Source organism: Gouania willdenowi, chromosome 13 (assembly GCF_900634775.1).
Source record: "Gouania willdenowi chromosome 13, fGouWil2.1, whole genome shotgun sequence".
NCBI lineage: Eukaryota > Metazoa > Chordata > Actinopteri > Blenniiformes > Gobiesocidae > Gouania > Gouania willdenowi.
The window spans coordinates 8,046,708-8,601,233 of NC_041056.1; the positions used below are offsets into that span (position 1 = coordinate 8,046,708).

General features: G+C 36.8%; 8 protein-coding genes across 20 annotated transcripts; 2 read left to right on the forward strand and 6 right to left on the reverse strand.

Annotated features, from left to right (window-relative positions):
- Positions 1–14,209: 14,209 nt before the first annotated feature.
- Positions 14,210–329,048, reverse strand: nbeab (neurobeachin b). The gene is made up of 56 exons (XM_028465652.1): positions 328,575–329,048; positions 259,897–260,128; positions 258,045–258,145; positions 257,716–257,811; positions 256,458–256,579; positions 252,284–252,410; positions 247,358–247,477; positions 245,492–245,638; positions 230,899–231,096; positions 230,644–230,777; positions 229,732–229,840; positions 227,316–227,468; positions 222,597–222,765; positions 215,966–216,045; positions 214,659–214,721; positions 214,229–214,326; positions 213,732–213,824; positions 210,490–210,598; positions 210,302–210,383; positions 208,186–208,309; positions 207,527–207,719; positions 205,292–206,188; positions 201,237–201,454; positions 198,429–198,582; positions 197,304–197,484; positions 194,900–195,027; positions 193,318–193,383; positions 193,029–193,188; positions 188,208–188,640; positions 180,363–180,523; positions 178,719–178,845; positions 174,677–174,804; positions 167,485–167,546; positions 156,530–156,594; positions 151,393–151,501; positions 146,450–146,616; positions 128,869–128,993; positions 115,069–115,215; positions 108,209–108,345; positions 72,829–72,946; positions 72,640–72,742; positions 71,636–71,751; positions 68,588–68,700; positions 57,311–57,451; positions 54,492–54,611; positions 46,336–46,488; positions 41,817–41,984; positions 30,895–30,984; positions 29,653–29,830; positions 24,321–24,392; positions 24,015–24,170; positions 23,063–23,233; positions 18,633–18,734; positions 18,367–18,563; positions 17,512–17,663; positions 14,210–14,665 (listed from the first exon to the last, which is right to left on the reverse strand). The coding sequence occupies exons 1-56, from the start codon at positions 328,791–328,793 to the stop codon at positions 14,575–14,577; spliced, it is 8,475 nt and encodes a 2,824-aa protein (XP_028321453.1). The 5' UTR covers positions 328,794–329,048; the 3' UTR covers positions 14,210–14,574.
- On the forward strand, positions 105,399–106,958 carry mab21l1 (mab-21-like 1). The gene has a single exon (XM_028465682.1). It carries the CDS (start codon positions 105,811–105,813, stop codon positions 106,888–106,890), a length of 1,080 nt encoding a protein of 359 aa, XP_028321483.1. The 5' UTR covers positions 105,399–105,810; the 3' UTR covers positions 106,891–106,958.
- A 1,927-nt stretch (positions 329,049–330,975) lies between the features above and the next one.
- On the reverse strand, positions 330,976–418,480 carry stard13b (StAR related lipid transfer domain containing 13b). Of its 7 annotated transcripts, XM_028465655.1 has the most exons (18): positions 418,306–418,480; positions 414,396–415,182; positions 406,609–406,752; positions 404,535–404,676; positions 397,752–397,785; positions 348,191–348,262; positions 346,133–346,214; positions 342,364–342,427; positions 340,094–341,460; positions 339,263–339,433; positions 337,454–337,613; positions 337,146–337,344; positions 335,953–336,166; positions 335,398–335,512; positions 333,664–333,885; positions 332,663–332,880; positions 332,404–332,580; positions 330,976–332,057 (listed from the first exon to the last, which is right to left on the reverse strand). In XM_028465655.1, exons 5-18 carry the CDS (start codon positions 397,783–397,785, stop codon positions 331,940–331,942), a joined length of 3,213 nt encoding a protein of 1,070 aa, XP_028321456.1. In that variant the 5' UTR covers positions 404,535–404,676; positions 406,609–406,752; positions 414,396–415,182; positions 418,306–418,480; the 3' UTR covers positions 330,976–331,939. The 7 variants fall into 7 exon arrangements, with proteins under 7 accessions (XP_028321456.1, XP_028321461.1, XP_028321455.1 ...); XM_028465660.1 differs by lacking the exons at positions 397,752–397,785; positions 404,535–404,676; positions 406,609–406,752; positions 414,396–415,182; positions 418,306–418,480 and adding an exon at positions 379,872–379,888; XM_028465654.1 differs by lacking the exons at positions 397,752–397,785; positions 404,535–404,676; positions 406,609–406,752; positions 414,396–415,182; positions 418,306–418,480 and adding an exon at positions 377,959–378,305.
- Positions 418,481–425,472: 6,992 nt separating this feature from the next.
- On the forward strand, positions 425,473–430,515 carry hdac12 (histone deacetylase 12). The gene is made up of 8 exons (XM_028465684.1): positions 425,473–425,631; positions 426,108–426,251; positions 427,747–427,906; positions 428,010–428,203; positions 428,648–428,798; positions 428,875–428,991; positions 429,571–429,713; positions 430,172–430,515. Exons 1-8 carry the CDS (start codon positions 425,539–425,541, stop codon positions 430,193–430,195), a joined length of 1,026 nt encoding a protein of 341 aa, XP_028321485.1. The 5' UTR covers positions 425,473–425,538; the 3' UTR covers positions 430,196–430,515.
- A 3,171-nt stretch (positions 430,516–433,686) lies between these two features.
- On the reverse strand, positions 433,687–445,494 carry trmt9b (tRNA methyltransferase 9B). Of its 2 annotated transcripts, XM_028465677.1 has the most exons (5): positions 445,290–445,494; positions 444,185–444,320; positions 437,986–438,185; positions 436,530–436,703; positions 433,687–435,035 (listed from the first exon to the last, which is right to left on the reverse strand). In XM_028465677.1, the coding sequence occupies exons 3-5, from the start codon at positions 438,137–438,139 to the stop codon at positions 434,128–434,130; spliced, it is 1,236 nt and encodes a 411-aa protein (XP_028321478.1). In that variant the 5' UTR covers positions 438,140–438,185; positions 444,185–444,320; positions 445,290–445,494; the 3' UTR covers positions 433,687–434,127. The 2 variants fall into 2 exon arrangements, with proteins under 2 accessions (XP_028321478.1, XP_028321477.1); XM_028465676.1 differs by lacking the exon at positions 444,185–444,320.
- An 8,125-nt stretch (positions 445,495–453,619) lies between these two features.
- n4bp2l2 (NEDD4 binding protein 2-like 2) lies at positions 453,620–459,856 on the reverse strand. Its single transcript, XM_028465675.1, has 6 exons — positions 459,737–459,856; positions 457,609–458,564; positions 457,403–457,527; positions 454,133–454,221; positions 453,974–454,050; positions 453,620–453,914 (listed from the first exon to the last, which is right to left on the reverse strand). Exons 1-6 carry the CDS (start codon positions 459,743–459,745, stop codon positions 453,731–453,733), a joined length of 1,440 nt encoding a protein of 479 aa, XP_028321476.1. The 5' UTR covers positions 459,746–459,856; the 3' UTR covers positions 453,620–453,730.
- A 592-nt stretch (positions 459,857–460,448) lies between these two features.
- brca2 (BRCA2 DNA repair associated) lies at positions 460,449–478,166 on the reverse strand. 3 transcript variants are annotated; one of them, XM_028465646.1, is made up of 27 exons: positions 478,031–478,166; positions 476,800–476,895; positions 476,466–476,696; positions 476,135–476,198; positions 475,997–476,049; positions 475,866–475,894; positions 475,670–475,781; positions 475,530–475,585; positions 474,731–474,821; positions 473,963–474,577; positions 469,177–473,301; positions 468,711–468,806; positions 468,568–468,637; positions 468,042–468,490; positions 467,768–467,949; positions 467,483–467,670; positions 467,208–467,378; positions 466,192–466,564; positions 465,949–466,104; positions 465,325–465,469; positions 465,142–465,254; positions 464,552–464,756; positions 464,301–464,467; positions 463,161–463,299; positions 462,814–463,070; positions 461,318–461,461; positions 460,449–461,153 (listed from the first exon to the last, which is right to left on the reverse strand). In XM_028465646.1, exons 2-27 carry the CDS (start codon positions 476,870–476,872, stop codon positions 460,809–460,811), a joined length of 8,649 nt encoding a protein of 2,882 aa, XP_028321447.1. In that variant the 5' UTR covers positions 476,873–476,895; positions 478,031–478,166; the 3' UTR covers positions 460,449–460,808. The 3 variants fall into 3 exon arrangements, with proteins under 3 accessions (XP_028321447.1, XP_028321449.1, XP_028321450.1); XM_028465648.1 differs by having other exon boundaries at positions 478,132–478,152; XM_028465649.1 differs by lacking the exons at positions 460,449–461,153; positions 461,318–461,461; positions 462,814–463,070; positions 463,161–463,299 and having other exon boundaries at positions 463,768–464,467.
- Positions 478,167–481,433: 3,267 nt separating this feature from the next.
- On the reverse strand, positions 481,434–539,698 carry frya (furry homolog a (Drosophila)). 4 transcript variants are annotated; one of them, XM_028465641.1, is made up of 62 exons: positions 539,321–539,698; positions 527,574–527,773; positions 523,658–523,711; positions 522,795–522,934; positions 521,455–521,545; positions 521,201–521,280; positions 521,041–521,121; positions 519,996–520,164; positions 519,354–519,446; positions 519,146–519,244; positions 517,414–517,515; positions 517,036–517,139; positions 516,309–516,417; positions 516,112–516,198; positions 515,842–516,013; positions 515,566–515,698; positions 515,250–515,357; positions 514,136–514,391; positions 513,860–514,042; positions 513,691–513,777; positions 512,631–512,890; positions 512,364–512,553; positions 512,003–512,127; positions 511,635–511,692; positions 511,159–511,250; positions 510,901–511,073; positions 509,807–509,967; positions 509,610–509,720; positions 507,843–507,997; positions 507,610–507,709; positions 507,354–507,525; positions 506,139–506,395; positions 505,916–506,062; positions 505,673–505,841; positions 505,013–505,103; positions 504,824–504,906; positions 504,524–504,674; positions 503,546–503,649; positions 503,271–503,456; positions 502,228–502,426; positions 501,094–501,215; positions 500,794–500,981; positions 499,991–500,085; positions 498,766–499,346; positions 497,209–497,306; positions 496,958–497,128; positions 496,740–496,880; positions 495,389–495,568; positions 494,459–494,623; positions 493,599–493,673; positions 493,356–493,526; positions 493,145–493,153; positions 491,586–491,786; positions 490,677–490,820; positions 489,709–489,857; positions 488,496–488,703; positions 487,050–487,199; positions 485,021–485,119; positions 484,869–484,943; positions 483,036–483,146; positions 481,877–482,082; positions 481,434–481,807 (listed from the first exon to the last, which is right to left on the reverse strand). In XM_028465641.1, exons 1-62 carry the CDS (start codon positions 539,544–539,546, stop codon positions 481,549–481,551), a joined length of 9,156 nt encoding a protein of 3,051 aa, XP_028321442.1. In that variant the 5' UTR covers positions 539,547–539,698; the 3' UTR covers positions 481,434–481,548. The 4 variants fall into 4 exon arrangements, with proteins under 4 accessions (XP_028321442.1, XP_028321444.1, XP_028321443.1 ...); XM_028465643.1 differs by lacking the exon at positions 539,321–539,698 and adding an exon at positions 534,366–534,435; XM_028465642.1 differs by lacking the exon at positions 493,145–493,153.
- Positions 539,699–554,526: the final 14,828 nt, after the last annotated feature.

Consider the following 554,526-nt stretch of genomic DNA (forward strand, 5'->3'; position numbering starts at 1 on the left):
TAAGGCTATAGTAAGATATAAAATGGAAACATTTTGAATATTTTTTTTTTTTTTTTTGTAGGTAAGGTTATAGCAAGGCATACAAATGACAATTTCCACAAATCGAACGTAAGGCAATAGTAAGGTATAAAAATGGAAACTTTTTGTTTTTTTTTTTTTTTGGAGGTCAGGCATGAAAATGACAAAAAAAGACAAATACCACAAATCAGAGGTTAGACTAAGGCATAAAAATAAAAAATTTTGGAAGATTTTTTTTTTTTGTAAGTAAGGTTATAGCAAGGCATACAAATGACAGTTGCCACGAATCGAAGGCTACAGTAAGGCAAAAAAGGAAAACTTTTTGAATTTTTTTTTTTTTTTTCATTTTTGAAGGTAAGGCCTGAAAATGACAAAAAAAGACAATTGCCACAAATCGAACGTAAGGCTATATAGTAAGGCACAAAATAAAAACTTTTTGAATTTTTTTTTTTTTTTTTTGGAGGTAAGGCTATAGCAAGGCATAAAAATGACAAAAAAGACACAAACAACACAAATCGAAGGTAAGGCTATAGTAAGATATAAAATGGAAACATTTTGAATTTTTTTTTTTTTTTTCTTCTGGAGGTAAGGCTATAGTAAGGCATGAAATGGAAACATTTTGAATTTTTTCATTTTTTTTTATTTTTGAAAGTAAGGCATGAAAATGACAAAAAAAAATGACAACACCAAAAATCGAAGGTAAGTATATAGTAAGGCATAAAAATGGAAAATTTTGGAATTTTTTTTTTTTTTTTTGGAGGTAAGGCTATAGTAAGGCATAAAAATGGAACATTTTGGAAATTTTTTTTTTTTTTTTTTTTGTAGGTAAGGTTATAGCAAGGCATACAAATGACAATTTCCACAAATCAAACGTAAGGCTATAGTAAGGCATAAAAATGGAAACTTTTTGAATTTTTTTTTTTTTTAGAGGTCAGGCATGAAAATGACAAAAAAAGACAAATACCACAAATCGAACGTAAGGCTATAGTAAGGCACGAAAATGGAAACTTTTTACATTTTTTTTTTTTTCTCTGGAGGTAAGGCTATAGTAAGGCATGAAATGGAAACATTTTGAATTTTTTCATTTTTTTTTATTTTTGAAGGTAAGGCATGAAAATGACAAAAAAAAATAACAAACACCACAAATCGAAGGTAAGACTATAGTAAGGCATAAAAATGGAAAATTTTGGAATTTTTTTTTTTTTTTTGTAGGTAAGGTTATAGCAAGGCATACAAATGACAATTTCCACAAATCGAACGTAAGGCTATAGTAAGGCATGAAAATGACAAAAAAAAAATGAAAATCACCACAATTCGAAGGTAAGGCTATAGTAAGGCAAAAAATTGAAAACTTTTTGAATTTTTTTTTTTTTTTTTTGGAGGTAAGGCTATAGTAAGGCATAAAAATGACAAAAAAATGACAAACACCACAAATCGAAGGTAAGGCTATAGTAAGATATAAAATGGAAACATTTTGAATTTTTTTATTTTTTTTTTTTTTTCTGGAGGTAAGGCTATAGTAAGGCATGAAATGGAAACATTTTGAATTTTTTCATTTTTTTTTATTTTTGAAAGTAAGGCATGAAAATGACAAAAAAAAATGACAAGCACCACAAATCGAAGGTAAGACTATAGTAAGGCATAAAAATGGAAAATTTTGGAATTTTTTTTTTTTTTTTGTAGGTAAGGCATACAAATGACAATTTCCACAAATCGAACGTAAGGCTATAGTAAGGCATAAAAATAAAAACTTTTTGAATTTTTTTTTTTTCTTTTTTGGAGGTAAGGCTATAGTAAGGCATAAAAATGGAACATTTTGGAATTTTTTTTTTTTTTTTTTTTTTTGTAGGTAAGGTTATAGCAAGGCATACAAATGACAATTGCCACAAATCGAACGTAAGGCTATAGTAAGACAAAAAAATGAAAACTTTTTGAATTTTTTTTTTTTTTTGGAGGTAAGGTTATAGCAAGGCATAAAAATGACAACAAAAAAAATGAAAAACACCACAAATCGAAGGTAAGGCTATAGTAAGATATAAAATGGAAACATTTTGAATATTTTTTTATTTTTTTTTTGTAGGTAAGGTTATAGCAAGGCATACAAATGACAATTTCCACAAATCGAACGTAAGGCAATAGTAAGGTATAAAAATGGAAACTTTTTGTTTTTTTTTTTTTTGGAGGTCAGGCATGAAAATGACAAAAAAAGACAAATACCACAAATCAGAGGTTAGACTAAGGCATAAAAATAAAAAATTTTGGAAGATTTTTTTTTTTTGTAAGTAAGGTTATAGCAAGGCATACAAATGACAGTTGCCACGAATCGAAGGCTACAGTAAGGCAAAAAAGGAAAACTTTTTGAATTTTTTTTTTTTTTTTCATTTTTGAAGGTAAGGCATGAAAATGACAAAAAAAGACAATTGCCACAAATCGAACGTAAGGCTATATAGTAAGGCACAAAAATAAAAACTTTTTGAATTTTTTTTTTTTTTTTTTGGAGGTAAGGCTATAGCAAGGCATAAAAATGACAAAAAAGACACAAACAACACAAATCGAAGGTAAGGCTATAGTAAGATATAAAATGGAAACATTTTGAATTTTTTTTTTTTTTTTCTTCTGGAGGTAAGGCTATAGTAAGGCATGAAATGGAAACATTTTGAATTTTTTCATTTTTTTTTATTTTTGAAAGTAAGGCATGAAAATGACAAAAAAAAAATGACAAACACCACAAATCGAAGGTAAGTATATAGTAAGGCATAAAAATGGAAAATTTTGGAATTTTTTTTTTTTTTTTTGGAGGTAAGGCTATAGTAAGGCATAAAAATGACAAAAAAATGACAAACACCACAAATCGAAGGTAAGGCTATAGTAAGATATAAAATGGAAACATTTAGATTTTTTTTTTTTTTTTTTTTTTTTCTGGAGGTAAGGCTATGGTAAGGCATGAAATGGAAACATTTTGAATTTTTTCATTTTTTTTTTATTTTTGAAAGTAAGGCATGAAAATGACAAAAAAAAATGACAAACACCACAAATCGAAGGTAAGACTATAGTAAGGCATAAAAATGACAAAAAAGACACAAACAACACAAATCGAAGGTAAGGCTATAGTAAGATATAAAATGGAAACATTTTGAATTTTTTTTTTTTTTTCTTCTGGAGGTAAGGCTATAGTAAGGCATGAAATGGAAACATTTTGAATTTTTTCATTTTTTTTTATTTTTGAAAGTAAGGCATGAAAATGACAAAAAAAAATGACAAACACCACAAATCGAAGGTAAGTATATAGTAAGGCATAAAAATGGAAAATTTTGGAATTTTTTTTTTTTTTTTGGAGGTAAGGCTATAGTAAGGCAAAAAAATGACAAAAAAATGACAAACACCACAAATCGAAGGTAAGGCTATAGTAAGATATAAAATGGAAACATTTTGATTTTTTTTTTTTTTTTTTTTTTTTCTGGAGGTAAGGCTATGGTAAGGCATGAAATGGAAACATTTTGAATTTTTTCATTTTTTTTTTATTTTTGAAAGTAAGGCATGAAAATGACAAAAAAAATGACAAACACCACAAATCGAAGGTAAGACTATAGTAAGGCATAAAAATGGAAAATTTTGGAATTTTTTTTTTTTTTTGTAGGTAAGGCATACAAATGACAATTTCCACAAATCGAACGTAAGGCATAAAAATAAAAACTTTTTGAATTTTTTTTCTTTTCTTTTTTGGAGGTAAGGCTATAGTAAGGCATAAAAATGGAACATTTTGGAATTTTTTTTTTTTTTTTTTTTTTTTTTTTGTAGGTAAGGTTATAGCAAGGCATACAAATGACAATTTCCACAAATCGAACGTAAGGCAATAGTAAGGTATAAAAATGGAAACTTTTTTTTTTTTTTTTTTTTGGAGGTCAGGCATGAAAATGACAAAAAAAGACAAATACCACAAATCGGAGGTTAGACTAAGGCATAAAAATAAAACATTTTGGAAGATTTTTTTTTTTTGTAAGTAAGGTTATAGCAAGGCATACAAATGACAGTTGCCACGAATCGAAGGCTACAGTAAGGCAAAAAAGGAAAACTTTTTGAATTTTTTTTTTTTTTTCTGGAGGTAAGGCATGAAATGGAAACATTTTGGAATTTTTTTTTTTTTTTTGTAGGTAAGGTTATATATAGCAAGGCATACAAATGACAATTGCCACAAATCGAACGTAAGGCTATAGTAAGACAAAAAAATGAAAACTTTTTGAATTTTTTTTTTTTCTTTTTTGGAGGTAAGGTTATAGCAAGGCATAAAAATGACAACAAAAAAAAAATGAAAAACACCACAAATCGAAGGTAAGGCTATAGTAAGATATAAAATGGAAACATTTTGAATATTTTTTTTTTTTTTTTGTAGGTAAGGTTATAGCAAGGCATACAAATGACAATTTCCACAAATCGAACGTAAGGCAATAGTAAGGTATAAAAATGGAAACTTTTTTTTTTTTTTTTTTTGGAGGTCAGGCATGAAAATGACAAAAAAAGACAAATACCACAAATCAGAGGTTAGACTAAGGCATAAAAATAAAACATTTTGGAAGATTTTTTTTTTTTGTAAGTAAGGTTATAGCAAGGCATACAAATGACAGTTGCCACGAATCGAAGGCTACAGTAAGGCAAAAAAGGAAAACTTTTTGAATTTTTTTTTTTTTTTTTCTGGAGGTAAGGCTATAGTAAGGCATGAAATGGAAACATTTTGAATTTTTTCATTTTTTTTTATTTTTGAAAGTAAGGCATGAAAATGACAAAAAAAAATGACAAACACCACAAATCGAAGGTAAGACTATAGTAAGGCATAAAAATGGAAAATTTTGGAATTTTTTTTTTTTTTGTAGGTAAGGCATACAAATGACAATTTCCACAAATCGAACGTAAGGCTATAGTAAGGCATAAAAATAAAAACTTTTTGAATTTTTTTTTTTTCTTTTTTGGAGGTAAGGCTATAGTAAGGCATAAAAATGGAACATTTTGGAATTTTTTTTTTTTTTTTTTTTTTTTTTGTAGGTAAGGTTATAGCAAGGCATACAAATGACAATTGCCACAAATCGAACGTAAGGCTATAGTAAGACAAAAAAATGAAAACTTTTTGAATTTTTTTTTTTTTTTGGAGGTAAGGTTATAGCAAGGCATAAAAATGACAACAACAAAAAAAATGAAAAACACCACAAATCGAAGGTAAGGCTATAGTAAGATATAAAATGGAAACATTTTGAATATTTTTTTTTTTTTTTTGTAGGTAAGGTTATAGCAAGGCATACAAATGACAATTTCCACAAATCGAACGTAAGGCAATAGTAAGGTATAAAAATGGAAACTTTTTTTTTTTTTTTTTTTGGAGGTCAGGCATGAAAATGACAAAAAAAGACAAATACCACAAATCAGAGGTTAGACTAAGGCATAAAAATAAAACCTTTTGGAAGATTTTTTTTTTTTGTAAGTAAGGTTATAGCAAGGCATACAAATGACAATTTCCACAAATCGAACGTAAGGCAATAGTAAGGTATAAAAATGGAAACTTTTTTTTTTTTTTTTTTTGGAGGTCAGGCATGAAAATGACAAAAAAAGACAAATACCACAAATCAGATGTTAGACTAAGGCATAAAAATAAAACATTTTGGAAGATTTTTTTTTTTGTAAGTAAGGTTATAGCAAGGCATACAAATGACAGTTGCCACGAATCGAAGGCTACAGTAAGGCAAAAAAGGAAAACTTTTTGAATTTTTTTTTTTTTTTTTCTGGAGGTAAGGCTATAGTAAGGCATGAAATGGAAACATTTTGAATTTTTTCATTTTTTTTTATTTTTGAAAGTAAGGCATGAAAATGACAAAAAAAAATGACAAACACCACAAATCGAAGGTAAGACTATAGTAAGGCATAAAAATGGAAAATTTTGGAATTTTTTTTTTTTTTGTAGGTAAGGCATACAAATGACAATTTCCACAAATCGAACGTAAGGCTATAGTAAGGCATAAAAATAAAAACTTTTTGAATTTTTCTTTTTTCTTTTTTGGAGGTAAGGCTATAGTAAGGCATAAAAATGGAACATTTTTGGAATTTTTTTTTTTTTTTTTTTTTTTTTTTTTGTAGGTAAGGTTATAGCAAGGCATAAAAATGACAACAAAAAAAAAATGAAAAACACCACAAATCGAAGGTAAGGCTATAGTAAGATATAAAATGGAAACATTTTGAATATTTTTTTTTTTTTTTTGTAGGTAAGGTTATAGCAAGGCATACAAATGACAATTTCCACAAATCGAACGTAAGGCAATAGTAAGGTATAAAAATGGAAACTTTTTGTTTTTTTTTTTTTGGAGGTCAGGCATGAAAATGACAAAAAAAGACAAATACCACAAATCGGAGGTTAGACTAAGGCATAAAAATAAAAAATTTTGGAAGATTTTTTTTTTTTTGTAAGTAAGGTTATAGCAAGGCATACAAATGACAGTTGCCACGAATCGAAGGCTACAGTAAGGCAAAAAAGGAAAACTTTTTGAATTTTTTTTTTTTTTTTCTGGAGGTAAGGCTATAGTAAGGCATGAAATGGAAACATTTTGAATTTTTTCATTTTTTTTTAATTTTGAAGGTAAGGCATGAAAATGACAAAAAAAGGCTATAGTAAGGCACAAAAATGAAAACTTTTTACATTTTTTTTTTTTTTTTTTTTTTTTTTTGGAGGTAAGGCTATAGTAAGGCATGAAAATGACAAAAAAAAAGACAAACAACACAAATCGGAGGTAAGACTATAGTAAGGCATGAAAATGGAAACTTTTTTTTTTTTTTGGAGGTCATGCATGAAAATGACAAAAAAAGACAATTGCCACAAATCGAACGTAAGGCTATATAGTAAGGCACAAAAATAAAAACTTTTTGAATTTTTTTTTTTTTTTTGGAGGTAAGGCTATAGCAAGGCATAAAAATGACAAAAAAGACACAAACAACACAAATCGAAGGTAAGGCTATAGTAAGATATAAAATGAAAACATTTTGAATTATTTTTTTTTTTTTCTTCTGGAGGTAAGGCTATAGTAAGGCATGAAATGGAAACATTTTGAATTTTTTCATTTTTTTTTATTTTTGAAAGTAAGGCATGAAAATGACAAAAAAAAATGACAAACACCACAAATCGAAGGTAAGTATATAGTAAGGCATAAAAATGGAAAATTTTGGAATTTTTTTTTTTTTTTTTGGAGGTAAGGCTATAGTAAGGCATAAAAATGACAAAAAAATGACAAACACCACAAATCGAAGGTAAGGCTATAGTAAGATATAAAATGGAAACATTTTGATTTTTTTTTTTTTTTTTTTTTTTTCTGGAGGTAAGGCTATGGTAAGGCATGAAATGGAAACATTTTGAATTTTTTCATTTTTTTTTTATTTTTGAAAGTAAGGCATGAAAATGACAAAAAAAAATGACAAACACCACAAATCGAAGGTAAGACTATAGTAAGGCATAAAAATGGAAAATTTTGGAATTTTTTTTTTTTTTTGTAGGTAAGGCATACAAATGACAATTTCCACAAATCGAACGTAAGGCATAAAAATAAAAACTTTTTGAATTTTTTTTCTTTTCTTTTTTGGAGGTAAGGCTATAGTAAGGCATAAAAATGGAACATTTTGGAATTTTTTTTTTTTTTTTGTAGGTAAGGTTATAGCAAGGCATACAAATAACAATTGCCACAAATCGAACGTAAGGCTATAGTAAGACAAAAAAATGAAAACTTTTTGAATTTTTTTTTTTTCTTTTTTGGAGGTAAGGTTATAGCAAGGCATAAAAATGACAACAAAAAAAAAATGAAAAACACCACAAATCGAAGGTAAGGCTATAGTAAGATATAAAATGGAAACATTTTGAATATTTTTTTTTTTTTTTTTGTAGGTAAGGTTATAGCAAGGCATACAAATGACAATTTCCACAAATCGAACGTAAGGCAATAGTAAGGTATAAAAATGGAAACTTTTTGTTTTTTTTTTTTTGGAGGTCAGGCATGAAAATGACAAAAAAAGACAAATACCACAAATCGGAGGTTAGACTAAGGCATAAAAATAAAACATTTTGGAAGATTTTTTTTTTTTGTAAGTAAGGTTATAGCAAGGCATACAAATGACAGTTGCCACGAATCGAAGGCTACAGTAAGGCAAAAAAGGAAAACTTTTTGAATTTTTTTTTTTTTTTTCTGGAGGTAAGGCATGAAATGGAAACATTTTGGAATTTTTTTTTTTTTTTTTTTGTAGGTAAGGTTATATATAGCAAGGCATACAAATGACAATTGCCACAAATCGAACGTAAGGCTATAGTAAGACAAAAAAATTAAAACTTTTTGAATTTTTTTTTTTTCTTTTTTGGAGGTAAGGTTATAGCAAGGCATAAAAATGACAACAAAAAAAAAATGAAAAACACCACAAATCGAAGGTAAGGCTATAGTAAGATATAAAATGGAAACATTTTGAATATTTTTTTTTTTTTTTTGTAGGTAAGGTTATAGCAAGGCATACAAATGACAATTGCCACAAATCGAACGTAAGGCAATAGTAAGGTATAAAAATGGAAACTTTTTGTTTTTTTTTTTTTTGGAGGTCAGGCATGAAAATGACAAAAAAAGACAAATACCACAAATCAGAGGTTAGACTAAGGCATAAAAATAAAACATTTTGGAAGATTTTTTTTTTTTGTAAGTAAGGTTATAGCAAGGCATACAAATGACAGTTGCCACGAATCGAAGGCTACAGTAAGGCAAAAAAGGAAAACTTTTTGAATTTTTTTTTTTTTTTTTCTGGAGGTAAGGCTATAGTAAGGCATGAAATGGAAACATTTTGAATTTTTTCATTTTTTTTTATTTTTGAAAGTAAGGCATGAAAATGACAAAAAAAAATGACAAACACCACAAATCGAAGGTAAGACTATAGTAAGGCATAAAAATGGAAAATTTTGGAATTTTTTTTTTTTTTGTAGGTAAGGCATACAAATGACAATTTCCACAAATCGAACGTAAGGCTATAGTAAGGCATAAAAATAAAAACTTTTTGAATTTTTTTTTTTTTTTTTTTGGAGGTAAGGCTATAGTAAGGCATAAAAATGGAACATTTTGGAATTTTTTTTTTTTTTTTTTTTTTTTTTTTTTGTAGGTAAGGTTATAGCAAGGCATAAAAATGACAACAAAAAAAAATGAAAAACACCACAAATCGAAGGTAAGGCTATAGTAAGATATAAAATGGAAACATTTTGAATATTTTTTTTTTTTTTTTGTAGGTAAGGTTATAGCAAGGCATACAAATGACAATTTCCACAAATCGAACGTAAGGCAATAGTAAGGTATAAAAATGGAAACTTTTTGTTTTTTTTTTTTTTGGAGGTCAGGCATGAAAATGACAAAAAAAGACAAATACCACAAATCGGAGGTTAGACTAAGGCATAAAAATAAAAAATTTTGGAAGATTTTTTTTTTTTGTAAGTAAGGTTATAGCAAGGCATACAAATGACAGTTGCCACGAATCGAAGGCTACAGTAAGGCAAAAAAGGAAAACTTTTTGAATTTTTTTTTTTTTTTTCTGGAGGTAAGGCTATAGTAAGGCATGAAATGGAAACATTTTGAATTTTTTCATTTTTTTTTATTTTTGAAGGTAAGGCATGAAAATGACAAAAAAAGGCTATAGTAAGGCACAAAAATGAAAACTTTTTACATTTTTTTTTTTTTTTTTTTTTTTTTTGGAGGTAAGGCTATAGTAAGGCATGAAAATGACAAAAAAAAGACAAACAACACAAATCGGAGGTAAGACTATAGTAAGGCATGAAAATGGAAACTTTTTTTTTTTTTTGGAGGTCATGCATGAAAATGACAAAAAAAGACAATTGCCACAAATCGAACGTAAGGCTATATAGTAAGGCACAAAAATAAAAACTTTTTGAATTTTTTTTTTTTTTTTGGAGGTAAGGCTATAGCAAGGCATAAAAATGACAAAAAAGACACAAACAACACAAATCGAAGGTAAGGCTATAGTAAGATATAAAATGAAAACATTTTGAATTTTTTTTTTTTTTTCTTCTGGAGGTAAGGCTATAGTAAGGCATGAAATGGAAACATTTTGAATTTTTTCATTTTTTTTTATTTTTGAAAGTAAGGCATGAAAATGACAAAAAAAATGACAAACACCACAAATCGAAGGTAAGTATATAGTAAGGCATAAAAATGGAACATTTTGGAATTTTTTTTTTTTTTTGTAGGTAAGGTTATAGCAAGGCATACAAATGACAATTTCCACAAATCGAACGTAAGGCTATAGTAAGGCATAAAAATAAAAACTTTTTGATTTATTTTTTTTTTTTTTTTGGAGGTAAGGCTATAGTAAGGCATAAAAATGGAACATTTTGGAATTTTTTTTTTTTTTTTTTTTTTTTTTTTTTGTAGGTAAGGTTATAGCAAGGCATACAAATGACAATTGCCACAAATCAAACGTAAGGCTATAGTAAGGCATAAAAATAAAAACTTTTTGATTTTTTTTTTTTTTTTTTCTGGAGGTAAGGCTATAGTAAGGCATGAAATGGAAACATTTTGAATTTTTTCATTTTTTTTATTTTTGAAAGTAAGGCATGAAAATGACAAAAAAAATAATGGAAACTTTTTTCATTTTTTTTTTTTTTTTTGGAGGTAAGGCTATAGTAAGGCATGAAAATGACAAAAAAAGAAAAACAACACAAATCGGATGTTTAGACTATAGTAAGGCATAAAAATAAAAAATTTTGGATGTTTTTTTTTTTTTTTTTTTTTTTTGTAAGTAAGGTTATAGCAAGGCATACAAATGACAAAAAAAAATGACAAACACCACAAATCGAAGGTAAGGCTGTAGTAAGATATAAAATGGAAACATTTTGGAATTTTTTTTTTTTTTTTTGGAGGTAAGGCATGAAAATGACAAAAAAAAGACAAATACCACAAATCGAACGTAAGGCTATAGTAAGGCATAAAATGGAAACATTTTGAATTGAATAATTTTTTTGTTTTTTGGAGGTTAGGCTATAGTAAGGCATAAAAATGGCAAACACCACAAATCAAATGTAAGGCTACATCAAGGCATAAAAATGGAACCATTTAAAAAAAAAAAACTTTATTTTTTTGGAGGTAAGGCTATAGCAAGGCATTAAAATGACAAAAAAAAAAAAAAAAAAAAAAAAAAAGGCAAACACCACAAATCGAAGGTAAGGCTGTAATAAGGCATAAAAATGGAACCATTTTGATTTTTTTTAATTTTTATTTTATTTTTGGAGGCAAGGCTATAGCAAGGCATTAAAATGATAAAAAAAAATGACAAACACTACAAATCGAAGGTAAGGCTATAGTAAGGCATAAAAATGACAAAAAAATGACAAACACCACAAATCGAAGGTAAGGCTTTAGTATGGCATAAAATGAAAACATTTTGAATTTTTTGAATTTAATATTTTTTTTGTTTTTTGGAGGTAAGGCTATAGTAAGGCATGAAAATGGAAACGTTTTTTTTTTTATTTTTGGAGGTAAGGCTTTAGCAAGGCATAAAAATGACAAGGCTACAGTAAGGCATAAAATGGAACATTTAAAAAAAAAAATTTTTTATTTTTTTATTTTTGCAGGTAAGGCTATAGCAAGGCATTAAAATGACAAAAAAAATGACAAACATCACAAATCGAAGGTAAGGCTATAGTCAGGCATAAAAATGGAAATATTGTAATTTTTTTCTCTTTTTTTCTTTTTTTTTTTTTTTGGTGATAAGGCTTTAGTAAGGCATAAAAATGGAAACATTTGATTTTTTTATTTTTTTGTTGGAGGTAAGTCTATTGCAAGGCATAAAAATGACAAACACCACAAATCGAACATAAGGCAATAGTCAGGCATAAAAATGGAAACATTTTGAATTTTTTGTTTTTGTTTTTAGGAGGTAAGGCTATAGCAATGCATAAAAATGACAATAAAAATGTAAAAAACCAGAAATCGAAGGCAACGCTATAGTAGGGTTAAAAATGACAAAAATATGACTTTCACGAGAAATCGGAGGTATGGCTATAGTAAGTCAAATAATAATAATAAAAAAAAACATATTCATTTTTTTTTTAAAGATGAGCCTTTCGTAAGGCAAACAATGTAAACTTTTTGAATTTTTTTTTTTTTTTTTTTTTTTGTGGTCAGGCTATATATAGTAAGGCAAATAAATGGCAAAATATGACTAACACCAGAATTCGGTGGTAAGCTTATAGTAAGGCATTAAAATATAAACTTTTTTATTATTTTTTTTTGAGGTAAGGCTATAATAAGGCATAAAAACAGAAACATTTTGAATCATTTTTTAATTAATTTCTTTGTGGTCAGGCTATAGTAAGGCAAAAATCTGACAAAGACCAAAAATCTGAGGTAAAGCTATAGTAAGGTAAAAAAAAATGGCAAAAATATGAGAAAGACCAGAAATTGAAGGTAAGGATTTGATATATATATATATATATTCATGCCTTACTAAAGCCTTACATCAGAATTTTGGTGCAGTCATATTTTTGCCATTTTCTTGCCTTACTATAGCTTTGGCTCTTGTTTTTGATGTTTGTCTTTTTTTTTTTTTTTTTGCCAATTTGTACTAATGACTGCTACCCCGCTGCGGCACCTGAAATGATCAGTGATTACTGTGGCTCTGTTTAGCTTCTAATGAGATCAGGCATTCACAAGCAGGTATGAACACATAAAGCCTTACCTCTGAAATCTGGTTGTTTTTCTATTTTTAATGCCATACTGTCTTATGATAGCCTAATCTCAGAAAAATGATAATTGACCCTAAACCTGCCCACATACATCACTCCAAATTAAGACTTTTTCAATGCTATTATTTGGCAAACGAATTTATAGTAGCATAATTTTTCCTATCAAAATATTAATCATTATCCTTAATGAATTTGGAGATAAACTGCTTATTAAAATTAGTAGCCTTTTCCAGTTTTTAGCTGCAGTTTCCTAGGTAGACAACAGAGGGCAGTGTAACCAAAGTTATATTTAAAATGACTTCATTTTGTGTCTGTCTGATGATGGCGCTAAAGTTACACTGTGCACTGATAACCCAATCACAAGAAATGTATGGAAAAACATTTTATTTCTTAAACAAATTAAATACACATCTTTATTCTAAGTTTTAATAACATTTGTTTTTCTCTTAAAAGAAACCAAAAAACATGATGCAATTTATTTTACAGAACAGCAAGATTATTATTATAATCACCTCCAAATTGTCTTAGCATGCAAAATATCAGCTTTGGGCTGGGTGATTTTTTTAACTTAAAGCACCCGTGGAAAATAAATAAATAAATAAATAATCCAACACAACTTCAGTTATTTGCATATTTTCAGTATTAATGATAATTGGTAGCTTATCATCGTCCTTGTGACAACTGTCCTTTTTTCATAAAGATCCATTGGTAGCTTTGATAAAATCATATTTCAAAGCTTGCATCTAAATTGTAAACAATTTATAATATTGCTCACCAATGCATGGAGACACAGCACACAACTACATGTTTCAAACAAGACAGCAAAAAATGAAAGAAGAATTTAAACGATAAACGCAACAGACATTTATCAAATATTGGCTGGAAATGTAGGGTTATTTAGATATAAAGTCAAGACGCCTCCATTTCCCAATAATTAAAAATGCATAATAGCGTCATAGCTCTTTCCTTTTGCTGGTATGATCAAACATGTTTCACATAGCTACACTGATTCACTTATCTTCAACTTCAGACACAACAAATACACAAACAGTTTCACATTTGCAACAGACGTTTACATAGGACGAGAAAACGGAGTCCATCAACTAACCTCTAAAGCGCAACATTCCTAACGACGCACACATGATTCAACTGGAATTTCACTTTTCGAACAAAAACTTTTCTGACAGTATTCAGACCATATTCAGTATTTACACTACAGAAACACATGTGGATGTTTTGTATTTAATTCAATTAACTTAAAGTCAATTGAACTTTATTTATATAGTGCCAATTACAACAAAAGTAATCTCAAAGCGCTTTCAAAATATAAAATTCAAAATAAAAGAAAAAAACCCAACAGATCCACATGAACAAGCATAAGCAACAGTGGGAAGAAAAAACTCCCTTCGAACAGTTTTTCGTTGAACAGGAAGAAATCTCCAGCAGAACCAGGGTCAGAGGTTGGGGTTAGTGGACAAAAGGATAGAGAGTTATTTACACGTTTGCTTTGTTCCTATAAAAGTTTCCCATGTGTACACCGTACAAATGTTATATAAATTAGATTTTTTCTTTGTAATTCACAGTTAAAAACAGGAGTTTGAGAAGCTCATTTGTGGACTTGAGCCACATGGAGCCTCTGTTTGGCCATTAAAACAAATGGTTTGATGTAAAAACCAACAGGATTTGTTCAGCTCAGAGCCTAAATGTACACATGCTGGTGACTGAAGAACAGCCCAGTGACTTCCTGGGAGATCATCTTCTTTAAATCTCCTTCCCAGCCTTAATCACGCAAGTGTCTCCGTCTCTTTTCAGTAGCGGCCTTGGTGCTCGTAGTGCCACCGATTAAAATCTATATTAAATGCCACGATGCTTCCAGACGACATGCCGGTGATCAAAGTCCTGAAGGAAAAGAAACAACAATTGTTGAAAGGATTAGAAAGTAAAGAAAACAGTAAAGTTAAACAACCCCAATTTGTATTGATTTTCCTTTGCGTGGCCCAAAATTGATTCATAAAATCCGAAACTTGATTCTTTAATACATCTTTTCTACTGTGTGTAATGCAGTACTGTGGACTCAATTCTTAATGTAAAGATTCATATTTTTAAAAATGCCTCAAGTTGTAGTTAGTTTATGCTCTTTACAGCATTAATTCTCTGCAAAGTTCTTTCACATTCAATCAAAATTGGTACTGTGACCCTACCGAATCAAAAATTGCAAAGAATTCAATTAAATCTCAAATCAAATTAATTTGGGAAATCTGAATCGATACCCAGCTCTAGAAAATGTAAATGAATGTTTGTATCATACCATGAAATGTAAGATTTAATCTCTTCATGGTGGAATTTAAGACAAATAGGAATTGAAATGAAAGATAAATCCAAAGTCTAGGCCTCATAGATCAACAAATCAAGGATTATTTGCATTAAAGTCCAGCCGCACAGACTCTTGGTGTCTTTAAGCCCTTCCTTATACACATCTGGGCTGGCATGTAGTAGCGAAGCAGCTGATTTCACAGGGTCGTCTCATACCGCTACACCCCGAGGGGCTGAATGCTCCAACACAATAAACAGAGCAGCAGTAGAATGTTCCTCTGTTAGACTTGCACTGAATGAAAGGGTTATTAAAATGGGGAACTTTGCAGAAACCCTTGGATTTGGTTAAATGGTCACTTCCGTCTACTTTAATCAAACTTTGGTTATTTTGATGGAGAATTGTGAAATTTGGCCCGTGGCTTCAAAGCGTAGCCCTCAACATTTTAACAACTCTTGACTGCTGTAGTCACATGATGGTGTCAGGTCCTCAACCCCAAAGCCAATCCCGTCGCCTTTGAGCCAGGCTCACATTATCATGACTGCGAGGAGAGTGAGCACCTGACCTGTAGATAAATTTGAGCAGAACTTGTCTGTGTAATCCCGCTTTCTATAAAAAACAAAACAAAAAGAAAAACACTTGTACTTGATATTCACATCCTTTCTGTCTCCATGGCAACGATCGCTGCAGTTCAAGTTCAAGGAAAGAAATGCTCATTATTCCACTTCACTTAAATACTTTCTGACAAACCACGAAACGCAGCCTGGAGTAACCTTTTTTTTCCCCTCCAATCTAAATCTTCATACAGACGACTGTGCCACGGAGCTAGAAAGATGTGCACGGATTATGTCTAATTCAAATTTGAGGTCTTGCATGAACAAAAAAGCCAAGCCACAAACACACTGAAAATCTCAATAAAAAGAAGCAAATGTACTTTCCTCAAATGGTAAACACAGAATCTCAACAACCCAAATAGCAGATCGTAGCTGCACTTGATTCCTAATTGTTTCTCTTTCAACCCTGATCTGGTGATAAAGATCAAGGGAGTGGAAAAAGTGCGGACATTTTCTCACTTTTAGTGATGTCAGAAACACATTCATTGGTCATGAGCGCTCATACTGAGTACACTTCATCAACCTGTGAACAAGATTGGTAAAAGACTCACCCCAGTCATTAGAACTGGCCGTATACAACATCTGTATAGCTGTTCCCTGTGAGCTTATTTATTTTGATTTGTCATTTTAAAATCTTAAAGGTGTGTCAAGGATTGACATCCAGATACACCCTGACCCAGAATATCTTTCCACATGGCGCATCTGCCACTTCCTTGTCAGTCTAAATCATGTGCCATATTTTCCTAGCCATTTAAACTGATATCTTACCAGCCCTTTGCTTTCTTATATTTTATTATTGAGTTTCAGTCTGCTTGAGTTTCACTAAACAGTCACTTTTATCCAAAGCGACGTGTATAACACGAGCAGTTAGGGTTGAGGGAAATACTCAACATCCCACAGTGATGATTCAGGTTGGATTTGAAGCACTGACCTTCCGATTACAATTTATAATTCTGCATTCAAGCAATGGTAACTGTGATCAATTGCAAAGAACTTGGGCCTACAAAATGGACATCTTTATTATACACATATATTATAGTGAGTTAAAGAGTAACTAAACCCCCAAAACAATTTGTTTTCTGCTGAGAACAAATGTATTTGGGTATGACGTAGTGTTAATGATTAATTATTGTTCAACTCTTGACATTTTAGTCAAAGTATTTCAATTTGGCATATTTTGTTGTGAAAATGTAAGAGTGACTGCCTCTATGGGTTGAAACGCAGCTATTACAATCAAATTTTACTAATGGCTGAGAATGGTTGGTTGTGACGTTTTGTAAGCAGCTTTCATCACAAACCACCACTGTTAGCCACGCCCCTCCTACTAAAGCTAGCACCTGTCGACTGACTGCTGTTAGAGACTGACTGGGTGTGTCTTAGAGTTTAGAGTCTTGGCCAGAGCCAGAGTTGCGGTGCATGTGTGGACGCCGCCCACTCGCCGCGCGAGGCACCTCGCTACTAATCTACTGGCAGCAATAAGTTCAATGAAATAATAATTTACGTTGGCTTTGCTTCGGGGTCGAGCCTATAATTTAAGTTAATAGCTCGGGCTCGGGTCGGGCTGGATTTTTTGGGCCCAATTTAACTTTAGTGTGTCTTAACTTCTCCAGGAGTCAGGCCTGGAAATTTCCAGTTTTGATGAACGTAAGCCAAAACCTCAGAGTTTAGTTAACGGTACTCTATAAGTTACTTGACGAGGTTTCCTTTGTCAACCAGGAAACTTATTCAGTTCTGAACGCTTGTATAGTCTCATGCTAACAATCGACCATAGTGGTGCTGGTGTATTCCTTTGACATTTCTGATGTGTAGCATACTCTTACCTTTGATCATGTGATAGGTCCAACGCTCGGATTCCTGCATCACAACCTGGGTAGACATAGAGCTGTTTAAAGTCGCATGCCTGCCACACCTCCACCACGCCGTTGTCCCCACCCGTCACCAGGTTGTGGCCATTGTTGCTTAGGAGAATAGTCTAGGATAGACAGGGTCCAATGTGTTACTTTTAACACAACATTTACAGTCATTTCAAGATAGTATGATTTTCTTGTTATTGCACCAAATTGGGGAACACAATGGGAAGATCATGGAGCTGTCCTCCTCAAAGGTTTCCAGAAGATTTTTGTTTGAGAGAAAGTTTCTATTTTTTTACCATAAGTTCTGAATGCATTTCAAAAAATGTGGTGCAAAAATAATGACCAAATTTTCAATAAAAAAATGTATGTTTACTTCCATTCACTGGCATGTATAAATGTTTGTTGGTCGGGTTGAAGGAAATAGCTTAATTCTCTAGATCCAAAAGACCCTTTTGTTACTAGAGGTCAGTGGGAAATGGCAATATCACATGCTTGTGACACAAATAACCATTTACTAATAAAAGGTGAGGCAAAGGACATTGCACAACAAACGGCCACAGAAGAAGAGGTGTTAATTTACTACTGTTAGCTAAACATAGGAAACTAAGGCTACGGTTCACACACTAAATTGGGTAGTCAAAGATAAGAAAACGCTTTCTTTTCCAGAGATGTAATATTATAGATTTGCTTGGGAAGCAAATGTTTTTCCAGTGAATCGTTGCATATGCACTTCTGGTTGGCTGCTAAATGCATTTTGTTGCTGCGTACTTGTATCGCGCAATGACAATAAAGTTGAATCTTAACATCTTAACGTGAGCTCACCCTGGTAGAATCGTTAATCTCCATGTGGGCCAGCGGTTTCCCATTAATACTGAAGTTGCAGAAGCATCCTCTTTCATAATAGATAATACAGTGACCCTCGCTGGACACCGTAATGAGCCGTGGAAACCGATAGTGGTCCGGGCCTTCCAGAGCTCGCAGCAGATCCCCTGTAATGGTGTGGACCAAACACGGACCCTCTGCAAACAAACGTTACATGTGTAATCACCTGTTCGTTTGTTTTATTAATGTTTACATGAAGTACTGACCTTTGGCCCCACTGATGACTAAACCCAGTTCTGCACAGACGGCCACACACACAACTTCTTGATCATGACCAGTCAGAACTGCTCGTGGTGCTGGATAATCGCCTGAAAAAATAAGACACACAAGGTCATTAAAATGACTTGTTTTATCAGTAAATCCAATCATTTCCCTCTGAAGTCACAGCCTAAATGAGACAAATAGCAAATGATCTTCACTGGGTTCAAGTGCAGTCAACAAAAACCCCAAAACACCAACACTGTGATGGGGACATGCATCTGCCTGCAGGGAGGTCCTTGTGAATTGTTATGTAAATGCGTGATGCCCAGTGATGGCAGCCACGCCACTTCATTTCATCCCACGAGTCACATGATTGATGGTGGCTGGGGGAGAGGTTAGTGACGGGGGTCACATGGCACCTGGAGCCGACCTCCAGTAGATCCACCACGCAAAAGTTAAAGTCTGTGATTTATTTAGCGAGACAAAGAAAACCTGTATTTGTTGCCATCAGATTTGGAAAAAATGGAGTTCAAAGAATTTAAAGGTTAATTTGATTGTGAAAATAATAACAAATTACTATGAATTAGATTAGTTTTTAATTGAAACTTTTAATTAGTGTTGTTGTACTCTAGACGCACACTATCCAAGACAAAGATTAGACCGAGACCAGAGAGACCAGACCAGAAAAGACCAAGACTTTTAGGAGTCAAGACCGCGTTAAGAACAATACAAGACCAAGACCAAGACCAAGACCAAGACCATGACCAAGACCAAGACCAAGACAAGAAAAGACAAGACCAAGACTTTTTAGAGTCAAGAACAAAACAAGACCAAGACAAGACAAGACCAATACTTTTGGGAGTCGAGACTGAGTGAAGAACAAGACAAGACCAAGACCTTAAATATCAATATTTGAAACAGTAACAAGGTTTAACACTTTAAAAGCATTCTCTATTTGATTTTAGTTTTCTTTTAAATACATTTGACAGACAAAAACTAGGTGAATGCACCTCTTTCGAAGCACAGCATTAAAAAATCTCAAATCTTGACAAATTTGTTCAACTAAATTCTTGTAAAAAATAAATCATTGTACCTGTATGTACCTAAAAGCAACTAATAAGTCCAGAATATTTTTTAAAATATCTGAAAATAAGATCGATGTTTGTCAGGTAAATGAGGCATAAAGTGAATGTTCAGAGGCGTTTGTGCAGAAGTGTTTGCAGGTGTTTGCCACATAAGGCAGAACAATCAGTGAGCGCTAAACATTTTAAGTCAAATTGAAGCATTACCGGTAAATAATCAGTAATAGTTCCAAGTGCTTCTCATTATTATCACATTAATAAAGTTGAAGAAAGGCAGATGAGTGGTGGTCTCCACTGGTATTTACCAAGACCAAGACAAGACCAACACCTACAAAATGTGCTCTCGAGTACTACAACATTACTTTTGTTTTTACAAGTTTGTATTCCTATTTGGACAATCTGGTTCATTTTGGGTTGTGAACCAGTTCAGAGAAACTTTTCCCATCCACTCAGATGACAGGAACATCCAGACAGATTATGTGAACAACACTTGTACTCATACCCCTCCACCATCATCATGATCACCATCATCTCCTCCTCCACCAGCTTGGCATATCACCTCTGTAGCTGCACCAGTCCACTCGGTGTAGCTGGACTGTGATCGATGCAATAAGGTCCCTTTGGAGACCAGAACCTGAGCGGCGCTGTCAGTTCAGCACGCTGCTCAGAGCGGCTGAATAGGACAAGTGTCAGAAAAATCCTCAGGGGGAGGAAAGGAAGCTCACCTTCACAACAAAAGATTCAATCACCCTGCACGGAACAGCCCAGTCAGCCTCAGCCCCAGGGACGAGTAGGACTCAGCAGCACAATTACCCACAGCAAATATCTCCTGCACCGGTGTGATGGGACAAGTGTGAAAAGGCAAGGTCCTGATTGAGGTGAAAGTTATTTTAATTATTACACACTCAAGGCACACGCAGCCTTTTGAGGGGATGAGGGTGAAATCAATTTCTCGCTGGCGTCACATCTGCAGGATGAAGGGGGTCGTGATCAGGCGAGCTGCTGTTGCCATTCTACTCAAGATTTAGTCACTAACATCGAATATATAACATGACATCACAAGAACCACAGTCCTGCTGAAGAAAAAAGACTAAAAACATCTTTTATTTAGATTTAGTCATAGTCTTTTGACTAAAATACAATGTAGTTTTAGTGAAAATGTAGTCATCAGGACTATTTATAGTCTAGTTTTAGTTGACTAAATGACATTAACATTTTAGTCGACTGAAGGACATTAAGATATCAGTCGACAAAATGACATTAAGATATCAGTCGACTAAATGTGATCAATGCATAAGGACACATGATGAGTTATGGTCGGATTTCGTGTGACAAAATTATAGTTTAGTTTTAGTTAGTTAATGAAAATATCAGAATTTGTTCATATATATATAATGAAACAAAGTCTCGTTATTGTCACTTGTAGTCAACAAGATTAAAAGGCCTGTCAACAAAGTTCTGGTTGTAATCTTCAGCTTTGTTTCTGGTTTTCTTTGTCCATTGAAGATGCATCGTAAGCACTTGCAGTGTGAATATCAGGGGAATTCAGTTTTTTTTCCTTCTTGCCCCCTTTGCTAATTGGAGGCATCCAAGCTGAAATTCTTAATTAACTGTCAGAGCCTCTGTAAAGTTAATTAGGGTTCATTCATGAGTCCACTAATCTGGACCAAACTGCAACAATCGCGAACACACAAAGCTTCAACAGCCAGACATTGTTTAGTCGTATTAGCATGATATAAAAACCCACTGCTGCTTTTATTTAGGTTTTTATTTTAGGGACTTATGAAGTCCCCGCCCCCTGGCCCTGATGGATTGTCTTGAATACAGTGAGAATGTGCGACTAAATTAAACTGAGCGTTAGGCGATCAAATCATACGCTAAGGTCCAACCGTTTGAATGCCACGACATCTGGAGTCCTCCACTTGAAAGCGGCAGAGCTCAACGCCATGAAATATACTAATATATCACAGCCACAGTAGAGATAAAGTACCCTCCCCCTGTCTCCACACATTACTTGATTTGTAAGAGAGTCTTTTATCCAGTGCAGATCAAAGACTCCAGCTTCCTACACGGGGCTTCTCCAACAACAAACGCAGTTTCATCCACTTCAATCACAAATTAATGAACTATTTTTCCATTATTTTCATTTTTCATGGGGTCATACATTGGGCACCACCTGCCAGAGGTGTAAAAAGTACAGATATATCTACTAAGTACTGTTACCTGATTGAAAATGTACTCAAGTACAAGTACAAGTAAGTCATACATACAATACTCAAGTACTCAACATGTAACTCAAAGTTACTAGTTACTTGCACCCCCACATTCAGTTTTGGTAAGAAATTGTTTTTTTTTTTTAGATAAATAAATGAACACCAATTAATTCAAGACAACATTTTAAAAGTTTCTCAGGCTTTAAGTTTCCCTACATTTGTTAACTCTAAAACAGAAAATAGCCAGCAGATTACGTTTAATCTGATTGGTCGGCTATGATGTGATGCATTTGTTTGTTGTCTGATCATTTCATTTTTTTGTAGTTTCACAAAGCTCGTTGATTATTTTATCGATATATCGAAATATTAATTTACTCAGTAACGGTTGGGACTAAATGACATTAACATTTTAGTTGACTGAATTAAATTAAAGGTATAGAGGAGGATTATCCCGAAGTTTAGAAAAGAAACACCCTCTCCACTTTTGAAAAAATGCACATGCGCAATACTTTACCTGCTCCCAAGAGGGAACGCTTATTAAACTTGTGCGAGAGCGCATGCACGAGCCCGGTGCGTGATTGTGCCAGGGCTCGCATCGCTAATCATAGCTTACATTAGGATAAACTTCTCTGCTAAGAACTACTAGGTCGATTATTGTCAAATCTGAATCAAAAACATACCACTACGATCCTCTTCTGAGTCCATTTCCAGTTAGTGATTCGCCCTCTTTTAAACACTTGAAAGTGCACATGCACAGCAAGTGAAAACTAGCGAGGGACGAGCACGTACAACGGCCTTACGTCAGAATGATTGACGTAAAGAGGACCAATAGTCTTGATGATCCACCTGGAACTAGAAGCCAAAAAAACATCCTCCACAACACCTTTAAGATTTTAGTGGAGTAAATTACATTAGCATTTGTTTAACCTAATATGGGATGGGAATAATGTTGGGTGCAGAAATGTAACAAATGACTTTACTTCATTTAAAACGTATGTAAGTACAAGTCAAATTACTGATTTAGAAATATATTTTAAAAAAGTACATTTACCCATAAAAGCAACTCAATTACAGTAACGTGATTACTTGTAATCTGTTACTTTCACATCTGCAGAGTGCATACACGGTACTTCTACTTACTGTTATTAGGGTTGTCTCCAATGATGTGGTGCCGCCCACTCCAGTACCACAGCAGCAGGGTGGCGTCCCTAGACCCGGATACGATGTAGCAGTCTCCTCCGATGTAGGACTCTGACCTGGCCAGACACGTCACCACATCCCAGTGTCCAAAAACGATCTGAGTCAGCTTACCTGAAAAAAAAAAGGAAAAGCCGTAATGTATGAGTAATGCAGTAAATTCTAAATTGTTAAAAGTAGCAATATTTTCTAGATGCCACAGGCCGCAGAAAGAGGAGGGATTTAGTAATCAGAGAGCAATAAATCAATGGGTTCAATCCCCCTTTTAGGTAGTTTCACCATAAATCCACAACAATGCCTGATGTTACACAAGTTTCATAGTTCAACTCATCAGTTTCTGGAGTTTAGATGATTAGAACCTTTAAACTAAACCAAGCTGATTCAAACCCAGAGGACCTAGGGACTTTTCTGTGGCCCCTTTCCCCCTAACCCGGGTCCTTTTGGTACCAAACTGTAAGAAAGACTAATTTTTCTTATTATTATTAATGCAAACCTAATTAATGCAAATGCTGCTGTGTGAAACCCCTGAATGTGAAACCCCTCTATTCTTTCAATCAAAGCTGAAATGAGTTTTCACTAAAGCGAACAATCAAAGATACAATATATTAAATACACATTAAAAATAGTGACATAAATTCAAATCTATGGTTTTTGATGTTTGAGATTTGAAAAGATTTTGTGTCCTTAAAACGTCTGAAGATGCTTTGTCATGCAAAGAGTAGGATGAGGTAAATTACACACTGTTCATGGAAAAGAAATATAGGATACAGTGGACATTTTACTACACATTTCTTCATGTTTATCATATATGAGAACAGCGCTGGTTTATCACCATCAGATCACCTGCGTTCTGCACACATCAGTGCGTATTGCTGTCGTTTACACTGTAACCTACCTGTCTCTGAGGAATATACACGGAAGCTCTTGTCCCAGAAGCCACACACCAGGATGTAGCGGTTGTCAGCTGTCACCACAAAACAGTGTGTGGTGATTTGGATGCTTTGGTCCACTAGGTCTGTGATCTGACGCTTGTTGCTTCCTGCATTGTTAGCTGGAGAGATGCAGAATAAAACAGCATGTCACTACCTCATTGGGTCTGAACAAACGCACATTTTGGGGAGTGACTAATAATGATAATTAAAAGAAAGGTGGCTGATTATCTATTGATTGATTCATTTATCGATTGCAGTGTTTCACTCACCAACCAGAGAATCCATCTCTATGGGTAAATGATGGGCCTGTTCCAGTGAGTAGCCTGGTGCTCCACGGAGACCTGGGAGTGGGAAAGAAGACAGGTAATCCAGGGTTGGGATCAATTATAATTGTAATCGCCAAAGTGATAATTAATTTTAAATTTTATTTTTGTGTAATATATTTTACACTGTTATATTTTGCACATTATATAACATATAATGTGTTATATAAAGGCCCTTTGAGTATCTATTTCCACGACTCTGCTAGGAATCTTGGGGTTGTTTTGGACAGTTCATTTAAGTTTGACAGACAGATAAGTTCAGTCGTCAAAAATAGCTTTTTTCAGCTGCGTTTGCTTAGCAAAATCAAATCCTATTTGCCTCACGCCGACCTGGAGCGTGTCATTCATGCTTTTATTACGTGTCGCTTAGATTATTGTAACTCTCTGTACTGTGGGCTCGATCAAACTTCCATCCGGCGTCTGCAGTTGGTTCAAAACGCAGCGGCGCGTTTGCTCACGGGAACGAGAAAACGTGAGCGCATAACTCCTGTGTTGGCCTCTCTGCACTGGCTTCCAGTCAGTTTTAGGATTCAGTTCAAGATGCTGTTGATGGTTTTTAAATGTCTGAATGGGTTGGCTCCATCCTACCTTTCGGAGCTTTTGTTTGACTCTGGTGGTGCCTCTGGTGGTGCCTATAGCTAAGCGCAAAACCAGAGGAGCCCGGGCTTTTGCCGTAGCGGCTCCGAGTCTCTGGAACAGCCTTCCTCTGAATGTCAAAATGGCCCAGTCCATTCATGTTTTTAAGTCATTGTTGAAAAATGAAAACCCATCTTTTTGCTTTGGCTTTCAACACAAGTTGAGCAGATCCCATGTATTTTATTATTATTGTTTTATGCTGTATATCTTGTGACTGCTTTTACATTGTATTTTATAATGTTTGCTGTACAGCACTTTGGGCAGTTGTAGCTGTTTTGAAATGTGCTATATAAATAAAGTTGACATTGACATTGACATAACTATTGTATTAGTATATTTATTACAAACATTATTATTTTATGTTTGTGTATTCTTGTTGTTTGCTTGTGTGTCATTGGAGTAATTTTGTGTGTTTTTTGTTTTCATATGTGCTAATATTTAAGTATTTAGATGATTAAATTATATAGTTAATCGTATTGAGAATAATTTAATAATTTGAGAATCATGAAATGAAATATATTGTACATTATTTGACTAATATATAGAATATCATTTATTTATAATACAACATGTGTTATTGAAGGAATTGTGTACACAGAGAAATATTTGTATTACATGGTCCTGTTCTCTGCACAGGCCAGATCATTGATGGTGAGTTATGGAAAGGCATTAAACCCACTGTATCCAGGAGAACCTGTAACTCACAAAGTCTTCCAGCACGAAACCCCACCTCCTGCTTAATCCGGGCGGTACGAGGCTTTTGTAGCACATGATTTCTTGCTCTCACACAGTCACACAACTCTGGACTCTAAATCCCTGCCTGGGTCAATGAACTGTTCATTTGTGTGAATGAAATGGACAATTGAACATCAGAATCCACAGATCCAAGAACTTATTATTGAATTTTTCTTTATTAGTATTATAATCTTGAATAATTTGTTTTTAGTGTTCTATTTTTTGATTTAGAACAGGGTTCTCAGGAACTTAATATTCTTAATAGTTATCATGCTTGACACTGTACATATGCACTGAATGGCCATTCAAAATACTGTTTGATGTGTTTAAATGTCTTTTGTATGTTTCACATAATACTGTACATAGTACCTTTAAAACCAATTTGCCTGTTTCTTCAGTTTCTGCTTCTCTCTCCTTGAGTTGTACTTAGTCTATTGATTTACTAGTCTAAAATTATACTTAAATACTTATTATTTCACCATTACTTTACTTTGCTTAATAATCTAAGTATCATATGTGTTACATAATCCTACATTTCCCATGAGACACCATATTGTGATGTGTCATACAACAATAGGCTACTTGTTTACGTTAGCGTGATTGTTATGGTTTGGTATCAGAAGACAAACAAAATGATGCAAAACACACAATAGGAGCTGAAATTAAGTTGTAAAATTAGTTGTTGAGAAACAAACAAACATGTAGAGATATTTATTGGGTGTTGAAAATTCTGAACTGCAAAAAAGGAAGTTCTGCTGCCAACACAGGAAAATGAAGATAAAAGAGGATCTGAAAAGCAGAAGAAATTGAGGAGTTTTAATACTAAATGGATGTCGGGGCGTGAGTGGCTGGTATTCCACCATTTGTTCACCTATAAAATGTGCACTCTACAGTTTGTTTACATTTGAAGAGCATGCATGTTAGTAAAACTAGTTTTCTCTACAGTACATGTAATTCTTAGAAATTATTACTTCTATTCTTTCTAACTTCAGTGTTCCAGGGATCCAATTTTCATCTGAGTTAAGTTTGTTTATCAAGTTATGAGAATATACTTTATAAAAGTTTCATTTCTCCGACACACCCAAAGTCCCATATTACACTTTTTAGGGATTATTACAACATTGTTTTTAAATTAAATGTTTATGGTTTTACAATTTGAATGTATTTCTGCAATCAACTAAAATAAAAACTATTAAAAAAAATCTATTCTATGGCTCATAATGTAGTTTATTTATGCTGGAAAAAATTTGGCTAGTGGAAAATCTGGTTGGCTGGCAGCTTTAAGTAGCTATGCTGGCTGCTGATCTAAAAAATTAATTTAAAGCCCTGGTTATGTTTTACTGTTTTAAGCAATAAGTAGAAGTAGCCAGGTTTATCTTACTGTATTTCTGTGAGTTTCTGCAAATTTACCGTTAGATGTTTCATGAGATTGGAGGTGGAATCCCTGGAGGATGACAACATTTTCATTGTACTGAGATAGAGTCTTTCCTTTTTTTTTCGGATTTAAACTAAAAATTACGCAGGAGTTTCCATACAGCAAAAGCTCCAGGTTCATGATGATAAACAGCCAGGCAGGCAGTGCTGGTTTCACGTGTTCATTTGTTATGGTCAACTGCCGTGAATTGCCGCAATGTGTGCGCGCACACTGTGTGTATTTGTTTCACGGTGTATATTCCACTTGCTTTTAAAATGTAATCCCACTAAGTAATCCCTTTTTTGATCAAAAATACCAGTAATCTGATTAGATGTTTTTAAATATACTGTAACAGATTACAGTTACATTACTTTTGTATCCAGATTACGTAACTCGGTTACTTGTAATCCGTTACTCCCCAAGCCTGGCTACTGATTCCAGGCTAAATTACTGATTCCATTTTTCAACAGGTAACTTGTAATTGTACCGGATTACTTTTTACAAGTGACCCTCCCAACCCTGCTTACACATACTTAGCTGTACTGTAAACTACCTGTCAGTTTTCTTCAGGATCATTTCACCATAAAAAAATATAATAATAATAATAATAATAATAATAATAATAATATTCATTATTTTAATAATATTTTTTGTGTATTTTACAGCTGATATATTTAAAACAATGGAACAAAATTGACCCGATATCATCAAGAGATGCTAACAGAAAGTTAACACAAGAGGAAGGTTACGTTTTATGAGGTCATTCATTAACGGTTCAGTAATTGTGATTAATTAAATTTGAACTTTAGTAATTGAGAACATAATTGTAACTAAATGAAAATTGGGAAAAACTGCTGATCACCGTAATCGTAATTGAGGTGTAATTGAACATGGATAATTGAAGATTGAATTGTAATTGAAAACTTGCTTAGAGCCAGGCTAATTCCTAAACTCTTCCAGGTAGTGGAAGTCCTGCAGGTCCATCTGTCTAAGTGGGTGTTTTTTTCCCCTGAATGTCAAACTGAATGAAGACATTTCGTCCCGGTACCTGAAGCCAGCTTTAGAAACATGCCTAAAAATATGGCCGCCCTATTATCGTTATTATAGTGAAAAAAAGCCAAACCACATTTCCCTTTCTCTCCAACAGGATGGCAGGAGCTGCAGCTGTGTTCATTAGTGCTGGAGCAGCACCGTGCACACTCTTTGGTCCTCATGCTCTATGTGTTCCTACCCTGACAGATGGGGATGTGTGAGGCAAATGCGGTGCAGTTGTGGCCTAATTTCTGAGTAACCATTTCTTTGGCCCCTTGACCCTGAGGTGAGGCTGATTCTCCAGGAGGGGCTCTGTGGGTAATGTTGTTCACACATGTCTGGAAAGTAACATGTGGAAACACTCATGGTCAGCTTACCTGGGAGGTGCTATAGCCTCGCACGAATAGCCTGCTGGATACAGCTCTATTAAGAGCACAGGGAAGGGTCTGTGTGACAGTGATGAAGTGAGTTTCTGGGGCCACTGCTGTGGTAGGTATCACATGTGGTGTGGCACACTTTTTTAAATAGTTTAACTTCTGATTTGGTCTTGTTGTGGTGGTTTGGATGAATGACACGGAGTCAAGCTTTACCCTGGATTTCCACTAGATGTGTATCTGCTCCACTGCGTAACTGCAGTCCGGCAATCCCCACCGCCTCCGGTTTTGCTGTGTATCTGCAGCAGCAAGGACTCAGAAGATCCCGCTAAATCACGTGTAATAATACAATATGCATATGTGATTCAACCATGGATAAATACAATATTTATATGTGAAATATGATTTTAAGTGCTTAGATTGGGAAATACGTGGTATCAACAAAAACGTCTAGTCAAGTTTTCGGAGGTAGAGTCTGAATTGGGCCCGCTAAACACAATTTTCGGGCCAAAAGATGCCTTTAAAGTGTGATTGATGATCATAGTAGCATGATCAGGATCAATGATTCAGATACAGTGACTGCCAATATCTGACAAAGGAGATTTGGTGCTTGGTGAAGGTTTGCGCTCTCCGAGTGCTCTTGTTTGTTTATTTTTATTATTTTGAGCTTTTTCTTGTTGGTTCTAGTAATTTTTTTTAAATGATTGTATTCAAAGTTGCAAGCAGTAACAGAAGAAGCTAGTAGTAGTTGTAGTGCTAGTTTTGATAAATGAGATGGAGTCATGCTTTAGGGTTGCTGGTCAGATGTGGATGAAGGGTTTACTTGGTGATAAGGTTTTGGGCGCCAAAGCAATCTGGGATCTCAGAGGCTAACCATCCTTCAGCGTGTTTGCTTCAGTGAATCTGCTGCTGTTCAATGCTCTCAGGGTTATGCATGTTGCTGATAGCCATAGTCAAAACATAGCAGAGCCTCCTCAGTCAGAGGCCTTGGTGTCTCCTATCAGTGTACCATGGTATCTGGCCTGCATAGGGCAGTCTGACCGGAACTGACCGGGAGAGAGTTCTGTAATTATATATCTAGTCTTACCGACAGTGTTGTGCCATCGGTTGACAGCAAACAGGCGGCTACAGGTGACGGTGACCACGGCGGGTACAGTGAGGTGGGGCAGCGTGTTGGCGGCCACGTGGGTCACAGGAGAGTTAGACGGAAACTTCAGCACCATGATGACATCCTGTTGCATCTGGTCCTTGAACATTAAAGGACTCTGTTGGAAGGAAACAATGGTGAGAAGAAGTGGAGGTGGCGTTCATGTAAAGAAGGAGCGAAATAGCAGAGATATGAGATAGAGATGATTTATTGGAGGCAATGAATGGAAGAACGCAGTTAACTGAGATCTACAGAGACACATGGACTGGTAGAAAAGAACGGGGAAGACATGGTTGAATATGAAACAGATTATGAACTGATTATGCCCCCAAAGTAAATGCACAAAAAACAAAAAACAAAACATTACTCAAAGGACCAAAAAATGCACATCTTTACACCAAAAACACATACATACACAAAAAAACATACACAAAAACAATGCGAAATTACAACAAAAATACACAAAATGACTCATAACATAAGAACAACAGCAACAATACACAATGGAAAATATTACACAAAATGACAAAAGAAATGCATAAAAGGATTCCAATAAAACAAAAACACACAAAATGAGAGAAAAAATATAGAAAATGACAACAAAAACACAAAAAAATATAGAAAATGACAACAAAAAACAAAACAAATATATAAAATGATGACAAAATGCTGACTAAAACTTGTTCTTTGTATTAATCTTCAGATTGGTCCTTGTAATTAATCATCAATTATGCAATCCATTTTTGCTTTGAACACCTCGGATAAATAGACGAATTACGTGATCCTAAATGGCAAAAAATAATTCTGGATAGTTTTGATTCAGATTACATCTTTTTTAAACAACTGGGTCATAGACTTAACTTGGAGGAGCAGGAAAATGGCTCATTAGACCAGTAGGGAGCACTCTTTCCTTAAACTACACAGCAGTAGAACATGAGTAGTAAAATAATGTGGTCAGATTGACAGTTTGTCATCATCAGGAGGCTAAAAAAAAAAAAAAAAAAAAAAAAAAGACTTGTTCTTCATTATGAAATACTAAACTAAATCAAAATTTTAGAAGTGTGAAGTCAAGGCATTATTTCCTCCAACTACAAATGTGGTTCCAGGTTTGAATGAGTATAGACACACACACTAGCCATCTGGAGCTACTGGGATTTTTCCCATCATAATGCCTGTTCTCACCAGGTGTATGGCAGAGCTGCGTGGAGGATGTGGCTCATAAGCAAACTGAGATGGCGTCTGTCCAAAGTTCTGGATCTGTGCCTCGGTGGCCTGCGAGAGAGAGAGAGGAGTAGAGAGGCACTGCAGCGGGCGAGATAGAGATGAGATCGACCGAGAGAGAGAGAGAGACGAGAGAGAGGGGAGAGAGAGAGAGAGGATGGAGAGAGAGAGGAGAGAAAGAGAGAGAAGGAGAGCGAGGGCGGCTGTCACAATCAATATGCATCAAAGTGATGGGTCAATGCGTTACTTGACAATGCAAGCAAATCCTAACTCAGCCGTGCCTCTGAGGAGGGAGGGTGAAGGGAAAGGGGTGCACTTCCAATCCACCTGGGTGCTCCCCCTCCCCCCCCACCCCCACCCTCAGCCTGCAGAGTCATCCAACTGTTAGTATGGAGAGACAAGCCTTTTCCTATTAACATGCTTCAGTTAACCATTCCCATTTCCAGAAGCACCCCGCCCCCACCCCACCCCAACTACACAACGTTAACCCAGAGTGACATCCAGCCAGGACTGCAGGAAAGGCCGCCATGCTTTTAGATGTTATTGTGTTGGAGACAAAGGGGGGAAAAGCATGTACGAATAAAACAGAGGCTCAAGCAGGTCACAGTGGTTTGATTGAGATACTTCAGTGGGGTGATTCACGAGGTTCAAAAGTGAGTTAGAAAACCTGTGGCTGAGAAAAAAACAGTCACTAAAGACACTGAAACATGACCGATGTGGGATTTTTTAGAGCCGATACCAATATTGGGATTTTAAAAAAACCAGAAATCTGCTGATAACCGATATATGATATACGAACATTGAAATACACATAGTATAGATACTCTACATCAACACCCTCTTTTGTTTGACTACAACATTTTGCTCAGAGTTCTATGAAAAAAGAACTATAGAGCATAATGATGACATTTTAAAGGATCTCATTTTGTAAATAAGTAGAAAGAAATAGTATTTAGTGCCTCCTGAATAGATTTATTTGTATAGTTATGATCTTTTTCCCATCCTCTCGCCTGCGGGAGCAAGATTGACCTTGTATTATCAGTTCATGTTCTAATCAAGATCATTTCCATCATCATTATTATGATTATCATTTTGAACTAGAAACAAACATTATAAAACCCCATATTTTTAATGCATTCGTTTGTTATTTTCCCACTTTCTCCTTCTCACATAGCCCCTACAATGCCCCATTTTAGAAACACTGCTCTACATGAACATAAATACCCAAATATTCAAGACAAAGTGGCAAATCACTACTGAATTAAAAATGAGGAACTTTAATAGGAACACTGTCAACACAAGAGCACTCGGAGAGCCAAGTTTAGATCAGCTCTCACCAAATTACATTTAAATACATTCATACCTTTTTGAAATATCCTGGGTCAAAAACTTCTTCTGGATACTGTATCTACAGTATCTTCTGGTTCATCTCAGAAATCGAACTCTTTCTTCCTTTCAACATTGTCTATTAGATCACCAAATTTCATTTAAATCCATTCAGAAATTTTGGATTTAACTCGTTAACAATCATCTACATTAACAGGCAGACAGAAGCTGGTGAAAATATCACCTCTTTGGTTGAAGTAATAAAGACTTTAAGACACTGATTAATATGTATAAATATTTCTATATCAGTAATTTTGCTTTTACTTAAGTACCTTTTAAAAGTAATGTGTTACATTTTTACACCCAGCCGTTTCCATATGTTCTTAGTGGTGCCATTTCTGATCAACGCCCAGCCACTTCAGGTTCAGGTTGAGGTTTCTACCCATTATGTTGTCGCCCACATGCAACATTAGGCTCATCACTGTTTCAGAGTTCATAAACTTAGCTATACTTCAAGCCTAATAATTTTTTTAATTTTGAAACTGAATTCATTGGTAATATTTTATTTAAAAAACAATTGTACATTTTGACAAACTTTTTATTTTATACAGATGCCTTTGTGGAAAATAAATTAAGTTCCAATTGTGCAAGATTTGGTCTCTTCCTTTTGAAGTTTCTACATGAAGATGTTTACTGTGCGCAAGGGAACGTAGCAAGATTTATTACCAAAAATAAACATGGGGGGAAAGTAACCGGTAACTTGTACTTTGAGTACTCTTTAATTGAGCTACTTTTTACTTGTACTTGAGTATTTTATGTAGGACTGTGTACATCAATTAAGTAACAGTACTTCTACTTGAGTAGGATATATCAGCACTCTTTACACCTCTGCTGGATTACAATGTATAAAAACTAATAAAATAAATTCAAAAAAAAAGTTGCTTTAATTGCAAACAGTAAACATGGATAAATCGGAAAAGGCAAAATGGAACGCTTAATCTGCTGGGATATTAAGCTAAAATCAGCCCATTAATCAGCTGCACCAATTAATGTGCCCGGTACTAAAACAAACCCTAATGAATAGAAAAAGAAGAACACCAGAAGAATGAAGCCCTTAATGTTAGAAAGGAGGTGATTGGTTTGCAGCGGCAGAGGGAAACAAGCTGTAAGAGATGCCGAGGTTTGACTGAAAGTGGGGCACTCCTCGCTGGTAGTGATTGATGTGACTGGAGCCACTTCCACCATCAGAGGGGAGCTTGTAGACGTCCGTCAATGCCACGGCGCACAATGGAACATACATCGCTCAGCCTCTCACCCGCCCTCCTGACTGCCTGTGCAACTAGCCCTCATTTTCCCCTGCCTGTACACACTGCTCAATATCAAAAGGACCCATTGGGTAGCACATGCCACAGCAGGGGAACTCAGCATGGGTACTTTAAAGGTAGTACTGAATCAAGACAGGCCACCTGCAAGGCAGGACTTTGCCCCCAACACCTCCGGGTCACTTTCTATCTTCCACAGCTCCAAAAAGTCTCTAACTCTCTCTGCTGAGTGCAGTGACATGAAGAGGAAAGTTTCCTCAGAGAGTGTCCAGAACATTTGGAAACTGTTACTCAGGTGTTACTCAGTGTTTTTACAACAAAAGAGGTAACAGGACAACAATAATAAAGTCATTAAGAGCTATTAGAGGTCAAGCTTAGGGTCACAAGTTCACAACATTTGTTAAATTAAAGAAATTGAGATCAATGGGTGTGATGTAAATTTTTTAAAAATATGTTTACTGTTATTTATATGGTTGTTTATGGTTTTCAGTCATTTTATGTATTTTTGCTGTGTTTTTGTAGGTAATGCTTTAACCTGCCGTCCGTCTGTTTATGTGGATGTTTGTTGGCAAGATATCTCAGAATGTTTCAAACTGGTTTAACTGAAATTTGGTGAGCTGATAGACAATGTCAAAAGGAAGAAAGAGTTTGATTTTGGCGGTGATCTGGCAGGTTAAGTAGATACAGTACCTACAGAAGTCCTTGAGCATGGATATTTCAAAAAGTTATGAACAGATTTAAATGAAATTTGGTGAACTTTTCTAAATTGGCGGAAGTTTTAGTAGTGCTTTGCCTCTTTGTCTTGTATCATATTTTGGATATTAATGTTCATGTAGAGTATATATCCTGTGTGTATATCAATGTTCTTAGTTCATGTATCAGTTAACAGCAGATTACTGACTTTTTAAAACCCCCAATAATGGCATCCACTCTAAAAATCTGTTTTAGTTACAGTTTTTCTCAGCCAGAGGTTTTCTAACTCACTTTTTGAACCTCATGAATCACCAGTCATCGAGATATATAATCAAACCACTGTGACCTGCTTGTGAGCCTCTGTTTAAATGAAATTTGGTGAGCTGATAGACAATTTCAAAAAGGAAGAACGACTTCGATTTTGAAAATGATCTGGCAGGTACTGTGGATACAGTATCCAGAACAAAGTTTGGTGCCAAATATGGATGTTTGTCTGGTTCTACAGCACCACCGGCTGGTGACTTTGTGCCTCTAAACCTGGCGGGGGTTTGCGCTCTCTGAGTTGTCATTTCATAATTTTTTTGCGCTTCCAGAATAAAAATTATGGTTTCCAGATTGACTAGATTAAGATCTCTGGACTGATGAGTGATGATATCTCTCAGTTCTTTTATATCCTGTCTGCTTCTGCACCACGGCGATTGGGCGTGGCACTGTGGGAGTAGGTCATATTAGTACGTGCGCTCACCTGGCGGTGTTTTTGTTTGGCTTGCGTCATGCTGGTGGGGTGAGCTTCGGAGAGCAACTTTCTGTTGACCGCATCCTCTTTCTCATCATCTACAATCTGCACTGTCATGAGGTATCTTAAGGCAACCAATTCATGCTACTAAAGAAAGTGCCAATGTCCCCAACGCGATCCGGAACAATAAACTTTTCAACTCTGTGCAGTGTTTGACATGCACGTCATCAGTGTTATATCCCTCTTGCTTAGCCTACCGTGGCGTGGAAAAGCTGGCTTTTAGTCCATATGCCACAATACTTGGGTGTGCACAGACAGACCTGGTGTGATATATACACTGAACAAAACTATAAATGCAACACTTTTGTTTTGCTCCATTTTGCATGAGCTGAACTCAAAGATCTAAAACATTTTTTATTGACACAAAAGACCTATTTTGCACAAGTATTGTTCACAAATCTGTCTAAATCTGTGTTAGTGAGCACTTCTCCTTTGCAGAGATAATCCATCCCACCTCACAGGTGTGGCATATCAGGATGCTAGTTTGACTGCATGATTATTGCACAGGTGTTGCTTAAGTTGGCCACAATAAAAGGCCACCATGAAATGTGCAGTTTTATTTTACTGGGGGGTCTGGGAGGGGGTTCAGAAAACCAGTCAGTATCTGGTGTGACCACCATTTGCATCAAGCAGTTCAACGCATCTCCTTCGCATAGAGTTGATCAGGTTGTTGACTGTGGCCAGCGGAATGTTGGTCCGCTCCTCTTCAATGGCTGTGTGAAGTTGCTGGATATTGGCAGGAACTGGAACACGCTGTCGTATATGCCGATCCAGAGCATCCCAAACATGGTCAATGGGTGACATGTCCGGTGAGTATGCTGGCCATTCAACAACTGGGATGTTTTCAGCTTTCAGGAATGGTGTACAGATCCTTGCAACATGGGGCCGTGCATTATCTTGCTGCAACATGAGGTGATGGTCGTGGATGAATGGCACAACAATGGGCAGGATCTCGTCACGGTATCTCTGTGCATTCAAAATGCACCTGTGTTCGTTGTCTATAACCTACGCCTGCCCATACCATAACCCCACCACCACCATGGGCCACTCCATCCACAATGTTGACATCAGCAAACCGCTAACCCACACAACGCCACACACACTGTCTGCCACCTGCCCTGAACAGTGAAAACCGGGATTCCTCCATGAAGTGAACACCTCTACAATGAGCCAGATGCCATCTAATGTGAGCATTTGCCCACTCAAGTCGGTTACAACGACAAACTGCTGTCAGATAAAGACCCCAACAAGGACAACGAGCTTGCAGATGACCTTTCCTGAGACGGTTTCTGAAAGTTTGTGCAGAAATTCTTTGTTTATGCAAAGTGATTGCTGTAGCAGCTGCCCGGGTGGCTGGTCTCAGACGATCATGGAGGTGAACATGCTGGATGTGATGGTCCTGGGCTGGTGTGGTTACACGTGGTCTGCGGTGTACTGCCAAATTCTATGAAACACCTTTGGAGACAGCTTATGGTAGAGAAATGGACATTCAATTAACGGGCAACAGCTCTGGTGGACATTCCTGCAGTCAGCATGCCAATTGCACACTCCCTCATAATTTGCGACATCTGTAGCATTGTGCTGTGATTAAACTGAACATTTTTAGAGTGGCCTTTTATTGTGGCTACCCTAAGGCACACCTGTGCAATAATCATGCTGTCTAATCAGCATCTTGATATGCCACAGCTGTGAGGTGGGATGGATTATCTCTACAAAGGAGAAGTGCTCACTAACACAGATTTAGACAGATTTGTGAACAATATTTGTGAGAAATAGGTTTTTTGTGTTTATAGAAAATGTTTTAGATCTTTGAGTTCAGCTCATGAAAAATGGGAGTAAAAACAAAAGTGTTGCGTTGTTCATAATGTTGAAGGTTAATCCAAGAACATGTTCCTCCACCCAATGATCAAAACATGCCAATATCTCTCAGGTGCACACCGCTAATCCTCTGTGATGTACGTCAAAAACTTATCTCTATCGCATCTCTGTCTGAGTGTGAGCTGGAGAGCACTTAACAGACAGTTCATTAGTTTAAGTCACTTCAGGCTCTGCTTTTTGGCTGATAAGTCACCCTCTTTCTTTTCTTTTTTTTCTTTCCCAAGAGCCATCTGGATGATCTCGCCTTCCAGCAAAAGTTGCCTTGCTTGGGTGAGCAGCGAAAATCTCACTTAACATTGTGTGTTTGCCTGTCAGTTCCTTTGACTTTTAGGCATTAGAGGTTTAGAGGTGAGCGATTGCAACTCTTGAACAGCTAGAACAGGTGACAGATACTGCAGCTGCATCCTGAGGCGAACTCATGCAGTACAGTGACACACAGCTTTATCACGTCCACTACGCAGCAGCGTGGGATCATGACTCAGCACCTGGCATTGCCAAACCAATATAAAACTAGCTTACTTTACATCTGATAAATACTTTAACCCTCCTATTGTCCTCAAATATTACTGATTTTATTACACATTTTACATTTGGGGTCAATTTTACCCCAGGGATACTTGCCTCCAGAAAATGATTTTCAGAAAATTGTTGACCAAGTTTTTGTCTCATATTTGTTTAGTTGTTCAATACATATGAATGTTGTGTTGTGGCATTCATCATTCTGTGTTGTGTTGTGAGCTTTGAGGGCCGTAGTTTTTTATTGAATGACAGCTTTGTATCTGGAAAATTGGGAGATTCCCTGCAAGTTTATGAGAAAACTATGTAAAATTGTTGTTTACAAGCATTATTATAGTTTCAAATCAATACTGTGATTAAAATCATGATAAAATCAAGTTGATTTTCACAGGCTGCTGATTGTCACCATATTTGCTAGTCTTGGTTGACCTAAAGGGGCAGGAGTGGAGGGATAGGGCTGGGAATGGACTCCCACTGAATAATTTGTCTGCGTACGTCTGAGCGACGCAGTGGGGTCTGAATCAAGAGCTTGCTGTCATGTTTTTCCAGGACAGAAGGCTGTCAGAGGAGGCATCGCTGTGTCGGACCGCTGTTTCGGCATCTTGCCCAGTAGAGCTGTCACCGTGCCCTCCACTGGGGGCCCGGCAGCATGTCAGGAGGTGTCATCATTTTCCTTCTGACACGCGGGGTGGAAATGATCTCTCATGACCTCTAATTTTGTGACATTTCAAACAGCCTGAATTTGTTGTGACTGAGTCCAATGTTGCAGCTGCACCTGTCAGACCCTCAATGAATCAATACAAGTCAACTGATCAATTTCATAAATAACACAGGAACCAGAAGTCAATACAAATTCAACCATCTTTGGTCCATCAATGAATAAATGAATGATTACTTTATGACGTCAATACTTAAATTAGTTTAAAAGATAGACTATTGTTAATTTTATTGGTTTTGTTGCGTAATTTTCTTTTTTCCTTTCTTTTTCTTTTATTCCTTTCTTTCTTTTCTAAGACAATATCCAATGCAATTTACGACTGAGTGGGAGATTTTAAATCACTTTATTTATTTTTACTGCTGATTTTAATGTTCTTAATGGTTTTTAAACTATTTAATGTTTTCTGTGGCACTTTTCAATAATTTTAATCAGCTATACAAATACATTTATCCTTGCCTATAATGTATGACAGTTGGTTTAGAATTTTAATTAAAATTATGATTTTTTTTATATAGAGCAAGGGTGTCAAACCTTAAGTGGGCAGCAGATTTTAGGTGGGAAAATGGGTGATTTTATCATTATAATGCATAAATATATAGTAGTAGAAAATATGTACAGCAGTGATAATATCAAAGCAATAAATGACAGATCTTTAGTTTCATTTGATTTTGTGACCCATTTTTACATCATTTCTGGAAATTTTGTTGAATAATTTTAGGAAAATTGCAGGATTTTGGAAAAATTGAGAGTTCTTTTAAAAATTTGAGACTGCCATCATGTGATATAAGCGTGGGAAGTGTGTGAGCCCTGCTGACATTGTGGTGTTTTTTCATTGAATTTTTGTATTAATTTTGAGAAATCTAACAACTGAATTTGTTGGTAATTTACACAGTGTTTCATGGCTTCTCTGACTTTTTTGTTTGCAGCCATGGGCCAAATTGGATGCTCTAAATAAGTGGTACTCTACCTTTTCAGGTCACGACCCCCAAAATACTGGTGCCAGAGATTGGGGCCCCCCCACTGTACCTGAAGGTGGTTGAACACAGACATGAACACTGAAAAACAGTCATGTGTAGACAGGGTCATCTATAAGGGGGGATAAAGGGGAGAGCTTTTTGGGGCCCATCCATAAAGTCAACAAAATTATGGTCCATTGTTCTATGAATCTGTGATAATGACATTTATTGATTTATCTGAATAATATCCACTGTAATCCAGGAAGTTTATTATTATTTGTCATAGTATACAGTCATCTTAGAGATGTAAATCCTTGTTTCAGCAATAAAATGGGTTAAAAGTGATCAAAAATAGTGGAAAAAGTGGTGAAACAAATTTTTTTAAAAAACAGAGATTGGTTAAAAGTTACAAATTAGAGTAGGCAAAAACAGAGAAAAAGTGGTAAAAAAAGGTTCAAAGTGACAATATTGGCTTAAAAGTGGCAGAAATGGGAAGAGGGGGAATTGGGTTAATTTTAAAAAAGTAGGAACAATTAGTTTAATCTGGCAGATAATGGGCATGACAAATCATGAATGTGGAATGTGGAAAAAATGTGCTCAAAAGGTATTGAAATTTGAGGGAGACATGGCAGAAATGGGAGTAATGAAGCAAAAATTCATTTAAAGGAGCAAAAATATGGCAAGAAAAAGTGATGAAAAAAGATGAAAATATATGAAAAGTTTGGTGAAGTTGCAGAAAAAGGGTAATAATAAGCCAAAATGGGCTCAAATTGTTAAGAAAATATTCTTAGTTTCTTGAAGGCATCTGGCGACCCCAAGCTTGAGAACCACTGCTCTAAAGGGACAGATTTGGCCCCCGGGCCTTGAGTTTGCCACGTGATGTAAAGAGAGACTTTTCTTAATTAGCACTCATCATAAGAGCATTACATCAGTTTCAAATAGGTGAGTTTCTTTTTTTCTACAGCACAAATATTAAATGTCATAATAGGCTACAGACTGAGTACAATTAAGCCGAGTGAGACGCAAGGCCTCCAACAACACTGTCATCTCTCTGTGTGGAACAGTCACGGTGGCAGTCGGATAAAAACCCAACAGTCATGATGCAAAATAAACAAGGGCCCATCTGAAAGTGCCTCTCAAACAGATGAAAAGCCACGCTTTCACAATATGCTTTGGTAATTAGATTGGGCAAATCTTCTTCAGGTGATTTGCATAGTGGTCACTTGATAAATAAAGGCTCCCCTGGAAGTGACAGTATATAAATGACTTGTTTTGCAGACAGCAGATGGTGGATATCGCAGGGAGAGACGAGCTCACACTGGAAAGAACCGCAATGTGTGCCAGCTGCTGCAGTCTCTGCTCCCCTTTGCTGTACAATTAGAGCGTTTGCAAGTATTACAGTCAAAGCTGCTAATTTTTCAATTATTACAGGGGCAGGTAAAGTATTTTGCTCTTCGTCTATTGCTGGGTTTGACCTACAGCGATTGATCAGGAAGCAGAGGAGGATTTATTAATCAGATTTCAGAGAACGGTCAGTTAAACCAATAAAAAAAACAAAAAAAAGTGAATTGTGAGGTTACAACTAGGGGTTTAACGTTTCGTTTAACCAAGGATTCGATTTGAATCACAATTCTTTGTTGCAGATTCGATTCAAGGACGAAATGAATGAATTAATTTAGAACGACTTGATCCAAAATGATTTAGTGACTTGAAATCAATTGATTAATGTAACCAGTGTGAGTGAAACAAACACCCGAATACTGTACAGTGCAGGTATGGTTTCATAGATTCCTGATGTTTCTTGTAAGGGAATCGGCAATAAATTAATTATAGACATGAACAAACAAATAAAGAAAATAACAACAAATGTATTCACATTTGATTTAAATAAAGTCCAACCAACACTTCAGTTTAAATTACCAGCATGTTAAACTTTCTGCTCTCATTTTCAATAATCAATAAAAATACATATTAGGTTTACCTGTCTCTTCTACTTGTTTAAACCTGATACTTTTCCTTTTATCTTGATGGTGAACATGAAGCTTGTCCTTTAGGATATATTCCGTCTGTGTTAAAGCCAAAGTGTTTCCACACACTGGACCCAAAGGTGGATTATTGATCCATTTCTCGCTCGCTGGCTTCTCCATTTTGTTTGTTGTCTGCTGGCGCGCCCAGCGTGACGTCACAGACAGCCAACACAGTCGGCTGTAATACGTCTTTAATGATGAAAGTGCTTTAAAAACACATTCATATAAAATCTGCTGTGCTTAAATCCAATGCATTTATGCCTTGTATCGATGCAATCGATTGATTACCTTTTATCAATATATGTCATTGCAGAGCGCAGATCGATGTATTTGGATCGTAGGAATATTAATCGATTCATTGATCAAATGAATAAAATGCTACATCCTTAATTACAAAAATAAATGGCATGACAGGATTTGAAGGAGTGGAAATTAATGACTCAGGTTTAACCTTTTTGTAAACTCGATGAGTCAGTCATGGTTTGATTCTCTCACGAGCTACATTTGCGTGACACAGTTTTTGATTGACAGATGCATGAAACACATGCCAGGATTTATGATGACGGGAAGGTGCGCCTATGGCACGAGAACAGAAACTCTAACAGGTACAAAGTGGGCTTCATTCTTTGAGGTAACATGGGTGTGCTTTACCTCTCTGAGCACAGTGTCTGTGATACTGTCCAGGTTGACGGAGCCCTCGTAAGTCAGGTAGTGGAAGACGTTGAGGGCGCGCACCGCCTCCGGGCCACGCTGCTTGTAGCCGAAAATAAGGTCAATCCACTGATGCAGCTGACATGACACAAACTCGCTTTCCAGAGCCTGTCAGAGGAGTACAGGGCAATTAGAGGTTAGAGGCAAACCGGCAGCAACACACGCTGCACACAGGGCTTAAAAACACAACACAAATACAGCTTTAGCACAACAGAACTCAAAAATACACAAAACAAACCCCAGCAAAAATACATAAAAGGACTCCAAAAACATATGAAATGACTAAAATATACACAAAAGGACAACAGAAATATGCTAAAGAATGAATAAAATACACAAAATGAAGAAAAAAGAATAACACAAAAAATTACTCCAAAACCACATAAAACTACTACAAAAATAAACAAAATGACAATAGAAAAACACAAAAATGACTCCAAAAGCACAAAATACCAACAAAAACACACAAAATAAAAAACATACATTAAAGAGAACAGTATGCAAAAAATACACCAAAATACAAGAATAACTCGAAAACATACTAAAAAAACTACGACAAACGAAACAAAACGAGAACACAAATACACAAAATGATTCCAAAAAATAAAAATTATACAAAAAAATATGCAAAAGGATGAAGAAAACACACAAAATGATGGAAAAATACACAAGACACAAATAACACAAAAATGTACTACAAAAATAAAAGAAACCAACAAAAAAATACAAAAAATAACTCTAAAAAACATGCATTATACAGACAAATATGCAAAAGGACGAGAAAAATAATGAAAAAATAGACACAAATAACACAAAAACTTAATCAAAAAACATAAAAACTACTCCAATAATAAACAAAACAACAACAAACACACAAAAGTGACTCTATAAACAAATCAAAAACACAAAATTACTCCAAAAAACATACATTATACATAAAAATACACAAAAGAACAACTGAGACGCACAACATTACTCCAAATACACAAAACAACAACAAACAAAAACACACAAAACTACTACTAAAAAGACACAAAACCCTTTGTTCTTTCCTGTAATAATGCTCAGATTGGTCGTTATTCTAAATGCTGACACGAATGTTAATAAAGTCTTGTGGCCCCTGCTGGGATACCAGTGGCCCATCTCTGAAATACACAGACAACTAAATCTCAACCAAATCCTAAAGCACCTGATCGTAAAATATCTAAAAGCTGAATTTATTCGTGTTAATTTTATGATCCTATTCATACAAACACACACTATTACTGTTCTTTGTTCACTTAGTGTAAACGGCGTCTGCAGGAGAAGCTGATAAACGACTTTAAAGAGTCAGGATGGAGACGACATTTCATGAGGGAGTGTTGGAGAGGGATTTAGCAGAAGATTTAGGATTGTAAATTATCATAAATATACCTATGGAGGCTGTGTAGGGAGGGGCAGCGTGATGTATTGACCCAGAATACAAAACAATATAATTCCCGTGCATGGGTAGGGTAAGGCTATGCCGAATAAAATGTACACTCCTCCCCTCGCATCAGGAATAACAGCCATTACCAACAAAGCCTGCTGGAGCTCACACAGGCACATTTTGCCACAGGGCATATCACGCCAATTGAAAGTGGCACATGCAAAGATGGAAAGTAGGAGGAAGCGAGAGCGAGGGAGGCAGGAAGGGGAAAAAAAAGAGGAAGAGAGCAGGAAAAATAGAGAGAGCAAGTGAAGGAGGGGGGGGATGAGAGAGATACACTGACAGAAAGGAAGTAATAGAAGAAGAGAGCGTGTAGGCTAGCATGGAGCAGAACAAAAGAAAGGCAAAAACACTAAGGCAGAGGTATGAGATTTACTGGTCCGTGTGAATACAGCAGCGTTCAGATCTGAAAGCGCAAGACAAAATCCCATGTGTGTCACATGTGAAGTCCTTATTTTTAATTTTTTCCTTTTGTTGTTCACGATGCAGACATGTTTAGTCCTTTCTGTCTCCATCTTCAGCACACACACTGCTGCTGCTGCTTCTACTACACGCCGTGGGAACTGAATCACAGGGAAAGGTCCACCTGCATAAGACCAGCCCAGCTCTGTCACGCCGACTGAAAAGGTCAGAATGTTTCCAGCCTCACTCTACTCTGGTTCCAACACGGCATCCAACTCCTTAACCTCAGGATGCTATACGATGCATCAAAGCACGGCTTGTTTAGAGACTCAGGAGCAAACTTCCACTGACGGTATCGGCTTTACTCGGCTCCAGCTCTACTCTCTTTTTGCGCGTTTCCACTGGGAAAAAAGTACCTCCTCCATGTATGACTTTTATTAAGACTTTTTAGTTCCTCCTTTAACTCATTCATTGCCATTGACGTCTATAGCCGTGAATTGCGTTTTTGAGCTGGGGTGCTAGGCGACAGTGTGACGAAGCTCTCCGGTGAATATCTAACTTGTACTGATGTTAGTGACCGACTGGTGACATGTAGGTGGCAGCAGCGCACCTATGGATGAGAGATCATTCGTGATGGGCAGAGCTCAGAGGGAGAGGAAAGGAGTCAGTCAGACAGAAAATGGCACTACAAGAGTTGATGCTGAAGTTCACAGCAGCGCACACTCGACCAGAGCATGTGTGGAACCTAAGTAGACTATTGAGAGTGTCGCGGATGGTGAGATATAAAACAATAAAAAAAAAATGGGACAAGCGGAGGAAGTTGAGTGGGAGAGACTGACGGGGGGGGGGGACCTGGAGGACAGCAACAGTAAGCAAACCATTCAATTCTGACGCAGATAACGAAATAATAATATTTCAAAAGCCCAGTCTCAGTGCTGCTTTTGTAGTTTTATAGAAGGAAACTAATGTTGAGGTGTCCCTAAAGCGTTTTTCTCAGCTTTTTGTCACAAACTGGAGATTTGTGTGAAACTTGCGATTTTGTGAGGATGGCAGCAAAAAACTGCAATCCATGGAGTCTGGAAACGCTCTGGAAAAACACTATCGGGTCCTGAAAGCCAGGAGTGCTGAGCTGTGTAGAGCCGATACCACCAATGAAAACGTGCCATTAATATACACTGTTGGAAAGTTCGAGCAAAACATGGTTTTTATGAATATTAAACGTTTAGTACAATTAAGTTCTCTCAGGTATTGATCAATTCAGGGGTGGATAGACTTGGGGTTTGTTCTAATGCATATTCATTGTATGAACCCTGAAATTTGTTAATCTGTAGAACAAATAATATGCACACAGAACAGCACAGCACTTACTGATTTCATATTTTAAATAATAGATAGATATTTATCCTGATAAAAAGTTATTCAGCTTTGTGTAGTACAGGTCATACAGAATAAATCCCGGACGTTAGCGAGATATTAGAACAGGCCCTAAGAGATCCAAGTTTTTTTGAAATATTATGTAACTTTTAGTGTATTATTCCATTTGCATTTTTTTTAATTTATCTGTTTATAAACCGTTAGGCAATGAAGAGAGTAAGAGGGTCAAGATAGATAGATAAAGTTAAAAAAAAGAATAAATAAATAAATATTGTCCTTTGAGACAATCCAAAAAAACTGTGATTCTTGGGACAGCACATATACTGAGAAAAACACTATGATAGCTACTAAAATAATCTCCTTTGGGCAGAATTATTTTGAAAACTGTGAAAATGTATTTTCAAACATTTTCAAAGATAATTTATTGCAGTGCATTTACATTTTAGTACTTTTCAAATAAACCATACAACAAACCATATTTAAATACACCGTACAACTTTAAAAACAACTATTTAGACCTAAACAATACAGTTTTTGACTGGACATTTTCATTCCTGTAATATTTTCTAAAGCCTCTCATTGGCCAAAATGTATCTAATTAAGGGCCGTACTTGGCCTGCAGGCCTTGTGTTTGACACATATGCTCTATCCATTGTTTGTCCTATTGCTGAGGTCAAAGTGTAAATAGTGTTAGTATTGATTGATGCATTTTATTGAGTGATTCGTGAATGGCAGAGAGACACAGGAAGGTTCCAGGAAAACAAAGGGAACATAGTTGCTATCGTGGCTGTGAGACACAACCGGAAAAAATGATAAAACATTGTTTTACCTCATACAGAGGCCTCTATGGCTACATTTCATAGGTAAATCCAAACTTTTACTTTATACTACATCAGAAAAAAGCACAAACTCCTCTTCTGAAATAAAGTTCCTATCTAAGTCTATAGTAACTCCTCTCTGGCCTTTTTCAATTACATTTTGACAGGATTCATACACTGTGTTTAAATACATGGCCAAACCAGAGAAATGCAAGCACTTGGTAAAGAAAAAAATTGTGGATTTATTTTTTTTATTATTTCTTTGTGTTTTCAGTACATGTAACCCAGTTAATGTGATTTCATAATTTTTTTTCCCACATAAAACTCATAAGAAGAAGTTTGACATTATACATTTGTGAATGAATATGGTAAGAAACGTATAAAATACACCTCTTACCATCCTGTTTATCCTGATAAAGTCTTCTGGTTTCTTGGCCCAGGCTGGTAAATCCACATCACAGACCATGGTCCTGTCCTCCCTCATCCCTAGATGGTAACCGTTGCTGTTCACAAACATCTCTGGCAGGTAGTAGAACTCAGGAATCAGCTCCTAAAAAAACACACATGTTAAAGTCATACTGAGGAATAGAACTGGGGTGCATAACAACACGGTTTACACTAAATAATCCCTCCCAACAATAGAGCAAAGTGCTGGAAAACCTGCATAAATGAACAGAGCTGCAGTAAAGTGAGAAGGAAAGAAAAGCTTTGTATCCCACTAGGGTATATATGGTGGGATTTCAACAAGGGGAAAGGTAACACAAACAGCTTAAACAGCAGCCTATGTATTCTTGGTGAAAGGTGTCAGTCTTGTTACACAGGCTAAGGTGTTGGGTGTGTTAATAAAACTGGAACCAAAGTGTTTTTTTGTTCTCCTGCTCCATGGGTTCTTGTGATGGGGTCACAGCCTTGTGGTGGATGGAGCGTAAGCCTCTAAGGTGTGATTCTTCTTTTTAAAAAAAAGGGTTGAAACACGACTATTAGAAAAGAATGTAGCTTATCAATGTGTCAGTTTCCTATGACTTTCATACTGTACAATAGCAGCTATTACTCAAATTTGAGCATTTTTATTTATTTTCTAGAAATGTCTTTGACGTCAAATATTATTCTTGCGATTTTTCATTTAAAAAAAACTCATTTGCCCTCATTTATCAACCTTGGTCGTATTAATTCAAACTCGTTATGCCCTCCTGCCCCGCCCACTGAGGTCAAACAAGAAAATAAACTTTTCCAAGATGAAAATTGGCATCTTCTCACCAGAGGTGGAGCAAAACAAAGATTTGCTTTTTGAACGTGTGAAAACAGGGAACTCATTTAAAGAGGACATATTATGAAAAATCCACTTTTGCAGTGTTTTTGAACACATATGAGGTAACTTGAGTGTCAAAACCGGCAACACACAATGTCAAATAAATCCATCCAGTCCTTGTTTGTGGTCTGTGTAAGTCTTACAACACAGAGAAAAGTGCATCGTTTCAAATGTTCTCAGTTTGACGTCACAGGCTGAATTTAGCTTTGTTATCTCCCGAGGAAGAGAGGGGCAGGGTGAGGGGGAAGAAAACGGAGTGCTCTGAAATAGCTGGTTTATACAGGGTGATGAACCTCCAACTTTTGCTTGATTCATGTTATGTTTTGACCAAACCCCAGCACAGATATGTAATTTTAGACCACAGGGAACTGTTTTTAAAGGTGGAAAAAATGGGTATATTATGTCTCTGTGGAAGAGCATCAGCTACTGTGCAGATGAAGTCTGCCCTCCTGTGCGCACTGGGAACAACTTCACAGCAAAGATCATGGAGAGATGCACGGATATGACGTTTACATCGACCTCAGTTGTCCACACGCTTGAAGCAATAAATATCACATTGAAATAAATTAACGATCAAAACCCTTAAAATAGGCTTAAATATTACAAATGTGTCCATTGACTGAGGTTTATTATGCCTTCAGCCAATTTTACTGATAATTCATCACTTTCTGGATTACTACGGCACATTTTTAAAAGTTTATGGAACTATTTACATTTAAAACGCATAAAAAGAGGTCCTATTTCCTCTGTTATAACCCCTAGTAATGTGCTGTATGAAGGAAATAGGACCATTCCAAGACAGAAGCATAGCAGTGCTGCGTCCAGTGGTGTGTGTGTGCATGCAGTGGTTAAACTTATGTGCTCCAGTAGTGGTACTAGTTGTACCAGCGGGGTTATTACAATATTCCATGAAAGGAAAACCAACAAAGTGGCATCAAGTCATATCCTGGCTTTCTTAAATTAATTTTATTTTCTTTGATTTGTTTTAATATTTTTTTAACTATTCTCAATGTGTGTCTGCTTATGCTCCAATGACAGCTGAGGCTTGTTTAATACTTTATTTTCAGTCTCAGTCAGATTTGGCTGTGCTGAACCACAAATCCACACACTCAAATTAGCGTACATGAGGTCAGATCGTAGCGTATGTTGACAATAAAAATGATAAATACCAAAACTTGCTTGAATATGGTCGAACGCACGTTGTACGGTCAGAACTGAGCGTATACCAACAGTTGATAAATAAGGCCACTGACGCAAAGTAAAAACAACGTACTACTTGTTTCTTTACTCCAGTGTGGTTTTTAACCTTTACGATTATACAACCAACCACACAAACAACGAGAACCAGGCCTGTGCACAATCAGGCATGTGCACACAAGGAATGTGGATCTTCTACTTTATCCTCATTAGAAAACACACACAAACAAGGCAGGTTAAATGTTAAAGGTCAGCGTCTGAACTCGTGTTTTATGAGCTTAACCCTAGAACACTATCGCTAAAATTAGTAACATCGTCATTATCAGCGGGTGATTTTTTACCAAATATATTATACATAATAAAAAGTAATTATAATCAAAATATATCAAAATCTGACAATGAATGACAAATTAGACTTGCTTTGTATTATTTTCAACAATGTCATGCCTAGCAAAATTAAAAAAAGAGCCCAAATTACTGAAAAATGAGGAATGTAAGAAGAAAAAATTCTTAGAAAACATTATGAAAGTAGAAACTTGGTTTGACATTTACATCCCTGTAATATTTACCAAAGCATCTCATTGGCCAAAATGTATCTAATCAGGGCCAGATTTAATGAAAATAACGTAAATACATTGGCCGATAGCGTTCTATAGGGCTTAATGTCTGTCTGATTCACTAGCACAGTTTTTATACAGCCTATGGGATATATATATATATATATGAGGCATTTACATTGACAGGTTTACAGACCAAAACACTTACTGGTCCTGCTGTTGGTCACATTTCACCCCTGTGCACACGACAGGAAGAAAGGGGAGTAAAGTACCGTCCCTCTCAGTTTCCCTTTCGTCTCTCTCTCCTCTCTCTCGTCTCACACACACACACACACACACACACACACACACACACACACACACACCACACACCACACACACACACACACACCCACACACACACACACCACACACACACACCACACACAACACACACACACACACACTTTCCCTCCACTTTTTTCCTTGGTAATAAACTTCCTGCCGTAACTCATCGACAAGTCGGTAAAGCTGCCCAGCTCCGTTTTTCAAGCCGCCCTCCCATGGCAGCCATTAATTCCTGCAACAGCATCGTAATAGGCTAACAAGTCAATCACACGAGCCTCCGTTGCTTTACACTGTGTCACCTTAATGACATCTTCGTCAAATTCTGTCACCGCCGGAGTGCTGCTGGATTCCCTCAGACAACTCTGTGGCAGGCTGTGTGCGCGTATGATGGAGTATCTGTGGATTCTGTGTGAGTGTGTGTGGTGTGTGTGTGTGCCCACTATGGCAAAAATAAATATCTCCTTTCTCTGCCACACAAGTTGCTGCACCACCAGCTTAACATGAGAGAAGGTGCACACACGCACACGCACACGCACACACACACACAGATAATGAAAAGGTATGGATGCACATTAACTTTAATGATGGGTTAGCTTGAGGAGGGTGAATGCTTGGTCAGTGCTGGGTTGTTTCCATTTGACTTGCTCTTTTAGGAGGTCATCACTATTGGGGGGTGGGGGGTGGCGGGGGTGTTCAGACTCCCTCGGTCTTGTCGTCATTACGGCTGGAGAAGGCTGAGGTTAATGAAGGAGAGACCCTGATAAAAACAAAACTCCTTTTAAATCAGAGGGCCCACTGCTCTGCTCGAAACTGACCTTAACCCTGGACTATGTGCTTCATCCCTCTGGCTTTGTGTGAATGCGAGTGTGTGTCCGTCTACGATGAAAAAAATGAATCAATAAAAAAAACAAAAAAAAACATCTGAAACATTTACAGTGAAGTTCTCGTCTAAAACTTTTCTTTTTTTTTTAAAAGAACAAACAAACCGCAAAGAGTCACACGAAAGGTTCACTTATTTAAAAAAAAAAAAAAAAAAAGACATCTCAATCCAATCGATCCCAATCAAAATGAACTTTCACACATTCAAGCAGTGGTCACCAACATGGACCACAAGTGGTGCCCTCAGGCCTGTTCAAACAGGAGCACTGGTAACCAATGAGCTCTGTCTAAAATCTGATTTACTTGCCAGGCTTCAAACTCACAAAGATTAAATACAGATGTCGTCAGAGCGTTAGTAGAGTTACTTACAGTCTTTGTATAAATGAACCATCTTTAAGTGTTTATTTTCACTGAAACATTGGTACAAATTGTTTTAAGTGCAGATAGGATTTTGTGTGTGTGTGGATTTTTGTAAAATATTGAAAAAATGGTTTAAAATGTGCAAATGTTACATGTTTTACGATTAGTTAAAAAGTTGTGGTGGCTCGTAAAATAGGAACATAAAGATTTCCTATGAAATGTAATGAAAATGAAACAATTTGCATGAATTAAGAAAAAAAAAGTGTTACACGTTGAAACGTTTCTATATCTTTTTAAGTAACTGTTAGTTTTCCTTAAATTCAGTATTTCAGAAATGTACCGGTATATAAAACCAGTAGCCCTTTGGATTATTCAGTAAGTTTAAAGTAGCTCACAGTTTAAGAAAAGATGGGGACCCCCTGTTTTAAAGGCTTGTAAGAATCCCCATTAATAACCATATTAGTTCCATTGCTGGGGCAATATGGACCAACATTCATATCTCAATTTTTTTTTGATATACAATATAAAGCTTGATATTTTTACTCAAAGTGTGACCAGAAAGACAATTGTAGATAATATTTTGCTGATGCAAAATGCCACACAAACGGCTGCAAAATATGCGCCACTTTTGGCGTTTTTTAAGGGACAGCATGTGTGAGTGAGTGCCCTAGTGTGGCTTGTTTAGGTGAAGGTCTGAGTTAGGACGCACTCATTAATCCTAACTGTGCTTTTCATGGTTCATGCTTAATACAAAATAATCAATACAATAGATGTATGTATTTGATGTATCCTGCAAACAACAAACAACAAATAAGTAAAGACCAGTGAAAATATTACTTCCTTGGTCAAATTGCTGCAAGATACAACCCAAACACACCCATTTTGATGCATTATGAAGTACACTGCTAGTGTTACAGTGTAGTGGAAGTGTAAGAATCCCAAACCCAATGATCAATTCATACTTCAAGCTTGTAAGAAATGTCCATCCTCATTAATAACCATACAGTAGGTCCAAATTGTATGGGTGCCCCAGTTTTTTTCAAAAGAAAAAAATTGCCGATGAAATACGCAATATAACGAATCCGATCCAGATGAAACCATGTGGGAATTAATTGAGAGACCAATATGAGATAAGTGAGTCAAATTTCATAAAGATCGGTCAATTATGAACTGAGATATGAATTTTTGAAATTTCACCAATAATGAGAGGGATTTAACGGTATTGGTTTAAATTTTGTCAAAATCCGTTAGTGAAGTGCTTTTGACGTAATCTTGCAAACAGAAAGACACACAAACAAATGATCATTCATACTTTTAAAGGCTTGTAAAAAATGTCCATCCCCATTAATAACCATACAGTAGGTCCAAATGTATGGGCGTCCCAATTTTTTTCAAGAAGTTGCGATGAAATGCGCAATCCTGATCCAATCTGGATGAAACTTGGTGGGGACAATTCAAAAACCCACCGAGATAAGTGAGTCAAATTTCATAAAGATTGGTCAATTATGAACCGAGATATGAATTTTGAAATTTGACAATAATGAGAGAGAGAGAGAGAGAGAGAGAGAGAGAGAGAGAGAGCGAGAGAGAGAGAGGAGAGATAGAGAGAGAGAGAGGAGAGAGAGAGAGAGAGAGAGAGAGAGAGAGAGAGAGATTTAATGGCATTAGTTTAAATTTGGTCAAAATCTGTTAAGCAATCCTACAAACAAACAAATAACCAAACAAATAAACGCATTTGAAAATATTACATCGTTGGTATTGCGCGACCCTAAAAAAAAATTGTCAAATTGCTGCACTACACAATCCAAACACACCCTTCTTTTGATGCATTATGAATTACTGCTACAGTGTAAGGATCCTCCTCCCTATCTATCCTATGAATCTAAAAACAAATGCACGCAGAGATACAAGTGCCTCAAAGTCACTGTTTTTGTTAACACGATGGCGTTTCACTATTCACTTGTTCACTTCCTTGCAGTTTTCCACCTCTGCCTCATTGGAGATTGTTAACCGCTCTCCCTCGGATTCAGGCACGTAAAAAGCACCGTCTCTACATACGAGACTACATTTTAAATAGCATCAGTCATTAATGCTTTATTAATTGCCTGGGGCAACACTATCCAATGCGAGGCGTGCTGGAAATATCTGACACTTTGAGGTCAGTGAGTTTCCCTGCTGCGTGTGGGTAAAATGGAGGCGAATCAGCAGGTTCAGCGTTTTAAGGGCGTGCGGCGCGCTGTGCATGTGCTGCGAGAGAGAGGAGAGAAGAGAGAGAGCTTTGTCTTTTCCTCAGATGCAGCCTTTTTGTTCAAACTCATGTCTGCCAGGGAGATAGTTTGCCTTTAGCTTGAGATAAATCCAATGAGTAATGAGTGTTCTAGTGCTCTGTGGATCTTTGTGCTTCACGACTTGGATGTCACATTTATAATTAATGGCGTGTTTTTTTGCAAAATGAGAGAAAGACACACAAAGGAAGATGCTTTTGTTTTCTTACAATCCAATTATAATGCATCTGCGATTATTCCTGCAAACCGCAAACTGTCACCAAAAACATAAAACCTACAGCAAAACCTGAAAGCTAATAAAACACAAAAAACAAAAAAAGTCCAACTGGCTACTGTTACATTAAGTTTTTAATTCGGAATTAAAGTATTCTGCTTCGTGTTTCCATGAAAATAGTTATTCCGAATTGAGGTTTTCATGGAAAACATGTTTAATCGCCTTTATTCAATTCCACTTTAGGTTTGGGGGTTGGGAAGGGCTCTGATTGGACAGAAGGCGAACATAACGTATCACGTCTATCAGAAAAAAACACAAAACAAACCCTTTCTTTTCGACTACAACATAGAAGACCACATTATATATTCAATTTTCAATTTTATTTTGATTGTAGTTTTGAAGCAGCAGCTCGACAATAACTGTTTCACTTTCGTCAGCTGAGCAGGAGAAGAGAGATAAAGTACCGTACTTTGGTCAATCAAAGCCAGCGGTTAGTGCATAGATGCTCTATTACCACTTTACAGGGTTTTGAGCGGAAGGAGAACTTTCGGACGACACGCGCAACATTTGTGAAGCTGTGTGTCCTGGTGCAGGGCTTCATGTCCCCCGATGAAGCCTGTGTCATCTGCTGATGTCTGTTTGTGTGTAATATGTCTGTGAATGTCCACATGTTTATTATATCCATGTGTTCTAAAGCTCTTATTAAATAAATGGTCTCGGCTCAAGTCCAACGCTTGCTTTGGTCGGCAATCTTGGATTATGTCGTCACCTGCACATCAGCGCGACAGGGACGAGCATGTGCAGAACGACCAGAAATTAAATTTATATACCGTCTCGGGATTTGCGCCAACCACAATGTGTGTACATATACAATAAGGCAAAAATGATTAGTAACATAATTAATTATGTTGACTACAAAAAATTGCATCGGTGTGAGATTTAATGTTGTAAATTCATGATAAAATCAGGCCGGCGGCCGCTTTCTGCTTCATTTTTGCTGCAGTACCATACATGAACTGCTGGGCGCAGTGTGCTTCACCATTTACATTGTGAAGAAGAATTGCGCAAAAGAAGAAGAACCAACCTAAAGACATAAAAATGATGGTCACATGATCCGAGCGCAAAAAATAACGTACATTTTTAAAAGAACAAAAAATGAACTAATATATACTTGTACAGTCACAATATTTTATAGCACAAAATATTGACTTTTGACCACTAGGGGGCAATGCTCCTTCCCCTCACAAATTCTGCGTATGATTACTACACATAGAAATAAAATCAGAATAAACCAAGTTCGGAATGGCCATTTTCAATTGATTCCGAATCAAAGCTTTCACTTAAACGTAGATATTGGTTTCTTTGTTTTTTTGTCTCCAAGGGAAAATTCATGAAAGGCGATGTTATTTTTGTTGTGGCGCTCACCTTTACGTCTGACGTATCCCTCTGACAGTTCCTCCAGGAGCGAGAAATGCCAGAGAACGTGCGGTCAGGATGGTCAAACCTGTTGTTATTGGCACTGAGTATAAATGTTGTAAAAGGTTCCTACAACAACAACAGAAAAAAAGAAACAGACATAAAAAAAATTATTATTTCAACAAACCTTTGCAAACACACTAAACTTTGTATAAAATACAAAACGCTACAATGGGCATTCGTAGGCTCATCAAATTTTCCTCTGCAGCGGACTAAAAGATCTCCATAATTATCAATCATTCATTGTATCTAAGCCTGAGGGGGAATTAATTAGTGCTTTTTCCTGGATACAGTAAGCCATAATGATAATTGGTTTAAATTTGGTCTTTCGAAGATGGAAATGGGAAGCGTGGCCAGGCTGTGGCGGATGGATCGCTCACCAGGGGAAGAATGGGATTGTGGGAACAAACCCACTGAGGCCAATCTAACTGCTGTCAGGAGAGCTCCCTGAGTTCATCAGAGCCCTCCTTCTAATGATGGGGGGAGGGGGGAGGTGAAGAAATGCAGTACAAACTCCTCATAAAGCGAAGCTGAAATTTGTAAAAAAAAAAAAAAAAAAAAACCTGCATGCATTCCAGCTAAAAGCAGCTGTTGGGTTATGAGGGCCCAGTTTGGTTCTGCTCGGAACCAAATTTTAGGAAGTGCATGACACGTGCTTCCTGCTCATCCTCCTCTCCTATACAGAGTAAATGAAGACAGTGCTCAGTAACCTTGATGGACATGTCTCCAGCGCTCACTGAAACACATAAACCTGTCACGGGCAGCCTCTGTAAATCATTACCCAGCCACTCTTTATTTAGTTCACATATGCTGGTTTACTGGCCTGTGAAATGTGTTTTCTGAGCGCCATTGGTCTAACTCAAGACCCAATCAAATTGAGATGTCGAGGAGCTTCCTGTGCAGAAGCCGAGAAACTTCAAAGTAACAGCATCATCAAGTCGGATAGGTAACATAGGTCTGTGGCCAGCACCAGAAAAAATTGAGATACCCACCCCATGGTAGAACAAAACACACTGTGTGATAGATAAGAAGTGAGAAAAATGGTTCTTGTGGTCTCTGGAATTGGTGGCAGGGGTGTTCTGAGCGCAATTTAGTGATATACAGTGGTGGCGATTTTTGTGATTTATCTAAAACACATTTTTTAAGGTCACGTTTGATATCTTAATACCGACAATGATGAGACATCTTCTATAAAACAATTTGAGCCGCTTCAAAATTTATTTTGGCCGTCAGATGGCAGAAAGTGACATCATCATCCCTGTGTCCAAATTTCGGTAAATTTTCATTTTTTTAGATTTTGTTCAAGAAAATTATGGAGTAATGTTGGTTTAGGGGGCAATACTCATGCAAATTATTGTTTCTTCTTCTTGCCGAAAGTATTATTTTATGAGTTTAGGGATGAACTGGGATGATTTTAACACCTTAAATAATACTCTGCTGTGTATATTGACAATGTTATGAACAATCTTGCGCAACATTATTCCATCCATCCATCCATCTTCATACCCGCTTTTTCCTGTTTGTCAGGGTCATGGGGGTCTGCCAGTGCCTATCTAGGGCTCACACTGGGCGTTAGGCGGGGGTACCACCCTGGACAGGGCCGCCCGACCATCGCATTTTGTCTATACCTGAAGGTGGTTTGTACACAGACATGAACATTGAAAAACAGTCATGGAGAGACAGGACCATCCAAAAGAGGGAATAAAGGGGAGAGATTTTTCACAGCAAAATGATGGTCCATTGTTCTATGAATCTGTGATAACCACGTTTATTTATCTGAATAATATCCACTGTTATCCAGGAAGTTTATTATTATTTGGGCTATTGTATATAGTCATCATAAAGATGTAAATTCTTGTTTTGATCAGATATAAATTGGTTTAAAAGTGACCAAAATGGTAGAAAAGATAGTGAAATGGGATTTTAAAAACCACATAAATTGGTTAAAAAGTTGCAAATTTGTGGGTAATGGAATTTTAAAAATGTAGGAAAATGTGTTCCAAGTGTCAATATTAGCTTAAAAGTGGCAGAATAATTAAAAAAGTAGGACCAATTAGTTTAAACTGGCAAATAATGGGCATGGCGAATTGTGAATGTGGTTAAATTGGCAAAAAATAAGCATAAAATATGGTGAAAAGAAGCTGAAAGTCACAAAAATGGGTCAACTTATGTGACATTAAGTGGAAGAGTGGTGGAAAGAGTTTTTAAGTTCTGAAAATGTCTTGAAAGTGGAAAAATGTGCAAAAAATGCATTGAAATTTGATGGAGAAGAGGCCGAAATGGGAGTATTGTAGCAAAAATGCATTAAAAGAGAAAAAGGGATGAAAATAGGTTACACTATAGGTTACAATATGGCAAGTTGCAGAAAATGGGTAAAAATAAGCAAAAATGGGCTCAAATTGTTTTCCCAGTGTCTCACGACCGCAAGGTTGAGAACCGCTGACATAAACAAATGTTTTTTTGAAGTAGATTTATTTGACAATTATATGTTTTCGATATATCGCAAAAATCCTCTTCCACAGGGTATATCACTATCATACTTTCAAAAAAATACACTTGTGTTTTGTTCTACCATGGGGAGGGGTATCTACCCATATCTTTTGAGATATGGCCGTTAACCTACAATCAAGTGATGCAGATGGAAAGGGAAAAAAAAGAAAGAAAAGTTTTTTTGGGTCAGATGTATATTTCTCAAACTGGGGCAATTTAAATATTTGCAGCACCAGAAGGAGGACTTTGATGTGCCGAGGTGTGGGATTTTAACTCACCATTCTGACGAGCCAGTGCAGGGTGTTGGCGGCGGTGGAGTAGTGGGAGTTGTAGTGACAAGGCGGCGTTTGGTCATCACTGTGCGCTTCGTAGCGTTCGGCATAGAAAGCCGCACGCTTTGGATTTAAAGCTCCAACAGGCTGCCAGAAACAGAGAAGGAGGCTGTGTTTACAGCTGGCTGAGATGTTCTCTTTCAAACTCAGAGGAAACTCTATAAATATCATCTGAAATAAATGCAGGGGAAGTGAATCAACTTCAAAAAGATATAAATTCAAAATATCAACATCACTTTTTGGACATTATATTATTTGTATAAGTGTTTTATGAACAAAATAAGGCATCCTTCCATCCATCCATCAATACAAAGGACCAGGACCATTGGTGAACCAATGACTTTGCATCTGCGAGGCTTGAATGAAACCAACTCCTTAATCAAGCAGCTGTAATGTTTGAAACTCACCTTTTGACTCAAACATGCAACAATTTTTCAATCATATGGAATAAAAAACACAAATGTAATAAAGACATACAGGGATAGAAAAAATAAACAATAACACAGATCAGTACAAATTTAAAGTCATAGTATATCAGTTTAAACAACAGAATTAACTATCTAATGTGAGGTTGACGGTTTGATTCCAAGACCTGAAACACTCAAAGTTACATCAATTATTAATATTTCTTATCATTTATTGTTATATTTTAACTGCTTCATTTCACTATTTTTTCGTGTCTTTAGGATATTCTGTGTGTTGCCTTCTGTTGTTGTTTTTTTTTTTCTTGCACTTTATCTGAGAAGTCATGACAATACATTTCCCTCCTGCGGGATCAACAAAGCTACTCTACTCTGATGATGTGTTCAGGAGCATCTAAGAGCTAAAATGGTAAAGAAATTGTAATCCTGAAATTATAAATCAGATAGAAAGCACTCATTTGCCACGGAATTATCTATTCCGAATTAAATAATTCGTAAGTGTTCTGCTTCATGTTTACATGGAAATAGTAATTCCTGAACGAGATTTACATGGAAAACAGGTTTGTTCTGCTTTAAATAATTCCACTTTAGGTCTGGGGGCTGGGAAGGTTCTGATTGGACAGTGGGAAAACGTGACGTATCATGTCTATCAGGAAAAACACACAACAAACCTTTTATTGTGGGCTGTAACCCAGAAGTCCACACATGAGAACTGTTTTCACCTTTATTTTGATTGTAGTTTTGAAGCAGCAGCTCGACAATAACACACGGCTTCAGTTTGGACCGCGGAGCGGAAGAGAGATAGGAACTAATCACCGGTAAAACCCCAGTAAACCTCTGGAAAACAATAACCAGGAATACATATTTGCTCCCTGGTAAAGATAGTAGCTCTAACACAACAGCCCTGCATATGCAGTACGGGGACGCATTACTCCGCCTCCCAGGTCCTAGTGGCAGTCGTCCGGGAAGCCAGTTCCGTTTCCTCCCGTGTTTACCGAGGTCCGTGGTGTGTTTATGAAGTCTGTGTGTGTCCGTGTGAAAGTCTGCATGTTTATGCCTCCGCCCATCCACTCTTTTCATTATATCCATGTCTTTTAAGGCTCATATTAAATAGTCTAGGCTGCAGACCGGGCCGCCGCCATCTTGGATTATGTTGTTACCCGCGCGTCATCGCCTCAAGTCGCGCAAGCGCAGAACGACAAGAATAAACTTAAAGCAGAATTAGGCAAGTGAAGTTTTTAAAAGAAAGAGGAATTATCTAATTCGGATTTAAAAACGGAATAAACCTGCCACTTAATTCGGAATCAACTTCAATTCGGAATTAAATTAGCATGAGGAATTATGTGTTTACAAGGTCAGGTTAAAGAGGAAATAACTTTTATTCTGCTTTAAAGAGGAATTAAAGCTCCCATGTAAACAAGGCCAATGTCACATAAATGTTACAAAAATATTGAGAAAAATCTGTTAACGGTGGTGTTCAACCAGTTCCAGATGAACCAACCAATTTCATGAAACTCGGTCAATTACGAAACGAGATATGAATCTTTGAAATTTCGCCAATGGTGAAAAATAAAGATTTTTTCACAAATCATCCCCAAAATTTCAGCAGTAATTGTTGCTTATCCCATTTTGGAGAATTCCTGTAAATGTCATCAAAATGTGTCCATTAGGTTTTGAGTTCGACTGTTCACAGGGAAAAAAATAAATTAATTAACGACGGTAAAAACATAACCTCCTTGGTGGAAGTTAAAAAAGATTTAAATTAGGACACTATAAAGAGCAAAAACGATGTGAAAATACGTCAAAATCATACCTACTATTTTTATTCTTTACTTTTTATTATTATATAAATATATATTATTCTTTACTAAATATAGTCTTTGAGGGCTTAACGGGAAAATTTGGGGACAGTATTCTATCATTTTCATGCACATAATGACAAATAAAAATTCTTAAATCCTTGTATACTGTATTTCTCAAATTAATAATTTAGTATTGTATAAAAAGTGACCAAATTGATGGTTTTGCTAGAAGTAGTTCTTCATTCATGTCAGGAATAAAAAAGAAACATTATTGTTATGTTAAATCCATCCAATGATTTCATTGTTTAAAAAAAAAAAAAAAAAACCTAAATCTGCAGTTGGTTATTTAAGCCGAGCCATGGTAATAACTTTATTATTATACTGACACCATTGTTGCATATTTGCCCTTTGGCGTCTGCTCCATTTTCACGTGTTCTTTAAGGCAACGGAATGACTCCCATTAAACATACATTTAGTGCTGAATAAATGGCTTTCTCTGCCTTTTCAATCACCCAATCCAATATAGGAGCCTCGTAGGCATATTGGCAGTCAATATTAATATACTCACAACCACTGAATCAGTTACACAGGGGGAAGGGAGAGGGTTTTCTACCACAGAACTGCAGCTAAGACAGAAAAATACAATACGACCATGAAAATTGATGCCTTCTCGAAAGCCACAAATTCTAACATGATTTAAATCACAATTTTTATCCTTTGTTTGAGAGTATTTTGTATGTATTACATTTTATATGGCATATAATCGTTGGGTGGCACAGGCACATTCCTGAAGGTCTAAGTCAAAACTAAGTGGACTCAAGCCATACCCCCCCACCCCCAGTCCATCCTTAAAATTTAATGGCAGCCCACATCAGTGTTAGCACACTGAATAGACTGAAGAGAAGTTTATTGAGATCTGCGTGGATTTATGGGGGTGATAATAGCCTTGCATGTGACGTCTCGGCCCAGCTGGACGAGGGTGCAAGCCACGAGACGTCTCACACGCTGTAAAAGCGGCGCTGGTGTGACTAATGCAGGGTCGATCTGTGTATAAGAACCATTTAATACATGTGACAGGGAAAGTAGTGCAGAAAATACAGCTGCAGGTAACACAGGTCGAGATAAATGAGCTTAAAACCAGCATTCTTTTAATATACCACGAACACATACACAAAATAAAAAAAATATCTAAAAATATCTCCTTTTGGTTGTAACTACCAGTATGAGTAAAGCTTCATAAAATATTAAAATCCAACTACCGGTAATTAGTTTCACATCATTCCATCATTTTTCCCCCTTCATTTGTGAATTAAAATAAAAACTGTGACTAAAACGGTTTAGTTCAACACATTCAGCTTGAAGGTAATATTTACTGCTGTATTTTGTAAGGAGTGTTACAGTATAAGATGACTCATTTAAATTGGCACTATATAAATAAAGTTGAATTCATGTGGAGATAATGATGCTGAAAAACAATCTGGCCTAATGACTTCTTCTTCTCTACTTAACAAAACTACAGTTTGCAGAAATTAACCTTCACAGTTTGCTGCTATTTTGGACATAATTCATATCTGTTTGTTCACTTTGATGCATGTTCATGTGGATATGTTTTTTTTTTTTTTTTTTAAGAATTGTATATTTTGAAAAGCGCTTCAAGACGACTATGTGTTGTAATTTGCATTATATAAATAAAGTTGAATTGAATTGGAGCTGCAAAAGCAATGATGATTATACTGCAAATAAATAAAACTGACAAAAAACACAACTAAAATGAGCAGCCAATCTTTCCAGAATCCTTTATATTTTTCAATATTTGTATACAGTCAGATGATGACGTTAGTTTTTAGTTTGGGTCATAGTCGTTTGACCATAGTCTTAGTTTTAGTAAAAATTTAGTCCTCAGGTCTATTTTAGTTGTAGTATAGTCTAGTTTTGGTCAACAAAATCACACTGTTACAGATATAGTCGACTAAAACATGAAGTTTATGCATTTTTTAAATAAAAATATTCAGTTACCATTGATCAATCAGATATGGGATGGTATTATAATGTTTGTAAATACACACAGACATATTTGATATGATCAACATGTAAGATCACATGATCACATTTAATTAGTAAATGAAAATAGATTACACCCCACAACAAAATATGCACAACTGTAGCATCAAGTTACACTCTCAGCACAACCAAAATAATTGACTCTTACCCACTCCTGCCTTTGTCCCACCCTAACTCCCTCTTCCCTGTTCCTCCCTCCCCCTCAAAATAAATGTATTTATTTCATTGCAATAATAAAACAGGCATAGCTGCACTCTATGTAGTGTTGACCTTTGACAGTATGTGCAGACAAGGTAAAAAAAAGTAAATAAAAATATCAATATGAATTGATAGTTTCCTGTTATATGTATTTTTATATATATAATATAAAGTAGTTGTAATCTTGTCATTGTCACTTGACTTCACTTTGGGGAAGGAGAAAGGAATCAAAAGCAGTAGTTTGTTGCATGTTCATTGACCTATAGAAACCAATGTGGACCAATCAAAGACTAGCACTTGAGACGTGTTGGTACAAAGTATTGCCTTGGAAACAGTAGTTTTAAATAAATACCTCAATGTGGACTATTGAAAGCTTTAATTCAGACCTGTAAATTCCCATGGAGCATCTAGCTTTATGTTAGTCAACAAGTTTGGCCCAGTTCTATTTATAAAATCTGTGATGTGTGAATGTTGAATAGAGGCCCATATCACATTCTCCATCTGTTGATGAGCCCAAATCAAGCTTCGCTGATCTCTGTTCAACAAACAATAATCACCTCACCTCTTTTCCACGCATTACTCATCGCACTGATCACAGACCTGAGACAATGAAAGTAAGTGCTTTAGACAGCTCCTTGCTTTCACCTATCTCAGTTCATTACCTGGAAAACACCTGACTTGGTGGAAAGCATCAACACGACCAAACAATGTATCATCAAACTAAGATTTGGCTTCACATTTAATCAGGATCATATCTACTGTTGCACTCCAAAGATGCAGGAAATGTATGCGGCTTCACTTTCTTTGGTTATATCCAAGTAAGCTACCGAAAACACGCATAAAGCAGTTTATGTTTCAAAAGAAATTACATTATAGCGTGGAGCAATAGCGCTTTGTCAGGAGGAGTCATACTCATTTTTTGCTCGCGCCGTCAGAAGCAAAAATGCATCCAGCTCCAGTCTAACAGAATCAAGCTGCTTTAAATTTAGATTAAGCAGATGTGCTCCCAAACAGCCTGACTGGAGAAGTAAAGAAAGGCTTTCATGATGGCACACACTGGTGCAGCTCTGTTTGTGTAACTAAACTGCAGGGGATTGCATTTGGATTAACATTTATATCCTTTCTCACTAAAACCTAATTTCACAAATAACACAAGTGAGCAAATGTTTGAAGAGGCTCCAATCTTTTTACTTTTGCTTTTTTCCCAGGTCAAGGTATCCAGTCAAGTTCAGGCTTGACTCAGGGAAGAGGACGCCCCCTGCCTTGCATCGTCCCGCGGGCCGCGTCAATGGCCACGTTTACATGGGAGCTTTAATTCCTCTTTAAAGCGGAATAAAAGTTATTTCCTCTTTAACCTGACCTTGTAAACACATAATTCCTAATGCTAATTTAATTCTGAATTAAAGTTAATTCTGAATTGAGTGGCTGGTTTATTTCGTTTTTAATTCCGAATTAGATAATTCCTCTTTCTTGTAAACACTTCACTTGCCTAATTCCACTTTAAGTTAGTTCTTGTCATTCTGCGCGACTTGCAGCGATGACACGCAGGTGACGACATAATCCAAGATGGCGGCGGCCCGGGCTTCAGCCGAGACTATTTAATAAGAAGCCTTAAAAGACATGGATATAATGAAAAGAGTGGATGGACGGAGGCATAAACATGCAGACTTTCACACGGACACACACGGACTTATTTAACACACAAGGACCTCGGTAAACATGGTAAATGAAACATGCTTTACCGAACGGCCGGCGCTACGACCCGGAAGCGGAGTAAAGGCTTCCCCGTACTGCATGTACAGGCTGTAATATCACCAAGTTTATCATTGTACCAGTTGTTAGAGCTACTATTTTTTTTACCATGGAGCAACTATTTATTCCTGGTGATTGTTTTCCAGAATTTTACTGGGGTTTTTACCGGTGATTAGTTCTTATCTCTCTTACGCTCCGCGGTCCAAACTGAAGCCGTGTGTTATTGTCGAGCTGCTGCTTCATAACTACAATGAACATAAAGGTGAAAACTGTTCTCATGTGTGGTCGTCTGTGTTACAGTCCACAATAAAAGGTTTGTTGTGTGTTTTTCCTGATAGACGTGATACGTCACGTTTTCCCCCTGTCCAAACAGAACCTTCCCAGCCCCCAGACCTAAAGTGGAATTATCTAAAGCAGAACAAACCTGTTTTCCATGTAAACCTCGTTCGGGAATTACCATTTTCATGTAAACACGACGCAGAACACTTTAATTCTGAAAGATTTAATTCGGAATAAATAATTCTGAATTAAAAAACATCATATAACGTGGCCAATGAAACAACCAGGCTTCTCATGATTGGGTATGGGACACGTGTGTTGAGGCCGTAACTTTTGACTAGAACGCTTTTGTCAAGAGAATTAAAGAAATGGACGTGGTGAGAATCCACCAAGGAAAGACAGGATGTTTCAGGGAGCAGACAAGGGATTTACGAAGTAACCAGTCAAACCACTCAATTGAAGAACAGCGACGAAAACAAAACCACATCCACGGGGCATCAGCACCCATGTCAGGTAAATGACTTCACCCAGCCACAGAGAACATCAAAGGAAGCGATCAAAATAGCAAGAGATCAAAGATCAGACACACCCTAGGGAGAATAAGATTAAAGGGCACAGACTGAGTGTGTAGTGGCCCAAAGTGGCAGATAGGAGAGATTTGGAAACAGTTATGGGACACAAGCTCTGGCTTGATCACCCTGTAGCTGGCCACCCTCAATGAGGGTTTTTAGTGTTAAAAAGGCCAAAACACCCCCTGATTCAATGGAACACCACTGATGATGTTTCCCAAAATTTACATCCGATTCCTTCCCATATCTTAGACACAGCTCCCACGCCACCCTCAAATGGTAAATCTTATGTTACTACTATCTTTCAGCACAAAAGACAATTTAACATTACGTCCCGTGTTTAATAATTCTTCAGCAATTAAACCGTTTCCATCACATCACTTAAAAGCTATGAGAGAGATAATCTTCTCTCTTTATGTATTCCACTTGTCACTCCACTGAGAAATAATCGTTAGAGTCTAATGAAACACTTCATTGCGTGAAGGTATCTGACACACAACTATGCAAGATTTTGGCCTGAAGGCAAAGCCGCACACTGCTCTAGAGCACAGTTTACAGCTGACTGGATGCCCAGCCAGCAGGTAATTGTAGGTGTGTATGACTTTGGAAAGATATTCTTTGGCAGATCAGCAGCATGGACCCAGAGCAGCAGAAACAATGCTGTCCATCAAGTAACGAGTGTGAGGAGCTACTCACTGATCTGTGTGAAAGGCAAGATTCTCACGTCATGCTCTACGTACTGGAGCATGAATTATTGGAGTATTAATGATGCTTCAGTGTGTAATTTTTCTATCCATTGCTGTGATCCACATGTCATGAAATGACAAAGTATTTGGATCATGTTGTAACTCAGCAAGCTTTGACAGAAAAGTCCCAGGTCTTCACCCAGGGCCTGTTCGCTGGAAGTTGAGTCAGTCTCAGGTCAAGAAACACACGGTAAAAATGTGTCTCACGAATAACATTTCAAAGACAAAATAAATTGCAATGACGATGTTGAACTTTAATTTTAAAGTGTAAGTCTACCCCAAAACCATTATTTTTCTGCTGAATACATATATGAAGTTTATTGACCCCAGTACCACTCTTCACAATTTAGGTCCAAGTATTTAAATTTAGCATTTTTAGTTGTAAAATGAATTGTTGAACGCCGGCTATTACGCCCATAATCAAGGCATTTTTTAAAATTCCAACCAACCCCCCCCCCCCCCCCCCCCCCCCCCCCCAGTGGCAGGTCAGAAAATAAACCTGGGGGTTTAGTTACACTTGAATATATCCTTTTATCAAAAAAATATTAAAGCAAAAAATTAGCCCAGGCTTACACGAGTGTCTGAATAAAAAATATAGAACTAAGTTTTAAAGAAACAATATTTTATTATTCCAACTATGAAATGTTCAGTGAATGCACAGATGTAAGTGATCTAACTCTGGTATAATGCATCAACTTGAAAAAAAAATGTTTTTTTTTTTTATTGTACATGACCCCTTTACAAATAAACAAATTATAAATAAAGCCTGCAGGGTTCAGTAGCTCCAATAAGGTTAAGACACTTACACAAGACACCAGATGATTTAGGAATACATCATGTCATTATTAGTTTAGTGCATTATGTCATTGTGGAAATACATGTTAGTATGTGGGTAACAAATAGTGAAGCTACACATTCTATTTTAACAGTTACCATTAAACAATGACAGTATGATTTCACATGATGATATGAGGCTTAAGAAAAAGGATCCACTCTATCGACCTATTGCAGAACAGAGGAGTGTTGGCTGTTGCCACTCCTCATTCAGTCAGAGCAAGGGATTATGGGGGCTGTAGTTTTAATGTGCACATTCAGATTCTGTACATGAGTCCGATATGCAGCATGTCCAAGCACTGAAGCTGTGCTACTAAGCTAGGCTAGGCTTTTACATTTCTTAGGGAATTACATTGTTTTAACATAGATTAATTGACCCACATTGCAAAAGATCACATTTGGAAGAACAAAATGCTAACAGGTGTACTTGTATAGATCTGGTTGTCCTTTGAGTGAATAAAGACTAAAATGTTTGTTTTTCTACCTAATTGAGTGCTTCAAATAGACCCAAAGAAAACCATCGCCTTGGCCTTGAAACACAAAGAACTTATCTCTCGAGACAACTGATCTATAATGGAACAAAAGTGCAGACCACGCAGAGCGGGGACGTGCAGGGGGCTATACTGTCCCTCCCTGCTGCACTAGCTGTGAACTTTGGAGGCAAAGAGCCCTGGGGCTCCAAGGACAACTGTCAGGAGACACGGGCTGTGAACTCATGCTAATGAAGGCAGCTCAGGCCTGTAAACAGCATGGGAGGATGTCACTGGAATACATTACAATACATAAGTGTCTCCCTGGGGCAGCAGGGCTGAGCGTGGCACAGCCCTGATCACTCTCCTCAACACACACGCATCCCCGTGGCTCTCTAAGCTCACTTGTAAACCCCAAAGGTAGCATGGGGATAATTTGGAATAATGGTAGCAGGATACACAGGACTTAAAGGTTTAAGGTTCAGTCAAATGTAGAGAAATTAATCAATAAAATAGTTTTTTTTGTTTTTATAACTTCATTATTTCTCTTTAAACATTTTCCCATCGAATAGAGCAGAAAATATCATTTTAAACGCATAAAGTGCAAGTGCAGAATGATGTGGGGATGACGCAGGAGAGAGAGAGAGAGAGAGAGAGAGAGAGAGAGAGAGAGAGAGAGAGAGAGAGAGAGAGAGAGAGAGAGAGAGAGAGGGAGGGAGGAGGAGTTTAGGCAGGAATGTGACCGTTTTCAGGTCAATGAGCTGCAGCATGCATAGGAGAGAGTGAGTGAGGTGTGTGTGTGTGTGTTTGGGGGGGAGGAGGCAAATAGTAATACTGGCACATTGTCTTAACTGTTATTATTGCACAGTGTCTGTTTATGTCTCATCCACTCATCCAATCTATGGAATAAATTATATTATGAATATTATGAATATATCATAATATAGAATTTCAGCAAAGTTTTAAATAGAAATTGAACTGTGAATTTAATTGTCTTAGGCCTATGAGCTCTGATAATACTATTTATTTTTTTTAGTTTCACTTATTTTAATCAAGTTTATAATCAAGATTAACAATCAAACAACAAAAGGTAATTTTATTGTTCGAGTCATTGTTTAATAAACCACCCTTACCTTATAAAAAGTGGGGATTTGGGATAAATGAATAAAAAAATAGTATAGTTAAAAAAAAAATAGCGACAAAACTGGCAAATTATTCAAAATTTTTCAAATACTTGTATTTAGTGGAAATATATATTTTTCATATGTTTTTCTATGAGGGCCAATTTTGATGGAGAAAACAATTTTGGGCAAATGATGAATAAAGTTGAAATTTCAAGAATAAAGTTGATGGTTAGCTAATAAAGTCAAATCTATGGAAGCGGACTAGGGCCAACTCTCCATATACGACAACAGTCTCCATCGAAACTGGCCCTAATCTGTTTCCGTAGTAGCCGCAGACGGGACTGACACTAGTAGCGTCTGTTGGTACCGGAGTCAAAACGACAACACCATGTTTATGAGCTAAAAAGAACAAGAATCTCTTTGTTATTAAACCCAACTTCAAAGTATAGTTTAATGCATTCATCGATACACAGCTTTTTGTAGATAGCCACGATCTGCTGTTTGCTGTATATGGTGAATTGGCCCTCGTCAGCTTCCGTACATTTGACTTCATTAGCAGGTCTTTGACTTTTAACCCAACATTCCATTTTGAGTTCATTCTCGAAATTTCGACTTTATTCTTGATTTGCCCAAAATTATTTTCCCTATCAAAATTGGCCCTAATCTCTTTCGGTAGTGAGTAGATGACATTACTGCGTACATTACTCCCCTTCAAAATAAAAGGTAAGATTTAAAATTGTCACTATTTCTCCTGTTGTGACCATTTGATTACTACTAAGATAATATTGACTTGTTTTTATTTTCCAAATTCAAAGTAATAAAAGCTGTTGGTGACAGAAAGTTGTGCTGACTTCCATGACTGAACATAGATGTAAAGTTTATTCCAAATGAGCATGTACAGTATAAGTGAAAATGACACGATGTTTCCTCTACCAGTGCTACATGACCAAGAAGCTTCCATCATACCTTGGAGAGATCTCTGAAGTTCCCTGGCAAGGTGAGGTCCAACTCCTCTGAGTCGTAGTTTGTGAGCACCCAGGGAAAGATGGGGTACTGGTTCAGGTCATTGTATGTCCTCCCTAGAAGTGCAGAGCAGACAAAAAATGTGTGAGTGATGAAAGGTTGAGAAGGAACATAGGGGTTGAAAGCAGGGCGGGATAACTTTGGTTACTTTGGGGATCAACATGCAGCATACCGACAAACCTTGAATCTCAGTGCCCCTCGTCACACAAACCTCCGTTCAAACACTCACGCTGAGTCCACCATGAATCATATACTTAAATGTCAGAGGATGTGAGAAAACTATGTTTCTTATTATTCTACCTGATGCTATTAATAGTATTACAGGAGGCCTGTCTTTAGATTTTTAGAGAGGAAACACTGCAACAGCGGTAGGAAGTTGGATTTCAATGACATAGTTCTTTCTCTACACGGTAAGGGGAGTGGGGGGTAGCTAAGTTGCTGAATTTTAACTTGAAGTATAGGAGCCACCGATTGGTCAGATGTGAACTTCCTGTCTGTTCTGTAAGTAGAAAAATGCTTTTCAGATGGACAAATCTGTCACGTGAAATCCATGGGAAAAGCCGAGCACATGTAGCATGTTGGTAATAATGTGTTGCGTCTCTTTGAAGATGACACTGATACCGCTGTGAGGTCAGCTATAATCCAGGACTGGGCTGCTCCTAATGGCTTTGTTGGTATTTTTACTGCTACTCATAAATCAATCCAAAAACACAGGCTGGGAAGAAAGTGACAGTTAAAATGTGGATTTTGTTTTTTTCCTTTTACAAAAACTAATCAGAAAACTGATCTACATTATACAGTGATGAACAACCACCAGAATACTCTTAAAGTGCTTTACATTTTAAATCACATTTATCCATTTACAGCTTTGCAGAGCACTGCACATTCAGTACATGGACAGGTATATCTTAGTAAGAATCTACTATTGCACACTCAACACCATCAGCAAATTACCATAACTGAGCTGAGCTAAAGTCAGTATCCAATGTGAACATTTTTAAATCCAAGTTAAAGGCACACTTTTTCTCTACTGCGTATGACTGAGAGGCTGATTTTTAAATATATTTTTGTTGACTGCTGATTTTAATGCTTTTTAAACTGTTAAATGTTTTCACATTGAATTGCCTTGCGTATAAAATGCGCTATATAAATACATTTGGCATGGGAGCTGTGTCTCAGATATGGGAAGGATGTAAATCCGTGTATCATTCGTTTTTCATTATGGAACAAAAACATGAAAAACAAAAAAAAACACTCATTATTTGATATTTGTTTCCAAAACCAAAATGAAAAAACATAAAATGCCTTGTTTTTCAAATTCAAGCTCTTTTGCTTCGGTACAGAAAACGAAAAACGGAAAACGAACATCTTTGTTCGTTTTCTCCATTACTGATTTGCCAAAGTACGTAATGTAGAAAACGAATAAAGGTGTCCGTTTTCCGTTTTAATAGGGCTTAAATGAATGGATTTTAACTTAGCTTTTTTCAAGTTTTTCCTTTTTTCATGCTTTATGTGTAATAACAATATTAATAATAATAATAATAATAATAATTATTATTATTATTATATACATAATTATTATCATTCTATTATATACATATTATAATTTTTATTTTTAACAATATTATTATTATTATCGATCGACGCCACTGCTGGTCAATTGTGATCGAGATATTGGGATCCCCTGCAATAAGCCACCTTTCTTCGATTGATTTATCTTCCGTACCCACTTTACGCATTACAACATCTCAAGGGTTTGCTAGTGGCTATCACACTTTATTCAAGCACAAGGTAGTGATGCACCCTGGAAAAGCTACAAACTCCAAGAACTACTCTTTCCCCTTTAGGCATGTTATCTCCAAACTAAAACGGAGAAAAAAAAGGGCAAGGTTCCAAAAATGGCTTGCGATTTGTTTTTCCTAAGTCCAAGAAAATAGTAGCAACTAAAACCTAAACAAAGAAAACAAGTCCAGCCTGTGTGCCTCTTCAGCAGCTCAGCAGAGGAAAATCTAAATCCAGCACAAGTGTCAGTGAGCAGGTTTCTGCGGAAATCTCAGGGTCGAGGGTAAAAGTTAGAGCATAATTATCCAGGTTAATGCCACACGCTCAGACTGTGGTGGGCTGGGAGCGGAGGATGAGGCATTCAGGCGTTGCTGTGGTAGAGCTGCTGCCGTTGAGGCCTGATTTGGGGGGTGGCAGGATGTTAATACCAGCAGAATAGTGTTTAATTAGAAGACCACTTCCCGTTCACACCTCTTTCCAGCACACATCCCCTCCCCCCCCCCCACCACCACCCCACACCCCCCTGCCTGTCTGCAGCTCCACACTATCCTGACAACTCTGGCAGCCCAGGTCATTACTGGGGATTTTTAATGAAATTTCGGCATGTTTTTCTGTCTGCCTTACATCTAATTAGCTGACAATAATGTATCGAACTCTAGAAATAAAGCTTGATATAAATATGCATGAATATGCAGCGAGTGAGAGGATGACACCTACTCCGAGCAGAGCGGCGTGCAGTTTGCTCGCGCCTTCCCTGTTAGTTGCAGTTCAGATCAGAGAGTCGACAACAGAACCTTTCAACTCTGCAGACACGTGCGTACACTCTCACAAAGATAGAGACTAATTATCCGGTAGAAAAAATGGCTGTGTCTGCTCTTTGCTTCAAACACTACACTCCCAGAAACAGCCAAGTATACGTGAGCCAAGGCTACCATCCATTCTAAAACAAATACGACACACTTCAGGCCACTTATATTATATTTCCGTTTCGCTGACTTTTAAAGATAAATAATCCTGACAGCTAACCTGGTAAGACTACAACTGAGAATAGATGAATTCTTATAGTAGATTTCACATGAAAAATGGATAAACCATGTCAAAATGTATCTTTTCTAATATAAAGTTAGAAAATACATTTTTTTCCATGAGTTAAACTTTCAAAAAGTTGCACACGGTGGTGAAAAAACAGTTGAGTAACCAATACTTTACCTGCAATGGTGTTGAGAAAGATGAGGTACTCAAAGTTGGAGATTTCTCTTCTCTGCCAGCGTTGGGTCATATTGGAAGATTTGAAAAGCTGTCGGGGGGTGGCCAGAGAAATCCGCCTGAATAAAAAAAAAAGAAGCTTTAAATCACTTCTACGTCTTGTTTTAGATACAAATGCTTCCATTCTTAAAAACTGCAGGGCAAATAATAGTTACTCATACAATGACATTTTCTGAGTTACAATTGTTCATTTAGGGTTTTTCACTTTGTATTTAGTCAATAAGACACTGCATGTTTTGCACATAGCTATATGGGAGTGATGGGCTGTGTTCAAAATGGCACACTCTGTACTATACACTACAAACTCAATGAGTACATACTGTATACTATATACTATGTTGAGAATGATGACCATTCCTACTGAAGTATACTTTCACGTTTCCCAAGATGCATTTCAAACCCACAACGACAAAAACCTGAATCACACTGAGGCTAAATATCTCCATTGATTCGCCTCCTTTAAAAGTTCTAAAAGCATTTTAAGTGAGAAAATGACCAAGTAGAATATCAACATGTGGCCATTTGATCAATAAAACTTGCGTAAACAAGATTTTCTGAGACCTGCCATTGTGGAAGACAAGAAGAGATGCTTTTGTTTTGAAAAGGGGATGTTTGATTTTTAGCTTGAAGCCGGTCCCAGGACGATTTTACATTCCAATTGCAATGCATCATGGTAAGGTTGAGTATAACTTGTGCATACTTCAAAAATGTCCCGATATAGTATTCATCTGGGAATTTCTCGCGTACTCAATCTTTTCATACTATCTAATCAGAAATTGAGCACAGTATAGTCAGGGTTAGTGCACATCCACCTCAATGAGTCGAGTAATAAGTCCTCCAATAACTTGACTGTGTTGCAGCTTTGTTGATTAAACGTTGGCCTTAAATAAGTCACAAAGTCGCTGATACCAATGAGTGTTTATACCTTGCAAAAAGCTTAATCTCACCTAGCTTGAGGAAGTCCGTAGCTCGTGCCGACTCCCACTCGAGGGAGACTGTTGATGACTTTCTTTACCGTGGCCTGGTCAGGAAAGTTGAACATAACTGATGCTGTAAACAGTGAAAGAAACCAAGTGATGGGTAAGGGAAGAAAACAAGTCTGAAGTGAAATGTTTTTTATTCGATGCATTGCATACTTCGGTTGGCCATAAAAACTTCCATCGCTGTGTTTTGCAGGAGGTATCGTCTGGAGAAAACTGCTCGTATCTCACTGAACATCCATTTCCCATGTAAACCCTCAGTGTACGCCAAGACCTGGACAGACAGACAAGGGAGAAAGAAACATCTGCTGCTTATATTAGTGAGAGAAAATCCAAAGTTTAACTTATCAAGCAGTCTGGATCAGGAAAGTCAAACTCAAGTAAGACTTAAATTAAAAATATCCATTCATCCATTTAAATTGCACTTATTTCCTTGGAAAAGTACTTCAGAATAGAAAGACTTTACCCGTGAATAGAATAATGTGTACTGAACTCAATGATGACAAATGAGAGAATTATAACTTGACAATAGTTTACAAAAACAAAACAACAACCAAAATAATTATCTTTAAAATAAACTTTCTGATTGACCCAGATTCTTCACCTCACATGGTTTTTGCGTGGTTTTGTTTCTATTATTTTTAATGAATTCATGATGGCAGTTAATGCCTTTGATTGCAAGTCTCTGTAAAGTGGGGTACACATAAATATAATCTTACTGTTTTTGTACCGATTTCCCCCCTTCTTGACCAAGAACGGCGAATGCCAGATTATTTTATGTCTTATAAAATGATCCTGTGGTCTGGGGTGTGCTAAGAGTGAATCTGTCCTGATTATCGGCTCTGAAATGGGTCGGGGGTTGACAATCGTAAAAATTAAAGTTATTCAATATTTACGACCATACGACCATGTGTGTGTGTTGGGAAAGACGATGACTTTCAAAGTGTGACTCCGTGATTTGTGAAGGAGAACAAAATCAAGAAATGAGCTGACTGAGAAACACGTAACGCAGCTCTCAATGCAACTCGCAACTTTGAATTTCCAACTTGAATATCCAGACTTCAAAATTCGGCTGCAGCAGCACGTCGAAATATCTCAAATATGGCTGACGCTATAATATTTGAATATTTTAACCAGCTTGGAGGAAGATTTGTGGTTGGACAGAATAGCTATGTACAATCAAAACTGTTCTATGCCTGATTTTTTTATCTTCATGTATGGGGTCTGTAACAGATAAAAAGAAATCTCTAGATTTAAAAAGTCCTTATATGTGTGTAAATTGGACAGGTGAACTGACCAGGAAATACATCACTGCCTATTTTCTTAAAGTGTAAGTACACCCCCAGGTTTTCGCTGACCTGCTACTAGGGGGACATCCATTGATTGTGGGCGTTCCTAGAGTACGGTAGTTAAGACACGCTGAGTCGCAGCAGCCCCGCCCCCACAGCACTGCATACTTCCACATGGAGCTGTCAATCAATGCTCACTAAGTGCAGTGAGAGAAGGAAACCAAGTCCCTCCTCCCATCTTTTATAGGAGGGGCGGGGCCAGCAGTGACAATTAGTGATGTCACTGATCCAAAAAGACGTCACTGACCTGATCTCAGCCAATAGCAAAATTCAATTGTAAAAGCCAGCGTTCAACCCATAAAGGGCAGTGAGTCACTCTGACATTTTAAAAATAAAAACGTTAAATTTAAATACTTAGAATAAAATGTGAAGAGTGGGATTATGATTGATAAATTACATGTATCTATATGTATTCAGCAGAAAAAGTGGTTTTAGGGTGTACTTACACTCTAAGTATTTTTTTATTTATTTGACAGGGACAATGCAGACAGAGATAGTTACAGCAAAAAGATGCAACTGATGCGATGCATACAGTGTATGGCTAATGCTAATTCTCAACTCCTGTCCCTGGTTGAGCTTTTCCCTTGAGACAAAATATATAAAAGCACAATCTTAAACATTGACTCATTTACAACATTACAACAATAAATAGGTCTCAATCCTCTGATCAAGACAAATTCCTTGTACTGTCCTAAAAACTGTACTTGGCCATTAAATCATTTCTGATTCTGATTCTGAAAGAGTTACAGAGGAGTTGCTTGAGAAGATGTTGGGTTCTATAGATAAGTACACAATAAATTAAGTCAAACAAAATTTTAGACATTTGTATTATGAAGCACATTTGATTTATTCCGAGCGAGAAATAAAAGCCTTCCTTTGAGTATTATATTACATTTTAAACAAAGAGAAGGATAGTATATTTTAAGCAGGGTTTACATTTTTGAAAAAAGTTAATTGAGTACAAATGTTAAAAGAAGATGCATTTCTCTTTAAGGTGTTAAAGTTTGGAATAATCTTGTGGATCACTTTAAGTTTTTGAGTTCACTGTCTATGTTCAAAAATCATTTAAAAAATAAAATGCTTTGCACCTATTAAAACATAAGTTGATAAGATGATGAATACACTGTTATTGAGTTGTTTCTATTGGTTTTTTTTTACATATAATGTTGTTTGGGGATGGGCTCCAATACGCAGTTACTGCTTCAGCCCATTCCATTTTTAGTTCTTAAAATGAATGCTAATTATTTGTATTGTATGGTATGTGTTTGAAGACAGCCAAGAACACATAAATATCATCATCATCATCATCATCTTCATCACATTTAAACTTTCTATAACTATCCACAAAAGTAGTCAAATAAACACGCTTCCAGGTCAGCTATTGCTGAGAAAATGAGAGAACAGGCGAAGAATAGTTAGTGAGGCTCCAGTGGGACTACAGGACAGGTCCACACTTAGAAAACCAAGACAGTTGTTCTGGCAGGTGAGAACCCACCCTCCTCCACCCCTTCCATCACCTTGCCCTGTGTCTGAACAATTTTGTCCAACAGCATGAACCGGTGAGAATCCTCATCAGCTCCCCAGGTTATAATCACACAGTTGAGTTGAGAGTGTGGGTGAGAAAGAATAAAGATATAAGAGTGCAGTGAGGGGTGAGGACTCAGCACATCATTGTCTGTGTGTTTTAAAGTGTCCGTGTAGGGTGGGTGGGTGTAGTGAGGAGTGAGGGGCGTGTGTGTGCGTGTGTGCGTGTGTGTGTGTGTGTGTGTGGGGTGGGGTGGGGGGGTGATTAGGGGTGAAGAAGGCTTGGATGGAGGCAGAGAGTGAGATGTTGAGCCGGGGCTAGGTCTGATGCTAATGCTCATTTAAAACAGTGACAGGTCTGGAAGAGTGCAGCACGAGCTGGGCTGCCTTTAATTTCTCCCTGGAATAGCTCAGGCCCGACCTCGGCGCCACATCCAAAATTCTCTGGAGCTCAATTAAAATTGGATTAGGTGGAGACGGTGGATGTGCAGAAGAGCAGCAGCAGCATCTCTGGTGCTCTCCCGGCTGCATTGCCCTTGCTTGACACCTTTGCAACCCCCAACTCAAACAGTTGTCATAGAGACAGCATGGCCCTGAGGAGGCACGGGATGACGAGGGAGGGAGGGGTGTGTGTGGGGGGGATGCAGAGGAGAGAAAGGAAGATGGAGGGATAGCTGTGGGCAGAAGGCTTGCTGTTGAGTGCCAGCCGTGGCTCTCTGTGGGGAAGGGGTAGCTTTTATCTCCTTTCTGCTCTGCTGCCAGATGTTCAGTAAAGCAGTCTTCTGAGTATGGAATGCAGATAGACTGTATACATCACATGAGGGCAATAACAACATGAACTACCAAATTGCTTATGGGCCTTTTCTGTCTGAAGTGTCTGAAATACAGCTTTAAATTAACTGTGCTTCCTTGATTAGCATTTTGGAATAAAGTACAATAAAAGTGCAAAAAACACTGAAGTTTACAGTCATAACGGGACACTTTAATAAATACCACAATGCCAACTATTCTTTACTGCACATTGTGGGTATTAAATATGTTAAACCTTTGATTAGAGGAGGATATAATCCAAAAGCTTAATAAAAGGGAAGCTGTTTGGATCCATCAGTTGGACGCTTTTTGGGTTGTCTCATTTGTATTGTTTTTCAGGTTTGTTCTCTATTTCATGTGTTGCTGATTACTTGAATTACATCACCTGTTTCTCTCTTTCATTGTTCAGTCTGAGTCTGTAGCTGTGTTTCTATTACACTTGGAAATGCGCAAAATGTAAATAGTGCAATAAAAACTGGTAATGGAATTTGGAAAAAAACACTCAAATATCGCTAAAAAGTTTTTACACTTTCCTGGGGAGGAATTTCAGACGTTTCGATATTGAAATGTGTCGCAAAAACGCTATGGAAACACTTTTTCCTGCGAATACTAATCACAGGACGTGGTTACCTGGTCACATGACCACTTCTCTCCAAGAAAACATGGCACGGTACGTGTAAACAGAAGAGGACACCGGGTCATTTCTTAGCATTATACTTAGAAATTATTACTGCCACATTAGACAGCAAACAACAAAGGAATGTGGAGTGTTATAAGGAGATTTGGAGCGTCCATCTTCCTGCAGTGAAGTGAAGCCTCGCGAGATGAGATCACACTGGAGTTGCAAGGCTCTTGCCCAAAACAACCTTCAATGGAAACACGTTCAAAGCACAATTATACTTTGTCGACATTTAGAAATATCACTTTTATTTTGCGAAAAAACTCTAAGGGAAACACAGTTATGGTACGTTCACGGCAAATGCGTTTTGGGCGTTAAAATCGTGCCTCTCGCTCGTAGTTGGACGCTTGTGCTCATTGAATACAGACACTTGTCACCAGGGTTGAAGATGCTCGGGACGCCCGTCCAAACAAGTTTGGAAGGGAGCGCGTCGAGGGGAGGGGCTTCTCTGTTGTTGTGGTGTTCATATAATAGATGATACTGTGGTGATCAGTTACATTCATAATTGACCCAGTGACTGTGAAGTGGTGGGGAACATTATTGTGTTGAGAAGCCGGTGTTTCTGGTCGGATGTATTTTTGTGTGACTCAGTGTGTGCACTGTGATGTTCGAGGGCTATAGAAAAGTGTGGTTGAATGGAGAATAATGTTTGGAGTTCCTCGCTGAACACGCCGTCTCCGACTCCCGTTCATCGGCTCTACATTATCAAGAGAGTAACTTGGCTCTATTTGCTCCTCGGCGCCGTTTCTGGATTCACCAGAGCTGCGCTCGGACTAGAGTCGCTTTCAACACTACTTCTGTCTCTCCTGTGCCCAGTTTGACGACCTGCTAACCCGCATCGGCGCTCGCATCTACTACCAGGACACCAACTAGGCACTCTGTTACAGCAGAGGAGTGCCTGTCCATCTGTCTCCACCTCCAAATAGTGTTTTTTTTCTCATTATTCTGAATACGTCACGGTTGGGGAACGCTCCTAATTGGTCGACGTGCTGTGATATGCCGCAAAAATTCAACAATCCCAACACCAGCGTCGGCTGCATTGGAGGCGCCCGAAGAACGACAAAAACTTTAAATTGCAAAACGCACAGCGTCTGCCGCGCAGGAGGCGCATATATTGTCAATGTAAACCTGATGCTGTTGATGCTTTGGACGCGTTTGGTGTGAACGTGCCAATACATGATACCAGTGAGTGAGCCTGGTGGGAGGAGTCTCACCTTGCTTTGTTCATATGACTACTCTTAATTGGCCGATATCTATATATAAAGGGTGTGACAACACACACAAATGTGTGTTAGCCCTGACGAAGACAATGCTTGATGGAAACATGTTGGCTTTTTAATGATTTGGCCATTATAATAAAGGCTTTCTAGTATATATCTATATCTAGGCTTCTATATATATCTAGTATAGCTTTCCTAATTTAGATTTTTTCCTGGTTTCCCCATTTTTTTTTGACACATCGCGGGAGGTTCTTCAAGTCCAAAATATAAGTGGAAACAGGTATGTTGGTGCAGCTAAATCAGGATATTTTAGTGCTGCCTGTTCCTTGTTACCCAGCAAACATGAACATGTTGCTGCCGTGACACAGCGCAGGCCAAAGGGCTATCCGTCAACAAAACAGAGGCTAAAGAGAATGAAAAAAAGAGCTGATTTTAAACCACCCAGATCAAAAAATTTGTCATAACAACAAAGCATTGGTCCTAAACTAACATGCAAGGGGGCCCCCTGTAGACTTGGGGATTTGACAGAGCCCAGTCCCTCATTTTTTGTGGAGGCCCAGCTGTAAAAAATGGCATTTAATGAACCTGTCTGCTGAAGCTGTCCCCTGCCTGTCAGAGGTGTCAGCCAGTGACAAGCGCTGGGGACGGCCGCCTCCAGTCACAGACAGGCCTGCCAGCTGGAGACTTCGGCCCCAATCTAATCACGCCACCAGGAAGCGACCGGCGCTCTGCTCTTGGTCTGTCATGCTCAGAGCTGAGAGGGGGGGGGGGTTGAGTATAAGTAAGAGGGGACTCTGGTATAGCCTTTTGTTTCCACACAGGTCTCTGGATGTGGGCTCATTAGGAGTCACAGGGCTCTGCCAGATGCAGGGAGATATACTGTATACCGCTACCTCTCTAGCATAAAAGCTATAATACACATTTACATCTCGGTTCTGCATTTTCTTTCTTCTTCTTTTTTCCCCATTGCTGATTTGACAGGGTTCACGCTACATTCTGCCTGTAGAACATCACGGGAGGAAAAAGTAAAACCACTGTGACAGATGAGACGAGGAAAGGCACAGGTGACACTGGTGTTTAGGCTGAAACTTGGAGATAATAACGGGCTGCGCGTCACACTTATAGGACGAGATTGTTATGCATTGAGATCAAATCTAATCATGTTTGACTTGCGAATAGCCTCACCCGCATATTGACGGAGACACAATGACAGAAGTTATTAATAAATCTAACGAACCATTTTCTCCAAAAACCTGATATGTTATTTTCTCACATGAAACAATGGCGTCCTCCTCCTCCACAGCCGTCTAACAAAGGTAGGAGAATAATATCATTTAGCCAAGCCTCCAAGCCAGCATGACTGATATATTTATATACCAGTCTGTGGGGCCCACAGGCAAACCGAGGTATCACAGCACCTCTCGTGCATTCTCCTCAGATTTGTCTAATAGGCTTCCACTATAAAGCTGCACCGCTGCACTGGTCCCAGACGGCCACGGAAAAGAGTAACTGGAAGAATATAAGGGGAGGATATGAGAGGCAGCTTGGTTTGGATATAATATGACTACTCCCCCAGGAGCGAGTGGGATGGATTTCACACATGACAATTTGGAGGATCAGCACACACACACACACACACACACACACACACACACACACACACACACACACACACACACACACACACACACACACACACACACACACACACACACACACACACACACACAGAGACTGTATTCAACGGCTGACCCCAGGCAATAAGGGCTAAATCTGTGCAGAGGTTGAGCAGTCAGAGAAGGTAAAGAAAGATCGTAAAGCTTTGGAACAGTGGAAGCAGAAAACCACTCTCAGTTAAAGTGGAAGGACATCCTTAGCCAAGGACAAGCCTGTATCCTGGGGGGTCAGTGGGAATGGATTTGGTTCTGTCTGGGTGAGACGAGCAGTAAAAAAGTCATTTGTCAGAAACTCAGAGCACATTTTTACTAAATTCAGAGTTTAGTTTTTTTCACACGTCAAACTCACGGCCCAGGGGCCAAATACCGGCCCTTTGGAGCATACAATTCGGCCCGAGAAAGAAAGTAAAAATGAGAGAGAAAACATGAATCATTGTGGAAATTAAACTCAACAATATTTGCAGGGGCTCACAGTTTTCCCGGTACTTATATCGCCCGATTCCAATCATTTTTAATGTTAAACAGTTGAAAAAAACCCTGACAAAATTCTTATAAAATCCTTCAATTTTGTTTACTTTTACCTTAATTAAAAAGAAATTGTTTACCAAATCTAAGAAATTTAAAGTGAAGATCCTGTTGGGACTGGTATCTATCATTTATTGCTTAAATATGTCAGTTTCTTACAGTAAAATTCAATTGTAATTGGTTTCAACCCATAGAGGGCAGTCACTCTTACATTTTACAACAAAATATATCAAATTGAAATATGGCACTTTGACTAAAATGTCAAGAGTAGGACCAGGATCAATCAACAGCACTACTCAATACCAAATACATTTGTTTTCAGCAGAAAAAAAGTGTTTTTTTTCCCACTACGTTGATTTTTATTATTTGCAGGCAAATATTATTATAACCGTTCAGATTGGTCGGTGATGGGTAGTGACATCATCGCACAAAGCCCGAGCAAGAGAAGTATGAGACGAACGTTGAATGTTGGACGATGGATGGTTGTGTGTACATTTTGTCCAGTGAACTCCAACCCAGGAGAATAAAATCTGCCAAACGTAGATCAAAAAAAGTAATCCCCTTCTTCTTCATTATTTACAAAAAGATTAAATGTTCTTGGTTAATGTTTTTATGGCAATATATATGCAGAAATAGAGACTTCAAGCTATTAGACCTTCTGTGTCCATATTATTGCAAGAACACCTCAACATTTCAGTTTTTCAGTAATTTTAAAAATGAATATGAAAATCGTGACTACAGTTTACATAGTTTAGGCCAGAGTAGTCGGAAAAAGTGAGACAAAATATTGTGTCTAAGACGGGTGTGAGTGGCACGAGAAAACTTCACAAAACCATGTTGACATAAATCCTACCACACAACCCAGACATGCGTAAATCCAGACTTTCCTCCTTAAAACTTTATTCCTTTTAACAGTAAATAGTATTATCTAAACATATGCCTGAACATCAAAGCATATTTCTACTGTGATCCATACTTATTTTGACAACTGTTAGAAAAGTACGGGAATATGAAAAAAGTAAAAGACCATTCCGGATTATTTATATGTGCTGTCTATTAGAAAAATCTGCACTCCTCTTGGCTCCTCTCAGCAAGACCCATATCTCAACTTCAATAAAGAAGCAGGCTCCTAATGCAGGTATTGGGGGGGAAACAAGATACAGATTTGCATAATCAGTGTCACTATACATTTGGGTAGTAGCTGCAGTGTAGCAAGATGACACAGCTCGGGTGCTCTGGCAAGACCAGTGGGATAAAGGAGATGAATATGCATTAAATATGCTGGCAGTTCACATCCCCAAATGTCCAGCCAAGTTTGTCAATAACATTCATGTCAGGGATGGTATTTCATGCACATTAGCGGACCGTGCAGTGCTGTCTTCACCATCGCCATGGTAGGACAGGTGGGAGGAGCTGGTTTTCCAAGTGAGCAAATGTTTCCTAAAGAGTGAGAATCATCATTTTTTAAATATGGAAGCCCTGAAGAAATGAAAGGAGAAGAAACCTAATATTCCAAACTCCAAACAAGCAGCAAGGAAGACCAAGTGTATGACAGAATGGTTGAATAAACCGTGCAAACATTTGGAGGCAAAAAGCCAAAATCAAATGATCTGGTGATAAATCAGAGTTCTACATTTGGTGGGATATAATGTACATTTGATAACGAAGCGCACATATTTTTACTGCTTGTCTCTAGCTTTGTCATCGCCCTTTGCCGGAGGATGTTGGAAGGCCCTAGTTTTCGTAACTACATGAAGAGATCCCTTATCCATTAAATGGTCCAAGAACTGCTGAATAACAGGTATTTTTCAATCATTCCCAAATCCCATCATACCTGTTGGCTGACGTCAGACACTGCATGGCTGTAGAGTCAACGATTTTGACGTAATTACGTCTAAAAAACACGAGCCACAGCTTATGAATGCAGTTAAATTTGAATCTTTTCTCCAATATGTTTTATTTTTTTTTATCAAACAAATGATAAAACTCAATTTCTGACGAGGCTGTTAACTTTGGGGCTCCCAGGAGTACCTATGCAATTGCATAGCGTGCCTATAGCCAGAAACACACATGCTCTTATTACCAGTTCATTTGATAGAAATGTGATTATAGGTAGTTAATAATACACACAAAAAGGTTTTTGGTAAAGTTAACACATGCCCTGACATTTGGTGGCCAAGTGTTTGTAGCAACAGCAATGTTTAATGATCAATCTAATGATCATTGTGAGGTCAAACTCAGTTTGTGGTTGATTGGTCGCCCACTAGCGAGTGCATGCTGGCTGTTATGAGAAAGGTTACAATGCATAATTAATCTTTTTACACTCCTAACCCAAACTCATTAAGATCACTAAAAATTTGCATGTAAACTGATTGCCCTGAATAATTTCATTTGAAATTAATCTAATATTCCTAATATTTAACTAATATTCTTAAGTTTAAATCAGCTGACAAAACAAACTTGAATTAGCATTAACTAAACCTAAATGTATTTTTCTGACAAATTCCTTGGAGTTCTTTTTTAACCCAAATCACCCAAACGTGTGCCTGGAGGAAAAAGTGGGATTTAGTGGAACATCCACACCTTCTAAAACATCAGAGAAGATGCTGAAGCTATCCCCAGAACCCAAGACACAACCTCATAAAAATAATGTAAATACATTTGCTCGAGTGAAAATCACCCACTGATAGTGTTCTAGGGTTACGGAGAATAATATTGAGTTAGGCCAATTACATTGAGTTTAATTGCTGTGGTTTTATTGTTGTATTTCAAATGTAGTCATTTGGCAGTTGGTTTTGAGGAAGGAAATTATGAGTTTGTACTTGGTAATGGCAGCCCTATAATTTTTTTAAATTTTGTTTTTGAATACTTTACTAATCCCAGGGGGAAATTTGGGTTTTTTACACTTTTTTAGGGACATGCTTCTCACACACATAGGCCTGAATCACACACATGCACAAAAAGGTACTGTGGACATGCATTAATGGAGAGATGTCAGAGTGGGGCTGCTTTTACTATGAAGGGAGCGCACCAGAGCAGTGTTGGGGTTCGGTGCCTTGCTCAAGGGCACCTCGGCAGTGCTCAAGAGGTGCCCTGGCACCTCCCCAACTATCAGAACAACTTCTGTAAACCGGCGACCCTCCGGTTCCCAACCCAAGTGAGTATGTGGAGTAAAAGACACAACCTCCACATTATATATATATATATATATATATATATATAAAGATTACTGAATAGTCTTAAAAGCAATTGATTCCTGTTTGTTCAACATCTGTATCTTCAATCAGTTACTGTACATGTTAAAATGAAAGAGGAGAAAAGTGTTGAAACAAGCACAGACATTGTTTGATGTAGAGCCACCCACGGCCAGATACAGATACATACACCAACATACTTAGTCAGCACATCATCCAGATAAACAGCTTGAGGATGCTTTCACTAAGGAGCTTGGGAGAAGGGGCTGCAGTCATTTGGTGTGGGGTCTTTTCACCAAGCTTTTCCTAATGGGACATTTTCAGGGACTTGTCAGACTTAAGATGACTGAAATCTCCCTGGCCTGGAATGCCAGCTTCCCCGGGCTGCGGCTGACACTGCCAAGCTGATCACTTTAAATCCCACTTTTCTTTATCTTTTTTTGGGGCCGTGCGTGGGAGGAACGGCTCACAGAAAGACAGGGAATAGACAGAATAAGACAAAGATGGAGAGGTTGGTGGGAGAGAGGAAAAAAAGAGGGACAGAGAAGAGAGCAAACGGTTTCTATGAAAGAGCCTGATGAGCAACGAGCGCCTCACTCGTTCTCAATTAATCTTGTCTCTCTACCTTTTGGCGCTTCCCTTGGCACTAAGGTAATAACGGCACCCTCATCCATTATCCTTTTATCCTTGTTATTCACAAGGAATTGCTTCATATTATGTTGCAGCATCGTCCTATTTTCATATAATTCTTTCTGTCATTTCTAGTGTATCATCTGGAAAACATGCAGCCGCCTTTTCTACGGACCACCCTTTGAAGATTATCGTGGGTGACACCTTCGGGATGCAGCTGGAATCTGGAGCATCATATAATAGTAGAATTACCGTGACTTATCTGTCATTGCCAAAAGCACAAGGATCTATTCAAAGGCACAAATGTAAAGGTGGAACAGGTTCTTATCAAAGCTTTTCTGAACAGGAGGGCTTGTAGATTTATACTAATGTGGTCCCTTTGTCATCCTGGCTCACCCCCCAGGGCTGAACGGTGTTAGCATCACACAATCAGGCTGTTGAGTCCACCAGATAATTTCCTCTGAATCCATGTGTAATTATATGTGCTTTCATTCATTTTACCAGTGATAATCCCACAACTGTGTTCACTACTAGTAAGAGTCTGACTTTAAAAATACAAAGAGGAGTTACTGTACTTTCTGCAGCCATGCTCACATTATCAGGCAGAACAGAATTCCAAGCTTGGTGTACAGTATGTTAGACCAGGGGTTCTCAACCTTGGGGTCGCGAGACACTGAGAGGGGGGTCCCCAGATGCCTTCAAGAAACTAAGAACATTTTTTGAACAATTTGAGCCCATTTTTGCTTATTTTTTTTACCCTTTCACTGCAACTACACCAAACTTGCCATATTTTTACCTTTTTTCATCACTTTTTCTTGCCATATTTTGTATTTTTGCTACATTACTCCCATTTCTGCCAATTCTCAATCAAATTTCAATGCATTTTCTGCACATTTTTCTTTCGAGACATTTTCAGCACTTATAAACCCTTTCCACCTCTTTTCTCATCAATGTTGCATATGTTGACCCAATAGTGTGACTTTTAACTTCTTTTTACCATATTTCATGCTCAATTTTACCATTTTAACCACATTAACAATTTGTCATGCCTATTATTTGCCACTTTAAACTAATTATTCCTAGGGTGTCTGTTTTTGGCCATTTGGAACCTTTAACCAATTTCTGTGGTTTTTTAAATCCCATTTCACCACCTTTTCCACTTTTTTTGGTCACTTTGAACCCATTTTATTTCTGATTAAAACAAGGATTTACATCTCTAGATGACTATATATTATGGCACAAATAACAATAAACTTCCTGTATAACAGTGGATATTATTCAGATAAATAAATAAATGTGTTTATCATAGATTCATAGAACAATGGACCATCATTTTGCTGACTTTATGAATGGACCCCAAAAATCTCTCCCCTTTACTCCCCCTTATAGATGACCCTGTCTCAACATGACTGTTCTCTGTGTTCAACCACCTTCAGGTACAGTGGGGGTCCCCGGTCTCTGAAAGCATTGTAGTGTCACCTAAAAAAACCTTTCCTGGTCTTTTTTATAATGCAGAAAACCCAAAATGCTTTAAAACACTGCGATAAAGTGCAGAAAGGTGTTTTACTGTGTTTTTAGGTCTCTTTGAGGACCCATAGGCCTCCAGGCCATCTTGTGTGCTTGCCAAAGCTGACAGCCCCAGACAAGCTGCTGGGCATGCTCTAATTTGACTAATTACACTGGATTAACCGTATTAATTCAAGCTGTCTTCTCCAGGGTCCTTGACCCACCCAATGTGTCCTTATGCCAGTTTGCTCTGTAATAAAAAACGTGTTCTATTGAATGTTGAGTGTTATCATTTTTAATCCAAAGAGAAAGAAAGCTTGAACAAAGTATACACACATGAGACTTTACTTTGCATCTTTCTGGAGCAATTGTCACTCTTTTTAATTTTTATTTTTTTTACAACAAACCCAATCTGTTACCCATCACCCTGTTTTTGATTCTCAAAGATGAACCCAATATTACTTAGGGCCTGGACGATTTTATCTCTTACTGATTAATCAACCTCGGTCACTAGTATAATATGTAACGTGTGGCTTTCAGCATTATTATTATTATTATTATTATTATTATTATTATTATTATTATTAATGCTGGGTGTACTAGTTCATTGTTTACAGTTATATTTAGCCTTTTTAAATTTATTTTATTTATTTATTTAAGTTTACTGTTTGGCATTTCAACAACTTTATTTTTGGTTTGTTTTGGTTTTTTCATTGTTCCCAGAAATACAGTTAGCTTGTAAATCAATGGCTTTACAGTCCTTATGTTGACAATGTTACTATTTAAAGCTCTTATTTAGAATTATTTTAATTATTTAGTATTACTTTGCTTTTTTTTGTCTTGAATCATATTTGGGTATTATAGGAATCTGTGTAAATGTACTTTAAATATCCTGTGGATATCAATGTCCTCATGTCATATATTGGCCTACTTATTGGCCATTTTTTTTCCTTTTTTAAAATTTTTTTTTATACAATCGGCAAACAAAGCAACATATCACATACAGTATAATACACTTTTAATAAAGCTTAAAGCTACAACAGTCTTTGATAAGTATCAGTCCCGGTGTCATATGTATATGCGAGGGCATGTAAAATACTGGAAAAAAAAAAAAATCATTTTTGTTTATTTTTGTTTTCAAAGTGAACGCACATGTGTTTTATTTGTTTATTGGATTGTGTTATGGGTATAACCTCAGCACGGAGGTAAACTCAGACCGTGACACCGGTTATGAGCTTTTATTGGCATCAACATCGGCCCAGCCCTCATAATCCCAGTCGTGCTCTAATTTTACTCCAATGTTTCCCTAGTTTTTCTATGAGGTTACCAGTGTCTACACGATGACAACAAAGCAACTTCCTGTTTTAGTTTTTATCTAATTAAAAGTCAAATATGACATTACTTGATATGCATTAATATGCCTTGCACACATACAAAAAAAATGAAAAAATAGGCAAAGTTGCCCTAATGTGCATTTGTTGAAATCCATTGTGATTGAAGGGAAATAAGCCATGGAACTAAATCTATTTGAATTTCAACAATGGATAGGCAGCTTCAATGTTTGTATGTGTTTCTCTGTCTTAAACATGGTGTAATAATAGTCTTAAACCAGACTTTAGAAATGACAGAATACCAAAGAGGCTTTACAGGCCTTGGTTTCAATAAACATTTAGGCAAAAGTTCCAAGGGCTGGGGATGATGAAAGAAGGTAAGCTAGAAAATGGGCTTCTGGGATCCACAGTGCTTATTGTACAGAAGTCACATCAAATTAATACTGAGGGCCATTTGCAGCCTTTCTTCTTCTGAGCTTTTCAGAACGGATTAAGCTATGAAAACTCAGAAATGACTAAAGCACCTATTAGGCATTATGCTCACCCTTTCTTCTCCATTCCTTTGAAAGTCACTGAATAAGCTCAACTTCACTTGTAATACAATTCACAAGTTTGCACTCTAAAGACAAAAAAAGGGGGTAATTTTGGTAAATCTGTCAAACAGAATGTATAATTGAACTAATCTACAATAGATCTCACAATTATCTGTTGTATACATTGCGTACCTCACGCAATGTGCTTATTTTCTTGTTTGATTAGTGGTTTGGAGCAGGAAGTTTGATAAGTTCTCTGCGTTTTTCACACCAGTGCACATCCACTGTTGCTGCTGTTCTTCTCAGGCTCTTTGCGCCCCTCTCGCTCTCTCTCAAAGGCTCTTCAAAGAAGCGCAGGGAGTGCATGAATTGTAATTATGGCTCCTAACAGGATTCAAGCGCGCCCAGACGATAGCACTTGAGAACCAGGTCGTGTGGAGTTAAACGGCTGTCAGACACTCAAAGCACACAGCATGTGAACAAATCAACAAAGGCTGAGCCACTTCTACAGCTCATCTACTATCCCTCCTCATAGGAGATTAAAGATCAACGCAGCCTGACATTTCACTTTTTTTCTCTCCAAAGTTTACATTTCAGGATAAAAAGCTGAAGTGAAATTAGAGCAGAGAAAGTTTCACACAAACAAAATCATAACTCAATGAGTATTAATTAAAGTTGGGGTCACGTGACACTGAAAGGTCGCCAAATATTATATTTTTTGAACAATTTGAGCCCATTTTTCCTTATTTTTACCCTTTTCCTGCAACTACACTAAACTTGCCATATTTTAAATTATTTTCATCACTTTTCTTGCCATATTTTTGCTCCATTTAATGCATTCTTGCTACATTACTCCATCACTGCCACTTCTCAATCAAATTTCAATGCATTTCCCCAACATTCCTTCCCACTTACAAGACACCACTGTTCCCACCTAATGTCACATAAATTGACCCATTATCACTATTAACCTCTGTTTACCATATTTCAAGCTTATTTTTTGAATATTTAACTACATTCACAAATTGTCATGCCCATTATTTGCCATTTTAAACAAATTTTTGCCACTTTTAAGCCAATATTTACACTTTGAATCCTTTTTTACAACTTTTTCCGCCCGTTTTTGCCCACTGTAATTTGAAACTTTTAACCAATTTCTGTGGTTTTTAAAATCCCATTTCACCAACTTTTCCAGCATTATTAGTCATTTTAAACCATTTTATTTCTGATTAAAACAAGGATTTACATCTTCAAGTTGACTATATACAATGGCGCAAATAATAATCAATAAATGTGGTTATCACAGATTCATAGAACAATGGACCATCCTTTTGCTGACTTTATGGATGGACCCCAAAAATCTCTCCCCTTTATTCCCACTTATAGATGACCCTGTCAACATGATTGTTCAATGTTCATGTCTGTGTTCAACTACCTTCAGGTACAGTGAGGGTCTCCGGTCTCTGGCACCTTTATTTTGGGGGTTGAGAACCACTGAATTGAGGTAAACATCATGGAACAATGCAATAGCATTGTTAGTCTGTCCCATGCAAGGCGCTAGTCTTGGATGGGACAGACTAGCGCCTTGCATGGCAGTCCTGTCCCACTGGTGTGTGAATGTGAGAGTGATTGGGTGAATGAGCTGATATGTAAAGCGCTTTGAGACTGCTTCAGTGTGGTGATAAAGCGCTATATAAAATCAAGTCCATTTACCATTCCAATAGAAATGGGACCCATCATAGAGCATATGATGGAAGTGAGAGTTCAGGTAATTGGAACCACCTGACGAACCAGTGTAAACACAGCCTCCGATTATCCTGGCCTTCGCTATTACGGAAAAGATCATCTCTGTTCTCCAAACAGTTTGAATGACTCCCCAGGGCCATAGGACCACTAACCACACATTAAAGGGACCAGCCTCTAGTCAGGGCCCCTTCAGGAACTTCAACCTTATCCTACTCTGAGAAAAATAGCCTTAAAGAACCCAACTTTCAGCGTGAAGCCACTATACACGACTCTTGTTGAACTCCTAATTGGATTGCGAGCCCTCAAAAGAAAGAAAATATTCCACACGGCTCATTGAGCAGCGGCTTTCTTTGCCATTTTATGCCTCCAACAAAAACACTCACACTAAAACCTTCTTCTATAAAAACAGAGCTAACTTTTCACAAACGCACAAGTACCGTATATAGGCAAAAGCTTTTCCACAGCTTTTTCTTTTTAAAATGCAAAGCACAATTTGATTTTCACAGAGGTGCAAGTGACGGGCTGAAGCAAAGCCCGGGACTCGCCATTGTAAAGCCTTTTCAGTGTAGTAATGGTTTTAAAATGGCTACAAGCGAGATCCCATTCAGTGGCGACCAGGCTTTCACTTTCATAGCCAAGACAAACTGAGCTCGAAGCGGGAACTCTGAGTGAATGAATGAATAAGCAATTCACCCATAACCACAGTGCCAACGTTAATTATGGAGAGTAAATAGTTCCATCACAACAACATTAATCATTTTCATTATGAGAAAAAAAAGGATAATGACAATAATTACAATAACATCTCATTAAGGAGAAGAATATGAGGCAGGGGAGAACTAATTGCAGACAGGTGTACAACACGTCGCAATTATGGAACCTGGAATTAGTTCATTGCTCTAAGGCAAACGGGAAAGAAAGAGAAGGTTTGTGACAGTTTTGTACGTGTTTGTATGCAGAGGCTCACTGACAAAAAAGGGAATTGCAAATAAGCAAACAAAAAATGTCTTAAATGTGTAAATTAGAAAGAAAAATAAGAGGCAAAGGCAGATTTCCCCTGCAGAGCGGAGCCTTAGATGAGAAGAAGGCAGCGAAACGTGATCAAGGGGAGCCATGGAGCGCTGCGGCAGGCGTCAAGATGAGCGCTCAGCCAGCGAGTGGCAGCTTCTCCCTTTCCAGTCAATCATTCATTACAGAGCCAAGTACTGTGGAGGAGTACCGCTCTCTTTGACCCATCACATTACTGCCTCTGTAAACTCCTAATCCTCCTTTTCCTTAGATGGTGTCAACAGCTAACATGCTCTCAGCCTCGCCTCAGTCACCAACCAGAACCCTAAAATACTCATTTAAAATTCAATAAACAATGGAGGACAAAACAACTTGATAATTTTCATTTGATGTTTTGCTTTTTGAACTAATATTCTGTATGGTTTTACAGAATTATTAATGAGTTTTTTGAAAGTTTGTCCCAGGCACGAGGATGTTTCTGTAAGCAATCAATGAGAAATACTTTTAAAAAGATGGGCCAATAATTCTGAATGTTTTACCAATTGTTCAATAATAATTTAATTAATTTTTTTAATCGTTGCACTCAGCTCCAGCTCAAACTGTGTGACTCATGTGCAGAGCCTGAATGTGAGCAGCTCACAATTCATGTTCTCACACTGTACGGACCGACACTCTGACACCATCTGACTGCTCACACTGTACGTTCATACACAACACTTCGAGGTATTGTTTTATGGAAATGCAGAAGAAGAAGAAGAAGAAGAAGAAGAAGAAGAAGAAGAAGAAGAAGAAGAAGAAGAAGAAGAAGAAGAAGAAGAAGAAGAAGAAGAAGAAGAAGAAGAAGAAGAAGAAGAAGAAGAAGAAGAAGAAGAAGAAGAAGAAGAAGGGTCGTGAGGTGTTAATCACTTCTCGTGACCCCATGTACAGTATACTACACGATGCACGAAAGACGATCTAGCAGAGACTCATCCCGATCCCAAAAATAGACGCACGAGTCAAAAATCAGCTCAAAAATCGCACAGTGTATGACAGCCTTTAGGGGTCTTTGAGGGTAGGGGTTATGGTTTTCAGAGCTTTTCATTCCCATTTCAGTCTTCTCCATGTTTTTTGCGACAGAGGACTGAATTAGTTCCTTAGCAGGTGACACAAAACTGCATATCAGCACTTTTGCCTACTTGAGAACTCCTACAGCGAGACATCTCATCTGATCTTCATAAACAACCCCAACTGAGATGATGACTGTAATAAGACCTGAAGAGGAAAACATGGCAGGACAAAAACAACACTGACATACACACTCACACAGTGGCTCATCTTGGACTTACACAGTGAATGTTGTTGTTTACGCAAACAAATAAACTCGATGAAAGGTGGATGATGAGAAACAAGATCATGTGTTGTGTTTATTTGCGTGAAGTAGTGTGTGACAAACGCATTTACATAATATCAAACTTCTGTCTGACTTTAAGCACACCTTACACCCCCACCAGTAGGGTATGGCTTTACCACACACCGTTACCCCTTTTTTACTTCTCCCGTTGTTTTGGACAAAGATAGTCAACCTATGACAACAAATGTAGACATGTTTGGAAAAAAAAAAAACCTTAAAGGGATCATCCACCGCTTTTACAAATGTGGCCTGAAATCTTTCAAACGTACTTATTAGAAGATCTGTACCTAACAAAACACACTATTATATGCACCATATTTTCTTGTCTAAACAAAAAGGAGATGTCTCATCTTCAGCAGGTACAAAACTCTGCGGCGAGGTTACTGACTCGCACAAAGAGAAGGACTCATATTACTCCCATTCTAAAAGCCCTTCATTGGCTCCCAGTCACTTTTCGTTTAAAATCCTGGTGCTAACCTGGGCTCCCTCCTACATTAGTGACTTGTTGTGTCCTTTGACCTCCACTCGGAGGCTGAGGTCTCTGGATCAGAACCTGCTCATGGTCCCTCGTACTCATTTCAGGACCAGAGGAGACGGCTCCTTCTAGGACGTCACGTTGACGCTCTGGAACGATCTTCCACCTTCCTTGCACTCACTTGATTCTGTTGATGTTTTTAAAGAGAAAACTGAAAACCTATTTGTTTCAGAAAGCATTTTAATTCTACTGGATTAAGGGTTGCTTTATGACCATCATGTTTTGTGACTGTAAATGTACTTTGTATTTCTATTATAATTCTGTGAAGCACCTTGTGACTTCTCTGTCTGTGAAAGGTGCTATACAAATAACCATTACTTACTTAGTTACCATATTCATTATATTACCTTTAAAAATGGGACTACTTTACTGGTTTAAGAGCCTGTGTTCTGCCATCTTGAAATCACGTGACTGATGACATCACATGGCCTCACTGCCTGTAAAAATCCCATTGTTTGCTATTAGAGTGAAGCGTTCATCCTGCTTTTTAGATCATTTAGCAGCTTTTTTGGTCAAAATGCCACCTTGTGCTGCTTTTGGTTGCTCTAAAAGACCAGGAAAATATAAAGATGCCGATGTAAACCTCTTCTGTTTACCAAGAGAGGATAAAAACAAAAAATCTATGACCGCAGGGGGCAACAGCTCCAACTCTGCGGTTTCATAGTGGACAATGGACCTTCTCCAATTAAACTGTAAAGAAGCAATAAAATTAATATGGTGCCTAATCGTGCATTTTTTTACGCATAAATCTAATAAGTACATTTCAAAGATTTTAGGTCAGATTTATAAAAACAGCGGAGGATCACTTTAATTCAGACTTTATTCAGTAGATAAACAAATGATGAACACCGATAGGAAAATAATCATATTTTTCATTTGTTTCTAATTAGTCAAAAAACAAACAAACAACATATTAGGTCAAAACTCAGTGTAACTTCAGTAACAGAAGTTACGTGATAATACAATGATGTCACAAACATGTGCCATCTACCTGCCTCACACTTCAAACACCTCTGTTTGCTTCTTAAACTGAGAATTACTGATCTAATGTAGAAGATACTGAAGGAAATTACAGATCTGCTTATGGATTGTTTTTATTTTGCCTTAATGTGACATTTGTGAAGTAAATCAACTGGAATTGTGTGAATTCCACTAAACCTAATACACTTCAACTGCCAGTGACATAAAGCATATACCACTAGTCAGGCAACATCTTCTCCTACTCCACTTTATTGGGAATAAATATGTAAATTTCTCTGATAAACTTTGTCACACTTAACACATAACACGGTTTGAGAGACATTAATTAGCATATAAAATCAGCTTTTGGCATCCTGCCCCCATATGTCCCACTTCTTTGAGTGACGATGATAGAAATGAGGTGGGGTGGATTTGATTGTGACATGCTCTCCGTCTGTGCTTCACATTGTGTGGCTTTGCCAGTAACAGGCTAATATTCTGCACAGCTCACTGCCACCAGAACTAATGAAAGTAGACAAAATGTCTCTGCTGCCATCTTTGTCTGAGCCCTGCCCCCCGCTCCCACCCCCCTCCCTTTAAAGGCAAGGCGACAGCAGCATAAAATGGTGGCGAGCAAATGTGCCTCCCATGTGGCACCAGCGGTGGGGCTGACAGGCCGGGCTGAGGTCTCTTCTATCTACACCGTGTTACTTTGAAAAAAGCTGGATGGTCGCCACAGAGAATCAAGGCTAAGCTCAAGAGACATTGGTTACTGTTGAGTGCAGAGGTGTTTAGATGATAAAAGCTGCTGGACACAAACATGTTTTTTATCAGATAAATCCATAATATAAACCAGGGGTTCTCAACCTTGGGGTCGTGAAACATTGAGATGGGGTCGCCAGATGCCTTCGAGAAACAAAGACTATATTTTTTTTAACAATTTAAGCCTATTTTAGCTTATTTTTTACCCTTTCTCTGCAACTACACCAAACTTGCCATATTTTAATCTATTTATAAGCATTTCTGCTCCATTACTCCCATTTCTGCCACTTCTCCATCAAATTTAAATGTCTTTTCTGCACATTTTATTTCCACTTTCAAGACATTTTTGACACTTATGAACCCATTCCACCACTTTTCCCACCTAATGTCGAATATGTTCACCCATTATTGTCATTTCTAACCTCTTTTCACTATATTTCAAACTTTTTATTTTTTGCCAATATAACCACATTCACGATTTGTCATGGCCATTATTTGCCAGGTTAAACTAATTGTTCCTACTTTTTTCGGACACTTTTCAGCCAATATTGACACTGAACCATTTTCACCACTTTTTCTGTCCTTGTTTTGGCCTCTCTAAATTGTCACTTTTAACACATTTCTGTGATTTTTAAAATCCAATTTCTACCATTTTTGTCACTTTGAACCCATTTTATTTCTGATTAAAACAAGGAATTACATCTTTAAGATGACTATATACTATGGCCCAAATAATAATACACTTCCTGGATAACAGTGGATATTATTCAGGAAAATAAATAAATACGGTTATTACAATTTCAAAACAATGGACCATCATTTTGCTGACTTTATGGATGGGCCCCAAAATCTCTCCCCTTTATTCCCCCTTATAGATGGCCCTGTCTCTGTAACTTTTTGTTTTGGGGGTCGCTGGCTGAAAAGGTTGAGAACCACTGGTATAGACCACATAGATCACATGTGTCAAACTCAAGGTCCAAGGACCAAATCCAGCCCTCTCGAGTATCAAATTCGGCCATGAGGATAAAGTCAAAAATTGCAGAAAACATGAATTATTGTGTAAAAATACCAAGTAATTCAGTTGTAGATAACTCAGCCATTCATAAATTCAATGAAAGCCCATACTTTTATCACACGATGGCTCGGTTTTAATCGCAAATTGTTGAAAGAAATCTTAATTTTATTATAAATATTCCACAAAATGTTGCCAAATGTAATTAAAAAAGGGGAAATTTAAAGATTGGATAATGTTTGTAACTATTACTTTACATATACTTATAGGGCAGAATAATGTTGAAATTGCCTCATTGGTCTGTATTTGGCCCTTCAACTAAAACATGTTTGACATTCCTCACCTAGATCAATAAATAAATGCAGCTCAAAAGTTTGTTTTGAGCTCAACCGTTTATTGCATTGTCGGAAAGGTTTTGCGCATTGCATTGTGGGAGTCAAATGCATCAATGGGTTTTTGCTTCATTCTTATAGCATGGGTAATACTGGAAAAAAACAAGAACAAACAAATGTCAAACAAATCCTTGTCCTCTTTGTTTGGCAAAGAAACACAAGAAATTACGTTAAGAATAAAGTACAAACAATTCGGGACTCTACATCCCACAATGCAATGCAAGAAAAACAAACTGTATTTGGAGATGAAAACAAAGTTTCGAGCAGCACTTTTACCCTTCTACTTCTTTTAATCAATCAAATTTCAATTTATTCGAACAAAAATCTTAAAAAAAATGTTTTTTAACCAAATTGGGCCCCATCAAAATAAATTTCAAAAACGAAACTATTTAGACTAGCCACATAACAAGTATAAACATTTTAATGTGTTTATTTTATAAGTCAGACTCGGATTTTTGACAAAAAACAATTGTTCTTTCAAAAAAAACAAACCCAACTTCTGCTCGTCTAGTAATTAGAGTCTTTGTGTGAGTGGTTCCGTGGGTTGTTAGTTAACCCCTTTGCTCCGAGGATGATGAAGTGCGAGAGGGCATAAATCATAGAGTGAAACAAGGCAGACTTCTCTCGATTCATTAATGGAAATGATCTGTCAATATGCTGGAGTCAATTCACACGTGTCAGCTGGGCTCAGCACACAATAGCTCAGCCAACTTATGAACTCCCCGCACCACTCCAGCGAGTCCATAAAACAACTGGCGACGCCGCTGGGGAGCACCCCGAGACACCAACCTCTTGCACAGACCACCAGATGACACAGATGGGGCGAAAGCAAACAAAGACGGGACTCCTTTTGTACAAAGAGGGACCCCCTTTCAAAAGCCATTCATGCAACAAATTGGGGAAATCTGGCCATGCTGCACTCTGGGTTTGCTCTTTTATTGGCATGAGGCTTACGTCACAGTAAGTGAAATCAGATTTATGACTCTGCGCTACAAAGAAAGGGTATAATCAAACACACTTTGAAACAATAAAGCAACTGACAACAGCTATGTGAAACAGAAACAAGAAAAACAAGGCAGCAGTAATCACACCCCTCACGGAAAAACTGAGAGGAAAAAACTCAATGTTTCAGCCATAGTTTGTTCTCTTTTTCGATTGGATAAAAAACTCACATGATCAAAATGGCTTTTATTTTTACTTTATTTTTATTTTTTACCTCGTCTGCACATGTTGTCGGAGGTGCAATCTTTTCACAACAGCCATGCATGTTTTCTTATTGCAATTAAATAAATATAGATGTTATATTTTATTGCATAATGGTGGCCATCACCAGCGCTCCCTAAGGAAGGGTAAGAAAAACTTTATTAAAGGGAAAATATAAAAAGAGAGGGCAGTGTTACACCTAAGTGAGGGGGGAAGGGAACAAGGAAGAGGAAGTCAGGGCAGGACAATGGAAGGGGTAGGGAAGAGTCGACTGTTTTAAGCTGAGAGTGCAATGTGATGTCACATAGTCCAGTGCAAAAAAAATTGCATTTCGTCCTGTTTTTATAACAATTTCATGAGAAAATATAAAGTTTCCTGTGGTCCTGTGTGTATCATCTACCCACGTGTGTGTGTGTGTGTGTGTGTGCGTGCGCAAATGATCCTGATTTTTCATAATTAAAAAGAGCCATTTCAGCAGGTTAATGCAGCAGTAAGTAGCAAACAGTTTCAAGGGTTTACTACTGCTTTCTTGTCTTTTTTTTTTTTTTTTTAACCTTGTCTGCACATGCTGACGAAGGTCAACACTACATGTAGTGCAATCTTTTTGTGACAGCACTGCATGTTTTATTATTGCAATTAAATGAATATATTTATTTCATTGCATAATTGTGACCATCACCAGCCCTCCCTCAGGAAGGGTAAGAAAAACTTTATTAAAGGGAGAATAGAAAAAGAGAGGGTAGTGTTACAACTTTGGTGAAGGTGAAAGGAACAGGGAAGAGGGAGTCAGGGTAGGACAATGAAAGGGGTGGGAAAGAGTCGATTAGCTACGTTCACAATGCAGGCAAATGCTATCCAAATCCAAACTTTTTGCCCATATGCTACCTGTATCCAATCTGTTAAAAACCGAACAGTGCAATTCTGATTTTTTCAAAACAAACCCATAGGAAACATTCATATGTGGTCCTAAATCTGATTTTTTCAAATGCGACTGCAGTCTGGATGGCCGAGGCGTTTTCTATCCGACTTCTCCGTCATCACCATCGAGACACTGTGTTTTAGAGACGCAGCAGCCATCACTGCAAACGGATGGAGCAATAAACCTTGTTCTCTTTTTTTCATTCTCCTTAAAGTTATGAAGTGCTGACTTCTGTTGGAAATAATGTCTCAGTGCGGCACACTACACTGGACGCCTCCATATTTACTTCCGTAAACACTGTACGTGCCTGCGGGGTCATGTGTCACCTTATGACCTCTTCTGCGCATGCAGGTTACTTCATGGTCGCATTCCGTTCATACTTCAAACTGATTGCAGATGCATTTAATATGTAATATGAACAATCACACAAAAATCTGAGTTGTGCATTAAGACCTGCAGTGTGAACGTAGCCTATTTTAAGCTGAGAGTGCAATGTGATGTTACAGTTGTGCATATTGTGCATAAAACATTGTATTTCACATGTTTTTATAACAACGTGAGAAGAAAAAATAAGTTTCCTTTAGTCCTGTGTGTGTGTCATCTACCCTCATGTGTGCACAGATGGTCTTGATTCTTCATAATGAAAAAGAGTCACTTCAGCACATTAGTGCAGCAGTAAGTAGCAAATAGTTTCAAGGGTTTACTACTGCTTTCAAAGGCAGTTCATCAGTTCAGCTTTATATCCATGTATAGGTCATTAAATATGCGCGCACAGGCTTTCTCTTGTTAGACCTTCAGCATTTTTCTCTTCTCCTGGTTCTTCCTCAGCTGTGCACTCGTGCTGCAGCAGCAGCAATCTGCATAGAGAGACATTTGTCATCATTAGCCCTGCTCTGACAGTTGGCACCCTGCACCTCAGATCTCCAAGACTGGCAATTATGAACCCTTCATCACTAATTTAGGCAGCATCAACTAATTCTATCCCAAGCCTTAACCAACGGATTTGGATTATCAACGACCCCCGAACTTGAACGCGCTTCCTAAGGCTTTGTTAGCTTTGCTTTAGCGTACTGGTTGTTCATCTGCCGTGTGGGAGTGAGTTTAAAGTGATTACCATGAGGACAGCTGAGAGGATGTTCTATGAGCATCATGAGGTCAGTAGGTAGATGATTACAGTGCCCACATTTGGATGGTGGACATCCTGACGTTACATTAAGATTGATCACAGTGTTGTTGGACAGACTAATGCTGCGTTCACACCGGATACGTCACGAAATGTCCGTACGTCCAGACTACATACAAAGTCAATGATAGATGTGTCCCAGATGCAAAATCTTTCCTGTGCGACGGTGCGGTCCGATCGTTGACACTCCTGATTTTACGCACATTCGCAAGAGTTGAAAATATTGAACTGCTGCGACTGTTTCGCATGACGAAAGCCAATCAGAGTCTTTGTTGACGATGACGTCAGGCCGTCAACATGGACACTGGTCTGTTCACACATTCACCCATGGTTCCCGATATTCTCTGTGATATCATTTCACTTTACGAGACATTGAATTTTGGCCAGATTTGGATCTTTTCGTGTTTGCTTCAAAATAAACATCCACCATTGTTTTGCAGCAGTTTTCAATCGGTGAAAAACACTAGAAATGTGGTGGGAAGTCAGTTTGGCAGTTTTTGGTGGCAAACAAGACATTTTCAAATACATAAAAAAGTAAAGTTTTTAGACATCTATGAGAAGATATAAGATTGAAAAATGTGGCCATATCCTCTTTGCACATGAAAACCATCTCAGAGTTCCACTCAACTGTAATGACTCCTAACAGAGTAAAATAAATACTTAGTACCTCCACAGCTAGATCTGCCACAGGACACAACATGCTGCACTGTACACCCAAACCTGTATTCTCCTTCTGTTGTGACCCAAACCAGATATTTTCTGGATTATAACTTTGGCAAACAAACCTGAATTGTCTTTATGCTAAATTCATGCAAATACATGCATGTAATTTATCACCAGGGCTGACAAGCGTACCATATTGCAGAAAGGAGGGGTGAAGGGCCAAATGAAGCTGAGACAATCAATTAAGTTTGATAATTTATACTTTTTCTCACCTTTTCTTCCTCAAAATGATCTGTCAAGCCCAAACATTTGGTCACTTGTGTGTGTTCTGTGGTTGGAAGTGACTGAAGGGTCTCTGAGCGCCTCTGGCCATGTGGTGCAGCTTGCTGGCTTATCCAAATGAGCTTGCTCGTACACAGTGGAGTTAGAAATAAATGAATGGATCCAATCCAAAGGGGGTCCGCGATAATGCTCCAGGCCCTAAAATTAACTGGGCCTCCTACAGAGACACCATATTGCCTGGAATAATAAAGTTTCATTAATAAAAAATCCTGATGACAATTTCATTTCGACAAAACCAAAATGAAAGGAAATGTGTCAAAGTGAGCTTGTATCCCATGAGCATTATATTTCTCACAGTATGGGAGCGAGTGATGTCACATCTCTGAAGAGTGCTTGAATTTAATCTGATCCATACAGACACATGTCATCCTATTAGGTCTACTTTGACTAATCTGCACATTAACTCGGGCGATAACTGGGAAATTGCCTTTGTAAGCGATATGACTTTGGCATACTGTTTACCAAACTAAATAACCCCCCAAAATTAAAGAAAAACCCAGAAGTTTAATCTCTTTTTTTGTTCTTGTGAAATAGGATTATTGTAATAATAAAACATCATCCATATTTAAGATGTCAGTCAGGAAATGAACAGCAAAAAGAGAAAAACTAATGTTTTAATCTGTCTTAGAAAATATCTAGTTGTTGTATGTTAAACTACCAGAATGTAGTTTACCATGTCTATTTCCCAAAGAAACACCTTTCAAAAAGGTAACCTGAAAATAAATTAATAACATATTTATAACCACACCCACAGAAAATATGTTTGTCACTAAATAATTCAACCTCATTCTGCATGTTTTTTCCACCCATTATTTACTTAATGCATGGCCCCTAAAAGAAGTCAAGACAAATGTTGAATACCAGTAATGTTAGTGGTTTAACTCATTTAAATGCACTACAATAATGCAATCCTGGTGGCATGATCATTCATACTTTAAAAGCTTGGAAGAAAATAATATTTTCATCAATAATCATAGGTCCAAATGTTAGGACACTCCTATTTATGAAGAAATCGCGATGAAATGTGCAATTCGGATCTTATCCAGATGAAACTCGTGGGGTTAATAGGGGAACCAACCCAATCTAACGTGGTTCAAAGTCAATATGTTGAAAATGTGTTTTTCTATTTTATTTAAATATTTATAAAAGGGCTTAACGGGGATATTTCTTTGATCTGTCACAATCCTATAATCCCTGAATAGCGATTGGTCAAGTACGAACCGAGATATGAATATTTGAAATTTCCCAAATGACGAAAGTCAGAATGTATATCCATCTTTTAAACTGATCCATAATCAGTATCTACAAAATTTTATGGAATTTTCCATTTGGTGTAAGGCAGTGTTTCCCAAACGTTATTGCCCCATGAACCCCATAGCCTTTATTTTTTTATAACCAGTACCCTTAGCTCATGTTACACATGATCTTTTTGTGTCTGCAGGGTCATATAAACTCTTCCCTGTATATCGTCCACCATTAACCATGAATTTAGGTCTTTTTATTTCTTTATTTCTCATGTTTTACTCCTATTAGATCTTAAACCCCACCTTTTGGAGTATTTTAAAGAGTTGTGTCACAAATTATAATTGATGGATGAGGAAAAAAGTCTGTGTCGCTTGAAGTCGCTATGAAATGCGTAAACCGGATCCAATCTGGATGAAACTCTGTGGTGTAATTTAGAAACCAACCCGACATAACAGTCAAATTTCATAAAGTTTGGTCAATTTTGAATTGCGATATGAATTACTGAAATTTCGCCAATGATGAGAAATAGGGGTTTGTTTTTTTTTTTTTTTTTGAAACTGATTTTAGTAACAGAATATTAATCTGGATCCCCTCCAAAATTGAATGGAATCTTCTATGGGAGGGGCATCAAACTAATTTTAGTTCAGGGGCCAAATACAGATAAGATTAATCTCAAGTGGGCCCCAGAGGTGGAGAATTGAACAATGTCAACATTAGTGCTTCTTTGCATTTCCATGTATAAATGACATTAAAGTATCTACGTACAGTATATAAGGTACGACACTATCCAAGCAATAGGTGCAGGTTGTAATTATATTTATTTAATTTGGGGAATTTTTGACAAATAATTTGAGGATTGTAAAAATGTGATTTCTTTCACAATCTGAGCGTAAAAATGACTTCCATCATGTTCTACGAGCATGGGAGAACTGCCAACCCCAGCAAATATTGTACAGTTGTGTATTATTTGGAATGCATGCCAATATTTGTTTGGATATGATACAGTGATTAAAAATAACTCCCAATTTCTGGTTAATTTCAATAAATAATTCGCATGAACAGCCCAGCGACTCTGAAATGGGATAAAGCGGGTCTGAAAATGGATGGAATTCCCATGAAAGGTTCCTATTTTTGGAATATTGCCAAAATTCCTGAGCTTAAGTTCCTGTGGAAATTTGTCCGATATTTTATACCTTTTTGTAACCCCACTGAGATATCTACAGCTAAATTATTTGGTCATTTACACTGTTTTCTCAGCCATTTTTACTTTCCCCTGCGGGCCGATTTGGATGTTTTAAAGTGCCGGATTTGGCCCACGCGCCTGGGGTTTGACACGAGTTCTATGGCATAAGAAACTATCTTCGGTTAAAATTTTGTTAAAAATTGTTAACGTAATCATGCTAAAAGACAAATAAATGCCAGTGAAAATATGGTTTGCTACACATGCCTTTTCAACTCCTATAAAGTACCAGTGAACTAATGCCCATCCCTGTTAACCAGACAATAAGTCGTAGAAGAAAAAGCGGGGGAAGCTGCAGAAGGAAGAAATTAATCTGTTAAAGCATGCTTTGGAAACAAAGAAGCCTTCAAAAAGGGGGGGAGGGGGGGGGTCACATGTTGCTCATGCAAAATTAGGGGAAGCAGAAGTCATTGTATTGATTTACACGATGAGACGTGCATTTCACTGGGTCAGAAATAGATCTGGGCCTGGAATCCCAGCCCCATACATCACATCGGCGGGACCATCAGTAGTCGCTGGATTGTGAATGAAGCAATGCTGTAACGGTGCAGATATGTGCAGGATGATTGGATTGTCTCAGGCTAGACCTGACAACATGCTGGAGTCATGGCATTGGTGAGCAGGTTGAGTTACCGTGAGATCTGTGCAGTGGCCACATGCTTTAGATTAGGAGGTGATAATCTCAACGAAAGTCCCCCCCCTCTTCCATCACGCATAGGGATGGACAAACTGGAGAGGTGCAACTAGATTCTAAGGTATCTGACTGTGCATGGAGCACGATATGGTTTGTCTGGTTCCAATAAAAGGAAAGGTACCTGCTGGGCGAGAGACAGTGGGAGAGGGAGAGAGAGACGACTATCAAAGCCCAACAGGAAGAGACTTTAGTTTCCTCTCAACACATGAAAGCCTGTAATAATCTACTCTATATACTGTATCTATTATATAAACAGAGGTGTAAAGAGTACTGATATATCAAGTGGAAGTACAGTTTGCGATGTGAAATTCTGAGTCACACATAAAATACTCAAGTACAAGCAAAAGGTAGTTCAATTAAATAGTACTCAAATTAAAAATAAATAGTAACTTTTACTTTGTGTACCCCCCCAAATCTTGCACAATTGGAACTAAATTTATTTTCTACAAAGGCATCTGTATAGAATAAAAAGGTTTGTCAAAATGTACAATTATTTCTTTTTAAATAAAATAACACAAAAGCATTCAATTAAAAAAAAAAAAAAAAATGAATTATCATGCATTCAATGCTGTTTTGGTGCGGTGCATTACGATGTGATGCTTTTGATTGTTGTCTGGTCATTCCAATTATTTGTAGTTTCACAATGTCCATTGATCATTTTAAATCAATAATAATAATAATAATAATAATAATAATAATAATAATAATAATAATAATAATAATAATTTACTCATGTAAGACATGTAATTAATTAATTTACTTATTTTAAAATGCACTTAAGTACAAGTAAAATTACTGATTTAGTACCCATAAAATAAACTCAATTACAGTAACGTGAGTACTTTCACCTCTGTACATAAATACATAAACACAAATAAAATAAGATGAATAAACATAAACACTAGGTTTAATTTCCCATAATTGTGTTAATACAGACCACGACTTAATAATGATATAGAAAGAATAATGGTCAAATCTTTGTTTTTCTGCCTGGTAACAGTATATATGGTTACTACTAAACTCATCACTAGGGCAGCAGCTACTGCCTCAGTGACAGGGTGGGATGATAGCACACACACACGAGCAGTGGTTTGGTCCCATAATGTCTGGTCATAAGCAGAACTGACTGACTGAAGCTGTGACGAGTGTAAACGCCCTTCTTTTTTTTTTTTTTTTTTTTTTGGTGCCTTATCTGATCCATGAGGCTTCATCTTTATTTTGAAATCCTCTTCAGTGCGTGTAGCTTCATAGATGGAGGGCCAGGGCAATGATGAGGGCCACAGAGGGTTAAACACATGCAGGATGTCTTGATTTTGAATTGTGGGACTGTTGAAAAGGGGCCAGTGCTAAACAATGGCTTGCTTTATTCAATATTAAAACATTATACACTTTAATTTTACTGTATTTGCTTACTTTAAAAACACATTTTACATTTTTTTTTTATATTAACAGACTTTTTTTAAAGCACGTTTTACTTAAAACTCTATTTAGGAGTATGGTTTGTTTTCGAGTCATTTTTTCTTCAATCTTTTTTGTTTTTGTTTTGTGTTTTACATTAATAACCTCATGTAAAATAGACTGTAATCTCACTGAGGCTTTTAACAAGTCAAATATGGTCATAATTAAGTTATATTCATATTAAATATTGATTTTAATTCATGTTAAATACAAAGGTTGAACACTAAAATAGACCTCTGGCAGATTCACGTTTGTAGATGAAACGTTAGATATTCTTAAAAGTTTACACATTTTAAGATTATTATTAAAGATGTTCTACATGTAAACATATTAAAGTTATAATTCAAATACATATTGAAATTAATAAATTACTGAATTGTGCAACCCACTACGGTAATTAAAAATGTAAAACCCGTTTTGAATTAAAACACACAATTGCAATCGAAGTGTAATAGGTTTTTTTTTTTTTTTTGTAAATTACTTGAAATTAATATGAAAAAAAAAAATAAGAAATACAAGTTTTTTAAAAAGAAGTACAGCACCTTGATGCGTTTTTTTTTTAATATATTTTTTAATCAAATTCAATATAGAAATTGCACCACGGGGTGAATATATTTATTTCTTTAAAGTGAAGAAAAAAGACCTGTGAAGATTAGAATATATTTTGTGTTTTATCAGTTATTTTTCAACATAGATAATAAATCAATCAAATTAGGTAGACTATATGTTTAAAAATAAATAAGAAAATGGAGAGAAAAAATAAAACATTTAAAAAATATTAAATCTATTTCTTCTGGTGTGTTCGAATGTCTAATCGCTCTGTAGGCTTTTATAGTTTTCTGTCCTGTTACACCCGCGGGGACGCGTTTGTTTTCGATAAGCGCGGTGACGCTTTGCGCACCGATTGGACATTCCTTTCTCTACCCCTCCCTTATAATAAAGTGTGTGTGTGTGTGTTTCAGTTTATGTGCGTGTGTGTATGTGTGTGTCCCCTGTTGTAAAAACGCAGCAACACTGTGCGTCAGGAGCGCACACTCCACTTTGTGCAATTACTGGGGACTCCAAACCCGACCCGGCACCGGGATCTGAGCACAGAGGAAAATAAACGAAAAGAAAAGACGTGAAGAAGAAGAAATGGACTTTTAATCCCGACATTCTGCATTTCTTGTATGTTTCCAGGACTTTGCTTTTGAGTGCTTCACGGATAAATGCGTAATGATATGCATTTGACGCATGTGCTTTGAGCACAATTTTTGAATCTTTTTTGGGGGTCTTTTCGATAAGACTTTTTTTTTTTCTTTTTAATTAGTGTCCGTTCTTCTCTAAAATTGGCTCCCGTACAAACAGCCGCGTTGGATCCCTCGGCTTACTGCGAGACTCCGGTGTACAACCCGGATCTCTGCCCGAACATGATAGCCGCCCAGGCCAAGTTGGTGTATCACCTCAACAAATACTACAACGAGAAATGCCATTCCCGAAAGGCTGCCATCTCCAAGACCATCCGGGAGGTGTGTAAGGTGGTGTCGGATGTCCTGAAGGAGGTGGAGGTGCAGGAGCCCCGCTTCATCAGCTCCCTCAGTGAGATGGATAACCGCTTCGAAGGGCTTGAGGTGATTTCTCCCACCGAGTTTGAAGTGGTCCTCTACCTCAATCAGATGGGGGTGTTTAACTTTGTGGACGACGGTTCTCTGCCGGGATGCGCCGTCCTCAAGCTGAGCGACGGCCGCAAACGAAGCATGTCCCTGTGGGTCGAGTTCATCACCGCCTCTGGGTACCTCTCCGCGCGCAAGATCCGCTCCCGGTTCCAGACTCTGGTGGCGCAGGCGGTGGACAAATGCAGCTACAGGGACGTGGTGAAAATGGTCGCGGACACGAGTGAGGTAAAGCTGCGCATCAGAGATAGATACGTGGTGCAGATCACGCCCGCGTTCAAATGCACCGGCATCTGGCCCCGGAGCGCTGCGCACTGGCCCCTGCCTCACATCCCCTGGCCCGGGCCGAACCGTGTGGCTGAAGTGAAAGCTGAGGGCTTCAACTTGTTATCCAAAGAGTGTTACTCCCTAAACGGGAAGCAGAGCTCCGCGGAGAGCGACGCATGGGTGCTGCAGTTCGCCGAGGCCGAGAACCGGCTCCTCCTGGGCGGGTGCAGGAAGAAGTGCCTCTCGGTGCTGAAGGCGCTCCGGGACCGACACCTGGAGCTGCCCGGACAGCCGCTCAACAACTACCACATGAAGACTTTAGTTTCCTACGAGTGCGAGAAGCACCCCAGGGAGTCGGACTGGGACGAGAACTGCCTGGGAGACCGACTCAACGGGATTCTATTGCAGCTCATTTCGTGTCTGCAGTGCAGAAGGTGTCCGCATTATTTTCTGCCCAATTTAGACATGTTCCAAGGAAAGCCCCACTCTGCCCTAGAGAATGCTGCCAAACAGACTTGGCGACTGGCAAGAGAAATACTGACCAACCCCAAAAGCTTGGAGAAACTCTGAGGTAACACAAAATGAAGGTTTGCAATGTATTAACGAGGCCTGACGCATCAAAACGGACCAAAAAAAAATTACAAATTAGTTGCTTGCAAGTTGCAAGAAAAGAAAAGAAAAAGAAAAAGTGACTTTCCTCCTCCTCTGTTGTGATTTTTACAACAATTTCATAACACTCAATCTTGTCACAATCCACTTTAAAATTCAGATTATTGGCAACAATTTATCTAATAATTAGATTTCTAATTTGAATTTTTTTTTAAAATAAAATAAAACAATCCCAGTGACACATTTTGGGATACAAACACATGTACATTTTATACTGTAAATACATTCATAGATTGTGATTCAAGTGGTCTGAAATTGTGAATGTTGTTCTGTGACACGTAAATAGGATCCACCTGTTTTTTTTTGTTTTTTTTAATTATTTTTTAAATATCTGCTATAGAAACGTCATTAATTTATACTGGCATCCGTGGTAGTCTGATTTACCTGTTTCCAATGGACATTTCTCATACGTTTACATTTTTGATGGTAACATTCCACCAGTTTACTTGAAAAAAAAAAAAAAAAAGAAGATGAAGAAGAAGAAGAAAAAAAAGAAATACATTATTTAAAGTATTCAGTTTTTTTTTAGTTGTTTCTTCACTACCGTGTTTTTTATTTTTGGTATAAGATTAAAAATAAATAACATATATATATAGTATATATATACATTTTAATTGGAAAGAAAATGCACTTGGAATACACTGGATTATGACATCTGTGATCTTGATTTTTTTCAATTTTTTTTTTATCTGTCTGACCTAATTTAAAGAGTAAATTAAACAAACTGTTTTGTAATTGTGTCTCAAAATCGTTTTATTATTAAGTGTGTATCTGACAGTGATGTAAGCTATATGCTATAATAATTAGAATAAAAATAATCCTGACATTTAAGTGTTGGGGGGTGGGGGGCTCTTATTTTGACGCTGAGAAGTATATTATGAGGATAACAACAGGGATTATCCTAAAATGGGAATTATCCTTAAATCTGCAAGGAAGGTGAATATGGAGAAGCAAATATTGGTGAAAGATATATAACTATTTAATTACAAAAGCAGGTCTTGTAAAAATCAATCAATTTAAAAATGGACAAAAAAAGAAATAAAGGTAAAACACAAATAAATAACAAAAAACGACAGAAATTTCACCAATTGAAAAAAACAATGATTTAAATAAATACATTTCGAACATCAAAGCGCAATGGAGGCAGTTCCTCAAATCCTCATTATTTACCCTTGCGTATGATCCTTTTAAAAATGCTAAAATGTTAAATGTTACTTACCTTTGGGTCCACCTTTTTGAAGGCAGGGTCCTCCTCGTCCACCTCGAAGTAGATTTCAGTGGTGGAGATGGAGAGCGTGCCCCGGGTCACCAGCACGGGGACGACGAGCTGCGCCGGGCTGCTTAGAACCACCGGGCCTGCACAGAGCCGCAAAGTCTGGGTCAGCAACACGGATCCACCGTGAATAGAACCTCAAATAACGCGACCATTTGCTTGTTTTTACAGAAAGCATTATGGCAACCATAATTAGTCTCAAAAAGACGCTTTAATGTGCATGTTTTATTATTATAAACACGGTTTTACTTGAGCTAATTACGCACAGGTCAGCTGCGTGTGCATCGTGCGTCGCGCTTGATTAAAGTCGTTACAACCGTTTTTCCCAACATTTAAAAAAAAAAAATAATATATAATTTTCGAATATAATGTAACTTTTTTTAATTTGTAAGCATATATATTTTTGATTATTATTATTATTATTTTTAAATATTTAAATGTAAAAATGCATCTGCACGTGTCGGCTATTAAAATGACTTAATATTTTTAGGATCTCATTATAAGGGTATGATAATATTTGTGTTTTAAGATGCTTAAATGTTTTGTTCAAATGTTCCTGCTCAGCTGATGGTGATCGGTGCCCTCCCTTCCCCTCCCCCTCCCCCACATGCATGTTCTGAGATCAGCATCGCATCGCCCTCCACTGCTCCACCAAAGATCGTTGATATTTATCGATCTCTTAAACTCCAAAGAGCCACTTTAATGTCTCATCAATCTTAATCTTCGTTCCTCGGCCAATTATGGCCGATAGGGTTACCGGGAACACGACTGGATTTGGGTCTGAACTCCCCAGAGCGCCCCCCCCCCCCTCCCCCTCCTCCTGTAGCAGGCTGCACACATGCACACTTCAGTCGGATCCCTTTACGGTGATCCTATCAACCCATCCTAAACATGCTACATACTGGGAACCAGAAAACTTTATTAAAATACGCTGTGAGAGACAAAAAAGGCCCAATATTCACATTTTGTGCCATTTCCCCCCAAACATATTCAAAACAAAAGAAACACATCGTTATTGATCAAACTCAAATTTTCACCTAGAAAATAAAAAAAAAACTACACTTTAGGTCAGGGTTTTTCAACCTTGGTGCCGTGACCCCATTTGGGGTTTCCTGGAATTTAAATGGGGTCCCCTGAAATGTCTAGTTACACAGTGGTTCCCAACCTTTTTCTGGTCGTGACTCTGCATTTTTATATCACAAGTTTCTGGAAAACATTTATTTTTCTAGATTTACTTTTTGATCATGTTTGTTATAAAGTGTTAGGAATTTTATGTCAACTTGGTTTATATATGAGAAAGTTTATTATCGAATACATACAGACGGTATATTGTGTGTGTGATATATGGTAAATTTGAAAAAGAACAATACTAAAAAATCTTAATTTGAATCAGTATTTTTAATTTTATGTTTCTTTAACAATAATAATTATTTTTTTTTACCAATTACTAGACATTTCAGGTGACCACAATATCAATCCAGGTGACCCCACATGGCGTCACGATCCCAAGGTTGAAAAACACTAATCGAGTAGTCATTGATTTAAAAAAAAATAATATTAATACTGATTAAAATAATTCTCATTATTAAATTCCTATTATTATTATTATATTTTTTCAATTAAAACAACTGTATTTTATACTTTCACTTTCTAACATGTAAATCTTGTTCAAATATAGGAGATGGTAACATTTGCCATCAATTTTGTATTTGTAACAATGTTAACAAACATGATCAAAAACTAATTCTATCTTTGGAGTCGTCATAAAATTGTGACATCAAAATGTGGTCACAATCCAAAAAAAAAAAAGCTTGTGAACCACTGCTTTAGGTCTCGAATATTGAATTTCAGCCTTCAAGGGCTGCACAAAGAGGAAGACAAAAGCTAATAGGACAAGGACACAGCTTCCACTGCTCATGTGCAGCAAGAGGATTATAATATAATCCCCTCAGGGATCGTCATTATAAAGCTATATATGGTATTACAATGTTTACAGTGGGGCTAATGGAATTAATGAGAAGTTACCCGAGATGAGTTATAATTAATAAAGGATAAAGGGATGTTTATATGAATGTGCACATGGGTGGAATGACTGGTCACTTTAACGCCATGTTTTTCAACCTTTGGGTCGTGACCCAAGTGGGGTCACCTGAAATTAAAATGGGGTCGCCTGAAATGTGTTAAAATGACTGATTAAAAACATATATTGCATTTTTTTGTAATTACTATTCCCTTTTCAAAAACAAAAACAACACTTTCACTTTCTCAAATATAAATCTAGTTCAAATAAAATACAGTACAAATAAAATAAAGAGAAAAAGAATAAAATAGTATAAACATCTAATCTTCTAATCTGGCACATCTTGTCACTTTTTGTGCAATAATCCTGCAGCTACTCTGTATTTGTTACACAGTATAACAAACATGATCAAAGATTATAATTCTAGAAATAAGATCTTTGGGGTCGCCAGAATTTTGTGATATAAATATAGGGCTGTAAGTAATCCAAAAAAAGGTTGGAAACCACTGCTTTAATGAAATGCCAAAAAGTCACATGTTGTTGTGTTGGTTGGGACAAATGCTGGAAAATTAGGAATGTATTAACACTTCTGATTTAAAGAGAACATTTGGTATTTTGGCTCAATGTGTTTCCTGTTTTAGAAGCAATGAATACAGACTTACATGTTTATATTAGGAGAGGATTAGTATATTTAAATACAGTTTGGGAGAAAAAAAACAGACATCTCTTGCCTCCCTTTAATTTCTGCCATTACACGGTCAAAATAATGTCCTGGTTTTCCTCTTTCATAAACATGTACCCATTCCAGAAACCGGCGCACTAAACCTAAAATGGATCCACAAAGGCTAAATTAAGACCAAACAAAATGGTTGTGGCTGCTAAACCACACTTTGAGGTCAGAGCAGTGTGATTTTTAATGCCAGTCTTCAACAATTTCTCCTCCTCTTTCCTTTTTCACCTGTAATTCTGTTTCTACGAAACGTACATAGAAAAAGGGAAGCCGTTTTCTTGTGATTGTGGGGGTGTAATACTACTAATCGTAGGTTCAGTAACCACAATGAGTGCAGGCGCCGCCCCTTTGGCAGCAGCAGTAGCAGCAGTAACGGCGGCGTAGGCGTAGGCAGGGGCTGACCCATGCAGCGGCTGCCATGGAGGATCTACTCCCAGATCTGTCGTTAAAGCTGTTCATGCCTGAGATTAAAGATGCAGGACAAACACAGGCTGTGTACTCATGAAAACATTACCCAATAGTTACAGTTACAGTGTGAAAAATACACCAGATAGTGAAAAATATCAACTCAAATTATAAAAAGGAAAAAAAAAAAAAAAAACACACTCCCATTATCCTTGGGGTCAATTTGACCCCTTCAATGTTTATCATTCAAAAAACAATACCAGTAGTTGCTTCATATTTTGTGATATCTCCTAATTTTATGGGTACAATTGATTAAGCATAAAAATATCACAATTATAATTCTTCAATGTGCTGAACACATTGCAAACATTGGTGTTCCTCTAGGGTCAATTTGACCCGATTCAATGTTTATCATTCAAAAAATAAGTTGACTTTTTTTTTTTTTTACTTCATATTTCATGACTTTTCATAATTTGATGGGTACATATGATTAAGCATAACATTATCATGATGATATTTTTTCAATGTGCTGAACACATGTGGCACGCATTGGTCTTCCTCTGGGGGTCAATTTGACCCCAAGCTGTTTTAGCTGTGTAAAACTTGTCTGTCTGTGCGTGTGTGACCTTACATCCCCACACCTGCAGGTGCAGAGTTGATCATTTTAAGTTGATACATGAAATGGGGGTGGGGGGAGAGACAATAACCTCATTCTGGAACAGCTCTTTCACAGTGAAAGTGACTTTTAAGTTGATAAATGACATAGGGGTGAGGGGGGAGAGAGAGAATATTCTCATTCTGGAACAGCTCTTTCACAGTCAAAGTGACGTAGAGGAAGATGTGTATAAGGACTTAATAGTGAAGGAGATTTAAAAAAAAAAAAAAAAAATCATCATTATGGTTCATTCTATGGGAGTCATGAATGTCCACACCAAATTAGAAAAGACTAACTCTAAAACTCAACGTTTGACCCGATGGTGGTGCTGCAGGAAAGGTCACATCATCACCCCAATCAATAGGGTTCATATTCTTGTGGTAATTAATGTTAGTACATTTGAGAAGGTTTAGATGAAAACTATTCAAGATAAATTAATTCAAATTTAAACAGTTGGTGGTGTGCTGGAGAACAGGTCAAGGTTTCATTATCAAGGGGTTATTAATTATGTATTCGACAAAGAAACAAAGTGCCCGACACAAAAACTTGGTCAACAATTTTCTGAAAATCATTTTCTGGAGGCAAATATCCCTGGGGTCAGATTGACCCCCAGGGTAAAATGTTTGAGGATAATAGAGTTAAAATATGTGTCCACTTGTGAAATTTCACACGCGATCAGAAGTTAATAATAATAAGCGTCTTTGAGAGGAAACCATGATGAGCTCCTGCTTTGCTCCAGTTCTCTTACTGGTGCAGAGTTCATCTGACAGACACGCAGTGTTTGGCTGCTGCTGCTGGCTCTGCAACAACAGGGAGGGGTTAGTCTCCTCCTCTGTGATTCATTCCAGGGACCTTTTAGAGGGGATTTCGCTGTTCTGCATTGTCTGTGTTCAAGACCGAGATTGGTGTACAGGGCTCCCTGCTTTTCTTTGTGGATTCAACAGACAATAACACACATCTTTATCCAGTTTTATCACATGTGAATCCATACACTGGCTTTCTGTTTCTGTTTCTGCAGCTGGTCCACAGAAAGCCTAAAAAAACAATAAAGATCAACCATAGTATGAAGACAAACTGCTTAATATTCATCAGTTTGAGCTATAATTTAACTACTATATCAGATTTTTTAACTCTTTCTGTGCATCAATTCTCTGCATTTCCTTTCTTGGACCACATTTGGAAGCAGTTGCACAAAAAATAACTCAAAATTTGACACAGATTAAGCTTTCTAAAACCTTTACTTGTGTCCATCAGCCTATTAAATGAATTATTCTTTAAAAAAAAAAAGGTGTCAGCCTGTTTTAACAATTATATTCATTTTAATTTTCAGTGTTCATAATATAATGGCTTATTGGTGTTTTAGCAGCTTGTTGCCCTCATGGTTAACAATTTGTAAAGACGAATATATAAAATTATCCTTTGTGATGTTTACAAAAAACATATTTCTGAGCATTGATCACATTTTAAAAAAAGCAATATTTAAAAATACTTGAATAAATTGAAATATACAACTATTTTTAATAGTGAGGTAGCCTTTTGTCAAATGTAAAATCACATATAAGGAATAATATTTGATGACAGCACATTATTATATTGGAGAAACTAAACATTTAATTTCTACAAAGCTTTATCTTTCATGTTATTTGACAAAAAAACAGCTTACAGATATAGCATTATTATTATTATTACGATGTATATTGTATGGAAAATAAACAAAGACATTTAGGACACTGCATCAATTGTTTGTATTGGTGCAAGTGATGGTTTTTACTTTAATGAAATGTTCCCAAGCTGGAAAACAAGCAATAGCAGCAGCTTGAGAAGCAAACTGAGGATTACTGGAGTGTTTGCCTCACACAGACTGTGAAAAACAGTTTTTACTGTAACAAATGAATCATATTTGGCTTACCAAAGTGCGTTGGCACAGAATTGAAATGAATAGTGTCCAACAAAAGAAAAATTAAAGTGTCTTATAAAAGCCGTAGAACTTTGACAGCTTAAACACACAAAAACTACAAGCTCAGTGTTGGGAAATTGTTGTAAAATGACTGCCCTATTCATTCTATTTTTTTTTTTTTTTTTTAATAGAAACCTGAAACTGAAAAAAAAACAAGTAGTGTTTAAGGATTAAAAAAAAAAAAAAAGTACAGTATAGCAGCTTTACCAGCATGCTTTGCAGTGTTGTGCATTCAAACTGGATAGTCGCAAAAATGGAAGATTATTGCTTAAATATTTTTGTTCTGATAGCCTGGTATCACGTGTCACCATGAGAAACAATAGGAAGAACATTTGTATTCTAGAGCAGTGGTTCGCAAACATGAGTACGTGTACCCTTAGGGGTACAGGAGCCCATTGCAGGGGGTACTCGGAAAGATTTAACAATTAATTTAAAAATAATCGGGAATGTTCCTAGTTCCTTTTTAGGCTATTTATTGGACAAATGTACCACAAATTAACAGTACTGTTGCTAAATAAAATACTATATTTTCTTGTAATTTATTAAAATAGGATTATTTTATGCAGTAGAGGCCATTTTAGCACAAAAGGAGACAATTATTAGCTACATTTTACTATTAAAGTTATCACATAAACGTAGTTTAACTAAATTCTTGAAATAATACTCATTGTTTTGCATTTGTAGATTAAGCCTTAAGGAACCAATGTTTGGACGCATTTAGGGGTTTAGGAGAGCTCGCTGAGAGTACTTATGATATGAAGAGGGGGTACAAATGATTTGACAAAAATGAAAAGGTAGTACACGGGACAAAAACGATTGGGAACCACTGTTCTAGAGCAATGCGGAGTAAACATGTTAACACCATTATCTAGTGCACATGTTTTTTTTTCTAGAGGAAATAGCCTTGTCGGAACTTAGAATTCTACACCTTGCACTTTTTTATTCAACAACAATCCAGACAGATGACGGACACGTATTCATGCTGTAGAGGACATGTTGACTCCGGGGGGTTAATAGAAGAGCAGGTGCGCTGACGTACCTCCCAAGTTGTCCATCTCCTTCTCCTGCAGCAGACTGACAGCATCCTCCTCTCCCTCCAGGATCAGCTCCGTCTCAGGGGTCTGACTAGCCACGGTTGGACTGTGGAAGACCAGCTTAGACTTGACCACCTCATCTTCATCTGAGCCTGAAAAGACAAAACAAGTGGAGGAAAACAACATGAATTGTATTTTTATTAGGCTTAGAGTTATTAATGAGGATTAAATACCCTGAAGTGTTAGAAGAATAATCGTTTTTTACAGATTTCATTTGTGGACATTCAATGTTGGATGTGAGAGATATTGACCCGATACAACTTTTTCATTTCCGATCCGATACCAATAATGCATCCATGGGTATTGTCCGATAGCAATATCAAGCCGATACAATATCAGCCAGAATCATACATACTTGTATTACTTATTTTGTAGTGTGGAATGTTAGAAAAGTTTGATCAAGTGATATTACTCAGAAAACAATAGTGAGCAACAGTAGGTAAGAGAAAAACTGACCTATTTATTATCAACCAATGAATTACATACATTTTAAACTTAAACATAAGAAAGCTCTCCAATTGAATAAAATGAACAAAAGATCAATAAATGAGAAGACCCTGAAAAATAACCTTAATAAATCAAAATACAATAATATATATTATATTGGAGATTATAAATGCAGGCCAATGTAATCTGACTCGTTTTTTTCTTTTCTTTTGCTGATACTGAACTGATATCTGATCTTAAAATCAGACAAATATTAAAAAAAATAATGGATATTAATGTTTGCTTTGATGCTTTCCTTATGAAAGAACTCGTCAGGATACATCAAAGCAATCAGTGGATGCCTCTAAGGAAGACTGACAGTTGGCAAAGTAAATTTCAAAGTAAATTTCCTGAAAAAAATTGTCTGAATAAATGAAACTTTAACATATTATTATTTGAAAGTCTTGCTTTTTGAAAGCAAGGATATCAAAAGCTATTTCTTTGCATCCTATAATAAGCTTCAGCAAGAACGGGACAATCTATGTAAATTACACTAAATAAAAGATGAAAACTCGTCTAAACCATCACTAGTGGATGAAATTGTTGATATATTTATCAATACATGGTCAATATTTAAGTGCATAAACATGGTTATCATTTGCTGAAGTCAAACTGAAGCATTATTGAGGAAAAGAAAGGACATTTATGAACCAAATGGCTTACATTGTCACAGTTGATTAACTTAATATTTTTTTTTTACACATAAACAATGTTGCAAAAAAAGGTTTGAATAGTCTCTTGTGCGAAAAGGCCATACTGATGATTAAGGTCAGATGAGAATGTCCAGACTGTATTGGGACGATAGAAAGGCAAACATGACTCAAATAACCACAACTTACAACCACTGAATGTTGGACCGCGTTAGAGCTTGAAGCAGAATGACTACACAGGGCAGCAACCTTCAGTCCCACCACATGTAGGTTCATACATCTACTCATGGATTCTCCCAGCAGGATTACAGACCAGACAAACATATTTAACTAACTATCAATCTAGAAGAACCCATTGACATCATGCTGGAACAAGATATTCACATAACGGATGCAAAGCTAACAAATCTGAAACAACTGCATGATGCTGTCCTTTCAAAAGCAACACAACCTCTTTAAGATAGTTTCTAGGATCTTGATGAAAATCATTGCAATGAAGGATTAAAGGAGGACGACAAAAGGTGGTCCAACTGGGCACAAGAACATGGGCTGTGTTTGAAATGGCATACTACTAATACTAAGACTGACGTCAAAATGAGTATGTAGTGCGTTCACTTTAGATAGTATGGAAAGGTTAAGTATGGATGCATACTATATTGAGACATTTTTTAAGTGTGAACAGTGGAGTGGGCACACTAGTCATACTCAACCGCCCCATGATGCATTGCAAGCGGAATGTAAAATGGTCCTCCGACCAGCTTCAAGCTAAAAGTCAAACATTCCCTTTTCAAAACAAAAGCATCTCTTCTCTCTTCCCTTAGTTTTTTAACACTTTCGTAAATACGGCTCTTGTTTTGAAGTGTTTTTGTCAGTAGCACAATGGAGGGCCTCATAAAATCGCCGAAATGGCATGAAATGTGTTTCAACGAGTTTTATGGATCAAATGACCACATGTTGATATTCTACTTGGTCACTTTCTCGCTTAAAATGTTTTCAGAACTTTCAAAAGTGGAGAATCAACAGAGATATTTAGCCTCAGTGTGATTCAGGTTTTTGTCATTGTTGGTTTGCAATGCATCTTGGGAAACTTGGAAGTATTCTTCAGTGGGAACGGTCATCATCCTAAACAAACTGTACCTATATAGCAGCGATTTTCAACTGGTGGGTCAAGACCCAAAAGTGGGTCACGGACCTGTACTGGGTGGGGTGCGGACAGCTGGTCTAAAATAAATAATGCCGTTCATTTTTAAATAAATTTTGCTTTTGACAGGGATGCTGTGAAATGCATGTTGCACAGGAAAATATATAGATTTATGTTTTAAAATAGATGATGTAGGTGTGTTTTCAACAGTTATTTTTGAAAATGATTCAATGACCGTTGCAAAATGTGGGTCCCAGGGTCAGAACAGTTGAGAACCCCAGGTATATAGTATAGCTAGTATATACGATATACTAATATTGAGTTTATAGTGCATAGTACAGAGTGTGACATTTCAAACACAGACATGCACATAGAAAAGTGGCTTGTGAGTGTACAGTTAATGGAGAAAACCACATTTTCTTTTCTGATAAAAATAAGGATTATGACTAATATTCCAAATAAAGTGCAAACAAACTTAAAGAGGAATTAAAAACCCAATCACACGCAGAATAAAAGTGTAATGAGATGCATTGTGATGCAGTGGCAGCAGCATATAAAGGTATGTCAGCTTGTTCACTGAATACACGTGGCATGGTTTAAACATCAGAGGTGCTTCAGCTTTTATATCCAGACAAGGTCAACAATGAAACACCATTTGCATCTTGAAAGACCAACAGCTGAGTCGGGGAATAAATGTTGAGCTCACAGTAGATTAGAGATATCATTTTCTGCTTTTGGAGCCTTGACAAGAAAGAGACAGAACAGACAGGACAATTAGGAGCCTGCGTACACACGGGCTTTATCATATGGCGATAGCAAAGATGTGTTCAAGCATTTCTGTAAAACAAAGAGGGCTCACAGCTTAAATCAGACCTCCGCTAACACTAACCTGAACTTCTGGATAAATGTACGTGTATAAAAGGAAGAAGGTGTAATAATAAAAATGGAGGGATAAGTCTCCTTCCCTCCCCCCTCCCTGAGGAACATGCACCTTGTCTTGAAGGGGTCATATTTGACTGTTGTCAACACTGCTACTGAGAGGGAAAAAAAAGACTGCTTCCTGCTCTGTCTCATATCTGGAGTGCTTTCATGGGACAGAGTCAAGAAGTCAGAGCATTTAGTAAAATGACTTCTGTGTAGTGTTTGAGTCGGCGGTCAGAAATCAAAGCGAAATTAGTGAAACTTAAAACGGCAAGTCCATAAATAAGCCAATCTTTACGTTCATGTAAATGAAAAAAAAAAATCAAGCGCACATGCTGACGACCAGATAGGCAAGTCTGGACAGGGTTTAGTAGTCTGAATAAACCATGTTGACATGTACACGCAAACAACCAACGTGAACTGGATTAGATGTGAGACGTTAGGGGTTAGATAAGAGGAGAAAAATTACAACTTTCACAAAATGTGAAAAGGAAAAGGAGCTATAGGGATTGAAAGAGGGGGAAAATAATGTTCTAACATAAAAAGTAAGTCTTTCATGAGTGATGGATCTCTAATTTAGAGGTAGAAAGTTCAAAAATGGCCACTGTGATTCACTATTTGTCAGTGTTGAAAGACTGGCTATATGCAGCGATGACAGATGGAGACTTCATGAGGCGTTTCTTGTGATTGTACTTATTACTGCTCAGCGCTAACGGGAGAAAAAAAGGGAATATTTAAGAAACTGATAGACTGAGTTAATATATGCATCATTAGATTGATGCATTAAGACACCACAAAAAAATAGACCCCTCCAGGCGACTAAATTACATTCAAAATCAATATAAATGACGCAACATTAGGCGGCTTCAAGTGACGCTGTGTCGTGACATCATATCGGCAATGAGTTTCTTCCAACGTCATTTCCCCGGTTGTCAAGTCACTGGAGAAAGACTCATCATGGCTGTATGCGGCTACGCCATCTTGTGCAACACCTGTGCTCCTTTATACTGGGACCGCAATAAAGTGTCTCATGGCGTTGCTGGATTCTGTACAAGTACAGTGCCGTAGTCGTGGTTGGATCAGCCATGGAAACGGGCTTTGAAATTGGCGGGGCAGATGAAGTGATGAAGCTAGGAAAAAGTGCGACTATGTTCAAGCGACTCATCAAGGGCGATTTGAGCAACTATACAGTATATGCTGAAGTCGCGTTCGGTGTGAATGACCATATTTAAACGACAGAGAAATATTCACTATACTAAATTTATAAACTTAAATAATATACAATTTTATTATAGTATTTGGTGCAAAATGTTGTAGGTCAAAGGGAGCACTTGGTTTCAGAAATAAGAAAAAGGGGCACAAAAAAGTTTGAGAACCACTGGTTTAAACAAACATATCCTCTTACACGTTGCTGAACTGGCTTCATAACTAAGACTTATTCCTTACAAGTTATTGAAAGGAAGAATAGAATATATAATCACATGTATTAGACCCTTCAAAGGCATTTATATTCAAAGTCTGCAGCTTCCAAGTGTCACAACAGTTTTTATTCATGCTTGCTTTCAAGTCCTCCAGGAGCAGAAGAATCTCCAGTCTCCCGGGTCCTCTTGTTCAATCACTGAGTTGAGAAGATTGCAATAATTACACCCAGTGAAAGGGAATCCCAGAGTCCTCATGACCTCTTCACAGGCTGATGAAGACCTGCCGGTTTTTCACCCACAGACTAAAGATCCCTGGATGCTTGTTGCTTGTTTGTTTGGCAAGGAAGCTTGGTTCTAAGTTTCTACGTAAGTATCAACCAAATTCTAGCTGGGAAAGCAGTTTCATGGAAAGGAATACACACACACACGTACACACGGAGACACACCATGGGATACCAATCTATGACAGAGCTAATGCCAAAACACTTAACACCAATACAATTGTTTAAAATAGATCCAAGAAAACCCATATGGGGGATTTTGCGGGAGTCAAAAGTTTTCATTACAGTTTTCCCAAATTCATTCAAAAAAATAAAATTCTTAATATAATGTACATAATATACAAATATTTAAAGTGCCATAAAACACAGTGACTGTACAAAGTATACAGTGTATCAATTCATTTGTTTTTCTTTTAAAAATACTAGTATGTTTTCAGTAAAATGGTCCCGAACTTTTGAGACTTTAGGTTGGTTCTTTTTTTGTTGCGCAATTCTTCTCCACAATGTAAATGGTGAAGCGACACTGCACCCAGCAGTACATGTTATGGAACTGCAGCAAAAATGAAGCAGAAAGCAGCCGCGGTCCTGATTTTATCATGAATCTACAACATTAAACAATGCAACGCAAATTTTTTTAGTCAACATTATCAATTATGTGACTAATCATTTTTGCATTATTGTATATGTTGCACACATTGTGGTTGACGGTTCTATATATTTAATTCTATTTTTTCTTTTGCCCCACCTGGAAAGACTCTCAATCTACGCCTATAACTAAATCCTAAAAGTATCTGTTAATGTTTTCTAGTTAATGTGACAAGTTCCACCTTAGACCTAATACTAAGGTACAGCTATACGTATATATCTCCCCTAAAATAATAAAGAAAGCTACTGTAAAACAGGATGTATTTAATGTTTTATGTCCTCCTGTTAGATTTTTGCTATCTGGTAGCTTGGCGTGATTCTTTGATATCAAAAGCTAGACTCAGATCGATGTCAACGATATGATTTTATTCAGTAAATCCAACTGCTATATAACATGAGTGCTTGAGAATAGTTAAATACATCACATCACAGAGTAGACGATCTGTTCTAGATCATACCCGTCGTACAGTTTGTGGGATTGCATTACCTCGGGGCCGATGCGATTCCCCCTTTCTGTTCTTTTGCTTGTATTAACTCTGCACTGAAAGATGAAATGTCGGAGGTGGGATGACAGCTTTATGCTTCCTGCGTTGCAAACCATCCGCGTGTGTGTTGTGTGTGTGTGCAAAAGTAAACATTAGAACTTTGATGTAGAGCAGTTTATACAGTGCAGATGCTTCCTCTTTGCTCGTCTTTATCCGGTTATTCTAGGATGTGCAGCGCGTTATCAAAAAAACACTCATCAACACATATTGACCAGAGGTGTAAAGAGTACTGATATGTCCTACTCAAGTAAAAGTACTGGTACTTGATTGAAATTGTACTCAACTACAAGTACAAGGAAGTCATACATAAAATCATAAACTGTAAAAAGAATGGATTTGACAAGCTCTCCGGTGGAGTGAAGCTTTTGTTTTTAGAGCTCCCCCTGCAGACTGGCTGCAATATAGGTCATAAACCCCGCCTCCTCAATGTTAACGGAAGGGATGTGGGTCAAACTGTAAAGTTAAAATACTCGTCACAATTTTCTTCCAAACCTAAACTCTGCTGTGATCATTAGTTATTATCACCCTACACTGTGATCAGTGAAGTTTGTCTGTGAAGTTTGTTTTAAATAAGTTATTTGAGGTTGAAAAACAGGATTTTACGTCATATATGACAATGATTGATGTTGCATAACTCTCTTTGTGAATAGCAGTTACATCGTGAAGGAAAGCCGAAATGCCATATTTGAGTTGAAGCATCCTACAACTCAAATATGATCCTCTATGTATACACCTCCATGATCTAAACAAGACGGTGGTAAAATTTTCCAGCAGGAAAGATACTTATGTTTGTGCCGTAGCTGGGCTTGCGTAAGTCATCGGGGCAGTACGCTAAATGGGTGGCGAGTGTTACCAAGGCTCCTCCCACCAAACCCTACTGTGCAGACTGGCTTCAAATGACGTCAAATTTGCAAGATGGAAGCGCCCCTAAGCACCGTATTTTGGCTTCAAGAACGTTGAGTGGTAACAACTACAGTGCACGCCCACTGCATGAAATACTCGGGTACAAGTAAAAAGTAGTTCAATTAAATAGTAAAAGTTATTAGTTACTTTCACCCCATGTTTATTTTTGGACATTAATCTTGCCACGGTTCCCATGCATACAGTAAACATCTCATCATATAAACTTAAAGGAAGAGACAAAATCCTGAACTTATGTAATTTATTTTCCACAAAGGCATCTGTATAAAATAAAAAAATGGTCAAAATGTACAAATCCTTTTTAAATTGATTAACACCAATGAATTCAAGTGGTAGAGTGGGTCATTCAAATACCGAAGGGTTGGGAGTTTGTGTGCATCATGTGAATGCAGTGCGTGAGTGAGTGTTGGTGTTATTATTATTATTATTATTATTATTATTATTATTATTATTATTAACTCTAAAACTGAGAAAATAATCAGCATTTCTTGCGCTGTGCATTGCGTTTAATCTTAAAAAGGAAGAGACCAAATCTCGCACAATTTCAACTTAATTTGTTTTCCACAAAGGCATCTGTATAAAATAAAAGGTTTGTCAAAATGTACAATTACTTTTTACATTCAATAGCACTGATTTATTAAATTCAAAATAAATAAATAAAAAAAATCAGTCTCTAAGTATAGCTACATTTATGAAGTCTAAAATTGAGAAAATACCCAGCATTCAATGCTGTTTTGGCGACATGCATTACGTTTAATCTGGTTGGTCGGCTACGATGTGATGCATTTGATTGTTGTCTGGTTATTTCATTTCTTGCAGTTTCACAATGTCCGTTGATCATTTTAAAACAAAAGATAATAATTTACTCAGTCACGGTTGGGGTGTAGAAATGTAACAAATTACTTCTTTTAAAACATACTTAAGCAGAAGTAAAACTGCTGATTTAGAAATATCCTCAAAAAAGTACAAGTACCCATAAAAGCAACTTAATTACAGTAATGTGAGAATCTTGACATTAAAATCAGTCCAACTCTGACTGTTCTGTATAATTATGTAAATAATACATTTGAATGAGTGCATTTGTGTGTTTTATCAAACACCCTGATGTCATTTGTCACACTTAAAATTCTTTTGACGATAAAGGCGGATAAGGTTAATATCACATCATGAAGCGGCCTCTGCTGCAGTTAAAAAGCTATAAAGATCTCCGCCTGGAGCAATCAGCTCTGAGAGAGGCTGTTCACGTGAAATGAGACAGCAAGGACACCCAGAGGTAAAACAGCCCCGTTAAACATTTGGATCAATATTAACCTGACTTCCATTTCATGCTTGCCCAATCCCAATCACCTCACGATATACTCTGATACAGGGCTGAGGCTGGCTGTAACAGGGCATGTTATTAAAGGTGGAGGGCAGAGCAGATCAGGGCAGAGAGTGAATGTGCTGGCTAAGCTGTTCCTGCTGCTAATGGACAACCAGGGAGAGTTTAGGACAGTTTAACCTTCCATCACTAACGTAAACCACTGTACACCACTGTACACAAGAGGTGCCAAAATAATTATAAAGGTCACACTAAGGCACCTGGCACTTATTAAATGTAAGTTCACAGCATAACAATAGAGCTGAAAGTGGAAAGTTAATAAATCATTTAAACACTGACATATGGATATTTCTTATAGAAAATAAAAAAAATTATATTTAAAGAATAGCTAAGAAAAATACATTTATTTATTTATTATCATAAATAAATGTCTAAATAAATACAATGTATCTATTTATAATTTATTTTAAGTATGTAGTTAAGAAAGATATTTTTTTAATTAATACATATATTTATTTACTATGATAAATACTGAAATAACTATGAAAATAAAGACATTTACTTATTTATAAACATGTTATTTATGTACATATTTAGTTATTAATGTGTTTATGAATAAATGTATGTATATAAAGAATAGTTAAGAAATATTTTTTGTATTAATACATGTGTTTATTTACTATTATAAATACTGAAATAAATTTGAAAAGAAGTGCATTTACTTGTTTAAAAAATATTATTTATGTACGTACTTGTTCATGAATACATGTATGCATATAGAAAATAGCTAAGAAATATATATATTTTTTATGAATACATTTATTTATTCACGATTATAAATAATGAAATAAATTGGAAAATAAATACATTTACTCAAATTTAAATATGTTATTAATGTATGTACTTATTTATATAAACAAATTATGTATTTATATAAGTATGTATTTATTTATATATGTATATATTTATGTACTGTATGCACTTATTTATGAATAAATGTATTTATAAAAAGAATAGCGAAGAATTTTTTTGTTAATAACTTAATTTATTTACTGTTATAAATAATGAAATAAATGTGAAAATAAATAAATTTACTCAAATTCATGTACAGTATGTATTTATTTATATAAACAAAATTATTTATGTATTTACTTATTTATGTGTATCTATTTATGTATGTACTTATTTATGAATAGATGTATGTATATAAAGAATAGCTAAGAAAGATAATTTGTTATTAATACATTTATTTATTTACTATTATAATTACTGAAATAAATTTGAAAATAAATACATTTACTTGTTTATACATGTGCTATCTATGCATGTACTTATTCATAAACAAATGCATGTGTTTATTTATGAATAAATGTATTCATTAAAAAAAACTATTCATTTATAAATCATTTTATTGACATATTCATATATTTTTTGTCAAACCATTTTGTGTATTGTTGTAATTGCAAGATACTCAGATACGTTTTGAAATGTTTACACAAACAATTTCTACACTTTTAACAGAACTTCCCAAAAACCACGTCCGACTAAACCACGTGAAGCTCAATGAATAAAACAAAAAAAAGAATTTCCTGCAATCTCTTTTTTCTTCTTCTTCTCCTTCTGTATCTTTAAAATGCAGCTGGAAACGTTCTGCATGTGCAGCTCGCCTCTCATGGGGAGCAGAGGGGCCATCGAGGGCCCATCGAGCAGCAAGGCATGCATTTAACATGACAAGATTATTTATTACTCTGTTCATTAAGACCAACATGTACCAGCAGGGCTTCATAAAGTCTTCAGTCAGTGACACCAAAGTATAAATATCAAATATCAGAGAGAAAATGTAAAATAGTGCAGTAAAAAAAGAGGTAAATTCTCACTGCACCATGGGAAACATGACAGGACAAAATATAGTATAAGTTTTAGTTTCACAGTCCAGTTGAATACTGCAACGGTTAGCCCAAACAACCACACAAAAATATATATTTCAGTGTACAACCTCATTTATGTTTTATGTGACAGAACATTAGTCCATAACACATTTGACAAAATGATGAATCCAATTTAATTTGATCAAAACTAATAAAAAAAATAAATAATTCAACCTTAAACTTGGAAATTGATTAAATTAGTAAATTAAGATGTATATTATATAAACAAAAATATAAGTATATTGCAAATGGAAATTAAAGAGTGTACACATATCACGCAATTGAAGTAAATATAAAGAAAACATCTTTACATTATATGACAATTTTGAAAGTGTGCAATATGTTTTTTGTGTGTGTATTTAATCAAAAACATATAAAAATGAGACAAAATTAATTTATTAACAGCAGCAATGGTTGGAAAACAGGATGATGAAAATTAATTATTTGTTACTGTAATGTGGGAAAACTGGTGGGACTAATACGTTTATACTTTCACCCACTCCCTTTCAAACTGTGTGCAGTAATATATGTAATATATGTAATTATTGTTTTGTTTTTTGCTTTTTCTGGAAGGAAGCCATTTGCATCAAATCTTTTGTTTATTGTAATATTGTTACTTGTATTATTACATTTGTTTGAAATAAAACAGTATATCATCATCATATATTTAAAAAAATAATTCCATCACAGAATCAGCACAAAGAAAGGCTGAAATACTGTATTATTGTCTCTATTCTTCAGTTATTACTACGTATCAAAACATGTCAACACAGTTTAGGGGTTTATTGATGTAAAAATGTGTGAACATTCATTCAATAAATGTTCACTCTTTGCTTCAACTTAAAAAATAAATAAAGTACGTCACGGATCTTTAATATCCGAGCCCTTCAAAACACTTTAAAACTAAATTTTGAAAATATTCTGAGGACAGTGCTGACAGTTGCATTACATGAATAAGGGTACAGGTGCTTTATTATTATTGAACATAAATCTGGAGACAGTTTTCATTTGTTTTTGCTGTTTTTGTTTTTTACGAGTTTACAGCACATTTGTCAAACTCAAGGCCCGGGGGCCAAATCTGGCCCTTCATGGCATCCGATTCGGCCCGCAGGAGAAAGTGAAAATGACAGAGAAAACATAAATCATTGTGTAAATTACTAATAATTCAGTTGTTGTTGAAAGAGCTCTAAATTTTTCCTCAAATTATTCCACAAAATCTTTCCAAATTAAATAAAAAAATTGGTCAAAAAGTATCCATGAACCACCTGCTGCTGAGGCGGCAGCTGACATCTGCTTATCTGCAGAAGCTGCCATGCACTGAAAGTTCCCAGATGACCCTGAACACATCGCATGTTCTACTTTACGGTGCCACGGTCTGAGTTCACCTCCGTACTGAGATTCTCTTACAATCTCAGTACGTGACCGCTACGTACTGAAATGTACCCGTGCTGGATTAGCCATGAACTGAGATTGTTGTACTGATTTTAAAAAAAATGCTTAAAACATCACATCAGTCGATTACCAATAAAAAAAATCAACCAATGATAAAAAAAAAAAATAAAAAATATGATTGTCATGATCAGATTTATATAAATACAAAAGCTTATTATTGTAAAGTTACATTAAATTAACTGTTATTTATTGCAATGTATATTATAATCATGTTTTTTGGGAAAATAAACTATTCCTATTCATGAACCACTATTACTTTACTCAAATTGTTGACTGAGATTGTCACTCATATTGCCATACTGAGCTTGCATTGGGAAAATAGTGTGAAAGGAAGAATACATTCCTAAAAAGTATATTCCAACATGTGCTTTATTTTTATCCAAACAGAAGACATGTAATAATAAAAAGCTGCACAGAACAATTTCTAAAACATATTAATAATAAAAAACTGCACTCGTCAAATAACATTAGCTTTTGAACATTGGCTTTGAAGTTGAATTTTCAATCTCAGCATGGCGGAAGTAGCAAAACTCACAGCGGAACTAGTAAAAATTCATTTTCTGGTAGTGAGCGTGCTCATAATCGATCTCAGATCGAGGTAAACTCAGATTGTGACACCGGTAGCTAAAGCTAAGCTACGAAGCAGGAAAGTCAGAATGTGTCACTACAAAACACTCAACAACACTCGCTATGAAACCTATATCAAAGTTGACCTTTCCCTTTAAAACACTTACATTTTATGATGATATTCCAGTATTAAATGTACAGTATGAAGGCAGTAGGTAATGTGGGCACCAGTGCAGAACGTATTTTGGAAAGGCTTATTCGGGAGATTTTCAGGTATGACATTAAATTGAAGTGAAGGGAGCGTTTGTGCTAATGAGTGTGTGTGTTGATGAAAATATCTAGTAATAATAATGTGTTATTTGGATGTGTCATGTTAAATTCACAAGGCTCATGAGTTACTTTTCCTGTAAAAATGTCTCCTGTGAGCAACATGGACCATTAAATATTATAGACAAGCCCAGGCTCAATGTTCATTCCTGAAAAAAAACAAAAAAAAACCCAAAAAACCACACGAACACATTCCTGAAACCACACAGTTAAAGCCGCTGGAGACCACAGATATTTAATGGATAAAGACATAGTAGGCCTCATAGATCAATAAATTAAATGCTTCAAAAAACAAATGTTAAATATTAAAATTGCTGCTTGAAAGTTTGTTTATATTGGTTTATTGTCATTCTATTCTTGTGTTTCTTCACCAAATTAGGAAGGCAGTGATTGGCGTGACTCCATTTTTGTTCTCGTTTGTTCCCAGTATTCACCGTGATATCACTCCATTCCGTGGGACGTTCAGTTTTGGCCTGATTTGAATCTTTTTGTGTGAACCCAAAACAAAAAACATGCCTCATTGTTTTGCCACAACTTTCAGTCCTTGAAATCACCAAAAATGTGTTGGAAAGCCAGTTTTTGGGGCAATCATTATGGGACTCCACATCCCACAATGCAATGGAAGAAACATTTCCAGCAACGTCAATAGATCAAGTGTTTACAGTGAAAATCAAAACAAACTTTCAAACGACTATTTCAACATTTTACAAATTGTTCGTGGAACAAAATGATCTTTAATTTAATATGTTATGGTTTAATTTATTCAGACAACTTGTTTCAAGAAATTTTATTTTGAAATTTACTTTGATCTCCCACTTGGGACTCTCTTCTCCAGACACCATCAGGCGGCAGGGGGCGTGGCCAGCTCTCAAGTTGACCACGGCCAGAAAGAACTCATAAGGACGCATGAAAGTGATCAGTAGATGCCTCAGAGGAAGACTGTCAGTTGGCAGTCGAAACATGTCAGGAGATCAAAGTAAATTTCAAAGTAAATTTCCTGAAAAAAATTCACACTACGATATGTCTCTATCTGATATATACAGTATATATAGATCTCCAACAGCTTTAAATTATAACAGGAAATTTCCTCATGGTTCCAAACTAATTATAGCTATTTCCAAAATAAATCACACACTCACCGTAATCCTGAAGTGACTTGCATGTGACATCTAAGTGGGTGGAGCCAAACGGGTTTCTCACGAATCTCCGCCTCCGCCGCAAGTCGTCCTCCCAGTAATCAAGGCGCCAAAAGTCGCACAGCTGACTACGATACACACAAGATGAAACACAGTGAGACAAAGCACACACACTTTTCAACAATGGGGGAGTTTTATTGGATATTTTCTTATACAGTATGGGGAAATTATTTTGAAAGGGAACTCCCGAAACACAAAGTAGATGTATGAACAGTATGAACCTGAATGATGGCTTGCTCAGTATTGTTTGCTAGGCCAGTGTTTCTCAAATAGGGGTACGTGTACGCGATGGCACTATAGGGGGTACTTGAGAGAGAGAGGAAAATTAACAAATGAAAGCATTAAAAATATGGGATTTTTTAATGTTTACTTTTAGTTAAAATGATAAACATACTAAATATTAGCCGCAACTCACAAAATGACAACAAAAACACACAAAATAAGATGATATATACAGTAATACTAAATAATTAAAAGAACAGACAAACAACAACAAAGTACACATAAACACACCAAAAACACACACACTAGGAGAGAAAAACACTATTACCAGAAACACACAAAATGACAACAAAGACACACGAAATGAGAGAAAAATACAAAATATTACTACAAAATACCCAAAAACAGAGAAACATACAAAACAACATAAGAAACAACCAAAGATCACAAAAAACACACACACAGAGAATAATTTAAATAATACCAACAACACACACAAAACAACAACACACAAAATGAGAGAAACATATACTGAAAAATAAAATAACAGAAAAACAACAACAAAATACACAAAATTACACAAAAAACACACAAAATGGTGATAGAAATTATTTTAAATAGAACATGAACTGAAAATACAAGAAATAGTCTTGGTCTCACATCAGGCACCGTAAATGATAAAAACTATAGAAATAAATCTATTCAGGAGGCACTAAATACTATTTTATTCTACTTACTTACAAAATTATATTCTTTAAAACATGTGTTAACGCTCATCCATTCCATCATTATGCTCTATAGCTGTTTTTCACAGGATTCTGAGCAAAATGTGTATAGTCGGACAAAGGGGGTACTTGGATTCATACTGTAAGTTAGAGAAAGGTGGTACTTGAGCAGAAAATGTTTGAGAACCACTGAGCTAGGCTAAAGAGTGTAGCATCAGAACAGCAGGGAGCAGCAGCAGCCACTGCTTACATCAATCATAGACACTCCCATTAACAAATTCAGCATCAAATTACAAGTATAAATGGCACAGCTTGCCTCCTTTTTTACAATGTTTTTAACAAGCCTTGTAAATCAAAGGTAGAAACCTCAACACAGACAGCGTGGGGTTTAATGATCAGGGACTAAGGGCGTTTGAGGCATGAGCCTATAAAACAAGCCCCCCTCCCTGCGTATGTGGAGCCATGATTAAAATAATGTGCTGAAATATTCATTGAAATGATTCCCAGAGCCCTGGAGCAACCCAATAGAAAATTGCATTTTTATTCATTATTAATAACAGCAAATTAGTCGGGTCATAAAAAAACGAGGTAAAGGGAAAAAAAAAACAACAGTTCCAGCACGTGGTAACCATCTTTGTAAATGATTATTCCAACATTAGTGAGGACCTGGGGTAATTTTATTGGCTTGCAACAAATGCAAGCCATTAAGCACCAGGTTCAGCGTGAGGTTTAATCACTGCCCATAACCACTGAGCATTATAGCTAGAGCCATTTTAAAACCACAGTGTTTCTTTTAGAAATAAATATATTGTGTCCTAATTTACCTTTGTCTTATTAATATTTAACCAAATTTTAACAACTTCTATGTGGCTTAAGGAAACTCTCCATGAACCCATGACACAAATCAATGCTTTGTTTTTGCTGTATATTCCTACTTCTATTATTACTACTGATGTGTAATTACAAAACTCTCTCCTGATCATTTCTGGTCAGACTGCCTCAAGCAGGCCAGATACCATCATACACTGATTGCACACACCAAGGCCTCTGCCTGAGGAGGCTCCACTCTGTTTTGACAACGGCTATCAGTATGGCCCCCCATTAATTTCAAAAAGCCACATGCGTGAAAACAACCACGTACATAAAACCTGTAGTTAGCGAGCAGACACACGCTCGTGTACGTGCGTCATCACTTTCTGCGTGCTTTCGGTAACTTCCTGCACGCTTCACATTACTTTCTGCTAGCTCAAATGAATTGTAGGGGGCGGTTGTTTCGTGAGCTAATAGACGGTCGCCGCTACTACTCTTCTTTTTGATTGGTCAACTTAAACGCCAACATCAGAGCCTTATAGGGATGTCCCGCTACTCAAACTGGTTCAGCCATTTTGACTAAAAAATGCTAAACTGCCTGTGATACTACAGCTCGTCGCGAAATATTCCTATCATGCCGGTCCCCTAGGAACGGGCGCGGTGGCTCGGCCTTGCTAATCTTTCCGACGGGGAAAGAAGCGACATCCTGGACATGCCCATAGTCCCGAAGTGGATCTTTGGTTCCGCGCTGGCCTCCATGCAGCAAGGATGTGATGACAGAGCCCTTCGCCTTTGTCTTCCTCGGGAATCTCCGGCCCCATCTCTACCCGTGCAACAGAAGGCATTTCCGCAAACTGCTGCTCAGGGCCCGCAGATCAGAACTCTGAGACTGTCCGCTCCTCGGCCCACCCCCGTCCTCAACACGGTTTGTCCAGCTGGTCTAGAAAGCCTTCGGCTGCCGGGCCGACACAGCCGATCAGCGCACAAAGGCTGGAAGAAGAGGAGGACGGCCTGATCGCTGTCCTCTCCTCCGATGAAGCAGCTGGATGTTCCCGTCCCTCAGCTACACCTGCTCTGCTTCACGTGCCTCAGTCTCCTCGCTACAACGGCACAGTCCATTGACAGCTGGGAGAGACGGACATGTTCTACGGGAAGATCGGCTGTTGCCCCCCTCCCTTCATGTCCACAAGCACACACACACATGTTCCGATAAAAGTGATGTGTCCCCCGCTGTCACACCCAGGGCACAACAAATTAAAGCAAAATCTGCCACAATAAACAGCGTGGTGACAGCACCTGACCGTCGCTGACCGTCAAAATGGCTGAAACCTGGCTAGGGGTCACGTGACTGGGAGATCCCTATACTCATTATGTGTCTATTCTTCAATTTACCTCTTTTTCTTCTGGGATCTTCATGCATCTAAATTTGCTGCAAGGATGACCCGCCCTGGTTTTGGCCTGGAGAATGTTGGCGTTTAGAGAGTTACCGAGGGCATGTAGAAATTGACGGCGCAAGAGTACTACTATTACATATTAATGGTTAACACAGCTCCTTTTGTTACTGCTTGGAGATTCAAATTTCCAGTATAATTCATCTTAAAAATACTAGAAACACCAAACATCACTTGGGATCACCACCATACTCACGGTGGGGTGGTTTGCATGTCCCAGTGACCCCTAGAGCTATGTCGGCTGGAGCTTTATGCTCCTGTTAGGGCTACCCAGGCCAAACAGGTTGAGGGGTAGAGGCCAGACGAAGAGTGATCCCCAAATTCCCTCTTTGGGGAGGCTGGGCTAGGACTAACAACCCAAGACCGTAAAAAAGAGATGTTACAGAATCATCAAAGAGTAATTTACAACAACCGGGCCTCGGCGAGGTAGGGTCTTCAACATGAAGGCTTATGACGCGACACAGTAAAAGCCATACGGATGCCGGGAAGCTGAATTTACTACTGACACCCAGGACAACCACCAGTAGAGCCGGTATGAACTTGGAAGGAGAGCCCAGAATCGGATAAGTTGGAGGAAACTTGTCGATGGTCTATGGCCCACAGGGGGCGACGGGCCTAAGTAAGTAAGTAAGAACCAACAAGAAAGAGCTAAAAAAACAAGAGCACTCAGAGAGCACAAACCTTCACCACGCACCAACTCTCCTCTTTGTCAGATATTGGCAGTTATCTAGATCAGTGGTTCCTAACCAGGGGTACGTGTACCTCTAGGGGTGCTTGAACACATTGCAGGGGGTACTTGGAAACATTGATGAATCTATTTCCAACATGCTGAGTCATTTTTAAGCCTATTTCAGACACTGTGCATGATCATCATCATCTTTTCCACCCGTTGACAATAAACAGCATTAATGGAATAAACAATATGGATCCTGATCATGATGCCATGATGATTCACACTTTATAGGCTTGGAAAAAAATTCTATCCCATTAATAATGATACAGGAGGTCCAAATGTTTGGGCTCCGCCATATTTTCCCAAAATTGTGTTTAAATGCACAATTCGGATCTGATCCAAATGAAACTCGGTGGGGTAATCGAGGAACCAAGAAGACATAACTGAGTTAAAATTAAAGGTGTAGAAAATGTGTGTTTTTCTATTTTATTTCTACATCTATAAAAGGGCTTAAGGGGGAATTTGTGTACGTAATTTTGTTTGACATGTTCACAATCCTAGAACCCTTGAATAGCGTTCGGCCAATTACGAACCGATAAATGAATATTTCGCCAATGATGAAAGAGAATTTATTTCCATTTTTCAAATTGATCCATAATCAGTATATTGATCTCGATCCATTCTAAAATGTGATGGAATCTTCCATGTCTTAAGGTGAAAAAATGACCACTTTGGTGTGGTTAAAAAATCAAAGGAGGCTGTTTAGGTCTCAACGTAAGCAGGGATTTCCCAACAGTTGCCAGTTTTCATTGTACAGCTTGTGCCACAGTGTTGAATCAGTCTAAACAGATTAAAGTGTTACAAGGGGATCACATCTCAAAATACAGCCTCATCTATGATTATAATATCTACCAGTGTCAGAAATCAAGAGGCTCAGGAGACTAAGCTATGGTTTTGACAGCAACAAGAGCTCAGTTTCAGTTAAGTATCAATCAAAATTGAGTGTTTGTGTGTGTGTGTGTGTATGTGCGTGCACTGAATGAACAGCGTAGAAGGAGCTAGTGCATACGAAACCAGACTGAACGCCTTGAGCTTGTCCCCTGTCAATCTGTCTCAAAGCTTAACAGAGGAGAAGAGAGATGTCAGCAAAGGGAAAGGAGGAACCCACCTAAATGATAATGTAAACGCAAGATTACACAGGGAGAAAAATGTAAATCCACCCTAGGCAACCAGGCGATTACTGTTGAAGATTATGTCCTTTTAATTCTTGGTGGAAACACACAGCAGATGCCGGTGGGGGATGAATCAGCCACTTTGAAGATTTCCTTATAACGGCATTAAACTCTTCTGCAGTTACTTCAAAGGTTGATGGTTTAGGTACGAGTCTGCCTTAAGGACGAAAATCCTCATTTGTCTCGATCAGTAATGGAGTGCAAAACAGGACAAATCCTCAAGTTACAACAATCCCTTTGGAGATACTTATGGGTGGTGATATTGTAATGGTGCATTCAGGATTACAACACAGGTGGATGACACTATTTTACTGGCACAGCCTTAGAAACAGGGTGAGGAGCTGGGATACAATGGAGGAGCTCAGAGTAGAGCCCCAACTCCGCCTTTTAAGAAGAACCAACTAAGGTGATTCAGGCATGACATCTCTCCACAGGCTGAGAATAAATGCAACTTTAATGACAGTTTTTTTTTTTAAATTTGTTTTTTATGTTTGTGTTATTTTTGGTGTGCTTTTTGAGTCATTTTTGTGTATTTTAGTTGTTTTTTTGGTATCTTTTTGTGTTCATTTTGTGTGTGTTTTTGCAGCTTATATAGGTTTCTGTCATTTTATATATTTCTTGTCATTTTGTGTATTTTTGTTGACATTTTGTTTTTTATTGCCTTCTTGTATATTTTTTTGTCATTTTATATTTTTCTTAACATTTTGTGTATTTTAGTTGATTTTTTGTTGTCATTTTGTATATTTTTGTTGTCATTTTGTGTACTTTTGTCCTATTTCTTGGTTGTTTTTTTGTTTAGTTTTTGTGTCCATTTTGTGTTTTTTTAGTCGTTTTATATATTTTATATATCTCTTGTCATTTTGTGCATTTTTGTTGATGTTTTGTATATTTTTCTGTCATTTTGTGTATTTCTGTCTTATTTTGATATGTTTTTGGGTAATTTTGTGTATTTTTGTCTTATTTTGGTATGTCTTTGGGTCATTTTGTGTGTTGTTGTTGTAATTTTATGTATGTTTTGCATCAGTTGCCCATGTCTAACCATGGGATTCTCCTAAAGAGCTGCACCTTTGAATCAGAGCTGTACATGTTACATATACTATCTGAATGATCTCAAACTGGATGGTAAAAACGCTCCTTTATCAGGTTGCTTTTTTCCATTCCAAAAAGATTAAAATTGTTTTTGACAAGCACACATTTGTTAATTTACATTCTTTATACAGCCAATGTTAACATTAGCAATAATATACATCACGTTTCTTTGCATTATTAACACAGAGGATCTTTTTCTCTACAAACACCTTTCATTGAGTCGACTTGGCTCGAGACCTCCTTATTTAACACGTCAAATGCGTCTGGCTTCATGACAACCATAAAGAATTACCGTGAGCCGGCCCTCTCGGATCTGCTGAAAATTTATTGGTCCCATCACCCATCAATCACCCAAATGGATTTCAAACTGCATTTTAAAAGCTAATTTTCCAGCACTGATAACCTACCGGAAACAGGAGTGCTATTATTTATGAAGCCTTTCAGACATGCTAAGTGCGGCAGGATAAATGTGTAAGCGGACGATGGTCTTTTGTCCTCTTTTGTTGATAGGTATTTAAAGCACATCTTTCCTCAATGAGTCACAGGGGGTTTTTCAGGGGCCTGATCTTACACCTCATGCTTTTTTTCTTTTTGCAATAGAAAAGCTTAACAAGCTGACAGGTAAAATTCACAATAAAAACAACGAGGGGGTGATAAATGATTTATCTGAAACTATTTTGACAATTTTGACAGCAGACAAAGACTTTATTGCAGGGGTGTCAAACTCATTTTAGTTCAGGGGCCAGATACGGTGCAGCTTGATCTCAAGTGGGCCACAGATTTTAATGCGGGGCAATAAAGACAGTTATTTCAACACTATTGTGACCTCGTTTGCACTTTCACATAAAAAGCTACTAAATATGTAAAAAACTGACCATATCCAAGCAATACGTGACAGAAATCAGATCTTGACTTTAAATTTATGACCAAATTCTACTAAATAAAGGGAAATATTGTTTTTATACCTTCGGACTCTAGATCAATATAAACCATACAAATACACATCATGTAATAATTTGAGTTTTTCCAACAGTTTTACATTGAAAATGACAGCAATCGTGCAATATAAGCACCAGGATAACTGTGATCCAATGCAAATAATGTTGAGTTTCATTGACACAACGATTCTTGTTTTTGGGCCGGAAGTGGCCCCCGGGCCAATTTTCAAGAAGGAATGTTTACTATATTTTCTCACTTATTTATACATCTCCTATATTTGTTAAATGAAAAAAAGGGTGAACTTGAGTGTGATGTGAGTGCAACATACAGTAGCTTTGACATTAATAAACCCACAAATTCCTTTTATTATCCTGTTTTGTTTGTATTTGCAAACCCCATTTTCTGATTATTAGCTAAAAAAAAAAAAAAAAAAGACTAAACTAAAAGTGACCACAGTAAGTCCCAGGAGCAATCTGTGTGAGGCGGTCAGAAGGAAGTACGAGAACACACTGATTCAATAAAACACCATTATACTCCTTTTAAAAGCTTCCATTGGTGACATGAGCACGGCATAATTATAATAAATACCAGTAATCAGTGACAATTCTATTCAGAGCTGCGACGGCTGGCTTCTTTCACACATGCACCCCCCCCTCCACACACACATGCACACACACGCAATCACACACACAATGTGGACACACGCACGTTGAACAGCCATCACGTTTCAGCACGGACAAGTGATCTTTTCTTTCATTTCCAGCTGTCAATGGGGACCTTATGAGTTTGGACATAGCATGATTTTCTGTGAGTTGTGGTGTTTTAAAAGCATTTTATCTATATTTTAAAGGATTTTCTCTTTAAACTGAGCCATGACTTGTAACTAAAACTTTAACCACTGCCCTTTTTTAATATCCAGTTGATGCTTTTAGTGTTAATACAAGTGTTTTTTTTAATAATCTAACACACTAGTTGTTAAACACATTATTCCAGAGATGGGCCACATTTATCAAATCATGTGATTGTCTGATCCGTGGGCCACGTTATCAAATATTAAGAATAATTAACAATATGAGCATTAATACAGGTGAGAACAATTGGGATAATTTGTTTTTGAAGTTTTTGTGTGCATTGTGTCATTTTGCGTGTTATTTTGTGCGTTTTTCTGTTATTTTTGTAGTCGCCTTGTGTGTTTAAATCATTTTGTGTCTTTTTGTTTTGTCACTTTGTATTTTTTCTATTATTTCTGTTTTTGTTTTCGGTTTGTATGTTTTTAGAGTCCTACTGTTGTTTTTTGATGTTTTTGTGTGTGTTATGAGTAATTTTGTTTATATTTTTGTTATTTTGTGCATTTATTCTGTTATTTTTGTAGTTGCTTTGTGCGTTTGGGCAATTTTGTGTCTCGTTTGTATTGTGTGTTTTTGTTGTCGAGTTGTGTGTTTTAAGAGTTCTACTGTTGATTTTTGATGTTTTTGTGTGTGTTACTAGTCATTTTGTGTATATTTTTGTTGTAGATTTCTGTTTTTTTGGGACTGTGTGTTATCTAAACTGTGTTTCGGCTGAGAGGTATTTTTTCCTGGTTCTGTACTTTGTTCTCCTTTTGGGAAATCAGTTCATAATCTGCTTTTTTTCCTTATGTTGTCCATTTTTCATCTGAAGACGGGGCGCCTCTAATGCCCTCTAATGACCCACAGTTTCTGCGTTCCTGTCTCCCATGTTATTTGTGACTGTTCTTCCATGTTCTCTATAGACGGGATGATTCTGAAATGTTTGTACAGCACTTTGTAGTTTCTACCTGTGAAAAGCGCTCTATAAATAAAGATGACTTACTTACTACTTACTTGTGCGTTTTTCTGTTGTCAACTTGTGTGTTCGAGGCATTTTGTGTCTTTTGGTTTTTTGTTGTTGTTTTGCATGTTTTTAGAATCAATCTGTGTTTAAAACATTTACAAGTGTGTTTTTGGTGCAATTTTGCACATTTTTCTGTTATTTTTGTAGTCGCCTTGTGTGTTTCAGTAATTTTGTGTATTTTGCAAATACATTTGCCTCGCCTCTATTTTGAGTCATTTTGTGCGTTTACTTTAGGGGCTGAACAAAATCAGCCACCAGTTGTCCATGTTTGCTTTAGAAGAATAAAGATGGCTTTCAACCTTTTTCAAGATGTTGTTGACCCTGAGGGAAAAATTATTCAGCAAGCCACACTAATTATTGGTCTTTTTGGTGTTTCCCCCCCTCCTTTTTTTTGTAAACATAGTTAATGTCAATTCTTCCCATAATACCTGTCGGCTAATGTCACAAAATTTGTGCTCCGCTTGTTTCAACCAATTTACAGCATTAAAACCTAAAACCTCTTAGAAAAACTACAGCTTAAGATAGTAGTTTATTTTCTGCATTTATTTCTAAGCATATTAAAGACAAAGAATAGTACATTTCATTCTCCTCAGATAAGGCTGACCACTCAGCTTTAGGGCCCCCTGGTGACATGTGGGGCCGTATGCAAATGCATAGTCTGCCTATAGCCTGAAACGTCTACGTCTGATTGTCATAGTGGGGGAAAACCAGACTTCTACTGGGTGCTTTTGAATCAAAATAACTTCCGAGTAATAATTCAAAAATTGCGATTACGGCTCTTATTAGAAAGACAACTTGATGATTTGCAAAATGGGCGTCACACACACTAGAAAGACATTTTCTTTGACCCACGTATTTCTTTTTTTATTGCTCTTTCGTGAAACACTGCATTACATGCTAACGCTAGATAGAAACTGAACTAAGAAGATACTGTGCATCAAAGATGGTGACCAGATGGTAATGAGCTCACTGCTCACCCATTTAAGTACAGTAATTCCCTCAATAAAACACACCAAGTTTGACTGTGTACTTCTTGAATTTAAAGTGCTGAGTGAATGTATGAGGGTTAGGTCATCACATTGAGCTGCATGGAGTACATGTGGCTTCAATCTCATTATTTTGATCATTCCTGATCATTACTAATGCCAAGAGTGTCACAAATGGAAAGTTGCTGGGCTAACGTCCAAATGCTTCTGTTTATAGCGTTTGGCTTCTCTTTTGGTGGATTGAGTGATATAGAAGAGACACTCTAAAAATGGGTATTGGACAAAGACAAAAGGGAAACAACAAAAGCAGTGGTGAGATTAACTCGAGGTCATCTTGTGTAATGAAGACAGACGTAAGGGAACAGAGGAGGGATGAGGAGGCAAACTGCACTGCTGGTGAACTCCCCCCCCGAAACGCCGTCTTTCACTGGAATTGTGGCACAAGTCAGGCAAATGCCCCACTCTATTTCAACACCTAATCAAATTGATGATTGTGTAAATGGGCTTCTTTCCAGAGATAATTAGCACTGTGTGCAAGGTTAAGAGCGCCCCAAAGGAACAGAGAGCCTGGTGTAGGTCAAGAGCAAAAAGCAGGCGGTGGAAACAACAAATGAGCAGCATGTTTAGAATGAGAGAAATGAGCATCGTCCTTTATCCAACACTGTTAGAACGGATGAAATCAAAGAGTGTATGCGGAAGGTCAAAAACAAAAAGACAGCTCTGAAGATCAGTGTTCTGTTAGTTACTGAAAAAAAACTACTTAACAATACTAGTTACTTCATTCACAAAGTTACTATTTTGATTACTTACACCAAAAACTAATGAGTTACTGGGACTTTTAAGTTACTTAGAATCAAAGAATGTTTAATTTTTTGGGTCATCTGTGTCTGTACAGCTTCATATCAGTGCTGTATCAGAAAATAATCCACTGTTGATCAACTCTGTGGTGGAGGAATAGTGGTTAAGGAAGCTGGCTTGTAATCAGAAGGTCAGTGGGTTGAATCCCTCCTACCCATACTGTTCCTGTATTAACATCACTTTGGATAAAAGCTTCTCATACATGACATGTTATTGTATCCAACCCCAGAGTTTATAATCATGTACATTCACAGTACTAAACTCTGCTCAGTATTAGTTTTTACAAACACCAATCTGACTGAAACACAAAACTACATGAAGATTATTCAGAATCAAATATAAAAAATTAAAGTGGCTTCAGCATCATAAAAATGGTTGTGTTTAGCCCTTAGAATGTACAAAAACTAGTAACAACGTACAACATAAACACAAAAAATCTTCTAAAATAAATAAATGAAAGCTATCTGACATTCGGAATACATTTTGACCAACTCTGCTTTGCAAAAACTGCCATAAAACAACCATAAATTATGTGTATGTAAAGCACAAAACAGCTGCTCCCAAATCAAAACTGAACAATTTTTCAACTTTAGCACAATTTAGGAGTTGCACCTTAACTTATATAAAGTAAGCTGTGCGTATTCCGTGAGCAGATTCTGCTGTTGTAAATGCTTATAAAAATAAATATGAAACAATTAATTCACAGCATTTTTCTCAGCTACACAATGCAAAGCATATGACATGGTTAACGAGCTGGTGAAAGCAGCGACTCCACAGTAGCGACAGGCTATTTATTTTTAACAACATACCGTGCAATAGCTTTGCTGATCTGTTCCTGACTAACAGTCCGGTTCAAATCTAGCCGCTGTTGTTTTGGTGCAGAGGCTTCCCTCACATCCAGTACGTTCACCAACACAGCATTAGCTTGGATGATTAGCGCACGTTATAGTAAACAGAAACACGCCCACAATGCTTCTTCTTCTTCTTCTGTTTTACGGTGGTTGGAACGGCATCCCGCAAAAATATGCAGCGCCACTGTAAACAGGAAGTATAAGTCACTACAACTTGGTTGGCTTGTAATCGCAGGGTCCCTGGTTCGAATCCAACCAGGGCCATCACTGTGGGATATTTAGCAAGTCCCTTGAGCCAAACTACTCGTGTTGTATGTAATGCCCTGATACGGCATTAAAAGGCTGGCATCGGTATCGGCAAGTACTAACTATTAACACGCCAATGCCGTTTACAGCATCAAACTCTTCTTCAAACCTTGAGTTTTTCTCTCTCCCGACTCTCACTGCTGCCCACAGAAACACGTATGGTTATGTGTTCAGTTCATGCCGGGGCAAGCTATGGCTATTAGCCCAGAGTTGGCGCTCTGAACCAATAGCAGGGCGGCGTTATCATGTAGCCGAAAAACAAATGAATGGCTACATGGTGAGACAAATGCCAAATCACCTCTTTGCCAGATATTAGCAGTTCAGATCAATGATCCTGATCATGGTATCATGATCATTCACACTTTAAAAGGCTTAGAAGAAATGTACATCACCATCAACAACCATACAGTAGGTCCAAATGGATGTACACTCCCAAACAGACATAGTTGAGTTAAATTACATAAAGATTGGCCAATTACAAACTGAGATAGAATTTTTTTAAATTTCACCAATGATAAGCCTTACGGATTTTTCAGTTTTTGAAACTGATCTAAAAATTATAGGATATTGATCCAAATCCCCTCCAAAATTTAATGGAATCTTCCATGGTGTGAAGTCAATCATTGGTAAAAAAAATATTGTCGAAACCCATGAAGTACTTTGCTAATAGACAAACAAACAATTCATTTTGGAAAATGCAAGTGAAAATATTACTTAATTCTCAAATTCCTCGACCATTTTTTTTTATCAAAACCAATTAATCTTAAAAGCTGGGAACACCTACACACACACCTTTGTTCACACTAAATGATAAAGAAACATCCACAACCTCACTGAGCGTCAGACAGAACACTAACTTTGAATTATATCTGCTATAAGCCAAGTAAGCTTTTGTTTATATTGTCGGCCTCAAACACAGACCTTGACCTTTGTTTTCTGCCCCAGAGGGGTCATCAGACCTCAAACCCCTCTGAGGCACTAAAGCCCCTCTAACGTCCCACCCCCCTCTTATGGTAGCGGACTTCTATTAGAATTGATAACCCTTTCAGGCGACACCAAAATACTCCAGGCACATTGTGAGTAAAAAGGTTCATTCCATCACAAAGTTATTATCCACAGGGCAGATTGTTACCATTCATCACAGGGGAGAGATGAAACTCACTGTTAGCCAAGGGAAACGGCTCCTTCACTTCCTCGCAGCGGATCAATACAAGTCGCCATTTTTTGCTTTGTCTTTCTCTGCTTGAAAAAAAGTAATTATAATGACGAAATGCTGTCGATTAATTGACGAGTCAGGTGAGGTTAGGGTCTGCTGGGGGTCCGTGACGTGACAGAACAAGACACTGTCATCTGCCAACAAAAAGCAAATACTAAAACCAGGACAGTATGGTTTGAACCCAGTACAATTAACATGCCATTGATGAGAATAGGTGGAGTTTGAGATTAAATATTTAGACCGAATCGAGATTTGTGCCAACTACAATGAGTGTAAAATTTATAACTAGAATATTTGCATTTCCTGAAGAAAATGCATGTGAGGATGCAGGTGCTGGCCCGTGTCGCAGTGCATTAGCTTAGTATTAGAATTAGCATTGGCATTAACCTAATGTTAGCATTAGCCTAGCCAAGTTTTCCCCTGTTTTCGTCTCGGTTTATTTTATTTTCATTTTTTGTAAGTATTGTTTTTAATACAAGTATATGGATATTTTAAGCACATTGAGTTTGGAATAAAGGAGTAAAGGAATATTTGTTTTTAAACACTGTTGAAAAGATCATAAAATACTAATAATAAAAAAGTGCTTTAGTGCTAAAGTGCAAACATGCTAATATTTTGTCCTAAATAAGATATTGCACCTGGCCCTTAGCCTGGTTGGTTGGTGAAAAATACAAGTATTCACGTTGTAATTAAGTTGCTTTTATGGGTACTTTTTTTTTTTTAGTGTATTTCTAAATCAGTCATTTTACCTGTACTTAAGTACATTTTAAAAGAAGTAAAGTAATTGATTACATTTCTACACCCAACTGTTACCGAGTAAATTATAGTTTTTTTGTTTTAAAATGATCGATGAACATTGTGAAACTACAAAAAATTAAATGACCAGACAATGAAATGCATCACATCATAGCCGACAAATCAGATTAAATGTAATGCACGGCGCCATAACAGCATTGAATGCTGGATATTTTCACAGTTTCAGTGTTCAGAAATTTTGCTATACTTTATATATATATTGTTGTTTTGAATTGAATTAATTGGTGTTATTTCATTGGGGGAACCGTGGCAAGATTTATTACCAAAAATAAACGTGACGGGTGAAAGTAACTAGTAACTTTTACTTTGAGCACTATTTAATTCAGCTACTGTTTACTTATACTTGAGTATAATTTCAATCCAGTAACAGTACTTCTACTTAAGTAGGAAATACCAGTACTCTTTACACCTCTGCACACCACCCTTGGCCTGGTTAGTTGTTAGTTAAAATTTGCGGTATACAGAATATTTGGCTTGAAAAAACAAAAAATCTACAGCAGTGTCATAATAAAGTGACCCCATGCCGTTAGTCCTCAATGAATTCATCCTTCGTCTTGACATCTACTTTCGCTCTGTACGAGGCTGAACTTTATAATCCAGTGGCAGGGGTTCAGAGGTCAACAGCAGAGGGGACTAGAGGGCAGGGAAAATCACTCTCTCCCTGGAAAAAACTCTGACAACCAATTTTCAACTTGATTTATCAGTGTAAAGCTAAAATTGATAGTGTGTCATTACTACGCTGGGAGCTGTCTCGCAGAGATGTATCAAAGCCTCCTCATTTTGATTCCGCATGACGGATCAATACCACCCTATACTGTTTCAATTTGAAGGCTATTGATTTTTCTATGCCGACTCTTTACAGGGGGGGACATTCATCATCAAGCAAGCATATAGTATGATCTTATAGGGCAATGTAGGGTCTGTTCCAGTTATCCCACAGTCGAATCATATGGACTAAAGAGCAGCTGTTTCCAAACATGTTCCTGCAGCAACAAAAAATTCCCAACAGTCCAAAAAATAAAGCTTCTCTAAAGGAGGCAAATAACCTGCAGATGTCTGGAATTCGGGAAACCATTTGTGAACAAATCTAATCGTGAAAAAAAAGCCACTCGAGTGTTTGTCAAGTGGCTTCTTTAAAGCTATTTTTCATCTGAATTTTTTTTAAATAACCATAGATATCATTTTGGAATGTTGTCAAGCAGAGCTCAAAGGAAAGCAAAACCATTTCAGCACAGGGTGAAAAATGAACATTACCAAATAAAGCCCCCATAACGCCAAAACGATTACACACACACACACACACACACACACACACAAACACACCTCAAAAACGCTTGAGGGCTTTATATTTTACAAGAGCAGCATAAATGGGAAAGTTAATGTAGCATTGAATAAGACTTAGCTGCTGAACTGCAACACTGCCTTGAGCTTGTGAGCATATTGCATCGTTTTTCTTTGCCAGCAGGTTACCATTAAATTTGAATTTGCTAGAAGTTTCCCAGTATCATTTACAATGCGGCCCACGCTCAATAACCTTTTCTTTCAATGCAAATGCTTCTTTGCGTCTGAGAGGGGCTCCATAAATATTTGAACAACAGCCCAGAATTCAACCCAATAGATTTTCATGTGCTACTGAATTTAGGGGGAAAAAAAGGGTGTTGGCATGATACAACTGGTAGTTGGCATAATATTTTGCAGGGTTTCTTTTGCGTAGATTAATTTTTAGAAATAGGACACATAAGATACCAAAATATTTGTTTTTAAATCTTTTTTTTAACAACAAATGGGGAATCTGTGATAAAACAAGTTTTGCTTTTAACAGGAGGTACTTCTCATAATGATCTTATTTATGCATTACATAAAATAATACACAAGTGCTAAAGTCTGAATTTAAACTTCCTTTCAGTTTTTCTACATTATACTGTAGATATGACATGTTTTCAACAGAGCTATAATTTAGAAAGCAGGTGGGCTTGAGTCAAAATAGCAATATGATTTCAAAGTTATCCTTTCTCCAAGGAGGAGGAGGTATATATTAGCATGATGAACAACAGCAGTTTCTTGTACAGTACAACAGATGTTTACAATTCCTCAGACAGTTGAAAATGGGTCGTGAGAAAGTGTAACTAGGATCAAGGTTCAGTTCCCCCGTTAGAAGCTTTTATTTTGAAATCATACGATGCATCGTTGGTTGAAAGTGTTTTCAACCTTTTTCATTTCAGATCAGTGACTATAGGTGAGAAAAAGGTTGATCAAGAAACTTGTGTCATCAACATTGTATCTATGGACTGGAGATGACTAACAATGCTAATAATACGTTATATAGGCTGTCGATGCAGTTGTTAAAGTCGCTGGAGACGGAATTTTGTTTTAACAAAAAACTAAGATGCTATAGGTTCAAATTTCCGCACGAAAGTTTATTTTGATCTCTTTTATCGAAAGTTTTGTGCATTGCAAATCAGTGTTTTTTTCACCAATCAAGGAAGACAATGATCGTCTTGACACCATTTTTGTTCTAGTTTGTTCCCAGTATTCCCAATGATATCATTTTGCTCTGCGAGACATACAATTTTGGCTGAATTCAGGACTTACTGACTATAAGCCCGAAAATAAACATCCACCATTGTTTTGCAACAACATTCAGCCCGTGAAAACACCAGAATCACCAGAGTTTTTGGAGGTAAACACAAGAAATCACAGTAAGAATGAAGTCAAAACACTTCTATGATTTCATCTACGGGACTCCACATCCCACAATGAAACGCACAAAACTTTTCCGACAATGTCAATCAACCGAAGATCAAGATCTTTTTATTCTTGCGATCTTTAATTCAATGCTCTACGAGGCCTAAACTATGTCTTTATCTGTTGAAAATTATAGTCTCCATCAGCTTAAAGTCACAGGTTCAACCCATAGGTTGAACTCTATTTTAAAGGCCACAGGTCTAAAGTGTCTGATTGGCTCTGGTGATAATTGTACGCATATGACCACATCAGTTACAAAAGATAAACCATTGGCTGTGTTGGGTACGTAATACAAACAGCATGTTGTAACACCTTGGTCTTACAGGCTCTTGAGGGATGTGGGAGGCCGAGCTATGGAACCCATGGTTATTTTAAGAGGGCCCAGGGGGAAGGCTACAACCACCACCAGGTGCTGAACTGTGTTACTCAAAGGCTCAATGAATCTTGGACAAGGCTACAGAAACAGCCCAACCTCCTTTCCTCCATCCGAGCAGCATGTCGAATGGCCGGCCAATCAGCTGTCCCGTGGGGATTAAGCCACTCCGCACTGTAATTGCGTTTGCTGACCCGATGGATGACCCTATTGGATCTCTGGGAAAATGGCATTAACGCGTGGTCCAATCTCACCATTGCAGAGTCAAAGCAACAGGTAACTTTTCTCCCGCCGGTCGGACCTTATATTCATGGTAAAGACTTAACATAGCTCTTCTACGCTATGGTGGAGTTAAACTGGAAGTTAAGTGAAAAGGCTTACCTATGGGCCCCCGTCCCCCAGGCACCGTGCTTGTTGGTCAAGATGTTGACAATTTTTTGCTTTAACTGGTTGGCTGTCACATGGTCTCTGTGTTTAGCCGCGATGATCAGGTGGTCGCACATCTTCTCTTCTTCTTTTCTGTCAGCAGCATAATGGGCACAGTTGGACTGGAAAAAAAACAATAAAAGTTAAAGTGAAATAGAATATTTGCATTTTCTGAAGAAAATGCAAGTGAGGATGCAGGTGCTGGCCCATGTCAGACTGCATTAGCTTAACATTAGCTTGGCATTAACTTAGGATTAGCTTGCATTAGCATTAAAATTAGCTAGTATTAACAGTAGCTAGCATTAGCATTAACCTAGCATTAGCATAGTGTTAACATTAACTTAACATTAGCATTAGTCTAGCGTTAGTATTAGCCTAACATTAACATTAACCTAATGTTAGCATTAGCCTAGCGTTAGCATTAGCCGAGCTCAACATTAACCAAGCATTAGCCTAGCATTAACATCAACCTAGCATTAGCACTAAACAAGCATTATACTAGCAATAGCATTAACCTAGCATTAGCATTAGCCTAATATTAACACTAACCTAGCATTAGTTTAGTTTATTTGAGCAATTCACATTCGTAATTTTTACAAAACACAAGATACATCATCAGATTTTTAAGGGTCGTACAAGCATACTGTACCTACAGATTAAGTGATCCCTTTAGGCAGTATCTCCCCTCTCTATTAGCAAGCTTTTGTTGAATGTTTAGATGAAGTTGGTTATTCCTGGCCTTATATATTAATAACAGAGATTTCATTTTTAAGTCAGGTGATGCTACATTTAGTTGTTATGCTGCAAAAAAAGTGGAACAAACTGCCAGCAGAGCTGAAGTCAGCATTCAATGTGAACATTTTTAAATCAAAGTTAAAGCCACTCTTTTTCTCTTCTGCGTATGATTGAGAGAGAGATTTTTGGTCATGTTGTTGATGTAATGTGCCTATTGTGTTTACTATGTATTCCAGGTTTGCAATTCTCTCATTATTGTCCTAGCATTAACACTAATGAAGCATTAGCCTAAGAATAACATTAGCCTAGAATTAGCACTAACCTAACATCAACCTAGCATTAACAGTAACCTAGCAATGCCATTAACCTAACATTAGCATTAATACTAACAAAGCATTAGCATTAACCTAGCATCAAAACTAATGAAGCATTAGCCTAACAATGGCATTAACTTAGCATTAGCACTAACCTAGCAATAGCATTAGCATTAACAAATGAACAAACAAAAGACGGAATGAAAAAACTAATAACAATAGTTGGATGTTAAGTTTCTTGTGGTGGTGTCGAGGAGTAAGGGAAAAGATCAATAACAAAACCAGGATAAAAGACAAGGAAACAGAAATAAGGTTGTGTTTATTTATAACAAAATAAAGGCTCCATCAAATCAATTATTAACTGTTGAACTAAAAGAGAAAGGTTTACAACCAACCTTCAATAAAACACACTACCAACATAAACCAAACAATAACTACCGACTAAAATTCCACAAAGGTTCACAGACAAACACCCTCCTCTCACAGGAGTATAACACAAAATCACAAGCATAACCAAGACAACAGACAGACCATATGAGTGTTCACTAGCCAGACTGCTGAGAGAGGTCTCCAACTGGTCTTTGAACACCAGCTGATCAGCTGCACCTGCTTCAGCTGGGTGGGGAAAAGGGTGTGACCTGCTGGGTTTGAAAAGTGCCAAACAGCGGAGCACGTAACACTCACTAATAATGGATTAAGGTGCTTTTTACTCAACAAAATGACCTTTTTGTTGACATCGCACTAATAACGCTTCAAGGATGCTTTAACTTCCAAGATGGCGAGAATAATCTCTACCCTCCAATGGAGCATTTGTCACACTAAAAAATGTTATGGCTTTATTCAACACACTTGAGTGCATAAAGATATTAGCGGATGGCTGAGATATATATTTCTGCTCCCCTGCAGAAGTGTAGTAAATCATTGTGAGCACACAAAGGCAGTCCATTCCCTGCTATGTAGCTAGAGAATTCTGCTATTAGCAAAGTGAGGAAAAAACCTCTTATAAATCCTCAATGAATATCATCTGCCAAGGTTTGCAAAGCTACACATTGGATTTGTATTAAGTAATAACAGCGGTAGTACAATAGAACAGGGTTTCTCAACCTTGGGGCTCCCAAGACGCTGAGAGGGGGTCGCCAGATGCCTCCAAGACACAGAATATTTTTTAAATAATTCAAGCCCATTTTTGCTTATTTTTACCCTTTTTCTGCAACTACACCAAACTTGCCATATTTTAACCAATTTTCATCACTTTTTCTTGCCATATTTGCTCCTTTTAATGCATTTTTGCTACATTACTCCCATTACTGCCACTTCACCATCAAACATCAGTGCCTTTTTTGCAATTTTTTTCCACTTTCAACACAATTTAAGCACTTGTAAATTGTTTACACCACTTTTCCCCCGTAATGTTGCATATGTTGACCCATTATTGTCACATTTAACATTTACCTTTTTTCATTCTTATGTTTGCCAGTTTAACCACATTCACGATTTCTCATTTCACATTTAACCCATTTTATTTCTGAATAAAACAAGGATTTACATCTTTAAGATGACTATATACTATGGAATGAATAATAATACACTTCCTAGATAACAGAGAATATTATTCAGATAAATAAATAAATGTGGTTATCATTATGGATGGACCCCAAAATGCTCTCCCCTTTGTCCCCCCTTATAGATGGCCCTGTCTCCACATGACTGTTCTTCAATGTTCATGTCTGTGTTCAACCACCTTCAGGTACAATAAGTGGGGGTCCCCGGTCTCTGGCACCTTTATTTTGGGGGTCACGGGCTGAAAAAGTTGAGAACCACTGCGATAGAGATTGTCTTAAATAAAGACATCTAAGTGCTGATTCTGCTTCGTTTTGTATTTATTGGATTGTAAATAAATAATAAAGAACTGGAGCCTTGACAATGGACACTTGGGATAATTTGGAGACCACAATTAAGTTTATCATCTCGGGCCAAAATAAGAAGAACTTTAAGCTTAGATGAAAACAAATGATTAAAAATAAGAATTGCTGCAATACTGGTGGATGGAAGTAAATCTGTCGAGGACGTGGGGCTTTATCTTTTGCCCATGAAACAGGATTGTCTTACTTGGCCCACCCTTGGGGGAATGCTTGCTAATATTCATAATCTAATTTGCTAACAGAGGCTGGGAGTTAATTGAATTTCCTGCTTTAAATTTGAATTCTGTCAGATATCATACTTCAGCATATTCCTCATAAAGCAGATAACTCAATCTCTACTTGTCATCTCAAATTACTACGCGACGCTCCGAAAAGTATCGAGGATTATTTATCACTTTGATGCATATGACGCTTTTTCTTGACACCAACTTAATTGTCAAAATGTCCTTTCTGCATCCTGAATCTTCAATCCTAGATAGTGGTTAATAAAGTAACGTCAGCCCATGGATGAAAAGTGTAGGCTGTCTTCAGGACGGATGGAGCTTTAGATTTTAACCCCGCCCCCCCTTCTCCTCGCATTACGTATCCAGCCGTCTTCTCCAGTTTATCTAGCGGGTCAAGGATCCTCTAGAAGTGTATATCAAGGCAGCTGTTTGAAGATGGCTGCACTTCCCAGATAAGAAACTCATCACTTCACCCATGTACAAGCTGCTAGAGGCAGTAGAGGATGCATTTATGATGAAAAACGTCTACACTTTTCTGTGGGAATATGATACATTGCCTAATTTTTAAAAGTAAGATAATTTTTTTGTTGTTTTTACACTATTTATTATTCTTAAACAATGCTAAAATGTTTGCAAATCAACAAATGAATAAATAAATAAAGCAAAAAGCACATAAAAGTCAGTATTTGACAAGTATAGTTTAAATCAGGCTATTAATGTTCATATTAACATTCCTAATATCTTTAATTAGTGCTGAAGAGTTAATCCTTTAAGGGACACAAAGAGAAACTAATACTGGGCATTTAAAAGTGAACAGCCTGTTTGATAGTAATAGGATTTATCTGGAGCTCTTTCATTATTGGACCAATTGTGTTTCTACCCCATACAAAAAATATGAATCGTGTTATTAACAGCCTAATAATCTATTACAAGCAAGGGTCGCTGGTGGCCCGTGGGCCACATATGGCCCTCACTCTAATGTTGTGTGGTTCTGTATGTACAGTATATGCACAAGTGGACTCCAAAAACACCCATTATGACAAACAAATTCACAAAATGACACAGAAAACAACAACAAAAAGTCCAAAACACACTAAATCACTGGAGAAAAACAACAACAAACAGATGCAAAATGAAAGAAAAATAAACAAAATGAATATCAAAATATACATAACAGATAAAATACACAAAATTACTTCAAAAACACATTGTGATAACAAAAATACACAAGACAATAGAAAAATGTCACCAAAACCACAATTTGACAAAAAAAAGTAAAAATAAGAGAAAACATTTTAAAAAGACAAACAAATTCATTGAAATGACTTCAAAAACACACAAAACAACAACAAAAACACACTAAATGACCTGAGAAAAAAAAAAGACATAAAATGAAAGAAAAATATACAAAATGAACCAAATAACAATTGAAATATCAAAATGACTCCAAAAAGATGTGAAATAACATCAAATATGAGAAAAAGAAAAATCTGAAAATAAATATGAAAACACGAAACAACAAGCGTGGACAAAATGGGAGAAAACTATACAAAATGACAACAAAAATAAAGAAACCATTCTGTATTAATGCTCAGATTGGTGATTATTCTAAAAGCTGACATGAATGTTGATAACGTGGCCGTTGGATCAAACAATCACATTTCTAAAATCTCAAAATAAGGCCAAAACTTCATGATTAATACCTCAAACTCTGCATGCTTGTGCACGTCCTCTGCTCGCTGTCTGTTGAGGATGAACTCGGCCTCGTTGGCGACCCGGACTATGTGGTCCTTCATGGCGTGGCAGAGCAACCTTTAACCACGTAAAGCAGAGGTTATTTCTTACCAGCGTGTACATCATGTGGCAAACGGGGGAAACATTAGCAAGCTTCAACTTATTATTGTGATGAGAGAGATTTTAAAAGAGCAGAGTGACAGAAGTATAGCTCAGCAGGATTGTGCAGCATTGTGCTTGTTGAAAGAGCAGCGCAATAATGGGCATCATTTGTCTGTGTTACGTTGCAAGGCTGCGGGTAAGAGACAGATCCCTCTGTAGCTGAGAGCAGGGAATAGAGTGTCATTAGACTACTGAGGCTTGTCTGGCATATACTCCTAAATGACTGAGTATCCCTTCCCCTGTTGGCCACAGTGTAAACTCTGACAACTGAGCAGCTATCTAGTGTACGTTCTATGCTATGGCAGTGTTTCTCAAATGGGGGTACATGTACCCCTAGGGCCAGGGTTGGGGTCAGTTACATTTTTCAGTTACAAGTACGTTTTCAATTATCCAATCCATTTTTTTCCAATTCCAATTCCATTACAATTATTTTTCATCCTCAAAAAGTGAACTACAATTACGTTATTAATTACTAAAATTCAATTAAAATGAATCACAATTACTGAGCCTGAAAAAAAATAACCTAATAAAAATGAACCTCCCTCTTGTGTTAGCTTTCTGTTAGCATATCTTATGATCACAGGTATACGTTTTGACCAATGTTGTAAATCAGCTTTAGAATATACAAAAATAAAAAATCTATCCTCTAATTTGTTTTTCATCGCTTGGTTTCCTTGTTAGGCTTCATTATCCATTAAAATATAGGTTTTAATGTTTTTGGTGTGGGCGTCTGACAGTCAGTATAGCCTTCAATTTCTATTATTTTTATAAAGGTTGAAATTATCCTCAAGAAAAGAGACAGATAAACTTGATAAAAAAGATATTTTAATGATTGTTAACTACATATTTGTAAACCATAGAACTGAATTTTTGTAGGACAAGAGGAGCAGCATATTTTTACAATTCAATCACAATAATTTTTTATCCTTTGAAAGTCAATTACAATTACATTCTTAATTACTAAAGTTCAATTAAAATGAATCACAATTACTAAGCCTGAAATAAATAATCTAATTTAAAAAAAACAAAACAAAAAACATCCTCTTGTGTTACACAGAGACTGTGCAAAAAAAATATGAATTCATGTGACCATCGTCTTCTTCCGTTGCGCAATTTTTCTTCACAATGTAAATGGTGAAGTGACACTGCGCCCAGCAGGCCATGTATGGTACTGCAGCCAAAATGAAGCAGAAAGCGGCCGCCGTCCTGATTTTATCATGAATTTGCAACATCAAACATGATCAAGTATGTTACTAATAATTTCTGCATTATTATAAATGTTACTCAGATTGTGGTTGGCGCAAATCTCGAGATTCTATATATTTAATTCTACTTTTCTTTTGTCCCCCCACCAGGCAATAATCTCAAACTCCGCCTAGGCCTACCTCGGCCATTTTTCACATCGCTGGCTGTACTTAAAGTAACATTCATTGTGTTTCTCTTCATTGCTATAGATACAGATTCATTTCCCCCTGCTGTACTGAGGAGAGACTGCGTTCATCAGCAGCTTGTGCCTCTTTAACTGGTGACAAGCACCCATTAATAGACAGAAGTTCACTGTTCAAAGGTAGAGGCTGACAACGACAAGCTTTGTCTGGAAAACAAAAATAGATGAGAGAGCTATGCTTGACAAGTAAGATTAGAAGTTGGTGTGTGGGGGAAAGACACACACACACGCACACACACGCGCGCACACACGTTGTCTGAAACATTATTGTCTTCATTGTGAGAAGAGTGTTATTGTTCCATTTTAAACCTCCTTTTTAGCCACTTAATCAGGATAAGAGTGTAAATTTTAATGGTGTCTTCGTCTTCTAAGCATGGTTGGGGGTCAATTACATTTTTAAATTACAATTAAGTCTTCAATTATCCATTTTCAATTACAACTCATATATGATTACTGTGATTGGCATTTTTTACAATTACAATCAAATTTAAAGCCGCAAGCGGCGTCGTAGGGTCTGAAGAAGTAGCCGGGGTCAGTAACCCAAGGTCGCGTTGGGGATCGGGGTTCGGGTTGATCAAATTTGGTGCAAATATGAGACGGTTTGAACTTTGTATATTAGAGTTATATGCATTTTTCTATTATGGCGTGCCATATGTGCTAACAGTGAACATGACCATAAATGGTGCCAGTCGATTAGCATTGCAGCGGCGCCACGACCAAACCTTTAGAGTTACGCAAATTCCTTTGAGGATTTTTAGTTTTCAGTGGGTCCTAAGTGTTCTGACCAAGTTTGAAGCGAATCGAATTAAGCCCCTTGCACTAGTTTGCGCAAATGCGTTTCCAGTGTGAAACATCATTTTTGACCTTTGACCCAAGATGGCTGACTTCCTGTTTGGTTTTGGACAAGGTCATAATTTAACTTTTTGTTCATCTTGGGGTCAAAAACACAGGTGGCAAATTTTGTATGAATCAGGCAAACCTGCTGGTCGTGCGATTCCCTTGCATTTTTGACGTCTATAATGCGCGCCGTGCGTGCAGTTTTTTACCGATTTTTTTTATTGAGCTAAATTATCACATTTTTCAGCAGGCCTGAGGTGCGTGCAAATTTTGGTGAGACTTTGGGCATTCTCAATGGGTCAAATTAGTGATCAAAGAGGGTTTTAGAATAATAATAATAATAATAATAATAATAATAATAATAATAATAATAATAATAAAAGCATTTACATTAGAGTCGTTCTGGCCATTCTGGCCTTCAGAACCTAATGATAATTTTTCCCCTGAAAGTCAAATACAAATAATCACAATTACTGAGCCTGAAATAAATAACCCCATAAAACGTAACCTTCCTCTTGTGTTAGCTTTCCGTTAGCATCTCCGGATCGGTTTTAACCCATGTCTTAAATCAGATTTAGAATATACCAAAAATAAAAAATTAAATCTATCCTCTAATTTGTTTTTTATCTCTTTGTTTTGTTGTCCTTATCCTTGTTCTTCCTTATCCATGAAAATATAGGTTTTAATGTTTTTGGTGTGGGTGTCTCAGCCTGTTTTTTGTCAATATAGCCTTCGATTTCTTTCTTTTTTTTTTAAATGGTGAAATGATCCTCTAGAAAAGTGCCAGGCGCACTTGATATTTTAATGGTTGTTAACTACATACTGTATGTGTTACGGAAGCGTAGCGCTGCCACAGGGGAAAGAAATATTTTGGATCACTATATTGTACGAACGTGATACATTATTTGTAGCCTGTACACATTTTGAACACAGTTACAGTATACAAGAAGGGAAAGCTACAAAACTATCTAAAAGACTAGATATATCATAGATTTATATATTTAAAAAAAGTAAAAAAGTACTTTTGTTACAAATGAACATACATGATAAAAAAAATATGTATGTACTGTATATGCACTGTATATGTTTGTATAGCATCCTTACATATTGAAACCAAATGTGAAGTTTAACATGTTATTTTGTGAAGGAGGGGTAGGCACCTATAAGTTCATTGAACTTCTGACTCCTCCTTTTCAGCACTTTCTCCTTTGAATACAAGTTATGTACATAAAATGTGTTTTTTTTTTAATGTTGCTCAAATAAATAAATATGCAAACAAACTGTATTGTATAAACAATATAATACTTTGTTTGTACAAAATACTATTGTTTGTACAATATAGTATAATGTTTGTACAATATACTAAATTGTTCGAAGAATATACTATATTGTTTATACAATGTAATATCATGTTTGTACAATATAGTACATTGTTTATACATTATAATACCTTGTTTGTACAATATAATGTTATGTTTGTACAATATAATATTATGTTGTACACTATACTATATTGTTCATACAATATAAATGAATTGTTTGTACACTTTAATAGCATGTTTGTACAATATAATTACATTGTTCGTACAATATAATATATTGTACAACCAATGTAATATTATGCTATACAATATAAGTATATTGTTTGTACAATATAATATCACGTTTGTACAATATAATTATATTGTTCATACAATATAATATATTGCAAAAACAATATAATATTATGTTCATACAATATAGTATATTGTACGAACAATATAGATATAGTGTTTGTACAATATAGTGATCCAAATATATATTTTCTCCTGTGGCAACTCTACACTTCCATAGTAAGCCATTGAACTGTAACACGGTTCTCAAATTACAATTGACGATTTTACATGATTTCCATGGCAATTAGAATTGCAAAGTCAATTCCAATTCAATTACGATTACGACAGCAGCAGTTTTTTCAATTCCAATTCCAAATAAAATTCTGCCATCATTGTAATTAATTATTAATTCCGTGATTACAATTATAATTGACCCCAACCCTGCATCATGAGGCAGTTAGCACACACACAGTTACTTGCAGCATATGTTGCTACACACTCTGTACATCAGACACAATGTTTGTGTCAGCCACGCCTTGTAAAGCAAACACTGACCAGACACGAGTTTTACCTCGATGGCTCTACCTAAGCAGACTGGGTGCACGGCAATAACGTGTGTGTCAGCAGCACCCTGGACAGCACCGTGGGGCCCTGCTGGAGATGATGCTCTTTGTTCCAGGACACACACACACACACACACACACACAGAGCCCTGGCTAAGCGCGGGCATAGAGAAGGCGAGGCCAGATGGGTCAGCAGATGGGTGAGGTGGCTGAGCCGCCCCTGATCTGCTTGACAGAGAACTCGCCAGTCTGGCCACGCCCACCAGAGAAGGTGAGGGAGGGAGGAGAAGATAATTCAAGAGGCCTGGCTGCATTCCAGTATTTATATTCTTACTTCATCTGTTCAACATAGGCTTATTTCCCTTTGGCTCCAACAGAGCAGTCGACAGGGGCACAGGTTTTAGAGCTCAGCTAAAGTGTGTAAACAACTTTTTTAAAACTCCTAGGAGGAAAGAGATGGTAATAATAAAAAAGAATCAACACAATGTAATTGCTACCTTACCTTCCTTCATTGATCAGCTCAATGAAAGCAAGGCCAGCGTTCTTCTGAATAGAGTTTTGCCATTCCTGGAAAAAAAAACAAAAACAGTTAACTGTATATTTAACACTGTTTATAAATTGTAAAACTTGATATTTATCGCGATATGATAAGATATACCATGTGTGTCAAACTCATTTTAGTTCAGGGGCCAAATAAGGACCAGTTTGAGTTAAAGTGGGCCACAGATTATAGGTGCAAATTCAACATTAATGTGACCTGTTTGCACTTTATAAATGAGATATAAATGATAAAGTGTGTGAGTATATCAGTCCCTGCAAGATCTCCATTTAAATGTCCCTGATTTTGGGAATTTGGGGAAATTTTGTGGAATAATTTGAGAAAAAATTGCCAGATTTTGGAAAAAGTGAGAGTTCCTTCAACAATTTAAGATAAAAAATCACTGTTGTTGATCCAGTTCCTAAATGTGATTTGAACTGCAGCTCTGCAAATATATTGGATTTTAATTGAATTTTTGTCATATCTACAACTGTATTAGTTGGTCATTTAGAAAATGTTTCACGTTTTTTTCTATTATTTTTTACTTTCTCGAATGGGCCGATTTTAATGCTCTAAAGGGCCAGATTTGGCCGCTGGGCCTTGAGTTTCATACATGTACAATAAACAGTAATGGGCTTGCGATAAGGATATAAAAAATAAAAAAAATAAATAAAAAATTAAGGACAAGGAAATTGCAGTTGGAAAAATAATTAAGTTTTTATTTGAATTTAACTGGGTACGACCCTTTCAATGCAATGGAAATATTAAATTTTTTAACAAACCTAAACAATATGGTGTAGTAGAAAGTGGATTTTCAACAATACATTTTGAGATGTAAAGAGTACTGATATATTCTACACAAGTAGAAGTAGAAATATTTGAAATTGTACTCAAGTACAAGTAAAAAGGAGTTCAATTAAATAGTACTCAAAGTAAAAGTTACTAGTTACTTTCACCCACCACATTTATTAAATTAATTAAATGTTGCATACAGTAAATATGTTATGTATGTAAAAAGGAAAAGATTAAATCTTGCACAATTGGAACTTAATTTATATTCCACAAAGGCATCTGTATAAAATAAAATGTTTGTAAAAATGTACAAATTTTTTTTCAATAAAATAACAGCAATGAATTACATTTTGAAAAAATATAGCTAATTTCATGAACTCTAAAACTGAAAATAACCAGTATTCAATGCTGTTTTGGTGCCTGCATAATACATTTAATCTGGTTGGTTGGCTATGATATGATTTGATTGATTGATTTGATTGTTGTCTGGTCATTACATAGTTCCACAATGTCCTTTGATCATTTTAAAACAAAAAAAATAAATAATATAATGTAATGGTTGGGTGTAGAAATGTAATGAATTACTTTACTTCTTTTAAAACGTACTTAAAAACAAGTAAAAGGACTGATTTAGAAATATAGTACAAGTACCCATAAAAGTAACTAGTTTTAATATCGCAATATCTTGACATATGATATATTGTCCCACCTTTAGTGACAATAAGATCCTGATAAAATGACATTAAAAAACACCAAAGCACCAAAAACACATGTACTACAGTAGAGTTTCGATCCAACACAAATAGCATATTTCATCAGTAATTCAGATTACATTTCGTAGCTTGTAATTCTAGGAGGTTAAAAAAAAAAAAAAGCATTGGACTGATTCATCCTTCAAAGGCAGAAAAGAAGTGCACGCTATAAAAGACTGAAATCCTCCACCACATGAGAAACCATCCTTTCTTCCTCTGCGAAAAGGATCCGTAAACACAGGAGAGATGTAATTGTGGGATGAAACTGTATCCCCCTCACTTAAATACAGCCATTTCCTCTGTCCCTTACAGTGACAGATTACCGAGCAGGCTCACTGAGCCCTGCCGTGTGTGCCTGGAACAGATCCGAGCCATGGGCCAGAGTGCCAACTCTCGCTGTCTCACAACATGCTCTGGAAATGATTAAAAAGCAGTTTGGGAGCGCGCCTCTCACTGTGAGAAACTCAGCTTTCCTGTAACCTCACCGAGGTGCAAATAGAAGAGAAAACAGAGGGCCTCAGTTCAAAGGAAAAGGGGGAAACAGAGAGAGAGAAAAATGAAAGGAAGAACACTTTCAGTCCAGAGGCAGGAACCACAAGATTATGACCACCTGCCTACTGCGTACTATGGTGCGGGTCATCCTTTTGCTATTCCATGTGTAAGAAACTGTGTTGCAAACACCTTTTCATCTGCAACAGCATTCAACTTTTGGCCATACTCAAATCTCTTCACCTACTTGTTTTCCAAACAATTGGCAAAATGACAAATTAAAAAATATTTAGTTGCTACCAAAACATCTCCCCTCAATGGGACCCTTTAAAACAGGTATAGGTCTCATTAAATGGATAAAAAGTGTTTGTTAAGAGAACTTTAAATAGTTTTTTTAACCCTCCTATTCTTCTTCAGGTCAATTTGACCCCATTCAATGTTTGAATTTTCCTAATTTGATGGGTACAAATTGAATAAGCATAAAATTATCATGATATTTTTTTCAATGTGCTGAACACATATTGCACACCTTGGTGTTCCTCTGGGGTCAATTTGACCCCAAGCTGTTTTAGCAGTGTAAAACTTGTCTGTCTGTGTCTGACCTATGTGTGACATACTTGACATGGGGTGGAGTTGGGGGTGGGCACACACGACAATATTCGCATGAGAACTTTCCCACTTTTCCAAATTATTCCTCATTGTGCTCTGTGTGTATTGCAATCTGCACACTCGTTCTCTCTGGAAAATGCCTTCTTCTCTTCGGTTTTGGAACAGCTCTTTCACAGTGAAAGCGACAAAGAGGAGAATGTGTCTGAGACTGGGGATTGTGTTGATGTCATCTGATGACACAATCACTTCCAAAAATAAAAAAAAAACAAAATCAATTGTAATGGTTCATTCTGTGAGAGTCATGAATGTTGCGCCCCAAATTAGAAAATATTTGGATGAAAGATTTTCAAGATACACTAACTCTAAATCTGAAAGTTTGACCTAATGATGGCGCTGCAGTAAAGGTCATATTATCACAACAATTAACAGGGTTCATACTATTGTTGTCATTAATGTTGTCAGTAAATTTGATAAGATTTGGATTAAAACTATTCAAGATAAATTAATGACTAATAAACTAGTGTGGCCTGATGGTGGCGCTAGAGAACAGGTCAAGGTTTCATTATAAAGGCGTTATTTATGTATTTAACAAATAAAGTGACAAAAAATACTTGGTCAAAAATTTTCTGAAAATATTTTTCTGGAGGCAATAATAACGCTGGGGTCAGAATGACCCCAAGGGTAAAATGTGTTTGTAATATTTGGGGATAATAGGAGCGTTAAATATTTCCTCTTATTTCTCATCAAATCTAAAATTAAGTTGTTGTTGGTTTAACCTGGTTTTTTAACTGTTTTGAGAGAATTCAAACAGTATGGGGTCAAAATGACCCGCCACATAATTAATGTAAATTTTGTCCTCCATAATACAAGGGTTTAATTTAATTCTCACATTCTGGAAAATTGCTGTACGTACCTACATAAACGTATTTATATAACTCGCAAATGTACAGTTTTAAATCTTATTCGCCTCAACAATGTAAGCAACATGTGCATCGTATCACAATAACCGATATTGACACTATTATGTTGGAGACATAACTTGGAGCGCAGCTGTCGTGACTGACACAGAAATATTCATCCTGACCCAACAAAACGTGAAGTCGGAGAAATGGTGCTGACAAACTGTTGAGCATCTGGTGTGCAAATGTTCTCCGTGACCCCGTTTTCCTCTGCTACAGTATCTGCCAGGAGGAGTCTGTTGTTGATTTGGACAGGGATCATGTACAGCCAGTCTTCTGAGGTTTCCTTTTGCACCATGCTCACGTGACAAAAATAAATACGGAAATCAAGGCGCACATGACACTCGAGCAATGCCAGGTAAGAGGCAGCGGGTCAGACAACAGATAACACCAACAAGAAGTCATGTTTGGTATATGGTCTGAAGTATAAGCCTGTTGACAGCTCAGATGGGGCTGCAGGAATGCTCTTTTTTTCCTGTGTTTTACTGGAGAACAGAATTCCCAGAGGAGATTGCCTTTGATTGCAGAGATTAAAAAAGTCCTCTGTTGCCAATTTGATGGGAATTTGAGCTGATGTTCACATCCTTGGAAAGAAAAAAAAATCAGATGTGATCGTTTTCTTTAAACAGTCCAGGGCAGAGTGAAGCACTTTGGCCATTGGAGCAGTCTGGATACGAGAGCACGTGTCATAATCTAAAGTTCTATTTTAATGATTTAATCTATAGAATATAATTTTAAATCCTCCCATTAGCAGATAAAGCTCTTAATGATTAAGCTCCAGTATATATTAAAGACCTAGTGACCAACTGTCCAGGCAGAACACTTTGCTCATAGTCTTAAAATTGGATTTAAATGTGAAAAAACACATGAAATAACTTTTTGGGCCTGTACTACGAAGCTAGATTTCCTCTTATCGCATTAACTTCCAGGGTTTAACACTGGTTAACTTCTCACAGGGCTAAATCACCATAGTAACCCAGGCTGGTCAGGAGCAGGTTTAGTTCTGGTTAGGATATGAGGGAGTATGAAAGCCCCGCCTCCTGACCAATCAGTTCTCTTGGAAAACAACCTGTCCAATAAAAGTCTCTGTGTGGATCTGATGTGACGCTGACAAGAGAGAGAATGTTTAAACATCGATGCAATCCTTTTATTAACCTGACGACATCCTAGAGAAAATAGTTTATCAAATTTTGATCTGATAGCCTGACCTACATTAGTCATCTGCATTGGGCGCTTTCAGACCAAAAAATTAATTCATTCATGAATGTATTCTTTGGTGACGCAGAGAGCCTAAGTCCTGTAAGATAATACAGGCTGTATAAAATAGAAATATTGTCCACCTTATGATGCAGGCTGTTACAGACAAGTTCTGTGCCTTAATAAAATGATCAGAGTATCAATTTTCTCAAATTAATATTGTATAATCTCACTAATTTAAGCAATAACATTTAACTCATCAATTCCTGCATTCCTTCCTTCGTGCTTTTTCTGCTGCAACAGTGTTGTTTTTGGTCTGAATTGGATTGGATTTAATACAGTTCATGCAGTTAAAGAATTATTCCTCAATTGTGACGTACATCTGCAGGGTTTCTCCGTGTTTGTGATTGGTCTGACGCTGCAATCTCCACCCCATCCACTGGAGCATGCACGTAGCCTGGCTGAAATCCCCTGGCTTAAGTGAACGTGTTTATAACCTGCTTTGTAGTACAGCTGCTCTGTGACGGAGAATGTTTGGTTAGGTGAAGCAGGCTAATGGAGAGATATCTCGGATTTACATATCCAGCTTCGTAGAGTAAAGTACAAAAGTGATGTTTTTGTTACTAGATTAGCGCTTTCTGTATGTCAATGATCTGCGACACAGTTGGAACTGATTATTTTAGCACGGTTGGAATAACAATGAAGAATTTGGAAAACAATAGTGGGAATGCTTTCACAATATCGCAATAAATGCAATGTGTGATATGAATTTCTAACAGATTATAAACGTATGACCCCTAAAAAATATGTACTTATAAATAATAATCTGTTGAATGCACTGATGATAACAGAGGCTTACTTGCACAGTAGGCATTGTGTCATTTCTTTATCTATTTCCCCCCAAAAAAACCATCCACCCAGACGTTCCCACAACTTTGAGCTCAGCGAACAGCTTTGTGGCTTTAACGTTCTCTCCTCCCCCTTTCATCTTCCTGAAATTCAGCAGGGCACTAAGTATTTGTGGTGTTTCAATCCGACCTGTCAGTATGAGGGAGCCTTTGCTTTTATCTACTCCGCTTTGCTGCGTTATACTCTCCACATCTGGAGGCCTTCCATCACTAAATCTCTGTGGCTCCGCTTTAGATCGCTCCCCCACCCGCCCCTGTATGTTTAAGCTGTTACAAGAAACAGAGCTGCCTGACCTTTTCATTCAGCTGCCCGGGCTGAGGAGAGACACACAGTGTCTGCAGCCGTGGTCAGCCACGCAATGATTGCCATAATTAGTATGCATAAATAAGAAAACGGTCCATCATTAGCACTAATTTATTCATAAAAGTGACAGGTCACAAAACCGAAAGGGACTAAAGGTTGGTTAAGTGCCTTCCTCGCTGTCTTAAGACGTTATTGTTGAAATATGTGAGGGACGCGCCAAAGGGGGCAGTTATATTTATAATGTCGTCAACAAAACTGCAGCCGAGATGCTAAAAAGTTTACTTAGGACACATATGTCAAACTCAAGGCCCGCAGGCCAAGTTTGGCTCGCCAGAGCGTCTAGTCAGGCCCACAGGAAGATTTTGTTTAGAGGCGGGGTGTCATGTAAAAATTACTTTTTCAAGCTTTATATCATAGTGTCATTCCCTCTTGAAAAACATACCTCCAGTGTTGCTCAGAGTGATTCACGTATTTTTGAGTAAACTTTAAATCTCCTGCCAGCAGCCATTTCCCTGTTTTGCTCGTGGGAACGAGGCTCCACCTTGGGGACGAAGCCCCTCCCACTCCTATGTTCTCTTCCTCAGTTCAGACCACAGCACCCGCCTCTGCAGATTTACTTATTTTAAATACTTTTGTAAGAAACCCATGGCTTATGTTGTCTATACTCATTTATGTACTAAATAAAAAAGTATACTATAGAATGGTGTGCCTGAAAAAAACACAATACCCCCCTTCAAAATAGAAAATACAGCAAAAACAGGATTTTTTTGTAAATTATCATAAAAGTTGTATATAAAATATGATGGAGGTTGCAGTACTACAATATTAACGGTAATATTAAATTACAATTATTTTCAAAAACCTGGAAAATTCTTATCCCTTATCCAAATTACATAGCAAATTTCCAGAAAATTAGTTGCAAGGTCATTGACTTTGACCAATTACTTAACATTCAGGATTTAGTTTGAATTTGTGCTTTTTCCTTCCCAAAAAAAACATTTAAAAAATCTTAATCTAAACTTTTTTTTATTTATTATTATTTAAACAAAACAGCAGCTGAGATGCTAAAAAATTAACTTAGGACACAGGTGTCAAACTCAAGGCCCTGGACCAAGTTTGGCCATCCAGAGCACCTAGTCCGGCCCATATGAAGATTTTGTTTAGAGTAAAAAATACAGCAAAAATAGAATTTTTTGTAAATTACCTATTGAGTTGTAGATAAAATATAATGGATGTTGCAGTACTACATTATTTACAGTAATATTAAATCGCAATTATTTTCAAAAATCTGGAAAATCCTCACAAATTATTATCCCAAATTACATCGCAAATTTCCAGAAAATTTGTCGCAAAGTCAAGGAATTTTGACCAAAAGCTTAACATTAAGGATTTTGCTTGAATTTATGCTTTTGCCTTCACAAAAACCACAAAAGAAAATGTCAACTTTTCCGCACCCTTTCCAATGTCCCACCCTGAATCCCTCTTCCCTGTTCTCTTCCCCCTCACTTAGGTGTAACACTACATTCTCTTTTTATATTCTCTACATTCCCTTTATTTAAGTTTTTCTTACCCTTATAGTGGAGTGCTGGTGAAGGTCACATTTATGCAATAGAATACATTCATTTATTTAATTGCAATAATAAAACATGTATTACTGTCACAAAAAAGATTGCACTGTACGGTGTTGACCTTTGACAGCATGTGCAGACAAGGTAAAATAAATAAATAAACAAATAAATAAATATAATTTTTGGTCCGACACATTTGAAGTCAAACTGGGTCTTTTGTGGCCCTTGAACGAAAATGAGTTTGACACCCCTGCCTTAGGACATAATTTTAATAATCTTAAGTCAACATTTAGCATACTACTAAACTATACAGACATAAGAAGACAATATTTGCATTTTTACACTTTTATTTTGAAACCAAATGAGCCAGTAACAAATAATGTAATACAAAAAATGAAGCTAGCCACCTTTTCTTTGAAAAGATTAAGCCGGATAAATAACTATACAGCAAGTTTTAAGGCCCTCACGTCTGATCAATATCTCAGCCTGGGTCTCATCCCTTGAGCCCCTAATGGTAGGAACCACTGGAGCCACAGTAATGCTATCTGTGTAAAAGGGGGGATGGAATCAGACCCTTAACAGCATGCTGACTCTCTCATCTGCAATAAATCCAAAAGCTGGAAAATGCAACTTTCCACAGAAAGAAAAGCTGCAAAAAAAAAAAAAAGGCCATCAAAAACCATCAAAAGAGCAACTATAACTCACGGCTAGCTGACCCATTTATGTATGTTTTTTTTGGAGGAAAGCCTTTGAATAATGGCCTCTATATACCATAAGCCGAGCTACTACTGATGCTTTGGACTGGGGATACCACGGAGCAGCTCACACATAGTGGCAGTCCACCTCCTCAACGCTCTGGTCCTACAGTCTGGTTCCAAAAAGAGGCACCAAGTAATGGCTTCCTTATGGGCCTTCGACACAAGAGTGATGGGCTGACAGAAGGTATGTTAAATATCCCCCTGTTCTAACTGCTACATCGGGGCTCTGACCTTCTCTAAAACACAGGCTTAACAAGAGATTCAGAGGGTCAGCTCAGAGGTGATCAGTCACTGCAAGGGTTGCACGAGGTGGGGTTCATTCCTGACGGAGGGACTGGAGCTCAGGGCTAGAGGGGAAAATCCTTTCATTTCCAGATAGCTGCACATGTTCATATTATTATTATTATTATTATTATGGATGAAACACCCAATAATGCTTGATAAGATTAGACATAATCAGAAAAATCTTCATTAAAATATAAAACTTACATACACTGTATAGAGGAATGCAAAAAAGAAAATATTAAATATTCAAAATGTTAATGATATTTAGATGCTATATATGTTTGTATATACAAATATCTAATCAGAATCAGACACTTTATTGATCCCACATTCTTACACAGACTTGAGAATTATAACAGATGAAAAGAAGAAACACTAAAAGAAAAGAAAAAAAAAAAAGAAAACGCACATAATTACTTAAAAGACTGTAAATTGCTGTAAAAAAGGTCAACAAAGGAAAAAACAGACTGACAAATAAATGACGTTTTACATAAAAATTTGATGAACATTTGACAGTTTTTTGCTCAGAAATGCCAAATTTGCAGTTTGATGCGTTAAACTACATCATTAGAGGAGATATGGTTTGCATCAGGGTAGGAAAACATAGGCCTGTTAGCCACATCAGACTCATGGCATTCTTTACACCTCAGCTAACACATATCCATCAAGGCTTTCCTTAAAAAACAAAACAAATAAAAAGAAAACACATTTTGTTAATCATAATGGACGCTTTAATAATCTTAAATGGGTTTATTATTCCACTTCATATTAAGGATTATCATAATTTCCACCCAGTCATTGTTGATGCATCCTTCTGGTTAGTTTTAGTTGGTTTGACTATTTTTCATCAGCATCCATGATCACTGACAGATAATTGAGATTATACTGTTTGGAAAAAAGCAATGGAAATCATTATATGATTTAATATTTTACCAAAGAAAACAAAAACATACAAAAAACCAAACCAAAGCTATCAACAAAGGAACAAACATACTGACAAATAAATAAATTACATTTTCTACATTACAATTTGATGAATATCTGACAGTTGATTGATATTTGCAATATGATACGTTAAACTGCCGGTATATTGTTAGAGGAGGAATGGTTTGTATCGGGGTGGGAAAACAAAGGAATGTTAACATTTTTTACCTCAGCTCTGCTAACACTTACATTACAATTAAGTTAACTTACACACAATATTACAATTTTCTATATCTATGCAAATTTTTTTTCTTAAACAAAAACTAACAAACAAACAAAATCCAAACAAATAAAAAAAAATACATTTTACTAATCACAATGGACAGTTTTTCGATCTCAAATGTGTTTAAGAATGCACTTTATATTTGGAATTATGATTATCATAATTTCCAACCAAATTCATTGCTGATGCATCCTACACTACAGAACTCACTCACACGTGCTGTCCCTTACAGGAGATAAATAACCTTGCCTGTACTGTTCCCGTCTTTCAAAACTGAACCCAATTGATCAGAACCAATCATCAGGCAGTGTTGTGGTTTAGTGCAGGATATCCAGATGTGACGAAGGCAGAAACGCCAAAGCAAAACTGGCGCATGCGCAGTTGCGGGGAGATGAACTCGCTGGGCTACATGAGGATGGTTAACATGCCCTTAACTTGCATACTCGTGTTGCAAAAATGGCAAAAGTCACTCAACGACATAATGACTGCAGCATTACTATCTCAAAAGAAAGATTTCACCAGTGGAGCCTTGTCGTTGTTGTAGCAGCGTCTCTGCGGCGCATGCCGATGACAACATCATAATTTGTTACTGTGTGATTGGCAAAAACAAATCATGGTGGACAGGCGCTTCGCCCAATCAGCTTCAAGCATTCTGTTCATGTCCCTCCCTGGTTCTGAAAGGATTCACCACACACAGACCCAGAAAGATGTGGAGAACTCGAGTTAGAGGGAGGGGCTACACATGACAGGTTAGGAGCCAAAAGTGGTACATATTGTGCAGCTGTTTGTTAATAAATGTGCCAGAGTGGAATTTTGGATCCATAACCCAAACTTCCCTTTCTTTCTGGTAAGACTTTATTGAGTCAAAAATATTGAGATTCATAACATATATCACGGTTTTGAGTAAAAAAAACAATATTGAGATATGAATTTTGGTCCTTATCGCCCAGCCCTACATCCATAATCACTGACAGATACATGAGATTATACTGTTAGGCAAAGCAACGGAAATCATTAAATACCTGAAATGAGGAGCAAGGGACAAAAAGAGGCAGGAAGTGAAATGCAAAGATAAAGTTAAAGAATCTCACCTGAGAACAAAGCAGCATGACCAGCTCCACCACCGAGGTGCTTGACTTCATACACACTAACCCTAAAGAGACAGAGGAAAATGGATATAAGTATGTTTTTACATTAGGATCACATTAACAATAACTTATTTTATCACTTGGCTTTAGAGGCATTGGAATAGTAAGCAAATATTTCACATATTAAATGTGTTATACCAATTAATTGTAGACTTCATAGGCTTCATTTGGCTTTTTTTTTAATTAAGGAAAGATGCACAAAATTGTGAAAATAAGGATTTTTTTTTCTACTCCAGAGCTCCCTCTTTCCACACGTCTTCTCTTACACATGACCCACTCACAGAAGACATTCACAGCTTCTTCCCACGTCTCCGTTGTGCAGACACTGAGCCAGTGAAGCAGACAACTCTCTAATGAAACATGGGCAGGTGTGAAGAGCTCATTTGTAGAAACAAAGGCTGTAACTGGTCCTGAATTCTGCACCTCACAGTCTGTTCTGTGCTCACTTTGGAGGAAACCGTCAGAGGTGCGATCGCTATTAAAAGGAAAGAAAGCAACACTCCGGGCCTCATTATAGGCTGAAAGAGCCAAACATGACAACCGACAATGGTTGATGTTTCACCCGTCACCGACTGTCAGTGACAGGAGAGAAGAATCGGATACTTTTATATACAGCACACTCTAAAATATATATAGTTTTCCAACTTAAACAGTATCAGCTCATGGCATCTGACAATGCAAAACAATACGTAATATTTTAAGGGGGGAAAACCTTTCCTAATACTCTTTTGATGGAAAGAATATTAAAAATTCATGTGTGGCAGACGGTTGCCTCCAGTGACGTGCAGTCAGGGTAGGCAAAGTAGGCAGTCTCACTCCGCTGTACGAGGCCACACCCCCTCCCAAAAGCACATTGCTGCTCTGCCTCTGTTCTCCACCTTTAAAAGTTCTGAAAACATTTTAAGACCCTCCATTGTGCTACCGACAAAACTTCCAGTTATCTTCAAAACAAGAGCCCTATTTACAAAAGTGTTAAAAAACTAACGGAAGATAAGAAGAGATGCTTTTGTTTTGAAAAGGGGATGAATCATTTTTAGCTTGAAGCCGGTGATGATTTTACATTCAGCTCGCAATGCATCATGGGGCGGTTGAGTATGACTAGTGTGCCCACCGTGCATACTTATAATAATCCCAATGTACTATACATCTGAGTATTTCTCACATACTCAATCTTTCCATACTAACTAATATGAACCAGTGGGGTGCACTGTAGCTGTTCCCACTCAAAGCTCTTGAAGCTAAAATATGGCGCTTAGGGGCGCTTCCATCTTGCAAACTTGGAACCAGAGTCTGCGCAGTAGGGTCAGGCGGGAGGAACCCTGATAACACGCTCCGCCCATTTAGCGTACTGCCCTGATGTCTTACGCAGCCCACAGTTTACTGCAGGACAACTTATTTTGACAGCTCAAAAAACACAAAAAAAACTGAACAGAAAAGTTAAATGGCGTCTCGGCTTTCCTTCACGACGTAACTGCTATTCACAAAGAGAGCTACTGTAAGATCCGCGGCTGTCAATAATCGTCATATATGACGTAAAATCCCATTTTTCAACTTCAAATAACTAATTTAAAGCAAACTTCACAGAAAAATGAGCACTTGAACACAATGTAGTGTGATCATAACTAATGATCACAGCAGAGTTTAGGTTTGGAAAAAAAATATGTGACCAGTATTTTAACTTTACAGTTTGACCCACATCCCATAATCCACATCCCATCTGTTATCATTGAGGAGGCGGGGTTTATGACCGATACTGCAGCGAGTCAGCAGGGGGAGCTCTATAAATAAAAGCGTCACTCCACCGGGGAACTTGTCCCGTCCATTCTTTTTACAGTCTATGATATGAATGTACTACATAATCATTTTGACGTCAAACTTAGTGTGAGTAGTACGTTAGTATGACATTTTGAACGTGGCCTATGTCTTTGTCAGATGAAAAAAATTAATCTCCAGCAGCTTTAAAGGGATCCTCCACTGTTTTTACAAATGTGGCCTAAAATCTGTGAAATCTACCGGTAGTAATTAGAAGGTCTATGCCTAACAAAACACCACATTTCTTTAATTAACTTTTTAAAATGGGACTATTTTACTGTTTTAAATTTGTGTTAAATCTTGATGTCCCATGATTGAAGATGTCACAACATCCCATTGTTTTCTATTGGAGTGAAGCATTCAGCCTGATTTTTAGACCATTTAGCAGGTTTTTTGGTTAAATTGACAATTTGTGCTGCTTTTGTTTGTTCTAAAAGGATCAGGTAAAGTTAAAGAAGAGCAAAGAGGTTTATATTGACATCTTTAACTTTTCCAGATTATTCAGAGCAGTGGTTCTCAAACTTTTTTGGCTCAAGTACCTGCTTTCTCTTATTTCTGAATCCAAGTATACTATGAAAAAACAACTACAGAGCATAATGATGGAATAAACAAGTGATAACACACATTTAACCTAATTTTGTAAATAATTTGAATGAAACAGTATTTAGTCAATGGTTCCCAACCTTTTTTGGATCGTGACCCCATTTTGATATGAAGGATTTCTGGCGACCCTCAAAGACATTTTTGAGCTCAGATATTTTTAACTGCATTTTAGTTTAACTAGATTTATATTTCACAAGTGAAAGTATAGAAATACAGTTGTTTAAGATTGCGTGTTGTTTTAATTAAAATAAAACATATTTATTTGATTAATTGATTAATTAATTAATTTGTTTTTTTAATTAATTTAAATTGCATTTTAATTTTTCAGAAATTTCATGCGACCCCATTTAAACTCCAGGTGACCCCACATGGGGTCCCAACCCCAAGGTTCAAAAACTGATTGAGTGGCTCCAGAATAGATTTATTTCTATAGTTTTTATCTTCTCCAGTCATCTCACGCCTGGGGTGGGACCAAGACTGACACGTTATCAGTTATTTTTCTACTTTCTTTGTTTTAAGTACCCCTTGTAGTAACACTGCGTACGCCTACGGGTTGACATACCCCCATTTGAGAAACACTGATTTAAAACAACCAAAAGCAGCACAAAAAAGCTACTAAATGATTTAAAAAGCAGGCTGAATGCTTCACTCCAATAGAAAACAATGGGATGTTTACAGGCAGTGGGGCTGTGTGACATCATCAGTCACGTAATTTCAAGATGGCGGTGAACAGGTTTTAAAATGGTAAAGTAGTCCCATTTTTAAAAGTGAATAAAACAAAAATGGTGCAAAATAATGTGTTTTCTTTGGCACAGATCATCTAAATAAATACCTTTCAAAGATTTTAGGCCACATTTGTAAAAACAGTGGAGGATCTCTTTAAATAAATACATAATTTTAGGAATACTGAGAACTCTTTATGCAAACATGATAATACTAGATATTGTTTAGCTTGTATCATAAATATTAAGCACAGAATGACAAAAATGTCCCAAACATTCCATGTGTTTCCATCTGTGAGCAGATCCTGTTCAAAGGAACATTGTAAACACTCTAGAAGGAAGTGACCCTCTCTTGTACACACAGTGCCACAGCTGACCTCTTGTTATAGCGGTGACACGCTGAGCCATAAGTCAGTCTGCACTGACACAGGAGTCAGGTAGACCACTGACCCTGGCCTTGTGCTGGTACACAAACTAAATGTATTCCATTTAAACACGGCACTGCCAGTCTTTCCCCGTAAACAGGCTGGGGTTAAGCCATGGGTGAATATGGCATTGTGGGGTGATGTTCCGGTAAACCGGGCTACTCAGGGGACAGATGGGAGCAGGCGGCTGGCGTCACAACAGTGGCAGTGTTCGCACACAGGCCTTTACCCACCAACTCCAAGTGTAAAGCACAGGGTGCACTCAACATAATTGCCGCAGTGGCCACATGTCTGAAGGAACGGGGTGAAGCAAAGGGGCACAAAGGGCACCGGGGGGTTTGACCCCAAGCAATCCAAGGAGTGATGGATGACTGGTAATTACTGGTAAATGGAGGGCCTTTGCTCTACAGCACAGTATTTCAACTGTGAGCCTGGGAAGGACTGGGAAGAACCACAAAAACAAAACATCCTTAACCACAAACACAATGAAATAAATGGAGTTGATTCTTCTGCTTAGATATTATTGACGACATCTGTATAGAAGCATCAGCTCTGATAAGACTGCTGCTTGTTTTGGTCAGGCTGCATGTTTCACTGACGCAGACAGGAGCTGTCCGTCTTCCACCTTGTTGAGTTACAGACTGTAGCCCAGGATCAGCGCTGGTTTGTCAGCTTGGTCAGTGTGCTGACAGACTTTGAGTGAAAGGCCAACAGACATATTCACACTTGTCAGGGCACCGCTACCTGTTTTTTTATTCACTTTTCAGCACTTTGAAGGTTTCGCCTCAGCCACATGGTATAACCACACGCTTGTTTACCCTTTGAAGGAATTATAATTGTAAATGTATGGATGCAAAACAGCCAATCATAGAGAGCTGTATGAGAGTATATGGATTTCACTGTTATTTTGATTGCTGATGGTAACAATGATGATTATACACAAAAGTATATGTATTAATATATTATATGATATTTGTATATTTTTAGATTTTTGTCTTAAATCATGTTTTTTTTTTATTATATGATATTATATGCCACTAATTCCCAAACTGGGGGGCTGCATGTCATGATGGGGGGAGGGTGAAAGAATGAACTTGCTGAACATAGAGTACAAAAAAATAGAGAAAAAAACATTTTGCAAGGCAAAGCAAATTTATTTGTACAGCACATGTCATACAACGTGCTTCATATGATTAAAAAATGCAACAGAAATAAATTAAACAGTTTAAAAATCAATAAGAACTTTAAAATCAGCAGTAACTACATTAAATCAACAATAATATGATAAAAAAATCTCCCTCTCGGTCATATGTGGTAGAGAAAAAGAGTGCCTTTAACTTGGACTTAAAAATAAAACGTTCCCATTAGATGCTGACTTCAGCAGTTTGTTCCACTTTTTTTTGCAGCATAACAACTAAAAGCAGCGTCACCATGTTTGCTGTGAACTCTGGGCTCCACTATCTGACCTGTGTCCATAGATTTGCACTCAAGCTTTATTATTGCTGTTCTATCACATGTGACTGCACATTTTAAGTTATTTTATGAGTTTTGAAGAAGAATATTCACAATTTCTACCTTTGATCACATTAATGTATGTTACATTTTGTTGAAACGTTAAAAGGGGGTGCAACAGAAAAAAGATTGAGAACCACTGTTATATGATAACAATGAATCATTAAACATGGGACGTGACGTTAAATTGTCATTACATGAGCTGTGCCTCAGATATAGGAAGGATGTAAAACGTCTCCCTAGGAAGTGTCTGCTTTTTGATAAACTCCATTGATGTTCTCTGTATCTGGGTGAAGTCCTTCACCAGCATTTCTGTGGCTCTACCAACATCTTCAGTGACATGGGTGCTGATGCTAAAGCTGTGGTTTTGTTCCAGTTACTGTGCTTCAATTGACTGGGTTGACTGGTTACTTGCCTCTGCTCTCTCAAACATCCTCTCTTTCCTTAGTGTAGTTGTTGTTATCGTAGGAGTTCTTACTTCTTTGTCGTGGAACTCCTCCTAGGCTATTAATGCAGCACTAATGACACGTATGTCATCTCATAGGGGCAATGTCAAGGATGTGCAGTCGACCTTTATTGGAGCCAAAATGTCAATGTCAATGTCAAGGTCGCGTGAAGTGTCAAAACACAAAATTTCCTATATCTCTATGAATATTTATTGTACAAATTCTATGCTCACATTTATGAAAAGTTAATCTTAAGTGGAGTACTTTAATTAGACCAAAGCTGTATGACCTACCAGTAAGATCGGTAGGGGTCAAAGTTCATGACATCACAAAAAAAAAAAATATATATATATATATATATATCTATATATATACTTTTTTCCCTATAATTTGGCCACAAATTGAGAGACAGTGCTCAGACTGGACAACATTTCTTTTCAATATGTGACTTTGACACATATTAAGTCATATTTAAGGTCAAGGTCAGTCTTCTCTTTTTTTTCTGCATCATGACTTTCAATCTAATTAGCAAAAAGAACAACGTTAAGGGACATTATTCAACAACAAAATACACAGAATAAGATGTCTTTCAAATGAACAATTCTATTTGCCAATTTCCAGTTGCTAACTACGTATTTGCCTTGCGAATACAGGTCTTGCCTAATTTTATTTTGTTTTTTCAGCCACAGGTGTTAGATATTTATTAGAAAAATTCATCACTTAGAAAAAACAAAAATAAATCCCTCTAAAAGAAAATGAAAAAAAAAAAAACACCTTTTTTTTCAAAGCAAAGGCCTGAGATCCATATAAAATGAGTCCTACAAATGGAGAATATTTGCTCTGAAATAAATCTCCAACAATCAGACAGCTCAAAGAGAGTGCACACACATGCAGCCACAGTCCGTGAAGTCAACCACAAGCTACAATGTAAGGGAGAGTAATCCCAAAAAACAAAGCCAGAAACCAGAGAGGGGGAGGGGGGTTATCGTACACCTCTGCAAACAACTAGTCAACAATGATCTTCACTTATTTGAATTGCAGCTTCTGTAATGCAGCCATTTCACGTAGTGCTTGTGCTGCTGACAGTCGTCCACAGCAGGCTGGGACGCCGATTACTCCAAGTTTCCAAATGTATTACACTGATATAAGCAGGGTTTTCAGCAGCAGTGAAAAGAATTAAGGAGGCCTTTGTAAGAAGGCTTTTTTCATTTAAACTTTGGTTTTAACTCAAAAACCGACAGACAGACTTTTTTTTCCTAAGTCGCTCTTCATCCTAAGTAGTCAGTGTTGAAAAGCAACTTTCATGCTAGAATTCCTTTTTTTTGTTTTGCACAAGCAGGAGGCAAAAGGCCACCAGTTCCGAAAATGACATTTGCATGACACGCTCATGTTTAAAAATACATCTGGATCACGGCACATGATGAAGGAAACGTAATCAAGCTGTGACAAATCCGCCAGCTCGTGTTCAGAAACGCTGACTTTCACGTCAACACCTTTCACTGCGTGTGCATCCATCACTGAGGTGAGAGAAGTTGCAATAAAGGGGTGATGCTGGTAAAAAGAGCTCACAAAAAAAAATTAAATCCAAAAATAAATATAAAATATATCAGCGTACCTTCTATGAGCAGCTCCTGTCCGTGGCTGCCCAGCAGGGTGCGTGACAGAAAAGAGGCAAAGTCCACAAAGATCTCTCTCAGCAGGGGGGCCACTTTCTCCAAGGCTCTTTCTAGCTTTGTAGTGATGCTTTAAAAAAGAAAACACACACAAAAAAAAACGAGTCACGATGAAAAGGGTTAGTGATGCACGATAATATCAGCACATTATTGTATCAGCTGATATTGGCATTTTATGAAAAATCCACTTTTGCAGTTTTTTTTTATCATATGAGATAACTTGAGTGTCCACCGGCACACAAAATGTGAAATAAACCCAGTCAGTCATTTGTTTGTGGTCAGACAGAGAAAATTGCTCCGTTCAAATTTTCTACATTTGTGATGTCACAAGTCAAATCAGGAAAAAAAAATACCCTCCCCTCCTCTGGTAACTCCACCCATGGACTCCACCCCCAACCTGATGAAAACTTCAGCAAAAGTCCGCGAGTGATGGCTACCGGTAAAACTAAATACAGAACTTTCCTACTACCGGTGCCGCGCCTCCACAGTGAACGTACTCTGTAGTGTACGCACTATTTGTTCATGTGGAGGTGTACTCTGCTCTTGTGGTTCGGCATTGGCTGATCTGACGTGTTTGTGACACAATCTGATGCAGTGGTTGGAGAAAACAAATGATTATCACCTTAAATGCACTATTCCTGTAGTTAGAAGAGTAGAGGAGGAGGAGGAGAAAGAGATTTAGCAGATTAACGCTCCGGTGAGAGTTTGAATGACTTCTTCTGCTGCTGCTGAGATGCACGGACCCTGAAGCGCTGAGACGAACTCAAAATACCAATAGCCGCTTAAATATCCATGTGTTTTACTGTAATGTGCAGTTTTTTTTGGCTGAAAACAATAACAACAATGTGTCAATAGCAAAAAAAAAAACAATTTGGTGATCACTGATCGCCCTGTAAGAGCGAGACGTGAAGTGGCTAAAACTCTAGAAAACAGGTGAGTTTGGGAAAATAAACCTAAAATACTGTGTTTTTGGGGTTCTTAGAACAAATGGAGGTTGGTGAAAAATTGCATTATATGTTCCCTTTAAAATTAAGCATAGCCATAGTCAATCTGACTCTGGAACATGCACAAGAATTCCATTGTACCGGTTCTTTTTAACATGTACATGTGGCATTAAACTCTATTCTATTCTATTCTTGTGTGAGGGTAGCAGAGTACAGTACAGGAGGGCATGTAAATAAACAGAGTTAAGAGGCACTTCACAATCTCAAACTAGAATTATTCACTGAATTTACCAGTTTTGAAACGGTTTGATTTTTTTTGTCATATGGCACAGAATGCTTGAATCTTATTAAAATACTGTTTTTACCACTAAATACAACATTTAAGTATGTAGTAAATGTTTAAAGTAGGATAGGCTGCAAGTGTTTCTATTAATTTGTTTTACATAACATAAGAATGATTACTGATGTTACCGATGTGGAATTCTTAGGGCAATGTATCTGCCAATAACTGGTATATCGATCGACGGCCATTATATGAAATAAGAACAGGATATATACTGTATATAAATTAAAATAATGAACTTTAATTAGAAACACTGTTAACATGAGGACTGTAAAGACAATGATAAATAAGAAAAGGCAAACTTGAATTTTCTGGATATGAGGTGTAAAACATTGGATATTGGCCAAAAATCCAATATCGTGCATCCCTAGTTGAATTTAGCGTGAAGAAACATTTTTATTGATAATTTCTACTATGTATATCTTCATCCTGTATCTAATATAGGTTGTTTTTTATCTGCATAAAATGCCATAAATACCTGGCAAGGGACAACCAATAAAAATGAGCCTTTTGGCTACTCCACCATATCTACATACGTTAAAATGTTGATTATTGTGCCTCTCAAATTCCAGATTTGAGACTTCCAGAAAACTGTGGCAATTACCCAACCTACAAAGCAGTTCTCAAAAATTGGATACAAACCAGTCATGCATATTGTACTTTGTAAACTTTGTACATATTGTAAATAGTATATTGGGTATCAGGTTTATTGTTTATCTCATTGTGCCATGTTGCTAAACTTTATAATAAATGTTATTGTTCAACTCTATGTTATATCATGTTTACCTGCCTTAGGACAATGGATGAAATGTAGCTATTGTGCTAATTCTGGCACATTATGTTGACACACTGATTGTCCTAATTCAAATAAATTAAATGAAATGAAATAAAGAATAAAAAAAAAAACACTGTAAAAAAAACTATTTCACACAGTTAACTATGCTATAAACAGTGACCAACACATTTTAAAAACACAAGTGTCACTATTGCAGACATGTCGGCAGTAGAATACAAGGTTGTTAAAAAAAAGAAGTCGTATTCGTCGTTCAACTCCTTTGCTGTGATGTGCTCCAGGTTTACACCTACAGTAAGTGCACAGTACAGTAGCTCAGCACTCCAGAGGACATTTTACATCTTCCACACAGTCACTGCATGCGTGTTCCTGACATTATGTGAACAACAGAGATGAGGCGTCGTGCAGCTACGAGTCAGACTTTCCACAGGCAGAGATACGACTCACACTTTGTGCTCCCGTGTGTGCACATAGGTGAGAGCTACACATTCTCAGTTATACGAGTGCAGTACAGTCAATAGTGTGGGAACAACAGCACAAAAATGTGGCTGAGGGGAGGGGACGGGAGGGGAGTGTCTAAGTGGAGAACATAAATGTCCTTGACTGAGACACTGTCCTGCACCTCTGGAAGATCCCTGCTATAACTCAGTCTGGGACTTAAAGGCTTTCAACGCAGACGCAGTGACTTCATGTCAGTTTCACTGCAATGAAAAGGGAAAAAAAACACAGACAATAGGCAGAAAGCTGCATACTGGTGCTATTTTATGATCTTGGGCTTGTTGTGCTACTGAATTATTTAAAACGACGACTGAAGATCCAACAGAAAAAACTGCACTAATTTGTCTTTAACTGCGTAGTTTATCCTTTGCCTCGTTTACAATCCAAGCACAACGTCAGCAGCAGCAGCAGCAGGATAGACGGTGAGACAGAACTATCATTGACTTCACAGTTACGCTAAGTGATGTAGGTTACGGCTGCCATGGCAACTGCATCTCCACTGCTTTCACGGTGCACGCAGAGAGAGAGAGAGAGAGAGTGTGTTGTGTGTGTTGTGTGTGTGTGTTTGTGTGTGTGTGTGTGTGTGTGTAGGAAGACCTGAGTAGATCTAAGGACGTCTGACACACACTATTAGATTGAGGCAGAAGATGCTTCAAGGTCACACAAACAAACATACGCAAAGAAACGCTTCAGGAAGTAAAGAATTTACACCTATTAACAGTAAAAATAGGATCCATTAGTAAATACTTTACTGATTTAATTCAGTATTGTTGTTCAGTAGCGTATTGTCAAACAATAAACTAGGAATGACTTCACAAAATACAACATTTTTTTCATGACAATATTTGACATATTTTGCTCATTGATCCTAATACGGCTTAACATAGCAGTTTCCTGTGTTTTTGTTGTTTATTTGCAATCATTTTGTTGTCTTTTTATGTATTTTTTGGATAAAATGTGTGTATTTTTGTTGTTTTGTATATTTGTCTATTTTTTCTATTTTTGTAATGGTCTTTTAGGTTTTTGGTATAATTTAAATTAGTCTTTTTTTGTGTATGATTGCTGTCCATCCATTAGTGTATTGTTCTGTGACACAGTGTGTTTTTGAAGAAATTTGGGAGAAACTGACAAAATTAGACATATGGCCCCAGGCCACTAGTTAGTAGTTACCCATGTCTGGTCTAATATATACTATAATGACAAAAGCTTTAGGTAAAGGAAAAGGTAAAGGTTTTGGGAAAAATATTACAAAAAAATAGGATCAATTAGGTAATATTTTACTGCTTTAAGAGTATTTTTGTTCAGCAGCATATTGTAAAACAATAAAATAGGAATAACTTAAAAAAAAAGACAATTTATCATGAGATTATGACCCTACTATGGCTTAACATCACCGTTTCCTGTACCTCATATTTTCCACAGTGTCTTCAGGCATGGGGGCCACCGTCTGGACAGCAGGAAGATTTTTACTCGTGGCACTGTTGACAAAACTGGAGGAAGACGAGGTGGCAGAAGCAGATGCATCATTGGCTCCTAAAAAAACAAAACAAAAAAGATTTGTATTACATTGTTGATTGAATTTTAGACACCAAAATGATATAGATGATTATAATACGACGGTAAATGAGAAACAATCAGGTTATTGTCCAACACTTTTTAACCAAACCAAACAAATCAGGAGCATTAATTGAATCCATTTTAAACTCATATTAACCTAAATCTTTTACTGAGATACTTCATGACCAATCTGAGCATTAATACAGGCAACAACGTAATGGTTTGTATTGTTTTACTGTCTTTTTTGTTCATGTTCTGTGTGTTTTTGTATTATTCCTGCCTCTTTGCACTCATTCTGTTTACTTTTTTGTCTTTTTATGTGTATTTGGATTCATTTTGTCTATTATTGTTGTCATTTTGTGTGTGATTACTCAATTAATTTTTTGTATATTTGTTTGTTTTGTATATTTTTCTGTCCATTTTTTTTTTTTGGCATTTGGAAGTTTTTGGTGTAATCTGATTTTGTGTATTTTTGTTCATGTCCTACGTGTTTTTTCTGCAACTCATTTCCTTGATTAATGTTGTGTTTTATGTGTTTTTGTATTCATATAGTGCATTATGTGTGTGATGACTCAATTCAGTGTATTTTTGTTGTTTTGTATATTTTTCTGTTATTTTTTGTAATTGTCATGTGTCTTTTTGTTGTCCATGCATATAGTTTATTTATCTGTAACGTTGTGTGTTCATTTTGGGAGTGAACTAAATTAGACATACAGTATGGCCCCAGGTCACTAGCGAGTTGTTACCCACGTCTGGTCTAATATATACTGTAATGATAAAAGATTACTAAAAAAAATTATCTAAAAAAATTAAAATAAGCAGAAATGTGAGTTTTGAGACAAAAGCATTTCACAAATATTCTTGGAAGCAAGGTCCATGTAAACATACTTCTGACTCTAATTGATAGAGGTTAAAATAACAATGTGTCGCTTTAACTAAAAATACATTTTCCCATAAATACTTTTCTAACATTAACAGCCCGAGAGAAAGCAATGGTTTACATGCCACCTTTCTATAATGGCTTGTTTCTGAGGAGAAGACAAATCTTTGTTTTTCTCTTTAAAACTGTCCTTGTGGCAAAAACAATAACTATTTTTTAACAATTATTGCCATGGTTTAGGCTGTAATATTCTCATCAAAAATATTTCAATTTACCCTTTATTTTTGGAAATATATTTTGCATATTTGGCATTTTTGCTGTTTAAAAAAAAAGTCCATACAAACATAAAAACAGTTTGAAAATTATAATACATTTTATATCTATGATTAAGTTTGAAAGAGTTGAAAAGATCTGATGCAGTACATTTTTATTTCAGCAGTGTCACAGCCTTTACTCAGAAAGGAAAGTAAAGAGCGCCATCTAGTGGTTATAATAAACTCCCGCAGGTGTAATTTTTCAATTGCATTTTATTTCTACAATGAAATTACATATTTAAAAAGTAATCTGACTGTAGATGATACAACAGAGTATAAATAACACCACATGCTTCTACCTGTGGTGTTGATCATGCTTTTGGGGATCCCTGAGGCTGCAGCCAGTACGTTGGGGGTGTTTCCAGCTGTCAGGCCTGAGGATGTACTGCTGCTGCTGGTTCCCAGTGTGTTACAGGCCAATGTGCCAGCAGAGATTTTCTTTGCAGGCACCACAACACTCCTAGGAAACACATGGAGGATAATCAAAATCATATACAGGCAAAAAGAGCAGCTACAATCAAAGAAAAATATAGTTTATCATCACGATATGGAGCAAAACGTAGTTAAGTTAGAATTAGAACAAATGAGCATTATTTCAGAAAATATATTGATCTGTAATTAAACTTTCATAGCAGCTGCTGTTCCACAGGTTTGCCAAAATCACTTTCTCCACTTCCGGTACGATATCAGTATAGCAGCCTTGATTATTGGCCAATACTGATATTGATCCAATACGATATCAGCATCACGCATGTATTAGTAGAGTGGAATGTTAGAAAAGGTTTGATCAAAGTGATATTTCTCAACAATGGTCAAAAGTCAACAATAGAAACAGTAGAATTGAGGAAAATCTGACCAATGCATTATTAACCAATGGGTTTTATACATTTAAACCCTAAAAATAGGAATGTTCTACAATTGATTACAATAAAAGTCAAATTAATGTGAAAATGCTGAAAAGTAACCTCAATGAATCCAATAAAAACTAAAAAAAAAAAAACATCAACAATGACATTATTAAACTGCAAAATATGCACTAGTTTAGTTTGGAATTTAATGCTTACATCAGAGTGCTGATACCAGAGATTTTAGATGCTGGTTCATATAACGCAACACCTTTATTTATGCTGATATCGGATCGATATCAGACTGGTGTCACTATCTAATATCAATATCAGATTGGGACACCCTGAAAACCAAAAAATACTAAAAAAAAAAAATAAAATTACAATTTGGGGGAATGAGGTCAGAATTGATCCAAGATAAATGTTAAGTGCAAATAATGTTTTGTGGCCATACCATTCTGTCATTGCCCAATCTCATTAGATCTCAGAAGCTACTGAGAATTCCAGGTACCACAGTGGGAGACAGTCGCTGCAGTGGTGTCTGTCATTGTGTCCTTGGGCAAGGCACTTCGCCCACATTGTCTAGTATGAATGTAATGTGTGAGTGAGTGTTGTTGGTGGTCAGAGAGGCCGATGGCGCACCATGGCAGCCTCGCCTCTGTCAGTCTTCCCCAGGGCAGCTGTGGCTACCATAGTAGCTTACCACCACTAAGTGTGGAGTGAAAGATTATTGCCTTGATTCTGTAAAGCGTTTTGAGTGTCTGATAAATCGCTATATAAAATCCAATGCATTATTATTATTAAAGCAAATTTTGAGGAGATTTTCTTCCTAAAAAGTGACTCATCATTGTCCCACTGGGACTAGCTGTATGAACAAAGGTTCCAAGTTTTATAAATGTAGCTATTTAAAAGGCCCTTCTTTCTGAAAGTCACCTAAATACAACAGAGATGCTCATGAGTTTTGCCAGATTGGATGGTTTGAATTGGAACGTCATTTTCTTTCCAAAGTGGTAATTTTGGCTACTGGGTAGAGCATTTCTTGTTGGAGTTACAGTTGCTATCATCTTGAACCAGTCTGTCCACGTTCCTTGGTTTTGTGGCACCAACAAGACATGTTCACTTAAAAAACTGCGGCCCTAATTCTTAGTAAACTCTAGAGATTGTTGAGCATTAAAATTCCAGTATATCACCATTCTCTAAGTACTCTGGCCAGTCTGTCTGGCACCAACATCTATTCCATGATAAAAGCATCTTAAATCATCTTTTTCTTTGTTTTTTGAACATCTGCAGGTCATCTTGACCATGTCTGTGTCAGAGTATCGTGAGTTACAGCCATGTGGTCAACTAATGCCTTACGTTTGCAGTCAAACTGTGCCTAAATACTCAAAGACTGATTGGAAACATAGTGGGACATGTTTCACCTGTAGAATAAACAAGATGAACCTATGACCTCATGACGTAACGGATAAAAACACAGATACAGATAGGTTATGATATTGGAAAAAGATTAAAAATGATGCAGTGAACTTCATTCATGACAGGAGATAAGGAATGATGTTGGTCTTTAGGTTTATTTAAAGGTGCCAGTTAATGTCTCTGCTCATCTACTGCATAGTTAAACAGAAACCAGGCCCTGGGTTTGTCACCAGTTAAGCCTGGTGTCATAAGTAACAAATCAGATCTTATGTTGCTGTTTTATATCCACAGTCATAATAGTGATAGATCACAAAAGCTCAACTGCTTTAAAATAACCAGCAATTTGTGGATTTATCAAAAAAATATATCTCCACAATGTGACAGATTTTTGTTTTCAATAAAATAAAAGTTTTGGTTGTATTTGGTTTCATTTAACCAATAAAACTTTTTTTTTTTTTTCATAAACAAACAAGAGCACTGAGAGAGCACAAACCTCCACCAAGTCCAAGTGCCAAATGTCCTCCATCAAATATTGTCAGTTATCTGGATCATTGATCCTGATTATGGTACAATGATCATCCACACTAAATGTATATCCCCATTAATAACAAACAACCATACAGTAGGTCCAAATGTATAGGCACTAAGGGTGTAAGAAAAAATCAATTTGGCCATATATCGCAATATTTCACTGTGACATAGGCGTAAAATACAAATATTCAATATATTCAAACCTAAATAATGTAACCCCACCAATATTTTTGTCCAAACGTAAATTCCAAAATTTTTATTCTAAAATGTTCTATGTTGATGTGTGATGTATTTTACAACCATTTAATGACAAAATACATAACATGAATATGGAAAGGCACCCTTTTCCAGCTGCACACTTGGTAGCTTCCATCCCCCCACACACGAAGCCTCCTCCCACCCCTCCTGCTTTCATCCTCACTCTCACAGGTGCATGGTGGGGTCACGTGTTTTCTGCGGCTGCCGCTCAAACTAAGAGGTCGTCAAAAATGCACCAGAGGTCGAAAAAAATGCACCAGAATGCAGAAAATTGCACGCATTTTGTAAAAAAAAAGTTCTGACCCCCCAGAGGGGATTAATTCTCGACACACACAAATATTCAAACAAAATGTTACGCTTTTGCACTGCGCTATTATTGCATCAATCCAAAAAAAGTCCAAAACAATTTTTTAAATTGTGTTTTTTTTTTTAAACAAACACACATTTAATTGCGTTAACATATACATAGCACATAAACGTCCAGTCACTGGGTGTCAGTGAACTACGTCAGACTGTGTTAAACTACCTCACTGCTCAATGCATTTTTAGCTTGTAAATTGTATTGCAATTTTATTTCATGAAACATACTGGGCACTTTTATAGATGTATGTAAAAAAATAAATTACATAAGAACTTAATAGAATCAGAATCAGTTGTAGAAGCAAAAGTAGAAACTTTTGAACAATGTAATATGACAGTTTAATAAACTGAATTACAGTTATCCGTAGTTACCATATTCTTGTTCTCGTATGTTTCAAAGAAATGAAATAAAGTGTTTTTCATACCATTGTAAAGATGAAAGTTGTAAATATTGATATCACAATATGTCACAATGTAAATCGTATTGTTTGATTAAAGGCAATGCACACCCCGAAAAGGGAACCCTCATTTTTTCCCGTGAAATGTTGAGGAAATCCGTAATCTAGATCTGATCTTATGAAACTCAGTGGGGTAATTGAGGATCAAACCCGACACAATGGCCCATGTTAAGCTAAATCGACTTTTCTGTGCTTTAAACGTCATAAAAGTGTTATTAGGGCTTCATACACATGGCCAAAGTGTTTTTTCATTGATTCCTTCAATCGTTAGTTACAAGGTGATTTGCTCCTTTCTTAGTGCAGGGTGAGCCCAAACACCTCGCTCCAATTTGATGACGTGTTCCCACTTTGATGACGAATTTCACACGCACTGAGCTGGAGAAGCCACGCCTCCAGGAATCTCTCTGCAGTGATTGGCATGTAAACAGACACGCCCATGAAGGTGGGCATTTCAGCTCGGCTATGGAGCGGGTGGGCCGTCTTCTGGCCCTACGTCACCGTTCGGGGAGGAGGAAGTCAGTGTCCCGCCTATAGACACGCCCACTCATGAATATGCATAAGTGGGACGCAGATGGGTGAAAAATAGCATGACATGGGACCTTTTACATTTGATAAAGATCCGTCAATCCTGAACAAAGATATTATTATTTTTTTTTAATTTCACCAATGATGAGAGATGTGATTTTTCAGTTTTTTTTAAACTGATCCAGAATCAGTACATTGATTATATATACATGTAGTGACATGTTGTGTCAAACGATGACCTAATAGGCAAACGATCCTAAAAAAAAAAACATTTCAGAAACTCAGAAGATCTAAATCGACTCAATAAACTGACTAAGAAGTCAAGAAAATGCTCTGGAAACTTAAAAAAAATAAAAAATAAAAAAAGATGGATGTCTCTGAGGATACGGAATATGGATGACAACTATCATTTATTTAGCAGATATTTTACCAGCTATAAAATCTCATGGTTGGATTTGAAAACATTAGTAACTTTTCTGACTGAAGGAACAAAATGTGAGTGTATCCGTGGCCATACTTTTTTATATCTGGGACTTTACATTAGATCTACAGCACCTCTTTTTTAATAAATAATGCATTATCCAAGCCCTCATGAATCATGTATAGATTATCTAGTGCATATTTCATTAATGGGATTGTTTTTAATTGAGCTGCAGAGAATAAGGCAGGGATTAATCTTAAAGTAAATATTAATGAGGGCGACTACTGGGAGGAAGTTGAAATGATGATATCCAAAGACATGTTTTATTCATAAAGACAAAATAAATATACAGTAATCTACTATTGCTTTATGGGGAAATATCCAATTTGTATGTGATGTATGTGTATTTAAATGTGTTTTCCCAGAGAAATCGTTTTGAGGCTGTGGAAAAGGGACGGATATGATTGTTTTTAACAGAAATCAGAGCAGTTTAAGCTTTTCCTTCAGGAGTCTAAAGAATAAAGACCCCTGTTCACTCCACATCTCCTCTTTTCCTTTCCTTTTTGTTTGATGTTGTCTCTCTCGATCTATTTTAGTCCTGACAGACAAATGAAAGGCCGTCCATGGCTGGCAGCTCATTTTGCTGGCAGGTGGCAAACAATTAGACACAGCAAATAGAAGCTGGAAGGCGTGCAGGAAGACATAAAAAAAAAAGCCAGTGAACAAAGTTGTAAATGTGGTCAGGAGGCTTTTGTGTGAAAGCATTTCAAAAATAATACACTTTGCAGCGGCGACTCATTTCAAGCTGCCACTTCCGATTATGTGTGTGAGCGGTGAGGGTGATGGTGATGGCCGGGGCTACGGCGCCGTGCGTGACCGCGTCTGTTCAATCTGTCATCAACGCCCAGGAGACCTCGACCCTCTCAGCTGTCCTCACACCCCTATTCATCAGGCTTTACTGGCAACAGAATGCATTAAAGCAAAGGGAGGCTCCATTGTTCCTCATGGTAGTGACTCACTGTGTGTGTCTTCTGCTTTCTGCTGCTGAACAGCCAACCTTAGATTACTCAAAGAACTCTATCAGCCATAGGACGGAGGGATTAGGGACAGTATGGAAACTAGAAATCTAGATAAATGACTGGGGTTGCTTTCTAAGACAGGAATGTAAACAAACAGCAGCAGCACCCAAAGGACATTTATTACAAAAGATTTTTGGATTCAACATGAATAAATAATGGATTAAAAGTTATGTGAAAAGCATTGCTGGTGTGCAGGGTAACAGCAATAAGATCTGAGGATTAACTTCACCATTTTACAGTCACTTTTAAGATTACACACACTGACATTAGCTGTATCATATTATCCCTGAGGATGTACAGTAGGCCTGTTAGAGCCTGATGTGTCGGCTAACAATGACCCTATTTGTTGTAAAACATTTTTACAATTGGTCAATAATATTTGTGTATGATACTACTTTCTACATTAAAGCAAAAAGTCCTTTAATCCATAAATAATTGACTCACTTTATGATGTACCGGTAATACAATTATTACACTATTAGGAAAAAAGGTTTTGCTGGCCCCGTAAAGTAATAACGAACCCAAGAAGTGTTTCCGTTGTCGTTTTGGGGTCAGTGTCTTGTTGCATCATTGACCAATTGGAACATTTTAGGTTTATTACATTTTGTATCACATTTCAGGCTCAGCACTTCTGTTACATTATTTACCAGCTATTACATTTCGAGGCCGCAATTATGATAATTTTACTTCTATCAGATAAAGTATAGGCCTCAATACACCCATACCTTGAAGACAATTTGCTCAAAAAAAAGACGTTAAAGGTTGAAATTGTTGCTCTAAAGTTTGTTATGATCTCAATAGTAAAAACTGGGTTTGTTGACATTAACGGAAAAGTTTTGCCCATTGCATTGTGGGATGTGGAATCTCGTAGATGGATGCATAGAAGTGTTTTTCCTTCATTCTTAGTGTGGTTTCTTGTGTTTCTTTGCCAGACAAGAAAGACAGTGATTCTTTAGACTCATTTTTTGTTCAAGTTTTAGTGATAGTTTAAATGTTTCCGTTTAAGACCCAAAATAAACATCCACTATAAAACACAATAAATGTGGCAGTTTATGGGGCAAACACAATAAATCACAGTAATCATTGAGTAAAAAGACTTCTGTGCATCCTTCTACAGGACTCCACATCCCACATATTGATCTGAGGCCCACACATGGCATATGACTGAGAGGGAGATTCTTAATCATGTTATTTTTTATTTGATGTATTTATACTGCTGATTTTAAATGTTTTTATATTGCTGATTTTAAATGTTCTTATTGATTTTTAGGCTGTTGAAAGTTTTCTGTTGTACTTTTTGATCATGTAAAGCACATGGAATTGCCTTGTGTATGAAATACGCTATACAAATACATTTGCCTTGCCTTACACGATGACTTTATCTCATAAAAATAACACAAAAAAAAATCCTCTCCCACACCTTTAAGTGTTTTGAATTTTAAAAAAAAAACTACATTATAATGTAACTTTGAATTTATTATTTCATTTTCGTTATCATTTTTCGAAGTGATCAGTGAGCAATAATGATGATATAAGATGCCCAAAAAAAAAGGCTTAAGAAAAGGTACTTAAAGATGCAGTTGAAAAAAAAGAAGTTAAAGATGACAAAGAAGCAGAAAAATACGCTGAGAAGGAAAAAGAAGCAGAACGAGGGCAGATTTAATAAGAAGAGCCAGAGCAGGAACAGATGAATCATCATGACATTGGTTGTTCCTGCTCTTAATCAGTGCTAATGTATCTCTGGACACAATATTTTACACATATTGTTTCATGACAACGGCTGAAAATACTGTATATTTTTATAAAAAACTAAGACCCACAGCGTTTCGGGCAACCATGGCTCAGTGGTAAAGTGGGTCGTCCAGTAACCGAAGGGTTGGGGGTTTGAATCTCGCTCTATCCAAGTCATTGTCATTGTGTCCTTGGGCAAGGCACTTTATACACATTGCCTAGTATGACTGGGTATGAATTGTGCATGAATGTTGGTGATGGTCAGAGGGACTGTAGGTGCAAAATGGCAGCTATGCCTCTGTCAGTATGCCCCAGGGCAGCTGTGGCTACATTGTAGCTTACCACCGCAGCATTACTGATGTGAGTGACTAGTGTGAATGAATAATGGTTTCTGTAACGTGCCTTGAGTCTCCTCGAAAAAAGCGCTATATAAATCCAAGTCATTATTATTATTATTATTATTATTATTATTATTATTATTATTATTATTATTAATAAAGGTAAACAACTATAAACTCACCTGTCAAAGGAGTGAAACTGCATGGGCAGCATGGCCTGGGCCTGAGCTGCACAGTCAGGGTAGTTTACAGGTTCCAGTCCAGCATCCATGGCTTCCACTGGAGCTGCCACCAGACTCTTCAGTATTTCTTTCACATTGATTCCTTTGTTGGGCTGACTGATGCTGCTGATGGATGTGGGGGTCTGTGCCACCTCCACATCAGGGGACTCAGACAAGCTGCCCTCAGACTTCTTTACCACTGAGGAAAGGATCGATATGAGCTCAGAGGTCTCGCCTCGGCCTCCCGTGCAGTTGTCCAGACTGGATCCATTAACGCTGCTGCTGGTCACCTGTTCTTCACCAGTACCACAATCTGTGTGGAGGAGGAAGCTCTGGAGATTCTCTGATGGCACCAGGCTGTGGTTCTTACTGCTGTCAAAGGCTGAGGGGATTTCTGTGGGTCAGACACAGATTCAAAAATTTAAACCCATTGTAAAAAGTTTTCATCTTCACTGTCAACGCTCTCTTATTGACCGTCAGAAAAGTTTCTCGCATTGCATTGTGGGATGTGGAGTCTCCGTAGACAGATTCATAAAAGCGTAATTTTTTTAATGCGCTAAAAGGCAGTGATGCAAACCAGTGACCAGACGTATCTTCAAGACCAGTGTTTTTCAACCTCGGGGTCGTGACCCCACGTGAGGTCCGCAGGAATTAAAATGGGGTCGCCTGAAATGTCTAGTAATAAAAAAAATACTTGGGTGTAACACTGCCCTCTCTTTTTATATCTTCCCTAAAATAAAGTGTTTCTAACCCTTCCTTAGGGAGGGCTGGTGATGGTCACAATTATGCAATAAAATAAATTCATTTATTTAATTGCAATAACAAAACATGCATTGCTGTCTTGTAGTGTTGACCTATCACAGCATGTGCAAAAAAAACAAAAAACTGATAAATTGATAAAATAATGCATTTTTTTTTAATTATTATTGTTAGTTATTATTATTTCATTATTCTTTACCACACACAATCTAAAACAAAAATATTCTAAACTTTCACGTTCTTGAATATGAATCTAGTTCAAATAAAATCCAGTATAAAAATATTGAAAATAAACATTCCTGAGGTCGCCAGAAAATATGTAATATAGAAAAATGGGGTCTCGACCCAAAAAATGTCAGAACCACTGTTCTCGACCTACTTATCCTGTGCAGGCTTACATATGCTGGAGCACATGACATGGGACACAAAGAAAAATGCACCCTGAACAGGATACAGGGCCATTGCTCAGTTAATAATTCTAGAAGCATTTAGAGAATATATATAATAGTATATCAAACATGGGACTATATTTTGTAAATATTAAAACGTCACAAGATGCATCGTAGAGATTACGAAAAAAAAAACATGTACACAATCTACTACACATGTTGTTATGTTTATTATTATTATAATTATATTGAGGTGAAACGGTCATCAACTGCAAGGAGGAAATATTTTCACCAGCATTTATTTATTTGTTTGTCTGTTAGCATGATTACGTACATGTTGTGTTGAATAATTATCGCAGGTCTATCATATCATCCCACCCTTAACAGATATATATATATATATATATATACATGGGCAAAATTTTCAATAGGGGCACATGTGGGATGTTGTAAATCATGGAATTTAAAGGTTTGATTTTCCATTTTAGCTATGGGGTTGAATGATGAAGGTCATTTTTGTGGTAACGGCGTGGAGTGGAAAACATTGAAGTTGGTCACAGCCACCACACACTGAGCTACAACTCAATGGTTCCTGTTGTAATACTTAATGGCCTTCATTGCCTTTTTAAAAACTGACGTCAGAAAGTTATTCTCGGGTTTCCATGGATACGGTTGATGATAACGGAGTGGAAAGGAAAAGTTAAAGTGCCGAAAATCGTCAATCGAACCTGCATAACAAAAAAACTAGCTGAACTAGAAAGCTAGGATTTAGCCAACGTGTTTATTATTTCTCCGATAGCACGCCGGACTAGCTTCATTTGGTAAACAAGAATTCTCCTGACCCCAATTGCTTCACCAATGAAGACGAATCGTGTTTAGAGACGTATCCATCAGGTGAGATGTTGGGTCTCCTGCTGACCAAGCGCATCTAGATACATTGCCTACATGCTACGCCGCTTTAATATTCATCACATGGCCCTAACGAGGTCAGCTGGGTCTGATTTCGGCAGAAGTCGTCAGGCTTCCTGTTTTTCATCAGACAAGCGTCTGCCACATGCCGTCTGGAAAATTCCCCCGTTTTTCTGGAGAAATGTATGAAGGCGGCAGTGTGCCTCTCTCCTCACAGCAACCTCTATGATCCCATTCTCCTCTGGTGGATTGCTTGCCTAATGGGCACTGACAGATGGCTCTGAAAATAGCAATGCGTGGATCCACTGTCCCGAAAGCCCACAGTGGTTTGCCAGAATACCACCGCTCGCTCCCTTAGCTCGTCTGTGTTCTTCTTCTTCTTTCTTTCATCTTCTCTTCACAGTTTCATGATCCTTTAAATTAAATTACACTTACATGTTATTTCCTCTGGTGTCTTCGCTCATCCACCACTTTTATTTTGCCTTTATTTGCTTCACCTTTTGCCTAAATACAAGTTGTTCTCTTGTCTATCTGTGGTTCTCCAACCTTTTTGGCTTAAGTACCCCTTTCGCTAATCTATGAATCCAAAAACCCCCTTTGCTAGACTACAACATTTTGTTTAGAAAACTATTTAAAAACAACTATAGAGCACAATGATGGAATGAATGAGTGATTTCAGTCATTTGTAAATGAGTGGAAAAAAACAGTATTTAGTGCAGTGGTTTCCAAACCTTTTTTTGGATCGTGACCCCAATTTCTGGCGACCCCAAATGCATTTTTTTTCTAGAATTTTTTTATTTTTATTTTAATCAGTTTTTTTTTTTGGCAATATATTGAGCTCAGATTTTTTTTTTTTTTTTGCATTTCAGTTTAACTAGAACTACAGTTTTAAATATCTATTTCAATATCAATTTTAAATATCTATTTCAATTTTTCAGGCGAGTTGATTCAGACTGACACTTTATTTGTTAATTTTTCATTTCCGGTCATCAGACTGATACTTTATCTCTCTCTCTCTCTCTCTTAAATGTATTAAATTTTATTATAATTATTATTATTATTATTATTATTATTATTAATAATAATAATAATAATAATAATAATAATAATAATAATAATAATAATAATAATAATAATAATACTTATTATTATTAATAATATATTAATATAATTAATTATTAATTATAAAAATGATAAGATTTTTATTATAAATTTTAATAAAATAAAATTAATTTTAATTTCATTTACAACTAATTAATGGTTAATAGGTGTTCCCTAATATAAAGTGTTACCAAAATCTTATACAGATGCCTTTGTGGAAAATTAATGAAATTCCAATTGTGCAAGATTTGGTCTCTTCCTTTTTAAGTTTACACATGAGATATTTACTGTACGCAAGGGAACCATGGCAAGATTTATTACCAACAAATAAACATTGGGAGTGAAAGTAACTAGTAACTTTTACTTTGAGTACTATTTAATTGAGCTACTTTTTACTTGTACTTGAGTATTTTATGTATGACTTACTTGTACTTATACTTGAGTACAATTTCATTCAGGTAACAGTACTTCTACGTCAATCGTATATTTCAGCACTCTTTATACCTCTGCTGCTTTCCTTTCATGCATCTTAATGCATTAATGATGACTCATGGCAGATACTACTTTTAATTACAGGCTGATGTCTTTTCAAGTTCATAACAGCCATCTCTTCCACCAACGTGTTTGCTTCCACATTTAAATCTGTGTGGTGCAATTAGCAGAGCTCATGAATAAACCATTGGTGAGTGAGCCAGGGGAGGGAAAACTGAGTGTCTCTGTTATTGTACTGTAGGAGTTCATTTCTTACAGACATTTAGGAGAATGCACTGTTTGTGGAAACTGAGACAACAATTATGTCTAAAAGTTTCAAAATTTTAAATCCAAAATTCTGAAATTGTTCGACTTGCGGAGCATAAAACAGAATAAAAAAGTACCAAATACAAAGGAAGGAATGATCTGTTACCAATAAAAATATTCAACATAGCAGCAGTGCTGAATTATTGCTATGTTTTGTTTAACATGGGGTTAAATGATGAAAGTCTCAGTTTAACTTGTTGTGGTAATGGAGTGGAAAACATGAAGGTTGTGATTGAACAACTCAAAGGTTCCTGTTGTAATACCCAATGTCCTTCATTGCCTTTCAAAAAAAATTGACATCAAAAGGTCGTTCTTGGGTTTCCATGGATACGGTTGATGATAACGGAGTGGAAAGGAAAAGGAAAAGTGCTGAAAAATGTGCATCAGACTTGCATTACAACAAAAAAATGTAGCGGAATTAGAAAGATAGGATTGTTCTGCTTTATTAAGCAATATATATGCAATGTTTCATGAAAGAGAGGGAGGTTATAATTTAAGAGGGATTTATTTCACCACACGATATTTCATAAAATGGGCATCATCAGGCATGGTTGCATGAATATTATGATGGAAAAAAAAACTATAATATAACAAAGTGGATAGAACTTTTTCATTTTTTTTTATATATTTGCAGTAATTTCAAAGATTATTTTAAAAGCAGCAGTCATGGTCAGAAGTTGCTTTGTAGTTATTTGTTTGACATTACTTTAATTTGAATTTTTTTTTTACACATTTTAAGTTGTTTTTTACATAGTCACAATAAATAAAGAAATCAAAATCAAACAAATCAAATTAGTGTGAGGCAAGATGACTGCATATACACTACCTGTGCGAGGTGGTAAGTTGATAATGCTGCGTCCTGATTGGTTGCTTTTCCTGGCGGTCTCACGTTGGGGTTCGAGGATGTCCCGGTACTTCGACACCATGAGGACAGAAATAAAGTATACCACGGCCAACGCCAGGAACTGGGCTTGTTTACTGTCATCCTGCACAGATGCATCACAAACTACATTCAGCACTTATAATAAACCCTAAAACACACTGTTTGTCCTAATACTGCTTTAAGAAAACTTGGGAATGCAGCCGTATCCTTGACGAAGACACATTTGACTCACAACATCGCGAAAGACGACAGCTCGAAGTCGATTGATATCCACATCCTGCAGAAGGCGGTCAGGGTCCTTGATGGGAGACAGATCACAAGAAACACTCTCAATGGCTTTCTGAAGCAAGGAGACAATGTTACATGATGCCTTTCATTTTATATATATATATATATACATACACTTTACCCTTCACTGTCTTAAACCCACTTTTAAATTAGATACAGAAATACAGTTTATTGTTAGGTGAAATGGATGTATTTCCTATTAAAGTATGTGCAATAAAGGCAATAAATACTAGTCTGGTCTGTTAGGGGGATTTTAAAGGGCCCATGTTACGCTAAATCAACTTTTCTGTGCTTTAAACATCATAAATGTGCTATATGGGCTTCATACACATGCCCAAAGTGTTTTTTCATAGATTCCCTCAATCGTTAGTTAGAGGGTGATTTGCTCCTTTCTTACTGCAGGGTGAGCCCAAACACCTCGCTCCAATTTGATGACACGTTCCCACTTTGATGACAAATTTGACGCGGCACTGAGCTGAAGAAGCCGCGCCCCCAGGAAGCTCTCTGCCGTGATTGACATGTAAACAGGGCGGCCCGTCCTCTGGCACTACGTCACCGTGCAGGGAGGAGGAAGTCAGTGTCGCGTCTATAGACACGACCACTCATGAATATGCATAAGTAGGACGCAAATCAGCCTGTTTGTACAGAGTTGCTAAGAAAGTGACTTTTCGAGGATAAAACTCTGGAAAACAGGCAAATTTGGGAAAATAAACCTCAAATACTGTTTTTGGTGTTCTTAGAACAAATGGAGATGGGTGAAAAATAGCATGATATGGGACCTTTAAGGAGGGATCGTACACATTTCTCTACAAGTATGAAATTTGTCACACTTTTAGTTTTTGACCTGCTGAAGCTGGAGCCATTTCTCAATGGAGTCGCCATATTAAATGGTTCAAAATGGCGGCCACCCAAAAACGTTTTTTTCTGTTAATAGCAAACTAAAAGTCACATTATTTAAATTAAAAACACTTTTCTATTGTTTTAAAAAAATCAACTTTTGGTCGTAAATGTCAGTGTTAAATTTTCACAGGTGGCCATATTGGATTTTCCAACATGGCATCATATTTAGAATCAATCTTTTTAATTATGTGACTTTAGGTTGGCTAGTAACAGAAAAACCTGTTTTTGGGTGGCCGCCATTTTGAACTGTCTCATATGGTGACCCCAATGACCCCATTAAACCCCAAGGGTGGCACATTTCATGCTTGTAGACAAATTTGCACAATCTCTCCTTAAAATTTTGCCAATGTTTTTCCTTTATTTATTGTAAATATGTATATATCTATATTCTTTCTACTTTTTATAGTTATTTTTCTATTTTTAGCCTTTATAATTGTCTTGTTTATTTTATGTCCTTCATTGCACTATTTTTTGGGTGTCTTTTGGGTACTATTTGTGTTTCTTGCACTAATGATTGAAATTCCCCCTCTGCTGAATCAAAAAAGTCAGTGTACTCTACTCTACTTATTCACTGTATATACCATGGCTTACAGTTCTGATGGCAGTTGCTTTTGATTTGGTCATACCTTACTTGAAGTCAAAGCATTTTGCTGCATTTCTTGATTCTTGCAGTTGTTGAGGAGAAACGACGACGTTCCCCTCTCGACGTTCCGCTGCCTGCACTCCAGACAATTCCTCACAGCCACACAAGAAACTGGGAAAGAAATCACATTCAGCATTAAAAAAAGGGAGGTTTTCATTTTTGCAGATGACATGAAGTTAAATGATGATTACATGTGAGACCTCTTTAAAACGAATCAGTTATCTCCTGTGACTGTTCCATGTTGACAGCACATGGCCGCAGGAGCCAATCAGCAGTTGCACTGATTTCACACTAAGGCCGGTGATGAGGAAGTGCAAAGGACACCGTGAAGTTGGAAAAGCTCGAGGACTTGAAGTCAACAATCAAGCAAACAAGAGTTTCGGGAACATGCAGACCTACATTCACAAACTCACAATCTATATGCATTAAATAAATAAATACATTAAATAATGCACTAAATATAACGACACCCAATCGTGTATTAATAAAAAACGCAACGACCAAAAAATATGTAAATAATATATAATTCCTTATCATTTAATTATTCTTTGTCCAAATGCTAGAGTTGTGAATCAAATTCAGAAACTTGAGGAATTCGACGTCAATCCTCCACTTTTTTTTAATTTTTTTTTACAAATTTGGCCAACAATCTTTAAAATGTACTCATTCGAAGATGTGTACAACTCAATGTCCGGGGGCCAAATCCGGCCCATCAGAGCATCCTATTCGGCTCCCAGGAGAATATGAAAATGACAGAGAAAACATGAATCACAGCGTAAATTACCAAATACTTCAGTTGTAATTTGTTGTTGAAATAACTTAGTAAATAATAATAATAATAACTTGGTAAAAAAAAAAAAAATCAAAAATCAAAGGATATTTAAGTATCTGTCACTTATTGCTAAAATATTATTGATGCCTTCCATATTTTATGTCTAATTTATAACTGGAAGTGCAAACATGGGCACGTTAATAATAAAAGCCTAAAACCTGCGGCCCACTTGTGATAGCACAATGACAACTTGTTCTGCTTTTGGTTGCTCTAAAAAAATGATGTGTCGATATACAGCAACCCTCTTTTGTTTGCCGAAAAAAAGTGTGACTGCAGGGGGCGACAGTTCCAACTCAGCTGTTTTATAGTAGACAATGAAGCAGAGAAGAAGAGCTCTCCGAAGGGGCCTTTACACTCCCTTAAAATCACTCCAATAGAAAACACTGGGCTTTTACAGACAGTGGGTACGTGTGATGCCAATCAATCACATAATTTCAAGATGGCGGAATTCAGGCTCTTAAACTATAAATCTGTCCTATTTTCAAATGGTGATAAAAATGAAACATAACGTGCCGCACCCTCGTCCTGACAATTGAAAAATCCTCAAAATATTAACTGTCATGAAAAATAATTTACATTGATTTATTGTGAACAAGCTAAGCACTTCAGTGAATTTATAGTTGGAAATGGTTCATCCATTACATTTATAATACCGGTAGGGGAATAAAACATTATTAAAAATCACCTGTTTATGCGTAAAATTTTATTCCGTAGTAGTTTCTGTGACAAACACAAAGATAACATTTTTTGCCACTAATCAAGAGCCCTGAGTGAGGTATCAATGGTCCACCTCTTTTCCTTCTTTAAAATCAGTCCAAGACAAAGTTTTGTTAAAAATTCTCAAAAATGCTGTTTTTTCACCAAAAATTGTCCCACTGGAAAAATGTCTTAATTACCTAGAATCGCCATAATAGTAGCAATGTTTGTATGCATGAATTGTTGCCGGGTTATGAATTCAGATTCACACCTACATAAAATATCAGAGTCCAAAAATAGACTTTTTTTTAAAAAATGCCATTTTTTTCGCCAAAAATGATCAGATCGGAAACATTTTTGCGGTAATCTAAAGCCCTGGGTGAATGTCACCTTACAGCAAGGTATCAATGGTCCACCTGCTTTCCTTCTTTAAAATCAGTCCAAAACAAAAGAAAATTCAAAATCTGAATTTGTTTTTATTACCTGGAATCCCCCCATTACTACTAATGTTTTGGTCTGAGAATGATTGGTGGGTATAGCATTAAAAGACCTACATCACTCTACACACAGACAGACAGACGGACAGACGAACTGATGACAATACCCTTCGGCCGAGGGTAATATGGTGCATAATAATGCATTTTCTGAGGCTAAGATCTTCTAATAAGTACATTTTAAAGGTTTTAGGCCAAACTTGTAAAAACAGTGGACGATCACTTTAGGTAAATCACCTTTTCTGGTCTGAAAATACATTAAAAAAAAACACTAAACTTATCATAATGACTGCACTAAGCCATCACAGTAAGTAGGATGTATTCTATATCAGTAGCAGCAGTCACACAGTCTGATGTTCCCTCACCCAGTCTCAGGCACTGCCGCATCAAGCCACCAGAGGACATGTTTTTTTCCGCCTCGATTTCACTGAAGTTGAGCGAACTGGAGAAAACCAGGACGTCCACCATGACCATGAGGCGGGACAGGAAAGTGATGGCGGTCTCTGATGACATGCCCTGTGTGGCCTCGATGTTCTCCAACTCTGTCTTTGTACAAGAAACAAAAGAAATGTTACATGTGAGACAACAGCACAGTCTACTACCACTGTACTAGTTTTTTCTTTTCATTAGATAAGGACGAACATTACAAGCAGCAAAAAAATATCACTGATATTATGAGCGAAGTGCTAAGAAGTGATTTCCCGGCAGGCTTTCATTTCTTTAGTGTTTTAGTCTTTAGCTGTTGATCAAATCTGTAATGAACAAATAGGAGGAATCTTTTCTATTTGCTCTTAAATGATAGCAAAAACTTTTTTTTAACGGATAAACTTTAAAGATTATATACGTGAATAATTCCATTGTAAATATTTTGTTCCTTTTCCTTTTCTTTTCCTTATCCATATTTCCAATTTGGTTGCCAATCATTTAAAATAAATATAAATTACATATATATATATATATATATATATATTTACAAAAATATAAAACTACAGTGATGTTTCATCATTAGTTTAGCGAAAGCTGCAATAAATAAAACAAAAAAAGAAAAATGGCATTGCTGGATTTAGGTCAGGAATACACATTAGCAGGTCCGGAGACGTCGGTTTTATTTTTAAATTATTACAGCGACTGTGTTTAATCTCTTTAATCTCTCTCAAAGGATGACAAATAGTTACATGAAAAAAAAAATTACACATTGAAAGTATATATTCAGAGGAAAAACACAGTTTTAAAATGTACTTGAGGAGAGTGAAATTAACATGCATAGAAAAGCTACACCAACAAGAAGAAAAGGAATTAAACTAGATTCCAAATTATTGTGCAAAAATGTCTTTTCTCAAGCAGCAAATTGGGAAATTAATGACTATCATTGCAAAGTGTTTCAAATGAGATCCTGACTCAACACCATATCACTATATAGAGCAGTTACAATAAGCAGCCACTAGAGGATGCTATTTCTCTTCAGTGAAGCCTGTATAAGCTACACTTACAGATGGAGAAGTGGCAGCAGAGAGAAGAGGTAAAATCCCTCCACAGGCGATAATGATGTTGTCCACCATTTGGGAGATGAGATGGATGGTGTTGTGGACGAAAATGATGTTCTCGTTACTATTGACAAAGTCCATGACAGACTTAGTGGTGTGGCTGCAGAAAGAAAGACACAGAAAATAACCTGCCATCATAGAGAATGTTTGAGGTTATTGTTGAAGTCCAGCCACTGATGAGCTGCAGGTGAAGTAAACAATAATTATCTTATTTTCATTCATCACACCTGCCTGTGGGTCCGTTTAAAATGGAAGCAGATGAAAATTTTCCCTTCAAAGCTAATGTGTTAGGAGTAGACAAGTGCAAGTTTATGTTGTTTCACTGTTTCATAGACGCCATACTGTATTTATTTAGCTCACATTTAGCAATCTTGTCTTTCATTTGAGACAAATTCATTCAAAACAGCATGTTCAAAATCATTGTTAAAAATGTGTAAACATGAAAAATAAATCTAAATGTAAATGTTAAATATAAATATAAAAAAGCTAATTTAAATCTAAACGTTAAATATAAATATATAAATCTAATTTAGTTGTAAATATAAATGTTAAATCTATATCTAAATGTTAAATCAGTTGCCAAGTGTAAAACTAAATGTTTAGAAATTATACAAAGTGGGCAGGGGAGCGCCTGTCGATCACAAGGCCCAGCCCACACACCCGACCCTCCAAGGCCTTCTGCATCCTCGGTGCTCGATGCTTGACTTACAGCATGCCGGTACTCCCAGTGAATCTACATCTGAGGGCAGTTGTCCACACATTTCCTTCGGCTGATGTACAGTACAGCAGGAATTTCCGCTCTTTCGAGTTTGTCAGTTTTAATTTGGAAACATTTAGCTTTACACTTGGCGACCGATTTAACATTTAGATTTAGATATAAATTCAACATTTAGATTTACATTTACATTTAACATTTAGATATATCAAAGTCTCAAATTGCCTCAAACTAACGTTGTTTGCAGATGACACAACCATCCTATGCTCAGGTAAAGACATTAAAACTCTAATAGAGTCAACAAATGAAGAACTATCAAAAATTCAGACATGGTTAGATGTAAATAAACTAGCCCTAAACGTCAGTAAAACAAAATTCATCAATTTCGGAAAGAGAAAAATAACAGGAGATATAAGACTGAAACTAAACATGGAAATAATAGAACAAGTAAAGGAATATAGAGTACTAGGAGTGTGGATGGACGACAAGCTGACCTGGAAAAAACATATACAAATAGTTAAAAACAAAGTTGCCAAAAGCAGTTACATCCTATGGAAGCTTCAACAAATCCTACATACCAAATCACTTAAAACAATCTATTCTTCACTCATAGCATCGCACTTAAATTACTGCTCCGAAATATGGGGTAATAACTACAAAACGTATCCTGAACCACTATTTAAACTACAAAAAAAAGCTATAAGAATTTTACATAAAGCACCACACAACGCACACACAAACGAATTATTCGAGAAGGCAAAATACTTAAAATTGCAAGAAATAATACACGACAACACACAAATACACGCATTTAGGGCTTCATCTAAAAAACTACCACATCAAATACAAAAACGTTTCACATACAATCAAAATTCCTATGACTTCAGACATAATAATGTGTTTAGACCAGACAGGGTCAAATCGAACGTTGGCAAACATAGTACTGTGTATAGAGCCTTGAACCTCTGGAATAGCCTTGACGCAGAGACACAACAATCCGTAAATCTGAAAGGATTTAAGGAGAAAACACGGAGGATATTTCTACACGCATACAGGTCTCAAGTCAACTCTTCATCGAACTATACAGCGACGACATGGAACTCATCAACTGGTCATTGAGCGCCATCGACAAAATCTTCACGACGAGGCAATTACTACAGCACGAACCAGCGTGTCCAAAGGACACATACCCAAGTGGATATGTCATGGATGCACGAGGGAGAAGCCAGATGCTCTGTCTCTCCCCGCTGACAGTGGAAGATGTGGAGGACATCTATCTGCTAGGGGTCATGATCTTTGGCCTGCTAATGATGGGGGTATGTGTATGTGCATGTGCCTTTCTGATGCATCGTATGCTGAGGCGACTTTCAGAGGATATGAAGGTTCTCCGAAAGAAGAAGAACTTTTCGTTTGGAGAGTTGGAGGAACGTAAACAACGACTGGAAAAGAAAGCTCGAGGAGATACGGAGAAAAAGGACAGCGAGGAGGAGTAACAACAGGAACAATGACTGCAGACGAGAACACATCACATAAAAAAGGACAAAAAAAAAATAGAGACGTTAATGAAAAGATGAAATTATGGTATGAAGAAGATGAGAATGTTTGACTAGGGAAGAAACGAGGTTTGATGTAAAATTATCTGTGTTCAAATCAGGGGACGGATCTGGATAAGCAAAATGCTTTTTTCCGTCGCCGTCATGCAAAAGGACAAAAAAAACAAAAAAAAAATAATGATGTGATTTTGCTCTGAATGTCAAAGTGAATTTCTGTGAATACAACCATGTCGGAAATGAACTGAATAAATAAAAATAAATAAATAAATATACATTTAACATTCAGAATTATATTTAACATTTACATTTAGATTTATTTTTATATACAGTTTGTACACATTTTTAACAATGATATAGAACATGCTGTTTTACATGAATTTGAGCTAAATGTGACCACATTTTTATATTTGGCACCCCATACTAAACCCTCCAAACCTCTGTACATTATGTAAAATGTGAGGAACACTTATACCAACACACACTCACCTCCTCCAGACATGGACGTCACTCTCCAGTGCAAAAAGCAGGTCGGCCAGTAGCCTCTGGTGCATGGGAGACCATTTGAACTCTGGGATACGAAACATGGTGGTTCGAGGCCCAGGACTGAACTTCTGCTGCTGCTCCTCGGTCACGGATGTGCCTCTGAAGCCGAGGTCCACCCGGGCGTCCTTCTCCGTTTCACTGACTAAATGGCTGTGGAGAGCCTGACAGAAACATATCCACTGAGTCATTCTGCATTCAGGATACTTTATAAACCAATGATAAATACTAACTTCATAAATATAATTGATGCTATTGTTATGGTGTTTGTTGTGAATGATTAATTAGTAGTATTAAGTAAGTCCTCTATGTGATGGAATAGAAGAGAACATGCAGAGTCAGCAGGATGCTGCACACACTGTGTCAATAAATTAAATGTGAGCTAATTAAGCAAAATCTAAATAAGAGATAAATAAAGAATATAAAGCGACCCTTCAGTGGGTGACCCAGATCCAGGCAGGGGAGTCTGACCTGAGGAGCTCAGCTAATCTGAGAGAAGGAGAGTAGGACCATCCATCCTATATTAACCTTTCTCTGGGCTCAGCTACTCCATCTGTCACACACTCCTAAGTCTCTGAGGTCCAGTTGATATCACCATAGCATTCATCTCTGTCCGTTATAAACAGAGCTACCACATAGGTTCTGAATATGACTACACCTCACTAACCTTCATCTTCTCCTTTTTACTCTATGTGATGCTTATGCGTCATCATGACCTGGGTCAGTGTGTGATGGTCAATAGATGTGCTGGTCATTCAGGACAGGATTTTTTTTTTTTTTTTTTGATGAGGTTATTCGCTTTTTTATCTAAAATTCAAAAGTATTCAAAGCATTTTCCTTTATTAGAGTCCAGAAGGGATAAAGAAAACTTTAGAAACCAGTTGATTTTCATTAGAGGTGTCCCAATCCGATATTGATATCGGATATCGGTCCGATATCAGCAAGAAAACGAATATCGGATTGTATCAGACTGCATCTAAAATCTCCGATATATATTATATTTATTCAGTTGTAGAATACTGTAAATATTATGTTGAAGGTTAAAATGTATGTAACCAATTGGTTCATAATAAATGGATCAGTTTTTCTCAGACCTACTGTTGCTGACTATTGTTCTGTGTTTGAGTGACATCACTTGATTGAGCTTTTTCTAATATTGCACACAACAAACTAAGTAATCAAAGTATGTATGATTGGTGCTGATATTGTATCGAATCGATATAGGTATCGGCCAATACCCAAGGCCGCAATATCGGTATCGTATCGGAAGTGACAAAGTTGTATTCGGACATCCCTAGTTTTCATTGTCATCAGTTTCAGTTTATAGAAGCAAAATTATTAAATGTCAGAAACAAAACAAAAAAAAAGTAATGAAACCAAAAATATGAATGAGTTTGAAAGATTTGTTTGTCCTTTCTCAACCCTGATATAGAAAAAATGTCTTTAATTTATTTAAATATTGTTTTGTTTTTTTATTTTAAAATGAAAATCAAATAACCATACATTGTTTCTCTTAACATCCTTTTTTGAACAAAAATCCAATGGATGTGGTGGTTATTCAGTAAAAGGATATTTAAAAATGTGTGTTTAATTGATTGAAAAGTTAAGATTGAAAATCAAATAATTTTTCCTTATCAGGGTCGAGAATGGATAAAGAAAACTTTAAAAAAAAAATGCTTTTTTTTAATGACTGACCCAATACACCACTGATGTTTTCAACGCTCTTGCTATGTGCAGTCGCTTAGTTTTAGCTTTGGCTTATTTTTTTTTAGTCCTATGAGAGTTTATCAGTTAGTTGTACTTGTTATGTTCGTACTTTCTGTTCCCGAGTGTCATTATTACATCATCATCTTAGATCACCAAAGCCATTCCTGCCTGCAGAGCGTTGTATATAGATCCTCATCTGTCTGCGCAATTCTACTGTGAGACTGCACCATCACAAGAGGATACCTGGTTAAAACCTGATGGCGTATGAGTTCCTATTACTCTCGCTATATGTAAAAAGTTGTTTTTTTCTTTAAAGTTCTTTAACAAAACAAAATTCTAAATTATGTGAGAGATGGTTTTCCCCTAATGTGAGTTTGGATAGGCTCCTGTCTTGCACAAAGCCCCCCCCGGTGGTGATAAAGTGAGTAAAAAGACAGATGGATGATCGTCCATCTGGAATAGTTGACTTTAGCTGCGAGTTTTTAAATTAACTTCACTTCACCAGGAGCAACAACAGTGGCACAGATGTTGCCTCAGCGCAGACATTGTTATGTCTTTCTTTGTGCATGTGTCTAAAATAGAGAAAACATCCAACTGTGGACCAAAGGTAGAAAACTACCTTGTTTTATAGATTTGTATTTATTGAAGCTGTGATGGACAAACAAACTGTTAACTACATCTAGATGGCGCCGCAGATGGCTGCCTCGGTGTGTTGGTGAGCATTTTCTTCGCACCAACTGCCAGGTTACATTCCGAGTGCTGTTGTTGAACTGTACTTGGCAAATAAAATCCTTTCTGATTCTGAGATCAGGAACGAGTGTCCTGTGTCAATACTGTGACACAAAAGGAAAGGTTCGCTTTATAGATTTTTCAGCCAAAATTGCACCATCCAGAGGTGCAACTTGCACCCCCCAAAAGTCCTCACATCCGTTAACAGTACGGCTGATGGTGCATTCAATGTAACTTGGAAATTGGCATTTACAAGTTAAAAATAGTTCCTCCAAAACATGGCTGACCAAGATAGTATTTACAATGAGATTTGTGGTCTTCCAATGAACTTTTTCAAGTAGGAGGTGGGAAATTCTAGAGTTCCTAGTTGCATTGAATGCAACATTAATGCTCCTGTGGTATTATTCCATTTTCACACATTCACGCGCCCCACCCGCTCCATGCCCCCTACGTTAAAAATCACATTTTGATGGGAGCAGTATGACGTTTCACCCTCTTTATTCTCTCTACATGTGTCACTCCACTGCACAATGGCCATGTTTACATTGGAGCTTTAATTCCTCTTTAAAGCAGAATAAAAGTTAATTCCTCTTTAACCTGACCTTGTAAACACTTAATTCCTCATGCTAATTTAAATCAGAATTAAACTTTGATTTGAATTAGGTGGCTGGTTTATTTTGATTTTATTTCCAGATTAAATAATTCCTCTTTCTTATAAACACTTAATTCCGCGGCAATGATACGCTGGTCCCATCTCCCTTCCGCTGTGTTATTGTTGAGCTGTTGCTTCAAAACTACAATCAAAATAAAGGGGAAAACCTTCCCATCCACCCCACCCTAACTCCCTCTCCCTTTTTCCACCCCCCTGACTAGAGTGTAACACTGCCCTCTCTCTTTATAATTTCCCTTCTAATAAAGTTTAGCTTCCCCTATAAATATAACAATTGTATTATGTCAGTTTTTGTAAGAATAAAACATGCATAGCTGTTGCAAAAAGACCTTTGACAACAAAAGGAAACAAAGGAAAAACTAAAACAAAAACTACTTCTATTAATATTTTATCTGTCTAAGCCACATATGACAAACTCAAGGCCCAGGGGCCAAATCCCACCCTTTAGAGGCTCTAACTTGGCCCGCAGGAGAAAGTTAAAATGTTAGAGAAAACATGAGTCACTGTGAAAATGACCAACTAATGAAATTGTAGCCCCTCCAATTACACAAATTCAATGATACTCAACAATATCACAGTTTTCCCACGCTTATGTCAAATGATGGCAGTCATTTTTAATCTCAAAGTGTAACAAGACCTCTCGATTTTTCAAAAGATTATTTCACAACATTTCCCCATTTTTAATTTAAAAAAAAATTGTATTGTGTTAAGTATTGTGGTGACCTACATACTTCATATTGTATACGTGGAAGTGCAAACTAGAGCTTAATAATATTGAAATTACTCATTTTCCTGCCTATAATCTGTGGCCCACTTGAGATCAAACTGCTGTGTATTTGGCCCCTGAACTAAAATGAGTTTGTGACCCCTGGTTCCTCCCTCCCCCCACTCTAACCTGTGTGGTTGTTGTGGTCTGAATCTTTTTCGTTTCTTTGTCTTTGCTGTCATCGGATCTCTCAGAAGCGTTGATTGTTGCGTCCGTCGCAATGTTGCTGGTTTTGACCGTAGCTGCGTCTCCCTCTACAGATTCTGTGTCTTTGGTGACGTCTGATGGTTCAGAGGAGGTCTCAGCCTGAGGGCCCACCATGGCACAAATACCATCCAGATGGCTCTGAACTTCAAACTCATCCTTCTCCAGGATACTCGGTAAGGTGCTGACGGTCATGTGAGTGAGAAGGCCCAGGTTATCGATGGTGCTGGTGTGGACGGGCAGGACCAGAGGATCAACAGTTTCGCTCGTTTTGCTGAACAGGAAGTTGTTGCTGTGAGGGATGGTGTTGTTGTCGTCCTCTAAAGTGATTAACGGGGCTGTGTTTTGGTCCTCGCCATCACTGCTGAGCTTTCCCACCACAGCGCAGTAAACATTCTCTAACAGAGAGTCCACCTCCACCAGTGCTCCATTTTCAGACACTCCTATAATCTCCAGATCATCCAGTTTCACCTCTGTAGCTTCCACCTTCTCTGCCTTAATGTCCACTAGAAGAATGTCCTGAACTTCAACACTTTGACCGGCCACGGTTTGCTCAGGTTCTTTGAAATATTCCTGTCCCTTCCCTTCAGCCAGCAGGTTGCATGACTCTGCACTCTCATTATCCATTTCACTCTCTGGTGTCTGAGAGTTGTCGTCCAAGTCTCTGATCTCTATCACACCGGTAATCCCAGAGGCCTGAGCAGAAAGTCCAGAGATAGTGCTGACCAAGCCCTTCTTCCCTTTTTTAATATTCTCTTCCTCCTGACGCTGGTATTCCTCATACATGTTAGCCAAGTATTCCTTATGAGCCTCGTACGTCACCTAGAAGACGCCAAAGCAAGCAAACACACATTCATGTAGCTCAGTGGTTCCCAAACAGAGGTACGTGTATAGCCCTAGAGCAGTGGTTCTCAACCTTTTCACCCCCACTATACCTGAAGGTGGTTGAACACAGACATGAACATTGAAGAACAATCATATGGAGACAGGGCCATCTATAAGGGGGGATAAAGGGGAGAGATTTTGGTGCCAGTCTATGAATCTGTGATGACCACATTCATCTGAATAATAACCACTGTTATCCAGGAAGTTTATTATTATTATTATTATTATTTACGCCATAGTATATAGTCATCTTAAAGATGTAAATCCTTGTTTTAATCAGAAAAAAATGACTTAAAAGTGACCAAAAACTGTGGAAAAGGTGGTGAAATGGGATTTTAAAAACCACAGAAATTGGTTTAAAGTTGCAAACTAGAGTGGCCAAAAACAGAAAAAAGTGCTAAAAAGGGTTCAGTGTGTCAATATTGGAACAATTAGTTTAAACTGGCAAACAATGGGCATGACAAATGGTGAATGTGCTTTAATTGGAAAAAAAAAATAAGCATGGAATATGGTGAAAAAGGGTTTACAAGGACCAATAATGTCTTGAAGGTGGAAAAATTGTGCATAAATGGCATTAAGATTTGATGGAGTTATGGCTGAAATGGGAGTAATGTAGCAAAAATTCATTAAACGAAGCAAAAATAGTGTCTCCCAACACCAAGATTGAGAACCCCTGCCCTAGTAGTACAGGAGCACATTGCAGGGGGTACTCAGAAAGATTTAACAATTAATTAAAAATAAAGAATCGGGAGATGTTCCGAGTACCTTTTTTAGGCAATTTTTGGACAAATTCACCACAAACGGTATTATTGCTCAATAAAACCTTAGATGTTCTTGTAATTTATTGAAACAGGATTATTTTATAATGTAAAGGCATTTTATCACACTTCCAACAATAGGAGACAATAATTAGCTACATTTCACAAAAGAGACTGTATTTAATTACTATTGGAATAATCACATTAAAGTTGAACTAAATTCCACTCATTGTTTTAAATTTGTAGATCAAGCCTTAGGGAACCAATGTTCGAGACACATTTAGGGGTTTAGCGGAGCCAGCTGTTCCACAAATGAAAATGCATATCAAATTATTGAGAGGGTACTTATGATATGAAGAGCGAGTAGACATGATTTAACAAAAAATGTGAAGGGGGTACACGGGACAAAAAAGATTGGGTACCACTGCTGTAGCGCAAAGGATCAGCTTAGATGTGCTCACGCAGCAAAAGTCAAAAATAACATCAACCATAAGAAGCAGAGGTTTGTTGTGCTCACCTTAGAGTGTGCGATGGAGAGTGTGTCCACCCACACGCGCCAACCGCCCCACTCATATTTGACGGCGTGATAGAGCAGGATACGAAAGATGTTATACACCATCTCTGTGATTTTTTGCTCTTCACAGTTTTTCGGGTTGATGTAACACAGAGAAAGCATCCAGTCCTGCCACACAGAACACTGGAGCAGACACCTGCAAATAGAACAAGCAACAAACCAAAACTGCATCATGAGGGATTTAAGAGAATATTTACCTTTTAATGGAAAAAATTATTTCATTGTTGGTGCAGTTTGAAGTTTGAAGAAATACAGCTTGAACAATGTTCTTTTTAAGATTAACTACATCATCATATTACTTATCACACAAAACCGAGTTTGTTAATCAATAGAAATCAACAATTAAATGATTAAAAAAAGGAGATATTTTACATTAGTTTACTGTATTTACGCCCACGAAACACAGTCACTTGTGTTGTAGTCTGTGCATCAGTATTACAGATATACCGGGAACTTGTGAAATACACTGCGTTATCTTTTTTAGTACGTTATTTTTCTGTAATTAATTAATAAATCGCGTAAAACACGTTAAAGTCCCAGCCCTATTTAAAAAATTCACAATTTGATAAAACCTCGTAGAGAATTGGGAAACCACTGCTCACCGCCTGTTCTCTCGGCTGTTGCTGAACAACTTGATCATGTCTGAAAGGAAGAGGCGTCGGACCTCCATCAGCTCCGTGCTGGCTGTGGAGCTCTTCAATAAGGCTGCGACCACCTTAAGAATCACTGATATAACAACACAGTTATACATACACAGTCATTTATCAGAAACATGTGAACCAGTTTAACCTTCCTATTATCCTTGGGGTGATTTTGACCCCATTTAATGTTTATAATTCATAAAATAACAGTTTACCTTTTTTTTTTTTGCTTCATATTTTTTGACTTCATAATCTGATGGGTACATGCTGAATGCATATTGCACACATTTGTGTTCCTCTGGGGTCAATTTGACCCCAAGCTGTTTTAGCAGTGAAAAAAGTGTTCATCTGTGTGTGAGGTGAGAACTTTCACACATCATGGGCATGAATGTGTTTGTGTACGTGTGCCAGGGCTTTGAATTCACTTTTTAGATCAGCAGCCAGCATGGCTAGTAGATCCTTAAAGTTACCAGCCAACCATTTTCCACCAGCCAAATGTTTTTCAAGCAAAAATAAATAGATTTAAGCGTTCATGTTTCTTTAAATAGTTTTTCTTAATTTAATTGATTGCAGAAATACATTAAAATGGTAAAAATATATATACATTTCATTTAAAAGCAATGTTGTAACAATGCCTAAAAGGTGCAATGTGGAACTTTGGATGTGTCAGAGAAATGAATAAAGTATATTCTCATAACTTAATAAACAAACTTAACTCAGAGGAAAATTGGATCCCTGGAACACTGTTTGAAGTTAGAAAGAATAGAAGTAATCAGTACTAAGAATTACATGTACAGTAGAGAAAACATGTTTTACTAACATGCATGCTCTTCAAATGTAAACAAATCCCACTCCCCACAAACTGTATAGTGCACATTTTAAAGGTGAACAAATGGTTGAATACCAGCCACTCATGACCCGACATCCATTTAGTATTAAAACTCCTCAATTTCTTCTTCTTTTCAGATCCTCTTTCATCTTTATTTCCGCCTGCAACAGAACTTCCTTTTTTGCTGTTCAGGTATTTCAACACCTAATAAATATCTCCACGTTTGTTTTGTTTGTTTTGTTTGTTTGTTTGTTTGTTTTTCCCAGCTAATTTTCCAACTTAATTTCAGCTCCTATTATTTGTTTTGTGCCCTTCTGTTTGTCTTGTCCGATAACCACAATCACGCAAACGTAAGCACGTAGCCAATGGTTGAATGACACGTCACGACATAGTGTTCATGGGAAATGTAGGATTAGTACAACAAGCAGTGTTGCCAGATACACATTACATTTTAAAATCTAACCACCATTCTAAACACAAAGAAAAATTGTCAAATTTCTTGGCGTAAAACAGCCCAATCTGGCAACAATGACTTTCTGCAGCCTGCCGATTCAAACAAATGCAGCAGTGGTGTTTCATTCTTCACCAATGGCTAGTAACGCTACAATGTTACCCGCCAACACCTGGCGGATGTTAATTTAAAACCCTGTGTGTGACCTACTACTAGACCTACTAGTTATGCAAACTAAGTGAGGGGCATATATAAATATATAAAAGCTTTCATGGTAGCTCCATCTCCAAATCCTTCCTCATTGTGCTCTGTGTGCAATGCAATCTGCACGCTCTCTCTTGAAAGTGTCCTCGAGGAAAAAGGTTTATTGTCAACAAGGTTTTGGAACAGCTCTTTCACAGTTAAAGTGATGTGTCTGAGACAAAAGACTTTATTATGAATAAATCCAAATATACAGATACATTAACTTTATAACTGAAAGTTTGACCTGATGGTGGCGCTGCAGGAAAGGTCATCATCATATTATCACCACAACCAATAGGATTCATACTCTTTTGGTCATTGAAAAGATAAATTAATTATAATTTAACAGTTTGGCCTGATGGTGGCGCTAGAGAAAAGATCAAGGTATCATTATCAGGGGGTTATTATATGTGTTCAACAAATAAGCAAAGTGCCTGACACAAAAAATTGGTCGACATTTTCTGGAGGAAAATGGGGTCAGATTGACCCCAAAGGTAAAAAGTGTGATTGAGGATAATAGGAGGGTTATTAAGGTGAAGTGCATCGAGGCTTACTCGGGTTCTGGATCTTAACAGTTGAGTCGGGCTCGGGGTGAGGTTTGTGAACTACCTGCGTGCAAACCTGCTCCGTCAGAATCTGGTGCAGGAAGCAGAGACGTGAGTCACATACTGTACAGCCGACTGTACACAAAGAGCAATGGATGTTCTAGCAGTGCCGGGGCGCGTGGAGAACATTTAGTTACCTCGTAAAGAGTGTTGTAGGTCGTCACAGTCACTGTGTTCATGTGCTGCATGAGCTTCTCTCCCAGGAGGGTGAAGAGGCTGTGTGTGTGCATGATTTCCACCTTCCTTCTGTGTGCAACACACACACACACACACACACACACACACACATACGCACACACACGCACACACACGCACACACACGCACACACGCACACACACGCACACACACGCACACACACACACACACGCACACACACACACACACAAAATAACAGTAAAGTGCTTGTTTAGAGCTCCCTAAGCCACTGAAAGGTTCAGTGAGTGCCGTCAGCTCGCATCTCTTTTTTTTTTTTTTACTCCAACAAGGAGTCAGGCTCTGGAAAGGAGTGTCAGGAACTGCTTACTGTCAGAAATGGGAGGAATTTTGTTGGGAGCAGAGCGCTATAACGAAGTTACGCTGTCACCGACAACAGCTCCAAAAACACGGCTGAAGAATGGCTTGTATTTTATGGTTGAACAATGACAAAGTGCATCCGTATATAGTGCTGTGAACCTGCTAAACTCAAAAGCTGCTTTGCATGGTTGCCACTGAACGAGGACAAGCCTCCAAGAAGTTCACGTGGTTGGATATTGCCGAGGCTGCAGAACTGGGCGATTAAAATTTTCCTCAACTGTACGACTTTATGGAAATGTGGTCATTAAATGCTACAGTGATTGTAGTCTCAGCTCTGCCAGGAAAACTCAACTGATTCAGGTTGTTGCTAAAATGCAAGAAAATGTCAATTTGGCAATGTTTAGAACTTTGTCAGTACATTTAATTTTTTTATTCACACAGATGTGTTTATTATAAAGAGGACTTATAGTGTCATAATTGCAAAGTTGCTCGTGTACCAGTCCTATCATTATCTAAAGAGATAAAATAAAGTCTGACCCACAGCTTTTTAGCCAGTAAATATACAGTATTTTCTACATTCAATAATATTCATATTCTAGGTTTTGCAGGTGTACGTGTTACATTATGGGAACATCTACTGCCCATTAAAGCAGGTGCTAAACTCTGGAATGCTCCCAGATGAACAGTGATCTGTTTTAAAAGCCAAAAGCAATTCAAAAAAGATGACAAAAAATATTGGTGGGAAATATTATAAGCATCCAGGCTGAATGTACTGATTAGTAAATGTAATGTAATATAGAGAGGTTAGTGAACATGCTGCACAGCATTACCAGTGTGAAAAGGGAATTCTGTGCAGTATTTGGATGTTCTCTCAGTGTGTGTGTGTGTGTGTGTGCGTGTTTTCTGTATTGACCTCAGTTTCTATTTAGAATCTGAAAGCATAAAAAGGACTAGTGGTATGTTTAAGGTCCTACCTTTGGTCCCTTTTTACTGGAAACTAAACTGAAACAAACCGCTTGAGAAAATTGTGCGTGCACAGCCGTTTTACTTTAACCTGAAAATAATTCATGTGAATTTATTCTCACGGGACAAGAATTTCTTTACCCTATCAACATCCTCATGTGTAGTTTATTTATTGATTTGACTATGGCACAAAAACTATGTCAAACTCATTCCAGGTGTGAAAAAGAAGGATTTTATAGCACAGTAGAAAAAAGTGAATTACAACAAAAACTATTCCAGTTATCAGTTTAAACTTACATATACAGTATATGACTTATCTACCCCATTATGTAAACCTCTAAATATCTTTTTTGGTTATGTTTTGGAGTATACAAATAAAAAATAAAAAAACATTTTTACGAACACCTTTGAATTAGAATAGGTTAAAGCAGCTCTTTTGTATAAGATAAAGACCAGGAGGCCCCATAGATCAATAAATCAAAGATCGTTTGCTTAAAAAAAAGATGTAAAATGTTGAAATTGCTGCTGATTTTCATCTCCTCTGAAACACTTTTTTATTGACATTGTTGGAACAGTTTCACACATTGCATTGTTGGATGTGGAGTCCCATAGACGGATCCACAGACATGTTTTTATATCACTCTTACTGTGATTTCTTGTGTTTCTTTGGCAGAAGAGGGGGAAAGTGTGTCGCTTAACTAAATTTTTTTGTTCTAGTTAGTTCTGGATTTACTTCCGTACTGAGATTCTCTTACAATCTCAGTACGTGACTGCTACGTACTGAGATGTACCCGTGCTGGATTAGCCATGCACTGAGATTGTTGTACTGATTTTAAAAAAAATTCTTAAAACATCACATCAGCCGACCATCGATAAAAAAATCGACCAATGATAAGAAAAAATATGATTGTCATGATCAGATTCATATGAATCCAGCAGCTTATTAATGTAGAGTTACATTAGTTTAACTGTTATTTATTGCAAAGTATTATTATAATCACATGTGTTTGGAGAATAAACTATTCCTATTCGTATTGACATTGTTGCATGAGACACTATTACTTTACTCAAGTTGGTGACTGAGATTGTCACTCATTGCCATACTGAGCTTGCCATATATTCCAACATGTGCTTTATTTTTATCTAAACAGAATACATGTAATAATAATTTAAAAAAAACAAAAAAAAACTGCATAGAATAAATTATGAAAACTTTTTTTTGTACAAACACAATACATGTAATAAACAAAAAACTGCATCGAATAAATTATAAAACATACATATTTGTATACAAACACATTGCTTTGAAATTCCTTTTTCAATCTCAGCATGGCGGAAGTAGCAAAACTCACAGCGGAACTAGTAAAAATTCATTTTCCGGTAGTGCGCATGCTCATAATCGATCTCAGTGGGTGACACCAGTGTTCCCAGTGATATCACTTCAATCCGCACGACATTCAATTTCAGCCTAATTCAAATCTTTTCATGTAAAAGCCCAAAATAAACACTCGCCATTGTTTTTGCTGCAAAACACCAGAAATGTGTTGCGAAGTCACTTTGACAAAGTTTTTGGGAGCAACCTGGAGAATTTGAGGTAAGAATGAAGTAAAAAAAAAAAAAAAAAAAACTTCTATGCATCCATCTACGGAGCTCCACATCCCACAATGCAATGCACAAAACTTTTCCAACAATGTCGATGTTTACAGTGGAGATCAAAACAAACTTTCGAAAAATTTATTTTTTCACATTATCTTCAATTTTTCATTTATTTTTTTTTTATCGATGAGGCCTACACTTCACTACACTTCATCTGATCAAATTGATCGTCTCCAGCAGCTTTAGCTACTAATCAAGTAAAAAAGGACTGAGTTTGCATTTATGACAGTAATAAATTGATCTTACTTGTGGCCTAAATGCTTGAGGAAGTACCCGAGCACCTTCAGCGATTGCACACGAATGCTTTCACTCTTTGAGGCCATGAGTTTGTAGATCACCCTGAAAAACACACACACACACGCACACACGCACACACACACACACACACACACACTTTGGATCGGATACAGTTAAAGCCCTGTGTGGATGAAGCAGGTTCGCTGACATCTACGTTCTTTCAGAATGGATTTATATTAGCATCAAATGACTTTCCTAATGAAAGCTGCACAATGAGCATTTATTATTTCATCAGATTACATAGGCTGCGTATGTACATCTCATATTGGGAAATCAATATGTTAATATTGTCACTTTGCTATGCATAGTTTCCCCCTCACTACTGTCACTGAAGCCATGAATTATGCATGCAACACATCGTGTTAGGTGGTTGGGTTTACTTTGTGAAATTGACTTCATTTCGTGCCTAAACAATGAAGAGATTGTGTGTCCCCTGAGGGGTTTACCTTATTCCATTTCTCTGGTCAAACGCTGGGATCATAGAGGCTGGATGCTCCGACATGAGAGCCACCACCAGTTGTAACACATCCAGTAGATTGTCATCCTGTATGTGAAGCAGGAAGGGGAGACAATTAGACTGAAAGATTAGAAACACGGAGGTGTGGAATAAGAATAGAGTTCACATTCCCTATTAAGAAAGAGTCTCACTGCCTCTGATGTGAGGGAATAAATTACAGTATCAGCTGGTGATGCATAACACTCCCAGAGGTGGTAGCTGCATGTTGTACAATAAAAAAAATCACATTGGCAGATGAAAATTTCTAACTAAAAATACATTTTAATTAGTTTAATCGGCTTTTCTATAAGATGAGCTATTTAGATTAGTTGTGATCCTAAGCTAACATATGACATTAAAACGGCTTGACTCTCATGTACCTCATGCATTGTTAACAAGTAGTTGAGGATGCTTTGCAGTTCATCCTCCTTCACACCACGGTCCTGCAACAAAGAATAACATACACATAATTACATTTTTAAATACCAGAATGTACTAAATTCCAGCATGTTTATAACATTTTTAAGTATTTATCTTGTCAATGTAGACGTTACTTTCAAGTTTTTTTTAATCTGTTATTGCTTTTCAATCAATATAATTAAGTTTCCTCCAAAATGAAAATCCAACAACCGTTATGCTGCGTTCACACCGGATGCGTAACAAAATATTTGTGCGTCCAGATTACATACAGAGTCAATGGATAGACGCGGCCCAAAGGCAAAAACTTTCCCGTGCGCTCCGATCCGCGCGTCAAGAGCGTTGGCCGTGCGATCGCGCGCCTGATTTTTCATCATAGTCGCACATTCGCAAGAGTTGAAAATATTGAACTCCAGCCACTGTTTCGCATGACGCGCAGGCACGAAATTCCAATCAGAGTCCTTGTTGACAATGACGTCAAGTCGTAAACAAGAAAACCATTCTTTACCTTCAAAAAACTCCACATAGAAGAAGAAGAAACCATTCACATAGCGCTGCAGACAGATATTGGATTGAAGCATGGAGGTGAAACTCATTGTAGTCATTTGTGACCCTAACCCGAGCTGTACGATACGGCTCTTCCTCTTCAAAAAAAAGGTAAAGAGCAGTGATTTGTCTGGGGTCCTCCATAGTTGAGTGTGAAAAGTTGCCGCCTTTTTGGGAGTCTGGTGGGGGGTGCTTCGCTTCAGACGTGCATATGAAGCAAATTGGGGACATTTTTTGATCCTGTGAAACCTGCGGAACGTTTCGTGCAGCAGACGCGTCCGGTGCCACGGAAGATGCATTTGACGTGAACGCAGCATTAGGGTTGTAAAAGGGTGGAACATTTCCAGTAAATAACTGATGTTGATATCTCATTTCAGTGGTTCCCAAACGTTTTTTCTGCTCTTAGCAGCCCCCACATAACCCCTTATTAATTGGATGTTAAATTTAAGCATATAAAATCAATTACTTACAAATCTTAGTTTTTTTTTAATATATATAGGGTTGGAACTATGAACTTTTGGTGCATCTTGAAGAACAAAACCATTGAAAAGAGTGTATTTTTCTCCACCCAGTGAGGGATTTTTAAGCCTTTTTTTCAGCTCGGTTGATTTCTAAAGCAGCAGCAGCAGCAGCAGCAGCATTGAATGATAACAGAGAAAATTTTCACATTTCTTCCAAGCCGTTGAGTGAGGAGCTGTGAAGCATCAAGACAGGTGGTATCTACCTTCAGGATGAGTTGCTTGAGAAAGAGAAGCATGAGAGCCCGCAGAGAAACTATTTCCTTGTGACTCGGCCTTAAACCATCTGCAGTTTGAAAATGAAAAAAGGCAAAAAGAATTAATGAGGGCATTGAATAACTAAAGATAGTGAAAAATCAATTAAAAAATGTCTAAATGCAAAACCAGCTTCTTTATTTAAGATATTCATATTAAAAATATGGTGATACAGTTTAAAGCAGAGATAAGCAACTTCTATCAGATCGGGGGTCGAAAAAAATCTCATTGTCTGATCCAAGGGCCACATTATCAACATTCATGTGAGCATTTAGAATAATGACCAACCGGAGCATTAATACAGGAAAGGACAAAATATTTTGTGTTTGTAGTGCTTTTGTGTGAGTTTTCTTTGTGTGTTTTGAGTTTTTAGACATTTTCTTGTCATTATGGCAAATGTTTGTTGCCTTTTTGTGTGTTTGTCGAGTCCTTATGTATGTTTTTGTTATGTTGTTGTCAATTTTGTGTTGAAGGTGTTGTTTAGTGTGCCTTTGTTATCGTTTTGTGTGCCTTTGTTGACATTTTGCTGTCATTTTTGTGATTCTGGAGTTTTGTGTGTTACGTTGGGCTTCATATAACTTCCAACTTCATTAATTACAGCTTTATTTTCGGGTGCCAAAAAATAGACAGAGGGCCGCATGTGGCCCCTGGCCGCCAGCTAATGGTAATGTGTCAACTTCCTCCTCTGTGTTTATGGTGAGGAGTTCACACCTTCAGCTCAGGCTGAAGTCCAGATTGTTTCTGCATCACATCCAAAAATCCATGTGGAACCCACGTGTCTTTGGTCGTGATAAAGCGACTAGACTCTGCCAGCCCCCCAAGGTCACTTTCATCCCACCTGTCCATCACACTAGCCAACATTTCATTAAAACTACCCAGAATGCCTTTTTGCCAGCGTGAAGTCACATTGGCTGTCTGAGGTGAACGCTAACATTGTACTCCACAGCTGTCATGAACCTCATTCAACATCTGACAATCTGAGAGCTCTGTTGGCAGATCTATGAAGATGAAGGAGGCCAGGATGTGACGGAGCATTGATTTACACATGTGACGCACACGCACGTGTACACACACGCACACACACACACAAAGAATATTTGACATGAATGAATGACATGAATTTCATTCCAGCAAGTTTATTTTGTCTCCTTTTTTAAATAATAAGTTAAGGTTTCATTTATTCAGACAACTTTTTTCAGGAAATTTACTTTCAAATTTACTTTGATCTCCTGATATGTTTCAACTGCCAACTGTCAGTCTTCCTCAGAGGCCATCAGGTGACAGGGGGGAGTGGCCAGCCTGACAGAACTGTCAAGTTGGCCACGCCCAGAAATAACTCTGACAGTTGGCAGTCAACACATGTCAGGAGATCAAGTAAATTTCTGTTTTTGGAGTCTTTCTGTGTTTTTGTTGCTGTTTTGTGTAGTTATCTGTCTTTTCGTGAGTTTTTGGAGTCATTTTGTGCCATTTTCTGTGTTTTTCTTTTCATTCGATGTGTTTATGTTGCTGTTACGTGTATTTTCTCTTATTTTCTGTGTTTTTTGAGTCACTACTTTGATGTCCTGACACGCTTCGACTGCCAACTGTCAGTCTTCCACAGAGGCCATCGAGTGACAGGGGGAAGAAGACTGACAATTGGCAGTCAAAAATATGTCAGGAGATTGAAGTACATTTCTGTTTTTGTAGTCATTCTGAGTGTTTTTGTTGCTGATTTATGTATTTTTCTGTCATTTTGTGTGTTTCTGAGGGGTATTCCATAAAGCGGGTTATGTTCAAACTCTGAGTGTCTTCGAGCTCAAATGAGGGAAACTCTGAGTATCCCAATCCTAAACGCGAGGTATGTTCTTCTCTGAGTATGTTACCATCGCAACATTGTCCGTGAACTAAACCTGGTCGCTGGCAGGTTTTTATCAAAGAAATCCTGGGTTTCTACCTGGCTCCGCCCACCTGAACACTTAAATGAACCTGAACCTTGACACTTTTCTCTGAAACACATTAGTAACATTACACACCACAGACGTGTTCACGTCATTACCATTGTTGTGTTGCTTTACGTTTTTTTTTTTTTTTTTTGTGCAAACGGTAGTTTTCTTTATAACATTGTGGATGCAGAGCATTAAGTGAGTCAGGTTGATCTGCATTAAAACATCTACTGACGTCTGTAGTAAAGTTCCCTGAATACAAACCTGTGGAGAATGTAAAGGAGGAGATGATAATTCAAAAAATCCATGTTTGAGGCTCAATTGTTGTTTTATATTGTAATACAGTTTGATCTATAGATCAAGTACCTTTGAAGTTATGTTGGCGCAGTGAATTATGACACCGCTTTTCAAAGCGATGGGTCAGTTTTTTTTTATGACATATTTTTTGGATGTTGAGATGACTCTGGCGACAATATTACATTAAAAATCAATATAAATTATGTGATATCAAGTGGCAGTCACTGTCTGCCAGTGTAACGGGAGGGCTCTCTATGCAGCCATCCTATGCTGCTGTCACGTCTCCTCAAACACATTTTATTCATATTATTCCACGCTCGTCACGTCACTGAAGCGATAAAGTGATGAAGTGACCAAAAAGTGCGATTAATCACGGGTGATTTAAGCCACTATAGTCACTGCAGGTGCGTTCACATTAAAAACAGGCTCATATTCCTAAAATGCCAGCTTATTTCACCTATCTGGGTGAATAAATCACTCTGTTCCGGGTGGTTGCCATGGCAGCTCGCGTAATCTCTGATCCATTGATGATGGCTTTTTATCACACGCGTGCATGAAAGTAACCTAATGTTTACATACTCTGGGTTAATTGACCCACTTCATACCAGCTATAATGGAATCCGATACCCAGAGTTTGCCATCGCGGGGTATGTTGACCCAGAGTTTAAGGATAGACTCAGAGTCTGTTAACCCTCCTTTATGGAACACCCCTCTGGAGTCATTACTTTGATCTCCTGACATGTATTGACTGCCAACTGTCAGGCTTCCTCAGAGGCGTCTGCTGATCGCTTTGATGTTTTCTTATGAGTTCTTCCCCCATCACCCTGCTGACTGCTTTGATGTGTCATATATTATATAATCTGACTTTATTCAGCAGCTCATGTTTTACTCGTGCTTACATGGGTAATCTGACCTCAAATAACAATAAAGCCAATTCTCTGGTACTGACACAAAGGATCTATTTCTAAAAAGCCATTTTTTAATTATCATGTGCAGACAACTGGGTAAATGAAAACACACACACACAAACAAACAAACAAAAATCTCCATTTTCCAAATCCTCCAGAGGCCAAAGTACTGGTAACTGGGTCAAAAAAAAACAAAAGCATCTCAGGAGGAACACGTCACTCCACCAGGTGGCGTTTCCTGTGATAAACTCCAACCTCTACTGTGGTCGGACACATGTTTCATGGTAACAGAGACAGTGCCATGATGAGCGATAGAGACGCATCAGGCACACGACCATCCCGCTCTCACCGCCGGTCAATGCAATCAATGCCGAGGCTCCCCGAGGTTGCAGAGGGACGGTAAGTGCTTCTGCACCCAGACACTGATTAATCGAAGGAGTGAGGGAAACCCAGAGCAGCCACGGAGGCCAACATGGAAGCAATAATAAGAACATTATTACCACAGCTACTGCGTTTCAGTTACTCACAACCAATTACAACGAGCGAGCGCTCTGCACATGCAGTGCTTGTTTCTCATTCACAGATCGCTTTACTTCTTGCATCTCAAGGGGACGAGGTAAAGGAGTGTATTGAAAAAACATTTGCGTAGAGGTGATTAATCTTCTTTACAGCTTAGGAGTGATGTTAATGAAGTCATGGCATTGACAACAATATGGATCATCAAATGGGATTTGATAAAACAAGAATGATTACAGTCGATCTGACTAATTGTTCAGAGGAAAGTGCATAAATCATGCAATAAATGATGGTGGGAGTCCAAAGCATTAGGTCACTCCATGCCACGGCTGAAAGCATCCCTGGTGCAAAAAACTCAATGACAAGCTAAAAGTACCTCCCTTAAAGCTTTTAGGGGTGAGTGAAGGCAAAAGTATATGAGTTCAATAATTCCTGAGTGAATAAATCCTCAGCCTTTAAAACCTGCTTTATTTTGAATAAGAGCATCATGCCTTGCTCCAAGGTTACATGGATTTATTTGTTTTTTAATCACTTCACTTGATCTACTGTCGATATTAGACACAGGCAACTGGTGCGGCCCCTCGGTGGGCCCCAAAGTAAAGGCACAAACTGCTACAGGACAACAAAAATAACAAAAAAATATGCAGAACAACAACAAATCCACAAATATCAACAACAAAAATACAAAGAATGACAAACCAATATGTCAAACGGCAAAAAAAAAAAACACAAAACAACGTAAAAAAATGGCAAAATATTACCACAACAAAAATGCATAAAAAACAACCAAAATAAACCAAAAGAGGGAAAAATCTACAAACAACAACAATGAAAATACAAAGAATGAAAGAAAAATATACAAAAGAACAAACACAAAAAACATCAAAAATGCTAAATATTACCCAAAAAACACACAAAACAACAACAGAAATGCCTAAAACAACAACAAAACCAAAAAAGGAAAAAAAAATATACAGTACAACAACAACAAATTTACAAACAACAGAAATACAGAGAATGACTGAAAAATATGCAAAACAACAGCAGAAACACACAAAACAATGTAAAAAAAAAATGCAAAATAATCACCCCCAAAGAACACAAAACAACAACAAAAATGCATAAAACAACAAAAACACTGTGCTCAGTGTGCTCAGTGTTCACTGTGTTCACTGTGCTCAGTGTTCTCAGTGTTCACTGTGCTCACTGTGCTCAGTGTGTTCACTGTGTTCACTGTGTTCACTGTGTTCACTGTGCTCAGTGTGCTCACTGTGCTCAGTGTGCTCACTGTGCTCACTGTGCTCAGTGTGCTCACTGTGCTCAGTGACATGCAGTCGTTTGAAAGACTGCAGTTGTCAGTCACACCACTGGCCCATCTTCCAGGAAGGGACCTCACACCCACACCCACACCAAGCACCCAGCCAATGACAATCTTGATAGATCCTCAGCCTCGCTGTCATCTCCGCTGATGCCTGGGTTCTCACAGCTGACAGGCAGGCGCTTCCATGTGGAGCTAGAACTCATTTCACATGCACAGAAGATGTGGCGCTGATTCTGATAGCAAGCCTTCATTTGCCCAGAATGATTTGGACTCCCAATGGTTTTCATTTCAAAACACTGAGCTTTACTTAGAATCTGAGCATTTAGATGAGAGCCACATGCTTTATGAGGACTTCCTCAGTCCAATCACATCCTTTTGCATAAGCAGTGTGGTATTGCTGCAAGCATGTACATGATTTGGATCAGAGATGGGCAACTTTTATCACAGCGGGGGCCACAAAAATGAGCTTGTCTGATCCAAGAGCCACATTATTAACATTCATAGCAGCATTGAGAATAGAGACCAATCTGAGCATTGATACAGGATGGAACAAAGGGTTTTGTTTGCTTTTTATACATTTTCCCATCATTTAAGTATATTTTTGTTGTTTTGTATTTTTTTTGTTGTTAGTTTGTGGGTTTTTGTTATGACGGTGCATTTTTGGAATTTTTGTTGCTGTTCTTAGTGTTCTTGTTGCTGTTATGTGTGTTTTTATATCATTTTTTGTGTTTTTGTTGTCATTTTGTGTGTTTTTTTGTTGTCATTTTGTGTGTTTTTTGTCATGTTGTGTGTTCTAAAGTAATTTTGTTGCCGTTCTGTGTGTTTTTGTTACTGTTATGTGTTTTTCTGTCATTTTGTGTGTTTTTATTGTCATTTGGTCTGTGTTGGATTCATTTTGTGTATATTTGCTGGGCGTTCTATGTGCTTTTGTTACCATTCTGTGTCTTTTTGTTGCTGTTAACTGTAATTTCTGTTTTTGGAGTCATTCTGTGTCTTTTTGTTTCTGTTTTGTGTATTTAATGTCGTTTTGTGTGTTTTGCTGCCATTCTCTGTACTTTTGTTAACATTCTGTGTGTTTGTCTTGCTGTTGTGTGTATTTCTCTGTCATTTTTTACGTTTTTGTTGTCATTTGGTTAGTTTTAGTTGCTGTTCTGCGTGTTTCTGTTGTCATTTGGTGTTGCCATTCTGTGTGTTTTTGTTGTCATTTGGTGTGTTTTTGTTTGTGTTGCTGTTCTGTGAGTTTCTGTTGCTGTTCTGTGTATTTTGCTATCATTTATACAGTTTCTTTGAGAACCGTACAAAGTCAGAGCGACAGCCACATGCGGTCCACCAGTTGCCCATGAGCTTTTTGGAACATTTTGCCCTTAACACACAAGTTAAATGGTGTATTTATTAAAAATGTCTGAGTCATCAGTTGAAATAATCGCCTCATAACAAAAAATGTATTAATTTTTGCATTTTTCTACCAACAAAGTCAAAGACAAGCAGATTATATATATGAACTGATTAACCTAAGGTTTCACCCTGATTCACCCTGACTCTTCCTCCACTGGCTCCAGGTAAAATGGTGCTAGCGATGATAAATGTTGCTCCAGAAATGAAATGGATGAGGTCTTACCCATTCCCTTTGGTGTGATGTTGCTGCTTTCTGCAGGGTTAGCAGCCCAGTAGTAGTACTTCAGGGTATGCATGAGCTGGAGCACCGTGCCCACTCGGCGGATGGTGTTGTATGTGGTCGCTGTGCCGATGAACTCAGCCGACAGGTATGTGTACAAAGAGAGCTGCAGCTGCAGGGAGAACACATAACATTAACCCTCCTATTATCCTTGGGGTCAATTTGACCCCCCTCAATGTTTATCATTCAAAAAATACATACAAAAATGCATTTTTTTTTAACTTTGTATTTCATGATTTTTCCTAATTTTAGGGGTAAAATTGATTAAGCAGAAAATGATCATGATGATGTTTTTTTCAATGTGCTGAACACATTATGCACACATACTGTAGCTGTGCATACATCATCCAAAAATGGAAAGACCAACATCAATCAGTATGGTTCATTCTGTGAGAGGCATGAATGTGCACCCCAAACTAGAAAACCATTGGATGAAAGATTTTCCAACACAAACTCTAAAACTGAAAGTTTGACCTGGTGGTGGCGCTGTTGTAAAGTTCATATCATCACCACAACCAATATTGTTCATACTCTTGTGGTCATTATTGTTACCAGTAAATTTGAGAAGATTTGGATGAAAGACATTGAAGAAAAATTCATTCTAATTTAAAAGTTTGGCCTGATGGTGGCGCTAGAGAAAACAGTTATTTATGTATTCAACAAATAAACAGAGTGACACAAAAACTTGGTCAACAATTTTCTGAAAGTAATTTTCTGGAGGCAAATATCCAGAGTTGGGGTCAACTACATTTTTCAGTTACAATTACATTTTAATGTTAAATTACAATTCAGTTACAATAACAGTGACCTTTTTTTTTTTTCCAATTACAAGCAAATGGCAATTATTTTTTAATCCTCAGAATGTCAATTACAATTACATTTTCAATTTCTAAAAGTCAACTACAATTAATCGCAATTACTGAGCTGGAAATAAATAACCTAATAAAACTTCACCTTCCTCTCGTGTTAGCTTTCTGTTAGCATCTCTTATGATAATGTGTCCTAAATCAGCTGTAAATTCTAACTATAAATCAAGAAAGGTCTGTGTGTGTGCGTGTGCGTATGTGTGCGTGTGTGTGTGTGGAGCACATACAGCATCTCCCTGACGCAGTGTCTGAATGTTTTTTTAACAGCTTGCACATAGCCTGAGTGCGTGCATCCATTATTTTGGACTAATCCGGTGTTGCAAAACGTTTATTTTAATTTTTATTTTTGAACCAGGGTTAGACCGGACATGAGAGGAGGGAGGGGCATCCGGATATTCTCTGGCTCTGTACTATGAACACATGCCCGCAAAGTCCTTGTAAACATGCACATTTCACGGCGAACACAGCATTATAAACACTGATATTTTCATCACGTGTTTATATCCTAATGTGCACCTTGGATGTACATGACATATTTGTGTGTAATTCATTTTCCCACTGGGTATTTTGCGTTTTTCCTTGCCCGAGGAGGGTCTTAGTATAGGGGATAACATTTATTATCTATTTGCTCAAGTCCAGCGAACATTGGTGCAAACTGTATTTATCAATTTATCATGCGCATGTCGCATAGAATTACACCAGGGAAATCACACACGCTATTTTATTTTGCACCCACAAATATACCCCTTTATACCACTACAGAGTACAGAGTATGTACACCGCTTTGTACAGTTAAAACAAATATCTATCATCTATTTTCTTTCCTGTCTATTGGTTTCCTTGTTAGGCTTCCTAATCAATGAAAGTATAGGTTTTAATATTTTTGGTGTGGGCGTCTGAGCCTTTTTTTGTGCCAGTATACGTCTCGATTTTATTATTATTTTTTAATGGTAAAATGTGGAAAAGCTTGTTATGAAACATATCTTAATAATCGTTTTCTACCTACGTGTAGAAATATACATAACTGTAACATGAATACATTTAATTGTAACTGACCATTTTTTATAGAATTTTCATGGCAATTACAATTAAAAAGTCAATTATCAATTCAATTACGACTGCAACAGATTATTAAAATTACAGTTATAATTATAGCTACGCCATAATTGTAATTAATCGTCAATTAGGTGATTACGATTATAATTGACCCCAAGGATAAAATGTGTTAGTAACATTTGAGGAGGGTTAACATATTGGCTAAGAGTAGCTTTATTGTCATGGAATTGATTCAAATACATTATAAATCAGCCTGGACATTTATGTTAACTGAGCCTATAATCCTTTCAGACGTGGGCTGAGGATGACCAATCACTATGCATTAGTCCATTTCATAGCATTAGTTGCTATTCCACTCTGCTACGTGATGATTAGCATGTCCTATGTAATTAGCCAACGACCTGACAGGAATATTTATTCCATAGCAGATGTATTTTTTTTTTGCTCCCTATGCTTTTCTCCTTTTTACGCCGTCATAGAAATGATATTAATAAGTCACATGTGAGTAATGATGAAAGGCAGCAGTAAAGTTATGATAGGAGATGTTTTAAAGCCTCGCACTAATTGAACACAAAAGAGATTTTTAATGTAAGCCCTTAGGAGATGTGTAGGGGAATTGCACTCGCGCATATTCACCTGTTCACCAGAAAAAAAAAAAAAATTTATGTCGACTTTTATTCCTGCATATTGCACGCTTGCCATAGTAAATCACACAGACGGCCAACTTGTGCAGCCCTGGGGCTGGAAACGGGGGGAAAAGGGGACTTCCTTGTAAAGTCCTCAGGGAGAAAGACAAAGAAGCTCCATCCATCCCAGTGCAGTATGAAAGGGACCTAACCCACTTTATTACATCCCTGTTCCTCTCCCTTCTTCCCACTCTCATTCTTCATGTCCTATTTTATAGAAGTCACAGGCAAGCCTCCAGACACACTCCTATTTATTTCCCTATTTTATTTATTCATGGACTGACCAACCCTTGTGGCATTTGATAGGCCAATGCATATATGCCACATAAACTCATATTCTTTGAAATACTTCCTCTCAATTTTACAGGTAATATATAGAACACGAAAGAAAAAAAAAAGAATCAGCTGCGGGGATTGGATGAATGAAGCAGTGCACGGGTCAGAGTAATGGGTCGGTTCAGGATCAGGCTGTGAATCTATCAGGTATTCAGCTTAAAGATCCAATCCGGCTGGACTTATGACAGTGTTTCAACCATGGGGTCGTGACCCCATGTGGGGTCGTCCGGAATTCAAATGGGGTCAATTAATCTAAAAAAATTACTGATTCAAATGATATTCTTTGTTGATTATTATTCTTTTTCATATTAAAACTCCACCACACACTTCCTCAAATATCACTTTAGTTTAAAAAAAAAGTATAATAAATAAATGATAATGAAAATTTTATTTACAATTGTAATTATTATTCTTTTTCAAACTAAAAACATCACACACAATCTCTGGGAACTGTATTCTATACTTTTACTTCCTCAAATATAAATCTAGTTAAATATATATATACAGTATAAAAATATCTGAGCTGGCACATCTCATCACTATAGTGCCACTCGTAACACTACATTACAAACATGATCAAAAAGTAATAATTTAAAAAAAAAAACTGAACCTCTGACTCATGATATGCAAAAGTAAGGCTTACACGTGTAGCCATATTTACCGATGGCAGTGCCGTCGGTAGCGAGAGCGAGAAGCAGAAATAAAACTTTGAAAGGTTGAGATGTGCTCTAAATAGAAGAGGATTAAAAGTCAACACAAGAAAGACAGAGACTGTGAGCTCATCAGGGTACAGTAGTAGTCTAGCCAGGGCCGACTCGCCTAATAGGCAGTTGAGGAAAATGCCGTGGCCTAAAGGGGGTGCCAGAAAATTACGGAAAAAATATGTTTCTTGAACTAGTCTTATTTTGAAAACCTTCCGGCCGCACCAGTGTTTTCCACCTTCAAGATGGGGTCATGGTTGTTTTAAGTTCCGGGTGATCGGCAACCCAGCTGCACTTGTGTTAAGCTTCTGCCGTGAACCACCACAAAAGTCCCGAATCAATGGATGGACGCTGAAACAGTGACCTTTAATATCGGTCCGTTCAGTTTTTAAAGTAGCCGATGCATGTTCACGTGGATTTGTTTTTTCCTTAAGAATTTTATATTTTTGACAAGCGCTATGAGATGACTATTTGTTGTAATTACAAATGAGTAGATGAGTAGAACAGCTGAGGTGGAGAAGTTGGGAGATAAGGTCCGTGAGGAGAGATTCGATGGTTCGGTATAGAAGGGAGACGGTGGACATGTTAAACAAAGGATACAGTGGCAGGAAGAAAAGAGGCAAACCACTGAGAAAGTTCATGTATATAGTGACTATAGAAATGAAGATGGTTATTGGTTAAATTGCAATAGGCAGGGTAAGATAAATATGTACTTGTTTCTAGTTGTTTTGATTCACATGTTAACTCTTGTGTCCTTGTGTTCCCAGGTCTGACTATACACGTCCCCACCTCCCAGTGATGTCAGCATGTTTGGGTTGTGATTGATTAGGCTTCCTCTTGTTTGTCACTATGTGGTCCATTCCCCAATCAAGCCTCCCACACTGTTTATCTGAGGGTGTTTGGACACACAATAGTTGCTGCTTCAATGTCAGGTCGTGTCTCCACTCATGATTGGTTACATTTATCATTCTATTTTCACTCCATTCGTTTAACCTGAGTCCCCAGCACGAAGCTCACCTTTGAAGGCGTATGGATCCAGATTGCAGCGTTGAACAGAATGTGGTCACAAAGCTGCTTAAGTAATGGTGCTCCATGTGTGAGGCCATCCAGGTACTTAGCAAAGGAGAGGAACTGCTCTAACACTGTCTTCGTGATGTGTGCACGGGACGACTGTGGAAAGAACACAAGCAGGTGAAAGAGTAGAAAATGTGGTTTTTATGCATGAATTGGGCATTTCTGGTACTGATAAGTTTAATGTTTTGTCAGTTTTTAGTGATTTTGTGTGTTTTTGCGGTCATTTTGTGTTCTCTTGTTATTTTTTTGTGTGCTTGTTGTAATTTGGTGCATTTTCTGTCATTTTCTGCATTTTTGTTGTTGATTTGTGAGTTTTGAGGGTACATTTCTGTATTTTTTTGTTTTTGTTTACTGTATTCTCATGTCATGTTGTGTAATTTTTGTTAACAGTTCGTGTGTCTTTGGAGCTATTCTGTAATGTGTTGTTGTTTTGTGTATTTTTGTAGTCATTTTGTATGTTTAAGTGGTTGTTGTGTCTGTCTTTGTTGTCATTTTACATTTTTATGAGTCATTTTGCTGCCAATTTGTGAGTTTTGGGAGTTATTTGGGCGACCGTGACTCAGGTGGTAGTGGGTCATCTTCAGATTGAGAGGTTGGGGGTTCGATCCCAGTACCTGACTATGTGTCGAAGTGTCCTTGGGCAAGACACTGAACCCTAAGTTGCTCCCAGTGGTTGACTAGTGCCTTGCATGGCAGTCCTGTCCCACTGGTGTGTGAATGTGAGAGTGATTGGGTGAATGAGCTGATATGTAAAGCGCTTTGAGACTGTGTATTATATTGAGCTTCATATTCCTTCCAACTTCTTAAATCACAATTTTTGGGGATTTGCTTTGGGGGCCGCAAATAATTAGACAGAGGGCCACATGTGGTCCCCAGGCCACTAGTTGTCCATGTCTGCTGAAATAATAGTTACTAATCGTTCCATAGCATTTAAAATGGGTAACTACATGTTATGTTTTTCATTTCCATTACTTTGTTTATTTCATAAAGCTACAAAACCTTTTCAAGCACTCCTAAAAATAAAAAAAAAAAAAAAAAAACCCAAAATATGAGCATTTTGTTTCAATTTTGCATAAATTGTCAACTTTAACACTTCGCCATTTACCTGTGCTGTCTGACACCTGTTTTCTGTCCTGTTAGGTGCATGCTGAGAAAGGCAAATATAGGTCCACAACAGATGGTGTGATAGGTGAAAGTGTGAAACCTGGCAGCAGGTTGGAAACTTGAAGATTAAAAGGCAGCTCACAGGGGCCGACAATGCCCAGCTGTAATTCTGCTGCAAAAACCCCAACAAAGTACATTTTCGTCCAATTTCTTAAAGAGCAGAAACTCACTTTGAACACAGCAGCAAAATTTTGCAACCCAAGAGAGTGTAAGCAAATACTGGTGTTGAAACATTAATAATGGAGCTAGTTATTCCTTTAAACTCATTGTTTAGGCTTGAGCTTTAAAAGATTACAGGTTACAGTGTACTTTCCGATTAGGGACATTAAAATTGGAGCAGAGTAAAACAAATTAATCTTAAATTGCATTTCTTACTCCTTGCATTATGCATATATTTTTTAAAAACTCAATTTTTTATAAACAGACCAGGACAAGTACCGGTATTCAAAATTTAAAGAGTAAATAAACACCAAAACCATTTTTTTCTACTGAAAACAAATATATTTGGGTATGGAGTAGGGCTGTTTCTCATCCAATTATTGACAATTTTGTCAAAAATAATTCAATTAAAAGTATTTTGTTGTAAAAATGTAAGAGTGACTGCCTTTTATGGATTGAAACCAAGCTGTTTTATTATTGGCTATATGGGGGTGGGACTTTTTGGGCAGCTTTTGTCATGAACCCCTAATGTTGGCCACGCCCCTTCTATTAAAACTAGCACCTATGGAGCTCCACCCATAATTCAGTTAATAAATAAATACATATTTAATGCATACTTGTTAAAAAAAGGCTTGCAGATGAATCAATACTATTCTGGTCAACATGCAGTGTTGTAGCCTAGAACCTGCAAGAAACATAAAATAAATTCTCATGGGGCAAACTTAATGTGAATAAGCTATTTCCCAACTCTGATAAGGCACTGGTTGCTTTCCTTTACCCATTCCCCCATCTTTATCGGGCATGGGTAACCTGGACACTCTGAATTAAGTTTATCTCAGAACACACTCTAAGCTCCTTTCTGATAAAGCAAATACACAGATAAAAAAAGTGACAAAATGAGAAACAGGGATAAAACCTAGAATAAGTCCAATTCTATCAAATATCTTTCATTCACTTTTTGTTCAGCGTAACTGTGGGAGAAAAAAAAGACCATCTTGTAATTTGAAAATAAGTCTTGCTTCTACGGCATCTTTACCTTCTCCAGCAGGTAGCCAATGACCGAAAATCCCTTTCCTCCAAGCATCTGCTCCTGCATGGCAACAGAACTCTTCAAGAGCTCGATCAGAAAAGCCAGGAGAGTGGCACTGGTTAAAAAAAAAAAAAAAAAAAAAAAAGGCTCATTCAGGAAGAGGAGACGCTGGATTCAGTAATCAACATGTAATGGAGCAGTCATTTCTGTAATAAACGAAGCAAAACAAGCAAAGCGACTGCAAATATAAAGTGAGAGGAAGGGGAAAAAACAAGGTGATTTTTTGTGAATGTCAACGATTAGCTTGAAACATGAAAACACCACTTTGATCTCAGGATTATGAGCTGTGCTAACACTCATTATATATTTGTTTACCTGCAAAATGGTCATAGCAAAGTTACTGAAAGATAGCTATACCAATAGTTAGACAGAAAGATAAACTGATAGCTAGTTAGCCTATTTAATATACAGTAGATCGAAAAGTATGGTAAGAGATAGATAGATAGATAGATAGATAGATAGATAGATAGATAGATAGATAGATAGATAGATAGATAGATAGATAGATAGATAGATTATATCAGTTATAGCTACACTGCAAAAGTAGCTATTCTTGCTGGGTTCTACATTCACAGACTATACATGCCATATAGTATAGTCATTTCTGAAGTACAACAAACAAATTAGACAGGATGTACAAACAACATTTACACAAAAAAAAAAAAACGGAAATACACAAAACATAGAAATACAAAAACTTAAAGGTAGGGTAGGTGATTTTCTCCAGAGACACTTTTTAAGTTTTTGTTTGAAATTATCTTAAGGGCTCTGAAAAAGGGACAAAGAAAATCCATCATGTAAATGTGCATGGTAATGAGTCTTCTAACTGGTGGAATAGAATACCTAACCCTGACTTACCATACTGTAGGTTCCGCCTGGCTTTCATTGAGCTGATGGTAGTCCAGCTGAGCAAAGAGAGGGAAGAGCACTTGTATTCCTCCAATGGAGTGGATGGCACTGTGTATGGAGTGAGTCACTGTAGCTTTCACATCCTGTGAGGATAAAAAAAATACAGAGCACACAATCTTAAAACTTTCTGAATTTTATTACCAATGCGATAAATATGAAAGACACAATCCCTTAAGTGTTGCGCAACAGAATAATTCGACTGACCTGCAGCATGAGGGCGTGCGGCGAATGCACAAAGATGGAAGTGTTCTCCCTGGGTGAGGACTCCAGGCAGAGTTGGGCATCGGTAGCCTTGGCATTATAAGTAAAGCTGATGGAGCTGGCCAATTTATTATCGTACAACACCTGTTTATGATGCTCCGCTAAGTAGATATCGCTCTCTGACTTGAATTTAAATGTGCTCTGTATGAAAGAGAAAAAACATAAATCCATAAAAGACATTTAAAATGATAAATCCTCCTATTATCCTTGCGTATTACTAACACATTTAACCCTTGGGGTCATTATGACCCCAGGGATATTTGCCTTCAGAAAAATTATTTTCAAAAAATTGTTGACCAAGTTTTTGTGTCAGGCACTTTGTTTTAGTGCTGTCAAGAGTTTAAAAAGATTGTGCGATTAATAAATCGTGCTCTGTAATTAATTAATCTAATTCATCTCTTTTTTAAGCGCAACTAAAAAATTGCTAAGAAACACCCTCAACTTGAGGTATTTTAATTTAAATCACACTGTTTAATTTTTGAATAGGTAAATATCAGTTCTACGTTGGCATTTTCATGAGAATATGGTGTCAAGTGTGCAGCTTAAGTATAATGGTGGTGGCTGTGGACAGAGGGAAGAAGTGAGTGGTAATAGCTAAAACTGGTATTTGGGATCAACGTGTCTAAGTTTAGGCCCAGTATGAGTTTATCCCACAGCCCAAGACATGCTAGTGCCATATGACCAATGTTTGTGCAAGAACCGCTTCTGCGAATCCAAGCGCCGCCCTGGGCCCAAAGACGCAGTCAGGCCAGCAAAACAAGCGAGGGCCAAGCAGCCTCAGGCCACCCCCCACGACCGAGCAGCCACCCAGACACCCTAAAGATCCCAAACTGAGAGACAGCCACCGCCCCCCACATACACACCCGAGAAAGCCCCAAGGAGCCAAGGACCCGGCTGAACCCGCCACCGACCGCAACCCCCATCCCCAAAGCCCCCCGCACAGCCCCGTAGACCCCGGCCCCGCAAAGCACCGCCCAAGCAGGGGCCACCCCACGCCGCACCCGCAGGCATGCACCAGAAGACCTCGCCAAGACTGGCCCAGCCAGCGGGTGAAGCCCACCAGACCTCAAGGGCACCCACCCGGGAACGGGAACCCCCAAGAGTGAGCATCTGAACGAAGCACCTCCAACCCAGCCACCATCCAGCCTCCCACCGGCGTGCATCCAACCAACGGCAACCACAGCGAGAAGGAGGCACACCAAGGGCACACACCTGGCGTGGTATAGCAGCCCCCAGCCAAAGGCGCCCGGACCCACCCATCGGCCCGCAGATAGCAGGACAGACCCACTAGGCGATCGACAGCGACCCCAAACACCAGAACAGCGAACGCCACCCCCCAGCAAACAGCATCATCCCAAAGTGCCATGCAATCGCGTCATAGACGCCAGCACTTCCCCAGCGCGCCCACCCCCCACGCCGGTGCGGCAGGCTGCCCCAGGCCCACACACCGCAAGGACCGCCCCCAAGACGACCAGGAGATGAGACAAGCACCAAACCATGGAGAAGACTTTCAATGCTGTTTGCTCAATTATTGTGAAATCAGTTACTTTAAAAAATATTATTCATATATATATATATATATATATATATATATATATATATATATATATATATATATATATATATATTACATCAAAGAGAAAGTGGTTTTAATCTTTCCCTTCAGAACTTCTACCCTGGCAGCGTCTGTCTTTTAATTATGACTTGATGAAAACAAATGTAAGAAAAAAAAAATACCGACAGTGAGTGTCACAGTAAAGCAGAGTCCCCCCCTTTATTTTAATATCAAAGCTGTCTTGATTATTTTTATTTGGAGCAAATCTACGACAAAAGGATGAACCTTTGGAGCAAACAATTCCAGACCTAATTAACAGCTAAGCCAGCATGAAGCTAAATAAAGCAGCAGCACCGTCTTACATTTAATTAAAACAGCGTGGAAAAGAAAAACACTCAAAATAAGCCAATTTGTTAAAAATAACTATTCCATTCCTGTCTCTCACTGAAGATATGTTATAATGTTCACATCACGTTGACACGCCATTTGTTTTATTCTCACACATTTATTGATATATTTTTGTCTCTTGCAACAAGAGGCTAAATATAGTTCAATATTGTTTGTTGACAGTCTGGGATTTCTGATGCGGTGAAAAACTGTGAGGAAAAGAAGCTGTCGAAGCATCTTTACACCTGCTAACAGGTTTCAATTACTAAGCCACTTAAGTAGGCTTTTGTTTAATACAATTTAAGGACACTAAACACTAAAGGTTTAGCAACTTTACATTTTGTAATCTTTTAATTTCAGTGTTCATAATCTAGTCTGTGTTCTGGAACAAACATTTTAGTTAAGATTTAGTTCATGCACTGGTGCTCTGTCCAGGGTGTACCCCCCGCCTAATGCCCAATGAGAGCTGGCAATATGCACCAGCAGACCCTGCAACGGAAAAATGAGCAAGAGGGTCAGAAAATGGATGGATGAAAGATTTAGTTTAAAATAAAGGTGGAATGACACATCATGCGACAAGATATTTCAATATTAAAACGTCATTGTTGAGGGTACGAGTGGTATCATGAGAGAGTAAAGGTCAGGTAAAAAAAAACATCATCGACTACAAACCAGATTGCTATAGTTTGTTTTTATTACCTCTGCCAAGGAAGTAATCTATGGATAATTGTTAGCAGCATGTCTCAAAACGTTCTGAACAGATTTAAATTAAATTTGTTGTGCTGATAAACAATGTCAAAAGGAAGAAAGAGTTCCATTTTGGAGATGATCCAGAAGGTACTGTGGATACAGTATCCAAAAGAAGGTTTTGAGCAAAGGATATTTCAAAAAGTTCTGAACAGATTTAAATTAAATTTGATGAGCTGACCTAAATTTGGCAAAGCTTTGCACTCTCTGATTATCTTTATATATTCCTATTGAGTTAGAAAAGGTCATACCCATATTTAAGTATGTCCGGATTTAAAGTCATGGTTATTTTTTCAACTGCATTGTATCGTTATCACAAGCCCATTATGGCCCATCACATTGTATCATGAACTCACTGTATTAAAAAAAAGAAAGTTAAAAATTTCAATCATATGAGCAATAGTTCTGATCGACTCACGAGATTCTGCCATTTTATAATCTACAGTAAATACCTTAGTGTAGATGAAAAGTCCTGATCCTAAAGAGCTGCAATTCTGTGTGTTATCTCAAAGGATTACAGTTTCATTTAAAGTGTTTTATAACAGAAAAATCTTACTGACTGTGTGTAGCATTATGCTGTGATTCAGTAGTGTTTTTAATGTATAGCAACATGTGATAAATCTTTAGTTACTGTGTATACAGTATAGAGGTTAACCGATATGGGATTTTCAAAGGCCAATACCGATACCGATTAAAAAAAAAAAAAAATCGGCCAATGGCCGATATCTACAGCCGATTTTGGAGGCCGATATACTTATTTTTTAAAGCACATTGATTATGAAAGACCATTGAAACACTAATATGATATAAATGTATATATTAGAAATTATATTAAATAGACCAATCGAACTCTTAACATTTATTGAACTTTAAATGTATATATTAGGGAGGGCTGGTAATGGTAAAAATTATTATTACCAAAAATATTGGGGAATGACTTGGAAATTCTGAGAAAATTAAGAGAAATATGGTTCATAATTTGGGAAAGACTTGTTGTCAACCTCATGAAAAAAGAGCTTAACTCATTTTTGGCTATTTTAAGATTCTATTTTGGATCTAACATAAAACTTATGTTAGATCCAAAAAATAAATAAAATGCAACAGTTTCTGTTTTTTAAAACATTTTTTTTTTCTTATACAACATCCCCTAACATCTTTCCGACCATTTATCCACCATGATTGCTTCGTGCTTTCAGTGAAACTGCCACAAAGCTACATTTGTGTTGTATTTAATTACACACTAACACACAGTATGTCATGACATTTCAATTTGGTTCAAGAGAGTGAATCAACCCTCCACACATTAGTTTTGTGGCCGATCAATAGATGAGTAAATGTGTTGTTGTTGACAGGTGAGCTATGAATCCATTATTGATGTGCAAAGGGAATAAGTGTCATTTCTAATCAGGAGGGTTTAATTATAAATAACTAAGAGAGATGTTTTTTTTCTGTTTTTTTTTTTTTCGCCTTTGCACTTATGTGCAGAAAATTGGACAGAGCTTCAATAAAAAGAGACATGAGCTGAAAGAAAGAACAACCAGTGGGAGGGAGAAAAATACAGCTTGTTACGCAACTCAACAAGATGGGTTCATGCACCCTCCTGTAAGACCTCTAAATTTAGGATGCGTTTTTGTGAAAAAAATCAATACATTTTTCAAAGAATTGAGAGCTCACTTGGTTGTACATGCTATTGGTATTGGGTGGTGACCTTTACAGAAATGCTGTTCCTTTATATTGAACATTAGCTATAACAAATGCAGGATCATTTAATATATTCTAATACTGCTGAAGAATTTTTCTTTTCTTTTTTTTTTTTTAAATCAGATACAGTACATACATAATGTAGGCCTCATAAGATCAATAAATCAACAAAAGAAAAGATGTAAATGGTTGAAATTTTTGCTCGAAAGTTTGTTCTAAACCCTCAACTTATTTACAATGTCATAAAAGTTCTGCGCATTGCATTGTGGGATTATCAACCTGATATTGGATGGTATTAATGTTGAGTCACTCCAGCCATGGAACAAAAGTAGTTTTGATTGGATACCGTCATTAAAAAGAAGCTTAGTTCTGATTGGATTGGTTTAGTTTTTTATTAGTCGAAGAAAATAACGATCAAATTTTGTGCTTCGGTTTTTTTTTTTTTCGTCGTCGTAAGTTCCAAATGCATCTTGGGAAAGTGGGAACGCTCATCATCCTAATCCTACTTGTAGTATATACTCATTGAGTTTGTAGTGTAAAGTACGTTAGTATGCCATTTTCAACACAGCCTATGTCGTTATTTGATAAAAAAAAAAAAATTTAAAAAAAAAAAAATCACGTCTCCATCGAATTCAATTATATTGTTTTCAAATCCATTGCAAACATTATAGTAGTAACTAAAAAGATTTTCTAAATCCCTTTGTCAATATTATTGATTTTCATATCCATCCCCTAAATGTCTTTTTTAATGAGTTTTACACGGGAGGTCCAATAACGGCAGTTAACAGACACACGAGATGAGATGGCTTTCCTCCCCCCAATGGGATGATGAAAAAAAAGTCAAAGATATATTCTGTTCATCAGCTGTGATGGTGCACCTCATTGTGGATTCTCTAACATCCTTCTAAAGTCCCTGCTCGTGGCGCTCCAGTGAGGAGGAATAACAAGCTTCAGTGATCTGCAGTGAAAATAATAATTAAACGTGTCATCTTGTGTGGAAAAAATCTGCAATATTATTCAGACCAGCTGGTCACACAAAAATGTGTGAATGACCAGAGACAACTAATGGATGACTATACTGTAACGTCATCTTTTGACAATGTTTACTTTTAGCCTAATTTAATACTGCAAGCCAACCAGAGTTCATAATTTGCATAATCATAATCACTTCATCTCCACGATGAATTCATTTTTTAATATAAATAACATTTTTCTCAACTTTAATTACCTGGATTGAAAGTTTGCAACTTTTTGTCCTACTTTTAATCAGATGCAACTAACTTCAAACAAAACGTTCTATTCCTGTCAGACCTTGATATAGAGTTACAGTCCCTGGATGTGAAAGTGGCTGAGTTGATTTCCACTGACAACAGAATGATGAGAGTATTTGTCAGGAATTTTTAATGAATCTAGGTCATATTTTAAAGTTTATTAGACACTGTTTAATTCATTTAAGTTCTTCGTTTTGCTGTTTTCACATTAAACACATCTACACCCCCACAAATACTGTCTGTCTGCAGCAAAACTGAATTTATTTTTGTATAATTAGGCTCACTTCAGGAAACCCACAGGGTAAACAAACAAACAAACCAACAAACAGCAAAAGGCATAATATTATTTACTGATGAAATGAATTATAAAAATGTCCAATACTTTTCAATAATTCAAAGCTTTTGTTTACAGCTGGGACACAAACACTATAACTTATGTTATAGTGTTTGTGGCTGGCTACAGCTGAACAGCCTGAACAGCCTGAAAAACTGGGCCCAAGACTGAAGGAAAATGGTGAAAAAACCGCAGGGAGGCCCTTCAGAACCCAATTCGGGTTTGGAAGAGGTCAAGGAGATGATACGCGAGGGTCTACAAAACCTATCTGCCGAGATAAAGTCGTTGGAAAAGACGCTGGAAAATTCACTGGAAAGACTACAAAGCGAAACAAAGGTACTGAAAGAAAAGAATGAAAGAAATGCTGAAGAGATAAAATTGTTGAACGCGAGGGTTGAACAGCTGGAACAAAAGGAAAGAGAGAAAGATGTCATCATCACAGGCCTAAAGATAAAACCCAGGAGTGACGAAGAAACAAAATCGATTGAACAACAGGTCATTGACTTCCTGAAGTCGAAGGACATTGTCCTGAACCCTGACAACATCAACTCCTGCCATCTCCTGCCAAAGAGAAATGATACCAGAGCTGTAAAAATAACCTTCACGAATATAAAATTCAAAGGAGAAATAATCAAGCAACGAAACAAACTCAAGGGAATGAAGGTGTACATCAATGAAAACCTGACGAAACAAAATGCAAGCATTGCATGGAAAGCACGCCAAATAAAAAAAGAAGGAAAGATTTTGAAGACGTGGTCAAAAAACTGCAGGATTTACATCCTGGAAGAAGAGGACGGAAAACCAGTTCTTATCAAGACGATGGACAACTTGGGAAAATACGAAGGATCCACCTAAACAACAACACTACTGATGGTAATCATGGATATGGACCCAGATCTATATAAACACTGGAAACAAAACTCAGACTGTGATTATTTTACGGAGACCGAATTAAATGTGGAAACCAAGAGTAAAAAAGGTCTGTCATTTATTCATTTTAATTGCTAGGTGGTGGGGTGATTAATGATTACATTAAATTTAAATTCAAAGTGTTTATTGTCATATGTGCAGTTAGAAACACGATTTTTTTTTATATACAATGAAATTACTGCCTTGCTTATGAACTAAGATATAATAATGTGTTTATACAATTTAAATCTAACAGTGGAAAATACAACACTGCCAATAAAACTAACAACAGCAGTTAGAAACACGCTTATGAACTAAGATATATTACATTAAAATACTACTTTGGATGTGGTGATGTGTTTATACAAGTTGGATCTGATCCCATCATCAGACAGTGGAAAATACAACACTGCCAATAGAACTAACAACAGCTGGATTACCCTTGATGTAGAGACAAAACAAGGTGACATTGTGGATGAAAAGGGAAAAACCTTCCAAACACCTTCGAAAGAGGAACTATTCTTGAACTGGAGGAATGCTAACAACGTCTGGCAGGGAACAAGGCCAACAGATGAGAATACACAAAAAAGAAGAAATCAAGAATGTTTTGACCAGAGAGACATGTAAACCCATGTAAATCTGCGATGGTAAAACAGGGGACGGGACCCGGATAAGCAAACTGCTTCTCTCGTCTCCTTTTTCGGCATGTACAAAAAATGTAAAAAAAAAAAAAAAAAAAAAAAAAAAAAAGTGAATGTAACCATGTCGGAAATAAACTGAATAAATAAATAAATAAATAAATAAATAAATAAAATATGTTAGTCCCAACAGTCACTCCATTATTGATATTACACTTCGTCATGATTGTGTTTTTGCAATCAGGTAATATTCTTAAGTGTTGAATGAAAAAAGGAAAACAACCACTCACTCAACCATCACAGCCTGCTGTTGGTGGGATGTTTGGTGTTTTATTTGCTCAGACTGAGTTTCTGTTTACAGTGATTAGGTTATGAGTTCAAGTCTCAGTGGAGCTCTTTGGTATTTTATATTACTGTCTGCTTGATTTTTTTTTCTGTTTGTGTTTCTGCTGGTATCTGTCTATGTTTTTCCTGCCCGTCTTTGTTTTCTTTTTTTTTTTTTGTAGCCCTTGTTGAGGACATGGTGGAACTACTCTTTCGCCCTTTGTTCTCTCACAGGTGGAACCCATTTCCTTGATTACCCTCACTACTTAAGGAGTGCATGAGTGTGTGCCAGTGGATTGTCTTTGATGTCCTTGTGTTCCCAGTCTTCATTAGGAGTTTTTCTCAGTTCTTATAGAGTTCTTTCATTTATTAACTTTTTTTTGCACCTTATTCAAAGTTTGACTTTCTATTTTGTTGGTCATTGAATCTCACAGTTCTGGATGTTTTTTTGTATTTTGATGATACTATGCGTTTGTTTTGGATATGAAGTTGTGTTTAATTTTCACAGATCATATTAAAATACATATAATAATTTAGTGCTGAAAACCTTTAAAAGACACTAATCAAGAACATGAATACTAATGCAAAATAATCTATCTATAATGCAAGAAAGGCCTGTGTGTGTGTGTCTGTGGGGCGAATATCTCCCCGACGCAGTGTCTGATCAACCTGAAACGTTGTCAACGGCTTCCAAATACCCCGAGTGTGTGCATCCGTAATTTTGGAGTAATTTGGTCATTCCAAAACCAATTCAAAACCAATTTCAAATCACCAATCCACACTGTGGAACTCCTGTCAAAATTTGTTTTAGAACACTGATGATGTCATCAAAGTTCCAATCAGAATGTTCTAACTGATGATGTCAACAACAGTGATGTCATTGGTGTTCCAAGAATGTTCAAACTGATGATGGTCATCAACAGTGACTTCATCATCAGTGTTCTATTCTATGCTAATGCTAATGCTAAGCTAATGCAGTGCGACGCTGTCTGTCTGTACACGATAACTTGAAAAGTTATGAACGGATTTTGATGAAATTCTCAGGAAATGTTGATAATGGGTCAGATAACAGCTGATTAAATTTTGGTGATGTTCTGGCAACAAAAAACAAAATATATATATATATATATATATATATATACATATACATATTACATTCATTTTCACATCCACACTGTAGAACTCCTGTTAATGTCAATAAGAATACATACCTCCCATGGGCACTGTGCTAGTAGTAGATATAAGAACACGAGCACTCCGTGAATCCAATACCAAAATATCATCTTTATTTGCTGTTATCTTGATCAGTGATCATGATCATTCACACTTTTACTTATTATATATATTCATAACCTTTATTTATACAGGAAGTCCCATTGAGAAAAAACAGCCTCATTTACAAGAGAGGCTTCAAAGGCTATTTATAAATTTCTATCACCATTAATAATGATACAGAATGGCCAAATGTTTGGGTACCAGATTAAAAAAAAAAAAAAAAAAAAGATGACATGCGCAGTCCAGATTCAATCTGGCTAAAACTCAGTGAGGTAATTAAGAAACTAACCCAACAATACTGAGTCAAATTTCCTAAAGATCGGTCAATTATAAACGAAGATATGAAATTTCACCAATGATGAGAGATAGGGATGTTTTGATTTTCCAAACTGATCAGTATATTAATTTGGAACCCTTTCACAATGTAATGGAATCTTTTATTGTGTAAGCTCTATCTTTGGTTAAAATTTTGTAAAAATCTGTTAAGTGCTTTTGACATAATCCGAATAATAATTAAGAAATATTTACTCAGTGCCATAATAGATGCATAATAGGAAGTCGTTTGAAATGATTAAAAAAAAAATGAATTGGTTTTTGGTTTTCCAGAGTTAGGAGTCAAAGTGGCCTATTAAAAATAACAATACTAATAACGGCGAGTTCATATTTGGCTGGTTGCTGACCAGATATGTTTTACATTAGATTATGTGTAAATTTAAAGAAACCGACGGAGCTTTTGGAGATTACAAAAATGGAATCCTTCACCAAACAAAGTTTGTGGAAGGTAGACAGTGAAAAAGCAAACAGAAGGGAGTAATAAAGCTGGTAGGTGACAAGACTGTGAATCAGTGTGGCAGCAGTGGGTGGGAGGTGTGAGGGAGGGGTGAAAGCAGCTGATGTAGTGAAGAAGAAAGCTGGAGTGCAATAAGTACAAAGCTGGTTGTGTTATTAATGTGAGAGGTGAAGGAGAGTGCGCCATCAAACACAGTCGCACTCTTTATCTGAGGAGAAGGGAAGGATGGATAGAGGAAAACTGTGCCACAAAAACTCTCTGATGTCACTGATAATCTTATTTTCGAGAAAACAGCGCAACTCAACAACCGAACTATCAATTTTTTTTCTTGCTTTGTTTACTCTCAACTTCTCGGACAATTCTCGACATGAGATTTGTCTCTCGGGAGCGTTTGTTTTTCCTGATAAATGGTGAATGTTGATTGTGTAACTCCCACTTCAGGGCCAATCATCAGTGCTGGCAAAAACTCAAGAAGAGGATCAGCCTCATGTGGAACACATATGGTAGCAACGATAGAGAGAAAAGACTAAAATAACTCAGAGTGCGTCACATATGAAGGCAATTTCATAAGTGTTTTTGACTGATCGAATTAGTCACTCATGGTCCTTATGCAGTGGATATCACTGTGATAGATGTCAAAAGCACACCAGGCTATTGCTCCAGAAACAAGGCTTTTTTTGAAAAGACTAAATCAGGGCTGTCAAACTCATTTTAGTTCAGAGGCCAAATACAATACATTTTAAGCTGGCCGCAGATTTTAGGTGGGAAAATTAGTAGTTGAATCATTATTGTGCTCTAGTTTCCATTTCCACATATAAATAAATTACAAAATATGGAAGGCACTTATAATATCAAAGCAATAAGTGACATATATCAGTTTCTGCAGGATCTTCACTTAAAAATTGTTAGATTTTGTGGCCAATTTTTAAGAAAATTGCAGGATTTGGAAAAAATTGAGGAGAGTTCTTTTAAAATGTAAGCCCTGCTAATATTGTGGAGTTTCATTGAATGTTATGTATTATTTTGGAGATATCAAACAACTGAATTAGTTTTTAATTTACACAATGATGCATGGTTTATCTGACTTTTTTGCTTTCTGCTGCAGGCTGAATTGGATGCTCTAAAGGGCCGGATTTGGCCCCGAGCATTAAGTTGGACACATGTGGACTGACTGATAACCTGCAAGGCAATGGACAGAAAAAATGACAGGGCAGTTGTGATGATTTCTTTAGGAATATATATGAAAGAAATATAATTATGTGATGAGTCTCAGGGTCTGTGGAATGTTTGCATGGCAAGTGCAGCTAGCCATGTTAAAAGCCATGAAAAAACACAAAAAACTGCAGGTAAAATACAAAAAAATGGGAAAAACCTGAAGTCCATCTCAGGTCAGAACACAATCTCAAAGTAATATGAAAAGACACCTTCGGGCAAAGTCTGCAAAACAGATTTGTCAGATTTACAGCATTAAATTACAACATGCTGCAGAGATATGGATCTTAGGGTGGCAACAGGGGTAGTAGTTTCACCCAAATATCACCTATGAATGAGGGCCTATTAAATCGGAAAGGAAATCAATTTCCCCGTGTTGAAACAAATTTAATGTACAGTGAACAAACTGTAACTAGAAGGTCATGAATCTGCGGTCAGCTCCAATCACCAGAGGTGTAAAAAGCACTGGTATATCCAACTGAAGTAAAAGTATTGTGACTTGATTTAAATTGTACTCAAGTACAAGTACAAGTAAGTCACACATAAAACAGTCAAGTACAAGTAAAAAAGTAGCTCAATTAAATAGTACTTAAAGTAAAATGTACTAGTTTATTTTTGATAATAAATGTTGTTGCCACGGTTCCCTTGCATACAGCAAACATCTCATGTTAAACTTAAAAAGGAAGAGACCAAATCTGGCACAATAGGAACTCAGTTTATTTTCCACAAAGGCATTAAAAAAATGTCAAAATGTACATTTTTTTTCAAATAAAATAACACCAATGAATTCAATTCAAAATTATAGCTTAATTTATGAACTTTAAAACAGTGCCATGCCAAATGTGCCATGTGGGTAACAACATTACAAGCTGAAACCCCAAGCAAGTGGCTGGGCTTTGGTCAGAAATGGCACGACGAAGAACATATGGATTATGTTCAACGTGACCATGAAACGGAAATAAAAACACAATCACAAAAAATTATAATTTACTCGGTGACGGTTGGGTGTAGAAATGTAACAAATTACATTACTTCTTCTAAAATGTTCTTAAGTACAAGTTAAAATAACATATTTAGAAATGTACTAAAAAATGCATGAGTAACCATAAAAGCAAATCAATTACAGTGACGTGAGTATTTGTAATCCATTAGTTTCACCTCTGCCAATCACCGCAATGGCTCTCTTTAATTCACCCGTTTTATTCCATCACACTAATCATTACACACACCATCCACACGTGCAGGTGATTGCTTCTGTGGGACATGCTCTTCATTATTCTTAAGAATTCAAGGAGACGAGGCAGCAGGTTACCAGCCCTCCTCAATGACCTCTCTGAGTAGCGGTAAATCCTTGGCATATGCAGAGCAAAGATGATCTCAACAGCGTTGGTTTGGCTAAGCAAGTGCTACTTCTCCTTTCTACCACATAAAAGTCTCATTTTGTCTCCAAAAAAGCATGGGAGAAATGCAGAGGAAGCATAAAACGCCATGGGATCATGTAAATTGGCTGAGACGCGTTGTGTTATAAGCTGATTTAGTCGGGCACGGTTTTCCTTGATTTGTGACAGTAGAGCGAGCTTTGTTCTGTGAGGAAACAGCGGCAAATTTGTGAGCAAAGTTTGAAAAATAACCTACAAAATGAAACATTGTTTTGGCTACTTAACCCTCCTATTAACCTTGGGTTCAATTTGACCCCATTTAATGTTTATCATTCAAAAAATAATAGTTTTCTATATTACATGACTTTTCCTAATTTGATGGGTACATTGGCTTAAGCAGAAAATAAACTTGATGATATTTTTTCAATGTGCTGAACACATATTGCATGATTTGGTGTTCCTCTGGGGTCAATTTGACCCCAAGCTGTTTTAGCTGTGTAAAACGTGTCTGTGTATTGGGTAACACTTTACTTGAAGTTTTATACATAAGGCTGACATTATGCTGTCATTATTATGTCACGACACCCGTCATTAGCATGAATGAGGTGTCATGAAGGCTGTCATTAAGTGTTGTTTGTTACCCTAACCCTTCGTTACCCAAACCCCTAATCCTAACCTTAATCTAACCCTACCTAACCCCACTAGATCCCTCCACCTAAATCTAAACATTGAATGGGGTCAAATTGACCCAAAGGATAATATTGATGTTAATGATGTCTGTAAAGTTTTAGACTAGAACTATTTAAAGCAGAACTAAGTAATTCCCCCTAAAGGTTCTTTTGGTTATGTCACTGTCGTAAACACTCCGCACCCCCCGCCGCCTGCCCCACCCCACAGCTACATGCGCACCTTTGCTCTCCCAAGACGGTAGCAACCGATCACTGAAAAATCCTAATACAACAGTGACACTAAGGGTGCTTTCACACATTTCGTCCCATGTGACCATGTGAACAGCATGAGGAAGAGAGACAAGTAAAATAAATGAATGATGTGGGAGTAATACGGAAGGGAGTGTGGAAAAGTGTAATGTGTTTGTTTGTGTGCTGACAAAGCAGCTCTGAAAATGGATGGATAGATAAATATATAGATAAATGGATGGATATTTGTGTGTGTGCTGCCTGATGGAGCGCTGGGTTGACAAAATGGTGACAAAAAACAATAACTATACAAAAAATGCACAAAAACACGACAGAAAAATACATAAAATGACTCCAAAAAACATACATTACAGAAAAATACACCAAACAAAAAAAATATAAAAATGGGTAAAAAAACAAACATTTATTATGTGCATGTCCAATAGAATTAAACCAGAGACATTTTTACTTTGCACCCACAAATATACCCCTTTATAACACTACAGAGTACAGAGTATCTACACCTCTTTGTACATCCAACCTTCAAACATATACTCATTTGGCCATAACTGACAACACTACTTAAGCCCCCACTATATGAATACATACTTCCGACGGGCACTGCACTAGTTAATCATAATTTAAAAGGTTGGCCCGATGGAGGCGCTAGAGAACAGATCAAGGTTTCATTATCAATGTGTTGTTTATATATTAAACACAAAAACATGGTCAACAATTTTCTGAAAAAATATTTTTCTGGAGGCCGATAGCCCTGTGGTCAGATTTACCGCAAGGGTAAAATGTGAATTTTAGGATTAATAGGAGGGTTAAATAAAATAAAACAATCTACATTCTAAAATCTGTGATTTCAAATTTTGCTATAAAGCAATTTACAATCATTGTTGTTTGATTTCTCAACGCTCATCTTGTTATGTCTTATGTGAGTGTTTTCAGTTGTTTATCTCATAAGAAAACCAAGATGAATACATGAGGCAAAGAAACCACATGAGGGTCGACCCGCTCATTGATTTCACAGGCAGATAGGCGACGTCAAGTGCTTACATGTGATCCACTACAGCCCCCCCTTCAGCACGTACCTTATAGCCTGGTCCCAGCTGATGAATTGCAAATATCTGAGCAGGATTGAGGGCTTCACTGAACACATAGACGGCTCCGAGCTGGCCGCAAAACACTCGGTTAGCGTCCGCCGTCTCTGAGGACCCCAGGAAGCACTTATCATAACTCTGCAAGACGGATAAAAAAAATAAATAAACACACCCCGTAATATGACTCTCAATCATTCATCCTGAGAAAATTATCAAAAAGCCTTAGGGACTGTGTGTCTTTTTCATGCTTTTTTGAAAAAGTGACATTTACTAAAAAAAAAAAACCTCAAAGACTCAAATTTGCATTTAATGAGATACAGACTCACGATGAAAAACAACCGTATTACTAGCCGTGTTAAAAAGCAAAGGAAACTCACTTTTATTTCAAATATCAAGAGAATGATTTAAAAGGAAAGCAATTAAGTATGGAACACAAAAGTTCAAAAAAAGTCAAACCCATACTTTACATTTCTTAGTTTTACTTGATTTGAAATATATATATATGGAGCCCCTGAAGAGACACAATGTTTTTTTTTTTTTTTTTTTTTTTTTTTTAAATGTCTTTATTGTGGCCAAGTAAATGTTCTACAGGATGATCATGATGTGTTGAATTTATTACAAAGCTTGTACTGTGTGTGCACAACATCAGAAATGTGTCCTACGTGTAAATCCAAAAAACGTATGTTTCCGACAAATAACCTTCTGTTTGTTACTATCTAACAATCATCAACGATTCATTTCACACAAGGATGGATGTAGTGGAGTTCACAATTGCTGATGGGATGCAAATTACTTGGTTATTATTGATGGACAAATCAATAAGTCTGTCCTTCCCCCCACATCTCGTATGGATTTGAATTGTGTTGTTTTTCTCTTTAATTCTGATCATGATTGTATTATTTATTCAAATATATGTTCTACATGTTTGAAGTGTAAGTAACCTAAACAATAATAATAACTAGAATATTTGTATTGCCTGAATAAATTGCCCCCCCCCCGCCGAGGCACACCTAATGACACCCCTACACCCAGCCCCGCCATAGCCCCCCTGGCTGACGTCATCCAGGTGCCAGCAGAGAGAAATGCTCACTCCTGATTGGCTCCAGCTGGGTCCTTTGATTTTTGTCACCAGCCAATCAAGAGCCAGTAGAGGGAAATGTTTGCCATTGATGTTTATTTATATCTATCCATCTATAAAAGCAAGCAACGTCTGTGTACGTTTGTGTGTGTTTGTGGAGCAAATATCTCCCCGACGCAATGTCTGATCGATCTGAAACTTTGTCAATGGCTTGTGCATACCCCGAGTGTGTGCATCCGTAATTTTGGAGTAATTGGGTCATTCCTAAACTAAATTCAAACCAATTTAAAATGACCAATCCACACTGTGGAACTCCTGTCAAAACATTGTTTTAGAACACTGATGATGTCATCAAAAGTGATGTCATCAGAGGTCCAATCAAGAATGTTCAAACTGATGATGTCATCAACAGTGACTTCATCATCAGTGTTCTATTCTATGCTAATGCTAAGCTAACGCAGTGCGACACTGTCTGTCTGTACATGATAACTTGAAAAGTTATTAACAGATTTTGATGAAATTTCCAGGAAATGTTGATAATGGGTCAAGGAACAGCTGATTACATTTTGGCTACCAAAAGAAAATATATAGATAAATATATCCCATTAATTTTCCCATCCACACTGTGGAACTCCTGTTAATGTCAAGATGAATACACACCTCCGACGGGCACTGTACTAGTTGAATCTTCTTATGAATAAAAAGAATCTTATTAATCTGTGACATCAATGTGAGCATTGGGACAAAATAAATACCAGCATAGAAAAAGTAGGCCTTACATCATTGGTGTTGACGTGCCAGGCCATGTCGCCATAGGAAACCAGCTGTCCGTTGACGTAGCATCTGATCTCACTGTTCCTCCATCGGCTGTAGATGTGAACGACGCTGATCATGTACCACTAAATGAAATAACAAACCCAGAAAACGGATGAAAAAGAAGTAGCAAAAAAAGTCAAAACCAAATTTTTAAAAAAAAAGCACAAGAGGAGCACTGAGCTAATTTTGGACAAGTCAAATGGCTTAAAGGAGGCTTAACACCTCATTTTAAAACACACTTACAACATGCTTATTAATTCACAACAAGATGATAATTCACCATATGGTGTCCAGAGTACAGGTTAAACTAATGAGAGTAAAAACAAATGACACACATTAGGTGGACTTTGGATGAGCTTCTGTTCCGCTAATGGTTAAAGTTCGCTAAAAACTGGAGATGCTGTATTGAATGAAAATGAAAATCACATGATAACTTTCATCCTTTATTTAACAGAATGCATTAAAAAAGACAAGCGTGAATAATCTCTTGGTGCTCTGGTTTAATTCCACGGTCAAAAAGCATCTATTGTTTTTAATAATTAATATCACAGCTGGGACTTTTGAATTTAAAAGACTAAATCTGACAATTTATCCTTTTGAATTAAAAAAAAAAAAAACTTATATTATGGGTATGGTCAAAGATATAAATGACCAACTTTTCTCAGCGTATTGTTCAAATAAGATAAGACTATAAGACAACCACCTGCAGCACTAGAAAGAAATGGTGGTCAGACCTTAGAGAGCGAGTACCCAACTTTTTATTAGCTTGACCTCAGAAGGGCAAAGAGAACAGTTTGATGGAATTACTGCCGTCTACACACAAAAGTAGGAACACATTAGTAAGAAGAAAAAAAAAGATTCATGGCTGAGGGGACCCGAGCAACAAGGCGCCTGGAGATAATTTAAACTGCACTTATCTACAGACGTCTGATCCAAGAATCAATTAAAAACTTAATTCAACTCTATCTTCTAGTAGCCGCTGCCAAACAAAAGGCTGCATTGTGGCACTGTGGGGGAGACCATTAGTCTTTCTTAGGTGTTTGCCAAGTTTTAAGCCATTTTTCCACCACTACTGGTTACATTAACATGTAGTAGGGGTGTAAGGAAAACTCTATATATCACCACGCATAGAAGCATAGAACAAATAAGCAATTTGAGTTGAAAACAAAATGATGGAATCCATCAACAATACTGTTCGCCCGATGCTCATGAGGGTCTGGTACCACAGTGTGTTCCAACACTGCTTTTATGCAGACAGAGGGTTGGATGTAACCAAGAAAAGTCGGAACACCTGTAGGAATTAGTAGCACCAGCTTTCAAGCCTGATTCAACCTTCATTGCTGCAGAACAGCTTTAAACTGTGAACCCACTTAGTGTTCCCTGAAAAAGGCCTATTTGTATAATTCTGAAATATACATTATTTATCAGTTTTGGGAAACTAAACCTTTATTTTAACCTCTGGCTGTTCAGTACTTACCTTTGTACCATTTCAAGCTATTCATTGGACTTGCACAACTTAAATTGCAATAAATACCTGCAAAGATTAGGGTATTCTAACACTTTTGACCGGTAGTGTCTGTGGTTACTTTTTTTGTAAGAATTTAAGACGTGTCAAACTCAAATCTGGCCCTTTAGACCATTTCATTTGGCCCGCAGGAGAATGTAAAAAAAAAAGACAGAAAAACATGAATTATTGTGTAAATTACCAAATAATTCAGTTGTCGATAACTCAGCCTTTCTAAATACACAAATTCAATGAAATGCCACATCATTTGGAGGATCGCAATTTTTCCATGCTTTTATCCCATGACTACAGTCATTTTAAATCTCAAATTATTCAACAGATTCAATTTTCTTACATAATTTTTCAAAGTTGAATCAAAATTTGTCTCAAAATCAATTGAATTTAAATCAGAAAATGCTGCAGGGTTTGATATCTGTCACTTATTGCTTGGATATTGTCGGTGCGTTACATACTTTATGTATCATTTATACGTCAAAGTGCAAACTATGGGAAATTATTGTTGAAATTGCTTGTTTTCCAGCCTAAAATCTACAGCCCACTTAAGATCAAATTACTTTATATTTGGCCCCTGAACTTTGATACCCTTTTGGGAAAAATGTAATGTGACAGTTTGAGAAACATAAACATACCACTTGTTTTTTATATATATATATATATATATATATATATATATATATATATATTGGTACTTGAATTACAGTTAGTTACCATTTACTTGTTCTTGTAAGTTTAAAAAAATAAAAAATAAAAAAAAAAATTAAAAAAATTGTACTTCATACCATTTTATATATGCAAAGGTGAAATTTGTAATTTTTGTGATATATTGGGATTTTTATTGTATTGTGACATGCAAATCGTAAATCGTATCGTATCATCAAATTCATGACAATTGCACACTCCTAACATGCAGTCTAGTATAACTTTCTTTTTCTTATCTGCATTTACATCCAATATTCAATGTAGACATACTGCATCGCACACAAAACAAATGGCTGTACAGCAACAGAAGGCACGAGGAAGGGAGTTCACTAAAGGCTTGCGGTATTTTATGTTAAAACCTGGCGCACGGCCTCAGTTTACCATTAAAAGAGCATTGCAGTGCCTGACAGATAACTATGAGTTGATATTCAGCCAAGAAGTAAAAAACAGCCCCCCCCCCACACACACACCGCACCGACCCATCCCCACACTCGACTTTCCTGATGACGACACTACAGCTAATGCACACAGATTGAACACTTGGCAGTAAACCACCTTCCCCTGGCTCTTCTTCACTGCTCCTACCACGGGGACCAAAGGCAATTATCTCGCTGAAGTGAGAGAATTTTGCAAAAAACTGAGAAGGTGAAGCCTTTCAGAAGAACTCTGAAATACTTCCAATAAGCTACTTAAACAGTTCATGATGTTAATTCATACAAGATTTAAATTGAACCTTTAAGGTCAAATTTAACCAATGCATTTGAATTTTCTTTACATTTTGAATGTGTTTTGTACTGCCAAATTCAATGTATAGACTTGGAGGATTAATCATCATATGGGCAAAGCGATGGACACCTAATTATTCCCATTGAGGGTTATAGACCAAGAGGATCCACAGTGGCAAATTATTCCACATAATTCTAGCAAATTTCATTTGCAAATGTTAAGAAAAGTAGTTCATTCTGCCAAAAATGGCCCCAAATTTTATTTTCACTTTTTTCATTGAAACAACCCGGCCAAAACAGGATGTCGTGAGCAAATGCTGCGGTCAACGAGGACGTGACTGGAAATGGGCCAACGTGTGAGCTTTACAGTATTTCAATACATCTGAGAACTAAAGCGTCTTCTAAGCAGAGGCTGAGGCTGAGCACGGAGTAAAAAGTGGAATTTATGTTTGTGTAACGTCGATACTGTAGTTACGTGTTGACACGGACTTCTACGTTGCAGCCTGATGTGACGCGTGGCTACAAAAAATTCAAAGTGCACATGAATTCAACTTTAGAGTCAGCTCACGTTTCACCGAGATCTGCAATTCATTGCGACTATGCTTGATTGTTTTTCTTTTTAGTTTGTATGAAAAGCGCTTTACAAATAAAGTATTGATTAAAGCAGCGCGAACAAGAAATAATACACGACGCAACAAATGTGGAGAACCTGCTTGTAGACGTGCACACGCCTAGTGCATGAGACAGAGCTGACAGTGAAATACTGCCAGGAACAGACTTGACTGTGACAAAGCAGAGAAACTGCTCTTTATCAATAACTTTAATGCACTTTGTGTTTCTATGAGAAAACATATTTAATTGCAGCAGCCCAGTCAGTTATAGGCCTGTACAAAATTATTTTGTGTATACATAGGTAAGGCCAAGTTAAACATTTTATTTTGTTTAAAAATTAAAAAAAAAAAAAAAAAATATATATATATATATATATATATATATGCTAAATACATTTTTTTAATTGATTTATTATTTGAAGCATTAATATTACTTATGATTTAATTTTAGTGAGGTTAGTACACATTCTGAGCCATCTATCTATAAAAGCAAGAAAGTTCTGTGTGTGTGTGTGCGTGTGTGCGTGCGTGCGTGTGTGTGCGTGTGCGTGTGTGGAGCGAATATCTCCGCGATGCAGTGTCTGTTCGACCTGAAACTCAAAATACACATAACTAAATATTTATACAAAAAATACACAAAATGACTCCAGAATCACACTACAATGGCAAGAAAAAACTATAATTATACAAAAAATGCACAAAAAGTAAACAGAAAGATACGAAAATACATATATATATAATGACTCCAACAAACATACATTACAGAAAAATACACCAAACAAAAAAATATAAAAATGAGTAAAAAAAACAACAAACATCACACGCTACTTTACTTTGCAAACATACCACACTACAGAGTACAGAGTATGTACACCTCTTTGTACATCCAACCTTAAAACACTCATTTGGCCATAATTCCCTACTTAAGCTCCCACAATATGAATACATACTTCCGACGAGTACAGTACTAGTAAATGTATTTGTGCTAATAACTGGCATAATTTGTTTTTTTTCGATGTTTTGATTTTCGACTTTGGTTTTCTCATTTTCGGTTTTCGTTTTTGACCAAGAATTTTCAAAATCTGTCCAATTACTCAACATTCACAGTAATGTAAGTGACTTACAATATTTCTTACATGTAATTGTGCAAAAACAGGGCCCCACAGTTTGGAATGTGTGCTTTTTTTCATCCACAAATGCATGGATTTGTATCTTGTGACTTGATCAAGTGTAACTAGGATGAGTTTGACACCCCTGTGAGAAGAAAAATACCCAGAATGCATCATCACAACCCCTCAAAGATCAAATGAGAATGAAAGATGTCCGCACCTTTCTGGGTTGAAAGTCGTACTTGACACAATGCTGGAAACCTTTTCCTTTGGACTTGAGTGACGTCACAATCAAACAGTTCCCAACAAAATGCGCCGAATAGCCGATGCCTTTGCTGGTTCGAAAACTGCAAAGAGACAAAAGTATCATGTGTTAAAATTGACAATTTCAGTCATTATCTTCATATATCAAATACTGATCAATGAAGCCAAATTGTGACTCGCCTCTGCTAATAGTTATTGACTACAGTTTTGAATCTCTTGCAGACACAATACAGAAAATTATTTCTATTTTAAATACAATCCTAACCAACAGACAAGAACAATAAAAGAACCAACTTTGGTGGTGACAAATTCTACAACTATAGAATCAAGCACAAAGGCAGGGACTTACTTCCCAAATAACCATTGTGTTAGTCATGCTCTCCAAGTCTAATTTTCTCACTCTGACTTTCTTTTTTTTTTTTTTATGCCACTGCTGTGCAAATAAAAGCCGTGTACGTTACGAGCAGTGGCTGCAGCCCCCGCTCTGAGCCCAGCACCACAATAGTTCTCCATTCTCTCCCCACTTGTTGTGAACATCTTTTTTCACCGCTGACACATACTCAATACACTGCTCCAGTCGTTAACTCTCCAGCACTATTCCATCTTCACAGACCTCCTCCCCTCTCGCAGCCACCCACAGTGTTCATCGAAAATAAACAGAGCTCTTTGTCAGGCGGATAAAGAAAGTAAAGGGGCTTTGCATTCTGGAGCAGGAAGCAGGGGTCACGTAAGATATGAAAGCCTCAAAACTATCAGTTGCTGACTAAAGTCTCTCCAGTATATACGTAGGGAACCTGGGTTGGCCTTTGCAGATGCAGGTTATGTTTGTCTACATGCTCTGCTGCGCAGTGATAAACCCAGAGGAAAACATAAATAGGATTATCTTGTCATGTTTCACCTTTTTTGTGGTTGTGTGAGTGCAGCATAATCTTACCCTTCAAATCCGTCACATTAGAAGAACGAGGAAAAAAAAAACATTTTAATTCAACTCAGATGTACAAAGGCGTATTAGGGCCACATTAAAATAAAAAGAAATCTCAGCACTATGATATATAAGGAATAAAGTTGTAATATTTTGAGATTAATGTCATAATATTTAGAGAATAAAGTCATAATTTTATGAGAATAAAGTTGTAATTTTATGACAATAAATTTGTAATATTTCGAGATTAAAGTCATAATATTTTTAGATTAAAGTTGTAATATTTCGAGAATAAAGTCATAATTTTACGAGAATAAAGTTGAGATATTTTGAGATTAAAGTCACAGCATTTCAAGAATAAAGTTGTTGTTTTATGGGAATAACATTTTAATATTTCGAGATTAAAGTCATAATACTTTTAGATTAAAGTCGTAATATTTCGAGAATAAAGTTGTAATTTTATGAGATTAAAGTCATAATATTTTTGAGATTAGTCATAGCATTTCGAGAATAAAGTCGTAGTTTTATGGGAATAAAGTTGAAATATTTTGTGAGGAAAGTGGTAATATTTCAAGAATAAAGTCGTAATATTATGAGAATAAAGTCATGATTTTATGAGAATAAAGTTGAAATATTTTGTGAAGAAAGTGGTAATATTTCAAGAATAAAGTCGTAATATTATGAGAATAAAGTCATGATTTTATGAGAATAAAGTTGAAATGTTTTGAGATTAAAGTTGTAATTTTATGAGAATAAAGTCGGAATGTATTGAGAATAAAGTCATGATATTTCAAGAATAAAGTCATAAAAGTATGCTGTTATTAAGACTACTTTATTCTCATAAAATAACTTTATTCATGAAATATGGCTTTAATGTTGTGCCCAGATTTTTATTTTATTTTAATGTGGCCGTAATACGTTCCACTGTGGGATGTGGAGTCTCGTAAACAAATGCACAGTTTTTTACTAGAGGTGAAACGATATACTGTGCTCACAATAATAATACGAGATGATATTTTGGAAAGGGAAAAAAAACAAAAAAAGATGTATTTTGAAAAATGACTAACTCTGGGCATACTTACATACTTACTCTGAGTACAATCTTTTCAACTTAAGTGAAGATAAAATGTAAATTTTATTTGACATTTTTCCTATATTAAGAGCAAAAAGCGCCACCCTGAAAACATAATTCATGTCATCATCATGACATTCTTCAAAAAATATTCCTATCTGTGCGTGAGCTTTGCATAACAAGTTTTTTTTTTTAAATGTTAAACTAGAACAATCTACGCTGCAAGAATATTAGTATGTCAAAAAAAGAAATTGTCATCTATTGGGACTATTGCGCACTGACCTCTAAAAACACTGGTAAAGTTACTTCCCAACACATTTATGTTGTTTTCAAAGACTGAAATTTGCAGCAAAACAATTATTTTTGGGCTTAGAAGAAAAGATCCCAATTTGGCGGAGTGAGGTGATATCATGGGGAATACAAAAAAAAAAAAACAATCCAATCACTGTCCTCCTTTTCTGGCAAAGAAACACAATAAATTACGGAAACAATTAAGTAAAAACACTGGTATGCATCTGATAAAAAAGCAACTTTAAGTTTTGACCTAATTTCCTCCAAGATTCTTGAATCTCCAGTGCACAGTGTTGCAGCTAAAAAACTAATCCATGCATTTGTTACATCTAAACTGGATTATTGTAACTCCCTACTGTCAGGATGTCATAGTAACTCACTAAAAAGTCTCCAGTTAATTCAGAATGCTGCAGCTAGAATACTAACTGGAACAAACAGGAGAGAGCATATTTCTCCAGTATTGGCTTCCCTTCATTGGCCTTCTATAAACTCTAGAACAGAGTTTAAAATCCTCCTGTTAGCATACAAAGCTTTACATGATCAAGCTCCTGTATATCTTAAAGACCTGTTAGTGCCCTATCATCAGGGCAGAACACTCTGCTCTCAGTCTGCTGGTCTTCTTGAAGTTCCTAAAGTGTCCTGAAGTAAAACAGGAGGCAGAGTGTTCAGCTACCAGGCTCCTCGCCTTTGGAACCAGCTCCCAGTCTTATTACGGGAGGCTGCTTCTCTCTCCACCTTTTAAAAAAAAACTCAAAACCTACTTATATGCTAAAGCGTATACGGTATAATAGGAATAACCTAAACAGGACTTGGTCTCGTTGTTTTGGTCACAATCACAGACCATTACACGTAAGTGGTCAACGCCTCAGACCATAGTGAGAAATCGTTACATTCAGAACCTACTTATTTACTAAAGCGAACATTGTATAGTTGCGATAATTAAAGCGGACAAGCATCCCCTCTGTAGTGATCGCTGACATCACTACGTGTGCCCAGTACAGGACGAAACCTTGTCTGTAGTGGTAGCATTTCAGAGCATGGAGGAGGCAGCAAAACGTTTAATATAAATATAAACCTAACCACTAGAAATGAGTGTATCACAGTCTGTGCCTTCTCCTCTCTTTTCTGTTTCAGTTGTCTTGATGCTGGAGCTGGCGGTTCCTGATCAATGGTTCATGGCTCAACTAGTCTGGAACATTTGAATAGACTATCCTTCAATCCTATTCTGTTTGGCCATCTGTCCACTAACCCCAACCAGTCAAAGCAGATGTCTGCCATCTCTGAACCTGGTTCCGCTGGAGATTTCTTCCTATCAAAAAAGAGGGAGTTTTCTCTTCCCACTGTCGCTAAATGCTTGTTCATGTGGATCTTGTTGGGTTTTTTCTTTCTTACTATGGACTTTATATTTTGTTAAGTGCACTGAGATGGATTTGCTATAATTTGCGCTATATAAATAAAGTTGAGTTGTTATAAAATATGCTCAACAATTAAATTAGCCTACCTTACCCTGGGTTCAAAATCTTAGTAATTTAACATAATTCCATGTGTTCCACTTTCAAAATGCTAAGTGTAAAGATGGTGTGGCTTCAGCACACATAATGCTGTGTGTATTATGTAAAAACTACCTAAACCTTGAAAAACAAGTTACAATCATAATCTTCTTAGGAAATAAAACCGGTGTCTTTGTGAATATGACGGCGCTCCACGACTCACAGAGAGGATATGAATCCAAACACAATCAAAGCAGAGTATCATTTTCTCCACTTGGGTGACATAATGTGTGCTCACAGCATATGAGAGAGATATGGAACCCAGCAGCTGATATGTAAACACATCAACACTCACCAGTACAGGTAGGGTTTGTCCTTGTCGGCGTTAATGTTGTTCAAGGGATCCATTCTGAACCAGGTGTTGAACGTGAATCCATTCTGATAAGGCCACTTAGCAATGGGAGGTAAAGCAATTGCCTGAAAAAAGAGTCAATGTGACATTATGATTTTTTTAATGTATCTTTTTTAAATTAATAATTAAAGCAGGGGTCCCCAAGACCACATGTCCTGCATGTTTTAGATTTCTCCCAAACATTTTAATCTCATGATGGTGTCATCATGCAGCTCTGCAGAAAGCCTGATAACGCACTAGTCATTACAATCAGCTTTGGACCTGGTCAGCATCTAAAACATGCAGAACAGGTGCTCTGTAGTACATTTCTGGGGCACTGCTCACCTGGAGACTTTATTTAAAAATTGCAATATTGTGGCTTAGAAATGTCTGCTTAGTGTAAAAAAATGGACTGTGCATTTTTCTCTAAGGGGGTCCCGGTCAGATATCGGTCCGATATCAGCAAAAATGTTTGTTTTTTTAATGATATTTAAAAACTTAATATCATCTAACATCTCTTATATAATATATGTTATTTTTTATTGGATTTGTTGAGGTTGATTCAGGGTCCTCTTTTTTTTTTTTAATTATTATTATTATTTATTGAATTATAGAAAATTCTTATGTTTTTATTGATAATGGATATGGGGTGAGATTTGTCACAAAGATATTCACAAATATTTTCACGTGTTTTTTCAGATTTTCACGTGTATTCTTCACATTTTCATGTGTCTTTCAGATCCACAAATATATCCACGATTTACACTTGCGCTTTATAATTTGTGTGTGTGTATTTGTCATGAATTATCATGTGTAAATCTTCAATTTGTGTGCTTGTGAATTGTGTAAAGTGTGTTTGTGGATCGCACATCCCTCTGCTAGGCATCAGTATTGAAATCTTTGCTGAAAATTAATTCCATTTTACCAGAAGTCCGATACCTGACTGTAAAGTTGGAAAAATATGAATATATTTAGACTTAATACCTACTGTTGCTGACTATTGATCTCTGAGTAATATCACTTGATCAAGCCTTTTCTATCATTCCACACTGCAAAATAAGTAACAAAAGTATTTATGATCCGTGCTTGTATCGGGACACCCCTAATTTACTCAACACTAACAATAGGTATAATCTCACTTTATTGCCACTATAACATATACCAACAAATGATGCAATAATCATGAAACATGTCAGAGAGACACACACAAATTAAAGCTTACTGCAGCGCTACGACCGGGGAAGTTGAAGAAAGCATCTGGGCTGAGCCTCTGGGGCATTTGATTCAGCACCGACAACATTTTGACTGCGTGCTTGGGCTGCACAGATGGAAGAGATAAAAAGAGCATTAACAAGACAGTCAAAGCTTTCTTTGGGACTGAGAGGACTGCAGACACTCCATATGGAGTCAGCTACTTCATTCATTCATTCCACACAGTGAACTAGCAGAGAACTCCAAACAGGCTCATGCAGACCATCGCCAGTGGGAAATCAAATGTCAAAACATTTATGAACAACCTTTGCCATGCAGACTTTGGAAGCAGTTACTCACCCAGACACCGCCGTGACCTCGTAGCATGTTAAAGAGTAACTTCAGCTCTGCCACAGTGATGCTATAGCTGGCCAGCACGCCCAGCAGTTCCACAAGCAAGTCTGGAAAAGGGAAATTAAAAACGCACACATGCAACAAAGGAGAACAAAAAAAAAGACAGATGCATCATTCTCATTATGTCATCGATTTCAGTCAAAATGCTTAAAATAATGGCAAGTTACATTTTCTTGCAGGGCTGAACAAGTGATGGATGTAGTTTGTACATTTGAATATTTAGAAACACTTCAGATTCTTTGACACAAATCATTACTAATTAAAATACCTAAAAAATTAAATTTGACAAAAGAACAAGCCTTTTAATTGGTTTAAAATCAAATGTGAAAGATTAATGTGGATGTGCTGTTGATTACTTTGTATTTTAACATGTTGAGTAATTCAATGCTCATTTATTTCTGTAGGTGGCAACAGGTCGCTAAAAAAAAAAGAAAAAGGCAGCACTGTGGAAAAATTGTAGTTTTTTTTGACTAATATTCTAATGGTTTAATCAAAATGTAAGCATTAGGACCGTTTGAGAACAAGACTATTATATAGTCTAGTTTTAGCAAAATAAATGACAAGATTCTAGTCGACTAACTGTAACAGATATATTCAACTAAAATATAAAGCATAGGAGTCAGTTCATCTTCTAAAGCTTTAATTACCATTTATCAACTTTGATTTAGAATTGTATTATGGTTTATTCTGCCTGCAGTATGACACGTACGGCTAATGGGCCCCATTTACATAATGGGATGTGCCAATGATTCAGTACCAACAACCGTCGTAATATTTGACTCGCAAATAAATGAGAAATCAACTCTTTTTTTTTCCTCTTTTGGGGCTCCAAATTGAAAATCGAACTCCGAGCGTCCATGTGCACACACCCATAGATTACACACTTACCAAATTTCAGCCCAATCCGATCGCAAATAACAGAGGAGTAGTGATTTTAACTAGCGTACGCAACAACAAGAAGAACAAAGTGAGCGGCATTTTGAGGCCTAAAAATATAACCGATGAAAATATTTAATCAACAAACGAACACTGTGTCACAGACACTAGTTAAACATGGCACACACATAAAGGAAGTCCCTACATTTGGTAAATAAAAGGCTTTTCACACACACACACAAATGAACATGTGACATTAGTATGAGAAAAAAATCTGATTTGAATTGTTTCAGGCTGTAGCGTCACCTTTAGGACGATTGATTTGGAGATTGTTTGCGCATGGGATTCGTGAATTTGAAGAAGAAGAAATTGAAGAAGAAGAAGAAATTGTAGAAGAAGAAGAAATTGAAGTAGAAGAAATTGATGTAGAAGAAATTGAAATAGAAGAAGAATAAATTGAAGAAATTGAAGACGAAGAAGAAGTCAAAGACGAAGACAAAGAAGAAGAAGAAGACAATGAAGAAAAAGATGAGCATGTTCCCTATTTAACTTCACGTGTGCAGCTCTTGCTGTTCCTCCTGATGAGTAAATGCTAAATAACCAATCTACTGATGGTTAACTACAGTTAAAAGCTTTCAAGTCCTACATATGGTGAATGTGTTCTTCTCTTTATCATTTAGAAAAGAGATTAAAAAAAAAAAATGCTGGAAACATATGCAGTGGGAATCACAAGGTGAGAGTAAACAACAAAAACAAACCTATGGTTTATATTTTCGAATCTTTCTTTATAAATAACAGACCGAAAAATTGCAAAAACTTCAGCAAACAAATTCCTTATTTTCACTCACATCTATATTTACTTTTAATATCAAAGGAAAACAGAACCTGTCACCATTGCTGTGGCTTAAAGCTAATGTCATACCTGCTATCATGTCGTCCACTGTGCTCATTCTGAGCAGCACTTGTTGCATGAGACCCACTTCAGTGCTGCTTTGCAGGTTTCTGACGCTCTTTCTGAGGATGGCTGTAAACATGCTCCAGATCTCAGCCTGGCACGTGACGTCACAGCTTTCCAGCAGCTCCAGCAGGCAGCCGATGCTTTCTGCATCTTGGATAATGAAGTTGGTCTCCAGATCAAACTCACCACCCACCAACTGCAGAAAAAGGGGCACATACACAAAAAGAAATGTTAAAAATTTAAAAATCTTCTGAATGCTGAAGGTTTTTTGTATTAAAGGATATTTACCCAAAATGTTCCTTTCATAGTGCAAATATACATTTTGTCAAAAAATGAAGAGCTGAGAAGGAAGTGATTAGGACTGGCAGTACATGACTTTAGTATTTGATGAAAACAGGGGTGTAGAGGCACTGAGTGTCAGCACACTGCACCCTTTGAGTCACAGTGATCAAAGAGTGGGGGAGGAAAAAAATCCATATTTCACTTATTCAACTTCAAAACACATGAAATTAACCCTTTAAATGTGCCTGGTTGGCATGGAGCCCACGGATAACAATCTGTTGGTGTGCATCAGAGCAAATAGGTGGATATTAGGTTCATAATACTGCCTGGCCACCCTGTGACAGACAGGTGAGAGCAAAACAAGTAGAACGTGACCAGTTCTTAAAGAGATCCTACACTGTTTTTACAAATTTGACATAAAATCTTTGAAACGTACTTAATAGAAGATCTATGCCTAACAAAATGCATTATTATGCACCATATTCATTTTGTTGCATTTTAAAAATGGGTTCCACCATCATAAAATCACGTGATTGATGATGTCACACGGCCCCACTGTCTGTAAACATCCCGCTGTTTTTTATTGAAGTGAAGCATTCAGCCTAATTTTTAGATCAATTAGCAGCTTTTTCACTCAAAATACCAACTTGTGCTTATTATGATTTTTCTGAAACATCAGAAAAGTTGAAGATGTTGATGTAAAATGCTTTTGTTTACCAAAAGAGGATTTAAACAGTTGTGACCCGTAAAGAAATCTGTGACCACAGGGGGTGACAGTTCCACCCCTTTGTAGCAGACAATGAAGCTGAGAAGAAGAGCTCTCCTAAGGGGCCTTTACAGTAAACTTTTTATCCTCAGGGTTTGTGTGTCTCCAACTGTCCTTGATTTACTTGCTAACTTCAACCACCAGAGCGACAGTCAAAGTAGAGTCAAAAGACTTGAGTGTGTGCTCCAAATGGCAATGTTACTCACTATATTTTGAACTAACAACTAATAGAAAAACCTTTACAGACTGGCAGGATTGAAAGGAACTGAAATTTCGATTCGATTTGATTTCTTAATTTTGTTTAACATTTAAAAACCAGATAACTCATTGACATCAGGATTTCACAAGGGTGACCTGGCAAACAAGGTCAACATGGCAATATACGTTATGAATCTCAACATTTTTAACTCAAAAGTAAAATTTTGGGTTAGATTCGCTGATGAAAAATGCCACACAGGCACATTTATTAACAACACCTGCACAATAAGTGTATTTATTATATTTCTCCTGTAATGGACAGCACGTGTGAGTGAGTTCTGTAGTGTGGGTTGTTTAAGGGAAGGTTATAGCACACTCAGAAATCCATCTAACTGTGCTTTTTGTGCTGTTCTGAAAGTAGCAAAAGCAGCAAATCAGCATTTAAAATCCAACCAATCTGAACATTTCTAGTCATTTTTGAGTGTTTTTGTTTTTGCTTTGTGCATTCTTCTCTCATGTTCAATATTTGTTGTTCTTGGTCGAGTTTAGTACATTTTTTTTTTTGCGTTCCTGGTGTTATTTTTGATATCCTCTCATTTTGTTTATTTTGGGGTTTTTTTTGTGTGTTTCAGTGACATTTACCAAGTTTTATTCTTGTTTTATGTGTTTCTGTTCTTGTTATATTTGTGTATTTTTGCAGTCATCTTGTGTATTTTTCTGTCATTGTATGTGTTTTTAAAGTTTTTTTGTGCATTCACTTTGGAGCCGACTCAAAATTAGACCGAGGGCCGCATGTGGCCCCCGCGTCGCCATGTCTGCTTCTGTTGCCCATGTTTGCTGTATAGACTTTTATGCCAAAGGAGCAGTGAAGCTGAAAGCTCTCTTTCCAAATTCAGACCTCACCAGAGGAACAATTTAAACAAGTGTAGTGCAATAACGCACGGCTCGGCAGCTGCTTGTTTTCGGCAATAAAGCACACACGTAAGGAGGAATCAAGCCTGAAAATGAGTGTATCTCTGTGTGCACTCAGAAAAGGTTAATTTAATCTCATATAGAACTCACAAAAATGGGTGAGACAACTACAGCTGGGGACAAATCTCAGTGCCAAATGACAAATATTGTCCAATGACTTGGGACATTTGGATGACGCACTCAAATAAAGCACGTCCCCATTGCCAATAAGGTCGCTGTCGCTCATTTTTCACTGACACTGAGAGAGAAGCAAGTTCTATTTCTGAAAACACATCACCTGAAGTTTGGTAACCGAGTTATTTAGCTTTAAATAAAAGCTCTTGATCAAAGACAAAATCTAAGTACTTGTAATTTGATACCTGCTCTATAGGTTTTTATAATATTTGTTCTGTTAGCACCGTGAGGTTGGTTTTGTGTGTTTTAAACCAATTTAGAATCATACAAATGAGAAAGAAAAGCTCAAAAGCCTGAGGTAGTGAGTGAGGTTTAACTGCAATAAATAATGATGTCGTCTGCATAAAAATGGCATGAAATAAAAGTGTAATTCAGAAAGAAGAGGAAGATTTTAAATCATTTAAATGATCCCAATCCTAGAATTTATTTTGATAAACAGACCTGCTCATCAATAAGCACAGAAAGCAGAAAACGCTCTTCACTGGCTCCTTATGATGCCAAGAAAAAGGATTTCTGTTCTGTTGAATACATTATGTTGGTAATTACACATCAGCTTAGCAAGGAGTGATAAAAGGGCTGTGATGTTCCTCTCTGCTAAAGCTCATCACTCCTCAGCGCAGTAATATTTATCACTATTCACCAACAATATGACGGCATCAGTCGTCATAATTGAAAATTCTTTGACTACTCCTTTACATAATTTTAACCAATTACACAACAAGACAGGAAACAACTGATAGCGCATGGAAGAAAAAGAAGGCTTATCTAAGGCCTTTTAACTTCATAACTAATTGGACATTAAGTTATCAGCAATGCAAATGCAAATACTCATAATTAAAATTCAAGTCAAGTAGTTTGTATTAAAACCTTAGATGTAAATAAATCACACTCAATGCCCATAATTTTATTGTATATCAGAGTGACATAAAAATGGCAAAAACATTCAAAGCTGTTCACCACATAAATCACTTTTTTTTAACTGTACCTGTATTTCATGATCATAAAAACTGTGACACAGATTAAAATGTTTTGACAAAACAATGGCAATGTTGATAGGCAAATCGCTGTCTTCCATAGCTCGCAAAGAAACACGACAAAAACAGTAAGAAAGAAGTAAAAATACTTCCCAAAGTTCAAGTCACATGACCATTCATCAACGACACATTTGTTCGTCTTTTTAGCGGCAATTTATACCATCGACACTTGTGAATAAATACCAATCAGAGGATTTATCAGAATAAACTTTGGATTATATACAGGTACACTGATACTATGAAGTAGTATTGTTGATTGATTCTTGTCAACTCTTGACATCTTAGTCAAAGTATTTAAATTTGGTGTATTTTGTTGTAAAAATGTAAGAGTGACTGCCCTCTTTGGGTTGAAACCCAACTATTACAATATATATTTGCTATTGGCTGAGAATAGTGGTTTGAGATGTTTTGATGGCTTCTTTAGTCATGAACCACCACAATTGGCTCCGCCCCTCCTCATATAAACTACCTCCTGTTGAGTGTGTAATCTGTCGTGAGTTGAATGGATTGAGAGAATTGTGAATAAAGAGGTATATTGAGTATTGAGTAGCTAGTTAGCATAGCATAGTTTGTTTTTTTTGGAGATTTGATAGACTGGGCGTGCCAAGGCATTTTTTTTTTTTTTTTAATTCCAGCCAAGACGCACATCAGCTACTCTTTAATAAAACATTGACAGATATACACACACGTAATTTTCATTATAAAAGTTTCTTATATTTTGATGGACAATAGTTAAACTGCCAAGCTTGAAAAGAGACTGCCAGAAAAATTGTCATAACCGTATATAAAGCTCTTCATCTGGTCATATAGAGAAAGCAGCTATAGATGGACGTCACTCCTCATAGAAAGGCACGTGGCAGTCTGCCATTGGAATACTTACTGACAGGAGACATGACAGCAAGAACTGAAGAACAGAAAAAAAAAGAGGAAAGAAATTGGAGTGATTACAAGCAGGCTTCCCAGGTAGCAATAAACAGCATCGCTCATCACAGACTTACTGGAGCAATAAGGAAGACAATGACAGCTACACAAGCAGAGACGGTGGAAAACTGAAGAGCTGAAAGCCAGGAGGTATTGCATGATTCAGCATCCGGAATGAGGAAGAATCAGTACATCAGAGGTTTGTGATGGCAAGTTTTAGATAAAACCTTTATATCTTCGCAAAAAAAAAAAAGAAGAAAAATAATTGTCTGAGTGCACCAATATTGCTTTCATATAACATATAACTAACCCTGATTTGAGTCAGAGACCGATGCATTCTAATAGCTTCCACTTCCAGGGCTAAAGTGGGGATGCCATCATGCAGCTAAATTAATTAACAAACGCGGCGATGTAAACAAATGAAAAATTGGATAACGAATAACCGACAGTCGTGGTAGAAGGTTCCTCAACTGTTTCAGCCATTTTAAACTCCACACCAGCAGCATGTTCAGATTGATGAGGAAAAAAACAAACCAAATACATCCAAAGAACTGCTTAAGATGAGAAAAGAAGTTACACTCAGCACATTCCTGATTGACAGGAGGCTCTATGATAAAAAACTTTAACTAAACCTGTGATGGCTGCACAGTCGGATTCAAACCAATAACACTGTCAGCAAAGAGAGACTCACAAAATGCTGACATTTAAAGAAAGCCGCTGTTTGGCGTTATTGTCAGACGTTATCTATTATGATATCTGATGAGAAAACAGCTTGCAAGAATTTATCACTCAACCAAAGTGTCATGTTTTGAAATGCACGGCAGCCCGAGCCAAATCTATTCGAGGGATTTCAACGCAGGTTTATTTCAACCAGCAAAATGCTGCGTTCGAAGTTTAACTGAGATTTAAAAAGTGTAAATATTCTCTAAGTGCATTCAAACATAGGAGTTGATTTATAAAACTGAAAAAAAGCTATAACTAAAAGTCTGAATACACTTAAACTCAAGTTCTATCAAATGATATTGACATTATATTATATAGTAGACTTACAATGCAGGCATTTTATTCGACATATGACTGTAAACCTCTAGTTTTCACCAAAAAACCATAGAAAATAAGTGGTTTTAAAATCTAGTGAGCAAATAATTACCACAAAGTTCTATTTTAAATACAAAATGATTATCTACTGGAAGTTATGACAGATAATGTGTATGGTTTTAGTAGTTTTCACAAGGGAAGTGCAGAAAATAGGAGTGATCAGAAGACGCACACTGGTGACTCATGCAAAAATCCAGACACGATCACATTTATTTTGCGTTAAATACAATCTGTGATTCAATATATTCACTCCAACATTTTGAATGTTTTTTTTTTTTTTCTGTATGTGAGTAAAACAAACGGGGGAAAAAGTGAATAAATTGTGTGTTGGTGGCCCTGTTCTGCAGCTCTAGTGATGACAACTTGTCAGTCAACACATCAAGTGTCGTGTCCTCCCACACCCATTGCCACAATTTGTATTTTCATTGTTTCTGTTGAAAATCAAACATATGGAAATGGCTCGAATGTCGTTCATGTTGTTGTTTTTGTTAAATGCATCATTGTTCAACATCAAGGAGGCCTTCGGGTTGCAGCGTGTCCTGAATAACAAACGCAAAAACAAAACAAAAAAAATATGAAATACATAGTAACACTGTGCCAGTGAAACTGAAATATAAAGACTAAAACTGAAAAACATTGTCTAACTGAAATAATACATAACGAAATGTGAAGATGGAAATATGGGATGAGCAGACAGCAGTAAATCTAACAAGCTCTCTTTATTGTATTTACAGTATTTATTTATTTTTTTCTACTTATTCTCTGCTCATGTATTTCCTTTGGGGATCAAGAAAGGTAGGGTTGGGCGATTTTGCCTAAAAAAAAATCTCCAATTATTAAAAAAAAATTCGAGTTTCAATTGGATTTTCAATTTTTTTTTTTCAATGCACTTAAAAATTACTGCAGACATCAGATATATTGTCAAAAGTGCAACTTTATTGCTGTGATTGTGCTCAAGAGTTAAAATGCATAGAACAATCCCAAAATAAAAAGTAAATGAGGCTCTGTCATTCAACTATTTCAAGCTTTAACCCAGGTTTAAGCAAAAGTGCAACAGCAACTTTAAACTCAACTTTGCAAAATACAAATTCGATAAATCGATTAAATCAATTTTTGCCCAGGCCTAAATAAAGGTCTATTCTATTCTATTATCAAATAAATGAATGTGAAGAACCAGAATATTAGGCAAGGCAATTAATGGTTAAGCATTCGGGTCTAGCATTTCGAAAAAGTTAAAGAGTTTAAAAATCAACAATAAATTGATTAAAAAAAACTTGGATTTAAAAAAATGTTCAAATTGGATATTAACTTCAGCTCTGCTGGCAGTTTGTTCCACTTATTTGCAGCATAACAACTAAAATCAGCATCACCATGTTTGCTGTAAACTCTGGGCTCCACTATGTGACCTGTAAGTGCAGTGGTCGAGGCTAAAAAAAAAGGCCTCTAATTAATTAGATACCCCAACCGCAGGTATAACAAGTTGAAATTGATATCATTTTGACTGTGAGGATGTCTAGTTTCTGAAAAATGATGTTGAAGTTGCAGCGTCTGCCAAATTAACCCCTTGTTTGCCAAACACATGCAACCCGAATTCCAACCAACATCATTTTTGAGAAACTAGACATCCTCACGGTGAAAATGATACCAGTTTCAAACATCAACATTTCCTGGGCTTGGTGTTGGTGGCTGTGGACAGGGCAGCTTCTCCTGATTTATCACGTAACCTCTCACTCTGGAGATGTTCTTTAGTAGCGTATAGTTCGAAGGCTGTTTTTGTGATTGATTTAAACTGACGGCTGAATTATCCTCCTTAATTTTAGCCACTCATTTCATTTCAACTGATCTGTTTTCTGCTCATCACAAACTTTAAAAAGGAGGTGTGGGAATTTACAAAATCTCAACAGCAGGTAATCAAAAGAATACAATATGACAACACAAATGAAGATCAAGCTGTAGATTGAGGAGGAAATTGAACGCAACCTCATTATGTTCGTAATATCCTCTTAGACCAAGCTGGGAATTGTACTCCACTAAGCAGATACTTATTTTACTGCACAGCAAAAATAAACGTTGTTTAGGTCAATAGAGGAAGGGCCAATTATCTGATTAATTATGCAGGAGATACGGTTTAAGCACAACAGGGAAATATGTTACAAATTGCAAATTATGCACAAATCAAACAGGGGAACTACAACAATCACAAGAACAATATAAACAATTATCTTTTATCGCAAATAACATTTATTACATGTGTTGTTGTATTCAACCAGCCCAGAATCTCGAAAATAATAATGATCTGTCTTACCATCAAACAGAAATGCACTTCAATGCAGAAGAGCATGCAACAAAAAAAAAAAAAAAAAAAAAACTTTTATTATTTGTTTATGGCTCAAAAAGCCCCGTCAGTGTCATTAAAAGATAAAGTAATTCAGAGACAGGATCAAAAAAAGCCAACAGCTTCTTTTTTTTTATTGTAAAAACCAAAAAGACTCAATAGGACTGAAGCATGAAGTGAAAATGTGGTGAGCATAAGTAAGGAGGAGGAAACAAAGAGCTGACAAACCCATTCTGACCCATTCTGGAGCCAAGGACTTAGCAGCACCGGAGGGAGTTTTACACAAAACAATATCCGTCCAAAATACTTTTTTTTTTTTAAACATCTCTGCCATTTTGATGCAGTCAATCCCATAAAGTAGTGTTTCTAAACAGCTTCAAGGCCAAGTCTGTCACATAGTTTTGAGGGAAAACTAGTTTAAGGCGTATTGAAAATAAATAAATTGCTACAATAAAAACTGCATATACTCCCAACAGTTTAAAAAGGACTTGTTGGTGATAATGCTTGTTTTTGAAATTTATGCATGAGGTTTTAAAAATTTCAACCGTGAACATAAGTGTATCCTTTATCTGCGGCTCTTATTATGAAAGACTAGAGGGGGAAGTTTCTTTCTTTGTGCCCAGCACTAACCAAAGTGAGTACTGCTATAAAGACAGTTAAGTCATCTAATAAACGAAATAAAACACTCATAATCAGAAACTAGCAAAAATTAGCAAAATTAGATAAATGAATGCCTTTAAACATGAGTATATTTTTAATTTGTCAGTGTCTTTTATTTAAAACACTTTATTCTTGCTTAAGTTACAATATTTTTACTATATTCATTTATTTATCAATGCCAAAGAACCTAACATTGTTGCATTTTCTGTAACATGATGTAGTTGTTAGCACCACGTCCAACCCCTGAAGGACCAGGTGCTGATGTGATGCCAAAGTGCTTAAAAATTATCTTACAATTACAATCGATTGAGAGGCACGAGAAAATGTTGAGGATTTCACATAACCCGGAAATCCTTCCACGCAGTGACAATGGTGCTCACAAAGACATCACGGAACGCTTTAACAAAGCCACAAGTGCTCACAGTCGACAACATAACATCTGGAAGTTTAAACAGTATAGCACCAAGACTTTGGCTGTGTTAAAAAATGGCATACTAATGATGTCAAAATGGATAGGTAGTGCATTTACGTTAGATAGTTTAGAAATATTGATTATGTGATGATGTGATGATGTGTGTAATATGCACGGTGGGCACACGAGTCATACTCAACCGCCACCATGACGCATTGCACCGGAATGTAAAATTGTCCTTGGACCGGCTTCAAACTAAATCATATATCCCCCTTTCAAAACAAAAGCAACTATTGTTGTACACTGTTGTAAATAGGGCTCTTATTTTGAAGTCAACCGGAAGTTTTGTCAGTAGCGTCTCTGAAATGTCGGCATGAAATGTGTTTTCCGCGGGTTTTATGGATCAAATGACTTTCTCGCTTAAGATGCTTTCACAACTTTCAAAGGTGGTGAATCAACAGAGATATTTAGCTTCAGGTTTTTATCGTTGTAGGTTCAAAATGCATCTTGGGAAACTTCGAAGTATACTTCAGTGGGAACACTCATCCTAATCCTCCTAACCATACTTATATAATAGACAGTATATAGTCATTGAGTTTGTAGTATAACATCTCAAACACAGCTTAAGATTAGACCCTAGAGCTGCAACTAACGATTAGTTTTTAATCACAATTATTTTTTTGTTTTGAAGCACATATATTTGAATGGCTATTTAAACCAACCTGCTTAAATCCGCACACCTGTTTTACTCTGACAGCATGTTTTACAGAAGAACAGAAACACAACAATGACAGGACAAAATAATGCATTTATAAAAGTTGTATTTTCAACATGAAAAATTGTGATCACAAACAATAAAATAAAAACATTAAATAATACAAAGCGCATGTGGTCTTGAACAACTACTCATAATGGAAACACTTTGTAAAAAATGAAACAAAAGATGTTGCTAACCTGCCTTACAGGTTCTATTCAATGTTCATGGTAAGAACTTTAAAACGACTAAAGAGTTACTTTTACCTAAAGCATAAAAAATAGCCATCTTATTCAAATGTTGGCATTTTTTAGGTTCAAACAGTCAAACTAAGATTAACAACCCAACTTGGCTAAAGGAAACTTAAAGGTTTTTTTTTTTTTTTTTTTTAATTAAAGTGCAGAAATGTAAGCAATGGCATGTCAACATGCTTGGCCATGAGGCTGGCGCTCTTCTTCGAAGTGATGTTTCCAGCAGCAGAGAAAAGACGCTCAGATGGTGTAGAGGTATCTGGGATGCATAGGTATGACTTGGCCAATGATGCAAGGGTTGGATATTTAGCCTCATTCACTTCCACCAAGCAAGGGCACAGAGACTGCTCTATGAAGTACATCAGGACCTGCCACATGAAACAGATAAGAATGTGTGAAATAACAAGCAATATTAATATACATATATATATATATATATATATATATATATATATATATATATATATATATATATATATATATATATATATATATATATATATTAATATATATATATATATATATATATATATATAAAATCTTACCTCATTTGTGATGGATTGGTACTGAGCATCTTCTTCACTTGACTATGTCGCGGTCTGTGGATGAGTCACAGCCAAGTACTGTCAGTCTCACACACATGTTCTGTCTTCCCTGCCTCTAGCATGGACTTTGAGGCCAGAATCTGGAGGTTTTTTTAACACTGAACCTCTCTTCTGGAGTCAGAAATTTCAGTTTTCTGAAGCGTGCGTCTAATGCAGCAGCGATGATCTGTTTGCATGGGCATCACAAGTGAATGTGACAATGACAGACCAGCGTGTAGTGATCTCCTCCAAAGCAACTTCCTCAAATATGGTCTGAGTGGACTTCAAAAGCAGACACTGTCACGTAGCTTTCACCACTCAAGTAGACTGAAGCATATTCAAAGGATTGAAGGACTTTAGCGAGTTCCTCTAACAGGGCCCACTGATCTGCTTTCAGGTCAAGGTAACGTTTCCCACTCTGTGTTATTATTGGGTCTGACAGTGTTGCAGTCAGTGACCATCTTTGTTTCAACAGACCAGTCACCATGTAACAGGTCTCGTTCCACCTCGTTGAGACATCCTGGATTAGTTTATGTTCTGGGGTTCCCATCTGTTTCTGTTTGACCTTAAGTTTGCTTGAAGCCAGTTCACTTTTTTTAAGTGCTCCACAAGACATCATGCTGCACCGTGTTTTGGTGATCAGAGGGTGTTTTAGAGCTCGATTGATAACCAATTGCAAAGTGTGGCCTGCACATCCACCCATGCTTTTCTTCTAAAATGTTTGCAGCCAAGACAATCTTAGCACCATTATCATGTACATCAGCCACAATTTTGTTTGTACCGATCTCAAACCTTCCCACGGCTTCTTCAATCCATCCAGCAATGTTGGATCCAGTGTGTCGTTCTTCAAGTGGCATTGCAGTGAGGCAGAAGCTAGTGAGCTTATCAAGTGACAAGTGATGCCAAGATATGGTTCTGTGGCAATGCTTGTCCAAGCATCAGCTGTCAGGGCGATTTTTATTGCTATTTAATTTGAGAGCATCTTTTATTACACCAACTGTGGTTTCATACTTTTCTTCCATTAGTTTTGTACAATGACTTCTGCATGGTAAGGTGTAGTCTGGATGGAAGGTGTGCATCCTCTGCTTGAAGCCATCATCCTCAACCATGGATATTGGTCTCATATCAACGACTATCATATTCAGGATGCTCTCTGTTAGTACTTCAGCCATTTGGGGGGTGCATGACCCTCTCCTTATGACAAAGTCATCCAAACATCTTTGCTTAGGCGCACTATTAAAAAAAAAAAGATGTACTGCATATTAGTTCATAATTTAAAGATGAAGAGAGTCAAAAGCACTAAATTCCTCGGAGTATATATAGATTGATTTTTAAATAAAAAAAAATCTAATGAATACATTATCTAAATATGTCCGTCTATTTTACAAGTTGAGGCATTTTCTTCCTCTTGAAGCTCTCCTAACTCTTTATCGGTCTCTATTTGAACCCCATATAAATGATTGTAATGTTATATGGTCTAACACGTATCCTAGTTATCTTGGAAAACTGGAGTTTCTTCAGAAGAAAGTTACACGCTACGTTATATCATGGGCAAACTTTAACGCTCCCTCGAATCCTCTTTTTTTATATAGGTTCAAGCTTCTGAAGCTCACCAAGTGCAACAGATTACACAATGCTTGTATCGTGTATAGCGTGGTACATGAATTAAATACGAGACTCTGCCAGCTCATTCCAGTGACCGCTCCTTCTCATTATCATAGAATCGTCATCTAAAGTGTACCAGCTTTAGTGTAGCCTGCAGAGGCCCGGAGATCTGGAACAAAATTAATAAAACTATACAAGAAACACACTCTTAACATATTTAAAAAGCTTTTAAAGCAAAGTTTATTGCTACGTTATATATAATATAACCCAATATGGCTGATTATTCACATTGGCCCTTGAATGTATGAGATATCATGTAAACCTGAAGATGTAATTATGTAAATCTGATTTGAATATTGTGATGTGTGAAGACTGGATGGATCAATTTCACAGGCTTTCTTTTGTAAATGTGATCTTGATGGTGGGTTGTTGTGGGTGGGTGAATTTTTGTACATAAGCGCTTGGGCTTCTTGGGACCCCCCCCTTTTTACAAAACGGACTTCAAGATAAAAAAAAAAACTGAATGATTTAAATTGTCACATTTTGTAAATAAATAAATAAATAGATGTCTCACAATAAAATATCTATTAGAAATGATCAGATTACCTACAAGTTAAAATAAAAATGCAATAATTTCTCATTACTATTTAAAATTACACAATTGATAACAGTTGAAAGCATTTTACTTTTCCTAATTAATGCTAGTATAAGCAGAAAACTAGGTATTTTAATTCAAATAAGGTTTAGTGAAGTAAATTATGCATAAACAAAACTGAACTAGCGTATGCTAACTTAACAAGCTTCTTCCGTAGTTTTCTAACAGATGAGCACTAAACAAACGTAATAACTATTTCATTCATAGTGTGTTGGCTAACAACACAATGTGCATGTGATTAAAATGAAAGATTCTTGAGATATCAACGTGACTTATACTTACGATCTCACCTTTCAACTGGACATGAATAGAACAATGTGCAACACCAGCTGTGGGGTGCTTGAGCTGAACGTGCATCACTGTAGTGCTCCCATTGAAAGCCAGTTGTACCTCACATAGTTTACATCTCACTGGTTTCTCTGCTTTATCTTGACTGAAACGTTCCCACACTTTGGAAACTTTGGGTCGAAGCTTTCGGGCTTCTTCCACAGTTTGGTCCTCCATTCTTCCTCACTTGTACTTCTTCTTCTTGAGGGTTTATAGCATTTGGCATTCTTCCTCGCTTGTATTTTCCAACGTCCAGCATTTAAAGTGGTAGTGGTACTGCCCCCTGCACTTCATGTAAGGACCTGCACCAGGAAGTGGCCGCACGCCAGTTTTTATCCTTTGCTATTGTTTACAAGATTAAACGACGTGTCAATGCTATGAAATATGTATAGCGTCAATGCATTTTTGTCGTCGACTTTATCGATTATGTTGCCTAATCGTTGCAGCCTTATTAGACTCCATAACAGCAATGCCAAACAAATGCTTCTCTACAGTTCAGAGAGTTGGAACGTGGTGCAGAAAGACATGTACATACTGTAAATAGTGCCTGCTTTATAAAGATCTATTACATATATTGGCCCCAGAGACTATCCAATGAAGATCTGTACAAGAAAACAGGCTGTAATAACCTTTCCGTAGAGATAAAGATCAGTAGGATTAGATATTATGGCCATGTATTAAAGAAGCCCAGGGAAAGAATCCTAAATGCTGCTCTGAGATGGACTCCAGCTGGCAAGAGGAAAAGTGGAAGACCAAAAACAACATGGGGTAGAAGAGTGTAGGCTGAGCTGAGAGGGATGAGTCTATCATGGGGTCAAGCAGCAACATCAGCTAAGAATCAAGAAAAGTGGAAAGAGTTTGTTGTAGCCATGTGTGCCTTGATGAGTCCAAGTGGAAAAATAGTTATTCAACCTAACATCCATGTTTTTGAATGGTTGGAGGAACCCAGAGAAAATCCACACAAGCACAGAGAAAACATGGGATCTCCACACGGAAAGGACCCAAGTGTCCACCTTAGGGGTTGAACCCGAGACCTTCGGATGATAAGGCAGACAAGGGCAACTGTTTCCTGTGTTAATGCTCAGATTGGTCATTTTACTAAATACTGATATGAATGTTGATAATGTGGCCCTTCAATCAAACAAACATGCTTTTTTTGGCTCCGCTGTGATAGAAGTTGCCCATCTCTGCTGTAAGGCAAAGCAAGGCAAATATATTTGTATAGAGCATTTTATACACAAAGCAACTCGATGTTTTACATGATCAAAAAGTGCAACAGAAAACATTCAACTACTTAAAATTCAAAAAGAACATTAAAATCAGCAGCAAATACATTTAAAATCAGCAGTAAAAACATTTTTTGTGTTACCCACCACACTGCATGCCTTAATCACTTTATAGTGAATAAAAATCTCAGAAAAATCAATTAAAGAAATGAAAATGGTTAATCTAAAAGTCAGAGCTCCACTAATAAACTTAGAGTCATTAACATTTACTCAAACTCTGCTTTCAAAGTGCAATAATATGTGATGTGGGGTTATCTAAACAGTTTCATGCTTTAAGAGCATGCAGGGAAACCATTGTGAGGTCATTTTCAGCTAAAAGTCTCCTGCAACAGCCTTTTCTTTTTTTTTTTTGGTCTGAAAATGTCACCAAAGCAAAGGTCAACCCATTTAAAGGCAGAGGACTGTGGAGGGTTCCAAAGGGTATCAAGTTTGTGTGGAATCACTTTATTGCCTCTGTGCTTTCACTGACTTTGATTAATGGTCGCCACACAAATGCTGGAAGACTCCTGACCATGCCAACGCCTTATCTATACGCTTTTCCTCATTGATTTTGTTCAGATTAGAGAGTTAAAATAAAGTGGGGAAAAAATAGATGACTCATCCCAAATACCAGTAATTATCCTGAAAAACACAGGGCAATTACTGGTGTTCTACTTTGATTAGTCATTGTGAGAGCTAGTGTGCACAAAGTAGAGAGCATTTATTTTCAAGGCTGTTGACTCAATGCTATACTGTATATTTCATTACTTTTAATGTTTTTCATTGGTTTTTGTGCTTGTAAGTTAAAATATTTACTACAGGGAATTGTTTCTAGGTTTTCCTTATACAATGTTACTATGCAAATAAATACTAAACTACATCCATTGATTTGTTCACTCACTGCTTAAAACTGAACAGCTAGATAAACTCGCAACAAAGTTAAAATGCTTAACAATGCAGTCAAGACAGGAAGTGTGCAAATAATAGACTTAGTCAAAGTGCTAATCAAAGCATGACTGCCAAGCAACCCTTAATGGGGTTGTACTTACTTTTTAAATTACTACCATCAAACAACGATGAGCAGATGACATAACGTGACTGAGGGCAAACACATAATGTGACTCCTGTGGTTCACTAAATTACTAAGCCATGAATAACAACGTGCATTTTTGATTTCCTGCTACAACAATATCAAATTCAGCCGGACTGTGCTAAAATGACCAGTCATCCATTTCTAGGAAACACAACAGGGATCAGGACGTGGATTAAAAGGAGAGTTATGGATATGACTTTCAGATAGGTGAGAAGACACACACTGTAAATATTACCAACAGCAGTATGCTCAAAGGAGTTCCCCTTTCAATAAAAAGACAGCTAGCAGAAAGCTAGTACACCTACTGTAATTCACTGCATTCTTACAGAAAATGTTGTTCAAATCTTTTATTCGTCGTATGAATGGTGCTAGCGCTAGTTCGGCTTCAGTCAACCTAATTTGGAAATATCTTGGATTTTCTTGTCAGTAGTTTTCTTTGTCATCAATCATCATTGGCTGTGCACAGCCCTTTCCTTCTCACCAGTGTTACAGTCCCAGGTCTCCTGTGGGTTCGCAGGTTGGGTTTTTGTGCTCTTTGATTGCAGGTGAAGATTCCTGGAGCAGCTGAGAGCTTAATCAAGATGGCCAGTTACATCTGGCCACTGTTCAGGATGGGAACCAGCCAATCAGTCCTTCCTGAAATGGTACTAATAATTGACCTAATAATTTATTCTGTGTTTTGGTTTTTGGCCTTAATTTTCTCATATTCGGTTTCGGCCAAGAATTTTCATTTTGGTGGACCCAAAGTGTGAATGATCATGGAAAAATGATCAGAATTACTGATACAGATACAGTAACTGCCCATATCTGGCAAAGATAGATATCAGCTTTGACCTATGTAACGGTTACTAACAGTCTTTCAGGTGATCTGTCTTTGCCATTTGGGTTGAGTATCCCTTTAAGTATGTTTTAAATTAAGAGTGTAAGAAAAAATTGATTCGGCAATATACCACAATATTTCACCGTGTGATTATTGTATTGATGCAAAAAATTTACAAATTAATTTTGTTTAAAGGAAAGCTAACATATGTATTCCACATAAATGTCTCGTTAAACTACCTCACTCCTCAATGCTTTTTAGCTTGGAAGTTTATTTCACTTTATTTTCATAAAACATACTGGGCAATTTTATAGATATATGTGGTTACTTCTTTTTTTAAAGAATTTAAGAACTTGAAAGAATCAGAATCGGTTGTCGGAGCACAAGTTAAACTTTTTTGAAAAATGTAATTTGACAGTTTGATAAACATACCACTAGTTTTTGATATTGGTAATTTAATTTAAAAAAAATGAAATAAATTCTACCATTTTGTACTTGTAAAGGTGAAATTTGTAATTATTGATATTGTGATATATCGGGAAGTTAAGTATCGGGATATATTGAAATATATTGTGTCGTGACATGGAAATCGTGAATCGTATCGTGAGATTCAATGGCAATCCAAACCCCCGAGTTAAAATAAACACCGGAGAAACTTGTTGCGTTGCCTCTTTCCATTTTTTACGGTTTTCAGCCACAGACCGTAACATTATGCTCAAGGAGCTAAGCTAGCCACAGCTGTTCCGAGGCATTCAAACATTAGCGTAACTGCCATTCTGCACCAAAAGCAGCTCCAACTTTCACAAAACTGTCATTTAAATTTGATAAAGCAATGCAGATTGAGTTTCTTGCCTAAGGCCAGAATGGAAATGAGTGGGATGGATTGGGAATCAAAATGCCAACGACAACACAACACCTAAAAGCATCATACTATAGCAACACAAACACAATACAACAAGATATAAATTACTCATGAATAACACATCATGGTTTGATGTAAGTGTTGCTACAGTATTCAGAATTGGTAGTTATACCAACATTGTCTCATTGCCTGCAGGTGATCTCATCGTTTGACAGCCTTTCAATAGAAATCACGGTAAAACTTTGTACTACGAGTGTGTACTGGGATGCCTGAAGAGACTGTGCCCTGAATTCATGACTATCAACATGTGAGCTGACTTGGATTGAGACATCAGGAGGGCTGCTGTATTGTTTGTGGGGAACGCTGTTTAAGATTGGAAGATTACTGTGTTTATGCTTGACTGAGCTGTACGTGTGTAGCATACAGATGTGGCTAAGTAAGCCCAAAGAAAATCAGCATGAAAGGTTATAATCATTCAGACTTTTCTGCTGCTGACAGAGCAGTGATGCATTTCTATCCAAACACAGAGGCTTGTATTTTGATATAATGTAGCCATATGTTTGTCATTAAGTCACAGCTTTTCTCTTTGCTCGCTACGATCATCAGCAGAGGTGAACGCAGTCGCAAAAACTGACACAGTCAGATTTACTGCTTTAATTTCTGGGATGTTTGCAGGAAATAAAACAATCTAAAAAAAAAAATGACAATTTTGAAATGATTTGATGAATATGAAATTACTGTCAAATATCTGTTTTGGAACAAGCAGTCAAAAATGAAAGAACCCAATTTTCCTGTTGTGTATTTCTCATGATACCCAGTATTATTCCTGACACTTAATTTACTCATGCCTAAACCAAATTTTAACATGTTATCGAGTGGGAGAACAATGTAATTTACAGCAAGATATATTATTTCTTAAAAGTCATTAGACGTCTGGTTTTGTGTAATGTTTATTTTTTGAAAGGCTGTTGTTTGTTTTAAAAGCATCATTTCTTTTTAAAGTTTCTGGTTTCTTCTCAAAACATCGTTTATAATATCAAACAATCATGAAGGCGGGAACTAAGGTGTAGATGTACGAGTTCCTGATTTCCACATTGTTAATCCTGTTCATCCTTTTAAGCGAAGCTCCTCTTTTTTCCTGGCCCAGAATCTCATGTTCTGAAAACTCCAACTTTGAAGTTTTAGACATTGGAAAACAAAACTTTCTACTTGACACAGCAAAATGTCACCTTGAACTTAACAGTTTTTAGATCCCTGAACACCTATTAAGCTGCAAATCTTTCATGAGAATTTGACATTTGCCCTGAGGAAGATTAACTAAGTCTAGGATGTTTCTGTCCAGACACCATTGATTCAGACAAGGGTCATTCCAAGGGTCATTTCAACCAATTTTCAGGACATCCTACGTAGTTGTTCCTTAATAATTCAATAGGCACCCTGTAATTTTTTTAGTTTGATCGTATGAACAATTTATTGAGGGAGGTATGTGTCAATTTTTGCGCATCCTTAATTTTTTTTTTCCAAATTCAGCTTCTAATATCTCAACAATTACACCACATAGGAAACAAAAATTTGGCATCGTAATACAGCTCCACCTCCTCTCTCAGAATATACAAAAATAACTGCTATATATTCTATCTGGTTGACATGCCGGCAACTCAAATTTGGAAAAAAGTTTGTTGGGGTTTCGGGCTCCAGTATGTTTTGGCCTTCAGTAAACAACTTTGCATATGTCTCAGCTCCCTGTAATTCTATCAGCTTTGAGATACGTATATAGACTGTGCTTATCAAATTGGAAAGTTAGTGATTTCAACATTTAATGGCACCAAGATTTACACACTCCAGTACAGTAGGTGGAGATAAGCACCTATTCAAGTTGGTTGCAACACGCCAATAACCAAGAAAAAACAACAACTTTCTAATTTTGAAGGGCTGGATATGTCTACCAAATAGGATGTATAGCAGATGTGTATTCTGAGAGAGGAGATGGAGCTGTATGGCTCTACCAAATGTCAGTTTCCTATGTGGTGTTGTTGCTGAGGGATTGGAATCTGAAAATGAAAGAAAAATAAGAACGCACAAAATATGACACATACCCCCCTCGCTAAATTGGCCATATCTCAAAAAGTTTTCAATCTGATCAAACTACAAATGTACAATGTGCCAATTGAATAATCACAAAACAATTTGTAAAAATTTCAGATATTTTGAGACCAAAGTGCGTGGGCCATTTATGAAATGACCCACAAGGCTCTTTTTCCCCAATGTTAAATAAAACAATAATTTTAAGCATTATGTTAAAGTTGCTCAGTCATTCCTAAAAGCAATAGGTCATGTGTTGGAAGTTAAAATGGGAAGGGAGTTGAAAAGATGGATTTTGAACAAACTACGTGTCGTTAAAAGAACAAGGTTCACTGAAGCAAAGCAGCGGCTTGCAGACAGCTATTGATGTAGCTTCACTTCCCAGTATGAAAGTGGTTTGTGTCAAAAGGGTCAATTTTCACACTTTTTCTCGCATCTGACTTCAGTGGACATGGAGTGGGTAAAGACAGAGTGGCTGAACTAAAAGCAAGTACTTCAAAGTTACACTAATAGAAAACCATTTATCTGTACTGTCTGGAGTTGTTAGCATGACGGCATCAAGCAGATGCTGAAAATCTCTCAGCTGTAAAAGCACGCAACACATACATCTGCATGTATGTTGAGTGTGTCTTCAAAATGTTTGATGTTCTGAAAGCTTGCAGTCATTAAAGAGATTGCTTTGGTTGCAGCAGTGAATATGCTTCTGCGATCAGGGGTTTAAAAAAAAGGCTCCAGGAAAATGTATTTGATCAACATGGAGGCATTTCAATTATGCAGGATTGAGTTTGAACAATCCAAAGCTTGAGGAAGTTTTTCTGTGGCATAAAATATTTGAAATGTCCTTATTAGAAGATCTATGCCTAAACGTTTTGAACCTGTGTTCCGCATCTTGAAATCACATGATTGATGATGTCATACGGCTCCACTGCCTGTAAACATCCCATTGTTTTCCATTGGAGCGAAACATTCAGCCTGATATTTAGATCATTGAGCAGCTTTTTCAGTCAAAATGCCAACTTGTGCTGCTTTTGGTTGCTCTAAAAAACCAGGCAAATTAAAGATGTTGATGTAACCCTTTTTGTTTACCAAAAGAGGATAAAAACAGTTGTGACTGGAGAAGATAATCTATGACTGCAGGGGGCGACAGTTCCAACTCTGAGGTTTGGTAGTAAGGCAAGGCAATGTAAATTTATTTGTACACCACATTTCATACACAAGGCAATCCAATGCGTTTACATGATCAAAAATTTTTGGCCCATTTTGAGCCGATTTTCGGTTCGTGCGTCTACTTTTTGGAATCGTGCGAGTCTCTGCTAGATTATGTCTTATACATATGTCACGAGAAGTGATTAACACCTCACGACCAGCTAGTTAGCAAGTTAATAAAATGCATATGGTGCATAATAATGTGTTTTGTTAGACAAATATCTTCTATGTCTATATCTCAAGCTGAGAACCTTACACTGCACGCTTTACTGTAATAATAATACTCCCAGTTTGTAAAAAATGAATAGATAAACTGAAGATGAAGAAGAATGAAAGATGCTCTTATTGATGCTACTAGTGTAACATTTCTCTTGACTTTGAAATCTCCTGGAATGTAGAACACTGCAGCATCAAATCTGCTGCTCCTATACTGGACAACCCTATTTGTTGTCATACAAGAAAAAAACAAGATCAAACCAACACAAAGAGGGAATCTACTCTTTCAAAGCTTACCTTCCAATACGAAAAACTAAAGGTTTAAAACAAAGAAAACGCAGTGGAGCGCAGGCCTGTAGGGGCAAGTAAAGTAAAGTGAAGACACCTCTTCATGGTCTCAGAGGATAAGGTTTTCAGAGAACTGTTGATGTCCTTATCTGATCTTTTACTCATCATCTTCAGTGCACTGCAGGATGAATGAGGTGACATATACGTGTATACTTAGTCTTGATCCTTGCAGCATATCGCACATTTCTATGCAAGACAGTGTACACGGTGTCATTTTGACATATCATCGTTTAAATCAGTTTTTCGTGGATTATGCAGCAAAAGCCAGTTCCTCCAGGAAATATATTATGAATAAAATGCAAGTATTTAAACCTTTGTCTCTGAAGTATAAAACTATTTAAAGTCTTTTCTGCTTCCATCAGTAGAAGGGTTTGAACCATCACTGTCACATAGATGTGTTAAGGTGCACTTAAACGTGAGCAGGCAACAAAAAAGGCATTAAGATATGAATTCAATATAAGCCCTAATTTAGAAAAGCACCGTTTCCCTCCACTTTTATTAAAAAGGAACATACAGCAATAAACGGCCAACGCTGCCATAAAACAAAAGAAAGTGCTTCACATTTTTACTGTCTGGTTGCATATTAAAAACACTTACGTTGCTTAAGCTTTCATCTGATTTTACAGCACACTTGTTTTTCCTTTAACCACTAATGGAAGTGAGTGAATTAAAAAAAAATCCATTATAGAACGTGACAAATCTAAAACTACTTCATCCTACATCGAACTTTATTGTGGCGCTGGTTAGATATTGTGAAAGGAAGTGATGAAATTGAAGGGTGGAGTAATGGGATGAGCACAGCCTTTCATGCCTTGGTCCATCAGAGGTCATTTGCATGCGTTAGTAGTGGTGGCCAGGGGGCCACCTGCGGCCCTTGGTCTAATTTTGTTTGGCCCCCAAAAACACACAAAATTACAGAAAAACAAGCATAACAACAATAAATAACATGTAAATATACATTGAAAATATCAAATTGGACCAGGAGACGTAGATAATCTGATGTGATGTGGTTTATTGAGTCATTGGATTCAATGGTAGCATTTAATACAAATGAATATTGTAACATTATCACTACAACACATGGTACAAAGTGAGACACCTCAACTGAGATTGAACTGTCAAGATTGAGCTCCAGACGTTCCGTGGAGCACCGACACTAGTTTCACCATCATGTCAATTGTTTGGCAGTATTAGAATCATTAAGAAACAATGACATTTTATTAGACTAGATTAGATCACAATAATCTAGCCTAGTCTGATTTAGAATCATCTCAATTAGATTAGACTAAATTAGAGATTAGACTACATTGGATAACATTCAATAAAACTAAATTAGAATACAGTAGATTAGATTAGAATTATTTAAATTTGATTAGACTAAATTCAAGATTATGTAGATTAGAATTTATTAGATTAGACTAGACTAGATTAGACTAGATTTAATCATATTAGATTAATCTAATTTAGACTAAACCGGACTAGATTAGATCACAATAACCTAGCCTCGTCTGATTTACAATTATCTAAATTAGATTAGACTATATTGGATAACATTGAACTTAATTAAATTGGAATATATTAGACTATATGATATCACATTAGATTACTCTAATTTAGATTATATTAAACTAAACTGGACTAGATTAGATTACAATAATCTAACCTAGTCTGGTTTACAATTATCTAAAATAGATTAGACTATATTGGATAACATTGAACTTAATTAAATTGGAATATATTAGACTATATGATATCACATTAGATTACTCTAATTTAGATTATATTAAACTAAACTGGACTAGATTAGATTACAATAATCTAACCTAGTCTGGTTTACAATTATCTAAAATAGATTAAACTAGACTAGATTAGACTATGATGAATAACATTCGATAAAACTAAATTAGACTAGATTAGACTACATTATATCATATTAGATTAGATTAATCTAAATTAATTAGATTGGATTCGACTATATTAGATACGTAAAAGTCAATTAAACTAGATTAAATTAGATTAGATTACACTAGACTATATTACACAATATGGTTTTGGTTTAAATTTGACAAAATTAGTAGATTTAACCTAATTAGACTATATTACTTTTTCCCAAACATATACATAATATTTGACACACCAACAAATACAAAAAATAAATAATAATAATTGACCAATTATTGTTTATTTCAGTATTAATCTAGAGACTTCTGTTGTCCTTCAGGTCTGTGTTCTAACTGGCATATATTGGATACGAGATGAAGACATAATAAATGAGAAAATGACGAGTTATGATCAGAAGAAATTAGTGTAATTTGAAGTTGAAACATTCACACAGTAGAAGTGACAGTGAGAGAATCATTCTGAGCTACATATTCTTAAATATCTGTGCAAAGCAAAGGATTTGGAGATTACTGAAATCCCCAAAGCCAAAGAATTAACAAGTTTTAAGATAAAACTTAAAGGATATCAAAATAATAGAATAGAATAATAACTTTCACTAGGGTAGAAAAGGGCCTTTATCGTCCCCTATAACAGGATTTAAAACTAAGTATACCAGGGTTGGGATCAATTACATTTGTCTTCAATTATCCATTATTACAATTAAATTACAATTACAGTGACCTGTTTTTTTTCCAATTACAATTGTTTTTTATCCTCAGAAATTCAATCACATTTACCTTGTCAATTACTAAAGCGCTTTGAGGTTACTTTTTGTTGTAATTGGCGCTATATAAATAAAACTAAATTGAATTGAATTAAAGTTCAATTACAATTGAGTCTGAAATCAATCACCTAATAAAAGGTATACCTTCTTGATAACTGGTCCTAAATCTGCTGTAAAATCCACTAAAAACAAATATCTATCATCTAATTTATTTCCTATCAATTGGTTACCTTGTTAGGCTTCCTAATCAATGGAAATATATACGTTTCAATATTTTTGGTGTGGAGTTTTTTTGTGTCTGTAGAACCGTACATAGAACTGTAACATGGTTCCCCAGTTTTGCATTAAATTGACAATTGACAATCTTAATTAAATTTCCATGGCAACAGCAATTACAAAGTCAATTATCTAAACTCAATTACAATTTAATTACGATTATGACAGCAACAGATTCTTCAAATTACAATTACAATTATGATTGACCCCAACCCTGGTTAATACCATAGGGTAAATCTAGACTAATTTAGAGATTATACTATACTAAACTTTATTAGATTAGACTAGGCTAGATTAGACTATAATGGATAACATTCGATCAAAATTAAGACTAGATTAGGTTAGACTATATTATATCACATTAGATCAATCTAAACTAGATTAGATTAAATTACATGAAACTAAACTTAATTACAATAGACTAGACTAATTAACCAAGTTAATACCAAGTGGGAATTTACTGCCCAGTTACCGTCTGAAGAAGCCTTGACGATACTGATCACTGCAGTGTTAAAGAAGCTTCTCTCTGCATCTAACCCTTAACACCAGCTTTCAGCACTATGGACAGCTCCCTGCTCAAAGAACACACTTAAAAACCAGGGCCGCCCTTCTGACCTGGCATTTGAGAACGCTTGCCTGGCGTTGGAAAAAATTAAATAAATGAAAAATACAGGTCACGATTAATGAAATGAAATTCTCGCTCCTTCTGAATTCAAACTCTGCCATGTGGTGAGACCATTGTGTACACATTGTACCATTGTGTCGATCTTTCACCTTTGGCTATCTTTAAACTTTGATAAAAGCATGCCTGATACCTATGGTACTTAAACATGAATCAAAGTGCTCTGTGTGCCTTTGAGTGACATTTAGTTTAAGAGGACAGCACTAATATGCCCTTGTTCCACTCTCTACTAATTAATATCACCTTTTGGAAGGCCAAACGCAGCAGGGCAGTTAGTCAGAAAGCTATCTAAATCCAGCAGGGGGGTAAAACTCAATGCCACGCTGCTTTTTCTTATCTCATATTCACAGCTTAGTGTGTGGCAACACAGGCGTGTTTACTGTGCTGGTAGGAAGTATCAGGTGGTCGTCCCTCTAATCCCTGGAAATGCCTGGGACTGTCAAACGAGGGTAAGTGCTCACCTCACCAGAGGGGAAATGAAGGAAATTAAAAACCAGTCTAGCAGGAAACCTGTCTTAAGAAGAAATGGTTGGATGACTGGATACACATTAAACCATGCACTCCAAGTTGACAACATAAGAAATCTGAAAGTGCTCGAAATGATGCACGAGAACATCTTTTTTTTTTAAAAAAAAAAAGCCCATTAAGAAAGAAGTCCAAGAAAATGTAATGAACGACAGAGGTTTTAAATTTAATCTGTAGGATTGTGGCGTGCTGGAAGCACTCTGAGCTCACTCAGGTGGCAGAGTGAACCCTAGATGGATTACCAGTACAAATGCAGAGCGATCGCGCAGAAAAAAATGATTACCAACACCACACATATACTGTGGTCAATTAACGGATTTAAAAAAAAAACTATAGCAAGCTACTACACGGAGGCTAGCACTCCCTTCATATAGCAATGACATATTTATGTGGTCAGCCATAAAATATTCCTGAAGCTTTAGTGGGTACTCACTGAACTCAGAGAGCTCAAATCCTCTATTAAGCGACCATACACCCTTTGTCAGATACTGGCAGTTATCTGGATCATTGATCCTGATCATGGTATTATGATCATTCATACTGTATATAACCAAATGTATTGTATTATAATGTGGAAAAATCACGATGAAATGCACAATCCCGATCTGATCTGGATAAATCTCAGTGGGGCAATTGAGGAACCTACCCAAAATCCATCCATCTATTTCCACTTGTTTCTGTTTCTCAGGGTCGTGGGGGTCTGCCGGTGCGTATCTCTGGCTGACACCGGGCACTAGGCGGTGGTGCACCCTGAACAGGGCGCCAGTCCATCGCAGATCAACACATACACAGACAACCACTCACACTCACATTCACTACTACGGGCAATTTAGAGATTGTCGTCAAATTTCATAAAGGTTGGTTGATTAAATTTAATTAGATTTATTTATTTTATCCCACAGTGGGGACATTCACATGTTACAGCAGCAAAGACACAGAGAGCAAGCAAACAAGTAAACTAAACACAGAAAGAAAAATCACGGGGAAAATAATTAATAAATAATAATAAAACTATAGATCATATTATATAAATTCTGAATTTAATTCATAACACAATCAAAAGACAAGGGAGGCGGGCCCGACTGACTAACTGTTGATTTTTGCGACAGTGCTGCGGCACTTGTGGCCATTAGGGGCACTTGCGTGAAAGTTACAGGTCTCGCGCCCCTAGTGGCCAAAAGTTACACAGCGTGCCTTTAAAGATTGGAATTTTTCATCTTTGAAACTGATCCAGAATCAGTATATTGATCCGGATCCCCTGCTAAATGTAATAGAATCTTCCATGTGTTAAGGTTTGTCTTTGGTTCTATCGCCTTTTGAATATGTAAACATCAGATAGAATGCAACCTGGTCGTTCAGACAGTTTTCGCATTGCAAAATATCAGATTTGTATCGGATTTAGTACCACATACGAAAGTGGCCTGGGTCGGATTTTAAAACATCTGAATTGTACTGTTCACATTGACATGAAAAAAGTCAGATATGGGCAAGAAAATTGGAATTGACCTGCAGTGTGAACAGCCTTTACTTTGAGTCATTCTGAAAGAAGCAGATGAAGGAACCCATGCGTGGTCATGCTCCAAAACAACTGGACGTTCTGTGGGTTTCAATCTCCTGTCTAGCTGAGAGACTGTATTGTTGGTGACCTTCACAGCACAAAAAGCAGAAACTAATCCATATAAAAGGACAAACATTGTGCATATACATAAAAACAACCCTTGAATGCAAACAATGTACACAGGTTGCCTAGTGTCCACACCTTTGTTCTATATAGTCAGTCCATGTGACGTCTCCTAGAGGAGCACCAGGAACGCACACGCCTCTAATCCACACTTAATTAGCCACAACAGATATGAAGTAACGGTTGTGAGCTTGGATTAACCCGACTGACCTTGAACTATGATGTAGCTGAAATCAAACTCACAGAAACTCCATTTACACGGAGGCTTAACAAAGACAGCTTGTGGAGTCTTTTGACAGCACTTTTTTTTTCTTCTCTTGCTTAATAGAGCTGTCAAAAAAACACATGCTCTCCTTATGTCTCATTTGTAGTGATGCACATCTATTCAAAAACATGAGCTGCTGCTGCTGCTTGTTTTCATTTGAAGAGGACAATGAGAGGAAGAGGCACGAAGAAGTGGAAGACCTTAAAGTTCAACAACCGATAGAAAACGTCTTTTGCGTGATGGAGAGAAGGTTTTACACGAGACACGGGAGACGCAGACAGGAAAGTGAAGACGTGGTACAGCAGTGGATTAAGATGGACCTTCACTAGACAGGATGATAAAAACAGGTCTAAGAGCAGAGAGCTTTCGACTCATCTCGGTGTCACTTCTCTTACCCGTGTGAGGCAGGGACAAGATGTCCTCTGGGTTAAGAGCATCAGAATCAGTATGCAGGTCACAACATAGAGGAGTGGGGAGGAAGAAATTGATGAAGACAGTCCACAGTGTTGACTGCAGTGATTCCCCCACTCCTCCAGTCTGAACACAACACTAATGACATCGTTTCCTCACAGACAGCTCATCAGACCCAGATACTGAGTCATACTGGCTTTAACACTAATGGCCAGGCCACTGCCAAAAGGGCACAGCGTTTAGAAAGCACACAGTGCTAAAGAGGGATAACTGGTAATGTATTCATTATTGCCACACCAGAATTTAAGTTAGGGAAAAATCTATCTTTTTTTTTTTTTTTTATGGATCCATTTTTACTGTCCATGTTGTTTTATTTCTGCTGAACTGAAGCCAGATTCCAAATGGTTGCGTTATTGTGATAAACTCACAAGTTAACACCCTGCAACCTGTTTATACAGCCTGGCCCAACACAGGAGTCGTTCACAAGCTCATAAAAAAATAGGATTCCTCCCCTCCAAACACTTGAAACTAATTAATGTGCTCACTCCCTCTATGGGCAGTGGCATTAAAGCCAGGCTATAGTCGGACAACATTTGTTGGCATATTTTGCTCGATTGACATCAGTGCAAGTGGCAAAACTGTGGTTGTTGTTTGGACCGACCAAGGAAGAGTTTACGGCACTGAACCAGAACACGTAATTACCCTTAAAATGATTCAAAATGATAATTACACAAAGAGCCAGTGACAGCTGATCAGATTTTTATATTTAGTCAGGACTTGAGTTATGGTTTCATTAGCTGTGTTTCCATTACAATTTCTGCAAAATAAAAGCATTATTTCTAAAGTTTAAACAAAGTATAATTTCAATGTGTTTCCACTAAAGGTTGCGTTGGACAGGAGCCTCATAACGCCCATAAAATCTCATCCCACAAGACTTTGCTGCAGGAAGATGGATATTCAAAACCTCCTTATAACACTGTATTCCATTGTTGATATTTCTGTCTAATGTGGCAGTAATAATTTTAAAGTATAATGCTAAGAAATGTCTCAATCTCTTCTTCCATCTACACGTACCACACCATGTTTTATCTGACAGAAGTGGTCATGTGACCAGGTATGTCATGTTCTGAGGTGTGTAATTGCGGCAAAAGCGTTTCTATAGCGCTTGTGCGATACATTTCAATAGCGAAATGTCTGTAATACCTGCTCATTGAAGCGTGAAAACTTTTGAAATTTAATATTTGATTATAACAAGACATTATAGGCAGATAGTACCTTTAAGATAATCTTTCAACAACAACAACTATTGGCATTAATTGGAAAGTGAGGAGTTAAAAAATCAGGACGTTGGTTGTAGCTCACTCCAACAGTCAATGGATCAGGTCGTTAATGAAAGGTGATTTTTCTTCGACAACGCTGCGATATCAGCAGTATTTGAGGCAACAACTCTAAATAGACTGAAATTAAGCTGCTAAAACCTTTATTCTAATACAGTCCTATTTTATTTTTTACTTTTACTTTATTGATGCAAAGCAATAGACAAAGAACAACAATGTGTCAAAGAGCGGTATCAAATGTTGCACGCCTGTATCCACGGTGTCACTTTAGAACTGTGTTTATCTTCAGTGAGAGACAGACACAAGCAAGCCTTCAGCCGTCAGTCTCAGCCCTGACAAATACTGTTCCTGAGATTAGCTTTTTACTGAATGCACATCCATCGGCTATACACTGTTAGACGTGTGTTCAAACATCAGGTGCCCACTTTCTGCTCTCCTTCAGTTTTGGCTTTGTCCATCTTCTAGCCCGTAGAATAATTCATGGACCTTAGGCTTTTACACATTTGGAGAATTATCTGCACATGTTCGATCCTAAATGTTTAATCTGATGCTATTGATTTTTAATTTTTTTTTGCTCAACAAGAAACATCAAAGTAAGCCAAACTGGACTTTACTCCACACCTTAAATCATTGCACTAAAAGCTGCATGAGCTAAGCACTGATAGGGCAATAAATGTGTCCCGAGGATAGATTTTAAATAAAACATAAAATGAATGGATACGTTTTAAAATCTGAGCATCATCACAGGTTATATCCATTACTGCCATGCAGAATTATAAATATGTGAGACTGAATTGATAAAGCACAACTCAGACAAGAATTGGATCTTCAATAGTCTAATACCAAAGAGTTGTATGCTGCTTGAGTGCAAATATGAAATATGAAACTTCACACACTAAAGGAAAAAGGAAGAGTTACGAATGTGGATAAATCCTCAACATACAACTAAACTAAATCCTCTAGGAGAGAAAATATGAATGCTGATAGGTATGTTAGAAGGTTTCTTTGATATGATGAAACATTTTTGCAGATTACGTGTAGATGTAATGCAGCAGTCAGCGATGAGTTCATGTTCTTTGCAACAGTAAGACTCCATTTCATGTACACATCAGCACCAGTGTGATGGCAACCACTTTGGATGTGCTGTTATGCACATCTCTGGTGGCATTTTCCTGCGTGGAATCACTGGAATGTGCTGACTCACTGTCCTCAAATACATTGTCCCTCTCTGGCTCAAACAGGTAACCTTTCACATCAATTTTGTCATTGTGATTTCTATGACAGCCTTACATTTTACTTCTGAAACTCTGTCAACCTACAGAACACTGATTGTTCACCAGCACCAGATAATCGAGATAGATGCTACGAGGCTACTTCACTTTTAGCCAAAAAGTGGTTGCTCCACATTAGTTGTGCTCCAACGGATTAAATTGTTGAAGAAAGTGCATTTATGGTGATTTTCTGAAGATCTATTTTTATGAAAATATGATATCTTTAGGCAGTTACAAGTCAGATGCTTAAATTGTATTTATTTGGCATGAACCTGTTAACCAACAAACCCTGGTGGAGAACATGCAAACTCCAACTACAATATTTTGCATTTCCTGAGGAAAATGCAAGTGAGGATGCATAGCGGAAACACACCCCTATTTTTTTTTTTTTCTGATGAAAAAAATAACCTAACCCCTACACTGACGCCCCCAACAAAGACCCCCCCCCCCCTAATCAGCCAATCAGGAGCCAGCCTCCTGGACATAACCATTGCTATGCCATGGTTACGGTTGCTGTGGTAAAGTTTGCCGTGGTAGCCATCGCCATGGTAGCAGTTGCCATGATGACGTAACAGTGACATATTGACACCAACTGTTACTAAGGCAGTTCCTATAACCCTTCAGTCATCTATTGCTGCTGGCTGTGGATGGTAAAGTTGAAAATGAAAAAATGGAATAACTCAAAATGTTCAAAAGTTCTAAGAGAAAAATCAAAAAACAATACATTGCAGAACATCCAGAAATAATCCACACATTAATGTCCAAATCTGTTGAAAAATTGTGGGATAAGTTAGTGGCAGATGGAAAAAGAAGAATAAAAATAACATCAAGTTGATGGATAACAATACTGAAGATGCATATTCTATGCATCCTCACTAGCAAGGCCAAGCCTCAAAAGTGCATCTCTCAGCGAGGATTGTTTACCACTACTTTAGGAAAACTATATCACAAAAACAAAATGTCCCTCTTCCCTCATCTAGATGTAACACTGTCTATTTTCCTACCCTGACTCTCTCTTCCCTGTTCCCTTCCCCCTCACTGAGGTGTAACACTGCCCCTCTCTTTTTATACTCTCCCTTTAATAAAGTGTTTCTTACCCTTCCTTAGGAAGGGCTAGTGATGGTCACAATTATGCAATAAAATAAATTCATGTATTTAACTGCAATAACAAAACATGCATCGTTGTCTTAAAAAGACTGCACTTCTTGTAGCATTGACCTTCGCCACAGCATGTGCAGACAAATTGAAAAGAAACACAAAAAAAAACAACAACTATGTAGAAAATATTTCTAATTACTGGTTATCCTGTTACACCTTCTTTAATAATGCCTTCACCACACTGGAAGAAAATGAAATGCATTTCAAGCTTTGACAAGGTTGTAAATGTAGAAAAGCACAACTATGCATTCATCATACCGTAATCAAAGCACTTGAAAATGTCTTTCTGAGCAGGAGCAGTGATATACATCTGTGTGTGAGATTAGATCCAGCCACACAACATATTGAAGCCAACAATAATCAGTTGACAGAGCTGCAGAGAAAGTAAATACACTGCAACATTTTCTGTTTCTCAGAAAACTGCACTGAACCAAGCATGTGCACAGTAAACCACAAAGCAAAGAGCCCATGTTAGGCTTAGGCAAGTCAACGAGCAAGGACTTTTCATTTTCCTTCCCAGTTGAATGTCAAAAAGGTTTTCAAACACTAAAACCAACTAAAAACAGCATAAACACCCTAAAATCCATCTGCATGAAAAGCTTTTAGTGGCAGCCACACACGTGAAGCGTTAAGAGTACAAAGGGTAAAAAATCTGCCGGAAACTACTGACAGTGACTGGAAAGAAACAGAGCTGCAGATAAGACACAATCCTTATGATTTCCTTTAAAAAAAAAAAAAAAAGATTAGCTAAGAGGTAGATTTAACCCACCCCCTTTGCTTATTAGCACATGCGAACTGCATGAAAGTGGTAAGTTCACAGCACAGTGATGGATGGCTCTATTATGGTCTTATTTGATCTAGTGCGTAATTACTTACATCCACGCAATCTGTCAGCTCCAATCTGCCCATCGCATCAGGCTGCTAAGCAGAATGTTGAGAAAGCGACTAATAATACAAAGCATCCTTCACTTTCACATAAAGATGATCAATTTAGACAAACACAAACCCCGTCTGTTGATCAGTGTGCTGTGCATGCTACATGGAGGTGAAAAGATTTGCTTGAGTTTAGCACAATAACTAAATTACTTTATCACACAGGAATGAACCAAATAATGCTAATTGTGAAAAACGAACGTAAAAAAATCCAAATTCATGTCCTGAAATGGGAAAATCAATATGACATCATGCGTTTTCATACTGGTGTTTTTACAGTGTTTTGTGTGTGTATTGTATTTATGTTGTGTAAGGCAGTGTTTTTTAACTTTGGGGTCGGGACGCCATGTGGGGTCGCCTGGAGTTAAAATTGGGTTACCTAAAATGTCTATTAATCAATAAAAATTAAAGGTTAGGAAACAGGCAAGGCAAATTTTTTTGTAAAGCGCATTTCATACACAAGGCAATTCAATGTGCTTTACGCAATTAAAATGTGTAACAGAAAACATTTAACAGTTTAAAAATCAATAAGAACATTAAAACATTTAAAATCAGCAGTGAAAACATTAAGTCAATAATAATATGAATAAAAATTCCCTCTCAGTCATACACAGTAGGTAAAAAGAGTGCCTTTAACTTAAATTTGTCCAAAAGAAAGCATATAAAGGCTAAAACAGAAGGGGTCCAAAAACAGAGCCCTGAGGAACCCCACAGAACATTGCTATTCTGTCAGATTCGAAGTTTCCAATGCTTTCAAAATAACTTTGCTCCTCCAAGTAGGACTTAAAACATTGCAGTACTTTTGCATTTAGTCTAACCCACATTTACAATCCGTGCAACAACATGACAGTAGATCCAATAGAATGAGAACCATTTCAGGAAGTTTAAAAGCCAGTGAAATCATTTAAAAAGGAAAAAATTATGGAATGGAAACAAAAATGAAAATGGAAAATCAAAGGCAAGACAAATATTGTTATGTCTTAAGTATAATATTTTGGTAATACTTTATAATAAGAAATGTAATAATGGTTAATAAATGCATAATAATCACAAATTAACAGTAAATAAGCACTTGTAAAATGATATATGTTTGAGTGTTTACTAAGGTACTTTAATAGCTGTTAATTAATACTTAGTAGCACATTAACAGTTATTAAGCATTTATAACATGGTAAATTAATAGTTATAAGCATGTCGGCGTTAACTTAACTGATGATATGCACTATATGATTGTATATAATCAGTTAATAAGCACTTATAAGATGCTATAGAATGCTTCTTAAAAACAATAGACAATATGTGTTCATTAAGGTACTGTAATAACAGTTAATTAATGCTTAATAGCACATTAACAGTTATTAAGCATTTATAACATAGTATATTAGTAGTTCTAAGCATGTCGGCGTTAATAAATGACATTATCATAATATATTATTTGCTCCGTAGAAACTAAAGACAACATTATATCCCATCACCAATTCTAAAATAAAATTATAAATATCCTTCAGGCATGCACATGGCATCAAAGTGGAGCTAGACTGCAGGACAAGTATCTGGTGCCTCAGAAAAACAGAGCCTCATGCTAATCGGCAGATGATTGTAACGTGGCCATGCTCTCTGGCACACGACAATCATACGGCTGAGTGCAGAAACACAGAAGCATCTCCTGCAAAGCCTCCGACTCAATGCTGGACTTGAAAGCGGCGTCTGCTCCTTTCTGAATGAGTGGAAGAGTGGTGACAGATAGTGAGTGTGGCCCCTGTGAAGTGTCACTCTGGCTCTGCCACACACAGCCAGCAGCTGAGTATTAAAAGCAAAAGGTCTGATTCAATCTGGAGTCACATTCATGGGCGTGGAAACATTAATCCTTAATCTTGTTACTCAGGTAATGCTGTTTTTCAGTGGAGGGTGTAAATGTTTGTATGTTTTCAATAACCAAGTGAAGCTCTCACTGCCTCTGATTGGATTACGCTCAACACGTTACGCTCCTGTCCGTCAGAGGAATAACTCATTGTTGCTTTGTGGGAAAAAAGTCAATAAATCCCACAGATATTTTAGTTATACATTTAAAAACTAACCGTAAATCTTTCCAAAGCTGAAATGTCAAGAAATATGTTCTCAAATACGAAATAAAAATAATAATATTTCTTAAATTGATTGGAATTGAGATGTTAAACAGAACCTAATGAACCTAGAACCTTGAAGACTAGCCTTTAATGCATACAAAAATGTGATTTTTATTTATATTTTTTTCAAACGTAGGTTTATATTTTATTTTTGGACACAAACCTAAGCCTATTTTGCTTCATTCAAAACACTTAATTTAAACAAATTAAAGGGGATAAAGGCGGAGCCGTTGGGGAGGCTACATTCAAAATCATGCTAGCTTTCAAAAATCACCTACCCTACCTTTAATATTTAAATGTAAAATGTATCATTATTGTAATCATTTTCATTTCAATGAGCATTTTTTAAATTTTGTGTCACATTTTGAACGTGTGAGTCTAGACCCCTGCCAACCCCAATTTCCACTGGATGCATAACAACTGCAGATCCGCTCAGGCACCCTCCGCAACACAGCACATACGCAGAGGTTCTATTTTTGTGCACGGCGATCAAATACAGCACAGATCAGCTTGTGCGAGACAGGAATTCTTGCACAGACACAATAAAAACATGTAAAAAGAATGGATGGGATAAGCTCCCCGGTGTAGTGAAGCTTTTATTTTTAGAGCTCCCCCTGCTGACTGGCTGCAGTATTGGTCATAAATCCCGCCTCCTCAATGTTAACAGATGGGATGTGGGTCAAAATCTGCTCTCCTATAGAAAAGTTATTTAGAGCCGCCATCTGAATGTGTTTGTGAGTGAATGACTGTGCAGGGTTTCCACTCTTTCTTTATTTTCCAGCAGTTCTTCACCCAACAGTTCACACTAATGAACACCCAATAACGCAGTAAAACTCTTCCCATTCTCACAAGCAAATGAACAGGATTTCACAGAGCGGTGACCTGCAAGTTCTCTGGACCTACGTAGCAACACAAGGACAGATCGTTTTAATTCTGGGAAATCAAATTCAGTCAAGACGACAAACATTTGAACTTAAATTAGTGTGGATCCAGAGATCCACACAACAATGAAACATTAATGAAATATTACCCTGTTTAGGACTGAATAGGGCATGTAAAAGAGCTGCAACTTAGGATAATATGTGTAGCAAAGGACTGCAAATTAAAGTCAACAAAACCAATAAAGAGCTGCAGATATCTGTCTTAGTCAATGTGTGTGAACTGGAACCAGTATCATTTATCTTGTTTAGGAGCGATTTGTAAATCCAATGAGTGGGAGCATCATATTTTACACTGCAGAAGATTATCATCCTAATTACTAACTACATTATTTTTGAAGGAAGAGCTGCCATAAATAATTAGATACTTGCTAGATACTAATTCCACACAACACATATTGTCATTGGGCTCTAATCTACAGTAGATCCTCTTCAAGCTAAATCTAACATGCTAAAGAAAATGTTGACAAAACTGTTCTTTTCGGCTTTTTAATAAGAAAGGATTTTCTTTTATATGAATATCACACGGAAATAATGCTGCTTCCATACTTATTAAATGTGTGTACAACTGGTGACTGTGTAGGTAATTCACAATTTTACTTTTTCAGATTATTGTAATTTTTTTTTTATAACAGATCCCAAAATCCCTTTTGTACAGTTTGTTTATCATTTTTATTAATAATAATAATAATAATAATAATAATAATAATAATAATAATAATAATAATAATGTCGTAAATGAACTTGTAAAGTAAAAAACTAAATATTTGTCAGGTTGAACTAAATAACCCAGTGTATTTCAACCTTAGGGTTGTGACCCCATGTGGGGTCGCCTAAAATGTGTAGTTATTGATTAAAACAAATTACTCTTTAAAATCATATTTTAAAAATGTTATTTTTAAATTATTGCTCTTTTTCAAATTAAAAACTACACATTATTTCAAATAAAATAAATGTATTTAAAAAATTTTAAAAAAAAATAATTCTGCAAAACAATCTGAGATGCTGCATCTCGTCGCTTTGTGCAAAAATGTAGCTGCTCGTAACTCGTAACACAATGCAACAAACATGGTCAAAAACAAAGTCTAGATAGTGATATCAAAATGGGGTCACGTCCCAAAAAAAGGTTGGGAACCACTGATCTAACCGTTCAACTGAAGAACAAATTCTTAAAAATCATATTAAAAGTTTCTTCTTTTTGTTTTCCTGTATACTGTACATCCACCAATAATACATTGGAATAGAACTCGACATTATAAAAGAAACTGCTTAAAAGGGGTTGAACCGTCCTTCAGAAGAAATCTTTATTAAAAAAAAAAAAAAAAACCCAGTGGCCTTTATTAGCTCCATCACATATGGCCCACCTGGATGACAGATAACCTTCAAAGACAAACACTAATAAAGCTCTTTATGGCTCAGATTCCACTGCAGCGACTTCAGCCTTAAAAGCTTAAACAGTATGATGTAGAAGTCTCAGACGGAAACAGAGGACAAACAAAAACGAACACACAGCCAACTGGCAACAAAACAAATATACATTCCAGAATATGCATGAAGACAGCCACTGTTTACACATGATAAATTTGACTAACTCTGTTTTTGTTTTACTACTACAGCAGGTTATTAGTCTTCACGTTGTTGGGGTCTGTTTTTGCTTGTGTGGCTGAAAATGATCTCACTCGCAATTATTTTTAATTTGACATCCTTTCAAAAGGAACTATTAGACCTAAATATGATCTACCTGTACATTAATCACTTCCACTCACATGTATCAATTATGCAATAAATCAATTATAAGTGTTCATTTATAAAATGTGAGAGAAAGCCAGAAAGGTTACCACGACACAACCCGTATTCACACACTGGTACAGTATGTGTCTAGGAAGAAGAAAAATAACTAATAATCAGCAGTAGTACGTGATCACTTGGTATAGATTTGTGGATAAATCTCTTATCAATAGTAGAGCCTAACCAATAGGACAGTTTTGGGGCCTATACCAATATTAGGGATTCTAAAAAGCCGATATCCGTTGTATCAGCCAATAGTCGATATATTAAATAAAAACATTAATAAACACAGGATTTACTGTATATACATCAGAGATGGGCAACTTCCATCACAGTGGGGGCCACAAAAATGTGATTGTCTGATGTGAGGGCCACATTATTCATTTATTTATTAATTCCTTCAACATTCGTGTCTTTATTTTGAAAAATGACCAATTTGAGCATTAAAGCAGAACTAAGTAACTTTTTCACCTTGATAAATCCTTCTCGTAGTCCCTGTGAGGGTAATACAAGTGTTAATGGATTGATTGGGGGTCTTTCATCTACCTCTGCTGTCTCTGGCCAGAAAACAGCACTTGCAACTTTCCCTGCCTCCGACCCGGTGGCAAAACGTACTGCTTTACGACAGCCCAATACAAACTAATGTTAGATTATGACCAGCCCCGTGGCTGCACACGGTTGTCTACAAATTCATTTTTCCCAAACTTGTATCATGGCGGAGCCAGCAAAAAAAAGGCAGAGAAAACCTTTCTCCGAGGAATGGAGCAACTCCATGCAGCGACAGCTCAGCAGCAACACACAGCAATCACAGCAACAGGCACGCACACACGCTCACAACCCAGCGCTCCATCAGGCAGCACACACACAAATATCCATCCATCCAGCCATTTACAGAGCCAACAGTGACATATTATTTTTTTCTGTGAATTTAGTCATTTTGTGTATTTGTGCTGTCAATTTGCGTGCTTTAGTTGTGATTTTATGAGTCATTATAAGTCATTTTGAAAATGTATTCTCTTAGTTTTCGGGTTATTTCAGGGTATTTTAATTTTTGTTGTGTTGTGTGCATTATATTTTATTTTTGTGAGACATTTTAGCATATTTTTGTTGTCTTTTTCGGTTTTTGGAGTCAATTCTTTTGTATTTTTGGAGTCACGTTGTTCATCTACTTTGGGGGCCACACAAAATTATACCAAGGGCCGCAAGTGGCCCCCGGGCCACCAGTTGCCCAACTCTGCTGTACATGAAGGTTAGTTTTAACCTACTGATGATGTGTTGTTGCAATAGAAATCCCATTTCAATATTAAAATTATTATTTTAATAAAAAATTAGATTCAAGACAAAATTTAAAAAAGCAACTTTAATTAGTAACTGTCAACAAATACTGACTAATGTAATAGCTAATAATAATATTAATAATAATGAATATAGTTTTCTTTTGAACATCTAATTTTGAACAGGGTTTTTGAAGGTTGCGTTGAAGCAATCAGGGTTTTGCGCTGAAAAACGAGCGACTGAAGGCTCGCCATCAACATCGAGTGTGAAGACCTAATCTGACAGATTAAGTCTGTACTATGAACACATTGTTATTTAAATGTGGAGGCAAAGCTGCCATTGAGATTTCAGTTGGATTTTTTTGGCTATCCTCCTGTGCCCTGGAGTAGCATCCAGCATGTCCTGAAATTCCCTTTTCCACCATTCCCCATACCCCCACCCCCGCCCCCCTTCAGCTAAACCCATATGATGAAGCAGCAGTTTCTTCAAGGTTACCACAGCCTGCTTCTGCTGACTGGTTGGGTATTACTAGAAAAATACAACAACAAACCTGGGTCCAAACATCAATACTGCAAGAGAAAAACAGGCACAGAGAGTGCACAGAACTCTATGAACCCTGCACCACATAGGGAGTCACATGCATAAAAACCCAGTCCTCATACATGGTGCGCTGTCATGTCCCATCAATGTGTCACACTGTCTGCCAGCTAAACAGTAGGTTTTGTTGGCCTGTAAAAGTCCTACAACGCACGCTGGAAACAGTTTTGAGTCTAGTAAAGACAGCGAACACATGCATTATCACCACCTCAGGCCTGTTGTGACAAAAACCTCCCCAAATTACCAGGAAAATAAATAAATAACGATACGCCGATTTCCCCCCGAGGAACTGTGTGCCCCATATTTAAACTGTGCAGCAGAGCTGTCAGCACAATAACAACTGTGGGCTTGCAAAGGAGAAAATATGCTACCCATAAAAAAGGAATCCCACCTGGGACAAAAAGCCACAATCTTCTACAGCTGTGATCGTATTCAGTTTTTTTTTTTTTTTGTTTGTTTTTTTAAGCAGGCATAAACTTCACTTTTACAAAAAAAAAAAAAAAAAGGAATATTTTGCTATTTGACATCTGGCATTGTTTAAGAATGAATAAGATGATGCAGAGGCTGGGTGGTGCTGGTGCTCAACAGCATCAGAAAGACTTTATAGAATCATTTTGAACACAAACCACAAAAAAAATAAGTAAATAAAACTACATTTGGGTCAATTTTACTACACAACTCAGTTTTTTGTAAAATCTGAAACTGAAAGAACTTAAGTTATGTTTAACTATTTTATTATAACATCCATAGTACAGCTTTCCCAGCATGCTTTGTAGGATCGTGAGTTCAAACTAGATATTAACAAATATTGAGGATTAAGCTAAAGTTAATTAATCTGCAATGACAAACATGTTCAGCATACTGGAATTATCATTATTATTTTTTCATATTACATTTACCTTAAAAGGCTAGGTACATTTAACCCAATTTTCAAAATAAGACATAGCTTACATTGAGTGCAAATTAGTGCCTTTATTTAATTGAATCGATTCTTGTTTGCGGGGTTTTCATTAGTTAATTTCATTGTCACCTTAAATTAATTCCCAAAATAAAAAGGAAGGGCTTTAGATAGGCAGGGCAGTGGGAGAAATAAATAAAACAAATTTAACAATAATAAAGTGCCTGAATTTACTGAATTGGATTTTTAAAACATTTTTGTGCCATCTCAAAGTGCAGATCTTTCAAAAAGTCTCTATTTCAAATAGAAAGCACGTTTGGGCTTTTTACCCCCAAAATTCTCTTCATATCTTTGGGAAATAAGCATAACGTACCAGCATTTTTATTTTAAATGTATTATTATGATCCAAATTAAATCAAATCCAAATTTATTTGTCACATACACAGTACAATGTGCAGTAACATGCATTGTGTCACTCCTCCAGATATTCACACACAGGAGCACCATTATAAAACCTAGTAAGCAAATACGGTAAAACATAATGATAAGAGAATAATATGAATATTATACTTCATGAATTTCTTTGCATTTCCAGGAATAATGTAAAAAAGAACTTCAAAAAAAGTTTTTGCAGCTGTAATTTTTTGTGGAAAACTAATAGGAAACTTTGTTGGGGAAGAGGATTTGCTTTTCAAAGCCAGGGAATTTGAGATAAACAACTTAAACATTAATCAAAGCATGTTTTATCAGTCAGACTCATGACACTTCAATTCTGCAATCTTCTCTGGCTTTTATCAGCGCTAACACCCTGCATTCGTTTCATATTAACAAGAGGAGTCGAGCTGTCGCACTGTCCTAGTAATGTGCTCCATATAGGGCATCTAATTCCATGCTGAATCATCTTCAACCAAATGCCACAGCAGTAATCCGTCTCTGCTCCAGACTCTGGAGTAACATTGAGGCTCTGAAGCCAGATGTTCCTTTCAAAGCAGTCCAGCTCTCCACTAATAGCATTAAGCCAAGACACGTGCAGCATCTACACTTTGCTAGAAACTGCAATTCCCAAAGTCTGAGGATAAAGCGAAACAAAGAACGAGGTGAAACCAGGAAAAAGGAACAACATTTCTGTGCAGGATGCTGCAAAACCATGGGATTAATAATACATCATTTTCCTGTCACCAGCCACATACACTGTACTTCTATCGACCTCTTACAAAGTTCTTAGCCTGTAGCAGCAAAAGATTTGAATTGGGATTAAGTTCCACATGTTTCCAAGAAGTTTCATTTCATTACGCGACTTGAAAAACAATCTAATGTTGTACATCTTCTATCTAGTCTGTGAACAAGATGTCACAACACAAACATGCTCAATAGTGTGTTTACCAAGCCTGAAATACCAAATTTGAAACAACATTTTTGTATGTTTTAGATGTAGTTTTGTGTGTGTGATTTTGTGTATTGATGTTGTCGTTAGGTACATTTGCCAGTCATTGTGTGTGCTATTGGAATCATTTTGTGTATTTGTGTGTGTTTTGGAACTTAAGTTGTAAACGTTTGTGGTCATTTTGTGTGTTCTAAAGGTCCTTTTGTGTATATTGCTATTGCTGTTCTATGTGTTTTTGTTGTCATTTTGTGTGCTTCGGAGACATTTTTGTGTATTTCCCTGTCCTCTTTATATAGTTTTGTGGTTGTTTTGTGTGTTTTTAGAGTCATTTTGTGTATTCATGTTGTCGTTCAGTATATTTGCCCATCATTGTACATGTTATTGGAGTCATTTTTTGTGTTTTGGAACTTATGTTGTACATTTTTTAAGTCATTTTATGTGTTCTAGAAGTTGTTGTTATTGATGTGTGACAACTTATGTGTTGTTTTAATTGTTTTGTGTGTTTTTGGAGTGTTTTTGTGTATTTCTGTTGTAAAATAGTATTTTCTTCTGTCATTTAGTGTATTTCTGTTGTTATTCTGTGTGTTTTTGCTGTCATTTTGTGCGGTTTGGAGCAATTTTGTGTATTTTCCTGTCCTTTTTTGTATTTTTTGCTTTGGTTTTGTGTGTTTTTGTTGCCATTTTGTGTATTCATGTTGTCATTCTGTATATTTGCCTGTCATTGTGCGTGTTATCACAATCATTTTGTGTATTCTTGTGTGTTTTGGAACTTATGTTGTAGATTTTTGTTGTCATTGTGTGTGTTCTAGAAGTCCTTTCGTGTATTATTGTATTTTTTGTTGTCATAGTTTTTTCTTTTGCCATTTTGTGTCATTTTGTTGTATTTCTATGTGTGTTTGTGGCATGTTTGTATGCGTCTGAGCCATTTTAAGTATTTGTGTGTGTTTCTGAAGTCTTTTTGTGTATTTTTCTGTTCTTTTTGGAAAATTTTGCAGTTGTTTTGAGTGTTTTTGGTGTCATTTTGTGTATTTATGTTGTTGTTCGGTATATTTGCCCGTCATTGTATGTGCTACTGGAATTATTTTGTGTATTTTTGTTTGTTGTATAATTTTGTAGTCAGTTTGTGTGTTTTACAAGTCTTTTCATCTATTTTTCTATCAATTTGTGTATTGTTTTACTCATTTTGTGTGTTATTGGAGGCTTTTGTGTATTTTTGTTGTAGTTCTATGTGTTTTTGTTGTCATTTTTGTGTGCTTAAGTTCTTTGTGTATTTTCCTGTCCTTTTTATACATTTTTGCTTTTGTTTTATGTGTTTCTGTTGACATTTTGTATATTTTTCTGTTTATTTACTTTAAAGGGCGAACAAACTTAGACTAGGGGCCGACTGCGACCCCTGGATCACCAGTTTGCTTGTCTGGTCTAGTTAGTGACAGACAGTACAATCTATTATAGCTGTTTCCTTAAAAAAAAAACAGGAGAAAAGCGTGTTTAATAGCTGTTTTAACTCAACTAGTTTCAGATCATTTTGGGATTTATTTCGCGTTCAGACGACAGATTGATAGATGGGGAATACACAATGTGGACAATGTCCAAGTGACCCTGAAAACATTTGTTTAGAAGAAAGTAAGTCGTATAATGAGCCGTAAAAAATGCTGAGCCTTTGGAGTGTAATCCAAACCCCTGACTCCCACTAAGCCGGCCATTTTTTCTTTTTTTTCCCCTCTCTTTTCTCCAGCCACATTAAATCAGTACATGATTGAGCTTTAACACAGCTCTTCATGCTTCAATATCAGCAGGAAATAGAAATGGCCCAACTGTATTGGTGCATTAAATATAAACATCTGGGAGATTGATTACACCAACCTTCATCAGAACGAAAGCTCCTGCAAATATCAGAAGCAGCAGGAGTGAGTGGTAGACGGACTTATTAGACGTTTAACAGTAAAACACTGCAGAATGCTGCACTGTATTGGAAGGAACACCTCGAGCGACAAAAAGGGGTTGCACGTGAAAACAGACTCACAAACAGAGGCCTCTGGTTCACAATGCCAGCTTTGTGAGGCATAATGTAGAAATCTGTATTCATGGCACACGTCATTAACTGCCTTGTAGCTTGTGTGAAGAAGCAAATTATAAATCTGCCACTTCCTCTAATACAGACCTCACGGCTGCCTCTATGGCAATAAAGCAGGTTAGCTTCTCTTGTACATGTTCTAATGCTTGAAGAGACGGAAAAAGAAATAGATGTGCTTTTCCTCCAGGGTGCTGCTGCACCTGCTGGATGTCACTGTATTCTGTGCTACATCTGCACACAGTGTTCAGAACAATGCTTTATGTTGCAGCGTGTCACTATAGTCTGCTGCTAGTAAAAGTGTTACAAGACAGGCATGTAGTGAAAATGGGACGGATTGTGTGTGTTTGCTATTGCGCTACTGGTTACAGAGCGAGGAGGCTAATGGAAAAAAAGTCATTTAACCTTCATATTATCCTTGGGATTTTTTTATTTTCAAATAGCACAGATGGAATCATTTAATACATACATTTACCAACATTTTCTTTCTTCTTTTCACCTCCCCACCCCACCTTATAACTGAAGGCCAGATACAGTAACTCAAGCATTACAGGGCTCTATTCTCCCATCTTAATTTACATGCCTGCAGTTACGCGTTTCTCTCCAACGCGTATTCTCCGGTCCATGTTCCTGACACGCCCACCACGCGTAAGGAGCCAAAAAAGTCTGTGAATGAAGGCGGGCTGAAAGAAAGGAGGCGGTGCTGTCATTTTTTGGGCTGTCTAAAAATCACGGAACATGGAGTTTTCCCAACGCTTGTAAATGTCATTGAAATGATAAAGTTTACTTTTAATTTGAAATGCCTTCGTTGATAAACAATGTAACAGGTTGATTTGATCAGATTATTGATCAGATTACTGCAATGTGAGGATCGGCCACATTCTGTCCGAGTCACAGTTAAAATCTCTGTCCTTGATCAGCGCTTGATCTTCATCATCATCATCATCATCCGTGCACATTACATCGTCATCATCTGTCATTAATGTTTCACTTGTTATTTACACAGTGTTAAAATAGTTTAAGCGCGCACGTACGCACGCACGCACACACACACCGTGGGGGTGGGGCGTTCGCAGGTACATACTGTACATAGACTGTAGAAAATACGTACATAGCACTGCGCGCAGGACGCTGACATGCTCACTTTTGTGGGCGGCAGAGAGCTTCCTGGAGGCGTGGCTTCTCCAGCTCAGTGCAACGTCAAATTCATCATCAAAGTGGGAACGGGTCATGAAATTGGAGCGAGGTGTTTGGTCTCGCCCAGCAGTAAAAAAGGAGCAAATCACCCTCTAACTAAAGATCGAGGGAATCAATGAAATAAACACTTTGGGCATGTGTATGAAGCCCATATAGCACTTTAATGATGTTTAAAGCACAGAAAAGTGCTTTAATGTTTTTCATTTATATTTCATGACTTTTCATTGATAGGTCCAATTGATTAAGCATAAAAATATCATTATGATTTTTTTTTCAATGCCATGAACACATTGCACGCATTGGTGTTCCTCTGGGGTCAATTTGACCTCAAGCTGTTTAAGCTTTGTAAAACGTGTCTGTCAGCTCTTTCACAGTGAAAGTGACTTAGAGGAGAATGTGTCTGTGACAGAGTACTTTATAATGTAAATAAATATGTTTATGATCAATACTGTGAGATCTATCTGTGAGAGTCATGAATGTGCACCCTAAATTAGAAAATGCGCTGCAGGAAAGTAAGTAAGGAATGTTTATTTCTACAGCACCTTTCACAGACAGAGGTCACAAAGTGCTTTACATATCAGCTCATTCACACACCAATGGGACTGAGTTGCCATTCAATGCGCTAGTCAACCACTGACTGATAGATTCACTGTAATTTAAAGGTTTGGCCTGATGGTGGCGCTAGAGAACAGGTCAAGGTTTCATTATCAAGGGGTTATTTGTGGATGCAACAAATAAAAAAAGGGCCTGACACTTGGTCAACAATTTTCTGAAAATCATTTTCTGGAGACAAATATCACTGGGGTCAAATTGACCCCAAGAGTAAGATGCATTAAAGACATTTAGATACGACACCTTTTGCAATATACACACCGTTTTGAAATCTGAATACTTTACATTACAATTTCAGATAATGTCCTATAATCTAATGCTGATGGCAACTGAGATGATGAACCAATCCATCCCTGAGCAGTTATCACACATCCTTTGTCCTTGGATGTGCATTGAGGATGTGCGGACAGCAATGTCTGTGCATTGCAGCAACTTAAATGACTTCCTGTGTTTGGCCCGCTCAGAGCTGCAGCTCATCTCCATAGAAATGAGCATGTGCAAGCAGGGACATAACAACCCCCCCACCCCATGTGATGGAGACATTACATAGGCACCATGGATGCGGTTGACTGCCAGCAGCATCATCTCCAAATAGTGTTAGGGTGAGACTTCTCAAGTAGTTCACTACTGAAGAGGAAACACAGTTTGTCATTTACTAAGAAACATTAAATGGTAGAAGCAGAAAAATCTTGATCTCCTATTATCAGGTTTTATATTTATTCTATTACTAAATATTCTTATAGGAAATGGATTGTAGGACAGCAAACTAACATTAGAACAGTCATAAATTCCACACAGAAAGGTTTAGACTGGAACCAGAAACCTAGGTCAGAAGAGATCACTGTACCGTAACCTTCAATAATTTGTAATAAAAAAAAAGATAATATTCTGCTAGCGTGCACCAGAACAAAAAATAAAAAAAAACTAGAATCAAAATTATGACTTGCCGATACCGATTTTGGCCAATCCCAATTTTTTTATACAACTGACAGCATACACCTTGAATGTTTCAATCTTATTTTATTGTAGTGTTGTGTTCAAGACCGCACTATCCGAGACCAAGACTTGCCCGAGACCAGCATGCACCGAGACCAAGACAAGACCAAGACTTTCGGGAGCCGAGACCGAGTCAAGACCAAGACCGAGACAAACCGAGACCAAGACCAAGACCAAGACCATAAACATTTTTTTTTTCAATTTAAAAAAAAAAATAAATAAATAAAATTATGGCAAGGTTCAACAGTTAAATAACATCTCTCTTTAATTTTAGTTTATTTTAAATACATTTGACGGACAAAAAAAAAGGTGCCTGCAAAAAATTAACTAAAATATTAAAACTACTACTGCTACTGATACATTCACAATTATTCTACATATTTGAAAACAAGATTTTTATGTCAGCTGAATGTACAGCAAGTGTTTAAAAGCATTTCTGCCAAGAAATAATGATTCTTTATTCTGATTCTTTCAGTTGTTCAGGTTTAACAGGTCACAGATTTCACAAGATAAGATTTTAGTTTGAAAAAGCCTTTACACAGGTTATTTTTATTAATTCACTTAGTTGATATAGTTTAATTTGGTTGCTGTAATATAACTGGATATTCAATTCACAAAGATTTCCAACTGTAACTGTAAAAGTGAAACTTTCTGAAATAAAACTACAAACAAGTTGTCAGCAGTGTAAAAAACATAGAGCTACAGGTAGATGTGAAACTAAATAAAACAAACTCAAACCCTGGAAAAGTCATGTAACAAATTAATCAATAGTTATTATATATATATATATATATAATTATTATTATTATTCTGGATACAGTGGAAACAGAAACTATAAAAAATAATTATATTTTGAACCTGTTTATATTGTGGGGAACATATTATATACATACATGTAATTGGAGTCTAAAGTCACAAAAAAACCACCACTTTAAAAATATTTAATATTATTTGAGTGCAACTCTGCGGCGATGACGCGCTGGTGACGACATAAACCAAGATGGCGGCGGCCCGGACTACAGCCGACATTATGTAATAAAGCCTTAAAAGACATGGATATAATGAAAAGAGTGGATGGACAGATGCATAAACATGCAGACTTTCACACGGACACACACGGACTTATTAAACACACACGAACTTATTAAACACACACGGACTTATTAAACACACACGGACCTCAGTAAACACGGTAAACGGAACAGGCTTCTCCGCTCGGCTGGCACTAGGACCCAGAAGCAGAGTAAGTGCGTCCCCTATTCAGCCTTCAGAGGCTGTAATATCATCAGTTTATCATTTTACCAGTTATTAGAGCTACTGTCTTTACCAGGGAGATAATATTTATTACTGGTGATTGTTTTCAGGAGTTTTACTGGGATTTTTACCGGTGATTAGTTCATATCTCCCTTGCGCTTCGCGGTCCAAACTGACACCGGAGCCACACAGTATGAATGTGTCACACACGTCACTCAGTCACAATAAGGAAGGTTGTGGTCATTATACAGGGTGGATTAATTAATGAATAAAGGATTGTTTTATCCCGTTCTTCTCCGTGTTATTATCACATTATAAAAATAGCAGGAATTAGTGCTGGTCTCGAACGGTCTTGACGGAAAATCCCGAGTCCGGGCAGCCCGAGTCCAAGACAAGACCGAGTCAAAATGCTTCAGAGTCCGAGACAAGACCAAGACCTTTAAAATTTGGTCTCGAGACCGGTCTCGAGACCAAGACCGGTCTTGACCACCACAACACTATTTTATTGTAACACATTGAACAATACCTGTGAAACAATACAAACGTGTTATTTTAACAGCACATGAAGTAGTTATCTCAAATATTGGTCGGATAACAAAAATGGTGACTTGCAGGAACTTTTACCAACTTTCGTCACATTGACAAATGAATAAAAACCAGTCTGCACCCTGTATTTTGACATTTACACCATCTGTTGTTGCAGCAAGATGTTTCCGCTCCGCTGCCTGGGACCATTTCCATGTGACTCAATGCAGAAGACCTTCATTTTTAAATGTGTGATACATTTGCTTTTTTAATTACACTACAATGATCAATCGATAGCAAAATAATCTATAAAAACCTTGAAATTTTACTATAAATATTTTCATAATTTTAAACTCAATTATTATTTATAAAATAAATACATAAATAAAAAAATCTTAAATCCAGAACTAACTATACAAATTTGCATTGCCGCGACAATGCAAGTGGGAATGCAAAAAAGAAATTGGAAAAAGGATTGCCAACTCAATCCGTGTACTCTGTTCTTTGGTTATTCCATTTTAAAACCAAATCAAAATAACAAATAAACAGTGTGGTTATTTTGATTTTACTGACTGAATAGAAATACAGAAAAACAAAAAAATCAAACAAGCAGCGTTTTTCTGTTTTAAAATAAAATCTTGTTTTATTTGTGAGATATTTGGATATTTATGGGGAAACTAGGATGAGAGCTTCATATGTTTTAATCTCACCACATAGAGAGGACCAACAGACGGACTTTTACTCTTTTGATAAAATGATTTTGTATCATGTTTTCCACCTCACACTGATGACAGAGGCATAATTTGTGTGTTGATGATGTTTCGTTAAAGAGTTATTGATGCTGGAAGTCTGAATCAGTGAACAGTTACGGTCCAAATAGTATGCAATTAAACTGGTGACTGGGCGGAATTGTGCTCCCGGACAAAAAAGGAGCAATGCATAAGTCCCATTACTGGTGAATTGAAACGTTATTAATACATAAATAAACCAAAACCAAAAAAAGGATGGTACTTAAAACATGCAAATCATATGTAACTGAAGGAACCAGACGTGGTGCATGAATCTACTCGTACTCCTCGTTTCTTGTCATTAACTTCCGTGTGTGTTGACGGTGTTACGGTGAAATTTACGGTTACCTCGTCTTTGACTTGAAAACACACTCTGTGGTGATAAATGATGAAGACCAGACAGGAGAGATGATGAAGTAATAAAAAATGATTTAATCTAAACTAAATTAAAAGGTACAAAGCGGGATAGACAAAGAAGTGGTCTCCTCTGGCCAGAGGAGAGACGCGAAGAAGAAGAGACCAAAAGTTCCTTTCACACACATTTATACCCCACTGTCCCACCTCCCCCCTTCCACAGACAACAAAGAAGAGACCGGGGGGGAAGGTCAGTCTGCCGAAGGTGACACCTCCGATGTCGGGGTGAAAGTTAGATGTGTGTGGGTGTGTGTGTGAGTGTGTGAGTGTGTGTGTATGTGTATATGATGTGTGTGTGTGTGTGTATGTGATGTCTGGGGTGGGTTTGGACGTGCTCTGGCCTTCGAGATTAAACTGAGGCCAACTGACATTCCTTTAGAGAAGCTGTATTATGGGAGTATGGGCCCACTGACTTTGCAGGAAGAAGAAAAGACATCAGACAGGCGTGGAAAGTTACAAATTGGGGTATTAAGTTGAATGAGATCAAAAAGCAAATATATGAGTATACATAATTAATCAATTTTGCCACCACAACGGCTGCTGTTAGCCGTATTTACAACGTGCAAAATAAATATTTTTACTGAACTCAAAAAAGCTGTAATTGTTTTTTTGCAAAAGTGTCAAATCGTAGAAGTCCGAACATCTATTGTTCCTCACACCAGCCTCACAGTCACAGTCCATAGTCAGTCACCAGTTTATTTGGACCATGACAATGTTAAGATCGCCTCCACCATAAAACAATTAACTTTAAACGTGAGCAGCTTTATACGAGCTAAAACATCCACAGACTGCATGAAAACAGGAGCAGAACCAGAAAACAGTCCTATTGTGTGTGGAGACCTGGTCCAGGACCTGGGAAGGGAAACCAGGTGCAGCGGACTTTCTAATTTCCCTGTAAATGACCAAATATCACAGAACAGAAATATCAACAGAACAAGTATTTACAAAAAACAAAAAAAAACAAAAAAAATTTTTTTTAGACCAAATCAACCACTAATGTAATGATAACATATCATAAAAATGCAAGTAAACAAGGTTTGTCTCCGAGTTAAAAATTGACAGATATAGCAGTTTACATTAAAAGCATAAAATCTCACATTACATTAAAAGTATAGATGTTAGCATCTCACAAATTACAGAGCAGCATCGTCACTATGCAGCAGAACATTTTTGGCATTTGAATGGTGTAGATAAGTTGAGAATTGGCAGAGTAGTAGCAGGCCAAAATATGAACGGAAGAATAAAATAAAATAAAAAGTGGATCTTCACATTTCCACAATAAATAAACATTTTGAAAACATGACTTGTTATTGCTCTTTTTATTTCTTACCCCTCACAGTGTTGTAAAAGCCAAATGAGGTTACATTGAGATGCAAGGTTTTGGAGGATTTAATCTACAGATATTGCACAATGAAAATTCGATTCAGTTGCCTTGACTTAAAAAACAATCCATGTTTAAAATACGCTTTGCTCCATATCATATTCGGGAAAGATTGAATACCAACAAATTGGATAAAAAAAATCAATGGGGAGTTGTCCTTTGTTGTTTTCTTGTGACCAATGGGAACTTCAATTTCTTCCAGTAAACAAAGTCAAACTGGCAATTTACACAGCTCTACAGGGGGAAAAAACTAAAATACATATCAAAAGTTCCTTCTGTATTAAAAAAAAAACAACCCACAAAGCAGTAATTATTCAGTTCAAACCTTTGCTGCATAGTCAATGTAAAGTAACTAACTTTCCATGCAGAGTAGTTTGCACACAAATACATTTAAAGTTGAGTTGCTTTAATGTTCACGTAATACTATGTTTCCACCCATGGAAATGTGCAAAATCTAAATTGCACAAAAAAAAAAAAAATGTTGTAATGTAAAGGAAACACTTGAATTAAAAAAAAAACACTCAAATATAGCTAAAAAAGTATATGCTTTTGAGGAGGTTTTTCAAACATTTCAATATTGAAATGTATCGCAAAAGCAGAATGGAACCACGTTCAAAATGCAGTTAAATTTTTGTTTTGTGAGAAACTGGAATGGAAACACAGCTACTGATAATAACCTAATTTCAAGTCTCAGTAGGAATAATTCAATAATAACAAGAAAGTTTTCAGAAATAAAATTGTCGGAGTAATTACAACCATTAACGATAGAAAATAAAACACTGTACTTCCTAATACAGTCTAAAACATATCTGGTGGCGTTTTTTTTCCAAAGTTTTTGGAAAACTGGGTTGAGCGAGGTCTGAACTATGCCAATGACACCAGCGTTTGTCCACCTTCTGACAGGATGGAAATACATCAGTAATTCCATTCGATATACAGCTAAAAACAACAACTCTGTTATAATTACACCTTGTAAAAGTGAGTACAGCACTAGGAGCATGTCCATGGTTTTGGGTAATGCATCCTGGGGTGCACCCTGACACTACTAAAGCCTGCAGAAAAAATAATAATAAACCATCAGCATCTCTCTGGGGTAATGCACTAAGCGTGAGAAACCCTGTTGGCAATAACAAAAAGGGAGCGAGGCCAAAGAGACAACAGAAAGATCATAAAAGCCTCGCCTTCACCAAAATCCATTGACGGATGTCTAAAGCATTGCCTTGTTTGATGATGAAAAACAACAATACACACAATCCAAAAAGGAATAGAGGTATGAATAGTACTGATATATCCAACTCATGTAGAAGTACTGTTACTTGATTGAAATTGTACTCAAGTACAAGTAAAAAGAAGCTCAATTAAATAGTACGCAAAGTATAAGTTACTAGTTATTTTCACCCCCCGTGTTTATATTTGGTAATAAATCTCATGTATAAAAGAACATGTATAAAATCTTGCAAATTGGAACTTAACTTATTCCACAAAGGCATCTATAAAAAACAAAAAGTTTGCCAAAAAATTTACAACTTTTTTTTAAAAATAAAATAACGCCAATTAATTCAATTCAAAATATAAAAGATTGTCAGGCTCTAGGTATAGCTGCATTTATCAACTCTAAAACTGAGGAAATAACCTCCATTCAATGTTGTTTTGGTGCTGTGCATTATGTTTAATCTGGTTGGTCGGCTATGATGTGATGCATTTGATTGTTGTCTGGTCATTTCATTTTTTGTAGTTGTCCGTTGATCATTTTTAAACAAAAAATAATACTTTACTCAGGTTGGGTGTAGAAATGTAATGAATTGATTTGCTTCTTTTGAAACGTACTTAAGTAGAAGTAAAATGACTGATTTAGAATTATACTCAAAAAAAGTACCCATAAAAGCAACTCAATTACAGTAACGTGAGTACTAGTAATCCGTTACTTTCACCTCTAAAGAGGCATAGCCTTCGGAATATTCACAGCTTACAAACCAGCAAAGACTGTTCACATATTCTAATATAGGAATATAACATACATGGAAAATGCAAACATGGGGGGAAAAAGCTGTCCTTCATTTGTCCTTGCTCAATGTTAAGCATATCTGCTGAGTCCATCACATGAAGTACTTTTAGCCAAACAAAGTCTCCTTCCCAATCTCCAATCCTAAGATTATCAGAGGAATATTGTGCTGGCAGAAATTGGATGGCTTAGTAGAGAACCAAACTTGTCTACAAAAGCACATTTTTTGCAGTGTAACCTCTTTACAATGCATGAGGTTCAAAGAAGAAAACCCGACTGGAAAGCACTTGAGAATCTGAAAACGGCTTTTCCTGAAAAGTAATCCTCTCATCACATCAGAACATGTTGTGTATCGGTAATCCGGCGTTATTGTGATGCTGATTTAGATCAACTTTGAAAAAATATTTTTTCATTAGCTGAGTGGACACAAATAGACTTGATGCAAAGGGTGGACAACTGTAGAAATGTATTACATACATACAATTTATATACACTGCACCTATTCTGTTCAGGGTCACCCTTTCTAAAAATATTTGTCACTTTAAGTTCTTGGTTCTTAATGCTCACACCGTCGAGCAATCGGATGTGATATTTTGATTTAGTCTCAAGAGATGTTTTTTTCTGTCTATTTTTTTGACTCTCTGCCATCTGTTCGCCTTTATTCCACCCGATTCTTGTTCAAAGCTTTTGTAATCACATCAGCTGGTCGTCTCGGAGGAAGTGTTTGTCTTTGTTATGTGGTTAGAAAGTTTGATGTAGAATTGCCTAAGTAATGTGGATCTCATTCTTAAAATAATTTATTACCACCACAGCAGCAGTAGAGGAAGGAGGACAGGCCGGTACTCCACTGAGATATTACATTGAGAATAATACACATTTTTTAATTCATAGACTGTTAAAATAAATGTCATTTTCACAACAGAAAAGCCAAGCCTATACCACTAATGCCAAATTCTCTAAAATTCAAAACAAACGAATCATGTTTTGTCAATCATTATATTCAAAATGTTACATTGCAGGGTTCTCTAGAGGCCCCTATGCTAACCTGGCAAGAGCCAGATTGATGTGTAGCCCTCCCTCTAATTCAGTGACGTGCAGTCAGGGTAGGCAGTGCCTACCCAAGGGTGAATTGATATTTTGATTATTTGTTTTAATTATAATATAATTATAAATTATGTATTTTTCAATTTTCTATAAGTTTGAAAGTGTCAGCATTTTGTGCGTTTCATAGCCCAAATTACTAAACATCGCTAATTCCTGGAACGGCTGCACACACTCCTCTGTAAGGCAGGAGGAGGCTACACCCCCTCGAAAAGCACATTACTACTCTGCCTCTGTTCCCATAGCATGTTTTTATGTTTGCGCATGTGCAGTCAGTTCCCCAAGATGACAACCATTTGATGGTTGCCATCTTGGGGAAGATGATAACCGCGCTATGCTAAGCGTAAGTTCACAGTGCATTAGTGAATTGATATCACGTGGCCGCTGCTGCTACGTTCTCTCTCGCTCTAGCGATTGGGTGGGATAACACTACAGGCAGGATGACAGCTTTTAAAAGATGGGAGACCAACACCTGAGCTACCAGACCTTCAGCAATGGTAAGGTCAGAAAATTGTTCATATTTTCTAAAGTGAATGGTAGGATTGGCTTTGTGAATGCGCCTCACTGAGGCTGTTCCGAGTTATTGTTGTCATTTTCTCCGTGTTTCTGTGTTTCCAAGACAAACAACGGATGCGCTGCCGTGTCATGAGATATATCTTGTTGGGAGAGTATGGAGGCTATATTGAATAATTTTTTATGTTTCTTTAATGGTGTTTATGATGTTGATTTTGTTAGATGGCTAAATGCTTGTTCTTGTGGATCTTGTTGGATTTTTTCTTTCTTATTATGAATTTTATATTTTGATAAGCACATTGAGAAATACAAATAAAGTTGAATTGAATTAAATTAACACTTGCCAGCAGAAACATATAATCAAAATGTTACATTGCAGGGTTCTCGCCAGAGCAGTTGAACATTGGGGGCCCCTACGCTGTGATATCGGCCCCTATGCTGTGTTTCAACTAGCGTAGAAGGGCTTTTTTGTTGTTTTTTTCCTTTTTTAATTGCTACCGTCGTAATAATACCTAATTTAAAAATAATATGTCATCTCAAGGAACTCTTCAGAGTAATTCACACCGTTTTGTGCGCCTGTTTATTCCAAGACGCCCGCCCAAGCACCCAATGCAACATGCATGCAGCTTCTCCTTCGTTGCTCTATTTAGCGAGAAACTGATGCAAATTTGTCGCGTGGTATATGCGACTCGCATGACGCTCATTGGCCAACAACAGGAAGAGCGCGGAGAAAAAAATATATAACTACCCCATGGGAAACATCGTGCGTCATAGAAGAACTATATCTAAAACTTAACCTGTCCGTTCATGCAACATTAAAAGTGATATTTTCCATCAACCATGTCAGCATCGAAGTGCAGAAACTAGCGCATGGGTAATATCACATTGTTTTTCGAGCAAGCTTCAAAGAGAAAACGGGACAGTCAAGAAAGACGTCAGTGTTTCTTCCAGCACAGCGTCAGTCACCCTGGAAGAGGATGACTCTGATTCTTGTGAACAGAAGACCAAGGAAGGCAGAAGAACTCACCAGTCAGGCTTTGATCCAACGTTAAAACGAAAGATTATCCCTGGGTGCAAACAACTTCTGACCAATCTAGAAATACCACTGGTATGTATCACCGTAACAACGCTTTGATCAAGGACCTATATAATGTCCTTGCTTTGATTAAAGCCAATGCCATTATATGTCGACCTTTTTTCATTATACTATCTTTTAAGTAATTGTTTTATTTATTTATTTGGCTGCCCCTACGCTGTGAAAAATTCCTGGTGAGAAACCCTGAATTGAAAACCATGCAACATGCCAACATGCCAAAATAACAAAATAATATTTGAAAATGACAGCACGTTTGAAATTATTAGCACAGCTAAAACTAATGACACATAGTTCAAAATGTAGGTTTGTTTTCTGGTATTATGTATTATAAAGTTGTTAACAATAGGTGGCAGTATCGAGTAAAAAACTTGGAATTTTTGCCTTTAATTGATTCATAGAGAGGAAGAAGTCTCTTCGGAGATGAACTTTCAGATCAATCACAGGTGTGATCAGCATTTAATAGGAAGGCAGTAGAATTTTATTTTAATTTTTTTTTCAAAATAAAACACATTGAAAACAAATACATGTATTTTTTTAACTACCAAATGATCCACGGACCAGTATTGGTCACAAAAACGAAATGAAAAAAAAACCAAAACAAACTAATAACACCACATGGCACCCACCATGACGCCTATTTTGAATGGATTGTAAACAAATTTATTGATTTCAAGTTAAAATTATTATTGAAATTGATTATCTATCATTACAAGATCAGGTATGACAAATTATGACACCCAAAAAGTTTGCCTCTAGGATGTAACGATTATTTGTAAGGCAGTTAAAAATCGATTCATAGGTATCACGGTTGATATCGATTTTCTGAAAATTTAATCGCAGTATTTTTAAAACTATATATTTATCTTTCTCTTGTCCAAATGCTGACGCGGCGGGCGGAATCTGCTACTACTTTCTTTCTGGCCGCCTTCTACTCTTAAATATGTTCATAAATGATTCCTTGCCCCTGTAGCACCGAAAGAATATCTGTAATATTACGCGAATATCTGTAAAAGTCATGTTTTTCTATTAGCTCTGTCTGCTAGCATAGCAGCTCTTCTTCACTGCACAGAATATCTGCATGCCAATCAACCACTGGGTTACCAGCGCCCTCTGCTGGTCCAAACAAATATATGACGTAAATACAATGCAGACTGTTTTTTTTGTTTTTTTTAAAGTCCAATTGTTAAGGCACAAAATACATTTTCAGCTGCACTTTTAAAAAGAAAAAGAACTATTATGCAGTTTTGCATTGTTTACTATAGAACCAGAATTTAAATTAATAGGCTTCTTCTTCATTTGTATTATTCCTTTGTTTCATTCAAGATTTTTTTTAGTTAAATTGCATTGTTCTGAATAGTTTATCGAGGGATTCTTTTGACAATGAAAAATAAAAGGAAAATAATACAGTATTTTGTATATTTTGTAATCATTATTTGTCTACAGTACCATTTTGTAAAATAAATCGTGAGAGAATCGCATCGTGAACCCAGGATCGTGAATTGAATCGTATCGGGAGTTGAGTGAATCGTTACATCCCTATTTGCCAAAATTATTCAAGTGAAGGAACTACAATAAAACAAAAAATATATATAAATTATTAACAAAAGTATTTAGACCTTGAAATAACACATCTTCTTACAGTAACACACACAACATTAAAAAACAAAGGTTAAAAACTGTCTCAGTGCTTTACTTAATTCCTTTTGTATCTTCAACCTTGAAGGCAGGAAGCCACAAACACATTATCTTAATTACAGCTTTTCACTGAATGATTAATGACATCCTCTTAATTAATTTGGATAAGAGACGACGGCGCCAAACTGTAACATCTTTGTCGTTCTGCTCTTCCAATTATTTTTTACACCACCATATTTTTTACAGCCATGTACAACTGTCGTTAAATTAAACGGTCAATGTTTGCGGTGAAGTCTACACTTCCCCAACCTGCTCAATCAATTACTTAAACAGGACCAACAGAACATTGATTGGTTTCATTTTCACACGCTGAGCTCATCAGAGAACAAAGACAGGCTTTGGATCAGCAGTCCAATAGCACAGTCCAATTAAAACATCTTTTAGCTAAATTAGAATATGTGCAGGTAAAGGAAATCTTTGAATCGTGGGTAGAAGCTACTGAGTTAAAAACAAAGGGTGCCAATGAGCAGATTTTGTACCATTATTAACATTTGTAACCTTCTAATTAACTTCTACTGAAAATAAACTGCTTATTTATATGGCATTGACACATTTTAACTTTCCTGGATCTTCATACAACTTTAATCTCATACTTTAAAGCTGATATCATGACTTTCTGAGAAACGTCTCGATGTCCCGCCCTAAACAGCCTCACTTCCTCCCACTGCCTCTGCCAATCTACCAGAAGCCACGCCTCTACTGTTCTGCACGCGCATTACGGAACATAACAAGGTTGCATCGGGTCACATTGATATAGGTCTATGGGTCAGGTAAGGTCATATTTACCTGTTTGCCTTGTTTCCTTGCACAGTTCCGCATTCACTTTGATTGACAGACTCAAAAACAGGAAGTCGAAGGCTATTGGCTGGGTGCACTCGGTGATCGTTTCCATTTGTATCGGGCATTGGTTACCAAAAGCTGTGCCGTGAGGCAAGTCCGGGTGTGCCGTGGGATTTTGTGACAACCATACATTTATTGCAAAATAATTACTTTTTAATGTACTGCTTTGTATGCACTCATTTCATAACACAGAGGCAAACTCTATACCTCATTTTTTATTTATTTTTTAAATATTTTGTTAAGAAATATTTTGAGTACCATAGTTGTCTTTGTCAAATTTTATTTGGCATTAGTAAATAATTAAGCACATTTACAGATATTGTACATGATATGAGTGATAACACTTGTTATAAAGGCTATTTTGCACAATAGGCGTGCCTTCAGATTTTTACTTGTTCTTTGGTGTACCTTGGGCACAAAAAGTTTGGGAATCACTGGTGTAGGGGTCTATAGGACGAACTTATATACATTAATGTATATGAATGACCACCAGCAGTAGACCATAGTAAAAGACTAGTTAGGGATTTATTTTGCATTTCAAAAGAATGATACATAAACATAGATTTCTCAGAAACTCCAGATATCATCCTTAAGATAAGCCACTGATTACACAACACAACTTATAATTGTATTCTTTAAACCATGTGCATGCAATTCAGACTGCAGGAAAAAGTAAAAATGACAGAGAAAACATGAATCCCTGTGTAAATGAATATTTGCAGGAGCTCACAGTTTGATTATAGGATTACAATCATTTTTAAAGTTAAACAGTTAAAAAAAAACTCAATACTTACAAAATCCTTTAATTTTCCTCCTCAAATTATGACAATATTTATCTTAATTAAATAGATATCGGTCACAAAATCTGGGACATTTAACATGAAAATCCTATTGGGACTGATATTTATCACAGGATATTGTCGGTTTCTACTTTTTGTTTTATTTTTTATTTGTTTTGTTGTGCATTTAGTCTTATTTCAGTTTAAATAGTAACTAAAACCCAGGTTTTGGCTGACCTGCCACGAGGGGAATATTCAAAAATCTAACCTACTACCACTGATTGCAAAGTCCACAGTAGCAGGTGCTAGTTTTTATAAAAGGGGTGGGGCCAACAACAGTGCTGGTTTGTGACACACAATGGTCCAATGACATCACAGAATCTTGTTCCCAGCCAATAGCAAAAATCAATTGTAATAGCCGAGTTTCAACCCATAGAGGGCCGTCACTCTGACACTTTATAAGTAAATACACCAAATTCAAATACTTTGACTGAAATGGTGAAAGTTGGACCAGGATCAATCAACAGCTTCATAACAAATACATTTATATTCAGCAGGAAAAAATGGTTTGGGGTCTAGTTACTCTTTAAGTCAAGAGAAAAAGTATAGTGGGTGATAACTATGACAAAACTGGCCCACAATTGGTACGGGTTAAAAACACAGAAAGTCTAATTTGGCTCAAGTAATGACTGTTTAAGTGTTTAAAAAATTCCTAAAAAATATATTATTTATAGTAGGGGTGTCCCAATCCGATATTGATATCGGATATCAGGCCAATATTAGCCTGAAAACTATTATCAGATTTACCGATATATATATATGTATATATATATTATTCATTTTTAAATGCATTTTATTCAATTATTTATTCAATACTGTAGATATTATGTTGAAGGTTAAAATGTATGTTACCAATTGGTTAATAATAATTACTGACCATTGAACTGTTTGAGGAACATCACTTGATCAGGACTTTTCTAACATTCCACACTACAAAATAAGCAATTATTATTTTTTATTTAAAAAAAATAAATAAATAATAATAATAATAATAATAATAATAATAATAATAATAATAATAATAATAATAATAATAATAATAATAACAACAACAACAATAATAAAATGTAAATATATGATTCATGCTGATGTTGGATTAACATTGCAAGGTTGCAATATCGGTATCATATCGGAAATGAAAAAGTTGTATCGTGACACATCTAGGGCTGGGCGATATATCGAATATACTCGATATATCGCAGCTTGTAGTCTGTGAGGTGTTGAAAATGACCATACCGTTAAACTCGCGGACTTTTTTTTTTTTTTTTTTTTTTTGATTTTTTTTTTTTTTTTTTGAAATGTCATCTTAATGACAACATGCACAAAAGGGCACTATTTGTTTTTAAAATATTGTAGTGGCATTATGTACAAAAAGTGCACTTTAATTTTGTGTTTTGAAATGCCATGTGAGTTGCATCCTGCACTAATGTCTTGTTTTGAAATGTCTCTGTGACAATTTTGCACAGAACGTGCACTTTCTGTTGACAATTTTATGTTTGAGCCATTCACTGTTTAATAAATACAGTTATGTCAACTTTGACTTAGTTGTGATATCCCCTTTTTTGCATGAAAGTTTAAAATTGGCATATATTAATGCAGTATGATCAAGAATGTTTTAATGTAGACATATAGAATCATCATACTGGTGTGATTTTGTGCATCAAAGTGTTAATTCAAGGGTAATGCAAAATATCGAGATATATATCGTGTATCGTGACATGGCCTAAAAATATCGCGGTATTTATAAAAGGCCATATCGCCCAGCCCTAGTGACATCCCTAATTTATACAGTAAAGTCACGTAAACATACCTTTAACATACTAGCATTATTGTTGACTCTCTGGTCTCAAAGTAACAGCGTCCATCAGTAGCTTACACAATAAACTTTGATAGAAAATTGCCAAACTTCGGAAATTGCAAGATTGTTGGATGATTGTTTGAATGGTAATTAAATCTGTGACATTTCAAAATGCATTGTGTCACACTAAAACAACCTTTGACGATGTCATTTATCATAAGTTGCTCTGAAATTCTGCAGCAGCCTGTAATGAAGTGACAGTGCAGAGAAAGCAGAGCAGAGCTCGTGAACAATATTGCAGCTGATAAGCAGGGGACTCTGTATCTGGAGCTAATCTTTTAATAAAACATGTTTTATTGTTTCCTTTAGGAGCCATCATGGTCTCCATTCTCTCCTCACACCAATGTATTCACTACATTCAGAAAACCAGTGTAAAAGGTTTTTTTTACATTATAGATAGGTGTTTTAATTAAATCTGATACATATTATCTAAAAACAAGTACAGGAAATGTTGCGTAATTCTTAATTTTCCATGAATTTAAAAAACAAAAGAGAAATTAAACAAAACATTATAATTGTTATAAATGTAGCTTTGTCTACATTCCTTTAAACCAGGGGGCGTCAAACTCATTTTCGCTCAGGGGCCAAACTGATTATAGATGGGTAAAAAAAAAAGAACATTCAACATGTTGTGCCTTAGTTTGCACTTCTAACTACAATAATATGCACATGCAAGCAATAAACGACAGATATCAGTTCCAGGAAGATCTTCACTGCTAAATTCCTTGATCTTGTGACCAATTTTGGGGGAATTTTATGGGATTGTTTGAGAAATTGAAGGATTTCACAAATAGTAGAAGTTTGCCGTTTAAAATGACTTCAGTGGTGGAATAAAAAGCATGGCAAAGTTATTATTATTTGCGCCATAGTATATAGTGATCTTCATTTTTAAAGATGTAAAATCCTGTGACCAAAAATGGTGGAAAAGGTGGTGAAATGGGGTTTTAAAAAAAACCACAGAACTTGGTTAAAAACAGCAAATTAGAGTGGGCAAAAATAAACAGAAAAAGTGGTAAAAAGGGATCAAAGTGTTAATATTGGCTTAAAAGTGGCAAAAATGGGGGAGGGGTGGTTGTCGTAATGTAATTTTAAAAAAAAGGAACAATTAGTTGAAACTAGAAAATAATGGGCATGAAGCATGACAAAGCCTGAATGTGGTTAAATTGGCAAAAACAAGGTTTAAATGTGGCAAAAAAAAAAAAAAAGAGGTTAAAAGTGACAATAATGGGTCAACATATTCAAGTGTTTATTGTCATGTGCACAGTAAAGAAACATGTTTTCCCGCACAATAAAATTCCTACTTTGCTCACCACACTGGATGCTACAAAAAACAATAACTATTTTGAAACAAAGAACAAAACCAAACAAATGAATAGAAAAGTATAGTAACAATAATTATAATAATTTAAAAAGTAATAAAGATATATATATGTACAAGGTAGAAAAGATAGAAACATGAGACATTAAGTGGGAAAAGTGGTGGAATGGGTTTATAAATGCCAAAAAGAAAAAAATGTGCAGAAAAGGGATTGAAATTTGGTTGAGAAGTGGCAGAAATGGAATTAATGAGACAAAATTGTATTAAAAGGAGCAAAAATATGGCAAGAAAAAGTGATGAAAATAAATTCAAATATGGCAAGTTTGGTGTAGTTCAATAAAAAGGGTAAAAATAAGCAAAAATAGGGTACAATTGTTCAAAAAATATTCCTAGTTTCTTGAAGGCATCTGGTGACCCCCTCCCAATGGGGTCCTGACCTCAAGGTTGAGAACCCCTGCTCTAAAGGGCTGGGCCTTGAGTTTGCATAAATAACAAATATACCTTCATAATAAAAATAAAACTATTGAATATCTTGTCAAAATTGGTTTTAAATGTATATATTTTCTTACTTAAACCCTTTTTTTCTTTAATATTACCCAAACTGCACCTGTTAGATGTCATTACAGACTACCCAGAGATGATAAATCTATTGTTTAAAACACAGTTCAGTCATCAGAAACAGGTATTTTCTTAATTGAAATCCGTAAATCTTTGAAAATAACACTGTTCTGATTCAGAATGCTAATCACTTGAATAAGCAATGTGGTGTTTAGCGCTGATAGTTAATCTCCAGAGCTTAGCGCTGACAGAACATTCATCTTCACTAATTTGGCTTTTATTAAACGTCTTGAATAAAAAATGTGTTTTACCTCAGAGCACGCCCTCTCGTTATTTGGTTCAGATTCAGACAGATTCGTCTCAAACAGGATCCCACCACGCAAAAAAAAAAAAAAAACTCAGGATCAGTAAATATGATTCAGAGCTGTGTGTGTGTGTGCATCATTGCCCTGTCATAAACATAACGGTGGCAGCCAATGTAATATCATTATGCTAATGGAAATAATTGATTTGGCAGCTAGTGTTGCTCATATACTTAACAATGCAGCAACAGACCTATAAAACACTTTGTGCATCTGGGATTGTGTCATCATCCAAAGTACGCTGGTGCAGGTAGCATAGCAATGCAAATCAATGGTAAACTAGTCACAACTGAGTCTGAACAATTGAAACATGGCAGTTTAGTGTCAAATTACTGACAAATGAAAGGAATGCTGCAGCACAAGGTTCTTTTCTCCAGTCGGATTTCTTTTCTTTCAAAGTGTTTCTAGAAGTTTTCATGTTGAACAAGTTGAAACCACATTTATTTCCTCTTTGCGGTGCACTGGCCAGAAAGGTGAAGCATGAAATTGAACTGAAATTGAACTAAAATCACCCACAGGCATGAAAAACTAAGATAATGGTCCTAATGAAAACCTGGGCTTTTGCAGAACTTAAATTCTAGCTTGGATTTTTCTTTTCTATCAGTAACAAACCTTGACCTTCACATCTTTATTTAATAGTTGATTTTATTATTATTATTATTTTAACTATCATTATTACTTTGCCAAATCTGACGAGGCCAACACACTGTAAGCCAATGCACAAAACCTTGTGTAACCTTTGATATATCAGAAACAAAAGGTTCTACTAAATTAAAACAGACATGAGTCCTAGTGATTAAAAAAACAGTCCAGTTCAACATGTTTTCAAAAAATACAATTCCCAGTGGAACCATTAGGAATTAAGAGTGGGCAACTTTATTCACAATCGGTTCCACATGTTTATTGTATATATTATTATATTATATTTATTTAGTAAATATATTATTATCAAGAACGTATTATTGCATGCCTTATTCTTATTCTTATTCTTATTTAATCTATTCTATTCTATGTAAGCCAAAGCAAATTCCTAGGTGTGAATTCTGTTCATCAAAAATGCCAATAAAACATTCTGATTCTGACAAAAACATGACTATCTGAAGATCTGAGGGACACGTTATCAACGTTCATGTCAGCATTTAGAATAATGACCAATCTGAGGATTATTACAGGAGAGAACAACAGTTTAATGTGTGCGTTTTTTTTGGTTTTTGGAGTCATTTTGTGTGTATTTTTAGTTGTGGTTTTTGTATATTTTTCAGTTACAGTATATATTTCAAGTCATATTGTGTGTCTGGAGTAGTTTTGCAGTTTTATGTGGGTTTTTTTATATGTTTTTGGAGTAATTGTGTGTATATTTCTCTTATTCTGTGATGTTAATTCATTGTATCTCTTCTGTGTTTTTTGTGTAATTTGGGTCATTTTGTAGTTTTTTGTGTGTTTTCTGAGTCATTTGGTTTAAATTCTCTGTCGTTTTGTGTGATTTTGGTGAGCTGATAGACAATGTTAAAAAGAAGGAGGAGTTTGATTTTGGAGATGATCCAGAAGTTACTGTGGATACAGTATCCAGAAGAAATATTTGGTGAGCTGACCTAAAGGTTTGCGCTCTCTGAGTGCTCTTGTTTTGTATGTTTTTTTAATTCATGTTGTATCTTTCCAGCGTTTTTTGTGTAATTTTGGTATTTTAGTTGTATTGTGTGTTTTCTGAGTCCTTTTTGTTGTTGTTTTGTTTGATGACTCTTTGCATTTGTGTAGTTTTGTATATTTTTCTGTTGTTTTTGTTGTCATCTTGTCTATTTTTGTGCATTTTTGTTGTCTTTTAATGCATTTTTGTTGTGGTTTAGAGTATTTTGTATTGTCATTTTGCATAATTTTGGTTTCTTTTTATGTGTTTTTAGATTTATTTGGTTTAAGGGGCTGCATTAATTGGATATTTTATCTTAAAATATTGTCTTTTTCAAATCTATGGCAAAATCATTTGTTGATTTTACACTTGCATGATGGGTAGAGTTATGGTTAACTGTGGCAATCCTGGCTGCAATAATAAATGCTTTATTAAGATAATCATATAACAATTTTGAAATGATTAACTTAATGTAAAACTGTCTGCCCTGACTAATGAATCTTAACCCTCAGTCACAAATAAATTCACTTTAAGTTACAAAACTGACTTCCATTATTTCCTTTATGGAGCCCAGAACCCACAATGTGCAGGGAAAAAAATAAGAAATATTACGTGAGAAATACAATATTCAAGTCGCCTCATCATAAAATGTTCCTGTTTTTACGAAGAACCAGACAGAGTTGTACTTTTAAAGCAGCTGGAGAGATTAAAGGAAATGCAACCCTCTCATCAGGGCCATTCAACAACATTTTCACTTGGTTCTGAATCACCGAGGCTCCAAACAAACAGACGTAAAAATATATATATCTTTTTTCCTTCTTCGACATTTAAAGGTTATCCTAAATGTAGCCCATTTTTAAAAAAATATATATATATTTGCAAAAGAGATGAAAGAGGTTTTATTTCAGTCATACTTATACCAGCAACAACATTACTTTTTAACCATAACACTAGGACTGGGACTTTAACGCATTTATTGTAATTATTTAATTATTAAAAAAAAATAACGCTTTTTTTTTTTTGCACTCTAAACAGCACAAATTCTCTCTTATTGCAGGAGTTCCTGGAATACCCATAATACTGATGCACACACCACAACACAAGTAACAGGAGAACCTGAGGAGAAGTCGTTGCTGTGCTTCGTGGGCGTTTACTTTATTTTATTTTATAAAAACACTGGATGGAAAACAAAAGCCCAGTTGTGTACAAATTGTGCAAAAAAAAGAAAGAAAACCGTTGCAGCCCCCGCTACTACCTAAATGCTAAACATGTAGCAGCTAGCATGGACAGCTAGAACAAACTCATTATGTTAGCACTCGGTGATGAAAATGATAAACAATGTTGTTTAAGCTCATTTTTTGCTTCTTGTGTCAAATACTGTTATGTGATAAATAAAGATTAAGATTAATTCATAACAAAGTCCCTAATTAATTAGATTTTTATTTTTTTATCTAGTCCCACCACTATATATAACACATCGTAAGCTTTATGAACTACAAAAACATTTAACAAGTTTAAATCTCAGAACTTATTAAAAAAAACTGTTTCACTCACATTAACAATGCAAGTGACTCAAAGTTTTTACAAAAACAAGGGATAAACCGGTGTCACGTACTGAGTTTATAATCCTAACCCAATCCAATAAATAAATAAAGCATGAGTTTGTTCACTTTGAAAACAAAAATAAACAAAATGGTTTTTTTTTGTCAAAAAGTATTTTTCCAGTAGTGCGCATGTGCACGCATGCTCATATGAGCACATATACACTCTCAGTAGATGACACCGGTATGGATTTCTTAGGGCCGATGCCGATACCGATTTTTTTTTCCATCAGCCTTAGCCGATGACCGATACGGGCTGCTGATTTTCTTGAGCCGATACTACTTTTGCTCCCTCGATTTGCGTCATAAAAATTACACAATGATGAAAACAAATTGTACGAGTTTCAATTTTTAAAAAGGAACATTTATTGAAATTAACAAAGGTGAGAAAGAACGACAACAAGTAAAAATTATTTCTGCTCTCTGGAAGTAATGCGGATTGGCGGACGCAGCAACCCGCATCGGCCTATGCCGATAAAAAACGCAAAACTAAAAAATAAATTAATAAAAAATAAATAAATAAAATTAAAAAATGCAAAAGTCAGCCGATGATATCGGCCGGCCGATGTATCATTAACAGAAACCACTATTCATCCATAATGGAGGAGGTAAGCTACATCTGTAGTCACAGCAGCTCCTATAGGTCTGAGTAAAGCATGGCTTGTAATCTGCACAGGCTGTTTAAACATTTACATTTATTTTGGCTAATGTAAAGCCTAATAATTGAGTATTGATAGAATCTACCAACTCTCGTCCTCCGGAGCTCCTTCCTCTAATACGTGTGCACTAAAATGAACCTCTGACTACACTGTGTAATGGGAAACAGTAAAATAACACAAATGTTTACACTGGACATTCTGCACACAAAGGCAACTTTAAGCCAACCCAGTGTCCCCCTCAGTCCTCAGTGTGATGATACTTGTTCCACGTTTCCTGTGAAAAGTAGCAGTGCAGCGTGTGTGAGCGACCGAGGTGTCACAACTCATCATCTGAACATGCCAGGGGCTGCATTCCCTCCAAGTCCCCACAGACAATCACTGCAGCGCAGGAAATGTTAGAAATTAATCTGTAGCGTGGCCAACAAGGAGAAACCAACAACTGCAAACACAATGTGAACTATTCATACGCAGAAGGTCAAAGCAAAACTGTGCAAACAGGTTAGATTTGATGTACACAAGGATGGGAAACTGGGCTCATTCAGGCACACTGGGAAAACTCCCAACAGACGGATGCCCAAATCATTATTCCTCACTTTGCAGCAGTTATAATAAACAAGCCACAGTGAGAATGGACTCCCCTGTGTGGTGAGGGGGGTGATGAAAAGATGATGAACTAAGAGATCAATATAATTGTGGGAAGAAGGTGAACCAGCACTCACAGAAGTAGAACAAGAACAACAACAACTTGTGGATCCACAAGCAGGGTAACAGACGACCTGAGGGCCAAAGAAGGCCCTCAGTCTAATTTTGTGTGGCCCACACGCACAAAATGACACCAAAATACACAAAAGGACAACAAGAATGCACTAAATGTAGGACAATGGATAAAATTACAACCACAAATATACAAGTGAAACCAATACAAAACCACAACAATACACAGAAATTACAGGAAAATGTTCAAAATGACAGAAATACATAAAATAACAATAGACGTCCAAAACATGCATAAATTCACAAAATGGCTCCAAAAATTCACAACCAAAAAACCAAAATACACAGATATTACAGAAAAATGTTCAAAATGACATACAAATACATCAAATGATGAAAAAAAGGTCGAAAATGTAGAAAAATAAACAACATGTTGACCAAAGATATACACAATAACTTAAAAAAGGCATAACATGAGCAAAAAACCCAAACAAAACCACAAAAAATACAAAGAAAGGACAGAAAAACGTTAAAAATGACAGAAAAATACATGAAATGACAACAAAAAATGGACAAAACGACTTCCAAAACACACAAAATATCTTAAAAACACACATAAAAAAACAATAAAGAACCACAAAAATATGCAGAAATCACAGAAAAACATTAAAAATGACAAAAAAAAAAAAAATTCATAAAATTACAACAAAAATTACATAAAATCACTTCAAAAACACACAATCCTCAAAATAGCAAAAAAAAAAAAAAAAAAAAAAAAAAAAAAAAAAAAAAAAAGGCTAACATTACCAAAAAAGAAACAAAAAACAAAAAAATACACAGAAATCACAGGAACACATTCAACATGACAGAAAAAAAAACATCAAATGACAACAAGAATACACAAAATGACTTTGAAAACACACAACATAGCTTTAAAAAAAAAAAAACGCACAGAACCACAACAAAAACTCACAAAACAACACAAGTAACACAGAATGACATGCAGAAAATGATACCAAAAACACAAAATACCACTTTTCTGTATTAATGCTTAGATATGTCATTATTCAGAATGCTAAGTGATCAACAAACCTCCACTATGATAATAATAATTAAAAAAAAGTTGCTCATCACTGCAACATCCATTCAAACTAACATTACATCATACTGTGTGTATGTGTATTGAACATTATCACTTGTAGAAAACCCATCAGTTGAACTGAAAACACCACTGCATGATAAACAGCTAAAACAAAAACAAAAAAAAGTAAAGAAAATGTTTCGCAGAACTTCAAAAGTATTATTTTACTAACACTTTTCATTTTACTGAATGAATAAAGGAGTTTTGCTGTATTTGCATATTTGAACATCTGAAATGGACTCTTGGGGAATGAAACCATCACGACCTCAGAATAACATTGTGTGTCATGTTAAAGTAAACACTGATAGTTTCCACCTATGAATGAATCATGTTTTACGTGTATTTGTACTCACCAGATTCAGCACCGTATCCACAATATCCCGGTGTGTAACCTCTCCAACCTGGATCAGTCCGATCAGAACCGCAAATTTGGTCCTGATGTTCCGGATGGGGACCGAGGGGAAGATAATCCCAGCCGGGAGGACCAGAGACCCTGATCCGGACACCATGCTGCTGTTCCCCGCTGAGGCTGATGGAGGTTGTCGGTCAGACAGAGACAGAGAGCCGGGCATCGTGCACCGGGTCTGTCGCTGGGTCTGAGCAGCTTTCTGTGCGACCTTTTCTTTTTCTTTTTTTATTATTTCTGTGATTCACTGAAGATTTTCAATCAGAACATGGTCACAATTATAACCACTTGCGGAATCCTGGAAGAATGAATGACAATAATAATAATTCAACAAAAAGCAAAGAGCCAGAAAAAGAAAGGACAGTAGAATCTACTCCTAACACTTGATTGAGTCCTCTGGTATTATTACGTCTCCAGTTCACCTGCTCACACAGGACTGTGCGAGTGCGCGCACGTGCACGTCGGTTTCTGCACGCGCGTCTACATAAGAAAAAAAAAAAAAAAGCTGCTACTGTGTTCGCCGCACTGCCGCCCCCTGCAGGACACTGCTCACAACACATCTAACACGGTTACATCACATCTTAAAATATACCATTAAGATCATCTCATTTTATTTTAAATTTATATTGAAAAAAATGCAATTTGTTCGGTTTTTTTTCTTATGAAAACATTTACTAGCACTATTCCAGAGGTTTCCAAACTTTTTTGGATTTTTTGACATTTCTGGTGACCCCGAAGAGTTTATTTTTCTTTCAATAATTAGTTTTTGATCATGTTTGTTTTACTGTGTGTGTTACAAACACAGAGTAGCTATGATTAGTGATTTAAAAAAATAATAATCTACATCTATATCTTATTATTTATTAAATTGTATTTATCATTTCTATAAATTATATATATATATATAAATTATATTTTAGATTATTTTTTGAGAAAGTGAAAATATAAAATACAGTTGTTTAATATTGTGCGTTGTTTTAATTTTGAATATATATATATATATAAAAACTATTTTAATTAATCACTGATTTTTTGTTTTTGTTTTTAATAATTACTAGACTGGATCTTTCTTTCTTTCTTACTATGGATCATATATTTTGTTAGATGCACTGAGATGAGTTTGTTGTAATCTGCGCTATGTAAATAAAGCTGAGTTAACATTTCAGGCGCCCCCATCTAAATTCCAGGGTCACGACCCCAAGGTTGAATAACATTGCACTCGTCCTTCAACACTGGTTTGAAAGCACATTTGTGTTCTTTATATAGTATAAATAAATACTAAATATATACCTTTGCCTAGTGCCCAATGACAGCTGAGATATGACCCATGTGACCCTGAAAAGGAGTGAGCAGGTTAGAAAAATGAATGAATGAATGAATTTGTTTTTTGTTAACTTGTTTTATATCTATATATAAGGGGCTTCATAAATAAAGCTGGTACAATGTGCAACAAATGAAATCAGAGATGCACGATATTGGATTATTGGCCAATAAAATATTTTACAATTTAATACCAATATTTTCCCCCACACACATAATTAAAGAGATCATCCAGTTTCTGTTGTGGAATTAACGTAGAGTGTTATTCTGCAAACTTATAGTCATATATGACAAATGCAGGTATAAAACAAAGCTGAAAATGATGTAACATCATTAATCATCCCTTGTGCAAAAATAAGAAAATTACTCCAACTTACGTTACGTAGAACATGTCATATTTATTCATGACAATTGTTTTTACACTAGAATAGAATAGAATAGCATAGAATAGAAGGCTTTTATTGTCATCACACACAATGTACAACAAAATTAAAGGACAACTGGTGGTGCAAGAGTACAGGTATAAAGAATATATATATAATATATATATATATATAATAAAAATACAATAAGATAGTAAAAATATGAAATAAAAATAATAAAATAAATAAAATGTACAATAGGAGAGCATTATAGCAGCAATGGGAATAAAAATATATACTAAAATTTTACTTAAATTTTGTATTTCAATGGTAAAACTATTTTTTACTAGATCCAAGCATATTATATCACAGCTACCGTAAGTATGACAGGAAAAATCCAACTGTTTCAAAATCCTAAATTCAGTGACTAATTCTACTTTGAGATTGATTGTTGATTGCCTCATAATTTTTAAAAATATTTTTATTTACAGGCGATGAGGCGTTTACGTATATAATGTCTATGGGTTGATCAAGAAAGAAAAGCATGTTATTTTTATTGGTTATTTATGTCAGAGAAATGACTGATATCTAATAGTTACAGTAATTTTAAAGCTTATATTGGCCTATATCAACGTGCCGATAATATTGTGCATCTCTAGTTGAAACGTTGTGCAAGTGTATCTCAAAGTTTTGAGGTTTGGCGTCTGCAGAATTTTTTTTTTTTTTTAAAATGTATTATCAAAAATACTAAAAAACAACACAATTATTTGCATTTTCATTAAATGCTTAAATGTGATCACATTTTAGCAGTTGGAAAGTTCCCCAACAATCCCCCCCATCACTGCCCCCCAGAAAAGAGTTCATTCAGGCAATTCATATTTTTTCTGTTTATTTTATTAAAAACCGACTCCTGTACCTGACTGTACAATCTAGTACCCTAAAGCAGGAGTGATCGAGTCAAACCTTAAGTCTTTTTCACAACAAATGGAGGAGTTTAAAAAAAAACAACAACTTTAGTTCAACATGATGATGAATACTGAAGCAACGTAAATCCAGCTTACATTTTTGTATCACATGTATTACAGGAAGAAAATAATCCATTTATAGAAAATATATATGATACATTTCCTCCCTTCATTCATGTACAATATTTACACTTTGTTTCATTTACATATGTTCATATATACAAACAAACAATATTTATTTTAGCTTTAAATCTGACATGAATACCATGTTCGTGCTTCTCAGAAGCGTTTTTAAGGCTTTTAATGTCCTAGACATTGTAGATTAAAGTGACTGTAATAAAATAATATAATTAAAGATGATAATTAAACATAAAGGTTTAGCAACACCAAAGGTAAATACATTAAAATAAACAAAAATAATGGCAGGATGATTAAATTCCCATAGATTATTAAGGCTGACCACCTATAAGATGTCATTTTCTGATATTGTGCAAGTACGGAGGAGTTTAGGCTTATTTCCAGAGCATTTACACACACAAAACACACACACAAAACAAACAAACTGTGCTTTAGTTCTGGGGCACTGTTTTTTTATGCTTTACTGCTTTTAAGCTATGACTCAAAGGCTCAAATCTGGAGCTCCACAAACAGGAGTTTTTTTTTTTTTAGATTTTGGTCTCTGGACCATCTGTGATCAGAGGCTGGAAGGAGTTGCGGATTCTGGCGGCTTCTGTCGCACAAAGGTGACCAAAGGCTTTATTGTACCAATCTGGAGTCCTTCCCCTAGAATCCAAACAGTATATGCTTATTATACCACAAGAATGCTGATTAAACATCATTTAAAAAAGTCTTGGTCACACTTTACGTGATGTTTTATACATAAGGCTGACATTACGCTGTAATAATCCCTAACCAGGGTAACCCCAACCCTGGTTAGGGATTAGGGGATAGGGTAACTAAAGACACTTAATGACATACTTCATGACACCTATTTAAAGATAATGACAGGTGTGATATCATAATAATGACAGCGTAATGTCCGCCTTTATGTATAAAACTTCATGTAAAGTGCTACCAAAGTCTCTTTATTCATGCTTGTTGTCAGAGGGAGGTTTATGGAAGAACTTACTTTAAATCCACTCTGCAGATGTGAGTAAGTCTGGACTTTCCTGAGCCACACGGCTCCAGCAGGTAGTTAGACTCCAGCACTATGGCTCGTACCCCCTTTACTGAAGAACTATCCTCATGCTCAATGGACACAGAAACCAAAGAACAAGCTCCTTTAGGCAAGTCTGTTCTCCACGACCTTTGATAAACAAAGAGACGTTTAGTTATAGTTCCCAATAATGAGTGAAAAAGCACTTGTTTTTTTTCTCGTCAGTCCTCACCTTAGAACCACAAAGTCTCTGCTGGGATGGGGTGGCATACGATTGAGGACGTACTGAAACACTTCCGTCTGCTTGTCCAGAGTCTCACACACCTTCCACTGCAACAGGTCCATGTCCCACAGGTGGCGCTCTCGCAGCACCCGGTTCAACACCACAGACGGTGGAGCTTCCACTTCCACTGATATACGCCACCGTCTTAAAGGGTTCCCGTCTCCTACCTTAGTAACGCATGAGACAGGAAACCATTTGTGAAGCAGAAAGGATATGTGAGAAAACGTGCTTAAAAAGTACCTGTAGTGGAAATAGATAAAACAAAAAATGTTTTTAATGTATTACCAATACACTAAATATGGGTCCCTTTTTGTAAAAAAAAAAAAAAAAAAAAAAACACACTAAAAGGACTTTTTAGAACGCATAGTTGATAATTAATTACAATTATGGCGTAACTATAATTTTTAAAATCTGCCGCCGTTGTAATTGAATTGTAATTGAGTTAATTGACTTTGTAATGGTAGTTACCATGGAAATAAACTAAAAACTGTCAATTTTCAATAAAAAAAAAAAAAAAATGCAAAACACTGTAACCCTAGGGCTTACACATGTAGTTAACAATTATTAAAATGTGTTTCATATTAAGTTTTCCCACTACCTGACAGAGAATTTTCACAGGTGATAACGGTTAGAAGAGTTAAGGGTTAGTGGGTGAGAGTTAGGATATAATATAAAAATATAACAATAGTGTGAACGACTGTGATGACAGGAAATAAGACGGAACAATGTGGTGGGGATGCAGTTATTGACATGGCAGCTGCCCATAGTTTATGCCCCAAGTATAAAACCGTTCTAAAAAGTTATTTTTAGAACAATTTTTGGGGGTTTTTTGTTTTTTTTTTAAAAAACTGCTCATATTGTCTTTATTGGTAATCCATTAAACACATTTTTTGTTCCATACATTTCCACTACAGGTACCCTTTAAACTAAAATCTATCGTGATTACAAACCTTGTTGTAATAGAGTTCTGTGTTATCAGAGCTGCTGCAGGACACCCAGTGTTTGGACTTCTCTCTGGCTTCTTTGAGCAGGTTTTGTAGTCTTCCCTCCATATGGGTTTGGTACGTTCCATCATCATCATCCAGCTGCTTGCACAGCTCGTGAATCGTCGGTGCATGCATGTCAGCCTCGACGTATGAATTACGTGACTGACTAACCATCTCATGAGGGATCTAATGAGTGTAGGAAGACATAAGCAAGGATAAAAAAAATTAGTTGTCGCATTTTAAAGCAGCTGGAGATTAATTTTTTTTTCTATCACATAAATATATAGTGTAGGCCTCATAGATCAATAAATGAAAGACGATTTGCTGGGAAAAAAAATGTAAAAGGTGAAATTGCTACTCAAAATATGTGTTTTGATCTCCAGTGTAAACACTCTCTTATTGACATTGTCAATAAGAGAGTGTTTACAGTGTTTCAAAAGGTTTTGTGCATTAGACTGTGAGATATGGAGTCCCTAGACGGATGCACAGAAGTGTTTTTACGTCATTCTTACTGTTTCTTTGCTAGAAAAGGAGAACAATGACGGTGTTGACACCTTTTTGTTGTAGCTTGTTCCCGGTATTTCCCGTGATGTCACCACAGACATTCAATTTCAGATCTTTTCGTGTAAACACCAAAATAAACACACTTTCAGTCTGTGCAAACACCAGAAATGTGTTGGGAAGTCACTTTGGCAGAGTTTTTGGGGCAAACACAGAAAGAACAAAAGCAACTCAAGAGAGCGCAAACCTCTGCCAAGTTTAGAGTCAAGCAAAGTCACCAGCAGGTGATGCTGTAGAACCAGCCAAACATCCACATTATGCTCCAAAACTTCTTCTGGATACTGTATTATCTCCAAAATACAACTCATCCTTCCCTTTGAGATTTTATTTAGATGCAGAAGTCATTCAGTAAAAACACTTCCATGCATCCGTCTATGGAATGCATGGAGCGCTGGGTTGTGAGTGTGTGTGCGTGCCTGCTGTGTGTTGCTGCTGAGCTGTCACTGCATGAAGTTGCTCCATTCCTCGGACAAAGGTCTTCTCTGCTGTTTTTTGCTGGCTCCGCCACGATATAAGTTTAAGAAAAGTGAATTTATAGACAACCGTGTGCATAATCTAGCATTAGTTTGTATTGGGCTGTCGTAAAGCAGTACGTCTTGCCACCGGGTCGGAGGCAGGGAAAGTTGCAAGGGCTGTTTTCTGGCCAGAGACAGCAGAGGTAGATGAAAGACCCCCAATCACCCCATAAACACTAGTATTGCCCTCACAGGGACTCTGTGAAGGATTTATTAAGGTAAAAAAAGTGACTTAGTTCTGCTTTAACATCAGTACCTTAAAATCTGCTCTGACCTGAACTGGTAGCCAGTGAAGAGAGGTCAGCACAGGAGTAATAAGCTCATATCGACTTTTACATAGAATTCTGAGAAAAATGTTGTAGTAGGACAAATGGGGTACTTGGATTCAGAAATAAGAGAAAGGGGGTACCTAAACCATGGAACTCCACATCCCACAATGCAATGTCCAAATTGATTCCAACAAAGTACAATAATAGTTTTTATTTCAACCTTTTACATTTTTATGTGAGCAAATAATTTATCTATTGATCTGTGAGGCCTAAACTATGCCTTTATTGATAAAAATGATCATCTCTTGCAGCTTTAAGTGTCCAACTCTTGCCTATATCTCAAACACACGTACCTCAAAGAGACGATTGCACTCTATAATCATATGAGCGAGCCCCTGTGTTGCTGCTAGGTTTTCATTCAGGTCTTTCTGGTCTGGTCTGCCCGTGGCGTACTTCTTCTGCATGGCTCTGAAGGATTATGGGAAGAGAGAAGCTATTAGGACTTGCTTTTCAGGTCAGCGTCTACACAAAAACAAACACTTCCGCTGCTCTGCAGGAACTTCCTTTGATCCCCTGAGCAACAATTTCGCCATGCTAAATTAGAGAGCTTTACTTAGTTTGTACACAGCACACTCTCATAAAACGTTGAGCTTTAAAAGGAGTGTCATGTCCTTTAAGGACTGACCCAGATTGTGGGCAATTCAATGCTACCCTGGGGGCTGAGGAAAACCTGCAACTCATTTGAGATGCATCGCTTTATGAAGTCAAAGGTGAGGATAATAACACAGAAGGTAATAGATTGCATACATGTCTTCTTCATTATCCTTCTGAACAGACACCAGAAGCCAGCGCGGCGTCGTTAACAGTAACACAAAGAAAGCCTCATAAAAAAAAAAAAAAAAAGGTACCGTGGTGACAGATTGTCCTTCTTCAGGATGTTAAGATGAAAAAGGGACGGAGCCAGACACACAGCGATGTTTATGGGGGTCATCTGGTTTTCCTCCACAGATGATGTGACATCGCTGAGGAAGCAAAGCAGCGTCTGCAGCACTTCTCTGTTTTCATCCGACATCAACATGATGGCTGCCTGGACGGCCTGCAGCCTTTGGTCCTTTGGTACATCTTAGCATGAGAAGAATACAATAGAAATAGTTTTTGATTAGGTTTATTAAAGTGTGTTAGAAATACAGAGTAGCCAGGATTAGTCACAAGTGCATTTTATTTGAACTAGATTGATATTTGAGAAAGTTGAAGCATAGGATACAGTTATTTGATATGTATTGTGTGTAATGTGTATTTGAAAGAAAAAAAAATTGAAATAGAATTTTAATCGGTTTTTATCTACCTTTTTTTTTTTTTACCAATTACTAGACATTTCAGGTGACCCCACATGGGGTCCCGATCCCAAGGTTGAAAAACACTGCCTTAACGTGTTTCTGCAACATAAAGCTGCAATCCATGATATTTTTTTAGGAAGTGTACTATTCGTACAGGGTTAGGTTTAGTCACGTGACCTAAACTGGCCAAATAGCCGCTGCCTTTTTTATTAAATAAAATCATAGTGTGTGCCTCTTAGATCAATTAATTAAATATAATTCACTTTAAAAAGAAAGGAAAAATTATAAAATTATAGCTTGAAAGTTTTGTTTTTGTCTTCACCACAATCACTACTTTTCTTGACTTTTTGACGCATTGCATTGTGGGATGTGGATTCCCATAACAGGAAGCATAGAAGTGTTTTTCCTTCATTCTGACTGTGATTTATTTGGTTTTTCACCAGACAAGGAAGACAATGATTGGCTTGACGCCATTTTCGTTTTAATTTGTTGCAAATCTTCCGCGTGATATCAGAATGAACACACTTTCATGCACCAATCTCTACGACGCCAAATCCCACAATGCAATGTGCCAAAATTTCAACAAATGGAGTGTTTAGAGTGCAGATGAAAATAAACGTGCCAATTTAAACCCTTTCCGTCTTTTTTTGAGCAAATGATCCTCAATTTATTGATCAATGAGGCATATACACTATGTCTTTCCCTGATAAAAAAAAATATCATGGGGAGCACAGCTTTAAAAACTTATGTATTTGACTGCTTACATTGGTAGATGTGGAGGAAAGTCTCCCCCAGTTTGCTGGTGAGCAGCGGCTCAGGTAAATCTCTGAAGAACTGCTTCACCATGTCAGCCACATCATAGGCAGACTGCTCCTCATAGTTCACATTGTCAGGAGAGCTTTCATTCATTTGCCTCAGTGCTTGAATCCGTGACTTCACACCTGATTTACGAAAGAGACCCACCTAAAAAGCAGAAACAAAGGCTCATTTCAACGTCTCTTCTGGATTTAAAATAAACTGATAATACTTATGCTGAGAAGCCACGTAAATGAAGAGCGAGCACAGAACTGACCTGGTCCAGACACTGGCTCCTCAGGTACCGAAGGGCCTGCTGCAGGCCGAGGGGTAAAGGTTGTCCCGATCGCTGCACGTGCACAATCAGAGGAACTCCAAACACATTCTTATCCTTGTAATCCGGTACCTTCATTCTCTTCATAAACTTTGGTACAGACCTAGAAATAATGTCAACACAACAACTTCAGAAAACACCCAATATGACTACGGGAGAAAACAAGGATGGTCACGGCACACATAAAATCCAGCAATAATCATCAAAATTTTATTCGATTTATTACAGTTTCCTTATTATTTAAAATAAATGTGGTGTGTACACCAGTGTTCATTTGTTGACTAATTATTTTTTTGCTGATAGGGACAATGCACATTAATGAACATCTGCATTGAAACAACAAAAACAGACGTAAACATGTCGGATTATTGTCACAGGGCTTGTTTACATCGTCCCTAGGTAGATGACAGAAATACAGAAAATACAAGGGAGGTGGACCTAATCCATTTAACACATTGTAAACAAAACAGGCATATTTAAAATGTTTAAAATTCTCTAGGCTCAATAGATTATGCTTTTGTAAAATATCGCAAATATGGAAGGACATTGGCTTTTTATCAAACACTTTTAAGGCATTTATGTAGCAGTACAGCGATTCTATTGATTTGAGTGTGTTCACACCAGTTAATGACCATCAATATTAAGTATGTGATAAAATCAAAGAATGTAAAAACACTATGGCAGCCCCAACTGGTATGAATTCACGAATCTGTTAAAATTTTTGTCAATTAAACATTCTTTTTACATGCTTTGTAAAAATGATTGCAGAGTCAAGGGTCACACCAAGGTACTTAAACTCTGAGACAATTTCTAATTCTTCTCCTCTTAAAAATACACCTGATTGTTTTATGTCGTGAGACTGTTTAGTGAACATCATACAAACTGTTTTTTTGTATTGAGTAGCAGGCAGGATTTTTAAAAGCCATTCAGGATGGAAGAAGCCTCTTGAATACTTTTTGCACTTGTGTAGATGACTGCGTCATCAGCATACAATTGAAATTCAACACCAACACAAGCGTTAGGAAGGTCATTTATATATAAAGAAAATAATAAGGGACCTAGTATTGAGCCTTGAGGCACACCAACGGGGACATCAAGGAAAGACGATTTTACACTGTTAATGACATCATAGTTTTCGTCTTTTAAAGTGACAATAACAAGACTATGACTAATTAAAAAAAAAAAAAAACATGTCAACAAAAAATATATCAAAATAAATTGATATTTTCGTTAACTAATAAAAACAAAACTATAATGTTCACATGGGGGGAAAAATCTAGACAGAACCAAGTTTCTCTTTGGAGGGTATTCAACCAAAACTACTTTTGTTGCGTTAAAGGCGGGACAAGATGGTAAGTGATCCAATAAGAAGTAAGCTGATTGTGTTTGTGGTCATGTGGTCTGACATTGATTACATTAAATCTGTCTGTGTGTATTTACAAACATTAATAACATCAAATGTCAGGTTAATAATTGGCTGGTAATAGAATCTTTTAAAAAAAATACATTAAACTCTTATGCTTTATAGTTTAGTCTACTACAGATTCAGTCGACTAAAAATCAGTTTTTTCTCTACTCGACTAAAAATCTTAATGTCATTTATCTGACTAAAACTGGACTATAACTGAAATAGTCCTAATACCAAACTACGTTGTATTTTAGTCAAAAAACCCAAACTATAACTAAAACTAAATCAAATTAACACTGGTGCACACAGAGTGATGAATGTTTTCTGTGTGAATATTAACTTACCAAGTCCAGCCATGCTTGTTGGATAACGAGTACTTTTCCATGATTGCCGTCAGTCGCAGTAAGGAAAACTTTTGTAACAAACTGAGCTGAGCTGCAGACTGGTTTGTGATCTGCAGTGAAGCCACTGAGTGACTTAAACGGTTAGAAATCTGAAAGCTGGGCCACCGTAACCTGGCGACAAGAAAGATCAAAACCATACAATTGTCAAACATGTGCCGTTTGAATTAGCCGTGTATCTAAAGCAGGGCTGGGGTCATTTTTAATTGTCATCGCGTAATTGATAATTAATTACAATGATGACGTAATTATAATTGTAACTGTAATTGAAAACATCTGTTGCTGTTGTAATCATAATTTTATCATTTTTTTTTAATTTTTTTTTTTTAAATAAATTTAAATTGAGGGGTATATTGACAGAAAAAAGGCTCAGGCGCCCACACCAGAAACATTAATACCAATATTTTTATGGATAAGGACGCTGAACACGGTAACCAAGAGATAAAAAAAAACTAATTAGATGAAAAATTATATTTTAAGTGTATTTTACAGCTGATTTAAAACATGGGTCAAAAGCGACCGGTTACCATAAAAGATGCTAACAGAAAGCTAACACAAGAAGAAGGTTAAGTTTTACGCAGTATTTATTAAAAGCTCAGTAATTGTGATAAATTGAATTTGAAATTTAGTAATTCTGAACATAATTGTAACTGACTTCCAGTGGAAAAATGATAATTGTAATTTTAATTTAATCATAACTTAGTAATTGTAGACGTAATTGTAATTGAAAACTGTAATTGACCCCAGCCCTAATCTAAAGTGGTGGAGGTTTACCTGTTGGGCCTTGTGAGTGAGGCCCCCACTCCTGAATCCCTCCTTTCCCTGAGCCTCGTGGATTCCGTCTCTGTAAGTGATACTTTATCTCTATCCCCTTCACTTGGTGATATCTGGCTCTCTGTGACAGAATTTCCTTCAAAGTTCAACGTGATCTGACTGGACGACTGCAGTCCACCTGTCACTTCCTTCTCCCCCTGTACCTGTGCCAGCCCTTCTCCTCCAGGCAACACATTTTTCGACCAGTGGTCCACTATCTGCTGTAGGCCGTTGACGTGCAGCAAGATATCGTCCAGGTGAGGAAACAGATCCTCTTTCTCCAGGTCTATCAGGTCTCCGGTGCTGGCGTACAGGTGTGAGCCAGGAACATTATCGTACACGCTGATTCGGCTTCCTCTGGAGCAGCACTGAGTGACGCTCCGTGGTTCCTGTCGGCAGGAAATTACGGGCGAGTCCAGGTGCACGCTGCTAGTGTGCCAGTTGATGGACGTCCCATTAGTTGGAGAGAGGCTCTCAATGGACAGTGCTTTGGGGAAGGTTCCTGGCTTGTGGTCTTTGGGAATGTGAACCACCAGGTCTTCATAGGAGCAGAATTCATTCCTCCTGTTATGCTCTGCCACGTTATGCGCTTGGAAGCCTGAAAAGATATCAATGTCCTCCAGATACATGCCGCTGCGCTTGTAGTCGGCCCGATGGATCTTGCGTTCTTTCATGCTGGGCGTGCTGACAGTGCTGCCGCTGGAGTGGCTGCTACCTTCACTACTGCAGTGGGACGGATCGACTTTGCTGGACGGGGTTTCTGGAGTCCCGCCATCTCCGTTTATAATGTCAACACACTTTAGCGTTTTCAGAGCTTGTGCTTCCTGCTGCAGCAGCACAGGAGAGCTGATTACCAACGACTTCCGCCCCCTTCCCACAGTTCCCCGAGAGCTCAGAGTTTCCATGCGTTTGAGGAAGTCTTTGGCTCGGATACGACCCGATTTGCCGTGTTTCTCTGCCATCGAGCTGTAATGGGCGAATTCCTTAGAGATGTGAGGCATGGTGAGAGAAGTCAAATCGGGCATGGCCGCGGAATCCGAACAGGTGCGGTTGGAGCAGTCAGAGTCCTCTGTGCTGAGGCCCCTGTGACCACTGCCACCACTGCTCTCACTGTGCAGTGAGGAGACCTCCGGCTCACTGAGGTCCGTCAGAACGCTTTCGCTGCTGGTGGTGGTTCTTAGAGGAACACGGCCTCTGGAAGTGTGACCGTCAGAGTGGGTTCCCAGAAGGCAATCGATGTCCTGTAACCTGGACCAACGCCGGCTGCTCCATTCAAACGTCCATTTGTCACTGATTGCAAACAGGTCTTCTTCATCAGAGTCTTCACTCTGAAGAAATGGCAGAATGGTTAGAATGATTAGAGTGAACTAAACCATACATCAAAAATGTATAATACTAACACAATATTATGAAACTCTAAGCCAGGGATGTCAAAGTCATTTTAGTTAAGGGGCCAATACAATGGTCCGCAAATAACAGGATGGAAAAACAAACAATTTCACTATTATTGGGCCCTAGTTTGCAATATAATGTAAACATGATATGGGAAGTATGTAAGGCAGCGAGAATGGCCAAGCAATCCAGATGTTTACTTAAATTTCCTTGATTTTTTTAAACCAATTTTTATTACATTTGGGTTAATTTTGTGGAATAATTTGAGGACATAATAGAATATTGAAAAAAATGAAGTAAAAATGACTGCCATAATGTGATACAAGGCAGCCCCTGTAAATATGGTAATGTGGAGTTTCATTGAATCTGTAAAGTTGTAGCTGAGATATCTACAACTAAATTAGCTGCTAGTGTATACACAATAATTTATGTTTTTTCTGTCAATTTTACTTTCTCCTTCAGGCCATATTGGACGCTCTAAAGGGCCAGATTTGACCTCCGGGCCTTGGGTTTCACACATTTTCTAAGCAAAGATTACATTTTTATTTCAAAGGACGACAGCATATTAAAGATCAAAAGGCAAAGCAGAATTTAATTTTAATAAAAAAATGCATAGACTAACATGAAAACCACAAAAAAATGTAAACCACGGAAAAGCCTTTGATTTTGTGACAAAAAGCGATGATTATAACAATAATGACACATTAAGTAACACATAATGTGCGTCACAAGGGCACTGAGGGGCTATATTTGTGTTTCTGAATGACACAAGTTTACGCTTACAAGTTAAAATGATTCACACAATATATAAACACAAAAGTAATGCAAATAAAACCTACTCTCTTCTTTGGAAGATTTACGTCAAGTTTCATAGAAGCACACTTATTCAAAGTGTTGAGTCGCCTGAAAGAGAAAAAAACAACAACAAAGTAAATAAAAGAAAACATCCGAGCAGTCTCCTGATGTGCAGCCTAAAAATACCAGAGATCTGTCTCTGTTTGGTGTTTACGTGGTAATTACATCAGCTTCGCTTCTGGATGCAGAGGAAGAACGAGTTTATCTAAATTATAACGTCACAAAATCTAATTAACAGCAGTAATTGGCAGCTGTGCTGCTTTCCTTCTCTTCAGGGTGGCTGGTGGGGGTAATTGTGGCTTAAAGGACTGAGTATTGTTTAAAGTCAGATGAACATAAGGTCAACAATGCCTAATCAAAGATTCATTCAATTAAAACTGACATCTGGAGATGGTTGTGTAGAGCTGAACCTTGTTTTTATGCCATACTCCAGGGTTTCTCAAATGGGGGTACGTGTACCCCTAGGGGTACGCAAAGGCACCACAAGGGGTACTTAATAAAAAAGCCATAATCGTGCAGCCCTAATTTGCCACCATCAATATTGTGATTATTTTTAACTAAAAATGAACATCATGAAACCACCTATTTTTAATTTTCCACTCTCTCTCTCTCTCTCTCAACCCTCTGTAGTGCCATTGTGTACCTCATGGCCCGGGGGCCAAATCTGGCCCTTTAGAGCAGTGCTTCTCAAAATGGGGGTACGCAATGGCACTACAGAGAGAGAGAGAGAGAGAGAGAGAGAGAGAGAGGAAAATTAATAAATAAAGTGTCAGTCTTGGTCCCACCCCAGGCGTGATATGACCGAGAATGATAAAAACTATGGAACTAAATATATTCAGCAGCTACTAAATCAGTGTTTTTAAATCTTGTGTTCAGAAGCCCATGTGGGGTTGCCTGGAGTTTGAAAGATGTCGCCTAAAATATCTTAAAAATGGAAATAGATTTGGCATTTTTAATATATTATTCTTTTTTTTTAAATTAAAACAAAACACAATATTAAAAATATTAAAAAAAATCAATATCTGAGCTCAAACATGATCAAAAATATGTTTTGGGTAGACAGAAATTCTTGATATCAATATGGGGTCATGATCCAAAAAATGGTTTGGAACCACTGCACAAAATAGTGTTTTTTTCCACTTATTTACAAAATGAGATTCTTTAAAATGTGTGTTGTCATTCATCATTATGCTCTATAGTTGTTTTTCAAAGGTTTTCTAAGTAAAATGTTGTCGTCGGAGAAAGGGGGTACTTGAGCCACAAAAGTTTGAGAACCACTGCCATATTCCTATGTGTACAGTAAGCCTGAAAACCATGATGTAGTTTAATTTAATACTTTCGTCTGTATTTTGAGTCAGAGCCACTACACGAGCCTTACAAGAGCCTGAACAATAGCACAAGTAAAAATAACAAACGCAACAAAACAGGTTCCTATTCAGGTGGCTGTTGCCTTTAGACAAAGATATGCCTGTGGCAGGATAATTACAAGCTCTATTTGTTCCAGATATTGTCCAGGGTCTGTTTAAAACTGAATGAAGGCATTGTTCGGCGACAGGAAATTTTTTTTTTTTTTTTTTTTTTTTTACACTCAAACTCGACTGTTGACTAGATGAGAGGGTTGAATCAAACAAAAACCTACTTTGATTGTTCAACCAGATAGCGGGGGACACGACTGAAGAAATAATTTCTATATTTAAAGGCCTTTATTCCACTGACTAAATGGCTTTAAGCGGGGATGCTAAATAAAAGGAGGCAGATTAAGGATCAAAGAGAGAATGGATGGAATATATATCCGACACACAGTGTGTCGGTTGGTATTTATTTCTGTACACAATCCTGTAGTGGAATAATCCCTTAAAAAAACCAACTTATGTCACGGGGGGAAAGAAATCCCATTGGAACTGGAACTGTTTCCAATCGTCTCCTAGTCTTCCTATGGCTAGTTTGGAATTTAAAGGAGTTGCTTAGAGGCTGTTGAGTGTCACAGTATATTAAGCTGCGCGAGCCACTTTCAACGCTTCCACTGCTTCCCTCCCGGGATGGTAGCCATAGTTACTGCGGTGGCTAAAGCACTGTTTTTTTTTTTGTTTTTTTTATTGGCTCAGAAACGTACATGAGCTACCTTGTCCAACATGTGCGTCATCATGAGGAACCACCGGTTGTTTGGAAAATATCTTTTTATATCCTTTTACAGTCTGTGGAAAACGAGGAAAGTAGGAAATATTCGTAGACTTTCACTGTAGATTACTGCACATTAAAAAATCCATTTCAGTCATATCTGGTAATTATTTGAAAAAGAGTACTGTAATTTAATTAACTAGTACAGTGCCCGCCGGAAGTATGTATTCATAAAGTGGGAGCTTAGGTAGAGTTGTCAATGTGTGCAAAGGTTGAATGTACAAAGAGGTGTACATACTCTGTCTTGTTATAAAGGGGTATATTTATGGGTGCAAAGTAAAATAACTTGTGCGATTTCCCTTGTTTAATTCCATGGGACATGCGCATGATAAATGTGTTTGTTGTTGTTTTTTTTTTTACTAATTTTTACATATTTTTCACTTGGTGTATTTTTCTGTAATGTATGTTTTTTTGTAGTCATTATGTGTATTTTTGTATCTTTCTGTTGTCATTTTGTGCATTTTTGTATAATTAATGTTTTTTTGTTGTCATTGTAATGTGATTCTGGAGTCATTTTGTGTATTTTTGTATCTTTTTTGGTGTAATTTATTCTCTCCACACACACACACACGCACGCACGTACTCGCACACAGACGCACGCGGAACTTTCTTGCTTTTAAATAGATAGATGTCAAGAAGTCATGTTTAAAAGCAATTTAAAAAAGACAAGTTCTAGTTCTTCACTGGAAATTGACTTTTCTATTTCACTAGAGGAGATCAAAACAATGGCGTTACTTTTCTCAGTGAAACGTTGTTTTAAAATCAGCTTTTCGTTTGCAATTCTTAACTTAAACTTAACTCCAATGTAACAAGAACAGAAAGCCAATCCTTTCCCTGAGCCATATCAGACAAACTCAGCAAAAGGACATTTTCATCAGCACACCATCAATATTTAGAATGATTTGGATATATATGTTTTCAACTGATCCAGTCATAGGAAAATACAAATAGACAAAAAAACGCGGACAAGTCCGCATTTTATTTTGAAATAAAATACGTTACACTAAAACAAAGTATGTATTACAGCAAAGAAACCATATTCTTTCAGTTGAATAAGTGCTAAAATTATTGCGATATGTACAGTATATTAATGTCTATATATGTGTTTTATGTATAAAACTGAGTATAGTTGTGTGTATCTATTTATTGTATGTCTTTTTTTTTTAATATGTCCTATTCCTGTATACATACTACTGTGACAACCAAATGTCTCCATTTGTGGGACCAATCACTAAAGTCATATATTATAAGTTGGAAAATGTGCAGCAACAAAATGTTCATCATTTCTTATTGGTCCTCATACCCAAACAATACATTCAAAACAATGAAAATCCCAGAAAACTGATATTCAAAAGTTTTACAGATTAAAACTACCGGTAAATAACTTTAGCTGTCGTCTGACATAGTGAATTTAACTCATAAGTAAGTTGTTCTCCTTCAATTTCCTACGATTGTTCAAATGATGCAACAGATAATTTGGTACGCAACCATTGTCAATTGGTTCAACTTCCTCAGGGAAAGGTAAGTTCATGGATGAGTAACTTTCTCTTCAGCGTCTGTGTAGTGTCTGATTACCTGCACAGAGGTTCCACCAGATCTTTATCCAGAAAGTCGTGATCTCTTTTCACAGGAGTAATGTCAATGGGAAACTGGGAGTCTGAATAAAAAAAGCAGAAATAAAGAGTTGAAAATACACCTTATGTCAATTAGACCCCATTCAATGTTATAATTCAAAAACCAATAGTTGACTTATTATTTTTTTCTTCATATTTCCTGACTTTTCCTAATTTGATAGGTACAATTGATTAAGGATAAAATTATCATGATACACGTTTTTTTAATGAGCTAAACGCATATTACACACATTGGTCTTCCTCTGGGGTCAATTTGACCTTGAGCTGTTTTAGCTGTGTAAAATGTATTTGTCTGTTTGTGACCCATGTGTGACCTTACAATCCCCACACCTGCAGGTGCTGAGTTGATACTTTAGAGTTGATACATGACACAGGTAAAGGAAGGTTTTCTGTCAATGAGGTGTTGGAACAGCTCTTTCACAGTAAAAAGTGACTTAGAGGAGGATGTAACTGAGACAGATGACTTTATAGTGAATAACCCCAAATATGAGTAAAATGATAAAAATGAGTAAATAAATGTAATTATGAGAGAAAATGACGGGTCACCAACATTAATCAATATGATTCAGTCTGTGAGAGTCATGAATGTGTACCCCGAATTAGAAAAGATGTGGATGAAAGATTTTTTAAGATACACCAACTCTAAAACTAAAAGTTTGACCTGATGATGGAGCTACAGGAAAGGTCATATCTTGACCACAACCAATAAGGTTCAGACTCTTGTGGTCATTAATGTTCTCAGTAAATTTGAGAAGATTTGGATGAAAACTATTCAAAAAAAATAATTCTAATTTAAAAGTTTGGCCTGATAGTGGTGCTAGAGAACAGGTCAAGGTTTCATTATCAATATTTATGTATTCAACAAATAAACAAAGTGCCTGACACAAAAACAATTGTCAACAATTTTCTGAAAATCATTTTCTGGAGGCAAATATGACGCTTGGGGTCAGATTGACCCTAAGTGTAAAATGTGTTAAAGGGAAGGGTTAAAAACAAACAGCATTTCTAAATAAGATGAATAGAAAGATGTGCAATCTTTCCAGAGGTATACACTTAAGAACTGGATTAAACTTGTTTTTTTTCAGGATGCTAATTATAAAAGACTGAATTCACCCAAATACCAGCGCTAACTAAGGCTTGTGCAAGGCATTACGTCTTCCTCTGTGTTTGGGATCCCTCTTACATAACAACACAGATCGAATCCAGACCCTCTGGATCTTACATTCCACTGCAGTCATGTGGAGCTGTTGGCTACTTCATGAAGAAAACAAGGCTGCGATATGCATGCAGACCCTAACAAGACTCTGCCTGTTCCCCAAGGGCAGACATTTGGAAATATTTGAAGCTTTAGAAAAGGATTACGTCATACTGGATGAAAGATTTATTAAAGTAGTTCTGATACAAACATGGGAGTGAAGATCGTATTGACTTCTTTACCAACTGTAGACATTGTTTGAATCAGGTTTTCTCAGCAAAATATATGTTATATTATAGACTGTATATATATATATATATATATATATATATATATATATATATATATATATATATATATATATTCTAAGGAACATCAAAAGTTTGGCCCCAACACAAAGATCTGTGGGAGTGAAACCACTCTCAGCTTTGATGAAACCTATTTCTTTTTTCTTCCCATGACTTCAGTCTCTGAGCACAGCCGACATGTTTATAGCGTAATCGTGGCTCAGAACAGATTAGACTTTAAAAGCCACCAATGTTTTATGTGTGTCTGAAAGATCCAACTTTAGACGGCTCGGAAGCTTCCCCTAAACCAGTGAGACCTGACAGCAAACATGAGGTTTCCATGAAGCCCCGTGAAAACATGCTTTTACATTAAAGACAGATCCAACACATATTTAAAAAAAAAAAAAAAATCCCCCCCCATTGAAGTTTAAAAGACATGCTCATCAGTCCTAAACGTTTAAATAAACTATGTTTCCTTTTTTTGAATGATGAATGTTTGTGAGAGTGCTTTTATTACCTTCAAAGAGCTGAGCATACTGAGGAAATCCTGCTGCCCGCAGCCACTCACACGCCTCTTTAGCTTCAATCTCTGAAATAGAGAAGAAAGACAAGAAGACAGCTTAAAAAACAGAAAATGACCAGATTAGGTTACATTAATTAACTTAACATAGCATGGGTTTTATTGCTGAGATTCCTGGACGAGGAACAACTTCCCAACCAAAGGGTTCACCGCTACAACAGTGACTAATCAGAAAAGCAGAGTATCTAAAGGGGCTTATCTGTGCTGTATGATGTAGAATAAGAACAACAAGCATGTCAAAAGTGCAAAGACAACTCTGGATATTTTTAGGGAAAAACAAACTCCAGGGGCCATGAATCACAGTTGCAAACAGACGTTGCAGATAAGCATGGCTCGATCCAATATCAATATCGGATAGCGGTCTGATATCAGCAAAAATAAAAAATAAACAAATATTGGATTATATCTGCCTGCATCTAAAATCTCTGATACAATATCATTTGCTTTTATTGGATTTATTGATGTTTTTTCAATTATTTTGTATTTATTTCATTGAATTGTAGAATATTCTTATGTTTAAGGTTAAAATGTATGCAACCTATTGGTTAATAATAAATCAGTCACTTTCCCTCATACCTACTAATACTGATTATTCAAGAATTCAAAGATTTTTAGTTGTCATTATGTGCATACCATGTTCCCAAATTCGCCGTTAAGCCCTTAAAAAAAAATACAGTAAAATAAAATAGTATAAAAGAATAAAATAAAATAAACACCAGTAACTAAATCAAATATATTCAAAATAATGCAAATATACAATAACAATAATACAACAATATACAAAATATAAAAACAATAGAACATCAACATCTGATTAAGTAATATCACTTGATCGAGCCTTTTTCTAACATTCCACACAATGAAATAAGTCATGCAATCATGCATGGTCCGTGCTGATATCGTATCGGATTGATATTGGTATTAGCCAACATCTAAGGCTGTATTATTGGCATCGCATCGGAAGTGAAAAGTTGTATCGGGACACCTCTTATTGCAGATGAAGGTCAGTAATCAGGATAGCAACTAATTGCCAGCAAAGATGCATCTGTAGTGTCCATCATACAAATGCAAATCTATTTGGTCCATATTATAAAAGAATAGTAAAAAAAAACAACAGCAGAAACTAAATGGTGAGGTTAAAGTAACTCTTTCTAGAAGCTAAATTCTCTGTAATAAAGCGGCGACTGCTGCTATAAGGATCATTAAGTGGTGCTGCTGAACTGCAGAGTGACTGATGACAAGGAGCTGAAACACCTTTCCTTTAATGTTAATAAACCACCACCATCAGATATAATGTCTAACAGTCTAGTGTTTCCTTTACATTTATGCAGGAGACCCATTGAGTAAAAATAACAGGGTAGAAAAGAGAGTAAACAAGGATCACATGCTTTGCTCTGTAGTCTTAAAAATAATTATTTAGTTATATCATTTAAAGACTTTAAATCTTTTTTGAAAAATTTAAAAACACCACCTACCTAAAATCAAATAAAAACAACTGTCTGTATAGCTTTATCATTTCTAAAAAAACAATAAAAATATGATTTTCAAGAAAAGCAGAAATAAAGTTATTTTTATATTTTCAGTTTTTCTTTTTTCCCCCATCAACACTTTTATGTTGAACTAAGAGAAAAAGTGACACAACAGATCCAGAAAAGCAAAGGAATAACTGATGAGCAAGAAAGTTCTTCAAAATCTATGTTTATTCTAGTCATCATCAATTAAAAAAAAAGAAAGAAAAACAACTAAAATTCTCTTACCAGCTTCTGGTTTGTTGAACTCACAGCTGATAAAAATCCAGTAAGTCAAACAAATGCTTTTTTTTTTTTTTAAACGAACACACACAAAAATAAAAGCTTTTACAAAACAGTCTCCAATCACACAGCTGTGGTCTCAGTTCCACTCTCTGTCTGTGCCTGACACACTACAGCTGGTAACATGAACTGTGGTCATTCATCACACAATAGCACGTAATTACAGCAACTACATCCTTGCAATGAAGATACGGCGATATCTGCCTGGGGTTTTGTTTTTTTCCCCCTGAAATTGTTCATCCGAGACTCACCTGTAGCGCGTCACACTGAAATCAATAAAAAGTGACTTTGGTCCTCCGACTCACTGACAACTGAATAAATATTAACAGTTCCCTGTGTCCTTGGGTGACCAAAAAAAAAAGTCAACTGATGAACCTTTCTAACGAGCAGGTAAACCAACACATGTGCCAGCAGCTCTGTTCCCACCGTGTTCTGCTCAGTGAGACTTCCCTCCAATGTGGATCGTATAATCAGGTCTGTGTCGTTCAGCTACAACACATCGTGAGAGCCACACCAGGTCCCCCTTGTGTCCTATAGCCCCAGGTTGGACCACTGGGAGCAAGTAATATGATCAAGGAATTTCGGTAACACGATACAGAGAGACATTCTGTCCCTCTCATCCTCTCTCCAAGGGAAATCTCTGGTGGATAAAAGGCTGGGCGGGCATCACGCCAGAGAATGGAAACTTCTGTTTGCGCTCTACAATCTGCGAGCTTTAAAACTGTGTACATAAGTGTAACGTTACAGTTGTTTCACAAAGAGATGAAATCCACTTTGGTCACGATGACACAATGACCACAGAATGTCAAAAGCTGGAAGCAGGCTAAAATATCCTTTACAATTCAATGTATGCAATGTTGACTTCCATAAACACTGGTTATGCAACACACTACACGGATGACATGACACTGATGAATAGAAAATCGCACACTTGGATATGCCATACTGTACTAGAATCTTTAAAAGGCTATACTTACCGGTACATTGTACACAAACTTCCTAGGAGCTTTAAGCCTGACATACGCTATATGGTTTTTTTTTTTTTGGAACTAGACAAACACAAACTGTCAATTTGACCAAAATTAAAGTTCTTAGATTGCATTCACGCCTCTGACAAAGCAATGTGTACTCACGGGATGTTTTCATCATAAAGAGAGAGTTGTTTTCATATCCATTAAAAACTCGAGACGTTTTCCAAGCATGTCACAGCATCTTCAAGACCACATCATGCCACATTCCTGCTATTATCACTCTCGCAGTGCGCCGCTTGTAGTTTGAGCTTAGATCCAGGGCTACCCTTCTTCTCCTCTCTTTTTCTTTCCATCTACCCCCCCAAAGCACCATGTGTCTGTCTCTACACTAAACTTCTCCTTCCACCCACCCCTTTTTGTGGCTTTTACCCCCACTAGTTCCACCCCTTGGGCTTCTCTGCACAACCCTCCTACCCAGCTCTGCCCATGACATCTCTTTTATATCCATTTCAGCACATTTTTGGCAAAGATCTAAGCCGGAGCCAACCAACGTCCGAGAACTCTGGGACTCTCTTGTTTTAAAAACAATTTGTTTAAAGCTGAAAAATATACACTCAACTCCTTAAGTGTTTCTTTGGTTTTTAGTCATTGTATCCAGATTACACAAGTTCTGCTTTTGCAGTCTTGGAATCACACTCAAAATGTGTTGGAGCTGGTGTGGGAAAAGTTGAACTTAAGCAAACAAGGGGTGGTTCAGAGGAGTCCAGATGTTGTTCCAGCGGGTCAATGAAATGGAAAAAACACAGGCAGCAAAACCAGGGGGAAAACCATGACATAAACTGTCAGCAATCAGGAACAGTGAATCATGCTGAAGCAGTCGCCTTTTACAACTCTGCGTTACCATCATCAGAATGATGTATTAGTGGGTTTTAATTCTGATTCTTTATCTCAAATAAAATCAGCAGCTGGATGAGCAGTGACTTGAGTCATCTGAGGTAGCAACACTAGTTTGAGTCATTCCATTTAAAAAATGTTTTAAGGGAGTCAATGGTTGATTGTATTGTCAAGAGAAAAAGAAACGGTGGCTGCCAGAAAACAGAAAATATAAATAACTCCGTTAACTCTGACAACAGAGTGCCTTTATAAGCCCAAGGGAGAGTTCTTAGAAATTGGTTCTGTTTTCTGCTACTGCATATAAGAGCATTAATTTACATTTGGTGTGCTTAATTGAAGTGACTAAGTGCACATCCACACCAGAGAGGGTCAATATAGTGTGTGACAAGATATTGCGATATTAAGACGTCACAAGATGTGTCCACAAGGGTTCGAGTAGTATCGCAAGGGGTAACAATCTACACACCAGATTGTCATGGTTTGATTGTTTTCTTTAATGTAAGTATGCCTGGAGTTAAAGTCAAATAAAAGCGTGGTTGTTTTTAAAATTGCATTTTACTCCATTATAATCTATCGTGTCGTGAACTCAGTGTATGGTCCCACCCCTACTAGCTAGTGTTAACCGCTCTTTGTTTCCCCAAAAAGTCGGCTTTGTGTGTGGATTTTTGTAGAAACTCACAGGACATTTTTAGTAGCTGGAAGATGGTTATGGCTTTACCAGCTCAGGGAAAGCAAAAAGCACTTAAGGCTTTGTTACTCACTGAGTCGAAGCGAGTCAGGAATCACTGACCCGCTACACCTTTGCTTGTTCAATCTACTGATTTATGCTGCTGAAAATCATATCCACACTGTACGATTTGAGTTACAGCGAATTAAAGATAAGGAGCTGTTGTAACTAATGGAGTTTTTCCCATCAGTTTGTAATGATTCCTAATGCGCATTGATAAAACTGAGCAAAATGAAGGTGTTAAAATGATCAGCCATTCGAACTAAGCCAAGGACTATCCCCATGTGAAAGCAGAAAGTACATTTTCTGTCAACAACAACAAATACAGTGACAAAAGCTTTTCTAAAGTTGAATACAAACATGGTGGAAAAGGGCTTTGAGACATTAGACGTGCTTAAATTTAACAGAATACATTTCATAAATACTGATGAGTTTACATGAAAACGTGGGACATGATGATAAGCAAATGTCAGGCAAATATTCCTTTAACTGAATGTTTGCATCTTTTGTCCTCACTGTCCTGTAAAGATGAGCAGCTGAATAGAGTTTTAGAAGTCGACACATGATATTTATCAGAATATCTCTCCAACAAAAATAAGATTATATAATTCTTGTCAACTGAACCTTGATTAAAACTTTTAGAAAAATTGCAATGGCCAAGTTAACACTGTTTCAACAGTTACTGTACCTACTGTGAATAGTATTTAAAACGTTGTCCCTTTTGAGGTAAAGGTTATCTTCCCACCTTTTCAACTGCTAATGGTCTTTGCCATTGTAAAACAGTGAAGCAGGATATATCCCTCATGAATGTAAAGGAAATAGGGGTGGTTGTGATATTTGGAATAGCAAACTGAGTGATTTATGAGGAAAATCTATTAGAAAAGACGTGTGGTTAAGAGCCCTTCACATATCTGGGGGTTTCCGTGGCTCTGAAGATTGCGTAAGGACATTGTATCCCATAATTCCCTTTAATGTGAGTTGAATTCCAGATGTAGTCCGTTTCTATCGAACTCTGTGGTATTCAAGGTTCCGAGGCCAAGACTGGGTGAATCACTTCAAACATGAACAGAGTGGTGTGAAAATTAACAAACCATTCAACTGAATAAACACAAACTCGGGTGACACAAGTTTAAAAATACCAAAAGGACAAGCTGGACAACTTGTATGGGTGCCGTCTACCCCTCGCTTCTCCCACAAACCACTGCATGAATCAGCCCGACAAGTCAGACTACAACTGAGCGCTGACTTTGTCTATACGAACACCTGGAGGAAGAAAGACAAAAGCCGCAATATGGAAAAAAAATAAGATTCCTCCTGTAGGTGTCATGCTGGGAGGCATGAAGGAGAGGCCCTTCTTTTTTACTCTTTATGATGCTAATGACACACAGACATCCACTCACAGTGAGCAGTCAGCTAAGGCTAGACACATTGCCAGAGGAAAACACTTTTGCCCCTTTCTGTCTGCTCGAAAACCACAACATCTGATGCCTTATCCCCAAAATAGTCACAAATTCCAGCCGTCTCACCGTTTGGAATTGTCCACATGGGAACAAACAGGAAACAAAGGCTGAAGAATCGCTACAGAACAAACGAAACCGCAAAGAAGTTCAAAAATGTGTAAATACAGCAGGAATAAAGGAAGGGGAAAAATTCAGGTCCTGGTTCTGAAATGCTGGCACTTCAGAGGGTGGATTATTAGTGCAGTGCCCCCAAGTAAGTCACCTAATGTCGAGGGAACAAAGCCCGTCTATTTCAGAGTGGGGCTTAATTAACGAAGCTCTACGTGTCCCTCAGAGTGCAATATCCTCTGCACAACATGCCACAATCATCAGCAAAGCAGGAGGCCAAACTGGCTGAGTGACAGAATTCACATCACTTTATCATTTATATGTTAACCTCAGGTCAAGACAATAGAAATGGAAGAAAAAAAGCATGGTCCTAACCACAAATAATAATAAGGATATCAAGCAAATTGTGTGCCTTTTCGAAATGGCGCACACTGTCTACTATATACTATACGTATGCTTAGGATGATTAGGATGATGACCGTTCCCAATGAAGTATACTTCCAATTTTCCCAAGATGCATTTCGAACCTACGACAACAAAATCCTTACAGACTAAATATATCCATTGATTCGGCACTTTTGTAAGGTCTGAAAACATTTTAAGTGAGAAAGGGAACAAGTAGAATATCAACATGAGGTCATTTGATCCATAAAAATCATAGAAAACACTTTTCATGCCAACATTTCAGAGATTTTCAAAGAGCTACTATTTAGCTACTGACAAAAGTTCCACGGTTAACATTAAAACAAGGGCCTTATTTACAAAAGTGTGTTAGGATTCCCCTCACATTTGGCTCCAGTCCATTCCCAAGGGTCTACACAGCCGACCGGAACTGAAATCCCGCCCGATTCTTTAATGCTAGAGGAGGACTTACACTTATTATAAAACTGAAGTCAAGGAATATATTTGATGCTATTTATTACAAACATGTTTTACAAGTGAGTACGAGACTTTACAGCGCTGGCTCAAATTGAGTTCCATTGCGATGGGTTCCGGAAGCCAAAAGAGGCCGACCTCTTTCCCTTCTTCGCCCCTCCTCGTTTGTTGGACCCTCGCCCGTTGACATAACCTGCGTGAGTGACTCATGTGATATGCAACGATGTGTGAGAGACGTGGTGTTTCGAAGCCATATGTAATCCTAAGTGTAAGCATGTGTCTGTGAGTGCACAAATAATATCCCTCAAGTGTTGAAAAAAAATAATGGAGGACTAGAAAAGATGCCTTTGTTTTGAAAAGGTGATATTTGACTTTTAGCTTGAAGCCAGTCGATTGCAACTAAACTCTTAAAAATATTTATTCAATCATTAATAAGACTGAAAACCTCACACCTTGTTCTGCCACACGGTGTTAAGACATCTTATCAATAATCCACAGGTTGCTGGTAACAAGTGGATGAAGCAGATCAGGATGTCTCCAGTGGCACCGAGACTTGAGGACAAAATGTGAGTCCAAGGAAAGCCACTGCCAAGAAGGCATTAACATTCTGTGCAGGTCAGAGTTTCACAGACATTCACAATTAATTTAACACCCACCATGAATCACAGTCAAGGATATTCAAAAGAGAGTGAGAGATTGGATTTTTGTGATTTTGTTTTTCTTCAAAAACCTTGTCATTCTTTGGTTAAATGATAGGTTATTCTACCTTTTATTTTACAACAGTCAAACACATCCACAGCATGGGTTTATTGATTACTGGGAGTAAATAACATGACGACGTGTGGGCGCTTTAAAGTGCTGCTGCTGCTGCTACTGCTGTTGACCAATGCCAAAGCCTGCTGGGTCAAAAGTCATGTAGGCTGTGTTTTTCTACTGAGGTCCTGTATTGAATTTAAACAAGAGCAGCACAGCTGTGGTAACACTCTCCTTCACCTCTGAAGGACACCCAGAGAGAAAGCTCTTTCATCTCTAGAAGAGGCAACTGATCGGCTCGCTCTCTTTCCCTCCAACGGTAACTCCATTTGTCCTCCATTGAAATCTAGAAATACCACTTGGGTTTTTCTGTACAGATATAGATGGAAAAACTGTGTTACACCTCCAAGTGTGCACAAACTGAAGTTCGAGTGCACAGTTCACCACTAATAAAGATCATTTGGCTTTTATTGCAATGTTGATGTAAATATCACTTTGTGGTGAAACCACCAAATAAAAAGAGAAGGGATTCCCAGAAAGTCTCATCCAAGCACAAACAGACTTTCCAGTGAGGGATTTCCTTGTTATCTCCAACCTTAACTGTAAACTGATAACCTACTGAATCTGTGTCACGGCCAGAGGACAAACACTGGAGATGCTACGTACGTATGTTTGGTTTGAGAGGCCTCAGAACTTCAAAGATTAAACTCTTAACTTCACATTGGCCACTGTTACATGATCTTTTTTAAATTCTGAATTAATTATCCCGAATTAACTTATTTGGAATTGAAGAAGTATTCTGCTTCGTGTTTACATGGAAATAGTCATTCCGAATTGAGGATTACATGGAAACATGTTTATTCGCCTTCATTTAATTCTGCTTTAGGTCTGGGGGTTGGAAAGGGTTCTGATTGGACAGTAGGCGAACGTGACGCATCATGTCTATGTGGAAAAAACACACAACAAACACTTTCCTTTTGGCTACAAGATAGAAGACCACATAAGAACTATTTTCACTTTTATTTTGATTGTAGTTTTGAAACAGAAACTTGACAATAACATACTGTTTCACTTTCATCAGCTGAGGAGGAGAAGGGAGGTAGACGACTGTCTGCAGCAGCTGCTCTACCTCCACTACACAGGATGACCCGCACATCATTTGTGAAGCTCTGTGGTTTGGTGCAGGGCTTCATGATAAAACCTGTTTCATTTTCCGATGTCTGTGTGTAATACAGTATGTCCATGAATGTCCTCATGTTTATGCTGCCATCCAGCCACTCACCCGCGAACCCAGTTGAGACAATTGGGTCAATTTTTCCATTGAATTTATTTCCTCCAATATATTCATCCATTGAGTCACAGTTGGTGGGTGGACTTCCAACCAGTTCTTTGTAATGCTATTTTTTGCTGCGATGTCATTATTTTAAAAAGATTAAAACTAAACAATCAGAGCTTCTACAGGAATTTTACAACACAGAACATCTCGGATTACATGTATGACCTCCCTCCAAATGGATTGGATTCTTTGGACATAGCGAGAAGATGTGCAAGTTTTTTTTAATCTTTTTAAAGAGGATTTAATCTTTATTCTGAATTAAAGCTCTCATGTAACCATAGCCAGTGTCTTCATCCAACTTGTTAAAGTGCCTCACATTCACTCACTCTTGGGAAAATGTTCTAACAGCTGCACGTTGATTCCATAGGGTTGCTTTGCAAATAGCAAGAGCTGCTAAGTGCCAAGTGTGGGCTAGCTTCCTGGCCAGGTGTGCTGCTGCTGCTCCATTGGTTAGACTCCCTCCCATTACGTTGTCTTTCGAAGAAATTTGACCCATGAGGAGGTATTTAGTTACTCTACCTAATTCTACTTGACTGCAAATCAATCAGCGGAGATTTCTGTATACAGCATCAACTTCTAAGACCAGATGTGTAGCCCACACGTCCAGAGACAGTATAGTGAAAACACTTTCCCACGAATTGGGGAAAACATTCCGACAACCATCTTGAACGGCCTAGCAAGGGTTTGCTTTCTTATGTTGATAAAAATATCAACTCTGGCTTTTGGAGATTTCCTCTGTGATGTCTAGCGAGCATACCTAGCTAAAACTATAAAGAGTCAGTCATGATTAATGGTGGCAGAGTTATTATTGCTGTGGCTATAGTGGGTTAGTAATAAAAAATGAATAAAAACAATGGAGGATTGTAAATGCAGGCATTGCGACACACTATCAGGTTGTTATCTGCATTCTCTTAGACCTAAACAAAAACAGAGCTCATTCCATCAGTTCAGTCTTTACAAACTGTGGCCCGTGGGGCAGATGAGACCCAAAATAAACCCATGAGAGGCCAAAACCACGCTAAAGTCGAGTTATTTAATAGCTAAGGCCAAAAAACATCTTTAACGACAAATTATTGTGACGATGACACCAAAATGAAACGCAAAAACTATATTAAGTGCATACTATGCTCCCAAACACAAGAAATGTATGAAAACACATAACATTTAAGTAAAATTGACAATAAAAACTGTTGGTTTAATCCAGTTAGACTTTTAAGTGTTTCTTTGAGGAACTACAACAATGCCAGAAACAAAGCCACATGCAGATACTAGTTTCAGGTTATTTATTTCAGTTACATCTTCGTTTTACTTCTAATCTTGTCTTTGGTGCAATAAATGTACATCTTTTCTGAAAATTTCTGTCATTCGAATGTACAGTCCAATATGCTACTGAGACCAAAAATTATTAGGTGTTTCAGATAGAAATTTAATACAAAAAATATTATAGTTTTTGGTTAAAAGCAAACAAACAAATCTAACAAAAAGACATAGTCATCAACATCCCCCGTCAGATTTGTTGTCATTATAACTCACAACCTTTTCCTAAATGTCCTAAATCTAAGAACTTAGATGTATACATCAGAAAATATTATCACATCAGAATATAACATTACTAACTATCTTAAACCGTTTCTAAGAAAAGCTGTATCCTTTGAAGATACCTCAGAGTAAAGAAACTCAGAAGAGGGGTAATAACGTAAAAAATAATTGCGCACTTGTCGTTTTCGAACTCCATCAAGGCATTGATACCCTGAAGCCACACACCGAATTTGATTATTGTATCTTAAATGAATTCTGAGAAAAAGGTGTCCCCTTTGAAGATACCGCGAACAGAGTAAATAAAACAGAACAAAAGCAATAACTCCGGAAAAAAATATTGCACGCTTCTCATTTTCGAACTCCATCAAGGTATTGATATACTGAAGCCACACACCGAATTTGGTTATCGCATCGTGAAGGGTTCATGATAAAAGCTCTTCCCTTTAACTCGGACACACGGACGGACGGAGCTCAAACCTATATCCCCCTTCACATTTTGTGGCGGGGGATGATAATCCATGGCATCTTCACCCCATAAACAAATTGAACAGCTACTTGATGGTTGTTTTTTTCTATAAATTTACATTTAACATCCATGTACAGCTTAGCTTCTTTGAAGTAGAGTACAGGAAACAGCATGCCTTGTCATGTCATCCTGTTTCCTCACTTATAATACAAGGTTATGTGACTGTAATTCTTACATCCCTTTAATAGCTTGTATAAACACTATAATCTGATTTTCCACCAATGCCATATAACATAGCTCAAGGGAGACTATGAATTACTGACAAACTCTTCGCTGGCTGACCTAAAAAAAATTGTCTGACAAATAATCAGAACACAGAGGGAGCCGTAGCACACACACAAATCAAAAGTGTGGAGCTTTCGATGCGAGAAGTACAAATGTGCTGTAAAGCAAAAGCACCTTAAGGTAGATGATCTAAGTAGGACAAAAACATTAGGAAAAAACTGCTTGAGTCTAGCCCTGAAAAGGTCCTCCTTCCTTTCATTTGGATGGGATCCAAGAGGGGATGATGTGGGATTCCCTGAGAGAGGGAGAGGGTAGCGAGGGGGCTAACGTCAGAACAAGTGCCCCTACCGTGAGAAAGACCTCCACAATAAAAGCAAGGAGCCATTCCTGGGGATGCAGCTCCCAATTAAGAACTACAAAGTAAGTGGCAACTGGACTTCCTGTTCCTATGGAGGGAGCCACACTGCAAGTATGCAAGGGACATGGAACTTACAGCAAACAGATGACACCAGTGTTTCTCAAATGGAGGTACGTGTACCCCTAGGGAAAGGGGTGTCAAATTTATTTTAGTTCAGGGGCCAAATAAGAACCAATTTGATCTCAAGTCTGCCGCAGATTTTAGATAGGGGGAAAAAAGAGCAATTTTAATATTATTGTGCTCTAGTTTTCAATATCTGTCCCTGCAGGATCTTCTCTTCAAATGTATTGATTTCTTTAACCAATATTGAAGATTTTTTTTAAAATTGAGATTTCTTTCCAAAATTTGCGATCAAAAATTACTGCATTCATTTGATTTAAGCATGGAAAAACTTCAAGCTCCTAAAAATATTGTGGAGTTTTAATTGAATTTGTGTTATATATTTGGTAATTTACACAATAATTAATGTTTTTGGCCAAATTGGATGCCTTAAAGCTGTGGTTCTCAAACGTTTTTGTCTCAAGTACCCCCTTTTGTCTGGCTATAACGTTCTGCTTAGAAAACAACTATATATAGAGCATAATGATGGAATGAACAAATGATAACACATTTTAAAGAATATCACTTTGTAAAAAATAAGTGGAATTAACAAATAAAATAATTAAAAGTAGGGGGTTTTATTATTTGGATCAATATTTTATTCACGATTATTCATCCTGTTAGGGAAAACATCTGTATTTTTATTTAACTACTTTTTAACACACAATATGTGAACAGTTTAGAGTGCAAAAGAAAAGCTTTAAAGAAAAATAATGATAAATACTAAAATGTACCTAAGAATTTCAAATTTACACTAGATTCAGAAATGAAAGAAAAGAGGTACTTTGGGAGTTTGAGAACCACTGCGACAACAGGAACTTTGTGAATACTGAGGTGTGGTGAAAGTTAGTGTTGATGTAAAACTTTTAAACATTGTTGATATCTATTTGTCAATGGTTACATCGTCAAAGGCCAGGGAACTAAAACTATATACACAACCTTCAGATTTTGTCATATTTTCCAGCTATATACATTCAATTTCCATTTCTACCACAAGAGGGTGGCCAAGTGCTTGGCAATGACCTGCTTTTATATGTCAAAATTTCAGAAGAAACAAATGTACTGTATCATGTGGAAAGCAGTGATTATATAAGTAGGAGTGAAAAAGTCACCAAACAATGCAATAAAATTTACATTTTTACATATATTTACACAAAGATTTTGTAGAGGTGGAAAATGTAACTCTAACCATGTTTAATATCTCTACATTTTTATTAGTAGTATATTTGACTGCAGGTTAAAAAGAACCAAAAACACATTATTGAAATATTGAATTGCAAAAGGCTGTTTATACTAATCTAAAAGAGCATGTTTGTAGCTTATTCTTATCTGTGGAATGCAGTAGCCATCAGTTGTTCTCTGAATGAGTTAGTTAATATGTAACTCTTCATGTTACTGTTCAGCTGTTGCATTTCTGAAATCTACACTTGGTAAATGATTAGCCCGGCACATGTGGCAGCTGTCAGCTTCTCTTGAGTGAAAACCCAACAGATTTTCAAGCAGGAGAAAGTGTATGAAACAAAAACATCGACGAAAAGTAGGAATACGAGTATACGAGTTATTCATTAGAGGTCGTTTCGATTGAGCTGCTTGGGTCTTGGATGTTTAAAGCATTACAAGTGTTCAAGTTGTAAAATTTGAGTTAATTTTAGATTTAAACTACTGGGTGGTCAGTAGAGCCAGCAACGGTGCAAAACAGGGCTTTAAAACCTACAAAAAGGACGGCAACTGCACCACAGGCAGTTTTGTGCAGATCAGAAGTTGCGCTCTGAACGCAAAACAAGCTAAGAGGATAAAACGATCAGCTGTAGTTCGTCCATTCCGACCGAGTCCAGGGATAAACCGAACACGACTTCAGTTGCATAAATCACCCTGCTCGCTTCATCTACCTCAGTGAAATGGCGAGCGGGGGAGTGATGTGGGGAGAAAGTCATTGCCGATTGGATGTCTCAACACATCGTCATTTAAAGTCGCTTGAAAAGTTCAACATTTTCTACTTTGAGCGACTTCCAGCGACTGAGTTGCTGAATACACGCGAGTCGCGTCATTTGCATTGATTTTGAATGTAATCTATTCGCCAGAGTCGCTGAAGTTACGGTGGGTGTGAACGCACCTTTAGATTGTTTCCATTCTTTGACAAAAGGCGAATCAACCACAACAAGCTCCACTTGATAAAGACCTGAATATGTTGCCAAAACTACGTTAAATTGTGACCGATTAATCAGCTTTAAAGTCCTTATATTGACAGCGCCACTAATAAAAATACTTTATTTTAAATTTAGTAGTGTTTTGTTTCTTTGTCTCGAATTATATTAATGTGTTCATGTAAAATAATTCCTGTGTATATCAATGTTACATATGAAGGCTATTGACCAGTTTATTGGTTATCGGCAAATACGTCAAATGTTGACTTTTTAATACCTTAATATTGATATCAGCATTAAAAATCCCGTATCAGTCGTGCTCTAATCAAAACAGTCATTTTACTTCCTCTTTAAAAGGATGTACAAACTGTGTGACGACACCATCTCGAACACAGGGCTTCATGAATAAAAGATAATCTAAGAGAGTAGCAGCTGAAGTAAACTATGTACAAGACTACAACTCATCATCAAAGCCCTTGAAGGAGCAGTTACTTGTTTCACACAGCGTTCATTAAACAGACCACTTATATGGATGAATAGTGCAAAGTTTTGCAGAGAGAAGACTTGAAAAGGAAAGTGCAAAGCCTAACTAGACTCTTCTTTTTTTGTTTTTTTTACATTAAAAAGCCCCTTTACAGAAATACTGAACAATGCCAACCTCTTTCCCAACCATTATCAAACAGTATCTCGTTTTATAGTCAGAAGATTAACAAAAGATGGACGGCACAACCTGTGCTCTTAACAAGCTGGAGTGTTCCTCTTCACTCCAGGTTGGACTTTTAAATATTTCAAGGGTGCACATTACCTGGCTGAGACATTTTTTGGCATCATTTTCACTGATAATCGTTTACACTCGACACAATACACACTGTTGCACTGTCGGCTTGTTGTTGTTAACAAAAAAAATATAATATTTAATTAGCAGCGCGGGCAAAAATTTGCAATACAAGTTAGTGTACAGCTCATTTCCAGCTTGGTATGGGTTACATTCAACGCTGCGTACACTCATTTTCCCAGTTTAGGAACATATTCAGGACACATTCCTGTTAGTTATGACCACACATTAAGGTACACACAGGCACACGCTGACACCTAGTTTGACAAGTGATAAGCAGCGTCATTAAGTGTCACTGATGATTTATGACACAAAGAGGAGACGGTTCTTGTCTGCTGAGTAGTTACTGATGCTAAGCTGAAGTTCACTGCAGACAATCACAAGAAAACAGCTGAAAATAAACTTTAATACACAGGCTACATGCAATTTAATAAATGAAAATATAACTAGTTAGTTGCTTAGAAACTTTCAAAGACAGCATGCGATAAAGGAAAGGAAAATTATTGGGGAGGCAGCTGTGGCTACAGATATACAGTAAGTTTATATTACCATTATAAATATTAGATATGTGCATATCTGTATTACAATGGCTGGGGATGATAACTTGCATTAATAATTAACACAATACATATTAATAAGAACCTCTTAAATATCAGAAAAATGAGATTTCTAATCCAACAATGCAACGCACGAAACTTTTCTGAAAATTCAAGTCACATGAACACTTGTTAAGTCAAAAACAATCTTGTGAGGGTCCGTTTCAACCTTCAACATTTGTTGTGATTCTTGTCATTTCCTTCTATGAGGCCGACACTATGTCTTTATCTGTGTTGTAAAAAATTTTGGTTATCGTCCCATTCAGCTTTAATAATTTAAGTGTCGTTACTCAAAAATGTTTGAACTCCTCTGGTTTTATGTCCAAACCTTGATATTGAAAGCATTACTCCATTGTCTTTAAGGGCTCACTCACTGATGATTTAACATATGTACAGTACACTGTCCAGCTTCTTACAGTGAAATCTGACAATTAGAGACTTTCTGCGTATCAGCTTTTTGACAAAACACCTTAAAAATCTAAATACCATACATAATATGCCTGTTTAACAACATTTTGGCAAATCTTATGTAGTTCAGACAATGGGATTCTTCAAGTGAACGGACTATGGAGAAACAAAAACAGAAATATTTGTCTGTCAGTCTTCTTTTGTAACGTGCAGGAGAAAAGATGTTCACCATAGAAACAAACAACAGGGTTGCTTCTTTCTATTAGTGTAGGCACAACTCAGTGTGACCCAATCCCACACACGGAAACATCATCAGATGACTAAGGCTCACCAGGCTTCCCTTTTCCATATTTTATGTATGAAACAATGCATGAGCAACTCTGTCCGTCACCAAGGCCACACACTCACTTTAAACCTATGTCAACAGAGACAGCCTGTTGCTCTATAAATATAGTATACCACCTGATATTACACGTAATAACACTAAAAATAAAAGGCATGAATAAAAACATCTGCCTGACTCAGGATGACAAGGAACTCACATTAATCATTTGCTCTTCCTCACCAAAAACCAAAAATACATTAAATATCACCAAAATTTGTGAAAATGTTTTTATTTTTAAAACTTGTTTAAAACACCATTTAAAATACAGCACAAATGTATTACTTGTAGTTTGAATATACATTTCAATAAAAAGTAATGATTAATTCATTTACGAAATATTTTTATTGGTTATTTTTATGCAATGCACTGATGCTGATAGCTAGATGACTATCAGATATATCATGTATCTTGTTTACTCAGCTATTAGGAGGGTTTGAGCTATGGCTGTAAATCGCCAGTTTCGTCACTATTTTATTATTCATTGTATTTATTTTTTCATTTGAGCAGCATATTACAAACTTATTTTACATAATGACAAAACTAAAACAATTGTGCTCAAAAGGAGCAGGAAAAAGTTACTAATAAAAACCCACCCCTCGTCTCTTGTACGTCTAAATCATCACTACACAAACTTTCAGCGTGTGCTCACGCAAACAACACATGCATGAGTCTATGCTTGTACATTTTTAACAATCGTTCATGGTCGTACAATCAAAGGAAAAAAGAAAAGAACAATTTAAAGTCGTACAAATAACAAAGCACATAATACTTTCCGTTTATGGTCGTACAAAAGTGTTCAAATAAGGATGTATTGTTTATAGTCGTACTAAATAAATACACTGTACAATAAGGAAAGTATATGAGCATTCTCCAGCATATTTCCTAAAGCAGCGATTCTCAACTGGTGGGTCGGGACTCAAAAGTGGGTCACGCACCTTTACTGGGTGGGTTGCAGACAGCTAAATACTCAATGTTTCTCATGTTGGTCTTGTCTTTTATTTTGAAACATTTTTTTCTTTTGACAGGCATGCTGTGAAATGCACGTTGTACTGTAAAATTATGTTTTATAAAATGTATATATGTGTGTTTTGAACAGCTATTTTTGAAAAACTCAATTTGGTTGGTTAAATTAAAAAAAAAATAAAAAAATGTGGGTCGCGATTCAATGGCTGTGGCAAAATGTGGGTCCCAGGGTGAGACCAGTTAAGAACCCCTGTCCTAAAGATAATCTCCTCATACATTTTTTTAAAGTGTCGAAGTGTTTTGCTTCTTTTAGTCTCTTTATCCAACTCATTCCACTGAGTTATTCCTACTTGGGACCAGTGTTGTGCTAGTAACTGAAAAAAGTAACTAGATACCGTTACTAGTTACTTCATTCACAAAGTAACTCACTTACTATTTTGATTACTTACAACAAAAAGTAATGCGTTACTGGAAAAAGTAACTTTTGAGTTACTTAGAATTAAAGAATGTATTATTTATTTAGGGTCATTTGTGTCCATACAGCTTCATATTAGTGCTGTAATAATATAATAATGCATGTTGATCAACTGCTATAAAACAACCATAAATGATGTGCATATAAAGCACAAAACAGCTGCTCCAAAATTAAAACAGTAAAATTTTCAGCCTTAGCACAGTAATGTAAAGTAAGCTGTGCATATTCCAGGTCCACATTCTGCTGTTGAAAATGCTTACAAAAATAAATGTGGAACCTGTCCCTGGATAACAGTCACAGTCCGTTAAAATCCAGCCGCAGCGTTAGCTTAGCTTCACTGATGCATCTTTTGGAGACAAAATAATACACGTATTTCCACTCTGAGAAGCTCGTCCTTCTGTCGCATTGACTCACCATGATTGGCGCACGTGATGTAAACAGAAACACGCTGACAATGCTTCTTCTCCTACTGTTTTATCGTGTTTGGCACGGCGTGCCGCAAAAATATGTAGCGCCACTGTAAACAGGAAGTACACTGCAGCTAGCAAAGTAACGGACAAACGCACCATATTGTAACGGTAACATTATTTCTTTGGAAAAATATTGCGTTACAGTACTAGTTACTGTCAAAAGTGACGTTTGGGCGGTAACACTGCTTGGGAGATACAGTACATGTACTTTTAAGGGTGGTGTGAACGCGATGTTTTCTCATCACAAATTCTCCTCTTGAATTATAATTTCCTTCTCTACTTTTAAACAGTTTTTGCAATATGATATCGCTTCTTTGGACAATGATACCGTATTTGTTGATATCACAAAGGGCCACGATTTGATTCAGGCGCCTTCAATTAATTTAAGACAGTATTATATACACATTTAATACAGTTAGTTACATTTCACCTAAAGCTAGAAAAAAACAAAGCAATTTTCACCTTTAGTTTGAACTGAGTATTTTAAGTACACTTTGGGGTCCACTACAGTGGACGAGAGGTCGGATAAACTGGATGGATGTCAGTCCATCACATGTCACAAAAAAACTGAAAAATCCTCAGTCTAGGAACATTTAAACTGTGAGAAAAAACCATCAAACAAACCAACAGCAGCAGCATGTTAAACCTATGCACGACCAGGATAACTCAGAAAAGCTTGAAATACCTCAATTATTTTGCTTCTGTTGTTTTTTTTACTACAAACCCAAAAATATTTTAAATAAGTCTTTTTTTTTTTAAAAAAAAAAACTCCAAAAGGCACCTCAAACATATATTTTGTGTCCATGTCACGGATTACCAAAATTGTTGGCTTGCTGTCAGGCCAGACAACAGTAATCTAAGAAACACATGCTGTTACATGACTGCACACGCTAGCAAACATCAGATCTTAGGAGAGAGAAGAAAAAATCCCTTGAAATCAGGCATTCCTACGGACAGCTCCAGGTCATCTTCACACATCAAACCACTCCACGCTCCTCGCATATCATTTACAAGATCACAAACCCAAAATATGCATTGTGCCTTAGTACTTTCAGGTGACTCAGGCAATCTTAACTGCACAATTATCTAACAAACAGACATGGGCACCTCGCAGCCCAGGGGCCACATGCGGCCCTTGGCCTAATTTTGAGCGGCCCCAAAAAGCAACTGCACAAAATGACTCAGGAAAAAATAAACAAAGAAAATGACAGAAAAATAAACAAAATAACTAAAATACACAAAATGACTCCAAAACTTTGATAAAAACACAAAACAACAACAAAAACACATGAAATGCCTCCAAAAATGTAAAAACCACACAATACAACAACACAAAATGAGAGAAAGGGAATGTTGTTACATATTAGAAATACACAAAATGATGCAAAAAAAACCAACAAAACAGCAACAAAAGCACACAAAATGATTCCAAAAACACACAAAATGACAGAAAAATGAAGAAAAAAATTGCTTAACAATTGCACAAAACAACAAAAACACATGAACTGTCTCCAAAAATGCAAGAACCCCAGAAAATAACAAAGGGCACACAAAATGACTGAAAAACAATGTTATCAAATACTAGAAATACACAAAATGACTGAAAAACAATGTTATCAAATATTAAAAATACACAAAATGACTCCAAAACAGCAACAAAAACATAGAAGATGATGCCAAAAATGCACAAAACATCAACAAAAGCACACAAGACAAAAGCAAATAAAAAATGGAAAAATAAAATATACATAACAACAATAAAAAAAAAAACATAGTTCTTTCCCCTTTTTATGCTCAGATTGGTCATTATTCCAAAGACTGACATGAATTCTAAAAATGAAGCCCTCAGAACAGAAAGTCACATTTTGGAGGCCCACGTTATAATAAAAGTTGTCCATCTCTGAACACGTGCTCTTGCTCTGAACATGTCAGTGTTGAAGCTTCTTGTGTTATTAATGCGACCAGCCTTTGATCCGGCGCCGCTGTGTTCACACCTGCTGGAAGGAGTGGAAGTTGTAGCATTCTGTCTTCCTACTGACCCTTCCCCCTCTCAACCTCTTGTGATTTCCAGGTAACTGCAGAGGAAACAGGTCATAGGTCGCAGAGAAAGCTAAAAAAAAAAAAACCATGATTGCTTTGCTAGAAACAAACAGCAGTCCACAAAAGAGCTGATAGGGCTTGTAAAAGTGTCAAGTTGAGCATCTACTGATACCTCTCTCATTTACAAAGTGGGCTCAGCTCTTTTTACCTACCCACTCCCTGGCCTGTATCACCTATTAGTCACATTCATTATTTAATACAGCAGCACCACTGAAAACCAGCTTTTCACAAGAGCACACACCCTGTTACATCTGTCTTTAAGGGATTAATTCAATCCGACTGTGGAGAAACAAGAAGATATACTACAAATATTCCCCGACATCAACTTTAGATGACAAGCAGCTCATGCCCACTTGTCAATACAACAATGCTCATTTTCAAGTATATAAGTCATCTCATTCACAGCTGTTTTTGTCCAACAGCTTGCTTGGCTATTAACCCTCACATTCCTCCGAGTATGACGAAGGGAGATTAATTTAAAGCCTTGAGTCACTTCATCAGCTCCAACCCTGTACAAAAACAGGTAAAGAACCAACACTTGTACTTTTTTATCCAAACTCTTCTCCTACCTCCAGAAATCTTCTTGAGTAGCTGCTGCCTGGCAATGATCCTGCCTAGTCTGTATCCAGAGCGTCTGCGATGATGGTCCATTCTCAGGTAGATATCCTGAGTCTCTGGGGTCATACTCCCCAGACATTCACTGCCCGTTGACTCGGGGAGCTCCCTAAACATGACTGCGATATACTGAACCCCCCAAAACAAGCCCCCTGACCACAGCAGACTTGCACAACTATCTCACCAACAGAAAAACTTCACATTCATTCGCAAAGAGACCTAAAGTGAGCTTGAGAGCAACAGCAAAGAAGAGCCTAGGGGGAGGAGTGCCAACACTTCAGTCTAGCCATTCAGACCATGTGACAGCAGGGGGACCAATGACAAAGAGGCAGTAGGAGTACTGCCCACCTTGCTGGGTTGAATCCAGTGTCTGTGCGAACGCTCGTCAGCTTCCCCCTGCTCTGGAGGGAAATATAAATACCGTTGGAATGCCTATGAACTGAGTAAGGAGAGCAGAGGGGGGGTTTGCAAAAATAGTGGCTTTTGGATCCACCCAGTAGGAGAACAAATCTTCTGCTGTTACTGGTCATACACATGCCAAGTGTACTGGTTGGAATGGAGTGAGTGGAGAAGCCAGAGAGTGTGAAGCTGTTTTCCTGAGTAGAAAATGCTAATTTCAGAGCACCCCGCCTCCCCACCACCGCCACCACACAACAACTTCCAGTGGCAGGAAGCCCTCTCAGTGGGTATTCTAAGTGTCAGCTACCAAGAGGAAAAACATATTAATTACCCAAGTAAACACTTTTCTCTTTAGTTAAACCACATTAGACCCAAAATCCAGCAAGTCATTGAGGACATTTAAAAGGTCACAAGCTCAGAACTCCTCCAATGCATGACCATATGAACTTAATTAGCCATCCTTTATCAGTTTTACAAGATGCCACATTAAAAAGTTTAAATATTTTTGACCACAACCACAATGTTTTGTGACTCGTCTTGTTTTATTGTTATTGTTCAGTGTGAATTTTTTTACATCGGCCTGTCAAGGGTCAACAGATGGAAATTAGCCTACTAATGTTAGTAAGTTCCCACTCTTTATGGATATTGCTTAAAATTAGAGCAAAAGCTTTATGCTGGTGAATTTCAGTTAAATACTCCTGGTTTAGATGTAAAGTCAAATGTGAATCTACAAATGCAGTTATTAACATACAACATTGTCAGCCCAAAGACAAGCACTAATGACCACAATATGGGCTAAATAACAATTAAAATGTCCTTTAACATTTACAGCTATCTTTGCTCTGGCTTGTTGAGCGTTATAAGAGTGAATATGTTGTGTTCAAAAGGTTGTCAGTTCAAATCCTATGACTTTGTATCAATGAAAGTGCCTCGCTCTTCCACAAATACCCACTACCGTAAGCTTTTGCACCAGCGTTTTTAACTATAGATCTAACATTTAAAGATTTATATCACTTTATTTATAAACGCATGGTCTGGGCATGGTCTCAGAGAGTGTGGCCTCATGTCTCTTATTGGCTCATTACATTCTTCGACCATTATTGGTATGTGCATGTTGTTGTTTACCATATTTGTGACTTATATTACCGTTGTGGTTATAAATGATAATTGAACGTGGGGAGTTGGGTCTTGCCATTGATAACACTTAAAGCAGCTCCTTTATAGAACGTACAGACTACACAAAGCACTGACACCCATCATCTTCGAGATCAACTGGCATACTAGGAACCACAGATGTAGAAAGTCTGCATGTGATATACAAATACAAATTAAAAAGACAACGTAAGGCAAAATGCATGCATCTTGTGAACATTCCAACAATGAAGCAAATGAAGATCAAATGACGATGGAAAGTACTAACAGGTCTGAGCTTAAGCCTGGGATGCCAGATCTTCCGTCTTTTCAAAAAAAGCAAAAAAAAAAAATGTAATTTGATTCAGTTGAAGCAAGCAACCTAATGTTGGTAATTGTGGTTTTGTTGTGGGATATTTGGGTGGCTTTTCAATCATTTTGGTGAAGACATTTCAGTCGTCGGAGAGCATGCGGCTCCTTTGTAGCACTCTGGTCAGTCCATTTCAAATAATTCAATTCCCTATTTCTAAACGTTGTATTTAGATGGACTGAGGACCAATGAAATGTTTTTTGGAAAATTTGTATTTTCCAAAAGACAAAACACTTGGTTCATCAATAGACATACATTATAGTAACTTACTGATTATGTATGGTTGCAACATATCAAGCAATCAAGAGTTGTTGCTAATATTGTATACCTATATCCAACAGTTTACACACAACCTAATCATTTGCCAAATGCTATTTAGTTTACAGCTAAATTACACGTGTTACAGCTACGGAGCTGTTCATATTTTAAAATCTACCAATATCTACTTACACCTGAAGGACAACTCATACCAGCAGAATTTCCAACCAACTATTGGCGATTGATACTATACGGACTGAAGTAGTAAGTATAAGCATTGCGCCACGCACGTGAATTAAGCACAAATGGGCCAGCGACCAAGTTAAACACAGACCCTGTCTGTGTCTTTTGCTGGCCAGAAAAATCCAGCCCAGCCGAAGCTCACAAAGACCAGAATTCAGTGGTACACTTAAGAGCCTACTGCACATTTTTCATAAACTCCTTCAGTGTAATGACCAACCCCACACCCTGGAGTGGGGGTGACGCTAATGACTGGTGCTTTTCAGAGGTATCGGATGATGGCCAGATGCCATTCGGATGATTTCACAGGGTGGCGACTTGTTTTTAATAGCGTACACACAAACACCTGTGTTTGTTCATTCATTCATTCATTCAATCAGAAAAAGGTGTCAAAGCAAATATAAATAGCAGACCGTCAAAGACAGTCTGATCTCCCCCAAGACCGGTTTGTGCTATTTCCTCTTCCCGTCTCGTCTAGACGTTGAGATTCCCAGAGTGCACTGTGTGTATTACATTAGGAGAGCCGTCACCCGCTGCTGAGAGACATGATTGAATGAATGAGCTTGGTGACGTCACAGCTCTACAGGATCACTTGTATTTCTGCACACAGAATCGTCTGTTGTCTGCGCATTGAGGCAACGCTGTAACTCCAGCTCATATCAAACGTGTTCCAACACGCCGCTGTCTGGGTTCTGAGCTTCAACACTTTGCAGCAGCTATTACTGATGCACGCTGGGCCTGGATTTAGGTGTTAATCATAATAGGAGAAGGGGCAGTAAAAATAAAATGGGGGAAAATCTTCCAGCTAATGCTGTGCGATATATTGTAGTGCAATATAAAAACGTCTACCGTACAATACCGTACGATATATCACAAATTTAATGTGTGTGGTTTTGGTCCCACTCTGTTGCAAAAACATCTTCTAGAATAATATCTAGAAGGAATATAATGATAGCAGTGGCCATTATTGTTGATTTTTGCGCCCCCTGGTGGTTTTTCAACATACAAATTTACAAATCAGAACACTACAGTATATATAGCAGAAGTCACAAATATTCCTTCATTGAGAAGATTCTTAAAGGAGAAATAACATTTATTTTAGGATTTATTTTTTTGTTTATTTTTAAATATGCTAAATCAACTTTTCTGTGCTTTAAACATGATAAAAGTGCTATATGGGCTTCATACACATGCCCAAAGTGTTTTTTTCATTGATTCCTTCAATCCTTAGTTAGAGGGTGATTTGCTCCTTTCTTACTGCAAGGTGAGCCCAAACGTCTCGCTCCAATTTGATGACGCGTTCCCACTTTGATGACGAATTTGACGCGACACTGAGCTGGAAAAGCCACGCCTCCAGGAAGCTCTCTGTCGGGATTGACATGTCAGTGTCCCGTCTATAGACACGCCCACTCATGAATATGCATAAGGAGGATGCAAATCAGCCTGTTTGTGTAGAGTTGCTCAGAAAGTGACTTTTCGGAGGCTAAAACTCTGGAAAACAGGCGAATTTGGGAAAATAAACCTCAAATACTAGTTTTTGGGAACAAATGGAGAAGGGTGAAAAATAACATGACATGGGACCTTTAAGGAAAAAATACTATATCGGGTAGTGGTGTGCCAAAATATCAATTCAACAATATATCGGCAATATTTCGTCTTGCCGTACGTTATCAATATACTGGCACCAAATATCGATATTATTATTTCTTTTTTTTTATATATTGCAAACATGCAAGACATGACAAAAACAATATACATTATATATACATGATACACAGAAATATGCAGTATATACACAGTACAATGAGACAATAGGTGAACAGTGGATATTTACAAATTTTCATGTGAAATTGATTGACAATGTTTTGTAATTCCTGTGAAATGGATTCGGTGTGCTCAATAATATCTGAATTTCTTCAGTGACACAGATATCATAACGTATCGTGGATGAAATGTATTTTAATATATCGATTATTGCAGAATCACTGCAACGTGATATTATCGTTATCATTGGCAAAATATTGTGACAGTATCGTGTCGTAAGGTACATGGTGATACCCAGCCCTAATATTGGGATATATATTGTTATCAGTATTTAAATCCACCTATATTGTAATATAACATTTTATATACTTTCAGCTACATCGTTCACATTCTTTACCATTACTTATTCATTTATCTTAATCAGTCATTTTGGCCTTGTATCGATTCAAAGAGGAAATTGTGAAGCAGCATGAGGTAGACAAATGATGCACATGAAGGCATTCATTTTCATGTAGGCCAGGTTGTATTGTTGCTGTTTGGAGGTACTCCAATTTTCTGTTATGACATAAAACGGATGAGCAATTTGAATTTTTTTTCATTTTTTTATTTAAAATCAGGCCCCAATATGACAGAAATAACTCACATGCATGTTTTGGGACATTATTAAACATATACACGCTATTTTTCCTTGAAAAACTAATGATGTATGAGTGAGCATAGCAAAAGGACAAATATGTCAACTTTTGCTCATGATCTTGTTCAGAATTTCACACTACATAATCACGGGTGCGAGGGATTTGGTGCAAAATGAAATGGAAATAGCTAAATAGCTAATTATGTCGTGCATTTTCATGTTAATTTTCCAGTAAAACGGATGACTGAGGGTCAAACAGTGTGGCTAATGGACATTCTGGCTTCCAAGTCATATGAAGCGTATAAATATAAAATAAATAACAGTAAAAACAATAAATAATAAATGACATAAATTCATCTAAACTAGGAAAGACAATGAAGCAGAAATGAAACACAAAAGGATAAACTGATGCTGACGTGACATGAATTGGAATGTTGGGGAACAATGTATCACTAATGTGCATAGTGTAATTGATACTTCAGCTTTAAATGTGTATGACTAATTGAAAATGTTTTTTTCAAAAGATGGTTTTATGTCAAATGTACACACGGTCCCTCAGCATTACAGTAATAGGTTTTCTCCTGGTACTCTGATTCCCTCCCACAGTCCTTAAATGTGTATGCTAGTTCCATTGGAGTTTCAAAATAGGTGTAGAAGTAAATATGTATCTGTTTATATGACTAGATTGTTTTTTAATAGCGAGACTTGTTGACAGGACCTGCATCATGTCTAGGGTGTATCCTGCCTTGCACCCACATGACCCTGTACAGCGAAAGACCCTCGAAAAACAGACTAAGGGCCAGATTTGTTTTTTGAAACGTAGGGAAAAGAGGTGTCTGTGTCGCTAGTTCAATATTAACATTTTAAAGTTCCATTTCCTGTGATAACCACAGTTAGTTAGCCTGATGAAATGATATGTGCTGCTGCTTGATAACTCAAAGCTGGTGGAACTCCACCTTTGTGTAACAGTCGTATTAGGGCATGAAATATAGCAGATATGGGCAACTGGCAGCCCGGGGGCCATATGTGGCCTTCCAACTAATTTAATTCGGTCCCCAAAAGTAAAAGCACATCATGAATCCAATAATACACAAATAACACAACCAAAATAATTGACTACTTACTATCCCTACTTCTTCCGCTGTCCCACCCTAACTCCCTCTCCCCTGTTACTTTCCCTCTCACCAAGACGTAACACTGCCCTCTCTTTTTATATCTTCCCTCTAATAAAGTTTTTCTTACCCTTCCTTAGGGAGGGCTGGTGAATGATGACAATGGAGGATAATGTATCCATTTCATCGCAATAATAAAACATGCATAGCTGTCGTGAAAAGATTGCACAACATGTCGTGTTGACAGCATGTGCAGAAAAGGTGACAGAAAAAATTTAATAATAATACACAAATGCACAAAATTACAGATGAATATACAAAATGACAACAAAAATACACAATGGGATAATGAGGACACAATAAATTGTAACAAAAACACAAATCATGACACAAAAACACACAAAACGACAACAGAAAAACACAAATTGACTCCAAAAACTTAAAAAAAGACTATAAAATTACACAAAAGTAACAGAAATATTAAAAATGACAACAAAACTACAGAAAACAACAAAAAATGACCCAGGAAACACACAAAATGCCAGAAAAACAGATCAAACCCTTAGTTGTTTTCTGTTTACCACTCAGATTGGTCATTATACTGACAATAATTCAGACTCAGAATACTTTATTTATCCCTGAGGGGCAATTCAGTTTGTGCAATGTTGATAATGTGGCCCTTGGATCAGACGATCACGTGTATTTGGCACCGACTATGATAAAAGTTGCCCATTTCTGAAAAAGAGTGTAACCTAACATAATTCTGTTTGGAGTAAACATATGGCGACTGAAAATAGATGGATGGATAGACTGAATCCTAGGTTTTTGTTTAACAGATGAGGTAGAAAAGTACCCTCAAATAACTCTTCTTTGGTCAGTTATCCTTCTGTAAAGACATACTTTAAGCCCTCAGGTCTAGAGAAACAGCCCTACCACATTTGTGACTGAATGCAGAAAACAATGCAAGATGAATATGTCAAACATTCAAACGCCACCAGGACTCAGCTGCTGAAAATGTGACAAACCTTCACAACTGAGCAAAGCGAGGAAAACACAACTCTATGTGAAAGCTGAGCGACAACTCAAAATCCCATTCAACAATGAGAACTTGGCTCTGATATGCAACATATAGCATCTGGTCACCATTTGTATTCCTCCAGCACTTAAAACCCTGATGAAGACAAAGCTGTTCAGTAAATCATGTGGCTTTTCCCAGTCTGTGGTCAGTTCACTGCCCCTGGTGGTGGTTTCAGGCAACAGCATATAAGGGATCAATTTCCACTGCTCGAAAACTTGCCTTGCATTACACTCATAAAAGTTTATGAAAACTAAAATATAAACACTATTCAGAATCAACTTGTCTTAAGGTTAATTTTCTTGCATTTTTTTCAAGGGTTTCCCGATTTGATATTAGCAAAAAAAACATCAGCATTGGGTTCTATCCAATATTGACACTGTGATATTTAATTTGTATTATTGGATTTATTGAGGTCATTTTTCCAAGGTCTTCCAAATTATTTTCAATTTACTCTATTAAATTGTAGAACTTTTTTTCATGTGTTTTACATTATTATTTTCTTTATTATTTGCACATATTTTCCATGTTTTTTTGTGTTTTTTTTTAATTAGATTTGTTGAGGTTATTGTTCACAGTCGTCTTATTTATGACTTATTCATCGTAGATATTCTTATGTTTAGGGTTAAAAATGTATGTAACCCATTAGTTAATATTAATAAATGTGTCAGTTTTTCCTCATACCTACTGTTACTTGCTATTGTTCTGAGTAATATATCAACATAATATGAAGCCTTTTCTAACATTTCACACTACAAAATAAGCAATAAAAGTAGGCACGATCTGTGCTGATATTGTATCAATACATTTTTAAGGTGATTTTAACAAAAATATACAAACAAAGAAGAGTACAACAACAAGTGCACAAGTCAAAAAATTGCAAATCAACACCTTGTTGGTGTTGCATGTAAAAGATTGGAGTACAAAGGAATAATGGCACAATTATTAAATCCTGCAGCATATTTAGAAAATAATTTCAACTTAATCAAATCTTACTTCTATACATCTCACAGAACGTGTCGTATAACATTTAAAGGGTTGTATCTTCAATTGTCCAACAACTGTTTGATAGACAGATAATCATGTAGCTTTGTTCTTGTTGAACATTGGATAACAAAACGCTTCCCTCGCACAGATGGTGTCAACAGTTCAAATAAAGACGCAACAGAATCCCAAACAGCTTGTTGTTGGCTGTAGTTGATGTTTTGTTTTGTTTCTGACAGCTTGCATAGCGTTACCAAACCAGCAGATGATGCATGACGATAGAAGCGTATACTGGAGCTTATTCCAGTATAATCTGGACAGGTGGCCAGTTCATGGCAGGGCCAAACATTCCTCTCTATACTCCATTTGGAAACACCTGTTGGTGTTTTTAAATAGTGCATCAAGAGAACGTGCAAACTTCATTTAGAAAGAGCAAAGCCAGTGGATAAATCAAACCCCAGTCATATGAGAAATCACCATTTCTTTTCTCTTGATCAATGAATGGAAGACATTGATGTCTTGGGGCAACAAAAGGTCTCGTTTGCGCCCCCTTGTGGGCACCTTTTTCCAAATAGTTACAGTATTGAAGAGGAATATTTGGTGATGAAACGTTGTCATAGGGAACACCTTTTTTTTTTTAAAGAGCATTGTTTTATGTTACATAAAGAAAAACAGATCCTTTGAATAAACCACAATTGTAGGGATGTTGATTAAGTACCAGGAGTAAAGTTCTGATGATAAAAATCTTAAACAGCACTGACAGATGAAATGTTATATTCAAACGTATAATATCTAAATCATCTTTTTTTAAAAAAAAACCAAAAAAAAAAAAAACAAACAAATGCTAAACTACAATAATTACACACACTTTAGGGTTTAAGAAGGTACTGCAATTTAACTACAAATGCACAACTTAATCAAATGGACCAGATTTGCCTCCACAGACACCGCTTGTTCGCACTGATTCCTGCGGGCCAAGGCTCTCCTTGAGGCGGGTAACTGACCTGCCAGTCTCCGCTCCCGGACGTTCTTCCAGAGTAAGTCCCAGGCTTTGGACGTGGAGCTCCGCAGCTGCTCACTGAAGGACCTCCGGAGCTTCAGTTTGGTGGAATTTCTTTTACAGGACATTTTTAATCCTTCATTTGGACATTATGATAAAAAGGGGGAAAAACTCATTCTTGGTTCTAACCTGTCAAAAGTCGTGCAATAAAAACGCACCTTTAACCTCACGAGGATGAAAACGAAGCTTTCAGCATGTTTTCAACAACTCTTTTCTATCAATAAAAGTGTTGAAAATGAACGAATTAACAACAACAAAAAGTCACCAAAGTAAGGTTTGTGCGTGTGTGTGTGTATGTGTGTGTTTGAGCGTGTGTGTGTGTGTGTTGCACTGAATTGATTCACGCACTTGAGGCAGGGCAACTCTGACGCCTTCAGGTGCTGTCGGAAATATGAAGTGCGGTTTTACTATGCATAGATTAGACGCGATAAGGCGACAACTGGTAACTCAATATCACACAGAAGTTAGAACACTGTACTTTTGCACTACTTGTGAAAAAGATGCAATGATACATGTTAAATATTCAGCATATGTAAATAGTGATACATTTCATCGACCTTGCAACACTTTCTGTTTACATATAAATATTTTTTAAAAAAATAATCCCACAACAGTGGATCAACCTTAACATCATTGAAGTCTGTGTGCATGATAAAACAATAATTCCCTTCATATAAACCCACATACACAGTGATATTTTGTGCAGTAGTGAAATAATCGATATATTTCCCGCCCTCCTGAACGCCACACCGCTAACATGTCAGTGGGATAATCCTGAAAAAACAGGAACATCTGCAGATGTTTGGTTTTCTTCAGTATTACAGTGGAAAACTATGACGGTAAGATCATTTAAATTGTTATTTAAAAAAAAAAGTTATTGCGAAGTTAACACTTGTTCAAATGGTCAATACACTGAAGCTTAAAACTGTTTTATTTTTTATTTTTTTAATGAAGAAAAGAAAAAAAAAGAGAATGCAAAGTGGTTACTTTCTACAATTTGCCAAGGGTAACACCTTCCCACAGCAAATACACATTGTTTACTTCAATTAAGTGACACAAATACACTTCTCTAGTAATTCAAACAAGAATAAAGTCAAAATGTCGAAAATAAATTTGAAATGTCGAGATTAAAGTTGAAATTTTGAGAATAAAGTTAAAATATAATGTTGAGATTAAAGTTGAAATTTCTAGAATAAAGCTAAAATATAATGTTGAGATTAAAGTTGAAAAGACATACATTAAAGTTTAAATTTCAAAACTGACCAGGGTCAATTTACCATTTTTGATGGAGACTTTTGTCGTATATGTTGAATTGGCCCGAGTCGGCTTCCATAGATTTGACTATATTAGCAAACCTTCGACTTTTACCACAATATTATATTTTGAGTTTTCAGAATTTCGACTTTGATCTCATGTTTTTGACTTTAATCTCAACATTTCAATTTTATTCTTGATTTTCTCCATCAAAATAGGTCCTAATCCACTTCCATCAATCTCCTCACTACAAATTTAATTTATTAATCTGATTCTGTAATCATGATTTTTAAAAAATATCAATCGACATCAATCAAATAAAAAAAAAAAACTGAAAGACCTTTTTTTTTTTTTTTTGAGAACCTACAATGAATAATGTTATAGCACTATTTTTCACTTCACAGACAAATGATTGGCACTAACGTATTTATTCAAATTCCCATTAGCAGAGTCTTGAACTTTATCCAGGTTAGGTACATTTTAGTTTAGATTCAAGATCATTCAATTTTGTTGTTACAAAAATGTGCACCATGAAAAACTCTTGGCTTGTGTTTAATGAACAAACAAGACAGCTTATTTTATAGTTAATTATTAGGTTCTTACTGTATATGAAGCTTCTGCCACTGCATGCCCTACGCAAGACAGCGGCATGAAAAACCATCCCACCATAAATATGTCAAGAATTTCGCCCTATTATTGTATGCCCACTCAATAGTGCGTGTCCCAGAGGCAGTTATCTTATATCAGCTGAATTTGTTATCAGCTGTAGGGTTAAAGTTAACACAGGTCAAAAACACATTGGATGAATGGCTGAAGATTTCGAGGTCGATAATGTGGAAAACCAGTGTTGGCTTCCTTTTATGTGTGACTTCATTTTAAAGGAAACCTACTCTATCAGAGATGGGCTGCTGGTGGCCCTCAGTCTAATGTTGTGTGGCTCACAAAGTAAAAGCAAAATATGACTCCTAAAACTATACACAAAATGACAAAGAAATACACAACAAAGACTGCAAAAAATACACAAAATGACTCCAAAAACACAACACAACAAAATAAATGCCGAAAATTAGTCGCAAAACACACAAGACAACTACAAAATGCGCAAAAATTGTGTAATAAAAAAATTAAAAAGATATATACATTATAATACAAACAACAAAAACACACCTAATGACTCCAAAAAAAAAAGCCGAAAACAAAAAAAAAATGCAGAAAAAAACGATAGAGAAATATATAAACAACAAAAAAAATACACAAGCATGAATGTGTAACTTGATTTTTATTTCAATCCTTTGGCTTAGCTTAGGCCACCAATGGTCAATGCATTTCATCCTCACTTGTCCAGACTTCAGGCTAAAAGGAGCCTGCCAGGCAAAAAAATACCACACGCTTGTCTGTAGAACCTGTTTCGGTTAATCCTGTGACTTTTCAGGAAGGGTCGAGGTTAGGCCGAGTCAATTACTGCACTTTCAGCAAGTCACGTCAACCACAAAGTCCACAGGGAAAACTTGTCAGGATTTTAGTGTTTCATCAACAGAACAAAAAAGCATTTCTACCACAGTATAATAGACGACTGCATGGTAGTTACTTAATAATGAAAAAAACATTAAATGTAAATATATAATCAAATGCTTTAGTTTAACTTCTTACAGTGGATTTTAGGTTAACGTGTTTTGTTTGTTAAAAAAAAACAAAAAAAAAAAACAATTACTCGTTTATTTTTTATTTGATGTAGACATAAAAATTCAATAGATACCCATGCATTGTTTTTGGTGTTTTAGCACATGTGCAAATTAGTGAAACTTGCCCTCGGAAGGCTTTTAAAGTAATAAGAAGGTAAAGTTCTGTGTTGATTAAAGATTTAATATATCTGGGAGGTATTTCTCATCAAACCCAGCTCAGGGTTTAAGTCCAGGTTTAACCCAAGAGTTCCGGCTCCGTTTAAGGCCAGGTTCTAACTGCAACAGCGGTTTTATCAATGAAAAAAAACACCTTGGTTACCATAGTAACACAGTCCACAACTTGCTCCCGACCAGGTTTAAGCAGCAGGCCTTGGCTTAATCTGCAGACGTACTCTCATGAAACCATGAAGTCATTTAGTGATGCTTTAAAACACTCAAAGATCTACAAAAGGAAAAACTAGTCAAAAAAAACTTCTGTTATACTTTTCTTTTTTTTTTAAATACCACTTTAATACGGTTTTTTTAAAAGGAAATCAAACAGAATATCATGGTAAATATTTCAATATGATTTTAAATCCATACAAATAACGAAGATAGATCATTGTCTTATTACATGTTTAATGTGTACCGTATTTTTAATGAGATATCACAGTCTCTATGTGTTTAAACCTTCAGTAATAATATATAAGAATACGTGCGTATCCATCGCCTCCGTTTACCACATGGTATAAATGTGTCCATTCATGGATCAGAGATTAATAATGAGTAAGCTGTGGATATACAGAGAGGGAGGGGCTTCAGGGACAGTCCCCACTGTAGGGTTCTTTCTCTTCTTTTTTTAACTTGTCCATCGTTTACTTTCACTGCTCAGTAACAGATGACATCACGTCCTGTTGGTTTCAGCATTGCTTCTCATTCATCGTAAAAGCTGCGACGCATGCCGCCGTCACTGTCTAATCATTAAATCTGTGATCGATCTCGTGGGTCTTATGAGGACATTCACTTAAGCTAAACACTGTCAGCTGCTCGGCTCAGCTGGGGAGCTTCAAGCTGAGAAGGGTTTGATGAAATGGTAAAAGCCAACATGGTCAGCCTGGCTCTACCTAGAACACGTTGATGAAATACTCGTGCCCCCCAGGAACAATATTGTGTAGAACAGGGGTGTCCAATTCCGGTCCTCGAGGGCCACTATCCAGCATGTTTAGATGTTTCCCTCTTCCACACACCTGATTCAAATGATTAGGATCGTTATCAGGCTTCTGCAGAGCTGGATGAGGAGTTGATCATTTGAATCAGGTGTGTTGGAAGAGGGAAACATCTAAAACATGCTGGATAGTGGCCCTCGAGGACCGGAATTGGACACCCCTGGTGTAGAATAACAAATTAGATTTAGAGTTTTATGTAAATCGGTTTTGTGTCTTGCTGGAAATTACACTTATAGTGGACACAAACCATCACCTATTTAAAGATATATAACTATCCATTTTTACTCACAAACAATATGTTTCATGGTTTCATGGTATCTGGATATTGGGATTGCAAATAATGTATTTCTATCATCAGACACAAATTGAAGATCACTGCTTGAAAAAAAAAAGATGTAAACGGTTTTTGCTATTTTCTTCTGTTTTTTTTTTTTAAATTGCCATTCGAAAGTTGGTTTTGCTCTCAACTGTCAACACTCAATTTCCCCCATTGCATTGTGGGATGTGGAGTCCCTGTAGATGGATGCATTTACTTCATTCTTACTGTAATTGCTTGTGTTTGCTTCCAAAAACTTTGCCAAAGTGACTTCCCACTGAAAGTTTTTGGCAAAACAATGAAAAAAGCAAACAAAAAATGTCAAACCAATCACTGCGCTCATGGTGAAGAAACAAGAAATTATGGTAAGAATAAGGAAAAACACCATCTACGGGACTCCACATCCCACAATGCAATGGGAAAAACTTTTCCGACAAACATCAATAGGAGAGTGTTTACAGTGGAGATGAAAACCCAACTGTTAAGTGGAAATTTTAACCTTTTATAGCTTTTTTTTATTGATCTCTGAGGCCTACACTTTGTTTTTATCTGATAATGTCACTTTTCTTTCTCCAGCAGCTTAAATAAATACATTTTAAAATGTCATCACCTTATGACCTAACAATAAGGCTAAAAATTCGATAAAATAAACAATATCTTTAAACACCATTCAACAAGCTTTGGTAGCTATACATTGCCAAGTGTGAGAAACATGAGGACGAAAGAAAAATTTGTTGAGGAGACGACAAGAGGATTTGTCTACCAGTCAACCAGCATGATCCAGCTAACATGACAGAGCAACAAGGCTCTCACCTCCCTCACCATGAATCAGCACATATATAAACACAAGCCACCATCACGCAATGATTCCAGGCCTGCAGCTCTTTCAGAATAAGGTGAAGCCTTGTGGTGAAAAGATTATTAATGCTAGACAATGACTTGGCTTCTGCTGGCTCCTATTGGCTGTGTAACGAAGAGCAGATGCATAGGAGTCAGCGTGAGAATGTTTTCTATTGGCTCACTCACTCATCTCATTGTTTTGGCCTGAATGAAGTCTTCCTTAAAAAAAAAATTTTTAAAAATCACAAATGTTTTTATTTTCCATATCAAATAATGCACATTTCCTGGCCTGTATTTCTTAACTATTGCTGTCTTGTGTGTGGTGTGTGTGTGTGGTGTGTGTGTGTGTGGTGTGTGTGTGTGTGTGTGTGTGTGTGTGTGTGTGTGTGTGTGTGTGTGTGTTGTGTGTGTTGTGTGTGTGTGTGTGTAGCCTGCATCCATGTCCGGTGGACTGATGAGGAATGCTGTCCTATAAGTGAAGTGGGAAAATCCCAGATGTGAGGAAACTGATTTCACTTCAGTGAATGGCTCACGTTTGTTGGCCAGGAGGTCTTAAACCAGGCCTCCTTCAAACTTCCCAGCCTAATGGAAACAAGGCTCAGGGAGAAAGGGGCGAGGGGAGAGGGGGCGATCTCCACTCCACCTCCATCCTGGCCCCTCAGGGCTCGGCCCAGGCATGTGCTATAAATTTCCTGACCATATATTCCCAAGTCGAGTTCATTTTTCCAGAGGAGCCACACATGTGCTGTATATCTGGGTTTAGATCATGTGGTCAGGGAGGGAGGAGTCGACTTAGGGCCCGATCCATTAAAGTGGCTAGTAATTCTGTTTTCTTTGAGGGCCGTCTGGTATCACGTCATGGTTTCCCCTCTTTGCACAGAAGATTATTTTTAAAATCGCCAGTGTCTAACAAGCTTTTTTTAGAAAAACCCCAAACACATGAGTCACACAGTCTTTTTATGTCCATGTATAATCAGTTTGTTACACAACTTGACTATTTTTATCAAACAACTGGTAAAAATAAGAAAATGTCATTTTAAAGTGATTGATGCATGATGTGAAACTAACATGTCATAACCATTTATTTATTTATCTGAATAATATCAACTGTTATCCAGGAAGTTTATTTTATTTGCACACTAGTAGTCACTAGTATATAGTCACCTTGTTTTAATCAGAAATGGACCAAAAATTGTGGAAATGGGATTTTAAAAACCACAGAAAGTGGTTAAAAGTTGTAAATTAGAGTGGCCAAAAACAGACAGAAAAGGTGGTAAAACGGGTTGAAAGTGGCAATATTACTTTTAAAGTGGTAGAAATGGGGGGAAGGAGGTTTGGCATGACAAATCCTGAATGTGGTTAAATTGGCAAAAAAAATAGCATGGCATAGAGTGAAAAGAGATTAAAAGTGACAATAATGGGTCGACATATGCAACATTAGGTGGGACAAGTGGTGGAAAGGGTTTATAAGTGCCGATAATGCATTCAAAGTGGAAAAATGCGCACAAAAAGGCCCTGAAATTTGATGGAAATGTGGCAGAAATGGGAGTAATGTAGCAAAATGCATTAAAAGGAGAAAAAAATGGCAAAAAAAGTGATGAACATAGGTTGAAATATGCAAGTTTGGTGTAGAAAAGTAAAAAAGCAAAAACAGGCTCAAATTGTTAAAAAGAATATTCTTATTTTCTTGAAGGCACCTGGCGTCCCCTTCACATGTCTTGCAACCCAAAATGGGGTCCTGACCCCAAGATTGAGAACCCCTGGTCTAGGTCACAGGACTTAACCCCAGTGCTAACATTTCACTCTAAAGTGAAATGTTAACAGTTCTGATGATGCAATGATTTGAATTTAACTGCAAAAATATGTCCTCAAGAGAAGAAAATGTGATTTTTGATTCACAAGATGTATTTTTCATTCCTTTGGGTCCGTCTTTCTGCTTTAACTTTATCACTAATGAATGCGCTGACTCTGAAAAAACACCACCAAATATTTTTGTTGCTCAATTCAAGCACTGTGATGAGATGGACGCACAGCACAGGTTTTGTTTCCTGCCAGGCTTCATTTTAAAGCTGCAGTGCCAGAGAGCACGAGGGGATGCAGGAATCCTGCTCTGTCGCTGCCTGCTCTCGCTCTTTCATTGCCGAGCCAAATTGTTTAATCGCGTCTGGACAAAGGAGAACGCCACAGTACTACACAAAGTGAACAGAGGCTGTATTAAGTCCATGATGATTACAGGTGGAAACGTACAATCGTCTCAATCCTCAAAGGCCTTGTTGCCAGTGTCTGTTCTTCAATTGGAAAACAATTGCAGCTGCTCGATTTGTGGCTTGCCACAAACTAACCAGAAACTGAAAATGCAGAGACAAATAGAGAACAGGCCTTTTGTCTCCTTGTAACATCTGGAATATCTTTGGTCATGTGGGAAATTTGGAGGATTGTATGAAAAAGCCAACGGTAGATATTGAATCTAGACCACGGCTGTGTTCAAAATCGTATACTATCCGGACCATGTATACTATCACTAGTCATAGATAGATAGATAGATAGATAGATAGATAGATAGATAGATAGATAGATAGATAGATAGATAGATAGATAGATAGATAGATAGATAGATAGATAGATAGTCATCATCAACATAACATCAGGGATGTATTTGAAGGAAATTACGTTGCATTAGTCCACAAAAAACAGTTGGATAAGCAGCAAAAGGATAAAACCAGGTCAGCTCAGCGAGGTATGCAGTATAAATATATAAATATTCAGTGCAAAGTGTATGTGCAAAAGAGTATGTGCAACAAGACTTAGATAGAATAAATAATGTTGAGGTCTGTTCAAATCATACTCAACTGCCCCATGATGCATTGCGAGCTGAACGTAAAATCATCCTGGGACCGGCTTCAAGCTAAAAGTCAAACATCCCCTTTTCAAAACAAAAGCACTTTTCTTGTCTTCCATTAGTTTTTTTTTTTAAACTCTTTGTAAATAGGGCTCTTGTTTTGAAGTTAACCTGAAGTTTTCGCCAAAATGTCGCCATGAAATGTGTTTCCGTGAGTTTTATGGATCAAATGACCACATGTTGATATTCTACTTGGTCACGTTCTCACTTAAAAACTTTCAAAGGTGGAGAATTAACGGAAATATCTAGCCTGAGTGTGCTTCAGGTTTTTGTCGTTGTAGATTCGAAATGCATCTTGGGAAACTTTGAAGTATACTTCATTGGGAACGCTCATCCTTTCAATCATACTTAAAGTATGTAGCAGACAGTATAGACCCCATAATGGCCCACATCATGGAGGCAACAGGAAACGATATATATAAAACTAGATGACGCAAGCGGGATTCGCCAGCGTAGCTCAACGGCTGCCATCTTACCTCAGACAACTGATGTTCTGACATTCTGACGTTCTCTACGGTAGTTGTTGGAAGATGAGCGATCAGCTTTAACAAAAATATTAACTCGAGGAAATATTGATGGATACTCAATCTGTTGAAAAACAAGTTTTAAACACGTTTACGGAGATAGACCCCCTATACAACCTTTTATTTTTTAAATGTGAATGTTGTGTGAGATTTTTTTTTTACTAATGCAAGGTTCTCTTTTTAAAAATGCTGAAGGATTTATTTTTGGTTGGTCAGGTTTGTTATTTATCAATCCCACAGAAGATTTAACGTACTTTGTTGAAGCCTTGCAGTTGCACTTATTATTTGTATTATTCCCAATACGGAAATGTGTTTTCAATGAAAATAAAAGACTTGAGATAATTAAATCCAGTGACTTTTTTTTTTTGGGGGGGGGGGGGGGGGGGGGGGGGGGGGGGGGGGGGGGGGGGGTGGGGGGGGGGGGGGGGGGGGGGTGGGGGGGGGGGGGGGGGGTGCTTCGGGATCGAAAGCAGAATCGAAATTAGAGTTTTCAAATAAAAATAAAAAATCAGGGATTTTGTTTTGAGCTAAAATCATGCAGCCTTATAGTGTATATATTACGTTGTGGTGTTTCAAACACAGCCAAACTCTATGGAAACGTTCTTGGTGTTCTTTGTGTGCACTGAAGGAGGATTACAAGGGTTTGCACCACACCTGATAAAGCAGAAGTTATCCTCTAGGTTTATTTTGAACACAAGGTGCCTCCACACAAAGATAACAGGAAGTGGCTCTGTTGACTGGCCACCAACATCCTGCTGTGACCTTTGCGAGGACTTAAGCCTTCCCTTGCTCATTTCTTCTGAATTTGTATTTCTGCCTTTCTTCCCATCTGGCAGCTGAGAGCTGGAGTGAGCTTTTAGCTTTTGTGTTTGCTTCACACATAAATTCTGTCACACACACGGAGTGACTGCTCTTCCACAACCAAGCTGCATCCTGACGCAACTGGATTCATCTCCGTGGACTTTTTCTGCACAAACCCAGACCTGAATTCCTTTCATTCACACACACATGCATGCAGAGGGAAAAGTAACACCATAACATCACATTACTGTGATTGAGTTGCTTTCATATGTACTTGTACTTTTGTGAGTATATCACTAAATCAGTAATTTTACTTGTACTCAAGTACGTTTTAAAAGAAGTAAAGTAATTTGTTGCGTTTCTACACCCAACCGTCACTGATTCATTTTTTTTTTTTTTTTTTTTTTTTTTTTTTGTTTTAAAAAAATTAAATGATCAAAAAACAATGAAAGAATCCATATGTTCTTAGCCGTGCCATTTCTGATCAACGCCCAGCCACTTTCTTTGGTTCAGGTTGGGGTTTCGACCTATTATGTTGTTACCCACATGGCACATTTAGCATGGCAATGATTTAGAGTTCATAAATTTAGCTACTTAATCTAGCCCTTTGGAGCATCTAATTCGGCACGCAGGAAAAAGTTAAAATTACAGGGAAAACATGAATCATTGTGTAAATGAAACTCAACACTCCTGGTGCTTGTATTGCATGGTCGTCATTTTTAGTGTTAAACTGATGAAAAAACTCAAAATTCTTGCAAATCCTTCAATTTCCTTGAATTTATTACATAAAATTTCCCTTAAAGCTGGGGTATGTAAGTTTTTGGGGGTTTGTTTGGTGAAAAATTCATAATCATTTTATTATGTTGTATGGCATACTGTAATCCAAAGTGTTCTGAGTGGACAGTGAATCTCTTCTCCTTCTCCTGGCTCTCCGGGAGCTTAACTGTGTGGACTCTTAAGAAATGTATGCTTTTATGATGTTGCTCCTGTTTTTAATTTCTCCTCTGTTCTGTACAGCACTTTATAAATGAATTACTTACTTACATACTGTAAATGATTTTTAGAAATACAGGAACGTGACGCTGGACTTCAGCCAATCAAAGATCTTTCTACCAAAAAGGCGATCCCATGAGCTGTTTTAAGCAATACTATTGGCTGCTCGAGCTGTCGTCAGAAGTCGATGCAAGAACAGGGACAGTCCCATTGCATTATATTCCAGCTGAAGTCTCTAACGCGGCTTTTAACACAGCGGTTACATGGCAAAGCAAGAGGAAAAGGAAGTCCAAGGTGGAGTAGCAACAGAATAAAGGCACAAACGTGTTTAGGATGCGCTTTCAGTCAGCGCAGTCTGCCCCGAGTCACAGAAAGAGAGCGAACAGATGGAATAAAGAGCTTATTACAATTATCTAAAGTGGAAAGAACAGACCCAGTTCATCTGCAGTGTGGACGGAGTGTGTCTATGCTCTGATCAAATGAGATCGGCTGATTGTGTTTGAGGAGCAGCTGTGACCCTCTTACTGTCCTCACATGCTTTCATGACTCTAAAACATCAGAAAACTCTCCAATAGCACAAGACAAAGTCCCTACATTTGTTACTAGTCTCTATGAGGAAACTGTCTCAAAGAGTTCCACAGTGTGCGTGTGCACACAAGGGTTTTGTTCAGGAGGGGAGGGGGGAGCATGGAGCGCCTCACAATTCTACATACCCCAGCTTTAATTAAATAGAAATTGGTCACAAATGTTGGGACTGATATTTATCACTTATTGCTTGGATATGTCGGTTTCTTACATATTTTGTATTTTATGTATACGTGAAGTGCAAACTAGGGAACAATAATATGAGGTCAAAGTGTTCTGTATTTGGCCCCTGAACTAAAATGGAGCCTGAGAGTTTTTATTTTGAATTTAATTCATTGGTGTTATTTTATTTTTAAGAAAATAGAATGGTACATTTGACAAAACTTTTATTTTTTACAGATACCTTTGTGGAAAATAAATTGTGCAAGATTTGGTCCCTCCCTTTTAAGTTTATACATGAGATATTTACTGTATGCAAGGAAACCGTGGAGAGATTTATTACCAAAAAATAAACTTTTAATTTGAGTAATATTTAAATGACCTAATTTTTACTTGTATTTGAGTATTTTATGTTTGACTTACTTGTACTTGAGTACAATGTCCATGAAGTAACAGCATTTTTTACTTTAGTAGGATGTACAGTATCAGTACTCTTTACATCTCTGCACAGTGGTGTGTTAATTGAAAATAAAAGCTTGTTTTTATGACACTGAACATCCACCTTATGATAAATTGCACAACGGACCAGAAGATCTGCACAATAAACTCAGTTCAGACATTATAAAAACCAAAACCAAATGATTTTTTTCAGCACGAGAACCTCAGAGGCACCATTAACTGGTATTATGTGCTATTGTGGGTATAATGGGGACGATAATTGCTATGAAAATGTTGAAAATACATTAAGAACCTTGAGAGGTTTAAAATCACGTTAAGGAGATAGCGCTTTAATGTTTTCACAACCTTGACAAATTACTGTATATACAAAGAGAAAAGAAAAGTGCAGAAATTCTAGCAGCAGGCTGCTTCTTTCCCCTCTCACTCTCCCTGACAAGCAGCCGAGTTGGCCTCTGCACTCAGGAAACCACAGGGCCTTTTCCATCTTTCCATGTGTGGAATTTTTCATGCTCTCATCATGCCAGCAGCAGCAGCAGCAGCAGTCTTTATAGGCCGAGGTGCTTATATACAAATGACGACTTCCATATAAATTTAGAGCATGTCGTCACTGATCTGGCACCTGTTAAGCATCGGACTGACAGGGGAGCAAATAGAACGGTGCAATCACATGGAAAATTAACTTTCATACAGAGAAAAGACAGTTGTGGTCCGTTTTTTAAACATTCAGACAAGAGGCCACTGTGGGAGTGTGTATGCGTCTGCACAATGGAGTGTCAGTATGATACAGCGCGTAATGCATGTGTCAAACTCAAGGCCCGGGGGCCAAATATGGCCCTTTAGCGCATCAAATTTGGCACGCAAGAGAAAGTCCCTCCAAATACAAAAACTCAATTCAAATCCACAATATTTGCAGGATCCAGTCTTTCAGTTTTTAGGCCAGGCTACCGGACTCAAAACGCCACTCACTTTGTTATTGTTGTTGTTGCTGTGTACACTAGTTAACATCGCTACTCTCTGTTTATCGTGAACGGATCGGGCTGAAATTTGGTAGGTATAATCTATGGATGTGTACACATTGACGCTTTGAGCCCAATATTCGATTTGGGGCCCAGGGGGGCTCCAAGGGACCCCAAAAGAAAAAGAAAAAAACAAAAGTTGATTTCTCATTTATCTGCAAGTCAAATATTACGACAGTTGGTTGTACCAAATCATTGACACATACCATTATATAAATCGGAATGCAGTTTGGCATGGATAACCTATCAATGACAATGATGAGACGCTCGGAGTCCTTTTTTTGAAATGGGGCCCGGGGGCCAGCCCCCCATTTCCGGTAATTTCAAAATTCATTGGAACATAGTCGTGTGATATATTGTTTCAAAGGTAATTCAGCGTAGATTACGATCATGCCTCACGCAATTTGATTAGGGGCCCGAGGGGGCACCACGTTTGCAAAAAATTTTGTTCATGCTAAATATGATTTGTATTCATTTATATGCATTTGTGTATCCATTGCTTCCCATTAACTTGATAGCAGGAACGTTAATATCTGGGAATATCTGTTTTAGCCATGTACTTCCCAAATATATCATAAGATACAGTATGTTAATGAGCTGAAGGCCTAAACCAGTGGTTCCCATCCAGGGGTACGTGTACCCTTAGGGGTACTTCAACACATCTCAGGGGGTTCACAGAAACATTTGTCAATTTATTTTTCTATAATTATGAGACAAATTTCCATTTGCTCACAGACATTTTCCTTATCTATCGATAATACATTGTGGCACAACTCTTTAAAATACAGAAAAAAGGTGAAGATCAACACCTAAAATGGTCAAAACATCAGAAAAACATGAGTGAAACTTTCAGACGTGCCTTTTGACACAAATTAACAAAATAAAGGGGTACTCGCCTTAAGACAGAAAGAAAAGGGGTACATTGCACAAAAAAAGGTTGGGAAACACTGGCCTAAACCACCCTTAAAATACTTTCTGTTTTTATTTAATTGTTGTTGATTTATTAATTAACTAAATAATTTATTGCCAAAACTTAAACATCAACCTGCTTCATCCCTATTGTTTTACTCCCTGCTAAATAAGTTCATGCATTTTATTCCTTTTTTCCCCGTTTCATCTTGGTTAATATTATTACTACAAGCCGAGTGTGACTGGCAAAGATCAGCGTCTGATGACAACGCTGTGTTTCCAAATCTATAGTTTTTGAAGGCATGTTTTAAAAGTTCTATGAAAGCTTTAAAATCAGACGGAAACTGCTGTAGCGGTGATCCCTTAGTTATATTCATCTCTAACGAACCTGAGATAAAGAAAATTAACATTGACCAAAAAAACATAACTTTAACATGACACCAATTGCAGCTTTTTCACATTCTTTCAGTAGAAATCAGTTCAGTTTGGCATTTATTATCACAATAAAACTTTCTTTCTGTAAAAAAAAAAAAAAAAACAGTGCTGAGGTCAAGGTCAAGTAGAGCAGTGTTAATAAACTCCTCCCTCACAGCTCCAAACATCCAAACATACATCTGATTATGATCCCAGCCTCCATCTTTTGTATATGGTGTAACTACAACCACGTACGTGTCAGGCTATGTCATCTATTTCCCACCCCGCTATGTGTGTATACTATGGTGTGTAACAGGCCTGCATGGACAGAGACAGAGAGAGACTGCAGCTGTCTGAGGTCACAGTTAGCCTCCATCATTAGCGGGCAGTGACCCCACCCTAGACCCATGCTCTGGACTCTGAGAACAGCTGAGGATGCATTCACGAGGAAAAGAACAGATAAGACAAGCATGCTGCAATGCATTAGCAGCCACAGGCATTATATAATACCCACTGGTAATGTATCTATAGCTGGACTGGAGATTTATAGCAGCAGTGGATACAAAGAGCCCCGAGGAGAAGGTTTTGGGTTTTTTTTCCTATCATGAGACATAACTTTTCTGTTGAAAATGTGGGAGTCAAAAGAAAGCAAGTTGTTAGGAAAAAGCAATACAATACAATTTATGTGGACTTGTTTTAGCTTTTTTAGGGGACTTTGTAACTTTGCCACAAACTCACATAAACAAAGTTTTACGTTCTTTTATTTATTGAAAGATTGTAACGACCTGCTATTTCTCAGTCCAAAATCAATTATTGCATAAAGCACAGACCAATGATAATCGGATTTCTCTCAGTTTGTGTTTCCCTAAACCAGTGGTTTTCAACCTGTTCAGCCCGCGACCTCCAAAATAAAGGTCCCAGAGACCCCTCTAAAGCTGGTTGAACACAGACATTGAAAATAAAAAATTAAATTGTCATATATGTTTTACACATATGAAATGTGTTCTCTGCATAAGACCCATCCCTGTGGAGCAGTGGGCAGTCACGGTGTGGGCACCCGGGAGCGATTGGGGGCTAAAGGATTTGCTCAGCATCCCCACAGTGATGGCTCGGGTGTGATTCGAACCACTCCACTAGAACAGTCATGTGGAGACAGGGTCATCTATAAGGGGAGAGCTTTTTGGAACCATCCATAAAGTCAGCAAAATGATGGTCCATCGTTCTATGAATCTGTGATAACCACATTTACCACATTTGTACATAGTTGTTTTTTAAATTACATTGTTGTTTCTGTTTGTTTTGTTTTAGTTTTTTCTAATTTACTGTATGTCTGACCTAAAGTTCTTATATTTTTCACTGTTATCGTATGTTCATATGTTTCTTACTGTCTGCTCTTTTTGTTGTGTTGCTGCAATTGAATTTCCCCCCTGGGGATCAATAATGGTGTATTCTATTTTATTTATTTATTTATGTATCTGAATAATATCCACTGTATCCGGAAATTTTTATTATTATTTGCATCCTTGTATATAGTCATCTTAAAAATGTAAATCCTTTGTTAATCAGAAATAAAATGGGTTAAAAGTGGCAAAAAATGATAGAAAAAAGTGGTAAAAAAAAAAAAAAAAATAGGGTTCAAAGTGTCCATATTGGAAAAATTCATAGGTTTGTTTGAACTGGCAAATAATGGGCACGACCAATTGTGAATGTGGTTAAATTGGCTAAAATAAGAAGATGGTAAAAGGGGTTGAAGTGACAATAATGGGTCAACATATGTGACATTAGTTGGAAAAAGTGGTGGAAAGTGTTTATTAGTGTCAAAAACGTCTTGAAAGGGGAAAAATGTGAGAAAAGTCATTGAAATTTGATAGAGAAGTGGCAAAAATGGGTGTAATATAGGAAAAACTCATAAGAGGAGCAAAATATGGCAAGAAAAAGTGAGGAAAATAGGTTTAAAATATGACAAGTTTGGTGGAGTTGCAAAAAATGCTTAAATAAGCAAAAGTGGGCTCAAATTGTTAAAAAAAATATATATTCTTAGGTTCTTGAAGGCATCTGGCAACCCAATCCAGTGTCTCATGACCCAAATGGGGTCCTGTCCCAAAGTTGAGAACCACTGAGTTAAAGCAATACAATACAATTTATGTGGACTTGTTTTAGCTTTTTTTACAGGACTTTGTAACATTGCCACAAACTCACAAGAAGTTTTAAATTTTTTTATTTAATGAAATAAGTTGATTTTAACCTCCTGTTTTTTCTCAGTCCAACGTTAATTCTTGTATGAATGACAATGTGATTTTAGTTCAGGTGCTTTTCTAGATCACAAACTGTTAGGATGGCTCAGGACCAATTGTGATTCATTTCAAATCAATATAAGGTGATTATTAGCCAAACAAAATGCTGAATATTAGAAATCTGAATAATCTAGGCAGAATTTTATCTTAAAGCTGAAGTTTATGTTTATCTAAACACAAGACAGGATGTACTGATCATGTGAAGTTCTCATGCTAAACCCACGCCATTTGCTTTTAGGGCCAACTTCATTTACCTCCCACACATTCACTATTTACTTCCACACATTTCCCAGCCTCAAGTACCTGTCACAGACAAAAAGAAGTGGAATGGACGAAGCTCAAAAGAGAACTGATTAAAGTTGCATTTGGGATCTCTTGACGAGTGACATTTAACACTGACGATAAAAAGGAAAAAATCAGCTGGACGGAAACACTGAAACAAGCCTTTTTCAACCGTTTTTTTTTTTTTTTTGTCGTTTTTTTCTCAAGTTATTCACACCATTCTGTGAGGGACACGGCTTTAAATCACTTTCCTGGAGAATAGAAAAAGCCCCTGGGATTCACAGACTGTCCATTTAGTTTTTTCTTATTATCAGAAGGAAGAGATTTTCACACTAAAAGTAAATTAGCATATTTATTCAGTGAGGGGATCTATCTAAATGAACACAGGCTGTTTGAAACCTCAGAGCCCTTCGAAGAGAGCAGTTTTGAGGCCGGAGAAGCCGTTGAAGCTCCCCTTCTGTGATTTTCAATCAGACTGGCATTTCAGATGGTGATGTTTATCATAACAAAGCCCATGACCATTTATTTATGCACATTAAAAGTCACTGAGTTCTGCATAACTGCTTCTCCTTGGACCCTGGCACCCTGGCCTTTGTCCACTATCTCTCAGAAATCGTTGTTTTTCAGTCGGGCCCAGTGGCATTTACTGAATAAAGATAAGAGTTACACAAAAACTTAAAAACATGTACGATAAGAGCTTCTGGCTGCCAACTAGAAAGTGAATGTTTTATCTGAGACAGGAGCTTTATCTTCCATAAGAGCGCCAGTTCTCAGAGAAAAACTTGAAACTGAGAGATGTTTGACCAAAGCACTAGACATTACAAAGTAAAGCCTTTTATTATTTTCTCTGAAAAATGAAAAAAAGTCAAACAAAAAGTTTTAATTCTTTGATGAATGGATGGATGGGCATTTATTCGATAAAACTGGTGGACAGCTCATTTTCCTTGGGCCACATGTTGAAAACAGGGTTGTACATTACAAAAAAAAAAACAACTAACAGTCTCCCCTTTATTTGTATAACTACCTTTAAACTATCTTTGTGGGCATTACTGAGAAACCATGCAAACTCTCCCCTTATACATGGTTTAAATCAGCAATTCTCAACTGGTGGGTCGGGATCCAAAAGTGGGTCACGGACCTGTACTGGGTGGGTCACAGACAGCTGGTCAAAATAAATAAATACTTAATATGTCTTTTATTTTTTAAAGAAACTTTTCTTTTGACAGGCATGCAGTGAAATGCATGCTGCACAGGAAAATATATAATTTTATGTTTTAAAAAAATATTTATATATATTTTGTTTTTAACAGCTTTTTTGCAAAAAACTAAATTTGGGTTAGTTGAATTCTAAAATAAATTGGGTCGCGATTTAATGACCGTGGCAAAATATGGGTCCCAGGGTGAGACCAGTTTGAGAATCCCTGGTTTAAATGATTCCAGCCAAGTTTATACCATCAGTATGTTTTACGCATTTCCAATGAACAAAAAAGTGCACATTTATTCAAGAAACGTATATTGTAGAAGGTATTTTTCTGATCAATTCTAATAGTTGATATACAAACAATGGGGAACATTTAGCCAACCTCGTTGTTTCTAGGGCAGCGTTTTGCTTTAGCTCCTACATTCTTTTTCTTTGATTTTCATCTTTATTTAAAAGTTCTAGTGCTTTTATCCAAAGTGTGAGTAAAATGCCTTGCCCAAGGACACAATGACAGTGACTTTGATGGAGCAGGATTGAATCCCCCTTTGGTTATTTGACAACCACTCTACCACTGAGACATGATCACCCAGGATGTACGTTGACGGTACTTTTGACGTGTCTGGACTGGTTACAATGCAACATCTGATGCACATCGGAGCAACCACAGCTGGCCAATGGCAGTAGAGCGATCGGACATCTCGGGGAAGAAACGAGAAGATATTCTTGTGATTCTGCCAGAGATGTACTGTACGTGAGTTTGATGGCAATTCCAGAGGGTTGCGATACTACTACCCCAAGAAACAGGTTGACACAAAATGTTGTTGACACTTTATTTTTGAAGGCATACTCAGTACAAGTGGCTGCATTACCTGATAAACCTCTGATATTATACATGGTCTTTGGTAGAGTTTGCAAGTTTACTACGAAGGAGGTTTGACTGCAAAAAGAAACTCAACTTTATTGCACTTATTCTGACAGACTCGTAATAATCATAAGGTCCCTTGGTCTTTAGATTCATATTTCATCATCAATACATCTGAAGTGACCCTGAAATGACAAACTTGTCGATACTTTTCACAATCGCTTTTCCAGTAACAATTGTTGGAAATGGGGATCAGATCAGGCACGAACAAATCTCATTCAGCTCAACCACACATTGGTCGACTGCTTCATAAAAAGGGGAGGTGGAAGTTTTTCCACATCATAAAGTCCACTTGAGCTGCACTATCATGTACGACCGGGGTCATGTGAGAGTGCAACAAAAAAGCTAAAATGGCATCAATCCAAACCCTGCAGCTGCCCCGCCCGCCACTTCCCCTCCAGGGGCCACATCACACCAGGCCAAATATTTCCCCTCAACAAAACAGAAACAATGATCTGGCAGGCTTCCTAATTTTAACCACGTCCCTCCAAGTGGCCGCTATATGAAAGGCCTTTAAAACAAGAGACGACACATTTGGACATTCTTGGGACTCCAACCAGAAGGAAGCGTGCAGACACCTGTGGCCGCCAGTCTTTTTGAATATTGTCTTGGGGTATGAGAAAAGCCAGCATGTGATCCATGACACGGGTTCAGATCAGTTTGCACCAACACCTCTTAGTATGAGACGGATGGCAAAGCAACAGAATGCTATTCATAAAGTTCAACAAGTCAAAATCTTTAGAAAGAATCAAGTTTTTATCGTAACACTTTATTCTTTCCTTCCGAACGTCCAGCTTCTATCAAGCGAATAATTACAATCCAATATCCAAAATCGAAATAAACACATTTTCAACATTTGTTTCATGTTAACATTAAAACTGGACATTGAGAAATGGCGAAAGACCTAAACGTTCACATTTCTAGGCGATAAAAGCAAAGCAAAGCAAAGCAAATTTAAAGGCTGAAATAAATGATTTCTTACCTGCAGCAGTTGCATTGGTCATTTTATTGAACATCTGAAAAGTAGAGAGAGGAAATAAATAAAAAAAATTAATAATTGTAGAAGATCATATACGTATGCATTCATTAGCAACTTGAAGGACAAGAACTGGGATGCTGACAGTGACTTATCATGGTCGCTATGTGGTTTGTTTTTGATGAAAGAAAACCATTAGAACTAAATCAGAACATGAACTCTGGAAGAACTGATGCTGAACATTATGCCACTAAGAGACAATTTATTATGTTGAAGATATTTCATAGTTCTGCAATCACTGTGGGAAAGACAAGGTCAGTGACCAAGCTTTGCATTAGGCAACTATTAAACTTCTCAATAGTTTTTTGCCTTTAATATAAAGTCACAATATCACGATTTAAGGCTGTAAAAATCTACTACCTCTTCAAAGTTGGCTCGCTTTGGAAAAAATAAGCTGTAAACTTGTCTTACATGATGAAAATATTGGTGCATATTTTGGTTATGCAGAATAAGGGCAAGAGCAAGAAAAAGGTGCGTTAAAGCAATATCATACAAATAGTAATAATACGCTATTATTGGTATTGGATGCCCCAAAACTATTAAATACAAAATTTAAGTGCACGCGAGTTCTAGTCACAATTGTGCAGATCAGAACATGCAACTCCACATTTACAAAACACCATCTTGTGTGTGCCCAGTGTCGGGCACACACACACACTTCAAACTACAGGCGGAGCTTTTTATTAATCAAAGATATCTGATTGGCTATCGCAACTGACTGTGTCCATTCACTGACAGAGGACGTGAGTCTGCGCAGATATAATATACTGTGGTGTAATTTTTTTACATTTGTGCTATTGAACGTACCCTAGAGCCTTGGATCAGCCAATAGAATGTGTATATGTCTATGGCCTGCTCTGTTGATTCACGTGACATCACTCACATTACTGCATCGCGACAAAGCCAGAGCGCAAAATTCAGATGGAGGGCAGGAAGTGAAGCTTGAGAATCTGCCGTCTGAAATAATCAAAGGCTTTTTGTGCCCCCCGCAGTTTTCTTAATGCCCCCCCACCCCCCATTTAATACCACCTGGCGTCGACTCTGGTGTTGCCTCATCACTTAAAGTTTGTTACACACATTTATTCTTTGGTTGTTCATTAATTTGGAAGGTACAATGCATATTAATGAACAAACAAGTACGTATATACACTTGATTTAGATTTGTAGTCCCCATAGAGTCCAAATGTATAAAAGAACACAAAACCAAGTTAACACAAGCATAGGCATAGTACAGATTTACAATATAACAAAACCCCTTCATTGTCTGACCCTGACTCCCTCTTCCCTGTTCCTTTCTCCCTCACTTAGTTGTAACACTGCCCTCTCTTTTTATATTCTCCCTTTCATAAAGTTTTTTTTACCCTTACTTATGGATGGCTGGTGATGGTCACAATTATGCAATAAAATAAATGTATTTATTTCATTGCAATAATAAAACATGCATAACTGTCGCGAAAAGATTGCTCTACATGTAGTGTGACCTTCGACAGCATGTGCAAGCAAGGTAAAAAACTAAACAATATAAAATAAATACAAACAAAGCTGCATATTACGCTATTCCTTAACTAACCTCCAGAAATGCATGTTTTTACCTCACTCTAAATAAATGATGCAAATTCTAAATGTCTTGTGAGTGTAAGACTTTTTCTCGTACGAGTGTATAGCATAGAAGTCTTGAAGAGCTCCTTGAAAGACTACAGATGTTGGATACACTGTATGTCTTACAGGAATGTGTGTAAAACTAATAAAACCTGTAAATTAAATGGCTGGTTCTGTAAAAATGTTGTCTTTTGCCAGTTTTGGCTCTCAGTTTAATCTAATTAAAACAATGGAATCAGGTTCAAATCCCAGAGGAAATTTTCTGATTTGACAGGACTTCAAAAAGCTAAAGTACATCAGTCTCTCTTTCTGTTTTGACTTTAAAGCAAGTACTTTTCTCTGCTCCGACCTACTCTTTAAACAGACATTGCACAAGTTTGAGGCCAATCACAATGTGGTGCTAACTGATGTCGAAGGTGTCAGGTAAAAAAAAGAAAAAAAGAAGTGACAACCTTTACAGAAAAGAGGCAACGAGTCCTTTTTCAAGCCTGAATTTCCTCTTGCGTGCACTATCAGGGATGTTTATCGGATGTGACAGTTGTGTGAGTGTGAACGATAGTCAGCAGGGCCGTTACACAGGCATTCAGTATAAATGACACAGCAGCGTGTCCTTTCTTTACCCATCTCTGTCAACAGCAATTAAAAGAAGGAATTTTTAACCCAAATAGTCTCCATCGACTGATGATAGAGCAGAGAAAACAACTGGCCTGAAGAACATGGAGAATCCTAGCACAGTTAATGCAGCTGCTAATGCTACATAAAAAGGAATTTATTTTATATTTAACATGTAGCTTTTCCAGTTAACTCATTTCATTGAAATATTGAATATCATAAATAATATATATATATATATATATGTCTGTAAGGTAGTACTTAATGTTGATTATAATACTGTACAATACTGCTTAAGACAGCATAATAATGTATATGTTTTCTTACACCAAGAAAAGCAACTCTTCTTTAGAAACATCTAAACATTTAAAATATTCTCAAGAGTTTATATTATTTATTTTAGTTCAATATTCTAAAATTTGTGACTCACTCATTTGTGCTGTATGTAATGTAGTTCCAGCGAGATTCATTTTGACTTCTTTTTGAACAGTATGTCAAGTTGAGGTTTTGTTTATTCAGAGAAGGTTTTGTCGGGAGATAAAAAAAAAAAAATTGAATTCACGAAACCTCAACATACTGCCGTATATATGTCAATATTTTTTTTTATTATTTTATATTTAACTCAAAGGGGAATAAGAAACGTCCAGAAAAATAAAACTTCACTCAGTTTTGAGACTTCAAACTTTGATTAAAGGTGAAATCAGGTTTTTCTTATTCTTGTTCACAATAATAGCAGGAGAAATAACATATTCATGTGATAGAAAAACAGTAAGCGCTAAAAAATACATTTACATTAGACATGTCTCATGGTTTTAATCGCAAACAAAGAATCTCTCTAATTTTACTGTATTTCCCGTTCAACCATGAGTGTACAGAGCATTTACGTGTAGTCACTAATGCTCCTAATGTTGGCAAAAAAGAAAGACAACCGATAAAAACACATGCAATGTCATTTATGCTAAAAAAAAAAAAAGAAATGAAAAAAAAAAACATGTTAAAAACGTCTGAAAAAAAGAAAAGAAAAGAAAAAAAGAGAAAAAGGAAAAGAATGGGGGAAAAAGAGAGAAAAAAAAGAAAAGAAAAAAGGGAAAAAATAGGAAAAAATAGGGGGGAAAAAAAGAAAAGAAAACAATAATGCCCAGAAAGATGGTCATCAAAGATTAAAAAAAAAAAAAGAAAAAAAGTTTCGCCCCCAATCAATCACCCAAACACACCATAATATTTCTGACCATCCATGTCCTCCAAGCTCAGATTAATTAAGTCTTCATGATGTGTTACAGGTTATGTAATATGAACATATTGTTGGTTATGTATTAAGCAGCTCTTTCTATAAACCGTCCCTGTCAAGTCGCCACTTCCAGCTTTGGACATTGTGCTAGCTCACATGTTTAGCACGTCTATTATTACATCCGACTGCATTACAATCCTACTCAGTGCTCCCTGCTGTGAGAGGTTTCATACGGACTTATGTAAGACTGAAAGAAGACACGAGGAGAATAGGAGCTGTGTATGTGTGTGTTGCATAGGGTCATTCTGGAACTGACAAGGATCTAATTGTAAAGAAAGGCCATTATATGCAGAGTACTGATATATCCTACTCAAGTAGAAGTACTGATACTTTGAAATTGTACTCAAGTCCAAGAACAAGTAAGTCATACATAAAATATTGAAGTACAAGTATAAAGTAGCTCAATTAAATAGTACTCAAAGTAAAAGTGACTAGTTACTTTCACCCTCCACATTTATTTTTGGTAAAAAATATTCATGTCACGGTTCCATGCATACAGTAAACATCTTATGTATGAACTTAAAGGAAGTGACCAAAGTTTGCACAATTTATTTTCCTACGTAGGCATCTGAAAAAAATAAAAAGTTGGTCAATTCTTTTTAATAAAATGACAACATTGAAATCAATTTAAAATAAAAAAAAAAAAAATCAGGATTTTAAGTAGAGCTAAATTTATGAACTCTAAAATGGAGAAAATAACCAGCATCCATGTTGTTTTGGCACTGTGCGTTAATCTGATTGGTCGGCCTATGATGTGGATGCCATTTGATTGTTGTCTGGTCATTTCATTTTTTTGTAGTTTCACAATGTCCGTTGATCATTTTAAAACTAAAAAATTATAATTTACTCAGTAACGGTTGGGTGTAGAAATGTTAGAAATTTACTTTACTTCTAAATTGTACTTAAGTAAAAGTAAAATTACTGATTTAGAAATATACTCAAAAAAGGTACAAGTACCCATAAAACCAACTCAATTACAGTAACGTCAGTACTTGTAATCTGTTCCTTTCACCTCTTATTATATGTATATTTTTTGTGCAACTTTCTGTAGCCTGCCCAACACTGAATAATACATGATATCACAACACTTAAGTTGCACTATAACCCAAATACTCTTCTTAACAAGAAGTGTGAAAATTCCCAGCTGTCCCTTTGCTGAATTTTAAAGCAGATTGTTGCCATTTTTGAGGCTGCAAAAAGACAGGTGGCAAAGTTATCACTCGTAAACGTTTCTGAGCCTCTGCTGCATGCACAACACACTGCATAGTGTTATAGAATTTGTCCAGCCAGATAAGAAAACATGTCATTTGTACTAGACAGTGTGTTTTGAGAGTATCCAACTAGAAAATGTAATTCTTCTATTCAAAGCGTGTTGTTTACCTCCCTTCAGAGCTATGAAGGAAGCACAAAGAACAAGTCGAGAGGCCGCGAGTGTGACGCTGCCCAGCATTTTGCAAATCTCACACTTGCCTGTTTCTTTTAGAGCATAAAACTACTGACATGTATGTGCTCCCTGCACATTTTGTGCGAGCGGTAATAGATGTTATTCAAGAAACCAAACAGGATTTGTTTACAAATGAGAAGAAAAAAGTTCAGCCTTTAGAAAGTCAAATTCTTTGTTCTTTAAGTATTTACACTGTTGAACATACTGTATGTTAAAATGTTTAAGAGATTCATGTCCAAAGGAAAATGAAAAACAGGTCATTGAAAAAAGATTTTTTTTCTTTTATAAACAAAAAAATTCTAACAAAGAACAAAATTTTAGGTTTTGAACTGAAATTCTAGCAATTAATATAAACAAGCTCTGCTGAACTACGACCGGGCCAGCGGCCTGTGCCGAATGGCACATACCACGTTCCCGATAATTCTGTGAAATGACTCGGTTCCGACGAGTAAACAAATTAAATTGTGCAACGTAAAATCGTAATCTACGTTGAATTGCCTTTGAAATGATATATCACACGACTATGTTCCATAAAAGTCAGAAATTACGTGGTCTCCCTGGAGGCTGTTGACATCCGCTCATAGAATATCCATGTGAAATTATAGCCCTTTAAACGAACATTAATGGAGGGAGTAGTCATTTGAAAAATGGGGGCCCCGGGGGTACCACCAACTGTCGCAATATTTGACTCACAAAAATGAGAAAACAACTTTAATGGAAATTACCGAAAATAGGGGGGTGGGCCACCGGGCCCGTAATTGAATTGTGCGAGACATAACGTAATCTACGTTGAATTACCTTTAAAACGATATGTTACACGACTATGTTCCTATAAATTTGGAAATCACCGGCAATAGGGGGTTGGCCCCCCCTGTGCCTTTAATCAAAAATCGGGCTCCAAGCGTCAATGCGTACACAACCATAGATTACACCTACCAAATTTCAGCACGATTCGTTTACGAATAACAGAGGAGTAGCGATTTTAACTAGTGTACACAACAAGAAGAAGAAGAACAAAGTGAGTGGCGTTTTGAGTCCAGTAGCCCGGCCTAAAAAAGGTTTTAATAAATGAAAAACCTTAATACTAATTATAGAGGTATTTACAGAAAAAAAGAAGAAAATTTCAGAATCCCTCACCCTCCTACATCCTTATCCTCCACATATCAACATGAAGGATACAATCAATAACCAAAAATAAATAAATAGATAGATAGATAATACACATGCAAAGGCAATTGCATATGCATATGGGTATTCCATATGATTAATGAGAAATTTTTTCGACAAAGTCAAAAAGTCTAAAGACAAGATCCACTTTGCAGAGAGGTAAATTCATCATGACAGGTGAAACTCTACAAACAATATGTGTATTTCATTTTCATTTATTTCTTTGTTCGAGCCGGGACAAAAAAAAACAAAAACAAAAAAAGAACAAAAACTCTGTGTACAAGGAAACCCCAACAGACAAAACAAATAAATGTTCAAAAACAATAAATGAGATCAATGTACGCATAATAGCAATACTATGTTTGCTCGAAAAGGCGTGGGAAGAAGAAAGACTCCCATTTCTTAATTATACAATTTTAACGTACAGTATCTTCTAGACTTATACAAAACAAAACTGACTAACGAAAAATCTGCGAGATTTACAAGAATACAATGCAATTCAGTAAAATACCAACAAATGGTACAGATACCAGTCAAAAAGTGCAATAAATTAGTATGAACTGTAAAAAAAAAAAAAACACAATACAACTGTATGTTTCTATTCATTGACAAAACTTACCTTCTCCTTGGATCTTGTTTGAGTTCTCACCGAGACGCTGCGAGTAGCAGACGAACCACATTGGCTCAGGTCTTCCCCTCTATCTGGCCTTTGGAGAACTTGCCCCACTTGTTTCAAGGTCAGCCTTCAGGACTGCATCCCTCTGCAACAACATCACAGCTTCAGTCAAGTGTGTGTGGCCGAATGTACTGGAACAGGATGAGCTCGACGGTGGCCAGGGGACAAGAAAACAAGTGGTTGAGGTCAGGGGCAGGGAAAGTGACATCTCCACTCTCCATCCAGCTTGACAGAAGCACACAAAAGAGCCTGTATGTGAGGATCTTTTCCTTTGAAAGGATGGAGATTATGACCTTGTCAAGTTTCCCAGTACAGATTTCTTGCCGTTGCCCAGTTGCCTGTCATTAGTTAAAGCAAGTAATAGTGAATGCCTGGGATGGTTATGCAGATGCCTGGGAGCCATGTAAGCCCCTTTCGACCATTTCCTAATGGACCAAATCATACAAACGCCCATCCAACACAACAGCTCCTCTGTGCAGTACATACATATGGAGCCCGAAAGAGCACTTTTGTTCCCGAATGCTAACTCTAGTGGGATATTTCATGAAACACGCCACCATGAGAAGGGCCCTTTTTAGAAACAGAGATGCATAGTCCCAATAGCAACATCAAAAGCACAATGGCAGTCTGTTCGTACTGCACCATTCGGACTGGGACAAACACTGTAGACTCCAGTATCACATCTAAGAGCTGCAGACCGAGATCATAAAACAGACCAAAGGCATCAACATTACCTGGGAGGGCTTGACAAAAATCTATGTTTCAGAAGTGACAAAAACCCCAAAACTGGATCATTCTACAAACTATTTAAGGGTTATCCAAATTTGTGACAGCCTGAAGATTAACTAAACCCAGAGATCTGTGATGGAAATTTGAAACTAAAAATGCTTGGATTATGGGCGTGGCCTTCTGGAGCAGTTAAGACACACACAGTCCTGTACTATAAAATCTCCAAAGAACAATCAACAATTATTCAGACAAGTTTTTTTCAGGAAATTATTATCTCTTACATGTTTCGACTTTCAACTGCCAGCTCTGCTGATTGCCTTTGATGCTTCTTTTGAAGTTTCACAGTATTGGCAGTTGAAACATGTCAGGAGAAACATTTCCTGAAAAAAACCATGTGAAAAAAAAACTGTGTGTCGAAGTGTCCTTGGGCAAGACACTAAACCCTAAGTTTCTCCCAGTGGTCGACTAGCGCCTTGCATGGCAGTCCTGTCCCACCGGTGTGTGAATGTGTGAGTGATTGGGTGAATGAGCTGATATGTAAAGCGCTTTGAGACTGCTTCAGTGTGGTTATAAAGCTCTATATAAATCTAGTCCATTTACCACAATTCTCACAATCCAACCTACTCGCCACAAATTGCAGAGTTCACTGATGCAAGTTTTTAGGGCAGGGACAGCACTGCTGGTTAGTGGCGTAAGAAGCCACTGAAATGTCACAAACCAATATTTGTGAACCAATAGTAAAATTGTATTCTATTAGCCCGCAGAATGCGGTCACTCTTTCATTTTCACAACAAAACATACCAAATTGAAATAGCTTGACTAAAATGCCAAGACCTGGACAAACGTCCAACAACAGAACTACTTCATACAAAAGTACATTTGTTTTAAGCAGAAAAACAAGTGGTTTTAGGGTTTAGTTGCTGTGCTAATAAAAATAGCTAAAACCGGAGAACACCCCCATTAAGAACTCAACATGGACACCAGATTCTAAAGACCAACAGGTCGATGTATTCCATGTGGACCTTTTCAGCTCAGGGCAAAGTAAATTGATTTGGAAAGTTTAAAAAGCATGACCAAGTATGCAGCTATACGCTTGACAGGAATGTGCATATACTACCAACCGTGACTGTGCACATACCATAAGGTAACAAGGGAGACATGCTGGCCTTGCAGGACTATACAACACGTAGTTCACACAGCTAGATTGGCAGGTTTGGAGAAACAGTTAAGTAAAAAATACTGAAGAAGAATGATGGTGTGACCTGAGAATCTGTGAACCGAATCTTACCAGTTTCTTGCGGAGGGGGAGGGGTGTGTTGGAGGGGGACGAGCTGGCACTCAGGGCCTCTTCAATGTCCAGATTAAGCAGGTCCAGCTTCTTCATCACCTGGCTCACTGACTCAGACCAGGGAGACTTGTTTAGAAGAGGCACCTGTGGGTTGAGCAGTGAAAACTTTACAAATGTATCCTCACGCTTTAAAATCTGCATTTACAGTCATTTACACATTAAAAGTACAGAGATCATATCCATCCATCATTCTAGAACTACAGTGGTAATGTATGAGTTTTTTTTTTTTTTTTTTGGGGGGGGGGTTTAACGTCCAAATGTATTATTTTAAAAGTCAACCATTCTTAAATATTCACAATTTCTTTAATTCAAGTAGTATTTCTTCAATATTAGCATTTTGCCGATATCCAATGTGCCGATATTGTCCAATACTAAATTTCCGATATTAACCAATATCGAATTCCTGCCCTACCTAATCCTTTTTTGGTCATATTATATACAGTATCTTGTTACTTTTAATGTGTATGCCCCAATTGATGTATTACACAAATAAACATCTGTGCAAATTAAGAATAATTACTCAACTTCAGTAATGGAAAAGTGAGAAAAAAACAGCATATTGGTTTTTAAATATCTGAGGAAAATGGTTGGCCAATAATATCACCTGTAATCTGTAATTTAAAGTTAAGGAACATTTCTAACAACATGCTGGAGGGTATTTGTGCATTTCATTTGAACTATATTGAAGACCCTGAGTTTTACTACCTTGATGGAAATAAAAATGTGAATCAGATTTCCAAACATTGTCAAATTATCATTTACCAAAGAGGAAAGCACATACTGCCACACTAACACACGTCAGTTCTGCTGTAAAGCGAGAGCATCTGTCTTTCCAACTCAAAGCCCCTAAACTCCAAAAGAAGAAAGCTAAAAACTGTCTTGTAAATTGCACATGCTACAGTCGACTTCCACACATGGGAATGTGATCTTGTCAACTGTGTCCAAGGGTTAAAGAGCAAACGTTCCATGCGGGGTACACGTTTGGCCCTGCTCATGGCTTTCACTGCTCCCCATACGCACACTGTGTGTGTATAAATAGAACATCTCAGCACGGTCAGGAGTAGTGTCTGAGGTCCAGCCTCATAAATCACCTGGATACCACTCAGTCACCAACACATAAATGGCCGCTGTTGTTCTGTTACTCGAGAGAAACTCCAGGATGGCCATTATGAGAATATTAGGAGTTACACTTCAATTTTATGAAGCTTTTTCAAGCATTTCAGTATCAAAACAATGAGTTTCTAAGGAGAGATTCTTCAAGAGAAAAGCTCTTCTGTACATAAGTTAGACCATCCTTTAGAGCAGATATGGGCAACTGGCTGCCCGGGGGCCACATGCGGCCCTCGGTCTAATTTTATGCGGCCCCCAAAGTAAACATACAAAATGACAGAAAAACACACAAAACAAAAGCAAGAATACATTACACTTGCAGATAAACACAGAAAATACTCCAAAAAACACACAAAACTACCACAAAAATAAACAACCTGACAACAGTAATACACACAATTACACAAAACAGCAACAAAAAGACATGAAATGACTCAAGAAATAACCAAAATGAGTACGCAAAGAAGCAAGAAAAATGACCGCAAACACACAGTATACTAACAAACAAGCAAAACGACAACAAAAATACACAAAAAATTACTCCAAAAAATGCAAAATGACAACATAAACACACATGACTCCAAAAAATTTAAAATTTACAGGAAAAATGCACAAAATTACAACAGAATGCACAAATGCAATCACAACAATCATATATAGAATGACAAAATTACTATAAAAAGTCTTTGTTCTTTCCTGTGTTAATGCTCAGATCGGTCATTATTCTAAATGCTGACATCAATATTGATCATGTGGTCCTTCCATCAAACAAACACATTCTGTGGCCCTCGCTGTGATAGAAGTTACCAGCCTCTGCTTTAGAGGGTACTGTAGTGAATGTTAACAATGAGCTCTATCAAAAGATCACATACTCAAGGTTTTTTCTTCTTTAAAGCCTCTTGTACTGTAGAGCAGCCTGGAGGAGCAAAGCCAGCTCGTTGTGAAAGACGGTGGCCGCCATTAAGCACCAAGTGTTAGACAGCTGTTGTGACAAAATCTGTGACCTGACAAAATGGTGATTCCGTGGTAAAAAGTCCACATTTACTCCTAAGGAGCCTTTAATCCCCCTTAAACTGTGCACAGTTAATGTCCCAATGTCGACGAGTAACGCAGATTTTTGCCACTATTTTGTCGAGTCACAACATCTGTTTCCAGGATGAGCACGTTTTTCACCTCCTGTCTGCTCGTAAAGGACCTTTAAAGAAAATGTGTTTACCTTTTGTATTATATGATCTTTTGATGAAGCTTATAATTAAAATTCACTAAAGGTAAAGTGTAAATGGCACGTCTGCTTCAAAATTTACTACCGTCTTTGTTGTTCTGTTTTAGTTTAGAATGTATGTTCTCTTTATCTTGTGCGTCAGTTTTTCAGTATGTGTTTATTGCTTTTTCAGAGATTTCATATTCAGATGGTACTTTATCAAAATTTTCTGAGCATTTTTCTATCAAACAGATTCATAGAGGGGAAAAAAAAAACAAAGAATAAGCTTGAAACGTCAAAAACTCCTAGTTTCAGTGAAATATTAAGGCAATCACCTTTTCAAACCTCTAATTCCCATACAGGACCAAACAAAAACACTACCTAACTCTAGGTTTTGTTGCTCTTCTTCAATACATGTGAATTTGGACTGTGGGTGGAAGACAGTGGGAGAACATGCAAACTACACAGAAAGACACCATGCAGGTCTCCACCATTGGTGGCAATGCTAACATCTACACCTCTACTAACTAACTACCCTATAATGGTATTTGCATCAGTGTGGATTTGGAATAAATTAACAATTTAGGCAAAAAAAAAACAAGACTGAAATTAAACAACAACATTCCCCGACAGCTTTAGAAAAAGTCCCAGCTACCATGAAGTATCCATCCCAATTTGGAAAATTAGTTCAGGAATCACCAATAGTTCATGTTAATAATAAAAGCAATGTTAATAAATATTCTTCTAAAGGGCAATCCATAGAGTAAACACTGCAACAAATGAAATTGACAAAATCGTCATGCTTGAATTTAGACATTTTTCTGTCGTACTGTAAAAGCTCTACAATAAATGAAGTGTGTTAATGTATAAAAGAAGGAATGGGAAAATCCCTGTTGTTTTCAGAAAACAGAGAGACTTTAGTCTAGTTTTCAGGAAACTATCATCATACTTGTTTTTGACATTTTGCATCACTCTGTCGCTGTAATTTGACTAAAAATAAGTGAATGAAAAAGAATTTGAATAAAAAGTCCAGATGAGGATGGGTCAGCCTTGTGACATTACAGTTTATAGGGTGTTTAATCACAAACTAGGAAACAGCAATAATCCAAACAGTCTTTGGTTATATTAGTCTGAGGAAATAAAGTCTGACAGAGGAGTTTATATTTATATAGGGTAATGAAATTAAAGCATTGCTCAAGGACAGAGGGACAATGGCTGGAATACTGTCAGATTAGAACCACAAACCCTTTGGGTATTTAACGGCTACAGTTCTCTTAAACCTCAGCAACTACTGCCCTTAGAAAGAAGGATTACATTACAAGTGCAACCAAGAAAATGATTTCAAAAATACAAACGAGAACACATACTCACAAAATGACTCCAGAAACACACAAAAATGCAACAAAATAGCAGAAAATATACACAGTTTGAAAGAAAATGTGCATATTGACCTGAAAAAGATGCAAAATAACAACATAAATACACAAACTGGCAAAAAGTGAGAAAACATATGCACAAAATAACTTCAAAAACACTCAAGACAACAACAAAAACACACAAAATGACAAGAAAATTGATTCAGAAACACAAAATTAGAACACATACACAAAATGACTCCGAAAGCTTGCGAAACACAATAAAATAGAAAAACACGCACCAAACACAAAATAGAAGAAAATACACAAAATCACAACAAAAATACACAACATGACAAGAAAATGGCTTCGTAAATACAAAATAAAAACAAATATATACAAAATGAAAAAAACACACAAAATACACTAAATGAGAACAAAATTTACAAAGTGACACACAAAACATCAACAAAAATACACACAATAGCAGATAATACACAAATTAACAACTAACTTGAACAAAAACGATAAAATAAAATGATTTTAAAAACCCAGATTGAGAACACATATGCACAAAATATCTCCATAAACACACAAGATACAAGAAAGATACATTAAAAACTGACAGGAAAACACACAAATGACCACAAAAAGACAAAACCCTTTCATTCCTGTATTAATGCTAAGATTGGTCATTATTCTAAATTCTGACATGAATCAGTTGCCCATCTCTGACTTAAAGTTGGCATTTGGAAATAAAACCAAAAGACCAAAATAGAATAAGGGAGCTAAAGATTAGGAGCATCAGCCTGCTGATTAACCCTGGCGTCAGACAACAAAAATGCAAGACCCAGATTTCTCATCGCTTACGGTCCGTCCGCACACGCACACGCACACGCACACACACACACACACACACACACACACACACACACACACACACACACACACTGACACCCCCACAAGGTGCTGCTTAGGAATGTAGACACTTAAAATGAGACAAATTCCAGAGGAGGCTTGACGCTGAACTGAGACACTGGTCTTGATTCATCTCTTGGTTGCCCCCCCCCCCCCCCCCCCCCCCCCATCGATGCTACACTGTCCATGGTGAGAAATCCCTAACGCCAACGCCATGGCAACAGAGCTGGTATGAGTCAATCCTGAATGTTATCTTCTTAGGACAGCAAAATGTCAGCGGACTATAACTTAATCAGCGCAAATTGGCCACATTGTGAATCCCAACAGGAACTTCTTTGACATGGTAATGAGGAGTTAAGTGTGTGAGGCTCTGGGCTTGGTGCCGAGTCCACGCCGCCCAGAGAGATCGCCCCACATCACTATGGAGGGTATCCCAATGTGACAGGAGTCCAAGTCAAAAGAGCAAAAGCTACCTGGCGACTTGTAGGAATATATTAAACTTAATTCATCGCTAGTGACATAAAAAGGAACATTTTCAGATCGGTGAGGCTGGAATAGAAGATGTACAGTGTGTTTTAGGGTCAGAGGTCAGAGTTGAATGAACCAATCTGAGAAGGGAACAGAAGAGTGGGAAATATATGAGGATGGTGCCCTCAAATGGTTCATGAAACTAACTGCACTCCAAGTATTCTGAAGCACAAGCATCCACTACTGATTATAAATCCAAAGGTGAAAGTGGATTACAAGAACTCACGTTACTGTAATTGAGGTGCTTTGAAGTGTATTTGTACTTTTTTGAGTGGTATATTCCTAAATCAGTCATTTTACTTGGACTTAAGTACGTTTTAAAAGAAGTTAAAGTAAAATTAAAGAAGTAAATTATTATATTTTGTTTTAAAATAATCGACAGCAGACATGTGAAAGTACAGAACAAATAAATAAATAAATGACCAGACAACAATCAAATGCATCACATATTAGACGACCAAGCAGATTAAACGTAATGCACGGCCCCAAACAGTATTGAATGTTGGTTATTTTCTCAGTTTTAAAGTTCATAAATGTAGCTACTTAGATAATACATCGAGCCTGAGAATTTCCACTTTAAAAAATAATAAAAAATGAATTATTTGGTGTTGTGTTATTTAAAAACAAAATTGTGCAGGATTTGGTGTCTTTCTTTTAAAGCTTATACATGAGATGTTTATGGTTTTGCAAGGGAACTGAGGCAAAATTTATAACCAAAAATAAACATGGGGGTGAAAGTAACTAGTAACTTTTACTTTGAGTACTATTTATTGAGCTACTTTTTACTTGAGTATTTTATGCAGAGGTGAAAAGAGTACTGATATATCCTACTTGTTACGTGTGGCAGGCTGCTTTGTTTTCTCTTTCTCTGGTCTCCCGCCTCGACATTCTATCCGTACGCAGCGCCCCTATTTCGCCAGTTTAGGTCAGTCATTGGTCAGTTTAGGTCGCGTGACTAAGACTAAACCTAACCCGCACTCTAATCCTAACCCTAAAAATTGTTACGATATTGGGTTATAACCTAACCCTAACCCTAAGACGCTACGTACTGTACTTCGGTAACCGTACCAATAGCACCAGGGGTTGTCCGTACGGCAACCGTACAAATAGACACTTTCTTGTTTGTTGGCAGTGGCTATCTGTACTGCTGCCGTATATACCAACATTCTATTCGTACGCAGCGCCCCTATTTGGCCAGTTTAGGTCAGTCATTGGTCAGTTTAGGTCGCGTGACTCAGACTAAACCTAACCCTAAAAATTGTTGCGATATTGGGTGATAACCTAACCCTAACCTTAAGACGCTACGTACGTGTACTTCAGTAACCATACCAATATCACTGGGGGTTGTCAGTACGGCAACCGTACAAAGACAATTTTTTTGTTTTTTGGCAGTGGCTATCTGTATGGTTGCCATATATACCAACATTCTATCCGTACGCAGCGCCCCTCATTGGCCAGTTTAGGTCACGTGACTAAGACTAAACCTAACCGTAAACCAAACCCAAAAAATTGTTGTGATTTAGGGTCATAACCTCACCCTAAGACGCTACGTACGTGTACTTCGGTAAACGTAACAATAGCACCGAGGGTTGTCCGTACGTAATGAGAAACGTGACCGTGAGACAGATTAGTTTTACCCTACTGATGATGTGTTGTTGCAATAGTAATCCTTATATGTAATATTTATGTTTTTTTACCAATTACTAGATATTTCAGGTGACCTCACATTGGATCCTGATCCCAAGGTTCAACTGTGTGCATCTTTTCTGTTCAGGAGAGCTTGTTGTATCACATTAATCTTTATTGTTTGGTTCTTGCTCTGTCTGATAGGTAAACACGGTTGGTGGTGTGATGGCGTGAGAGACTGCTGTCCTTTGATAATATTTACAACAGGCTCCCTGGATTCCCTGCATTCTTCCACTCCTCTCCAAAACAACCCATTCAGAGCGAAGTGTCACTCTGCACATAAAGCTGGCATTACCTCAACATCTAAGCAGGCCAACGGACAGGGAAGCTAATGTCCACCAGCCATGCTACGCTGCAATGATATGTGGATTTTACAAATCTGGTTTGGATATTTAATGCGGACGTAACAAATAAAAGTCTTTAAAACGATAAATAAAGCAGTTTAACATCAGGGTTATTATTGAAAAAGCCTAAAGAGGTTGAGGAACACTCTTTGGCAATACTAATTTAATAAGGTTAATTAAATTAATCCAATTGTATATACATTTTCTTTTTATTCATTTATTATGGTTTTTCGTGTGAATAAGATGCTGTTTTCTGCTTTTTATAACAAAGTCTCCTTTCCATTAATTAATCATTAATAGCCTCTGTAAGAAAATAAAAACTCTTTATTTCAATATGTTTTTAAAGTTATAGGGAGCCACTGCAAAAGAGTCAAAGAGCCACATTAGGGCGACAAATGACACTTTGACAGCCTTCGTGACACTTTATTCTTGCTAATGACAGTGTAATGTTATGTATGAAACTTTAAAGTGTTACCACATTTTTTCATTTGAGCTATAGTTTTGAACCGATAGAAACCTGCTCCATATAATTAAAAAAAAACAATATTTAATTCTCTTTTTACATTGTTTTCTGAACCAGCTTACCTCATAACTGCTGGTTTCCCTCCGTGCTTCATCACCACTGTCGCTCTTGCTGTGTGTGTGTTTCCTTTTGGTTTTTGCACACGCTGGACCTTTATTCCTTCTCCTCTCTTTGTTTTTCCTCTTCCCTCGTAGGTGAAGATCTCCATTACGAGGTAACACTGAGGAAGGATCATCCCCATCCCTGAGACCATTTTGCTCCTTTTTCTCCTCTTTATGTGATGATTCCTCTTGTTCTGAGCTCTCCTCAGGGATAAACGTGTAGATGTCACACTTGGACGGGCAGCAGTAGTCAGAAAAGCTGATGCAGCTCTGTTTGCACTTTACTATGGTCAGTGGGCTCAGGATTCTCAGGAAGGGTTTAGGGACGAGGTGGGGATTGACAATGGAGCCATTGGACATTGAAGAAGGATGGGGTCGACTTTCACAAATGTCTGATTTGGACTTAGTAGTTTCAATGCACTGAGCAGTAGATGCTTCTCCAGATGTGAAGGACACTCGTTCAGGCTCTTGAAGACACACTGCGCCCATATGGATGAATGGATCCTCTGTCTTCTTAAAAAACGTCCTTTTAGCTCCATCACTGAGATGACCATCCTGGCCATCACACACTGAAGTCGCCCCTTCTGGAGGCAGTTTTAATTTGTGCGATCGTAAATCGGCCCAAGACTGATGTTCATGCAATTGGACCAAAGACGGAATCTCCATTTTAGATTCCTTCCATGGTTTGTCATTATTCAAAATGTAAAGTCCCCATCTGAGGGTAGCAGGTGACCATTTGATCGTCAAGCTGCATCACAAACAAAAGAGAGTTGGGATTAATGAAAAAGAGAAAATATGAATAAAGAGAGATTACACCGTTAGACAACAAAAAAACATTTCTGCCCCATCACCGGCATTTTTATATTTGTTTGTTTGTCTCTTAGCACAATAACATCAAAGGCACCGAGCTGATTTCTTTCTAAATTTTACCCAAAGATAGATCTCAGGCCACGGAAGATTCCATATTCATGGGATCTGCTCAACATAAACTGATTCTGGATCAGTTTGAAAAAAAAATAAAAATTCTGTTTTTCATCATTGATGAAATTTCCCAAAAAATCATATCTCGGTTCGTAATTAACAGATCTTAATGAAGTGTGAGTTAGTTACTGTATGTTGGGTTTGTTCCTCAATTACTCCACCAACTTTTAACCAAATCAGATCCTGATTGAGCAATTCATTGAGATTATTCAGGGGGGGAAATGGGGGCGTCAAATATATATACATTTGGACCTACTGTATGGTTATTAAGGGGGATAGAAAATCCTCCCAAGCCTTTAACTTTTGAATGATCATGGGTCTCTGATCCAGATAAATGTCAATATCCGACAAAAAAGGTATTTGGTGCTTGGCAGAGGTCTTGTTAGAACATTATTGTCACTAACTTGTGTTTAATATTTGATACTGGGTTGTATTTTATGTACTTTGCAAGTCTTTTCTCCATTCAGGATTTTGTGGGTTTTTGTTTTGTTCCCATCGCTTCATGTTTTACTTACTCGTGATTAACTGGAGTTCAATGCAGTTTGTAGAACTACTGGTCATGAGGTCAAACCCAGGTGTGTGTGTATTTATTTTGTATTTTTAAATGTATTTATTTGGCTTTGTTTTAGTCCTTATATTAACAGTAGTTTAGATTTTTTGCATTTTACAATGTCTGTGAGCTTTGATTCCTGTATATTTCTACACTCCCAGTCACATCAGTGGGTTCTGGTGCGTGTGCTAAATCTTCTGATTGTCTTCGGTGTTCTATTTAAGGCACGTGTGTCAAACTCAAGGCCCAGGGGCCAAATCGGGCTCCCAATTCGGCCTGCAGAAGAAAGTAGAAATGACAGCAAAAAAATGACTCGTGTAAATGTACAGTAGATATATCGGTACCTCAAGATACACAAATGAAACTGCACATTTTTTCCCAGGGCTCAGTTTTCCCAGGCCTATATCACATGACAGCAAAATCCTACAATATTCTTCAAATTATTTCCCCAAATAAAATCATAAATCAAGGAAATTGAAGTTCCTGCATGGACGGATATCTGTTACCTATTGCTTGGTAATTGTCGGCGCCTACAGGCTGGCATGCACTGTGCGATTTTTGACTCGCGCGTCTATTTTTGGGATCAGGTCGAGTCTCTGTTAAATCATGTGCGTGCATCGTATATGGTATACATGGGGTCACGAGAAGTGATAAACACCTCACTACCCGGTTCCCAATCAGCGATCGTATGGTCGTAAGAAAATCAAACACGTTTGAAATCAGCAGTGCCACGGACCTGCTTACCTCAAACTCTCACACTGCCCATGCGCGAACATCGTAAGACCACTGTAGAATTGACGGACCGTCCCGTCCATGTCTATCCAGACAGTTCCTGGTCCATCACATGGCCGTTTTTTTCCTTTTTGAAGCTCTTTTTGCTGAGATTCGCGAGTGTCTCTCAACTTCTGGGTTCTTCTTCTTTCTCGTTGTTCTCGTTTTAATGGCAACACTTCAGAGTTTTATTTCTTCTCATTTTTACGTTGCATTTCCGGAAACAAGAAGCCGACATGTTGTGTATGGACGTACAGTGTGAGCAGAACATACAGTAAATCGTGAGTTGCGAACTTTCTGACTCGCTCAGTACAACAATTGAAAAAAGTCGCCTTTTCATACATTAAATACTATTATACGAAGGCCAAACTAGGGCTAAAATATAATAAATATCTCATTTTACTGCCTATAATCTACAGCCCACTTGAGGTTAGACTGGTCCACATTTGACCCCTGAACTAAAATGAGTTTAACACCCCTGATTTAAGCCTTCATCCACCTCACACGTACAGAGCAAACTCAACTTAACATCTGGCTCAGACTGGCCTCTTCAAGTCTGGATCTGTTTCTGTATGATACAAGTGACATCAGTGCACGCAGGAATCCGACTGCTCTACCCCATTGGTGATTAACCACGTTCTAAACGATTCATCAGGGCAGACGATGTCCCTGGTTGACTGCAGTTAACTTCCCACTCACCCCTTTATTAAACCCCTCTTCAAAACACACCTTGGACAAGTCTGAGACGTCTTAAGTACACACAGAAACACTAACAGTTGGATTATTTTCACTTATACTGAAGTCAATCATCATGTCAACCACAAAGACTCTGAGTAAATCCCATTTTCAGATGGACTAACAGCACAACTGAACCGGGAAACCTTCAAAATCAACATAACCTGGAGGAGACCCACTGCCTCTATTTGATTTGTTCTTCAAATCGTGTTTAAACAACAAGATGATTCATTCATTGATGGAATGTCAGAGTTCTTCAGGTATTTGTGTACTTGATAACAGAGACGCCTGACTGACTGTTGGTCGTCTTGTGAGAAAAGCAGCAGTTGGTTTGCGATGGCCTTGGGACACTTTGACACGCGTTTGCGATAGAAGCAGATAAAGTGAATTGAAACAGGGACAACATCTAACTGAGGGTGTTTCTGGGGAACATGCAGCATCTGTTTATCTATAGATTTCTGAAGAACATGAGAACGATGTACAGATTCCCCCAAAATCCAAGTGTTGGGCACTAAAAAAGATTTATTCTGTGGAGTTTTTACTTGTTTCGCCCAGATTTTAATTAAAGTCAGAAGCCGTGACGTGAATATGAGCAGGGTGTAGTGACTTGTCAGAGAAAACCACAACATTTTTTGACAGGTGGAGTTAAAACAACCAGATATGGATTTTGTTGTTGTTGACAGAACCATTTAGAACAAGTTGCCTCTTGCACGGCAAAATATAATAAAACATTTAAGTTTTATCATATTTTGCCCAAAAGTTATATAGGCTCTCATCAGATCTACATAGTTTTATATATATAAAAAAAAAAAAAATAGAAAACGTGTGGCTTACCTGCTCTTTGAAAAACAGTCAAGTCCTTAAGTGTCACTGGGATCATGGCAAAACACTAGCTACAAAGCGTATTCCAGTAATAACACAAAGACACGCTTTTCTTCTTGCACAGCCATGCTGATGTTCCCATCACTACTCATGTGTGTCTTTGAGGGGGTGTGTGGGGGAGGGAGGGGGGCTGCAGGTCTGATCAGCTCGCAGGGTCTAAACCCTTCAGTGAATGCGTAAGAGCAGGCAGAATGTGTACTTGTTGAAAGATGGAAAGGGGAGGAGAAAGGGGACGGGTGTGATGAGCAGCAGCAGCAGCGATGGTGGTGGTGGTTGTTGGCAGTGGAGAGGTAATGAGGTGAAATGAGTTTCCAGAGCTCACAAATGGGTCGAGAATTTAAGATAAGCTGCGAAGAAAAGTAGAAAAAAAACACAAACTAACATCTATAAAGTTTAACCAGAACTAAAAGCTTGTTGCTTTCTATCAGGTCTCGCCCTGGGATCCACATTTTGCCACGGTCATTACATTTTTTGTTTTAGAATTCAACCAACCAAATTTAGTTTCTAAAAAATAGCTTTTTTAAAGCATAAATGCATATATTTTCCTGTGCAACATGCGCCTCACACCACGCCTGTCAAAAGAAAAGATTCTTTCAAAATAAAAGACAAGTCCAACATGAGAGACAAATAGGTATTTATCCATTTTTGACCAGATGTCCATGACCCACCCAGTACAGGCCCGCGACCCACTTTTGGGTCCCGACCCACCGGTTGAGAATCACTGCTTTAGCTTATATGTGGTAATACATGCCAACGGACAGCAAATAAGGCTTATTCAATGTTATGAAATAGAGAAATCATGTTTGTTTGGCTTTCGGAGCAGAACAAGGTGTCTTCTTCTAGCCCAGTGGTTCTCAGACTATCATGTGACAGGGTCATCTATAAGTGGGACTAAAAGGGAGAGTTTTTTGGGGTCCATCCATAAAGTCAGCAAAATGAAGGTTCATTGTTCTATGAATCTGTGATAACCACATTTATTTATTTATCTGAACAATATCCACTGTTATCCAGGAAGTTTATTATTACGTGAACCATTGTATATAGTCATCTTAAAGATGCAAACACTTGTTTTTAATCAGAAATAAAATGGGTTAAAAGTGGCCAAAAAAAGTGGCGAAAAAGGTGGCAAAATGTGATTTTATAAAACTACAAAGGGTTCAAAGTGTCAATATTGGAACAATTGGTTTAAACTGCCAAATAATGGTCATGACAAATCATGAATATGGTTAAATTGGTCAAAATTTAGCATGAAATATGGTGAAAAGAGGTTAAAAGTGACAGCAATGGGTCAACATATGTGACGTTATGTGGGAAAAGTGGAAAAAAAAAAGTGCAAAAAAGGCATTGAAATTTAGTGTCGGAAATGGGAGTAATGTAACAAAAATACATTAAAAGGAACAAAACTATGCCAAGAAAAATTATAAAAATACTTATAACTTAAAATATGGCAAGTTTGGTGTAGTTGCAGAAAAAAGGGCAAAAATTAGCTGAGAATTTTCCAAAATTGGAAACTTTTCATGGGAATTAACAAACATTTCAAAATTGAAGGTTGGCCTTTAACAGAGATGTAAAAAAATAGTCGAAAATATCTAAAATATCAACATTAGTTATTCAAAATGTTTTGAATTTACATTCATTGCTAAATGTGTGTCTGTGAATAACATCAAACTAGACTAAATTAGTCACTACACAACATCGTATGAAGCGACTAAACTCATTTGTTTGAGTTTGGGAGGACTATTTATACCAGTCTGCTCTTGTTTTCTTCAGTGTGGCAGATTGACATATGATGCATACTGGCTCAAGTTATTGGAAGATATTTCAAACTGCGCCAAAAAACACTCCAAACAGCTCCGTGCCAAAAATTAATATATATTAAAGTATCAAAGTAACAACAGATTATAGCAAATTACCCCCAAATTAGGAGAAAACCTAAGCACTAAAAAACAATATGATTGCTTGAAAAAAATAGAAATAAATAAATACAGCCAACTCAACGGTCATTTACACCAGGGGTTCTCAACCTTGGGGTCAGGACCCCATTTGGCAAACACTGGGAGGGGGTCGCCAGATTCCTTTAAGAAACTAAGAATTTATTTTTAACAATTTGAGTCGGCTTTTGCTTATTATTACCTTCTTTCTGCAACTACACCAAACTTGCAATATTTTAACCTATTTTCATCCATTTTTGCTCCTTTTAATGCATTTTTGTTACACTATTCCCATTTCTGCCACTTTTCCATCACATTTCATTGCCTTTTCTGCACATTTTTTTTCCACTTCGAAGACATTATCGGCACTTATAAACCCTTTCCACCTAATGTCACATATGTTGACCCAACCTTTAAACTTCTTTTTACCATATTTCATGCTTTTTTTGTTGTTGCTAATTTAACTAAATTCATGACTTGTCATCCCTTTATTTGCCAATTTAAACTAATTGTTCCTCCTAAGTTTTCTAATATTGACACTGAACCCTTTTTACATCGTCAGTTTTTGGCCACTCTAATTTGCAATAATTAACTTTTAACCAATTTCTGTGGTGTTTAAAACTCCTATTTCACCTCCTTTTCCATCATTTTGTCACCATTTTATTTCTGACCAAAACAAGGATTTACATCTTTAAGATGACTATATACTATGGCGCAAATAATAGTAACCTTCGTGGATATTATTCAAATAAATAAATAAATGTGGTTATCACAGATTCATAGAACAATGGACCATCATTTTGCTGATTTTATGGATGAACCCCAAAAATCTCTCCCCTTTATCCCCCCCTTATAGACGACCCTGTCTCCACATGACTGTTCTTCAATGTTCATGTCTGTATTCAACCACCTTCAGGTACAGTGGGGGTCCTCGCTCTCTGGAACCTTTACTTTGGGGGTTGCAGGCTGAAAAGGTTGAAGACCACTGATTTACACAATGCAGTCAATGCTCATCATCTCCTTCAGGAAAAAAAAAAAAAAAAGCTAGTAAATCAGCCTCTCCACAAGCATCTCAGATCCTGCTTGCTACAACACGACCAACCATCTCTCACAAACAACCAATGTGTGAATTCCTTCCGCCCTGAGTTGTGAGTGCATGGTGAGCTGTAGGCCAACGACTGGGGTGTTTGTGGTTCTGATGTTGTGATTGTGATGCTATGTAATTGACAGGTATGTTTAACTCAGAGTGTGATGCAAACCCTCCACCACCCATTCACCCTGCTGGGGTCTGACTATAAACAACATGAAGCAACGCGTGCTGCTTCAGGGACAGGAAGAGACATGCCTGCATGACAGGGGCTATTCACACGTGACAGTTATTCACTGCTTTATTGCCCACATAGTTGAATCCTATATCTGTGTAATGAATGACTCATTAAGTCGACTATGAAACTAAAAATAACATCTGTTTTAACTTTTTACTGTATGACAAAAGAATTATTAGGACGTTGTTTTCAACTTGTAGCTGCTTCAGATGAAACACTTTAAAAACATGCACGTGTTTCAACATCTCTACATTTCTGAGATTTATGAAAGTATTTGTGTTTGCCAAGAATTTATGTACGATGCTGTCCAAAGATCAATCCAATGCTGGCTGGTTTTTCTTTTTTTTTATTTTATTTTGAAGGTGCAGGGTATCAAAGTACATCCTATCATTATTCCAGATGTGTTGACCTGAACGTGGTGCAGACAGGCACACAAACACACAAAAAGTCAATATACTGTAGCTACTTTAAAGAAACTTAAAGCATGTTTTTGGATCATTCGGGATCAGGTTTACTGTATATAATAGACAGAGGAGGTGCCATTTCATTATTTCATGGTGCTTTAACTAATGCAAAGTGATAAATCCATGTAAAAAAAATGAAAATAAAATAGGGTTTAGTATCATCACTGCTCATCAGTTGGAGCCTAAACGTAATATTAAATATCTGAAGCTCTTTATAATGTGACCTGCAATGAAAGTAAACCTAGAAACAATTTTTTTTTGCATTTCCTTTAATCTGATTTTGCTACAATCTAAACCATTACATTCAAATTGTGTGTTTGTATCAAAGATAAAATTGTGTTTTTAAGGTTCACCGTCAGTGATGTTTCATATTCATCCTCTCGACATGTAACATACAGAATATTTCTCTGGTAAGGTGTTCATCTTTGTGTTATGGATTATGTATATATATATATATATATATATATATATATATATTTTTTTTTTTTTTGCTTGTTTTTGTTTTTTGTTAGTTTTGTTCCAAATAGTTCTATGGTTATAATTGGAAATATTCTTAAAGTTATTTTAGTTATTTTATTGCTGTAGCTTGTACGGTGACCATGGGTATCCCAAAAGGTGCCACTAAAAAAAGTGTATTATCATCATTGCTATTATTAATATTATCATTATTAGTAGTAAATATAGTTTTTATTTTTATTTCATGCGTCTTACGTAGCATTGAATACATTTTGTAGACATTCAAATATTAAATCAACCTTTCTAATGGTTATTAAAATCCATGCAAATCATGATAAATTGATTGCGTCATTAAAAAAAAATAAAAATGATTTTGTCAAAAATACATTGATTTGATTGATTTAATTTTTATTTCAAACATGAACAGCAGTGTATTTTACCACATTAAAAATGCTAATAATAATAATAAAAAGCATAAAGAGAATAAATGACTACAAAATCCTGCACGTGTTAGAAAAGGAGTGGGAGGAGCAATACGTAATACATAAATGAAATATTTAAGGATACGTCTCTGGGAAAGAATGATAAACACACAAGAAAAGAATCTAATTGAAGTATATTTAATTACATGTATCTAAATGATCATAAAAAAAAATTCTTCAGCTGTGACCTCACTTCCTGTTGCTGTCCTGCAGACTGTAACAGTAACTTTGTGCCGATTATATTCATTAAATACTACAACAATGGAAAGATGAAACATTTTGGTCCTGTTACTGATTCATTGAATGAATTGATGCAACCTTTATGTTCCCACAATGTAAACTCCTGTATCTGTTAATGTTTACCAGCCTTTTATTCAGAATATTTCCTTATCCCTCCTTGATCAAACAAACCTGATGGCTGTAATTGATTTCAGATCTAATCTTTTCACCTCTGCACCTGTGGCCAACGGGCCATCCTTTTTATTTTCTGCCCATGTGACCCATGGGCACAGTCCTTCAACTAATTCCACACATAGAGTCAGTCTCACACACACAGCCTGTAGCTGCCTGGCAGCAATAAAAGCAGACAGATGGAGATGTAAAGCAAACACAAAAGTAACTCATTAAAGCCATTTCAGTGCAATACTGTAAAACTAGATCTACAAAAACAATCTGTGCACCGTGGAAAATAAGAATGTTTGAAACACTGTGTTACACAGGTGAATTCAATTCAACTTTATTTGTATATGGCAAATTACAACAAACTCCTCGCTTATTAAAATATAAAATTCATAATAAAGAAAAAAAACAACAAGATCCACATGAACAAGCATTTAGCGACAGTGAGAAGAAACAACTTCCTTTTAAAAGGAAGAAATCTCCATTAAAACCAGGTTCAGAGGTGGCAGCCATCTGCGTCGACTGGTTGATGTTAGTGGACAGAAGAACCAACAGAACAGCATAGAGAGATAGAACATCAGAGTGTCTCAGACTAGATGAGCCGTGAACCACAGATCAGGATCTGCCATCATCATCAGCTTCACGACACCTGAAACAGAGAAGGACGAGGAGAAGGCACTGACTGCAGAAAAACATGATACAGTATTATTAAATCAGTCTGCCTTGGCCTTGGGCCTCACTCCCAGTGACCTAGTCAATAGTTATTATAAAGGTGATGAATAGCCTCCAGTTTATTGGTAAGCTAACAGCGACTCCAAGGTCTGTAAATGCGACCGTTCACAGACGAGCCCATGTCCGCTCTAGCGGTGAGGTTATGTTATGATTCAGTCCTGTTTATGTGGACTGTAAATCATAACCAGCTACATCAGAATTTGGATCTCTTACTATTTATTATAGCAGTAAATGAGACAGTTTACAGATGATCACGTATATCCTTGAGATTAAAATAATTACTATAGTAGTTTTAACACATACCAGGATCTAGTTTACTTTAATTACACTGCAGCTTATCCCACCTCAGTTTACTGTGTCCATCACAAGCACTCATGACTTTTATAATTAATATTAAGGCCTTAATCAATGTTAAATATTTATTTATTGTATTTGGACAATAATGTAATCCATTCATACCAATCTGGTATTAAACTATTGTTTTCAAGCTATTTCCATAATAAAAATAAACTTTGTTAAAGTAGGTTTAGTTACGTTTTTTTTTTTTTTTTTTTTTTTTTTTTTAAATAATAATATTGACAGAAAAACAACAATTAGTAAAGGAACAGAATATGAACACAAATTATTTGCATCCAAAGCCCCCCCAAAAAACATCTTTCCCACAAAGTTTGTAAACATTTTAAGTACGTAAGATGCAAAGAAAAACATGATTAAAAGGAAAACTACTGGTAACTGGAGGGAAGATTTAAAAAAATAAAATAAAATAAACTTTGATCACTTCAGTAATCAATCAACAAATACTAAATTAAACCAAAGAAATATTAGGATAAATGAGATTACTTTTGTTTGACCTACATAGAAAACAAGCTTTTAACTTGATTGTTTTTCTGTATTTACCTTTATTGTTGTTGGTTTCTTTTTTGACTTGTGTAATTGTTTTAACAACTGTAAAGTGTCTGAGTTTTATAAATGTATTATTATTATAGAAATAATTCCTAACTTTCCTTCACCGTAAGTGCATTTTAACCAGATAACTTGCATTATTTTTGTTTAAAGTATTTTCCCTTCAAAATACCAAATTGTATGAAATAATTCGGCTTCATTTTTCCTTAAATTAAAATTGTATTTTTCTGTATCTATTCCGGTCGTTTACTTTTCTGTACTTGCAGTTTTAAATACTAACCAGTAGAGGGCGACAACGTCTACAAACTTGTTGGCGTGTGTTTTGTCCTCCGAGACAGAGGGGGCAGCAGTGAGAAAAGCGAAGGATTATTGTCCCTTACAGGACACCGTTGTCACCTTTTTTTTTTTCTTGTCATTCATTTCATAACGTTCAAGTCAATTGTGAAGAGTGAAGGTGTTTTATTAAAAATAAATAAATAAATAAATAAATAAAATGACTTGCGCACGGAGAATATTTATAAAAATAAATGTAATAAAAATAGGACGGACGGTTGGAGCCTGCAGACGTTTTTTCCATGCTGAACTAGTAAGAACACACGCTCAAAAAAAAAAAAAAAAAAAATTGATTTTATCCTTATAGGTTGTTCTAGATCAGTGTTTCCTAACCTTTTTTGTCCAATGTACCCCTTTATTTTGTTAATTTGTGTCAGAATGCACATCTGGAAGCTTCACTCATATTTATTTATTTATTTATTTATTATTTTTTGATGTTTTGACCGTTTTAAGTGTTGATCTTCACCCTTTTTTAAAATGTATTTTAAATAGTTGTGCCACAATGTATTATCGATAGATAAGGAAAATATCTGAGCAAGCGGAAATTTGTCTCATAATTATAGAAAAATAAATTGACTACTACTACAATTGTTTCTGTGTACCCCCTGAGATGTGTTGAAGTACCCCTAAGGGTACACGTACCCCTGGTTGGGAACCACTGTTCTAGATGACAGTTGTTTTGTTGTTGCACTACTATAACTCTGTCCTCTTATCTTTATAATATCACAGGTGAGACATGAATCCAGCGGATTGCCCATAGTCCATCACAACCAGTATGTGTGTGAGCTCCCAGTTAACCACAGGTTCCCAATGGCAAAGTTCCCCCGAGTTTTACACTTTTTACTAAAAGATCAAGTTATCACAGACAAACAGGTCAGTCTCCTTCATCCATTAGGGTCTATTTATCTGATCCATGCGTTTTGTTATATTAAGATAACATGAATAATGTGATTTCCCTTAAATATACTATTTTTCATACCTGACAGGAACAAGAAGGGTTCCAAATGATCCAATAGATACAATGGGATCAAACATACCTTAAATAGTGCAGGAAGACAATCAGGAGACTTGGTAGACACCAAATCACACTGATGTGACTGAGAATGTAGAAACATACAGGAATCCTAACTCACAGACATGAGTCAGGAGCCACATGTAGCTCTTTGACTCTTTTGCAATGGCTCCTTAACAAATAAAATCATGGTAACAATATTAATCTCCAGTATTATATAGTTTAATACAATATTGTTTTACTGGATATTATTTAAATGGTTTTGTTTATTTATTATTTCCATATGTTTTATATATATATATATATATATATATATATATATATATATATATATATATTTATTTTTTTTTCTTAAAGTACCGATTTAAGCACTGGAACCGTTTAAAAAATACCCAGTCTGCACCGGTATCGGATAAAACCCAACCGATACCCAAACCTACTCATGACCCCATTTTTATAGTAAGTGGCTATTTGTACGGTTGCCGTACGGACAATTCCTGGTGCTATTGAGCGTTTTAGGGTTAGGTTTTAACTTAATATCGCAACAACTTTTAGGGTTAGGTTTAGTCTTAGTCATGTGACCTAAACTGGCCAAATAGGGGCGCTGCGTACGGATAGAATGTCTATATATTGATACGGCAACCGTACAGATAGCCACTGCCATTTTTATAACAGACATTTCCTTACTTTTTTCTCTAGAAATAATCTTTTTTTATCGCGTTCGTTTGTTATACTGTTACAAATATAAATAAGCCAGGATTATAAGATTTAAGATGCGCCACCTCCGATATATACACTATATTTGACATTTTATTTCAACTAGATTTATATTTGAGGAAGTCAAAGAATAGAATAAAGTTGTTTGAGATTGTGTGTGCTGTTTTTATTTGAAAAACAATAGTAATTAAAATAATTTAAAAATATAATGTAATTTACTTAAAAACATTTTTATCAATTACAAGACATTTCAGGCAACCCCATTTTCTAATTCCAGGCGACCCCGCATGAGGGTCACAACCCCAAGGTTGAAAGACACTTATATACGGACTGAAACAAAACCATCAGAAGCAAATAAATAAATAAATAAACACACAAACACACACCGGGGTTTGAACTCATGACCTTTAGTTCTTTAAACTGCTATGAATGTGTTTAATACTTTTGATTTAATTTTGCTCACAGACCAAAAAAAAATAACCTCGTTGGTGGAGGTAAAAATGTTTTTTTGCGATTGTCTAAAAGTGTAAAAAAAATGTAATAGTGGAGAAGAGAGACCTGGACAATGTGTTTTGTTTGCACACACACAACCTTAGCTAGTAGTGTGTGTGTGTGTGTGTGTGTCTTTCCTCACAGTAGGTGTGGGCTCCTAAAATCCCCTCTAAAGAACTACTGAGCTGCGTTCACACTGAGGAATACCTTCAGAACTTCATCAATGGGAACGTGGAGGAAAAGGACCAAAGGAGGACAGGGTTCCCCTGGAGCCAAGGCCTCGTTAGGCGCTGTCGCTATGAAACAGGTGAGAATCATGAGACATGTTACACATACTACGTTATAATAATAATAATAATATTAATAATAAGGCCAAGGCTTCAGTGAAGCACCTGTTCTGTTGTTGCCAGGTGGGACTGTTCTTGCTGCTGAGGTTGCTCTACAGAGAGGTTTGGCTTGTAGCACGGCTGGAGGAACCCATCACGCCTTTCCCAGTTACGGCTCTGGGTTTTGTCTCCTTAATGATCTCGCAGTTGCCGCAAAATACGTTTTAAACAACTCTTCCAAAAGGAAAGTCCTGATTGTGGATCTGGACGTGCATCAGGTATCTTTTGTCCTTTGAGTTTGTTGCTTTCTTTTATTTTTTTTCTCTCTTTCTGCCTTCTCGCTTTTTCCTCCCAATTTTTTCCTCTTTTTGTTTACTTTTATCTTTTTGTTTTCTCTCTTCATTTTTCTTCTTTTCTCTTCTCTTCCTTTACGCTTTTTCTACCTTGTCTGCACATTCTGTCAAAAGTCAACACTATATCTCTCCCTTTTTTCTTCTTTTCTCTCATTTTTTTCCCCTTCTTTCTTCCTTTTCGCTTCTTTTCTTTTTTTTCTACCTTGTCTGCACATTCTGTTGAAGGTCAACATGTTGTGCTCTCTTTTCCAGGACAACTATGCATGTTTTATTATTGCCATTAAATAAATGCATTTTGTATCTCTCTTCCAATTGAATCTGTTTCACAAATGTTGTTTTTTTTTCCTCTTCCTTTATTTTATTCCACAGGGTGACGGCACAGCGTTCATCTTTAAAGAGGATCCTTCTGTGTTTACGTTCTCAGTGCATTGTGCGAAAAACTTTCCGCTCCGTAAACAGCAGAGTGACCTGGATGTCAGTGTACAGGACGGCCTGGAAGACAAGGAGTACCTCTCCACAGGTTGAGAAACACACCCTACGCACCTCGTGCTACAGTCGAAGCCACTCAAAGCTGGTCTGATGGTTTTGCTCCACAGTGGAGGCCCACCTCCCCCATCTCCTCCAGACCTTCCGTCCAGACCTGGTTCTGTACGACGCCGGGGTGGATCCTCATCAGGAAGATGAACTCGGGAGGCTTCGACTCACAGATCAAGGTGAGCAGATAATTAACCGTACACCAGCCATAGGCAACTGGTGGCCCGGGGGCCACTTATGGCCCTCGGTCTAATTTTGTGCGTCCCCCAAAACAAAATTGTAATTCACCAAACACCGAAAACATAGGAAACAACAGAAAAATGCACAAAATGTCAAAGACACGCTAAAAAACCACTTAAACACATAATGACTACAAAAACAACATATACAAAAAATACTTCAAAGACACAAAATGACAACAATACAAAAAATAACAAAAACACACATGGTGACTTGAAAAAAACACAAAAATTCACCACATTGACAAGTAAACAGACAAAATAAATTAAAAAAAAAAAAAAATGGCTAAAAACACCAAGAAACCCACACAAAAAGACAACAAAAAAACCTTTTGTTATTTCCTGTATTAATGCTCAGATTGGTCATTTCTCTAAATGCTCACATGAATATTGATAATGTGGCCCTCGGATCAGACAATCACATTTTTGTGGCCCCCGCTCTGATAGAAGTTGCCCATCTCTGTCGTACACAAAGGCTGGAGGATTACTTAACCTTTGACCCCCGGTTGTATTTCTCAGGACTTTATCAGAGAGATTTGTACGTGATGAAGACCGTGGTGAGCAGAGGAATTCCTGTTGCTGCCGTTATTGGAGGCGGATACTCCAGAGATATCGACAAACTGGCCCTCAGACACTCGATCGTCCAGAGAGCAGCAACTCAGGTATGAAAGAAACTCTTAGAACATTTTATCAGCTGATCTCATTAAATAGTGGATAATAATTTCATACTAATAATACCATTACTGGAATGTATTACCGGTAAATATTAGGGACACTCCCACATATAATTAATTTAAAACCCAGCTAAGAAAATGGCTCTGAGTAATCAGATCTGTTCGTCAGGAGTTCTCTTTATTTTATATTTCTATTTATATTTTTGTATTGAACAATTTATTGAAACTGACATACATTTTTAGGTGGTGAATTATGAAAAATTATGAATATCTTTATGCTGTTTTAGAAAGTGACATTTTTAATTGTACTTTAATTGCCTTTTAACAGCTTTCCACAGATGAAAAATAGATATTAGGCTAACTCTGGTACATTTACTGTAATGTTGGTGAATGTACATTGTCCCTGTCAAATCAACAAAATAATGTTTTTATTTTTCATCTTTCAGGTGTGGAGGGAGTGTGGCATGTAAAACCTGTTTCATGGATCATCAAATGACTTCTAATTCCCGTCACTGCTCAGAAACATGTTTAGTGTATGTATTCAGTTCATTGGCAGTAAGAGTGAATGTAAGGGACTCATTGGTGGGACAGACTGGTGTCCATCATTCTGCTGGGATAGCACCCATCACTCTATCGCACGTCTCTAACCTCAAGACCCAGGAGCCAAATCCAGCCGTTTAGAGCAGGGTTTCTCAACTGGTGGGTCAGGACCCAAAAGTGGGTCATGGACCTTTACTGGGTGGGTCGCGGACAGCTGATCAAAAAATTAATAAATACTTAATATCTCTCATATTGGACTTGTCTTTTATTTTGAAAGAAACTTTTAACAGGCATGCTGTGAACTTTATGTTGCACAGGAAAATATATAGATTTACATTTAAAATATATATGTGTGTGTGTGTGTGTGTGTTTTCAACTGCTATTTTTGAAAAACTACATTTGGTTGGTTGAATTAAAAAAAAAAAAAAGTGGGTCACGATTTGGCAAAATGTGGGTCCCAGGGTGAGACTAGTTGAGAACCGCTGGTTTAGAACATCAGATCCTGCCCGCTTGAGAAAGTCAAAATTATAGAAAAGAAAAAAATACATTTTGTAAATGAGCAACTAATTCAGTTGTAGATAATGGCAACAAATATTGAAACTTAAAAGTCATAATTACCGTGTGCGCGCCACTCAAACCATACAGAATAGATAGGGTTTAGGATGTATCATTTCCCTCTGCAGCTGTATTACATCTGACTGATTCCACAGGTGTGATCCTTAATTGCTCTGGTCACATGACCTGTCTTTTTCACATAAATAAAAAAACATTTTTAAAACCATTTGAACTTAAGTGCTTAGTAAACGATCACAGTAACCAAAAATCAAGACATTTAAAAATAACTGTCACCTGGACAGTTACAGTATTTGTTATATATTAAACAGCATCAGTTCAACACGTGTGTGCGATACTATATTTGACTTTTTATTTATTTCCACCAGCCAAAGTGACAATAGGAGTGAAAATGTGTCTGTCTCAGATTGTGTGTGTTGTCCTGGCTCTCAGCCATGAGACCAGTTGAAATACAATGATGGAGCCAGATAAAGATCACCATCTGTGTTCTCTATGAATAAATTGCATTAAAACACAAAGCGTCCTTTTTTTTGCCTAGAAATTCAATTGTGTTTTGCATTTTGACCATTAAACTAGAATAATGACGTATAATGTTCCTTCTGTAATAAACTGTAGGTACTTTGAAACTGAGATCTTCAAAGACACCAATTTATTGAAGAGTTAAGATAAATAGGTTTGCCAACCATCCTTTAAAATGTAAAATAGTCCAATATTTGAAAAAAAACAACTAAGCATCCTTTGTTGAACTGATTTAGGACGCTCTTTGTTCTATATATCTGTGAAAAAACCAAAACATTAGTTTTCTCTTCCTACATCTGAAAGTAGAAGTTCATTTTTACAAATCAATACTAAAATTAGAATCAGAATTACTTTAATAATCCCACGAGGAAATTACCTACAGTGGATCCAAGTACGAAATTATAATAATAAAGGTGAAAAAAAAAAAACAATGAAACACTAACAAAGGGCACATACATGATAAAAAGTAAACAAAGACCAAGACAGTAATTATATTAACTGAAGAATATGGATTAAATACAAAAAATCAGGATTAAAGTTAAAATATATATAGATTTATTAATTAATTCATATTTTTGATAAACTTTATTAGGAATTTGATAAAAACTGCACTTTTTTTCTTCATCTTTTTATAATAACCAGTAAAATGAGTGTCGACTGTCTTGACATTGTTAATATTCTGTTTCCCTGCTGTGATATGTTGTATTACATCAGCTATAAACTGCTCTTTCATCTTTTGGTTTTTCATATTAAATGTTTTACTGAATTTTGCAGATTTTTTTTCTTGTAGAGAATCCCTGTATTATAAAAGCTATAGTTAAGTACATTTGGAGAATATCTTAAGTATGCTGAGGTCAGAATATCACAATTCTTAATAAAATTTGCACTAATACATACATTTTCAGTTTTTTCCATTTATTTATTCATTTTTGACTCAATTATGGTAACACACACAAACGGAAAAAAAGACATTTATTAGCCAAACTAAATAAAAACTAGCTCAGCACATCCGGTTGAGACGTTAAAGTGACAGAGAGTTACACACTGCACTGATGAACCAAACATTTCAAGTATCAGTCATTTACCTAAAGACGGCAACATATTTGTGATGCAATGCATTGTTTATTCACAGTATGAGGCAGTTGACTTGCTTTAAAACAATGAACACTTGTATTACATTCAGCTTGTGGCAAGACACTTCACAACTAGAGCCAAAACCAACATCAAGCACACATACTGGCAACATTTTCATTAAGACGACTAAAAATATTTTTGGAAGACACGCCCCACAACATTGTGGTAGATTAGATTACATGTAAAGAGCTTTATTAAAAATAAGTCTGTAACAGATACTGGTTGGATTTTTGACTCGTTTTTAAAAAACTAAGAACAGATAAAATCAACTGGAATAACAATAGTTTAATCAAAACAAACAGATGGACTGGTAAATGTGAGTTTTAAAAATGCATCTTTTGGGATTTCTTAAAGAACAAAGAGATAAAACAGTGCATGTTTTTAACATAAAAATTTAGAGTGGAGTAAACACTGGAGTTTAATGCGAATAAAAAAACAATATAATCTGCACCTATTTATACTGCTTGTTACAATAAAACACATAATATGTTAAGGTTTCATTTATTCAGACATACTTTTTTCAGGAAATTTACTTTGTTTCGACTGCCAGCTGTCCGACTTCTTTAAGGAAAGCATCAAAGCATCTACTGATTGCTTTGATGAAAGCATCAAAGCAATCAGTAGATGGCTGCATTGATGCTTTCTGTTTGAAAGAACTCGTAGGGACACATCAAAGCATTCAGTAGATGCCTCTCAGGAAGATTGACAGTTGGCAGCCGAAACATGTTGGTAGATCAAAGTAAATTTCAAAGTAAATTTCCTGAAAAAAGTTAAGGTTTCATTTATTCAGACAAACTTTTTTCAGGTAATTTACTTTGAAATTTATTTTGAAATTTACTTTGATATCCTGACATGTTTCGACTGCCAACTGTCAGTCTACCTCAGAGGCATCTACTGATTGCTTTAATGTGCCCCGATGAGTTCTTTTATAAGGAAAGCATCAAAGTATCGACTTGCTTTATGCTTTCCTTATGAAAGCATCATAAAGAAACTTATGAATGAACTGAAAATACATCAAAGCATTCAGTAGATGCCTATGTGTAAGACTGACAGTTGGCAGTCGAAACTTGTCCGGAGATCAAAGTAAATTTCAAAGTAAATTTCCTGAAAAAAGTTAAGGTTTCATTTATTCAGACAAACTTTTTTCAGGAAATTTACTTTGAAATTTACTTTGATCTCCTGACATGTTTCGACTGCCAACTGTCAATCTTCCTCAGAGGCATCTACTGATGGCTTTGATGTGTCCCTACGAGTTCTTTCAAACGGAAAGCATCAATGCATCTACTGATTGCTTTGATGCTTTCATCAAAGCAATCAGTAGATGCTTTGATGCTTTCCATAAAGAAGTCGGACAGTTGGCAGTTGAAACATGGCAGGAGATCAAAGTAAACTTCCTGAAAAAAGTTTGGCTGAATAAATGAAACCTTAACATATTATTTCAAAAAAGAAGACAACATGTACTTGCTGGAATTGTTACAATACACGTTAACGACCTTAGTTAAATTGCTATTGTTTTCATTGTGTTACGATCGTGAAGTCATAGTTACGATGAAAACTAAAACATCATCCCGTGTGCGATTCAGTGCTAAAACCCGAGGCAGACGCCACAGCGAGTAAACTTAAAAAAAAACACTATTCATATTCTCCAAACCTGAACTTTCTCCGCCACCACACACCAGTTGGCATGGTCCAAGTAGGCCTGGTTCACGTGAAGCTCCTCTATGTGGTTCTCAATGAGCTCTGCCAGCTCTCCCTCCCTGAACACGTGGTAGTACCTCAGACACGAGCCCTCCGCTCGTCCCTCGCTCCTCTCGGGTTTCCGTGTGCTTTCCCGCTCTTCGTTCTGCGATGAGATCAGATCCGGCAGAGCCACGGAGCTGCACTCCTGAGTCAACGAAACGAAAACAGTTGAGGTGTCTGTGCCATTATTGTCGGGCCTGGTGTTCCCTCCGGACTGTGTGTCTTCTTTGTGCAAATCCGGAACAGAGTCGAAGACGTCCTCCTCTGATCCGATCACAGACGGGGGAGAGAAGAAACTTGACACCTGCTTGATGAGGCCTCGCCCTCTACCACCCCGGTTGACCTTGTTCCCCTCGTTTTCGACCGTCGGTGAAGATAAAGTGCTCAGTTCACGAGAGGACGATCGGGAGATGGACAAGCTCCCAAAGTCAAAGACGGAATCCAGAGACCTGGAGAAGAACCAGAGTTTCTGTGTCCTCTGCTGAGGCAAGGACGGAACCAGATCTTCTTCGTCCGCCACCGACGATGTGCTTCTTACCTTCCTGTGCTTGTCGCCGTTGTCTATGGCTTCGCTAACGCTCTGTGCTGTGGCTCTCCTGTGGGGTTTGGGGCGCACGCAGCCGATGTTGGGCGCTGAATGAGCGTCAGGTTTCCAGGGAACAAAGATGTCTTGTTTCTCAAACTTCCTACGTTTCTGCTCCATGGCCCACACGTAGATCATGATACGTCCTCCTACTCGCATAGTGCGTGCCATTTCCTTTATTGCTCGAATACGACGCTCTTTAGTCGACAAATGATGGATGACTACAAAGAAAGCAGAGTTTAAATTAAGTGGTCATTGAGTATCTACAGTAAGAACATGAAGATGAGAACATTTTAGGTGTTTTGGTCCAAGTATTTTTGTTTGACCACTAGTGGTTCTGCATGAGCAGCATGGTTAACAATTCCTGGAACCTTTTAGTATGGAGTTTGCATGTTCTCTCCATCCAACTAGGGTTGCAAAGAGGTAGGAAATTTCCACAAGAACTAAATCACTGGAATTTGGAAAAAATATTACTGGTATCTATGTAACACATCCATGTTAAGGGCCAACCTTTAATTTTGAAAGTTTCCCTTTAATTGCCATGGAAAGTTTCCAACTTTGAAAATCTCTCGAATTTTGAAACCATAGATCAAATGTTAGGCTTCATTTGATTTACTGATTTTTTAACCTGTAAAAACAAAAAACGATACATATGAAATAAAAGGAATGTCACAAAACAAGTTCATTTCCGAAACAAGTTAAAAACATGAAGTAAGAAAACACATTAAAAAAGGAGCAAGAAAAAGTCTGACTTATTTAATCCTACACCTCTTATAACCAGTATAACACATTTATCTACAGTATAAGCTACTCATATATACATACACATATATGCACTTATACATATACATACACACTTGCATTGCATTTAAAATCAGTAATTAATAATATAAAAAACTTAGTGGGAACAATTTGTAGTGTTCATTTACCTTGACTTCCTAATATAATTAATCAGACTACAATAAGTGTTTAACTCTTCACAAGCTTGTCACTACATAAGTATTGTCTCACCTACGTTTCGAGCACTGCCTTGCTCATTGGCAGCTCAGTGATAGCGTTGGTTTTCAAATAATGGTTTGGTTTAAAACAAGACAAATGTGTTTACCGTTCCCTAAACAACAAATTGGAATTGCCATCCTTAAACGTAATTTTCTTTTGAATTAAATTAAATATGTCGTCGACTAGAATCGCTAGAAATCTCTTTGAAAAACAAAATGTTTTGTTTGACCTTGTTTTGAAAAGACAGGGTATTAAATTAAGCTAATCGAAATTAGGGGGTGTTTGGTAAATACAGTTGGTGACCAACTAAGGCAATGGTTCTCAAACTGGGGGGTGTGAGGTTATGACGGGGCGGGGCTAGCATAGCCTTGCTGAGCCTGAAAAATCAAAAAGAAAAGTCCAAAATATTATAATTTTTTTTCAAAAAAGGTTAATTTTACACTTTTTTGACATTCTGTCGCGATAGGGGAGCTGTGAGAATTTCTCAATAGAAAAGGGTCAAGGGTTCCCAAACCACTGAACTAAAGTGTTACAGTGAAGATGAAGGTTTAATTGTGGAAGTCCAAATAAATGATTAATTAGTAGAATAGCAGTGAGTCACCAGTTAACACTGTCACCAAATGAACCAAGACACGGCAGCTTAACGTGTAAACTGGTCTGTGTCGAATAAAGTGGTGGATCGTTGAAGGAAATCACAACTATTGTCTCTTTATTACCTGCGATGGAGAGCACAGCGTCGAAGCAGCCGTCTCTGTAAGGCAAACGTAACCCATCACACATTTGGACCTCGTGTCCTTGGCTCCACGCAAAGTCCACCAGGGGGCGACACACATCGCACCCCAGCTTGAACACCTCCTTATTAATGTGGAGATACTTCCCATTGCCACAACCTGCAAACAAAGGAAAAGTAAGGTGTACTTTTTGGAAGTTATGTTGATGGTAAATAGTTTTTAGTTCATGTAACACAGGGGTGTCAAACTCATTTTAGTTCAGGGGCCAAATATAGGCCGCAAAATTATTCTGCCCTAAAAATTAAACGTTAAGTAACAAAAGTTACAGACAATATGCAATATTTAAATTTCACCAATTTCACCAATTTTTTATTCAATTTGGGAAATATTTATGGAATAATTTTATTAAATTTGAAGGATTTTGGAAAATTTGATTAAAAAATATATATATATATATATATTATCATACACACATACCATCATGTGATAAAATGTGGGCAAAAGTGTGTGCTGACAGTGGGCAACAAAAATACACAAGTAAGGAGAAAAGATTAGATTTTTACCCAAAAATAAACAACAAAAAATTTAACAAAAAACCACACAATGACATCAAAAACACAAAAAAATGAAGAAAAATATACTAAATTAACACAAAACAAAAACAAAAACATAAAAAAAACAATACACAATTCCAACAAAAACCACAAACAGAAACACATAAAATCAGAAAAAAATACACAAAATAACAATAACACACAAAATATGGCAGTAAAGACACTACAAGAACAACATAAAATAAAAATAATACACATAATTGTGACAAAAACACACCAAATGACAATAAAACACAAAACAACAAAAAAAAACAAAAAAACACATCACAAAATTCCCAAATGTTGTGGATATTCATTGAATTTATGTATTTTGAAGGCCTGAGATATCTACAACTGAATTACTTACACAATGATTCATGCTTTTTGTAATTACAACTTTATACTGCGGGCCGAATTAGATGCTACAGCAGTGATTTTCAACTGGTGGGTCGGGACTGAAAAGTGGGTCGCGGACCCCTACTGGGTGGGTCGGGGACAGCTGGTCAAAAATAAATAAATACTTAATGTCTCTCACGCTGTACTAGTCTTTTATTTTGAAAGAAACTTTTCTTTTGACAGGCATGCTGTGAAATGCATGTTGCACGGGAAAATATATAGATTTATGTTTTAATATTATACAGTATGCATGTATTCAACAGCTATTTTTGAAAATTTAAATGTGATTGGTTGAATTTAAAAAAAAAGTGGGTTGCAATTTAATGACTGTGGCAAAATGTGGGTCCCAGAGTGAGACCAGTTGAGAACCCCTGCTCTAAAGGGCCAGATTTGGCCCTCTGACCTTGAGTTGGACACATGTGATGTGTTGGTACTATGAAGGCATCACCCACCGATGTCAGCCACAATGCTGCCAGGCTCCAGGTCCAGTAGGAACTGTCGTACCTTGGGCCAGGCCTTGTAGCGGCTGTCATTGAAGTACGGAGCGATCTTGTCGTAGACGCTGTGCACGTGGTCTCTCTCCAGCTGAGAGGCCGCCTCCTCCATGGCGTCCAGCAGGCAGCTGCATCCAGTAGGCCTCACAGCGTCATGCCTGTTAGAAATAATGATGACTATCAGAGAGTGGCTCTGCTGGGCTTCTGTGCACACTCCAGATAAAAAGGTCTAACAAGGTCAGCTGGATGATGTCCTAATTTGCAGACATCCCTAACATCTGTCAGGCAGCAGCAGTGGAGGAAATTTAATGGCCAGCTTTCCACTTTGCTGCCAGTGAGGCCTCTCATGTGCACTCAGTGCCGTGCATGCTATAACGACGGACGAGCCCTGTGAAAACAAACAAACCTTTGACTTTAGTTTGGAAAACAACAACAATAAAAATCAACTATAGCCAAGGTTGGGATAAATTTCTCGGTTGCAATTATGTTTTTAATTATCCATGTTCAATTACACTTAAATTACAGTTACCAGCATTTTTTTCCAATTTCAATTAATATACAAACATTTTTACCTTCCGAAAGTCAATTCCGGTTACGTTCTCAATTACTAAAGTACAATTAAAATTAATCACAATTATTGAGCCTGAAATAAATGACCTAATAAAAGTTCACCTTCCTCGTGTGTTAGCTTTCTGTTATGATAACAGGTCTTAAATCAGATGTAAAATAGACTCATAACAAATATCTATCATCTAATTTATTTCCTATCTATTGGTTACCTTGTTAGGCTTCCTAATCAATTAAAATATAGGTTTTAATGTTTATGGTTTGGCCATCTGAGCCTTTTTTGTCACTATACTCCTGAATATAATTTTTTTTAATGGTAAAATGTGGGAAAGCTTAATATGAAACATATTTTAATTATTGTTAACTACATATGTGTAGAAGTGTAAGATAATTCCCCAGTTTTGCGTTAAATTATAATTCAATTCATTTTTATACAATTTTCATGGCAATTGTAGTTGAATTGTAGCTCAATTACAATTCAATTACGATTACGACAGCAACAGATTTCTTAAAATTACAATCACCATTATAATAAGAAATGATCTCACACAGCACTTCAAATCCCATTTTTATTTGTGAAGCAAAAACATGATGTCAGCAGTAGCTACACCATGCTAAATAAATCCCATCCCATTCAATCCTCTACCACCACCATGATTCATACTGGGATGACTTCAGATCTGCGTCACACTTACCTACAGTTAAATGCATCTATTCACTTCTGGAAAAGATCATTTCTGCTCAGACGTTTTAGTTCCTGCTGGTGATCGTGTTCAACAGACCGCACTGCGCGGAAATTAGCTTTATGTGTTTTTTACGTGATGCTCTAAGAGCCCTTGGTAAATCACGGAGTCTTTAACATTGCCTATATATGTCTTAGCTCTCATAAATCTTTCACACTTTGCTGATTCATTTTGTATATCTACCTTGTGTCTTGGTGCTCTTCTCAGACTTGACGTGTTGTTTTGAACATGTGACATTATTCTTGCACAATCTCAGCAGTTTGAAGCCTCCTACATATCACTGGATATACATAATTAATTAGCCACCCTCTACTAGGGCTGCACAATTATGGCCAAAATGATAATCACGATTATAATCACAATTATTTCTCATGTTAGCGAAAAATCTGTATTGCTTTTGTGCTACTTAAAAAACACAACGTGTCTGACATTCGAAAAATCCTGAAAATATTAACTGTCACGAAAAATAATTGACATTGATTTACTGTGACCAAGCTAAGCACTTCAGTGAATTTATAGTTGGAAATGGTTCATCCATTACATTTATAATACCGGTAAGGGAATAAAACATGATTAAATATGATTATTCACCTGTTTATGCATAGAAATGTATTACGTAATAGTTTCTGTGACAAACACAAAGACACCTTACAGCAAGATGTCAATGCTCCACCTCCTTTCCTTCTTTAAAATCAGTCCACGACAAAGTTTTTTTCAAAATCCTCAAAAACGCTGTTTTTTTGCCAAAAATTGACCAACCGGAATTTTTTTTTCATTACCTGATGGGTAATGCATTAAAAGACCTACACCACTCTACACACACAGACAGACAGACAGACAGACAGACAGACAGACAGTTCACAGTGCAAAAATTAAGCTTTAAATAAAAAATATACCAAAAACTGTTACACTATTACAGAGTATTCTCACAAAATGCAAATTAAAATTTGAATAATTGTGCAGCTCTACCCTATACTACACACTATTTTCACAGAATACCCCCAAATTAAAAACATGCAAAATGACAGAAAAAATAAAATACACAATAGATTGAGATTTTTATTTTAGCAGCATAGAAAGTTATAATAATGCCAATAATTATATATTTTTATTTTATATCTTATTATCCCCCGCTACAAAGTATGGAAGGGGGATATAGGTTTGAGCTCCGTCCGTCCAAGTTGAAGGGAACAGCTTTTCTCAGAGATCGTTTAAGATAGGATAACCAAATTTGGTGTGTGGATTCAGGGTATCAATACCTTGAAGGAGTTCGAAAATGAGAAGCGCTCAATTATTTTTTCCCGAGTTATTTCCCTTGTTCTGTTTTTGACTCTGTTCGAGGTATCGTCAAAGGGGACAACTTTTCTCAGAAACCGTGTAAGATAGAATAACCAAATTTGGTGTGTGGCTTCAGGGTATCAATACCTTGATGGAGTTCGAAAATAAGAAGTGCGCAAATTTTTTTAACGAAGTTATTGCCCTTGTTCCATTTTTCCTTACTCTGTTTGAGGTATCTTCAAAGGATACAGCTTTTCTTAGAAACCGTTTAAGATAGTCATTTTATATTCTGATGTGATAATATTTTCTTATGTATACATCTAAGTTCTTAGATTTAAGACATTTAGGAAAAAGGTTGTGGTTATAATGACAACCAATCTGGCGGGTGATGTTGACTGTCTTATTGTTTTGTATTAAAATACTCATTTTCGGAGTTGCTGCTTTCACTATTTCTCAGAACAGCATGTAACGCACAGTTAGATGGATCACTGAGTGCGTCCTAACCCAGAACTCACTCACATGTGCTGTCCCTTACAGGAGAAAATAGGCCAAAGTGTCACATATTGTGCAGCTGTTTGTTAATAAATGTGCTTGTGTGGTATTTGGATCAGCACATTTAACCAGGTCCTTCTGGTAACACTTATTTGAAAGGTTGTGTTTTATATTGTACATATTGAGCAAAAATATCAAGATATGAGCTTTGGTCCATATCGCCCAGCATTTGTCGAGGGGTTAAACTGGGATTAGACTCCATCACTAACTCACTAGTTTGTATATAAGGACCACATGCAACTGAAATTTGTGACTCAGATGAAACTTTGTGTGATTATGTAATAGTTGTTTGTGTTATTGACTTTCACAGCTCCCGCTGCGGTGTTTTTAGTTGATTAGGATGCAGCCCACAGCTCTCTGTGATTGGGCTGCTGCTGCTCCCATGAGAACAATATGTACCAACGCTTCCTCTGTGCAATATTTAAAAGGACTACGTTGTTGTTGTCTGAAACAAAAGCAGGTCTGAATACATCCACCTCTCCGTTGTATTGATTTAACGATAGCGAACAAAGTCACACGGGACACATTAACCATCACATGCCATTGCCACCATCACCAAGGAGCTGAGAAAAACTGTTGTTATCCTGCTGTGACTATCAATAACTCAGCTGAACAGTTTTATCACATGCTTCTATTGGTTTTGGTTTATTAGAGTGGCCTGCTCACACAAACTCACTGTAGAGTCAGAGAAAGTCACTAAAACAGTCAAATTAAAGGGACATTTTTCATTTAACAACCTAGTCTGAGCCAGGGTTGGGGTCAATTATAAGTGTGAAAAAAAGTGTTAATGTTGTAATCATAATGTAATTGTAATTGAGCTCAGATAATTGACTGTCATAGTAATTGGCATAGAAATTGCATATAAACTGTCCATTACAATTTAATTAAACACAAACCTGTGGAAGCATGTTACAGTTCTATGGCTTTTACACTTACGTAGGTAACAATTATTAAAATAGGTTTCTTATCTAGTTTTCCCACTACCTGTCAATTCTCACACAGAAAAAAAGCACAGACGCCATTTAAACGTTTTTGAAACATTTTTCAGCTTTTAAAATAAATAAATAAATAAATAAATATTTACATTGTTTCAGATCCTTCAACCTATTTCAACAATTTTCATCATATCTTCTGCATTATTTCAGACGGTTCATTTGCTAGGCTAATACTAGGCTAATGCTGAACAGATGCTAAGCTATTCGGTAGTTAATGCTAATGGTAGGTAAATGTTAATGCTAGGCTAATGCTAGCTAAAGTTATTGCCAGGTTAATGTTAGGCTAATGCTAGGCTAATAATATTGCTAGCTAACACAAGCTAGTGTTAATACTAATGTTAAACTAATGCTAGTAAATGCTAATGCTAACTAATGCTAATGATGCCAATGCAAATTAACACAATACACAACATTGACAATCAAAAACCAAACAGAAAATAAGATAAAAACCAAAATAAATCTGAATACATTTCTAATTCTTTTTAAGCAGGGTTTCAACCTTTCAAATACTACACGAACTGCCGTTAAATATGCCGATCAGATGTAGACGCGTTGCGAGCATGCGTTGAAAGAATCTGAAAGGATCCGCTCCGTGAAAGAATTTGGTCGTGACATTAGGTTAATGTTAGACTAGTGCTAATGCTAGGTAGATCCTAAGCTATTGTTTAGCTAATGCTCGGCTAATGCTTAGATAATGCTATTGTTTGGCTAATGCTAGGCAAATGATGTTAGGCTAATGCGAGCTAATGCTATTGTCTGGTTAATGTTAGGGAAATGCTAATGTTAGGCTAATGCTAATACTAGCTAATGCTAGCTAGTGCTAATGGTAGGCAAATGTTTATGCTAGCAAATGTTAATGCTAGCTAATGCTAATACAAGTTTAATGCTAGCTAATGTTAATGATAGCTAATGCTAGGCTAAAACTAATGTTAATGATAGCTAATGCTAATGTTAATGCTAGGCTAAAACTAATGTTAATGATAGCTAATGCTAATACAAGTTTAATGCTAGCTAATGCTAATGATAGCTAATGCTAGGCTAAAACTAATGTTAATGATAGCTAATGCTAATGTTAATGCTAGGCTAAAACTAATGTTAATGATAGCTAATGCTAATGTTAATGCTAGGCTAAAACTAATGTTAATGCTAGGCTAATGCAGTGTTCAATGACGTGGGCTAGCACCTGCATCCTAACTTGCATTTTCTTCAGGAAATGCAAATATTGTAGTTGTAATTGAATTACAGGAGGAAAATAATAATTTTAACTGAGTTGTAATTATACATGGATACTTGAAGGTGTAATTGTAATTGAAAAAACTAATTGACCCCAACCCTGGTCTGAGGTGCAGAGGTTTGTTTTATATATATATATATATATATATATATAGTGTTTTGCCCCATCACATCATCCTTGTTATTTGTAGCAGTATTTTCTGACACGTTTGCTGCTCGTGGACCATTTCCTTTGAAACCACATGCACAGTTTAGGCTAGAAAGCCAGCGCTAAGCAGCATCCAGAGCATCCATGTCTGACAGATTTTCAGCTCTGTGGAGCAGTGATGATGATGATGATGATGATGAAGAGGCTGTGATGGATGTCAGCTGTCAGTGCACGGCCGTCTCTACAGATAGTATATATTACTGTCACCACAGTGCTGTGATAGAGCAAAATCAATGCGCTCAGTAGAGAAGGAGAACACACAGAAGGCTTGAGACACAGAAAAGCACATTTTAAAGGAATTTCTTTAAGTATGTTTAATTAAAATTGCACAAGCTGCTGTTTTTTATATTTATTTCAATTGGTTTTCGACCTCTTTACATCTTTCTGAACACATTAGAACTGGTGGGTCCTTGACTGTTTGATCTGTTGCTGTTAAACTGATTCAACCCTGAACATTAATGGGAACATTTCCCAACAGTGAATAAAGAAATCAATAAGCAACCAATGCTGACCTTTGATACATGAAACGCAAATACTGCTAAACTGAAAAAGATGAGTCCCATCATCTTTGGCACACGTACCTATTTTTGGATCTGCCATCATCATCAGCATCATCATCATCATCATCATCCCAGTCAAGTGGAAGTAAAACATCCCTTATGTAACATCTTCAGCCTCATTGAGTATTGTCTGCTTCCTCCTCCTCTTCCTCCTCCTCTGCTCACAAAAATATGGTCCACTAAAAAATTATGTAACCAGCAGCTGGGGAGGCTCACAGCTCTGCCTCTGAATGACAATGGGTGCTAAATTTAAACCCGTGGTGGACCACAAGCACACATATGAGCCTGAGGCGTGGGTCACTATAGAAATCCATCAAGATGCATGCATCTATATTTAAAAATAAAAGTACCATTAAGAGATTTTAGGTGTATTTTACATGCATATTCACACATCAGGCGAGACTTTAGAAGATATTTGCTGTGACTTAGGGCTGCACGATTAATTTAATTTTAATCGTGATCACAATTTTGGTTGCCACGATTAAATTCAAATACGGGCTCTGCACTGTAGTAGTGTATTGATTCAGTTAGTCTTTGGTACATTTTAAATTCTTGGGTACTTTTTTTTTAATTATTATTATAATTCAGATTTTTAAAGGCTTAATTTTATACTGTACACCTATTGTTTAAAAGTAGTGCATTAAAAACACAGATTTTTCCCTAATATGAAAATAATCGTGATTGCAATGTTGATTAAAAAAAAATAAATTAAAAAAATCGTGATTATCATTTTGGCCATAATCGTGCAGCTCTACTGTGACTTCACAGAAATCCTCCAGGATCAAGATTTGTGTCCAAAGACTTAAGAAGGTCAGAGATGCAGAGGTAGGTCACAGCAGTCTGACCATTGGTCTGATTTAACACAATTTTAAACATAATGTTATCACATTATTACAATGGAAGACAGTGGACTATTAAAAACAATTACAATTCATGTAATAATTACATATTCTCGACTGCTACTTTGAGTTTTGCCCTGAAAAGAACGCATTAAAAAGCAGGATTTCAGACATTTCGCTATACATTTAAGTGAATTAATTATTCCCTATAAAGGCTACTTTACATATTTTCCTCCTACATCCTGCTACTGTGGTGTATTTCCATGAGAATATGTGCGACCACTCACCGTAAACGTGTATTTATCCGCCTCCCTCAGTCCTCGGAGGAAAACTTCCCTGTGTTCCCATGTGAAGGTTCTACATTAGTGTACGGTGCTCCTCAGTAATAAAGCACCAGCTTCTTTTTATTTAGTCAACCATATCACCCACAAACACCGGCCGAAGTCAGTGTCCTGTCTGCGGGACACCAGGCACCAGGCACCAGGCATCAAGCCCGCAGCGTGTGGAGCAGAGCACCTGAGAGGTGGCAACGCTGTGGACACACTTCCGGTGACGCACTTCAAAATAAAGGCAGAGACAACGAAAAGAACTTGAAAACGCTCCAAAACTACTTTGTTCAACTTTTTGCTTTTTCTTTATTCATTTCTCCACTTTTTTGCCACATATAACACAAAGACAGAGACAATTACAGAAAAAAATACCATAAACCATAGACAATATTTACAAATCGTATACATTATAATGCAGCAAGAGTGTGTGCATGTGTGTGTGTGATATTATAACAATTATAACAAGAAGATATAGTCATCAACATCCCCCACCAGATTGGTTCTCATTATAACTCACAACCTTTTCCTAAATGTCTTAAATCTAAGAACTTAGATATATACATAAGAAAATATTATCAGAATATAAAACTACTAACTATCATAAACATTTTTTAAGAAACAGAGTTAAAAAAAAAAAAAAAAGGGAACAAGGGCAATAACTCTGGAATAAATAATTGTGCACTTCTCATTCCCTGAAGCCACGCACCAAATTTGGTTATCCTATCTCGTACAATTTCTGAGAAAAGCTGTCCCCTTTGAAGATACCTCGAACAGATTAAAAATAAAAAATAAAAAAACAGAACAAGGGCAATAACTCTGGAAAAAAAAATAATTGTGCGCTTCTCATTTTCGAACTCCATCAAGGTATTGATAACCTGAAGCTACACACCATATTTGGTTAACCTATCTTAAACAGTTTCTGAGAAAAGGTCTCCTCTTTAACTCGGACAGACGCACGGAAGGACAGACGGATGGAGCTCAAACTTACAGTATATCCACTTCCACATTTGGGGTCGAGAGATAATAATGGATTTCCAACTGTTCCTGTTGTCAGTTATTATGTGTTATATGACGGGCCCCCGAGGATGGGGATCTCCTGCCCAGTCCCTATTTTTTGATGTTTTATATTTTTGAAAAAAGTACATGTAGAACAAATGTTAAAAGAAGATGCATTTCTGTTTATGGCGTTAAAGTTTGGAATGATCTTAAGAATCTCTTTTAAGTTCACTGTCTACTTTTTAAAGATTATCTAAAAACAAAATATTTTGCTTCTATTGAAACATAAATTGATAATCTGATGAATAGCACTGTTATTGAGGGTTGTTTCTATTGTGTTTTCATATATATATATATATATATATATATATATATATATATATATATATATATATAATGCTGTTTGAGGATGAGCAGTCTTCAGCCTATTCCATTTTTGGTTGTTAAAATTAATGTATTTGTATTGTGTATGTTTGATGACATTCAAGAACAAATAAATACATATCTAGGTTTTAAAAAGAAGATATTTTTAACTCATTTAAAATGTTTTTTTTTTGTTTTGTTTTTTTTTTTGTTGTTTTTATCTCACTATATATTTTTTTTCTATTATATTTCAGCTAGATTTTCAGGTCTTTTCAACAAATTTAATATTTTATTTTTGTATTTTTTTTTGGACAATCATTGTTATTTATCTTCTCTGACTCCACTTATTTCAAATGTAAACAATTATATTTTACACTATTTTTTTTTTTTTTACTTTTTCTTCGTTATACCTTCGCCTCGTCTCGTCTCGTCTCTTTTATTTTGAAAAAATACCCGGTGCTATTTGTGCTCCTATTAAAGTGAAATTCACGGACACTGTCGGTTGTCGGTGTGTAAAGAGATGACACGCCGTGCGATCGCACAATGCCGCTTTGATTGGCTATCGGCCTCACGTGACAGACACAACAAACAACGTGAGCCGAGGCTGAAAAGTACACGAGAGGATTGTTGTGGGGACTCGAACCGGCGTCCATCCATCTGCCTTCATCCTCTGAGGTCCAGGATAATGTTTCTCTCACTGTCTACGAAGCATCCGACTGTAACCTGACTTCATCTGTCCATCATATAATATCACCACTCGGACTGATTTAGTCATAATAAAGAGAGGTGTTAAATATCCATCTGCTACATATGTACATACATGTAGCAGATTGATATTTAACACTTCATACTTGATTATATCACCACTGTGAAACAAAAAAAAAAGTTATATAACAAAAAGAACCAAATCTTGCAAAACTTGAAAACAGAGACACAAGCAGCAGGAACCTGGGACCATTAGATAGAACAAAGAACCAGTTAACAATACATCATGTAGGCCTCATAGATCAATCAATCAAAATGAATTTGGTCTAAAATATGACGCAAAAAAGTTGAAATTGTCGCTCAAAACTTTGGTTGACCTCCACTGTATACAAGTTTACACGATTATCGTTTAGAGCATTGCATTGTGGGATGTGGAGTCCCGTAGACAGATGCTTAGTAGTGTTTTTACTTTATTCTTCCCGTGATTTCTTGTGTTTGCCCCTAAAACTCTGCCAAAGTTACTTCCCAACACATTTTTGGTGTTTTCGCATACGGAAATTTGTAGCAAAACAATGGTGAATATTTACGCGGAGAGATCCGAAATCCGGCCTAAATAGACCCCTTGTGGCTGGAGGCAAAAACAAAAAACGCCGCTGGCTAAAGCATAGATAAATATAAACAATAGATGGCGCAAGCGGGATTCGCCAGCGTAGCTAAACGGCGGCCATCTTACCTCAGACAACTGATGTTCTGACATTCTGAGTGATCGGCTTCAACAAAAATACTCTTAACTCGATTAAATATTGACGAATTTCCAAAGGGTTTGCCCTATTATGAACTTCATTAAACATAGGTATTACATAGGATGCTTGTACATGTTGAAATTACCGCTTGCCGTTTGAAAATTGTCCACCACGTTGCTACGTCGCTCCCCATTATCTAACAGTGCGGGTAAGTCATCTAGTGTTTATATATATCTATGGCGTTTTGCCACCAGGCTAAGCCCCGCCCAACAAAATACGTCACAATGTTTACAAACAATCAAATGGTCTATTGAATGTCTCACAGAGTGAGGTGAAATCACGGGGAATATCTGGAATTAACTAAATAAAAAATAAAATCAATGTCTTCCTTGTTTGCCAAAGAAACACAAAAAAAAAAAAAAAAAACACTTCTATGCATCAGTTTACGGGACTCCACATCCCACAATGCAATGTGTAAAACTTTTCCGACAAGGTCATAAAGAATAGTGTTTAAATTGGAGGTAAAAGCAAACTTTTGAGCTGCAATTTCAACCTTTTACATCTTTTTTTTTAGCAAATGATATTTGATTTATTGATCTATGAGTCCAACACTGTGTTTATGGTCTTTTAAGTAGTGAGGGAAGGCCATCAGGGGAATGGGGTCCACCTGTGACATCACAGAGGAAGAGACATGCTGTCTGCAGTTACACACAGGCACGACAGGGGGAGCCAAACACAAGGAAGAACTAATCTGCGTTTCACCAAACTCAGATTAGGCTAAAGATTAGCTGCTTAGCCGAGACAGCTGTCACTGTTTATTATAAGTGCACATTCAATACCTAAGGTTGTCATACTGTTGGTTTGTACTTGAACTGTACATTTATTTTGAACTGATTCATAGAAAACAAAACATTAAGCAACAAATAGTATAGAACCGAGGGAAGCTTTACATATAAACAGGGTTGGGGTCAATTACATTTTTAAGCTACTATTACGTTTTCAATTACCCATGTTCAATTACGTTTTCTTCGACTACAGTGACAAGCACTTTCTCCTATTCCAAATGTTAACCATCCTCTTGCATTAGCTTCCTGTTAGCATCTCTTATGATAACAGGTCCTAAATCAGCTGTAAAATAAACTAAAAACAAATATCTATCATGAATTGAATAATTTTATGGCTGTTGTTATTAACACGAACCTCAGACAATCTTGACTATTGTTCCGGTATATCCTGTGCACATGCGTCTGGATACGCCGTAAGCCCAATGCCAGTAGTTCCGTCACTGTCGGACCTGTGTCCTTCTAGCTATAGTTTCTTCAGTTTTATTTAATCCCTAACCCTAACTTTATCCTTATCTCTAACCCTAACCCTAACTCAGGAAATAAGCCTATTTTTTTTCTTTTTTACGTATATTAAAAAAAAAAAAAACGTAACCCAGGAAATACCCTAGAATGTTTCTTTTTTATAATTTGCTTCGTTAAAAAATGAAGAAAAAAACGGCAGTGACAGAAACAATTGTCAGGATTGTCTGAGGTCCAGGTCCGAAACGAGAGACACTTCGTAATTTTATTGTGATTAATACCCAAAATTCTATATATCTATAAAACTACATATGTGTAGAACTGTAACATGGTTCCCCAGTTTAGTGTTAAATTATAATTGACATCTTTATAGAATTTCCATGGGAATTATAATTACAAAGTCAAATATCTGAACTTAATTACAATTTATTTATTTCTAAAAATTACAATTATAAGTACAATATAATTGTAAGTAATTATCAATTATGATTACAGTAATTAATTATTGACCCTAACCCTGCATATTTAAGCTGCGTGAAAGGTCATTAAACAGATACTACAGTAACACTGCAACCATTTAAAACAGGAAATACATTTCAGATGAACAAACACGTAGAGAGGTCTCAGTGTTGGACCCCATTAGTCATCTCTAATTAGCCTTTAGTCATGACTCAGCTTTAGCCTGTTACAGTATTCATGCCACGTTTTGTTGCACTGTGTGTGTCGAGTTGTGAGTTTTTGTGCTCAGATCGTGTTTTTGCTTTGTTTAATTTTTGGTCATTCAGTCACTCACAAAGCTTCCATTCCAGCTCTCACACATCATCACCATTCAGAGCACATGTTCTTCTCTCTGCTGCAGGGTTTTCAACAGTAAAATAACACACACACAAAATGTGGGCTCCATGTTTGTCCTCCAAGGACTTATGGAGGCCTTGGCTCGATGATTCACACACTTACTTTTATTCTGATGGAAATGTTCCTCAGAGGTAGAGGAATTCTCACAGGAAGAGGACAATGTGAATCTAAAACACAGAAGGTATAGTTAACTGTGCCACTTTATTTATTCTTTAAACCAGCGTAATTTACTAGTAAATGACTTTATTCTGGATCAGGCATGAGCGTGGGCAGCCCTCGTTTGAGTATTGTTCAGTAAGCACACAAAATGATTTAAAAATAATTATCCACGATGACAGCAAAAACACACAACTCCAAAAAAAACATACAAAACAATGGACAACAAATATACACACGTTTAGTGTAAAAACACAACACGACTACGAAAATACATAACTGAAAAATATACAAAACGACACAAGAAATACACAAACTCGCACCAAAACTATGCAAAATGTAAACAAAAAATGCACAAAACAGCAAAAACACGCAACTAAAAAGAACCCAACATACAAAAACACAAAAAATGCACAAAAGGACACAAATACGTAAGTTTACAGTAAAAAACACAAAAGACAACTACAGAAATACATAAAAAATATCACTGAAAAATATACAAAACGACATGAGAAATAGACAAACACCAAAAATATGCAAAATGTAAATAAAAACACATAAAATGAGATATTAATGCTCAGATTAGTCATATAATATGTTGAGGTTTCATTTATTCACACAACTGTTCCTTAGGTAATCCACTTTGATATCCTGACACGTCAGTGGTGTCTGCTGATTGCTTTGATGTAACCTCAGTATAACATGTCAGGAGATCAAAGTGGATTTTCTAAAGAACAGTTATCTAAATAAATGAAAAATGTATATATTATCTAAAAAACAATATTGCTGGAATTACTACAGGAAAGTCAAGGGAACTTCAAAGGAAACTTCGAAGGCTGGCAGTTGTCAGTCGAAACAGAAGACAAAAAATGTTGTCATTATTCTAAATGCTGACATGAATGTTCGAAATGTGGCCCTCGGATCAGACAAGCACGATACACCCTGGATGCAATATTACTGGTTTATATTGTATGAAAACGATACTTAACATTTCTTTTTGAATTCAATGGACTTCAATATTAGAATCACTTAACATTGACATGTTTTCATATTGGAAAGACAAGCATTAACTAAAAGTAAAGGCAACAATTGTAACTAGGGGTGTCCCGATCCAATATCGGCCTGAAAACAAATATCTGATATCGGGTTCAAATTTCCTGTTTGGCAATTCATTTTTTATTCAGTTGTAGAATACTGTAGATATTATGTTGAAGGTTAAAAATTATGTAACCAATTGGTTAATAATAAATGGGTCAATTTTTCTCATCCCTACTGTTACTGACTATTGTTCTCTGCCTGAGTAACATCACTTGATCAAGCGTTTTCTAACATTCCACACTACAAAATAAATAGTTATTATTTTTATATTAAAGGAAAAAAAAAAAGTAAGTAATGAATGTATGTATCATTCATGCTAATATTGGATCAATATCTGAAAAACAGACAAAAGGACAACAAAAACACAAAAATACACAATGTGACGAAGAAAATACACAGAAATGACAAAAAGAAAACTAAAATACAACAACAACAATGCTCAGATTGGTCATAATGTTTGTGGCCCTTGAGTCAGACAATCACATTTGTGGCCCCTGCTGTGATAAAAGCTGTTCATCTCTGCAGTAGATTATTCTCTCTTTGCAAATAAACAATGGAAATATGAACCAATATATGACGTCACTGTTTTCAAACATATTCTGAGCTAGTGAAAACAGAATGAGGGAGCGACAATAACCCAGTTCTGTCACATTAAAGCAAAGAGGGAAAAGTCAAAGGTGAATTTGTGGCACTGGAGGGAAATAGGAGAGTAGAGTACTCAGTATGTGATGCTTTAATGAACACCACAGGGATCAGAGTCCAAATGTGATTTCCTGTGAGAGACTTTAATGATCTGTGTCAAACAAAGCCGTCTGCACACCGCCCACTGTTTATCTCTACACATCACAGTCTGATAAGTGCCACCGAGCACTGACTTCAAATTAAATGTGCACACAGAAACACACACATATGTATAATTATTGAGAACAGCTTCACTCTTTAATCCATACAAAATAACACAATTTTTATTGATGTTTTTAATAATGCAGGGATCATGATTTAAGCTCTGTGGTTCTCAAACGGAGGGGCGTGTCATTGAGGGGGAACTGGAAATGACATTTAGGGAGAACATGCAAGCTCTGCACAACCTATTACTATTGAGAAGTTTCATAGTATTTATATAAATGTACGAAAGTGTATTGCATTCACTTGAAAAAATAAAAATAGAGTATTTTTTTTTTTGGTTTGCTTTATGGGCTTTTTTTCATGTTTTTTTATTAATCTTTTTTCAATTTTTTTAATGCAACTTTTTGCCTGTTTTTCTGACTACAGTATTTTTTGTTTTGTTTTGTTCATATTACCACAAAAAGCAGAGAAAAATGTAGTACAAAAAAAACAGAAAAAAATTTTGTCCAAAAAACTGAAAGAAATTACTGCAAAAAACAGGGAAAAAAATTACTCAGAAAAACTGTAACAAAAAAAAAAAAAACACTGGAAAACTGAAAAAAAAAAAAAAAAAAATGTCATAAAAACTGAACATTTTTTTGTCCGAAACAGAAAAAATAGTGATGATTTTTTCTTTTCTTCAAGTGAATGAAATACTTAAAAATGTAACTGCATTGTTGAATATACATTTATGGAACAATGTTAGCACCACCTACTGGACATTTTTTTAATGTCAACCTGCAGTTTCCTTAAAAAAATGTTTAGAAACATTGTGGCTAGAGAAATGATAACGCTTTTATGTGTAGTGACTAAAATTACTATTTATTTTAGTTGCTACACATAAAAGTGTGAAGCAAAATTGGGGGAAAAAAACTGTCATCAAGTCCTTTAGTGATCGTCATTCAGTCCAACAGCCAAGTTAAAAAGCAACATTCTAAGTCAATAGAAACTTTGCAGAAAGATTTATTTAAAAAATATTGTCGACACACAACTATATAACAAAACAGCACGTTTCGATGAAATAGTTGACAACATAGTTGAAAGAAGCCTTCTTGTAAAAAACCTTTCTCTAAATTTAAAAAGCTAATAAATTATTTTGCTTTGTAATAAAATACATTGTACTAGAAAATTTGTTTGAATTTAGAAAATATACTGTCATTTATATTAACGCACTGTATATTACACCTTTATAAATCATGAAAAACATGTTTTCTAAGCATTTGCACTAATACAAAAGACTTGTTCTTCAAAGCAAATCAACAGTTTTTTTTTTTTTTTTAAATGGCTTCAGAAACTAATGGAAGTCGTGTTTCCTTCTCATGGTTTGTGGAGGTCGATATTGTTGTTGTTGCTGCTGCTGCTGCTGCGTGACGTGAGGCGGCTCCTCTGACCTCATCACCACGTCTACGGAAATAGGAAACGAGTATCGATCCATCATCTGAGCAATCTTCTCACGCGGGACTTTGTGCTTGTTTCTCCTGGAGAAAAATAAAACGTTATTTTGTGCCTGTGATAAATCATCGTAAAACTAACACACCTTTCCAGCTCAGAAGGGTCAAACTTCCAGCTGGTTTGGGGCTCACAGAAGTCCACTGTGTATCCTCGCTCCAAGGCCTGACGACAACGTTTCAGTTTAAGATTCATTTTTTTAGAACCAAAAACCCTAAATTGACATTTTTCTGATTGGATTTCTTACCATTTGAACATATGGCTTCATTTCCCACGCTTGGAGGTTTGTATTGTCAATAATAACAGGAGATCGGCCTTCATTTAGAGCATCTTTGGCTGTAAACAAAGAAAAACACATACTGTAGATTTTTGTAAACATAAACATCTTTAGAAAAGCCTTAAGTTCACATAGTATTCACAATCACAACCTGTTATTTACATTAATAACCATTTAACAGTGTTTTTCCACCTTGGGACCACCTGAAATGTCCAGTTGATTTTAAAAAAAAAAACCTATTGATTGAAAATATATTTTTCAAAATATTGTTCTTTATCAAATTAAAACACAATCTTAAACTACTATTCTATACTTTCACTAAAAAATTAAAATAAAATGCAGTATATAGGACTACATGTCACTTTGTGCACTAATCCTGGCTACACTGTATTTGTAACAGTATTAAAAAAACGTTATCAAAAATTGATTCAAAGAAAAAATAAAAGTCTGGGGTTGCCAGAAATGTGCGATATCAAAATGGGGTCACGATACAAAAGATTGGGAACCACTGTTTTGACATTAACCAGAAAAGTCACATTTTCAACATTATGCTTTTTTTTTTTTTTTGCACAAAACAGATTTAGGTAATCTGACTTAAACTCAACACATCAATAATGATGCTTTAAACAAAGGCGGTGGCTATGCGTCTGTTTGCCGTATCAATATACTGACATTCTATCCGTACACAGCGCCCCTATTTGGTCAGTTTAGGTCACGTGATAGGGCAGTCATTGGTCAGTTTAGGTCACGTGATAGGGCAGTCATTGGTCAGTTTAGGTCACGTGATAGGACTGTCATTGGTCAGTTTAGGTCACGTGATAGGGCAGTCATTGGTCAGTTTAGGTCACGTGATAGGGCAGTCATTGGTCAGTTTAGGTCACGTGATAGGACTGTCATTGGTCAGTTTAGGTCACGTGACTAAAACTACACCTTACCCTAAACCTAATTCTAACCCTGGGTTATAAGCTAAACCTAAACGTACGTGTACTTCGGTAACCGTACCAATAGCATCAGGGGTTGTCCATATGGCAACCGTACCAATAGACACTTTATTAAATAAATGTAACCACTCTAAAAACATCTAGAACAGTGTGTGTCAGGCTATAGATTAATAATCACTGTCACAACCTGAATCGATACCGTTTAAGAAACAAAAACTAATATCTGCCTGAATTAATCATTTTGACAAATTATCTTTTTAATATCATACCAACTTCAGGAAATTAAACATCTGCAGCATCACATCCATCATATTACTCTTCCAGTGTCTCCTTTCAGACAGTTTTCATTACTAATATTTTCACTGTAATCTTTCTCATTACGCACCTTTTTTTTTTCAACCTTTAATATGAGATTAACCTATTGTGCTTTCTGCAGCTTTTCATTACTCTGCCATTCACTCGTCCACTCAGGCTCTGCTGCTTAACAAAAGCTCTATAATTAAACAAACTGCACTGTTAGCAATGAGGTGGAATTGTAGCCTCTATTACAGCTCACTATTATTAGAAAAAAGGATGACTAATAACTGGGACTGAACAATAAATGCCAGATTTTATATCTATTATAGTGTGGCAGCCATAGAGAATATAGAAGGAGAGAAATCAAAAGAAGGGCTCAGTTTGAAATGAATGTATTACAGGTAACGAGTGGAGGAAGAAGTTACAGGTCTGTGAGAGCAAGAAATCTTGTTTGTTTGTAGGTGAATAAATACTTATTTTACATTTAAAAAAATTAAAATATCATGGAAAAGTTGTCTAATTTTCATAATTCCATTCAAAAAGTTAAACTTTCATAGATAGATAGATTCAGGTCGCACAATTTAAATGATTTCAAGTTTTGATTTGTTTATTTTTACATAATTTGGGCTTCCGGCTCATAAAAGCCACAAAAACAGGAATTCAAAAAATTAGAATACTGTGAAGAAATCACCATTTACGTCTCAGTTTTTGCAGAAAAAAAGAGGAGAAGGACCAAATTATGCAAAAATAAACAAATAAATACTTGAAACTGTTTAAATTGTGGGCCCTGAATCTATAATCTATGAAAGTTTAACTTTTTGAATGAAATTATGAAAATGAACCCACTGGGGCCTAAGGCGTTTTCATTGTTTGATTTTACCTTTATATTTCATAAAAGGGAATCCATAAACCTTGGATGTTTGGTATCATTGTTTTCAGGAGAACCTCACAAATGTGACTGTGAAGTATGTTCTTTAATATGGTATATTGTATTAACACAGTGGCTCTAAAACCACTATAAAAACTCAAATTCGAGTGGGAAAAGATTAGGTTTTTTTTTTACTATAAAAGTCACAAACATTTATAACAAATCATTTTTATTGCTTGTATAGCAAATCTAAACTATATATTTCAAAAACTCATATACAGAAGAATAAAATAATTTAAAAAAAACAGTTATATATAACTATTTACAGTGAAATGCAAGCAACGTCTCAAGCGATTTTTACAAAAAAAGTATGAATCACAAATACAGGGAAAGAAATTATCTGTGCCTGATTGTGTTGATATAAAACAATAAACTAATATACTAGACACTACACTACACTCCAATCTCACTCACTACACACTAACTAAACAGTCAAAACACATTAATAATCGATATAATCTCAAATCTCTCAACTCACCCTCTCTTTCTCCGTCTCTGTTTACCTGTCGCTTGAAACCAAAATTCCCGCTACATGTGGACATTATGATTGGACAATGGCATTCTTCTTCTCACCAATAGGAAACAGCTATAATGTGAGTGTCAGGTTGTTCTTTCTTGCTGCACAGCACTTTCGCTTTCGTTTTAGAAGCAGCGTCTTCCACGAGAGTCTGGCTGCAGACCTGCACTGACAGCTCAAGAAAATGTCACAGAAAAACATGTGCACATTTTCCCTCATAACTCCCATCAACATGATTTAAAGACTGGTTTGTAGTTTGACATCCGCACTGACATCAACACAAGTTGAAATGGAGATCCAAGGACACGCTCTTTAAAACGATCATGTGATCAGGATGCGTCGGAGGGTTAAACAACTTTTCCATGATATTAAAATTTTTTGAAAAGGGTCTGTATACTCATTGAGTCTGTAGTGTGTAACACGGAGTGTGCCATTTCAAACACAGCCTTAGTCTTTATCTGATTAAAAAATGATCGTCTCCAGTAGCTTTAAGCAAACATTTATGCAAGTAGAAAATCTAACGGTAGACCAAATGATTTCAACCTAGATGAGTTTACCTCTGTGCTTGTTCCATTCATGTGCTGCTCTGAGACGGCCCAGCTCGTAGCGGTAACCGTGTTCATGTAAAAAGTAGTCATCAGTGCTCAAAATGACCCCACTGGGCCCAGTGGAAAGCAGCTCTCTGTTGAACACAGAAAGTGTCATTAAAACACAATATTTATAAGAAAAAAATACTGAAATGATGGACTCTCCTTGCACATGCCTGGCTCGTGTAGATTTCCCACATCCTGGTAATCCCCTCATTAGGATCAGCAGCTTAGCTGGAACGCGTACACGACTTTGATCCTGAGGCTCGTAATGATGATGTCGCTCCCACACGTCTTCATCAGTCTCTGTTTTATGAGTTTGTGGTTTCATCTGAGACCACTGATCAGTTCTCTGTTCCCTGTAGGATGGATGTGGATGTGATTGAGAGTCAGTGTTATTATAACATTGTTGGTTCCTGTCTATTGGATGACAAGGTTTTCCTTCAAACGACGGCTGACTCGGCACATTAGATGGTGGAAAACCAGGGTGTTGGTTAGTCATCCTAAACCTAGGGATCCCATGTGGCGGTGGAGGAGGAGGGAATGCGTATGAAGGAGGCTGGTGATGGAACGGTGGTGGGTGTAGACGTGGAGGGGGGAACCAATGGTTCTGTTGGGAACCAGGTTCACCATATTTGTTTTCCTGTCCTGGTCGAGATGCTCTGACGTTGTAGGGCTGGTTGTGATACCAGTGCGGCGACGATGGTTTCTGTCGCTTACTTTTCAGGTGGAAATCTGTTTCATGAGACACGCGTTTGTTACAGCTTTCACCATCAATACAATCCTGGCTGATGCTGCTGGGAGGTATTTTCACTGATAATGATTCCTGAGTTCCAGACTCGCCATTGGCTGCATCGGTTTTTTCGACGCTCTCGAGCTCTTTATAAAACTCACTCAATGAGTCCTCAATGTCAGACTTGGGAGCAGTTTTTCGTGGAGGAGGAAAAGCAGGTCCGATGAATGTAGAGCTGGTGGTTCCGACCTGCTTCAACACGCGATCCATAACAGTTCTGTCTGGACTAGTACCAGCACCATGTTCATCACCAGGTTCTTTAGTGCTTTTGTCACTCGGGGCGTCCACGCTCGGTGATTTGGTTTTAGAGGCTGAGGTTGAATATTCAGTGAGAGACATCTACATGTAAACAGCACAGGTGGAAACTTGTCAGTGAAATCGTTCTTATTTTGCATTTATGGCATTGGTTCTCAACCTTTTAAGCCCGCGACTCCTAAAATAAAGGTGCCAGAGCCTGGGGAACCCCACTGTACCCGAAGGTGTTTGAACACACATTAACATTGAAGAACAGTCATGTAGAGACAGGGCCGTCTATAAGGGGGAATAAAGCGGAGAGCTTTTTGGGGTCCAACCATAAAGTCAGCAAAATGATTGTCCACTGTTGAATCTGTGATAACCACATTTATTTATTTATTTATTCATCTGAATAATATCCACCATTATCCAGGCAGTTTATTATTATTTGAGCTACTGTATATAGTCATTTTAAAGATGTTAATCCTTGTTTTAATCAGACATAAAATGGGTTAAAAGTGACTAAAAAATGGGGGAGGGGGTTGTGGTAATGTAATTTTAAAAGTAGGAACAATTAGTTTAAACTGGCAAACAATGGGCATGGACATTAAATTGGCAAAAACAACCATTAAATATTGTAAAAAATTAATAAATAAATATTTGTCATATGGAAGTGGCAGAAATGGGAGTACTGGAGCAAAAATGCATTAAAAGGAGCAACATTGCGGAAAATATGGCAAGAAAAAGTGATAGGTTAAAATATGGCAAGTTTAGTGTAATTGCAGAAAAAGGGTAAAAATAAGCAAAAAAAAAATGGCCTCAAATTGCTAAAATATATATTCTTAGTTTCTTGAAGGCATCTGGTGAGCCCCTCCCAGTGTCTCGCAACTCTAAATGGGGTCCTGACCCCAAGGTTGAGAACCCTTGGGTTAAGCAATAAGACTCGTGTGATATTGCTTTTCACAACAGATACACAAGCACATTTTATTAGTCAACAGTACTGAGCTACATCATAGATTTGTTTATTTATTCATTTATTTGGCTCAGACAAAACAAATAGATCCACAACTCTGGCTGTAAAAGGTCCCAGTGCCGATGTAATTTTTTTAATTCAAATGACTTGGTCTTAACCAACTGTTCTAGAACAAAACATAATATAGCTACCATTAGCTAAACTGACATGACACACACTGTAGTCGAAAAAAAAGGGAAGTCGAAATCTAAATGGTTAAAATCTTTGCAAAGTTGGATTAACACATACATTTAAAGTCGCTTACCTTCCACATGAAGGAGACATTAATGACAAAATTGAAACTGAAAACAGAAGAAATCACACACACGTTCTGTTTTTCTGTTTACGGAAATACGGCTTCACAAATTCTTCTTCTACTTTTTCCTGTGAAAAGAACACAAGTGCGCTTGCGCCACTAGCGGCCAAATCAGGTAACGCAACAACACATTTAATTTCATTTCAACTCATTTTACTTGGATAAAACACAAATATTTTAATGGTTAAAATCCTAAATTAACACAAAAACGTAGTTATTACAGTTTAAAAAAATTAAATATATTAAAAAAGGGAGTAGAAGAAGAACATTTGGTTTTAAGTTATATATTGCAGCTTGATTATAAATTTAATTGTTAAAGGCACTTTTTTTCTCTACTGCATATGATTGAGAGAGAGATTTTTTGTCATGTTGTTGATGTAATGATGATTTTACTGATGATTTTAATTGATTTTACTGATGATTTTAAATGTTCTTATTGATTTTAAACAATTGAATGTTTTATCATGTAAAGCACAATGAGTTGCCTTGAGTATGAAATGCGCTATACAAATAAATTTGCCTTGCCTTGTAAAATAAGAATTAAAATTTTAAATCAACGAGAGACCTTGTAATGAGTTAGTGGACATGCAGAGCCACAAATGTACACATTCTGTGATTTGTTGTGTTTTAATATGAGCTTTTTTATTCTTCTATTATTGTTTTAAATGTGCAAATATATAGATTCAATACACAGTTTGGAATGTGTGAGAAAACAGTGTATGCACCCCATCACTATCAGGGAGAAAATGCAAAAAGCACATTTTTGACTTCAGATGAACAATCATCTGATTTTTTTCTCATCATATTTACAGAAAACTAAAACTGATGGAATCCACATGTAGAACATTTATTTCATTGATCTAAATAATAAAAAAAAATGACTAAAAAGGCAAAAAGTAATGTAAAGTGATGACAAATTTAATTTTGTTCAGAAATGTTACGACGACAACAAACAAAACCAAACACTTCACACATTGTACATTCACTCACGTTAAACACTTGAATAAGTTTTAGCTTGTATCTAATCAATGTGCAGAGCCTGAGTATCAATCATAGCCAGTTCTTCATCATTCACCAGTTCACTCTGTTGTACCTCAGCAGGTTTGGGGGCTGAAGTGCGAACATGAGTTAAAGTGCTTGGTGTCCCAGATCTCCGAGGAGGGTTAAAAGTCTTTTTCACGCACGGAGAAACCACAGAGCCCAGATTTAATAGAGGCGGAGGCGACGGGATTCGAGACAGAAAGTCAAGCGCTCTCTTTCTTTTCAGACTTTTTGGGTCTTTTTCTGTTGAAGATGTAAATGCGGGGGGATTTCTGTTGATAGGAGTGAAGGAGCCAAGGCTTCTGCTGGGCTTTTGACACGACACCTGGATTTAAAGAACAAAAAACGTCAGAAATACAACGTTTGTGCTTTAAAGAACAATTTACAGTACATTGGTGAATACCCATCAAAACGTTATTTCAGACACATACAGACATGTCACCAAATAAGACATATATAATAATAAAAGCCCAGAAAATAATAACTTACTCTTATCTTTGTGTCTAAACCTCTGTCTGTCGTAGAAGCAGGAGTTTGGGGCTGCAGAGCAGGAGAGGAGATGAGGCTCCGCCCATCTGTGTTCATTAACTGGGAAAGAGTCTCCTTAGCTGTTAGAAAAAAGTTTTCTTGACTCTGAAAGCATGAGGTGAAAAAAAATATGTCAATTAAAGCTGCAAGAAAAAAATCGATTTGGCATTATATTGCGATATTTCACCGCGCTTTTATCCAAACAATGTCAAAATTGATTTTTTTTGGTAAATCATGCTTTTAAACATAAAAAACATGTAATATCGCTAACATATGCATAGCGCATAAACACTGTGTGTCAGTGAACCACATCAGACCTTGTTAAACTACATCACTCCTCAATGCATTTTAGCTTGGAAGTTGATTTTACTTATTATTCATAAAACATACTGGACACTTTAATAGATGTGATTACTTTTTTTATTATTTAAAAACATAACAGAATCAGAATCTGTAGTAAAAGTTAAAGTTTTTTGAAAAATGTAACTTGACAGTTTGATAAACATACAGTACCACTTGTTTTTGATATTTGCAATTGTTCTAGTTACCATTGACTTGTTCTCGCAAGTTTAAAAAAAATAAATAAATAAATTGTATTTTATACCATTTTGTACTTGTAAAGGTGAAATTTGTAATTACTGATATTGCGATGTACATCGTATTGTTTAGTATCGGGGTATATCAAATTGTGACATGCAAATCGTGAATCATATTCATGGCAACGCACACCTCTATGTCAACAGAACACTAAATGGCTCATTCCATGTTATTTCACAACAGTCTCTCACATTTTGGTCTCTAAAATTTAGATTTTTTTCACCAATTATTCCGTGATTATTTAATAGACACACTGTCGATAATGATAAACAACAAACGATTATAAGAAACAGAGGTAAGCTACAATGACCTCATGTAAAGGAATTTTGATATTCACAAGTGGTGAAATAACCCACAGTTGGGGTCCAAAATAAAAACGAAGAAGTCTTATAAAGAAAAATGGTTTTATATCCTAAGAGTCATCTTTGTACTATACATTTAATAATTTTGCCTTACATTCTCACGTGCAGTTAAAGACCAATGAAAATAGTAAAAAACTAATGCATATATGTGACTAATCATTAGTGATGTGAACAGTCTATGTTCATAGCTCAAATCTGATCAAATTACAGGGAGTTTAGGCATATATAAGGTTGTTTAGTGAAGGCCCAAACACTTTTTTCCTACTTTGAGGGTCTGGCATGTCCACCAGATAAGATGTATTGCAAATATTTTTGTATATTCTGGGAGAGTAGGTGGGGCTGTGTTACTACACCAAATTTCAGTTTCCTATGTGATGTAGTTTCTGAGATATTGGAAGCTGAAAATGGAAGAAATATAAGTTTATCAATTGAACTCAGGTCAATAAAAGCTTGAATGTGAACAAACTACTAAACACTCCTTCCTTGGCGGGTTTGTACCTGGACCAGAGTCCTGAGCTCTCTGAGGGACTCCTGTAGATGTACTTCTTTGGGGTTGGTGGAGAACACGGTCAGATCTCCGGCGTACACGACAGGCGTCGGATACAGCGACTGTCCTTTAAGCTGAAGGTTACTCAAAGCCAACAGGACGCCTGGTTTCACCACATCCTCCAGGCCTGACTGCACCAAGCTGCTAAAACAGCGCACCTTCAAAAACTTCAACTCCCCATCGCACAAAAAGAACGCAGATGAGCTACCTGCAGTCAGGGAGACAAATGGTCAGTAAACGAGTGTATTTCAGATGGAAACAAAAGTTGATTGCAAATAAAAAAAGACCTGCAGCGTACCAAGACCATCGACGATACTGACGACAAACCCTGTGAGATCAACTTCTCCACAAAGTGGTTGGAAATCAGAGTTTTGAAAGGTCACTAAACTTGTTGAGACTCTGTGCTGGAAGCGTGTTGATATCCACTCCTGAGATGCCTGCATGTAGACACAGTCCAACCATATGAAATGCATCCATCATAAAAATAAAAGTAGCGATGCACGATATTATCGGCACATTATCGGCTCATATTGGCTTTAAATTTAAGTATCAGACATCAGCCATTCCTCCAATATAATCAACTGATAAAATAATAGACATCATATTCCTAGTTGTCTCATTGCCTGTAGAGAGGCGTGACTAAGCGCCGCCATCTTCTGTGTGTGGAGCAGACTGCACGAGTGCTTGTAAATCAACAGAGTTTAAGAGACAATCAACAATTTCAAAGCAGAATTATTAATTAATTCAAATAAATCAATTTTGAAACGGTTTGATTGTGTCCTCATAAAGCTTTTACACAGAATTCTTGGATATTGTAAAAAAGCTGCTTTCATGTCTGTTAGAAGCATATTTTGCAACAAAACGACTGGTTTGAGTGGAGGGTTGGTCTCAACTTCAGCCACGTGTGTGATGGTGGAAAAAAAAAACTTCTTTTAAAACACAGGGAGGACATGCAAACTCCTCACAGAACGCACCAGAAGCACACTAATTATTGACCCCAGATGTGGTGATTAAAGTGACCAAAAACCAGTGAAACGCTGTAAACATCATATTAGATACGATTTACTGCCATTTTGATTAAATATTCAGGTAGTTACTGTAAGTAGGTAGTGACTGTTTTAATTAGAATAGGCTGCTTAATTGTTTGGTTTAAAAACAACTGTCATGAATAATCATGACATGTTTTACATAACATAATTTGAAGTATTTTTCTTATTTTGAGCAATGACTGAATAAAGATGTTGCATCATTTTCAACTTTGTGTTATGTCTGTATTTGTCATGCATGAAAATTAGTCTACAGAATAATTCTCTATGGTAATTCCACGACAAAAAATCTCTGCAATTACGTGTGTGGGGGTGGGGTGGGGATATTTGTATCGTTTATCGACCAAAAACCTAATATTGTGCATCCTCAATAAACAGCTTGTCTAACGTACCTGCATTTCCTCAAACCGTGTTTTCTTTGTTCCTGTGAACTGAAGACTCTCCACACAGCTGCGTTTCTTTCCCTCTGTAGTGCTCAGGTTATAGACTTTGTAACGACTGCCTTCCTTCAGAAGAGACTGAACGTCTGAGGGCGGCCGCCAGAGATTTAACTGGTAAACTGAAATAGAGATTAAAAAAATTCCCCAAAAACAAGCATAAAGCACATGGGAGGTGGAGTGAAGTCAGCAAAAAAGCAACAAACCTCTGCTGGATTGTAACACAGCGTCAGTGAAGCAGAGCCTCCAAACCGTGGTTACGTCTCGCTTGGGAAAACTCAATTCATTGCCTTCGTTGCCCTCGACTTCCAGTGCACGCCGATATCGATCCTGAAGTTCAGCCTGTTTCTTATCCATCAGAGACCGTCTGAAGCTTTGTAGAATCTCCAGCTGTTGCTCACTTAAATGTGCCTTAGAAATAAAAGAGGTTTACATCAGCATCTTTAATTTTCCTGATTATTTAGAGCAACCAAAAGCAGCATAAATTGGCATTTTGACAAAAAAAGCTGCTAAATTATCTAAAAAGCAGGTTGAATGTTTCACTCCAATAGGGAACAATGGGATGTTTACAGGCAAATGGGCCTGTGATATCATCAATCATGTCATTTCAAGATGAGGAAACACACAATTCAATTCAACTTATATATTTATATTGTGCAAATTACAACAATAGTCATCTGGAAGCCCTAAAACGTTTTGTTAGGCATATACTGTATCTTATAACAAGTACATTTCAAAGGTTTTAGGCCACATTTGTAAAAACAGTGGAGGATCCTTTTCAAAGCATTAAAAACACCTGAAGGTGAGCTGGATCATCTCCCACTGCCTCATACAGCTCTTCTCCATCCTGCAGACTTGCGATATCCTGACGATTTAATGTTTGCCTCCTTCTTGTAGATTTCCCTTTAGCTAAACCAGAAAACCTGTTATTTTCCACCATTTAAGTTCATCCTTATAATGAAATAAATAGAACTTCTACCTTTTTCCTCTTGTTCAAATTCTGCTTGAAGTTTTGCAAACAAAGCTTCCATAGCGATGTGTTTGCGAGTGTTGTACTGCCTCGCCTCCTTTTCTTCTGCTCGAATAGAGCGAAACACAACACCGTCTGGGGTCCTCTCCATCCACTAAATAAAAATAAAACAAATTAAATTAAGTGTACAATATATATAAGTATAATTAAAAAGACATTATATGAGTACAAGGAAGAAGAGCAACAATATTACCTAGGACAGCAATAATGTTTAATGGTAGAAAATACATGAATAAATACTCAATAAACATAATAAAAGGTATGTATTGTGATGGAGTATATTATTAATTAAAATATTGACACTGACATTTTTTTAATTTAATTGATGAAATTTGTGTAGTAGTGTATATTCAATAGTAAAATATGAATATTATGTACATGCATGTATATGTGTACTGTATACGTATATGTACCTGTATACATGTTTGATGTGCATTATTAAACTGTATATATGAAATTTTGTGTAGAATATATATTGAATGTGTATTGTAAAAATAGTGTTTTTAGTTTCTTAATCATCTCAATTTTGTGATATTATCTAACTGTGAATCCAAAGGCCACACACACACACACCTGTATTGGATAGCTTCTCAGTATAATAATGTCAACACAGCCCACAGGCCCTCCGTCACTATACAAACAGGAAACAGGAAGTAAGAACGGTCGTGGATCTTTGTAGAATCCCAGTTTAACATCCCAGCGTACAGGCCTGCAGCTGTTAGCACAAATCTAAACAAACGCACGGAAGAAAAGGAAATTAAATCTTTGTCATGATAAGGCTGAACACTTCCTAATAGTTAGTTAATCCCCAGGTACCTTTAACATGAGTGATTCAGGCGCCTCCAGAGGAGGACAAGCATCCTGTGATCCCACCAACTGAGCCCCGTGGACCATTAATTTACCACCGACAGCCAGGCGTCCTCTGTGGACCATGGCTGTCAGAGGTTTATCCAGCTGGGCTTTGATGGCGTACCAGCCGTCTGTCAGCCAAATGACAGCAGCAGGACTCTGGGACTGGGGGTCAGCACCTTGTGGAGTCTTGGCATCATTGTGAATCTTCTCGTTTGTGGACAGACCGTCCGTCACGATTCCACAAACACACAGAACCAGGGTTTTTGCTGCTGTGTCGTCCTTTTCTGTGATCTTTCTCAACGCCGGCCTGCGACTGTGGTCCACCTCCACATCGTATCTAGAATATTTAAATAATATTTGAATGTTAAATAATGTTTCAGTTGCATCTCATGATTAAACCAAAACATTTACTAAGTAGTTGAGCCAAGTGTAACAATTAAACATAAAATGTGTAGGCCTTTCTAATGGCCAAAGATACAGCTTCACCAACATTTGTTTTTGTTTTTTCAACTTAGTTTTTATTAATGTCAGCCAACACAGTACATTAAAAAGATTGTAGAGTTTTCCTACTCCATTAACCATTTTTGAATTTGCAAACTTCAGGTAAAAAGAAGCAACATAGTGTAAGACTAAGTAAAACAAAACAACAACAACAACCAAAAGGGTAAACCCGAAAATATAACAAATTAATAAAATATTAGAAATAGACAATAATGTAGTTAAGTCTTTAAGACACATTCAACTACATGTACACATATCTACCGTATAATGACAACATATAAATCCCCTATAGAATCATGTATAAAGATACAAGGGTAAACTAAAATCTAGAGTACCAATGACAAATAATAAAAACAGAAGAAAATGAGGAACATTATAAATATTTTGTTTAATAAATTGCACAGCAATATTTAAAATACATATTTGTGCCTTATCAATTTAAATATATAACCCTGATTAAGATTCAAAACATATTATACCTGTATTTGAGCTGCAGTAAAACCTGCTCTGGAGTGAGACAGAGGCTTCCCATCACTTCAGGGAAGCATCTCTCCATGGATGCCTGCTTCCATACAATCCATCTGTAGTGGTTGTACACCCAGGCTTCAGAGATGAGTTTGGGATCCACACCTGGTGTGTCACATAAAGCTCTGGAAAGAACAGGGATATACATTCTCGCATCAGGCATATGATATACTTAATGCAACTCCCCAAAGACTGATGGATACTGATTATTATTCATAGAAAAATTAACCTGTAGAACTCTTCTTTCCCTGCAGTGCCATCATTGCTGGGGATCAGCCATCCCCCGTCCCCAAGCTGAACCCCCCCATTGTCTGCAAAAACATCCTTTTTAAAATACTGCAGCAAACTGAAGCGAAATGATTCTGCAGTCTCACTGGAGACCTCAGAGACATGGTTATGGACTCCATGACTGTAGAGCTAAAAAACAAACAGCATCCAGGTGTTTAACTCAACAAACCAAATACCGGTAACTAAAAGTAATGTTAATGATGGAGATTGAGAGTTACCTTCTTACCTGTTTTGAAGTGTATTTGCCCGGAGGAATTCTATTCACAGCAACTTTCAAAGGAACCCTCTCTACCCCTGAGGTTTTTGTCAAAAACAAGGATCCAGGTAGAGGTCTAATAGTCTGGCGCTTCTTCTTCTGGATTCTCATATCTTGCATATCTCGTGCCAGTTCTATGAATTTTTGCAAGTCTGTCGGTAGACAATGAGAAATAGTTTTAGTTCCTTTTGCTCATAAAAAAACCTGTTACATTACAGTATTACAGTAGAGAAATTGACAGTACCTTGGCATCTGAACAATGAGTCATCTGTACTTTGTGCCTTCGTACCAGAACTGGCTGTTCCACATCCTACAGTAAGTCCTTGTTTTTTGTTCACAGTATCCATTGTATTATCACTCAGATGACTTACATCATCAGTTTTTTCCATGGGTGGTTTAAAGGTGCTGGTAGGGGGTTTTAAATTGAGTTTACTGCATTTATCCTCCTCCGCTTGAGGTTGAAGAGGGATCTCTTGGACCATTGTGCTTCGTTTTTTGAATGGGGGAACAAATGCTGGACTTTTTGTGCTGTTCTTGGTCATTGCACTCTCGGACGTTTTCGGTTTCAAATTTCCAATGAAAGGTGGGGCAAAACCTGGAGTCCTTGAACCCATTGATTTGCCATCTACTTTCGTCAAATACTGAGCTGAAGTTGTGTTTTGGGATTTGGCTTCGAAATATCGCTTTGCATCCCTGTAGAACAGAACATTTCCTTTGTTGTTTTTTGTAACCAACTTAAAAGCATGACAGGTGGAATGAAAGCAGCATACCTGTGTGGCCCTGTGATGTTTGGCTGAAGAGAATCACTGTAAATGAAACTTCCTCGATCCTTTATTAGAGCTACAAAAGAAGTACAAAATGTATTTTATATAAAAAAGACTGCATATGACTTATCAAAGCATGAGTGATCTACCATTTGGGAAACTTTTCACAGGATGAAACATTGTGTTTGTGCCACCAATGGTCTGATCAAATTCATCCAGCAGTCGTCTCTTCAGAGGTGGATGACCTACATCATTTCAAAACAGAGAAAAATTAAAAGAAAATTATGAAATGTTGACAGAATATAAAATCATCAGTGTGCTGGCCTGGCCCCCTTAGCTTGTTTGGGTGCTACTGCTAAGCTAGCTTGTTGAGAAAGTTTTTTTTTGTTTTTTTTTACTGGTTATTTTCTTATCATTTTGTCTTTATTCCTTTATTTCCTTTTGTGAATATACACTTTTTCCTTCTCTCTTAATTTTCATGAAAAAAAAATTAAGATGATAAGACTTTACTCAAGGTGCAAGTATGACAATTTATTGAACTATGAGTTTAATCCATTACAAAAGAAGCCATCAGGTGTGTATTTCATCAAAAAATGTGAATGAAAACAAACTTACCAGGAATGTTTTTGTCATCAATTCTTCTTTTGCCTTTTCTTTGATATTCTTTAGAGGCACGATCTATGGACTTCAGGCTATCATGCTGTGGCTCACTTTCTAATGTCAGTGAGAGGCTGTGGTCAGGTAAACCTTCATCTTGAAGTAGGGCTTTAGTGCAGTCCAAGGCTTCTTGAACAAACAGCATTTGCTGCGTTTCAGAGCAGCCCGTTAGGTTAAAAGATTGAACTTCACTAAGTGTGGAGGACTCATCCAATTGTAGAACTTCGAGTTTCTGATGGCAGGCGACTTGATCTCCATTACAGTCCAACAGAGTTTTCTCTTTAGGGAAATCATGTGCCAACCCCGCCTGGGAGGATTTTTCCTCTTGAATTTGTTTTTTATTGCTTTTATTTATCTTATTTGCACAGAAGCTTTCTGTATCTTCGCTTGCATTGCTGGCCTCTTGCAAAGTGACAAATAAAGAAACACTGTCATTCATCGGCATGTCTTTTTCATTTGTATTTGGGAGGTTACAACTATTTCCATTTTTCTCTATAGAACGATCTATTGCTGGTCCAGCACAATCCTTAAAAAGCTGACTTGCTTTTGAAAGACTTTCTTCAGAAACATGGACTTTTGCACCACCTGCAGTTGTAAAGCCAAAACGATTATTTCCTCTTTCTATCTCTTTCTGTTGAGCTTCATGTTTGACATCACTTGTTCTTTTGTCTGAAGCATTTGACGTGTCCGTACTAAAATGTATGTCGCTAAAGAGAGCTTTGGCCTTATGCAAGGCCTTTGACGACACTGCCAATTGTTTATCACTTGCTGCTAAGAATCCATTGGAACTGCATGGTGGACATGATTGTGAAACTACCGTGATATTTTGTGGTGGATTCACACCAATCTTATCCTTTTGCCACTCGTGTTCACCTAAAAGAGTTTTGGCTTTCTCAAGAGCATTGAATGAAATGTTTACTCCTTTTCCAGCAGCTGTCTTGAAGCCACAATTATGTAATGACATGTGGGTGGGTTTTCCTTTCACCATTGAGAGCATGTCATCATTGCAACCCTTTTCAAAAATTCTTTCTGCCACATTTAGATCTGGTTTATGGCCTTTTTTCTCATAACAAACTCTACTAAGCAATTGTGTATTGGTTCCGTCCTTTGCTGGCGTCTCATGGTCTTCTTTAAATTCATCCTTTTCATAGAAATGTGTTGAAACGGACTCTTCAAAATCTTTCATTAGGTGTCTTGCTTTTAGCAGGCCTTTGTGAGAAACCGAGATCTTTGCTCCTTTAGCAGTTGTGAAACCAAAGTCGACTCTTCTGAGATGTCCAGGATATGCTTGATTCTCATCATATTTTAATGTGTCAGTAGAAAAATCTGTTTTCAAATTCACGTCTCTGAAGAGATCTTTGTGCTTCAGGATGGGCTCTAATGACGGTGTCACTTGGCTGTTATCGGCCGCAGGTAACCCACTGCTGCTGCTGGATGGTTGACCTGACTTCAGAACCCTTTCTTCACATTCCTTCAAAGGGGTTTGTCTCTTCTTAAACTCTTCAGAGGAAATTGTATTTGCATCATTACATTTTTCACATTCACTCAATAGGCTTTTGGCTTTCTTGAGAGCTTCAGATGAAATTGTGACTCCTTTTCCGCTGGCTGTCTGAAATCCAATATTCTGTCGTGGCAAAGTGTTCAAGTTTTCCATTTTTAGCTTGCCGGTATTCTCAGTGCATCTTTTTTCAGTCTCTTCATTATATACTGTACTACTACAAAGCTCTGAAGGCACGTTTCGATTTTTGATGAAAGCCTCCATCTCAGCCATTGCTTCAGGTGAACCAGCCTTGTCAAACGCTTTGAAAAAAGGCTTTGATTTTCGCAAGTTTTTCTTAGACACAGGAACTTTCTTACCTGCAACAGTCATGTAGCCACAATTCACTTTTGGAATATTTTCCTGTTTCTCATCTCTTCTCTTTGTGTGTGAAGAAGTTGTGGAATCTAAACTGATATCGTTGAAGAGGGCTCTGGCTTTCTGAAGGGCCTCAGAGGAAAGTGTCACAGATTTGCCGCTTGCTGCAACAAATCCATTATTTGACATAGTTGCATCCTCAACATTAGTAAGGCAAATTCCATCCTTGTTGTTCAATTGTTCAATGGCAGATGATTCACTATCCTTGGTTGTTGGGTAGAATGGGGGAGACGTAGAGTTGGTTAGCAAGTTTCCATGGATAGAAATAGCATTGGATAATGAGGGCTTGTCATTAATAGCAATCACTCCTTCAGCCTTTTTTTCAGCAATACTCTTCATAGACAACACAACATTTTTCAATTTTGAAAGTTTCTTCCCGTTGCTGCTTTTAGCCGGACTTTTGTTGCAGTTTCCCTCTCTTCCAAAAGCGCTACAACCATTTTCAAATACGCCAAACTCTTTAAAAAGATCATTAGCTTGTTCCAAATGTTTTGCTGATACAGAAATGGCTTTTCCACTTGCCAGTTGAAAACCATTTAAAGATGTGCTTCCAAATATCAGTGCAGCTTCACTTTCCAGATTTAACACTTGTTCGTCTGAGAAAGATGTCCCAACTTGCTCCACGTGGCCTTTAGGATTTACCTTCGGACTCTCGCTGCCTTTGTTAAAATCGAGGTTATGCTTTACTTTACTTTCTTTTTCTATTTTCCTATATGTTGGTCTTTCCTCTAAATCTGCGAATAAATTCCTTGCTTTGAAAAGACACTTTTTTGAAACTCTCAAAACATTTTCTCCAGCAGTCTTGAATCCTCCTTTAAGCATTGCATAATCATTGTCAGACTCACTTAATTCAGCTTGCTCGTTTCTTTGAGGATATCTTGTTTTAGTTGATGAAGGAGAGCACATGTCTTGGGAAACAATATCCACTCCAATAGAGGATATTTCCTTTTTTGGTTCTTCGGGTGGTTTCCTTTTCGCATCTGATATTTCACAGCTTGTAATATCCATGACTGGATTCTTTTTCTTGGGCATTATGGTCATGGTCATGTCTTTTTGAGCATTCGAACTGAAGCTGTCATCGAAATCAATTCCCGTAAGTAAGTCAGAGTCAAGTTCTTTGTCAAGTGTTTGTGATGAGGTGTTGCCTGCTTGCTGCTTTATAACAGTGGTTTTAAACTGTGTGAACTCAAACTGGCTATTAGCTTCTTCTAATAAAGTGCAGAGTTCTGTCACATCGGCTTTTTGAGAAGCTGTTAGTGGGCAACTGTCATTCCTAGATTCTTTTGGAGAAAGCTTTACATTTGATTTGCATGTCTTGTCTTTTACAGGTGCATTAGTTCCAAGTGGTTTATGTTGTATAGCTTTGCCACATTTAGCGGGCTGTCCAACAGATGTTTGATTTTCAGTCTCTTCAAGAAGAATCTTGGCTTTTGCCAGATTTGATAAAGAAATGGTTATTCCCTTATTTGAAGCCGTTTTGAATCCTGAGGTATGAGGATATGAATGTGAAACGTCTGCTTTTAATGGCAGACTCGGAGGGTTACTAATGGCTCTTTGTTGTGGAGATGTACTTTGTGTACGGATATCACAAGATCTTTCAGAGTCCAGTTCACTGTGCTGGGGCGTTTCTTCAATTAAAACATTGTAATCATTTTGCAAAATCTCTTTAGTTGTAGATTGAAAAGGTGGAGTGCTGTGGATAATGGGTTTCAAACATGGTGGACTTCCACAGGTATTGCTTGGGCCATGAACATCGGATGTAGTCATGGTAGCTGTATCTACAGCAGCAGACAAGAATCCACTGTCACCTTTAGAGCCATCATCAGTAGGATATCTGATACCAGCCATATCCACATCATGCTGAAGCATTGATAGCCTTGCTTTCTGCTTTGCTTGCTTCACAGCTGACAGACAAACAGATGGTGAAAACTGACTTTGGTTTTTTTTCAAGCCGTCAATCTCTTTACTAGAGAAGGGTATTATCTGACTGAAGTCATTTGCAAATTCTCTGCAAAGCTGTGACATGTCTGAACTGTCACAATCCTGGACCCTTGGTTGAGGTTTTTCTTGGTTGGAATGTCCTTGTATTTGCAATACATTGTTCTGATTGCTGTTGCATTCTTTTTCATTAGGAATATTTGCCACCAGTGTATCGCTTCCCTCTTGTTCTGAAAAAAAAAAAAAAAGGCAAAAAACTTTTCAAATAATATACACTAGGACTTGGCGATATGGACCAAAATTCATATCTCTGTATTTTTTTTTCTCAAAATGGCAATATACGATATTAATTCCAATATTTCTAACTCAATAAAGTCTTACCAAAAAGACAATTCTGGATTAAATTTGCTGATAAAAATACCACACAGGGACATTTATTAACAGACATTTGCACAATATGTGCCACTTTTGGCCTTTTCTCCGATAAAGGGACAGCACATGCGAGTGAGTTCTGTACTGTGGCTTGTTTAGGGGAAGGTCTGGGTTAGGACGAACTCAGTAAACCATCGAACTGTGCTTTTCATGCTGTTCTGAAAAGTAACAAAAGCAGCAACTCCTAAAATTATTATTTTAATACAAAATAAGCTATGAAATATTTATCTCCGAAATATGGAGGACACTGTTACTGACTGTACTCTGTGAATATTAAATACTCGTATGATGTGTTTTGTAAAGTGTGATTGTATATAAATAAAAACAAGTTAAAATAATATAGATATATTTCAATATAAGCAATAGTCATTTTCTATATCGCAAAAATAGAAAACTCGATCTATCTTAAATCACAATATGTTGCCCAGCACTAATTTACACACACGAAAAACACGTTACCAGAGTCTCGACACTGTAGTGATGAGTCCATCATCTGACGAGGAGTTTCTTTGCTCTGAGCTGGTGGTTTCAAACCTCCAATATTGTAAACAAATGTCCTCTTTTTCTTGATGAGTTCAAATGCTGCGATTTTTTGAGGTCTGACAAGACGTTCAGAATTCAAATAATTTTGTGATCGCTTTGTTGAAATATCTGCAGTACCAGCTGGAATTTGGGATAAACTCAAAGGAGACCACTGGCTCATTCCTGGTTCCGCTTTACTGGTGGTAGGGGGCGTGACGGGAACGCCGGGACTTTTCTGTTCAGAACGTTTTTCTTTAGTTGACGATGCGTTTGCACTTGTTGTTGTTGGTTTTTGAGAGCTGTAACTGTGCTCTTTCGTTGGGACGATTTGCTTCCGTTGGATTCTTACTGGTTTCACTTTTCGGAGAGCTGAGCTACTGTTAGCAAAGAAAATAGACAACGCGTTCTCAGCTCCATCGAGGACGCTTGTAATCGCGTTGCGAATTTCCCCGTCCTTGATAGCATCTGGAAGCTTTTGCTGCCAGTGTTCCTCAGTTTGGTTCGACGAAGGCTGGGGGATGTTATGAGAGCTATCCTCAGGGTGGAGGGCATCTGGGGGTCACACAGCAGAGAAGTTTGTATCAAATATGTTATTTTAAAAAAGAAAATCTGAATACATAGCAATGCATGTGGTGCTGTGATGCAGGACTAGGGCACTTTGTAGATATTTGCATGTTGTAAAAAAAAAAAAAAAAACATCTGTACCTTGGAAAACAGCTGTGATTTCTTTGCTTTTAGATGATGATGCATCAGCCTTTGAGATATTTGACAGAGAAGGAAACAGCTTTTGCACAATCTGAAAATGAAATAACAGAAACAACAAATCTGTTTTATAAATACATATTAGGCATACAATCAAAGACTTGTCATGCTAATGTATTACCAACCTTTACAATAGACTATCAATTAGACCTGCAAGATATGGCTTAAAACCATTATATCAATATTTTTAGGCTAAATCATAATGCACAATATATATGTCGATATTTTTATTTCTCCTCTCAATCACAGTAGGAATGTTTAATTCTACCCCTTGGTGCATAAAATGACCCCAATATGGTGATTCAAGTAGCGCCCAATGATACAGGTGTGCCATCTAAGAAACCTCACATGATTACGATTTAGGGTGAGATTATTCAACGATTATCACGATTTCGATGTCTCTCGCCCAGAACCAAGTTGTCCGTGTCTATTTTCCATTAACGTCACGTAACTTGCCAACTCGCTCTCTCTTCCCATCTCTCCTTACACACAAATACACATGTATGCAGGAGAGTTTCCTGGATGGGCGGGGAGTGCGCACCTTGGTGTGAGGAGTGCCAGGAGAGTGAAAGAATGCCAGCTGATAGCAAAGCATTTATGTGACAATTCGTACTCGATGGTGGAGCTATAGACAATTACAGACATATAGACATCGAGTATATTCGATATATCGCCCACCGTTACTATCAATACTGTGTCACTTTCAAAGAATTTCAGTCCAGAAAACCCAAAAAGTACTCACAACAACATTTTCTCCAGCAGTAATCCCTCCAGGGGTCAGACTTTCATTATTTTTAGCTGAAAGTACATTAAAAAAAAGTGAAAAACAACAAAAATAACAACGTTTTTAAATACTTTTTAAAACAGTGGTACAACCCTTACTTAAAATCAAAGTGGAAGGAACAGCTGGAGGTGTGTTCAAAGAGCTGGTCCATGAAATGTCAGGATTAATCTGTGCACCGAGACTTTCAGAAATACATTTGGCATGGCTGACCTGTTTTATTGAAACACAAAGAGGATGAACTTTATTTTTTGCCTAATGCTACACCAATAAAGATGTAAAAGTAAATACACTTACTTCAGATATGTTTGGTGTATGAAGCAGTTCTGTACAGATGGCAGAATTAAATACAAAGATTAAACATTATTATTACATTAAATGCATTTTTTTTTCTACAAAAAATGCATAAAAAGTTCATATTCACTCACCAAAACTAATCTCACTCGGAGGTTGAATCTCTTCATGTTTCACCTCCGATACACTAAAAATACAAAATAAAATTTAAAACACAAAAACTGCAGATGAACACATTATGATTGTACAACTTTTATTGTGAAACATCTTACCCTTGTTTTGACACCCCCAAAAAATGTGGACTGTGTGTTGCTGTCCAAGGCAATGCTTCCTTTTCTAATGCAAACCAAAAAAATATTTTATTATTTCAAATTTAAAGTCAGAACACATTATTTACCGTATATGAGAACTGTCATCAACAATTCAGAAAAATGTGTAAAAATAGAAAAGATAAATAATACTCAGGTATTTGCAACATTGTCTGTGAAATGTAAAAATGTGTCTACTTTTAATTTGTACAATAAACAACAGGATAAGTGGATAAAGAAGAATGTAGTAGAACAGTTTTTTTTTTTTGTATGTCATGATATTTTTAAACAATACCTTGTTCAGCAGTGAACGTATCATCCTGAGTGTGGGGTGACACGACTCTTCTGTGTCTGAAAACTTTCGGGGTAGAGAACGGCTGGCTGTTCAGCCCCGTTTTATCCGAGGGAACTTTGAAGTTTCCTTCTTGATTTGCACACAATTCATCTTGATCTGAGGCATTTCCTTCCTCAGCAGAAGCTTGACGACTTAGTATGTCAAACCAGTTTGGGTCCAGTGGTCCCAGTTCTAAAAATGACCCCCAAAAAAGCATTTACATACACCACGTAATGTATTATTAGAGTGAAGGTTTCATTTGAGTGCACATAAATACACTAAGTCTGCAAATTACCTTTCCAGATCTTGTCCTTGAACGTGTCATACATGTTTTTTGAGGTTAAGTCCATTGCAGGTTTGTGTAACATCTAAAGTTTGTTGTATGGGTAACCTGAGGAGACATTTATTTAATAAAAAAAAATTAAGAAAGCAATGATTTTTATTGTAAGCTAAGAAAGTAAGTTCAAAGCAAATTCTAACAGTTTTTTTTTGTAAATATACTGCTAACTTACACTGTGTGTGTGTGCATTTTACTATTCACTCTAATAGTTAGTAACTTCATTTCCTTCCACTTCTTTGTTATTTAGCTGTTGTAATGATGAGATTTCCCTTTGGTATGTCGCTAATAATGAATGTTTTGCTCAAAAATACAATGAATTACAAAACTTATATCAAATACCAAGATATTAAAAAAACAACCTGTCACAAAATGCCATTAAGTAATAATAAAAGTGGAACATTGCCCAACATCAAAACTGAACACGTAAAGTCATGTCATCTAAAAAAAGAAAAAAAGAAATTCAACATGAAGTCATGTAAACATCATACAAAATAAAGTAACAACTAATTGTAATAAATCAATAGACTTTAAATCTGTTATGTCAGCGATGGCCAACTTTTGTCAATACATGAAATAAAAACATTGATATATAAAGGATATATATATATATATATTTTTTTTAAAGGGCAAAACGTAACTGTAAACAATGAACTACTAGTGTTGTATTTTGTAATCAATACTGCTGATTCATAAGCTTATAATGCATTTTTTGTTGATTTTTGCACTTGTCTTGGGTGTTTTTAGAGTCGTTTGTGTGCTATGAGTAATTTTATGTAATCGTGTTGTCCCTTTGTCTATTTTAGTTTTGCAGTTTTATTTTGGGGGGCGCACCCGGAAGTTTAGAATTGATGAGACACAAACCGACATAGAAATCGTGTCAATCAAGCACAAAACATGCATGTAAACTAACAAACAATTGAAAACAATAGAAAGTCTTTAGTTATTAGAAATGCCAAAACCTTAAACTCTTAACAAAAGTCTAGAAAAACAGTCAAAGTCCTGTCTAAACACGAGACGCATTTCTCTGTATATTCCACGTTGGACTTCCGGCTGCTGCTATTTACAGCTAACTATAGCATTATGTCGGGTGTTCAGGAAAGGTGATAGCCCCTGAATTACAGCTGTTAAATGTACATTTACATTAACGGAAATACCAATCTATTACTGTGATGGCATTTAAACTTACCATGGCAACTTTTCTGACTCTGTGTCTTCGTATTGTAATAAAATATCTTCAACAAACCCGTAATTGTCCATAAACTTCATCAAACATGAGCTGTTGTTTACCTGCAGTTTGTTAGGTTAGCTCGCTCAGCGTGACGTGAACAAATCTCCCGCGCTGTGTGCTACTGACGGATGTACCGGTAGTCAGTTTTCCTTCAAAATAAGAGTTGACTTCAAAATAAGAGAACGTCTTTCCACTTATGTAGAAATAATTTTTTTCCCCCAGTTACAGGAGTCCTTACATTGATCATCTTTATAATCAGTGAAAATATGAATTATAATGTTTTTGAGAAAATGTAAGGCAATATCTTTAATTTGTTTATCTTTGTGTATGATTATATTCAGCCCTCTGGACCATTATAAGCAGATACATATTGTGGAAATAATGTGTTAATCAAGCATGTAGGATGACCCATTTAACAATCAATACATATAATGGGCAGACCTAGAATTTATATTATCATTAATGAAAAACATGGTGTTTACAATAATAATAATTTATTAATATTGTTGGGGTTTTTTTGGAAAACTTATGTGAATTAATACATTAAACACATAGTTTTCTTAATCTACTTGTTGAGTGTCAGTGGGAAAACAATTACGTATTGCCTTTCATTAGTTAGCTATTGGTGAGTCTGTTTAGCAGCTAAGTTAAATAAATTGTTTTACAGATGTTCCTTAATTTAATGTCAGGTTTTAAAACCAGAAAATGAAAAATTGTCTGATGCTTGTATTTCTTTAATCAAGAGGTACATTGTATACTTTGACTGAATTATTACTAATATTGTCCACAAGACATTGGCAGGCATTTGACAGATGCCTTCAATAAGCTAAGAATAATTTTTGAACAATTTGAGCCCATTTTTGCTTTTTTTTTTACCCTTTTTCTACAGCAACACCAAACTTGCCATATTTTAACCCATTTTCATCCCTTTTTCTTGCCATATTTTTGCTCCTTTCAATGCATTTTTGCTACATTACTCCAATTTCTGCCACTTCTCCATCAAATGTTGCATTTGCTGACCCATTATTGTAACTTTTTTTTCTCTTTTCACCATATTGCATGCTTATTTTTGCCAGTTTAACCACATTCGCCATTTGGCATGATGCCCATTATTTAGTTTAAACAAATTGTTCCTACTTTAAAAACTACATTAGCGCTGATTTAGACTGTGAGAGCGTAACAGGGTACCGAGTGTAAACTTGCACCTTTTTCCAGAATGGAGTAAAAAAACACACCATATGGTCATAATTATCAAATGTAATATTTATTCCTTTGTTATACAAGTGTGAGAACACAATACAATTCAAAGGCAGTAGTATTTACAAGGCAAGAGGTTTTCAATTCTCCGCTACTTTCACATATATGTAACTATTCACTGTGCATGCAACTCATTAAACCTCAGAAAAATACAATCTTGTGAGTTTGATCCAATCTACTATTTTACTTTGTACAAATATATATTTAAACTATATATATTTTCCTTTTTGTTCCTTAACCTTACAATTAGACTTTATAATACATAAAATTTGTATTCTTGACTCAATAACAAGTAACAAAATAGGTTATTCTATAGTTGTAGTATAATATTAGCATGTTTTTCCTCTCAGGTACAATATAAATAATTTAACTTTTTTTTTTTTGCTAGAAAGCTGCACAGATAGAATGTACAGTGATATCAACGTAGCACCTACACAACAGTAGGGAAGCTTGAGAGATTTGTTTCAATAATTACTCCTATGATGGTCTTTGGGAAGAAAAAAAATATTACACATTCAAGCACACTTTAATCCAACATCCACACGGAAAACAGAGACGCAAAAGAAACATTATCAAACAAACATTTTGCCTCCCTTTTTTTCTGTGATGACATTCATAAATTTCAGATTTAAAATGAAAACTTTCTGAATGAAACCTAAAAAAATAACAACAACAACAACAGTAAAAGGTTTCCACATCAGTGAAGGATTGCACATTTTCCCTTGACAACAACAAAAAAAAAACAACCTGAACTGAAGAGATGCACTTAAAATTTTGGTGTGCAGTATGTTAAATGTTGACGTTGTTGGCCTCAGTAGCGTGTGGAAGATTTGTGACACCACGACACGCACTATTAGTGCAATTAAAAGTCTCGCTATGTTTACAACAGAAAAAAGTCACATGACTATTAGCGGTACTGCAGCACAGCTGGCAGAAGGTTAAAACAATGGCCCTCATTTATCAACCGTCACGTGAAAACGGGCGCAAATTTGAGTGCACATTTGGTCGTACGACAGGACCAACGTGTGATTCTTGAAACATTCGTATTTGACTAAATCCCAGCATACAAATGATTGGGTGTTGATAAATGTGGTGGCTGAATTTGATCGTCATGAACTTGTTACGCCCTCCTGTTTCGGAGGCCCCGCCCACTGAGGTCAAACAAGAAAAGAAGCTTTTCCAGGATGAAAATCGTCATCCTCACATCTGAGCAGGAGCAAACAGTGTGAAAACTGGAAGTAAAGAAGAGAACGCTCTGTGGAAGAGGATCAGCTACTGAGCAGTTGAAGTCTGCCCCCCTGTGTGCGCTGTGAGCAACTTCACAACAGAGAACCTGGAGACACACACACAAATATGATGTTTATATCAGCCTCAGTCCGTACGCTTTAGGCCAGAGGTGTCAAACTAATTTTTGTTCAAGGGCCAAATACAGACCAGTTTGATCACAAGTGCGCCGCAGGTTTTAGGTGACAAAACAAACAATTTCGAACATTAATGTGCCCAAGTTTGCACTTCCAGTTATAAATTAGACATAAAGTAAGGAAGACATCAATGATATCTAAGCAATAAGTGATAGATACTTAAATATCCTTTGATTTATTCATTTATTTTTTTGACCAATTTTTATTTTTATTTTGGAGAGATTTTATGGAATCATTTGTGAAAAATTGGAGGACTTTGGAAAAATTTTAAGTTCTTTCAACAGCAATTTATGACTAAATGTTTTGGTAATTTACACAATCTGATTCATGTTTTCTCTGTCATTTTCACTTTCTTCAGTGGGCCGAATTGGATGCTTAGAAGGGCCAGATTTGGCCCCCTAGCCTTGAGTTTGACACATGTAATTGAGGCAATAAATATCACATTTAACAATCGAAACACTTAAAAAAAAAGCCTTAAAAATTACTAAATGTTGTCCCTTGTCTGTGTTTATTAAGCCTTCAGCCAATTTCACCTATAATCCATCACATTATAGAATACTGCAGCGCATTTGTATCAGTTTAAGGAACTATACGTTAACGTCAGAATAGATAAATACCAAAGCTTGCATGAATATGGTCGAACACATGCCGTACGGTTGATTAATGAGGTCCATTGTGAGGAATTTGGATAACAGTTTGTTTATTGCCAGAAAGAAGCATATTCTCTGAGATACCTGCTTTAAAAAAAAGAGAAGTTGGTCTTGGTAGAAGGTGGAAAAAAAAGAGTTCCCAGTTTTCTCAAAGAGTTGAGCCTGAGACTTTGGAGTCTGGAAGAAAAGCAGTGATAGCTCTGTAGCCCTGAGCTCTTCTGATCATGTCCCGAGTGACTCTGTTCAGTTCCATCAACTTGACAGAGATTTCCGTGAGGTCCTGCTTTGATCCCACCAGAGCAAAAGCTCCTGTTTGACCTAAAGTTTGATGTCTGAAGTAGATGTTTAGTAACGTTTGGACCTCGTCCTCTGAGTGGCTGCCAAAGATATCATTAGGCCATGACGTTCTGCAAAGAAAACAGATGTTTCACTCTCCACTTTACTGTGCAGTGTAAAGGGTTTGTGTTTGGTCTTACCTGCACTCACGGATGTAGCCGATAGCAGTTGAAAACTCGCTGTTCTTCAGACTCTCCAGGATGGCTTGCACCGCTGCCTCAGAGGAGCTGAAGACGGGCTCTGAACAAGAACTGTCAGCAGCTGTTAGCTCTTCATTAGCCACAGTGGCTGCAGCTAGCCTCAGGTTGCTCTTCAAATCACTCAACTCTTCTGACAAATTTGTCAACTACAAATTGAAAGAGATGAATGTTAGTAGTTTGTGTAGGAGATGGAGGACGGTGAATTCATAGGTAGCAATTGAGAATAGTATATAAATATATGGATATATAAATATATTGAGAAGCCTGCAGTGCAGAAAAACTACCAATTAGGGCCACAAATATGTGATTGTCTGCTTCAAGGGCCACATTATCAACATTCATGTTAGCTTCTACAATAATGACCAAACACTAAAGCAAGGGGGAAAAACCCAAAGTGTTTTGTTGAATTTATGTACATTTTTCTGTTCTTGGAGTAATTTTGTGCATTTTTGTGTTGTTTTGCATTTCTTTCTGTTATTGTTGTGTATATTTGTAGTTGTCTTGTGTGTTTTTGCAGTAATTTTGTGTATTTTTGCTGTCATCTTGTTTGCTTGGCTCTTGTTTTGGATATTTTCCTCTCATTTTCTGCTTTTTTTTTGTTCCTTTATGTGCTTTTGGAGTCATTTTGTGTATTTTTATTGTTGTTTCGCAAATCTTTCTGTTAATGTTGTTTATATTTGTAGTTGACTTGTGTATGTTTGCAGCAATTTTTGGGTGTTATATGAGTTATTTCAAGTAGTTTTGCACGTTTTGGGGGCCGCACAATATTAGACCGAGGGCCGCATGTGGCCCCTTGTCTGCCAGTTGCCTATATCTGGGCTAGGGACTCACAGAAAATTCACCAGAATTTACAGTCAAGACAACAAATAGACTAGACTTAACTAAACTTACAATTTAAAATAATAATCAATATATCAACAGCAACTTTACTGAAACAAAAGATAAATTAAAAAATAACCCACTGAATTCTAAGTTGATATAACAGGCATAATATTTCACTTGATTTGAATTGAACAAATTTAACAAACTCTGAATTCAAACCTACAGGTTGTGACAATAAGTTTAAAAATAAAAGACATCAGGACACAAGGAGATTTACCTCAGGAATGGAGCTTATTGCATGGACCTGTTCAATCAGTTTACAGTAGGACTGGAAGAGCAGCAATAACTGAAAGTGGAGTTTGTAGAGTCTTTGACAAAGCTCCAGTTGCTGTGAAGTAAGAAAAAAAGGTTAAATGTTTTAAAATCAAACTGACTTTAAAATCAAATTCTTCTCTCGTCTATATTATTATTATTATTATTATTATTATTATTGTTTACTCCCAGATTGTTTGTACTCTTTTAGATTGAAATGACTGTAATGATGACTTGAATTTTGGGGTTTTCAGAAAATAAAAGACATAAAAAGACTTCATATAACTTACAGCGAGTGTTTCCATTTGCTAAGAGGCAAGCATGACACAGAGCAGGAAGAAAGTGACAAAAACAGGCAGAAGGTAAAGCCATAGTTGACTTACATGCAGAAAGAAATAAGAGGAAAGAAAAGTTGAAAACCAGAACTAAGCACGAGCTTCTTGTTACAATGAATTAAATGAAAAAGTTAAATGCAGAACTCCTCAATCTGTGGGACACAATGTCAATGTTTTGTGGCGTGAATGAAAAAGCTTGAGAACTACTGGATAAAAGTGAGAAAACCACATTTTAAAGATGGTGGCGAAGGATTTAGGAAGTGTAATTTAGAAAAGTATAGAGAATAAAATTTTACAATTATAATCAATGGATAAATTACATTTGTATATCACAAAAACAAAACATAATCACTTTCAAAATTAATTTAAAAAAACAAAACAAAAAAACAACATCATTATTGATTAGACCGTTGCAGGAAGTTGTGTCCAGTGTTAATTTTGACAATGATTTTTTTTAAATTTCATTTTAGTCTTACTTACTCTAACCATAGTGTAGATTTAGTTTGTTTATTTTTGTTTTTGTTAACATTTAGTCATTGAAAATCAGTTTAAATTTTAGAGTTTTAGTCTAATTTCAGTCTTTAAAATCATAAAATAAAATAAAAATTGACAGTTTTGTTGTACTGTATTATATTTTGCAAAATTATATTTATCAAGGCAATTAAAACTCTGTCATTTAAAGTAAAAATGTGTCATATTACTCTTTAAGTTTAATAACAAAATAAATGTCCAGTCCAATACATGATCATGTTCTTCACAAGTTTTGTTTATTTTCTGTATATTTGAACAAAAAACTTACAACCCGCAAGAATAAAGCTATTCTCAAATAAGATTACAACCATTAACCTTCACACTGGTGCTGGTGAAGCTGAGAGTTTTGTAGCACAGGCCCAAAACATGTCAAAATAAATATCTGAATGAGAAATGTGTATCTCTTGTGTTTGAGGCTTTTAATGGTTAAACAAGGGTCTGCAAAATACTTTTATATGTACATTATTTCCTAAAAAAACACTCAATTGGTAGAAGTCTTATGACTACCTCAGTCTTAGCAGAAAATATTCTTATTTGCAAGTGCAATAATAATAATTGTGCAATATTTGTGCAATATTAAAAAAATAAAAAATAAATAAATTTGCTTTCATGCTCGAGGGAACAAAATCTATTAACATGCACAAAAACTTGATGGTCAGCATGACAATACATGGCAACTTAAGGTTTTCATGAACCGTAGAATTATATATAAACAAATACAAATTATATAAAAAGGCGACACTCACAGGGCTACAGTATCACAGAGTAATCGTAATGCAGAAAGTACAGTACGGAAGATTAGATTAGATTGAATTTTCAATACAGGATATTTCTTGCCATATGAAGAACAAAAACTATTTCATGTAAATGTGATTTGTCATTAGACAGTTATACAACTCTTGATATTTGAATATAAAAAGGGTAAAAAGTACCTTTTCTTCATGCTCCATTGGTTGACATGTCATCATGGTGTCTCTGGGAAACGTGGCTTTACAGTTGCTCAACCACTTTTTGTTGTGGAGAAAAGATCATCACATGTTAATAAAGACATTTAAAGAATAAATGCAACAGTTTTATTCCTTACAGTGAGCGCTGCCTCCTTTTTGTTGTTGTACGTGTCGAGATACTCTTGAAGCTCCAACACACTGAATTTCATTTTCTCCAGGAGCCCATAAGACATAATCTGTGAAAGCAAAGGTTCAGTTATGTAATAATTAGGGGGTGCACAATATCTCAAGTTCACAATAAGGGACGATGTACGACACTAGCCTCACGATAATGATATTGGATGATATTTTTCCCCCAAAAATAGCAATTTAGAAAAATACCCATGATTTTATTTGACTTTAACTCTGGACATACTTACATATACTCTGGGTATATCTTTTTAAACTCAAGTGAATATAAAATATAAACAATAACATGAATAAGACTAATTTTAATTTAATGTGAAGCAAAAAGTGTCATTTTGCAAATAAAAAGAAAAAAAGACTGACAAACTGTGCCTTTCTTACCAAAAAAAAAATCATTAAAACATCAAACTACACAGTCCAGATTTAAAATATGGACACGTTCTTTTTCATCATTAGCATGTCAACATTTTCTCTTAGCAATTGAAACTTTTGGACATTGACTATGGCTGTGTTGAAAACTGCATACTAACGTACTATTCATACTAATGTACTACTCATACTAACGTACTACTCATACTAACGTACTACTCATACTAACGTACTATAACGCACTACTCATAGTAACGTACTATTCATACTAACGTACTACTCATACTAACGTACTATTCATACTAACGTACTATTCATACTAACGTACTATTCATACTAACTTACTATTCATACTAACGTACTACTCATTGTAACGTACTACTCATTGTAACGTACTACTCATACTAACGTACTACTCATACTAACGTACTATAACGCACTACTCATAGTAACGTACTATTCATACTAACGTACTACTCATACTAACGTACTATTCATACTAACGTACTATTCATACTAACGTACTACTCATACTAAGGTACTACTCATACTAAGGTACTACTCATACTAAGGTACTACTCATACTAAGGTACTACTCATACTAACGTACTACTCATACTAAGGTACTACTCATATTAACGTACTATTCATACTAACGTACTACTCATATTAAGGTACAAACTCATACTAACGTACTATTCATACTAACGTACTACTCATACTAAGTTTGATGTCAAATTGAGTACGTATTGCGTTCACATTAGATAGTATAAAAAGATTGAGTATGCGAGAAATACACTGATGTATATTATATCAGAACAGTTTTGAAGTATGCACGGTGGGCACACTAGTCATACTCAACCGCCCCATGATGCATTGCCAGCGGAACGTAAAATTATCCTGCGACCGGCTTCAAGCTAAAAATCAAACATCCACTTTTCAAAACAAAAGCCTCTCTTCTTGTCTTCCATTAGGTTTTTTTAATGCTTTTGTAAATAGGGCTCTTGTTTTGAAGTTAACCAGACGCTTTGTCAGTAGCACAATGGCGGATCTCTAAAAATCTCTGAAATGTCGGAATGTAATGTGTTTACGCAAGTTTTATGAATCAAATGACCACATGTTGAAATTCTACTTGGTCACTTTCTCGCTTAAAATGTTTTCAGAACTATTAAAGTGTGGAGAATCAACAAGGACACGTTTTTGTCCTTGTAGGTTTGAAATGCATCTTGGGAAACTTGTAAATATACTTTAGTGGGAATGGTCACCATCCTAATCCTACTAATAGTATATAATAAACAGCATACTTATTCTGTGTGTTGTATTTAGTACATTAGTATGCAATTTTGAACACGGCCTCTGGCTCCTACAGTTGAAAATACACATTTGCTTGGGACAGACAAAGTAGGAACGAGAAAGCTTCAAAATATTAAATAAAATAGGATAAACCCCTTGAGATGAACCATCTCGTTTTCAAGGGGGTCCTATCAAGAAACCACTTGTACCAATGACAATATTTCTTGTGACATTTTAATATTGCGATAACTTGTTGAACATAAATCGTCCCATCCCTCGTAATAAGTCATAAAACCTGCTGAAAGTCAGGACACTTACTGTGTCAGCATCCATGAACAGTGTGGGACAGTCTGAGCATGATGCTAGCATTTGAGAAGAAATGAGGAACTTTGATCCTAGACCTCTTAGGCCATCACCAAGGTAGCTCACAGCCTCACAGGTCAAGGAACAAAACTTGGTCTGGATACTCTAGAAAACAAAGGAAAACAGAGCTACAGTTGTCAAATCATGATTAAATCCTTTAGGTAGAAGTTCTGAAATGACGCATCATGACTCAAAAATAGGTTTTAAGCTGTTTGTATGGAAAATACACTTTTTATTTTGAAGATCAGTTCTTACAGTAAGTTATCAAGGGAGGATGCTATGCTAGGTCCTAAAGAAAAATTATTGAGGTACCATTGCTTTAAGGCAGTGGTTCTCAACCATTTCAGCCCGCAACCCCCAAAACTAAAGGTTCCAGAGACCGGGGACCCCCACTGTACCTGAAGGTGGTTGAACACAGATATGAACATTGAAGAACAGTCATGTGGAGACAGGGTCATCTATAAGAGGGAATAAAGGGGAGAGCTTTTTGCGGCCCCACCATAAAGTCAGCAAAATGATGGTCCATTGTTCTATGAATCTGTGATAACCACATTTATTAATTTATCTGAAAATCTACTGTTATCCAGTAAGTTTATTATTATTTGTGCCATAATATATAGTCATCTTAAAGATGTAAATGCTTGTTTTAATCTGAAATAAAATGGGATAAAAGCAACAAAAAGTGGAAAAGGTGGTGAAATGGGGCTTTAAAAACCACAGATATTGGTTAAAAGTAACAACAATTGCAGTAGTTTAAACTGGCAGATAATGGGCACGACTAATCATGAATGTGGTTAAATTGGCAAAAAAAAAAGCATGAAATGTGGTGAAAAGAGGTTAAAATTGGACATTAGGTGGATAAATGGTGGAAAAGGTTTAATGCCTTGAAAGTGAAAAAATGTGCAAGAAAGGCATTGAAATTTGATGGAGAATTGGCATAAATGGGAGTAATGTAGCAAAAATGCAATAAATGGAGCGAAATTATGGCAAGAAAAAATGATAAACATAGGTTAAAATATGACAAGTTAAAATATATGTAAATATATGACAGTAAAAAGAAGCAAAAAAGGACTCAAATTGTTTAAAAAAATGTTCTTAGTTTCTTGAAGGCATCTGGGGTCCTGACCCCAAGGTTGAAAACCCCTTCTTTAAGGCACATATATTGTTCATTCTCCCTGTCAGCTTAAGCCACTGAAGTGAAAAGCATCTGCTTAATGATTCTTGGATGAATTCTTTCAGTTGAAAGCATCTCCAGCATCTCCTATTTGTATCTAGAAGGGCCTCTTCTGCTAATGCTCTTTCTTTTAAAGGTTAATCACCCGGATGACTAATCCTGTTACTCAGCACAACAAAAAAAAATGGAATCTGCATCTCAGCTAGCAGGATAATGGAGGAGCAAACCTGAAAAAGTGAAGAAAACACGTGGAAAGTGTAGACGGCACAGGATCCGTCTGAGTCTGACACAAGCTGGTTGATGTGACTCCGCCAAGCCTCCTCCGCGTCATCGCAGATGGTCGGTTGGAAAGCGGCGAGGATGGCGGAGAAGAAGGGAGACGGAGGTGGTGAGGACCGTGACTCCAGTGTGTCATCTCGCTCTTCTTCAGCAAGACTGAGCAGACATGAATCCACATTATTAACCAAGTAAAAACACTTTTCTGTATGCTAGCAAACAGGATTGAGGTCAGATATAATTGTAATCGTGAAGTGATAATTAATAACAAATATTGCATAATTATAATTGTAATTCTAATTTGGTGGCAAAAAATGTGGCAAAAACTTTGCAAGAAAAGAGTGAAAAGTGACTAAAATGGGCCAAAAGCAGTCAAAAGTGGCAAAAAAACAGGTGGTATGTAATGGCTAAAGGTATCCTAAATGAGTAAAATGTGGCAAACAATAGTGATAAAAGGCAAAAATGTGGAACTTATAGAGGTAAAATATATAGAAAAAAGTGATATTTATTGAGCCAAAGTTAGCTTATTTGGATGAAAAGTGGTTAAAGAGGACAAAAATTGTATAAAAGTGTCAAAAAGAACTTGCAAAAATTGATAAAAATCTGGTGAAAGGGATATTTATTGGCAAAAGGAAGATAAAGTCTGGAAAAAACAGAAAAGTTTCATATGTTTTGGGAAAATGGGAAAAAATGGGACAAAAGAAGTTGAAAAAGGTTAAAAAAAAAAAAAGGGGGTTAAAAAGTTTTCCACTTTTAAGGTTTTCTGGGGGAATGATAATTAAAATTAGGAAATATTACAAACAGCTTTATCATGGTTTTAGTAAATTAATTTCATGAACTAAATGGAAGGCGACAGTTGCGCTACCCTTAGAACACCCTCACTTTTAAAACCACTACTCCATCCTTGGTTCTATGTACAGTTCTTCACATACTGTATGTAGTTAACAATTATTAAAATTTCAAGCTTTCCCACATTTTAACACTGAAAATCATAATAAGAGATGCTAACAGAAAGCTAACGCGAGTGACTGTGATTAATTGTAATTGACTTTCGTAACTGAGAACAAAATTGTAATTGAGTTTCTGAGGATAGAAAAATAATGGTTATTACATTGTAATTGGAAACAATGTTGGCAACTGTAACCCGAGGCAACGATTCATTACCTTGCGAGGGAAATGTCAGCGTCCAGTTGTCCTTTATCATCACGTGACATCACATCTATGGTTACATTTTCATCAAAGCGATATTCAGAGGGGAATTCAATAATCGAGAGTGAAATATCCTCTTCATGAACATCTTCTCGTGACACATGCTAAACAGTACAAAGAAAAAGACAGAATTTGTGGCTAGTGATTAAACAACGACAAGAAAATACTAAATCGTATTCCCTTTGTCACACTTTACTTTATTATTACATCATATTACTCTCAGCGTGAATAAAGACCGTTGAATAGACGGATACACTAACCTTGCCAGGGGGCCCTATGGACACTTCTTGGGGTGTTTTCTTTATAATTTTGTAAATATTGTGTGCATATATTAGTCAAATTAAATGTTATGTGTTTTTACGTAGCCATGATTGTGGCCCTGCACACTCAGGCTTTGGGACAGGCAATGTGTAAACCTTTTTATATCCTCCACATGCCAAGAGTTTTTAGTTCTTGCCTGAAGCCACCCACAGAAAAGCAACAGGTATACACATTGCCTTTAAACAGATGGACGGACATACACATGGACAGACAGACAGACAGACAGACATTGAGAAATGCTGCTCTTTTTTTTTGGCTGGAACCCATTTTCTTTCTATTTATTCTACAAATAAAGGCAAAACTAGCCCAGAGCCCAAAGTGTTTTTTTCTTGCAGGCCTTTGATCATTCTTTTGTTGCATGCAACTACTAAAATACAAGCCCAATGATCCATGCTCTAATCTAAAAAATAAATAAATAAAAAGTCATAGCGCCGCACCAGAATAACATAAAACGATCCCAAAGCAAAATTAAATGTTAAACGAGAAAAGACGTGACAGAGAAGAAGCTCTTATTTGGCAAAGTTAGTAAAGAACTCAAGGATAGAATTGCGATAGGAATGATTAGCGCCCAGGATCTCAGAAACTTTGAAGCCCTTATTCACCCGCTGCTTCGAGTCCTCTGGCAGTTGGACCTCGAAACTGGGGTTTTTGGAGTTCAGAGGAGTGGAATCGGCTGAGTTTGAGTCAAAAAAGGCCAACTGAGAGTCAATGCTACTGATGTCTGCCACTGAGGAGAGGTTGACGCTCTGCAAAAACACAAGAAAAGAGACTCATTCTCAGTGTGGCCCAGCTGCTTAAATGAAGGTTGAAATAAATGAATTACTGGAATAAGTAATTGAATTAATACTCCAAAGATTGAAGATGACTTTCTATGAGAATATTGATCTTCAGTTTGGACAAAATAACAAGACTTTTTACTTTTAAAAAAATAAATAAAAATAAAATAACAATAACAAGATTAATATACTTTTTTAATAAAATAAATATAGTATTTTATTGCTTGGAAAAATGCAGGAGAGCGTATAAACACGTTTTACCACTTTTTTCTATTATTGAAGATATTTCCTGTTGTAGTATGGCTTTTTCTGCCATCTTATGTTTAGTTTTTTTTTTGCTTTTTTTTTGCTTTGCTTTTTTTAAATAAATAAAAATGTAAGAATAATATCTTATTTTTATTTAAATTTTTTTGCGTTGCTTTGCTTTTTTAAAAAAATAGTTGTAATAATAATAAATACAGTATTTTACTGCTTGAAAAACTGCAGGTGAGTGTATAAACAAATGTTTAAACAAAAATGCAATAACAATAATAATGTTTTTTGTTTTGCTTTGCTTTTTAAAAAAACTAAAATGATAATAATAATATAAAAATGTAAATATAGTATTTTACTGCTTGGAAAACTGCAGGAGAGTGTAAAAATAAACCTTTTTTCACCCTATTAATCAAGATATTTCCTTTTATAATATGTCTTTTTCTGCCATCTTATGTTTACATTAATACGATATAAACGTACAAGTTGTGAGTGGGACAGGGTCTGACTGGCAGTGAGAGAATCCTCCTCAGACGACTCATCTGAGTCTTCATGGGTGATCTTGCTGAGGCTGGCCAGGCTGCTGGACAGCTGACTCTCCTCCAGAGGCTGAAGGTCACTTTGATCCAGACTGTCCACTGAGCGTCTCCGCACTCCCCAGTTAAAGTTGTCCATAGTTTCTCCCTGAAACACAGAGCAACTGTGAGCAACCGAGTACCAAGACACAAAACATCATGTCTCAATACAAAAGCTACAAACACATGCACCTGTGTTACTTACTGCACTGCACACATACAGTCATGCAGTGAATATGTGAAATCTAATGCTGATGCTAATCTTATAACGCAAATAAGTTGCATTTAGGTCAGCCTTAAATTTCAGAATATGTAAAAATTGGTTAAAAACATGTCTTTACATTTTAAAGCAAAAAAAGGCAACAAAAGTTTTTTTTTCTCATTTCAAAAATAGTATTAGGGAGGCAACATTTATGAATACATTTATTAACACTGTAAGGGAGAACCATTTATTTTTAAATGTAAATATACTCCCTAAGCAAATGAAAGTATCATATGATAAAATAAAATAAATTATTTATATAGCGTCAATTATAACAATAGTCATCTTGTAGCGCTTATCAAAATGTAAAATTATTATTCTACATGAACATGCGTCTGCCTTGTATTCTGATGTGCATGTGACCCTAACAACAATGGCCACGTTTACATGGGAGGTTTAATTCCTCTTTAAAGCGGAATAACAGCTAATTCCTCTTTAACCTGACCTTGTAAACACTTAATTCCTAATACTAATTTAATTCCGAATTAAACTTAAATTTTAATTAGATTGCTGGTTTATTCCATTTTTAATTCCGAATTAAATTATTCCTCTTTCTTATGAACACGTAGATTTGCTTTAAGGCAATTCCAGTCATTTTGCGCATGTGCAACTTGCGGCAATGACGCGCTGGGTGATGACATAATCCAACATGGCGGCCCGGAATAGAGCTGTGTCCCCATACTGCTGCACAGGCTGTAATATCACCATGTTTATCATGGTAACGGTTGTTAGAGCTACTATCTTTACTAGGAATCAACTATTTATTCCTGGTTATTATTTTCCGGGGTTTTACTGAGCTTTATTTACCGGTGATTAGTTCCTATCTAATTCCGCTCCGTGGACCAAAGTGTGTTAATGTCGAGCTGTTGCTTCAAAACTACAATCAAAATAAAGGTGGAAAAAGTTCTCATGTGTGGTCTTCTGTGTTACAGCCCCCTGTCCAATCAGAGCCTTCCCAACCCCCAGAGCTAAAGCGGAATTAACTAAAGCCGAATTAACCAGATTTCCATGTAAACCTCAGTTCGGGAATGACTATTTCCTTGTAAACATGAAGCAGAACACTATAATTCGGAATTATTTAATTTGGAATAACGAATTCCGAATTAAAAATCATTATGTAACCGTGTCCACTGTGGCATCCAACCTGTGTATTATTACAAGCAGATTCTCCTTCACATCATAAAACACAATGTGGCTAAACTTACCTGTAGTTCCTTTCATAGCACAGCGGAGAAAAAAAAAAAAAAAAACAGAGAAAAAGATCCCATTACACAGAGTAGGTTCACCTGACCAGATATTTTTACCTCAGAGATGCCAAGAAAAGACAAGTTCCCTGTATGTTTTGGAGATTTTTTTTTTTCAATCCTATTGCTTTTTCTACACCTAAAAACTTTTTCCTTTTGTTCTAGGACCCACCTCTCCATCTTCAAGCTCAACGTCCAAAAAGTCAAAGTCTCTGAAGACTCTGAACTGCTGCTCTGACGTGTTGTCGTCCATGTTGTCCGGGTCCCGGGTTCCATCATCGGAGGAAACCAGACTAGGCTGATGCTCCATGAGGTCCAGCTCGCCACAACTGGAGAACACCACCTATTGTGAGAGACAACATCATGAGATGCTAAAGATATAATGTTCACTTGTTTTTATAAAAATGTTACTCACAGATGGATTTTTGGTGAGACCCACTTCTTGTCCACACAAGGACAACACATGCACCAGTTTTTCTCTTGTTCTTTTCTGCACAGTGTGAGAAGAAAAAGAAAAAGAAAAAGAAAAAGAAAAAAAAAACAAAAACAAAAAAAAACAAAAGAAAAAAAAGAAAAAAAAAGAAAAAAAAGAAAAAGAACAAGAAAAAGAACAAGAACAAGAAGAAGAAGAAGAAGAAGAAGAAGAAGAAGAAGAATGACTTACTTGAACACAGAACATATTGGTCTAACAATAGTGATATAATCTAACATAAGGCTTTAATAAACAAATAATTTCAGCATCTTTTTTAGAATTTTCCCACTTCCTCTGTAGAGCAAACAAACAATATTCATACAGGGAAGTAGAACGAGGTATAATTTTTTCGAATGAATTATTAACGATGGTATCATCTTTAAATCCAGAGGATATCATTCTTGGAATCATTTTCTCTGCTACTGCTTGCACGTCTCATCCCAGCTTGGTTTTTAGTTTTCAGCTGTTTCCTGATTGGCTGTCAGTTTGTTTAAATGTGGACCTGTCAATCAAAATCATGTTTGCCTTTCGGATGGCAGAGTGCCGTCCTGATCATTAATATTACTTGCATTTTATAAAATATTTTGTCATGTAAAGGTAGGAAATCAAGTCTTCCCGAGTCATTAGGCTCAAGTCCGAAAGAGCAAAACGGGAAAAAGCAAAAAAAAAAGTTTGTTTGTCAAAGAAAAAAATAATTTCTCTAAAAAAAAATACAATGAAGTCTGATTATGTACATTAAATCCATCCAATCAGTGCTAAAAATAAAATACCTGTTGGAAATACAAAGCAGAAAAGGATCTGACCTGTGACGACTGAGGCCGTTTCCAGCTGACTGGCACCAGGACGTTGTTGGAGGTCGACCCTGATGAAGTGGAGGAAGTGCTGCGGGTCACCACGGTGCTCCTGCTCTTTGCATCTTGGCCTGGAGAACGCTGCAAATCCTCATAACGCCGACCAATCACCGGCGTCTGTGAGCAAACACACAAACATAAGAACATGTGCAGACGGAAAGTGTTGACGATAAAAAAGTCTGGATAGATGGTGTTTTATTCTCCTCTGTGATATTATTGTGTCTAAAAATATCAGCAGTATTTTAGGAATGTTTGTTTTCTAGACTATAAAGACGCACACTGATGTCTATGCATTTGAACTCCCTTGATTCCCATGCAACAAAAGGCGGCAGCTAAGAGTTGACATCATTTCCTGCAATTCTTGAACACACACAAATAGCTCCCTGTTCAGTGCACACACACACACACACACACACACACACACACACACACACACACACACACACACACACACACACACACACACACACACACACACACACACACACACACACACACACACACACACACACACACACACACACACACACACACACACACACACACACACACACACACACACACACACACACGTCTGTACCTTTTACATCATTTCCAACTCTGCTCTGCTTTAATAATTGTGTTTTTCTTTTAAGCACTTAGGCTAATCACAGGGGTTTGGTCAAAAAAAAAAAAAAGACATCACTGTGAGTAAAGGGAGGAAATGTTTCCTCCCCAATGTGCTTATAAAGATTCCACATAACCTCAACAAGCACCGCACCCTGGAAAAAAAAAAAAAAAAAAACAAGAGCAAGCATGCAGGCACCAACCTTTCCATGAGCCACACAGATTCAGTAAGACCCTCTGAACAAAGTCAGAAAAAAAAAACACAGAGCCTCTTACCTCAGATATGTCAAAGTGGAAATCCAGCGTTTTTCCAGGCAGGGCCTTGGAGGAGCGATCCCAGACGCGACTGATGTCTTCGTAGGAGAAGTCGCTTTGTGGCAGGGAAGGCTGCACCAAACTGGCTGATCGGGAAACAACAAGTTTCAAGATACTCAGGGCTTCTCTCCAGTGGGAAGTCTGAAGGCAACACACAAATAAACACATATTATTACTAGCACAAATGCATATACAACCATAACAGTATGTACATATGTTTTTGTTTTGTTTTTTTAACTCTTGCATCTCTATTTTTGAAGTAGTCAGTGGCACTTAGGTACACAGACAGTTTGGGTGTGTTTATGATTTTCTCTCTGGTCTACCAAAAAATACAACAAATCAACTCCAGTTCATTCAAAATTCTGCAAAGACCAGAAGCTGGGCACATATTACTCTTATTTGAAAGTCTTCACACTGGTAGCCGTTTAGTTTTCGCATTGATTTTTGTCGTGACTCCCCCAGGTAATGATGTAGATGGTAAAAAAGGTGTAGTGTGGAAAAAAGGTTGAAACTGACGTGCAAAATAATACAAAGTTTATTAAAACAAGCAGAATCAAATATGTTCAAATCAAATATCAAATATATTTGTTTAACAAATATGTTAAATCTTTTAATATTATACTAAAGTTTCATTATTCAGACATTTTTTCCAGGAAATTGACTTTGATCTCCCAACATATTTTGACTGTCAACTGCCAGTCTTCTTCAGAGCCATCTGCTGATCGCATTAATATGTCCTTGACTTCTGCGTAATAATTCCAGCAAGTTAATTTTGTCTTCTTTTTGAATGATATGTAAAGGTTTTATTTATTCAGACATTTTTTTTTTTCAGGAAATGTACTTTGATCTCCTGTCTTTTAATATTGTTGTTTTTAACTTTTACTGTTTTTATGCTTATTCTAATTAATGTTTTGTATTTTATAACTTCCGCCGTTCTCTGCTTTGTTTTTATCTATGACTCTCTCATTTTTCATCTCTTTAAGTATTTTATTAAACTACTTCTGCGTGCATTAGTTTCTAAATATTTTTATCAGCCTATTTTTAACTTTTTTCAATCACTCGAGCAAAATTATGTGAAGCATTTTAGACGACAATTGATTTTGTAAAAAAGATGCAATATAAATAAAGTTTGATTGATTGATTCCCATGAGACAATTTAAGAAAGGTCTAAATCTAATGATAATAATAAACAAATAAACCTCAGCTCAAGATGTTCTTCTAAATCATATATAGTAATTATAAATAACTGCCAGCCTTGGCACTTATTCATTACTGGCTAATTGCAAATTCTATATAGCACGTGTGAACTCACATGGACAAATTTCTCGATGGTCTTCAACACTTCTATGTTGAACGGTTTGGCTTGAATCCCACTCAAGTCCATGTGACTCAGCAGGCTGTAGATGATTTGTAAAAGTGTCTGCTGCATGCTGGGAAGGCCTTTCTCCAACAGCTGTTCAAAAAACATCAGATTTATTTTAGCACTTCCGAACAACTGTAAGTGAGACTTTGAAGATTAAGTGCACAAACCTCAGCCATGTAAGTAACCAAGCTCAGGGTGTTGTCGGAGAAGGCCTCGTGAAGATATCGACACACCACGTTGACCCAAGAGAAGCAGTCCCGCGTGTACGTGTGAGTTTTGTAAACACTCATGACATGGGCCAGGTTTGAAAGCTTGGCATTCTTTTCTTCGAGGCAAACCTAGGCACAAAAAGAGCATGAGTTTTGTAATACTGTAAGCCAATATAAGACTGTTAAATTAAACTCTGAAATAATCAAACCTGGGCGATCTTCTCAGCAACATCTTGACAAAACTGTGTTGGGGCGTCAAAGTTCTGCACCAGATGTGGAAGCAGGCAGAGGACATTTAAGGGAAAGCCTAAAAGGTAAAACACATCGTTTAATTCTCAGTAATGGGTTCATTCTGCAAAATATATTTACATTTTTCTGACTGAAGAACTAAACAATTTGTAGCACGTCATTCACCTAAAAATACAAACATGAGCACGGTGTGACGTGATGTCTGTAAAGTACAGATAAGAGCTACACCATCAGAGAAAAAGTTGGTTTAAAAACAAAACAGTTTTTAGGAGTAGATCTTAAGACATAATGAATGATGCTGTTTTATTGCAAAAAATGCATTAATATTCAAAGCAAAAATAAATACTCTTCCAGAATGCATTCAAAAATACTTCTTACTACAGACCTGCAGCAAATACAGCCTAAGAGATCAATTTATGTATGTTTATTTGAACAAAAGCAAGAATAGAAGTTAAACGAACATGTCTGTCTGTTCTAGGGGTTAATTTGTAGAATACTGTTGAGTGAAACACTATTAAATTTCAAAAAGAAAATACTTTAGATAGTTATGGCATTATTTGAAAAAAGGCAACTCAAATGTACTTATTGAGTGCTTGCATTTCTTTTGTATGTATTATTGGGAAATGTAACTCAAGCAAATAAAGTATGACGTTTAATTAAACCAAGATTTACACAGTATTGAAAGATTAGAGGTCAAACAATATGGAAACTCATAATTGTTGCTGATCTGAAATGTGTTTCTTAGAGTTGGAGAAAAAAAATATTTAAAAAATGCTATTTTAAAATTTGCTTATTTAAAGGTATCCTCCTATTTTTTTTTTACAAGTTTGGCCAAAAGTCAGGTAAGCAGAGAAGAAGAGCTCTCCTAAGGGACCTTTACTCTCCCTTAAACAGTGTGTTGACTAGTATTCTCAGGGTTTGTGAGTCTTCAATAATCTGTTATTTACTCGCTAACTTCAGCCACCAGAGCATTAGCCACGCACCATTTAAGGGAGGTAAAGAGAGCTCTTCTTCTCTGCTTCATTGTCTACTACCAAATCGCAGAGTTGGAACTGTCACCCCCTGCGGTCACAGATTTCTTTCAGGTCACATTTGTTTTTATTCTCTTTCGGTAAACAAAAGAGAGTTACATCGACATCTTTAACTTTTCCTGATTTTTTAGAGCAACCAAAAGCAGCACAGGGTCCGAAAAAGCTGCTAAAAAGCAGGCTGAACGCTTCACTCCAATAGAAAAACATTTTTAAATGGCAATAAAAAGAATATGATGCATAACTATGTGTTTTTTAAGGCAATGATCTTCTAAAATAAGCACATTTTTAGATATTTTAGGCCAAACTTTGTCACAGTTTTGTATCTCTACTAAAAAAATATATGCACCCTAAATACTAAGTGTTTTCCGTATTCCTGTATTTCACTGTATTTAGCGTAAGAATTAGATTTTCTTTTAAAACATATGATGTAAAAAATGGGACATAGGGACTTTCAAATCCCCTCTTCTCCAGATTCCTAAATAGTACCTATAACTTGGGATGTGTCCACCACAGGCTCTCTGGACACACATGTGAGCTGGCACAGGAGCTGCAGCGTGAGGTCAGTGGTGGACACGGAGGTGAAGCCCTTTAACAGCAGCTGCTGCAGCCCAGTGAAGCTGCTCCAGTTCAGCTGACTCTGCAGCTTCTCCAGCTTCTCCCTGTTCTCCTGTTTGTCCAGCAACGTGTTCGCCAGCAGCTTATTCAGCAACCTCAGCGACATCTGATACTCAAACTCAAAATCGGACTCCATGAGGGACACCGCCACCCAGAAGATGGTGGCCAGCAGGTTGATTGGATGGTGGATGCTGGAAGGGTCAGTGACGTTGTGTTTGGATGAAGACGGGCTTTGCGACTTCGCCAACAGAATCTGCTGCTCACTGGCCTGGAGTCGATCGAGGGTTGCGCTCCGAGGTGGATCCGACCACCTGTCGGCCTCTCCGAATTTTTTGGGCACGGAAAAACTTCTCTGATGTTTGCTCCTCTCTTCTCTTCTCAGATTAAGCTGCCCCGTGCTCTTTCGGTTGGACAACAACTTGAGATTTGTGAGGAAATCTGGAGACGAGGCTCTGTGAATGAACAAAGATCATATGGTCAATTTGACTTCACATGTGGACAAGTATGGTCACAGAACCATTGCATTTTATTTTTAAAAGCCTAATATGTCACAAGACCTGAAATGTAACAAAAATAATGTAATAACACCCGAATTGTAATAACTGGTCAATAATGTAACAAGATGCTGAGCCCAAAAAAGTAAAAACTTAATGCCATTATCACATTATGGGGCAGGCAAAACATTTTCCCCTAATAGTGGAATAATCTTATTACATCATAAAGTCAGTCAATCATTTATGGATTAAAAGGCCTTATTGCTTCAATGTAGAAAGTAGTATTATACACAGATACATATATAAAAAAGTTTATATATATGAAAAAGGCAAAAATATTTACATATCGGCCTTTGCACTTTTGTTACAACAATTCAGGTCTTGCTACATTTCAGGTTGTCGTTACATATCGGGCTGTAATGAGGTGTAAACTACTATAACTGTCTTTGCTTCAGATTTCAACATTAAGTATTTAATTCAGTGTCCATTAAGAAGTGGTTATAGAAGTTAACAGGACAGTGGATTTAACAAAGAATCTACTTTATAACCTGAGAGTGAAACCTCTAGTAGAGGTACCGGTTGTTAAAAGTAGAGACACGTACCTTGTCAAAATGGCCATTAGATCAGTGTTCTTAAGACATTCAGCTAGATTTTCCACCACAGACTCCAGTGTGAGGAGCACTTCCAACACGTAGCCCTGTCAGAAGTAAAAGCAGGAATTTCTGGAGGATACGAACTGTATAGTGTGTACTTTATAATCAGTTAAAAAAACTTACAAGCAAAAAATATTCAAAGAGATCCCACTACATTAATTAAAAATAATAAAAAAGCAGTTCTAAGTCTTGAATTCTATTGTAATCTTAAATAAGATATTTATCTTGTAATCTTAAATCATTTAAAGAAAAAAGTAAAAATTTCTCTCGTTTTATTTGTTTGAATGGCTAATACATTGACTTTATATATATATATATATATTTTTTTTTTTCATGTAATTTAATGTAAATTTTAGACATGAATCATTTTAATTCCAAAAGTAAAAAGAAAATAAACAAAAAAATAAAACAATTAAGGAAGCAACAACAAAAAACACACAAAAAACTGTAACTGTGCCTGAAAATGAGCAGGGTTTAGTTTACACATATTTAATTCCTGCCACTTATTCAAAAATAACTTATAATATTTGGACATCAAAACAAATATGCCCTTAGATCCTTCTGTAACACTTATAAAATGGATTTTTTTTTTTGATTAGTACATAAAATAAAATAAAATAAAATAAAATAAAATAAATAAATAATGACTAATGTAAATTAAAATAAATAAATAAATAATACACTGTATGGCTGTTATTTTAATCATTTTAAAAGCCACACTATACACACATATACACAGACAGCTCACCAACCTGAACTTCTTCTCCATGCTCACCAACCACTTCCACCAGCCTGGAAAGTAGATCAGACACTGAATGAGAGGAAATGGGCTGACGGAGAGCTCGAAACACCTGAAATGATCGACTGGCGTAGTGACGTGAGGAGCTGCACAAAGCCGTCTGCAGAGCGAGATCGCTGAGCTGCTGCTCCAAGTGGAAATCTAGTTAGACCGAGAACAGGCAGAAGAAAACAGCAGATTAAGAGCCTCAAAATCAGACTAATGTAATATACAGTATATTAGATAATGAAGCTGAGTGAGTGAAAGTGATTACCAGACTTGGAGTCTTTGAACACAGACACCACATGCCGCAGGAAGTTTGTCAGCTGCACGGTGCTTTTGCAAACCTGATTTTTTGGTGAAATGTCTTCATGGCACCAAAGGGGTCCACACGCTCTGCAAATCAATAGAACAGAATAGAATAGAATGGATGCACAGAGGGGAAATTCATATTTGCAGCAACACAATATACTGTAAGAGCAGAGAATAAGAGTAAGAACAAAATTAATACTAACATAGGATAATAGTGCAAAATGTAGGACATATAAAAACTATAAAACCAAAAACAGAAAGAAAACAACAAATGTGCAAATGAAAATTGAGGAATTAAACAGTTATTGAGTTAACCAGTATAAATATATACATTTGATACAATATGATAATATAAAACAATAAAAATATAATAAAATAAAAACATGAATGATCATACAATGATATCATATTTTACACAGAATAAAGCACTAAAAGCATTGATCAGAAAATTCAAAAAGGCCATTTGAAAATATGGCACCTGTGAATCATTGTTATTAATAAACAACCTACATTTAACAGTAGAGCAAAAAAAACTAAACAAAACAAAACAACAAAAAAGGTCTTGCAATATACATGCAAAACCACTAGGTGGGTACATGCGTCAAGAAATACAATATACACTGTAAATACTAAATACACACCAGTTAAAGTCGCTGCTACAGAAGTGATTCAACGGTGTTAAGTATTAATGTTTCCTATCACTTTATTGCACAGATTACATATTCATTATCCTGGTATTTAGACTGCATTGTTAATTATAAAAAATGTGCTATTGAATAATTAGATTTTATTGCACTTACTCACTTTATTGTGTTTGTATTTTATTCTGTTTGGCAATGGTTACTATGAACTGTCTTGTTTTTTACTTTGTATTTCTGTCTTGTTACCTGCCAGATGTAAATGAGCTTTTTGCTAACTCTGCTGCAATTGACTGAAAACCTTAGTAAAGAATATAAATGGACACCGTACTCTGTATATTATGAATATATTTGATCAAATTATTCCAGCTGTTTCTGATATTAAAACCACATAATGAATGCTAATGCGTTTAAATCAAGTAGACACACGCATACATTTTTTTTTTTTAAAAACGCACCTTAAAGTTAAAAACTCGATGAGTTTACTCGTCTTCTCGTCTATTTTATTGGAGGACACAAATTCGTCCACATCCAGGGAAACCTCTGGCAGGTTGTTGATGCTGCCCCCGAGACTCAGGCTGGAAGACGTGGAGGATGAACTCAGACCTGAGTCTGGAACGGGCGACGCCTGACACTCACGTAGGAAGTCAAAACCTCCTAAGCACAAAAAAAAACAAAAACAAAAACAATCATATTGCAATTGTTAGTTGAACAAAGTCATGGAGCAGTTGTGAAGCAATGAATGTGAAATTAACTCCATTATGTGCTTACTGCTATATATGCTGCTAAATCAGTGGTTCCCAACCTTTTATTATTATGATTAATAATAATAATAATAATAATAATAATTATTATTATTATTATTTAAAAACAATTTTAATCAGTATTTTTTTAAATTAATTACAAGACATTTCTGGTGACCCCATTTCAATTTTGGGTGACCCCACATGGGGTCATGACCCAAAGGTTGAAAAACAGTAGAACACAGTAAAATAAATTCAATTCACATTAAAATTTAATATTATTGCATACAATGAAACATTTCACAGCGACGATTCATTTGAGAATCTGTTAATATTTGTATATTTGTTGGGATTTGGAAGGAATTGTTGCAAGACCCGAAAAAAAAAAACAGTTCAGAAAACAAATGGATGGATATTGCGAGAGGAAAAAAAAACACTTTCAGCAATCATTGGCAGATGGCAACAATTTATGCAAGAGGGTAAAAATAACACTTAAGGAATGCTTAAGACCATTGACTTCCTCTGTGCTCAGCTTTGCTTCTGGCACGACGTCAAAATATTTTCACTTTAGATAAAAAAAACAAATTTGTTGTCCAAAAGGAATGCGAAACATTCTCTCCAGCTGAGATTAGTCAAAGAAAAGAGCCAATGTTTTGAAATGCCCAGGACTTTCATGAACAGTGAATTCTACCCCAAAACTATTCAAGTGACGGTTTATGCTTAAGCAGATTAATCAGGACCCAAGCAGACACAGTTACCTGAGTGTAGATGCTCTGGTTGAGGACTCTGTTTGCAGGTGAGAGTCTTGGTAACGTTGACCTCTCGTGTCTGCAGGAGGACGGAGGCGATGGCCTGGAAGTTGTTGTTACAAGACAGAGTGATGAGCAGGTGGAGGAGGAGACGTTTGCTGTGCTCGAACACTTGTGGACGGAAGTGATCCATTCCTAGAGTAAAGAGAACATCCAGTCCAGTTAGTCATCAACACTACAAGAGGAATTTTACTGGGTTCAATGCAATGATGGTTCAATTTTACCCAAAAACAGAGCGTGCAGCAGTAGCGGCAGGTGTATGATCCAGTCCTCTCGCACACTGTGGTCCACGACCATCTCTGTCATAAAGATGACTGCTATATTACACCTAGAGGAAACAGATTATTATACTGTTGATACAATAGAGTTAAAATTGTAAAATAAAAAGTACGGATGCACCGACAGAAAACCAAAAATGTGAAAACCAAGGCCAAAAACCAAAACACCGAAATAAATTATTATGGAAATTATCAGTACCATTGCATTTGTGGGTATACATAAATGTGCACTAACCTCACTAAAATCAAAGCATTGCAATTGGATGAATGAATATGAATGCTTCAAAGAATAAATCAATTAAAAAATATGAAAAGACTTGTTTTGCACTGACATTCCAACAATGCACAATATGAAATAAAAACAAAATACAAAATAAAATGTTTAACTTTATCCCACTCATCGTTTACATAATATTGTACAGGCCTATAACTGACTGAGCTGCTGAAAGAGAGTCAAATTAAATATGTTTTCTCATGAAAACACAAAGTGCATTAAAGTTCTTGATGAAGAACATCTTGACTGTGATCTTTACTCTTACTTTCCTGCACTGCACGTCTCCATTCTCTGCATTCATTGTGGCGTGCATCATTTCTTGTGCATGCTGGTTTAATCTCATCCAAGTAATGATCTTCATAATGTGAACCAAGTGCACTAAGTGCAGAGGATCTCTGTAAAATGTGTGCTTTAGTGCTCAAATGTATTAAAATATGGCCATTCTGTGCGTCCACGTACATCCTTCGTTGGCCCAATTTCAGACAGGCGCTGATCGCAGTGTTTAAAGGTGAAACATCTTGTTTTGGTCGGCTTGTTTCGCTGAGAAAAGTATTTCGGTCGCAAACCGAAAAAGCTCTTTTCAGTCGTTTTTGGCTGAACATTTTCAGTGGCCGGAATTTCAGTGCATCGCTAATAAAAAGCTATATAACCTGTGCAGTGGTCCTCTGGGAGTGATGTTTTCTGGTAAAAAATCCACCAGGGGAGCCCAACACCCTCCGTTCAAAGGCATGGGAAGTGGGTGGGGCTGATTGGACTCGATAACAACCATCAGCCAATCAGCATAGGGCGGCAACGGCTCACCTGAATGAAAGCAAAAATACTACACATTTGTATTTATCTTTACTCATGTAACAACTCAGTCATTAGGGTTCAAAGCAAACATGATAGAAACATATATCAGTGCACATTCATTATGCACACTGTAGTGTTCAGAAGTGAAAAGCACAAACCTTTTTCTTCATCGTAAGATCCACCTGAACTGTTGCTGTAGCGTGATTCCAGACGGTTGTGAGCCCGCTTTATGTGATTCAACCTGGAGTCAGAAAAATGTAGAGAAAATGCTTAATAGGACTTAAAATTCTTCATGGATTGAAATACAAAAAAAAATAAAAATCTGAAGTCCTTTTTTTTTTTTTTACCGCTCCTCATTCTCCTTCACATTCTTGGTGTCATCTACGTCAGTGAGACTCTCTTGGCCTGCAACAACTGTATTACTGCTCGAGTTGGATCCTTGAAAAAGACCAAAAGTCGAGAATTTCAATATAAATTTGCCTTTTTACCATGATTGCAATCCACGTGTAATATGTATGTTTGTACTTGCAATCGCACGTGCATACGGGTGTACGTATATGCATATATGCTTTGATTTTGTATTTATCTTTTTTGATTTTCTATTAATATTTTGTTTAATATTTCCATTGTCTTTTGATACTGATTTTTGTGTACTTTATACATAATTTTTCCTCATATATCAAAGATTAATTGTGCATTTTATTTCCTGATTGTACAAGTGTTACTTTATTTGTTAACCTTTATTTTTAATTGTATGTGTTTATTGAAAGGGGTGGAACTCTTAAGCCCTTTGATCTTTGTTCCCTCCTTGAACCTTTAATGTTGTTTTTTCTTTAATGTGTGCTCAATAAATAAATAAAGGAAAAATGAAATTTCACCTCCATATCTGTTTCGTGGACAAAGCTTAGATTTTTGTATAAGATGGTGTCAGAATAACTATTGACGCACTTGTAAAAACTATATTAATCCTGTTTTCATAGGGTTTAGTGCTGTTTTAAATCCTTTACCTGAAGCAGCTGTAGAGATTTTGCTTGTGGCAGTAAAGCGATAAAAAGGAGGAGAATCACAGTGTTGCACCACAGGGTTGACTGGGTCCGTTTGTTGTAACTCAAATAACAACTCCTCCATGGTTTGCATGGTGTTGCTCCGGCACAGATAGATCACAACCTTCTTAATCTAAAGAAAATAAAAATTTAACAGACATTGGCTGTGGGAAACAGTCAAGATTTCTGAATATATTCTTTTCTTACATATGGCAGGAGGGTGGTGTCACTGCTCACACCGCACAAGTTGATGAGAAACTGGAGTGTAGTTCTTAGATTATCGGACCACTTCTCATTGCTGACTAAAGCGCTCCATGCATTTTCCATCTGTGGTCCAGGCAGATCATCTCCATACTGTTTAAGATTAAAAAAACATCATTGTAAGCTGATAGGACTTCATTTAGTCACCACTGACTCCATCGGGACACACCTTGGCAGTCATAAACATGAGGTTATTGAGAACCATAGACGTAGCTTGTACGGAACCCCAGCCACTGCCCTTTAGTGGGTGTGATGAGCCAGTTCTTGTCAGCAGGCTCGATGCGTCAAAAGCAGAGGAGCAGGATGTGAAAACGGGGAGCAAGAGGCGGCTGTCGACTAGCTCTATGTTTTCCAGCCAGGGCAGGAGGTAGGTTAGCATGATCTGCCTCCCATTGGAATGTGTGGCGGGGAACCTCTGACTCACCTCTAGAACACACAGAGTAATAATGAATTAATGGTCTTACTCAGTTTGAATGTAATAATTATCAAAACAGGCAGACAATTAAAGCTGCTGGAATTGATCATTTTATTATCAGATAAATACAGTATAGGCCTCATAGATCAAGATCAAGATTTATTGATCTATGGTTCATGTAATCTGAAAAGTAGGAACAATTAGTTTTAACTGGAAAATAATGGGCACGACAAATCGTAAATATGATTAAATTGGCAAAAAAATAAGCATGAAATATGGTGAAAATAGGTTAAAAGCGACATTAATGGATCAACATATGTGACATTAGTTAGGAAAAGTGGTAGAAAGGGTTTAAAAGTACCAAAAATGTCCAAAAATGTGCAAAAAAGGCATTGAAATTTGATGTAGAAGTGGCAGAAATGCGAGTAATGTATCAAAAATACATTAAACGGAGCAAAAATATGGCAAAAAAAGTGAAAATAGGTTAAAATATGGCAAGTTTGGTGGAGTTGCAGACAAAGGTTAAAAATAAGCAAAAATAGGCTCAAATTGTTTAAAAAATTTTTTTTCTTAGTTTCTTGAAGGCATCTGGCGAGTGCCAGTGTCTCGCGACCCCAAGGTTGAGAACACCTGGTCCACATCCCACAATGCAATGAGCAAAACTTTTCTGCCAATGTCAATAAGCTAAGTGTTTACGGCTGAGATGAAAACAAACTTTCGAGCAACAGTTTTAACTTTTTAATTTTTTTTCCTAAAAATAACCTTCGGTTTATTGATCTATGAGGCCTACGCTATGTCTTTGTCTAATAAAAATGTTTGTCTCTAGCAGCATAAAAGCATTTTTCTTGTTTTCAAAGATAATCTAACAAATAAACCACAAAAAATAACACAAGCCTGCAAACATAAGAAAAAAATGCAAAGAAATGACAAACGCTATTGCTCTGGTCATAAATCATACAACACAGATACCTGAGAATAGAGGCAGAGTGAGCTCTGGGTACATCCTGGCCAACAGGCTGGAGAGCTGAGGCAGGGAGACGGTGTACAGAGGAGGCAGTGGACCATGTGTGCCATAGAGAATACTGTTGGGCTTCTGCTCTGATATCTTCTTGGAGTGTACAAACAACTTCGCCTCAAGAATCTGTTTGAAGGAAATGGATGGGTGTGTCACATCAATAAACAGCCAGCTTATAAAAACACAGCGCGGTAAGTAACAGATCATCACCTGCATTAGCTGCATTGAAATCTCATAAATTTCTCGGTTGTCTGAGGCTTTAAAGAGGACCAGATTCAACAGTGTCACTAAATCGTTGGGATAGTTTTTGCTGTAAAAGTGAAAGAGAAAAACACACTAAAGCTTAAAGATAAAGCACTGAGAACAAAATGTCTCTACATAATACGACTGAAAAAATCATTTGAAGAGAAAAGCAACAATAGTGATGGTTAATATTGTTATACTTGCTGCTGCAGACAGTAGCGATGGCTTTGAAGCAGCCTGACGCTAGCTGGTAGGAGCCTGTGTAGCATCGATCCACAGCCCAGTTAAACAGGTTGACCTGATCACTGTTGAGCTCCAGGAGGAGGATGACGACTTCACAGCCAAGTTGATGGACCTGAAGAAGAAATAACAAAAACAATAGTGCCGTTTAATCGTTTTTTATTTATTTATTTATTATCAGTTGTTTTTTTTTAAGTAAAATAATCTGTGCTTTGTTACACTAAAACAGTGCTTCAACAAACTTATCAATTTCATGCAGAATGCTTTTCTTCATTGACAATAAAGATCAATAACACTAAACAAAACGGTTACACTCTGGTTACACTCAAATAAAGTAATAATGAGAAGACTAATAATGTAGCAGAAATTAAAAGAGAATTAAATCTGCAATAGATATGTGACCAGGAACAAAATGTAACTTGGAACTAAACTGCAAAAATAATTGAAGCTTTTTGCCACATATTGCAATCAATGTTCCTTAATTTCCTGTATTTTTGACTAATTAACTATTAGTCATTAACTAACACTTTTAAATTTGGTTTTCATGTAGGTGTTTAGTTTAAATTAGTTTAGAGTTTTAATTTATTCATGAAATATGTTACTTGCATTGTGAAACAATGATGTTACTTGTTCAATGGTAGTATATTTCATACGTGCACTGAATTTCCTTAAAGGGCCCATGTTAAGATAAATTGACTTTTCTATGCTTTAAACATCATGAAAGTGTTTTTTTCATTGATTTCCTCAATCATTAGTTAGAGGGTGATTTGCTCCTTTCTTACTACAGGGTGAGCCCAAACACCTCGCTCCAATTTGATGACACGTTCCCACTTTGATGACGAATTTGACGTGGCACTGAGCTGGAGAAGCCGCGCCTCCAGGAAGCTCTCTGCCGTGATTGACATGTAAACAGACACGCCCACGAAGGTGAGCATTTCAGCTTCCTTCGTGCAGTGCTATGTATGTATTTTCTACAGTCTATGTATCACAGAGCGTGGGGACTGAGCTCAGCTACAATATGGGTGGGAGGAGGGCGGGCCGTCCTCTGGCCCTACGTCACCGTGCGTGGAAGAGGAGGTCAGTGTCCCGTCTATAGACACGCCCACTCATAAATATGCATAAGTAGGCCGCAAATCAGCCTGTTTGTGTAGAGTTACTCAGAAAGTGACTTTTCAGAGGCTAAAACTCTGGAAAACAGGCGAGTTTGGAAAATAAACCTCAAATACTATGTTTTTGGGGTTCTTAGAACAAATGGAAATGGGTGAAAAATAGCATGACATGGGACCTTTTACATTGTGTCACAGATTGCAAACAATGTTTGGTTATTTCCTGTATTTTTGACTACTGAACTTTTACATAAGTTTTTCAAGCAGGTTCGTCGTTCAGCTTAGATTTAGATTGTTGATTCATTATGAAATATGACATTAATTTTGATGAATTTGAAAATGTGTTATTTGTCAGGATTATTTGGTGGGCAATGGGCGCAGGTGGGGCTTGAAAGTTCACCTTGGTTCAAAATGGGGAATACCCAAAACAGCTTGAAAACCACTGCACTAAAACCGTAATAGCAACACACTAACTTGCTATTTGACTTAAATCATCTACTACTGGCTTCCACTACTAAAGAAGAGATAAATATATAAAAGACAAAGCTTTTTTTTAAAATAAAGATGGCTTTGGCATTCTACCAGATACCCTTTCTTCATCTTAAATTTGTGGAAATGTACCCGTTGATCCTGGCAGGCCAGTATATTATCCAGCCACTTATAGAGGTAGCCGTCTGGAGAGAGGCCAACGTTATCGAAAACAGGTCCACAGCAGAGCACAGCAGACATGGCCTGAAATAGCAGACAAGTTGTGATAGCGTACATTCACTCTTTCCACATTTAGTCTTGTGGAGACATATCGGGGACAGCATGTCTACCTTGAGGGCACAGTACTGATATCTGGTGATCTGGTGATTTCTGTCACTGTAGCGGTCCAGTGGGGTAAACATGATGCTGAAGGGCCCGGCCCATTGGCTGAAGAGGATAAAGAGGTGATGCCGCAGACTCTGTTGTGGAAACAGAAAGCGCCGATGGTGCACTGTGGAACAACAACAACAACAAGAACAACACAGCCTTGCTTTAGTTCATTGAGAAAAAATGAGGGTGAGGAAGGTAACCAGGCATCAAACTCACTGCTAAATGTCAAATCCCCAGTAGGATGATATAATTGTGATGTCCTCTGGTGAACAATTAGACACTCAAAGGGAAATTAGTAATGCTTGGTTTACCCAAGTGTATTAATCTGCTCTTGGCTGTTTCATCATTAGGCTATTGCTATTTTTGGAACCACCCTCCACAGCTTGGGGAGCAATGTGCTCTATAAGAAGCGCTAAAACTAGCTGAATTTGACCTAATAACAAATACACACATATTGTTTTCAATATGTATACTGTATGTGCACTCTTTGTTCAATCATTTGTCAGCTAAGCCTTTAGAGCATGTTTCAAACTCATGGCCCGAGGGCCAAATACGGCTTTTTGGAGCATCCGATTCGGCCCAAAGGAGAAAGTAAAAATGATAGAGTAAACATGAATCGTTGTGTAAATTAAACTCAACAATATTTGCAGAGGTTCACAGTTTTCCCAGTGCTTAGATCGCATGATTGCAGTCATTTTTAATGTTAAACTGTTGGAAAAACTAAAAATTCTTACAAAATCCTTCAATTTTCCTTAAATTATTATATAATATTAATTAGAAATTGGTCAAAAAATCACAAAAAATTAAAGTAAAAATCCTGTTGGGACTGATATCTATCACTTATTGCTTGGATTTTGTCAGTTTCTTACATATTTAGTATTTTATGTGTACATAGAAGTGCAAACTAAGGCACAATCATGTTAAAATTACTAATTTTCCCACATAAAATCTGTGGCCCACTTAAGCTCAAACTGCTTCGTATTTTCCCGCTGAACTAAAATGACCTTGACGCCCCCTGCTTTAGAGCATCTTCTCGAGTCAATTGTTGGACTACCTGGAACACACTGGATAAGGTTGGCCACCATTGCACTGAAGTGTGCTCGAATGTCCTTGAGAATTTCTGCATCTTTGTCGTTCTCAGCTTCGAGAAGCAATCGGGTGAGATCGACATACTCCAGGAAAAGTGCACCGAGAGCCAGGGTGTCGCGCTCCAGAGCTCCGTTTGTGCTACAGGAATCAAAGAGGAACAATTTAAAATAACTAAATCTTATTATTTAGAAGTCGAAGAGCGCTTTCTTTCTCTTGCACTCACCTGTCACTGACAACACCAGAGTCTGCCAACAGCTCAAAGATGCGCAGCAGCTGTAGTCTCAGCAGGTCTCGTCGTTCACGGCGCTTCTTGTTCTGAAAAATCATGATTTTAAGAGGCCTCAAATGTCAAAATCTCTCAGTGTACTCCAATTTCCTTAAACAATTTTATATGAAAATGTAACACCAATCTAGTGATTTACTTTCATTTTGGCAGTGTTTAGCATAGAACTGAAAAAAATAAATACAATTTTCATAAATATTTCTCAGTTTATTTTTTATAAATATGTCCATCGGGTGTACTGAGGCATTCAATGAGCTGGTGTAACAAACCTGTTTGTTTTCCTGCTAACTGGTGAATTTCAGATAAATTTATAAATGTGTTTTCACAAAAACTATATATATATATATATATATATACCATATTTACATCTTAGAAACCAATAAATAATATGTTAAGGACTCCAATCGACAACCTACCTCAGGTCTTCTCTCTAATGCCTCTTTCATTAGTGGATGTAACTCCTCCACAAGTTCCCTATGTGCAGAAACAACCAAACATGTATTTGAAATGGCACATTAAAGACACAGAATGTTCAACAATAAAGCAATAAAAGCTGAATTCTGGGGTTAAGTCATTAGAATACAACTGTAGTTATCACAACTTACGAATAACCATTTTAAAGCAAATAATCCAAAAAACGTCAATCAAAAACAAAGATTTTTATTACGTAAAAAGTACTGGAAACTTTAGCATTTTTTGTCACTTGCTATGACATTAAAAAAAACAATACATATATTGTAAGATAAATTGACAAAATAAGGATCAAAAACAGTAATTGGAATACCTGAATATGAGGGAATTAGTGCGGCCAAAACCCAAAACTAGTGACTCTGTCAGTTCGATGCTCTCTGCCCTCATCAGAGGAACCAACTGCTTCAGTAGCCAAGCCACGGACGGGCTACCGATAACCTACAACATGAAACACAGACGACTTAAAGACTTAAAACTGCCACATGAACACCTGAACAGTGAGCTATACTGTATATCATATTCTTATAGTCCATTCATGTGAAGTAGTTCTTGTGTAATTGGATACTCTGAGCATGAATGTCAACAAGTTCAGCGTGAGCACCTGATCCTGCTGAGACAAAGCAGTGAGGAAGCTAATGAGGCCAGGACAGGAGGCTGGGAGGCTGTTACCGTACCTTGTTATCATAGCCAACACCACTGTCAGGTGTAGGAGCCGTGATCTCAGATGTCGATACTCTCAAATGGCCTGAACTCATGATGCTGGGCTTGGCCACGCCAAAACAAAGAATCAGGTAGTTTCTCCACAAGGTGATGTAATTCTCCCCACTGCCTGAAGTGCTGGTTTTCTTTGCATACATTGGATTACTGAAGAAATATTAAAAATTGGCATCAAATGCAAGCTTTGGATTCAAAATTTCTAATAACACAATGTTGATGCTTACTTTGAATCGACCAGTGGCATGAGCATCTGCATTCGGGTGAAGGCGTAAGGCCAGGCGTAGCTGAGGGCGGTGGGGCAGTGTTTGGGCAGGTTGTCCTGTCTCAGCAGGCTGTATATACACAGCACCCAAGGGTCCTTCACAGACTGGGCGAATATCCACACGTGTGACGGACTCCTGATGTCAAAATGACTGTTGACCAGCAAAGCGTTCCATTCCACGAGCCACTGGAGGTCTACAGGATGACCAGATGGTAAGGTGGCCTGTGAACGAGTCACAGATGTAAGAGCAGAGAATAGACAGGGATGAGGCAGATATTACTGAAAATCCTACTACATGCAATAATATACTCTAATTCAAACATTAGCAACTGGTGGTCCAGGAGCCACATGTGGCCCTCGGTCTAATATTGTGCGGCTCCCAAAGCAACTGCACAAAATGACTTGAAAAAAACACACAAAATGACAGAAAAATAATATTATCAAATAATATTAAATATTAAAAATACACAAAATGTAAACACAAAAACTAAAATACACAAGATAATGCCAAACACGCACAAAAAAGCAACAAAAACACAAAATGATAACAAAACCACGCAAAATGACTACAGAGACACACAAATAGGCAACAGAAACAGACAAATGAATTACAAAAATACACAAAAACAGCGACAAAAACACAACAACAAAAATGTAAAACCATACAATACAACAACAAAAGCACACAAAATTACTCCAAAAACACACAAAATGACAGAAAAATAATAGTATTAGATATTAAAAAAACACAAAATGTACACACAAAAAGAAAACCACCCAAAATGACCACACAAATAGGCAACAGAAACACACAGAACAAAAACAATGTATTAAAATGAAGAAAAAATACAGTTCTTTCCCTTATTAATGATCAGATTGATTCATTACAAACACTGACATGCATTCTAAAAATGTGGCCCTCAGATCAGACAATCACATTTTTGTGGCCCCTGCTGTGATAAAAGATGCCCATCTTTGCTCTGATGAATGTAGGACAAAACAGAAGATGATCAACAACTTACAGAGTCAGAGACTGAAACGGTGGCAAAACTTTCCAGGATACTCTGGCTGAGCTGATCCATGACTTCGATCATTGGTTTGTCATCATCCTGCAGTTGAAATAACATGACATAATGATGTTTAACATACAAACCACATCATTTCTCCATTAATTTCAGCATTTCCTTAAACCTCTGACTGGCCGATAGTCATAAATAGGCTTCGTATCTCCTTGAGTAAAGCGATGGCGAGCCTGCGGGTGCTCAGCTGGCAGGAGGCGAGTAGCACTAATGCTAGTCCTTCTACAGCATGCAGTACCATGGAGTGAGGTCCTTTTTCTCCAGGTATCTTCAGACTGGAGCTGCTCTGCAGCAGCTTGAGAAAAACAAAGCAGAAATACACCAAAAGTTAATTTTGTGGCATTAAAAAACCCAAACAAACAAGTTAATGAATTCAAATGTGTATCACCTCCACTGAGTGCACTTTTGCGTTGTCGTGGCTTTTCGCAGGAGCAGCCAAGGTTAGTTTCCACTGCGTGAGCAATTGAAGCAGCAGTTTCAGGGACGTGTCGAGCAAACCTTGGTGCGTGTCCTGCACCTCTCGCAACAGGAAGTTGGTGAATCCAAAAATGACATCATCTCGCCAGTCTGGGAAATCCACCAGCAAACTTTGCAAGGAATTCTGAGCGATGAGTCGAAGCTCATCATCCATGTGAATAGTTAACCTGAAACATGGGTGGGGAAAAAGATTATAGCAGGCATAGCTAAAAGGTGATGAGAAGAAAAATATTTTATTGCTTTCGTTCCGAGGAAGAGTTTATTTCTGTTATTGCCTATCCTCATTGATTTTTGGCATCTGCTTAACCAGATAGGCTTAGTTTCTACTAATGATGCACCAAAATTGCGGCCAAAACACTTTTCTCACCGAAACAAGCTGACCAAAACAGGATGTTGTGATGACAGAATTCATCAGCAGCATTAATCCGGTTTCAGCGCACGTTTCACAGAGATCCTCTGCACTTCACGACTGTACTTGGTCCGCGTTATAAAGATCATTACTCGGATGGGATTAAACCAGTGCACACAAGAAATGATGCACGCCACAATCAAAGGACACAGAGCTTGTGCGTATTTATTATCCAAGCACAGCCGAGAAGCATTTTTTTTTATCAAAAACTTCAATGCAGTTTGTGTTTTAATGAGAGAATATTTTTAATTTTACTCTCTTTCAGCAGCTCAGTCAGTTATAGGCCTGTACAATAATATTTAATGTATGAGTGGGGTCAAGTTAAACATTTAATTTTTTATTTTACATTGTACATTGTTGGAATGTCAGTGCTGAATAAATATTTTCATACTTTTAATTAAATTATTCTTTGAAGCCTTAATATTAATTCATACACGTGCAATGTTTTAATTTTAGTGAGGTTTGTACATATTTATAACCATAAATGCAATAGTACTAATAATTTGCATTATAAGTTATTTCGGTTTTCGGCCTTGATTTTTTCATTTTTGGTTTTGGGTTTCGGCCAAGAATTTTCATTTCGATGCATCCCTAGTTTTCACCATTGCCAACTCACCGTGAGAGCAGATCCATGAGGTCTGGTCTGGACATCCCGTCAGGCAGAATGCGAGGAATCGCAGCAACACAAGTCCTAAACAAGTCAATCTTTGGCTTCCTCTCGCCCCTGGAAATGTTAGACTTAAATTAGGCAAACAAACGCTTGCTTTTAACCGTCAAATGTATTTTAAAGCATTAAGAAGAGATCAGTTAAAGGTAAACAGATTAAAGTATCTCGGGATGTGTCATAGTCTCAGCCTTAGTGTGTCATCTAGAGCTGTGTCTACTTAAACTATTGGCAGTTAGCATGATTAAACACGCATTCAAACACATACGTAATCATGTCCTCGGGCTCCTTGTTCAACATCTGGGCATTTGTCATCATCATGCATCGTCCCACGTCCTTGTCTAGATGTCTGAGGATGTTATCGACCGACTTCCGCACATGAAAATAATACTGTGACATTCCTGAAGAAAAGACAACAAAAACCCCTCCTGTCATCATTGGCGCTTGCCTGCAAACGTTGATTGTATTGTAAAATTCAATTTCCTAGTGAGTCTGCAAAAACACGACATTTTTAACATTCCTCAGCACAGGCTGTCCAACTCACCGATGACTTTGGCCTCCTCGTCTGTCAACGTCTTGCTCAGGTATGTCTTCTTGACTCGAAGAGTGTTCCCAGAGGGCAAAGTGCAGCCAGTGTTGGGCATGGGGGGCTCGCCGTCCTTTTGCTGCAATTTATCGGCCACGACCAAGAATGCTCTCAGACCAATGTTCATTCTCTGAGGAAAAAGGGAAAATATTCAGCTAGCCTGTGAGTTATGTGTTAAAAATAATCAGAATAAATACAATTGATTTCTCCATTGTTCCCACTCTGTACCTCTGGATTAAGACTGAAGGCTTTTGCAGGTTTTCCAACACTAAGAAGGTCAAAGATGATCTCTTTCATGGCAAAATCCAATCGTTCCTGTGACACAAGGAAGACTATCACATGTTAGCTATCAACGTACAAGTCACATTCAAAATATTGTGTCTTCATATGCTTTCTGATGACTTTGTAACACCTGCTGAATTCACCTGAGCAATAAACTGGATAATTTTGACAAAGATGTTGAGAGGCGTGTCTCTTGGTAACACGCTGCGAGATCCTTTGGGGAAAAGTGTTGTGATGATGGTGTTGAGACGACTGGAGAGATACAAAACAACATCAAGTGACATGTGAAAGATGTATTGCTTATTATAATTTATCGGGGGCTCAAATGAATATGTTCGAAATGTCTGGACAAAAAATAAATAAAAAAGAAATGTCTGAACAATTTAGTACTATAAAAATAATAGAGGAAAGCTGCTACTACCTCATTTAAATGTGTTTTGACAGACTGGTAATTATGAATCAAATGGAGAAGCAGAGAATAGTACAATCCCAAGTTTAACCTGTGTAATATTGCTTGAACAGTGGGCAGCACTTTTGGTTTCAAAAAGTGTTGAAGATATGTTTTTATTTCTTTTAAAATACAGCAAAAATGACAAACTAATAAAATGCTAAACTAGATGATTAATGATGAGAATAATAGAGAACGCACCACAACGTCAATGCCAAGGTGAAAAGCAGAATTTTTTTTATCTATTTTGGTATTTAGGAGGGTACAATGTATTGATTTATCTTTTCACTATTTATTAATTACCACAGGGAGAAAAACTTCAGTTGAAAGATACTTTTTTTTACTTGGTTTCCAGGAGGATATGCCAGAAATCTTCCCAGTTAAAAACACTCACAGCAGATAAAGCATCAGTAGATATTTACCCTTGTGTTGCAGTGTTACTCTCACACTTAATTCTGATCATGTAGACCCACAGCAGACGATACAGAGACTCCAGAGCTACACGTGCCATTTTAGGATCTCTGCTCTGGAACACAAATTAAAAAAAAAAGGTTATTTAAGCATTAGTTTCATCACAACAGGTCGTGTGAAAAAAGTTTTTTTTTTTTTTAAATGACATTGTTCACATATTATGTTTAGGGCAAGAGTAGAGCAACACGCTGTGCAAACACAATATCAAATAGAATGCAAATACTCTGTTTGCCAACTGAAAACAAGCCAAAATTGACTGTACAACTGAAACAGAATCGTTATGACTAAATAGTCATGAGTGGAGCGGCTGACTTGTGTGTTTGATTTACCTTTAGATTTGAGAGGCAGTTGTTCAGGAAAATGTGCCATCTCTTCAGAAAGAACTGTTTCTGGCTGACACACAGCAGACACGTCACCAGTGGGTAAAACGCCTGAGGACAGAGAAAAGGCAGCAAGAGTTTAAACTCACTAGATGTTTACTTATAAGATTAGAAAAAAACCCAACGCAAAGTTACACATTTCAAGATCTTAGCAATACAGGTATCTGCTGCACTCAAAATATGGTTTCAATTTTATTTTGTACTGTGGCAAATGAATGGATCATACAACTGTGTATACACTCTCGTGTTTATTTAATATTTAGTCACTTGCCTTTTCACACAATCTGTTTTATGTATGCACTTTTACCAAACACAGGAGTGACTGTGATCATAGGCAGAGACCAAAAACATCCAAGAAGTCTAATCATACATCAGAAGGTCTCAGAGTAAAACCAGAAGTGGACAAATCTAAACAGCAGTCATTATGGCTGTGTTAGAAATGTCATACTAACGTACTACTCATCCCAAGTGTGACGCAACAATCAGTATGTAGCGCATTCACATGAGATAGTATGAAAAGATTGAATACGTGAGAAATACACGGGTGTACACTATATCGGGACATTTTTTGAAGCATGCACAGTGGACACACTAGTCATACTCAACCGACCCATGATGCATTGCGAGCGGAATGTAAAATCGTCCGGGGACCGGCTTCAAGCTTAAAGTCAAACATCCCCTTTTCAAAACAAAAGCATCTTTTCTTGTCTTCCATTACTTTTTTAACACTTTTAGAAATAGGGCTCTTGTTTTGAAGTTAACCGGATGTTTTGTCAGTAGCACAATGGACTAAATCATAACATAACCTAGCCACTAGAGCGGACATGGGCTCGTCTATAAACGGTCACATTTACAGACCTTGGAATTAGCTTACCCATAAACGGGAAATGATTCTTCACCTTTATAATAAGTATTGACTAGGCCACTGGGCGTGAGGCCCAAGGCCAAGGCAGACTGACTTGATAATACTGTATCATGTTTTTCTGCAGTCAGTGCCTTCTCCTCGCCCTTCTCTCTCTTCTCTATTTCAGGTGTCGTGAAGCTGATGATGGCAGATCCTGATCTGTGGTTAACGACTCAACTAGTCTGAGACACTCTGATGTTCTATCTCTCTATCCTGTTCTGTTGGTCCTTCTGTCCACTAACCCAACCAGTCGACGCAGATGGCTGCCACCTCTGAACCTGGTTCTAACTGAGATTTCTTCCTGTTAAAATGGAGTTGTTTCTTCCCACTGTTGCTAAATGCTTGTTCATGTGAATCTTGTAGGGTTTTTTCTTTCTTATGAATTTTATATTTTGATAAGCGCATTGAGATGACTTTGTTGTAAATTGTGCTATACAAATAAAGTTGAATTGAATTGAATTGGATTGAATTGAATTGGACGGTCTATCCAAAAATCTCAGAAATGTCAGCATGAAATGTGTTTCCTTGAGTTTTATGGATAAAATGACTACATGTTGATATTCTACTTGGTCACTTTCTCACTTAAAATGTTTTCAGAACTTTCAAAAATGGAGAATCAAAGGAAATATTTAGCCACAGTGTGCTTCAGTTTTTTTTCATCTTGGGAAACTTCGAAGTATACTTCAGTGGGAACGCTCATCATCCTAATCATACTAATAGTCTATAGTTGACTACGTATATTACAGAATATGGCATTTTCTGTGCTCAAGAACTGACCAGCGAGTGCTTCTTTCTGGACGACAGGTCCAGGGTCATGTCGTACAAACTGTCCACGAAGTTCCTCAGACACGGCACGTTTACCTCATTCTTCACAGCCTGAAACACACATCTCATTGAGTTTTGATGTCCAAAAACTTGGTTTGGACAAAAGAGTGTGTAATTAAAGCTACATGCTAAGGTGTTTGAGGAGGGGGGGTTGGCTTACAGCAGCAACAGGAACCAGAATTTCAACAAAAAGACCCGCCAAGGCATACTTGATGTCCTTGTCCTTGACTTCCAGGAAATATTGCGCACACTCCTGAAAATAAAGATAGAAAAGTTATACACTATGAATCTTTTTTACCATTTAAACATAAACATGCTTAAAGTACAGAGAAAACGTACAAATAAAATAGAAACAGATACAATTTACTGTGTAGAAAAACAAAATCCAAAAGTTCTCAAACATTATTTCACTTGATATAATTATAGGTTAAATGTAAAAATATGTGCAAGCGATGGTCATATTAATAATAATAGCAATAATGATTTATTAATAATTTTACATTTAACGTTTTTTTCTCCACCTCATCTGACTATTAATAACCACTGGGACAAAACTGACAGAAAAACTTAAGGAAAATACACGCACGCACGCACACACACACACATTAACTGTATACTATATAACTAGTCTGCTTCCATCCGATACTTTGTTTTTTTTGTTGGTGTTGTTTTTCTATGGTTTGGTGTATAGTTTGTTTTTCAATTAAATATATATATATATACATATATTATGTGTGTGTGTTTAAGCAATTTGGAGCAAGCTTAAATATGAAAACAAAAAGTAGTAATCCATTTTTTTTACCTGCATGAACTGAAAAGAGGCTTCAAAATCCTCCACGGGGTACATCTTTATTCTGAAGAACTTGACCCCCATTATGAGGCTAATAGTACTCTGGACCACATATGGACTCTGCTCTTTCTGCCTCAGCTCTTTCAGCTCATTCATAAACTTCTTCTTCACAGCAGGAAACCTAAAAGAAAGAACATGCAAGAACTCTTTAATTCATCACTCCCACCATCAAAAGTCAAATTTTGAGCTGTACGAATAGAGGATATATATAAGGAACTTCCTTTGTTCTCAAACCCTGTTTCATTCCCCATATGCAGACTGGAAAGGAAACCATGCCCTAAAGCCTTCCTCAGCTGATCTTGTGCCTGACTGATCCAGAGATGAGATATTTCAGATGGTCTAAATATAGAGGGCACATTTTAATCAGGGCTTATCAGACCCTTTCCTTACCCTGTCCCCTGTTAGTGAGAGCTGTAGATGTAATAAATGAAACTGAGCTCTTACACCATCCTTGTAATTTGATAATAAACAGCAAATTATTTTTAGAAACACAAAAACAGATTAGGAAACTACTTATATTTCCCATCAGAACCAGTTTGGAGGACAATTCCATACCCGTTTCTTTATTTTTGACCTAAAATGAGCACAAAAACACCTATTTTAGTCTCCAACTTCAGTATCTTCAATAGGAAATGCACCAGAGTTCAGTTTATGAACGTATACAGCATGCTAGTGAACCACTTGAAGGGTTTTTTTCTTCGCTATTGTCCAGACATCAATTTCCAGACCAAGTTTGGTGTCCTAAAGTAAGTCATCCATGTTCCAGTTTAAAGAATTGGGGCATGTTTTGAAGAAAGGTATTAGGAATGGAAAAATACCAGTAGGATGGGATGTGATAGCAATGCTTCAGTAGAGCTGATGAAAAAGATGCGACGCCAAACAAAGCAGACAAACAAAAATGAAACAAAAATGACACACATGACACCAAAGTAAACAATAGGCCAAAATAAAAAACATACAATAATCAACAATAAATAATCACATTGATTCCACTTACTTTGATTGGGCTAAACCTCCGATGACTTCAGCATAGAGGTCTGCTACAGTGTGCATATTACCAGTGTTAGGACCATGATATCTATGAAAGAGAAATATAAATAAATGCTATTTAAAACTGTACAGACTTAATAAATGAGCTGTAGCTGCTCAGAGCTTACCCCTCTTTGTATCTAAAGTGCTTAAAGGCTACGTTAATGACTTCATTGACCAGGCTGTCAAGAGCTGGATAGAGCGGCATCTACAGTAGGTAACAATCAGACGCACAAACATATTAGGAAAACACACACCAGGCCATAGCGAGTTATTTCACTGACAGGAAATTAAAGTCGCTACTTCTCGATTGGATTTAATCACAATAAACAGACGGTGAACAGCTTTTTTTTTTCAGTCTGGCGTTTAATAATCAACTTACCTGCTTTAAAACTTCTATTAGTACGAGTGAAAAGATGAAGTCGATGGCCAAATCTCTTCTTTCTAGTAGATAATCTCTTTGCTGCTCATCACTGGTTGGTTGACAGAGAAAATACAGTACTTAACAGGTACGATGCACTTGGCTCATGGATTGGTTCTCAAAGGCTACGTGTCAGGGTTGGGGTCAATTATAATTGTAAAAACGTAATTGGTATTTAATTGCAATTATGAGGTCATTATAATGCAATTGAAAAAAATATGTTGCTGTTGTAATCATATTCTAACTGCAATTGAGTTTTGATAATTTACTTTTTATTTTTAATTGGCATAAAGATGCTATAAAAAACTGTTAATTACAATTTAATTAAATGCAATACTGGGGAACCATGTTATAGTTCTCTGGCTTAGAGAAATGTAGTAAAATATCATTAAAATATGTTTCATATCCAGTTTTGCCACTCCCTGTCAGCTCTCTTGAGGATCATTTCACTATTTTTTAAAAATGATTAAATAAATCCAGGAGTATACAGACACAAAAAAGGCTCAGATGCCCACACCAAAAATATTTTCATTGATTAGGAAGCCTAACAAGGTAACAAAGAGATGAAAACAAATTGGATGAAAGATTGTATTTTTTTAGTGTATTTTACAGATGACTTAAGAAATTACCATAAGAGATGCTAACAGAACGCTAACACAAGAGGAGGTTACATTTGATGGGCTTTTTTTTTTTATTTCAGACTCGATAATTGTGATTAACTGAATTTGAACTTTGAATAATATTTGAAATTAGTGGAGATGCAGGGCATCCTATTTTCATTAATATAGCATTTTCTTTCGTCTCAGATTTCTGCCCATTTGACCGATTTAGACCATTAAGATCTCAAAACGTCTCAAAATATTAGGGAAAATTCCCCTTTTCAACTTTTTTTCCCTTCAACTTTGATCTTCAGCTGTTCGGCCATTCTTCAACTGATTTTAACCGTTCAACTTTTAGAGTAGTCAACTGTCTGTCGTCTTTCAATTGCTATCTTCAACTTTTCTCTATCTTCAACTGTTTTTGACCTACAGCCCTTCAACTACAGCAACTTTTCAGCTCCAATCCCATCTTGGATGGATGGATCTTCTGATTTCCCTCATACAGCGTACTGCGACGCGGGGCAAGAGTGGCATCCTCACTTGCATTTTCTTCAGGAAATGCAAATATTCCCTAATCATAATTGAGTTGTAATAGCTGCTCATGGATAATTGAACATGGATAATTGAAGATGTAATTGTAATTGAAAAATGTAATTGACCCCAACCCTGCTACATGTTTGACTGCAGGTAATTGATTCATACTTTTTGGACTTGGTGTTGGCTCTCGGTCGATACTCGTGCAGCTCCTCCTCAAGGCCGTTCTGTCTCTTGTACCAGTCGAACAAAATGCGCAGGATTGAGGGGAGACTGTACTCAGCCAGCGAGCTCATGGTGCTTATCAACTAAAAAGAAAAACACACATTTTTTGTTAATCAGTTAGCATACCAGAGCAACTGATAACAATCAAGGTTTCCGCTGTTTGTTTGGACATTTCATCTAAAATACCAACAATACAAAATGAGTGTAAAATGTTCCCAGCATTCCAGTAATAAACAGCATCGAACAGTAAGAATTAAAGCAAGGGCGTGACCAAAAGTGAGAATGTATCATGTTCAGATTAAGCTAAAGCTAAATCCTATTACGGCTGTGCCCGCAACAGTCTTGGGGGAGGGAGAGGCAAAAGGAAGGAACGGGTTGGGCACACAGGAAGGGAGGAGAGTCTGGTCTGGATGGACCCGGGGAACACAGCGGGCCCTTCATTCAGCACTGGGCTGGAGAAGAATCCCGGCTCTGTGTGGCTGCTGAATGGCACAAACACACCTCTGTGGTAGTGAAAGAGCCGTCTCTGCTCAGACACACACACCTAGGGCAAAGCCTGTGCCAGCTCTCTAGGTAAACACCAGCCCAGAACTACATTTACAGACCTTTTTTTGGGATGTGAGCGGAGCTTTTTACCAAGTTTCTTTTTAGTGACCTGAAGCCTTGTACTGGAGCTGTATTCAAACTGTGAAGTAATAAATCTTTGTGTATGTACAGACAGGTAGATCAGTTAAACCATAATTTTGCTTGATCATTTTGATGTCAATAAAAGATTAGTACACAGATGAACACTTTTTCTTACTTACTTGGTCAAACTGAGGATCTTCTCCTCTCTGGAGGGACTTTGTTAAAGGTTTTTCCTGAAAACACAAAACAGAATACACACTTTACTTTAATCTGTTTATTTTACTTTTATTTGGCCAAAAAAGTCATGGAAAAGAAGTTCTCATTGCAACGGTGACCTGGAAAGAGTTAGAGTTAGGCTCAAGGGATTGCTCAACGTCCCACAGTGGATTTGAACCTGCGACCCCCCATTTACAAGCCTGCTAAATAGAGGGTAAATGTTGTAGCTGCTGAGGTTCACAACTGTAAAGTATTTTAGGTTTAAGGATGAGGCTAATATGACCATTTAATGCAGTGCTTCTCAAACTTATTCTGATGCGCCCAATTTTCAAAAGAGCGAACAAAATTTCAACAAAACGGGTAAAAAAAAGTAACCCTAAAAATTGTGACTATTCTACTACAAAACTCCTAAAAATGACATAAATGTATAATCCCATATTTTAGAATAGTAATAAAAAAAGTAATGATAATAAACAATAATGCCAAAAAAGGGCATTATCACAACCCTGTCTTGACATTGGGGGGCATGTCCCACAGTTTGAAAACTTGAAAACTTTGAAAAAAATTTTCTCAATCAATTCATTTATATTTTCATTCGCCAATCCATCCATCCATCCATCCACCCACCATCCATTAAATTGGATCCTGATGATACTGATGATAAAGGGCTCTGAATTATTTTTAATTTGTTGCAAAGAGACGGACCATCACAAGCATTCCCACGTTTAATAATACAAATATACTAATACTAATTAAAAAACTTAATGTTACACACTCCACAAACACTTGCTTTGTCTTCTTTTACTATAATTGCCAATTTTAACCTGTGCAGCGCAAAAGTCCAAAGATCACAAGTTAAAGCCCTGCTTGCTTTAGTTTGTGTGCTCTCGCTACATGTGTAGGTTTTCTAGGAATTTCTTTTTGTCTTTATCGATTAACAGAATCTCAGTGGACAAAATCCCAACCGCTTATTAAAAAAAAAAAGCCAAAATCTAAATTTTCCATAACCATAACCTGAATAATTGTAATAAACTGTTTGTTATTAAATATGTGTCATTATTTTTGTATTATTTTGTGAATTTTTCTAATGAGTTAGGATTGTATCTGTGACCAGGCATGAAGAAGTGTATACTTATGAATCTGAAACATACAGATTTTATCTACATACAAACCAAAATCACGCCAATCTTTGCTTAATTTTTTTACAATTTTTTTGCAGCATTTCTCCAACCCAGATACATCTGATCACTGTTTCTGTGCTAGACAGAAAATCACAGCACAGCATTTGCTGAATAATCAAAGAGTCTGATGTGGTTCAGATTGTCATTATGGGATGACAGCAATGCCTTTCTCCCAAATGCTCTGATCAACCTTTTTGTTATTTTGGACAAATCTGATGAGCCCATCTGTGCTGAAATGACAGAAAATGTGAAACACAGCCACTGAATTAAAACATCAACTCTTTTAGTTTTGGTATATTATGTAACAACAAGTGAAAACTGGAGTTGCTTTGGGGGCCAGTAACAAAACAAACATGACCCCTGTCATTGCTAACACAGGTCCACAGAGCCACAGAAGATCTGGTTTAATAAATAATGTCATATTTTTGTTTGAAATCATGGCTGGTGCTTCTGCAACTCCTTGTAAGTGTCCATGTGAATAATGATTTAACATTTAACATTAGCCAAACCAGTGCAGGAAAACTGGAATATGTCCCAGTTGCACTGGCAGCTTAATGGTGACCTTCAATTACATGAGGCATGTCATAATACAGTTGCTAAAATGTGTGTGTCAGCTTCATAAAGCTTTTCAATATTGCTTTGTCATTTAACTTAATGTAAAAAAAACAAACAAATAAAAGTTAAGAAATTTGCTCAGTTTGAAGAAAAGAAGCGTGAACTAAATCAGAGAAAGAGGGAAATAGGTAAACAAAATCTCTTCAGTCCTAGTAAAAAAAAGACCCTCTGGTAATTAACACTTCTGAACACCAACAGCTATAAATTACAGCCACTAAAGCTATAGACAGCAGCTCAACAGCCTGCTGACGTCACTCCACCACTCAACTGTTAAATACCACACAGAGGTGCAACTATTCCTGACCAACAAAGCAACCACAGCTTCTTGGCACAGGTCGCTATTAATGTAGGTCATATTTCAGTTCAACTTTTATATCTATATTGATCAACTGGTGGTCCTTAGCTGCCACACGTAGATCTAGATGACACTGAGTAACTCCTTCACCAGCTGCCTGTCTGTTTCTCTGCCAAATAGTTTTTGACACCAGTTTGTGATCGACAGAATGTCTCAGCTTCTTCTTTGCCTGTCCAGAGAACATGCAATCATAATATAACACTACAACGTCAGTGGTCTAAATCTATTATCTGTAATATTACACCCAACAACATTCATTAATTTATTTTATTGTCCATATCCACTTGTCCTAAATAATATCAAAGAAGTGTGAGAAGCCATCATGATACTCTGCCACTCACATGCTCACTTTATATTTTGTATATTTTGTATATTTTATATTTTATTATTAGTATTATTATAGTCTAGTATTTTAGTATTCTTAGTATTTAGTATTATTAGTTATCTTTAATTGGGAATAGTTGGGTTCTTTTAATCTACCTCTTCATTTTGTTTGCTTTTTTTTTTTTTTTTTTTTACTATGAAAGGGAGGACTCGCAAAATAAGATTTTCATTGTGTGGTGCAACTGTCTGGTTTTACTGTGCATATGACAATAAATATCTTGAATCTTGAATCTTGATAGGGCACAAAGACTATTAGTGTTAACTTGAATAAACAATATAAATTCATGCACCCTCTGCAAAAACACGCTAAATATTTGCTTTATTAATTGCCATTATCCTTAATCACAGTCTGTTTTTGTGAGTTGGTAGAACTGGGCCAGTCTGACAAACAACCCCTTCCCAGAAGCCAAACAGATGTGGTCCACATCTTGCAAAGATCTGGCACATTTGGCATTGTTCTAGCCCGTACAAAATAGATGTGAACCAAAATTGGCCCATACTGTATATGATGCTGCAGATGTGGGCTAGATACCTTGAAACATATTCTGGCCAGTTTTAGTTGAATTATGGCAAGGTAGCATCAACTAATCTGGATGTGAGACAAAAGTGGCCCATTTGTAAGGTATCATATTAAATGGGTCGGTTCTTGGTTGACATCTGGCATTGTGATGGCGTGGTTATGGCCAGGTTTTGGCAAACCGGAGCACACTGCCCAAGTAGTGTTGTTTTTGGCAGCCATCTTAGTTTATACTCTTATGGACAAAACTGTTTTGTCCATAACACAAAATGTGGTAGTTTTGGTCTAATTTTAGTTTATTTTTCTTTATGAGTATTAGTTTTAACATTAATTTATAATAGGAGTAAATGTCATGCATTTTGAAAGTCTGAAAGGCCTCCCACTAACATATACGATACATGGTTGGGTTTCGTTGACGCATCGAAACTGGACAAAACCCCAACCGTGTGTCGTATATGTTTTAGTCATAAAAGAAATATGTTTAGCTCGTCACCATCAAGCAGAAAAGGGGAGTCAACATAATCATTCCGTCAACAACACTGCGCCAAGTGCCACAACAAGAAGTGCGATCATTCCATGCTGTATGTGGGCCAGAGGAAATTGCCATGTGTGGGTTCACTAGACCAGACATGAACCGGAATAATTTTGCTTTCTGGGTTTAGTTTTGGTCAACATTCTGAAGTCAGTACAACCACATAGGGTCAAAAGTTGATAAATGGCAATCAATTATAATCTTGCCCATTTAAAGGTAATGTTTTTCAAATATTAGCAAAGTGGAATGAAAACAACGAGAACAACATCAAGCCTGTATTTGTCTCTCCACTTACCAACGGCTCAGCCATGATGATGCGGATCTTGCGCTCAGAGATCGTAGTGAAGTTAACAAATACGCTCTTGAGAACATATTCACCCGGTTTGCTCTCTGGGTCGACGCTGATGGGCATCATGGTTGGAGGTCCTTTCTCTCCCTGAGGACTGCAAACTGGAGGGACGGGAGGTTTACCGTATCCGTTCCCCACAGGCGAGGCTGCAAAACAGCACAGGACCACATTGATAACCAAGCATTGGACCAGTTCAGTAACACATGGGACAGGATACCAGGGTTCTGCTGAGAGTTTTCCAAACATGGACACAAAGTTCCCAAAAGATTAAACATTCCTGAGTCAGACTCTTGATAGAAAGGGTACCGACCAGGCCTGAGGCTGGCTTTTCTTCCAACAAGTACAGTAACCAAAACGTAAAGGGAAACATTTCAACACAATGGCTGTCAGCTGGTGTTTTCATTTCTAACCAAAGCTCTTATTACCCGTAAAAATCTGATAAATATGAACCTGGGATGTGGCCTACTTTGGAAAATGGGTGGTTTTTATTTGGGCTTTAGGAGCAACAAATTACTTCACAAGTGAAAAATCCACCACAGCAACACAATGAGTTGCCTGCAGACATAAAGGCGCTCCATATAGTCAGGCTACACACACAAAAGTCCAATTAAAGCTGTGGGAATGCAACTTATCACATAATCATTGTGAATAGTCATTAAACTAGTGTCACATATTCAAATGACAGAATCATTACCAAATGAGAAACTAAAAACTTAAGTAGGGGGATCAATGACTTTTTTCTGCGCGTTTCTGAATACAGTTTTACCTGTTATGCAATGCCAATGAAAGAGATAAAACAACATGAAATCAAAAAGAAAAAGCTGAATAATCTAAAGGATTAAAAGGTGTCTTAGGCGTGTCTGTTTGAGGAGGTTAGCCTGAGATCCTCCAGCAAAACTTTCCATTGTTTCAGGGCCTGAACAGCATTAGCTTAGTCACGTTTAGTGATCCTACTGGTTTTAGGAATCATGGGAAAAGCTCTACTGGTGGCAGTTCCTGTATGTACCAGTAGGTCTCAAGTCAAGTTAAAGACTCCTAGGTAACAGCAAAGAGCAGAAAAAGCTTGCAAGTGTGGAAAAAAAAATTTGTTTTATGTGTTAGTAGCTTGGCAGAAGTATTTTGTAAAAGAAAGAAAGAAAGTTTTCATATAGCTTTTACAACCTCATTGAAATGAGTTACAATAGTCTCGTCATCAAGAAATCCAACTGGTTTTAATGAAAGTACAGGGAAATGTGTCACAAATGACTGGACAACTTTTCTCTTCCACCAGTAACTGCCTAAACTTCACTGTGACTGACTCTGAATCTGAATTGTTAAGATGGGGATTTTCTGAACTACAGACAAACGTGTCAAAACAGTATTTCAGAAATATCACTGGAAAAGAATAAAAAGAGAGATTATTGTTGAACTTTTTAACATTGTTAAACCATGATAAGATTTAAAATAATCTGATATTTTGAAATGAAACTTTTTAAAACAATAAATTGCATTAATCTCCGATGGCCTGGATCCCTAGCCAGGGTGTACATCAGCCTAGTGTCCGTTGAGAGCCGCAGACCTCGAACAGGAATAAGCGGGTCATTAATGAATGAATGAATGAACCTCTGTAAACTGGCATACAGGATGCTAAATTAAGGAGTTATTCATAGCACATGTGATAAGTTGATCAAAAAGCAACAGAGTATGGATGTTTGGTAATAAAGTCTGTTGTGCTACCAGTTAAGAGAACTCTTCTACTGGACTTTTCAGGTCATGAAACTGTTGGACATCCATCAAAGAGTGTCCCTCACGCGTACTGACCTTCTATGGCTTTTGGAACATGCTTCACTCGCTCGTGATAACTCAGCACCTACCCAGACCCTTGATGAAGCTGATGACACTGGCCTTAGTCCAGCGCACAGCTGTCCTGTCCATGGCGCCAAAGGAAGGAGGACAGTTTATTTACTACGCTGCTGAATCCAAACTAAAGATCACAAGTGAATCCTGCCAACGTCCATGTTCTGTGGTCAGTCCATATGCTCAGGCTTCCAAAGCACACAACGCGAACAGTGGGTGAGCTATAGAAGGTGGGAGTAGTGGTTAGTGGGAGACCACAGAGACACTGGATCTCCCTCTCTCTCTCTCTGCATTGGTTTTACTTGCCTTGTGACCAACCAGTGCCTTCCAAGAGTGAAGGTCAGGCAGGAATTTTTAGCCGAGGCCCACCATAGTGACAAAGACCAACATGCAATGGTGGCATAGTTGTGTGACTATTTTTACCCAACACTGACAGAGCAGCCCTCCCTTTTTCCTGGACAACTTTCATCCCAGGCATGAGGAGCAGACAGACGGTAGTAGAGCACAGGGTTGGGGAGTTAACGACAGAATGTTTAGGACATTTTGACATAACTGCTCACTGGTCATTGCTTGAAAATCTTTGTTACTCTTAACTTTTATGAAACAACCTTTTAAGTGTCATCTTACACTATTACAAGAATTATTAAAGTGCATTTTACACATACAATGTCTCATTAGTAACTGTGTCTCATTAGTAACTGGTTTATGTAACTTTACTTGTACATAAAGTAATTAATTACATTTCTACACCCAACCGCGACTGAGTAAATTATTATTTTTTTTGTTTTAAAATGATCAACGAACACTGTGTAACTACAAAAAAAATTAAATGTCTCCCGTAGTCAGTTGATATCACAGGGATTATTTTCATGTATTATTTAATTGAATCCATTATGTTGTTAAAAAATTGGGTGCCACTTTCCATTTTGGAAAGAACAACAATTATTTAAAGAAATCGCTTTCATGAACTCCTAATAACATCAATCAGAGACAAATAATTAATTTTAACTATTTTAATTTCACTAACAGAGATTTAAATTTAACACAAAACATCAACAACTACAAGAGCACTATGCTCACTAATGATAGATAACTCAAGAAGAATAAAATAAGAAAAGAGAGCTAAATAGAAGAGCTTGTAGAATGTGATGTGAGAACTTGAAAGAAAAAATAAATTGTATGTATTGTATGTAAAATTTTTTACTTGTACAAATAATCCACACAAATGTGAAATGTGATTCACGTCACAAATGAATGAAAAAAATGTGAACCCGCAGTTAAAATATAAACCCAAAGAAAATATTCACACATGCATGATCTGAATGTGAAGTCAAAAAAATATTCACAAATGTGTAGACTGATATTTACACAAATAAAATGACAACTGCAAACCCGTGTGCGTAAATGTAATCCAACATTTACGCACATGGGTTTTTTTAAACTTTTTTTTAACCCCGCTATAAACACTTTCTTACTGACATTGTTTGAAAAGAAATCACTGGAAGAATGAATTAAAAACACTTCTATGCATCCTACGGAACTCCATATACCACAATGCAATGTGCAAAACTTTTCAGACTATGACTGTATTCGAAATTGCATACTAACGTACGACTCAGTACTCATTAGGGGTGTCTCAATCCAATATTGATATCGGATATCGGTCCGCTATCAGCCAGAAAACAAATATCGGATTTTATCGGACTGCATATAAAATCTCTGATATATATTATATTATATTTATTCAATTGTAGAATAATGTAGATATTATGTTGAAGGTTAAAATGTATATAACCAATTGGTTAATAATAAATGGGTCAGTGTTTCTAATACCTACTGTTGCTGACTATTGTTCTCTGTTTGAGTGACATCACTTGATCGAGCCTTTTCTAACATTCCATACTACAAAATAAGTAATAAAGTATGTATGATTCATGCTGATAATCGTATTGGATCGATATCGGTATCGGCCAATACCCAAGGCTACAATATCAATACAACTTTTTCAGAAGTGAAAAAGTTGTATCAGGACATCCCTAGTTCTCATACTAAGTTTGACGTCAAAATGAGCATGTAGTGCGTTCACTTTAGATAGTATGAAAAGACTGAGTATGCGACAAATAACCGGATGTATACTATATGAGGACATTTTTTAAGTATGCACGGTGGGCACACTACACTACGGAAGGGAGGGAGGACAGCGGCTGTTTATTGTTGTTTTGTTTACTGTTTATTGTTTACTTTTACTTTTTACTGTTTATTTTGACTGTTTATTTTGACTGTTTACTGTTTATTGTAGTTATTACTGTTATACTGTTTACTGTCTACTTTTTACTGTTTATTGTTTACTGTTTATTGTACTTCTGTCTTGTGCGCTGCATGTCTTGTATACTGCTACTGGATGCCTTGAATTTCCCTCGGGTTCAATAAAGTATCTATCTATCATCTATCTAGTGTGTTAGTGTGCCATTTCGAACACAGCCATTGCCTTAGCTTTAGTCTGCAGGTCAGACCCCACATAACACAAATTATTCTCTATGCCTGCTTATTGTTTGAGTCAATTCAATACTCAACCAAACAATAATTGGGTCCAGAAAAAACATCTCTGTTCGGCCAAAACAATTTCACTATAAAGTGAATATTCAGTATTGTTCATATTTTTTAAATAACTTACATAACTTAAAATTAATTACATTTTATTTTAACATTAGGCAATCAAGCATATAGAGTGAGAAGATCCAAATTTTTTTATATTTAGAATGAAACAATGAATGAACATCTAAACATTGTGACATGTGACTGCAAACAAGGAGCACAGTGACCATTACATCATCAACAAGCTGGAAACATCCTGAGCATGGCAGTCAGTGCTCCCAAGAGGACAATGCAAACAGGCAGACAAGTGTCTCCCACACACACACGCGCACACACACATATAGTCACACATGCATCCAAATAATGTTGCCCACGGAGACATTCCCTCTGAGTAAACAGTTTGTGAACAGAGTGGGAGGATATTTAGATACTGCTGACCTCTCTGACTGAACTAGGAATACCAATATCAACATAGACCTGTGGGAACACCAGTTAAACACAGTGACAAAGCATTTCCATTGGTCCTTACCTTTTATAGGCCAACCAGTCTATTTCATTGATAAATGATTTTACCAAACAGGAAATAAATGAATACTATTTACACATTTTAAACAAAAACGCAGACAATACCACTGTGAGCAACAACTAACACATCATTTTCTAAGATTATTGACCTAAAAATAAAATAAACACTCATCAAATATCTAAAAATCATAAACATTGGCATAAATAAATACATAAATGTTTGCAATTCCTACTGTTTTGAAAAAGGTGAGGCAAACACTGACTGGTATAAATCATATCTAGTTCAATAATCATGTAACGCAGGGGAAGTAATTTAAAGTATGTTATTACATATATTCTAAAGCACATTGCAGTGTTGGTGTTCAATTATTGATCACCAGCTGTGTTTTTAGCAGGCTGGAAACTGCAGCTTGCTGGTGGGGGGTGCAGTTCACAGCAATTACATAATTTCCAGATAAAAAGCCTGCAACAGACCCATTCAGCTGACCAGAAGGGGATTCCTCTTTGTGTACATTTCTATACTGCTGAGATGACATTTTTAGCTACACAGGAGCAGAGTGCAATTGAGTTTATAAAGCTTTAACATGGCAGAGGGATTTATTATTTTATCTGAAAAGAAGCATAATTCATAAAATTACATACTAGTATGAATGCATGGCAGCTGAAGAATGCCTGACAATTTATCTGAGGACAACTGCTGTGCAAAAGGACCACTGTCGATCATCACCACCTCTGATTGGTTGTGGGAGGAGCAGGCCTCGGGCTTTGTGAACACCAGACCTGATGCTGATACACGTGCACAATGCATGCACATATGTTTTCTTTTATACTAGAGTGTACAGAGTCAAAAAGGCTCTTTGGATGGTGAAATTTGGGAACCATGCTAATTTACTCAGGCAAAAACTTATACTGATGATGTGTAGTAAATAAGCTAGGTTATGTTAAGCGATTTGCTACATATTGTTTTTTGCAAATAAAGCCAATTAATGGAAATAATAAACATTAAATGCAATGATGCGAATCAGCTGATACAGTCAAAGGACTGCCTGTGTCTTTACCACTTTAGCAAAATGACCCACTGTGAGGATTACGCAACATTATTATGAGATGCCTCAATGGTGTCAGTGCAGACATCGGCAACATATCCTGTTATATCTCTTCGCAAGGTTTTCATAGTGACAGTTATGTGTCGCTGGCTTGCTGATATTTACAGGGTACATGGCAAAAGAACTCAGCCATAATTTAAATAAAGATCTTAAACTTTAATATAAGTTGTCTGATAGAACCAAGTACAAATGCTAATCTTTCTGTACCAACTGGAAAACAGTGAAGCTGTGAGCTCTGGACAAGAACAGGCATCCAAGCTGAACATCCACTAATCCTATTATGAAGTCCTCACACTTAACAAACCTACTTGGAGGAAAGTGAAATACAACATTAATGGACTAAGAACAGGTTGAACACGCATCTGTACATTTACTGCAAAACTGATGAGTAAAATGCACCATAACATAATAGTATGCATACTACTGTATCTTTGCATCAATCTGCAGCTTTTTCTCAGCCAATGCTACTTTGGCTGTTGCTAGGAAACAAATGTGTTTCTTAAAGTACTGTGGGATGAAAGTTAGCAGCTTCACACTGACATCACACTGAGCGATAGATGCTTTTGTGTTGAGTTCCATCCGTTACAATCTGCATCATGTCTATCTCACAGGACTACGGGACTATATCAACTCTCTGTCAGCTGAGCACAACAACAAGAGGCAAACTGCTACTCACTTCCACTCCATGATTTTAGCAGAGACTTGATGCTAATTTCAAAAAAGCCTGAGTCCTGCTGGCTGGCCATGGCTGCAGCTTCCCTCTTGTTATAGTTATGGTCTCCTTCCAATAGCAGCAGCAGCAGCAGCAGGTTGCTCCTGCTGTCACCTCTGTGACGCACACAACGGTGCGCTGACGAGACCCTGAGAAAACACACCGCTCTACCCTTCCTCTCTTCTGTCCTGTCCTTGGCTATCAGCCCTCTCTCTCTGTGTCTCTCTCTCCCTCTCCCTCTCTCTCTAAAGCTGTGGCAGGCAGTGGGCGGCAATGCAAGCGCCCTTTAAATAACTGCGTAGAGACTGAGAGTGCAGGAAGCAATCCTCTTAGTGGAACACAGTTAATAATAACTACTGTTTGTCTGTGTGTGGGGTCTGATAATGATGACAGCGATGGGCTTGTGTGTCTTTCGGCATGACGATGAAAATCTGATGGGTCACCATCCGCTTTAAGAGCAGAGGCTCAGAACGAGAGAGGAGAATGACACATAAGATGGAACATCTGGCAGGGCACAGCAGTGCAAGGGAGACTGAAAGTGATCAGCAGGCAGAGGGGATCAGAGGATCTGCATGAGAGCCACGGTTGACTGATTTAACCCTTTAGCTTCTTGTGCTAAGGGTTAAACAACAACTATCAAAATAGATGCTACATATAAAATGACATGTTCACCCAGCACAAAAGTAACATAGTGGAACTGCTTGTTTTAAACCAATAAATAACCTAGATTGAGAAAAGTAATGATATATAAATGGGATTGGATAATGTCTAAATAAAATTAAATATAGCATATAAATACATAGGTATACTGTACAATGCCATTACATAATACCATGATATGAAAACAATCTAGAGGCCCAACTGTAGATATGATTATGGACACAACTTCCTGTGTTATTGTTTTGCCTCCAATGGTAATGGCGTCCATCGCAAGTGAGAAAAAGGTTGAAATAATCTGTTATGTTGACTTCATCCTTTATATTGTTTAGACAATGAGTTATTATGTCCAATACTCCTGATTTGAAGGGCTACAAGTTGGAGTTCTATGTGAGCTGCACTTGACTGTAGGGCAACAGAGTTAAGCTATCTATTTAACAAATCACATTTCTTTACCGTTGCTTTATCACACAGGAATTAGCATTGTCACGAGTAGGAGAAATAGAGGTTTTGTAATAATTTTCTAAATTTTAATAAAAATCTACAACAGACCAGAATATCTATCAATTATTTTAGACTAAATAAAATACCGCCTTACAAATAGCACAAAAGTAGATCAAAGGCTGAACACTTAACAGCAGTTCTAGCTATAAAGCTTAAGAGAAGCCACACACAAGTATGCATATTTTAATATGATCTTTGTCTTTTATTGATAGAGAAAAAGACTTCATCTGATTTATACCAAATCAAGTTGTTTTACGGCCTTTACAAATCCAACAACTAAATATACTTGTGGCGGGACTTAAATGCAACACAGTTGCTCCAAAATCAGTTTGATGACCTTTATTAAAGGCCTTAGCAGATGCAATAAAACATGGTTCGAAATAACAATTCCATAATGGTAGTGCCTGGAGGGTTTTTTTTAAAATGCAGGTCTTCTGTATGGCAGGTAGGAAAACTTCCAGCTGACCAAATGGGCAATGTTCAAGTTCAGAAGCAGAACACAGTTCAATTTACTAGTCCAGAAGTGTTGAAGGATAACTTTCCACATTTGCTGGGAACCTAGATGACGAATGAGCTTGGAGTCATTAACCTATTGCAGAACGTCTGACCGAGCGAGTTGGGTGGACAAGCTCGGACTGGGCTGACCCTCAGTGGCATGGGGTTTACTCTGTACTCAATGTCCCAAGACATGATGCCAATGACACAGGGAGTGGAAAGGATGCATCAGGCTTGGCAATGAAGCGGGTGAAGAATAGAGACCAGTGATCCTGGCAGGAGTTCAGTCTTAACTGTGCATTTGAGATTATTATGGTCTTTTCAATCCACCCACCAACCAATTAGGTCACCATTCCTCTAGAGCCACCATTGCTGCAAACAGTTGTTGTTTCACAATAGTGTAGTTCTTCTCTGGAGAAGACATATCAAGAAAAGGCAGCACAGGGGTACAGCATCTGGTCAGAGGTGGATCTTTGGGACAACACAGCCCTTACTCATACATCTGAGGCGTTCAATACCATCACAAACTGGCGTTCAGTGTCAAGGCAACTGGTGTGGGTGTTGATGTAAATTTTTCCCAGGTGACGATAGGAACGACAGCTTGATAGTGGTAAGAGCAGTCAGTGGAACAGCTACTAAGCTGTAATGGTAGGTGAAGTGTTCATAAAGTTGACTGACCCCAAAAAACGCTGCAGTTATTTGCTGGATTTGAGAATACACCAGGAAGTGACTGCAGTGACTTTAGTAGGTTTCAACTGGATGCTACATTAAGCCACCACTTAACCCAGAAGTGATACAGATAAGGAATGGAACCCACACTTCTCAGCCTTGACAGGTCAGGGCAGGAAGTCATAACCAGCAAACTGAGAGAAGGTTCTGTGAGGGGGCTTCCTGATGTTGAATAAAAAATTACATGACTTTTTTAACCCTGCAATATATATTGCGATATTGAAAAAATACAGGAATCTCTGAACTTGTTCTGAACCTGTTCTGCTGCATGCCTGCCATTTTGTGCGACAAATAACCTAAACCGTGAGTGCATCACTCATCCCAGAACTTCCTATGATGGTTTTTCAACATTCGATTCATGGAGATATCCAGTGGCTGTACCAGTTCAGTGTAAGTGGGATGACTGAACTAGCACAAATAGTCAATAATGGTTGGTACACAGTTCTGTGTTCTATATATAAGGTTGATCACTAATGAGGGCCAAGTCTGATTCAGGTGATGGAGTGAGATGGAGGGGGAGTGGCTGAAGAGAATGAAAAGGTACTGTTAGCAGAGCATTCAATGGGCAGTATGACAGCGCTGTGACACTGCTATTTATTATCTTCTGCAGATGCATGCCTTTAACCATATGGACTGTGCATGTCCTTCAATCCCCTCCCTCTCTAGCCTAGTATAATCCTATCAGGACACTCAGTCTGTCCATCATGCAGCAGCCCCTTGACCTTGATTATGTAATACTCTCTGACATACAGAAACCATCTCTGGTGGTGGAAGTATTTTGTAAACACTCTTTTGTATGGAGTGTATTTGTCCACACAAAACCCAAGACGCTACTGCCTGCAAGAAAGGGGTTGTCTTTGTGTCATGCAGGTTTGATGGACCCCTATCTCTGTGGCATATGTCAAAACACCACTGCTCTATTTACTATAAGCTAAGCACTAAAAGGAACAGCTTTAAGCCAACACAGGCAGAAATGTATAATCGCTGCTCTGTATAAATGTATGAATGTGATTAAATAAATGCATTGAACTGAAACCCTTGAACAAGTTGTACTAGCAGAGTAAACCCTTTGGTAGCCATAAAATGAAGTCCATCCATCCGTGGCAGTGTGGGAGGACATAATGTCAATACTGGTCAACTGGCCTCTCCCTGTGGGTCAGGTTAAGGCTCCGTGCCACCGATTGAACTCCTGAGGGTGTTATTGCCAATTAATCGCAATATGTCTCACTAAGATGTAGCCCCCTTTTTCTTTATTTGACAGTATTTTTGAACCAATTGCTTAATTTTATTATTACTCTCTTTGTAATTTATGAACAATAGAGGTGGTAGATTGGTAGATTAGGGTGTGGGTGGATTAATTTATGATGGAACAAGGATCTTTACATGAACATAAAAAGACTCATCATGAACAGAGACTTTGGTTTAGTTCAAGACATCATCAATTAAATCAAATTAATTTAAAATATTAATAAAATATGAAGCACATCAGAAAAACTGACAAATGTATAAATACTTTGAATGATAACAACTTGTTGCTACCCTAATAATGTATTACTACTTAAAAAAACAAACAAAAAAAAAAAACAATGCAAATTATTATTTTAATTACTGGATTAATGTTTGCTTCCCTTACAGTCATCTGCTATATCAAACTGGTTCAGCTAGAGGCTCCCTGAAGGCCTCAATAATGTGTATTTCCTAGATTTGTTTTTAAAAGTAAAACTGCTAAACTGAAACAAGTTAAATACCATCGGCTTAAGAAAGCGCAGCACAACTTCTTTGTTAGTTGCTGATGAGAAGTGATTCTCTCCTGATCTCCTGTCCCAATGGGATAAATATTTGTATCATTTGAATGTAGTACTGTAAGTGGCAGAGTAATGTTTTATAGAGGGGTTGGGGGGGTAGAAAGTGCACAACAAGGATAGCAGGGAGTCTGCGGCAGAATCACTTCAAGTAAAATTCTAAAAGCATGGATTCAAATGAAATGCAGGGCAGATTATTTCAAATAATTATGTGCATCTTTCCCGAGTTGCAACCTTCGATGTGTAACAACACAAACACATTAGGCACTTATTAAAATCATTATCAGGCTCTGATGAAGGTGAGGAATGTAAGGTATGTTCCTCCAGTTTAGTCACTTCTGTAGCTATCCTATGCTCGGTTTCTGTCCACAAACATCCATCTTCTTAACACTTATTTAATCTGACATTAATCTTTAGATATTTCAATTCACGTATTGTTTGCATATATTTTTCTGGTCAAAGACTAAAATTTAAATCAAAAAAGTGAAAACATTACCTAACATGGAGTAGTGGGATCTATACTGTTCAACCGCATTATCAACAAATCAGCAGACTTCTGTTTAATTGTGGCAAATACCACGGGGAGGTGATGAACTTCTCAAAGTGATGCCAATGATGGTTGAAAAGCTGGCATTGAGATGTAGAGTATTGTAGGAAATAATGATGGAATTCATGCCAACTAAAGACAGAAATCTGAATGAGATTATTTTGCTGAGTTCAAGAAGCACCTACCGGTACTTTCAAGAATAGTGGGTCTCTTCCTATGCCGCATCTTTTTAAACTTCCCTCTGAAGTCCCGGGGAGGGAATGGATCCAGAGGTAAGCTGGCAATGCGCCCCAGCAGCACAGCCTCATCCATTCCTTCAGAACAATCCGTCTCACTCTCAGCCGTGTCTCTCACAGCAGTGTCCTCTATAGACATGTTGGATGGCTGGCAGCCCACAAATACTTCAGTCATTCTTCTTTACAACTCATTTGAAGCCAAAGCGAGGTTCTTCCTCCCAATTTAATGTCTTTCCTTTCCTTTTGCTGGACAGCATGGGTTTCCTGCTGTGCTGAGAAGCAGCTTCAGTCTGCTAATGTGTTTTAACCTCTGCTCTTGTCAGGGCAGTTCAACAACTCAGTGTAACATTGGTTATTCAGGCAGGTATTGGATTACTCCATGGGCCCCTCCTCTTTTCAACAAAAAAGGCAGGAGGCAGAAAGTAGAGGAGAAAAATCATAGCCAAAGGGGGCGGGAGAGGGATAGAGGGGCTGCTTTAGAGAAGCGCGACATCCCTGCCTACTGTTTGTGCCCATGAGGCAGTGCTAAATAAATATCCTGTATTTGTCTTGAATCATACACATCAAAGTCTATACAGACTTGTCTTGCCCCGGGCGTTTGTAATGAGACACAGCATTTAGATCATGAGATTAGAGGAACAATTTGCGATTAGATTCACTCTACTGTGTTTGACGGATAAATCTTCTCTACATACTTTTCGAACAGAGCTGAAAATGTTCAAGAAACAACCCAAAACTTGGATCTTGTGCACCACTCACCAGTCTTTTTTTCTGCTGAGGGTAACAGTGAGAGACACACCTACTCCATGAACCAGTTTTTCCTACTCTGACCTACATCATCAACACAAACGCCCCATGTGTATGTACAAGACGTGAAGGCATTTTCTGTCAAAACATTGAAACACTGGCTAGAATAATCTTAATGGGCTACTGGAAGGAGCTTTTTCTGAATCAAACGCAATATAACATGACGAACTTGCAACAAACTTACTTAACAAACAGAATTATGTCAAGAAATTGTATAAAAGGGAGTCTCTGGCAAAATGTTTTTTCTCTGTGTAATGAGCTCCACAGTAATGCCACTTTGTATCCACCTGTCAAATGAAAATGTAGCCTAAAGAAAGTGATTTTTTTTTTTTACTTCTAGCTATTTGAAACAGAAACACATGAAAAATGGTTGAAGTCCTGTTTCTACCTTCCACCTCTCTCTGAGTAGGCTAACCATATTCAACACTCATCTTGCTGTCACAGTAAACAAACGTGGGAAAATACATGTCAGGCAAGAAATTGAGAACAAAAAAACTGAGCACATTTCAAAAATAAGATTCTATGTGCTGATATAAAGCCATTCACAATAGTAAAGGAATTAAGTAAAATTTCAGAAAAAAAGGAATTTCTCAGAGTAGTTGCAAATTGGACAATCAATGAAAAAACTTTGGAAACAATAAAATAATGATTGCACTTCTTGTAGTGTTGACCTTTGACAGCACGTGCAGACAAGGTAAGAGATGCCCCAAAATCTCAATTAAATAGGGTTTTGTTTTTTGGTGTTTGAAAAAAAAAAAAAAAAAAAAAAAGTTATTACTTTAATAGAATGTGGAATGTGATAGTAGTGGTGCGCCCTCTAGTGTTTAATCAATTTACTCTGACAAGACAAGCCTGCATACCAGTTTTAGTATTTTGTCACAGTTGAATTTCAGCTCTGTCTAAATGTATTACATTGTTTATTTATATATATCAAAAAGCTAAATACACATCATTCTAAACTGTTTTTTTTTTTTTTTTTTTTTTTTAACTTTTGAGAAAAAATGGTCATTACTTCAAATTCAACATTGGATGCTTGTCCAAATGTGAGTCATTATTTAACAATTTATTATAGTATTATACTTTGGATTTATGGTGGAATAATGGGCTGTAACTACAAACCAGGACAAAAGATAATGTCACAGTTTGAACCAAAGTATGATAAAAAAAATAAAAATCAAATAAATAAAAAATACTGAAAATTATTTGAAATATTAGTGAACACATAAACAACAAAAACTTTTTTCTGTGTTAATATCTTAACAACAAACACATCAACAACATCATAGAATATTAGAGTACAATTATGGTTGAATCCCAAAACAGAAACATTTTCTCATTTCCTTTTTCTTCTTCTTCTATTAAAGTATGAGAAAAAAATCCTATAAGACTTGGAGGACAGGAATAATCAGCTAAATAGTCATTGGGAGTAGGACTAAATAGATCAAATATTTTAGTAATAGATATTTCCATCGATTCATCAAATAAAATGTACTTTTACTAAATTAAAGCTCAGTTTAAAATAGACAACAGAAAATATGACTGATCACTTAATAATACCAACCAATGTGTTTCCTTTTTAAGAAAAAAAAAATACACTTATTTATTACGTACGTACGTAATACGCCTAAGACAACAAAAGGCAGGTATGGTTAATTTTCTTAAATTCAAATAGAAAATAATAAAATGCCCTTTATTATCATAATACAACTGGATTTTTTTTCTACTTTATTTTATAGAAAATGAAATGTGAAAAAAATGATATGCATTTTATGTATTCATTTTTTAAAGGCAAGGATTTGAGGCAAGGACAATTAATCAATCATTTTTTGTAATCAATGTATTCGAGGACCTCAAGCAATCAGCCCTAATTGAGAGGTCATCTTGGTAATTTCGACCTGGATGGGAGGGAGAACATGCAAACTCACACATCTATGCTACATGTATCACAAGCTCCCAGAGGCCACATACAGTTATTCACTTATTCCAATGAAGTCAACTCCCTCTAAAGAACTATAGATGAAATCTTTGTTAAAAAAGATCCAAACACGACCTTAACCTGACATATAGCAGGAGAAACTGAGGCTGGGAGTCAGCGTGGCCTATGAAACCAACACCCTACGGTGGAGCCAGAAGGCTGTTTCCATGGTGAGACACATTTAGATTTGTGTCAGCAGAGCAGCACAGGCTGAATTATTGATAGATATCAGACCTGAATGTTTGCATGAAGCAGCTTCTAATTGGACTATTGTTACGTTCACCAACCAAGTAGTAAAACACATCATATTTGGTGCTAAAATGACATTTTTATGTTTGTCAATTGCTCTTCTTCTTCTGATATCAAACTAAAAGAAATGTCTAATTATTATGGCATCTAAACATAATTATTATTACTTCTTTTTCTTGTCCTGTCCTGTTAAGTTCACAGATTGTTTAAAACGTGCAGTCCACGTGTTTACACGTTTCATAAAACGTAAAGTTGGTTAGATATGTTGAAGAGGTAATGCCACAAATTTGTTTGCTTGATTGTTGTAATCTGTGCTTTAAAATGTATCTTTTATATTAATTTAAAGTTTAAATAAATCTGAAATTGTTCATTATGAAACAGATTGATTTATTGCTTGTGTTCATTGAAAAATACGTGACAAGAGGCCCTTGAAAAAATAATCGCATATTAAATCGCAATCGCAATATTGAGGTTAGATAATTTTCCTAAATCATTCAGCCCTATCTAACATTAATTTTTATTTTAACGACACCTTGACAATGCATTTGCGATGTCATTTAACCTAACAAAAGAATGAAAAAGCCAGCATCCACAACCAGTAATTATTGAGCAGATCATTTCTTCAGCACACAAAAGCACTATTCAGGGGGCGTCACAAACATTCCTACAAATGGCACCTGTTCCCCTATTATCACCTGTTGGGGGAGGGGCTCCACACTGAACACAAGCTGCCACTCTTACCTTTTCAAAAGAAGGGACTGAAGGGATGAATGTGCATATATCCCGTTACAGTGAGCCGATTGGGTTCCGATGCACTGTACATCAATACTGACTATTTATCTTGCAACTGAAAAAAAAAATCAATTTGACTAGATTAAAGAAACACAAACGAGATAACAAATATCAGGTATATTGTATTATTTGTCTTAAATGAGGCGAAAAAAATTAAATTGACTCTTTTACTCGACTAAAGATTTCTAATGTGTCTTATTGGGATGCATTCAACTGAAACTGCACACAAAATGTGTCTCAACATCTCATGGTAAGTATCACTCCTTCTTGTGGGTTTTTGTCCATCCAGAATCCCACTTTTGACATATATATATATTTTTTTTTTTCATTTTAACATATTTAACAATGGAAAATTCCACCGTTAAAAATAAAAATACGAAAAAAAAAAAAAAATTAGGGTACATCCTGTGTTAGGGCTAGGGCTAAATTAAAAGTGTTAGCTAAAAATAAATATGAGCTAAAATAAAACAGGGAACTTTAAGTCACGTGGTGCACCTATCACATGACCTAAGCTGGCCAATGAGGGGCACTGCGTATGGATAGACTGCCAGTCTATTGACACGTATTACGTACAGATAGCCACTGCCATTTCTATTCAATTAATTCAAATCAATTCAACTTTATTTATGTAGATCAATTTACAACAAAGTCATCTCAAAGCGCTTAAGAAAAAAACAGTCCATAGTAAGAAAGAAAGAACCTAACAAGAATCCAATTAAGGGAAATATTATGTAATAATTTGAGGAAAATTGAAGAATTTTGTAAGAATTTAGAGTTTTTTCAACTTTTTGAGATTAAAAATGACTGCAATCACATGATATAAGCACCAGGAAAACTGAGCACCTGCAAATATTGTTGCTTCATTTACACAATGATTAATGTTTTCTGTCATTATTACTTTCTCCTGCGGGCCGAATTGGATGTTCCAAAGGGCCGTATTTGGCACCCGGGCCATGTGTTTGAGACTTTAACTGTTTACCATGGAGACCCTCTGTAGTAAAACAAACTTAATCACATGGATGGACATACAGTAGTTTAGAAATAAATGGCCAACAGTGATGTTGGAAGATAAGCTGATCTGTATTATTAAAGTTTGGAGCTGCTGAATTTCATCTTTGATCAGTGTCCTACATGATAACTTTGCCCAAATATTAAAAAGTATATTATATACCAATTTTCATGTAATTTAGAGGGAATTTGTGGGATTGTTTGGGGAAAAACTGCAGATTTTTAGAAAAAAAATTTGAGTTCTTTCTACATTTTGCAAATCAAAATGTCTGCAGTCATGAGATATAGCCTCAGGAAAACTGATATCCCTTGCAAATATTGTCAAGTTTCATTTAATTTGTGAATTTGAGATATCTACAACTGAATTATTTGGTAATTTGCACAATTAACATTTTTTTTTCTTTTTTTAACTTTTTCCTGTAGGCCAAATTGGTGCTCTAAAGTTTGACATATATGGTTTAAGAAGGGTTTAGAAATATATAGTAATAAGTTATCACACGTGTTAGCCACATTATATAATCACCTTTAGTCATGATGACATTCCAGGTAATTCTAAGCAAGACCTTAATTCAGTATTTACTGATTTAAGTAGTATTAATAATACTATTAATTTCTACTGGGAAAGCAACTAAAGTGGAAGCACTATTTATTAGGTTCTTCATTTACATTTTCTTCATAAATTTACGTAATTGAAGAATTGCAAACAATCCTAATTATAGATACGTCACTTCACAAACGTTCCACCACTTCATCCACAAACAAATGTCACGCTTATTTTGGTCATTCCCTGATAAAAGATTAACTTTAATATAACTTTCGTTTTCAGTCAATAGTTACAGACAAGTGAACTTTGGACTTAATACGCCTGCATTAAAATGTGTGTTTGCCCTTTTATATTGACAAGTAGGTGTGAAATATTCAGCAAACTTCCGGTTACATCAATATTACACATTTCAAAAAAATAAATAAATAAAAGAACTTTAAAGTGTTGAAGCCCACAAAATAAAAGCATCTACACCGTGTTTACACTAAACTAAACTAAGAAGTGGGGGTATAGTTGAGAAGATAACATTTAGGCACACGTTATAAATAAATAACCAACCTGAAGTTGCAGTGAACGCGTCTTACTCGTCTTACGCGTCCATCCCCGTTTGGCTGGAGAATCCCAGTTTGAAGCTGTAACTGGAAGCAGTGGTGAGGTTAACTGTGGGTGTCCCGTTCACTGTCAGTCCTGGTCAGGTAGGCTCCGCCCACAGGCGCGGCCTGCAGCGTCTCGTGAATAATGAAGCCACCTGCAGCGCCCGTGTCGTCTCCCTGGTCTCCCGCGCATCACCGAACGTTGCCAGCTTGGGCGGTTTCCCGCTTTGAGCTCAGTAAAAATAGACTGAAGAAACCATAGACTGTAAAACGAAGAAACTGGATATAGGTCAATGACGTGACGTCACGCCTCTATATTTCCTACTCAACTGCATTTCTTTCGGTGAAAAACAGCTTTAAATGCATACAAAGAAATCATATATGCACTTACTTTTTAACCAAAACGTTACTATCTGTTATTTAAAATGTCAAAAACATCACGTGGTGCAGTGACTGTCCAGTCTGACAGCTGTTACTAATTACTAATTACTCTTAATCTATTCATATTTATTTTTTCTGCCCTGACTGACATAACTTACTAAGCGTGTTGTAGTCGTGTATAAAATTTGGAAACCTTTTTTTTTTTTATTCCCATCATAATATTGACAAAACTTGGTCTGATATATAAACCCTTTCCCGCCATTAAAAAAAAAAAAAAAAACTGAAACAAAAAACTAGGAAAAGTAATATAATAATTTGATACTAAATTCTTATCTCATTATTATGACTTAGGATTAGACTTAGAGATACTAAGTCATAGTTATGTGATACTAATTCATAATTATGAGATACTAAGTATAGTAATTATGATGAATTAGTATTAGTCTTAGAGATACTAATTCTATGAGATACTCATTCATAATTCTGAGATACTAAGATAATTTGTATCTCATAATTATGACTTAGTATTAAACTTAGCGATACTAAGTCATAATTTTGAGATATTAAGTAGTAATTATGATAACTTAGTATCAGTCTTACAGATACTGAGTCATAATTATGAGATGCTTATTCATAATTATGACTTAATACTTTTTTATTGTTATTATACTTTTTCTAGGTTTTTTTTTTACTGGCAGAAATTGGCTTCCATAGTATGATGATGTGTATATTATTATATATTATATTTATATGATTATATTTTCATTTCTCAACCCTACCTCTACACTAAAAGTGTTCCTATAATTTACTGGTGAAACTTTAGATTAATCCAGCAGATGGCGCCATAACACATTACAAGACAGAAGTATACACGGTATTTTGAAGTGAGTGATATGTTAAAAACGTGTGAAAGTGAGTAGTTTTCCAAACAATTACTATGATGAAGGATTGGGTGATAATCTAGAAGTGCACCCTTAGCCTGAAGCTTGACATTAGTTGACGTTCAGTCGACTGTCTTAAACAACCCTGAGGTTTCTTTCTATAAACTGTCAGTTCTGAATGCACCCAAGAGCTCTCTGCAGACGTGAACAACAAAATTACTTTTTCAACCGTACACACACACACACACACACACACGCACACACACACACACACACACACACACACACACACACACACACACACACACACACACACACACACACACACAACTTGTCACAATGACAGCAGAGATGCACAGTGCTGTCAGTGCTGCAGTTACAGAGCACTTTAGACCCTTTTTGGATTGTTTGTAAACATGCTGACGTATTTTGTTGGGCGGGGCTTAGCCTGGAGGCAAAACCACAATTGTCTTCGTTTTTTCTGAGCGCGAGTGTCCGCTGGAATCCTATAAAACTTTAATTTACATCCACTAATGTTATTCCTCCTATTACTGCACCCAAACACACAACAAGGCGACATTCTACAGCTGTTAACATTAACATTACGAGCCTCCACAGTCTTTAGCCAGAGGCGTTTCCTGTTTTTGCCTCCAGCCACGTCACTCGTGACGTGAGCCATTAAGGGAAAACAAACAAACCACGTTTAAAAAAACTATGTGATTTTTTCCCCCAGATTTACAGCAATATCTGTGAAATTTGTGACATTTACTTTTCTCGTAAATGTATGTGTCAATGTGAATCTAAATGTTAAAACTAAATCTAAATGTTAAAACTAAATCTAAATGTTAAAACTAAATCTAAATGTTAAATAATAAATCTAGATCTAAATCAAAATGTTAAATATTAAATCTCAATATAAATGTATACATTTAAATCTAAATGTTACATTTAAACATAAATGTTAAATTGAAATGCTAAATGTTAAAATGCATGGTTCGATGTAACATTTAGATTAAACATTTTACATTTAGATTAAACATTTTACATTTAAATTTAACATTTTACATTTAGATTAAACATTTTACATTTAGATTTAACATTTCAACTTAGATTTAACATTTAGAATTTAGATTTAACATTAAAATTTAAATTTAACACTTAGATTTACCATTTGGATTTAGATTTAACATTTAACATTCAAATTTAAATGTAACACTTAGATTTAACATTTGGATTTAGATTTAACATTTAGATTTAACATTTTGACTTAAATTTAACATTTCGCCTTAAATTTAATGTTTAGATTACGATTTTGAATTAAGATTTAGATTTAACATTTAGATTTGGATTTAACATTTAAAATTTAGATTTGACATTGACACATTTTTACAAGAAAGCAATTTCACAAATATTGCTGTAAATCTAGTCAAAAGTAACATATGAAAATTCACAAATATTTTTTAAACATGGTTTGTTGCTAAATGTTGCAGTTTATTTGAGCATGTGTAACTTTACAATCAGCGCCTCATAGGCGTGTGTGTTAAAAGTACCAGTCTTCCCTGTTTAAATAAGTTTGTTATTGTTTGTTTGTTTTTATTTATTTGTTATTATCAGCTGGATGAAATGCACCACTGATGCAATGGTGCAGTGGAACCAATTTCATGATGATGCTTTGAAAAAGGTTTTTTTATTTATTTTTTTAGGTCTTCATCATCTCAGAAAGGAGCCAGGGACAGCAGCACCATTGGCTGCTATGATCATTTTATACTCGGTGGGAAAATAACACATCTGTGCAGCGGTGAAAAGAGGAAGCGTAAATGGAGGTTAAAGAAGGATGGGGATAGCTGTCACACTGCATTGCTTTGGTGTATTGGAAGGTAGTCTTACTTAGATCAGAATGAGCACAGATGTTGTTATGAACCTGTAGGCAACCCCAGCCTACAAAAGCAGGCATTAAATCACATTAGCCTTTGGAAAAAAAAGTGCAAAAATGTCACCCTGAGCTTCACGATTAGGGATAAATTATGAAAGCAAACATAACTGTCTAAGGATATGATGAGGGCTCCACAGCAACACCACAATTAGACATGACTTTATGTACTGTATCTTGAAGGTTATCATCAGCGCAGCTTATTCTGAGTTATTCTGATGGAGAAATTAATTTTGAGCAAATTAAGAATAATGTCGAAACGACGAGATCAAAGTCAACATTTCGAGAATGAAGTTGAAGTGTAATGTCGAGATTAAAGTCGAAACAACGAGATCAAAGTCAACATTTCGAGAATAAAGTTGAAGTGTAATGTCGAGATTAAAGTCGAAACAACGAGATCAAAGTCAACATTTCGAGAATAGAGTTGAAGTGTAATGTCGAGATTAAAGTCGAAACGACAAGTTTCGACTTTTGAGTCTGAATTTTGAGAATGAAGCTGAAAAATAATGTTGAAATTAAAGTCGGAATTTCAAGAATAAAGTTGAAATATACAGTTGAGATATAAAGCCTAAACGGTGAGATTAAAGTCAAAATTTCAAGAATAAAGTTGAAACATGATGCCGAGATTAAAGTCGAAACAATAAAATTAAGGTCAAAATGATGAGATCAAAGTCAAAATTTTGAGAATAAAGTTGAAATATAATGTCGAGATTAAAGTTGGAATTTCGAGAATAAAGTTGAAATACAGTGTTGAGATCAAAGTCAAAATGATGCGATGAAAGTCAAAATTTAGAGAATAAAGTTGATATATAGTGTCGAGATTAAAGTCGAAACGATGAGATTAAAGTCAAAATTTTGAGAAGAAGGTTCAAATATAATGTCGCGATTAAAGACGAAATGTTGATATTAAAGTTGAAACTTTGAAATGAAACTCAATTCACCATATGTGACAACAGTCCATCAAAATTGTCCCCAATCTGCTTCCGTACTATGGATATGATGAGCTGGCTCCACAGCCATAGACTTTACTTAGTTCATATATCTTGAAGGTTATCATCAGCACGTGTTATTCTGAGTCCTTAGTTAAAGCCTGAAGCGTTAAATGGAATAGACAGGTTTACTGCTGAAATGAGACGCGTCCCCACAGGGAAGCATCTGCAGCAGGAGAGTGCAGTGAGGCAGCGGGTCAGGTGGAATGTGCATCATAGCTGTGTGTGTGTGTGTGTGTGTGTGTGTGTGTGTGTGTGTTTGTGTCATATTGATGGGTCCGGAGGGCCGAGCTATGCAGCCTCACTGATTATTCAAAGAAAGTCACATGGGACAGTAACAATAATGAATAAAACTATGAATGTTGCTTTTCTTTTTGAAAGGATTAAACTTGATGAAAGGAAACCAATAGAAAGGTAGCAGGCGACATGATGGAAATAATCAGAGCAAACAGCAGGTGATTGTTAGAAAAAAAAGAACCTTGTAACAAGGTAACAACAATCATTCTAAACGTATTTATAAAGGTTTAAACTTTTTTATCTTGTTTAACCTATGAAGATAAACCAGCTGGTTGACTTATATAGCTTTTGGACAGATGGAAAATTTGTTACTTCACTTGTATGATTTGCATATATGACATCTGGGGAGCTGTAAAAATCACAACTTTAACAATTTTAAAGGGTAATGCTAAAAACACAGACTTTCAATCACTGACTTTGAAATGTCTCCAAACACTCACTTGGCAGGCTGACGGCTCTGTGAGGCAGTTTTTATTCAACATTTTATGTGTCATCTGTAAACTGGATGGCCACGGCTCAAACATGACTATTTAATGCCAGAACGCCAGATAAAAGGGAGGGAAAAAAGATACGATCAAATTTAAAAAACAAATAAATCTATTCCTTTCTATAAGGCTAAACCAGGATACAATCAATGTTCTGATTTGTATTTGCTGTTATTTGTGCAGCTAATGCAGACTTCATTTCTATTTCATATACTCAAAACTTTTTTGTTTCCGCCCTAATGGATTTTGACACTATTAGCTTCATACGACTTTCTCTATAGAGTCATTCCATGTCATTTCAACTAATGGCCAACGCGCTTCAGTCTCAAAAATTTCTGAATTTTTTTTTATCAATTGATTATTCAGTAGGCACACTGTACATTTTTAGTTTGATTAAATGAATACTTTTTCAAATATGGCCAATTTAGTGAGGTTGATATTCGCACGTCCGTGTTCTTCTTCCATTTTTAGCTTCCGATATCTCAGGAACTACAACACTACACATAGGAAACTGACATTTTGTATAGTCATAGATCTCCACCTACTCTCTCAGAATATACAAAAATATCTGCTATACATCTGATCTGGTGGACATGCCAGCCCCTCAAAATTGGAACATGTTTAGGCCGTCAGTAAAAAAATTAGCATATGCCTCAGCTCCTTGTAATTTGATCAGCTTTGAGCTATGTACTGTATATAGATTGTTCACATTACTAATGATTAGTCACATATTTAGTGAAGCTGAAACTGGACAAAAAAAAATGAAGACGCACGAAAATCGACACATACCCCTCTTACTAAATTGGCCATATCTCAAAAAAATACTCATTCAATCAAACACAAAATCTACAGTGTGTCTATTGAATGATTAAGGAACAATTTATTTAAAAAATCTAATTATTTTAGGCTGAGGTGCGTGTGATGTCCTGAAAATTTGTTGAAATGACATGGAATGACCTTATACGAAAGCTGCTGGAGACGATAACTAACATTTATCTAACTGTACCTATATTTCATCAAAACGTTGTTCTCATCCACTACTGATGACAGTGTGACCCCAAAAACTGTTAAAGACACATTTCTGGTCTCATCACAGATTAAAAGTTTTGCCAAAACAATGGCAAATGTTGTAGCCACGGAAACACCAAATACGGTCAATAATTAGGGTCTCGTGGAGTGACGTCAAATCACAGAGAACCCCATAAACCAATGTCTTTCAACCTTGGAGTGGCATAAAATGTCTAATAATTGATAAATAAGAAGAAAAAAAAAGTGAATTAATGATTAAATTTATATTTTTCATTTTTTAATTATTCTTTTTCAACTGTATTCTATACTTTTACTTTCTCAAATGTAAATGTCACATCTTGGCACTGGTTACTTTGTGCTCTATTCCTGGATACTTGTAACACAATTTCACAACATGATCAAAAGCTAATTCGAGAAAGAAAAAAGTCAGAAATCTTTCATATGAAAATGTGGTCACGACCCAAATAAGGTTGGGAGGGATCCTCTGCCATGAACAAACTAGAACAAAAATGGCATCTAGTAAATCACTGTCTGCCTTGTGTACCAAAGAAACAAAAGGAATGAAGGAAAAACACGTTTATAAAATCAGAAATGTAACTTTGAACATTATACGGGATTTCCAAACACACATGCAATGCACGAAACTTTGCCTAAGTTTAAGTCATGTGATCATTTTGTTAAAAAAGCCATTGTTTGTAATGGAGTTGAGGGATATTTAAGGACATTGTGTACACACTACACTAAGCGTCACATAAAGCAAGTCATATAATTCTGCTACACACCCGTCCCAGACACATTGATCACTGATACATGTTACGTGGGTGGGGGGCCCGATGGAAGAGGAGGGGTGAAAGAGATAAAGCTGGGGAGAAAAGCCAAAGCTAACTCTCTTTCTCTGGATCCTACATGGTGAAGGAGCTTGGAGCCAATGCCGAAATAGTATCTCACTCACTCGTAAATCGTATCTGTAATAAATGGTGTTCAATCCATTCCTTGAGTTCATCTTTATTATTTGTAGGATTATAAATGTTTGTCTTCCTCCAGCATTAAATAACCGGGCGGGTTTTCAGCTCCGGAAGTCTGTGTAGCTTCCAGTGACCGGACCAGAGCACATGTAAAGAATATAACCCAACAGAGTCAAAGGAAATCTTGAGAGTGGCAATCATGTCATTAAATTAGTTCAAAATGTTAAGCGTTCCAAGCAGCTTTAAACTCTCAAACCTAAAGTTTCCATAGAGGACACTCAAAAAAAGGTGTACCATATATACACACTCTCACACAGACATCCACAGGCACAATAATGATTAACTTGAACTCACTTCTCTCCTCTTGGCACACCGTGCACGACCCACCGATGCCACGTTGCTCTGCAGGGTTCAGGAGACTTCATGGATTTCCTTCACTCTTCTTCAGCTATAGCTTCAAAAACCTTCATTCACATGTTGCTCAGGATATCAGTGGGATCATAATGTAGTATGAGTGCACTTTTTGGAGTCAGTCTTGCAATACTAACTGACTTGTAACACATTACAAAAAGTTACTGTAATAATATATTCTGAATTCCACTCATATTCCAATGAAAAAGAGAAAAAAAGAGTCAAAATAAATGCTACCTCTTTCTGTGGCGCAGAAGAAGAAACTCCGCTTTGTGATATAATATCCATTTGGCTATGCTCAGTTGCTAAGTTATTCTATTATTCAGACATAAGTTTTTTTTTGGTTTTTAGCCTTTTTGGCTCAATTCGATTAAAAAAGTATTTACAGTTACATTTGACATTTCCAGTCATTTGTTTTATGATGATTAAATTGAATGTTTTTGTTAGCCTGTGCTAAGGCATTGTTTTGCAAAAGTTGCACATTTTAAAGCCGTGATTATATGTTTACATTGTTAAATAAGAATATGTTAAAGTGCTGATGATGACTGATTTAAAGGGCAATAAAATATTATAAGGAAAAGGTGGTGTGTTTAGTGGTGTCACGTTAATCTGTAATGGTATCACTGTAATAAGATTAGTGTTTTAACATAACATAAATGTGCAATTAGCTAAAAGTAACTTAAAGTAGTGTAACTCAGTTAGATTTTGGAGATGATAATGTTGTAATACAAATATGTTACTTTTTTATGCCTGTAATATAAAATATAAAACAATAAAACTAGCAAAAACTATGAAACTAGTGATATAAGAACTATAAAATGTATTACAATTTAGAGTAACTTCAACCAACACTGTAAATTAATAGAAGTTGTGTACATTAGTTGTCTACCTGTTAATAAAAAGTAATTGAACAATAGCCAAACATAAGAGGATGGTGAACTTTAATGTCACATTGGTTACAGTATACAAGTAAAATAAACACAGGGATCATTTTAAGATGTATTAACTCCATAATAAAAACAGCTACATGAATATTATAATCACGCACTTTGCTCGGGACAAAGATTTGCACCTCCTGCTGATGATCCAGCTTGCACAGCTGATATTTTAATTAATCCACCTCCCCAAGTGATGCACATCTTCATTTAAACCACTCTAATGTATGTATCTAAAATAAATAATATTTTTAATTATTTGTTGGACCATTACTGGACTGTAAATGTGGGTCGTTGGTTTGTTTGAAGCTTTTTCTTGGAACAAAATGTAGTTCAATAAAATTAGAACTTATAAATATAATAAAAATAGAACTAAAAAAGATACAAAAAAAAACAAACTCCAGCGCACAAGATAATCAGAATATAAACTAATTTTGCATACTTTTTGTAGAGGTGCATGTACCATTTGTATTATCATGGTGACAGTGGTAAAGGGATACATTTCTTATAAATGTGCTAGATTTGATCAGGTTTTAGACATTTTTAGACATCCAAGAATTTGGAATTTGCATGTATAGAAAATTGATGAATGGATGAACTGATGAATGGATGGATGGCTTGTGGTCCCACTTCGAGCTCAAATTATCAAATAACCCATGTCACTCTGGGATTACTCCATCGGCAATGTTATAACCTTGTTACTGATTGCTTGTCGACACTGACACAATACAGCAAAAATAGATAATAATACATATACAATACATGCTTAAGCAGTTTCAACCTATGTAAGAAGTTTGTGAATCTTTTCCCTGTTACCAAAGCTTCATTTCATCCTGCTAATGTCAACAGGCCTGAGGCTGCTACACAAACTGACAGGACAGCAG

Bases quoted from the DNA above. Each gene is read 5' to 3' on its own strand.
- mab21l1 (XM_028465682.1), top strand. From the start codon at position 105,811: ATGATAGCCGCCCAGGCCAAGTTGGTGTATCACCTCAACAAATACTAC.
- nbeab (XM_028465652.1), bottom strand. From the start codon at position 328,793: ATGCCCGGCTCTCTGTCTCTGTCTGACCGACAACCTCCATCAGCCTCA. The intron at 258,146-259,896 runs GTATGACATTAG...TCCCTTTTCCAG, and splicing joins AGTGGACGACATGATAGCAG to ACTTGCTTGTGGAACTGCTG. The intron at 46,489-54,491 runs GTGAGCGCCACA...GTGTTTTTTTAG, and splicing joins GGGATACGTCAGACGTAAAG to GAGCTGATTCCTGAGTTCTA.
- stard13b (XM_028465653.1), bottom strand. From the start codon at position 369,104: ATGTTTAGGGAGCTCCCCGAGTCAACGGGCAGTGAATGTCTGGGGAGT. The intron at 348,263-368,941 runs GTAGGAGAAGAG...TCTCTATTTCAG, and splicing joins ACTCAAGAAGATTTCTGGAG to AGATTGAAGCTAAAGAGGCG. The intron at 335,513-335,952 runs GTACCTTTTTTT...ATAATCCTTCAG, and splicing joins AAGGACAATCTGTCACCACG to AGCCATGCAGAAGAAGTACG.
- hdac12 (XM_028465684.1), top strand. From the start codon at position 425,539: ATGACTTGCGCACGGAGAATATTTATAAAAATAAATGTAATAAAAATA. The intron at 425,632-426,107 runs GTAAGAACACAC...ATAATATCACAG, and splicing joins GTTTTTTCCATGCTGAACTA to GTGAGACATGAATCCAGCGG. The intron at 427,907-428,009 runs GTGAGAATCATG...TGTTGTTGCCAG, and splicing joins GCGCTGTCGCTATGAAACAG to GTGGGACTGTTCTTGCTGCT.
- trmt9b (XM_028465676.1), bottom strand. From the start codon at position 438,139: ATGGAGGAGGCGGCCTCTCAGCTGGAGAGAGACCACGTGCACAGCGTC. The intron at 436,704-437,985 runs GTGGGTGATGCC...CTTTGTTTGCAG, and splicing joins CAGCATTGTGGCTGACATCG to GTTGTGGCAATGGGAAGTAT. The intron at 435,036-436,529 runs GTAATAAAGAGA...CTTTCTTTGTAG, and splicing joins CGCTGTGCTCTCCATCGCAG to TCATCCATCATTTGTCGACT.
- n4bp2l2 (XM_028465675.1), bottom strand. The intron at 454,222-457,402 runs GTAAACTCATCT...CTTTGTTTACAG, and splicing joins TGAATGGAACAAGCACAGAG to CCAAAGATGCTCTAAATGAA. The intron at 454,051-454,132 runs GTAAGAAATCCA...CGTTGTCGTCAG, and splicing joins TGAAGCCATATGTTCAAATG to GCCTTGGAGCGAGGATACAC.
- brca2 (XM_028465646.1), bottom strand. From the start codon at position 476,872: ATGTTACACAAACCTGCAATGGACTTAACCTCAAAAAACATGTATGAC. The intron at 476,697-476,799 runs GTAATTTGCAGA...GGTCATTTTTAG, and splicing joins CAAGGACAAGATCTGGAAAG to AACTGGGACCACTGGACCCA. The intron at 468,491-468,567 runs GTATGCTGCTTT...TCTGTTCTACAG, and splicing joins AACATCACAGGGCCACACAG to GGATGCAAAGCGATATTTCG.
- frya (XM_028465641.1), bottom strand. From the start codon at position 539,546: ATGACTGAAGTATTTGTGGGCTGCCAGCCATCCAACATGTCTATAGAG. The intron at 500,086-500,793 runs GTTGGTGAGCTG...TACTTCTGACAG, and splicing joins AGCATGGAGAAGAAGTTCAG to GGCTACGTGTTGGAAGTGCT. The intron at 488,704-489,708 runs GTAATGAATCGT...ATGTCTGCTCAG, and splicing joins GCTGACATTTCCCTCGCAAG to TCTTGCTGAAGAAGAGCGAG.